At 33.4% G+C, this 487,587-nt stretch overlaps 25 protein-coding genes and 2 long non-coding RNA genes across 48 annotated transcripts; 14 read left to right on the top strand and 13 right to left on the bottom strand.

Moving 5' to 3' along the window:
* Positions 1-345: 345 nt before the first annotated feature.
* On the bottom strand, positions 346-2,000 carry LOC119080753 (mitochondrial import receptor subunit TOM40 homolog 1-like). Its single transcript, XM_037189311.1, has 4 exons — positions 1,529-2,000; positions 1,151-1,413; positions 844-1,073; positions 346-779 (listed from the first exon to the last, which is right to left on the bottom strand). Exons 1-4 carry the CDS (start codon positions 1,701-1,703, stop codon positions 449-451), a joined length of 999 nt encoding a protein of 332 aa, XP_037045206.1. The 5' UTR covers positions 1,704-2,000; the 3' UTR covers positions 346-448.
* A 3,985-nt stretch (positions 2,001-5,985) lies between these two features.
* Positions 5,986-31,318, top strand: LOC119080822. Its single transcript, XR_005088381.1, has 4 exons — positions 5,986-5,998; positions 9,625-9,627; positions 10,843-10,853; positions 31,113-31,318. It is a non-coding gene; the product is annotated as an uncharacterized LOC119080822 (long non-coding RNA).
* On the top strand, positions 7,045-16,073 carry LOC119080711 (b(0,+)-type amino acid transporter 1-like). 5 transcript variants are annotated; one of them, XM_037189172.1, is made up of 9 exons: positions 7,045-7,128; positions 12,268-12,516; positions 13,971-14,171; positions 14,235-14,519; positions 14,587-14,857; positions 14,923-15,150; positions 15,211-15,307; positions 15,374-15,692; positions 15,755-16,073. In XM_037189172.1, exons 2-9 carry the CDS (start codon positions 12,513-12,515, stop codon positions 15,844-15,846), a joined length of 1,497 nt encoding a protein of 498 aa, XP_037045067.1. In that variant the 5' UTR covers positions 7,045-7,128; positions 12,268-12,512; the 3' UTR covers positions 15,847-16,073. The 5 variants fall into 5 exon arrangements, with proteins under 5 accessions (XP_037045067.1, XP_037045069.1, XP_037045070.1 ...); XM_037189174.1 differs by having other exon boundaries at positions 7,046-7,128; positions 12,239-12,516; XM_037189175.1 differs by having other exon boundaries at positions 7,051-7,073.
* Positions 17,365-19,872, top strand: LOC119080692 (ankyrin repeat and LEM domain-containing protein 1). The gene is made up of 5 exons (XM_037189138.1): positions 17,365-17,592; positions 17,720-17,954; positions 18,016-18,797; positions 18,856-19,073; positions 19,139-19,872. The coding sequence occupies exons 1-5, from the start codon at positions 17,525-17,527 to the stop codon at positions 19,816-19,818; spliced, it is 1,983 nt and encodes a 660-aa protein (XP_037045033.1). The 5' UTR covers positions 17,365-17,524; the 3' UTR covers positions 19,819-19,872.
* LOC119080796 (ubiquitin-conjugating enzyme E2 C) lies at positions 22,203-23,712 on the bottom strand. The gene is made up of 2 exons (XM_037189367.1): positions 23,508-23,712; positions 22,203-23,053 (listed from the first exon to the last, which is right to left on the bottom strand). Exons 1-2 carry the CDS (start codon positions 23,606-23,608, stop codon positions 22,624-22,626), a joined length of 531 nt encoding a protein of 176 aa, XP_037045262.1. The 5' UTR covers positions 23,609-23,712; the 3' UTR covers positions 22,203-22,623.
* Positions 24,993-31,245, top strand: LOC119080773 (cytochrome b reductase 1). 2 transcript variants are annotated; one of them, XM_037189341.1, is made up of 6 exons: positions 24,993-25,167; positions 29,280-29,529; positions 29,586-29,794; positions 29,868-30,022; positions 30,450-30,614; positions 30,675-31,245. In XM_037189341.1, the coding sequence occupies exons 2-6, from the start codon at positions 29,316-29,318 to the stop codon at positions 30,718-30,720; spliced, it is 789 nt and encodes a 262-aa protein (XP_037045236.1). In that variant the 5' UTR covers positions 24,993-25,167; positions 29,280-29,315; the 3' UTR covers positions 30,721-31,245. The 2 variants fall into 2 exon arrangements, with proteins under 2 accessions (XP_037045236.1, XP_037045235.1); XM_037189340.1 differs by lacking the exon at positions 24,993-25,167 and adding an exon at positions 25,329-25,607.
* LOC119080748 (glycine-rich cell wall structural protein 2-like) lies at positions 25,817-27,866 on the bottom strand. Of its 5 annotated transcripts, none has more exons than XM_037189301.1 (6): positions 27,484-27,866; positions 27,049-27,165; positions 26,951-26,983; positions 26,741-26,869; positions 26,402-26,473; positions 25,817-26,332 (listed from the first exon to the last, which is right to left on the bottom strand). In XM_037189301.1, the coding sequence occupies exons 1-6, from the start codon at positions 27,665-27,667 to the stop codon at positions 25,917-25,919; spliced, it is 951 nt and encodes a 316-aa protein (XP_037045196.1). In that variant the 5' UTR covers positions 27,668-27,866; the 3' UTR covers positions 25,817-25,916. The 5 variants fall into 5 exon arrangements, with proteins under 5 accessions (XP_037045196.1, XP_037045195.1, XP_037045194.1 ...); XM_037189300.1 differs by having other exon boundaries at positions 27,046-27,165; positions 27,484-27,865; XM_037189302.1 differs by having other exon boundaries at positions 25,826-26,332; positions 26,741-26,791; positions 27,046-27,165; positions 27,484-27,865.
* Positions 31,319-33,092: 1,774 nt separating the features above from the next.
* LOC119080767 (pyrimidodiazepine synthase-like) lies at positions 33,093-43,098 on the bottom strand. 3 transcript variants are annotated; one of them, XM_037189332.1, is made up of 3 exons: positions 42,922-43,082; positions 33,427-34,004; positions 33,093-33,366 (listed from the first exon to the last, which is right to left on the bottom strand). In XM_037189332.1, exons 1-3 carry the CDS (start codon positions 42,950-42,952, stop codon positions 33,238-33,240), a joined length of 738 nt encoding a protein of 245 aa, XP_037045227.1. In that variant the 5' UTR covers positions 42,953-43,082; the 3' UTR covers positions 33,093-33,237. The 3 variants fall into 3 exon arrangements, with proteins under 3 accessions (XP_037045227.1, XP_037045226.1, XP_037045228.1); XM_037189331.1 differs by lacking the exon at positions 42,922-43,082 and adding an exon at positions 34,445-34,598; XM_037189333.1 differs by lacking the exons at positions 33,093-33,366; positions 33,427-34,004 and adding exons at positions 38,863-39,095; positions 39,154-39,716 and having other exon boundaries at positions 42,922-43,098.
* On the top strand, positions 36,083-38,938 carry LOC119080682 (fanconi-associated nuclease 1-like). Its single transcript, XM_037189115.1, has 5 exons — positions 36,083-36,768; positions 36,826-36,966; positions 37,027-37,240; positions 37,303-37,437; positions 37,494-38,938. Exons 1-5 carry the CDS (start codon positions 36,228-36,230, stop codon positions 38,812-38,814), a joined length of 2,352 nt encoding a protein of 783 aa, XP_037045010.1. The 5' UTR covers positions 36,083-36,227; the 3' UTR covers positions 38,815-38,938.
* Positions 43,099-45,331: 2,233 nt separating the features above from the next.
* LOC119080765 lies at positions 45,332-46,795 on the top strand. The gene is made up of 4 exons (XM_037189328.1): positions 45,332-45,678; positions 45,753-45,836; positions 45,923-46,072; positions 46,133-46,795. Exons 1-4 carry the CDS (start codon positions 45,612-45,614, stop codon positions 46,663-46,665), a joined length of 834 nt encoding a protein of 277 aa, XP_037045223.1. The 5' UTR covers positions 45,332-45,611; the 3' UTR covers positions 46,666-46,795.
* Positions 46,796-51,116: 4,321 nt separating this feature from the next.
* On the top strand, positions 51,117-52,197 carry LOC119080764 (ataxin-3-like). The gene is made up of 2 exons (XM_037189327.1): positions 51,117-51,282; positions 51,353-52,197. Exons 1-2 carry the CDS (start codon positions 51,184-51,186, stop codon positions 52,127-52,129), a joined length of 876 nt encoding a protein of 291 aa, XP_037045222.1. The 5' UTR covers positions 51,117-51,183; the 3' UTR covers positions 52,130-52,197.
* A 2,266-nt stretch (positions 52,198-54,463) lies between these two features.
* Positions 54,464-55,549, top strand: LOC119080766 (brachyurin-like). Its single transcript, XM_037189330.1, has 3 exons — positions 54,464-55,051; positions 55,117-55,248; positions 55,317-55,549. Exons 1-3 carry the CDS (start codon positions 54,517-54,519, stop codon positions 55,469-55,471), a joined length of 822 nt encoding a protein of 273 aa, XP_037045225.1. The 5' UTR covers positions 54,464-54,516; the 3' UTR covers positions 55,472-55,549.
* A 721-nt stretch (positions 55,550-56,270) lies between these two features.
* LOC119080737 lies at positions 56,271-57,909 on the bottom strand. The gene is made up of 4 exons (XM_037189281.1): positions 57,782-57,909; positions 57,556-57,668; positions 57,301-57,488; positions 56,271-57,232 (listed from the first exon to the last, which is right to left on the bottom strand). Exons 1-4 carry the CDS (start codon positions 57,811-57,813, stop codon positions 56,372-56,374), a joined length of 1,194 nt encoding a protein of 397 aa, XP_037045176.1. The 5' UTR covers positions 57,814-57,909; the 3' UTR covers positions 56,271-56,371.
* Positions 57,910-59,450: 1,541 nt separating this feature from the next.
* LOC119080782 (charged multivesicular body protein 6-A) lies at positions 59,451-62,107 on the bottom strand. The gene is made up of 4 exons (XM_037189351.1): positions 61,879-62,107; positions 61,693-61,802; positions 61,190-61,632; positions 59,451-59,586 (listed from the first exon to the last, which is right to left on the bottom strand). Exons 1-4 carry the CDS (start codon positions 61,945-61,947, stop codon positions 59,549-59,551), a joined length of 660 nt encoding a protein of 219 aa, XP_037045246.1. The 5' UTR covers positions 61,948-62,107; the 3' UTR covers positions 59,451-59,548.
* Positions 62,108-63,039: 932 nt separating this feature from the next.
* Positions 63,040-70,757, top strand: LOC119080703 (phosphoacetylglucosamine mutase). The gene is made up of 7 exons (XM_037189162.1): positions 63,040-63,763; positions 68,850-69,394; positions 69,460-69,745; positions 69,803-69,908; positions 69,982-70,139; positions 70,222-70,591; positions 70,658-70,757. Exons 1-7 carry the CDS (start codon positions 63,663-63,665, stop codon positions 70,754-70,756), a joined length of 1,665 nt encoding a protein of 554 aa, XP_037045057.1. The 5' UTR covers positions 63,040-63,662; the 3' UTR covers position 70,757.
* Positions 70,758-75,164: 4,407 nt separating this feature from the next.
* Positions 75,165-79,127, bottom strand: LOC119080681 (melanotransferrin). The gene is made up of 8 exons (XM_037189114.1): positions 78,956-79,127; positions 77,872-78,302; positions 77,507-77,801; positions 76,790-77,445; positions 76,241-76,719; positions 75,987-76,174; positions 75,749-75,920; positions 75,165-75,683 (listed from the first exon to the last, which is right to left on the bottom strand). Exons 1-8 carry the CDS (start codon positions 79,029-79,031, stop codon positions 75,458-75,460), a joined length of 2,523 nt encoding a protein of 840 aa, XP_037045009.1. The 5' UTR covers positions 79,032-79,127; the 3' UTR covers positions 75,165-75,457.
* Positions 79,128-80,870: 1,743 nt separating this feature from the next.
* LOC119080689 lies at positions 80,871-84,632 on the top strand. 2 transcript variants are annotated; one of them, XM_037189127.1, is made up of 4 exons: positions 80,871-81,063; positions 82,172-82,276; positions 82,337-82,877; positions 82,920-84,632. In XM_037189127.1, exons 2-4 carry the CDS (start codon positions 82,185-82,187, stop codon positions 84,318-84,320), a joined length of 2,034 nt encoding a protein of 677 aa, XP_037045022.1. In that variant the 5' UTR covers positions 80,871-81,063; positions 82,172-82,184; the 3' UTR covers positions 84,321-84,632. The 2 variants fall into 2 exon arrangements, with proteins under 2 accessions (XP_037045022.1, XP_037045021.1); XM_037189126.1 differs by lacking the exon at positions 80,871-81,063 and having other exon boundaries at positions 82,170-82,276.
* On the bottom strand, positions 84,630-86,509 carry LOC119080708 (kelch domain-containing protein 4). The gene is made up of 5 exons (XM_037189169.1): positions 86,309-86,509; positions 85,937-86,242; positions 85,452-85,872; positions 84,878-85,393; positions 84,630-84,810 (listed from the first exon to the last, which is right to left on the bottom strand). Exons 1-5 carry the CDS (start codon positions 86,420-86,422, stop codon positions 84,647-84,649), a joined length of 1,521 nt encoding a protein of 506 aa, XP_037045064.1. The 5' UTR covers positions 86,423-86,509; the 3' UTR covers positions 84,630-84,646.
* A 2,716-nt stretch (positions 86,510-89,225) lies between these two features.
* On the bottom strand, positions 89,226-176,051 carry LOC119080701 (ankyrin repeat domain-containing protein SOWAHB). 6 transcript variants are annotated; one of them, XR_005088368.1, is made up of 14 exons: positions 175,900-176,051; positions 174,640-175,325; positions 158,103-158,132; positions 157,350-157,457; positions 122,069-122,080; positions 110,563-110,568; positions 106,170-106,259; positions 106,046-106,051; positions 100,374-100,446; positions 97,120-97,209; positions 95,541-95,592; positions 91,789-91,815; positions 89,770-89,981; positions 89,670-89,704 (listed from the first exon to the last, which is right to left on the bottom strand). XR_005088368.1 is itself a non-coding variant. In XM_037189158.1 (13 exons), exons 1-13 carry the CDS (start codon positions 176,024-176,026, stop codon positions 89,471-89,473), a joined length of 1,698 nt encoding a protein of 565 aa, XP_037045053.1. In that variant the 5' UTR covers positions 176,027-176,051; the 3' UTR covers positions 89,226-89,470. The 6 variants fall into 6 exon arrangements, 4 of the variants coding, with proteins under 4 accessions (XP_037045053.1, XP_037045051.1, XP_037045054.1 ...); XM_037189158.1 differs by lacking the exons at positions 95,541-95,592; positions 110,563-110,568 and adding an exon at positions 111,727-111,729 and having other exon boundaries at positions 89,226-89,704; XM_037189156.1 differs by lacking the exon at positions 95,541-95,592 and having other exon boundaries at positions 89,226-89,704.
* A 267-nt stretch (positions 176,052-176,318) lies between these two features.
* Positions 176,319-251,797, top strand: LOC119080687 (homeobox protein araucan). Of its 3 annotated transcripts, none has more exons than XM_037189125.1 (7): positions 176,319-176,342; positions 217,117-217,485; positions 229,649-229,767; positions 241,378-241,694; positions 245,224-246,352; positions 246,444-246,510; positions 251,568-251,797. In XM_037189125.1, exons 1-6 carry the CDS (start codon positions 176,325-176,327, stop codon positions 246,478-246,480), a joined length of 1,989 nt encoding a protein of 662 aa, XP_037045020.1. In that variant the 5' UTR covers positions 176,319-176,324; the 3' UTR covers positions 246,481-246,510; positions 251,568-251,797. The 3 variants fall into 3 exon arrangements, with proteins under 3 accessions (XP_037045020.1, XP_037045018.1, XP_037045019.1); XM_037189123.1 differs by lacking the exon at positions 176,319-176,342 and adding an exon at positions 190,633-191,430; XM_037189124.1 differs by lacking the exon at positions 176,319-176,342 and adding an exon at positions 207,988-208,982.
* Positions 235,992-238,469, bottom strand: LOC119080706 (protein anon-37Cs-like). The gene is made up of 5 exons (XM_037189166.1): positions 238,325-238,469; positions 237,649-237,856; positions 237,140-237,591; positions 236,710-237,080; positions 235,992-236,650 (listed from the first exon to the last, which is right to left on the bottom strand). The coding sequence occupies exons 1-5, from the start codon at positions 238,397-238,399 to the stop codon at positions 236,158-236,160; spliced, it is 1,599 nt and encodes a 532-aa protein (XP_037045061.1). The 5' UTR covers positions 238,400-238,469; the 3' UTR covers positions 235,992-236,157.
* A 35,009-nt stretch (positions 251,798-286,806) lies between the features above and the next one.
* Positions 286,807-333,076, top strand: LOC119080707 (homeobox protein araucan). 2 transcript variants are annotated; one of them, XM_037189167.1, is made up of 5 exons: positions 286,807-287,729; positions 312,191-312,541; positions 320,836-320,936; positions 331,401-331,708; positions 331,865-333,076. In XM_037189167.1, the coding sequence occupies exons 1-5, from the start codon at positions 287,631-287,633 to the stop codon at positions 332,605-332,607; spliced, it is 1,602 nt and encodes a 533-aa protein (XP_037045062.1). In that variant the 5' UTR covers positions 286,807-287,630; the 3' UTR covers positions 332,608-333,076. The 2 variants fall into 2 exon arrangements, with proteins under 2 accessions (XP_037045062.1, XP_037045063.1); XM_037189168.1 differs by lacking the exon at positions 286,807-287,729 and adding an exon at positions 309,299-309,436.
* A 4,924-nt stretch (positions 333,077-338,000) lies between these two features.
* On the bottom strand, positions 338,001-361,688 carry LOC119080821. The gene is made up of 4 exons (XR_005088380.1): positions 361,678-361,688; positions 361,291-361,294; positions 360,911-360,913; positions 338,001-338,696 (listed from the first exon to the last, which is right to left on the bottom strand). It is a non-coding gene; the product is annotated as an uncharacterized LOC119080821 (long non-coding RNA).
* Positions 361,689-433,482: 71,794 nt separating this feature from the next.
* Positions 433,483-434,576, bottom strand: LOC119080770. The gene is made up of 2 exons (XM_037189336.1): positions 434,570-434,576; positions 433,483-434,507 (listed from the first exon to the last, which is right to left on the bottom strand). The coding sequence occupies exon 2, from the start codon at positions 434,481-434,483 to the stop codon at positions 433,665-433,667; it is 819 nt and encodes a 272-aa protein (XP_037045231.1). The 5' UTR covers positions 434,484-434,507; positions 434,570-434,576; the 3' UTR covers positions 433,483-433,664.
* An 18,174-nt stretch (positions 434,577-452,750) lies between these two features.
* LOC119080744 lies at positions 452,751-454,253 on the top strand. Its single transcript, XM_037189293.1, has one exon. It carries the CDS (start codon positions 452,877-452,879, stop codon positions 453,966-453,968), a length of 1,092 nt encoding a protein of 363 aa, XP_037045188.1. The 5' UTR covers positions 452,751-452,876; the 3' UTR covers positions 453,969-454,253.
* Positions 454,254-464,332: 10,079 nt separating this feature from the next.
* LOC119080786 lies at positions 464,333-477,189 on the bottom strand. 2 transcript variants are annotated; one of them, XR_005088371.1, is made up of 3 exons: positions 477,022-477,177; positions 476,001-476,665; positions 464,333-464,363 (listed from the first exon to the last, which is right to left on the bottom strand). XR_005088371.1 is itself a non-coding variant. In XM_037189356.1 (2 exons), exons 1-2 carry the CDS (start codon positions 477,081-477,083, stop codon positions 476,107-476,109), a joined length of 621 nt encoding a protein of 206 aa, XP_037045251.1. In that variant the 5' UTR covers positions 477,084-477,189; the 3' UTR covers positions 475,926-476,106. The 2 variants fall into 2 exon arrangements, 1 of the variants encoding a protein (XP_037045251.1); XM_037189356.1 differs by lacking the exon at positions 464,333-464,363 and having other exon boundaries at positions 475,926-476,665; positions 477,022-477,189.
* On the top strand, positions 472,984-473,705 carry LOC119080806. Its single transcript, XM_037189377.1, has 2 exons — positions 472,984-473,070; positions 473,238-473,705. The coding sequence occupies exons 1-2, from the start codon at positions 473,025-473,027 to the stop codon at positions 473,633-473,635; spliced, it is 444 nt and encodes a 147-aa protein (XP_037045272.1). The 5' UTR covers positions 472,984-473,024; the 3' UTR covers positions 473,636-473,705.
* Positions 477,190-487,587: the final 10,398 nt, after the last annotated feature.

Below are 487,587 nucleotides of genomic sequence, written 5' to 3'. Positions count from 1 at the left end.
TTCATGTTTTCAGGGTTTTAGGATGGTCCTTACCTTTTTGTGCTACCTACACTTCCGTTCCGAAATTAAGTACCATACCATTTATGTAATATATGTCACGCTTGAGGTTACGTTGAATCTGAATTCAAACATATAAATCGGTCGCATTGTACTAATGACAACGTTCACGATGTTTTAGACCAGTTCCGGCCTTTTGGAACGAAAAGTTATTGACCAATCAAGCTACGAGATGATCCGACTCCCTCACAATCCTTATGAGAACTGTTCAATAACTCGACATTTCAAACAGAAATTGTTGCTTGCATGCTGTTCACTTAAATTGCATCCGTCATGGAAAATTCGGTGTTCAGCTTTCAATTAATTTTTTATTTAGTTTGAGGGAGTGTGGGTACACACACGAATTTAATGTTTGTTTATTCCCTGGGCACGAGACACTATTATCATTCAATTAACCGCCGATAACCAAACCGACTCCAAGCTTAAACTGGTTCTTCGTATGATTCAGCATACCCGACAAAGCAAATGTAAATGGCAATGGCTGTAATTTTTTCTCCATGACGGCTGCCACCGTCCAATTTGTGTCTACCATACCGCGGAAAACGATGTCCGCTTTGGGCAAGTCCACTTGGTATCCAATGGTACCGACCGCTTCCTGAACACGAAAATTGGTTTCGACTTCAACGCCGAACTGCAATTGGTCGCTTGCTTTGCGATAATAGCACAAATGGAGGCCCGATAAGCCAGCAGTGGCGGACCACGTAGCTAATCCGTTAACGTACCTGCGAATGATATTAATCAGAAAAATTGACCAGTGTGCACACATCAAATGCCAAATTAATTTACCTTGCAGCTGCTGACATAACAGCCATTTGTCCACCAGGTACAGCAGGTCCATATTGATAAGCTAATTCACCGCCTAAAGCCAATTGTTTTGTAACCGATTGCAGGTAATGTCCAACGAATACGCCAGATTCGTTGATAATATTTGGATTTCCTATCGTTAGCGACGCAGTGTAGTCAGCTCCCTTATAGTCTGTAGTTAGTTGGGCAGCTGCCACCTTGCTGTCTTGGATCTGTTGAAACGGAAACGGATAAAATCCGTGAACTAAACCGTGTTACACATTAATGTGTCATTTCACAGAACACCCACCTGCGACGCGAATTTACACCTTAAATTCGGTGTCACTTGGTGGATAATATTTGCATTCACATTTCCTGCCGGATCAATGTCGCCGAGAATAACTGGGAACAGTTCCGAAGGCGAAATTTGTTTCGATCCCACATAAATAGCGCCAAATCGATATCCACTCATATTCGATGTACAGAGATTTAGAGTGTGTGACACTTGAAAGTGATAACTGATACCTTTCTGTATCATCAACTTTGCACCTTCGAAGTTCGTCGGCATAACATCTGATCCGAAAATATAAATAAAAACAAAAATTATTTTCATGACAAATCGATCGATGACATTGAGGTTATGTGTATTGGGGTTTGCGGGGTGGCTTGACAAAACTTTGACGTTTACCTTTGCACTTCTTATGTAACTCTTCCATAGTACCGGGATTACCACGATCTTCGTCATGATGTGACTTGTTTGTATCGGATGTTGTATCCAAATCTTTCGGTAATTCGGGTAGGCCTGAAGGTGCTGCAGGAACATTGCTTGGTAAAGGTTTTGCTGATGCCGACACATTACCCATTTTAGAGAAAAAAAAACTTTCGTGTTGTCCTTCGCTCAAATTCAAATGTGAAAAAAAAACTACAAAAAAAACGCAAAACTTTCCCGGTTTAGTCTTTACTGGAGATTTATTTGACTAGTTAGATGCACTGATTGGGAATGGTTCGTCATTTACACTTTGGTTATTGTATAAGAATTGTCACAATTTGGTTGGAACAGCGTCTTACTACAATTTTTTTCATAAATTCAGTAAGAGAGTTGCACGATTTTTTTCATATTAAACACATGGAAACAACCAAAAAATGACAGACATCGACAATCTTGAAGTTTGGAGCAAAAATCAAATTTTCTGACACCTACGACACCTAGTAGAACAAAAGATGTCGATGTACCTGTGCGGTACTAGAAGGACTAAATGTCAAAAATTGATTTTAAAAATTTTGAAAAATTCATTTACAACTTGCGACAAATCATAGAAGCTAAGTTTTCGAGTTTTCATCTAAAAAATGATTCCATCTTTGCTCAAGTGGGCTTAAATTCTAAGAATGTCTTAGACTATCCAGAAGAGCAAAGTTTTTGAAAATCATCTGAGAAACGTTTCTGTCGTGAGTTTGTTTGGCCTAAAATTGGGTCAAAATGTCTCAACTGAGAAAATCGAATTTTTTAAAAAGTGCAAAAAATCTTCAATTTTAAATTGTTTGATCGAAAAGTGACCACAGATACTAAATTCAATTAAATAATCAAAAATAATATTTTTCGTGCATATTTCAAAAATTCGATTTTCTCAGTTGAGGCATTTTGCCCCAATTTTAGGCCAAACACTCACGACACAAACGTTTCTCACATGATTTTCAAAAACTTTCCTGTTCTGGATAGCCTACAACATTCTTAAGAATTGAAGCCCACTGGAGCAAAAATGGAATAATTTTTCAGATGAATTTACGAATTTTCAAGTTCAAGATCCACTCAATTTTTCATAGTCGGTGAACACTTTTCCGACATACTTCTTCCGGATTTTATTTTTTTCGGTTGCATTGGACTCCAATTAGTAGAAAAGGACTGGTACAGTTAGCAAAAATATCAAAGAAGGTTTTTGGTACATGTCGAAATAGGTGGGAGGCCGAAAACTCGAAAATTTAACTTCTATAATTTGTCGCAAGTTGTAATAGTTATTTGTGTATCTGTTTTGGACGATTGTTTTTAGGCAATTTCGCGAGTTGTAGCACGAACGAAGTGAGGGCTACATGCGAAAGTGCCTAAAATCAATCGTCCAAAATAGATACTCAAAAAAATTTTCATGTTAGGGGTCGAAAACCCGAGAAAAATCTCAAAACTCCCTCATTTTCGGCCCCGACACATGAAAATGAATTTTACATGCTACATGCGTCGAAAACCGTACTTTTCATGTTTTAAGCACTACTTTAGACGCCCTCAGCATGTAAAATCCATTACATATCTCGGGATAAAAGTGAAAAGTCGGCTTCGCCTCGAATCAACAAAATTCACACGAAAACTCTACTTTTCATCTTTTTATCCCTAGTTATGTAAAATACTATTTCAAAGTTTTTAAAATTCATTTTTGACATCTAGGGAGGATAACAATTTTTTGTGGACTACGCAAGCGTCGATCCTTCAAGCTTCAATTTGTAAATAAATGATCAATATTTTCAACTCAGCAAAAGAATGTAGTGGACATACCTAATTTCTTTGCCCAAACGTATATTAGCCCAAGCTCTACATACTTTTCAGATCACTTTTTTGAGCGGCCCACTTGTCTCTACTCAACATAGCTCAGCCCAAATATCTTTTCACCATTCGCGATATTAATTAGTGTGTTACGTAGAATAATTCTCCCTATGATGTGTCTACACAAAAGTTTCATCGTTTCAGGGCCGCAGGTGGGCAAAAGAACAACATAAATATTTTTATAATCTATGTATTGATTCTTAGCACACACATTTATCATTATATCGCAAACGATGAATATTTTGTACAATAGACAAAGTTATATGAGAAAAGTTATTCAACGTATTGCAAAGGAATAAAAGAACGGCACGTAACGTTCAGCAGTAGATAGAGTAGATATCAATAGTTTAAGTGAACGGAAATAGTTATTTGTTAACCTAGTGGAAAAAAGTTGAAAAAGCATTTAGAATCGAAATTTTCGGTGGTATTGTTTCCTCCTTTTTTCTCCAGGTGTGCTGTGTTAGATACAAATCTCTTCGTTGGAAGCAAAAAAAATGGAATAGAAAATCTGTTGTGAGATAGTGAGATACCTCCACACTATACCTTGGTTAATACAGAATTTTTCACAAAGGAATCCTAAGTTTCAAGTGTTATGAAAATCTACTATTTTCTTATATGAATTATGGAAAATTGTTTATTTTTCCCCACCTTCGGGTAGTACGTCTGACATTATCAATCACTTGGACATATTGGAATTTTTCCCATATCCGCTTGCAAAATTAATTTAACGGTTTCTTCTAATAAAGAAAGGTTCACGGTATATAAAACATCCATGTCATAAATAGGTATCTTAGTTATTTTCAGTGTGCAGGAAAGCAGATCCACCGTATTTATTAGAAAGATAAAATTATTTAAAAAATCTAATTCGAAATTTTCAAAACTTCTGATGAATGAAGTGTAGAAAATGAAATCTAGTGTATGTACTGCAAAGCGTAAAAATTCATATTGCTATTCATTTAATGATACTGATTCCGTACACACAATATGGTTTACAGCGCGTCTCTGCACACACTGTGTGTTATGAACCTTGGATTCGCCTCGGTTTGACAAATTCATATGTGTTGATCGAAAAACTTCCCATTGAATAAATGAAATATGATTACTAAAGTAAATGGCGTTGTTCCCGAATTCTTGAGAAAAAAAAATCTTTTTGACAATATACCACATATAGATGACGTCAGGTCAATTACAACGCCAGACACACACATAATATATACGAATACCTGTTCAATATATATTTTAAATAAACAATCAAAATTTAATTACAAAAAAAATTTCATGTACCATAAACTATAACATAGTTGGAGTTATTAACACATGTATGCCTCTTACCAATAACTGAATTCCAAAAACAAAAAAAATTGTAAAACAAACAAAGCTTGTTATTAAGTGACTGTTAACGATTAAATTATGTAAATCGTTGTACGTTCACAGAGATAAAATTAATTTAAATAATTTGTGGTAAATTGAAAGAGATGGATTAAGAGGATGTTTTATTTTCTCCTGTTCAATGCAACGGTCAATGCATGCTTTCGTCATCGACATTCTATGATCTTGCCACTGAATTGGGACGTCATATCGGTTTATATGGGTCACCTCTTATTTTAAATGATATTGCAGTCATCTGTTCTAAATTAAACGTTTTGTTAACCAAAATAAAGCATTCCAGTAAAAAATGTCTAAATCATTTTGAATGACTTCTCTTACTCGCAACGCGTAATCTCACCATAAATATTATTTGATTGTAGATTAACCGACTCTTCCCACTTACAGTGTTAATATCCATGCGTGCATATAACGTATAAGATTAACTTCTGTTAACATACCAAAAGATAATCATCATTTTTATAAATCAGCGATAGCGTGTGATATATTTGAATAGCTGATCTAAATCCGCTTGAGGATAAGATAAAAAAAGAGTGAAAATTTCAAGAACTATTTGCTTTATACTTTCGATCTATGCCGTGCTGGTATCTCTCTGAATAGAAACTTCTTATAAAGACCTCGTGCACATCTACACGAGTCTAAGCGTTAATTTCCTCAATTATATCGAAATTTCGAACCGAGGCAAAAACTCATATATCACAGGAACCAGCAGCTCCTGTACAGTTTAAACTTTATTTTGTTGATGGTTCAGCAGTAGAAGTAAAGATTTCTCAACAAAATATAAACTTGATTTGCTAACAGCATGTTGAGGTTGATTTAAATTGTCCAATTCGACGATATGCAAATTACTGACGGAAGAGCCGATTTACAGGTTGAACGTTCTATTTCTAAAAAATCCAGTTTTTCACGTTAAGTAGATAAAACTTTGATCATTTGCTATTAAAAAGTTGTTTTCACCACTCAATGTCCAAAAGTAGAACTTCTGTTGCATTTATTACAAATAAAACCAGGTGAATTTTCAAACGCAGCCTTAGTGACACATATCGAGTATCTAAAGAATTACAGCATTTATCATTCAGTTCCAGAAATAAATATTGTTAACCTTTTCGCATTTTGAAGACAATTGACCGTTTTTTTATTAAGCTTTTAATATCATGATTCATGAAAGCTTCTTTTAAGCCTTAAGTATTAGCTGAAATTTTTAATTTCTAGTGTTTCGGACTCGAATATCTCTTCTAAAATATTCATTTCTATTCACACATCAGTGTAGAACGCTTCGATACTAGTATTTACACTGTTTCGTAGTCTGTTTACAACTGATGCCACGTGACGAAAGTATAACGAAATGCCAGCAGAAATAATCCGAGTATTATCATTAAATTGCCTCCATTAAATATTGACCGTCCATAAATAGCAGACAAGTGATAAAACGACTATATTCAATGCAAGTTAATCGTTTTTCCCACTTCAGCATCTGCCGATGGTATAGTAGTTGAAATGTGTAGGAAAAGATTGACCGAAGGTATATATACCATTCTCAATATAATAATACACATTCAATCCAAAATTACGGTCTTCTTGAACCCGTAACCCAAATCCCAATGCATCCCTTGTATTTTTTTAATTAATTGGCTTTGATCAGCAAATCAATAAATCACTGACTAAATACACTGACATTATCCTCTCCGATCATGCATAATGAACAAGTTATTGACATGGCTTTGAGGCACTTGTTTAATTATACAAATTATTTTTTTTTAAAGAATATGTTGAAAAGTGATCTTATCTTAAACCGGGTCTTTTGCAGTAGATTAAAGGTCATAAAAGTCTGTCACCCATGTCCTATGATCGCATTTCTCCTAAAATGCAGGGAGTTGTAGTCATGATGTACTCGCCGCTAAAATGCGCCTGTATTGTTTAAATAATAATTACCGTTTAACAAGAAAATTACAAGAATCATGAAATGTACGTCATACCCACATTCAATTAAAGCCTTTAACTTCAACACATAAATCTTCAGATTTATTTTGCCCATCCACAGACAAAGTATTTACCTTTTTTCTAAAAAAAAAATATTTTAAATTAAACCAATTTCATAACGAGTCTCTGTGTATATAGCAAAAGTCGTCGCGTCGTCGTATTTATTATAAAGCATAAGTAAATATTAAGTATGTATAACATTCATATGATGATGATGGAACTGATTCCAATTTTTAAATCAGACTCGAAATCAGTTTTGATTGTACCACAGGCGATAGTGGTAACGCGAGACACGCAATTTTTTTTCGATTTATTATTATTAACTGTGAACTTCGGTAAGGACAAGAAATCATTTTCTGCTTAAAAACGAAAGATGTTTTTCTACCATTCGATTTTGCAATTGACGCGAATTCTTGGGATTATTCGCTCTGACGTGCATATTCGAACCGAACCGCATTAATAATTCATATAATGGTTTTGTGTTTAATAAAAAAAACCACTTTTTTTGATCTTCGATTCATGAAGTAGTTGTTGTGGAGATTTGTTTTCATCACAAGACGAAGACTAGATTTTAATCAAAGTGCAACAGTCAGGCTTATATGCAAAATGTTGTAGCCTTGTCCATGAAAGACATACAATTCCAATTTTATTTTATTCATAAATATTGGAGTATGCAAAAAGCAAAGCTACAATTACATTTTTATGAAATAGAAAAGATTTCGTGTTTCGTTTGACCTTTAATGTTGAATTTTACAAATCAGTCGCATGGATAATTACACGAACCGAAATATTCAAACAAATATTTCGAATGAAATCGTTAGCCAAGTGCAACAAACCACATAATATATTTAACATTGGCCTGAACAATTATTAATATATGTAGCGTTGCCGCAATTACAAAAACCAAATTCATTATTTCTAACAAAGTTAAACCGTCATCCACAATCCACTACCGAAATAATTAAATTTTATGTTCATTAATATTGTGTCGATAAAAAAAAGAACCGACAACTCCAAAAATAAAAGAAATGAAAAGCTTTCCCGTGTTTATTGGATAAAAGTATGATATAAATCGGTGTTAAATTTCAAGTTCATTCGATAATTTAGCCTGCGGTGTACTGATAAGGCATAACCAAAATTGAAATCAATTTGGGAAATGAAGACATGGAAAGCAAATTTTTATTAATGAAAATCGAATGTGTGGCATTTGGTGAATATCTAATCAATCAATATATGAATTCTAATGAATTTGAGTTGAATTCAAGTCCTGAACCTCAAGACATATTCTTTGCAAAATTTTTAGTTCTGATTCAGAACTTCTGAATAATGTTTATTTAATGACTTTTTTTACGAACGGTAAGCCTTAGAAAATTGCAGGGACTATTTTTGGGAAATCATTTTCCTATTTTTTTCATATTTTTGGGGAAAATAGTCCATTGAAAAGAACAAAACGATTTGTAGGTTTTCTCAAAGATTGTATATATGTGTATGCACGTCAAAAAGAACGGCTATTCACGTAAACCTCGACGTAAACGACATATACTTCACATACGTCTCAAAAAGCTCTGAAAAATAATGAAAAGCTCTGGGTAATATTGGCCTTTATGTAGTAAAATGCATGTTAAAAAATGGAAATACAAGATTTCAAATCACCAGATTAAAAATACTTTGATCAATGGAAGTAATAGACCCGATAATAATACTGGTCACACGCTTGCCCTCTGTAACACTGTTGATACTGTTGATAAATAAATAAATAAACAGGTTAATTTTATGATTAGTACGGTTTGGGTCGTATCTAACCTGCAGAAGCTTCGTTAAGCTATGTAAAGCGTACAGAAAGTTTTCGTCTGTGAAAAACAAATTTGACATTCGGAAGCATATTGAAGTGTTTCAGAAATTATAGAGATGATTCGGCTTTGGCTCTTCGGTTTGAGATAAAAGAACAATAGAAATAATAAAAATGAAACATCATAAAATGTATGCTGTCGCGTAATACTTCGTACATGAATAAAACATGTTAACATAGATTTCTCTGGAACATGAGCATTATAATTGAATATAAAAATGATTTTTTTATGATTAAATCGGAACTTTCAAATTTTGTATTTAGTATTTAGTTTATGAAGTGAATTTCATTAAATGATTTCAATAAAAACATTTTTTGTTTCGAATAGATATAGATAGATAGGCCCAAAGTGGCCTAAAATTAAGAACTCGAGCGTATTTTGCATTTTTATATAAAAAAATTAGTTTTTAGGATTTTTTAAATTTTATGGTTCCGAAAATCGTTTTATGTATTCCATTTTCCTCGGCGTTCACTGAAAGCTTTACTTTGTAATTTTCTCTTTATGTAGAATTAATAATAGGAAAAAATATTGATTCTTTATAAAATATGATCCTTTGAATGTTGCCGACAAAACAACAGTTCTTCAATCAGATTTTGTTATCAATATTCAATCGGAATAATTGCATAATTCATGTATGGTGTTTGACCAAGGAAATAATTTATCAAATCTTAACACATCTCATTAATATCACCTCTATTTGCGACACCAACAGAAATTCTTCATCTGTTTATATTGAATAACCCTTGTGCTTAATGCAATATTTTTGTTTAAAAAAACCGAAAAAACTCGTTTTCGTTTCAATAAATATGGAAATATTTAAATTTTTACGATCACTTTTCTTCCAAAGATTGAATGAATAGATTGATCATTTGAACAGCTAACAAATGATGATTCGGACACACTTATGTCTCGATAGGTTTTTTTTTAATGAAGCTTTCTCGACTGGAATTCGCGTCACAGCCGATATTGATTGCTATATAGAGAGTGCAAAGTCAAAGTTCTCGTCTCTCAGCTTCGGTGTTAAATACTTTAAGGTTATGTGAAAGAGACTTCTCCAAAAATTCTCGCTAAAATCTACCTCGATCTACAAAACAGATTTATCCACCTGATGTTTTAATTTTTAATAGAAGTTATTAGAAAAGTATTGAAGGTATTTTTTAATTTTAGATTGTGCCACATTCATTTGGACACTCGCTTTCAATTTTTCCAACGCAAGGGTTTTCTTTGAAGAAGTTTCGCTCAAATTTTGATATTTCCACTAACATTCGCATAGTATGAAAATCTAGATCAACTGTCATTCCACTAAGATTTTGCTAAAAGAATTAATTCTAATTGATTCCAGCACAGCACACATATCAAGTGAAACTCAATTAGCATATAATTAATTTGGTGTTTTCCAAAACAGCATATCAATAATAACAAAAGATCCCTAACGAATGTTTGCAAATAAGTCTTTTAAGTGTGACAATAATTTTGTTTAATGAATTTTATTTACCGAAATGTTTCTATCTTCTCACCTCTGAATATATTTATTATAGCTAGCTCACTATGAGCAACAAAAAGTATGACGACTATAACAAACAAACGTCTTTCATGTATACGTTTCCGATCTAAGACTCATTTTCAACAGACGAAAATCGAATATTTTCTACACAAATAAGTTTTTTTTTTGGAAGTTCGTTTATCAGCTTATTGTACCAATTTTACTAGTTTCGGCATATCGCTCAATTCAACCGGTAGTTCATTGCGTGTAATTTATGCCGTCTTGTTATTAGAATATTAAGACTTTCATTGTGTGTTACGGATGTCGGTCGGTATGGTGTGCATATTATCAGAATGAGAAAGATTCATTCAAAGAAGAATTCTTTGTTGAACTATAACTTTTAGAATTCGATTGGCCAGAATGGGTTTTTCTCTTAATTTTTTGAAATAAAACTCCACTTTCAATTGATTCAGGTTTTTATTGTGAAGGTCAATTTGTTTTCGTCAATGGCTTCATGTGTTTTTAGATTGATATACAGATGTGCGGAATACGTTATTTATTTGTACGTGTAAATTTGAGCAATTTTTTTACTAATACATCGATTAGATCAATTGGCAATTGCCACCACTTACACTCTATTGCCTAATTGCATTCCAGTTCAAAATATTTGAATTACTTGCAAGTTATATGCATTCAAATCAGATTTCCCAACAAAGATTAAGTTCATGTCACATACAGGTTTTCCATCAAACATCTTGTGACCATAATCAATTTAGATAAATTTTCACAAATGGGGGTCTACAATCGAGTACAAAAATGTATTTCAAATCTTGGCAATCACAACACATTTCATTTTAATTTTTTTTCTCTCGCAGACTTCTTATTAGCTTTAACACTACACTGGCTTTCAGGTGTCGAAAGGTTGTAGAGATTTGGTTTTGCTTTTGTGCGACTTTTCCATTGTTCGATGAATTTGGAAATTTCTGCCTGACATGAGATTTTATATACAGTCGGTGACTTTGAAACAAGTGACGTATTTCGTTTCAGCTGTTTTACAACTGATTCACTCATTCAAACGAAACTCTTTTTACATCTTTAATCAAGTGTAAGCACTTTTGTTGGTATGAGTGAATCAGCTGAAAAAAGGCTGAAACGAAATTTGTCACTTCAAAATTGCGGACTGTAACAAAGTATTTGTTAACAGAATGAAGGAAAAGATATGACGTATTGATAAAACGTACAGTCAAAGGCAGTCAATTTTCAGCATAAATTAGCTTCAGCTGATCCATACAAACAATCACAAACGTTTATACGTCTTTATACGGTTTTACCACTTTCATGCGCGTGCGTGTAGCAGCTTCAACCGTATGAACAAGGAAAACCAGTTATGATTGGATGTGTAGATCAGCTGAAAAACAGCTGAAGCAAATTTATGCTGAAAATTGACTGCCTTTGACTGTAATATGGAAAAAAAAAACTCGACTGTGAATGGTCCGTGCGAACTATTGACAACATTAAGTAGTCTCACTGAGGATAAGGAAATTCTCAGTGACACTTTTCAATTTTAAATCGTCAATATCACAATAATACTCATTCTTGTCGGCATAGCCATGGAATGTTTTATAGACATTTTTTTTTATTAATTTGCATTACAACAGACGATATGTTGAACTTTGAGAGTTGACCCCAATAAAATAATTATGAAGGAAATTTCTGTGCCCAAATTTGTGACATAAACTCTATTACTCGCTATGTTTGCACAATAAAAATTTTGATAATTTAGGCGCATTGATTTGAAATCGAATGGAATTAAACCGAAATTTTTTTGTTTTGTTTCTATCCAATTAAGTAATGGGTTCTGCGGCTGTTTAAGATTCATTGCCAATTAAACGGACGATCTTGAACCTTACAGTCCAAAATATTGTAAATGAGAATGCGAAACGTTTCGTCACCTTGAAACGGCTGATATGATTTCTTGATCTTGTCGATTGAACAAGTCCACTACAGAAACATTTTCAATTCAATTTTCTAACGGGCGAAAGCTGTAAATGATTTGAAAATGTTTTTTTGGTTTTTTACATTCAAACTTTTAACGATAATGACGCATGGAAGTGATAATAATAAAATGTTTTTGGGTTTAGCTTGTTTCTGATTCTAAATTCAGAAGAGATTACAGTCGAATGTAACGGAGTGAAAAAAGTGACGATAAATTACAACTGTGTGATTATGTGTGCAGACATTAAACAATTCACAGAAAATCTGTGAAACCAACTGTATTTCAACCGAGTTATTTGATAAGTTCAATTAAATAATTTTAAACGTAACATCTACTCTACACCTTCACTATATCGCGCAAAGAATCAATTGCAATAAAACCATCATCATTATGGGTAAGTCTATATGCAACTTTTCAATATATCGTAAACAAATCAGCTGTAAATTAGCTAATATTTTCTGTAAATAATTGTCATGTTACATTAACTCCTTGACGCTAATTGGAAAGAATAAATTGTGTTAATTAATGATCATTTTTATGCAATTTGTAAATTTCATTGATAAAAAAAATCGTCTTAATCGGATCATGCCCCCCGTCATGGAACCGTTATACGCACAGATAATTTGTGAATGGGTTATCAATTTGATTTTTTTATGTTCAAACATGAATTCTAATTTGGTTTTGGGTTCATATATCACATTGATTGCGCTACTACAAAAACTTAAAAATCTGTGTTAGACTCTTCGATATAAAAATGGACAAAACGATCGTAAAAGATCTGTCGATTTCAAATTTTCTTCATTATTGTTTTTGATACTGTAATTTCTCCACCTTCAACGCCCTCCAAAATCTGTGCATATATGGTTTATGTGGAATATTTAATTTGGTTTACAACATTTTTTTTAAAGATCTATATCGACTCATTTCTGTCAATGGATACGGCGGTATGTTCAATAATTAAATTCAAATATTTCATTCATAATATTCCGAATATCTTTTTTTTCTTTAATCATTCGTTGAGTAATTTATAAGCCAGCCGATCCTATTGGTTGTATTTCACTACATATGTAAAATTTATGTAAAATGTAAACATAAAACATTTAACTTAAATATTCTTCTCGGCGGATTACTTCATTTACGATTTACATATTGACTGTTAGACAATTGGAGTTACTCAAATAATAGTTCCTTTCGATGATCCTAATACCAAATTTTTCGGTTTTTGAATTAAGATCTGTCTTTTGAATCAAAAGTTTTGATACTTTGAAATTCCTAACCATGACATGATCTGACCATCACACAATTTTTACTCGCAGAACTCGTGGAATTTATTTGTTACTTCTTTATGAACATTGCACTATGTTTCATTGCTGTTGGAGTGTGAGGCATACAATTTCTGTGTAAAAATCGCTCAAGGTTTGCTTTCCGTCCGAATTCTCTCCGAAACTGATTAATTGTTTCATCTCCTTGGTGTAATTTTACGGGAAAAAAGAAGGGGAAGCATCTGGTGCGATTTTAATTACTGCAGATTAAAGAACTAAAGCTTTAACCTCGGTTACGATTCCCGGAGAATTACGATTACGAAATCACGATTTGCGGGGAGTCTCAACCATTCCTTGACAGTAGCTTCTTAATGAGACGATTTTTTTACGAGATGTGAACCATTTACTGACGGTTCTGTTATCCATTAGAGTCATCGCCGGAAAATAAAGAAAAAGCTTTCAATGTTTGATTGCAGTCTGTAAGAGGTTAATGCAGAAAATTATTAAAATTTCTTTCACCATTTTGGATATATGTACGGATTACTTAGCGTCGTCAAATCATTCAATGCAAGCCTTTATATTTCAGGTGCAAGTAAGAAAAATAGTGAGAAGACAGAAGAAGGTGGACTTAAACGGAACATCGGTCTAATGGCAGCTGTGAACGTAATAATCAGCGTCATGATTGGTTCAGGAATTTTTGTCAGTCCCACCGCAGCACTTAAATACTCCGGCAGCATTGGATTGTGCTTAGTAGTGTGGACTGCCTGTGGAATAATCTCATTGATGGGTATGTGGATCTAACTTAAAGAAAATACGACATATGACTATATTTCCATTGTTCATTATACAGGCGCTTTGTGTTTCGCTGAATTGGGAACAGTTATACCGAGAAGCGGTGGAGAATACGCATTTTTGCTGGAAAGTTTTTCCAAATTGCATCGGTTCTGGGGACCACTACCAGCGTTTATCTGTTCTTGGGTGTATGTTGTTGTTCTTCGTCCTGCCGCTGTCGCAGTTGTCATTTTAACATTTGCTGAGTATTCGATACAACCTTTCTCAACGCTCATTGGACTTGATCAACTTAGTGATGGAGATCAAGAGAATGTCGTAAAATTAATTGCATTGCTTGGATTAGGTTAGGCTACCATCAGGACGTGTTTGGCAATAATTGCTTCTGACTAATTTTGATTGTTTTTTTACAGGCCTTATCACATATATAAACATGGTCAGCGTAAAGCTCTACGTACAAATTAATAATATTTTTAGCTTTTTTAAAGTTTTCGCTTGTCTGGTTGTGATAGGTGGTGGAATTTACCAGTTGGCAATCGGTAAAACTGAAAATCTGAGATCAGGTTTTGAAGGAACGACCACAAATCCCGGTTACATAGCTCTTGCATTTTACAGTGGCCTATGGGCTTATGACGGATGGTCAAGTGTAACCGTCATCACAGAAGAAATTAAAAATCCAGAAGTGTAAGTGAAGAGTAAGCTAATTTGTAAAGACGCGGCAGGCAACATTTTCGCTTTGCATATTTCAGAAACATTCCAAGATCAATATCGATCGCAGTGCCTGTGGTAACAGCACTTTATGTTTTTATGAACTTGGCTTACATGACCGTCTTAACTCCGGGTGAAATGATCTCAGCTCCTGCAGTTGCTGTACTATTTGGTGATCGAATTTTGGGCCCATTTTCTTTTATCATTCCATTGGGTGTGGCATTGTCTACCTTCGGCTGTGCCATGAGTATTCAATTTGCTACAACAAGGTTGGTTATAGCTAAAAAATTTTGTGTAAGGCTACCATTTCTACAGAGTATTTCCTGCAGATTATGCTTTGTTTCTGGCCGTGAAGGTCATTTTCTGGAACCGATGTCTTACGTCCATGTTCGCAGATCAACACCAATTCCAGCTGTAGCATTATCGGTAGATAAGCTTTTATAGAAACCTCGCACAAGTGAAAGTTGTGAGCAATAATGTGTTCTGTTCCAGGGTATCATCGTCTTCCTCTTTATTGTGGTTGGTAATATCACAGCTCTGATTGAGTTTGCGTCATTCCTTATTTGGGTTACATATGGTGCATGCATGACTGGATTACTAATCCTTCGCAAAACGCAACCGGACACCCCAAGACCGTACCGTGTACCAACAATCATTCCAATTTTTATTTTACTGGTCTCAATATTCCTGTCCCTAATGCCAATAATCAGTGCACCATCGATGAAGTACTTGGCAGCTTTAGGATTCATTGCCATTGGCATGTGTTTGTACACACCATTTGTTTACTACAAAAAGCGGCCCCGTATTATGAGTAAGAAAATGTGAAGATTTAAACGGGTGGTTTCCTTTCATTTATCTTTTTTGTTTGTTTAGATACTGTCACGTACATCATGCAAATGCTGTTCAATGTGGCTTCAACGGTACCAACCGCACAGTATGCACCAGTAGCTACAGAAGAAAAGTAAATTATGGTGTTGCGGTCGTCGACGTTAGTTTTATGTCTTGATCTTACTGAAAATTATGTTCGTTTGTTTTCTTTAAATTATTAAGCAGCACGTTTTTTGAACACACAGTTTATGCTACACACCACAATTTTTTTTGTGAAGATAGCCAAAGAGAAATTTTATTGTACTTATTTTGGATGAAAATGAAAAATTAACAACCGAAATTAAAGATGAGATTTTCAAACATTTTTTCACATTTTTTTTATTTTACTTACTGTTTTGTGTAATTGTTTACATTTTACAGACGGAAAGTATATCGACAGAATGACTATATCGGTTATCTAGTGCAACAAATATTGTTGGGAAATCTTTTACTTCATTTGTTGTAACATGCAATTTGCTATAAGTGAATCAGTCAGAAGTTGTCGGTTGCTTCTTTTACCGTTGTTAAATATCGATACCAGATGAATAGCCAGTGAAAATGTTTCGTATTTTGATTTTCGGAACATCTGGAGTTGGGATCTCTGATCAGGCGAAAGAAAAATGAATACTATTTGAGGACTATACCTCGGTAAAAATGACATTTAAGGAATCGATAGTGTAGGAAAAATCCTACTACGTGAAAATTCTGTTCGGTGATCATTAAAAATAGCTACCATTTACAATTTGATTAGATCTTTTACTTCTTCGTGTCCAACGATTTTGAAGAGTTTAATGCAAGCACTTCAACGATATTAGTATTAGTTGTAACCTTCAATTAGTTGGGCTTCAAATTTTGCGGACAGAGGGCAGGGAATCGCCATGTTCTTAAAGGATACAAGAGAAACTCGCAAAAGACTAGGTTCGAATGGAACTGAAACTAATTGATCTGCACTGAAATGAATTTACTTTGAAAATTATAATTTAATAACAAAAGTATGGTATTATCATGTGGCAGTTCCGGCGGAAACGTCAGACGATCGGAACTTAAGATGGTAGACTCCATATTAAGTCCAAAAAGGACACACTTGTCAAGGTCTCTGACGGCTATCATTTGTTATCGATAATAACTGCAATAATAAACTACATGCTCTGACTAATGAGGTCTTATATTAAAAAAGGATGTTTAAAAAAATGAAGTAAAAGATTTAAATCGCTGAAATGTTGTAATAGATCTGATCGAGAACTGTTGACATCCTGGCCGTCCGTGAAAGGTTAGATGGGATTATTTATTAAAAATCAAATACTTGACTATTTTTAAAACAAAGTTTGTATGCGATTGTTTTTCATGGGCTTGACATCACATGTCCGAAAAATATTTCTAAAATGGATACCAAAATTTGTTAACTTATCGATAGCTTCGAGGACGACAGTGAATTTTGGAATTTTTATCGTGATTTCGTCCAATACCTAAAAAAAAATATTGTTAGACCGTCAATTTTATCGTCGCTGTGTATAGCAATTAGGTTCGATGGTACAGTTTCCTCTATTCTCCGACAGAGTGTGTTCACAAAAAAATCTCAAACATTTTAGTCACAGCATACCCTACTCTTCTACTACACAATCATTGTCATCGGTATAAACGGTATAAACAAGAGTGTCGATGTAAAGTGCATCCATTGCTGCAATGAAAGCGGTGTCTATATTTTGTTTATCTATTGATGAATGTTAGTTACTGTTATTGTTTAAGTGTAAAAGATTAATTCAAAATATTGCCAATATGGCTTGCGAAGTAGAAAATTTTTTAGCCCGAGCATTATTGCAGGCAGTTCAAGCCGAGGACTTTAAGTAAGTTAAATTTGGAATGAATTATGAACAATAAATGAGCCGAGCAACGATATCATGCTATCACATCGCTGCTAACAAGCCGTTTGGTATTTTTCATTTGAATTTTGATGATTTGTTTTATTGGCAGATGTGCAATGTCTTTAATGGAAAACCATAAAGCGAATCCATATCACGTAGTGAAGGACAGCGGAATCGCTCCGCTTCACTTTGCTGTCTGTATGACAAATGAAAAATCAGCCATTTACTTCACGAAATTCTTCTTGAAGCACAGCGGTGATCCGAATGTTAAAACCGAAGACGGTGAAACTTCTTTGCACATTGCTTGCTATTATGGGAGAATGAAAATCGTCGAACTGCTTGTGGTATGTTGATGATGGCTTTCGGGATTCAAGAATCTCTTAATTATGTTCGTATTTATTTTAGATAAATGGTGGCGACATTTCCATCAAAGACAATGACGGAAATACACCCCTCAACATCACAATCAACGAGGGTCATTTTGACATTTTCGAAATGCTGAAGAAGATGATCTTCGAAGCGAAAGAAAAGAAGCGAAACGAAACCGTCCCTGAAACTGAAATTGACGATCCGGATAGACCGGCTAGAGTAACATTAAACCGTATACACTACGATATGGACAGTGCTAGTCCTTATTACGTTAATATAACCAGACGAAAACCGAAGCCAACCGTTCAACCAATCAGTCATCATGAAGCGTCCATCGTGGAGGAGCAAGCGAACATTTTCCAACTAAACGAATCGAATTTGGTGGAATTCCAAAAAGTCAACCAACGACTGTCGAAGAAATCGCTGGTTAATACATGGAAAGAAAAATTGATCAACACAGCCACCAATTACGACGAGATGCTGCAGGAGTTTAATAATTTGCAGTTTTCGTCCACCAAACTATCCGCTGATTTAGAACTAGATCTGACCAACGAAATGACAAATAAATTCAGCAACAACATAAAATCCTCTTCCACAAAACTTCCTCGAGAGCTTGCTGTCGATGTTGATGCAGCGAACGACAGTTTTTATACGGCCAAGTCAGAAGAAAATGGAACGTTCATAAAATCACCGAACCGATTGGGAAATGATGAAGAAAATTCGCCGGAAAATCAAGTGCAACTGGTCGAGGACTACAGGCACAATGATAGGGAAAATGGAGTAGTTTTCTATGAACGGAAAATCGAACCGTGTCTAAGGTAAACTAATATGCCGTAGAATTGATAAGAAATATTAAAGGAAATCATTCTCATCTAGCCGAACGAATAAGACTGACTCGCAGACATCGGCATCGTCGAAGTTTACTGTTCCTTCAGATTATAATACCGTCGATTTGCGGCGTGAACTAACACAGTTTGGCGATTCGCCTGGACCGATAACGAAGAGCACAAAATATCTATACATGAAGCGATTGATGAAATTCAAACGGCATCCGGAATTAGCAAATATTCCAGCGAACGTGCAGTCCAAGTCAAGTAGCTTTGAATTCCTCTTTCTCTTCCTTACAAAAAATAATATTTTTGTTGTTTCCTATTCAAAGATTATTCAATCGAATTGGAAAAGACTCTCAAACCGGACACCTGGCAGGACGCCTTGAACCAGTACGCTGAGATGGATTTCGAAACGAAAATGGTGAATGGCTTTCAATCCCCGCAATTTTTCAAAAGCAACGGTGACGACTGTCTGAAAAAAAGCTTCGTGTACATTCTGATCGATCCGACAATATCCGAAAATCTACCGGGCAATGCAAAAAATCTGGAACCACTGGAAGCGTGGAAAAGGTTCATTTCGTCAATATTTTACATTGGAAAGGGAACATGTAGTCGTCCCTATTCCCACTTGTACGATGCCATTAAAATGTACCAACAACGATCGGGAAAGAGTGAAGCAAACTCAGATTCTCCGTGGACGAAAAAAGTCAAAGAAACTGAGAAATTGAAACGCATCAATAACATATGGAAAGCTGACAAAGGTGTGATTTGCTTGAATGTTTTCCACAACATAACTGGAGCGGAAGCGTTCTGCAGAGAGGCTTGTATTATTGAAGCTATTGGCTTGGAGAATGTAACCAATTTGAAACGTGGCGAGTACCATGGACTGCCAAAGACATGGCCAATGCGAGACCGGAAACAATTGGGCGCTGTGTTGCTATTTAAGTCTTTTAAAATTTATTTATCGGAAGGTGAAAGTCAATTAAGACCGAACCATATTAAATCGTAGGAATCATGTGATATTAGGCTCGATTAGAAAAAAAAAAATTTTAATTCAACTTGAGATGATTGGGGTTTTTATTCAGCTCAGTTTCATGCTGTGAATTACACTCAAATCTAGGGGAACTGATGATCTGTAAGAATTTTGTCGACGCATATGTTATATTTTGAGAACAGCAAGCATGTCTCCAGTGTTTAAGACAAAATCTTCTACTTCACCTGTTTCAACATTCTGTTATTATAAGAAAATAGCGGACAAAGCTTCATTTTGCTCACTTTTATAACTCTTTTGTCGATATTATCGACCAGCCATAACTGAGAAAATTCAAATCGTTGCACCCCAAGATGGAACCAAAACTCTAGCTATATCAGTCACTCAAAACTCTATCCCCTGTCATTTTCATTTGAAAAATAAGTTTGTTTATCATCGCGCCATCGATGAATGTTTCCATACAAACAAAATTAATTGTGTTCTTGGTCGCTACTACTAAGAATGATGAGTGAAATTGATGTGAATTCCCGTTTGCAAGAGCTGGAATACTACCAGAATGTAACCAGAAAATTAGCCGCAAAGTTTGAAGATTTGGTAAGGAATCGCTCATCTGTCACAGTATCATCATCCGCTAAAGTACTCAAGCCACTGATCTCATCATCTGCCGGAAACTTGGTCCTAGAACCGACTTGTACTGGGTGTTCAGGCAATAAATCAACGTGCAGTGATGCTGGTCAATCGCCAAATGAATCAACAGTTTGTGGTACATGTTCATCGGACTCAAATGCAGACGAATATTCCCCGATATGGTTGCGATCTCGTACGGAGAAACTCGAAACCTACGAAAGTGCTATTAAAGAAAGTGGACATTTAACTGAACCGGAAATGGCAGTTCCCTTCAATGATGGACTGTCATCGACAAGCTCAAGTGATACTAAAAGAACATTTGCGGAAATGACAAAATATGAACGGGATGTGAAAAGGAAACGAATGAAACATCGGACAACAAAAGCGCCCCCACTCACTCACACCGAAGAACTGCGTAGTCTAATTTCGGTCCAGATGGAATTGTGGGAAGATCATGTTGAAAAGTCAATGAAATTGAAGAGATGAGATTTTAATAAATGAAAAATTGAAAGAAACTGGGAAGGAGTTTTGTTTTTTCATTGGTAGCACCTGCAATAAAATGGGAGAATTACAAATTGTAGTTTACAGTGACTAAAGAGCATTGTGCGATACACATACTTATACCACTAGAACGGTCGTTTTTTCAAATTCGTTTACCTCATAAATTCGAACGTACAATAGGTGCAAGTAACATAACTTAACAATTTATAATAAGTGGCTGGTCCTCGGCGCCTTTTATATTTCACAACCAATATATAAGAGAAGACGATTTTATCAATAAAACCACTACCATCTGTGTTAAATACCATAACTGTTGATGAACATATTTCATCGCCATCGTCTCCACACACTTTATTATCATTACATCTGTTACTTCATTTGTGTGACGTATTAGCTAGTCTTCGATGCTAAATCTATCACTTCAATATTTTTATCATATGAAGGAAACCTACAAATCAAAACTAATCGCTTATTATCAGGAGCAATTTTTGGAAAAACGTATTTCGGGAAATTTGGGGAAAATAGAAATTTAATGAAAACATGGGAAAATTGGAGAAATTGACCATTATTTTTGCGGATGTCGGTAGATTGTTTGACCTTTGTAAAGGAACTTCGCTTCTATCGAATTATTATTGTCTTTCAGCTAAGAAAATTATTAAGCTGAATTACTTAACAACCTTACTACCTTACCTCTCCGCAATAGTTTTCTTGAACTGCGATAATTTCATGCCGTTTGTTGGTATATTTGCTATAGGCTTCAAGTTAGTATTCACTACCCTGTTTGTTGATTAGTTGATGTAAATCCAGGAGCACAGGATGCGCCAAATGGACATTAGCCAGTTTACCCAGCAAAAATATACCATTGTTTTCGTCAAAATCGTCCAGTGTTTGTAGAAACAGTGACTTTCTTTCTATCGTTCCAGCCTTAAGTTGACAATTCAATATTCAAAATTCTCTTCAGAACAACAACTAATCCTTTGCTGTTCAGAAACACCCATCGCATCTTTGGATAATTTGAACGAAGTCATCGTTTTCTTAAATATTTTTTTTTTATCCCATACACTTTCAGGTACACTTTGTACAACCGACCATTTTTAGGAATTTAATTGAAGAATTTTGGAGAATTAATTTTCTGACAATGGGCCTTGCATAAAGGACATAAACTGTACTAACCAGAACTTTTCATACCGCCGTTCCTTCCCATTGTATGGGCTTAGCCAATTTCAACCCATTTGTTGGTGTAGACTAGACCTCGTATTGAAAACAGTTTTCTATTTTAATTTGAATAAATGATAAATTTAATCGCATGAAGGTCTCCACTATGACATATTATATTGCAAGATAAAAATTAAAACATACGTTCGTCCGAGCACACAAAATTCATCAAACTGTGCGATAAGTTTCTCATCAAAACAAATATTATGAAGGAAGAAAAAAATAGAATCAATTTGCGAATACGGAAATTAAATTAAACTAAAAAAAATCAATCAAAGAAAAATTATTTAAAATTAAGCTACGTTTCAGTTGAATTAAGTCTACAGCTCACATTCAAAAAAAAAATCAATTAAATTCAATTAATACATCATCCTCATCCTCATCAACATCCAAAAAAAATCATTAAAACATCAGGAATAATTTAGACTTCAATTAAATTTTTTAATCGAAAATCGGGGAGGTATTGAGATTGGTGGATCTTCAGTTGTCTTTATGTCGCTCGTAGAAGTCTTCCAGATATTTCTTATACTCCGTCTGATTGGCCCACATCATCGACGCCTGGGCATTCAGCGGACTGTCGTTATTCGGTTCGCCTAACAACGATTGAATCGACAACAATATCGTCCGCACATCATACAACGCTGACCATTTGTCTTTCAGAATGTCCAGACAAATTGTGCCGCCCACATCGACGTTCGGATGAAAACATGGGGTGAGGAATTTTACGACTGGTGCTGAATATGGATACGAATTCGGGAATTCCAGTTGCAGTCTGTATTTGTGACCGGTGTATACTGTATCGATGGGGCCGGCTATTGTGCCGATCCACTTGAAAATATTTTCGCCGTCTGGGAACGCAGAAATCCCTTTTTCTGTTGTCATCATCAGATTCATTAATTCTTTCTGTAATCTGAAATGAAAAAAATGCGCGATTGCTGAATAAACGGTCAAGGACGTGAACGAAAATTTTATTACAAATTGCTATTTGGAGCAACGAAAATTTAAAACTGTGCCATCGACGATATTATATTCGTCAGTACGCTCTAATCAAGAACGAAATTACCTAATTAAAACAAACCAACTGTAAAACCTGTCATTGTGTACACACAATTGAAGAATGCTGAACTTGAAAAATTCCCACCAAATCGCCTTTTCATTTGCCAAAAAATCCAATTAGATTTGCGAAAAAGTCGAAATATTGAGCGGAAAAACACAACCGTTCTAGGGCACAACGCTAATCAAGCTAATTTACTCAGATTGAGCGCTCCAATTATTTAAAATATTTGCATTTAGGTGTGACGAAGCACCCTTCCATTAGCACAGCGACTTGAAGTACGAAAAAAAAACATTTTTGTTGCACAAACCTTTTCGTCACAGCATGATTATCTTTGGCCATAGCACAATCGGAATTTTGTTTTGACGAATTTACGGATTGCGAATGGTCGGGGTTTATATTTTGGGCCATTTTGGTTTTACCACAAATATACAAAGTTTTTTCTGTTCAATAAACAAGCGATCCGAATTTCACTACTTCAATAAATTATTTGAATAGCGTGTCAGCAATTCAGCAAGTCAGCTGTCATTGTGACGACATAACGTACGTTCCTGTTACATTGGTTTTTTTGCGCGCTTAACAGAACACTGTGAATCCTACAACTGAGCGGGAATTTTTGAATTGACAAGGTTGATTTTTGGTATATAGAACATTTGGTGTTCTTGCCATATAGATTATTCATGAAGAGCGACAGTCAGTAAAATTTTAGTGATCTGTGGGTCAGTCGAATTTATAAATGATTAAAAAAACATTGAGGGTAAGTTTTGTTCACATTTGTACTTAGTTTCTCTCATTTTGACGTTTTACTCGTAGATTAGTTAAATTTAACTGGTTAGAAATCACCCTCAATTGTTGTCAGTCTTTAAGGTGCTATTCAAACTATTATCCATGTAATACTCAGACATTTCCCTAGGAATATTTGTGCTTTCACCAAACCTAAATGAATTTGTCATATATGCTCATGTTCCCTGGCCAGGGTTAGTTTAACATTTCACATAACACATCACAAAGACTCTCTGTCAGTGAGTGCTCTCATGTAAATTTTTCATGTCATCATCTTCACTTATTCTGCTTGATAAAAACATGTAGTAAATTTTGATTAAAGTTCAGACAAAGTAAGTAATACCTATAACCTGTCACATGCGGCTATTCATCTGTTATCGATAACGCCGACAAAAATAATGACAAGCTGGTAATATGGTCATTTATACGTATAGTATAATGCATGTTAAAAAAATTGAAGTACAAGATTTGAAATCAACAGATTAAAAATACTTTGATCGATGGAAGTAATAGGTTATATATGCTAGCCGTTTATAACAAAATAATTTGTTTACTTTTGTTTAGACATGTTGATGATCTGGAAGAAAGCGAAGATTGGACTTGTTGGCTCGGGAAAACATATTGATCGTCTACGCATTGCTTTATTGTCATTCAGAAATATATCTAAGGTGCGTACACATTTTTAAAGTGAAATGCCTGGCGTTTCAAATATATACTTAAAACAATTACTGCCCTTGAGAGCGGTCCCATTAGACCATTAGAGACTGATTTATGTCGTAACAATAAAATTTCAAATTATCAAGAGACGATGAGAGTTTTCAAGAATTGGAAATCTTAAAAATGGGTCTTGCCATTTGGCAAGGGTATTGGTCTTGCCTTGCCATATGTTAGACAACCTGGCAAACTGGAACAATTTTGCCATTCTTCTTCAGCGATAATAAATCGATCAAACAGCGCACATTCCATGAATGAATAAACAACTACCTGTTGCGCATGAACTCAAATGTGTCTTATCAGTCATTTAAAAAGAGTTATCGGGATCGTATCTCTCCTCTACTATGTTTGATGTAGTAATAAGATTCCATTCCGTATTTTGAGGATATTCTTTGCATATCCTTGTGATTCGTAGCGTGTGTGTCGAACATTTATCAGTATTTCAGTGGAGGATACTAACATTGAGCACAAAGGTTAGTTATAGAAATTTTTGGCATTACCATATTTTCCACTTCAAGCTATGTCGTTAAGAATTCGTTTCATGACTACTAGTGCTATATTACTCACAAATTTTTTATGTATAGAGAACATACACACAAACAGTCAACAGCCAAGTAGTCATCACCAGCTGATACAACATTTGACGTTTCTTTATTTTATGTTCGTGTGTTGAATCGTCGTATTATCAATTTGTTGAATGAATAAGCATTTCATTAAAGAAAAATATTTTTAGTGCACAAAGTTTAGTGATTTAGTAGTTCCAAATGGCAAAATACGACTGAGATATTCGAAAAGAATTCGAAGAATTAAAGCGAATTAAAAGTGCGTGCGGCTAGCACAGTACACCGCGAGTTAAACCATTATTGTATCACTTATTGTAATTCAACACCCATCGAAGGTGTCATATAACTCGGTGAGTCTTCAACACCAAATTTTATGCTCAATTAAATGTGGTAAGGTTGGAACTTCTACAGTTTAGAAATGTATGTAATTTGTGCCAACAAGTCAATCCGGTGATAATATTCTAATAAGCTATTCGTGGATTTCCAATGCAGTACGTATGATATTTGACTGTTCTACGTATGCACAACTATTCAAGCCATGAACGAGATTGAGTCAACATTTTTGATTGTTGGTTTGGGTTTTATTCATAAAATAAGAAGTGTTGCGGATGCTCTATCGCTCTGTCCGTACAATACAATATGGTAAAACGGTCATTGTGTTAATAGGGTGAACCATGAGCTGGTGGTGAGTGTGCTGAACACGGTACAACTTGGCTTGATGGACTGCAACTAATCAGCAAATTGTGTCCACACTTAACATGAGGTGGAGCCGATGGATAGGAGTATGTGTAAGCCGGACCTGGAGCGTGTACGTGACCATGACTTCGAGCATCACTGGGATTTTCGTTCTTATTCGATGGTGGTGAACCAACGTTGTTTGATTCGTTCGATTCATCTGATTCATCCGACTCATCTGATTCGTCTGATTGAGCCGAGCGATGTCCACTGTTACCATCAGAATGGTTGGAATCATCACCATGAGCAATTTCATTATTTTCATAAGGAGTTCCGACATTGTTACCGCATGCACTTCCACATCCATTAGTATAGCCATTAGCCGATGCGGGAAAAATACCTGAAATTGTGTACAGTTTTAGCGGTACGTACAGTTATCGCAACATATGACAGATCTAATGAAACTCACCATTATGACTTGCTCCTACACATCCAGCGCCACATCCAGAACTCTGTTCTTCAGTTTCTTCTTCTGGAGCACCTGTATCAGATTGAAAATAGTTTTAGTTGTGGCTTTAGAGTAACATCGAATTTAAATCATTTTAACTCTGGTCAGGTCATGTTTACAAGATCAACGTTCGCCCGTTACTAAATTTGAGGAGCTTTTCTGACTGAGCTTTTTAATTTCGATTAAAATGTCGAAATGATGATCAAAGCTCGGAGAAGTTGATGAAAGAAATCAGTTACGCTTCTCAAGAACTATATCGATACATGACCGTAACCTTGCTAACTACAAAATTAAACTTACTCTCGTGAGTAGAACCCAGCAAGCCATAACCTCTGTTACTTTGTCCATAACCTCTGCGCCCATATCCTTTGCGAGTAGAACCTAGTAAGTCATCATCATTGAGACCATGTCCATAACCAGATCCATAGCCTCCACTATGTCCATATCCTTGGTGAGTGGAACCTAGTAAGTCATAATCGTCGAAACCTTGCCCATAACCCGCTCCATAACCGCTATTGTGTCCATATTTTTTTCCTTTGCCGCCTGTAAAGTTACCGTGTTTCCAATTTTCCCAACTGAATTTACATTGATTATTTTTCTCTTACCACGGTTACTGAATATACCGCCAAAGCCTGATCCGCCATGGCTTTGACCGTTTCCATATCCATATCCACCGTCACTGCCATAGTTAGACGCGCCGCCGTAACCTTGCCCCTTTCCATAGCCTATTGATGAAAAAGCGAATGAGTTTAATATATGAATGGTTATGTATAGATCGACGAAGTATCCCTGAGTTTTGTTATTTTTTTTAATGGTTTTTCACTTTGTTATCTATTACTGAAGAAACAAACTAACTTCAATAGACATTGCTCAGACATTTATAAGTTACAACTTCAATAAAAAAAAACACAAAAAAAAGAATTGTGGGTCCCTATTCTTAATTGAATTTTTATAAAATAATTTGATTTTTCCATAAATTTACAGTATTCACACTTTTAATCACTTTTAATCACTAATAGTAACAATTCATAAAATTTATGTACCTCCGAATCTACCACTGTAACCGTAATTCGAATTGCCACCACTTGGTCCAAAGTATCCATAGTTTTGAGATGAGTATCCGCTCGCTGCCGCAGACAATTCACCTTTTTTAGGTTTCAAATATTGACCGTTAATTTGTAGGCCGGCAAGGCAGGCAATAATAGTTATTATGTGGAAAGTTCTCATTTTGGTAAGATTATTTTCTTTTGAAACTTGAATAATCACAACACTAACGTTCGATCTCGATTTCCGACTACGATTTACGTTGGATTGTCGATTCTTTATATATTATTCAAATAACCTGAATGATCAGCTGAAAATCGGACTATTTTCGATTTCAAAGAAATGGAATGAAAAATTTGTTTCATTTTGTTGCAATGTCTGACCCCTTTAGTTTAGCTAAAATGATTCGTTTAAGCAATAAGTAATGTTGACTGTTAGGTTTTTATAGGTTTCATTTACAAATTGTAGGATTATTATGAAAAAAGGTCATGGTTATTATTATTAATGTCACGGCGTATTTATGTAGCGTAAAATATCTTTCATTTTAGTATTTGAAGTAATAGATTGTGTATAGAATAGATTTAACTTTATTGTGATACCTTTGAAGTATCTGAATTTTAACATTTATATTGTCATTCCTAGGTATCAATGCACTAAATATCTTACACTTGGACCGGCATTTTTTCATTCATTTTTACGAACAGCGAGTAGTGTGAGATACATTATTAGGCTAATCGTGTCGTGGTGTAATAATCTTCCACTTCTTCTACTTAGCGTTTTACTTAGCACAATAGGCCCACTCTCGGCTTAGGTGCAGGGGTTTTGCCCCACCCACTCATACTAAAGTAGCTTTTTACTTCATTTGTTTAACAATTAATTTTAATCATAATGGAACTGTGATAGACGTCGGCATCTAAAAATTCCTACTGTAAACCAGAAATTTTGCTTAAGCCCAATCATAATGTTACAGTGAGCGCGGATTCCATCGAAACTCACAGAAGAATGTTTAGATGTCATCTTAGGAAAACATGTTAGTGGAGTTGCAAGAAACGCTTTGAAACGTTTTATAAGAAATTTTGGATCCAGATATTGGAGGTCGGGAGTTGTATTCGAATGCTGTTGTTGTCATATTTAGAATCATCAAAATTATTCTTGTGGGTATTCATATTCGGTACATCTCACACAATGTACCTACTAAATTCCTAAATTTCTTATAAACATAAAAGTAAACTTTACCCAAATGTGAATATCGGCAAATGTGCCGATGATTGAACTTATGAGCAGAAATTAAAAGTCTTGCAAAAAATGAAATGAAGAAATTTCCACATCATTTTCTAATACAAATCCATTTGGATAACCACTCCGAACGTTAAATGTATTTCATTCTGTCGTCATTATAATGTTTGATTTGCTAATTATGCAAAATTGTGATTTTTCTAATTTATTGTAACAGTTAGAAATTGTGTAAAAGGTTCAATTACATCAAAAAATTGCAATTAGAGAACTCGATCAGCACGAAGCCAATTCTAAAAACAATGCGGAAATGTATGTCATGTCCCAACTACCTTCTTACTCGGAAATAAATTTTCATTAGAAGAAGAATCTGTTTTGAAAAATTAATTGAGTCAAACAACAAGTTGGTCTATTACAGTAAGATTGTGTATGGAGTTCCTCGTAATTATAACTTTTGAGATTTGTGTTGCTTGGCACTGACCATTACCAATCGTAATTACCATTTATCCAATATTTGAATTCAGCTATTCAAAGTTTGAAAATGTTTCCCTTTCATTTGCAGACTACACAACTTCCATAAAGCTCAAATATCGATAAGATGGATGCAATCGGTGATTCTGCTCAAGGACAAAGACTTGTCAATTTTCGAATTTTTTATTTGATCACACAGTTGGTGGGAATTGCAATCATCATCCTAATGGCAGCCTGGATATCATTATTTTTGGGCGGCTTTGGTTGGTCAACACCTGCCATTGAGTTCAATTGGCATCCCATGCTCATGACTATTGGCATGATTTATTTATTCGGAAATTGTAAGGACTTAGGGTATCATTGCTTTGCATGCTCAAATATGCTTCCAATTTTCTAGCGATTACACTGTACCGTGGTCTACGATATGCTAGGAAAAAGAATTTAAAACTCTCCCATGCCTCTCTATTCGGCGTCATTATGGTTCTTATCATTCTTGCCCTGATTGCCGTATTCAATTCACATAATATGGCTAAGCCTCCGATACCGAATATGTATTCATTGCACTCGTGGATTGGCTTGTCAGCTGTTATCTTATTCGGATGTCAGGTAAAGTAGAAATCGAATTCGTGGAGAAAGGGAAAATCCTCGACATTTACTTTTTTGAATATTATTGGTGCAGTGGGTCGCAGGATTCGTCAGCTTTATGTATCCTCAAGTTGGCGGTCCAATGAAAGTGACATACATGCCTATTCACATCTTCTTTGGACTATTCGCATTTGTCCTTGCGATTATCGCTGCATTGCTCGGAATTACTGAAAAGGCTGTTTTCCACATGTAAGTGAAACAAGATTTATTTAATGGAAAGGATGGAACAGTACAAATTTTGGTCATCGGCTTGTGGGAAACGTAGTCCGTAGTTGACATGGTTTTTAGTCGGTGTCAGTGGCAATGATACGGTGGGAATGTATTAAAATCTCTAAACAGATCAAATTCTGTGTAGAATTTTAACATTGTATACACATTATGCAAACGAAAGGTCACTGACACCGAATATAAATTAAGTCGTTTCTATAGTACTAAAACTGCAAATGATCGATCAGCTGAAGACGAAACGAAAAAATGTAACCTATCTTCGATACTTCGGACTGCAGCCGAGTTCTCTAGAAGTCGATTGAGTTAGGATTGTTTGACTTAAATTTGATCTGTTCCTAGCCTAAATTCAACGTCACATTTCTTTTTACGAACCGTTTGGAATTTTAAGGGGTGCTGAGAAATATTCCCAACTACCGGATGAAGCGTTCGTTGTTAATTCCATTGGCGCTTTGATTGTTACGTTTGCTGGACTTATCGTATACCTGGCAACGAATGAAAACTACAGACGGGCTCCACTACCTGAAGATGCGATGTTACTGATCGGACATGATGAGTAAATTGAAGTTTATCGAGCCTAACGTATTTGAGAGTATTTTAAATTTAAATTTTATAGTGAAAGACACAATCTACTAAGTGATGACGCGTCCTCTTCCAGTTGAGTTAGAAGTATTTTTTCCTAGTTTTGGCTGTTTTTATATTTGGTTGTCTTAATTTTGAACTAGATAGATAGGAAAACGTAAAATCACAGGTTGTTTTTATGAGTTTTTAGAGTTCAGAACACGTCGATTCAGGTCTTGGCAAGTAAATTCAATAGCATTGTCGAAAACCACGATGAGAGTCTAATGATCAAAACACTTTTTAAACATATCACGTCGGACATGATATTTCAACTTGAAGATGACTTGTTTAAAGTTATAGCCTCAGCATATGGTCTTACGGCAACTCAAAGACGCACAAGACGATTGAATTTATTTTCCACTACCTGAAAATGACTTGTTTCGAGTCTTAGTTTTTTTTAGTAAAACTTTCTATCGTTTTTTTAGCCCTAAAGACTTAATGATTGTAATAAATTTATGCAAATTAATCGTGATTTAAAAAATATATCAATAAAGTCTATATGTACCTCTGTCTACTATATACATCATATATAAATATAACAATGAGAAGTATAACAAAATATATTTGAAAAAATTTATTCTTACAAAATAATTATTGAAATTGAAATTATAAAATAAAGTCTATATTTACGCTTTAGCACCTCTCTTGTTTCGTTTTTTACTTCAATTAAATTTAAAAGTAAACTGTAGAGTATCTAAAGCTTCTGTATCGTTCAACTGGACTCTGAACTTACTACAAAAATTTTCGAGTAATGGAACAGTGTATTGGGAGAATAAAGCAGTAATTATATTGGGATGTCATGCGAATATACATGGGCAAATTTGAAGCCTACATTTATGCGGAAAAATATTAGTTTTTTGATGATTTCTGTGAACCAAAATATTTTTTAAAAGAAGTAAAACCATTAAAGCACGCAAAAATGTGCCAGAGCTGGTCAAACTGCTTCAACCAAATCTATTTTCCTTTGAAAGCTAACACATTCGTGGTCGTCATTGGGGTAGTACATTTTTGAAAATGAATTCTGATGGAAAGATATCATCAAGAGTAAACTAAAATCCAGTATTCAAAAAACGCCCAAATGTATCGATGCCTCTTAAAAAAAATTGGTTTGTGAATCAACACACTTGGTTATAAATTTATACAATCTGCAAAGGTATCTCCAAGTGGAATAAGTTATCAATCATTTTTCCTTTAAAATTAACCTATTTTAATAATTTTACTTCTTAAAAAAATCATCAAAAAACGAATATTTTCCGCCTAAATGTAGGCTAGGCTGCAAATTTACAAAGGGGTCATTGCTATTAACTCGTTAGAAATGATTCAATTTTCTGCATGCACACTATAGTCATTTGTGCCACCGAGAATTGAAATACGACGGATTTCAATATCGATAACTAGATTGAAATGTCCAAAATTACAACACCCGTTTTCATGGCTTATTACAACACTCAAACCAGTGTTGAAATGAAATTCGTATGAGTTATTACAGCATTCGTTTTAAAAAAATGCAAAGCAACGTGATCGATCAAATTCGAAGAGTGATTGTTTACAATGAAAATTCTGAATTTTTGTGCATTTGTCTATTTCAATTCTCGGTTGGCACAAAGCATGATGTGTTACACGTATTGTAATGAGATTTTTTCAGCACACGACCCAATTTTCCTTACTCGCTCCGCTCGTAAGGAAAACTTGGGTCTAGTGCTGAAAAAATCAACATTACAATACTTGTAACACAACATACTATTGTGTACCTGATTTGCACGATTGATTTTAGGCAATTGCGCGAGTTGTAGGCCGAAAAAGCCTAAAATCAATCGTACAAAGTAGGTACACATGTGAGTTTTCATGCAAAGGGACGAAGGGTAAAGGGCTCGAGACAAAATTAAAAATTGCCCTCATTTTCGGCCCGAAGCATGAAAAAGTTTTTAGACTTTTTACAATCATATTACAACAAAAGCCAGCTGACATGTGGTAACGTATATGAAGCATATTAGGCCGTAAAACTGTCGTAAAATTTTACGAAATTGTCGTAAAATTTTACGAAATTGTCGTGAAATTTTACGAAAGTTTTGTAGAATTTCACGAAATTGTCGTAAAATTTCACTAAATTTGGTGAACTCTGTTCAAATTTGGTGAATTTTCTAATGAAATGTAGTGCAATTTAGTGAAAGATTTCTCAAAATTAGGCCGGAGCATTGAAATTGTTGGATCTTATAATTTTTTTCCATTACGACTGTAAGTAGATTATTCTCCGCAGTTAGTTTTAACTTAGAACCTCTCAGAGCTTTTTCTTTATAATATGGTAACCGTAGTGTACACGTAATGATAACTAAAGTAATTAGCAAGGAAATCGGTGATGTGTCCATCAGAACCCTTTATAGCGGCAGAGTTTAAAAACTAAAAAGGTTGTCGGTTCCAGTTTTTTCCTTCTTTATTGTCGTAACGGAGCATTTCAAAGAATTAGAAAAATCTCGCACTACATTTTTGATTTACTGGAAAAAGGAGAACCAAATTTTAATCTGCTTCTATCTTCAACAAATAACAATCATTTCTAAGTATTACGTGAGTAGTATGTCGTAATCGATGTTTTTAGACTTAAATCCGTCCACAAATTGACGATGTATATCAGCCGTGATGTAGTGAACCTTGACGGCATAGTCATCAATCATTTTTCTACTCCACTCAATCTTTAAGTAAAATCATAAATTCAGAATAACCACGAACAGTAAAGTGTAAAGTACACTTACCAGAGCAGCAAACCTTTCCTCATCAATTTCATACTGAATATCTTTACCATATTTCAACAGGACAAGACGTTCCATCCACGGCCAAATCATATAATCCAACATACCAGGCTCTTTACCACCAAAGAACGATGTACCACGTTTCTTCAATTCAGTTTCAAACTCGTCCAATCCGTTCGATAATTCAACTTTCCCATCGATGTCACCCCTAACTCCAATCTTATAAAAAGCATTCGACACAATGCTAAAACGTTCAATCAACAATCGATCTACCGCCTTTGCAAATGGATCTTTGGGATACAGCAATTTTTCCGGATATTTTTCGTCCAGATAATCGGCAATAACCATTGATTCGTGGATGAATGATAGTCCGCGTTCAGTAGGTACACCCAGAGCTGGTACTTTACCGAGTAGACTATATTTGGTTAACCATTCCGGTTTGTTGGTCAAGTCAATGTTATATGTGTGATATGGAATTCGTTTCGCTTCTAGAATAATGTGTGTTCGCTGTGCGTATGGGCAGAAGCGCATTGAAAGCAATTGAAGTTTGCCATCGCTGGGAAAAGTTGGTTCCGGGTCACCTAAATTCGAAAACACAAGAGTGACAAACGTATTTTTAGGGTATTTATCATTAAATCAGCAAAGAAGTGAATCGAACAGACAAAATCTGTAATCTAATCAAATACAAATACGTCTGTTATGAATGAGTGGAGATTAACGTTATCTTTAGCAAGTAATTGTTATAATGCACTAACTGCAGACTAATGAAAAATTTGGTTTTACTCGCAGACGAAACAACAGATTAAATTTACATTTTTAGACAAAAAACGATTTAATAGGTGAAAAAAACCCGGAAACTGAACGACTTCCCGATTGTGAAACTTTTCAATTATCGTTTATAAAAGACAAGTGTATCTCGATAAATACAAGCTAGAATTTATCGCTTATTTTCGTCAACGCTGTTGATACCAGATGAATATCCGTTTTTAAATGGTTAAGACAATAATGTTCTTATTCTCACCAGTCTTAAGGTGTCTCGTCTCGATTACCATATTTGAAATATGTTTTGAAGAAACTTGAGAGAAATATTTCGCTACTCTGCGACCGCTACGAATACTAATGTCGGATAACATTGAAACAGTGCGCTATATACTACAGAATGATTTCACTATCAGCCGCTTACGCACACAGTACTGTTAATTGTTGATAAAATTTTACACTAAGTGCGCGGAGTAACAATAATATGAAATATTTACGTAGATTCGGTGGCAATAAGTACGAGATCAGGCATAGAATTTGAACGAGTTTTCCGATAGTAATGTAAAACATTTTCACGTTCATTATGATGATTGAAAAATTTTGGTTAACCCTTCACAGGCGGCAAACATTCTACCGAGGAGCAGAGATTTATAGATTTCGTCTTCGTTTCTTCTTTTTCTTTCTTTTTCTTGGGTCTTCTAAATAGTCCAGGTCGATATGTCGAAAAAAATGGCCCCGTGCGATTTACGTTATTAAGAAATTTTCTTTGTCTCATCTTGTTTGCCATAAAAAGTTGTGGAACAAATTTTTTTCCTGAAAATGGAAAATCGTTTTTCCGGCCGGAAAAGCCATTCATTTGAAAACCTTTAGAGTCGAATATCTCCGGAAATACAATATTTTTTTGAAAAATTTCTTCTGTTCTGGTAAGTATGCATCATTGCCGATATTTCGTGGAAGAACCGAAATCAAGGAGAGGAGAAGTAGTGACGAAATGTATGTGCAAGAAACACGTGAATTAGTATCCCAAATAATAGCAACGTATCTTTTATTGATCTAGAAATAACTTGCAAAATCCCTAAAAGAACATGCATGACTTTTCCAGACCATATCTCAGGCTTCTGAACATGGATTATGGCCGGCCGGCTGAAATCAGAAGTACTTGAATGTAGCTTTCGAACGACACCACTTTTATGAAAAGTAAATTGGAAATGGCCAGCGAAAATGGCCTCAAAGTTGATGAATTTTCCGGGACACTTTTTGGGAGAACCCTTATACCAGCTCCATTGCGACTCCTCAAAAAAAAAAGTTCTTCCACGAAATATCGGCAATGAGGCATACTTACCAGAACAGAAGAAATTTTTCAAAAAAACATATTGTATTTTCGTAGATATTCGACTTTAAAGGTTTTCATATGAATAGGCTTTTCCGGCCGGAAAAACGATTTTCCATTTTCCAGAAAAAATTATGTCCCACAACTTTTTATGGCAAACAAGATGAGACAAAGAAAATTTCTTAATACCGTAAATCGCACGAAATTACATATCGACCTGCACTAAAAGCCTTCTATGAAATGAGGATTTCTTTCTTAAAATTTTGAATAATTTTCTAAGGATTGTCTTTTGACTGCCAAAGGATTTTCTATGATTATTTGCCCTCCCATTCTACCTATATAATTGTCGAATCTTCTTAAAGTATTATCCACAAATTAACTTACAGTGTGATGTCAAACTATCCCGAGTTCATCGCTACTTTTCTTGCCACTGTAGTGTGTAAATTACATCAACCGTGTAACACTTAACATAATGTCAAGCGTTCCCGCTCTAAATGTTCATGTTATTATGTAGTGTCGATCATATGTTTTCTTTTGACAGTTTTTCGTTTCATGTGCGTGACAAGAGTGAGTATTCATTGCATGACAGTATTACGGTTCAAAACAACAAGTTTAGTTTACCGGCAAAGTATTCTCGTTTAATTAATTTCATTTCTGTCAATGGATTTAGTCTCGTTGTGCTGATCAAGTCGTGTTCGATCATTCGATGTAAACGATGTCGAAAAAGCAAGCGATAATTAATAAGTTCTTTCAGCCGAAAACGAAAGACTATGTTTTGTCATCCGTGCCGCTTCGAATTAAACCACGGAGCTTGCAAGGAGTCAGAAATAAACAAAATTTGCAGAGATCTTCCGTTGTAATATCACTGTTGAGCAGTGATGAAGAAGATGGGGTAACCAGTGTAAATGAGGAAACTGTGAACGATTCGTCTTTAAATTCAACAATAAATGAATCGTCCGGTAACAACGAAACGGTCAGCGAAGCCTCAACTTCAACAAACGAGGCATCAGTCGAAATTTCGCTAGCCGATAAATCTGACGAGCTGGTGACAACAGATGATTTTCTGGAAGTGGTTCTTCAAGAAGAAAACGGTTCGTCAGACAAAAAGGAAAATCCAACGCCGAAAGAAGAATTCACCGACTACAAATTAAGCAGTTTCCTGTCAATGATCGATTGGGTTTTGAATGACGACTCGAATTACCATTTGTTCAACGAGGACGATTGGACCGTAATCGAAAATTTCAAGTCCATGTCAGGTATGATCAAATTTACGAAGGAAAATTCGCCGAAACTAACTTAATGTTTTGTTGCAGTTCCATCACAACGCCTCTATGTTCGACTGTATGTGAGAAAACATCGATGGATAAGAACGTCCAAAATCAGTTATCCCGAAATTGGAGACAGTTTGCAAGAAATGTTCGATGAATTGGTTGTAAAGCGACTACTTCTACCTTGTAAAATAGAGAAACTCGGGAGTTTTTGATGAAGTTTACTTACCCAATATTTACTTAAAGGTAATGTCATCGACAATCTTGAAGAAGTCCTGGAACTGTTGGATCCGGCAGAGTTGAAGGCATGCGCGAAATCTATAAACGGCATTAGCTTAAGTAAAATGACGTCGAAACAGTCATTGATGGACGCAATAAAGAAACATGCTAAATCAAGTCGATCAATTCAAAACTACTTCTCCAAAAAAGTTTCGTCGGTGGAACAAACTATTTTGCATTAGTGAGCGGATACTCCTAATTCAAAATCGTTGAATTGAATTCATGGGTTCTCTTTCGTTGCAGCGTGAAGAAGATGCTTGGTTCAACTGCGTTTTGTATTGACGAAAATTCCGGGCGACTGTTTTCAAGGATGTGCTACCTGTACTATCCACCACAAGTCAATGAGGATGAAAATGCAGCCATTCTAAGCCAGCAGTTGTAAGTAAATGTTTGTCCTTTTGAAATTCAAACATTTCTGACATGCTCATTTTCAGGTTCAATCAATTGAAGGTAGAAAATGGAGAACTTACCTATCCGACGTACACTATCAACAAAAAAGATGTCATTTATAAGACTAGAGACGATCTTGTATTGTACGAAATTGCCTGCCGTTTGGAAAATAAGATTTTGGTCGGAATCGAAAAGAAAAATTTTGATTGTCTAGTCTCGCAACACTTGCCAGAAGCTGAGTCTCAATTTCATAAAATATTTTCGAATCAAAAACACGCTGCCGATTTGTTACTTCCGAATTATCTACGTAATCAAACTGCTGGTCACATATTTACCCGTTGTTTAAACCATCTAGTTGCCGTACTTGAGCAACTCAAAGATCATGCAAGAGCTGTTGAAGTCTTACGGCTTATATACCTGCAGGAAGTATATTGCCAACATTATAAAGGCAAGTGGTTGGAACGGCTGGCAATTGATTTAGATAAACATTTGAAACAGCCCGCAGAGGCACTGGAAATGATTGTCAATGGTTTAAAAGACCCACACGTTAAAGTTGGGTTTCGTTATTCTGTCTATCAGCGTGGACAACGACTGGCAAAGAGCCTGAATCCCAAAATCGCTGCCACCTTCAGTAACTGTTCAGAATTCGATGTGGAAAAATTTCCGGAAATAACAATCACCGCCGAAGCTCTAGCCAGAAATGTGAACGGTCGAAAAAATATTTTCACAACTACCAATCAAGATGGGGACATTACATGCATTCCCGTGGAAGAAGCTGCTCTTCGTCACTATAAATGCAACGGTTACACAAAAGGACTTCATTCGGAGGGTATCGTTTACCACGCCCTTTTGAATCTATTGATGTGGAACATCATCTATTCCGATGTGCCGGATGCATTCCGAACATGCTATCAGTCTCAGCCGCTTGATTTGTCATTTGAAGATTTCTATCGTCGCCGAGCAAAGCACATTGACGATCGGCTTGATGAAATTCGCAACTTTTCACCGTCAGAATTGGAATCGAATTTGGACCAGGTTTGGACGGATAATCATGGCACGTCTTGCCTGATATCATGGGATGCTCTGGATATTGAAAGCTTAAAGGAAATCGCTATTTGTATGGGAAATGAGGTGATTGTTGCAATATTGAAGCGATTGTGCAGTCATCTGCGGTTCACTCAGAGTGGTTTTCCGGATCTGCTGATTTGGAATGCTGAAACTGGAATTATAAAAGCTGCAGAAGTAAAGGGACCGAATGATATCCTGTCTTCCAAACAAATTCTGTGGATAGACTACTTTAATGCTAATGGATTTCCAGCCGAAGTTTGTTACGTGAAGTCAGATAGAAATGGAAAAAGGAAGTGAGGATTTGATCAACAGGGAAGGCTTTGTGATAATAAACGTAAGTTAGAATACCTTTAAGTTGTTAGTTATATTGTTATGCAAAGCACAACATTTTCGCATTAAATACATCGAAACAAGTATAAAATGAAACCGTTGTCAATTGACCTGCTAGAACTTCACAACAGTATATCATAGTTGACTGCTCCTGCGCTACGAGTTTCCCAATATTTAGCATGGAATTCAGGTGCTACGTAGTGAACCTCGACAGCTGAATCAGCAATCATTTTAGCATTCCAATCAATCTACAAATTAGCAGTGTAATTAAATATGCGTCAATTCAGTACCACTACTACTACCCACCAAAAGAGCATATCTCGCTTTATCCAAGCTAAATCCTTTGTATTTTAAAAATGCAATTCGCTCGCACCACGGCCATATCATATAATCCAACATACCAGGACTACTTCCTCCGAAGAATGATGTACCACGTCTTTCCAATTCTGCCTCAAATTTGTCCAAACCATTCGTTAAATCATTAATGGCAGTAGGATCGTTGATTGCCTTATAATATGCGGTGATAACACCATTGAATTGCTCGATAAGAAGTCTATCTACGGCCTTCGCCAATGGATCTTTGGGATACAACAATTTTTCCGGATATTTTTCATCCAGATAATCGGCAATAACCATCGATTCGTGGATAAATAGGACACCGTTTTCAGTAGGTACTCCCAGAGCTGGCACTTTACCGAGTGGACTATATCTGGTTAACCACTCCGGCTTGTTGGTCAAATTGACGTTGCATGTATGATATGGAATTTGTTTCGCTTCCAGAATAATATGTATTCGTTGAGCGTACGGACAGAATCGCATTGAAAGCAATTGAAGTTTTCCATCGCTGGGAAAAGTCGGTTCCGCATCACCTATTTTGTGAAATGTGATCTTTGGTTAAAATTATCTTAATTTTTAGATAGAAATTAGGTTTTAAATGACGTAATCTATGGCAGAAATGTGTGGTGCACCAATGAAAAACAATAGCCTCTATAGTTGATGTGGTTCTACCGGACTTTTGAGTGAAAGTTGGTTAAGCGACAATTCTGCATACTTTGTAACAATGTTGATTCTGATACTGATAACGGTAAAAATGCGGAGCATTCTACAACTATGGTTATTTAGACCAAATAACTTGTAAGTTCTATATAATAGTTAGAATTTAACGAATTTAACGACTTTCTTCAACTAGTATTTAACACAAATGAAACTTAGAAAAACCTCATTGTAAAATAAACTCGATTGCTCGTTTCAAAGACAATCATAAGTACAATGTACCGCACCTTGGTGTTTTGCATTTTATTAATTTCAACTGTTACGTGTCAATCACAACAAGGATCACAGATCACACTGTGTAGGCGAATCAATTTTCATGGTTGCGAGGACATATGGCTCAAGGATGGAGAGTGTTTCCATTTGTGGAAAATTGAAATGCGAAAACAACTTTCGTCTTTAGACACGCACGATTATTGTGTTCTATTATATGCTGACGATAATTGCAAGGGAGAACAATTAAGGGTAGCGCCAGGAACACCTTCCCATGACAATCTAGGGAGTGTCGCTAATAACTTTGCATATAAAGCTGTGTCTCTAAAATTGTGTGAAGAAACAACAAACAACATTGTTATCTAATTGATAATAATGAAGCTTTGCTGTTTGGAAACGGATTTGTCAATGAGTCGCATTTTCAAGTTTTTTTGCTACTTTAAAATACGAAACTGTAAATGTTATTAAATTCACTTAATAAAAACATATTCCTAGAAGTTCTACCAAAATTTAGCAATTTAGCAGTGATTGATGAGGATTGATATCCAATATTTAATACTTTTTCAGCCCTCTATTAGACTCATGTCAAAGTCAGCTTCGGTGCTAGACAATAAACTGATGAACTTTCGCAACGCCATGGTACTACATAAAATCACATTTTACAAATCATTTTTACACTATTTATACAAACGTAGTAATCTCTCACCGTACGGTCGCTAGATGTTTAGAAGACCGACGTACCTCACTCAACCATTCCGCACACTTCATAAAACACTAAATGGAACAGATCTAGACGCTCCTAGTACAAAGTAAGTATTTATATATGGGCGACGTAATAGTAACTTTCAAATCAATTGAAGTGTCGCGAAACATTGACATGTGTCTCTAGACTACGATACCAGATTATCGTCTGTCGCGTATTATTCTTTTTTTATATTACTATAGAGATTGATCTTGAGAGGCTGCTGTTGATATGTGACTTTGTACAGTTGTAAAACAATCTGTAAACTTCTCTTATCATTGAAGCGCTAATTAAAGTGCATTTACTAGCAATATTATTTATGTTTATGTCTTTAGCTAGACATTAGAGTGTTTTCAAGCTATCCAAGAGAGTCTTCTTCATCCTTTTCTTAAAAAAGGAAATTCCCTTAACTTAGCTGCTATTATTCGTAGTTAAAAGTCTAAAGAATAATGTTTTTTTATATAAATTGCTCTAAAACCCCTCAGATGACTTTATCTATAAGCCGTTAGTATTAACTCTCTGACAGAAATACATAAATAGTGTTGCACGAGCCGGAGGCGAGTTCTGGAATCAAACTCTCTAAAAAAAAGTCATTTAGCATAAGTTAGAAACAACGTTTTGTTTATAGTGGGCCAGAAATGAGCGACGAAGTCGCGATATTTCAGCACTAGATAAGCAAAGACATTTTCTATACATTTAAAAAAAAATCGTGATACACTCCCTTTAACGGAAGTACTCACTAATGTGGCAAAAACCCATTCAAAAAACTATGCTGTAACGAAAGTGAAGAAGTAACAGATGTAGCAATTATATCGCGTTCAACACTTATGGAAATTGTATGTATTTTGTGCAGGAAAATCTTATCACAACTATCATGATCGGGGCAATAACTGTCACAGGAAATCTATGATTTTGCTTATGATAGTTGATGATACCAGACTTATCTGCGAAATTTAGTCTAATAATGTTACTTCAAAGTGCGATAAAAAGCTATTTTTATTGGTAGAAAATATTGTAGACTCACAGCACTTTGCAATTGTTCGTAAGTTTATAGATAAAATTAATTTTGAAAACAGCGATAATTCTGCAATGTTGTAATAACAGTAAAAATACGGAACATTCAACAATTTTAGCTATTTAGACCAAAAAATTTATAAATTCTGCAATATTAGCTGGCATCGACGAACGTAATGACTTCCTTCAACCAGTATTTAAAACAAATGTAACTTAGGAACATCCCAATGTAAATGAACTCGTTTTTGCCGTTTCAAAGTTTTAAGTAATGTACTGTACCGTGGTGTGCTACATTTTATTAACATGTCACGGACGGCAAACATATCAAAACAGTTTTACTACTGCAAACTATTACTTCATTTGATCGAATATTTTAATATATTGATTTCAGAAATCTTTTATTTCACCTGTTTTGAACATGCTTCTTGCTATTATAAGACCTCATTAGTCAGAGCTTGTCGTTTATTGTTGCTGTCGTTGTCGATAAAACAGATGACAGCCATCTGCAACAGGTTCATTTCGGCTGCTACAAATAATATCTCTAGCAGAGCTGAGAGTTTGTTTGCTAGAGAAAGTATTGCTGCTACTTATCAATCGCATCGAGAATCATAGATCAAACTCTGTAAGCGAATACATTTTCAAGGTTGCAAGTACATATTACTCGCCGATGTAGAGTGTTTTTACTTGTCGAAAATTGAAATGCGAAAGCGTCTTATGTCTGTTGTAAACACACACCATCATTGTGTTCTATTATTTACCGACGATAATTGCAAGAAGATCTAAGAGTGGCGCCAGAAACACCTTCCCATAGCAATCTAGGGAGTGACTGTAATAATTTTGAAAGTAAAACTGCGTCTCTAATATTGTGCGATTGATATCGATATCTAATTGATAATAGAGACGTATGTACTACGTACAATAAAATGAAATAACAGCACACAAATATAATAAAAAATTTCATTTTATCACCAGCTGAATCTTTAAAATGTAGACATATGAGCGGGATTCAATTTTTTACACTTTTTTTACACAGTTAAACGACGTTTATTACTGACCTGTCTTTAGATGACGAATTTCTTTAACCATTCTCTAAACCGGATATAGTAATTAAGTGGAACAGATTTTCCGACTTTCCAAGTGTAATTTCCAAAGTCTGACGGAAACCGAAACGTAAATATTTGAGTGCGACCCGATAGTATAGCTTTCAACGCGACGATGTTCGCAAATTGAATGAAATGTCGCGAAACAAGTTACAATACGTTCGTGTTACGATTCAGACTGTGATACCCGATTATCTTCATTCATATGTCTATCGGTTATTATATTTTGCATAATATTATATAGAGATTGGTCTCGAGAGGTTGCTGATGATATGTGACGGTGCAAAAAATTATAAATAAAATCTGTAGACGTCCCTTATCAGTGCACGATATCAGTACGGCACACTGAAACGCAAGATGTTATTATACACACAATATGTTTATGTTTATATCTTCAGTTAGTGCGTAGTCGTAGACTGTGCAGCAACTATTTGTGTTATACGCATTTTAGTTGTCGGTCTTTCTACCCTAATGGAAAATATTGTTCATGTGTGCGGAAATTTTTTGTCCACTCAAATGCATTAATAAAATGGCATATTCCTCTCACGCTGTGAATTGAAAATTCAGTAAAGAAATGTTGATTTTGTCCCCTGAACTTAGTTTTTTTTAAATTGTTTTTTAGGTTTTTTTTCTTAAAATTTTTGTCAAAGGAAATAGTTATTCACGTATCTGTGGTGGACGAAAGATTTTAGGCAATTTTGAGGGTTGTAGCCCCGAAAGAAGTTTTCATCAAAGGAATAACTAACTCATCCTTTGACGAAAAATGGTAAATTTTAGCTCGAGCCAATTACGACCCTCGGTTCGCTCTAGTTGGAATTTCCTATTTTATCTCCTTAGTAAACAAATAACTACTTCTCCAATGAGAAAGAGAGATTTACACAACAGGTTCTCACAGAGAACATGTAATAATCTCGAGAGCAGTCTTTATAAGAGTATTCCAATCCGTGGTCCTGTGACTAAATTATGTATGGATGTTGTCTAAAAGGATCGTCATCAACACTTTTTTCTCTTCACAAATTCATTCATCACTTTTTTTAATTCGGTTTTTATTGTTCGTAGTGTGTGTGTGTGTGTGACAACATTAAGGCTATGCAGTTATTACGAAAAATGAGTCATCGTTTCATAAAATTACGATTACGAGAGAAATTGCATACAGGACGTGTACGCAATCAATTTGTAGAAATTTGCAGATGTTTTTTGGGATTCCCAATTTATTTGACTCATAATATTCGACCATTGAATTTAAATTGATCGTTTGTTAGATTGCATATGGATCAAGAGTTTAGTCAAGACCGACCGTCCCATTAATATTAATATAGTAGACCAACAACATTCGGAAACAGGCCACCGAGCACCGAACCCTCTTGTAAAATCAATTTGTTAAATTTCAACGTTTCTTGTTTCGAGGGTGTTTTGCCAGTAACTCAACAAACAGTGAACTATTTCAATTCTGTTGGCAAGGAAATGCAATTTCATTAATTATGGAAACAGGAAGATGACTTATCGAACAGTCTTTCATCTAGCATTTACAGGCAACATATTTAGTTGTTTTACATGCTGTCAATTGAAATTCTTGTGTAATTTCGGCTGATCAATCATGAATTTTTCGTATTTAACCATAATAAAATCATACTATGAATGTACGGTGCTCAATCATTTTAAGCTATGGAAACTGCGGCAAAGATATACAACTTACAACACTCCGATCATATTATGTATTTAACACGGACTATGGCATCAGAATACATATTTATTTCTCGAGTTCTCTTTATAAACGTGTCTGAGAAATATACTCAAATACTCTATATCAGAGTGAGACATGAACACAGCAAAATATAACTGAAATTCTTGGCTTGTCAAATGCAATAAACTAACATAGATGCCATAAAGATATATATACCTATATTTTGTTGTTGTAATTCGGGTCACAAACTAAGGAACGATAAAATACATAAGCGAAGAGTGGATGGAAGACTAAAAAAAAGTTTTTACATCAACGTTTGTACGTTTGTGTATTGTACATTATACATCTCTATAGATACCTTTAAGATATAAGTATATCAGCTAGCAGTACCCTCATTTCAATGCTACAAAATCGACATATGGCAGAGTGTATATATATATATATATACAATTGTATGGATATATACACATCGAACGTACATAACAAAATCAAATGATATACAATAGTTACACTTTGCTTGCTAAAAACATAAAGGCAGATAAAACCAGCGACGGCTTAACTAGAAATAAACGGGACAGCATGAACAAGCCGATACGAAAGAACGTCACGCATCACGATACACTTTCTCCGCTTATATGTGTATTTGGCAAATGAATTTTTTTTTCCATTCCTCATCGTAGTCGTTTTACCAGCCGATATGGAAAAGTTCTACAGTTGTGTATGAGAGCGAACAAAACGAAAAGCAGCAGCAGCTGCCGCTATGTTAGGTACCTGAAATTGAAAAAAGCAGGCATAGCGTGTTTGCTTTCAAATGTATTTTATTTAGTTGAGCGAGAAACGCTTACGGAGGCATACACGTAGCGTTTGTTATTCTTTTCATTTCTCTTTTCTGTTCGGCAAGATTGATTTTTGACTTTACATTCATACGGTTTATATATATACAACTGAATATTTCAAGAGAATGACGACACCGCTGGCAGCCAATTTGGATATTGAACGCTTTATACAAGATATACAAGATCGCCCATGTAACTATAATACTTTAGCATGCTCATAAGCCGGAAATATTCGATAGAAATTAACACTCATTTTTATTGTAAAGGCATTTGGGATCGCAACTATCATTGTAATAAGGGGTTTATGGAGCAGACATGGACTGATTTATCCAAAATGCATAAGCTACCAAGTACGTTATATAGACGTTTTTCAATCAAACACACAGCGTTTAAAATGAAATAAAATTGCTAACACCCCTACCTATTATACTTGCAGTGGTCACATTGAAAGCAAAATGGAAAGGCCTACGGGACAATTTTCGTGTCGAATTCAAACGAATTCCCAGAGATGAGCATGACGAAATGTTAATAGAACCACACGAGTACCAGTCCAAATGGGTGCACTATAAATCGTTACTATTTCTATGTATGACATTGCCATTACATTGGTAAATAAAAGTCAATTACTGACAGATTCACATTACAGCTGAACACATGAGATCCCGAGCACCGAAAAACGAATCATTCGAACCACACGACCCATTCTCGTACGAAGTTCATCCACAGACATCATCCGAATTCGATGAAAATTGCTATCGGAGCGATGGCCTATCCGATGGACTGATTCAAATACCTGATGATGATGAGGACGATGGCCAAATGGATAATTCCAGTCACAGTTTCAATGGAATGAATATGGGCGTGCTCAAAATACCTAATGGAGCTGCTGCAGCTGTTGCCGAACCTGTCCTGAATTGCGAAAGTTCCCGAAAGAGAATCAGACTGGAAAATGATATATCGAGAAATGGCTATAATACTGGCGGAGCGTCGAATCATCAAGGATCTTTAACTACCGATGGTAGTTTAGACCGAAATCTGGACGATGATTATCACTTCTTACTTAGCCTGCATCCGTATATGACTGAGTTGAGTGCGTCGCAGAAATTGCGAGTACGAATGAAAATACAAAAATTGGTTTTCAAAGAATTATACAAAGAGGATTACGATGAAGACAAGTAAAGTTTCGTTGAATAAATAATTTAAGTGTAACTGTAACTGAAGAACAAATTACCTACCATGAATATTCTACTTGTTTTATACGATACATAGCTACAAATGAAGAATAATAAATAAATTTCAGTATTTTTTATGTAAATGTTTCGTTTGTTTTTCTTTCGTGACTTATCATCAAACGGTGTGACCAGACATCATTAGAATTCAACCATCTGTTGACTTACGCAATGGTCATCATTGACAAGATGAAATTCAATATCGTACGCATTGATCACTTTGAGAGATGTCACATACGGCCATTCATCTGTTATGGATAACGACGACAAAAATCATGACATGCTCTGAGGGGGAAAATCCAAGGCTGTATACTTTGGGGAGGTCACGCAGATCGCCATTTTATTAGATACGCGGGATGACACCTTTTTCATAATTGAATTTGTATGGCGTAGTGAATTTTTTGTATGAAACGTGGTGTGTAATCCGCGTATCTCCATCTGCGTGACCTCCCCAAAGTATACAGCCTTGGAAAAATCCACAACACATCATAACGACGAAATGGACGAAATGACTTCGATATGCCTCTATACCGATATACTGACGTTTCTCATATGGACGAAACGTGATCGCTTGAATCGAGTAAACCCTGTAACTTTTTATAGCGTTATAATGTGTTCAGAATTCTCCAGCTGTGTAATGGTTCTTTATATAGTGAAATGTATTTTAAACCTTGAAATACAGGATTTGAAATCAACCGATTAAAAGTACTTTGATCGATGGAAGTAATAGTCCCGATACCTAATAATATTGGTGATATGCTTGCCGTCTGTAACCAGATAATGGTTAAACTTACGAAGAATGTGTTCACAGAAATTGATTTTTTTTTTCAAACTCAGTTTCGAAAAGTAAAATTTTCATTTGCCTTAATTAAGAAAAACATTGTATGCACCTCGTTGATAAATTTTAGCCACACGATGTGTAATGTGACATTCTGTTTTTGCTTTGCCTCTCTATCCGGTGAGAGAATGTGACGTTGTTGGTCCGCCTGAATTCAATAGCATTTATCACTCGATTGCATAAATAACTATTGCGTTCGCAAAGTGAACAAAAATTCGCAATTGCATATACATGAGGAACAAAATCCAAATGCTTGCGTATTATATGTTATACTGTTTACTTACTGTTTTTGCATTAAATCGGATTAAACGAATTTTTGTATCTATAGTTTTTACGGTCGATGCGTTGAAATGACGGATGTCGAAATTTTACGAAACTATTAATACGCTGGCGTAAAATACCTTGGGTCACAGCACTTAATGGAAAAAATGTACGTGTATGAGTGTGTCATGTTACCTACCATTCATTTACCTGATAATGGAGATTACGAAAAATATAGCTACAAGCTACATAAATGTACAAAACTTAGCTGAAAAATTTGATATTATTAATGAATGAAATGGGTGTCTAAAGAGATATGATTAAGAAAAGTAGAGACATTCATTTCTTTTAAAGCTGTAAAACGTGGGGTTTAAAATAAACTTTTTTTTCGTTTATTACTTCGGAAGTGAAATTAAAAACAACAACATCGAACCATTACTTCTTTTGATAAATAAAGATCCACAGAAAAAACAGACAAAAATATTATTTTGCTAGACGCGTGAGATAAAGTTGATTTTACTTAACGTCGACGAAATTTGACTCGAAGTTTCTGAGTAAAACATCTCACTTTTGTCAACGGAACAAATGCTGGAAATTACATCTTGAGTATTTACCGATCTGAGGCGAGGCCGGGCACATGAAGCACCACTTCCTTTATTTGTCCAATTGATAGGTAATATACTATTAGCAGATTTACAATAGCCATACTCATTCATCGTTTGTATGTACATTGTACATTATACACCCGATAGTTACATCCATAAAAACAGTTCGAGTTTTTCTTTACTTGAACGAACCTTCAGCTCCTCTCTGGTATCATTCTGTATGTTGATGTATCATGTTTAGAACATAGAAAAAGTGCACTGTTTTCCAGCGAAAAAAAAACATTTGTTTTACTAGTTGAATGTATGAACGAAAGAGCGATAATCTTAAAACGAAATCTGCGGTATGCGGTAAAGTGTATTACTTTAGAGATAGTGACTTGCCTGTTATGAATGTCTGTATAGTAAGTATGAGAGAATCGTTAGAAATAAATGACACGGTGTGATTCTAAAAATGTTCATAATATGCCGCAAACGATTCTTTTATTCAACAATGAGACAACGAGGCCGTTTCACTTCACAAAATTAATTAGTAGATTATGTCGATGCAATGTTCTTAATTTGTCCGTTACTCGCAGTGCGAGGGACAAGAATATGGAACACTTGTTGTGTAATTGTTGGGCTTGTCTTTGAATCGCATTAACAAATTTCACCATTTCGATCGGTAGTCTCATTCAAAGAACTTTAATACTCACTACCAGTCCCATTCAAAGAACTTTAAAGAACTCTAAGTTCTAAGTTCTTTGGTACCATTGATGATGTACATTTCATTAACCGAAAATACAAGGTGTAATATCCCATTTCCTGTTAGATAAAAAATCTATTTCGAAGCAATTAGTATTTCAGCGTAAGTTAAAGTGAACTCTTAGCTTAGGAAAAGAATTACGTAAGCTCAAAAATACTATGAATATTACTTTAAAAAAACATTTGGGGCATACTCTATTGTCTGTTCTTTTGTATGATGTATATTTCGTAACTGATGCGTCATACTCATTACTCATGATTACCTGTATTTGCTATGGTTGAAGTGAAATTTAAAATTGTCTGTTTAGATCCTTATTTACGTTTGGTTAGAGTTTGATCTTTCGGTCTAAAGAAATTAAAAATAGTTATTTGTTCACCAATTTCCAACGAGAGAAAGTCGGAATTTCCTACTTCTTCCCGGGGTGAACACATAATTTTCATAAAGCAGGCGGGAAATTAGTCATTTTCCCCCTCCGCTGAAACTTCGTAAGCATTTGTTGTGAAATAGATATTACGTACCTAGGACAAGTCTTTTTTTGCACGTGAGAGGTTTCCAGAAGGAGCATAAGGCGAGGTACGAATAATATTTTTCATATTCAACGGAGAAAACGTGCGATGAAGTCGCATCAGAAAATCATTAGGCATAGTCGAGAAAAAAAATCACTTACATTATCCACTCTTTGCCTTGTTATCATATACAACTAAATTGCCGGAGGCAATATAGACAGCCCCGTACGAAGACAAATTTCGTAAATTCCTATTTAAACAGCTATATACCGCTATATTTAACTATATTTCACTATAAATAAACATTTCACAGATAAATATATGCTATTATATAGTTCTATATGCCTGTATATAGCTCAATATAGCTGTATATAGGTATATATAGATGTCCGTATATGGAATCCCTGAAACCCCACACACATAACAAATTATTTCCATGTTAACAGAAACTCTCTAAGTATCATTTTTCCCAAGATATTTCTATTTTACTAAAATCCAATATGGCCGCCGGCAGCCATTTTGTTAGGAGACCGGAAATAGTACTGACGCTTTACATTCGTTAATACCTTTCAAACAAAAAAAAATTCATGAAATTCGGTCAAAATTTACTCGAGATATTGTCAAAATACACCACGTTCACTGTACTTCCGAGTAGCCAGATAAGAGCTCACTCCAAGAGACCTAGCTCACGCTCCGGAGAACATAATTTCATTAAAAAAAATTCCCTGATTGGTACGGTCGATACCTATCTAATAAAGCTAAAACAGACGAAATATGTTCAAATGTGGCCGACCTACAAGCAAAAACTGCTTGCCGTCCTGTGCCTGTTCCACACCAAGGGGTCTAACTCACGATTCGGTCATCCGATTTCCATAAACTTTTTTTTTGTCGATCGGTATTGTAAATACCTTTTATTTGACGTATCACTTACAAGTTTAACGTTTAAATGTCCGGAGATATCTTCGAAAAACCGTAAAGCACTTATTGGGCCACAGCTCGGGAGGGGTCGATCCAAAATCACTCATCTTCGAACTTAGCCTGTCTTTTGACATTACCAAACGGGAAAAAAAAGAATTTTCAAAATCGTTTTACTCAAGTTATCGTGCAGACAGACAGACGGACAGACAGACGGACAGACGGACATTTTTTTTTCGCGGATTTGGCATCTCTAGACAACCACAATAGGTTTCCCCTTACTCAGGGAGTCCAATTCGACGTGTTACAAACGTATGCGTAAACCTATAAGACCCCAGTACTTCGTACGGGTCTAATTACCTGCGTAACTAATGTATGTTGGATCTCCATTTAGATTTTAAAGGCACAAAATTAATAAGAAAATCAATGATAACGAATGTTAAATGCACGAATAAAACAATGATTTGAATTTGCCCGTCAATCGAAACTTTCGAAACACGATGACACAACCCAAGTTCAGTGGATTGTCGATACTCATATGAGTTACACACTTTTTGTCAAAATACAGTAGTCAAAAGTTTACAAATTATTTAGATGTTGCATGCAATACAACGCAATTAGAAAATCAATTACCAAAAATTGTATTAGTCATACGGCCGGACACACAATGTGGATTACAGACAATATATTCCACGAAAAAGTAAGTGGCACACCACCGAAATTTATCGAAACGCGAAAATAATTTTCGTTTCACCTTAAACCCACGACAGCAAGATGCACGTTTATGCGCTCAACATTGTCTGAATGCATCGCTTCAAGGTTCATATTTCACCGCCGTTGATTTGAGTAAAGTAGCCCAAGATCTGGATGACGAAGAGCGCAGTCGAATGTCGGAAAATGGAATTGATTCAAATGAATATCGAGATTTTATTAATCAACCTTCGGGAAACATGGATGACACGGGCTATTTTTCCATTCAAGTTATCAGCCGAGCATTGGCCACATTTAATTTGGATCTAATACCATTGAACAGCACAGACGAACGAGCCCAACGTGCCAAAACTGATCCGACAACAGTTCAAGCATTCATTTTCAATATGGAAAGTCATTGGTTTTGTGTTCGTCGATTTCACACACATTGGTTCGACCTGAATTCGTTGCACAATAAGCCAAAATATATGAGCACGTTATACCTAACGGAATTCTGTCGACAAATGAAGGAAGACGGATATTCAATATTTATAGTTAGTGGTATCTTTCCGGATTGTGCAGCTGACCATTCTCCACCGTACTTTGACGAAACAATTGTCGAACCGCCTACCGTCGATCTTACTACTACCGGTTCAGACGAGGACTTACAGCGAGCGATCCAATTAAGTTTAAGTTGCTCGACTAATAGTTTAACAGAATTGGAACGAGCAGTTGAGATGAGTTTAGAGAGTTTCTCTGGATCAAGATCGCCGGGCAACGCACCAGAAACGTCCGTCAGTGAGACTGATGTGAATAAATTGAGAGAAAAACGGTTAGCGTATTTCGAAAGGAAATAACAAGAAATTGGTTCCTACTTAAATGACGTTTGGTTGTTATCATTTATTAAAAACACGTTTTAAACTACTGAACGGTTTCATGCATTTTAAAATTAATGTGTCGCAGTCAATTCAGAGAAATGAAGAGTCTTCATTGAAGACATCCCTTTGAGGTAGAGATCAGAAAATAGGTAAAAATAGGTAGAAAAAGAACTTCGAAAGCATGGGAATGTAAAAGACCTTGGTTTTACCATGAAGAGATGTAATTTTTACCCAGATAGTTAATTTTCTTCAAAAACTTGTCTTAGAATGGTTTTGCCTATCATCTGATCATGATCTCTCATCCTTGCTAGAAATAACTTTCACTTTAACTTAGAGGCATCGGAATTGTAGTGGGTTAAATGCTGGACTTCTCTTTTGTGTGTATTGATTCTTTATAGCCAGCGAACGTCTCAGATATAGTCCATAAAGGAGGAAGACATATAGAAATCCAGTGGGTATACAATTGACTTAAAATTCTCTCCTCAATCAGTGCAGTTTTTTTTTAAATCAGTGCTTATTTTAGAGAATTTTAATTCTAAAAATTTCTGTAAATTCTGAAGAATTTCCGAAAAAAATTTAGAATTCTTCGAATTTTGTTCGGAATTTTCAGAATTAATATTCTCTAAAAAAAAGTCCTGCTGTAAATTCGACAAAAACAAAGCACCTAGCACAGTGCGATGTGCAATGTGAAATTATATATGGTACACTGTGACCTACTGCTCTATTTTTTCCAAAACTGTGCTTGGTGCTTTGATAAAAATCAAATGGCGAAAACTTAAAAATATTTGCCCTATAATCCCTATCATTTGATTGGCTCAAACTCTCTCCTGGTATGGTTTCTGAATTTGCTGAAAAATTCTAAAAAAAAAGAATTTTTAAGAAATTTTTAGAAAAATTTAGAATTTTTTAGAATTTCAATTCTAAAAAATAGGCCCTGCTCCATATATTACATATACTACACGCAAAATTTATTCACAAAATAAAATCAATTCACCAGAAAACAGAAGATGTGTGGCTAGTAGTAATTTCGCGCCGTATGGGCGCGAAATTACACTATTAAAGTAGGAATCTCGCGCCACGCGAAATTCCTACTTTATTAGTGTAATTTCGCGCCCATAAGGAACTTCTTGCTGGTAGGAATCTCGCAACGTCTCAGTTGCGATGTAGGCATCCTAACATTTTGTAAAAGGAAAATCCACTTTTTCTGAGTAAGGATACCGGTATCCTTGATGCAAAATATGTGTATCTCAGTTGGGATACCGGTATCCTAACGTTTTGTAAAAGGAAAATCCACACGTTCTATGTCGGGATACCGGTATCCTTGATACATAATACGTGTATCTCAGTTGGGATACCGGTATCCTAACGTTTTGTAAAAGGAAAATCCACACTTTCTAAGGATACCGGTATCCCTGATACAAAGCTCTAGGGTGTTAGAATAAAATTCGCATCTCCAAAATTTATGTGCCTGATACTCAACTGAATCTACCGCCAATTTATGGCCAGGTACTCGTGAAAATTCTCTAAATCAAGTTAGCCATTGAAAAATGTATGGGCGCGAAATTCCACTATAATATGTGTAATCTCGCGCGGCGCGAAATTACTCGTTATCAGATGTGTTGGTGTTCAAAATTCCGTGTGTGTAGTTTGGTAGATTTTAGTTGGTAATTTCTATAATTTAAAAAAATATTTCTAAAAATTGGCCATAAATGTCTTTTCCAAGAGTTCCCCAGTAGAAATTTGTATTCACTTATTCGTCTTTCGTTTGCGAAATTTGCACTACAAATTAGATTCTCCGAAAGAAAAATATTTTTGTTTTGAAATTTGCTGAATTCGTCAATTGGAATTTCAAATTAAACATTCAATATTTGAATATTTTACATGATGAAATATTGGGAATTCTTGTGTAAAAATTTGTTCAGATGAAACACAAAAAACCCCGTTTTCATAAAATTTAAATGTAAGGTGTTATAACTGCATATACAAGGTAAAGCAGCTAACGCTTGAACTGAACTTGTTAATATTATTACGATTAAATAATAATTGACTATAATAAATGAAAAAGGTTATCGGACATTTTGTAGTGTTTCCGGATACAATTAGAGATTACATCTAATCTTGGACTTTCTCTGCTGGTATTGACCCGAAGAGTGTGTAGAGAACACGTTATTAAACAATGAAGCATTTAAGTTGATTAAAAGTCAAGTCACAATATTTTTCCTACACTTCAATCCGACAATTGTTTTATGATAACGCACTTAATCGGAAAATGATCAAAAACACAAAAATTTCCTAAATAAAAGCGCTCACGTCTTATTGAGTTGTTATAGTCAAAGAAAACGGTTCCATTAATCAACTTATTCGCAATGGCTTTACTAAAATTACTATTCGTTTTCACTATAACTTCAATCTTAACATCCAGCGTACTATCTTATTCTACATTTCGTGATTTACCGATCAGAAATGACAATATACGCATTGTGAATGGCTTTCAAGCGCAGCCAGGACAATTTCCTCATCAAGCTCTTTTACAAATTACACTACCTCAAGGATCTGCTGTTTGTGGAGGAAGTCTGCTCAACAATGAATGGGTAATCACTGCAGCTCATTGTGCATTGTCTGCCAGTCAATTCAAAATTAGTTTGGGTGCTCAAACGTTCAACAATCCGTCAGAAGCGGGGCGTGTAATTGACATTACAAGCACAAAAATTGTTCATCCCGGCTACACTACTTTCTCTACAAGCAACGATGTAAGTTTGATCAAATTGTCGAAAAAAGTGGAATTTACGGATCGAATTCAACCGGCTCTACTACCGAAAACGGAAGATCTATTTGAACAACAAGATGTAATTGCTAGCGGTTGGGGATTGGAATCTTCTGCAGCTCAAGGTGTTGCATCCGGTAATTTTATCTGTAAATCTCACCTCATTAGAATCTCTAAACTGAATTAAATGTAAACTTTTAAGAATTACAATGGGCACCAATGCACATCATTTCCAATTCCGTATGTGTAAAATCGTACGATTCGTTCGTCGTACGCAGCTCAACGATTTGTGCACAGGGCAACGAGAGAGAAAGTGTATGCAATGGTGATTCAGGTGGGACATTTTTCTATTTGAATAAGAATGGACTCTTTATAAACTTCTCGTTTTATGGATCAATTCAGGAGGACCACTAGTTCTGAAAAGCGATAATCGAACACTGATCGGCGTTACCAGCTTTGGCCATGCAGCTGGCTGTGACATGGGGCTGCCGCAAGGATTTTCGAGAATTACTTCGTATCTTAAATGGATTGAAGATAACACTGGCATTACGGGTTAATTATTGCATATGCACGAATCAAGGTCTCAACACTTTTTACGTTTCTTTTGTACAAATAAAACTGTAGGTCGTCAAACACGTGAAAAGTTTAATTTCGATGATTGTACGATAGAAATGTTAACATTTTTGGTCTGAAGTGCCTTCTAAAATGTTCCTGTTTACTGATTAAACCGAATGTTCCTGTTTACTGATTAAACCGAATGTTTTCTACAAAGTTTTTCCTAGATAGGTAATGTGTCGGAAGAACGATGCGCACCCGGAAAACTCGACGTTAATTTTCCGGGTGAAACAGTCTACTGAGCCTATCTATTGACTTAAAATGTTACGGTTGGTTAAGTGGGAATGAAGTAACAGATTTTGTTTTAAGCAGTGGATGGTACTTTTCACAAAACAGATCCAATGCTTATACCGCGACGGATTTGCCGCTTCTAAAGCTAAGAACTTACAACGCCAGTCTCTTTTCCTTTCTAAAATATTACAGGAGCTTCAAAGCTTTGTAGACTGTTTTAAACTTGTGTAACATACCAGTTCTACCAAGTCTTACTCGGTGGAACCGTAAGATACCTCACAGATTCACTTAGAGTTTTATCAAATGTAACTTTTTGGGCAATTTTTATTCAAGTTGAAAGACATTCAAATATAGTGAGACGACGAAAACTATGACACAAGCTAGTGTTCTCCTATAAGCTTAGCATAATGGTACAACTAAACGATTTTCTATTGAACGGCGATACGCGAAACAATATATAGAAGCAACAGAGTTGATGATCACATTGCGATAAAGATTGAAACTAATGGCAACAGTTGCAAAGCATCCGTGGACGCAATTTTATTGATCTTCAACGAAACGTTGAAATTTAAACATCTTCACTTAAACAATGACCAGATTATCCATTTAAATTACAAAGAAATGCGATAAAGGAATGCACTCACCCGCATCAATTCATTGATGTAGAAAACGAGCACAGGTGCGCGAACTGTCGGTTTCAGAAAAGCTTTCACAATCAGGTTCCGCGTCGGCGGTTTCTCATTCGACTTGAAAATTAATATTCGAAAATTCGGAACGCCAGGATCCGATTGCTTAAAATTGGGCCGTGCCAAATACAAATCAAAATCGAATTCAACATCAGATTCGATTGTTGTGTCTACGTTGTTGTCGCAATGCGTTTGATCCAATTGTATGACTTGAATTTCGTCGAAAATATTCCGAAAATTGCATACATCCCGTTCATGTGTCAGCACATCGAGGAAATGGTTGGTCGTGTGCCCTAAATTTGTTTTTTTCTTCGATGTTGTTGCTTGAAGTTTTCGTTTCCTTTTCGATGCATTTCGTCCCTTTACTGTTGTGATTGCATTCTGCCAGCTATCTGCTTCGTTGTTTGAGCTCAGATCAACGAACGAATGAGATTGTTGACATTTGATCGCCTCTTCAATAGTTTTCATGTTCTGTTGGATTTTCAAGTACAGTTGGTCGTCGTATTCTTGATCCATATCTTCACGTGAACTCGGCTGTTCTACATTCTGAAGTAAACATCGCCAGACGCATTTGTCGGCTGGTGTGATTTCTCTGGACCAGCAAGAACTTCCCACACTCTCTTGTATATGTCCACGATGTGGCTGCACAATGTATCCAGCCTTTGTTAGATTGGAGAATATAATGTATTTTTCATGTGACTTGTCATCGTGTTGATTGTTCAGCAACAGAACATACGCTTGTTCTAACGACACCAAAACCGAATCGTAATACAGTTCAAGACGATTCTGGAATAAAATTCGCCATTAGCTTCAGGCTTCAGAGAAATGTGTGGTGGCCCAACAACTGAACCTACCGTATCAATCAAATATAACGCTTCGCAGTATCTCAAGCAATCCAAATTATTCAATCGATATCCGTATGTGTTCCATTTGCCAAGTTTTCGCGTAACCACAATCAGACCAGTCATTGCATTGTATTTAGCCTGAGATCGCGAATTGCTCTTTTCCACGCGCTCATAACAGAGCACCTTGAGCAGATCGTCTAGGTAATTTGAATCAATAAATTAGACTTTAACCGTTACGTTTTATAGCTTTTTATTAAGCCAAACCTTGCAAGCGGTTTACAACTTCATCGGTTGTCTCATCTGGAAAGCATTTTTTCGTGCCGTAAGTAAACATTTCACCGCTTTCTGTCAGCTTTTGATTCAGCACTTCTTCGGGGCTGTAATTACGAAAATTGGAATTTGATTTGATTGAAAGGTATTGAAAGACTCTGAGTTATGTGTCGGTTAAGGAAAAATTAGGTTAGTTGCAACAACAGCAAGGCGTACTCACCTCATCATTTTCAAATCCAACTTATTTTCCATGATTTTAATAATATTTTGTCACTTGTTGATTGTACGACATTCAAGAGAGAATTTGTAAACAAGAATGACAGTAGGTGTTACATCTTGATGTGTAGAACGTACTAAAAATGAGTCGTAGGTATGTACTAAATTCAAAAAGGATACTTCACATTCGTTTTTGTGCGAAACTTTCTTTTGGACGTTGCTTATCATTAAACGTTAAAGTAAAACCGAAATAGTTTGAAAATTTGGTCTCGACGAACTTATCATGGCTTATTCGAAAGTTTACGAAATTTTACTTGAAGATTCTCATCGTATTTGGTACCATCGATATAATATAGGGTAGATAAGTAATGTCAAAGCAACTTTATGCGGAAAGATCACATGGATGTATGTATAACGTAACTTACGTTTTGAGAAAGCGCGCGAAATAATGTCAGACAAATATTTGAAAATAATTGATGATGAAGTATGGTTTCCACTTACAAAAAAACACCCCGTTAGCCTCTGTTTACCTAAATCACGGAGTGCTTTTTTCGTAACTGGAAATCAGTTTGAATTTAAAATTCTGATAAATCCAAGGTAAATAAACATACTGAAGGTAACGCTAATCCGCAAGAACACACTTTTGGGTGAATATAAATTTTATAATGTTGGAACCAAGTGTAATTCACTTTGTTGTGTTGTAGCACATACAAAACTCAATACTAAAAAACGCAGTTCCAACAACATTATTATGTTAAACGTCACGTTTGCAACATAACAAATCTTATATTCACCCGAAACTTGGGGTCCGTATTTCTTGCCATTCTCTGCTATTCTTACCAAAGTATATAAACACTGAAGGTAATGCAAATCCGCAGTTACACACGGATCCAAACTTTCAGGTGAATTTTAGCTCCGTCATGTTGCACACGTATTGAATTCGTTTGCGTCAAGTTGCGTCTAGTGGTGAATGTGGAACGATTTAGCGGCGTTATGTTGCACACATATAAAATTCGATTGTGTCAATTTGTATTTAGTGATGAATTGGAAGTATTTAGGGCCGTCATGTTGCACAAGTCTAAGTTAGACAACATACGAAAATGAATTCACCTGAAAGTTTGGATCCGTAATTTCTCTGATCCGTTGAGGGTCTGCGTTACCTTCAGTGCTTATATACTTTGATGCTTACCTTCAATATGTTCAATTATCTTGGACAAATCTGGCGAAAATTCTACTTTCCACATTACATGTCTATTAGGCTGCCTAATTAGCGTCTACAGCTACATACGTTCGAAAGGATTTTTCCATGAATATGATCGGTACGTCTTCGTATGCATTATGTAATGGTAGCCTTTTATATCCACGCAATTGCATAGGCTCCATGCTCATTTATTGGCTTTTAATTCTTGTAGCCTATCTTGGTAATGAACGTAATGCATTGATCACAATGTTTGTGCAGTTATTCAAATGTTTGTCGGTTTGAACGAAAAGCTATCAACAATTTTAATTAAAAATGTTGATACTTTCTGATGTCAGATCAGCAGATTTTGTTTCGTTTCTAGCAGAGCTAGGATGGAAGAAGTAAAAAAAAACTGGATTTGCACATTGAAAGTTTTGGTATATTTTATTTTGCGTTTTACACGAGGGCTTAATCATAGAAAAAGCTAGAAAAAATTTTCATTGTTCAACAGTAGAGTTTTTTTGTTATTATCAGCGCTTGGTAAAATCGACTTCAGTTTATTTACACTTAAAGTTACCGTTCGAATTCACATTATGCCTCCAAAGCGATTCTTTTAGCAGATGATTTTTCTGGAATTAAAAAATTAACATTTTGAATTATTTTGAATATCGGTGAATTACATGCTAGACAGAGTGCATCCCAGTCAATCTCAGATCATTTTTATACAAAGTATTAAAATTATGAACCATGACCGTTAGGGGGGTCCAAAAAATAAAAGTGTCGAGGAAGTTGGCGGACCCCTGGGAAAATAAACCTTTATGGCCTCCTGATAAAAATTGTATATGGGGCCGATGCGATCCGAGTTGGTTTATGGGTCGCTCAAGGACGAAATGTGTGAAAAAACACTGAAATTTTCCATACATTTTTTCCATTACTTTGTATGAGAAATTTTTTTTAACGACAATATCAAACTTTTTTGGTCCAGACAACTTAGATTAGATGCAAAAGCAACAAAAATGCGTTGGTTCCACTTTTTGAAATTTTTATATCGTCTGGGCACACCTAACAATATCGATATAGACAAAAATCGACATATAATTTCCAAGTAATACAAAGTCAGGCGAGGTCACTATTTAAATTAAGTGTTAGGTGTCGTTGTAAAGGTAATGACAGTGGCTTTCTAACGAGCCCACACACAATAAGTTTCAAGTTGGTGTCTTGACGTAACAGTCATTTGAAAATTGCCTGAGTTCACGACCCTGACATTTTTGCACCAAAATCGATTTCTATATAGCTTCAAAAAATTGTTTTCGAAAAAATTTCTTTTTGCAATGAAAGCTTATGCCATAAGCTCTCGTTAGACATGAATATATCCGATGCACATCCCATAAATGTTTTGGAAGAACCCAAAGACTGAGTGAACAGATTACGAATCTATGACTGACTTGGGAGCTGCGAATGCACTTACAAATCATTAAATCGGTCTCTTTGGATTATTCTGAAGTGAAATAATCCAACTCACCTTAAGAAGTGACCTCAGCATCTGTTAGTTACGTTCAATTTTTCAGTAACCCTCATTTTCGTGGTTTTTCACATATTTCGTCATTGCGCGACCCATAAACCAACTCGGATCGCATCGGCCCCATATATATTTTTTATCAGTGGGTCATATAGGTTCGTTTTCCCCGGGGTCCGCCAACTTTCTCGAAACTTTTATTTTCCCATACGATTCTGGACCCCCCTAATGACCGTATTGATTACGATTTTTTTCTTCCAAATTTTTCCCATATTTTATCAGGTTTTTCTAAATTTTCTGATTTTTCTTTTTGAAAATTTTGGAGAAAATGTGGGAAATTATTATTATTCTCAAAAAAGTCCTTATGGTACCGTCAATCAACAATTCAACAGCGCATAAACAACAATGACATAAACAATCAGCAATGCTGAAAAATTGCGTCAGCACTTAGCACTGCCCAAAACTGTTCAAGATTTAGTAAAAAATTACCGAAAAATAGAACTACAGATAACTTATATGTTCCAACCCTCACTGTCCAGCAAATGTTATTCTAATATTTTGCAATTCTTTAGAAAGAAACACAAAATATCTCACGCAAAATTAGCCCAATCACCGAGCTCTGTCTAAAAATTCATATTCGTCCCGACCACCCTCAAACGTCGAAGTGAAAATATTTCCCTCACGACAAGTCATAATGTAATATAATATAGCCTTACCTTTCTCGGCCTTCCGTCGTTTCTCTGGCAAATCGGTAGGAACGTCCGGCAATTTTTCCGATAAGTCCTCATCCACTGGAACTTCCTCGTCTATGCCTGTTTCCTTATCAGCTTCTTCTGATGCCACAAGTTCATCCAATTCAGCTAGTACCGCATCCTCATCATCTTCCGTCAATGCTCCGCTCAATATCGAATCGATTTCCTGTTGCTTCTCAACGCCCTCTTTCGTCTCGTCCATTATCCGTTCAATTTCGTCAATCGATAGGATTTCATGGACCTTTTTCAGGGCAGTATTTCCGACCTTTAGCCCGTCGAGCACTTCTCTTTCTACTTGGGCGAATTCAATGTCGGACGCTAATTTTTCCAAATTTTCCAGTTGTGAATCGGTGTTGGTCAACAATTTCTCTTGGTACTTCTTTTTGCGTAGTAACATGCGAGCTCGACTATGGAAAAAGCAAAACATGAAAAGTGACACAATTTTGGGAGCCAGCGAAATCACTTACTCTTTGCGACCAGTGGCCAGACATTTTTTCGCTAATTCCCTGTCCTTTTCCAATGACAATTCGATGCGTTTTTGGTATTGTTTCAATTTGTCCCGTTGTTGCTTCAATTGCTGGGATGATTCATAACAATGCAGTCATCGTAAATCGTATCAATGTACGCAGATAATACAAGTTAAACGCACTCACCAGCACAGCTTTGTCATGTTCCGTTATCCTACTCTGGGGTTTCTTTTGTTTGCTGAACAGGCCTCCCATTTTCTATAAGTAAATTTCTAAAATTTACTGAATTTTGGATCCAAACTCTGTTTTGTTTTGGTTGCGTTTTTTTCTGACCATATGACATGACGTTTTTGTCAAAACATGAATGACAGTAGTGGTTGTGTAGAATGTACTATATGAATGGGCACTAAATTCAAAAATTAGCTTCCCTTGCAGGGCTCTTGGGGTGTATAATGAAGTTTTAGTTCAAATCATTCGACGTTAGTATCTCAACTAAATTTTCTGTGTTTTGAATTTCAATTAACCAGTAAAAGTAAGCGAAGCAACTGGTGTCTAAACAAACTGTATGATAAATATTCGAAATTTGATATTTTCGTTGAAGATTTTCACCGACATCATCGGATATTACATGATTTAAAGCGAAAAGTATTCCAAAATAAAAACAATCCATGAATGCAACATCTTTCTCTTTAAAAGTTATTCAATAATTGTACATTCCGAAATGTAGTCATAATATTTCGAATAGAATGATAACTGTGTCATATCAGTTGGCACTTTTTCTTAAAGCGAAAATAAATTTGTGTAATCAACGCACTTCAAGCATGAGTGGCAATGGTACTCTAAATATTATACTGATACTTGACAGTGTGTCACACAATTGGAAAACACTGTAAAACACAATTTTATACAAAATAGTACTTTATTTGACAGCTGTCAACTATAATCACATTTGCTTGGAGTGTGTTTGTTCTATCAGTAGTCCGTTTTTGAAAATTGTTTATTCATTGCATTTCATTATAGGTCAAATTTGTGGCAATAATTCCGTTTAGCTATGACAGAAATGCACTTTCTAAGTTTAAAACTGGTTGAGAGAAATCTTGTATGCTGTAGTGAGCATTAATTACGTTGTTTCATTGTTTTGATCATTGAAATGTTGCAATTTGTACATCAAATTTTCCGCAATTTTAATTTTAAAGGAGTGATATCTACCAGCCAATACGAAAACTAACGCCACTATTTTAGTTTCAGAATTTTGTTTCCTTTCTCAATTCGCCCATTCACTGTGGCGACTGTGGCACACATATTATACCCACTATATTCTCCACAGATGTCTGCTCTTTCTATATTACACTTTCATCGCGCAGACGTGTAATATGTCATTGCAAAGCTCTATATACTTCAACCGAACGTTGAATTGAACAGCAGATACTTTCTGGTCTGTTGGCATTGTTCAATTTGTATTTTTATTAAATTTTTAAATAGAAATGAAAATAATTTAGCAAGTCTCAAGTAGCTGTAATTAGTAAACGTATAGACATTTCAAAGTCATCCAATGCACTAGTGGGCGTTGTTTTTCGTGAATTTAAGTGATTGATTTTTGTACCATTGCACACATTACACTTTAAAAGTGATATTCAATTCAACCACCCAACTAAAAAAAATCATCGTTTGAAAGGAAAGTGGATTGATTTACCGTACACTCATTCATAACATTGTATCCAAGGCTCGGTGGAAAAAAGATTTTTTTTTATTTTTGTCATTCGGTTCCACTCAACACAAGATACTGTCGCAACCAAAGTGAATTGTGTGTGTTGAAATTTATAGTATTAATTTAGACATCTCATAATAAATAGTGTGTGCGGTGTGTAACGTGTGGTTCCAAAAGGAAACTTCAAAAAGACGATTAAAGTGAATCTTATTTTTACCACTTAGTTCAAGCAATAAATAGATCTATCAGAAAAGAAGAAAAAATGTCAGTGAATTTAAGAGCAGTGTATGCGTTCGCAAGAGAAATGTACCCGAAGAATGTCACCACGGATATTCAGTATGGAACAGCCGGTTTTCGGACAAGGTAAACGGCCTTTTTATGAACAGTAAATTTTTAAACATTATTTGTGTATAGGCAGACATAGGTCTACACCATTTACTAAAATTCACTTTCCAAACACGAAAATAGCACCGTAATATCCTGCTGTCCAACCACACAGACAAGATTTAAGTACAAAATATATTTTCAATTCACCAACGAAAAAGATGAATAAGATTAAGCGATGAGTAACCAACAAGTATTTTATTATGGGCTTGTTCTTTTTCGATTTTTCCATGAAATTGGTGGCTATATTTTGCTGCGAACTTTGTTATAGACATTCTCTTTGTATACATTTTCTTATCTCTGCTCTATTTCTGTATGTACAGTACATGTACCGTAAACGTTATATACATATATAACTCGCAGATAGGTACACTTCTTTTCGATTTTCGGTAAAAGTAATACTTTTTATCGCAATTAATTTAATTATTCTCATAAAATATAAACAGCAAATCAAAGTAGCTTAACCGCCTTGATATTCAAAAATTTATTGAAAAGAATCACAGAAAATAAATAACAGATAAGCATATGCATCGCTATACGCAGACTGTGGGTGTTCAATGGGGAAAAAAATAGTTTATCATTTTTCGGCTTTATATTTCATGCAACCGAATAGAGGCACTGAACTCAACGCTAATCGCATGAGATCAATTTAAATTGTTGACTCTTTCATATCGTCGATTTATAGCGCTATATATAATGTAGGGTGGCGCGACACTTATGTATGAACGTCGTGCTTGATATTAATGTCTTGCCAGTGGCGGATCATTGTCCCGAATCAGCAGATTACCAATGGTAAATAAATTGACTCATCGGACACACAAAAGGATAAGTAATGTTGATTCTTAGAAAGAATTGACTCTAGCATTATTTAAGACTGTTCAACCTCTCATATCGTACGTCGATTAATTATTTAAATTCAAGTTTCCGTTTCAAATCAATGAAAGATTTCTATCATGATTCTGCGTATCAAACAATCATTTCGCGGTAATTGGATTACAATTTGTTGAGCAGACTTAATTAACCTGTTACAGACGACTGTCATCTGTTATCGACAACAACAGCGATAATAAACGACAAGGTCTGATTAATGAGGTTTTGTACAGCAAAAATTATGTTCAAAAGAAATGAAGTAAAAGATTTCTGAAATCAATCTCTGAAAATCTTTGAACAAATGAAGTAGTAGTTTGAATAATAAAACTTTTAACAGGTTAAACAAACTCGATATTCAACTTGTAGCGCAATGCACTGAAACTATGTGGAATCCGTGATATTTAACGCTGTTTTTCTTATGAAAATGTAAATCACAAAAGAGGTTCCCGTTTGCGATATGCATATCAGTGCAACATTCCAACGATTTCGTAGAATTTGGTTTGTTTGTTAGAAATTCAGCACGAACGTATCGTTGCATAACACAAGCCTTAATTTGCCATTAATGAATCGATAATTTCAACACATCAAATAATGCTCATGTCGAACTGATCACCCTATTCCTCTACTGTGCGCTAAAACAATTAAAGGGTCGGTCAGCATTTAGTGATGTCATCATTTTTTACTTTAGCTGTGTAATATGTTACCCACATGTTACTCACTATAAGAAATCTGATGAATGTTTGTTTGTTATGTATATTTATGCAATAATAATTGCTCAACCAACAATTTATTTAGTTGGAGGATATGATGAATGTTTTCCTGATAAATGTATCAGAAAAATGTCGTCATTAAGGACAGCAGCCGACTTAAAAAAATATTCCAATCAAGCAAATGATTAATGTTACTCTAGTCACAAATATACTTTTTCATCTTCCGGTTTAATTCCAATTTAGAAATTACTAAGATCACACGTAAAATGTGGAGAAAAAAAATCACTCAACTTGAAGAGCAACACACTCTCATTTGTGACTTAATTTCCAACCGAAAAAAAAGATAACCCTACTAGTCAGACTATTATTACTTTACTCTGGTTAAATTTAGACTTTTTGGTATGATGACCTTTAAAATAAAACGAAATTTTATTTTAACCATTTCAATTCCATGTAATTTTAAGACGGTTCATTTAATTGCTTTCATTGCGAATAATTTCTTTGCTAGAAATTCCGTTCATATAAAATAACACTTTTAGACAATGTCGTTCTAACTAATAAATTATGAGAATTAAAATTAAAATGTTGTTTGGCAACAGCCTCTTGCCATTTGTTGGAACTTTCGATTTTTTTCTTTGCTTTAGCATCTTGGACCAAGTAATAGTATTTTCTAGAGAAACGCTATATTCCGCGAGGAATTCTTTTTAATTTTCAGCTTAGAAATAGTAGAATCGAATTGGATTTGAAATAAAAATTTTGATGTACACGGGTGAGACTCGAACTCACAACCTTCAACTTGCCGGGCTGATGCTCTATATGTGTTTAGAGTTTCTGGAAAATATATCGATATGATGTATACCAACTAACACATCTAATGGAGATTGAAATACACATTTAAGAAACAACATGCACATCATGTGTTCTACCAACGATTCAAAATTGGATTTGAAATTTTAAAAAAAATGTCCACGGTAGCTCAATTGGTTAGAGCATCAGCCCGGCAAGTTGAAGGTTGTGAGTTCGTGTCTCACCCGTGCACATCAAAATTTTTATTTCAAATCCAATTCGATGCTAGTATTTCTAAGCTGACAAGTAATAGTAGATTGTCATTACATCCTCCTCTTTATAATTACGTTTGAGTAAATTATTTTGGATTCATAAAGTTGACCACCATGGGGAAAATTTTGAAATTATGTTAAATAGATTGTGAGACTTTTATTTTGACGAGTGTGCTGTTTGCCGATCGAGCCGAAAGCGAGGGATGTAACCACGCACTTTTCAAAATAAAAGTCTCCAAACCATTACGTAGTATATTTTATACGACTTTATATACTTTATGTATCTGTTTTACAGGTAGATAAAGTGGTTTTTCTCGCTAGCAGATAAAATATAGTATGTAACTGCTTCCAAACTGTTATTTTGGCACGTATGATTATAACCCTTGCATTCGGCTCGGGCTATAAACTTCCCACTGGCCAAAATAAAAATTTGGAAGCAGGTACTTAACACATTGAAATTAATTGCGGCTTGCCAACTTTCAACAACCGGGACTTTACTTAAATAGTGGAGGAATGCCTCCTTCAAAACTGAATTCTAGATTTTTAGAAATTTATTTGGAGGCATTCCACGACTATTTAAGTAAAGTTCAGGGTGCCGAAAGTTGACAAACCGCAATTATTTTGAATGTGTTAATGTACTAATTCGCGGTCCCTGGAAACGAGTTTTAGCACCGCTATTGTCATTGACTTAAGACGAGCTTCCAGGGTGCAGCGAGTAAACTACTGTTCCATTTGGGTATGGGATCAGTACTTTGTGTTATTTGAGTCAATCGATAATATAATTTAGATAATCATCTTCAGTCTACAAATAATGTCACTGCTTTATTACGTAATCTAATTCGTTTTGAATACTATGCACAATCCTCCGATCATAAAAAAATTAAAAAATATTTTTAACATCGACACATACAAACAGAAACTCGATATCTTTACACTACAAGAGTGACTTTGACATTATTTTATTTTCTATTTCAATAAAAGAATTAATTGCTTTGCATAGGGGTTCGGGTTATATTTAGAATAGATATGCTGGATCGATGCGAACTAAACAGAAACTGCATTCAAATGAAAAAATTTGAAATAGAAATATGTTCGTGCTGTAGAAATCAGATAGTTTTGAGCTGCATTTAAAGTGCTTAAAGAGGATACTTGAACTAATTTAGATTTATTTGATGTTGTAGAAATTGCAATTTTGCTAGATTTGTATAATACAATTTATGCTGTCTTGCTTCAGAAGTGTCAGCAACAATGTCTTAGAATACAAGGAAATCTTTTTGTAGAAGAAGGAAAGCAGTTAATATTAAAGAGGGATTTTTTTGAAAGTGGACCAGGCTCCGTCGGAGCTATTTTTTGCGACGGTTTGTTCATATGCCCAGATAGCCCTTGGTCCCAATAGTCCAAAACCGCAGTCGTTTAATTTTCATGTTTGCGTCTTGGCTGGTGGTGAAGGTGCAAAAGTCGAAAAAGGGTGTTTTTTATACGTGATTTACTGCCGCTGCAGACGATGGACACACATGTGTGGCGGCTCGTTGGATAGGTACTGTCCAGGAGACCCGGGGCAAAGACAGATATCAAATGTGTGCTCAAGCACTATTCAAAAATAACAAAAAGTATGTATCAGTCAAAGGCCGCAAATTTTGATGAGCTTTATTAGGTGATATTTTGTACCTGGTGACTGTTGTTGTACAGATCAGTGGTTGCCCTGATAGAGGCTTAACCCAGCTCTACAATTATACCTCAATTGCCATAGAAGTGAAAGGTTTCAGGATACTTTTTTGGGTATAAAGCAAATGTCTTCCTTCACTCGAAAGCAAAATATTGATTTTCGAAAAATACACGAATTATGCTATTTTTGATGTCTGCATCCAATGATCTAACCATAAACATTCTCCAGGTGCGAGATATCACCTTTTGAAGTTCATCAAAATTTACGGCCTTTGACTGACACAATATTTTTGTTATTTTCGAACAATGGCACAGAACATGTAAGATATCTATGCTTGCCCCGGTTCTCCTGGACAGTACCTATCCAACGAGCCGCCACACATGTGTGTCCATTGTCTGTAGCGGCAGTAAATCACGTATAAAAACACCCTTTTTTCGACTTTTGCACCTTCACCACCAGCCAAGACGCAAATATGAAAATTAAACGACAGCGGTTTTGGACTATTGGGGCCAAGGGCTATCTGGGCATATGAACAAACCGTCGCAAAAAAATAGCTCCGACGGAGCCTGGTCCACTTTCAAAAAAATCCCTCAAACTATTTTCAAGGCAATAACTCAGACTCACCTACACTCGTTCCAAAGTTGTCCCAAGTTGAATATTACAATGAAGCTAGTTAGACCAGACGAATTTCGTTTAATGATCATTAACTTTAGAAAACCCAACCAGGACTCGCACCTAATCCCTCAAACCTATTGTTACAGGAACGACAAATTGTATTATGTAATGTACCGTATGGGACTACTGGCAACGTTGCGTTCCCGAGCGAAAGCTGGTCAAACTATTGGCGTAATGATTACGGCTTCGCATAATCCAGAACCTGATAATGGCGTCAAATTAGTCGATCCCATGGGTGAAATGTTGGATCAGAGCTGGGAAAAATTGGCCACAGACTTAGTCAATGTAACCGACCAGGAATTACAGAATGAAATTTCGCGAATTATTGAGAGCGAGAAAATTGACATTGGTTCCGCGTCTTGTGTATTTGTTGGCATGGATAATCGGTATCATAGTCCTGGTTTGCTGAAGGCCGTGGAAGATGGAGTATTGACTCTGAAGGGGCGAGTCAAATCATTTGGTATTGTGACTACTCCGATGTTACATTACTTTGTTGTATGCTCGAACACATGCAATGCGTACGGTTTAGCTACTGAGGAAGGATATTACGACAAATTGACGACGTCCTTTAAACGATTAAGGGGAACTGAATTTGAACGAGGAAACTACAAGAATCGATTGATTTTCGATGGTAAGCTCTATAGTTTTAAATGGAAACCTTGAAAACAGATTGACAAAATCCATCCAAAAACTCAGGTGCTAACGGTGTTGGAGCTCGAAAGATGTTACGATTTATAAAATTCATGGATAACAGTCTGGGTATTGAGGTGTTTAACAAAGGAGAGGGCAAAATTAACCATGAATGTGGGGCTGATTACGTGAAAGTGCGTCAAGGTTGTCCAATCGGTCTACCGGAATTAGAACCAAACACACGCTGTTGTTCGGTTGATGGCGATGCTGACAGACTCGTTTATTTCTTTACCGATGCCAATAATCAATTCAATTTACTGGATGGTGATAGAATAGCAACTTTAATAGCTGGGTAAGTTTTCAAACTTCTTTAGCGTGAGTCCATAGTAATTTTGCGAGTTCCATGTAGATATCTAATGGATCTGGTCGGTAAATGCGGTGTCGAGGTTACTATTGGATTGGTGCAAACTGCTTACGCTAATGGTGCGTCAACTGACTACATTCAAAACGTTCTTGTAAGTGTGACAGTACCTTTTGTACCGTTAGTGATTCGGTTTTCACTTCCTGATTTTCATTTTTAATCCTCAGAAAGTACCTGTTGCCACAACGTCTACGGGTGTTAAACACTTGCACCACAAAGCGACTGAATTCGACGTAGGCATTTACTTTGAAGCTAACGGTCATGGTACGGTCGTATTCAGTAATAAGGCAAGAAAATCCATTCATGCCGCATCCAAAAACGTTGAGTATGTCAAAACCAGACTATTGATTCAATCGAACTAATCTCTGGATTGAGATCTAATTTTCCAATTTTTGTTTCGTCTTCAGCAATGATCTCAACGAAGAACAGGTTGCGGCCGCCAGAAAACTGTTACTCACAATTGATCTGATCAATGAAACGGTTGGTGATGCCATATCGGATATGTTGCTGGTGGAAACGATTCTACATACAAACGGTTGGGACGTCAAGGATTGGTTGGCTACATACACCGACCTTCCAAACATCCAGCAAAAAATTTTGGTCACCGATCGTAATGTGATACAAGTGACGGATGCAGACCGAAAATGTGTTACACCTGACGGATTACAAGACGAAATCGATCGATTGGTTGTTAAATATCCGAAAGGGCGATCATTTGTTCGACCGTCTGGAACCGAGGATGTTGTACGAATTTATGCTGAAGCGGCCACAAGAGAGGTAACTTTTGAATTCGAAATTTTCCTTTTGAGTTGCATTACTAATTTGGGGTAACTGAACATATAGGACACCGATAAACTGTCATTTGAAGTATCGCTGATCACATACAAAATGGCTGGAGGCATTGGACCAGAACCGGTGTTGGCACCACTTTCCCATATGTAAATGGACATAACTTTTTGCTAAAGAATATTGACCGCTAGAGCGAACTTTATATTGAATTTGTTACCGTTTTTTTTAAATCTAAAAACTAAATCTATGGATAAGTTGTCTCTAAAGGGAATTCGCTTTCACAATTACATCGATTTAGTAATAATAAATGGGCACAATGTGCCATGCTGTAGTTAGAGCGGGAGCTGTAATTGTTGCTAAATGGAAAATTGGAATGCCGAGGACGAATGTTTTGTTGAATTGAGCGCTGGGAATTTAAAATTTCCGTTTTTGTTTAGATTGTTCATTCCACACGACCACTTTCATAAAGAAAAAAACACACTAGAGAGTTATCTATCTTAAGTATACCAATATTACAACTGCCAGGACGTACATTTATGAGCTCATTTGACTAAAGAAAAACGTTTTTTTTATTAAATTGTTAACAAAAACTTTAAAAACCAATAAATTATTAAAGAAAAGGAAAACTTTAAACTAAAAACGAGAGTTTCGATCTATATTTCGTTTTCTGCATGGTATACCATCCTTTTTTTATTACGAAATTGTAGCTGAAGTGAAAAACCGATCCTCATCCGGTCAATGCAGAATTGCAAGAGTTAACGGTGTCTTGCGGATCAAATTAATTACTGGAGAGTGAATTTGAGTAACATTATGTAACACATACCAATTAACCTGAAATATACGGCTAGCATATGACCAGTATTATTATCGAGTCTAGTACTTCCATCTAATAAATGAAAAAAAAATTACTTCCATCAATGAAAGTATTTTTAAGAGTGATATCGCCAAAACTTCAGGTGATTTTTGTAACTTTGGGAACAAGCGGTCTCCGATTTTAATGAGTGATAGCTCGTTGGATTCGCCTTTTAATTCTAGGAAACACGTATCTTTTACTTTTTCGAAAAAAAATTACTTTCTGTGAAAAGTGTTCAAAAGTGAACACATGTCAGAGGGTACCGAAAACAGTTTTTCGACAATAACTCAAGAAAAAATTATTTTAAATTATTGTAATGTTGTACGAATGTCGGCCTTGGAAAGACCTACAGGTAAAGTATACGCACGGCTTGGTGCGAGTAGATCCGCGAGATTTATTATTAAAAATATAGTGAATGATCAGAGAGTCCGCCTTCTCTGCAGCTTCGATGTTCCGCGGAACTGAGTATGGGGTGTTGTAGCTGGCCTCACCCACTATCGTCCCACATATAAATGAACCCAGTACTTTTGTGCTGCAAACCTACCGAAGTCTTGTAAAAAAAGTTGGTGCCAAAATGCAGATTTTTTCCTTCTTTCTGTACGCCCAACTGCTGAATCAGCGTCTGGAACGCTTCTACGGGAATAATTTCATATCATCTACCATTCTGTTTCCTTATACGCTTCGCTATGTCGCGAACATAGATCGTTACAACATATCCAGTGTTAGTAATTCGAGTGAAAATTTTTTAAATTTTTCTAAGCGGATTTTAGTCAAATAAAGTGTTAGCGTATAGCGCATGATCTTAGGACTCCGGAACAGTAATTAGTTTTTCAACCGGACCAATATTTGCTACGGGGTATTTTGTAACGATATATGTTCGCGACATAGCGAAGCGTATAAGGTAACAGAATAGTAGATGATATGAAATTACTCCCGTAGAAGCGTTCCAGACGCTGTTCCAGCAGTTGTGCCCACAGAAAGAAGGAAAAAATCTGCATTTTGGCACCAACTTTTTTTACAAGACTTCGGTAGGCTTGCAGCACAAAAGTACTGGTTTCATTTATATGTGGGACGATAGTGGGTGAGGCCAGCTACAACACCCCATACTCAGTTCCGCGGAACATAGAAGCTGCAGAGAAGGCGGACTCTCCGAACATTCACTATATTATTAGTAATAACTCTCGCGGATATACTCGCACCAAGCTGTGCGTATACTCTACCTGTAGGTCTTTCCAAGGCCGACATTCGTACATCATTACAATAATTTAAAATAATTGTTTCTTGAGTTATTGCCAAAAAACTGTTTTCGTTACCCTCTGACATGTCCTCACTTTTGAACCTTTTTCACAGAAAGTAAATTTTTTTTCAAAAAAAAATGGCAGATACGTGTTCGCTAGAATTAAATGACGAATCGAATGAGCTATCACTCATTAAAATCGGAGACCGCTTGTTCCCCAATCACCTGAAGTCTTGGCGATATCACTCTTAATCGGTTGATTTCAAATCTTATACCTCATTTTTTTAAACATAATTTTTGCTATATAAAAGACCATATTAATCAGTGCTTCTCATTTTTTTTTGACGTCGTTATCGATAAGAGATGAATAGCTGTAGGTGATGACAGGTTAATTAGGATTGATTAGTTCTGGTGAATATGACCGAATTTTAGAAAAGGAATTCAACACATCAGAAAAATCTTTTCAGATCGTAGGAAATTGTTAAATTCGAGTCTTTAAATCCGATAGTTTCCGGAATATAAGTAATTACCAAAATTCAAACACTATCTCAAAGGAAAACTTGTAACCAAGGCCGTTACCCTATTGATTTTAAGAAGGTTTTAATAAGGAGCAAACTTATTGTCTGCTGACTCTCAAATCAAACTTATGAGCTGCTTTGATAAGAAATCACCGGATTTTTGTGTGTTTAAAAAAAAGCGTCTACATACATTCTGGTGTACGATATTCCGAAAGAATACGAGCCCTTTATCGAGAAGGATCATAGCTTTTCAATCCACTACGTTTTTTGGAAAAGTTGGTTTTTAGTCAATTTATTTTTGTTTAGAAAAAACTTTCTCATTTTATGTATTCAATTTTACGTATGGATTTACTCAATTCCGTGTACAACCTTCATTACTTCATTCGACCCAAGAAAATTTTTTATCCTTTTCTTACGGCTACCACATGCATCCACATGCAACAGTGTTTGATGTGGTTGAAGGTTCTCGAATAGACCTTGGTATCGTCGAATGTTTAGAATGCGTTGACGGTTTTGACGGTGCAGTTATAGTGACCAGAATCGAATTCTCCCAAATGATTTATGGTTACGACTAACTCGTACGTATCAGCATTGGCATGGTGATTACTTTGTGTTCCCTTAGTCGTATTACTACTAACTTATTAGTGGAATCGGCTTAATTGAACCATCCAGATTATTTTGCATTTTAGCTAGTGTGCTGAACGGGACTCTAATCTTGCAATTCTCACAGGCATACAAGTTGTCTGGGTCTGAGTCGAAGCTTCTTCAACTGTTGATGTGCTATTTTCGAGGCTATTCTCACACACGAGGCATGTTGTCTGGTTGGTCATATTAAGTTTGAATTTCGATGTCATTGCATTATTTGATTCGTGTTCCTTTTTAACTTGTCACAGACGGCAAGCATATTAACAGTTCTACTATTCAAACTATTACTTCATTTGATCAAAGATTTTCTGATATTGATTTCAGAAATCTTTTACTTCATTTGTTTTGAACATGCTTTTTGCTATATAAGAACTCATCAGTCAGAGATTGTCGTTTATTCTTGCTGTCGTTGTCGATAACAGATGACAGCCGTCTGTAACAGGAAATGCTGCCACGGAAACTCATTTGCATCCTGTTGTACACTTTTTTGAACAGTATATCCGGAAGTGGATCGGAATATTGCTTGACGAAGCGATTTGGTTGCACTCTCTGTTTTGAAGACTTCTAGCAAATGGCCCATTAATGAATGCGGTGATTTACAGGCCAATTAGCGAATGGTGGAAGAGAGCCTGAAGTGTGGCAGAAACATAGTACGAATTGCTTAAATTATGAAGTCCCGATCAAACAACAAACGGAACTTTGCTCGACCATTCACTGCATATTGTTAAATGTTTTCCAGAACGATAAAATAGTTATTTGTTAACCGAGGGGAGAAAGTAGAAAATTCTACCAAGAACTCAAGGTGGAATTTTCCATTTCTCCCCGTGGTGAACACAACGTTTCTCATGCTTGCGTTTTGCAAAAATCCGCATTTTTGTCTACTTTGAAGGAAATAACATCAAGAGCGCGTTTTGGTATATAGGCGAAAAATAACATTTTCTCACCCAAAATTGCTAACTGGTCATTTTAAGGTAGAAAATGATTATTTTCTCACCTTAAATGACTCCAGAATGACAACAAAACGCCACTTTCACGACGCTTCATGGTGGACAAAATAAGGATTTTCGAAATTTTTGCGTCGCTACCATGAAAAGAACATTTTTTTGTGGTAATGCAGGTAACTACTGTTACGTATTGTTAGCGTTAGAGACCACACCGGCCATGGAAAGAGCATCCAAACATCTACATAACAAACGAAAATATTTGCGGTCATCAATTTACATTGTGATGCGAGGTGTTATTGTCGCACTGTCCACAGATTTAAGAAATCCGCTCTTCGAATGGACGAAGAAAAAACACAGGCAATTGTTTTGGAATGTTTTTTTTTTCTCGTTTGTTTTATTTTCATTGTGAAAGTACATAAAATCTATATACAAAATGGAATTGGACGGAAAATTGCTTTATAATAAAAAAAAATGTAAAACTAAAAATGGACGGCTTACATTTCGATGGGATACAATGATCCACAAAATTTTTATCATCATTTTCTTGTCGAGATTCACGGCATGAGTTGACAAAAAACTTATTTGCTTACAAAAAAAATCTAATTTGTGCAATAACTTTATCTTATTAAGGTAAAGCTTCAGGCATTCAAATCTCAATCAAACGAACACATACATCGCAGATGCTACAATCATAACGACAACTAAACTAAATTTCAAACGTTCAGCTCCTGATTCACAGTCAGTAATGCGACGAGCTCGCATAAAATCGCCTCCCAAGTACAAGTCATATCGTCGCTTCTCTGGCGGAATCATTTGCAGCTGTCGAGTTGCATCTTGGAAGATCAGATCATGATATGGCGGAAGTGAGTAGAACATGCTGAACCTGTATAGTAGGAATATGACCGGTCATTTGAGAAACTCTAATGCATCATAACATTGAATAATTACCCAAAAGAGTCCAGTTCTTTGCGTCCGTAATACTGCTGGGCATAAGTGAACAGGTTAATGTAAGCATTAATCTGCGTTCCATTATATCCCAGCCCTCCTCGTGTTACAATGGCATTAGCCTTCACTTTTCCCAAGTTGCATGTCTTGAAGTCTTTAAGGTCGGCTCGAGTGCCTATAATTGACACAGATTTTGTGAAAAAATGTCAAAAAGGATTTCGTAAAAAACAATGCGTCATACCGTCGGGACATAACAATTCAAAGTCATCGTTCAATGTGTTCCGTGCCCACCATTCACGTCGTTTTCCTCCTGTATTTTCGCTGACGGTGGTATGCTTAACGAATGCCACATGACCGCCACCTTCAACCAGACAGCGGAATGCACCAGTATGACCATAGTAGTCTTCGGAAGCATCACGGCGACAATATCTGTTCATTACACAAATATGGTTTCGTTTTAGATGTGAATGTTTAACAACAACTCAAGTCACTCACCTGTAACTAGCACCATGACACAAATCACACATATTATCGTAAGGCACACCAGTATTATATTCTGTGCTAATTGCACCCGGAACGCAGGATTTTGTAAAATATTCAGCTGCCGCACGAATACTATCACACCCGTACGGACGAATCCAACCGTTTGAGATGAGATAGGCCAATGGATAAACCCATCCAGCTGCTGTATTTATGCCCGAATGGCAGGTGTATTTTCCTTTCAGGTACGTCAGCTCTGTATCCGGATCTTCTTCTTTCGCCAAAGCCACCACGTAATATTCCGGCTCACCCAAATTGTAAATTTCCGATATGAACGGAATCAAATCGTGTCGAAGTCCGGCAGTGTACACATCACTGGCATCGAGTACAGTTACATCGGCCACTCCAGACTGGATGGCTTGCATACAATTTATGTGAGAGTGTGCTTTGTAGCAGTTCATTTCTGGCTTGATGAGTTGAGCTTTCAAAGCGGTCTGCGAATTGTAAATGGGAATAGTATAGATCGCTACATAATAGAGGAATCGTCGTTGTAGGTAGACTTACCCGCATCTTAACACATTTTTCCAATTCCGGATCCGATGTAACGCACAAAGTCATTCTTCCCACTGGACATTGGCGAACCTCCAAAATCTGACCCAATGATTGTCCCAAATATCCACCAAAACTTTGATCTTCCTCCTTGATTGGAACTAAATTTCTGGCAGCATCTTGGAACATAAGATTCAAACGTCCGCCGTACCGTTTCGACTCGAACAATTCGAATTTCTCATACAGTTGAGTGTCATTTCCATCGGTGAAATTTCTTTCCGGTCCGAATGCACTGTCCACGTTAGCGAGGCCGTTGTATCGATTGCTGTTTAAATGATCAATTCGATCGCGATCAAACGATGGATTGGCGAAATCTCTGAACTGAGTTCGATCGTAGTATTTGTCGTCACTGTTTCGATCGAATGTGTTGAATCCGTCGTAGCGTTTTTCATTCAAGGCATTTGTTGCGTTTGAAATCGATTTGGACGAGTAAAGGTTAACGGCTTTGATCAAAAACTGTTGGTACCGTTTTCGTTCGTCAGCAGTACGAGCCGACGAAGTGACCAAAGCATGCGATGGAACTAGGCCCCAGTTGCATTGTCGATATTCTGAAAGCGGACGACGTTGTCCATCGATACAAAGTAGTTCGAAGCGATCAGCTGTCACAGACTCTGTTGAACAAATTGGGAATGATTTTTATGAGCTTCGACTATATCAGTCAACAAGACTTACTGAATTGTTTGCTGTCGACCATTTCATTCACAGTAGTATGCTTCAAAAATGCCACATCACCCGCTTCGAGCAGACAACGGAAAGCCCCTTCGAAGCCAGCATATGGATCGTCTGGTGTACATTTTCCTCCCGGTACTTTTCCCGTACAGAGTGCGCACAATCGATCGGAATTGTCACCGATTGGATTGTATTTGTTTGTCAGGGAATTTACAGCACATGATTTGCCAAAGAAGTTGATAGCCGATTTGACGTGATTGTTGCAATCAACGATTTCCATACCAGCCTCTTTTTGTAGCTAATGAACAAACGGGAAACATTTGCGAGTAATTCTAAATTGAAATTTCGAGAAAATTTCAAATTCTCACCGTGTAAATCGGAATTGTCCAACCAGCCTGACTTCCCACTTCCGAGAAACAGGCTTTCTTTCCTCGCAGATCACGTATCGACGTCACCTCTGGAATCGTTCCCTGTTTCACCACGGCCACCGCATAGTAATTGGTAAAGCCGCCGTCAAATGCTTCTTGCATAATTGGAATCAACGAGTTATAACGGCCGGCAATAAATACTTCACCAGCATCCAGGGACATCATATGAGCCTTTTCCGAATCAATCAGCTGAATGCATTCTTCGGTATTAAATCCGTAATGACAAGACACATTAAAGTACAGGTCATCGAACAGTGCCCGATCTCTTTCTAATGCTGCCGTAAAATTCTGACATTTGTACTGTTCGGCTAATATGGTGTTACACCAGACAAGGCGGTCTAATTGTGTTCTCTGTACTTCATAGTATTGAGCTGGAAAGATTTAAAGAATGAAACATTTGAAGATCGCATCGTCATCTTTGTATTTACGTGACACTTTAAATTGGTAGGAACAGAAGACAGCTCAACATGAACAATTCGAGCTTAAGAAAGATCAGAACTTGATCCCTCTATTTTGATATAAGATTTGGGCAACGACAAACGATATAAAGGATGTTAAGGTCAGCCGAATTTACTGATTTTACGTTGGGGCCTAAGTTTATTCTCCTAAGATCCATCGAATTTTTTCAAACATTTTTCTACTCCTAGAAGTGTGCAGTGTGAACTCTAGAATCAAAACAATTGCACAAAATTCGGTTTCCGGCAAATCCGCAATTTGAACACATCAAGTGTGAATTAGGCGAGGATGTTGTTTGCTTTCCACAGACAGTTAGCGAGTTAAATGTCACTTGTTGAATTTGAAATATTTAATGGGCTTGTTAAGACTATATGGTAATGGACAAATGGTCAAAGAAATTTCTGCAAATCAATTCACATCAATAAGTTTCCATATTCCACCAAGATTAGCAAGATTGTAGCCACGCGCCGTAAATACAAATTTCAACAAAAATATTGTTAATGACAAATCAGCCTCGCCCAAAATGCTGTGTTTTTTCTGTTATTTTTTGGTTTATTTGTACACTAACCGTTAGCAGTTCGTTGAAGGCTCGCAATTAATATTATAACACTTAAGGCACATAGTTGTAGAATATTGCGAACCATTTTAGTCACATAGAATTTAACAAAAAATCGAAAATAATTAAAACAAAACACAACAGATACTGTTCACGCCCATTGGTAGTTTCAGAAATGTCAGTTCTTCGTGTTCGTTGATAGGTTGATGCGGTTCGATTGTTCTAAAAATGAAGCGGTGTAAAAGTTGCGGTTTGATTTAAAAAATGCGCGGCACTTTAAAAATGGTTTTACTTTCAGCCGAAATGCATGCAGTCTTTTCAAAATTGCACGATTCTGAACCATAACATCCACACAAGAGGTCTAACTTTAATTTTTTTGGTACTACTAATAAATGTATGACTTGTACATATCTCAGTTAGCTTATACATAGCTTTTTGCCTGAATCTAGAAGGTAAAATTTTGGATGTTCCACCAGTTAGTGAAAATTTTAATTTCGCAATCAGAAGTTATGAAACTGTAACTAGTATCAGGAACCATTTTCGGAAAAACATTTTCCTACATTTTCCCGACTTTCCTCAAAATTGACCTTATTTTCCCATTTTTTTTTAAACTGTAACAGACGGCAAGCATCTGACCTGTATTATCCGGTCTATTACATCCATCGATTAAAGCATTTTTTTACGGTTGATTTCCAATCTTGTACTTCCATTTTTTACATTGCATTTTATTATATAAATGACCATATTACCAAGGGCTTGTCATTATTTTTGTCGTCGTTATTGGTAACAGATGGATAGCCGTATGTGATAAGTTCACGCCAATTTTGTTTGCAATTCTGTGCTTCAAATTGGCTCTTTATAAAAAATACCAACCTATTTTCAGAGGCATGCCGTACAACAATTTTTTGCTTAGAATCATGTGGCTCGTTGATAAAAAATAAAATGAGGCCTGTAAGCAACAATTTTGTTTCATCATCTTTGAAGAATTTCAAAAATTACCACGAGTGATTATAGCCCTTTTCTTCATCTGCTCCCTCTCGGCAAAATAACCTCTAAACCTCTAAACACGGACGTAATGTATACTATTCTAATTCTAAATAAAATCGGATCAAAATTTCTCTAGGTTTCAGAAGGTCACATGCATGAAACTTACGTTTGCAAATACCGTTATTGTTGCGTATTCACAATGCACTTTCATGTTTATAGGAAGTTGTTATACTCTTTGAACAATGATGTTTATTGCTGATTTCTGCTTATGCCATGATTCTAGGCAAAGAAAGGCTCTATACCTTTGTATGAACAATTTTGAAAAAGTCGAATGTTAGGGACCGTTTTTGATTGAAAAAAAAATGTTGATCTTTTGCCTGGTATAAAGCCTTTGGGCCATTCCAAACATACCACGATCCAAATTCTATTTTGACGGTAAAAAATTAAGAAACAGACAAACATACAGTCATTTTATATCTTTATCTACCTAGGTGAAATAATAGCAGTGAAAAAGTGCTATTATTTCGCCGTCGGTAGATAAAATAGCGTATTCACCTCTGTCCAAATGTTTATTTAGACACTTGGGGTTATAACATTCGCCTTCGGCTCATGCAATAACTTCCCAAGTGCCTATATAAACATGTGAACAGAGGTGAATAATCTACTATTATCACCTATGCACGGTGTTCGGATGTCAAAATTACTTACCTAGAAGAATAATTCAAAAATTGCAATTCAGTTCTATGTTGTTGTCTCATTTTCGCTTATGTGATAAAATAGAGTACACACTTGTCACTATCAGTCTCGGCAAGCCTCGACTTCTTCGTGACAAGTGTGTAATATATATAACACCGCCCCAAGGTGGGTTCTTGCGTAATTGGATGCGTACATTTTTAAAACCATATGTTTACTTATGACATTCACAACGAAATTGGCCGATGATAACGAAGATAAAATTATTATTTTAAGTCTTTCGAAAAAGTAAATTTTTCTATTCGTTTTCGGTTTATATTCGTTGAATACTTATTCGTTAAATGTAGTTAGTTTAGTTCTCAGAGCACCAAAAATAAATTTAAACGGATATTCGTTTCGAGGGATACTTTGGCCGACAAATGGTCCCTTTGGTGTACGGTGTACGATTTTGTATTCCACGCATATTGTTTTTTTTTTGGAATGATAATAAACGAATATTAAGAGTCATATCGCCAAGACTTCAGGTGATTGGGGAACAAGCCGACTCCAATTTTAATGAGTGATAGCTCGTTGGATTCGTCTTTCAATTCTAGGAAACACGTATCTTTTACTTTTTCTAAAAAAAATTTGTTTTCTGTGAAAAGTGTTCAAAAGTGATCACATGTCAGAGGGTACCGAAAACAGTTTTTCGGCAATAACTCAAGAAAAAATTATTTTAAATTCTTGTAATGTTGTGCGATTGTCGGCCTTGGAAAGACCTACAGATAGAGTATACGCACTGCTTGGTGCTAGTTGATCCACGAGAGCTATGACTTAAAATATAGTGAATGTTCGGAGAGTACTGCTTCTCTGCAGCTTCGTTGTTCCACGGAACTAAGTATGGGGTGTTGTAGCTGGCCTCACCCACTATCGTTCCACACATAAATGAGCCCAGTACTTTTGTGCTGCAAGCCTACAGAAGTGTTGGAAAAAAAGTTGGTGCCAAAATGCAGATTTTTTTCTTCTTTCCGGGGGCTCTACAGCTGGAACAGCATCTGGAACGGTACTATGGCAGTCATTCTTTATCGTCTACTATTCTTTTACCTTATCAATAGAAAAACGCTTCGATATGTCACGAATATATCAGATCCAATGTTAGTAATATCAAAAGAAAAATTATAAAATTTTTCTCGGAGGATTTTAGTCAAATAAAGTGTTAGCGTATAGCAAATGACCTCAGGACTCCGGAACAGTAATCAGTTTTTCAATCGGACCAATATTTGCTACGCGACAGAAGTTTGGAAAAACGATACGATCAAGTGGGAGCAAACGGTTTGCCAAACTCCTGTCACGTAGCAAATATTGGTTCGATTGAAAAACTGAAAACAAACAGAAAACAATTTTTTTTTAGAAAAAGTAAAAGATACGTGTTTTCTAGAATTGAAAGACGAATCCAACGAGCTATCACTCATTAAAATCGGAGTCGGCTTGTTCCCAAAGTTAAAAAAATCACCTGAAGTCTTGGCGATATGACTCTTAAATAATAAAAAATAATAAAAACCGGTTAAGTTTTACGTAAGCAATGGATCAAATCTCGTTCCATAACCAAGGTACTTCGGTCAATGCGAAAGTTGTCGAGGGGAATTTGAATGCCACCACCACCATAAATATTAGGTACGACACCTAGTTCTGCATTGTTAAAGGAAATGTTATTTCCGTTACTTACAATTTTAGTGCTCCCGAGCCCGATCCGATTCCGAACGGCATAAACTTTGGTGTTGTCAAACCAGAAACAAATTTCACTGGACGACACCTAGAATTAGATCAACTGAATGCGGAAACTGTTGTGGTGTGCGGCATGGGTGGCATTGGTAAAACGCAATTGATAAGGAAATTCATTGCGGAAAATCGGTCGCGATACGGAAATGTGATTTGGATCGATGGGAGCAAGGTGAAAGAATCGTTCAAAGATTTATCCGAAAAGACGTTGCGTTTGCCGAAAACTGGTGTAAACGACTATGAACTCATCGTGGAGCAAGTTGTCAACAGACTCTGCCACATGGCGAAGACTCTTTTCATCTACGATAACGTTTGTTCGTACAAAAGTATAAAGTCACTGTTGGCTGTAGCACCACCAAAAACTGAAAACTTACACATTCTGATAACATCACGCAATCAACGTTGGCCTCCAGGAATTGATGTTATTCCTCTGAAGGGATGGAACCACATCGAGTCAATCGAATTCGCTGGTGCAATGTTGAAGGAGAAATTTGCCCAACACCATCGTTGGAGGCTCCAAAAAGCCTTACATCTTTCTAATGACGACTGGACTAGCGAAGCAATTCAACTACTGGTAAAGACATTTCAATATTTTCCACTTGCGTTACGACAAGCAACTACTGTGATAAGCGAAAATCGAAAAAGAGACAATAGGTACACAATTACCCGGTTCATCAATGACTACAATCGTCAGACAATCGACCTGTTAAGTTCGACAGTTTTCGACGAATTTTCTATCGGTTCGTACGGCAAAACTACGTTCACCACGTGGGACAGTAGTATCGATACAATCGGAGAAGACCCGGACGATGGAAAGTTAGCGCTTAGAATTTTTAGGATTTCTGCCTACCTCGGCGTCGACAGCATCGAAATGAATATCTTTTTTCAGCTTTCTCGCAACGCCGAAACTTCGCCCATCAGTGATGAATTCGAAAAGTACGTTCGCTCGGCTGTCGAGCTTCTTGTGAAGCACAGCATGGTCGATGGTGTGGAAGGGGAAATGTTCCGCATGAACTCCTTAGTGCAACTAGTGACGAAATTGAAGTTGAAAGCATTGAACGACGATCAGACGATTCTTATGGATGCTCTTCAACTGATGGAAAATTTAATGGCAACGAAAAAAGCATTTCAGTGCCACTCTCACTACATTTCTGTTCTCTCGAATGCATCGAAGCTACCCAATTTTATTGAATTATTGGCGCGCGTTCCTATCAATCATTTGAAGGAACTAACGAATTGTTGCTATTCAGACAAACTAAAAGAATTCGGATGCATGCTCGTGGATGCTTTGGGTAAAATTTTGGAAGAGCATGACAGAGATCTACTCCGAATACACTACAATGTTGCGTACGCTTACATGATGACAAAGGCATACGACGAGGCTCTGTCGATGTATCTTGGAATTTACAGCAGACAAAAAAGTCGATTCAGCGATTTAGACGCAGACACTCGCGATACACAACTTCGTATTGCTCATACATACAAAATACTACAAAATTTAAGTGCAGCTAGCGAGTGGTACGAAAGAACGTTGAAATCACAAAATCAGTTCCTCGGTCATTGTAATGGACATACACTGGAAATTATGTTTGAATTAGCTTCTGTCTACATCGATTCACGCAAACACACCGAGGCCTTCCAAACGTTCGAAAGAATTTATGAAACGGAAAAAATTATTTACGGAAGTAACGCTGTGTGCACAATCGAGTGCGAACATAAATCTGCGATAGCAACGGAATTGAGTAGACTGGGAAGGCACTCGGAGGCACTGCGATTATTTGAAGATGTTCACGATAAGCGAAACCGTAAATACGGAGAAGATGATTGGCGCACTCGATCAACGAAATACGAAATCGCATTCGAATACGGGAAACTTGGTAGAATATGGAAAGGACTTCGACTGCTCCACGACATTTATGTGTGGGAAAGTATAAAATGAGGACTCATCGACACATCCAACGTTAAATAAAATGTAGTCGCATAGCAAACTGTTAAAATTTTGGAATAGGACTTAAACGTGAGCTTAGGGGTCATTCAAATAGTACACACGTTGTCATGAGGGAAAGGGGTTAAGACTAGAGCGAACTTCAAACATTTTTAACATTTTTCACCTCGTGCGTGCGTAAGTGAGTGGGTCTAAAAATCGTCTTTTTTTTAGCGTGCGCACTACTTGAATGGTTCCTTATGATGTGCGTTCTTGGTTGCCAACACTGGCCGCCATCTTTATGTTAATAAAAGGCCGATTCACTTGCATTTTTGAATATTTTAATCAGTGTCCATTTCATCCGAATCATCACTGTCATCATCCTCTTCGTCGTCATCATCATCGCTGTCTTCGTCCGACGATCCTTCACTGCTTGAGTCCATCCACTCATGCGCATTTTTATCATGTCCAATTATTGTCTTCCATTCGTCCAACTTGTGAAGATCTGTGGTTGTGGATTCAATAAGAGAAAATAAATTAAATCGTTCGCAAGCATGTTCGAAAATATTTACCAATCGAATAGAAATCCGACAAAGTGTACTGTTTGTCACCATCCTCGAAAACACCGCCATATAAGTACAGTGTTCCTTTGCACACGACCAGACCAGGCTTCATTCGAGGTGATGGAGTGTTACAAGTGTTCACGTCGATTTTACTCACTGTAGCTGATTTGTCTACTGAACCACCGACAACCATTGTGAATACACCATCTGATGACACAGTTGCAACTTCACTTTTCTCCTCCACCGATTCCATTTCCACGTCTTTTTCACCCTTTTTCGACTTCTTCTTATCCTTCTTTCCGCTGAGTTCGATCTGACGCCATGCAAACGACGCTAAATCAATCGAATGCATTTCATTGCTAAAATTTCCGGATAAATTTTCCTCGTCCTCATCTACGTCCAAAACACCTCCGAATATGTAGGCTTTACCGTTGGGAGCGACTGCAACATTTACACCACTGCGGGGAACAGGTTTAAAGCCACCAGGCTTAACCGATGTCCACTTCCAGGTCTTTGGATCGCTCTCTAGAAAATAGATTTTTTTAAATGCCAGGACTAATGGCGTTCAAAGTAGAAGTCTTACTCTCTGGTGCTAGACAAAACATGTCACCATGCGTAACTCCACGATCGACTTCCTTTTTGACATTCGTTTTTGAATAGCCACCCCAAATCAAAATTTTTCCGTCGTTGGTTGCTGCCATACAGCCGGCACTTCTTGGTATGGGTCTGATCGTGCCAGTTATATTTATTTCCTGCCATTGATACGTTTCCAAGTCGAACATCCACACATCGTTGAAATATTTGTATGACAAGCTCGAATCAAAAAATCCTCCGAAGACAAACAACTTTTTCTTAATGGCAACCATGCGATGACCACTTCGTGCACTCGGTCCAGTTGTGGTTGCAATTTTGTCCCATGTCTTACTATTTAGCCGATAGACCCACAGATCTTTGTAGTGATAGAACTGTAGTTGACTGGGACTAGCCAGCTCACCACCAAATAACTAGTTGGGAAGTTGACAGTAACATTAAATCACCGGCATACAACCTATGAAGGTAAACTCTTACCCAAAGCTGTCCACCATCATTCGCTACCGAAACCATTTGATGTGCGGAACGTGGAGCAGGACCAGCTCGAGTCTGCACTTGTTTCCATTCATTTTTCGAGATGTTGTAGACGACAAGGTCATTGTAAACAGCCAGCGTTTGACCATTGTAAAATTCGCCACCAAACAAAATGAGTTCTTCCTTGTCCGGATGGGCGCACAATGAAAAATTACTTCGTGGTGAGGGTGGAGGAACGATCGTTTCGGTAACACTTTTACGCAGAGCCTCGTCCGCTTCCAATTTTGCAACCATTTCTGAAATATCCGCCTGTGGTGGAAGAAATGTAAATATCAAAAGTGGGTTCGTTAAATGCATGTTCTAGTCAATATTAACCTCTCCGATTTTCTGCAGCAATTTCTTTTGCTTAGCTGCCAGTTTTTTATCGGTCTTTAATGCCGTCTTCTCAGCGCCTTTTCCTTTTTTCTTATTTTTGTCTTTCTTTCCCATTTTATCAATTTAATTTAGCTTCAACCTATTTCAGACTACCACGTGCCGGCTGTTGTTGTTTTGATGTGATGTGAATGACACATTCTGTCAGTGTCAGCACCACTTTTAGTACACCAATCTATGGTACACTGTAAAAGTGAACATTTGGAATTCATACATTGTAATAAACAACGGCGGTTTTTGTTTCAACATTGCTCTTGAGTGATGTTCAAGACTGAAGACGGGAGAAATATTTCATTTATAAGGACCAGTACGAGCAGTAGATTGAAAAATCATGTTATGCAATTTAATTTGTGTGTGTCAGAACCATCGATATAATATACTGTAGATAATGAGACACGAAGAACGAAATTTCGGAAATTGCACATACAAGTGCAAAAAATACGAATCACAACACAAAACGAAGAGAAACGAGCCATCAGAACAGTCGGAGCGTTTGCTGCGACTGAGCCCCGTACAAACCCGTATATCTATTGCGTACGTGACCCTAGTGCGTCTGTCACCCTACTTTGGGAGTTATTATGGAATGTGTACATCTTAGAAATTGCGCATAGCGCAATTACGAAGCCCCGTACGACGTTCCTTTCAAATGAAACAAAAATTTCAAATCGCCCTAAAATTTTAATTTAATGAGTATAAATACACATAGGGCCCTAGTACCGGCCTTAGTCCGAGGACCCAAATTTAATTTTTTTTTCAACTACATTCTATTCGGCCTTCGATTACCTTCTAAATTAAACAAAAATTACGACAAACGGATGAAATTTACGCGAGTTGTATGTAAAATACACATAGGGCCATAGTACCGGCCTTAGTCCGAGGACCCAGATTTAATTTTTTTTTTCAACAACATTCTATTCGGCCTTTGATTACCTTCCAAATGAAACAAAAATTACGAAAGACGGATGAAATTTACTCGAGTTATATGTAAAATACACATAGGGCCCTAGTAGCGGCCTTAGGCCAAGGACCCAAATTAATTTTTTTTCAAAAACATCCTATTCGGCCTTCGATTACCTTCCAAATTAAACAAAAAATACGAAAAACGAATGAAATTTACTCGAGTTCTATGTAAAATACACATAGGGCCCTAGTAGCATTTCACTTCTAAGGCCCTAACTCACGGTCCACTCACCCGATTTTAAAAAACTTTTTTTCCTGGATTGGTATTGACAATACCTATCATTTGCCATGTCATTTACATTTCCATCGTTTGTTTTGCCATAAATATCACCAAAAGACCTTAAATCACTCACCCTAACTCACGAAGGGCCGACCCGAATATGCCCATCTTCAAACTTAGTGACTATCTTTCAGGGGAAAAAAAAATTTTGAAATCGGATTTGATTTACTCAAGATATCGACGTGACGGACAGACGGACAGACAAAATTTTTATTGCGGATTCGTCATCTATGAACATAGGCAAACACTTTGCCCTTACCGTCTGCTTCGAATTCCATCAATTGCACACGGCATCGTAATCCTATAAGCCCCTTTGTACTTCGTACGGGGCTAAAAAGAAATTGAGAAATGCAGTTTCAATTATTTTCAAATATTTGTATGACATTATTTCGCGCGACATCCATGTGATCTTTCCGCATAAAGTTGCTTTGACATTACTTATCTACCCTATATTATTACGATGGCCAGAACACAACTTTTCCTTATTTCAAAGGGATCGAAGTTCACGCCGAAAGTGTGCCTCAGAATTTGAATTTTGAATTGAAATTGAATGTGTGGACACCGAAAAATTAAACGAAAAATAATAATTCCAACGCTGCGTTAGTTATCTTCTTCTCACTTCCCATTTCGAATTGCTGGCGCACTTACAATGGGAGTTGCTAAAATAACAGAGAGAATGTCCATTTTCTCCTCTCTTGTTTTGACAGGGAAGAAAAAAGTATATTATGTCACTAGGAACAAAATGTGGTTTTTGACCCAGGTGGTAAAAAAACAAGCACCATTTTGTTACGTGTGGCATATACTATTTTTCATTCAAGCTGACCAAAAATTTCGTCGTAGATGGACTAACCTCTCTTAGGCACTCAATAGAATGGTAATGTTGAAGTGAGATATAGCAAATGTGGTGTTGATGGAAAGCTTAGACCAGCAGCATACCAAAATCAAGCAGTTTGGCGGCGAAAAATTATTTTTAATGTAACTTAGGTGAGTTTCACAAGTATGGCCAAATAGCTGAGAAAAATTTTGAACCACTGTAAACTTGTCTATAGACGGTTTCCAAAAAGTTTTTTTTATAATGGTACAGGTAATGCCCATCTACTAGCACAACTAATTACCACCTCTGTGACTCAAGTATCCCGCCTGTGGAACCTTCCAAAAATCATCACTTTTCAACTTCAACGAGTCGCCACCGGTCTACCTTGCACAAAATTAAACAAATTGTTTATACCGTAACTATCAGAATTCCATACCCTATCGATTGCAACTCCAATCAGTTCTATCGCACTTTCAGAGCACTCTAGGGAGTCTTGGTCCGATGGTTAAAAATCAAATTTTTTTGTGGAATGTTGTCCAGGATTGCGAGCAGACCCAGAATATGCATAAATATCAAATTTGCGACGACATGTTTTATTAAACTCCATTAAACCGCGCCTTGTACTGGAAGAAAATAGGAAATACTAACATCAGCAAAACGTCGCTCTTGTTGGAAATTCATATTTTCTTCACTCGGTAAACAAATAACCATAGACCCGAATGACCATGCTAGTATGTAGGTGAGACTTATTTTTCGTAAGAATTTCCAAAGGGTTCAAGAACTTATCAAAACACAAAATGTTCAACTTGTTAAACAAAATTTATTACCACTGGTTGTCTTCCATTATCTTGTTAATAAACCTTACATACTCGAGTAATATTTTGAGAACCGACTTAACTACATAGAAATGTACATCAAACATTAATCATTTGGCAGTCCTACAAACAATTCAGACTGAATGTATCCTACCAAGTTCAAACTAACTAATGACAAACAATTGAATCTTTAAGACTTTTAATCACTTAAATCCACTAAAAACGATTCTCTTAAACTATCCATCTTTCCAGTTCGAATCAAATCCACATGCTGAATCAGACTCCGACTCTGATTGATTATTCGGATTCTCCATTAAAGTTGGAACACCGGATTTTGCTCTCTGTTGATTTGGAGTGGTCGGAACGCTTCGATAACCTCCGGTATTAACATCAAACGCACGCTTCGATCGACGTTTCTTTACAGGGCCAATTTTAGGTGGTGGCATTGATGCAGAATCCATTTTCTTAGACTGAGAAAAACCGGAGAAAATTAACACTGACACTCATACATATTATTATTAAGATGACCACTTACGTTTCTCCCATGAGGAATGATGTTGTCTGCCGAACCCCAATTCTTGTGAACTTTTTCGAAATATGACATGGATGATGGTGCACTAGTCCTTAAGTATGGTGGCGGAATCCGAGTCTGGTTGCTGCCCACACCCAGGAAGTTGCTGAATGCTTCCGTCGTTCGTTTCACTCGAACGTTCAGCGAACCAATCCGAAGGAATCCCAAATCTTTTTCTGCAATTATTGAACAGATGTTTTAGTTCTCTGAACGTCTAATAATAGTTATTTGTTAGTTTCATGTAAGATCACATCGAGATAACACTTTGTCCCCTTACAGACTGTTAACAAGGAGAATGGATTTTCGTGACCTAATATATACTAGATTTCATTACAAGGAGCAAATGGCTGATCGGACTCGAAAGATATAATTCAATTGAAGATGGCATCAGCGTTATAAAAATGATCTTCGAATTACTGCGTAGTATTAAAAGCCGATATGTCTTTCTTAGTAATGATTAAGTCTGAAAAGTTTTGTAAAACTCGACCCTTTTTCTTATATCGCAAAAATTATTGTGAAAACTAATTACGAGTGAGACTGATTTCAAATCTCTTGCTTCATTTTTCTGAACATGCGTTTTGTCGCTTATTTCTGAACTCGTTGTAATAGCCGTGCGTAACATGTGGAAATCTTATGATATACTTGCCGACTACAAACAAGGAACCAAAATTAAAATGGAGGTCAGGCTAAAATTTTGGAATTGAATTTATTTGACAATAAGACTAAGTTAATGGAAATACTTATAAAGGAAACGTACAGCGTTATAGAAATAATCAAAATAATACTAAGGCAAAATTAATAGTAATGCTCCGAGGATCATGACCAGGTATCGCTGATAATATTACATTACTTGGACTTTTGATTTCTAACATACAGTGGGGCGTAAATAAAGAGCTCACATTTTCAACGATTACAATCCAATTGATGTGAATAACATCATGTTATACATTCCACATGCAATATTCAGACTTACGTAAATGTCGAACATGTGGAATGAATCGAATGAATCAAGGCTGTAAACGTTGGGGAGGTCACGCAGATCGCCATCATCACCATTTTATTAGATACGGGGAAACAATCCTTTTCCATACAAACAAATTCACCAAAATTGAATTTGTATGGCGTGGTGAATTTTTTGTATTTTTTGTATGAAACGTGGTGTGTCACGCCTATCTGCATCTACATGACCTTGCCAAAGTTTACAGCCTTGAAATGAATTAAGAGAATTCGATTGTAATTGTCACTTCTTATTTTTCTAGTATTTTTTTAGATAACACCACAACAAGCGAAATTTAAAAAAAAAATGGCAACACTGCACCGCACATTTTTAAACAATTTAATTTTTATTAATAATCATATCAACATAAATCAACATAAATAAAACAAAATGCAATTAAAAATGGGTTCAAAAGCACAACTACCTCTGTTATAAATAACGAACACAAAAAAAAGAAGAAAAATAAAGGAAAAAATCGTCTTTTAACAACAATGTAAAGTATAATAAATAATTAGTTGCTTTCAGATTTTTTTTTATAAATTTTAATTTACCATTTTCGTATGCATAAAATAGATGCAAATTGAAAAGTGTAACTGGCAATAAACAAACGCAATGAAAAATTACTCGAAATATTTATGCGTGAAAAATGTAAACTATAGAAAAACGATGGAAAAAAATGGAAATAACAAAACAAATAGAAATGTGAAAACAAAACACAATTATGAATAAGTATATTAGGTAGGTAGTTAGTTATTAATATGATATACGTCTATACATCACACAACATCATAACTCGTTTGTTTCGAATGTTATATGCACCGAGTAATTAAAAATAATATGAGAATTTAGAATGAATTAAGATGATGCATGTTGATTGATATTTAAATTTAAATCAGGAAAATGAAATAGTAATAAATAATAAAAGAAAATGTGTGCCGTAAGTTCGTTGCAATGAATTTTTTTTATCGTATGAAACCGTTACTCACCGGATTGCTTTTTCCTTGCTTTGATTTCTGCAAAAATAAATTTAGCAAATTTATTAATTTCAAACAAAATCTCACACGTTAAATAAATTTTCAAAAAATATAAAACAATTTGGTTAACATTTAACATAGAAAAATGGTTAGGAAAAAACATAAAAATTAATGGGATGGCTGGAAAGCAAACGCTGTAAATATAATATCAATTTTAAAAACAAAAAAATAAAAGTAAAATAAACGACAACTTAATTAGCCTACCAACGACTTCACTTATTATTTATTTTCAACCATATATTGACATAGAAAAGTGAAATTCTACATGTTTTCCGTTTTTGGGAGTTTGGGGCTTGTAAATGATCTCACACAAAATTGGTTTGACAAATAAAAATTTAGATCTTTTACTTCAGTATTCCATACTTGTTGCAAACGCGGGCGTAACAAACTTTAGAAAATAAAAATCTAGATGTTCATTTGCTCAAGGAAATTCTTGTGGAATCAATTACAGACCACAACATCTCCCAAATCAAAAAACATGTCGAATTTCACTTTTCTCTTCCAGTAGTGTTTCCTCATAGTTCCAGATTTTGTATCTACGTTTCTTTCATGAAACTTGGCTCTAAAATACTTTTGTGGCTGAGTAAAACCTCACGAGTCTATGTTCTAACAAGTTATCTAGAAGTACTTGCTACAAATGTATCGATTATTGTTGCCTCTAAAAATGGCGTGGGGTAATTTGGCACACGGTGCTAAAACAACTCTTTTTTCAACTACGTAAAAGGTGAACTCGCACACGATTTTTCGATACCAAAATTTTGTCAAAGGAGTCATTAAATAGCACTAAATAGCATTTGCATTTGTTGCTGATTTAAGCCACTTTCAGCCTACTCATTCGGTCAGCTATAACATTCAAATTCGTCGTCCTTTATTGACGGATCAAAGTTTTTGTTATTTTCACTTTCTTCAGACATTTTCCCCGTAAATTATCGTTCAATTCGCTAGATTTCGTACATACAAATTACATACAAGATGAACGAAATTTTTCATCCATCCTAAATACCTTGTGATGAATCCGAAAGTTATCTGAAACTATTGAGGAACATAGAGATAAGGCGACAGAAAAGCTTTTATTAATTAGATTTAGTTTCACTTACAAATTGTTCAAGATGCAAAGGGAGGAAGTTTAAAAGCGAGTTAGTATATTACGATATACCCAATACCAACTATAAGTCTTATGGTGAAAGTTTATTGGATAGAGTTTAGAGAGACAAATAAAGCCAATTCTCTTACAACTATAGCAGACATAGCTTCACATATCCCTAAATATTTGGACGTAAAACAAACAAAAATAGAAAAACATACGAACAAGCTACAAAAAAAAACACATTTTCGGCTGACTCTTACAAGACGGACTTATTGAAACCAGCAACATCTTACGAGAGTTATTATTCGAATACAATACTTACGATTGTAATCACGTTTATGGTTCCGTTTAGTAGCTCATCAATTCCATTTTATTTACATTTTATAAGCAATGATACCAGTCAGTTACTTATTTTTGCCATAATTTCAACGGAATATTTCTTAGAAATGTTTTGCATATAAAACAGAGGACTTGCAGATGGTCCACTGTTTTGTAATTTAGCTAGGGAATAATTAAAATAATGACCGGCCCAACACTGTCCGCTTAGCGAAGATTCAATATGAATTCTCACCTGCTGGTCAGAATTCCGATTACACAAACACGCATGATGGGTGCGCAACACAAGTATGTTTTGTATATTTACTGACTGTGAGTCTAAATCTTATGTTTTCATTGAAGATCTATCAGTACGAGAATACTATAAACTTCATATTATCAATAGACACCTTTAACTGGTTAATTTAAAATTTACAGCATGAAGCACCGATATGATAACATTGTATTTTCGAACATAATTTTAGAGAAATTATAATAATTTTTAACGAAAGAATTTTAACAAGCCCGCTTCGTATTATTTTAATAAATTCAGGTAAACTAACGATTATAATAATGTTGTGTCTATACATATTATGTGTATGGTATACACCAGTGTAAGATACATTCACGATAAGGGTCGAATTCCGCTTAAATTACAGAACATTGTAAAACAAGAAAATTTACACGAATTAAATAATATTTTATGTAAATATGTTATATACGTCGTACACATGGTAATATACACATCGCGCAATTACGATTTTCTTTCTTTCTTTCACTCACATCCATACTCGCTGCAAACAAAATGTTGAGAGAGAGTTTGGCATAAATTAAAAATGTTAAGGAGAAATTTGTGAGGAGGTATTTTTGTGGGCGAATTATTTATTTGATGTGTGGATGACACAACTAATTGTACAAAAATCTTAATTTGTATTTTAGCATTTCTTCCACGGTGTTGTCGTCAGTATATTATATACTTTTGTGCAACGAAAGTAAAAAGAATGGAAATTCCGATCCCACTACACATTCCCAAATTTAATTTTTCAGTAAATATTTGAATTATAAAATTAATTTATTTTGGATATAGTTGAAAGCTCTGCGCAAAATTCGGACAAAACTGTAGCAGAGGAAGTCCTCCCAAAAATTCAGACAAGAATAAATGGTGACGAGTAATTACGTCGGTATAATTCATCGTAAACAGTTTATTAAAATAAAGTCCAAAGTCTAAAATTACGTCGCTAAATTTCTTGAACTGCTCCGCGGTTTAATAGGGGAACTTAGAGATATTGCTAAAATTTTGAGGAATTGGACCGGTTCTGTTTTCAGAGCTATTAACTAAAAAAATGAAGGACAGGCAGTTGCTTTTGATAACACTTGTATCGGAAATAATATAGTTTTTGGTCTAATAGTCTTAAATACATTAAGTAATTCATAGGTTTTTGTAACCGGGAAATTTCAATCAGAATTTTTATCAGCGATAGGGACTCACGGGGAAATTTCCGATACTTTCGCCCAAAAATTTCCCGGTATCTTGGATACCAGGATACCACATTATTTCCATGCCCATTATGGATATTAGTCAAATTATAGAAAAAATAGATTTTCTCTCTAATAGCTGACAGAAGAACAAAAACTGACAGAAAAAATTTTAAGATATAGAAACGAATAATCATCTGTTACAGACAACAACGACAAGAATAAGTGAAGATTAGTGTTCTCTTATATAGCAAAATATAAGATAAAACTATTGAAGTAATAGATTTGGTATCAAACACTAAGCGACCTCTTTGACGAACGAAGTAACTGATTTTGTTGCGATATGCTTGTCGTTTCTAACAGTGTTACATCTTCGTTGTTCTTATGTTCACAATTCAGCGTCCATGTATATATAATTTGTCAGTTAATTGTAGATGGAAAACAAATCGAATGTAAAGAAACTGCAAACCAATCTTTGCGTGCAGTAAACAAAGTAATGATGCGTATGACTTTGGAACATACTAATTATTGAAATATTTGTTTAATTCGGCTTTCAAGCACCTTGAATTAATTGTTTATGCAACTGGAAAAGCAAGACTATAATTTTTTTGTTTTCTTGAAATGTTATTCAAATTTATGAATGGGAAAAGCATTTTTTTTCCTTCAACGAAATGTAAATTATTTTTTAACATTGTTAACATTTATGGGTTGCATTTAAATTTAAAAGCTCGGTCATTTATGCGCGATAATTAGAGAGTTAAAAAAAAGAGGTAATAAATGAACAACAAAATAAACGCATGCATGCCACTAAATCCAGTACACTTGCCTCCATGTAGACTGGCCACTAATAGTTGCCTGCAATCTCATTGCCTGTATTTCTGTAGATGCGTGCAATGGAAATATATTTATGACTTTCTTTTATTAAATTGAAATATCTATAATTAAAATGTGCTAACATGTGTAAACTTATGTAGTCTAAATTAAATTGTTTTTCGAATTATCATGATAAAGAGTAGTTGAGTCGAAGGCATTTTTATATTTTTGAAGGCTTTCGAATGCAATAATATTTATATATGGTTCGGGCTGCATATTATACGAATGGAATGAACATAAAATGTGTTTGTGAATAATGTACGAGCGGTGCGATTTTGTTTTTAAATAATGGACCGGTAAATTGCGATTCTTGAAAACCTAATTCGATTAAGCCATCTTGTCTCATAGTCTCACTAAAGAATGTATTCAATCTGATGGCACCTTGTGAAAATAAACCAGATTGAGTTGGGTCAACTGAGTCTAGAATTCCAAGGGCAGTAATACACTCAGCTAAACAAATGTGAAAACGGTGCAGCACAATGTTCAGTATGATACGAACAGTTTTGATTGATTTCAACAGGTGCCACCAGGTCACTTTTTCAATCTATCCGTTCTCTACTTAACAGGAAGCTCTAGTGCTTTAAAAGCTAGCTTATTTAATGAATATAGTAAATCTGTAAGTAGTCAATCGATAGCTTTTTCATTGACTGATATTATTTTGTTCGTATTCCGCCTTGGTAGAGTAAGTCGTTCAAAATATTTTGTTGGTTCCAGCAATTGAAATTAAAAATCCGGGACCATGAGAACAGGTGCATACTGCATAATAATAACTACCAAATTCTAAGTGCTCAATAACACAAACGAATCAAACTTTGCCCTCCACTTAATTCACTTTTTAATTCTAATTGCTGACCCATTGTCGAACACACATCTCAAAATGAAGATGAAAATTTTGACTCATAAAATATTGGAAATTTTGCATAGAAGTGCATGCATCTTCATTTTGTTTATCGAAAATAGGAAGTCTGGGTCTTATAGCTGCGCACCAATTTATTTTATTGTTTTCACTAATCATCTACAAATACACATGCATACGAATAAACGATAAAAGAAAAACTAGAAGAGTCCCCAATTCGGTGATGGCTTGAAAATAGAATACAGTTTGGCATAAAATGAAAAAAAATTGAAGAAAAAGTTAAATAAATTATTTGTGGAAAAAATGCAATAGCTAAGCTAGGCTGTTGATTCACTATCTTTGTCATATCTATCAAATTTGCGGCCAATCGTCCCGAATTTCTTTCGGAACGAAAAACTTTGATATTTCTTTTGTTGTCGTGCACCGCCGTCGCCTAGTTCGGGTGAAAAATATGTGCTACGATTCGGCGGTGGATTGTTGTTCGTTGACGCAATGGAATTGGATGGTGATGATGGCTGTTGCTGTGATATGCCTAACATCGATTGGGTCCGATGAACCAGTCCGGTCGATGAAACAGCACGTTTGTGCCGTTTAGATTTATTTAACGTGCCATAATTGAATTTTGGTGATGGCATTGTCGTGGTTGAATGGTTGCTATATGGAAGATTATACTCACTGCTGTATGTTGACGCTGATACGGTCGTATGAATTTTGCGATAATCCAGTGGTTTTCTGCCACTCCAATCTAATATATCACGATCAGCTTCTGCTTAGTGAAAAGAAAATATAAAAAATGTTAGTCGATGTTGTGTTGATTTGATGCCGTTCAGTCTGGTGAGTCAATTTTTTTTTAGATAACACAATTACGCAATTTAAATGATTTCTGATTTATTCATGATTCCATTGTCGTTAATACTTCGTTCCAATAGATAAGCCATTTAAGCTCAATAAATTCAAATGGAAGGAAGCATCGTAAAAACAAAACAAAGAATTTCTTTGTGATTTTATATGATAACAGATTTTCCACTGTTTATAAGTAAATAAATCATGTGAAAACACATCAAACAACTTGAGCTCATAAAAATGTGTAAAGAAGTTTAACCAATAAATCGCTCATTTCCAGTCAAATGGTGTGTGTTGAAAAGCTAAAAACCAACATACTTATGGGTTGTTATTAAAAGTTGACTGACTGATTGACAGCCGATAAGAAACCATACAACGGCGGCAATATATTGGCGATCAAAAGAATTCATGAAATCAGAAATATATATTTAGAGATGTTTACAAAACACTTAAAATGGGTGTTATCAGCTTCTATCGATAATACGGCGAACGATTTAAACTACAAAATTTTAATTGAACACAGAGGACGGGAATTCAATTGCTTGTTAGAAATGGCAAATGTACAACAGTGAGAGAACGGATTCCTTATAAAGATCCAATTAAATTAAAATGCAAATTGCTTTGCTACATTTGAAAAAAAAAAAACGAAAAGAGTTTAGTGTTTTGAATCGTCCTCGTCCACTTGCTTCTATATGTTTAGAATATTTATGAACAGAAATACGAAAATCCATTCTTAGTTAGCAGTTCAAAGACTATAAAAAATTCTCTTCTCTTTAACACATTCTTTCTGTTAAAAAAAGAGAACATCGCCAAAACATTCGCTAAGATATCACTGGGAAGATCTCTCACTTTAGTATCATATGCTACTAGAGCGCCTTGTGGGACTTAAGGCTGGGAACAGATCCTGTCAACCTGATTTGACCCAAAGTAAAGTGAAGTGACCTGACCTGAGCTTACATTCGAATACAATAACTTACCCTAACCTGACCTGACACGGTACCTGCCATATTAGAAAAAAAAGGGTTTAGTTTTGTAAAAAATTTAAATTTAATACAAGTCAGATCAAATCAGGTATTTTTCATGTCAGCTCAGGTTAGGTTTAGAAATGGCCTGTTCCGAGCCTGACCGGGTCTTGACAATTCTTTATCGTTTTATTTTTCGTCTATAAACGTTTAGAGATCGTTCATAAATGATGCCCGCTTTTTTCAGTTGTCTCTCAAGTTATCCTTTTTTTATATTTATAGATAGACGTCGACATTATATTACCGAAAACAATTTATTTTGCTTTACTATCTTGGAGATTAGAAGCATCCAGCCAGATCGAGTCATCTGTTATTGACAATGACAATAATACTAATAGATGAGCCTTATCTAATTTTCTTTTACAAAGCAAAATGTATGTTCAACCTAATGAAGTAATAGACTTCATATCAAAATTCAAGTTTCAAGAATAGAAATAGTGGATTGAATGACAATTATTTCGTGATGCTCTTTTTTAATAATTAAAAGTGGAAGTCTGAGCACGGTGCGGTTGAATGAATTTTAACTGAGCATTTCGATGCATTTTTAATATCTTTGGATATTATTAGTCAGCCCTGAACAAAGTTCCACAAAAATTTTTGATTTTCATCCGTACCGTCGGTGACATTGGTGCATAGCCCATCTTGTCTACAGAGAAAGTGGTGGAAAACTGGTTGTGGTTTCAATCGAAAGTGCCTGAAATTCTAATAACAATTGTACAAAAATTTGATACCCTAAGTGCAAGTGAAGCTGGCAGAGACACGCTAAAGTTGAAAAAACGTGATTTTCAAACAGTCATAGAGACGTGGATACTTGAGGGATGAAGATAATAAATAGTTCTAACAGTAGAACAACATTTCCTCTACCAATGACCAAAAAATTATTTTTGAAGACCAACTACATAGAGGCCGACAGTAGCTCAAAGTTTTTCCCTCATATTTGGTAAAATTTGCAAGTTGCAGAGGCACCTGAGACGCACTAATTAAACATTTTTGTAAATAAAATGGGTAATTCTGAAATGCTGGAAGTCTCAGCCGTCTATCTATTTATATAGATATTTGAAAGTATGCACAAAATTTCGCTGTAGAAGGACACATTTTACTTATTCACCCAACACATTGACACTGTTGACATGAGTCATTGCATGTATGGTGTCGATGGACAGCTGAGATTTCCAGCATTTCAGAATTGACCACTTTAATTACAAAAATTTTAAATAAGTGCGTCTCAGGTGCCTCTGAAACCTGCAAATTTTATCAAAAATGAAAGAAAAGCTTTGAGCTACTGTTGGCCTCTACGTAGGCGGTCTCCAAAAATAATTTTTTTGGTAAGTGGTAGAGGAAATGTTGTGTTCTACTACTAGAACAATTTATTAGCTTCATCAGTATCCACGCCTCTATGACTGTTTGAAAATCACGTTTTTTCAACTTTAATGTGTCTCTGCCGGCTTCACTTGCACTTATAGTACCAAATTTATGTACAATTGTTATAAGAATTTCAGGCACTATCGGTTGAAACCACAACCAGTTTTCCACCACTCTCTCTGTAGACAGGATGAGCTATGCACCAACGTCACCGACGGTACGGATGAAAATCAAAAAAAATTTTGGACCCTTGTTCAGGACTCCGATCTGACTAATAACATCCAAAAATATCAAAAGTGCATCGAAATTCTCAGTTAAAATTCATTCAACCGCACCGTGTGAGTAAAGAAAATTTTCCATAAAATTGTCAATTCATCATTTATACTACTGGTAAACCTAATATTAATTAATTATGTTTACTGCAGAACTGAAAAACATCACTAAAAAATGTGAATAAAAACGATGAACAAAAAGTAAAATTTAATAAAAAGATGTATCAGTCGTAAAGAAAAACTTTGTGTGTGCATTAACGTAAAGTGAACAACTTTAGCACCTATTTAAAAGTAAAACAATCCATAATTATGTTATTACGAAGCATTACAATGTATTCGAGAAAGGTATATTTATCATTACAATTTATTTAACGAGAAGTCGTAAGTAAATGGGGTAACAAAAAAAAACTCTATGCAAGAAATATACTCACTGTAAACATTGCATAGCAATTCAAATATATTATCCTTTCCAAATTGCATGGCCAGGTGCAAAGGTGTGTAACCCTGAAAATAAAATGTACGTAAAAACAAGAGAGAAAATAAAAATTGATATCATAAAAATTTATGTAAAATTATGTTGGATCAGCGGATTGTCGAGCATTTAATAATGAAAGTATTTAAATGTTAGCGGAGGTCTTAATTATTATGCTATTTTGTTGTGGTCTGACATTATTTAATTGCAATTAAACATAAACTTGTTCCATTAATTAAGTGTACAAAATTCATGCGTTCATCGAATAAATGTGGTACAATGTGGTCCTTATTGAAAAGAAATCCTGCAACCGAAACCCTTTTCAATAACAGAAAAATTGAACAATCCGAAAAACTACTATAATTGCTCACAGTCCCATGCGAATCGAATCGCACATTTTATACATTTATGTCGTGCGTTAAATTTTCAATTTTTATTTTAAAATTTATGATTGACAAGTCTTCAGAATTTTTTAAGAGAGGGTTGACAAAATTGTAACTAATAAATTTACCGAAGAAAAAATATGTTCACCAAATACAATGCAAGCGATGCAAGTGTAGGTAGCGTAATGTAAAAAAAAACTTTGATTTAATAACACGATTTACGGGAAACATCTTTCGAGGAGGGGTGATTTTGAAAAGTGGATGAAAAATAAAAACTGTCGAGAAGTTGATGTAGCGTAACGATACAATTTTACATTGTTGCATTTGTACACTATTGAAAAGAGCGTAATTTTATTGCTTAAGAATTGTGTGATGTGTTTACGGAAGTGTTGCAAAGAAGCTGAGTGGCAATATGTAAAATCCGTTTACTCTACACTAAAACTTTCATCATGTTATGTGATTTTAAAAGCATTTAATGAAGTCGATGATTCCAAACGTTTCTACATGCCTTCTTACAAGAAGAGGCGCACGACTATAGACTTAATTATTCGGCCTCCACTTCTCAGAATACGTTTAAAAGTGTTTTGGAAGATATGGAAGTAGTTGACTAATTGTAAACATTTCTATCAAAAATTTCTATATTATAGTTACCTCTAGAAAGGTATGTTAAGATATGTATGATTGTGGCTTTTTGAGGAATTATAGAAATAAGACACTACGTGTCTTTTAAGACTTTGCATGTGAGGACTGAAATTTATAGATATTTGGCACAGTAGGACGGTATTTACTTGGGTGGTCTGTGAGAAATTTTATGTACTTTATCGAGCCATCAACGAAATTTGAAAATTAAATTAATTTTATTGAATGTTTCTACTTGGCGATAAACGTAGAAGATCCTCTAGAAGCAATTTCAAGAAAAAGTAACATTATCTGAAAGGATAAAAAATCTTAAAAAGATTTTAATTCACTAAAATTTGTTGGAAACTCATAAAAATGTCCCGACAAACATAAAACCTTGAAAAACCCTGATATTGCAAGAAAATCCTCAGAGCATTCTTCTTGCAAATTCCATCCAATTCGCAATTATCCGTTGTTCATGATTTCAAGTTTATCGTAAAAATTAGAACGTTGGAGAGTCTGTTGAATATTTCATCCTATTTTTTGTTATTTGGAATTTTTGCATGTTTTTTTTTTAAATCATAAAGAAGATACATTTTACAGCTATATCTAACATTTAAAATTTCGGTTTAACCTTTCCAAAATCTTGGCAACCATTTAATGTACTACTAAAACATTCAGCAGAAGAGTAATTCTTTAAGAGCAAAACTGTTAAAATGTTAAATTAGTTGTTGAACAAAATGTATAATTAAGTAAAAATAGGATCTCCCTAAATAAAATTGTCAACAAAATTCATAAAACACGACGTTAGCAAAATTGTAAAAAATTTAGAATGAAGAAAAATTCCCAGTTTCTGTTTATATTTTAAATTATTGTGAAGCTGAAAAATGAACAGCAAAAAGTCAGACTGAAAGACATCCATGAAAGAAAAATTAATTGAAAGAATGTTCAATCGAAATTTCGGTTTGTAACACTTCCCAAACCAGACACACTAACAAACACATTTCCAAAGCTTATAGTTGCTAATAAATGTTAAATTAATGTATCATGTCGTACATCTCCTCTCTCGTGCGATAAAAATTTCAAACCGTTAAAAGGAATCTTTAATGTCATGTAGCGCTATTCGGAACCAAAATAACTCCACTCCGGCACATATAATTGACGTCCTGATTTATTCAGCACATCGATGCTCGTCCACCATTCGGAGAGAAATCCATTTGTTTATTTATACATATATATGGTATCATACATACACTATCATTATAATCGACATCCATCCAGCATTATGTTTAATTACGTAACACTAGCGGCAGTAACAATTTCCTATTCGACAGGAAGTGATATTCTAATGTTCCTTAAATCTTTAATGGAAATTATAATTTTACATCGGACAAGACCGTTAATTTAATTGATAAGTGGTGTTGTAATACTGTCGAAATATTGATTCTGATTAGTGTAATGTACGTCAAAAGTTAAATGTGATTTAACTAGGAAACCAGTATAGTAGTTTATGACACATTGAAATGGCATCGAACGCAATGAATTGGGTCCCCAAATAGTAATAAATTTATATTCCACATAAAACTAAACAAGGAAATTTTCATAAAATTTTCAAATATTTCTTTTATTGAAAAATCTGGTTTTTCCATGTTTTTCTCCAGGAACAATGAAAAACATCACATGTGTCTACGTTATTTTCAATAAATTTAATAAAATCGCGTGTTTTACAAATCGAGAAAGTATTATATAGTAGTTGCGTATATGGCAAGAGTGGTGTATATGGAACGCACATATGTTGTCATGTATAGAGAGTACTTTCCATTATGTGGAAATACATTGTGAAACGACATGTTCTATTTGAAATATATAAAATGTAGATATCAAGAAGAAGGAAAAATAAACCAGATTACATGGATGTCGTCTAAAACATAAATTTCATTTGCACGTTAAAAAGAGAAAGTTTTTATTTCGGTTCAAATTTAACCCTTGTGAATACGACGAATATTTGTGAAATAAGTTACCGGCGTATCGAAAACTTTTTGATTCAAACAAATTTTCAGCTGCATAATTTATGCGAAATTGAAATATTGTTTGCAATACGCTTTAATTGGCTCGTATCTATAAATAGATAAATGGACGTAATGACCTTTTTGTGCAATTCAAAAATGTATTTAGAATTGCCTTTGCCTAACGAAATTAAAAAAAAAACCTTTTACATTTCATACAACAGACAATTTACGTTTTGCGCCATTATATCTATGAAAATGAATTTTGAATAAAAAAAAAACGATTTAAAAATCAACATTTATTTTGTTGGATCAAAAACAAAAAGCTTTTCACAAAATAATAAAAAAAGAAAGAAAAAAAAACAACGCGAAAAAAGTAGCAGCAATTAAAATGTGCAATAAATATTTCACTGAGTTTGTAATACAACAAAAATCTCATAAAAATTTAAATTCAAAATGAAAAAGTGCATTTTAAAATTGCATGTAAACAGACAATAAACTCTCTTTGAGTTCAGGATTTTTTTTTTGTATTTTATTTTTAATAAATGAAGTTCAATTCTGTTGAACGTACATAAATAAAGTGCATGTATTGGACAATGGACACTATGTGATGCGAGCTAGTTTATGTATAAAAGTCGTTCGAATGGATAACATATAATGGTGTCATGACGGAAATGTTAGACAAAACAAATGTTATTAGCTAAACATCGGACAACACTAACGGGTTGTTCCTTCCGATTGAGAGTTTTTATTTCAATTTAGAAGTTAGACTGAAACAATTGTGTTAACGGTTGGTATACGTAAGATCTATAAAGAATTCATATCTCTTGAGCATATCCGTAAGTCTTCAGGATATATACATATAAGTGACTGACTAGTAATACATTACTCTCAAAGGCTTATAACTTGCGTGGAGTCAGTAACAGAATTTCAAAGAACTGTTATGCGTATCCCCAGACATCATTAGTGGTGGTAGTGGTGGCAGTGGTAATACTAGATGGTTCGTAACTCTGAAGGGAGTTACTATTTAGGTAATGAGGTAACTCCATAGCAGTATAAATAATGACGAGACGTTAGTTTGTCTGTTTGTGAGTAATGATTTTACAGTCGAAATGGGAAAAATGACCACCTTTTGGTGGCGGTTGAAGTGAAGAGAAGAGTAACAAAAGAATGGTCTGAAACGTGGAGAAAACTTGGTCGGGAAAAACATTAGTTAAGTTATGACTGTGGGGAGGTGGGAAATGGAAAAATGAGACTTACTTGGTCAATTTGAAAGACGGAGCGTCGGTCGGCAGGACGAAATGTGTGAGTTGACATGGTGAACAAAGTTTGTTTCAATTGTAGAGTGGTTGTTTTAAATGTTAGAGAGTCGTGTGACGCATCAAATGAATGATATTGATGACATGACACTAATCGAAGGAAAAAAAATGTACGAAAATTGGTTGTAATTTGTTGGAGTTACAGCGTAAGGGATCCTAGCAGTTTACCTTGCATATTTGGCAAGTCATCTGTTATTGACAACGATTACAAAATAATCGATAAGATCGGCATGTAGAAATGTCTTATATAGCAAAATATAAGTAAAAACCAAGGGCTACCTCTATGGGTAAAACAAATGAAGTAAGGGATTTTGTATCAAACACAACGCGATTCTTTAAACAAAAGAAGGAACAGATTTAATTGTTGTGACGCAATACGCTTGTTTCTATAAGACTGGGATGTGTTAATTCCGGAGTTTAAAAAGAATCTTTCAATCAAAATTATCTAAAGACTTAAAAAATATATGATGTGGTACACTCGAATGTTGAGGATTGAAAAAGCTATACCTTCGAGTGTTTCTTAACCTCATATATCTTTTTGTTTTTTTGTTCGATAGAAGGAACATTTTGTGCGATTGGTAAAATTTTATTGAAACTTGACCAGTTAAATTATTCGCCCAATAACAAGACAGACTACAAGTTGATCACACGAATTAGCATTGGATGGTGGCGATAAAACAGTGCCAGACTAATTTGTTTTTTTTTTTTATATATTTTTATCATTTTAATGAAGTAAAAAAAAAATAAGGTTCCCATGACCATTATCATTTTATTTTGAATTAAACATAAAGGTGATGACTCGAAAAGATTATCAATGTCACTCAGACAACGGCGAAACACATTGTAGCATTTACACAAAGGTACAGTCAGTTAATAAACTTGTTAATGTTTCACAATATTTCTAAACGGGAGTAAAAACCGACCACAAAATATATTTTACAAATATTGTACAGCATAAAGCACGTAAAGAAATGAGCAGAACCGACAAGAAAATGTATTTATGAATATCACAATGTGGGGCCTAGTAAATGGCTTTATCGTTAATTTCTTGGATAACTTGTGTTTTTAGTCTAAATTTACCTTGACCTATGTTCTTACAGTTAAATTTATCGTTTGCAATTAAAGTTAGTTAGCCAAAGATACGCTGTGATAAAAACGAAAAATTTACGTAAATTGCACTGGGCCACAATCAGTTCATGAACGTTTGCAATGTATTAACGCAAGTATTAAATTTAATTAGGAGAAGTTAAGAAGGAATAATAAAATTTCAATGCAAGTCATTATTGTAATAACATGTTTTCTTACCCCATTCTGCTCGTTGACATTGGACACCATGGTATTACGGAGTCGATTGAAAAGATTAATTTAAAAAAAATGTGTAAATTAATTGATGATCGAGATGCATTATTATTGTCAGTTTAACACAAACCGTTCTTGAATTGACATCTGCTCGATGAGTTCCAGCAATCAACTTGACTACATCCTCATTTCCATGTTTGGCGGCCCAATGAAGCGCAGTCTGTCGAATTGAGTAAATAGAAAATTAATAATAAAAAATTGGTTAAGTTGATTTACAATTTCGATCACATAATTTTACAACTAAAAATCTAAACGAGAATATTTTCTTTAATTATTTACTTAAAATGCAATAAATGTTTTAATAACAATTTAAAGGCGGCACGAGTTTCTTGTAAAATATAAATTTTTTGTTTGCCGTGTCGGGTATATTTAAATTTATTTTATTTTTTTTCGGATATTTTCTTTTTTGAAAAATATCGAAACGATATGAATACAATGGAACTCGCGTGGGTCATAAATTTAATGAACTTAAATAAAAAAAAATCGGTTTATTAAGTAACCGAAAGCTAACAATTTAGAATTTGTCGTAGGTGTTGAAAGTGAATTTCGTCTAACTATCAAAAATGATATCGTTGTAACAACAACAAAAAAAAATGTAAAATGCTCGTTATACTGTGACTACCGAGGCAATTAAAAAAATTATTTAGATCATTTTTTACAATCATGGATTGACATTTCGAACTGAAAACTACAAGTAAAATAAGTCTTGTAGTTTCGTTCAAAAAGAATTGATTTTTTGAAATGTATGATTACGAGAAATTTTTATGAATATTACAGAAATTTGCATGGGACTTTTGTGTATATTACCGCTCTGTTGGATCATTCCACTAAATTCGAGGATCGAACATCAGTAAATCATATCTTTAATTAATCGAAATTTTCTCAACCCACTTGTCCGAACTATTTCGATTTTCAATTTTACCAACTTCAAATACCAAACTTGTCATTTTGCAATTTGCCGAGATTTTGGTGTCTCTTCTGTCAAATCTTCTGAAGAGCTGACAGGCAGAGCGAATATAAAATGCTTTTTGTTCAATGCAAAACGCACTAACTTCTGCGATATTAACAAAAAGAGGCTGGTTTAACATATAATACAGCGTTCTCATCGTGTCGTCCTACAATAGATTGTTTAGATTTATTAGTTTGGGACGATCAACAAAGATTACGAAACACAGATCGGTTGACACTAAGGAAATCATAGTAGTCTTCATGTTGCCGCTAGGAACATCGCTAGGAACACGTCAGGTCTTATTTCAACAATTTCTGGATGAAACACCTCATAGTCCCCCAGTATCCTGCGCCTTAGTTGAAGAAATTTGTGGCATATTAAATGTGTGCCGTTTCTTCTTCTAGGTCGCAAGAACATCTCGAGGTTTACGAAAGCAACTTATTCAGGTGCCGATTCAGCCCGTATTGTTCCACAATCGCTCATACCACCCTCCTGATGCGACTCTGCGTCAAACTGAGCAAATCTTTGGCCCACTTGGTACCACAACTTCCTACAATAGGAATACTACCTGATTTCAGATCAAAGCGAAGGAAACAAAGAAATGACGAGGAAAGAATGAAACGACCACTGGCCATTTCAATTTATTATTCACATAATGCATTCGGATTGTTTGGCGTTTCAGTAGCATTCCATATTATATACGAATCAATATCCATTCGCTTAAAAAGGAGATTGTTATCATTTTAGTAATGATATGTTAATTGGGGGCTGATATTAATGATAACGTGCATTTTCGTTTAGCCATAACGCGAACTAATTATTAATGCATTGAATGTATGTATATAGATATGTCTATCCAACTATTATATTGTTGGAATATCATGCAGCTTGTTGAGTATTGGGTTTGGAATTTCGTGGTACTATTTCCCTCTAATTGAATGTGTGAAACGGACAATGCACGGCACCGATAATAATACCGAAATGTAGAAAAATACGGACCAAGTTAATTTAGATATTGGCTATTATTGGGCCATGGAATGGGAATATAATAATATTTTAGTATATGACCGTCACATGTTTGGGTCACACGATTTCAGATTAAAATCATGTTTATCACAGCAAGGTATTGATTTAGAAGGGCATTTAGAGTCGAGTAATTTTCAATAGACTGATTTATAAATGGATAATGACCATTGGATATCTATTTAAGTGGCTGAAATTGTTGCCATTTATACTAAATTACTGAAATGTTTAGCTCAAGAATAAAAAGGTGACGCAGTGTGAAGTGAATATTAACAAATGGATTGGAAAAACTTAACCAACAGCTTATTAGAAACGTACGGGCTATTTCCAGTTCTCTAGAACTTGGTGAAAAATCAAAAAACCTAAACCCCACCAGCGTATGCTACAGCATCCTAAAAGTTTCTTTAATTTGTAATTTTTCCCTCAACGGAATCTAACATTTACAAAAGTTGGTTGAACTCTCCGGTAAAATTCAATGGCAAAGTTGTTGCCTCCTAGGTACACGATAAAAGAGTATACGAAAATGTAAAGTTTTAATAAAGAATGTTGTATGTACGAACATTATAAAAGTACATTCAGCCAGACATTGAAAGTTCCATAAATCTAATAACAAGCACCAACAACCTCAAATAATTATATAAAAATGAAAAAAAGTACAGTAAAATTTTCATCACGCAACAAAACGCATTTGATGCTAATGAAAATAGCATAAAACCATTCAATAATATTTTTTGCATCATGATTATGATAATATCACGCTTATTATAAAACTACCAGACTTTAGCATATAAATGTATGAATGAAACTAAAACAAAATACGAAAAAAAAATTCGTTAGTCCTGTTAGAGAAAAAAACGTACGTGATGTGCGCACCACATTAAACATGCAATGAGAAACTAAATCAAATCAGACTATGTAATTACTTCATTTATAGATACAATTAAATTATTTTCACTTTACACACAATATACACTGGCGTTGTGGTGAGAGCAAATCGTTTGCATTGTCTGACGTGTGACAATCCATTTCAATTAAGTCATACACATTCTCGGTTGCGTTGTAATAAGATAAGTCTTGAAAAAAACCGTGATAAATAAGGAAGGTGACCATCTCTACTTCTTTCAACAAAGTCTAGAAAATGATGATTATCAATTCGACTAGTGAAGGTAGAATGACATGTACGACACTGCACTGAGAAAATATATTAAAGGAACAGAAGTGGGTAAAGATATTCATTAATAAGAGTGAAAGGTTTTCTTGAAAAACCCCGCCTTTTCTGAAGATTTTTGGGATTTTGTCTTTACTAATTTGTAAGTGAATTTGCGGATTTTTTTCAAAGAATTTTCCGAGTTATTTTTTAAGTAGACTTGGATTATTCTCGGAATAAAAAAGGTTCTTCTACATTTAGCCACCCCTCTCGTGGGTGACTTGTAATGTTAAAAGGTGTTAGAGAGCTCAAATTTCTCACTAACCATAAGAAGCCCAAAGTTTTTGTAGCATCATCAGTTCAGAAGCGAGTATTAACGAACTAGGATTCCAAGGTCACGGAAACACAGAGTGAATGCCTAAAGGAGTGTCAGTCAGGCAGTGCCTATTTTCGTGAAATTTTCCATTTCACGACCCTTACGAGAATATGTCCTTGCAGCGATTAGAGAAATTGTCAAGGGAAAACAATCTATCCTGATGATGGATGCGTAATTATAAAGGATACCTTGAACAGTAACCAAAGGTAAAGTAGACAATTGAACAATTAATAAGGCTAATGTTACACGCACACTTATTACTGCTGACAGTGCACAATTTCTAAGTACCTTCGCAGTAACTATATTGTGATGGTGATGTACAGTAATGTTGTTGTTTATAGAGCAACTCGAGCGTAAAGTCATAAGTATGTGTACTTATTTAATAGAATGTAAATTTAACCACACAGATTTTTTGTTAACATTAATTGTTGTTACAATTTTCTAATTATAAAATTGAATACGAATTTGTGCAGTCACTAGGATCATAATTGGCTTTCAGCACATCATGTTTTCGTTGTTCACTATAAATATGGATGTTGCTATCGCTAATAAATGTGAAGCAATTAAAAGCAACACTCGATACCGTGGAATATATAACGTTCTACGTTCAGAGAAATATCAAGAACTTAGAGCAAAAATTGTGGCAAATATTTCTCTCGTGTATACTTGAGCAAAATGACTAGGTAACACTCAGGAAACCGCATCAATGGAACAATATTCGCTGAACATTTATTTGACGATTAACTTTTGTTATCAATAAGAAAGTTCCATTGATAAAAGTTTCTATTGAATGCTGGATGCCGTACGATGTTCCATTCCATTTCGAACACAAAATAATTTGTTCAAAAACTAAACCATTTCGAAAACAAAAAGACAATATATTATGTTCCCATATATGCAAAGTAGCAAACGATGTAAAATTTATAGTTTGTCGATGAACAAATAAGTGCTACTTTTGTAATACGAACATCGCCCTATAAATAAGGATGTTGAATTTGTGTGTGAGTACGAAAGTATGTGAACAATACAGAAATGTATAAATGTGTACAGACATGGAAGGAAATCTGCTACTTTATAATTCGTGAGCGACTATAAAATAATTCGCACCGAAAATTCTTGGGATTCTTGGTTAACCAAACGGAATCATTGTTATTTTTTGCTGCGGTGTATATTTAAAGGTTAAGAAAGGATTTACTATTCAGTGAACTAAATGATCATAAATTTGCATAACTAACTTAATGTCGTTTATGAGAATATCGCATACATTCAAAATACGCTTGCATCGCCAGTTTTGCCCATTTAGATTAAATGTATGTAAGAGCTAAAAAATGCCAGAACGGCATTCGAATTATACCCAACCCCCGATCAATTGATTTCAATTTAAAAATTGAATTCTTTATCACTTGTTTTGTGGGTATAATAAATATCTTTGACCATAGTGATAGTTATTGCAAAGGCAACGCATATTAAGAAATATTACAAAAACAAATTACCTCCTTTTACAGCACATACATTTTCGTAAATCGCTATAATTACGGATATTTAATATTAATCAAATGCAAAATAAAATTTATTTCCTTGACGATAATCAAATAACATTAAAAGCATAAAAAATTTAAGTTTTTTTTTTGTTGTTGTTGTTCTCGTGGAGCGTATGGGTTACACTTAATAAAATAAAACCTACGAGATTGTGTTGCAGCTTTCAAAGCGTTATCAAGTTTTGTATCTACAAGCAATTTATTATCAAAACGAAAGATTGCGAAAAGCAAAATCAGACGCATATAATGTTCAGTGTTATATTTGCTTATGCACACACATAGGTCGGTATAACATATATGTATACCCTATCCTGTATATTTATATATACATGTTTGATGAGGCTGCAAAAATCTTATACCACATGAATACGGTTCTTGAAAGAATAAATTTCAAACGAAAAGAAAAAAGAAGAAAATTCACAGCAGCGATATAAGAAATCGAAGAAGATATAAATCGAATTCGATGGGAACGCAAAGAATATAAATATTTTATAAAAATAAAAATACAATTTCAAAAAATGTTTTATAAAGAAAAAAAAATTGTTGAAACAAAAAGTAAACAAACTTTACGAAAATTATTTCAAATATACTTACATACTGCAGGTTTGATTAGATTTTTAGGCGTTGATGTTGTTGTTGTGCGGAGATGAATATGAAAAGAAATTTAGAAAAAAGTTTAATTAGAAGTGCATACAAGATATTATTGCAAAATATAAACCTTTCCCTTCAAAAATATAAAACAAAAAAAGACGAAAATGTAAAAACAAACAAAGTCGCAAATTCTACTTTTTTTTCGATTGCTTTCAATTCACCTGTCATCGACAATGACAACAACGAACGAAGTAACAGATTTAACAATTACAAAGCATTTGTCGTTTCTGAAAGGCTACACTCTACATCGATATTCTAATTTATTTTTGCTTTACTCTTTGTTAACGAACGTGTGAGTCAATAACTATTTGGGTAACACGTTGCGCAAATTAGGGATGACGCTCATCGTAGCAATTACTGTCATTAAAATGCACAATTTCACATCGACTTCAACGGTATGTAAGTGAGAGTAATAATAATTGTGTCCACGCACTTAGTCCGTTTAGCTCTTCGTTTACGAACGAACAATGGAAGCTCCTATCACTTCCCATTGTTAACAAGTAAACGGAGAGCTAAGCGGAGTAATTGCGATTACAGCTTAAACACATTGTCGATAGAAATAGCTGTTCTGCTTACAGTCTCACCCTGCGACTACGTAAGAGTCTGCTTCAGACAAAGTTTTCAAAAAAAGCAAAGTTTAAACGCACTTAACCACAACAAAATCTGTTCCTGTTACGCTAAGGATTTACTTAAATGGTGGTTACGAATCTCAATATATTGCTACAACGCATTGTGTTCGTAAAATATCTCGATACTTGCATGCAAAATCCCTAAGAAAATGAAATCGAAAGCATACGAGATTCAAGATCATTAACTCTAATATTTTCACTGAAATTTCAAAATCAAACGATCTAAAAGACGATGATTATTATTATGTAAAAGCCTTCAACAAAGGAACCGATCGAAAATTTGTGGCTATAATTATGATGATCCCGAAACCAACAGCTGAAAATTCATATTTCACCTTACTTCTAGACAATTTTATTCGACAAACCAGCGTCTGATAGTAACCGTTTAAGGCATTAAAAATTGCTTTTAAACAACCAACACTTACAATTCTACGAATACCGGTTGGCGAACAGTCAAATCTTAAACTACATCGAACTGCACAACGGTAGTTCTATAACCATATTCTGCAGGCTCATGCGAAAATACACCGCTCGCGTCTTGTTTATCGAATTGAGCGCAATACATCAAAAACATTACAGTCGAAAATGGATAGACGGATCAAAAATGCTGGTGGCAGATCGACAGGTTATACACAATTTGATGCAGCACCTGTCGATAAATATCACGCAATGAAATTAATATTGTAATCATTTTCATGCACAAACATTTTAGCGTGTATACGTGCACGGACAAATGCATCATAACTTTTATGGTTTTAAAGACATTGATGATATGGGTCGCAGTGTCGAGGTTGCAGTTGTTTCATTCGATTCGTTTTAATTTTTTTGTTTATTTAAGGATAAAGTAAGACGAAGTATTGAGATGTTTACAAGATTATGTAAAATTGTTTGGTTCGGTTCGTTGAATCTTCGATAAAAGTCAAGCCGGGTTGTCAATCATTTGAGTATCAGTCAGTCATGGAAAAATATTTTCTATTTTTAGAAATTAGAATATTTCAGGGTTATGTGCGCTAACAGCAATAAAATCTAAGGTACAGAATCGACATACCATAGATCCAGTTCGTTCAGCTTTATAACAACTAACACAAGCTAAGTTCGAGGGAAGAAACCTACAAAGCTCAATCCAGCGATGTATCAATATTTTCTTAACTTTTTTTTTGTACGACCACATCAGAAAAATAGTTTTAGAATTACTTCTCTGAACCGTAAACATATAATTCATTGATACACACGAACTCTAAACCAGAGGTAGACTAGCCAACATATCGGACAATGTTATCTATGAAAATATACATTGTACAACACATAAATCTTATCCGATTACAAACATACCAGACAGGTCAATAATATGTACACTTTATAGTCTAATGCCAATACCAACAATTCTTATCATTTGCATTCATCTCCAATTTGTGCAGCCATCAAAACGACAAACAAAACAAGTATTTTTTTTTCTTGTAAAAGAAATTGAAATTTACGATCGACCCAAAACGAAAATTTGTACCTTTCGTATGAGGACATAATTTCTTCCTTCTTATACCTTTTAATATCTCTGCACGATATTGTACACAGAAAATAATAATATCATTCGCCTTTATGTGGTTGCATGGGGACATGGGATTTTTTCAATTAATCCAAAGAAGTGAAAATATACACAAAATACACTTCTTCCTCCAATGTGCATACTCTCAACCATTCTGCACCAATGCAAAGACCAACGTCTCAATTTCACATAAAATATTCACTATCCATACGATTATCAGGCCAATTTATTTCTGACCTTATTTGAAACAAATAAGAGGTACCAATATATGAAATTATCAGAACGAAACATCGGAAAATGTGGTATAGAGAAGCGATTTTGTTTGTTGTTGTTCTCTTTTTTTTGCTTGTGCTGTATGTCGTTGAATGGCGCCCAGAAAAACCTTACAAATGAAGACGCGACGGAAGTCTTGGGAACCCTTAGGTATATGTTTCGTGGGTTTGAAAACGGTAGAAATGTTAGGATGGTACCGAAATTTTAGAATTTTTTTAAGACGAATTTTAAGTCTACTGATGTAATTTGAAATACAAGTTGTGATTTGTTCATCACGTTGTTACAATGGGATATAATTATTTACTGACTAAAGTGAAGCACCCAAAAAACAAAATTTTTTATTCTGTAAATAAATCATCTTGAAAATATTAATAATTCATAATTTTTCCATATAAATCCCTTTCTCTCATTAAAAATCGTAATAATATTCAAATCCATTTAGGAGGACATGTCACTTTAAATCGTAGGGGTTCCGGAATACCTTTTGTACAGCCACCTGCAGTCTTGAAGAAATATAATTTAAATTTTATCAATTCTTTAAAAAAAGATTATGACTGAAACGTTGACTGCACAGTGCACATCGTTTGTGTCCATATTAAATGCGAGTTATATTTAATTTTGTTTCGAAAAAAATTATTTTAATAAAATAACGATGTCTGCTGGGCGCGCGCGCTGTGCATTCCTTTGTTTTTGATATATTAAATTAAAAGATTTTTGTACGACCTTTCTCTTATTTAAATGTTATCTGGTCATTTCAGAAAACAAGTATGAATTTATTACAGAAAAAGACTGCATTTTTCCAGTCAACCTGTTTAATTCATCAATTTCGTTTTTGGTAAATTGACACAGTATTGTGTTGTTTAACAGACCAACAATCACTCCAAAATCATTGCTATTTAACTATTCTTGTGCTTTGGGTACGAACCGCACAGTACGATAAATGTTCCTACTCTTCTCTGTTATCGTTATCGACAACATTGACCTTGACCTAACAACATTCGAGTTAGTGTCTTTGCACACGACCAGTAGACGATCTAGCGTCTTTGCACATGACGAGTATACGCGTTACTGTTGTCGCACATGACCAGTAGAGTGTGTGAATGTGGAACAATATTGTAGAGCCACTTGGCCACCTTCAAATGAAGGTTTTCCCATCATTTTCCCTCCGCGACCTGAAGAGCGTCTAGCTACTCGATCTATCACTTAGACATTTATTTAACTGCTGTAAAGCCCTTGAAAGGCTGAACCTCATAAAATTGTTATTTTGTTGTAAACTAAAGAGGTTTTTTTGATGAATAATGAATTGAATTGAATTGAAAAACTTTTTATCCTCAAAGATAAAGATTAGGTTTTCATCATGGGATTCACCGCTGGTCCTCCACTCGCCAAAATAACAACACCGTTTACTGGACAGTTATTGATATTCAACAACCCCAATAAAAGTACACAATGAACTCTGTCCTTTAATATAACAAACTTAATGATAGTACTTACGAAGAGTAAGACCGAACACTATTGTCTCTTGCGTTCAAAGTTTGAAAAGTCTATGTCAGGAGGATGGAGGAATTCATTATTTTCGAGCTGTGTTTTAGTGCTGCCAACAAATTTAGAGAGTCATGGGTAACAAAAATTAGAAACATTTAAAACTACCTCAACGACCGAATTTCGGATGAGTCCATTCTTAGAGAAGAATTAATTACCCCCACATAATTGGTGTCGAGTCAACAGACACCCATTATGGTAGAGTAATCTAGTTTTATCTTAATGAATTGCACTGAATAAAAATTATGCAAATACTTCAACCGATAATAACATACAAGGAGGACAAGATGTTTCCATGTACGTTTTAATTTCAGATCCTAATCTAAAATGTTGAATAAACATAAAACTATAGAGAGAGTGATATACATATATAAATGTGGCATTTTTTTCGTCATAATTTATTTTATGAATATTAACAAGTTTTTAGTAATTTTCATGTTTTATACAATGTTTGAAACGTGTTACTTTGACAGCTTATCAAAATATAAGCGCATTTTTAGTAAGTTGGTTAAAATATGCAACGATATATATGCTCAGCTGAAAAAGAATTCAGGAAACTTTTTTGAATTTGGAAGTTAGAAATTCATGGTTGCTGTTAAGTTTCTGAATGTGAACCCGTTCTAAACATGAAAAGCAACGCTAGACACTTAAAAAAAAATAATTAGTCCGTGCGAGTTTGTTCTACGGCGCGACAGAATCAGTCAAAATCCATCTTGATTTACAGCACTGTTGATCTGACGAAAGGAATGCATCAGGCCGAGGCGACAGTCTTAAGAAGATGATCAACTTTTAGGAAATAATTTGATGTATCTACGTTAGAATCAAACACCTCAAATGGACTAGTGTTAGCATTATGAAGATTGGGCCATTTATAGATATTTATCACGTACGCGCGTTGTTCGGATGTCAATGTCAAAATTACTTAACTAGAAGAATAATTGAAAAATTACACTTCAGTTCTATGTTGTTGTCTCGTTTTGGCTTATTTGATAAAATAGAGTACACACTTGTCACTATCAGTCTCGGCAAGCCTCGATTTCTTCGTGACAAGTGTGTAATATATATTACTGCATACGAGCGATTTTTTCCCTCAATATTATTACCCTAGGGTAATATACTCGGCATTATTAACTCGTGAAGTTCCCCTTGTCATTCAGCTAAATCAGTTTCCTCTTTTTCTCTTATGCAATAAAGCATTATTTTTTTCTATGTGGTGAAATCTCGGTAAACCTCTATCCCCACCACATATGAGAATAATACACTATTTCGATAGATCGTCTAATTGTACTGAACCCTAACTAAAAATCCTCTTGTAGCTAGCTGACGAAAAAACTAACCTAATCGCACGAAAGTGCCAGTAGCAAGTAGAGTCCGGATATCAAAACCCAAAACGGTATGTAGATACAATCACCGATTCTCTCTACATTGTTTAGCACTTCTAAACCAGATATTATATTGATAATTTGACCAAATTCTACTTAATTACATGCTAAAACTATAAAAAATATAAAAATACTTACGCCCTTTAATTCATAAATTACGTCCCATTGTTTGCCGTTGTCATCGAATCACCAGAGTGTGGTTATTTTTTTCGTTATCCCAGAGCATATAGAAGTCGACCATTATCATAATTTAAGTACCAATTATTGTCAAAGCGGACCCATACAGATATGAAGGTGTATTTATGTATTTGAAACGATGATGATGACAATTTTTGTATTCGTTCCATTTTCCCGGCGCAAATTCAACCAAGTGAGTCCAAAGCAGTTTTGTATGTTGATAATAACACGATAAGTATGGAAAGAAGAAAAAAAAATAAAAAATTTAAATGAAATTTATGAAAAAACATATGTTAGAACAACTTGCAACATGCACGAAAATGACATATAATCATGCACTTAGTAAGTCTGATAATCTAACACGCATTCATGTTTCAAAGAAGAAAAAAAATTGAGGGAATTTTACACTGTAACTCTGGTTTCATGTGTGTTTTGAATTCGTATGGTTAATAAGGTGGGATGGTTTCTGTTGGGTGTTTGGTTGGGTGCAATACAAACTTTTTTTTTTAAATCAATAATAATAGGTGCCATATAATTTAAGGTATTCATGTTAGAAATGGGGCTATTTTATTTAATTGGTAGAGGAATTTTTGTAACTACAAGTTAATTTTTATGGTTGACATGTTGTTAGTCACTATCAGGAGGGACAATCTTTTCTCTGCATCGAACACATTTGAGTTAACAGCAAAACTATTCATTTAGTTCAAAAAATAAACCCGATTCGGTAAAATTTGCATTAGACTTTTCAACAGTACAAATTAGTTACAAGTTACCAACTCTTGTTTACATAACAAGAAATAGAGGTAAAAGATAACCGAAAAGTTAGCGTAAAACTAAGTGTCATTTTTGGGTTCTACCTAGACTCAGTTGCTAGAAGAAAAAATGTCAAGTGAGGCTTCAGACACCAAAGTAAGCGTCATCCTGTCTTGTGCTATCCTTCAAATTGCATAAGTTAAAAAATTACAACTTTTACAGTATCAGGTCGCATCATGTAACACAGCGTTTTTTAAGTTGGATTATCCCTTCTGGCCTATTAGAGAACTACCTAAAGTAATTCAAGCCGGAAGATATGATATGTTATGGTCCAGCAGGCCGCGGAACGACGACTAAATTTGACGCCGTGCATGGAAATCATGTTTTCTTTCGAAAATTCAAAATTTCCCGGTAAACATAATTATGACCTCTCGGTCCAAACATTTCCTGGTAACTCGATTTCTCGGTGACCAATTCTTTGCGAAAAAATTCTAGAGAACTACGTTACCAGTATACCGCATTATTTCCATGCACGTTTGATACTGAAGTATGGGAAAGATGTTTGAACCACTTGGATTAATTTGGTCAACCAGATTTATTGAAGATGTATTCTGTAGCTAAGACGATAGACGACACTAATCTCCAGCTCATCCCTCAATAAGGTATTACCTTATTAGCATACTAAAAAGAGTATGTTGAAACAAATGAAGTAAAAGATTTTGTACCAAACATTATTGACAAGAAAATTAACAGATAATACCGTAATTCACAGATACCCTGATCAATTCTTTAGGAAATTCTTAAATATTGACTCCGTCTTTCATTTTGAGTGATTCATTGCATAAAGTGTATTAATTGAAATTCGCAACTTTAACCTTGTTAGCTAATGGTGGATAATATCAACAATTTAACATCAATTCTACCTGGCGACAAATGTATAAATAATCTTTCAATTATGCTTGTTTGACTTAAAAAAGCAAAAAATAAACAAATAAACTGAATAAAACACTTTTTACGTTACTTACAATAAAAAGGGTAACATTAGAGTCATTTATCATTGTTAAATTCACGTTATCTGACATGATATCTTCCTCCTTTACATGCGCAACCACATGGAAAACTACACCGTGGTTTTCTGTTCAAGTTATAACTTCAAATGCAGTACAATTAAAAGCTCGTTGAGATAATCAGAGAAAGAAAACCTCACTGATGGGTGTACGTTAAAAATATATTTTTTTGAAAGCGAAAACAACGGGAGTATTTAGTGTATCATGAAAATACATTTAATGAAATGGTGGTGCACTTTACATTTTGAATTGAGTCGTTTAAGGAAGCCAGAGATACATCACATTAAAATTAATAATATACACCCTGAAAATGGTTAATAAATGAATGAATGAAACGAAAAAAAATGTATTCATATGTGATAATAGCAGGGTAAGGCAAAATGTATACGTTCGGAAATTATTATAATAAAATAATTCTTGAACCATCATCATTGTCAAAACAAACATTCGGACTTAATGACAGGTCGAACCGGGCTAACGAGAAATGAATTAATTTTGTGAATAATTATTAACATTAATGCAATGATGTGAGTTTGCTGGAAGTATATTACTTTCGATGTAAGTGATATGAATGAAGGAAAGGTGGTTTCTTTTGATCATTTCTCTTTTGTCTGTAATTTTATTTCGAATTAAGTGAATAATCAGCTTGTGATAAATAAGACCTAATTTATATGTTACACTTTTTGTTGTAAAAGGTATGAATTGAAAACGAAAAAAGTCAAATGGACCGTCAAATAAAAAGTTGTGTATAGGAAGAAGTCACACATAAACTACAAGTGAAGTGTTACTTTATGTTTTATCACAAAGGACCGCAATTATGTATAGGACAATTTTTATAGATACTCTAGAGACACTTCAAAAGATCAAGACGCTTGAGAACATCAGAAGTCAGTAGCTTTCAACGACTTCAAAAATCTGCTCCCGATTAGTCGTAATTATTGAAGATTACCGTGGCCAATAGAACGCTTCATACGAATCGTTTACAGATGTGCTGGCTGAACCAGAACTTTGACACAACACGAAAGGCAACGATTTCATTCACAGCAACATAACATATGCGATTTGACATACAAATGTTGATTAGGTTGTGTCGCTATGGATGAAATTCGACAGTTGTCAATTCGTATGTCCTTGGAACAAACTATCAAGTATCAAAATATATTTTAGAACCGACTAGTCATCTCAGTGCATAGTCTATTGGTGGCAGCACAAAAATGGAATATAGTGCAGCATTTGTCCTGGAGTCATCTGATGTCGACATCGTCGACAAAAATAAGTGGTGGACTCTAGCTTCGGTTTTTTATATCAAACTATTTGTTAGGACAAATGAAGTAAAAGATTTTGAGTGAGGCAAATATGAGACTTTACTTTAATCAAACGAAGTAACAGATTTAATTATTATATCGGAACACGATTTTCATTGTTTAAAGTTGGAAATGTGAAAAGAGCCAATATAACAGCAGCAGTAATAGTAATAGTAATTAGAGATAATTTTGGGTTTTGGTGGTGATTTATGTTTAGACTGTTGATTAACAAAGGGTACGAGTATGTACATTGATAAGCAGTTCGTTCAATGATTGCGTTTACCACATCAATTTCCCGCATAAAAACCAGCAATTTCATTTAAAATTTGACGTCAAAATAGCACTGTCCAGTGTCCACCCACATTTTTCTTTGACCTCTTTGAACAATCTGTTGATCAAATAATTTATGACACGGTACAGCTTGTTTGATCACCTTTCAAAAGAATTCAACGACTTCGCCACTTTTCCACTCAATATTTTGAAACAAAACAATCGCGGTCGAAACATAAATAAATTTCATTTTGTCGGAGGGACTGCTTTTGTCAAAGTACAAGGAAGAAGATAATTTTATAAATTGATCAAAAACGAATAAAAAATTACATCTGCCAACGATTGCGTGTCAGAATAATTTCTTATGCCAGAAATGAGGAATTATTAATTTTAATTTGCATTATAAGGTGTTTCCTTGGTCTCATGTATTACGTGTCGTTGACGCTAAAAAAAAAACGATTAGGTGTAAACGTGAAGATTCCACATTGTAAATTGGAATGAAATTATCACCTAAAATGACAACAATTGCAATATAACATGGAACTATGATTGAGGGAGCACGGTTGTAAGAGATTTTAAGTGATAAACGGGCTAAAGTCTTACAGTTAAGTCAATTTTGTGTTTTTTACTGTATTTATCGGAAAACACAATTCTTATACTTTTGGGAAATTATTTTAAAAGTTGACTAAAAACAGAAAAAAGCACATGATAGAGCTAGTATACATATTTAGCGACAAAAAATGTTATTAAGTCGTGTACGGATTTTTAAATGTTACTAAATAAATTGCAAAAAGTGAGCAAAATATATGTTCCATGTGTGTGGTATGGGTAACGAGTACGTGCAATTGTAACGAGAGCACGGAATGGGTTGATGATGATGGTATCGCCAATACGTTAATATTAGTAATTTAAGTTGATTATCGAAGAATTTCTTATAGTTTTTGTTTACAAAAAAATATACACGCGCTAAATTACAGACAAGATGATGTCAGTGTAATATATTTTTTGTTGTCGCTGCAGTTCCATTGGTAAACTGATACCTGTTACCTCGCCAGTTACGCATCGCAGACTCGTTGAAAGGTTTTATTTGTACTTCATTTCGATCGACATTTCCACAATTTTTTACTTTGTTTTCAATTTCTGTTCTTGTATCGTAAAATACGATTACAGTAATATGATGGCTTAAACGAAGTCTTGTTATGATATCATTTCAATTCATAATAATACCAAGTACATGATTTTAGTTAATGTCAATTTATAATGCATAAATACCACATGTTGCAGGTGAGTGTTATTGCAGTGTACACAGAAGATCGTAAAATATATGACACCATAAAACTCTTACCGTAGTGAGATCCTGGAAAAAAGAAGAAAACAAAAAATTAATTTATGTGAAATGTATGCTAATTTCAATTAACTACGTGAACAAAATTGTAATTGTTGAGATCAACATCAGTTTTTGAGGATTGGGATGAAAAATCACAGCAAATAATTAAAAAAAAATTGGACGGTCGAATGATTAAAACTTTGCATTATCTTGTAATGTCTAAGCATTTCAGAATACAACAAGTTTATGTTTCTTGTACAAATGATAAGACTTCCTCGGAATGTTACAAAAACAATGATAAAAAAAAACAACTCATTGCAAACGTACAATGAAATTGCGAACAGCAAGAATCTTGAGACCACTCTTTGAGAAAACTACAGGAAGCGTCAGTGAATTTACAACATGATTTTTCAGCTGATCCACTCATACAAAGAAAACTACTCATACGACTTTATACGGTTTTGTCTATACCACGGGTGTGCGTTCGTTTCACCTGTATACGCACTTACGAGTGAACCAGCTGAAAAACATATGAAACAAATTGATGTCCAAACTTCACTGACGTTGACTGTACTTAAAAATTGTGAAACCACCATAGATGCATCAAATGAAAATGAAATTGCGAAAAGTCCACACTCTATTGTAATTTCTCTACACGTGACGTTACAAATTACCGTATCAATAGCATTCGCAATAAAAGTTGGTTAACATATCGGTCGGTCATGGTTCGAACCGCATAATAAAAATTGAAATTGACTTTCTGCATTTCTTAGCAAGCCGGCTGAATGTCCGCAAAAGGCCTAAACGATTGTAAATAAACCGTATCGTTTTATGGTGCGTCATAGAAACTTTAATTTGCATACTGCAATTTCGATTAAGACATTATCGTATTTGTGACGAGCGTGAAAGTGAAGCGTGGAACAATCGCAGCGATTTGATTTTCAGAATTAGTTTTATCGAATTCAATTCATACAACGGAATGAGATGATTTTCGTTTTTAAATTCAATAATTTGTGGTATTTTTTGACCTAATACCACCTTGGATCAAAGGTCAGCCGTTAAATCAACTAAGTTACTTGTAATTAGTTACAGATCAATGAAGTTTGACAATGATATTCCATTGTCGCAACGATTCTTTTTCTATTCCACGAACTTTTTTTTAAACACAAATTAACGAAGAAACAACCGATGGAGATGTTCTGATTCTCTTGCTTCTCCGTTTTTTCTTCTTTCTCATAGCTTTCGAAAACATCAAAGTAATACTTCAATTTAAATTAGCTTTAATATTTTCTTGATTTCATCCTACGCAGGCTTGCATTTGAACCGTGTCCAACAGTTTCTTTTTTAAGTTAAAAAAAACATCAATAAATTGAATAAATTAATTTATGCAACATTAAATCCGAAGAGAATTATCAATGTTCTCGTTCACGCTTTATAATTGCAATAAATCCATATGAAGTTATTGATATTGATAAAAGATGAGCTCACGATATGCTCCTCACCATGTTTGCCACAACGAAATCGCCACAATTTTTTATTTAAGAAAAAAATATCCTCAGCGCCAGTTGGCTTATTCGCTTCAAAAAACAAACAACAAACAAACGGCAACAAAAAATTTATTATAAACAAGATTAAGTATTTTCTTATTGGCTATAGACATATCATATCGTGGTGTATCGATGAAACGTGATAACAAACTTTATGCATAATGCATGTTAATTGTTGACATCAATGCATAACTTTCAATAAGGAATGCATTGCCTGGGAAATGTTATTAGAATATATCAGAAACTATATAACATCAATACTCATCAGACATCAGATTTATACATTTTCATACCGAACATTAATTGGCGTTTTTTTTTGTTCTTCTCCTATATAGCCAATGTCAGACATCAGAGCGATCACAGACTATACTTTATGCTATTTAACCGAACCAACCATTTCTGTTTGTTTACTTTTTATTTCATAGGACGATCATTAAATAGTAATATTGGATGTTGAGTATTTAATGCATGAAAAAAAACAACGTACAACAAACAAAATCAACATGAGAAATAAACTCCTCCTCTTGCTAGTTCGACAGCTCCCTGATAAAGGCGGTCTCGTCTTAATCTGATGTTTGCGTGAGTTCATAAACTTTCATAATGTTTAAAAGATTATCATAATAAATATATCGTGGTTACGTGATAGCGGTTTTTATAATGTTTATATAATTTGCATTATTATTAAAATGGCATTATAATAAAGCAATTAAAACATGGCAGGGCTGTTCAGCATATAGAAAATATATAACAAAATAATAATTTGCAATACCGAGACCCGTTCTGTACAATAAAACAACATTACATTTATCTGGCTGGCGCACTTTTACAGCGAATAATGATAAAATACTTTGTTCACTGTGCTGTATCAGTATTTGCTCAACAATAGCAACTTGCAACAATCGCTATAATGAGAGGTTTTGGTAGAATTGCATAGTTGATTCAAATCTGATGAGAGAATAAGAAACCAACCATCTACTATTGACAGCGACGATAACGACATTTCGTTCTTTTAGTTAAACACTGTTAACATCTGAAGTACAAGATTGTTTAAAAAATGCTTAGTTGAAAAGAAGTAAAATATTTGATAACAAAACTGGTGATATTCATGTCGACTATGCTAATGTAAATGTAGGAGTGACCTAACTTGGCTTGATAAAGGACCAGGCAGTTCATGTGTCAGTACTGACTCAGTAGATAAGGGGCCATCCATAAAGGACGTCCGCACTATGGGGGTGAGGGGGGGTTCGCCAAAGTGTGACCGCCATACATTTGTGTAGTGGAAAAGTGCGGACAAGGGGGGAGGGGGCGGTCTAAAATTCCAGAAAAATCGCGGAAAAATCTCTCACAAACTAAGCTAATACTTCCACTGCATCCATTTCCATCAAACTCCTAATTACATGCGTGCTGTAACATGCAACCAATTCATCCCACTCACGTGAGCCGTGCCGACCGGCAAATTTAATGTTACCGAAAAAAAGGCCCTAACAAAATATAGCCTATCCGATTCCCATAATTTAAAAATCGATAAATCAATTCATTCATAAATTACAATCATTAAACTGATGATCATGTTGATGGCATACTCAATCAATAATGAATGTTGACTAACATGCGGATCTCACCTCTGAGTGAGATTTTATAAATATATTATGTGTATAGAACGACGACGACGGTATTCAGAGCCAACCTAAACATTAATAAATAAAATTAATAATCATATCAATATAAACGGGGTACTACAAGGTTTTTATATTTGATTTGAACGGTTTTTTTTCTTTTCTTTTTCGTAATTTAAGGAGTCACGTCTGATTGAGGTTTTCATTATAAAATACTGATCGATTATTGGGGCTTTGTTATTAAATGGACCGACGGATTTTGCGGTAGCTATATATCTGACTGATCGTTTGTATGTATACCGGTAACCATCTCTAATATACAAAAGTCATTACTTTAATAATAAAATTTCATGATATTGCTGCACTCATGTGCAATTTTAAGAAATTAAAAAAGTAAGAGCATCTAAATCGATCTAAACGATTCATTTGTTTTATGTTGTAATTGTATGAAGACCTTTGGTAATTTACGTTTAATGATAAAACGATTCGATGAGGTAGTTGTGTGAATTTATGCTGCGAACAGCAGTTGTTCACATGATTTTTTTACGAAGATTTGAACATGAGAAAAATATTTGTTAAGATATTTTTCAGGGGCATCGACTGAAATTAAGTTAGCTTAACTAAATGGCTTGATTTTCGGATTAATAATGTAATTTTTGTATTAAGATCGACGAACATTGTGAGTCAGAAGAGTTTAACTAAATTTTTATGTGTGCAGAACCTCGGGGATGTTATCAAAGATTTCAAGTTTCATAAATATTTTCGACTCAAAAACAACTGTTGTTTTGTTGACAATATTCACAACAGAGACTCAATGTTGTTTTTACGTTTGAAATTACATAAACATCCAGCTACGGTACATGTGTGTGACATATATCTGATATAGTAATAATTAAACATGTCCGTGCGAACACGCTCATTACTACAACCAAATATGTACATACATAATTTCTTGTTTTTAGTCAAATAAGTTTAAAAAAAACAAAATCTTATCAGTAAATCTCTGTTACATTTCATCAAATATAAGTAAACTTTCGCCACGAGGTACACATGATATGAAGTAATCGAAAGTGTTGCTATAACATGACGTGATCCTGCGGACAAACAACACGAATTTTTTTCGGTCAAGAATTCATGTCGGTAAAATCGTCAATTTAATCGGTTTCCTTTCAAGCGTAACACTGTAACACGTGAGTACGATTCAAGCATAAATGAAGTTTAGGTCTAAATAAGTAGTGTGACTTGGAAAAGAAAACTCCGATTGATTAGAAAACTGTTGTCACATAGAGTAACAAATGGAATGGAATTTTCAGGCCGAATCATTTTTATGTTAATGGACAATATCGTGCAAGACATTATTATAACTTTTTGTTTTGTTTTGTGTATTTCATTCTCGTAACTAAATAATACGAGGAGATTTTTCTTTTTATTTTAACCATGATAATATTCAAACGATGGAAATACTTCGGCCTTGTTTCACCCTTAAATACATGCTGTGTTGGAAGGTCCATGAAACAAGTAAATGCACTCAAGGAGAACTTAAAAGAATGGACGACAAACTATTTTTATATGGTGAATAACAATGTGTGTTATAGACTTTTTAAAGCCTTTTCATTCAGCTACAACACATAACTTAGGCTAAACTGTATTATACGCGTATGCATGGTAGGTATGTGTGATATTTGCTTTTTATGTTTTTCTTCGTTTTTTCCATACACATTATCACAGAGCAAGAGAAGTGTTATGCAAAAGTAATGCAGTTAAAAATAAAACATACAAGTTCACATTTATACGCCATGCATTAGAAGGGAAAAAAACGTCTTCCGAACAGTGAACACAATCGACTTTGTATAAGGTACAGAAACAGATTATATTCGAAACTCTGCGGCATATCCCCGTTGCCAGACAGCCGTTGACTTTTAGAAAAGCTTAGACTCTTGACGTAGAAATAGAAATTAGCAGCTTGGCTTGATGCACGATGCATGCAAATTATGTGATTTTTTTCTTTAGGATTTCATGATAGAAACGAAGAGCAAAGAATTCTAGTAAAAACTGAGACGGACAAACTGAAACGGCTTATCGGGAAAACTGAACGGCTTATCATCCGCTATCGACAAGAACGACTAAAATGAGCGATGGATTTTCGGTAAACGCATGTAATAGGATGCACTAGCAAATGAAGTAAAAGATTTTGTATCTAAAACAAGGAGATACTTGGAGCAAAAGAAGTAATAGACTAAAAATCATTATATTCTGGTATTCTTGCACTTTCTTAAAGATAAAGCAATTTATACCTTCAGAACCTAATACCAAAGACCAATTCAACCACGAAAAAGGAAATCGATTGAATACTTGGGTTTATTAAGAAGTGGTAGGTAAAATCAAAGTTTGAAAGACAATAATTTGGATAACAATTTTACGAATCCAAAAATATTGTAAAGACTTTTTTTGGCCATACAAAGTATCGCAAATTATTGACCGTTCCCAATGCGCTCTGATCCAAATATCAACGATTGTTATCGTAAACTTACGTGTAAATAAGTTGCTGCTATTAATTCACATTGCTGATAATCTGAGTAATTTTTAAAAGCCCAAGTAATCTTCATTTAACATGTCACTGAGATAAATGGTTCTTGCGCATTCCAATATGTGACTTCAAACAAATTTTCGTATATGTTTTCAACATAAAAACGACCAGATAATATAATTTATTGAGCATATGTGTCAGTTTTGTTGTTTTGCTTTTTTTATAATTTCTGTGTCTTTTTTTATTATTTTCAGGATTTGTGTGTTGTGTTTTATGTGCGTGATGAATATTGGGAACAAAGAGTATTATGTTCGGATTTGGATATATGCTTTTATGTGAAGTTATTCAAAGAATTAGAGACGTTTTTGGTGTTGAAACACCATATATAAATAAATGTATTATTTTTCAGCCGATGGGCTACCGGATTTGATGTCTTTATGAGATTATTGCAAAAATTTGTGTTTTTGTATTTTTACTCGTTTTCCAGAAATTTGTTTTTGATGGCAATCTTGCTTAATTGTCTGGTTTTATTTAATTTGTTCGTTAGAGGTACATCAAAAGATAAGTCGTTAGTTCTTATAATCTTGCGAATTAGCATTAGGTGAACTGAAAAAGGAAAAGAAACGAATTCATCGTTTGATCTGAACAGATGCTACTGTTATTATGTTTTAAATGCTTTTCGTTGCTAAAGTTGTCTCGTAAAGAAGCTGAAATAACTTATTAGGCAGCTGGAATCATGTTGTAATAAATTGTCTAGTTCCTTTCACATCATTGCTCTGAATCGTATATGCCATCATTTCCATTCGGCTTGTGCTGCAAATTCATCATGAGTGGTAAATGCAGTATTGATTCTTGGTACTTTCAGGTTGTAGGTCAGGTCGAACACACTGAGACACGTTCGGTTCAAAGTCAAGTGCTTGTGACTCTGACCTAAAGCATATACAATTTGACCTATTCGAGGATTATCAACAGTTGCAGCTGTTGTAAAATTAACGTAAATTCTAGTTTTCCTTTTCCAATTTTTCGACACTAAATCAGAATCAATTAATGAGTCTTATTCAATTTACCTACAGCTTTGTCATTAACAGTGAAGCTATTCAAAGTATCTCCGATGAAATTTCCTCCTGCATAAATCATTTTCGGTCGACTTTCTTGGTTTCCATTTCCAAATACATTACGACCGGAATATAAGTCATTCATACATTGAACTGCACGCATACACACACTACCTCTACGCATTTAATTTTCTCGTGAGTCAATGTAAATCAACTTTTATTATCCATGTGCCGTTGTTTTATATATTTTTAGCCCATTTATCTTATTTTGTTTGACGTGCGAGGATTATTAAGCATTTTTCCTGTGGTATTATCGTCAAGACTGTTAAATATTTTCTCAAGCATTTTCCAATGATATTTTGACGCGTGCATATGGTGTTTTCTTTACTTGGCAATAGGACCGTGTGTTATTGGGGTACTGTTTGTCAAATGTTTATTCAACAAATATAAACAATTAATCGCCTTGGTTTTCATTCATCTACCTAATTTACCTTTTAAACATTTATTTTGAATTAATATGAATATTGATAACAAGTCCTGTTCCGGTTCACTGTTGACGTCATAATTTGTTTAATAAAAAAAAACCATCCGACTTACGAAATGAACAATCGAACCAGAACGAAAATAATTCACCTAAGGATATATCTTAATAACGTAGAATAACATGACCACTCAGAATAGCTGCATGTATTTTCCATTGCCATAACAAAACCGCTGACAGGCATTATTATATTCGAAATTAGAATTGGCTTTCAAGAAGTCGTCTTTCCATCGTTCGTTGTAGGTGCACAAAGGATATTAAGTTTGTGGTTGATACAATAACCAGAAACTTAAAGCATGGAATTAAATTTAGGTGAATGAGACAGAGAGGCTAGGATAGAGGAAGACATGTTCTAATAATATGTAATTAACAGGATCGAATGCTCTGATTTTTATTGAACTGATAAACGAAATTCACAATTTCGTGTTCTAGTCAAGTCTCGACAATCTAATTTAATGATCAAAACATCGCCAAAATGCCTAATGGTAATCGGATTAAAATGCTACGAAAAAATTGACAACTCTGTTTGAATGCATACAAGTCTCGAGTCATAATTAGCGCTAAATATTAATCAGCTCATTCACAAAATATTTTTGGTTTTTTTATGTTGTCACATCACGCCGTCATGTGAATATGATTCCATCTCGTTTATAAGCTAATGATACGGGTACATGGTTAATTTAATATGCAGATGCAGCAAAACGGTTGACTAATGATACCAAATAATTATATACGACTTGTCGTAGAGAATTTATATTATTTATGAATGCCAGTTTAAAAATATAATTTTGACATTAAAGACGCTTTAACTGATGTTCATAGCTATGTACATAGATTACGATTCCCCCGTCAGCATATTCTTACTCATGTAATTAGTGGATTCAAGTTTGTAATAAAATTGTTAAGCAAATAGTCATGTTCCATTCCGATGTTTTAGTTAAACTATTTTCAAAAAAATTCGGTTAAAGTGAATTTTAGTAATTCCTTGTCTGCGAAACAAATATGAAACCATTGATCTGGTCACATTATTCTGCTAATAATAACTCTTTATTACTGATGTTATTGTACAACTGTTTTTCAGTCTCGGCATATCTGAACTGTTAGATAAATAGCAGTGACAGTCTAGTAAATTCTTCAGTGATTTAGTTGAACCAACTAAAAAGATAACGGGTTCTCGAATCCAATACTAAACAGAACGTCAATAAAAGTGCACGTATCTAATCTTACATAAGAAGTGCACATTATAACAAGTGAAGTGAACGATTTTATTCCTATCTGTCAAATGTGTTTTTAGATCAAATCAAGTAACACAACCGATCCCATAGACTTATTTCACTGACTGTGAAGGGCTCAGTATGTAACCTGTAAACTTCAGGATAGTGAAGTTACTGCCACATATTAGATTGATCTTTTATCTAAGCCTTGAAATACATGCCAAGAAAAGGTGGTCGGGCTGGATCTTATCAATTTTACAGATAGAAAATTTCATTAAGATTTTTCTGCATTTTTAGTCAGTGCAATAACCTTCACGAAAATCTTGAATGTTACAGCGGAAGCAGTCTCTAATATGTCAATTTTTCAACTAGACATCAGGCTGCCTCTCTGAGTTCTAGAATTAGAAATCGAGGCAGTAACTGATACTGAATGTTGTCTTCTTCTAAATTTGCCACTCTGGTAGCAATAACTAATTACGACAGCTACTAATCAACCTGTTAAAAATTATTGTGAAGTATTTCTGAGGTACATGAATCCACTTTTTGCTATTTTTGGACAATGGAACCAAGCTGGACCGTAATGAGATTCAAAGTGTTGCTTCTCCACGTAGAAATAATCATATTTTTGACACGAGGCTTTCTTTCTTTTGACATCGACAAAGCCCAACATTGTATTTTCAATTATACTGAATCGAAAAACATTTTTTAATTTCAATACGACCAAAAACTACTCCATTATTCACAGGTTATCTTCACTGCAATAATTAATTAACAAATAATTGTTTTTTATCTTTGATTTTCCTTTTTTTATGTCTCTCTCTCCGTGGTTAACATAGGCTTTAACATTCAAACAAATTTTTTCTCTTTCGACGATTTTTTATGCAAATTTTTCTTCGTTTTTCTGCAGGAGCACATGAAAAATTGCAATTATAATACCTCACAAAACACACGAGCAAGCTTTGTGTGCATCGTAAAAATTAAATTAACGTTTCATTAAGATTTTATTTTTTTCCATAATACTGAATGCAAAAGGGTTATATTTAAAGTTGAGCACAGTGTGCAGTTTAGTAAGATGATGTCTTTGTGTTTTTAGCTCGGTATTTTTGTATTTTATACTCATCGTCTCTCAAAGCGAACTTTTTTCATCTTCTTTTTCATTTCGATGAACATTAGTACGTGAAATCAACAGCTAACGATCCGCCTTCTTAATGATTATCTGATTAGTTGTCGTTTAATCCGTTCGGTAAAAATTATCATTCTAGTCGCGGGACCACACACGAGGCTTTATTGCTATTGACTGAACATAAAGCTTAAATAAACACTCACTACGTACAGCATAAAATATGTATATATGTGGTGGGTACATATCAGAATCTCCTATACCTATATCTCTACGAGAATAAACGATTAAATAAATCTTTAAGTAATGTGATGACAGGTACCCACAATTTATGCCGTGCATTTTATAAATTTGAGCATTATAATGTACGATTGCGCTATGAAAATAATAAAGCTAATGTGCCTTTCGTTACGTAATGATAATTAAAAATAAAGTTTCTTAAAAATTGGTATAATTTAAACGGGACAAAGGTGAACACTGTTCTTCATAATTAATTTTTCTTTTTTTGAAATTTAATGAAAAAAAGTTGTTTTCCAAATTCTCTGAAACTATACAGAAACTATACTCACAAAACACCCAGACGAAGCGTCGTTTTAAGTGCCCATTTCAAATTAAAACCTTCAATTTTTCATTACACATATCGTCAGGTTTTATGTGAATTAGTTGAAAAATAGTTCATGTCACTCACAAAATGCGCGCACAGCAAAGATGTGAACAGAAAAAGTAAAATTTTACTGAAACATAGTCATTAGTAAGTGTCACTGAAAATAGTTTCGTTGTACGCACAAGTCGAATGGAGGATTTGTGTAACACCCGAGATACAGATCGATTTATCATATAAAATGTTATAGAAAAACATCGGTACATTTCAACAATGTCACCGAATTTGTTTTCCCTTCTGAAAGTTTTTTTCCTCTCTAAAATTTGTACCAAAATAGCTCTCTGGCTCTAAAGTGCTTTTAACGTTATTGCCTAATTTTTATTTATAATGTTTAACAAATTTTGCGACACGAGTAATTTTTGTCAAAAACATTTGTTAACACGTTATGTATCCAATGTTCATGGATTGTATGTACGAACGGCTGATGGAAATATTTGTGCTCTTGTAATACGTTTCCCGATCGGATACTACACTTGTATTCCATTCATTTACACTACAGAATATTAGACATTTTTGGCGTTGAAACCATTTCGGTTTTTTTTGTGTGCTATGGCAGCTTTGTGTCTGGAATATTGGAAAACTATTTTACAGATAGAAAACTTCATTAAGATTTATCGACGGTGAAAAAGTGCCCCAAAATTGAAGCAATATTGCCTTTTTGGAACGCAACATCAAGTTTTTTGATACAATACTTTCTTGATATTTAGAATCGGAAACAAACTGATCCAAGCCAAGGTCTGCATTTTTAGTCAAGGCAATAACTTTCAGAAAATCTTTGAATGTTAAAGTGGAAGCAGCACCTAATATGTCAATTTCCAAATAGACATTAGGCTGCCTCTGTGAGTTCTAGAATTGTTACCAATTCTACTATGGCAAAATCGAGGTAGTTAATACTACGCAATTAACCTTTAAGAAACGGCTCATCATTTGTTATGGATAGGAACAAGGCCGTAGCCAGACTTCAAAATCCGAGTGCGCTAGGGGGGGCGCAAGGTCCAAACAAATTATTTTGTCAGGGAAAAATTTTAAAAAAATGAAAAAATTACTTCTCTAGGAGGGGCGCCGCCCCCCCTGCGCCCCATCTTGATACGGCCCTGGATAGGAAACAAGTGATAATGAATGGTTAGGCAAATGAAATAAAAGATTTTGTGTTAAAAGTTTAACAAATGATATGAAAACTATACCGCGATACTAGGCAGAAAGACCGAGTGTGATAACACGCATCGTGCACTGACAAAAAAGAGTTGAAAATCTTACCTGTAGCAGGTAACTTTGTCTCCAGGTAATCTGCAATAGCTGCCACAGCTGCAGTGCCTCATACAAAAATACAGCTGTGGCTGTAATGTACATAATGATAATGTACATTACCTGGAGACAAAGTTACCTGCTGAAGGTAAGATTTTCAACTCTTTTTCGTCAGTGTGTCTATAAATAATTATTTTCATGCATCGGGGTCAATTTAGTAATTGTTATCGAGTTTTCATGTAGCCTGCGAAATTGCCTAAAATCAATTGTCCAAGACTATTTCGTATGTTTCTTGGACAATTGATTTTAGGCAATTTCGGGAGTATCTACAATTAATCGTCCAAGACAGATACGTATATAAATTTTCATGGAATGGAATGAAATGTGGAATTAAGTTTAATCATATCGTATTGATAACAACAACCCATATTATTTATGGTTTACTCGGTTTAATTTTATGTTAAAAAAACTGAAGTAAAAGATTTTGTATCAGCCAGGAAGCTCTTTAAATAACAGAAGTGCCAGATTTCGAGGTTTTCAAATACAATGGTAAAAGCACACAACTTAAAAACCTCAAACTTGCAATAATGGAATCAGTCAATTAGTAGTGAGTATTCTGCCTTCCAGTCCTTTAAAGGATAAATTTATGTAGTTGATTCACTCACAAAAAAGTGTAATTTCCATGGAGTAGAAAATATAAAATGACACTTAGCGCAGCTCTAACTCACAGTCATTTGTTCAATATAAATCCGCTTTAGATTTGAGCTGCTGCATAAACAAATGTTTATAACAAACCTACAAAACTTCGACACTGGCGGTCAAGCCATTACCATACCGAAAAAAAGTTACATTCATAAAATCTACGGCATTAGATCTTAAAATTAATTAAGACAAGTTTTTACATCTAACAAAATTAGTATAGATACCATTAGATAGCGAATGTTTCCATTCATTTGAACAGAACGACAACATTTTTTTTATGTGAATGCTGTTTGTGTTACTATTATCAAATAAACTATTAAGTAGCTACCTGATATCGAATGATTTGATGTTTACATAAAATATTAATTTATTACGGTTATTTATACAAAGTTGGGTTCTTTTTTCACTCTCCTTATTTTCATTCGTTCGTCTAAGCGGGGCATTTAGCTGTTCTGTTGTAGTAATTATATGATAACTAATGGATATTTGTGTGTTTTTTTTTGTTACTGGAAGCAGAGATGATATCAATTTTATATTGTATGTTATGGACCCAAGATATCAACTGAATAACTAACAACGAAGAGGCTAAAAAAACTATAATTTTATAAAATATTTCTTAGAAGATAAAATGACAAATATTTTTTAATGAATGGTAATTCCAGTAGCCGAAGTGGATGGTGATGCTGTGCAGCGTGAGCACCCAAAGAATAATGAGCCAATTAATTTGACTGACAAGCTATTATATCAAATGGTCGTTTAGTTTAATGTAATAAGTAATATTTATTCAGCAATATTTTTAGGTGTGTGGTTTTTTTTGAATAAATCAACCTCATTTAAGAGTGTTTTTTTATAGTTTCTTGAAGGAGCTATCGAAAGATCTGACCGTACAAGAATCAGTAGGAAGTTATTGTTTTTTCAATGTTTCTTTTTACGGAAAGATTTCAACTTTAACTTAAATTTTCTTTACAAAATAAATCAAATTGACCGACGGCAGTTATTTCATATTCCAAATCTAAATCTATCCGTAATGAATACACAGAATTGGAGTAATTGTAACACATCAAAATCTACTTTTAATTATCAAAGGTTCTTCCTTAAACATTTGTTGTCTACTAATCGAATCATCACGAGATTCTGCAGAACGTCCGTCGCTTTCCGAATGCAGACAGCGGTGAGGCAATATTTTCTGCTTTATAATATCCCCTGTGCCTCCCTTATCATCAACGTCTTCCTCTCAAATAAATTAGTTTAGCAGCACACCATGCACATAAAGCATATACGTACGTAAAATGCAATTTAATTTAATTACCAAGTCATAACACGATAACATTTATTTTCGTATTATTTACGCACCATTCAACCCAATTGATAGCATCGTGTATTTGTTTTACTGATCGTTTTATAATACACTCAGCAACTACTAGGTACGCAATTGATGATTTTTTTAGGGACGGAACCCGATTAATACGTTTTCGATTTCAATTGATTTATGCATTTTCATGTATATGGATTTTACAATTACCTCGTGAGGCAAAATATATTTTCTCGTCGTTTCGGTTTAGATTTATATTTTGTGGTCGGAATACGGCTTCGATCATTATTATGAAATTCAATTTATTTATTGGTATTAGTTGTTGAGAACTGTTTGAAGATCAGAAATTTCATTTAAAAAAAATCCGGCAATTCTGTTGAAAAATGATGAAAACGAAAAGAGATTAATTGAAATTCAATTGCAAATTGCAAGATCGATTCTAAAACGATTTGTTAATTAATTGCACAATATTTCAAATGTTGATCACTACGTAATTGACTAAATAAATAAATAAATATTTCACTACGTAACGTTGGCTATATTCAAATAATTCACTCAACATCTCAACGAATAATATATGCTTCCATCGGCTTGACAATCAAACGTGAATACCTTTACCTTCACAGTCAGAAACCATTGCACAACAGCACTGATTTAATTAAAAAAAAAGAGAGCCAAGAAATCCCGACATTTTTATTTACCTTTAAAAAAAAAGAGCCCGTCGCAACACACTATCAATAAATTTAGATCTTTCGGGGTATTAAAATTTATGGTTTGTGGGTTATTTTGTAACGAATTATTTGGTTTTTGAATAAAATAAAATTCTCTGACATTGCGGTGGGATATAGTTTTGTCAATGGTTGTGTCACGATTGTTGAATGCGGATCAGAAAACAAAGCCATCAAATCGATTGAAAACTAATTTGAAATTGAATGATTGAATTGTTAGATTATCCTTTACGTTCATTTAGATGTAATGGAAATGAATTGAGCGAGTTATTTAAATTGCAATTCGGTTTTGATTGCATTTTATTATACATACGTTATAATGATGCTCGTAACGACAGCCGCCTGCGGTAGTAGTAATTGTTTCGTTTTTTTTTTGTAAATTAATAAGTCCGATTAATTATTTGTATGAAAATCAAATTAAATGAACAAAATGTTTAATTAATTTGATAATCACCTGAATATAATCGAAGTAATATAATCAATTCAACATTTACAGTTACTATGTTCATAACAGTTCATAAGCTCATTTACACTCACAAACATCAATGCAATTTCACATCGTTGTTTGTGGCATGCAAACCATCTGTTTTAAAGTACCTAAAACCGAACTAAGACACCATGTATAAAAGGTAAACTACGTCCATGTCCTGTTCTATCAGTTGCAACACAATGGGTTGGTTTTCATGCAAATGCAAACTATCTGTGGTGACGACAGAACATTTTGCTGCCTAATATCAACAAAATCTTTGATATGGTTATAAACGGAGTATCTACCAGTGAGAATACAATTTCGTCGTGCATTTAATGTCGTTTTGGCCTGCATGTTCATTTCCACCTTTGTTACAACGTCCTCAATTCGATAGGATATTTAATATCTTTTATTCAGTAAGCGTGAAGCGGAGACCGATTCCATGGACTGGGCGATATAATTTTCGTAAAAGTTGTGCTAAACCAAATTTTTAGTCGGTTTGAGTGCAGAGCGTAGATGCTCGTAGCGTTCGTAACGCTAAGAATTCGTAACTTGACAGATGCATGTATTCTTAAAGTTACGAAGGTTTCAAGAATCGGTACCCAGAACGGTGCCGAATATATCACTGGGAAACGTGTCAGTAGACGTCTTTGAATCTGCCTTGAAAAAGGAATCGGTTATCAATGATGCGCCGACAAATCTAGCTTGGAAATATTTATCTGATACTATTCTTCTTCAAAGTATTACAATATATTTTCGATGTTGTTTGGATCCGAGTGCAAGCAGTCGCAGTATTATTGTACGCGTTTTGTTCCGTTCTGTTCAATTTAATCTTTTAGAAAAAGAAACATTATGACGTTCGGCTCGACTCTACGACACTTCACCTTTTACAAACCGTAATGAGGGATTCTTTTGAAAAATAGCCTACTGAAATCTGGCCTATTTTTTAGAGAAATCATTTTTATATGCCTAGACGGGGCTTGACCCCTAGAGTACAAAACCACCTTAAAAATGCTCATACTCGTCAGCCGTGGGAGAAAAACAGGTAAGAAAATTGCACTTTTCGGCTTTCGTTGAACTCTCACTGACGATACAATGGCCGGATTTTTTTTTGAAAGTGGTTCTGTGCTCGAGAGGTCAAGCCAAGTCTAGGCATATAAAAATGATTTGTCTAAAAAAGAGGCCCGATTTCAGTAGGCTGTTTTTCAAAAGTGAAAGCGTTTGATTCGATTTTATATCGCATTTGTCCTTTAACAACCAAGTTACAATTAAACTGCACCCGGGTGCAAATAAGACTTACAATAATACTACGGTATATTTGCACTCGGGTGCAAAGAATTCTGTCCCTTCCACCTCCCAAACATTATTCCCATAAAATGTGTTGGCCCCAAAATACTACTCGTAATACTTGAAAGTCTAAGAAACACAAGTAAATTGAGTAAGTTAGGTGAACTTGGGGAATTGGTTAAAAAAGATAAACTTTTCTAACACGGTTTTTCGGAGATGTCATCGAAGAAGTGAGATATTTTTTAGATACGATAAGTCGTATGACATTGACAAAAGAAATATCAGATTTAAATGATGCATGTATCGTTTGTGACAAATTATTAAAATATTGTAAAATTCAGTAAATATCAAAAATCGAATCAAAACATTTTGTCTTCACTTCGTATGTTAAATAAATAACGATTTTTTTAAACGATTACCCATACTCATATACATCCTTCCCAGTAAAAATAAAAAAAATGTAAATTGTCCCATGAACTATAAACATGAACTGCACCACATTTTATTTATAGTCGATGAATGAATTAAATAAAATGCATGTTTCACATTATTAATTTGTCACATTACAAATTATTTTGTGTCATATGCAATTCATAGAGATAAAAATAATTAATATTTTGCCTTTATATATGTTTGACGATATATATGCTTGCGTTTAAATGAAAAATTATATTATTTTTACAGCGAGAATGCATTCATATTCAGTATAACATAATTATGGTGATACCATAATAGTAGATTACGTATCTACGGGAGAAACGATGAAAAATGGATAGGAGGGTGATTGCGTTACCGAGCCCTTGTGTGAGTAACACATTCCCCTGCGTAAATCCATTTTCCATCATGATTCCATGGATGCGTACAACAGAGTATGACGACATGACATTCCCTATTTATCTCCTTAATGGTAAAAAAGACTGTTCAAATGTCGAAACTAGTTTAAAAAAAACAATCGGATGATTAAATCGAATTGTATGTGCGATGTTCTACTTTGTTTCCTCTACGAGGGGTGACGCACTTCCATTTAATCCATTAAATCCGAGGGGTGACGCACTTCCATTTAATCCATTTAATCCATTAAATCCATTTAATCAAAAAAAAAAAAAAAATTAGTTTTACTGAAATAATTCCTACCGACCTGAAAAATTTGTAAAGTAATTGCGAAAAATAGATTTGCACGATCCCCAGCTCGTTTAAGTACTCGTGAGGTATAGGAATTTTTTTTTTGTGAAAAATGGTATTAAATTTATTTAATCCATTTAATCCATTTAATCCACTTTACACCAAAAACTCCTAAAAGTGGATTTTTTCGCTTTTTAACATTGTAGTGTGAGTTGTAGTACGTGGTTCGATCAAAATCAACAATTTTTAAGACTTTTACAGTATTTGGTAAAATGAACTTTTTTCCTATTTAATCCATTTAATCCAATTTTTATTCCATTTAATCCATTAAATCCATTTAATCCATTTAATCCATTTAATCCATTTAATACCATTTAATCCATTTAATCTAGAAGTGAGTTACCCCTCGTTCCTCTATCTATTTATCTGTTATCGACAAGTGCTACAAAAATAAGCGAAGAGCTACACCTTTACAATCTCATATATGTAGCAAAACGTACACTAAAACAAATGAAGTCATAGATTTGGTTTTTCATAAATCGCTGCAACGACCTAAACATATCCGGAGGTAACAGACTCGGTATTTATGCTGTCGATATTAGATAGATATGACTGTTCTGTTCGTTGAGAAGCATCGTCATTTTATCGACTTTTCTTTATTTTCATTACGTTCACATCTACTTAAAATACCCATAGACTCGTTGAACAATTGTACTAATTGCTGAGCCTAAACCAGCCCGGGTGAAAATTAAATCTCAAAAGTTCTAAAAATATAGAAAAGACATTATATTTCAGACCGTGAGCCTATGAACCACACATAGAATAGAAAAACTTATTAAGGTATGGCAAAGCAGGGTTGGGCGCGCTATTAGCGCAAAAATTTACGCTACTTTCATTTTTCGGCAATGTCTCTACTATACTTTTGGTCCCAATCATTATATCGTTTTGCCCATGACTTCAACTTTGTCTCTGAAGCTATTTAACGATAACCTATTGTCTAAGAGATACAAGCCGAAATTTACACAACCAACGCACTTTTGGTTATTTTTGCGCTAATTGTATTTTGAAAGCCATATATCCTATTACCGTCATGACTTCTCTATAAAAATGTAAAATCACGTGGTGAAAACCTACTGTCGTCGATACAATGACCAAAGAATATGTCAATATGTTATTCTATCGTTAAACGCGTTAAACTAATATCGTAATATCGTGTTTACTACGTATAGAATGAAGAATGTACCGAGGAATGTACTGAATTTCTACAAGAATTAATTATAATTTTATGAATATCCACTGAACTACTGTTACAGCCGTATATTTACAAACGTCTCAACAATTTATATCCGATTTTTGTTCGCAAATAAATAATTAAATTTTAACATTTAGAATGCGAAGTTAACGAGATTTCTTTTTTATTTGATTCTCGGTTGTTAAAACACAAATTATCTGCCCTTTGGGTAAAACATATAATAACAAATGTTTTCGTGTGTGGTTGTTCCAAACCACATTGATCATTGAATTGAACATTAAAGGCATGCTCACGTCAACACGGAATACAAAACCATTTACGAAAAAAAGCGAAAGAAAAAAATTAATAAATCCTAAATAAATAAACTTTCAATGAAATGGGCTGTGTCGTGCGCCGATACAAATCTTTCTGTACGAAAAAAAAAGCGGAGAATTAACAATTTATTTCGAACAATCAATTTTATCTGCATAATAATACAATATATTTTGCAGAAGCTGTGGCTGGTGGTGACCAGTGGCAGACAACAAACAAGAGAAAATTGATTTTCTGACATCAAATCAGAAAATGTATTTTATGCGGAATTTATGCGTGTAACGGATTGGATCTATGAAAAATGATTTCTCATTCTCCATAAATTTTAAACGGTTATAACAGTGAATGTGAACTAATTTAAAAAATGTGGATCAGAGAAAATGTTGAGCCCGGAAGTTAATATGCTCGGTATCAGAATCCAGTGTATCAGTAAATTTTCTTCAAAACTACGACATAACTTCGAGTTAAAAATTTCTGTTTTTCCTACCACTATGAAACGCCCGAACTGTGATTGACATTCAAAATTGTGTTTCCCAATTAAAGTAAAAAGAAAGCATCGACATATTCACAAGAAAATAAATTATTTATAGTAAAGCGTTCAACGACTAGTGTCACGACTCGGAATTTCACATGCTCATGTTGATCACAAGTCATTATTTCCTATTAAAATACCAGTAATTTCAGAAAACTGCATTAAAAGATATTTGTCACATAGTCTATCTTAACCGTACGCATAATGTCGTATATACATACAAAATTGCATTTATAATGCACACATGACACCAAGTCATTTGCAATTTCCTCACACTTTTAATTGGTCGACAACAGATTTGTATTTATTTACGTAAAGACTCATTTATGAGCGTTCAACGTTCAATATATTTATGTGCACTTCAACGATATTCGATACTATCGGTACCATGAAATCGTAACAGTATAATGAAAAAGCGAAAAGTGATACAGAAACTAATTAGATCAGTTTTGTATTAACAGTGCCAATTTGGCATCAAAAAAAGACTTAGGAAAAAAAATTGAAATAAATTAATTTCATTGATCTGTCGTATACGGACTTCAATCACCGATTTTTCCAAGACATCGAAACCGTTAATTCAATGTAATTGTTTTAACTACCTCGCGACACATAACATGGTCATAAATTATTCAATAAAATTTTTACTTAAATGATGTACTGCATTCAGTGTGCACATATTTCAAATTAAGGTACCCATGCAGTTCACTTAAAATTTAAAACAGAGCAATAAATATCCCAAAAGCAGCAAAAACACTTATAAAAAAGTTGTTTCCAGAGCATCCAGCCAGCAAGTATATAAAAAAAAACAAACCCAATGATTTATGCGGCATTTGGACTTATTATGACAGTTTTTTTCCCTTCACTACGAATGATATGAATAAAGATTTTATTTTTATTTATTTCATTTTTTTTTTCTTTTCTGAAATTCCTTAACGCATTCGTTAAGTACAACCAGCATTTCTATTCCTATAAATAAATATATCGCTTTTTTTTAGAAAAATATATCAGTAGCTGATTAGTGATTTTATTAATTAAATATGTAAATAAAACCGCATCGAGATTCTGAAGTATGTATGAGAGTACCACATCGCGTATAGTTTATTACGATGGGACACATTATTGTAGGTATGCTAGCTATTCAAATATTCTGAGAGAGAATTAAAAATACTAAAAATATTTCCAGGAATGACAGATTTGTTGCCCAATTAGGCGATGTCTTGTTTTTTGTCATTCACCTAGAAAATAATTAATAAAATTTATGTCTTCTCAGTTGTAGAGTGAAAATTTTTTGGTTAAATATTTTCGGTTACTCACATTTTCTACGTAGTGAGTTTAATGGAACTGGAAACATTTTTGTGGTAAATGCTTTTATACGGCTAAAGTTTCGCACACATTTGACAGTGTCAATGCATTCTTAAGTGAAGGCGCCAAGATATATTCGAGCTTCAACTGCAATTTGATAACAGTAACACTTTTTTGCATTTTACATACACAATTGGTTTTAAGTCATCATATTAAGTTTAAAAGACAGATATGAGGAAACAATACCTATGGTACAGTTTGAAACCCATGTGATATTATTTAACTACAAAAATATCTTTTCTACGACTGTTGCCTTTGAACGCTGGGAGGGATTTAACCTAGCAAGGCTAAGAGTTAAAAGAGTAGTGCATTTGTCATCCATTGTAAGAAATCCAAATTGGTATCAAAAAGAAGATGCTAAATGGAGAATTAAAATTATTGATTGAAAGGTGTGAAAGCCATAAAGGAAATGTTTTTGTATCGGTACCTCATCTGTTATCGAAAGATAAGACAAAACTAAACGACTAGGCTAAAGTAGTCTATATATAACAAATTGAATGTTAAAACAAATGAAGTAAAAGATTCAGAACCTCGACTGAAAGTCTCTTATAGTTTATTGATTTTTTTTTAAAGAAACGCTATTTTCATCCGTGCGACGTGAATAACATTTTTTTCTATATTAACGGATGAAAGATTATGTGTTAGCGTCGGTAAGATATTGGAAGTTCCAATTCGAGCGAATTAAGGCGCTCGTTTCGCTTTACCCTTAAACTTTCATTCTTTTTGGAAATTTCTATTTTCTCCAAACAAATAAACAAATAACTGTTATCATGCCGGAAACTGGATACAGTTTGTCATATTGATTCAGCAAACGTAGCTTCGAATCATAAACTAAATATCGATTATTTCAAATAGAAACTGCGGCGTTGGGACACAATACACAATACGAAATCATTTTTTATTGTAAAAATGTTGAAGGCATGAAAAATAACGCTAGCATCTTTAAAGTACATTTTCCTCATTAATTATTTTTCAAGTGCTGTCCTAAGTATGTAATACGAATAGGTTTACCAAATTCTCAAAAATTGCCCTATAAAAATTCTGTCATCCTTTTAATGCAGTGAAAAGAACTGACAATAAAGTTACTTTAAAACATCCAGCAGTCCTAACCTATGAAAGTAAGTGCCGATATCCAAAACCACTTAAGTGTTACTTCGAAATAAGAGAAAAAGAAGAAACTTTTTCAAAGAAAAACCTTTTGTAACTGATATTGTAAATTGACACTTTCCAAGTGCATATTGCACACATTGTAAAATTGTAGAATATTTTGTCTATAAATGCGACAGGATTTTTTTTAATGGATTTTCATATTAGATAAAAACATGTTCGAGTGTTGGTTTGGATTGGGTTTTGGTTTATGGTGTATCTGCTTTTATCAAAACGACATAAATTCCAAGATAATTTTAAAAGTAACCAAACAAGCATCTTTATGTTAAAACGTTTAAGACTGAAAATATTTTTGCACTTAAATTTCAATGTTTGTTTTGAGTGTACGATTTTCAATATCTTGTTAAGCAATCATATGCACAGCCATTTGGTTTTACACATATTAATAATGAAGGGATATTATTTATCATGTTTGTTCGTTATGTTTTGTTGTAGGAGAAAAAAATAATAAACAAAATGCCAGCCAGCATTCATGTACGTGTAGTATATATTATCAATGGAACTGTGAATAACTGAAAAGGGATAGGAGTAGCAAATGAGAACAGGAAGTTCGTTATGTAGAACACGATATTTTTGGTTTGGGATAATATCCATACATGATGTATCTAGTTGTGTCATTAGTTAGAAAAGTTGTCAAAATGTATTTTACCGATAATTACATAATGTATTTAAAGTGGTGTTTGCTGTGGATGCATTTTAATGGGATTCGGAAATTAGTAAAGACATTTCTTTAGTCATATTTCACACATTAAAAGATCAAAAGGTGCACAACACACCAGTGATACCCAGTTAAAAGAAACTCAAATAATTGACATTCGACCTAAAATGATTAATGAAAAAGACAAGCACCTGTAGAAAAAAAAAGTGAAAGATTTGATCACGCTTGGTAGCATAATAAATTGAAATAAAATTATTTTCATGTGGCGCCTACAACATTATCCACTATACCATACGAAGGCATGTGCCAAAACGAAAATAACTTAAAGCGTTAAAGTAATTTTCTTCCTTTTTTTCCAAATGAACAGAAAAAATCTCGCTGATGCCAATAGTGGCGTCACTCACATATATACAATCGAGAAGTATACATTACACATTTTGAGCCATTAACAAAATCGTTGACAAGAGAAGCCCCTTCTTCGATTCCGTATCGTCTTTTTTATGTGTATCTTATCAACGGTTCTATGTATACCAAAAAAGGGATATCAATCAAGTCACAAAACAATTCAATTTCGATGTAAATAAATCACTCTTGGCGGACAGGTTTTGACATTTTGTTGCAAATCGCACAAATGGCGCTGCGGTTGGTTCTACTATAATAATAATGTGTACTGTATGTATACCGTGAGGTAAATTTTATTGTGGCTATTTGGATACTACAAAGACAAGTTTTAGTTACTCGAAAAATCTTTTCTTGATTTTTGAAAATAATATCACTAAAGCAACATAAAGATTTCGTTGGAACATTTCATTGTTTAATTTCCGACCATATCATGATATTATGCGAACAGATAAGGTTATACGGTTCAGTTATACTTACATTATACAATAAATGTTCGCGATGGAATTTTAATAAAAATTTTCTTTGATTTCATGCTTCTTTCCTATAAAATGTAATTCGCTTAACGACAATAATTTATTCAGAAATTTTTGAAATCCTTCCAATTACTTGAATTATTCCCATCAGGTTTCTAGTTTTTTGTCACGATTATCAGCGATTATTCTTCGATGTTATTTTATTTTTTTTTATTATTTTTTTTTTTCGCTGAAATATATCTTTGCTATACATATCTTTGCCATTGACATACAATACACATATACACGAGTATCTTTATAGTTTCAATAACAGTTTTATCTTTCTGCCATGTTAATACAGTAGCCCAAATATTCCGAAGAAAAAAAAAATCGAAAAAGATTTAACGAATTCGATGAATGTCCGTAAGGTATGAATCAAATTTACTTCTGCTTTTCACTGACACCAAACATATAATTAAATTGCGGAATAATTTACATCTTAAAATCATCATCAAAATTTAAGTAAAAGTGCTATATATTTACACAGTTCACTTATGATGGTTTCTTTGCTGGGGACACCATGCTAAGCTTCTATTCGCATTGTTACCCAATCTACCCAATTGTTATTTAATCATAATTTCATTAATCATAGAGAAAATATGCAATAGGGACAAACGATGTTTAGCGAAAGAGAGAGATAAAGTATATATTATACATGCTACTTGTGTCGAAAACCGTACTTTTCTTGTTTTGAGCAGTTCTTTCGACGCACTTCTCGTTTTCGTGTGTTTATTGACCTCGGCTTCGTCTCAGATCAACAAATTTCACACGAAAACTCTACATTTCATCTTTTTGTCCTCGTTTTTTTTTTAATACTGTTGTTTTGTCTCTCTATTTCCGTGCAAGTAATTTATGGATAGTCCCATAAAAAAGCTGTCGTCTTTCTGACATATTGAGCAAGAACAAATTTGAATTATTCCCTTGACTGTAAGTCAGGGTCTTATGCCGGAAAATACCCTAGAATGTTTGTATACCAAAGGTTGTATGAAATGTTATGAAAAACGGAATTGTTTGTCCCAATATTTTGCTTGTATACACGATAACTTGAGTAATTATCAACCAATTACCAATTTTATTTTTTTAATCGACGCAGAATTGAATTCCTGAGGTTAAGTTCGAAGATGGGATATGTGGGATTAAGGATCTGGAAGTTATTCCAGAAAAACAGTATTTTCCACTGTTGGAAAATTCAATCAATCGAAAAAGATTACTTTGATGAAATTTGATTTTGTCGGTTATATTAGTTATCGCGCATGTTAGTTGGCTATAATGGTGATAGTCAGCTATCACGGTGATAGTCAGCTATCACGGTGATAGTCAGCTATCACGGTGATAGTCAGCTATCACGGTGATAGTCAGCTATCACGGTGATAGTCAGCTATCACGGTGATAGTCAGCTATCACGGTGATAGTCAGCTATCGCGGTGATAGTCAGCTATCGCGGTGATAGTCAGCTATCGCGGTGATAGTCAGCTATCACGGTGATAGTCAGCTATCACGGTGATAGTCAGCTATCACGGTGATAGTCAGCTATCACGGTGATAGTCAGCTATCACGGTGATAGTCAGCTATCACGGTGATAGTCAGCTATCACGGTGATAGTCAGCTATCACGGTGATAGTCAGCTATCACGGTGATAGTCAGCTATCACGGTGATAGTCAGCTATCACGGTGATAGTCAGCTATCACGGTGATAGTCAGCTATCACGGTGATAGTCAGCTATCACGGTGATAGTCAGCTATCACGGTGATAGTCAGCTATCACGGTGATAGTCAGCTATCACGGTGATAGTCAGCTATCACGGTGATAGTCAGCTATCACGGTGATAGTCAGCTATCACGGTGATAGTCAGCTATCACGGTGATAGTCAGCTATCACGGTGATAGTCAGCTATCACGGTGATAGTCAGCTATCACGGTGATAGTCAGCTATCACGGTGATAGTCAGCTATCACGGTGATAGTCAGCTATCACGGTGATAGTCAGCTATCACGGTGATAGTCAGCTATCACGGTGATAGTCAGCTATCACGGTGATAGTCAGGTCAGCTATCACGGTGATAGTCAGCTATCGCTCATGATAGTTTTCTACAACGGTGATAGTCAGCTATTACAGGCAAAATAGCATATTTCACGCCATGACATAAAATATTTATAAAATTTTATGAAAAACCAATTTCTGAATCGTTATTCAAATGTATGGAATGGCACTAAAAAAAACAATCAAACAGAAAACTTTAAAACTCCCACGAGTGTGAAGTTTGCGGCCAGAGCGAAGCGAGGGCCGTAATTCGCACGAGTCGTGCTATTTTATTCATGATTAAAGGTTTTGTGAATGTAGAAAGTACCGGGGGGTACATAAGTGTAAGGGAAGAACGACTGCTAGGAATTTCGCGCCGCGCCTTATATTTTGTATAAGGAAAATGTCACTTTGTGGGTTATTGTGAATGACACGGCGCGAAATTCTTAAACACCGGAAGAACGTCTACCGTCCTATTTTATATTGTACCAAAGTGAAAGAGTCCTCTAATCGTTCCAAATTCGCATCTTTTACTTTTGTTTAACAATAAGACTAAAACTGAATAATAGACGACTTATACGAGTGGGTAGTTTGCGGGCAGAGCGGAGCGAGGGCCGTAATTCACACGAGTCTCTGTCTATTTATGTATTGTTGATTAAAAATCTGGCCGCAAATTTACAAGAAAATAGAGAACAGAAAAAGTGGTTTTCCAAAAAACTTGTACTCAAGCGAAGGTTTTATATCAGTTATTTGTGATGTTTCGGAAGATTAACAACAGAAAATAAAATGAAATTGATTAAAAATATATTGAAAAAATTGTCAGTCAAGGGACCTGACCCGCCCAAAAGGTGGGGCCTAGTTTATCCAGCTTTTACAGACTTTACAGGCTTTATCGACAGTGACGACCAAAACAATCGATTTGGTTTAAGTTTTGCTATCTCATATTGCAAAAGGTATGATTAAAATAATGAAGTAACAGATTTTGAACCTAACGATATGCGATTCGTTAAACAGTAGAAGTAACAGATTCAATAACTACCCTAGCTGACTCAACTAACGTTAATGATTAATCAAATTGAAAACTTATATCAAAATTCTTTAAAAAATTTAGTTGAAAAATCTCTAACGTATAAAACTAGAAGATATTCAAAACTGTTGAAATCATGAAAATAGCTGATACAGTAACGTCGTTTGTACTACTTTGCATGTTTTCCATAAAGAAAAGTTTTAATGTAGCCTCCATTTCTGAAAAATGTCGTTCTAATTCAATAGTCAACAGTGTTTATGACAGTAAACATATGAACGCTTTCTTACGAAAGCACATCCAATTAATCAAAGAAATATTTTAACGCAGCTTTTAAATGGACACAACGAACATGATAATCAAATATTTTGGCACTAAAATTTAAATGGCAGAACCATTTCTCACAAAATTTTAAATGCTATAGATGTGTTACGCAATTATTTACTCGTGTCGATTTGTTACTTCGGACATTTTCTTGATTTGTTGAATACCAACAATTTTCAGCATTAGTTTTACGGCCACATAAAATTCCCGTTTGATTAATAATTTGAAATCTGAGGTATATATAAAAGCGCGCAGAGCAGCAAAAATTACAACTCATTTCGTGTTTCTGTTTTTTTTTTTTTGTTGTGTGTATTTCATCTGTTCGTCATGCCTATCTTTTCAGTAAACTAATGTTGAAGTTGTTTTAGTATCCGCCTTCGAAATTTTCTAAACATTTTGCTGTGAAATCATGTGTTTGGCACATAAGTGTTTAATAAAAAAAGAAAAGAACAGCAACAAAAAACCATAAACGAAAATGTGGTTGGAGGAGAAAAATTGTACAATTATTAAATTCCACATTCTAATAATATATCTAATAACATGTCGTTGTTGATTTCCTGGGACGTAAGACACAACGTATGAAGAATAAGAACAAGATGAGGAAGGAAAAAAAACGATCTGAGAAAACTATTTGTTAGTTTTACATTCAATATTATAAAACAACATGTTTTTCATGTTAACATAATGTTAATAATTTTGTAAATTTTGCAGTCTTTAATGGGATAAATTAAGTGTTTGTACAAATTGTCTGAATTATTAGTACATTTTCTACCTTGGTGTATATTTCGAGAATAACTTCGTATGTACAATTGTATATAACGAGCGCCAGCGAGTGTATATACAATTGTACATAAGAAGTGATTCGAGAAATATACACCAAGGTAGAACAATGTTTTATCTCCTGCAAGCTGATATTTCATACATTAGCGAAATAACCACAAAAATTTGAATTTAAAATTAATTAATTAAGCATGTTGTTTTAAAACGCATTCACAACAAAAAAAACATCATACAGAGAATCCTTTATTTACTTACTCACACACATATACTATCCACCTCAACATTTCGTTCAAATCACATCATTCCGACTACTCTGATTATTTGATCGATGTAGAAGTGACTAACGAACCACTACCGACACCAATTGCATCTCGTTATGTGATTTGTTGGCGTAGTGGTCAGCATGTTTGGTCGATATGCTGCTGGTCCCGTGTTCGCTTCCGCCGTTCGGCGATTTTTTTTTTTTTTCAAATATGTAGATGGAAAGTAAATTTACCCTAGGTGGGTTATGTGTGAATTATCCAATCGTATAGGCTGTGGTTATGTATGCGTTTGTGTTTATATGCAGAAACGCGTAATGTATGAAATATCAGCTTGCAGGAGATAAAATTACATTATCGATCATTAATTACATTGAAATATAATTTTCTTTTAGCTCATTGTGCACTGACTTTATGTTAATTTATTTCTTCGCTCTCGTGCAGCATTTTGTTCATTCATTTTCTTATAAATGTGAATGTACAATGGGATTTGAGCGACGAACAGTGCACGGTTGTTATGATTTAATGAAACATCAAATTAAAACTTTATAAAAGCGATCAAACTTCGACAACTCATCAGTTCGCAAACGAAAATGTCTTTACAATTTTCATGGAAATCATTACGAACATAAAGATATATACAAAAAAAAATCCCGGCACACAAGACAATTATTTTAATTGATCATCATTCGTGTCCATACCAGATATATCTTTCAATTTCACAGTTCTCATTGTTTATTCTGGTGTGTTGCTTAAAGTAAATGCAATAATAATTCCATAAAATTCTAATTCTTGAACCATAACATGACCAAAGAATTTCCAATAAGGCGCCACAAGTCTTAAGGTTTGCATGTCCTTTCTGTCTACATAGCACTTGTTGGTGCGTACCACTATGCAATGAAATATGTCGTCTTTAACATTTTTTTAAAATCTTATTTGAATGGGTGTTCTCAGATTTTTTTTTTAAATAAAAAACTTTGCTCTTTTTTCAGTTTATTTTGTCCTTTAATGGTTGATGGTATACGTATAATGTGGAGTCATATTTTTGAATGAATTTTTTTTTGAGGAAAGATAAATCAGAAACGTGACGCTTAATTTACTTTGTAGACAATTAATGTTTTACGGTTTATTTTATCAGAAATGGCATATGACTAAAGGGCATGAAACTAGAGCTACGAGATTCACAAGATAAACAGACAATGATAAGTTGTGTTACAAACAATCTAAATATTCTCATTAAGCTAATTAGCAGAAAGTTGCATTACCTTCTTTAAAGGCTTGACATTTTTGTAAGAAATGTCGTTGTTGCCTAGAACATTACAGTCAGAAACAGTGAAATTTCAGCATGCATTCGCTTCAAATGTTTTTTTTCTTCTTCAAATGATTCACACATAAAATCAACGTAGTGACTATTCGCAGGCGCCTGTCAATAGCCAAATTATTATTAAAGATACTATTGGCTGGCGCCTGCCAATAGCATCTTCCCCTTTCACCGAGGCTATTGTCAAGCGCCTCCTAATAGAATTTTCCCTTTTACACTTGCCAATAGCATTTTTCCTTTCACAAAGAATATTCGCAGGCGAAATGACGTGCCAATAGCATCTACGTAAAATCAAAACTTGTTTATACGGTTGAAGCTGCTACACGCGCGTGGCCACTACCGTATAAAAAGGTATAAATAGTTTTGATTGTTTGTGTGGATCAGCTGAAAAAAACAAATGAAGCAATTTCATGCTGAAATTTCACTGTCTCTGACTATAACAGATAATTTGGAAAAAATAAACGAATGTACAGTAACCGTTGTGCCAAAGAGTTCCTTATGTCCAAAGAAGATCCAATGCCGCAAGGATTATGGGCTCTACTCACGCATCAATCAAGTTGGACGAGATCTACCGAGAGATTTATCAGGTTTTACCAATTTTCGTATATTTGTGAGAGTCGAACATAAATCTTTAATTATTTAAAAAATGTCTAACGTTGTAGGTGGCTTATAACAGTAAAATGTAGAACAACTTACAGTGCTAGTTCAGTGAATTAAACACTGAAACGAAGATTCATGGTAGAGATTAAACTGTTACATTGTAAATGTTGGCTGTAAAAAAGTGACATAAAAGAAAACATAACTTATGATTTGAGAGACAGGATAAAACTAGTGGGAAAGTCGGTAATGTTGTCTCTCAAATAAAACTACATCGAAAGTGTATTGAGAAGAGACATTTCAGATCCGGATTACTTCAAGGAAATAGCAGGAATAAAATCTAGCACATGTGACCCAGTATCAGTACATTGTACAACTTCTGTCTTTAATACACAGTCATTGCAAACATACTGGTACAAATTATTAATCTTAAATTTGAATGTTCTTAAGTTGAAGAGCGTCTTTGTGTTGAAATCACAACAGTCCTTTTATCGTACCTAAACTTACTAAAATTAAAATGCGACAGTCATTCGCGTCCAAAATGATCGATAGTAAATTGTGTTAGTTTGATGTTTGAGGTGTTTACCATTCAACATAACCTAACCATGTTCACATCCTTGTCTGCACGCATCTTATATTATATTAGTGATGCTCCATAAAACATTTTCATAATCTCAAAAACTATCTTACCAATTAGAATGTAATCCTTTTCCTTTTGATTTATTCAATCAATTTGTTAAATCATTGTTTGCCAGTCAGATGCAATAAACGATTACACAAAAAAAGAAAAGATTGATTTGAATTCTGAATAATTTATGTATTCCCTAGTCACGGTTATAATGACGTTCACTTTATTTTAAGTCGGATTTTTTTTCTCTTCGGGTGTATAGTTTTACGAAGTTTGAACATAAAAATAGAAGACGATCCTTCGTTAAACGAAAAATATAAATTTTTAATTTGAAACATAAATCCAATTTGAAAACAGCAAATATGGCAGGAAGTTCATGCCCTTATGTAAGTGCCATAAATCACAGAGGAAGGTGTTTCAATAATGTAATTCGACAATGGACATTTAACACGTCTGTGTGGCGCCACAATCATCATATGTCGAATATATCGGGATAAAAATGTTTTCACTTTTCAAATCTTTAGGGAATTCCTTTTCTTTGCTTAATATTTTTAAGTGCATCGATTTAATGACATTAGTCAATGAAATATTTTTTTAAGCATACTGGAAGATGCACAGATCATTTGGGATGTAAGGGTCTTAATGGTAAGTTTAGGAACAAGACATTGCACAGTAGTGGGATCATGATTTTCACAACAGTCGCTTTTAAACACTAGTGACTGTTAGTCTGTTCTACATAACAGCTTTTTTAAAGCTATGTTTGCCTTGAATGGTTTGTGGGGCTATTTGGTCAGCTATATATACGGAGGGACAGATTGTGTAGGTATAAGAAATTGAAAGGAAAAATGAAGTCGATCAGTAACAAAAATCCTGCAAATCTGCTCTGAAGATAGTGACGTAAGTTCCACAAAGTCAGATGTTTTTAAAGTTTGTCAGTGGATATTTATCACGCCTTAAGGGCGCCAACTTCATTTTGTTCAGAATTTTCTGAAATCTTCAGGGATTTTTTTTTGTCTAACATGTTTAAGTGTTCCAATTTAATGATATGATGTATTCATGTTTCCATTGACATTGAATGGCAATAACTCCTGTTTTATTTGCCGTTAGGCACTCCGAATACGAACATCCATCTTCTAAGATGTTACACACAATATTGTGTCAAAGAAATTATGCTGATGAATATCTTCAGTTCACCCCAAACGACATAAATTTCAATATGAGAGCATGTCTTCTTTCGGAAGAGAAAAAAAACTGACGAAAAAGATATGTTTCACATAAAACACAGTACACAGTACAAGTCGAAAATTATGTTAATGAGTCCAACTTATGGAAAGGAACAGCCAACACTTTAACTCTAAATGGTTCGTTCAATTTTTGATATTATGTAACACATGATCCTCATTTCAACGTTTAACCTTAATTTTGACGCAAATGATTTTCTTAATTTTTTTAGCTTTTCTAACGAAACATGCACAATTCAAACTTATTTATTGTTATTTTTATGATTATAAAGTGACAAATAAATTTACTTTCGACTTTTTTTCTCTTCTATTTTTTTTTTTTTTTTGGAGAACGGTCTAACTGCTTCCATGTGCCTTTTGGAAACAATTTTCAATTTTTCTATTTTATGTTTTGTATAAAGATATGATATGGTCATGAAACTAATATCAACCTCAAGTAGTGCAACAGACACGGGCTGACATAGATTGCGTACACCAATATATGGTAAATATAAACGACGCAAAGGGTTAGTGTTTATGAAAACATGACCAGTTTGCTTTCGATTGGATCAAAATAAAGGCTGCTTCAAACTATCATGAAATATTCTTTATTATTTTTTACATTCAATTTTATTTATTTATTTTCAACATTATCTTGAACCGAAGTTAATAAACTAAAATTGAATTTTTCTATCGTTCTAATATAATACACGGGCAGAAATTACCATGGGTCAGTCTGTCATCTGTTATCGACAACAACGACAACAGTGAGCGATGATTGACTTTGGCTAGATTTTATAAACGGCAGATCGTATGTTTAAACTATTGAAGTAAAAGATTTTTCATAAAATAGAAGTCGATAACTTTAACAAAAACAACATAAATTTCTTCTGGCACTCTTAGTCAGTAATTTATGTTGTCACCATATTTGTAACTGGATGAATTCGAGAAAGTCTATTTCCAGAAACGGAACTTCTGGTTTTATATTCCTGGTTTTCCTATTAAAATTTCTTTGGATAACTTTACCGTTATTTCAACCAATTTTGATCAATATCTACCAACATCGGTAAAATAAAACGGTAATTCCACATAAAACAACGATAAATCCGTTTAATTTAATGTGTAGAATCTCAGGAGTAAATGCTGTCAGAGGATATTTGACCAGCTAGGTTAAGTTTTAAAGGTGATTGTATTTTCATTTATTCAACTTACTTTTTTATTTAAGTAGTTGAACAAAATGCTTTAACAAAAGTTTTTTGAATTACAATAAAAATATTTCGTCCAGAGATTTGGATTCCGGCAGTAATTCTGTAATGCCACGCTAATTCTTTGAAATAGATATTGGGTTGAACTTGGTTCATCTGATAATTCTTCGATTCTTTGTCCAACATCCTAAACAAATTTTTTTGCCTCGTCACAAATGGATGTTGTCAGCTAACAAATCCTTGTACTTGTTTCGTTTCCTTTTTGCAAATTTTTCGGCAATTTTACCGCAAGATGTACTTGACAATATATGAAAGCGCTAAAGTATCATTACAAGTGGCATCCCAGGTTAAGACCATTGGACCAAGGTCGAGATCTGAGCTGAGCATAATGACAGTTTTCATTTTGAAGATACCCGCATGCCGCATGTGTTATGGCATGTATAGTGATAAAAAAATAACATAAAAGTTTACTTTTATTTTATTTATGATTCGCTAGACTTTTACATGCAAAAAGGTATGACCTACTTCGCAGAGGTTGTTCATTTCTTTGCCACTGTCGCCGTGGCCTGATGAGATGTGTAATTTTTGAACAGTATTTTCAAATGCAAAGCCTCGAAAGATCCTCATATCATCTCACAGATCGAACCCTTCTTACAATTTTATCTTTTTTGTCCGTTTTGAACTTACTCCGCGTAAAGACCACATCGAACAGACTCTATCGTTGGAAGCAGCCTTAATCCGTTTAGTTTCAAATATGCATGTTTTTAACCTTATTTTAACTAAACACTAAAACATTAAAAACATATTTCGCAATTTCGCATGAACGAACTACACACATTAATGGAAAATAATTTACTGGACGATAAAATATTGTTTTAAGTGCGAAACTGAATAATGATAATGATTTCTGTTTTCAATCTGAATGTGACTGTAGTGATTCAACATTCTTGCTGGAGACCGTGCTGTATTTTACATTCATTTTTAGTTATTTACTCAATTGGAGTGTCTAATTAAAAGTCATCATATAATTTGAAATTGATTTCAACGAATAATAAAATTTCAATTTTATTACCATACCACCCTGGCCGAAATCAATTTATTAAAAATTTAATGATTTGAAAAGGAGTTACTCCAGAACGAGTCATCAATAAATCAAGATAAGATGAAATTCAACGAATCATTCTGAGTTTTTTTTTTTCATTTTTATTATTTTATTAATTGTTTACTGTCAAAGAAACAGTTAGGAGGTGTAAAAATTTATGTTGTATGCATACATACATTTGAATTGACGGTAAATGGCGCCAAGTTTAATTCTGTATCGAATAAAGCGATAGAAAAAAATCTGTCTATCTTTCGGTTCATATTTTAATGAGATTTATAATATAGACCTGATACGTATCTCTAATAATAAAAATTGTATTTGAATCGTCATGTCATTCGATCAATTGATATATACAACATATACATACAAGTCTCTGTGGTAAGGCGTACATTTTTATAGATGTACAAAAATATAAAACGAATGGCTTTGTACACTACACATATACAGCAATATATAAAAGCTCTTTACCAAAAGACTAACACCCCCATTTCTTTTTTACAAGAATACGGCGGAGTTGAATTGATTTAATCTTATTTGAAATTGATGTTTTATTGGACGATCGAAAAATGGTTCAATGGTCGGTATTGTCAAGTTGGTTATTTTATTAGTGTATTTTCGGAACAAGATGGTCTTAATGAGATTTGGATAATAAATATTTCCCTTTCTATTTCGATTTTGATACAGAATTTGTGACTATCAATTCAATCTGGGGTCTATTTTCCCTTCGGGTTGAGCGTGTTTTGAATTAATTCTGGTACATGGAAAAAATGTAACACCTCCGAATATGTTCAAATATTTAATGAATTGAGATGAGACGGATTTGGAATTTTGGGAGGTACATAAACCATTTCAAATTCTTTGACTTTAACAGATGGACAATATGGGAAACTCAAATTATATCAAATAATGCTGGCTGTCTTCTGTTAATTTTTATACATTAGCGTGTAAAATACAATCCGTGCTTGCTTAGAAATAGTTGTTTTGATTCGTGGAACATTCTTCCATTTCTAGAGGCCGAAAAGTACTCATAACAAGTAATTTTCAAGCAAGCAAGCATGTAAGTAATCTACTAATAAATTTGTACTGAGTTTCTTGTCACGGGCCCACACTATATGACAGAAGTCAATCCCCTCAAGGTTTAAGTTTCATGAGCTCGGTTTTCGGTCAAAAAACGTCTAGATCATTCATTAAATACTCGGATGTGTTTCATTTCTTATTGCCGGTACAGTTCAGATCAAACACTCCGGTTATGGACTTCATATTCCTATTTCCTTTTCATTGCGTATTTCATACTTTTTGTATATTTTTAGGTCTTAAGATTATGACGTGAACAGACAGTAATTTATTCTAAACATACAAATGGTACTCACAGCTTTGGTGTGTGGCATAACTTAGAACAACTTTGATAAAACACTGACAGTATGCTCTATGAAGATCATAAGAGAGATTTTAATATAAAAATCAAATCAAACTTACATGCAACTTCGTCAATTCCGGATACTCCGACGCAAGTTTGGCGAGCTCTTGATAGTTGGCCTTAGCTGAACTAACCAACCATTCTTTCGATTTTGGATGGCTGGAAATCTATTAAACATAAAATGCTGGCTATATCGAAACGAAATCAGATAAATGTTCAATTAATTGGAAAACGTAAAGAATTTATCAATAAATTAACACCCCAACGCATAAATTATTTCCCGTTTCAAACAAGATTTTAATTTATTATCTTTTTACTAATTATCAGAGCGAAAATTATCTCAATTCTTGCATAAAATTATACAATATCTAGCTGGTATGTGTGATATATTTATACAGACGATTGTAGGCATACACTAAATCTCATTTGATTAGAAAATTTGCAATTTAAATTTAATCAAAGACGACAAATGCAAATTACACAAAATCTTATCCAATATTTACATAGGACTGATTTGAATGTATAAATCTTTCGGAAAATAGTTTTATTTTGATCGCACATAACTATCACATTGGTGGAGTGTGTTGTCAAGTTTATATTTTACGACTTTACATAAATGTGTACATAGAGAGCATTTACCAGTCTTAAACATTTTAAGTCCTTTATGCATAAATTATTCAATTGTAGAAAATGGTGTTCCAAGGAAGTACCACCCATATAATGGAAATGTTAAATTATTTATTCGTGACGTTTTTCTTTTATTTTCGGTTTGAAGAATCGCTTCTATATTTGTGTAAAGAAATTTGTCTTACCAAAATTTCGTTGCTAATTTCCTCCGTTCGCTGAAACGAAAACAAATAGAAAAACAAATTAAAATAATTGAAAATAAAACGAAATTTCGTTTGTGTATTATATATTCGAATCCATTTATGAGAAATTTGCATTATTATTTTATATCGCTTTACAAACACACATCACATTTCATGCGCATCAAAATATTATACAGTTTGGTCGTTCCGTGTGTAAGTATAGATACCACACCACATATATATATTTAATAATATTGCGAGTCGAAGGAAAAGGATAATACCATTACACATTTGCATATATCGACAAATTGTAAATCAATTGCAGAAAATGATGTGTTTTTTATTTATGCGAAGATGGTTGAGTTTTGTGTCGTAAAAAAACGGGCCATAATCTTGTGGATCATAAAAAATTCATTGCCTCGATAACAAGTCCTCGATAATATAATATATGACTGATATTATATGAATAATAAACCATCATAATACATTATATTGGCTAATTTAAATAATAAATATTTGTTTTGTGTGCCCTGTAAGTGACTGAGTGTATTTATACCTTTATGTATAGTGGCAATGATGGGATATTTAACCATAAAATTGATGAATGGCGCTCACGATTTTTTTTTTTTTTTTTTGTTGTGATGTGGAGTCGTAATTCTAAAATAAGTGAAGCATTAACTTGATGAAAAAAAAGTCAAGCTCCTCTGTAATCTTAGAATTTATATTGCATTTCACATAAAACCGTTCCATAGATTCGCTATTATATTTTATTAATTAGTCTTTAGTACTATGAATCTATGCTGCAGATATGAGACAAATAAATCGAATATAGTAAGTATTTCTTGTGTGAATTTTGATGATGCGAGTTGACGACAAGGCCGTCATTTGTCCCATAGAAAATTGACATATTTTACTCAAAAGTTAGAGTTTCTTACTCTTGATGAAAATTAGAGGTGGAATGCACTTTTTTTTGATTAATCGGTGATTAACCATCGAGAAAATACAAATTCAATTTAGGCGTCATTAATGAATGATATACGGATCTGCGTGAGGATTCGAAAAGTGTGAATTATTGGGATGGGTAAGAGTGTAAATTCGAACAAAATTTCCTTTACTCCAAAACGTGAGGGAAAGTTAACTACTTCACAAGTGCCAAACTTAACCTCAAATTTTTGAGTAAAATATCAATGGGAAAAAAAGTGAAAATAAAACGAATTTCTTGTGTATACACCGACATCGACTACGCTTCGATCAACACATTTCACACAAGAAATGTTATTTTCATGAAATTTTCTCGATGTTGTTATCAATCTGACACAATTCCATCATTTTACTTTCATTGAAATTCACCACACGTATGCGAGGGCCAGATGTTTGTTAATTTCGTTGCCCAAGGGGTTTAAAAAAGATTTTCGAAGATTTTTAAGGATTTACAAATAGTTTTCAAGGATTTTTACTGATCCTGGACATCCTTGAAAAGAAGAGATTTTTTTCCATTTTCAAGTATTTTGTTCTTTTGATTTGATTTTCTTGATCTTCAAATAACTTGCTATGATTTTGCGGAGTTTTTTTTTTTTAATTTTGAAGGATTTACTATGGATTTTCTTTTGACGAACAATGGATTTTGTATGAATATTTGCCCCTCGCATATCAGGTAAATTTTAAACGACTTTTTAAACGACGGATAGCAAAGGGTGGTGGTCTTTTTTTGATTAACATTTTTCAGTGGAAAATTTCGTTGATACTTTTAGGAAGGGTGGGTATAGTAAGAGTAAAAGAAAAAAAAATCATCATTTTAAAAGTCCCTCTTTTGTGAATGGCACCTTACCAATACTTCTACCGAATCCTTGTATCACCTCCAAAATATATAAACAATTAAGTTTAATTGGTCCTACATTAATACAAAATAATTTAAAATATTATAGTCCCAGTTGCTAATAAAGACTGTACCTAACTGAAATTCTATTATTTATTCCGCGTCTAAATTTTCCAGCGTTGTATTATCATAAAAATTAAGCAAAATTTTAATGGAGAGGAGTTTTGTACTGAGAACACAATATTAATATTTTCGAGATGCATGCCGCGGGTTAAATTGATAATAAGGAGTGTGCTTATTACATGTTTAATTCCCATCTTTAAAACTCGTAGAACATAATGACGATCATTAAATTATTTAAAATATACAAGAATGTTTATTAAATTATGCAAACTAAAAACGAACAAAAAACACAACCGGCAACCAACATCAGTAAAACAAGAAAAAAAATCTGTTTTTATCTATATAGCAAAACAAACGGTTTAGGGATTTTGGTATTCACTTATAGAAAATCCGATCGAATATTTTTTTTTGTTCAAAAATTCAGGAGACGAATTTGTCGATCTACGAACATTATCTTTATGACGAATCTCACATCTATAATTATGCTAAAAAAAACTTCGGAATCCGATTTTTTTTGCTGCTAAAAATACGTAAAATTAATACAATAACCACCAATTTCCTGAACTGTTTCATCAAAATCGTTTACAAAGAGAGCCTATGAGGTGCTTCGTTAGAGTGGTCTTTATTTTTGTTACATTTTTAATGACTTAGATTCCTCATACCTGGATTTAAGTTAGAGCTGGAATAAAAGTCTATGAAAACCAATAGCTTTATAAAGGTAATAAGTAAGTGGCCCTGTCAGTAGAGAATTGTTTTTTTTTGTTCTCATTTTTAGTACACAGAGATGATTGTGTCATGATTGTGTTCATCGAGCATTTCCAGATCAGGTGGTGATGAGAATCTGGCTTCAGAATGCAGCGTTTGCTGTAGAAGAACTTACATCGCGAACGTGTGTCTGCGGTCGGCATTTTTTAGAAGAAAAAAATAGAAACCGCCCGGTGGGTAATTCCACATACATCCAACAACCGCAGTCTGTTATTGATAACGACGAAAAAAAAACAAGCTCTGGGTAATACGGTCTTTTATATAGTAAAATGCATGTTAACAAAAATTGAAGTACAAGATTCGAAATCAACAGATTAAAAATACTTTGATCGACAATAATATGGTCATATGTTTGCTGTATGTAACTGGTTATTTCAACGAAAAAACGTTAATCTTTTATAATTCCGAACATTTTTCTAAATTAAAATTTTGGTAATTTTGGATGAAGAAATCGTCTTTTATTTGGATTGGCAGAAAGTTAGCTCGATTCTACATACATATCTAAATATAAGTGGCTATTTCATCTGTTATCAATAACAATAGAAGTTATAGAACCGACAACCATACTCATGATATGCTTGCCGTCTTTAAAAGGTTAGCAAAACCAAATTTTTAAATTTCCGTATTTATCACAGTTTAACCCTTTGTTTATGATTCCACACCGGACAATTTTCATTAATTACGTACAAATATATCTCAATTAAAACTCATAAAATCCAGCTCCACCGTATATCGAATTCATTGCTGTACTTAAGCTCAAAATGTATTTAATGCGACCATTTAAGAAAACCCATAACAAAATCCCCCAAAAATCGCACGAATATTTTCAGCTCATAGCACCTTGTTGATTATCTTACCATAAAACGAAAAATGGATGAATGCGCCCCTATATAATACTCGTAAAAGCCAAATTCCCACAAATGTTTCCGTATAAAGGTAAAGTATCAAATTAGGATTAATTCAGAAAAATGTTTCGGGAAAATATATTTTGTTATTTGTTTACATAAGGATGAGATGGGTCATTGTTTTTAGTTATGTTTTTTTGTTGAAAATTGAGGGTACTTGATGAAGAGTAACAAACGATTATACTCTTAAGGGTATATAGTCAACCTTGTTGAACATAAAAAAAAATTCAAGTATTTTCATTCACATTATACCCTTAGCCTCCGGTTTGTTGTTATTTAAATTATTTCTTTTTGGAGTTTACCGCACATCACACAGAAGTGGTTGCTTTGTTTGGTGATGCGCTTTCAACAAATTTTAATGAGATTAATATGTTCGAGTACTTCATCCGTTCTATAGATACGACAGTATAATATTGATATCTGGTTATGCATGTTGCGTGTTCAGTCGGTAAATTCATGATCTTATTAAATTGAACGTTTGCATACTCAAGAGCATCATCATCACTACGTCGCCTATCATCGAATTACCTACCACATCATGATAGATATTGCAATGATGTATGCCAGGACAACATTAACAATACACAATTTTGATGTAAGTTTCAATTTCAAGTGGGCGTACACGCTTGGTGTTTTGAGTAAATTTTCCTCATTTTCCTCAACTCGTGCAATGACAACAAAATAACAAAACCAAAAGCTTCTATAACTACCGTTGTTCTTTATCCACAGCTACACACATCTGAACATATACAACGAATCGGTAGTGTGATGTATCCCGGTGCAGATGATGGGTATCGTACTGTACAATGTTCGGTGGAAACATTTTGCTAGCGTATACAAAAAGAGGGATGAAGTGGTGCATAGAGAAAACAAGATTAGAAGGATATATGGGCAAAGGTGGAGAAAATACATTTAACATTTTCAAGCCTTGTTTATATATTTATGTTCCGATTCCGACATTCTATACACTTTATATGAGCTATGCCAGTAAAGGATACACGTTCGAAATGTTTATTAGGAGCCATAGCAAAGGTAGAACTTTTGTCATGTGTGTACCCATGCTATATTTCGCTATTCCAGTACCTATATGCAATGTAAGTGTGTAGTACAACAAGCCGTGTGTGCATGAATATCATACAAAATAGGTGGTATCGCTAGTTATACTTTGAATTTGTAGAGGATATATTACCGCGGGGACTAATGAAGAGCTTGTATTTATACTCTACACTCCACTAAATCAACCCCCGACTTCTATTTTCTCTGTACTCGCTGTTTTACTACCCCTCTTGTGTAGGTATGTAAAATTGTTGGGTAATAATAAAAGGCTATCTTATGCTCTTTGGTTTATGTTATATACATTTGTTTATGTTATTTATGTGTAGCTTTATATACGTAATCATAATATGGATGCCTTTAACTCTTAAAGCTTTTGTGTTTCGGATGATGTTTGGTGTACCTATATACAAAGGTAGTAATGAATGTCATGCAAACCGCCCAGGGATGTGAAATTTAATGACAATAGTCTGTTTGAATGAACGCTAACTGTATACCGACGTTTTGCGAATTTGTACATTTTAATGTTTACTTGTAGAATTGTTTCAAACAAAATTAATACACAGAAGGACTTTTTTGTCGAAATACTACTGTATCAAAGATTAAAGGAAATTAATTTCGAACTTTCATGTCTAGAAAAATTGGAACTAATTATTAGTGTACCTAATGTACCAATTATTTAATTGGCAGTAACTGGTTATACAAATTATTAGTATGCACACTAACAATGTATACCCTTTTACGACTAACAATTTCTTGCCGTTCCCCTTTTACGGTTGTCATTTTCTATCGACCACGCCGACAATAATAAAATTCACAAAATTTTTGAACAAATGAAGTAAAAGACTACGTCATTCGGAGTCAGAAATACTTCCAGTAATAGATTCTATAATTGCCGTAATGATATGCGTGCCATCTTATTTTAAAGCATTATTCTCAAAATAATAGAACGACCTACGTGACACTTTAAGCCATTTCAAACTTCTCGCAGTCTGTTTGGTTTCAGTGAAAGTGTCTAAGGAATGTTACGACTTCTTAATACGAATTCAAAATTCTTCAGTATTTGTCGAAGATAACACATTCATGCTTCATAATTTTGTGGTTGCTAAACTCTATATCTAGTCACAGTTTCCTTATATGAAAAACAGTCTGTGAGTTTGTATGGTGTTTTCCTCCTAGATAATGTGCACAAATTTCTAGTAGTCACTGATTTCATCATTCAAATATTTGTTTAAAAAAAATTTCACAAAATTCAATTTGCGATCATGATAAAAGCAGTCGCTGTATTAAAAAGTAGTTGTTCATTACGTCGTTTCGTGCAAAAATACGCAATTTCGGCATCGAAATATTTAATAGTTTTCCTACTGCTAAGCGCCATAATGACATCAGTCAGAACAACGCCATCGTTATCGCATGAAAATAATTGGTCGGTCCGAGATTTGTTTTCGAAGAACGGATTTTGTGGTCGCATCATGTCAGCTGTCAAAATGAAAATTACTCTGGAAAAACTCTGCTTCATTGAGATCTGTGTGCAGAGCGTTTTGGCAACGATTGGAATGCTGAAAACCAATAAATACTCATGGCTAATGATGCTACCGTGGACAGTATCATACATTTATTTCTCCGTTGTATCAGTAAGATATTGGGCGGATGTAATCTATCGCATCAACGATCAGTACAGCGATGACACAAGATTATCCCCGGATGGTTTACTCATGTTCGGTTCGTATTATGTGCTGCTTAATTCGGTGTTCATTTACAAGATGTTGAATTTGAACTACTCAAAATTTATTCAATATCAAATCGAAGACGAAATAATGCACTTTGAAAAGCAATTGGATCAACTCGTCGATGGGACATAAAATTATAATTTGTCGAATTGTGTGACTTTATTTTTATATTTCAATCTATCAATCAATATGTAGATCATCTTAAAATATTGTAATAATAAATCGAAGCCTTGGTGTTTATTGCTGGCAGTTTGTATTTCTAACAAAATACCTTCCAGGCTGACGGTCAAGAAAAAGTGGAATGGATAATTATCAAATTTAAGCGAAGTTGACCTTTGACCCCTTTGACTTCACAACTTTCTTTATAAAAAGGTCACTCTGAGAAAAATGGAATTTTATTAATACTAGCAGTCTGTACTAAATAGGTACGGCAAGTATTCAATAAGTGTCGAAGCAGAGTGGAGAGCCGATCGATTTTTTTAAAAGATCATTTCTCTGATTAATATCTAATTGTTCTACAACGTTATCCACTCACCAAACCGAAGCGTTAGCTAATTGAAACGCGAGACACAACAGATAGTATTATCCTAATTTCATTTTTCTCAGTGTGAAATGAGCGTCCTAACTTAAACGTTTAGCAGGTTTATGTGCAAGGACTGATCCTTGATGTTTAGTTTAGTAATAAAACAAACTGGATTAAGTGTTGAATTATAGGAGTTAACATCTGTCTGTTACCAAACTAATTTACCATTGCAAAATTATTACCATTTTTTTTTATTTATTTTGAAATCATTGAACAAAATCGCCAAACAATTAATCAAAATCATAATAAATTTCCACAAAACCAATCAAAGCCACACTCAAAACATTTTTGAAAGCCAACGAATGATTTTCGAAGGATAAATCTGGCCTAATGCTGATGATGATGATGATGAAATTTCTAATAACATTCATATCAACAAATTCAAATCTCATTCACGCATTACATTCAACTTTTTTTATCGTTTTATTTCAAATATACGATAAAAAAAACCTAATATAAGTAATGCCCGGCTTACATGTGATATACATTGGCTTGTATAACTCGAATAATTCTCGAATGTGGAGTACCAATATCTAAATATCATAGATTTTTATTGCATTAGAATCGAAAAAATCCTCTGCCATCATGGAGAACTCCTAAGGTGAAACTGACATGTTCAACAGCGCCATATAACCAGCCGTGACTTTACACATTTTAAAACACTAAAGGATTGTTGTATTATATTATTATTTATGAGTGTTTTTATGAATTATTTTCAACATGATTGTTTTGAATTAATAAAAACTGATGTTAGAGATTAGACGAAGTCCAAATTGAAATATTTGATTAATAAAAGGATTACATCATGGAATAGGTTATAGGTATACTATACATACATACGTCTGCATGTAGGCATTGTATAGGGTTATACATACAGAGAAGTAATTAGAAAATTTTTAAACAAAAAGTATTATAACCTCTGGTTACAAGTAACAAGATAGAAAAAAAAAATCTTCATTCAGATTTTCAATAGATTGGAGATGATCGACAATCACAACTGGCATTTTTGTTTGTTAAATAATAAGGTTGAACAATTTTTGTTATGGGAGTGTTTTGATTAACATGAAATGAAATGTTTTGAAAAAAAAATTAATTACCGGATAATTGAAAAGTTTAACGAGAGTTTTAATATGAACAGAAAAGAGTGTATATATACATACATGAGTGATTTGTTGATTATGTTCTTCAATAAAAAAAATCGATGAGGTTAATTTGTAACCTTTTGTGTACCATAAACTGATTAGGGTGATTTGGGATTTTTAAGTAGTTACATATTAGATTGCTGACAGCATCGCATAAATAAAATGGAAATGACAAAAATGAACTGAGTACTTAAGTCTAAAGTCACTCTCAGCATATAGTTTTCTATAGAAATACTCTTTTATGGACTCAGACTTGACAGCTCTGTGACAGAGTACCTGTTCAAAACAGAGAAATGATAACAGATGGCATTGTTTCCTGTGGGGTGGAAGCAACGCCATCTGTTATCATTTCATTGGTTCCGAACGATCCCAGCGGGATTGATCATTAAACTTGAATGCGTTCAAGTTCGCGGGATAGCGATGCACTCATGAGTTTTATTTTATTAACATTAAGGAATACTCAATTTAATTTCTTGTGTGGTTAACGTTCTACAGTTTCATCTCTACCACAACGTTTCATATTATGTTGTCAACAAAAGAAATACAAAGTGAGTCGTTTCACCCACATGCGGGGCCTATTTTAAGGAATATAATTTCCAAAAATTTCCAAAATTTCAAAAAAATTCTTAAAATTTCCAAATTTTGTTTTCTGTTAGATCTCATTCCAAAGTAATCAGTTAAGCTCAAAGACATGAAAAACACCTAAAAAGGCAGTAAAAACAACATTTACGATGCAATCTGTTGTGTTTTTAGATAAAATGACGAAAAGTGATGGAAAAATTTAGGAATTTTAGGAAATTTAATTTCCTTAAAATAGGTCCTGCCCACATGTACCTGTGGATTGTAAAAAATAGAAAGTAGTATGAAATTATGTGGAACGAATAGAACGAATGAAACAAGTGAAATCCTGGAAAAGTAAAATCTTATTTCGGGTTTACTTTACTGGAACAACATATTATGTAAAGATATGAAGGCCCCTCCTTTTGAGTGAAGCTGACTTTGACTGACTGACTGATATTTTTATAGATTGATCCTGCTCAAAGCAGCTTTTTGTCTTATTTTGTCACAAATTGTTCGCTCCTTTTATTTTATTGAAAATCAATTTCCAGAATAAACAATGGGAATGGGAACTCATTTTCAAAACGTATTTTTTGCCTACGACTTGAATAAAAATTAAACTCGTCTGAATACGGCTCTCGCTTGGCTCTGGCCGCAGAGCTAACATCGTTGAGATTTTCTAGATTATAAGCCTTTTTTAGAACATAAATCTTCTGAAAGTTGGCCCCATTTGCTCATCGATAAGGTATGCATGTGATTACGCAAAGTTCACACTCATTGTATTTTTTTCTAGCATAGACAGCATAGACAGAAATAAATCACACATAAAACTCTTTTTGGAATAAATCACAGATAATTTTCCATTAACGAACTTAACCCGAGTGTCAGTACTTATCGAACAAAAAAGTTTTGGGAAAGCTGACGAAATTTACTCTGTATTATAAGGAGACTATCATATAAACAGATAATCTGGTAGTTTTTTTTTTTTTTTGGAAACCTGTTGAGGATTTTAAGCGACGAGACGAAAATTCTTTTGGGAATATCTCAGAGATCTCGCGTTCGTTATAGCCCATTAGCTTTTAGAAACGGCTAAAGTCGGAGAAATATAGATTTCGGGATTTTTAGAGATATAATCGTTTCTCTAATTGTCTCAATTGTCATTTAAAATAACATGCGAAATGAGAGAATACAGAAAAACGATGAAAACGATTGTATCTCTTAAAATCCCGAAATCTACATTTCTCCGACTGTAATCATCTGTTATCGACAGCAGTGATGAAAGTAAGTTACTTAATAAGCTTATACACAGTGAAATAGATGGTTAAATAAATGAAGTAAATGATTTTGTGTTGAACCCAAACTCCAAAGTAATAACAAAAGAAGTAACACAGTACGATTCCTTCTTACGTTTCAATTTTAAAGATGTAAACAAATGAATATAGTCCAGTTACTACATTCTGCACTATCCTGTTTGTTTGCTTGAAACATATTTTAAACACAAAGAGAGGCCCGATAATCACATAAACCACACAATGATAGGGGGTGTTTTTAAACTCTAGATGACTTTGCAGAGCCTAAGTGTCTTCAGCAAACAATAAGATATTGAACAAGTTTTTATGCAGTTGATCGCTGACACCTTCAAAAGATGATTCTTTTATTAATACATAATTGTTTGCTGAAGACACTTATGCTCTAGAACCTTTTCCATACTCCAAATAGATTTTTTAAAAAATCGCTTGGCTCCCCACTCTGGTCTAGGGGACACACAATTTAATTTAACAGCCACTTACTATGACGATCACTAACCTCATTAATAGTTTTCCCTAAAAAAAATCACCAAACCCACTAACCATGAATATTGGCTGAGAAACAACAGACTCTGCTCTTGCTCCAATAATTTGCTGGTGAAAAAAAATGTATGAGGACATTCATATTAAGTTTAACAATTTTAAACATCAATTCAGAGCATTAAGGAACATTATTAACAACAAAAACGCTTCATTGGATCATGTCCAAAATAAACATTAAAAATAATAAAAGCAATAAAAATAATTTTACTAGAGTGTTTTACACGTTGAACGTGTACAATTTTGTTATTTCGAACACTTGAACACCCATTTCGTATATTTATATATGTGAAGTGCGGTAGATTTAAAGATATCCCCCCAATAAAAATGAAGTGTGAGAAACACAAGCGATTCTATGTTCTTGAAGGTTTTTCAAACGAAAATTTCCAAACAAAAGCATAACAAAAACAATTTTAAAAAGACAAGAAATCTTCGCTTTTATATCCGAAAAGACGTACTTACAATGCTCTTTTTTGGTATTATAACGTTCGGAACATGCATATAACTAATCGGATCCAAGCAATGTATAAATACAAAACAGAGTACCTAAATACAGCAACAAAAAAACTGTAACATGCATGATGAAAAGTTTATTATTATTTTTGGTGGAACGGAGAACGGAACACACACACACCTCACTAATATGTCTTTGCATGTCAATTTGTTCTAAAATTGGCCGTTTTTCGTTGATAGGCGGGTGTCATGTTCGGTAAAGGACCATAATTCAAAAAATCACACGCGTTTTGTCAAATATTTGATGGATTCATCTGTTTTACTGTTTCGAATGATACACACACGAAATGGATAAAAATAAGTGTAACACGAACGCTAAAAATGCGTTAGATTTGTTTGATTTTATATTGCTTTCTGTTTATTCACCGTCGTTGTGAGTATTAAAAATGTTAAAATTGGAAAATAAAGGAATTTATCATCTTTCATATACACCAAAATAACAACAACCATCAACAAAAACATTTTAGTGGTTCTTCGTGTACTTACGGGAAATTATTCACCGTTCCTTTTTTTATATTATTGTTTTGTTTAATTTTGGATAGTTGCGATGCAATAAATTATCTAAAACTGACTTATGTGACAGTTTGTTGTATTACCCAAATAAAAGACTTTTATTTCATGCATTGGGTCATAAAAGGGAATTACAACGCCATAAATAAATAAAGAAGAAGAAAAAAGATGTATTATTGCGCCTGTGAAAATTTATTACACCACGAAGAGGATACACGAAATGTACATGGCAATTTTTGAAGAATTGCTTTCTTACGTTTTTATTCATTAAGTAAGACTTAAAGTGACATCACATCATTTCTTAATACGCCATAAGGTCACGAGCAAAACAAACAAACCTCGAAATGAACCGTCGTCATCCGAAAGATATTTCGTTTCAGTTCCTCTTTCCGAATAAAAAAAATCACACAAATTTTCATTCATAAAAAGTCTCAACGATCAACCATCATCATGTGAATTTCTATCAAAAAAAGCACACAGACAAATTGAATAATAAAACTATTAGTGTCTCATCTTTCATCTTGGTTAAATTTATACAGATATACCATGTATACCTGTACCATAAACATAAATTTAAATAAAATTTCACAAATAACCACATTGATTGATCTTGGGAAAATGTTCAAACAATAATCATGTTCTGTAAAATGATGTGATACCTGGCAAACGAAATGGGAATACACTTTGTACGGTGCACAATCGTTTCACTATTTTTATTGTGTTTGGTAATGACTTTACAAAGTCGATTCGGCATAAAATTTTATGTTATCAATAAGTTAGTGAGACAGAACACATTGTACGAAGTTATTTTATTGACCAATTCAAGTATGTTGTTGCATTGAATGGAAAAGCGTGTTTTTGTAAATAATTGATAAGAATACTGTACGAATAGGCATCAATTTCAAACAAGAAATTGCAGATAAGTACTCACTAGGGCGATTCAGTTGCTGAGGCCCAAGTCAGACATTGCAAATTTTGTTTTTAATTTTCTCAGGAATTGTTCAAAGGCTTAGAGGTTTAAGGTTTCGTTGTCGAAAAGCATACAAACCTGCGACACAACGTTTCATATATCATTACATCATTTAAAGGCTCATACAGTAAAGTCAACTAAATTTGTGTCATCTGTTCTGTTTCACCAACGGGTCCACTTGTATAAACACAGTACTTTGCTACGTGTATTATATGGGTGACACACTTCGCCACGCGTGTCTTAGCATCTGCATCTTGTACTTTTGTTCGCGTCGGTGGTGATTTCCAGTAAATGATCAAATTTTTATTTCTTGCACAAAACGAAGAAACTTATCAAAAACAAGTAATCATCTGTTATCGATAGCAACGACAAAAATAAGCGATGACCTACGATTAATAAAGTTTTATATAGTGAAATTAGTGATAAAACAAATGAAGTAAAAGATTCTATACGGAACATTTAGCACAGTAACAATAGAAGTAACAGATTTTATGCTGCAAAAACTGTACGGGTATTTCATGTTCTCGAAAGGAGCGGCCTCGAACCATTTATCAATCGTAGAATATAAAGTACCCTTTACAGTTCTTGTAGCATAAAATACTATTCCTGAAAGGGTAAGAGACGAGATCGAAAGATCGGATAAATTGAAGATTGCAACAGCAAACGGACTAATAGACTACACAATCAACGGGTAAAGTATAAAAGCGAAAAGGGTGGGCAGGGGAGGAATTGGTAAATGGATAGATTGGTAGAAATGAAAGTTTCTCTGGACAAAATTATGTTATGTGAGCCAATAATTTACCCATCAAAGCAAAATTGAATTGAATGCAGAAATCCGGAAGATATGATTTAAAGTTGTTGTCCAATCTTTGACTGTGATGGAGGTGTATCCTGAGAATACTGATAGCCATAGTAGATGTTTGTTGATTTTATTTACGATGCTTAAATTGTGTGGAAATTGGTTTATTCACGAGAAATGATGATCATGTGCAACAAAGTACTACTTGGTGATATACGCTTTAAGGTGAGTTCACAGCGGGAGCCATATACCTTTTAAATATTTTGTCACAGTCCTAACATTACGGCAAAACTCATAATAATTTATTGAACATGGTCTTGCGTCTTACTTATTCATTCATAATTCATTAAAAACAAAAAACAAAAATAAAATCCAAAATATATTGCACACACAATTCGAAGGTAAATTAATGATTAAAATCTAAACAAATGAAAACAAAGTAAAAACACACACAATAAAAGACACCAACAACCAACGAAAGAAAACGGAAAAATGTATTTGCTCTGATGGCAAACGAATTGTGGAAACATTTAACAAAACCATTCGCACATGGTGAGCTCGCGGTCGGGAATTGAATGTTTAATTAAAAAATTGTAAAAATTTTCTACATATATGGTTATTTCTGGAATAGCCAGGAATGTCTACACAATAATGTGTTTGTTTTAAAATGATGGTGAACTCTTTCGCATTGGCAATGTAATGTAAACGAAAAAAGATTAAAACACAAAACATCATTCAGCGTTCTATATATTCGTAATAAAAAAAAAACATAAACATAAACATAATGGCACCCAGACACCATATAATATTACATATAAACATTAGGTGGCGGTAGAAAACAACAGAGTAAAATTGTCCATATTTTAATGAATAAAAACCGAATGACCACGTTTGCCGCATTTTAGTGGTAGCCCACGCAAATGTGGCTGATAATGCGGCATTGGAAAATATAAATATTCTTCGATCATAATTTTTAACCGATTTTTATGTTTTGGTAACTTCGATTTATTAACATGGTCAACAGCAACCAGAGAATCCATTTTTTTTAGTTCGTTCTGAAAATTTGAACGATTAATTAAACAGTGGTCGCTGTGCAAAGAGGTAATTTGTTCACTAATCGAATTAAAACAGAGATGAACCAAACGTGCCTTGAAAGCAGGACCTATTACAGGACAATTTTCAAAAATTTTAAGAAATATCAAAAAATTTTATTGTTTGAGAATTTCAAGAATTTAATTTCTTGAATCTTCAAACTCTTAAATTTTAGAATTTCGAGTATTTGACAGAATTTTCAGGAATTTGTCGCATTTTTAGAATTTAAATTCTTGCAAATTGTAAATTCGAGAATTTCAAAGAATCAGGCCCATCTGGATGGGAAGGGAAGGGATTGACCAATATTGATTTTGGACTTAGAACTTTAATTGAACTTGAACTTGAACTTGAACTTGCAAAGCCAACAATGACTGGTTGATGTTAACAAAAACGAAATTTTAACTGAACCAATGAAACTCAACATGAAAATCTATTTTGTATCTGATTCTACGTCTCGTTCAAGGTTCTCCCAGTTTTCTGTAATTTTTACTCTAATTACTCTAAAGACCGTCCAGTTAAAATAACATTCAAAAATCAAGTTTTGGTTGTTCTTAACTTGTGAATTTTCTTTCACTTTAACACCCTGCGAAAACTAATTTACGTGTGAACTTTGTTACGCTTACTGTAGCTTTAAACACTTATCATTTTATGCTATATTACGAACGATACAGAAATACGAACAATACAGAAATACAACAGGACAATCATAAAGAGAATATTTTAGAAATTTCCAACTTTAACATTAAAACTGTGAAGAACGAAGTATCTTTTCACGGAAAACTTTTCAAAGATTGACAACAACAGCTGTTGGTTATATTTGTCGAAATTTAGACTTTAAATGTGTTGATGACGCAAAAGTTTTAAAGTCGGAAGACAAATTTATTTACTTAAACATTCAGCTTTTTGCTTGAATACGGTACATCCAGCTCTGTGGAAGTTGAATAGCACAATCGAACATGTTTACAAAATAGTTGAAATCATATTGTCGGTCGGTCTAGCTATTTGAATCGATTTCAGGAATGTTTTTTAAGAGTAACGTTTGCAGCTATCTTTGCATTACTAGAATCTACTTCCAGATTTTTTAAATCGTTGCGCTTTTAAGTTATCTGGAGCAACGTATATAAACAAAGAAGGTAAAACATACACACGCAACTCTATTTTCAGATGGATTTGAATGTAGACTTAGGATTTCAATAGAATTTACACAGTCAATGTTGCCATACTTTTTCCAACATTTGATGAACATATCCCATCCTTTCATTTCATTAATACTATTGAAGTTATAGGCGATTCACTCGAATTCAACGGAAAGTAGGATGCCGTAAGTTTTATGAACGATGTGATGTGATCTTTCGTAGAACAGCCACCCACCTGTTATCGAGATCAAGGTCAGAAATAAGCTATTAACTTACGTCTACGAGATATTATATAGCGCTAAATCACTCGAAGTAAAAGATTTGATTTAAGGGAAATCTTCGGGCAATGTATACATACACTGTCTGTAACCGAGGTAAATAATATTGAAAAGACGTGACCTAATGAAAATGTTGTTCATAAAAACGATTACCGATTGTGAAAATGGAGATTTTTTTTCTAAAGAATATTGCATCTCATCGAATTGTAACAGTCACCTCAATAACTGGAAAACATTATGCAAAAGCAGTGTGAACCACGCATACAATACCACCAGTTACACATTCATTCCACAAGTGTACGAAGAAGCTCAAAAATTTCACAAATAAATTTAACAAAGCGTAAAACTAGCCTCATAAATAACGACTTATTGTTCTGACTGACAAGAAGTTTAATATCAATTGAATAATGGTGAATGAAATGATGAATCAGTTGTGTGTTGATTTGTGATGGAGTGATATAAGCACATTGAAATATGAACAAAAAATTAAATCATCCAGATGAGAGACCGTAAGGAAAACGGTTGATTTGGAACGAGAAATAAAAAGAAAAGAGTCGAAGATTTATACTGAATGGAATTATTAAAAGATATCACATCGCAACTTCATCGGCAGATATCATCTGAAAATGCCGTGAAAACACTTTGCATTGTTTACTAAATGCAAGGCAGAATAAATCATTACGAAAATTTATTAGAAAAATATGGAATTAATTCACTCACTTTTTCCGGCTTCTTTTTAGTCGGCGGCGATGTAACTTTGGCCTCCTCCTCGGACGCTATTCTATTGAATTTTTTCGTTGCCTCAGCTACGCTGATCTGTTTCTCCAACGTATTAGAACGGGATGAACTTTTCGAACTGGTTTCGATCGAAGCATTTTCCTTGTTCTCTTCAGCCTTTTCGTCGGATACTTGTTCGTTAATTTTCTCCGCATTGCTACGTTTCCGCGGCGGTAATACTGGTGGCGGCGGAGAATTTTCGATCACATCTTTCACAACTTCAACACTTTGTTTATCATCTTCACTTTGACCGATACCGAAAGAACTTAACGCGTATTTGAACTCATCGACGCAGTCCTTATATTGCTCTTTAGTTTCACTAGCAAGACCCGGAATTTTAACTTCTGGAGGTGGTTTATATGGTGGCGGTTCACGGAAGGGAGAATCAGGCGCACCAAATTGTGAAGAAAGTGACGTACCGACGACGGATGAATCATGTTCTGAAATTGTCGATCGAGATCCTGGACTGTTTGCAAAGTCCGATTGAGACAGTGACAGCAGGCTGAGATTATCTTCGGCTGGGCATTCGTTGATGTATTTCTTGCGGAGAATTAAGTACTTATCTTTTCCCTCATTTTTAATAGTTGACAATATGTTCACGTACGTTTTAAACTGTTTGCGGGCTTCAGCTGAAAGAGAATGGTAGCAGGGTTGAACGTAAGAACATTTAATGGGCACAACGATCAAATTGTTTTAGAACATTTCGTCAAAATCTATAGCAAAATCACTCCTTTAAAATTAAAAAATCGTGAGAGTGTTATTTACGTACAGTTTGAATTAAGAAGTGGTGCTAGGCACAGCCTTACTTCCAGAGACAATTCAATGAAGTATATTGAGAAAACAACAACGACAACAACAATAGACTGTCAATTTTTGACAGAAGTTAACGAATAACTATTGTCCCAAAATCCTCTTGTTCACAATTCGTTTGCACTGCATACGCTTCTATTTCAGTCGCTTTATCTAACAACTTTATTGCCTCAAATTATACTGAAATTATGTATTTCTACCGTATTTATGTAATCCAGAATCAAATCATAAACAAACCAAACACGCAACAAGTTGGTTAACAAAACAATACGAAAGTCATAGACGAATGTCGCATAAACGGTGTATGAATGTATTGGTGTGTCGTATGATTGAATCATGAAAACATTAACTATATTTGCCTTAAAATCATACAATCCGATGCTTTCGGCTTACCTTGGGTGTTGGGATTTGTTAAAAACTTCTTAAAGTACTTCACTAACTCATGATTGGTCACTTTACCACCTTTAATTAACATAAAATTCCGTATTTCGGACAGAGACAATTCACACGGAACAGACATTGTTGACGTTTTAAAAGTTTCACTGAACTGAAATTGCACTGAAAAATCATGTTGGTGAGGTTTGGAGATGGATTCTACGCTGTTATATTTTTGTAAATGTGTCAGAACGAATGTACTAAACGGTTTGAAATGTGTGTGATTTGTTTGTTCGTTGGAAAAAAAAAATGGAAATATAATTTGAGTTATTTTATGGATTAAATTTTTACAAATATTGATGACAAAAACAACGATACAAGTGTAAATGTTTATAAATAAGTGTTGAAATAAATATAAATACAAGAAGTATTCCAGGATTTACATGTTCACGATGTCACAGGTAAGCTGATAAATAAATTGATGGAATGAATGTCGTACATAGCTTAAAATAGTTATTTGCATAGGAAATTTCGTGAGTTGTACATTCAAAAGTGCCTAAAATAAACCGTTCAAAGTGCATTAGATATGAAATAGTTATTTGGATCACAAGGGACGATATTAAAGAAATGCAACCGTGCGCGAGAGTTGCTGCCCGCGCACGGTTGAATTTCTTTACTTTCGTCCCTTGTGATCCAAAAAAAAGTTTCATGTAAGCTTCTACGGAATCTTATTTTTTGCTTGTTATGCAAAATGAAGCATCCATTACACGAAAATATGATGATTAACCGTGGATTTACATAGCAACGTAAAAGTGACAGATGCAATGTTTTTTAAATACTGCAACCCGAAATTTCATTCATAAAATTAAAATTATGAATGAAATTTCGAGTTGCCATATGAGAAAATTTTTGCATCTGTCACTTTTACGTTGCTATGTAAATCCACAGTAACTTCTTATAAGTTGGGCTTATGGCTTTGAAAGTTTTTACTATTTTACAAACTAGAAACGGAAAGCGTTTTTGGGTCTGTTCTAAGGTTATTTGAACTGTTAAAGCATCAACCATCGGCCAAAAAATATTTTGACAAATTGTTCGCGAAAGCGTTGAGGTCAAGGTAAATATATATTTACCTTGGTTGAGGTTACGGATTTTCAAAAATTGTTTTTACGATGGAACAAACCATAGCACAGTAGCAGAGCTGTGAACAAACCTATCATGCCAGGGTACTGACTTCGGAGTACAATCACAACACATATTTTCTTAATTGCACTCTATCTCATTTCTAAGCAGCTTACCCGAGAACGTATAAAAAAAATTCATGTATGACACCCAAATTATGTCGAAATGAGTTTTTTTTAAGCAAAAATTCGAAAGAAACCGTAAGAGAATATTTTTTTAGACCCGTACGAAGTACTGGGGTCTTATAGGTTTACGCATACGTTTGTAACACGTCGAATTGGACTCCCTGAGTAAGGGGAAACCTATTGTGGTTGTCCAGAGATGCCAAATCAGCAAGAAAAAAAATGTCCGTCTGTCCGTCCGTCCGTCCGTCCGTCTGTCTGTCTGCACGATAACTTGAGTAAAACGCATCCGATTTTGAAAATTCTTTTTTTCCCCGTTTGGTAATGTCAAAAGACAGGCTAAGTTCGAAGATGAGTGATTTTGGATCGCCCCCTCCTGAGCTGGGGCCCAATAAGTGCTTTACGGTTTTTCGAAGATATCTCCGGACATTTAAACGCTATACTCGCAAATGATACATCGAATGAAAGATATTTACAATACCGATCGACAAAAAAAAAGTTTATGGAAATCGGATGACCGACTTGTGAGTTAGACCCCTTGGTGTGAAACAGGCACAGGGCGGCAAGCAGTTTTTGCTTGTAGGTCGGCCAAATTTGAACATATTTCGTTCTTTTTAGCTTTATTAGATAGGTATTGACCGTACCATGAAGTTCATGAAATTATGTTCACCGGAGCGTGAGCTAGGTCTCTTGGAGTGAGCTCTTATCTGGCTACTCGGCCGTACAGTGAACGTGGAGTATTTTGACAATATCTCGAGTAAATTTTGACCGAATTTCATGAATTTTTTTTTTGTTTGAAAGGTATTAATAAATGCGAAGCGTCAGTATTATTTCCGGTCTCATAACAAAATGGCTGCCGGCGGCCATATTGGATTTTAGTAAAAGTGAAATATCTTGGGGAAAATGGTACTTAGAGAGTTTCTGTTAACATGGAAATAATTTGTTATGTGTGTGGGGTTTCAGGGATTACATATATGTACATCTATATATATACCTATATACAGCTATATTGAGCTATATACAGGCATATAGAGCTATATAATAGCATATATTCCTCTGTGAAAGTTTATTTATAGTGAAATATAGGTAAATAAAGCGGTATATAGCTGTTTAAATAGGAATTTATGAAATTTGACTTCGTACGGGGCTGTCTATATTGCCTCCGGCAATTTATTTGTATATGATAACAAGGCAAAGAGTGGATAATGTAAGTGATTTTAATGGCTTTTGACACGAATAGGTGTTTCGTACGGGTCGGCGTTAGCTATGTTTGTATTTTGCACTTCAAGCATTAGTGGTACTCCAAATAGAGTACGGAAACTAGACAGTGTATCACACAAATTAAGCATGAGTTGTACTAAAAAAATAGAGTACTGAAACTATAGGCAGTGTATCACAAAAATTTTAGCAATGTAAAAAAAATGGAGAAAATTTTCATGTAAAATAGTACTATATTTGACAGAGTCACTCGAAGCACTTTTGCTTGAAGTGCGTTGATGGAAGACGATAGGCCTCCGACCTATATTTGACATCCGTTTTGTGTTATCGGTGTGAGAGAGCTGCTATGGCTTAAAACCTACTATTCAGGGCCTAATATTTGTGAAAAGGTTCACAAAGTTTCACAAATGTTTAACAAATGTTTCACAAAAATTTCTCTTTATGGTTGCGAACTATTTGAGTATGTGATTTCTCATCGGAGTATCATTTTTCAGGTCGGCTACGGGTTTTTTTTATGCACAAAAGTTTCCAGCGAGTGGATTGAAATGGACTTTTGAAGAAGGTTGCAAAAAATATTTGACTTTCCAAAATTTTACGACTTTTGAAGTAGTTGCAAGTTCTTTTTGCGAATTTTGAAAAAACTTTTGTAGCTCCTTCAGTCTGGTGGATTGAAACAGTTATTTGCGTATATGCAATGCACTTCCAGCAAAAGTGATCCTAGTCGACAGTTGTCAAATAGAGTACTATTTTGTATGAAATGGTATTTGACAGTTGTGTGACATATTGTCAAGTTTCAGTACCCTATTTAGAGTACCACTTATGCTTGAAGTGCGCTGGTATATGTTTTGTACGATTGATTTTAAGCAATTTCGCTTGTTCAGTCATCTAAAACAGATACTTAAAAACAAACATGCAACAGAACGAAAACGCGAGTGAAATCTTAAAGCTCCCTCGGCCCTGAAACAAACTGTTAGGAAACATCTAGATCCTAAGAAGTAAAAGCTTCAATAATCATATTCGTGATATGCTTGTTATCTGTAAATGGTAAACTACAACACACCAATTATACATTATATGTTCCCGACGTTCTTCTATCATAACTCACAGCCTACAATGCACAAAAAAAAGTTTAAACAAGTGAAATTCATTCCACGGATATAATTTATGAAAATTTAATTTATTCGATTGAACACATTTATGCTAAATTCGGAAATATAATGTAGATTAATTGCCTATCATTGCTCGTGAGTGGTATGTAAACTGATCGCTATAAAATAATCATTTAATTTAGTTGTTCGAAATAAATATGTAACATATTCTAAAGATGTATGTAGACAAGAAAGCCAAACTAGAAAAGCTTTATTATGATCGTTTATGAAACATATCCGGGAACTCATTGCTTATATTGTTGTTCTCTGCAATATTCTTCCTTGTTGTTGTTCATAGTTTATAGATCATAGTTTTTAACCTTTCAAAGACTGCAATGAGGCATGAATATTTGGTCTGTTACTTCTTTTGATATTTTTAACAGATCGGTGCCAGATCTTTTATTTCATTATTTTAAACAAATGTCTTGCTTTTTTTACAACTATAATAGCATTTATTCCAGGAAAATAAAGGAGTTAAATGTGCTGTGTAAGAGCACATCAGCCAGTTCTCATCGTTTAATGTCATTGCCGTCGACAACAGATGGTATATCGTCCTTAATCTCGTCCTTAATCGAATTTTTCGTGATGCAGTGATATCTAAGTTTGTACCAATTCTCCTGGCGATCACTCAAAATTAGTCATTACTCCGATCAATTCAATATTATTGGCAGAATAATTTGTCCAGCAATATTAAAATAATTTAATTAAGTGAAACCAGGCTGTACAAACAGGAAAATTGATTTACTGTTTATAAAATACGCCCAATTAGCTTGCAAAAAACCATAAACGTTTCATTCAATATGAATGGGAAATGAAATGAAATTATTTTTAAATTCCCAATGCAATGTGTTATCTGTATGTACAGTAAAACATTACATAGATATATGGTCAGCATTTCTATTAAATATTTTTATTGGAATTTAATTCAATACATTCGTATACTAAATAATAATTAAACCATCAAGAAAACAGGAATTCTTTCGTCAATCGGTACAATTTCCAACCTTTCTCACATTTCATTAAAATATTAAATTACATAATTAAATACGGGCACCTTTCGAAAGATAATGTCGTTAAACGGGATTGCGTTGGTTCTTTAATTTTAGTGAATAAAAAAAGCAACTGAGAAAAATAGTAAAATCATTTATGGAAGCCGAAGGCAAAAGGTTGTTCAGGTGTATTTACGAAAAAGGATCAAATTAAAGTCACAACACTCACAACATTATGTCAAATTTGGAAGTTATATTATTTATATGAAATTGATTTGGGTTTTTGAGAAGGGTGACGAATTTCAAAAACTTTACTTTTTTATTAAATAATTAACGAAGTGAAGTGGAAATTTGTCTTGATATTTTCGATTCCTTCGCTCTGCTTGCTCGAATTATTTATGGAGAGATTAGAAAAGTATTGAATGTCACCAAACATATCTCATGAAAGGCTTCAAAAGGTTGTCCAAAGCAACCATTTATTTTTAAATCCTAAGACTTTGAATAATGGTGATATGTATGTTTTTGTTTGAAAATAATGTCTCCCCGCTTTCCTGATAGTATACTAAGGCGTAATAAGAAAATGAAATTCTATAATGGTGGGTGGAAAGGCTCAATCCCAGAGTTTTCTTGTCATGACATTTCATTCATAACGGAAATATTAAATATTGAAAATTCGTCTGAATCTGTCGGGCGTCATTCATCGACGTCGAATCTCATTTTTAATTTATCATAATTTTCTATTTCCAATGATTTAGTAAGTTTTCCTTTATGCCACAAAGAATTCACCAAAAAAAATCTACTTTTTATTTAGCATGTCCGAAGTCTTAATTAGATCTTATTAAGTCAATTTGTGTTTCAGAGCGATTACTATTTTTCGAACTCCAAAACTCCGAATGAAATAAGAAAAATTAATTTCGAATTGAGTTCGAGTGTTCTGATAAAAAATTTGGCCTGCTTCAATAAAAAAACCTTGATTTAATCTTGCATGAACGATTAATAATCTGTCATCAGCAGCAAAGACAAAAGTAAGTTGTGACCTTAGCTCTAAGTTTGGTCGTATAATAGCCAAATATATGCTAAAACTTATTGAAGTACAAGATTTTTGATCAAATATAGCAAACAAAAGAAGTAACAGATTCAATTATTGTGATCAATTATTGTAAAAGGTTAAATTTAAGAAGAAAAACCGCGAAGCACTTACTTCAACTCACGAAACGATTTAATTACCCGCATCTGCTGAAATCGAGTATGTATTGTTGGAGTGCTCTTCTTGAGACGAGTTACATATGTATTTTTTTGATGAATCAAATATAAGTTTCGTTGCCTTGCGGTCAGAAAATGAGGTTGGGAAGGTTGTATAACGAGCTGAAGGCGAGTACTATTGTACGTACTATTGTTTGACGATATTATGGGAAGTCGCACCATTAAATCTTCGAAACAACTGACCACAATCCAACAACAGACAGTTGTTAACATCCTTTTTAAAACAGCGAATTGTATTCTTTGTTCAGATTCACTTTTTCGAATTATTCGAATTGATAACTTTCAGCATAATCATATTTTATCTAAATGCATAAATGCATAATGGACGCATATTAAATCCTCATTATATATACAACGGTAGCACCACAGCACAGCCGTCACTATACGACCTAACAAAATAATTTTATTAAATAAAATACGAAAATTGCACAATAAACTAAACACTTGTATAATTAAATGAAATGGTAAATAAATAGCAAAATAAATTTGTCGGTTTTAATTGAAAATTTCCAAATTCATTTTCCCATTTATATGCAGCATAGAGAGATGCATTGGAAGGCGGACACCATATCCACCCTAAACAATTGGCCAGTTTTCGACTGATGAATTATTACAATCATCCCGGTTTTATTACCTTTGGCGGTTTTGTTCTGGGCCGATCTGTTCAGTTCGAATTACTTTTGGTATATGGTGAAAAGATATAGATATATTTCATGTGTATGTGTGTTCGCATATTAGCGCTGTTCATTGGGGAGATGTTTGCTATTTCGACATTTATTTGATGTGCTTATTGTCTGTACCCCAGTACCCATTTGTGCCTCGTTTCATTTTTTTTTGTAGGATATGTGATGAATTGTACTACATATACCTATTAACAACACAGCCAATTCATATTTCCATTTATTACGTTCGCTTACAAGAGTTGTATACTATTGTAAAATCTTCACAACCTCATTATAATTAATAAAAAATTCCTTGATCATACAGTGTGAATTGCATCAACTCTAATTAGAGTAACTGCATTTTACAAATTTATTTAATCAGCAAATGAAAACATTTAAACGAAACACATAATGCCCTATACTTTCCAACTATGTACACGGTTTAAGTATAACAAATAAAATATAGGATGGTGGTAACCCAAAGATATGTAAAATTAAACATTAATTCCGTTGCAATTAGCCGTGTCAGATAATTTATCATTGCGCTATAAATATCATTTGAATCGAAACAAAATAGTTAGATTCATAGGATGATGCCAATTATATGCTTAGTGTTAATGTCAAATTGGATGACACTAAATTATGGTTGGGGATTTCGAGTGAATTTCAGATTTGGGTTAGGCGTTATATATATTTAAGCTTGTTTGATCAGCGGTCGAGTGGTAATAAGAGAGGAGACCAATAGATTGCCATTCGGACAAACTTTAATTGCTGCACATACATAAACGAAATTGATTTTAATTTACATGTTGTGGTCAGTTATAACGAAAACGTATAGTACACAAATTGAAACAATAACAATTTAAAAATACAAGTTAGAGCTTACAACACACTAATTTTTATCGGATTAACCTTTCACCACTGACAATTATAATAATCGACTCAGTTACTTCTTTCGATCTGAATATTTTCAAGACATTGAGATACACTCTTTTACTTCATTTGTTTTAACATTTATTTTACTATGTAAAAGAATACTATTTAAAGCTCATTACTTGTTATTGTCGTCGTTATCGATAACATATGACATGACTCTTAAATTTGATATTTTTTTACCATACTGATAAACTTTGATAAACTTTTTTTCCACTGAAAGGTAGTAAAAAGTTATGAATCTTTCGACGTATTCTCTAAAGGCCTTTTCAGTTTTCGACAATATTTTCCGAACCATATGGCCGATTTACTTATATTGGGATGTATCGAATTTTGCGAATTTTGAGGTTCACCATAGCCTGAGTGCGGAAAACGTAGATCATAGAAAACTGTGTCCAGGCATGGGCTTGATGAATCCAGTGGAGCCCGGGAAGAAGTCCACCGGACGACTTTAACATTCCGATGGTCATAACTCGGAAAGTTGAAAGTATTTTTGAAAGCTTGGTTCTAGCGGAATGTAGAGCGTTGAAAACTCTACAGAATTGTTGAAGAAACCGATGGTCCGAAAGGTGCCACTACCGAGATTGCCTAAAATCAAAAATGTGACATTTTGGATTTTGACTTATATTTCCTGAGAGACAAAGGATTATGTTTAGCTTGTGGTAAGAGGTGGTAGGGGAGGTTGAGCACTAATAGTACTAATGTCCCGGGCAGCAATCACTTGAAACCACCTTTTCAAAATTTTTGAATGGACTTTTTAAGAGTACCCACGTCGCCTGTGAAGCCAGTGAAGACACTGCAACCGATGCTATCGCGAACCTCGAAATTAGCAAAATTCGATACGCCCTAATTTATACCCAACCCATATAATTCAATATTTTGCCAAGTGAGCTAGATAAAATGATACAGACAATCAGGCAACGCTTTTTATCACCAAGTTTACCAAAAAACAAGGAGAAATAATATTCGTTAAAGTAGCAATGTTTCAATTGTTCAATTTAGATGTAGATGTTCAGTAAAAAAAGAGGTTCATAAAGAACCAATTCGTAGAAATACTGCAAGTTCTTCGAAATGGTTTAGACACAATATGGCTTTTAATGTATTTCATTAACTGAAGTATGTTTAAAAAAAATTATTTCAGTTTGGTGGTCTAAACGTTTTATACAAATCCCGACGAATTCATGCAAGTAACGAAAATAAACCCATACATTTTTGGAATTTAATGAGGTTGACAATTCACATACTTTTTTCTGAAATGAAATTTAAAATAAAAAAAATATTTTCGGTTGAATTTTATGTTAATTTGCCAAGAACCAAGTCAATTAGTACGAAATAAACCAGATAATTTAGATAATTAATTTAATGTTCATTTTTGTTGACTGGATTTATTACGTTCAATTCGGAAGAAGTGTCACCAGTCGCTTAAAATTACATAGAAATAATATTTTTTGAGTAACTGATATAGCTAGCGTAGTTGGGTAGGCGTACGGGAGCTATAATCTGAAATTGTTTGCTGGCAATGATGGAAACCAGCGACGAATATGGAGAGTAAATGGAGAAAAGTGTGTTCTTCATATAGATTATGAATTTGCATTTAATAAAGGAGAATAACACTGAAGACATATTTTGGCTCAATCAAATTTTGTTTGGCTGAACAAAATAAGTAAACTGTAAAATAATCTTCTACAACTAAGACTGCAAGAAAAGCGATAGAGTTGATCCCAGTAGCAAGATTTATGATGAATAGAATAGCTCCTTTGAATTGTTTGTGCATACTGGAGCTATGCTATATTACATTGTTTTTGTCAATTCGATGAATGAAATAAATAAAGAAAGAAATAAAGTTCTAGTATGTGGTTCGTACTCGTCCAGTTGACACCTCAATCTCAAATTTGGTGACCTTTCTCAGAGGAAATTGTCACATATGACACTTTTTAAACAAGAACTTTCTTTATGTACAGCCCTAAACTTATTATTGACCTATATCGCATCTGCCACTCACAAATTGTACTGACAATTGTACTATATGATCTTATAGGACGACTTATAAGTTTAAAAAAAACTAACTCGCTGCGTTGATAATTCGATGGGCCTTCAGTTCTTTATTAACCATGTTGGATCAGGACTTTTTCATGGAATTTAATTTCTAAAAATTTCTGGAGTAAAATGAAAAAAAAAAATGAAAATGTTTTTGGGAACTTTTCACAATAAGTATTCCTATAAATAAGCCCTGTGCCAGATCGACTTAGATAATAACTTTCTGAGAAAAAAGAAATATTTGTCTAATATATTTGACCTTGGGTCATTTCGAGCAATTAGTTTAGTGAATTTCAGGCGAAACAACAACATGTAACGTGTCCTTAGAGTCTAAAACACACTCTGAATCCGACGCCCAATTGTAACAAATCATACAATTTAAATAATATCACTGCATGAACAGCAAATATGATTTATAGTTTCCTTTATCATGTAGAATAGTGAAATATAATAAATTCTTCAAACTGAAAAAAATACTCTTACAAATGAACCCATCAAAATTATATATAATAATGTCATATTCAATGAACAATTTCTCTCATTACCGTACCACACAGAACTCGTCATTCATATCACCAGCTAGGTATATAGCCATCAACTTCAATATACGAATACAACAGAGATCTAGTCAAATAAATTATTGTTCCTTCACCACATGAATTCGATGTTGAACAAACATCATTTGTGATGAGGACGTGAATGTGTAGATGGGATGTTCCTAGACATTATAAGTTGAGAAATTTCGACAGAATAGCAATCATAGGTCGGCAACCATCGTCAACCAGATATTCTTGCATAATTGTATAAACAATGTTTTAACATAAGCAATAGGAAACATCTCATAACTAACCATCAATTTGATATCGTCGTTGTCTGTATTTTAAACACCAAATAGAATATGGATACTGTTAGATGATTTGTATAATAATAATGATGACTGATTATCCAAGGACTCGAGATGACACTTGACATTAGAGAAAGGTGTGGCAGTTATCTGATGAATGCAGCATATTTGAATATTGAATCGTATACGTATATATGAGTTCCGTGCACATGTTGAGATGCCATACAGAGAATATTCTTTTTCTCAGTGGTTTTGGTTTTGAATGGATGATTGTGACCTCTGTGATGTTTATACAAATTTTAGCGGTTGATTGATTGTTTCGATTTTGAAATAAAGTAAAGATTACTGTACGAGGCTTGTACGAAAAGATTGATAATGGTAATAAATGATACTGGAAACAATTTGGACAATTTAAGCTTATTAATATTTTGTCGCATCACTTTTGGGATATATTACTGTCATGTTATCGATACTAATCACTTTAATCTGTCTTCAATCTTCCCGGTATGTTTTAGCGAACGAACGAGGAGAAAATCTTAACATAGTAGTTTCATTCTTTTTAGAGCTTATCTGATAATGGGAGGTGGAGTGGAGATCTCGGACTCGATTTTTGTGAGGTATTCAGATTTAAATTTTCACTTTCACATTTCAGAGTTAAAAGTACTCCAATAATTATCTATGCCCCTTTCTGTACGTGATGTGGAAGTCATTACATCTCAATACATCCTCAATTGCTATAAAATTCTTGCATTGAATTAACACTTACCGATCGGATCGATTAGAAAAGCGGTTTTCCATGGATTCGTTCATTTCATTTCATCATTGAAATAATTAATTAACCGTTCAACCATCAATAACGTTATTGTACTTTATTGTTATTAGCATTAATTCGGTATAACGGCGCTTATTATTATTGATTTAAATACGAAGCCCACCCACTTGGTTTGTGTTCAATTAGAACTAGAGCAGAGGCATATTAAGTGCTCTTTAAGTGTGGCTATCCGGATATATTCACGATTAGTGTGAAATTAATGGAAATCGAATCAGAAATTCCGAGTACGCAGATTGGATTTTTGTTAATACTTTACTTTAACGGTCCTTGAAGTTTGAAAGTACAAATGCAAGGCAGCTCTCGAGCAACCGCATACACATAAATATTGTATTTAAAAAATTCGGAGTGATAAAATCATACAGGGTCCACTTGTAAATTTCATTACACCACATTCTATTCATAAACTTCTAACATAAAGTATTTTGCAAACGGACACTGTCACTTTTGCCTTCTCATTTTGAAAACAATATGTATGCGGTTACTAAAGAGCCGCAATATAATATCTCTAAAGACACAGATAGTCATCTGCTATCGACAACGACGCCAAGATTAAGCGATGATATATGGGCACTGTTTCCTTATATAGCAAAATTATGATAAAAATATTGATTTTATGTTTTTGAAGTGCTAGATGTTGTAACAAACATCAATAGATCGTTTCCACAAAGTGACAGATTTAATACTTATGTTGTGATGCCCTTGTGGTGAAACTAAAATAAGATTCTTCATTCCGTCGGGACAAAGCTTAAACTTTCTGTCTTACAGTACAAATTTTGTAAAATTCCCAATATCGAGACGGCATCTTCACTGAACAAACATCACGTAAAATCCTGGCTGACACCAACAACCATTTCATGTATATTACACCCGAAGCAAAACTAATAAGATTAAAATTATTTGTTAAAATTTAATTACCTTGTACAGTTGAACACAAAAACATTTTCCATCATGTTCTTCCCGTTTTCCCGTAGTTATAATAAACGCAAAACTATTTAAAAGTTTTGTACTTTCTCCCAAAATCCACTTAACCCATGCTGAAGACGCTCGTGTTTGCCTTTTACAATATGGTTAAGATGCAGTTTCGTGTCTATCTACAATATTCTTTATAAATTGGTTGTAAGGTGGAACGAACGACGGAAAAACTTTTTGTTACAAAACGCTCTTAAATGATTTAACATGTTGGGAAACGGATGTCTTGCCGATGTGTTATAGGGGCTTAAATGAGCTTTTAAAGTGTACTCTGTTTTGTGGGTATTTGTTTAAATTACGTTCAAGATTGAATGAACACTTGTTTTTGGTATAAAAACTTTTTTTTCTTTTAATCGTTTAAAAGAAAAGAAAATAAATAAAAACATTTTCTTAACAAACGTTGCGGTCAGTTAATTTTGCCATCATGTTTTCTGAAACAACGGGATTCAAAGTCAAGTGTTGTTGGTGTGTTTTTATTTCTATTATGGGATTACTTGCATCAGAATTCAAATTGAATATTAAGACAAACATCACAGCACTTTGTTTGATTATGCAGGTTGAAGTAATTGTTTGCATTAATATGAATCATTATAGAACATTTAATATCTTGCGATTGTTTCTATTTTCAATTTTATTGTTCGAATTTTATTATGGCCTAATGTGCTGGGTACATTTCCGTTCTGGTTCTAGCGTTAATTTTAAATTAGTTGAGTCTTTCACACATTACTTAATTAAATTGATTCTTGAAAAGGCTTTTAAGAAGACGTCGATATAAACGATATTAGATTTTAAACGTTTCTCTGCTTAGGTTATCCATCGCATCCTCAAGCCAATGTCAAGAACAAGGTTTTTTGTACTAAAGCAACTAAATGTTAAATGCCCAGTCGTGTTTATGACTGTCTCGTCCATTTTACTTTTACACAAAAACTTTTATTTTGGAAAAACATATGATTAACTAAAAGATAGCTCTCGGAAAGGCAACACACATTTTATAAACGGCGAGCACACTGCGATAGGCGATATAATCAATAAATCTGCTACGTGTTTGTTTAACACATTGAAATTAATTGCGGCTTGTCAACTTTCGGCACCCTGGACTTTACTTAAACAGTCGAAGAATGCCTCCAAATAAATTTCTAAAAATCCAAAACTGAATTCTACTTTTTTAGAAATTTATTTGGAGGTATTCCACGACTATTTAAGTAAAGTCCAGGGTGCCGAAAGTTGACAAGTCGCAATTATTTTGAATGTGTTAAAATGTTTGATACAAAAATCACGCCTTAAGTGCGTTAGAGGATTTGAATTTTAAGTGAACAAATTAATAAAAAATAACTGAAAAGTAAATTTCAACGATTCTTATATGAGTATGGAGCGATTTAACATTGTTCCTCTTTGAATTTGTAGCGCCCTACGTTGTCAATCTTCTACTTCACTAGTTAGAACACACATTTTGATATATACGGCAACATTTTAACCAGAGCAGTGACAGATGTTTCTAAAAGGCTAGCTTGGAAATGTAACATTCATTGTATGAGCATGTGAGGCTAAAAAACTGGGTCCTTTCAAGCTTACTTCTTACTGCGATTAAAACAAACCCCATACCCCATGTCCATAGTGCGATTTAGCGTTGTTTACGGAGATGCACTGTCTCGTTTGAGTATATGGTTAAAGAAATGCTTATACTGTCATCATTGACCAGTGATGCATGTCACATTACATCTCCCTTTTTATGATTTAAAATACAAGTGATTTCCAATTCCAATCTACCATTTAATTAGATCAATTAAGTGACATTACGTTCATATAATTGGCAATTGTATACGAAACATGTCTAGGCATATTTAAAGCGCAACGGTGTCGAGAAATAATTTTTAAATCATGACTAAAGTGAAAATAAAAATCATTTCCAACTTCCAACGTCAACCGTTTATCGTTTTACGAATGCATTAAAATTAATGATCAATATTATTATTATACATTTTATCTTTTCAACATAAAACTGATTCATGCCACTGATTAATTGCCAATAAAATGTCTGTTCGAATTCAAACTGATAACAGAAATCTTTTTTTCACTAAATATATTGTTTCATAAATAAAATGAAAATTCTTTCATGAATATAAATTAGTTTCTACATAAATAATCCTATAAATATTTTTGTTATTTGTGAGACTTAACAATTACCTAAATGATCATCAATAAAAAAAAACGCATGTTACAGGTTCTTCGTATCCATAAAAAAAAATTACTACGCGAAGGTAAAAATGTGGTCATCACACGGAATAAAAAAAATGATGGATGATGAAGGTATATATACTACGTACAAACCGTTCATTCATTTCATTCACATATTTATAGCGCATATTATAATAATATAATATTTACGCGTCGTATGTATATATGCACACATCTAATGTACATATATACGTTTTTTTTGTTTAACATACCTTCGACCTACCTTCCTTTTACAATAGATGAATTTTCATATGACCACTACTATTCGAATCTCCTTTTCATCATGACATATAGGCACATAGGCACCATAATAATAACCAAATACGTATAGAACGTTGTAGAGCTTGAAGCCAGCGCACGTTCAAATTGGACTACACTGTTGTGCTGTACGCGATTCGGTTCACTCTGTTCTCTGTTCCGCACTAAACGTTTGATGCTGTGTGTGGTGCGATGTATATATCGAGAAAGAAAAAAAGTTTATTTTCGACAACAACATTTTTTTCGGATTTCGGTTATTCAGGTAAATCGGGTTGATTAGTGTGCCGTGTGTGTGCTATACGAACTTAAAACGTCAAAAGTGTGTAGTATTTTAAACGGCGTGACAAAGCTTTTTTATCAATAAAAGTTGTCGTATGAAAGTTGTATATACTGGAAAATAAGACAAAAAAAATATTTCGCAACTGTAACTTTATACACAATTGCCCATAACAAAATTTAAAACAACACACAAAAAAAAGTTTCGTTGACAGTTTGACAACAAAATACTTGTAACATAATAATTTACAAGAGCTAACTAGGTTACAATCGCGTGATCTACAAAAGCTTTCAACAATTGTTTGTGGCCGTCCGTTTCTTGTTCTTTTTGTCTTCAAAAAAAAACTGCTTTTGCATTGATTGACTGTTAAATTTGACTTAAAAACATGTTCTATTATCTATGTATTGAGCAAAATGTGTTCAATTGAAAACAGAAATTAATTTTTATTTGTTATGAACAATTGAAGTGTTAGAGAACTTTCCGTAATTTGTGACAAATTATGAATGAAGATTGGGAGCAAGTATCACCATTTCTGCAAGACATGCAACATCAATGCGATGACGATTTTTTTAATCCTCAAGAGGTATGTGTTTTAGTTACTTTCATTGTGTATGTTTCGGTTGTTGTGAAAGAATTTCAATTATTTGGATCGCAAAAAAATTATAGATCAACAGCTCAGTTCATTTACGGGTATGGAGGAATACCTCAGTATAGATCAGATAAGTAGATCTAAATAAAATTAATTCTAAGAATTATTTCATTTAATTTCGAGAAACGACACGCTCATCAAATCTATTACTTCTGTTTTTTTTTTAAACAATTTTTTAATGTTTGATTCTTTGACTGTATTAGTTGAAAATTTGATTATTTGCAAAATTAAGTCCAAGAAGTCATAGAATTCATATGTCATACTGGCCAAATGCTCGTTTACAACTGTCGAAATCCTGCACCATACTAAGAGATTCTAAAATATGTCCCTGCTGTCTTTACCATTTGAACCACAATTGGTGTTGGTTTGTATTTAATCGGTATTGATGTTTAATCTTCTTTTTAACGAATGTATGCATTGTGTCATATTATCTCCGATTATATTTTGACACACAATTCCAAACAATAAGTAGAAACAAATACAATTGACCGAAATTACGTAGCGTATTGTAGCGGAATTTAACTTTGCAATTATGTATGAAAGTAATGAAAAAAGTGTACTCCATTATGTCTGTGCAGATAAGTTTAAATTTGTTTTGTTTACAACACTTTTCGATTTGAATTCGGCATACAAAAGACCACACTCGAGTAACTCAACAATACCAGTTTATGTTGGTGTAGTGTGCGATGTAATTTCGTTGCTTTACATTAGGATTAAGCTTGTGAAATGTGAATTTTGATATGGCTTTTGTTTTATTAATCAAATCACTTCAGGGACGGGGATCATTATATCTATGGTTATCCTGCAGACTCGAAGAGGAAATGAAATCATTGCAGTAATTCATCTATTAATTAAGCTGCGAAGTAACACATTTTGTCCCAATATATACTCCACATCAATCATTTACTACGAAAAGAAATGAACCCAAAAATGTATATTCCAAAAACACACCACAACAATTAACTCAGAAAATTTATTGGAACTACTCACAATAAATTGGACATCTGAAATTTAACGATCTAATGCACCAAATGCCAATATTAAATTTTCCAAATGCACATATACTCGAAATAATATCCAGCTTCTCTCCCCTATATAAGCAAGTTCAACTACAGTGTTCCATTCACATTCACCCATCAAAAGCTTTTAATCAACAATTTCAATATTTATAAGGGTCGCATCTATTTTGACACCCTTTTTATTATGTCATATTCCATTTAAGTAGTATAATATATTTATATACAGTAATAATATGATAAAATTGTCCTGATTTTCTCCTAGTTCTTTTGCCATTTAACACTGGTTATATCAATCCCATAAAAACATCAGATGCTCTGTTTACTGCGTGAGGGTTGAGTTTTTAAGTGAGATTAAAAGCACATGGTGCTCATTTTTATAGCAGTTTTGTTTTGATGTCAGTTGTGTCCTTACTTTTGTGTACCATTTTTTTCCCCGTACGCGTTTACGAAAAGCAGTGAAAAAAGCAGACAGAAAAGAATTACGTTTGTTGTGCAGCTATGTCAAAGAGACGAACTAATAATTGTCCGGAAAAAAATATGATGAACCGTTTTTCGACGAGTCATCTATTGAAACGATTTAGAGTGATATGTTCACGGAGCATATCATCGTAAATATTTTGCAGATACAAAAAACTGACTTCAATTAAAACGTCAATCAGAGAAAAACTGAAATATTTTTATTTCGTCTAAGGGGACCCTTCGTCATTGTAATGTTGCATTTTATCGTATCCATTCAAACCGTTACAATGTAATAGATAAAGATACTGCAGAATCGTCAATTTTTTAAGCTATGCCACAAGCGTGCATTTTCCTTCACACTACACACAGTTCTATTTGATTTTTGGATAATGAAGGTGTGATCACAAACGCAAACACATTAAGATATGATTCAGATTATTAGTTACGTATACACAGCACTTGTGTAGAGTATGTATTAAATGAGGAAATATGTTCATTTTCGTATGTGTATTAAAGGGATTAGGGGTTGAATTGCAAGGCACCCTCAACGTTGTAAGTGAAATGGCTATGAAAAATGATTTCATTCTCTCACTACTCTAAACGCTAATGGGATAATTATTGTAATTTAATATAACACACATTCACATTCTCTTAATTAAATTTGTTTCATTAAAATCATTTAATTTGGTACTACATATTTAAGCGTGGAATTAGATAATTTTAGCGGGTATTGTTCTGACACTTACAAGTATGTTTAAAATCTGTAGAGCAAAATTTACGTAACAAAAGAAAAGCAAAAAGCCTCCAGTGTGTTTTATGTCACATATTCAGCGGTATTTCTAATTCAGTTTAAAGAAATCAACCTGCATAAAGTGAACCTCCAAATCATAAAGGCGTAAGTTATATTTTCAATTAAGTCCTTTCGCTTAATTTATTAGATTAATCTTCTACTGAGCTATTTTATAAAACGTATTTGGGTACAGCTCCTCAAGTTCTACAGTGACAAAAACTTTCATCTTCAGCAGGTAGTTTTGTATCGGAGTAATCTACATTGTGTGCAACAACTGAATTTTTTGTAGAGGTCGCTACAGCTGTGGTAGATGTTATAGATTATCTGGAGATGAAGTTACCTGCCACATTTCGAAATCGTTTACTCAGTAAGGAGAAATGTCCATTTGCCTGTGCCTTTACACAACGACGTATGCGAGGTTACCTGAAATACGTCGAATTTTTGGAACGTCACTGGAATATTTGTCGATGCGAAAGTGACAGCTAGTCTATGAATGAAATTTAGAGTTGCCATAACAGAAAAATTCGGCATTTGGTGTTGTTGTGGTGAATATGTTCGTGTACATACATAGTTGTGAATATGATCAGTCGAGAATATCTACACGAGGCGATAAGATCATCCAAAGTTTGCCACGCCATACTGAAAAAGTGCGAAAGAGATAGGTGGGAGTAGCTCAAAATTGCGGTTTTTTCACTTCAACCTGATTGTAATTATAGAAACACTGAGGTTTCTGGAGAATCTGTCTTCTCTGTCTTCTAATTGTTTACTGCAGGATCGAATTTAAATAATGTAAGATAGACGCTTGTATACTCGCATGCAATCATCAATATTAGTGTTTATATATGTCGTGATTATCATTGCCTAGCTGATAAAATCGGAAACTAATTTGTGACGTCGTTAAAATACGATTAAATTAGAATTGTGATTTGTGTTCGAACAAACAAATTCAAACCTTGAGCATGAGCACGCTTACGGGTACTGATGTTTTGTGCTTGGTCATTGAAAGGTTATGTTGGTATGATTTATAACAAATGTATTTTTGGTCATTGTTCCTTTCTTCATTGATTGTTCATAGCTAATACAGAGAATTTTGTTTAAAAATTCGAGTTTTGCCTTGACTACCTAACGAGATTCTCGTATTTGTATCGTTTTGGTTGAAAGTCATTTGTAACTCAATGGGGGTTACATTTTTATGGTCTTTAACTTATATGTGGAATTTAAAATGAAATTTTTTGTTCTAGTAATATTATAACGTTGTAAGTGCGCCGGCCGCAAAATGCACACACATAAAGACGATTCACACAGTTTAAAGTTCTTGAATTTCGTTGTTAATTGACTATTAACCAATATTTGTTTGATTAAGTTGTTACTGTTTATTAGGTGTAAATTAAGAGCCGGAAGCAAATCAGATCTACTTTATTTTAGAATGAACTGAAGCTTATCCGAACCGTTTCCAGTGTGAAACAGTAAGCATGTTGTAATAGTAAAATCTGTTACTTCTTTTGATTGAAGGTATGTCAAATGTGTTTTCTGCAAAATCTTTTACTTCATTTGTTTTAACATTTATTTGCCTGTATAAGAAAGCGATTTCTGTATCTTATCGCTGATTTTCATCCTGTGTTGTCAACAACAGATGATCAGTCGTTTCTGAAACGATTAATTTGTGCTATCTTATGTACAAAAAAATCTACCTCATAATAGTAATCCATTTAAGAGAAGTGATTTATCGATTTCATGTCTTAGGGTTACATATTCATTATTCAATGAAATTTACAGCGACTAACTAAGGTAAAGCGAAACGCTTCCGAAAACCAAAAATCTGCTACCCCAATTTAACCACTAACATTCCACCTAATACAATTAACCTAAATCGAAACACAAGCCCCCGTTTTCGTTACAATAAACAATAATTTTATTTGCTCTATTAATAACAAACAATTACTTTCCATTCAAGACTGACTAATATTTAACCTCTTACATCCTTAAACACAATTCCAGAATATATTGATATAAATGGGTACAAGACCGCATCTACACGATTATCATCATCAACATCCCATTCAGCATTCAAAGTGTGATAAATATAAAAATCTTTATGGTTGATGATGGTTTTCGGTTCTGTTGATATCGCATAGCTCAACTCTGTGCTATATTAAAAGCCATTATGTGATATTGTTGGATTTCAGTGGGAATTTCGTTGTTATATGCGAAATGCGATTTATAAATGTCTTTCTTCGATATTTTGTTTTGTCTGTTGTTACGGAATGAAACGTATTACTTTTAACAAAAAAGCACAAAGAGAAAAAAGTCTTTATTTTGTCTTCTTATAAAATGTACAAAGTACAAACACTTCATGTGATATGTTCAACGCTCAATGTGCACATATTGTACATTATACTATGGAGCAATGGTGCAAAGAATTGTAAGATATGTATATACGTACAACACACATATAAAGTTGATTCTTGTCCAATGTTTCAGGTGACATGAAACAACACTTAGAGTACCTCTTCAATATAATCATGAAGGAGATGCTGAATGTTTTGTGTATTGGAATCGGAGTGATGTATGAATGTATATTCTCGTTTATACTTAAAAGGGAGGAAATAATATAATCGAAAACACCGTGGCAAGTGTGCCGTTTCACAGCCGTATAAACTGTGCTGTGAATAGTCTTATTAGAGGAATCTATGCGATTATATAACAATACAAGTTTTCATCGTTCTATACATTTTGTATTGTATTTATGTATTCAATGTTACGAATAAAAATTGTAAAGTGATACTTCCACTCAGCAGCGACTACTCCTAAGCATTCCTTTTAACTTTTCAGCAAAAACTTTCCAGCTACGGTTGTTCCAAAGATATATATAACTTTAGGCTCACCAAACCTTGTTTTCTAACTTACATTCATTAAAGTTGAAAAGTTAGCATCTCCGTGTCGAAGGAATCAGTTTCGGTATAAGTTCGCATGTATTGTTCATCAAAGTTTCGAAGAAATGTTTTGAATTTTGGCCCAAATGTTACCATTTACGATACGATTCTGTGGTGCTTTTATTGCAAAAGTGCAACTGAGAGATGAATATACATTCATGCATATACATTGGCTAGTTTTTCAGCCTGTTTTTAAATAACCTAATACAAACAGGAAGCAGTATCGCTTTCATGATTAAGTTTCTTACTTCTCTTGTTCGAGTGCCCTTTAATTCGTTGGATTCAACAGCTGTGCTATTCTAAGAGAGCGCTAACCAAGGCTCATTACTTATTTGTAAAAGGCGCCTAACCGTTTCAATAGGGTACTTCCAGAACCTTTGCCGTTCATGCAGTCGTTGGATGGAAAAGGACGCATTACATGAGGGAACTGTCAAATGTAAACCACAAAATGCAATGTTTTCATTCAGTATGTGAAGTATTGTACGTCGTGGTCGTGATCCATGTGTTTAATATACTAATCATTTCCACAAATTTTGTTCGTAAGAACCTTTTACTGATTTTTGACGGTTTGCATTACTTACACCGTAATAATTTTGAGATGTAAACTGATGACATTCCGGCTTTTCAAAATTACACTTTCGATTACAGCCGGCTTGTGCTGATATTTGAGAAGCTTCTCGTTTGACTAGGCTCAATTAAATATGACTCACAATGTCTTCAGATTTGTCTGATTTATTTATGTGTAAGCAACACAACAAATATTGATGAGATGATCGATTGAAGAAAACGGCTTAAGATCAACTCATTACATTGGAGCCGTGTGTGTGGAGGAAAAGGACGTTTAAACATCTAACTTCGTGTAAAAAAAAAGTTTTCGGTCCAAATATATTTAGAAACTAGAAAGCTTTACAACTTCACCACTATAATATGCTCCTGTTTCCGTTTACTAATAGACTTTATTTATTAATCGGGTTAAATTATCAAAATAGAATAGATAGAATAACTTCGATAAATAAATGTGTATATTACTAATGATCTTGCTATACACAACCAACAATTTTAGCATATCCCAGCATATCGTATCCAGTGTATATAACCATATATCAAACCACCAGTTCGGTTTTATCCTTTCTCTCTACTATTTCAAGTCTAATAATATGCATGATGTAGATTTTCAAATGTACCTCTAACCTTTCCCTTTTAACTATACAGAAATACGGTATAGTTACAAGCCATGGAACCCATGCATCCCCATTTCACCATCATAGATGACGTGTGTAAGATAGCAAAATGGTTTTGTTTGGTGGAGGTAAGGAAGGTGCATACTAAAAGGGTTGTTGTTTAATTCAACATATATTTTGCCCATATTACCTCTATCCTGCCTGGCATATAGCAAAATAATTCTCCATTCAAATATTGTTCGGTCTTCTTACTCGCATATATATAGAGATGTTTGTGTGGGAAGGTTGTATAAATTATTATGTGCGGTAGAGATTAATTAATTTTGAGGGATATTGTTTAAAACAACACTAAACACATTGGGTAAGAGGAATGGTTAAAAAAAGAAAGAAGTTATATGGTCACCATGAGAGTCCATATTATGCATGATATTTCATTTACATATTCTCTTGGTAGGTATATATATCTGCCTATTGAAAATATATAAATAAATTCAATATGGTTGAGTACATTTTTGTTTTTAAAAAACATTTTACGAAGCGTATAGTTTGAATGTGGGTGGAAAAAGACGATTCATATCTTTCTGTTTTGAAGATAAATTTAAATTAATAACAAAAAAAAATAAATATTCATTTACATGATTTAGGCATGTGAGTTTTGATGGAAAAAAACGCATCACATCGACAGTTTCGTTTCATTTTCACACCCCTCACTTCGTGTCCCACATTTTATTAGGATAATATTCAGAGCTTGCCACATGCTGTTCTGTATCATGATCAAAACCAAACACTCTCAACAACTCCACATTTAAACACACATAATCAGACCACTCAACATTTTCCATGAAAATTTCTCACATCAATTACGGTTACTTAGCAGAAATTTTTATAGCCACACTTTTTGCGTATACATTTATTAAAGCATAGCAGAATTTTTTTTGTCGTATCATTTTTATGACACAACACAAATGCACAGAAACAATTACGTTTTTGGAGTTGGGGATGTTTTACTGTTTATTTACCGACTTTTCAGCTCTTTTTGGCATGTGTGGTAAAAAAAACCATCCATACGGGGTGTTGGTTTTTTTTCCTCTGTTTTATTTATTTTGCTTTTGTTATTTATATGAAAGTGAATTTGCTAAAAATCTCAAGAGGTTTTATGTGCACTTAAATGTAATGTAGAAAATGTTTGTTGAAGGCTGTAAGCATTTTTGTGCGTGTAAATTTTTCTGATAAAATTTGACCTGGTCTAATTTCCTGATTTTCATTATAAAACTGTTTGAAGCTCTTAGGATACCAAAACATCCTGAACACAATTATTTGTGACAAGTTGGTGTTTTCAATAATCCTCGATTGAAAGTATTAACAGGCGTTAGTGCTACTTGTGCAACTAGCGATAAATGACATTTTTCACTAAGTTCACGCATTTTAGGGTAAAACTACTAAATAAGAGCCCTTATTGTAATACGAGCCCTCTAATTGTCTTCTATTTTGCTAGTTCGAGAGAACGTATTTGAATTAAATTTAACCCATTCATTATACAGGTGAAAATGTTAAAATTGAGCATGATCCCATCCTTAATACTTGTTGGCATTTTATTAAATTCATCACAGCATTGTACATCAGCGAATTACGATTTTCTTTATTTATGTTTGTACGTGGAAAGTCGCACACATTTCGCAACGGGTACCGGTGATTGACTCCAACATAAGTCAATCTGTCACAATGATATTTCGGCATCAGCTTGAGTTTGATTTTGAAGATAACCACCAACTATGATCCCTTGCTTCACACTTAGATTGGTTGTGCATCTAACACCCTGAACATGAGATCTCTTACTATATCGTCGTACTATCCTTATTGCCCGATTATTTTTTTCAAGTCTATCAAGTCATCTGATTTCATCTACTTTGCTTGTAGCTGAGATTGATGGGCAGCATTCAAAGTGAGGTGAAATTATCGATTTATATGCATTAACACTCGAGCTGCAGGCGATTCACATCGTGTGTTTTAAAAAGTATTTATCACCGAGATTCATACAACGCTTTTCTCAATCATGACCGTCAAAGTTGGGATTTTCGCGAGGGGTGACGCACTTCCATTTAATCCATTTAATCCAAAAAAAATTTTTTTAGTTTTACCGAAATAATTAGGCTACCCACCTGAAAATTTTTTAAAGTAATTGCGAAAAATAGATTTGCACGATCCCCAGCTCGTTTAAGTACTCGTGAGGTATAGGATTTTTTTTTTGTTAATCCATTTAATCCACTTTACACCAAAAACTCCTAAAAGTGGATTTTTTCGCTTTTTAACAGTTGTAGTATGAGTTGTAGTACGTGGTTCGACCAAAATCAACAATTTTTAAGACTTTTACAGTATTTGATAAAATGAACTTTTTTCCTATTTAATCCATTTAATCCAATTTTTATTCCATTTAATCCATTAAATCTATTAAATCCATTAAATCTATTTAATCCATTTAATCCATTAAATCCATTAAATCCATTAAATCCATTTAATCCATTTAATCTAGAAGTGAGTCAACCCTCGGATTTTCGCCACTGTGTTGAGAAAAATATCATTTTGAAACTGATTGTATCATTCGTTTTCGCTTTCAGTATCAGATTTACCTTAGTGTCGTGCTGAACAAAATGTATAGTCAAATTCCTACACGGTGGGAAAGTGAGAAAAAGTTTTATGAAAGGGTACCCAAAAAATTAGGATTGCTGGTAGTAACGGGACCTTACAGGATACAAAAAAACCACAGCGCAATGCCAACAACATCTTTGAATTTCGATTTTTTTCCGAAGCAAAAAAATGTTTTTTTTTAAAGGGTTCCCGAAAAAAAGAGTATTGTTAGGAGTGATGGGACCTCAGAGGACTCAGAAAAACCGTTCCACTACTAAGCTGATCCTTCGAAAAAAAATTCTATTGGCCATGGCCACCATGCCTACTTAATACTGTAATTTGTCGCGTTTTATCACATTGATTCTCGCTAGACACGTATCCATCCAAATACCTTGGCAGTTGATGCGTTTCACAAGAAGTCAAATTGCAATTCTATGCTCAGTTGATTTTATTTTGAAATTTGAAAGCTGAAGAATCATAAAAATGTAATTTGATCCACCTACTGAACTCGAGAAAATATTTTCGAACTTTTGCAGAGGAGGAGGATCGATAATTCAATTATATTGAAGATTGAAGTAACATTGGTCAAGAATTTTAATCAGATCCTAATTAAATAAACTATTAGCATGTTTTGGTTCGCTTCCTGGAACAGTTTTTCTGCTGCGATGAAATGATTTATATTTCTTTAGATGGAAGTCTAAAAATTGATTTGATTTAACTGCGATTATTATTTATTGAAATGTTTGTCGAAATGGTCAAATTGCTTTTCAATCATTAATTTAAAAAATAAAAGCAACAATAACCGTGCTAAATTGTTAATGAAACGTGTATATACCATACCACCTACGGTTCGGTGTTTTTTTCTTCTTCTTCTCTCGAAACAATTTTTTTTATAAACCAATAAAAATTGACCATCAGCCGAACAACCGTCACCATCTAATGCAATATAACATTCAAACCCAAAGTTTATATATTTCCAGACCTCACACAACTTTTGTCCCATGGTTATTTTGGTTAAGTTTTCTTGTTGTCATTTGTATCGATTGTAAATTATGTCTAAATCCATTGTATTGAATTCTCTGTCTAACGCAACACCAGTGCCAACAACGACCAGAAATGCTATTCAATACAGTGTGTGATAAAATGGTTCAGATTTGTTGTTCGTGAACAAAAAGCTGTTTTCTAAAAATAGTCATTTTACGGAATTTGGCATGGAAAATGTCATTAAAATGGGATAAAGTTGTTACACAGTCATTGTTGTTCGATTTCATGTTTGTTAACAAAACGCAAACAAAACAATAAAAAAACGTTGTTTGGTCCTACTTCATAACCTTTTTACATTGTGATTGATGGACAATGACAGGCTTTAAAAAATAATTTTAAGGACATTCAGCTGGCTGGACAGTGTGCAATCATATGCTATTCAAACGTAAAATTTATGGGATAAATGTAGGTACACGAGAGTGAAATTATTCTGCACAAAATGAACAAATTTCTATATCCGTCCCATGTAATTATGCATCGACAATATAATTTTGAAATTTTAATGATAAATGAAAATATATTTCACCAAATTAGCATTTAACATTCGCATAAAATGTTATAAAATTTTCGTCCATTCGCGTATACACTTCTGAAAGTTATAAATTATCTATGTTTAGCTTCACATCCAAATGCTATATAATTCGAGCCACACCAAAAATTAATTTCAGACTAATTTGTCAATAAATATTCAAAATATTTTATAATCTTATAGACGATGCCTCGCTATACATCTTGGGTTTGTTTAGTGAAATAAAAAACAATAAAAAAAAAAAGATTTTAAAATCGTGACCACACGAATAATGACAACAATTAATCAATCAAAGTCATTCAACGAAAAACAGATAAGGATACCCCATACATAAACAATAAAACTGTCCTAATTTTTGTTATATTATTCGCTTTCGAATAAATGAATTAAAAAAAATATAAATAAATCGAAAAGGCCATAAGTTTTGTGTCTTAGGAGTTCAATAATGCGGCGCCACAGAGTTATTGACTTAATAAATTAGTTTATTATTGTACGGTGTTTCTTTCCTCTGTATTTTTTTTTGCTTTGCTTTTAAATTCAAACCCTCAATGCTGCGTTGCATACGACATAACGAAATGTAATCGTAAGGTCTACTTTTCGATAGAATTGTAATGGGAAGAAGAGACGATTTATTATCACAGATCTCAAAGTGAACTGCATGAATTCTTTTTCGATGCATGAATGGAAATACAACGTTGAGACCCTATAAATTGAATTAAATTGAGAAACGTAAAAAAAGGAAGAAATAACAGAAAATAAAAAATAGCTCTGTGTGTGCGTTGATTTGCAGCTAAAGTTTAGTTCTCAATCTCTTGAGACACCTTAGACCATTCTAATGATTAAATGACGAATGTTTAACGTATTTGATTGCTAGGCAAAACGACCACCAATGTCACAGATTTCACAATTGCACAATACTCACTCATTCAATAAATCAAATCAGCCACAACATCGTGTCATCCTATTAATTGCTAAACGCGGTGTAAGATTAGTTAAAAATTAATTCGGCTAGTGCACCATTAAAAAGAGCAAACGTATTGCGATACAAATGATCGAATCTATTACTTCTTTTGTTCGAAGTATTGTCTTGTTCTTGATATAAAATCTTTTACTTCATTGGTTTTAACATATGTTTTACAATATAGTACCGTGTTAAGCGTACGTCAGCTTTTAATTTTGTTGCCATTGTCGATAGCAGATGGCTCACTCTTTTTTGCGGAATTTCAAACGTAGCCAAAATTTTGTTCAATCATCAAGTGTTCGTTTTCCAGAGACTAAGTTCAAGAAATAAGATCTTCAATAGACTTTCTATTGTTATTTCCTTCATTCAGACTTGTTCACAGTTATTTATATTATCCACGAAATGTAACTCAAGCCAACAATAGACTTCCTAATACCCATTAAAACCGTTAATAAATCACCTAATTAGGTGTTAATAATATGATTCAATTGAGCCCATGTTATCTATGGAAATTTTATTCTCTAGATAAAATGAAATCTAATCTGTAGATTCAATCCAATCATCAAACAGACCCTAAGCGAAAGGAAATTAAATATATTTTCAATTACTGAAATGTGACGTTCGTATCAAGCCAGTCCCTATCAAGAAGTTGATTTCATCGGTATACGTTATTATAACCCACACAATACGCTGCTTTTTTTAACGGCTCTACAGAAATCTTTTACACGCCATTGCATTCAGTAATATTTTCATTGATATTAAAACCGATAGAAAACATGATTAATTAAATATCGACTGTTTGACAAATAATGAGTTATCGTTTCAATCTATAAATATAAAAAAACGAATTCTATTTATTTCACATTAGGCCAAAACACATATCAATAGATTTAACGTTGATTATTTCGATATTGTTATTTTAGTCAAAAGAAAGTGCCGCGACCATTTTTTTTTTCCAAATTGATAAGAAATTTCGGCTTTGATTTTTGTTTTCATAAGTTTCAATCATACACACAATGTACGTACTTGAAACGCAATTCGCAGAGGCAATACACTTTTGATGACGAGTTTTATACCTCAATTATTAAATTCGCGGAAATGAAATTACTACAAACGTTTGTAGCTTAACTAATAGAATATTTGTTTCAAAGGTTGCGGTACCGATAATTGTGCCATTATTAATATTGGACTTTGTGTAAGTAATAAGCCAATTCAGACCTAATTCAAGTCGAAGGTTATTGTTTGTGGTTATTTTAACCATGAATAAAATATTTAGAAACGATGTGTTCTATACAGCTAAAATAGGTCTTTAATTACACTACAAAAAATCTAATTTGAAACAAATCCACCTATGGCCCAGAATCTATACATTTTTCGATTAACCTAATAGATAAAGCATAAGTTAACCGATTTTTTTTAAATTTAGAGACGGAAATAACCTTACTGACACTGACAGCAAGTCAATTCTATTACGTCTCCTTTGATTTAAGAATTTTAAACGTTTTGACAAAAATCTTCTACTTCATTTGTTGTATATTAAATTTGATATTATAAAACTGTATTAGCTCTCACAGTTCTCACTCATCTTTGTTGTCGCTGTAGTTAACAGATGAAAAAAGGGTATGTGAAAGGTTATAAAAAGCCAAAGTCGAAGTTCAAAAACATATTGGTTTTTGAATTTATATTAAGCTGGATATCGTTTGTTAAATTGGGAGAAAAAGAGACAATGTAAAATAGCATCGCGTTCAAATGAGTATTCTTGCCCAGTAACATTAACATCTGTCTGTAGTCTCCTCGATCGATTAAAAAGCATTCGCTCAGTTCCGCTGTACATTTTATTTCAGTTGCTATACGGCAGTGTTCAAATTTCTATGTAACACAATGAGACAATACTCATTCGTTTACCAATGGGAGAAAATTAGCAGCAAAAAGCAATAACCATGTTTAAAGACATTTTTTAAATGGTGGAAGCTTGGTTATTACAAGATGTTGTCCAAATAGGAAATTGCAACAAGAGCGAGTTGGAATTTCCTATTCTTTCCGGAGATGAACATATGATTTTTCATCCGGGCGTCAATAACGGTTTTTATCCACAAAACAGGACATCAATTTGTTTCACCATTTTTGAAAATCAAAACAGAGTGACAGTTGTAAAGAGAAACAATTTTTTCATACCTCTGTCGAATATAAAAAATATTTTTCATACCATGACTAAAAGTCTTTTTTAGCGTCTGAGAGGTTTCCAGACAGTGCCGAAGACCTTTAGTCCTAGGTACGAAATAAACAATTTTAGCGTATTCCCACGCTAAAAAAGACTTTTAGTCACAGGTACGAAATGTACTATTGTTCACCCCATGGTATAAACAAGAGTTGAGGAAATAAAAAAAGTCATCAGAACTGTCATCAGAGCAAGCGTGAACAAAACACCAACTTCTTACCCATTACAGTGGATAAAATAAGGTTATTCACGCAGTACGGATGAAAACTCATATTTGTACTGCTGATGTACATTTAGTTATTTCTTTCTTTTAATATAACTCTTAGCCTTATCACTCTATAAGTTAATTATTGAAGATCAATCGTTCTGGAATTTGCCGAATCCTAACGAAATAGATTTCGTAAATAAATTGACTCAAAGATTGTCTTCGAATTTTCTTTTTGTTTTGGTTTTCTAATTTCAACTTTGCCTTACCTTACCGTACAACTTTTAAAGTCAGAAAATTCTCGATGATGTAGTCCTCAAAAACGTCACGGAAATTTTATGAATGTGAACAGGTTTGACACTAGCGGGATGAAACTGTGTCTTTACTCACTTTATGGACAATTTGGGTTTAGTTTTTGTTTTAGTTTTAGTTTGACTTTGACAAAAAAATTGGCCTATTTAGTAATTTGAAAGAGAGTTTCCGAACATTGCGTGATGCTGAAAGCTTTTTCCGTTGTACATCACCAACGTGAAAATCATCCTGTCATTATAATTACATTATAATTCTGATCTATGGATTTTGCGGACTGCTTATAAATCATGGAAATTTAGTCAAGTGGAAGGAAATTCTTTGCGGATAGAAACAGAGTCATCTCTAATACCATATCAGGCGACGATGGTTAGTACACATTCGTTAAAACCTCGGTTAAGAAAAATGAAGTAAAAGATTTTTTTTTATCAAGAGGTAAAGAATAATTTGTACAGAAGATGTAAAAGACATAATGATTGAAGTTTTACTGCCATTTGCTGTTCGTAAAATGTTAACTAAAATGGGAGGAAAGGGTATTTAAGTAAAGAGAGTAGGCTCTTACTAATTCTCGGACAGTCTGATTAATTCAATGCTATAATTAGATCTGCATTGGATCAACCACATTTATTGAAAGAACTCAAAGAAAATATTTCACAATACTTTACTGGCAATTTTAATTATTATGAACTGAAAGTCGATACGATGAACATGCTCTAATAGATGTTAAACGATCAATTTCAATCCGAATGTAAAAAAAAAGAAAATTTAAATGAATTTCCATTTTAAATACCATGTCGATTTTATACTTATTGTATTTATGCAGATACGAATGTTGAACAAGCCCACGAAAGCATAACATTCAGATCTTTCCTTTTATTATTTACAACAAAAAAATATACACGAAAAAGTTGTACACAAACACATGATTTTCTATTCTACAAATATAATTTCAATTTTTCAAAGATTCAATCATAAATAAAAAAAAATTATATACTTGAACGCCTAACAACGCCCCACCCACCTTGCGCACCTATCTATCATTATCGATGATAAAGACTTATAGCAATAACCATATAACCCAACCATTGCTCACCAAGAGAAACATACATATAACCATAATATGCATACAAGAATAACCGATATAATGATGCTGTCTCTTGTCTCTCATTGTCCACACGCAAATACTCTTCCCCATTTCAATAACGTACAGAATGAAAAGAAGAAGAAAAAATTAAACAAAAACCGAACAAAGTTTCAATAAAAATCCATGTTACACAAAAAAGAAAATCCACTCCTAATTTTTCCATTCTAAAAGAAAATTCCTCTATTCATGATAACCTTCTCTTTATACTTCTTATACTCTGCACAATGTGTACGTACATGTATACTTAATAATAAAAAGCATTAAATACACAAAAGTAAAATAAAAACAAATCAAACAGGAAGAAAAACGATATCAACGACAACATCTACATCGAATGTAATGAAAACAACTTGTCGTGGAGCTTTTGCAATGGCCACTTTTTTTTTCTGGGATTTGTCCGCAGTCACAGTGACAACAGGGAATGGGGTTTGTACAATTTTATGTTCACTATGACACACAACGGTTGTATACATTTTATTAGGATACTGGGGAGCGATTTCGTTTTTTATACAGATATAAATAGTTGACTAACTATACGTGGTGGAGAATACATTCTATGCCATGTAGAACGACGTGGAGCAGATGTTTCTAGTTCGGTGAAGTATGGACGAATATTCCTCAATATTCTGCTTTTTCCAGCATGCATATCGAAAGAAAATAGTTCTCACAGAGGATTATAATTGTGAAATGCCGCAGGGTTGCTAAGGTGTCCCTTTTTCGAAGATTCCATTTTAAAGAAAAGCGCATGAGTGCGCAATGCTATTTCTAGATCATTGTTCAGGTAAAACAATTTTCATATTCCCCTTTGTAGAGTAAATGATAGAGGTGTGGTTAATTTCTGTACCTCCTCTACTCATGTGCTCAGCTAAGTCGTATGTGTTGTTGCTGATGTTGTGTTCTCTGTTTCGTACATTGTGTGTATGTATGAGAGGTGTCCGTTGCTTACAGAAACATGAATGGAATTGGACATTTTCGTACGCCCATACGTCACAGTCCCCTGGTATGGGAGGCGATAATCAAATACCCCCGCCGATTTTCGATACTTTTGTGTTGTGCAATATACTCCACCAGTCCGTGATTAAACGTGAACAAGTGCGCATCGCTGCTACGCATCTTGCGCTACAGTTACGGAATTTTTTTTTATTTTCATTGTCGTTGTATAGTGAAATAGAGTGTGATGTGACCTATAGTACTCATCGACGTTTTCGAGACGACTGGGATTTTTTTTAGATACGAAATTGTAACGATTCTATTGTAGTTGAGAGATGAGTGGATTTTTTTCTTCTTCCTTTTTTACGTTCATTTGATTTGAGTGTATAATGCGCGTATTCCATTTGTTTTTGTTATTTTTATTGTAACAATGAACAAGAGTAACACAGTGTTGTAAGGACATAAGGACAATTATTTTGATTGTTCGAAAACAAACAATTCACTTGAGCTTTTTGAATAATTGTATATGCGGCGGATTATGGTGCGGATTTTTATTTTTATTTTATTTTTCTTTTGTTATGAATGAAGAGCATGAGTGTTAAAAGGACATTTTGAGATTTATTGGATAACATACAGTGATGATTTGTTAATGACAAAAGACATTATTGTTTCGGATTTTCTTTTCGGTTGTTACTTTATTCGATATTGGTTTCACTGATTCGAAAAAATGTTTATGTCGATTTTATCTGATTTTTGTGATGGTGCAATAGCATCGTACAGCGGCAGACACGGATTATTTATGTGACAGGGTGGATTTAATCAATTGTCTAAATGTGATTTTTCTGCCTCAAAGTTCTGTTTATTTTGGAATGGATTAAAGTGATCAAGTTTACGTTGAACGGGTGTACAACTTGACCGAGACAGTGTGTTACGTTGAATCAGCTTTAATTTACACATTTTTTTCGTTTGTTTTCAAAATTTAATTGCTGTTTTGTAGTGCAATCAGTTTTATAGCCAATATACTTAGCGAATAAAGTCCAATTCGTCCTATTCGAACGATAAAATCAGCTGTAGAAAATTTATTGATTATTATGGCTGCGTATGCTCAATTCGGTTATGGTTACCCGTCGGCAAGTCAGGTATGTGAGATTGTCATTGAATTTATTTATTTTTTTCGTTGTAAGTCGTTACTGTTTTTCTTGTTTTTAATTACATTTTCATTGTACAAAAAATAACCGGAAATCAGAAATTTTGCTGCATAAAAAGTTGTTACTGAAATTATCCTTACTTCTTTTACTGTGACACCACTCGCTTAAACAACCAATAAACATGTTATTACGATCATGATGTGGTCTCCAGAGATTTGTAGTTTTTCTTTTTCATTGTATCATAAATTAAATCTCCTAATTAAATGACTAATTAGTGAAATAATAAACTGAGATGAATGCATCAAAGGCAGACATAAATAAAAAAAAGAGGTAAAGAAGAAGAGAAACGATATTCATGATCTCATTAAAGCGCAGTTATACGATCACAAAAAGTCCTAAATCACATGCTGTTAAATAAATGTGTCAAGATCAAGAAGTTTCATCGTTAAAAACTTGCCAAATTCCCTTCTGGCCGTTGTCTAAAATGTTAATTAATTTATCAATGATTTCGTCGATTAACTCACACATATATTACCTTTTGTTGGTGAGTTCTGTTACCTTCTACCATTCAATCGAGAACCCAACAATATTTAATATATTTTAAAAATGTGACATCGTTGGGATGTATCAGCAACGACAACAACAACAAAAAATCGTTTTTACGCAACAAATTTGAAATCGTTGTCGCATTTCGTTTTATATTCAACAGTAAATTGTTTGATTTCGAAATCGAGTTCTGGATCAAAATGCAATTTATATGAAATGACAACAAGCCAAGAACGTAACGTTACGAGTATATTAGATTATTATGCGTTATGCTCTTCACAGTTTTTATTTCTTTCAACTCATCTTCGGTTGCTCGTTCCGAGTGCCAATAATAACAAAAAATCGGAATAATTATCGATATCGCCAGGAGATTGATATACTTTTGGTTTTAAATCAATTAATAATTCATGTATTGCAAGCCGGTATTTTTATAACTGGAAATATTACCAGTGAATTTCGCAATGTATATTGAATACGAAATGCCCTTAATAGATTGAAAATCGTTTATATGGCTTATCATTTTATTAAAGCCTGTAATTGCTTACTTTTACGACGAAAAAGCAGAAAAATGACTTTAGATTAGTGATCCAGAACCATTGGATCTATAAATGAAAAATACTGAAAATATCACGACATTGTACAATGTTTTGTAAAATTATGAAAAACACCAAAGTAATAAAATGAGTTCGATGTTCGTAGATTTGGTGTATAGAGAGGAAAATCGGTTTTATCTTTGTCAACCAAAATAATGTACGTTACAGTTAAAATAAACTGTGCGCATGACCCATTCAGAAAACATATTTTCCGCTAGCGTAAGTCGTTCAAAGGTTTCAGCTCTATTAAATTCCGACATACTGAAATTTCCATCTTCTTTAGTCATATACTTCTTTAACGTTACAAACGCGTTACCATATCCAACTCTGGACCACTTTTGTCTAGCCTTTTTATAAACCAAATACAAATCTGGTACTTCAAAATCTGCAACTGATGCGTTGAGTAGAAAGAAAAAGGAAAAATGATGTATCAAAGTCAGAATGAACAGCAAGCATGTAGCGATGTCAATAAATCTACTACATCTTTTGTTTAAAGTATTTGATACATTATCATACACTATACAATTTTACTTCATTTCGTTTGAGTGCACATTCTGTTACCCAGCGCTTATTTTTGTCATCGTTGTCAATAAAAGATGACTAGCCATTTTTTGAAATCTTTCTTATGATATAAGGGATCAGCAAGATCTAATTATGTTTCAACTGCAGCCAAATTGACGTGCTTTAAATTCATTTTCCGTGCAAAAAAAAACTCAATTCTCAAGTATTTTATAAACAATCAGACATTTAACAACCATAACATAATGACTTTATGATTTATGGACACAAATAAATTTATTTATTTTTGTATACACATGAATTTCGGATACTTTATATGTTGATTAATTGGCAAACATGTGATATATAAAAATGCAAAAGTAAAATAAATAAATTTTTTTATAGTTCGCAAAATTCTGTATAGTGACTGGTATGCATGTGGACATGTGAATAATATGACAAAAATGACATTTTTTTCAGTTCGAATTTATGCAATTTGTTCATGTTTATATGGACAAAAATAGCGTAACATTTAAAAAAAAGACATCGAAATACGTTCCATTTTCAAATTCCAATTTAATCGAATAGCGCTGATTTTTTCGTTTGGTTGAAAACATGCTGCATAGGTTAAAAATATACCGCTGTATGTATATTTTAAACAGTCTCTCGTAAAATGCATTGATTTATGAACAAATTCATCATTGCAAAGTATTTTCTTTAATGAGTAATAAAACTTAACTTTAAATAATTTACTCTAGTCAGTTGTATTATGCACTTTGTGGTCGGCTAAACATTTTATTATTATCGAAATAAATAATTAAATCATTTCAATAAGAGTGTATTATTTACGAGGTCGTATAAACCAGTATAAATACTGCACAATTTACCATTAGGCATCAACCTTTCGGTGCGTTGCTATTGTAAACAAATATATTCGTAATACATATAATGAGCATAATATTGAAATAATTAATTCGCAAAAATCGACCAAAAGTAGAGAGTCTATTTAATCTTACAAACCGAATCCACAACTCGTAAAACAACTGCGGTTAGGGGATTATTATTATTAGATTTTAATATTCACATTTAAGTATTTGAAAAATCGTTTTCGACGCGTTAATTACAGTGTTTATTTTTGGTAATCTCTATGTAAGGATCATTAAGCTTCTGTTTCAAATTATAAATTCGTATTTACCACTACAATATTGTTAGAGTTTTGTCAGTGCGTTTATCATGTGTGTATCGTATACGTATAATTCGAATAACTGACTGGTAAACTCATATTTTTAACATTTTTAAGTCGACTCAAAGATTCGATGGCAATTTGTCCACATGAAGAAGAAAAAATGAATTAACATTTTGGATTATGCTTGTAATCTTCTGTTGTGTATGTGATTCATACAAGTAATTTATAACATTGAAAAATACAATATTTCTTAACTTTGACACTGTCAACGTAACGCTTATACGTTGTATATACACTTTAGACACAATTTTAATAACAACCACACTCATTATGGTATTATGGGTCTAACAACCGTTAAGATTAATCTATTGAAAAATGACGGTTCACATTGATAATGTTTTGACCCTGTAAACATGGTAATGTGCAACTACGTTTAAGCTTAAAATTTCCTATTGTTGAGTATTCTTGAAAAAATAGTGTTTTGTACCTCGTTAAAAATAGTCGATTGTTATATCAATGAACTTAAATGTCATTCATTTCGACACAAGTACAGAAAATCATATGACCATTTCGATACGAGTGTGGAAAAGTGTGTCAAAAAAATTTTGTTGCCCTAGATTTTGTCACTAGCGAAACTTGTTCAGAAAAATATCACTTATAGACTCAATCGCAATCTGTCATATTGTAGTTGTTCATTGCACAACGATTATCTAAACGGATAATCATCTGATATCGACAACGGTCCTGTGAGATCTTTCTATTTTTTTTCTCTTCATAGGAAAATACACACATTTAAACAAATAAAGTAAAAGATTTTGTATTACAATCAACTGACGATACTTTAATCAAATGAAGTAACAGATGAATTTATCGCTATTCGCTTGCCGTTTCTGAAGGCTAATCAGTCCTAAGTGTATATTCTTCGCAATTTAATTACGATAGCTTATAAACAAACTCAAATTTTTTTGTAATCAAAGCTGAAAGTCTCAACGATCAAATACGATTTGTAAAATCAATACACTTAGTTAGGGTATAAATCAATTGATCGAATGTGCCCGACTATACAAAAACTTCTGAAAAGTTTATTAAACTAATCTCTGTATATATCTGCGCCTTATCAACACTTGAAGGAAAACAAAATGTTATCACGATAAATCGACGTGGAATAACCAATGGATTTTGTTTTTGTTGTGTGGTTCGGTTATCTGTTTGCAAATAAGTCTGAGTCATAAATATCTTTGACTAGCCAGGAGGCAGGTCTCAATCAATTTATTTAATTATGCATTAATTATATCATTAGCCTAATTCAATTAAATAATTGACGGATTAAATTAATAAATTAAATTCAGTAATAAATCTTTCGGACATATCAGAGCAGTTAATTTTTTTTTTTACCAATAAGTAAGAGAGAGCTCCGAAATGTATGATCGAAATTATTTACGGAACCGAAACTTACTGACTTACGAAATAATTTTTTTTCCTTAAATACCCCTCCTCACAACATATCATTTTAATGACAGTTTCAATAATTTTTTGTTACCTTCATAATTTCTGTATGATGAGGTGCATTTATAAATATTAATATATGCCTTTATAAAGGCATAATAACAATAATAAAATGTGCGATGCCTCAGACGGAAAAATGTCCATATTAATAAGAGCAACAAGAACTCTTTTTTTAAAATTATCATTTTTATAAAAACGCACACATAATTTTCCACAATACTCTCAACAACCAACATTGTTAAAATATATGATATGCGAAACGGGGCTGCCGCGTTTCAATAGCCACTGATATATATGTTTTTGCTCTGGATGGTATTATATTCTCTTGTTATATTATGAATAAATATGTATTTTTAGTGCCCGTTTTAAAATACATATCTTTCAGTAACATCTCCCTCGTCTACGTGGTTATCAAAAATGCTAAACGATCTAGATTTTTTTATATTAAAATAATAAAAATAAAAATACCAGCGGGGAAAAAAGAAGTGCAGTGCATATCATGTGTGTACATGTGATATGATGTTGAGACTGAAAGATACAAATCTGCTGATATTCTTACATATAAATGTGTGTAGATGTGGTGTAATGCAGACCGGCGGCTATTTTCGCTCGTCCGATGACGTTAAATGATCCCTGTTAATGATTTAATGGATATAAAATGTTCTCAATTACTAAGGAATCACCCTTCCAGCAAAAGGAATTAAAAATAAACTCAACCGATCCCTGATGTGCCCACATGTAATTAATATAATTTAGACGATTATATATTTGGAATACCAATAGACAATCAGCTTCCTATAATACGTATTTATTCGGCACTGTGTAATATATGTGTGTGTATAGTAGCAGTCCGATTAAACGTCGCAGTCGAAAGTGCACTGTACAGTTGTATTATATACATATAATATGTTGTGCAACAAACCAACAACAATAATACCCTTAGAATGTTAACGAACTGCACAAGGTGTTGCAGCTGGTTTTCATACCATCATTTTTCGTATATTTTCGTTGTTGTGCACAGGAATGATAAAAACGAAAATATAATAAAGAAAAGACGAAACGAAACTGTTTTCAAAACATTACATTAATTTAGGGCTAATTAAAAATGGGAAAAAAGTTTGTTTATAAATTATACGCAGGTATTTGATGGGTTTTTGTTGTTATTTAAAAGACTTCTCATTTATAATTTATGAGTTGGATGTAGTCTTTTGCGAAAGTTGATCGTTTTAAAGTTGTATGAACCCACAGCTCATTGCGATATAATAAACATCTAATTTATTCTTTGCCAGAAGACCACGAGATGATTTAATTTGATAAAATTTGATTAAGGTATTTGCACAGAAGTGTGTTTCGAAACTCTGTTTTGAAAATTTGAAAGTTTGTGTTTACCTAATAATTCGAATATTGTGCTCCAGTATGGGAACGTCAGTTTACCGTTGGTTGACGAAAACCAAAAATGCTGTAAGACCGATCCATTAAAAATGCAAATATGAAAATTATGCATACCTTCAAAACCCTTTTGCATGCACAATATTTTTTTTTAATATAAACTAAAATCAGTAATTAGCCATCAAAACGGCAAATCATTTGAATAATTTTTTTCTTTCCTAAAGATCCTGATACATAAAACGCTTGAGTGAAAAATAAAAATACAAAAAAAAATTAACTTTACCGACAACCTGAGGCTAGAAAGAAACATTCAGCAAAAGCTTCTGTGCTGTGCATTGCATTTTTCAGTAATGAATAAATTATAAGAAAAAAAAACCTTAAAAAAACGGAACCATTATAGCGATAATATTACATATTTAAGAAGTTATAAATTCATAAAGTAAATTTTGAGATAAACATCTGAATTTTTATAAGGAAAAGTTACACTTTTTATACAAATTTTGCATTTAAAATTTATATATGGAGTGAATGAGTATATATATATACTATCAGGGATATCCAGCATATGCATTATTATGACACAATGCACATAGCATTAACGAAATTATATGAAATTTGTATGACAGCTACTTAAGACGACCTTTGTACGAAACAATCTATCTTGAAGAAGTATAATTTGGCAGTTGTGTTGTTATTATTATATATGATGAAGGCTTTGGCCTGTTGTTTGGTCATAAAACGAGCCAATAAAATTTATTACTTTTGTAGCAAAATTGTACATTAATTTCTCGTTTGACATGATTATTAGTATTTATCTTTTCTGTCGTTGAAACGGACATTTCGTTGGGAATATAAATTTCAATTGAAATGCTTCGTTAGTAGAGCATTGAAAAGAGTTGCGTAAAATGGGGTATCGATTTCTGGTGGTCATTGGCATCAGTTTTAAGACTACGAATGCAAAATCACTAGAATTTCATTAATTTTTTATTTGTTCAGCTGTTGACCAATTTGATGAGTATTCATTCGTTGTCGTTTTATTGCACTTCACTCTTTTGGTCGCTGAATACTCATACAATCTTTGCCATCTACGTGAACAAAACAAAAACATCTATAATGTATTAGACATAAAGAGAGATTAATTTTATCGAATTCTGACATCTTTTTCCAACTGCAAAACCAACTTAATTCATAGCCAATTTCCCCAAAATACATTACGGTATCACTGCTTGGGGGGTTCGATTGAAATAAATTCGTTTAAATTTAAACCTTTCTAATTATTTTTAACTAATTGTAAGATCACGGAAAATAATTTGCATAATTAAGTGAGCGAGAGGGTTTTTAATTTTACGATCAGCCACATCCATTCCATTTTAATGCCAGCATCCGCAACGACAACAAATTTAATGCCGACCCATCGGAATTTTATGTGTGCACACAAAAAACGTAAGGAAAGGTTTTCGTTTTCATCGCTTTCGTTGTTGAACGTTTTACATAGTAAATTAGACGATTTTTTCTCTGTTCATTTAGAAGTGTGATGCGAAAACGACGACAATTCTTTCACACTGAATCGATAATTGGGGCATTCGCTTAATTAAAGAAAATCCAATCGAATAAATAAACCGTAATCGCCTCGTTAATCATTGGATTTATAGAAATCAATTGCGGTTCGATTGGTTCGAATAAATAATTTTGAAAGAAAATGATTTTCGATTTACTTTTTACTTAACGTTATGGTTACGAGATCGTTTTTCAAATCTTCCCTAAGAGGTGTAACAAATTTTTAAGTTGAATAGACTGATTGATTGCTTATTACACTCATGTAAAGTATCATATTAACTTTGACCATTTTATCATCATTCATATGCACAGACGAAGACATAAAATTCATAGTGAATCTTCTTCATATTTATGTGTATATTGTCACAGTAATACCAATCATCAAGGTAATTCGATACGCTTGTTTTCCTCAGTATTTTCCACTTTATACATTTATATATACACGTTTGCCTTATGGACCCGAGTTATATTTTATATCATGAGTTTCGTTTAAACGTCGTCTCGAGTTTTTATAAATGAAAATTTGTATAGAAATAAAGCAAGAACGAACTGTGTGTTTACATATCAACACTCACTTGGAAGATTCAGAAAAAAAAGAAAGAAATAAACAAAAATGGAAACGAGAAAGAAAGACTTAAAAAAACGCTTACCTTACGGTTGAAATGGTTTCGAAACTAATCGTGAAATTGTTTTGACAGTTTCTTGACATTATTTAAATTAATCTAATTATGATGTATATTTTAGGCTTTAGTTAAGGCTCCTTCTATGTGTGCGTACAATTCATTTATATATTACATTTTTCGGTTCATTCTCTCGATTAAAATCTGTCATGCTTTCTTTTCAATTACAGTTGCTTGTGAGTGGTGGCCAAACTACAACAAACAGTGCACAATCACCAATCGGTGCCAATGCACCATCTCTTAGTCCAGGCGGTTCAGCAACTGGGGCACCGACCGGTGCTCTCAGTCCTGGGGCAATGTCACAAGCCTCGAACAATGCGCCCGCGACATCATCGTGCTGTGAAAATGGTCGACCTATAATGACTGATCCCGTATCGGGACAAACGGTCTGTTCGTGTCAATACGATTCCGCAAGACTAGCATTGTCCGGCTATTCTCGAATACCGACAGCTGGCGTTTACGGTTCAGCGTATCCGTCAACAGATCAAAATCCATATCCTAGTATTGGCGTAGATAGTTCAGCATTTTATTCACCTCTTGTAAGTACAATTGTTGGTTTATTTATATTTTTTTTCGATAATATCGTGAGTCGATACACACCAGGACATGAATTAGTAGTCGGACACATATTGTTGTTTCATTGATAAACATTTTTATTAATTAAAGAACAATTGATAACCGACAACTGGTACATGTCTGGAGACTGGTGCCGTATGATGGCTTTTGGCTCTAAGACATTTTGAACTTGACCTACTTATCGTTTTAGTTTTTAATTCTATTTTTCGTGTCATGGTTTTTATGGGGTCACTTTATGAAGACACACCAAGTTGTTTGAGAGATAAGCTCACTTTCTGATCGTAAACTTTAGCCGTGTTTCTGATCGAGTCCAAGGCAGTTCCAATTTAACAATAACCGCTTATAATAAATTAACTTTATTATTATAATTAACCATCATCTTCTTATCGCACAAAAACAAATAAAATTCATTTGATAATTTATCAAATTTGAAAAAACAACACATAATCTCTTCATAATAAGCACCGGAAATGCATGACAAATACCTGTATATAATATTTAATTTGTGTAGGTATCACCAAACGATATTTATCAAATCGTTTCGTTGACTAAAAAGATCGAAAAATGAATGGAGAGAGGAAAAAAAATCTGTCAATTAAAATTTATTCTAAAGACTCACAAACCAAAATGAAAATAATGCATGTTAGCCAGAATCAAGATAAGAAATGGAGAGAATAAAAAAAAATTATTTGTCATGACCTTGATGTCCCAATATTGAATTTATTTGAATAGGTTTTGATTACATGCATGTGTTGGTAGTGCACGAAATAGATATTCGAGTGTGACAATAATATCATGTAGAACTGATGATGGGGCAACTTTACCATAACAGTTTCAATTAGGTTAATTCACTGAGGCTGTCAATACCAACTGAACAGTTAAAGTAAAGAACAGACACAACAGCAAACATGTCACCAGTATACTTACCGAATCTCTTGAACATCTCTTGATCCAATTTTCATAGATTCATATTTTAGTTCATTAATTCTAGAGCTCCTTTCTTATTATTAACGTTATAATAGTTATGCCTTAGGTAAACTAATTTTAATTTTATGTTGATACAGTTAAATTCACCATTGAAAATAACAATTGTAACTCCTATCCGTACCTAAAGAACGGAATTAAATGGTCAATGAAATAAACGATCTTCGGAACAACAAGATACCGAAATATCAGAAAACAAAAATTTGTTTCCCACTGCTAAAAGTCTACCAACCTTACTTTGTCGATGTTATTTTATAAATTTTCTAATTTTAGCAATCATATCAATAACTGTCGAGTCTACTACTTCTTTTTTTTCTTTTGGAGTAAACGTTTTCAACAGACTGAAAAAAATCTATTACTTCATTTATTTTAACACGCATTTTGCTACATAGGGAAGTTTTAACCAAACGTCGACGCTTATTTTTGTCGTCGCAGGCGTCAACAGATGACGTATTATACATGATATTTCTCCGACTTCAACTTATCCGTCAACAAATCGAAACCCATATCCTAGCATTGGCAAAGATAGTTCAGCAGTTGCAAATGTAACTCATATCTCCATAGATCATTTTCATTATACGGTACTTGTCAACGTAACCCCACTTAATTTTTCGTCAAGTAGTCCTTAACCTCAATCAATTGACGTTAACTGCGTTCAATTTACTGATTTTTATATGAAAATCGTTCGTTCAATTCATTCGATATTTTTCGACATGTCTGACAGTTGGAATCGTGTCTGACGTTTACAAGGTCATGAAAATGATCTATATAAAGGACGGAATTAAATTGGTAGTGAAATAAACGACCCAATAGTATTTGTTTCCATCTGCCTTTGTCTACCTATTCCTTTGTCAATGCTATTTTATAAATTTTCCAATGAGTGGAAACATATTAATAACATAACTATAGAATCTGCTACTTTTTTTGATCTAAACGTTTTCAACGGACTGAAAAAAATCTATTACTTCATTTATTTTGACACAAAATTTTAGCCAAACATCGACGTTTATTGTTGATTTCTAGCATTGTCTTTGAGGTACTGATATGAATAATGGGTCTGGGTCTGAGAAGTCACAGTCGATAACAAATTCCGTTTTCAATTTGCTGGGTCAACGTGCAGAAAAAAAGATGTCTACCTCATTCAACAAGACTAAAAAAAGATTTATTAATTTTATAGCATAAAATGATGTTTTACGTTAAATTGCTGCCCATTAAATCGACATAAAATATTGAATTTCGCTTTGATGAAAAAGTGCTCTAAATTATTTTCAATTTTGTTTTTCATTGAAAAAAAGAGAAATAAATATTCTCCATTATAATTAAACCGAAAAAAAACCAACATATATGGACATTAATTGCAATTAAAGCGGCTGCATTATATACATAATTATGATTTGATGTACTTATGCATAGTAAATTAACAACGGAATGTATACAATAAAATACGGCTGATGAATTTTGATTTTGTTCATCAAACAAATTCGTATTTACCATTAAAATGGAAATACTTATTATATGGTGTGCACAAATTTGTCCTACATGTAGCATTTATTGTTGAATGTACCACACTTATTATATATACAGTATAGTTTGTCGCGCATCGTTGTTGTATGTATCTACCGTATAATACACAATACATATGTAAAAAAACGATTTTTCGTTTTATTAAATATTATTATTTTTTATGCTTTTAAGTAGGATAATTACGATAATTTTCGACGCTGTTATGGCTGTAATTATCGTTAAATATACAAAACAACCGCACAGATTATGACTACAAAAAAAAAGTACAGAAAATGTACACAGTAGCTGATGTATAAATATTGAATGCGAAGATAAAAACTTACACATTACGTACGTACACGTATAAAGTCTTTACTTTATATCTTTATTTTTACACGATGTACATTTTAATTACAATTAAAATTAAAATATTAAAAAAGAATTGCAACGGCTTACGTATGTCGAATGGAAAATTCTTTTTTTTTTACTGTAAATTAATTTAAATTGCAAAAATAGTTTTTGTAGATGCAAAAAAACGACAACACAACTTGTATCTCCATTCCAAAAGGGTTGCTTTTTCTGTTATCTTACAAAAAACCATTTAAGCAAATTGAATGAGGTAAACTGAAATCATTTAGATAATTATTTACGTCTTAATAAGTCTAAGAAGAACGAAGGCGGTAATTAAAAATGTCTCAGCTTTTTACATATTATGTGAAAGGTAAGAATTTTCCGTGTAATAATACTATAAAGTTGATGGTAAAATTTTTAATTTTCTAAAAAAATTAGACGAGTAACAGCATTATAAGCATATTAATTGGGTTTATCAGTTTAGGTTTTATAAGTTTGAACAATCACAAGCGGCAACCATACCCGCAACCTTCACAAAATCTTTTACTTCATTAGTTTCAGACCAGAGCTTCTAATAACTCGTTAGGGTTTGTGATTAGACTGTCTCTAGTATGGCAAACAATTCTTGCCCCAACTATACTAAATTGATGGTTCGATATAATTGCTATAAGACATTTCAAACAAAACGTGCTGAATCTACATTCAATCTAAAAAAAATCAACTCCGATTCCTACATTAACTTTGAATATTTTCTAAATGACTAACAAACTTAAACAAATACCCGCATGTCATGACGATGACTTCGAAAGTTTATTTTCAGACAAATTGTCTGCTCCGAAAGAGACAAAATACGAAAAGCTCAGAATGTTTTTTTTTCGAAATGAAGTGAAACGAATCGAAAATAGAAATGAAAAATAAATCAAACATTATCGAATTTTAACAAATATTCACTTATCTTGCTAAACCAACTTACATGCACTATGTTAGTACACCTAAAAAAAATGATATTTGCATAAAGTCTTTGACTCGTCAAATATTTATTTAAAATAAAATAAAATCAAATTTTTTAACTCCGAAACCATCTATATTGTCGAATCAGATAGTTCACACCGATAATGCTAAATCCTGGAATACAGATGGTAAAAAGCAACAGAGAGAAAAAAAACGCTGAAAATTAAGTATTGATATATATAAAACAATCGAAACGAATGGATAGCGTAGGAAAGGATTAGCCACATTATTATTGAATGTAGCATCATCAGGTATGGGCAAAAATTTTGTGAAAATATTTTTAAATGGCGACTAGCTTAAATAAATATTGGGAATGACGTGTTTTTCGACAGGGGACATTCAATAAGTACCGGTGCATTCTTTTAATAAGCGTGATATCACTTTTGATTATAAGAGGAACTGTACAGTGTACAGATTGTGCATTATAAATGGAAAAGTTCAATCCAATTTACCAAGTACCAATATTGTTAACGACTGAGGAATGAATAGATAGAATTGGTTTATAATTGTTTGAACAATAATTGTCCCTTGTTGTAATTCTTAAACTGTAAAAACGTGACTATGGAATCATTTTTCCGATTTATTATTGGATCAGAGTAATACTTATGATATACAAGTACTAGTTGTAATGGCTACCCCCACTTTGAATAGACATTCTGCATGAATAGACCCATATGAAATAGAAATGGAGCTGTTGGATTTTTTTTTATACAAAACTGGAAATTCAAAATTCAATTTCGATAATAAACCAGTTAAGGATGGTTCGCTTATAATTTTTTGCAAAGCAAAAATATTGTGGGAATTCAATTTAAAAAAAAAGTATTATGTGTATACACCCAGCGATTACACATTTTTCTTTATAATTTATTCATAAGTAGTGTAATGAATCGAAGATAAGAAAGATAAATCTTTCGTTTATTTACATTCAATGACTGAAAATCAACTCGTTCTGAAGTTGTGAGTCAATACACACAAAGATAAACATTTTTTTGTCATTCTTTCAATTTCAATTTGTATATAATAAAACATCGTTTACCAATCGTTACAAATCGCAACCATTCAGTCAAAGTGACATGATTGAAATTTTTGTTAACGCTTTAAATGCCGAACCGATTGGCTTGTGGTTATACATTTTATCATCAATATTGAATCACAATGAAAGATGACATTGTTTCTTGTATGTTTGGAGAACATTTACTTGAGTAATTGTTTGTAATTTAATGGGTTTGTTTTTATGAATTATGTGACATGTTCATTGTAATTATTATTAATCGATCTTATAGAATGTGTGTAATTCGCTTGTACGACACGATACACGTAGGTGGCTCTCATTTCTGTCGATAAAATTAAATTAATTTTAATTGCACAGAAGAATTCTGTTCCAGTCATTTTAACCGTATTATGGTTGCATAAAAAACGCGTTCATACATTCGACATTTCTGATCAGTAACTAAAACAGAAAAAAACAACCGGAAAAGTGAAAAATTTTAAAGAAAATTTATGTCTTTTCAATAAAAATTTTTACAGCATAACTTCCAATTAAATATTCAATATTTTTCTCTATGTTAAAATTCCAAAAACGTTCAGCATTTTATACATTTTCTGCACATCGAACATTTCATTTGTCTGCCTATCAACAGCATTAAAAGCTACCTTCTATTTTATCATGTAACTATGTAACGATGCAGTTTTTCTTTTGATATAGTTTTTTTTTATTCGCTCAGTTTGTTGAACACCTAAACCATCAATGATGTTATGTACAAAGGAAATCCACTATTGCGTTTACATGTAATAAAATATACATCGCATGGAACATGTTACCCTATGTAAAAGATTTTATAGAGATACGCTAGTACAAGTAAGACTTGATTTGTCCCGTTGTCCTATTTCAACTTATCAAAATGACATTGTATGTATGTATAAATGTGAGCTGGTGCTATGAGTTGCGTACGATATTTTTATTTCGTTACTTACTGGTGTTCATTTCTTCTTATTCTTTTTTTTTCCGTTCCGTTCCTTCGATATAATTTGTATTCATGACGCAAACCTCGCCATTGTGGATGGCAATTGTACAGAAATAACAAAGTGTTTCCAGTATCAAGTTGTCACCAGAAATATTTGTGGATGAGGATATATATGTCGGTGATATGTTGATACATTGTCAACTATGTATACTGTTTTGCTGTTGGCTGGGAAATGTCAGGGTACATTAATTGACGATATAACATCCCCTTTCCGTTTCTTTTTTCTTTCTTTTTCTTTTCTAATTATCTCACTACATCGAAATGGAAGAATTTTTCTTTCTCACCAATAAATAACCCAACTACCAATTTCTACCATATCAACACATTATAAAGCAGTGTGGCATATAACTGCATAACCCAAAATAATAGGGTTAATCTATAACTAAATGTAATCAAATTTAACACACAAATTACGGAAAATAAAGTTAACTTCGAATATATATTTACTTACAGTACTTAACACATTTTATGTTTTCCACACACAACATACACAATCTAAATAAGTCGTAAATCTTTCCATGAAAATGCATTTTACCCATATTGTATACCGCTTGGTATTATACCGTGCTCGCGTTCGTCTTTTCGTTACAATAATATGCTGAGAATTTTAGGGCCTTATCGTCAAATTTAAATGTGACATATGTCCATAATGACGTGAATTTAGATAAGTTCGGTTAAGTAATATATAATTATATTCACATTTATGTGTAAATACTTCGAAAAAAAAATGTTTTACTCTATCGATGTGTAAATCGAGCAAATTATATGGCTGGACTGGGTATACGCGGCACGATTTTGAAGCGGTGTAACTGATTGTAACAGTAGAAATGGTCTTAGAAATCTTGAGATGATTTCCCAAGGATGTCTGTGGTTTTAACAACCAATATTTGATATTTGAAAATTATATTTTTGGTTATATTTCACCGAACCGAGCCAGCTTAAGAATTCCAGACCCTAGATTCACCATTCAGAAACGGCTTCGAAAAAATGGCAAGTAAAAATAATAAGCTCAGGCCAGTATTCTCTTATTCTCTATATTATGTATAGTGCCATCAAAAAGTTTCAGAAAATGGTATTGTATACAGATCATAGAACACACAAGAGTGAGATTCTATGGTTCTATTGTTTGCATTTGGGATACTTTCTGATATCACTGTAGGACTATACAAGATTTGGTATCTTACACAAAAGACGTAGCAGATTTAATCAGCATATGTGATGGCGATGCGCCTAGAGTTATAAAAGTTAAAGACATGAGTCTAGAATAATTTACTTTGAGGTTGATAATAAAATTTTCCTTAAACGATCTAGAAATTCAAAAATATCAGTATCTGTCGCTACGATTAATACAAATAACTCAGATGTATCGACAGTTACACAAAATCTGGAACTGATATTTCCAGCTTAAATTGTTCAAAGTTACTCGCCATAAAACATTTTTTTTTGTAATAAAACACTAATCTTATGCTTGAATCGTACCGGTAAAATACAATCGAGGAATCGAGATCGATTGCTTTTTTGTCGTTTGAATAAAATCAATTGAAATTAGATATTGGGATCGCTGTGTGTTGTAATTTTTTCAAAGCTTACGTATAATAAGATTAAAACAAAAACTGAACTATGGAGTTGATCTGGGTATAATTAATCATATTACCTTCATAGTACTTTTTTCAAACTAACGCAAAAGAATCATTTTATTCAATTAAGGCTATTAAAGGTGTCTTCAGTAAACAGAGCTGCAATAGGTTCTTTAATCCGTTTAAAGTTTCACTAACAAATTTAGCAGTGAATCGAACTAGTTGTTTCTTTGAACATTAGGTGCGGAGATGAGACTTTGATAATGCAATTGAAATGGGAAATTAATGAATATCAAAAATGCCATTCAATCAATGAAATTTTGATTTATGCTAGCCTTGTTATCGATGGCAAATTTTATAGTTCAAATCCATAATTCCTCTGATGGAACTGTATGAGCTATTCTATTTCCTTACAGTTTCCGGATAAAACGATTTAAATCTCAGTACATTGACCACATAAAACTAACGTTGAAATAAAACAAAAATTTCAAAGCTATGTTTACGTAGAAATAACATCGATTCAATGAAAAAGAAAAATCGATACAAGATGACTTAACACCACTAAAAGTGGTTGAAAGTATTAACTTTTGTAATTCCATTTTCTGGTATTAAATTCAACGACATATCGAATTTGTTTATTTATATTGCACATGCAATAACAGTATCTTAAAATGTGTGTACAATTATTTCCGTCTATATGACTACCGAGAATATAATAATCGCAATGGTTTTTTTTTTCTACTTTTTTTTATTTATTATTGTTGTTGTTTTGTGGTATTAACAAATATTTAACGTGTATTATATTCATGTAAGTATTATAAAGCTCATGTTGAGTGATGTTGATGGTTTTTATTTTCTGTTTTCTGGGTGTACATTATATTCAATTCATACTACATAGAATGTGGACACCGACCGGTGCTATGTGTAGAAACTTTTTTTTTTGAGGTTTATGTATCGTGTGGTAAATATACACAATATTTTCTGTGCTTATGTTCGACAATGACGAAAAACCATTTTGCAACATGGCGTATTTGCTCGAGTATTAAAAGCGTCAGCCAACCGTACAATATTAATTATTTATGACGAAGGAGTTCTGTCGTGATAAAATATTAAAATTTATATTTTCTATGTTGTCGAACAGTGATTGGTATGAATGATAAAATACCAAAACACAATCTGTGTACACTAGCGTATTCGTTGATGGAATTAGAAATTTTTAGAAAATCACCTCTATAATCGATGCAAAGATCACTGTTCGAATGTGTACGACCATATTTCTTTCATGACATTATAGGTCAACGTCGAAGGAAAACTTACAATGTCTGTACCAAAAGTCAAAGCTTGAATTAGAAGTTTCTTTTTTATTCTCGATAAATAGTATAATGACTGGTTGTTATCATGAAAACTGCATTGAATTAACAGAGCTCCTGGTTATAGCAACATTCTTAGTAGTCACAAATGCACATATCGATTCTAAAACGCAAATAATGTTGTACGGTTAGTTAAGTGTAAAATATGTTGTTTTTGTTCTACAAGAAAAACAACATGCTTTTCAATTAAGCAAAATATGAATATTATTTTGTCTCGCAAATAAATCTTAACTGAAATTTATTAGATTAATGCATTCTGCGGTTTTTATCTTTGTAATTGCTAATAACTCATACAATAAGGTCGGGTTTGCAATTTAACTTTATTTTTTTCAACTATACTTGTAGTGTTTCGTAAATTAATCATGTGGTCAAAGATATCCTGGTCGATATCACTGATACTTACACTTTTTTCCTAAATTAATTTGTAACTAAGTTACGTAAATTATTTGTTTGTCTTATTTGTCGAACTGTATCGGCTGTATCGCTCGCATTTGTCTGTCAGAAATAATGAATTCTGGCTAACAGGGATTTACATAGAAAAATTTATGTTAAATCGAATGAAGTAAAAGATTTTCTTGTAAATGTTTTCATCAAACGAAATCAAATTTGAAAAAGATTTCCTGAGGCGATGGCAACCGATAGGTTCAACAGTTCTTACAGTAAGTTTTTTCTGTGGAAAAATACAACAGCCATCATTTACAAAAAAAAGTTGTCTTTTTACCACCCTATCCCATGTTCCAAGCCTTATAAAATCAATAGAAAATGGCCAATATTTCTGTTGAATTTTCATTACAAAAGCAAACAAAACGTAAACTGGACCCATAAAATTTAAAATATCTTTTTTTTCGTCTTGTCGTCGTTTTTATTAAATTCAACATTTGTTTATGTCATTTACATAATTTATGATGAAATTATGAATGAATCTAAAAAACGTTTTTAATTAGTCAGATAATGTTAATTTATTAAATAATTTGTTGAAAAGATATCTATTTTGTTAAAATAAATTCAGTTTTTCTGAATGGATTCGATTCATGCATAAAGTGAAATATTTTAATAAATTCATTAGGATTAGTTGACGACTGTTTGAATACGAATATTTGTTTTAGTTTTTTTTTTCTACTTTTTTATATCTTCCTATTCATTGATCAAAGGCGTGAAATATTATTCCAATATTTGTTTTCTTAATTTATTTAGTTTAATAATGAAAAGATGAAGAAAAGAAGAAAAAAAATAAACCAAAATGGGCTTCTCGGTAATATATAAAATGGTTTTTGAAATGTTATAAACCGAACATAATCTGGAAATTTTATCGCTAAAAGTTGTTTATTTACTTTTAAATTAATTCAGAGTGCTTGATGCAGTGAAATTTATGTGAGGAACTTTAGATACTTATGTAATGTTTGACCTCATAATGTGTGTATGTTTCGCTCCAGTACATTTTTAGCAAGTCAACGGTGTATACACGAACGTCATACACTGGGAAAACGGGCTTTGATAAATATCGGGACGTTAGTTTTGCTTGTTGGAACAAAACTTTTGGAGAATAATTATGCTCCTACCATTAGAACGTAAAATTATGAAAACAATGTGCATAGCAGGCAGAACTAATTGAACCTAATGGTGACACAATTCAAAATGCAAAATTAAATCGTTCAAAATATTGCGGTTTTCATTGGAATATTAATTACTGATTGCTCAAATAACTGCACAACTATAAATAGCTCTATTTAAATGTCATTTCTTTCCTCACCTCAACCATATTCTGCAGTAACGCTAGGTTTCACCTATAAGGCAACTTCGCGTTCGATGGATTCGGAGTGCGTCGAGCGAAACTCAGTCAACGAATGTCTAGTTTATTTCGAGTATTTAACTAATCGACTTTAAAAATATCAAAGTATACCATCGTAGTCGTTTCGTTCATAAATCAGTTAAATAATCAATCCAGACAGTTTGGTAAAATTGATGACTTTGTAGGTAATTGTCATGTGTATGACAATTTAATCCCATTCAAATACTGATTTGATGTGTAAACGTACAGTTATAATTTACACGCATAAATTGCAAACGAACTAAACTCTACACATCAAGATTGTGGTATTATGTGTAACTTAAAAAGAAGATTCGGATATTTAATACCAAATGTAATCTCGACAGTTTCATTTACTATCAGTCCAGCAGTACTTATCAATTTTTTTTTGTTGGAAAAAACACTTACTTTGTTCTGTGCCGCAATCGCTGTATCAAATATCAATACTTGAAAAGTATAAATTCACAAAATAGAAGTGATTTCGGTTTATTTATCTAACTTTTTTTTTCTTCAAATATATCGGCTGATTAAATGCGTTAATACCTACTTGATATTTACATAGAAAAATATATTTTTTCTCTTTATCTGTAGGTGTGTTTGTGTACTGTTCCAACCGGACGTATACGAAAATAACGAAAGGGTACAGTATTTTGGTCGTTACTTCTTCATATCGCCATATCAGCGAAGTACCAAAAGTTGTTTTATCAACGAAATTTTGATCTTTCAAAAACATACTCAAAAAAGAATTGAAACTCATCGCGAAATCAACGTTTTCGAGTGAATCGATACGGACTGTAATATGAATTTTATCTGGGGAAAAAAGTCATTCAAACACTTGATGGTTGGTTACACGGCACAAGCTAGGCACTTCATTCGTTCTATTTAAAGATTAATGAATTTGCGATTTCCTTGAACTAAATATAAATTGAATATTGATAACAATTTGTCTGGCAGAAAAATAATGAATGTAATTCTGTTAAAATTGTTCTTTTTTCCATCAAGCATAATCATTGATTAATTGGTTGTTATATAAGGATATGTACGTACAACGAAATGACAGTCTGAGGTTGAATAATGAATAATGAATAACACATATAATACTGATAAAATACTAGAAGAATAGCTTGTAAACAAAAGCCGTACATTTATCAGTATTTATATCGATCGGTTTGGAAACAATTATTCAATCAGTCATTCGCTGACATCTACCACCCGGCAACGATGCCTACAATTTTTCCGTACTTTAAATTTTGCAGTAGGTACAAAATCACATTGCCATACGAAATTCACGTGGCTTTTCAGATATTGAATTCTGTGCCTTCAACACTAATCTTTAGTCAATCGTTAATCAGCAACCCCAAGTTTTGTATTTTCATCAGTCGACCACAGAATTAAGGCTACACCATAAAATTGCAAGAAATGATACTATGACATTCCCATTCTTTCCAACCCTCTATGATGTAAGCTTTCGTATAACATTTTTTTATTCTTTTTTATAGAGTAATCCATATGCTTTAAAAGAAAGTGGTCCTACAAGTGATATGAGTGCGTGGACATCGGCAGGTCTGCAACCAACGGCTGGTTACTATCCATATGATCCAGCACTTGCAGCTTATGGGTAAGTTTTATGATATTTTTATGTTCGCTTATGTATACACGCCAATGAAATATCTTTTCCGCAAAAAAAAACAATTCATGGCGAACCGAAAATGAAAGCATTTTACGACATTTTATAGATTTTCTTTTATTTTTGTTGATGTAAGACCAAAACTGGCCATTTAATAAAACGGAATAATATTCTTTTAAGAGTGCTATCGAACATTAAATTTCGATATAAAAATATTTTAATAATATATACGGAAGTGGTCTGCCTGAAATCCTTTTATATCCCATTTTATTTTAATGTCCTAAAATCATATATACTTATAAAGAATCAATATGGTCGGAGGATATGGTTTCACATTTTTCGGGATGGCATCCACACATTTTCCATAAATTGAAATTATTTTACCTTCGACCTTTCCGGGTGATGGACTAATATTTAGCTACCAATAATAATGTGTATGTATGCGGAAACGTATAGCATTATTGACACGTTCACACTTAATGCCATGATTAATGAAGGTGTGTATATATGACATCAGGGGTCGCGTGTAATGATAGAGTTAATGACAATAAATCAAAAATATGAGTAGAGTCAAAAATGGTTAGGTTAGCAATCTTAATTACTTTAAGTAATTTACTTAGATTAGTTGTAGCAGAAATTGTCTGCTTTATTGACAGAAATTGCACATCAAGGATTTTTCTATTATATAGTTTTGAAATGAGACATATGCTCTTGACTTTTCAAAAATGCCAATCCGCAATACGATATAACAAATAAAATCTATTACTTCCTTTGATGAAAGGAACATCTCGTTATTGATACATGATCTTTTACTTCGTTTGATTCAACATATATTTTGGTATATATAAAGAATCACCAATAACAATAGACGTTAGTAAATGAAATATGAATTCTACTCTGATGTTCCGCAACACCACCCAAACTACCTACTACTTTAAATCTCTTCAAAGAGCATCGCATTTTATGGAACAGAAAAAAAGAACCAACACAACAAACACACAACCCTAACAATCGAAAATTCTGTTAACAATACCCGATAATGATTATTTCCTTCCGTGGTTAAGCTTTGTGTAAAACATCGTTCGGCGTTATAGCAATTTTCTTGAGGGCGACCAAAAGTTATATGGGTTTTTAGTTGGTAAAAATTGAATTTATGAAAAACATTTTCAATCTAAATGATGGTCGAATCCATAAAACTCAAACAGCGAGCGTGACCGTTGCAATTTTTCGGCTATTGACGCCTCTTTATTGTGATCAATAAGTTAGAGGGTTAACATGTTTATGGATATGTAATGGTTGTGAATGTATATGAATGAATATTGAAAGCAGAATAATGAGTGGTGCAGTCAGAACATTGCAAGTAAATTGAGTAATTTTTTATGCGAAATCGTTGTTTTAGTTTTCCTATTCTTGACGCATTTTGCTTTGGTTAATTGAACATTTTGTGCATTTTGCCCCTTATCAATTACAGAACGGACAAAATTCCATTTAAAAGTCCATAATTCATCACCCCTTAGTGCTGGATAAAAGAAAAAAAAACAAAATAATCTCAAATTTACTTCATTCACAAGAACCTCAATAAATACCAGTCGACACAACAGCCAAATGAACGTATATTCGATAAACAAAAATAAGCAAATGTGTTTCACCCCAATAAAAAATACACGACACAACAATCCATATTACAACGTAGTAAACGAACTTCAATTCACTGCATACCCAAACAATTCACGTACCAAATCTGCGTTAAAATAACTTCAACTAAAATGTCATCAATTTTCCAAGGAAATGCGAAATTTATCAACTTCAGTTTATTATTTCGTTAGACGTACGTATACAAAGGGAAAGCATTTTCTGTATAATATATATACCGACCCATTTCGGTGGTTGGTTGATGAGTTTTTCATTTTCCTTTCGGCAATCGATACAGGTGTTCATTGTTTCACCATTTTCAGCAATCGAAGTAATGGATCTATCCCATTTCTTTTCGTTATTCTGTGGTGTACGAATGGGAAATGTGGCAAAGAAGAAAATCGTTCATTTTCAGCTTAAGTGTACAGCTGTTGTACAGATAGACCATTGTTAGTTTATCATGAACTTGAACTTCGAGTTAAACTTTTAAAGATTATCGCTCAACCACTTAACTGCAATCGAGTTGATTGTTTTTATTTTATGAGGAGGAGATAACTGGGTGAAGCGTTTTTATTGACTTTGTTTTGAAGAGATTGAATTGTAATACAGCAGTAGAGCATAATGAGCGTTTTGTTTCAGCAACAGTACTGCGCTATGCTGAAATAAATTATCAAAATTCTAATACAAGTAAAAATCAATAAAATTACAAAATTTCATTTACAAACACTGGCTGATTGTGTGTACATTATACCGACGTATGTGCAAGGAAAGTAATAACGAAAATAAAAATCTTGAATTCTTGTACGGCAAAAAAAATGCGCAGAAGCTTTCCACGAATTAAGTATTTAGGTTTCATTCAAATTCAAGATATCGAATATCTGAATACAATCTGAGATTTGAATCAAAACTTTCCGATTTCGACTTTGTGTAATTTATGCTCGTTTCTCTGGCAAAACAAAAATATTTTGGCTGACATTCCAGAAAACCACTGCAATCGTATATAATACACATTCGGTAGACAGAACATTGTATAAAAATTCAAGTCTCAACATTTAGTCGTAGTGTACTGTATATCCTTTTCAGAAAGCTTTTGTTGTTGTACATAAGGTCCTATGTGCACATAAATATGTATCCTTAGCTATACCATATGGAATGGCTGATGTTTATCACTCTCTGTGTTATGTAAAGTGAAACAGGAAGTTGGGGAAAGCTACTGTTATGTTGTAGTTAAACTATGTATATACAGAGTACATTTAACTCAAATCCGTTTGTAGCGCCTGCGTGTATATATGTATGGTCGTATGTATGTACTTCTTTTTTCCATTATTATCCACCATACATTGCTGGAATGGTAAATTTCCGTCATCTCCTGGCCTACACTATCTCTTTTTTTGTACATTTAATTTTACATATAGAAAAACATGTTTAGTTCGTACTTTAGATGAATTGAAACAAAATGGCGAACAACACTATACATTTGTACTTGTGCTGTTGTCGTAATAAAATTGTAATCGATCGATTTTTGGCAATAATAGAGATTTCACACTGAAGTGGTCTTTTGAGATTTAAACGAATAAAAGACGCTGTTTTTGAGGCTTGCACAGTACACGTTCAGATTGAATGCTTAAGGGTTGTTTTTCAACTTTGGGAATGGCATATGCATAAGGTGTTGTGATGGAATTTTTTCCTTTGAATATGAAACGTAGCAAGAGTTTAACCAATCATTTATTTAGTAAATTGGTAGTCAATGCCCAGTCAAATGAATGACTTATGGTAACGCAATTTCGATAATAAATAATTGAAAATCATGTTCTCTTAACAAGCAAATAAACAAACAAACCATTTTTCCAATGATTTCAAAGTTTCAATTTGAAATTAAATTTCACATTCTTGTTGTTTTATATTTCGAAAACTATACTTCGCACCTTTATTAAATACATTTCTTTAAAAAAAAACACAAAATTTATACGAAAAACAAAAATCGTGATCAAATTCAATGCTACCGCTATTCATACAGAGATTTATAGCGTTATGGATTTTTATGCTGTTTGAACAAAAATGTGTTTACGGTGTGCATTAGCTCTCAACGGTATGCAACAATGCTTATGAATATGAGCATTGGTTGCATTTAATAGACATAAAACGTAAACGAGATAACTTGTATGGTAAACGAAAGAACCCATGGCATTTTTTCCATAAATTTTAACGATTATTAATTTGCCATGCATAAAGAATACAAATCGGATATATTGATCATCGATTAATTAATTTTTATAAGCAGGTCCTTGGAAAACTAGGCTCTATTAAGATTTTTTTTAACTCACTGCCCCCTCGTGAAATACTTCATCGACCGACATGAGCGTTAAAGCCCATTTTTCGAAGGCTTACGTAATTGTTTGGAGCTTTGTTTTTTGCCTTGTGATAACGAAAAATTAATGTTTGGCTTTTGAAGTAGTAGATTGACATTTAAATTTTCAGAATTTAGGGTCTAAGTTGAAAAACATCTTCAATCTGCTTTAATTGACTTCAAAAAAATCTAATGAAAACAAAGTCTAAGTTGGGGACATGGGTTTGTTTGTCCTCCAGTGCTTAAAATTCATTTTCGGGCAGAGGAGCCGACCTTTGTTATGTTCATTCGAGGCAAAATTACTTTTCTGTCCTCCTCCTAACGAAAATCAATATTAGAAAACTGTTTTGGTAGCTACTCTTTAACGAAATGTTTTAACTGTGCACTTGTTTCATGGGGAGCACTGCCCCGCAAAAATCTTCTAAAGGGTGCAATTCTCGTATACTGTTTTGAGCTCATAACTGCATGTGAAACTCTTCTCCTGTGTCTCATATTGACAATGTCTCACCTTGATGATTGTTTATTTTATTGATACGCAGGTGCACATCAAAATAGAAGAAAAGTGTTGTCAACAGGTCAGTTTACGAGCCCTCATTACTTTAGTTACGAACCACTCACTGTTTCGCCTATATTACGCTCTTAATCGTTCTATTCTACCCCAGACATTCAAGTAGCTAGACCAGAGCGTCTCCAATTAAAATTTATTTTATTTCTTATCTCAATAAATGCCTTAGGATACAATCTCAAGGGCGACGAGAAAGAAGACCGTTTTTGTGAACTTTTCTTTCATGGCAGAATTAGCGCAGGGTCAATGATGAAAAAAGTCTCCCTGTTGAATATGGCCGCGTGCCATAAAAGCGGAACGACGACAATAATAATCAATGACGCTAGAATTTAACAAAACAATCGTCACATTCGTATGGAAAATAATCGCATTTTATTAATTCGTATTATCACAGAGAGAAGGAAAAAAATTATGATTGTTAATTTTTCTGAATTATAAACGTATAAGCCGTAATAATGCAAAAGCATGTGCATTTTAATAATCACACAAAACACGCAAGGTATTATCTTGTTTCTGTGAAATATTGCATAGAATTTAAAATGAATAAATTATGGACACCAGCCATATATAATAAAATTAAAATTTATTTGTAGCGTGATATTTATTAATTTAAAATTGTTATTGATTTTTCTTCAGTTCACACATTTCATAAAATAATATAATTTAGAGGAGGTTCGGTAATATTTTGACAGTAAAAAATTAGTTATAATTAAAATTGATATTGATGGGATTCGGTTTCGCTCGCAAAAGTTTCGCGTTATAATAATATTCATTCGAAAGAGATCTTTAACAGCGGCGACAAATCATTCCATTATTGCTGTCTCCCAAATTACAGCTCAATGAAATCCACTCAGCGTCTTCGTAAACGTCTACCAATAAAATTTTCTTTTTCTGTCAGCCGATCAATATATGCCTCTGATATTTAAATGTAAAATAATAAAGACAAAATAATTCGCCCAAAACCATACAACTACACCACAGTTTTAAACATTTCCGATCACCTTTCATGTTTATAAGGTGTAATTTATGGCTTCACATAAACACACCCTGTGTGAATCGTACACAATAATAATGTGACATCAAATCTGTGTTAGCGGCGCGCAAAATACGCACGCATGCAATCCTTCGTGATATCGTCAAATCATTCTTTATATTGGCATTCGAATCGACGGGATTTTTTTATTATTTTTTTTTCTGTTCGCTTTTTTGTCATTTGATATTTTTATTTTACTTTCCGAAAAGTCTGATAAAATTATTTATCATTGTCATAATCGTAATAATAACCATTTTTTTTACCAGTATGTGCATTAAATAAAAATAGAAGACAAATAGATAACGGTGATGATAGTGAAGTGTGTTATATCGTATACCCTGACTAAATTTAGATCTGGGAAGTAGTATGATTCGGTTTGAAGCAGTCTCTGCAGCGTGACTGTTTTACTTTTTTACCGAGATAAGATTCATTGGAATTGCTGTTTGCAAATCTGCAAATCTTAGCTGAGTTAGCGCCGCTTGATATCATTATCGTATATTGTACCAGCAATTTTGATAAGGACAATGTGACTAGCCAATAAGATATTATTTGAGCTACTTGTTTTGCTTCGCTATTAATTTCTGAAATTCTGAATCATTAGACAAGAAATCTCATAATGACTCATTTAAAGAACAGTGTTTGATACAAAATGTTTTACTTAATTCGTTTTTACACACATGTTGCTTTATAATGTCACAATAATTGCAGGTCGTTACTATCAATAACTGATGATAAGTTTCTCATGGGTACCTCAAGTTCAATCTAAACGCTTCACTAAATTTAAAAGCTCACAGCACCTGACGATCAAAGTGCCAAATACTTAACAAAGTATACCACAAAAATCAAGAGAATTGGATACTGTGACGTAATTTTAGTACCGCTGCTAGGTCGTTCTAAAACCTCTTCAGCAGCCCTGTAGCCGGTTTCGACAGCTCCATTAGAATACCCTGAAAATTCAGCGCTTGTGTGCTCTCCGGCGAAAAATATTCTTGGTCTTCCATTTGAATCGTGCACTGGTTCGGCTAATACAGACGGGCTAGCTCCATGGTGCGCAGAGTTCATTGTAAAGACCGAATAAGATCCTCGAAAATTTCTCTGAGTTATCCAATCGCTTCGTAAAACGTTTATCGGCTGTGGAACGGTTTGTCTCGTTATTCTTGAAAGCAACCACTGACAATCAGTAATTATTCTCGTCTCATTGAATGAATCAAAGTCGGGTATTCTTGCTCCGATAAAGAACGTTCCTAGAAGATTCGGGAATGCGTCGACTCGTCGAAAGTAAGCAATATTGATTAACCTGCAATAACGATAATATTAAAAGGTGTTTAAGGTTTAAATACTTAATTTAGCACATACCATTCCTGTGGTGTTCCTAGTAATTCCATTACATCTTCTTGCGTCCAGAGAATTGAAAACTGAGCAAAATTTTCGCTAGTGTCCCAAAATGGTGCAGAGAATTCCAGGAATATCTTTTCAAGAGATCCATATTCACTATGTTCTATAGCCGAAATTTTACGATCGGGCAATTCTGGAGTAAAGAGTGTGTCATGCCGGTGCTTTAAAACGCCAAGGGACCCAGTAAATATTACGTAATCTGCGGAATATGTAGTATCGTCGGTGCAGTGCAAATTTATGACATCTCCATCCCAATCGATATTTTCGACTTCCTTGTTTAACAATATTTTGCTTTCCACATCTAAATGATAAGCTGGATCTGGACGTTTTCGCTAAAGTTTTAAGGCGATCAATCAAAAGTAAATTGATGAAACAAACAGTGAAGCCTTACAGATAAGAATTCAAAAACCGTTGAAAATCCTTCATTTCTCCACGTGACCCACTGACTGCCCGTCGTGTCATTATGCGTGGAATAGACCTCAATTGATATATCAAACCAACTTTCCGTCCCAAAATAGTTGTTAATATAAGTGTGAAAGAAGTTTTGTACTTGCAAGCATAGTCTCCATGGAATGGAATTATATGCAGTTGCCCTCAATTGGGCCCAATATCTATTAACGAAAAAACTTCCGAAAGTACCAAAGTAGTTCGGGTCATAGACGACATCCATGATTTCTTCCGACAACAACGCCAATTGATTAATTTGATTTTGATTTTCGGGAACTCCATTCGATTGGGAAAAATAGTATGTTGCGTTCTCAAATGTACTATCACCGAACGTAAAATTTGTCCCGATCATTTCGTAAATTATATTTCCTCCCTGCCCATGTAGCCATTGTGCTCCTATTGTTTATAATCAATTAATCAGTTCTGATTCAAAAAAAAAAAAATTTGCTCTACCCATATCGATGCGATCGCCATGTAATGGAACAGTGTGGACTCGTCCTCCGGTCCGATTTTCAGCTTCAAGTACTAATATGTCATCGAATTCATTCTCAAGTAATTTGGCTGCTGCAGAATATCCCGCAAGGCCAGCCCCCACAATTATAGCTCTGTGACGGGTATTTTGTGGCTCAATGCGGTTTGCGTATGATGACGCATGTTGTAGCTAATACAATAAAAAATGTTATCTTTGAGTTAAAAATATTTTGTTTTACGATTTATTTCGGCTCTTGGATATACGTTGATTGATTTCATAATCGTAGTCGATAATCAATTTTGTTCGCAGTTTTTAAAATTACAGTTAATGCACTAGGAAAATGTGATAATTACGAGCACAAGCGATATTTTGTCTTCTCTTTTGTTTGTAATAGCAAACGAAAGACAAAGTCATAGGTTGTTCCCAACACAACCGGTTTGTACTCGTAGCCAAGTGATTTACTTTAAATTTGTTGAAACCCATAAACGGTTCAACAATTCTTGAATGCAAATGTATTTAGTGCTAGGTCAGAGATCTTGTACAGACGATATATTCACTTTTAAAAATTCAATATATTAACGACAGTAAATATACACTAGTTTCACTATCCTCACGCTCCTAACTATTAGATATCAAATTTCTTCTAAAATTAATTACCAAAATTATGAAAGTAAATATATTCCAAAATGTAGCCTTCATTTCAACGGTTTTACAGTGAATGCTTCGACTCATTATAAAAATAAACTATCGGCTCCTTTATATCTTCGTTTAATCAATTCCGCAGTTCCTTATCAGATAAAAGACATTATTATCAGAAATCAAAAAAAAACAAACAAAACAAGTTCAAAGATTCAAATTGCGAAAAAGGAATTAGCTGCAAAGTAGGTGAAATGGATGGTTTGTTTTGTTTATATACGTCGCGTCGATAGGAAGTAGCGATTTGCTACGAGGATTAAGGTATTAACGAAAAGAAATTGCTTTGCATTTCTTTATTTCGCCTTTATGTGTAATTAACGGTTAGTCATCTGTTACCAATAACAACAACAAACATAAGCGAAAAGCATTTTAAAAGAAATGAAGTAAAAGATTTAGCATCAATCTCTTAGAACGTGTTACATTAAACGATGTAATAGACTCAATTATAACACTGCTGATTGCGTACAGTCTTTGAAAGGCTATCTTATAACAAACAAGTTCTATTTAATAAAATTTAAGATGATTGACCATCATAGACCTCACACAGTAAATCATCGCACAAACAGGATATAAAAGACATTCTAGAACGGCAGATAGAACAATTAGAAGTAAAGGAATCTTTTCCACGGCATGATATTTCTCACAAAAATAATGAGGAGATCGTTTTTTTTGCAACTCCTTATTTTACGTATCAATTGATCAAACTAAATACCATAAAGTTGGTTGGAAAAACATAACAATATAATATCACTTAACCATATAAGACCGTTCATAGCCAGTTTCTGAAATGACTATGCGTATAATAAATTAGTCAATTCCCATGGATCTTAAAAGCGCATTCAATCGTTATCTTTGTGCGTTAACGCAACGCACTAAATGATTTATATTTTTTTGTGCAAATATAAAAAATTCCATTAGGTACTTCAACTTCCATAAATTATTTATAAATATTCGCTTTTTTCCACATTCATTTTATAAAAATATTCTGTAAAATTGTGTGTAATATAAAATCGCACCTTATATCTGATAATAAAACGAGTCTTCCAAGTTTTAGTTTCCATAAAATTATGCGTTGCATTATTATGCGGCGTATATGTATGTACAGAGATGCATGAAATTTGTTTCGTATTTATTTTATAATATTAAAATGTATGTAACATTCATCCATATGACATATTATTCCACATTTGATGTTCAAATGGTGATTAAAATTACATGCCAATATGGATATTAACTTAATGGGAAGTTTTTTTTTAAATTGAAGCAAAAACCATGGAAAATTTTGATGTTCTTATGCAAGAATGGTTAGCAGCCGTTAGGTAGGATATAAGTAGGTTTGATAAGGATTCATTCACAGTTAATCTTCATTTATATTTACCAAAACCCAAAAAGCCAGGGGTCCTCTACCAATATATACTTTATTTGTGAGCATTTTATCAAAGTAGCAAAACACACCTACACGCCGATTCATGAGAAACACAAAATTATTTATAAATGAAATCTATAACTTCGTGTGTCTATTATATATAGTAAAAACTTCATGTATGCTTAGCTGCTTAACGGTCAAGTGGAGTCTAATGGATCACACCATGGAAAACAAACCGTAATAAAATAAACTAATTAATAATGTAAACAATGGTTCATGACTGATTTCTTATTTATGTACTTTGGAAATTTACTTTTCTATCGAAGCAAATAATTTATGATTTTATGAAAGTAAAGGTGGAGAAGTCCGACATCGACATGACAGATGAGTTGCTGACATGCCGAATAAATGCTCATTATATAAATTAGAATTTATGACATGTGTATTGCAACTATAGTTGGTTTTTACAACACCTTTCGACAAGAAATACGTAAGCTGCACTGTCGGCATGGATTACAAAATGTGAATGATAGTAGATTAACATACATGCAGAGTATGGTGATTAACAATACACTAAAAAAACTCTAAGAGGTTAACGAATCTGTCAAGGTTTTTTGGTCCTGATTTAATAGTTTTTCTTTCAGTTCAAGTCGAGATATTTTTAAATTTCCTTGACAAAGGATTTTCGAAGAGACAATCCTCTGAGGATTTTCAAGGATTGTCCTATCATTTTCCAAAGATTTTTTACTGGTTCGTAATGATTCAAGGATCTTCTTCTTTTGATTTGATTTTCTTGAGCCTTTTAAAGTTTTTCTATGATTTGGTGGATTTTCTTGTGGATTTTCTTGAGGATTTTCTTGAAGATTTTCTCTAAAATTGACTGAGGATTTTCTTCGTAAAACTTTGAAGGATTTTTTTTTGACTGACAAAGGATTTTCTATGAATATATGGCCCTCGGTTCAAGTTTTCTTTGAAATCGAATCAAATTTTCTTCATTTCTTATGAACTGTCCTCCATTTTTATTTCGTTTTCGGTTAATACCATATCAACACATCATAGATGTGACTATCTCAAGGTAACTGTAGACTTAAACATCTGCTATCGACAACGACGACAGAAATAGACGATGAGCTTCTGCCTCTCTTCTTTTATAACAAAATGTATGCTAAAAGCTAAACCTATTGAAGTAAAAGATTTTAAGTGATTTTAAACAACAGAAACAAAGATTGAAGTTATGACTTTTTTATCCGAAATTACATGAATCTCTACTATGTTCAGCCTAAACATACTATCTACACAATTCATACAAATTGCTTCCATGGTGTTTTTTAGAACTGAGAAGAATAAAAAAGACCATTTCTTAAATACTTTTTTTTTGTTTTCAAATAATTTATTGTCCTTGGACTCAGTCTGACCACATAAATCATTTCTCCTGGGAGATGAATATTTTTCTCTTCGGTTTATTTTCGGTATATTTTCTTTGTGCTGCACGAAATAAAACCGTTGGAGACTTTCTTCAATAGAAATAAATAATAAAATCCGAATTAGTCTTCTCGCTCTCGTATAGAATGTTGTCATGACTGGAAATTATAATCGTGCTACGAGCTTTATGTATCAATCATTTTAATTGTATCTCTGTCTTTCTCAGATACGGTGCTGGTTACGATTTAGCGGCACGTCGAAAAAATGCAACTAGAGAATCAACAGCTACATTAAAAGCATGGTTAAATGAGCACAAGAAAAATCCGTATCCAACAAAAGGCGAAAAGATAATGCTGGCAATTATAACGAAAATGACATTAACGCAAGTGTCGACGTGGTTTGCGAATGCCAGGCGCCGTTTAAAAAAGGAAAATAAAATGACTTGGGAGCCGAAAAATAAAACCGACGACGATGATGATGCAATGATATCGGACGATGAAAAAGATAAGGATGAAATGGAAGACAGAAGTCGTGATCACAAAGGTAAGTCGAAATCGCATTTTAAAATTGATTTTCTTGTTACGATTCTTTGAGCAAGAGAAATGTTTGTTTGTAATTTCAATTTATATACCTGGCAGAAGCGTTGAATTCAAATTAATGCTTAGACACTATCGCGATTTAAATACAAATATTCCATTTAAAGTGAATTCTCGAGACCATTTAAATTGATACATCAATTCAATCCAACATTCAATTTATTCGAAAATTTGTCTCCATAAATTTTCTCACGTTTCCCACTTATATATGTGTCGATGTGCTTTTTCTTTCCTTTTATTTTATTTGACAACAGAGGAACAATATCATCTTTAGTATTTACCCTATTCTCATGTCTATCACGTGTGTACAACTTTAAAAATCTTATTCAAACAGAGTAAAGTCGACCCTCACTGTATTATGCTTACATATAAACAGCACACATAAAGTATAACGCGTATTTTTCGTTACGTTCTTGACTGTGATATTTTACTGAGTGTTTTGTATCCAAACCGACAATATATACATTACATTACTGTGCACACACAAAACTCCGAAAACGAGCTGGGAAAACCGTAGAACCGTATCTATACCATCACTAACCATATAAAAGTTAAAAGACAGCCCGACGTCTCACTTAATAATAATAATATCAACTTCATCACTTCACATTTTCTACCCTCTAGTCAATTTTTGTATATACTTTTTTTGTGTGTGCCAAAAAGTAAGTTATATTATAAACAGCGTATACAAAGAGGGTGGATTTGTTTGTGTTGTTTATGTGTGCGGGATAAATATTATATTTACGCACCCCCTGGAGACTATAATATGGCTTTGATTCAATATATAAAAGTCAATTTTAGTGCTATTTCATCGTTGGCGTAATGTTTGCATTGTTGTTGTTGCTTTAGTTTGGCTCTAAAACAACGCATTTACAGTCCGGTGCTTAATTATCAAGCATTAGCAGAGCTTGTCAAACAAATACGATTGATGTATCACTGTATCACATTCATGACGATTTTCAAGCAAAAAATATTTTTAGTTCGCCCAATCAAGGACAATATTTCTTGCGAAATCAATTTTCTTTTCTGCTGAAACAACAGATTCTACATAGTCTGTTCACTGATGCATCATAAAACTTCTGTGCCACTCTGTGCTGCAATAAAAATCTTTAAACATTTATCGACTTATCAGTTCCGCGATAATATTTCTATCTGTGTGTTTGTGACAAGATATGCTTACTTTATAGCACAACAGCAACCGGACTGGTAGATAATACAACAAAATCGGTAGACATCGCTTCTCCATTTCAATGTTTATGATCGATTAATCTAGCCACAGAAGTTCAGCCAGTGTTGAAACTAACAATCGATCAATATTTATTTGACACCTCTACTTTATCTAGTCGCAATTGTTTTCACTATATGTGGTGCATACGGTCAACATTGTCCCACACAACAGATTCCATTTCCACCCTCAATAAATAACATCTTCATCTCGACGACGAAATAAAAGAAACATATTCTCTCAACAAGTGAAATTCAACGGAAAAACTCATAATAAAACTCGTTGATCCTGAATAAACTTATTTTTCAATTTGATACGGTGAATTAACTATAATAATACCCTCTATCGCACATGCAATATAAATGTATTTAATAAAAAAAAAACGAAATCCTCTGTACCATCGTTCTACATAAAAAGTAAAATCGGGGCTCTTACACAACACGATAATAACGTCCCTACAAACTATATGGTACACTGCTTGGGGAGGTTTGCAATGAAATGAATTACTCTATAGAAGCTCTTAAATGGTCCGCGTGTGATAATAATATCCATTATCCGATTAAGCAAAGTGAAAACGCCACTTGTTTGTATTTTATTAATACGTGTATAGAGTAACGCATTCAATGCCACAGTAAAGTCGAAATTCCTCCCCCTCAACTGGATGTTATGTATAACGCACAACTTTGTTCATATGTGCATAATAGAGAATTATAAAATATGTATACAATATCTCTCTCTCTGCGGACGGACTACCCCACAAAAATTACTTTAACCTCAACCATTTTCTCCGCTAGTCTGGCGATGAAAAAAAAAATATTCTCACCATCTCTTCAACGATTCGGGGTTAAATCGAACCCTATCTGCGAAGAAAATGAAATGAAAATTTTCGCACTATTTAATTCCGGATTTTCGTTTTTGAACCCTCCACATTACACACTTCGCTCGACGGTTTCCTTTACTCTTTACCAAAAAATTTTTTTCCCTTTTAAATAATTGAATTCCTTTTAGTGTAAGACTGTTTTCGGTATAATTTAGCTGTTCATTTTATGTAATAAAATAGAAAGACCATTGAGGGGTTGTTCGACTATTACTTTGCAGTATTATACTCTCTCTCACACCGAACATTGTATGGTTCTATATGGGCGAATTAATTCCGTGAAGAGGATAGAACAATTACGGTTACGATAAATCAATAGTGTTAGGCTGACTGTGGATGTTCATTAATAAATCATTTGCAGTTCATTGTTTTTGATAAATTATATTGTCTTTAAGTGAGTTAGTGTTGTTCATCTTCACATTAAAAGGTAAAAGAGGTTAAATAAAACAGAATCTGCGGTGGGTGAAAATGTGCGAACAGAATACAGTTAGAAGGTTTTATGAACAAATCTGGACGAAGTGATATGCTTGTCTTTAAGATTTAATTGAATTATTCAGTGCGTGTACGTTTAAACGACTTTTTGAAGGGAATAAATGAAGATGGCTTGCTTCGCTGCTGTTCAGGTTTTCACGTGGAATCTGGCATATCGAATTATTCGGAATTCCAGAAATGTTGTTTAAGGTTTTGTGAAGGTATTTTTGGTTATACACATTCAACGTAAAGGATTTATATTGTCCTTACAAATCAATATTTCGACTTAGAAGGAAACTGCATATGCTATGAATGCATCCGTCCATTTATAATCGAAATAATAAGTTCTAACGATTGTACGTATAAGACGTAATCTAAGTTGATGTTCTCCGACGACCCAATATTTTAGGAAGTAATTCTTAAGCTCGTTAAATCCATAAAGGAAATATTATTCGAATAAATATTAATAAGTTAAGCATCACTTAATTAAACGCACTTGTACATCCACACAGCAGCAGCACTGAGAAAATATATACAGACCGAATTTACACCGAAATCAATGAGATTCCTAATATGCTTTGAAACAACAATAACTGAAACAAAATTATTTGGTTTATGTGTTGCTTAATGTATTACATAATGGTGGATATACATAGTAGAATAGAGGGCTTTAAGGAGTGATATATTGTTTGAATTAGGAGAAACACAATGGGTCTTATGTTGTTAAATTGTTTGAATAAATGTTTGGTTATGCGTGTACTCGCAGTCAAGACAAGAGCCCTTAAGTCTGATATATTTGTATCTTGTCTTAACAATGAATGACAATGATGTGCCGTTTGAAAGCTTGCCGTTAAATATTTATCCACTTTTTTACTCAATTGTAACAAATAATTCCAATTTCAGACTCATTACATCACGTGAAAGCCGAACATTGTAAGGATGACGATGATGATGATTTAACGGACGACGATCGTAAACCGGATGGTATTCTCGGTCACACAATACCACACACAAATATTCCGCATCATCCGCCGTATCATCACCATGCAATGCTCGGAGCCTATCCCGGAATAAAAGAAGAATTATCCGGTTCAAAAAACCCACCGAGCAGCGACTGTGGCGTGCCAATTCCAGCAACAAAGCCGAAAATCTGGAGCCTGGCAGACACAGCCGCATGCAAGACACCACCACCACTACAGGCTCACCATCTACACCAACAACACGGCACAACACCGTCAGCGGCTTGGATGACCGGCGGTTACCATCCACACAATCCTCATTCGACGAACGCCGACATGATGATGGCGGCCAGTGGGGCCCATACAGGAATGAATATGAGTGGCGTAGGCATGAATACCCTCAATCATACGCAGCAGAATATGGGTATGAGCAGCGGTATGATGGACAATTTCGCGAATTCCCAGTATTCTCGCTATGGGGGGTTTCTAGGGGCGTCTCATCACTACAATACGAACAACAACAACAACAATCATATCACCAATATGCCAGTGACGGGACAGCACAAACCACATCCAAATACGCCTATCACCCCTACGCATCTGCAACAACAGAATTCCAACGGCAGTTCCACCAACGGCAGTACACACTCCCCACAACAACAACAACAACATCAACAGCAGCAGCAACAACAACAACAACACCTACAACACCAACAACAATCGATGGGGTTTCCAGAAGTACAAACCGACACACCGCCGCAAACGCCACCGAACTTGAAGCTTCCCAGCGTAGCGAGTACTCTGCTTACACAAACCCCTACGACCGGTACTTGTTATAACACCAATAATCAACAAAACAACAGCATTAACAACAACAACACAAGCACGACAAACAACAATTTGAATCAATCTAGCAATGGTTACAGTTCCTCTTCGCCGCCTGGGTCCAATAATTATGTTGGTAATTTTACTCGAATGCAACAGCATTCACCACAGAAAGCTCAAGAATATTCACAACATATGATGGCTAGTCCACAACAGGATACGGCTGCATTTAAGCCATTTTACAAAAGGTAAATTCTTTCGACTATACTGGTTTTTGATTGATGAAATTTTCGGAATGGCAGAATGGAAAATACTAAGATTTCAATTTTACATTTTTAGTTCACAAATTGGTAGTGGTTATGTGTCGCCTGTTTGAAATATAATTTTGGAGTCTCTTCGATTTAAGGTTGGTATTTACATTATTTTAATTATTTTAAGAGATAGAGAGAGAGAAAGAGAGGGAGTTATGGATATGACGACATTTTCTCACTGTAATCCTCCTAATTCTTTGCTGTTGAGGGACCATATAAAAAGAACTTAATTAAAGCTGAATCCGAAATAAAATGTTTATTGTAATCATATCGAGACATTCGTTAAAAACAAATTGAAAGCTATTCATTTTCGTGATAACAAAGGGAGACATTAACGAAATGAGAAGAAGAGTTTAAAAAAAACGAACGACAAAATAAATTTCAGTATGGAACGACCGTAAAAAACATCCCACATTGCTGTTCTTTAATCTGAAATCTTCGAATTTATTTTATGAAAATTTAAATAAAGATGGTACGGCACACAGTGTGTACATGTACACACATATCCAGGTGTAGGAAACATTCAAATGAGAATCATATATTTCTGACTTTGTTTGTTTGTAAACTCAATGCAAATGTGCAACATTTGGTGTTGAATTTCAACAGAAGTTGCGTTGATTAAATCGCATCTCAAAAAGGTGTATAATAATCACTTTGCACAATGGAACGCCATAAAGTGCGCTACCACTATTCTGATAACTTTGACAATTGGTTTTTCTTAATGTCGTATTTTCACCGACTCGATTCGCATAGCTCAATAGAATATAATTCAACATGACAAACGAAACGAAATCTACACCGAAATACTTTTTTTCTTCGTCTAAATACAAAGTAACAATTTTCCAATCGGCACCGTAAGACAGGGTACCCAACGACATTGACGAACGAGCCAAGATTCTTATCGAATACTTGAATGGGATGGGATGAACGAATAATGAAACGTATAAGCCCTGTCGGATATGCACCGACAGTGTACATAATATATATACTTACTAAAACCAGACAACATCTCCCGAAAGAGCAATTCATGGTAGAAGTCGTAGGAATGAAAAAAAAAAAAAACTCGCATTGAATGAATGAATGGACTTAAAATAAAAGGTAAATGGAAGATGGACACTCATTTATATCTCCTTTTATATTAAATGGTTTTATTTTTCGTTAACACGGCAGAGATGAGCATTTGAATAATTTTCTGGACACAGCCGATTCTCAATGTAATATTTGTGAAGTTTTTCGATTTTTTTTTATTATTTTTTGTTTTTAATTTTAATAGATGACCTTTAGAGGTGCGGCAAATGAAATACTGTAGTCCGCTCAGAAGTAGATAAAATAAAATTTAATTCATGTAGAGGATAGTCGTTTGACAACAAAATTTTAATTGATGAAAATCCAGATGAAATGAATTGGTGTCTACTTTTTTGTTCCTGGTTTTCAACATTTCATTGTTTTTTATTTTTCTCGATAATTCAGACTTTAAACCTGAAAAGTTATCGGGATAATCTCTCACCTTTTTTTTGTTGATGTAGAAATGTTGGCTGTGTCATTGAAAGTTTGTTGTATTATGTCCAGTTCTGTTATGTTCGATTGAGATTTTTTAAACCGATTTCATGAGAGTCATACGTTTTGTGCTGCCAAAAGGCCATAGCTAATGTACCTGATTCTAAAATTTTGTTGCGTCAAGTGGAGATGTTAAAGCCGAACTGGTTCGAAAAATCCTTTCGGGAGCTACAAGCCCAAAAAATGAAAAGTTTCATTTGAAAACCAAAAGGTGCATTTGGAAATCACCCGATTTCCTAGTAAAGTCATTCCGGCACCGGCTTGTATTTCAAAAAGCATAACTCCAATGCACTTTACATTCCGTATTGATCTGTATTGAAAAATTTCTCCATGTACTTCTTTGCTCAAACAGTTGGACGGTTTACGTCTTTCTTCCAAAGTTGAACCTTTAAGTTAGTTTTCAATTTGTGTGGTTGATATGGAGACCTTCGATTTTTTTTATTGTTTACGACTTACTGTGAGGATCGAAATACTTTATTAAAACCAAAAGTATAAAAAAATATTTCATTCAACGGTTATATGTTGAGATGAGTTATGTAACATTACCGACACAAGCCCACACCTCCATATACAATATAATATATCATACCACATAATATGGAGTATGTGCTGTGTGCATAAATTGTATTTTAGAGAGGGTGAAGTACTGAAGACTTTTCAAATCAATTTCAATTTTATGTCTCACATCCTACGTATACATATATAAAATGGCAACGGTAATGCCAAAAACCCTCCATGCATTACACCACACTCTATGAAACAAGAGTTATTATTCTACTATAGATACTATGCCTAGCTAACATCCAAAAAGGGTGAATATAAACAGCCCGAAAATACACAATCAATATGGATGAGAGACGAGAGTGTGCTACTTTAAAGAAAATTCATTTACATTTTCCTGAGGCTGATCCTATTGTTTTCCATCACTCGAAATTTGTTATCCACAACACAATAATATGTTCGTACGGAAACATGGAAATGTATCTAAATGTCGCAGTCATCGACGTTCCGTTTTCTTGCCGCATAAAGTGCCTCTGTGTCACACAGAGAGGAAAAAGCACAAAAGTATCGACTAAAGTAATGAGTACGAAACTGTAACAAGCACAAACGGTATTCTTCTACTCCAAACGAAAAACACGCATGTATATGCATGCAAAATGGTATCAACATTTTCCTAGCAAAATTTATTCCTTATCAAATCGGACCCCTTTTATATTTTGGTATCCCGATGGGAACGATAATCACGCCCTTCGGGAAGATTAAAGCTCGATAAATGATTTGAAGCTATTTTCGACACTTTAGGGTGTTTTTGTTTATTTAGTGCTTCTCTGAGAGTACGTCATTAACGGTGTAGGTAGTATAAATGGGAAACTGTACAATAATTCATCGTCGAAACGACATTTTGTGGGAAATTAAAATTATTTGAATACAAAAACCATGACCAACGAAATCATTTAATTGAAATACTGTGTTGACGGTGCACATGCGATAATGATCACAATTTTCTATAATTTCATTTTAACACTTCTTCTCACAATTTAATTGAATTTTGAATTAATGAAATAGATAATCTCGTATGTGTCAACGCATGTCTTATTCTACGCACGATAATATATACGTACGGTCTACATATCCCATTTCCCATTTAAATAATTGTATTCTTTTGATGTACCACAAAATTAATTTACATCTTTTAATCACATCGAATCAATCATAAAATATTTTTAAAAAAATGAAGACAAAAAAAATATTGAAATTATGAATGAAAACGGATGGATGGTGTCAATATATCGGGCTATATATGACTAAATAATTATGAATCAACCTGCAACTGGGCGATTATATTAAAACGCCCACATGGTTATCATTATTAAATTATTACTGTTGACGTGTCGGGGGAAAAAAAGTCGACGAAGAAATTGATTGGGGAAAAATCAACCGAATCGATGAAATTAATTATAATGTTTGACCGAACCTGTCATCTTCAATTATTTCACATTTTTTTCCCTACGAGGAAAAAATGCCTAAACAAACCCAATTTATGAAATTTATAAATAAAACGAAATATTAGATACATGAAATCGACAAAGAAAAACTATTAAAAAGCCGGCCGCTAACGCTATAACACTTTTAACCGAAAAAAATAAATAAAATAAAATAAAAAAACATTTAAGACGAGAGAAAAAAAATCGAAATTGATTGTTGACAGTTTATTTTTCTAATTTAAATAATAAATCTATCCTTTGGTCCGATGCATTAGACATATATAATACAATATACCAGTATACCAAAGAAGATGGTTGTGTGTCTTTTGACTATACCTTTTTTTTCTACAGTCAAACCTCAATTCACTTCATTAACCTTTTTGATGTTGGATTCATACCTTTTTGAGTGTCTGTTTATTCAATTTTCGGGCATCGTATCACAGCTTTTTTTCGGTTTGTTTATTTTGAGTGGGACGACGGTTGTCGAGAGAGAAAAAGGGTTTTTTTGGACGACTGTTTTTTTTTCTTCTCGATTCAGTATCGTATTACCGAACCGAACAGGTGGGTAGTCTTCCGGTATATGTATTCAAATCGAATGTTTTAGGAATGCCTACTTATAATGAGACGAATATTTGCGAAAGGGATTTAATGAGAAAAGTGTTGTTATTCATACTTAGGCGTGTTAGGTTTTTTTTATTTTTTTGTTTATTTTAATGACCTTTTTTGTTCCACGTAATAAATAACAAAGCAGCACCTTATTTCGAAAGAGTTGGTTATGTCACTGTTCCTGCATTCTATATTTAACACACGTATTTCCAATCGGTTGACTTCTAATCTTGTACTTCAAATTTTTTAACATGCATTTTACTATACTTAGAGTTAGAGCTTTTGATTGTTTTTGTCGTGTCAGCAAATTTATTGGTTGAGTCAATATACATACTCTGACTCGGTTTAAAAGTCAAATGAAACGAATTTTGCTACATCTATCACTTCTTGATCCAGTTGGATAGTCTCACTCAATCTCAATTTGGTTTTTCCATAAACCTTCAAACATTTGATACTTTCAAATGATTGTCTAGCGTAATACCTAAGTGAAGCAAATAGAGACGGGGAATAGATTAAAATCTCTAACATTGAATCCATAAAGCAACTCGTAACCGTAACGCAAACAACCTGGCGATTCCACTTTGATCATTAAAATGTAGATTGCTGTATCTAAATAACTGATTTTCGATGTCAATGTCTGGCTGTTTAACTCAAGAACAACACCACCACCAAAGATATGTGACGATTAGGAGTGCTATTATATAGTATTCATTTTAAAGGCAACCATGCAATTGCAATAAAAATAAATTTGAAAAAAAAATCCAATCGAATATCTAACTCCATAAATATTCGACGTAACACGATAAAACCGCTTTCCCAGCTATTAAATATCTTGTAAAGATACCTCTAATCAGTTCTTTTAAGATCATAAATTCTGCCACCAACGTTTCTCTCTCTCTATCTGCGTCGAATTAGTGTGAGCTTATTTAACCATTTCCAACAAATTAAATTATATCAGAAACAATAAAATTTATTTAAAAAAAATATTTTTTTTATTATTTCAGATGAACACACAAGCAGTAATCATCCAGATTTTATTACACGCAATATTTAATAACATTTTTATTGTCGTTGGATATACACATTATATTATATTGTTCGTTTGCATAACATATTTAATGCCTAAATGGATATTAAAACTACAACAAAAAAGATTAAATTGAAAGAAGAACCACATACAACAACATCCAACATTCAGCAACATGATAATGTTTTATGGACATCAAAAAAAAAATCAACAACAACAACATGGCCGTACCGTGCATCATGGATTATGTAAAAAAGAACGAATTAAAAAGATGTTAATCCATTTTTAGTTACAAATTTCATCAAAAAAATAATCTTTTAACTGGGGAACTTTTGTCAATCAAATATCTTGTTACGATCAATGTATTAAAATTTGAATGTCATGTGCTCTGGAAATTGATCAATGAGTTCTTAAAAACAAAAACGATACAAAGTAACAAAAATGAAAATTTAAACATAAAATGTATACGAACGACAGACAAAATTCTTTTTCGATTTGTTTTGGTCAATGAAATGAAATTATGAAGAAAAAAAATTACAAAATGGAATAAATCAAACAAAATTTCAGCAAATCCACCATTTATATTAAATAAAAGCAAAAGAAAAAAAAAAAAGTCAGAACAAGCAATTTACGTTTGTAATTTAAAGCTATTGAAAATGAAAGTAAAAAACCCAAAACCTCCAACCATTTGTTTAAAATAAAATTAATTAAAAATCAAATAGCAAATGATAATGGGCAAAGTGCAACAAACAAAGATAAAGTAAATAGATGGAAAAATTAAACGAAAAAGTTTTTTGATTTATACTAAAAAAAATCAATAGTTTTATATGGTCAGGACATAAACATCAGCATTGAATTAAAACGTACTACTAATTTTTATGTAAATTTAATAAATTCTTTTTTAAAATCTTTTAAACTTTTAAAAGGAAAATTTGATAGAAAACATTTTTACCTAAAGTTGCATTGGACTTTGGTATAAAACTTAAATGTCTCTGAGCATTGTCAGAATGGAAAATAAATTATTTTTCTCAAATTTCGAATGAAACGGAAATAATCTATGGCAAATAATCGTGGCCGAGAATTCGATGAGATCTAAACAAATATGTGTCTCGATGAAATAACGTAAGAAAATGATTCGCACTTCGAATTTCGACGTACGAACTTCATAATGACATGCACTAAAACTACAGTGAACGACATCTCAAATGTCTCACTGTCATTTTTTCAGAGAATGTCATTGTGAATTTGCAATGACAAAATAAAATTCTCAGAAAAATTTGACAGTGAGACATTTGAGATGTCGTTCACTGTATTTGAACTATAAATTTGAACGATTTTCAAGCCATTATTAAAAGGATCTCAGAACAATCTCTTCCTAATGGCAAACACACCCAGAAGCAATCATAATCTCCTACTTCATTTCTTTAAGTGTTGTTCAGATTTTTGTAGAAAATCTTTTACTTCAATTGTTTTAACGTTATTCTTGCTAAAAAAAATCCAGCCACAACTGATCGCTTCCATTTGACGATGTTATCAGTAACAGATGATAAGTCGTTTCTAAAAGCCATGTCGCAATCGTGACATTGCAATATGTTTCCGTAGTCTATGAGTAAGATTAATTTCTCGTTTCGTTTGTGTTAGAAGAAAAGCAAACAGTTCGGAGGTTCGTCGAAAAAGATCGTAAAACTTTATATCAGAATTGAGGTTTCATTGATACTGTCCAATGACAGAAGCTAATATTTTTACAAAAGAGTTGCTCAAGTTTGATTTGAAATATTCGAAAGCTAATAATTTGCTGTTCCTTCTAGTTTTTACAAAAGTCAAGTAATCAAGCCATATCCTCTGCAACTTTTATTTATGATTTTTTCTATTCTTGAAAAATCTACTAAATTCAAAGTAGCAAAGAAAATATTAAATTGTGACGTTGTACAAGGGCAAAAGTAAATTTAAAAGAACAAAATTTTATATTTTACAAAATAATGAAAATTGAAACTTAAAAAGAGGAAATGTTTTAAACGAAATTATCTTATGTAAAAGCATTTGTAATCTGTGATAAAAAAAAAGTTTAAATAAAACATTTTAGATAAGATTTAAAAGTTTTTTGGTAATAATTATGATTAAAAGTAATTAAAAAAATGATGATGGAAAGGAAGATGAAATGATAAAACGTATTATAGAAATAATAATCTAAATATTAAATGACAAAACAAAATATTATAAAGAGAAGAATAAAATGAATTAAACAAATTCAAATTCAAATTCAAAAAAATTGTCTTTCACGTACTTTATAAAATTATCAAAATTTCCATATAAGCAAATAAAATTGGACGAAATTTAATATTTTCAATTTTCTTTTTATCGAAAAGTAAAACCGAAATTTCATTAAATTTAATTTTAGTTTATAACTGACCATATAACAAACAAACAAATGAGAAAATGAAGATGGTGCGCCCAATTCATACTAATAAAAACGTGAGAATCAGAGAAAAACAATCTGAGCTATAAAGAAAATCTGTAAATAATTTAAAACATTAAACTGAAGTAACGTTGGTGAAAAATTAAAGAAAAAAAAACACAAAAAAATTATAAAACAATTTTCCTATACAAAATAAATTAAATGGACGAAGATAATATGAACTAAAAATTGTACATAATTCAAGTGTGAATATTTAATTATAAAATATAAAAAAAAACAATGAAAACAATGAAGAACAACAAGATGATGAAGAAGAACAAAATATAATTGTATTATTATTATGAAGAACAAAATATGAAAATCGTCAGAGGAAAAACGATGAAGAAAATGAAAATCAAATATTGTATGTATTCATAATCTAAATAGACAAATAGTACTAAACACTTTTTTGGTTTGTTTCATTTGGTTTACCTATTTTTTTCCCAGTATAGTAACTAAATCAATAAACTATGCCGGCAAGCAATGCCTTCTTACAATGTTCACACCGAACGCACTGCAGAGTGTATATTTCGTCCCTTCAAATTGAAAATGAAATTTATGACATTGGTAGGGAAAATTGTACCGACTTTATATGTAGGGGGATGATCCGATGGTGAAATTTATTTTAGGATTTAGTACAAGTTCAATCGAAATATTCCATTCATAATTTTACGTTTGACCCGAGCATATTTATACTTGAAATTTTCGTACATTTTATTCAACTGACATGTCATTTCAGAAATGTGCTTAGCAATCAGTCTAAGACGAGCAAGCATATAAAATTAGGGTAATGATTAAACTAACATGTCGAATGAAATTCTACAATTTTTGAATGTAATAGGATCTAAAAATCGCTTCGCTCGAGCCCACAAACTTTGCACTTAATGTAATCTTCAATTTATATTTATATTTATACTCGGCTGAAATCTGTTATTACTTCATAGCGGCCAAACTTTACCTCAAGTTTTTAAGTAAAACACATCACTTGACATGTGTCAATGAAAGGGGTTTTCGGTATTTATCCACCTTGCGTCGCCTATTAACATATAAAAAATCTCAGTAGGAAGGTATTTCTCGCCTTCGCCTCGCACATGAACAAGACACATCTCAAACAAAGATTGTTTCTAAAAATTCAAATTGCAGATCGGTTTTGCTATAATATCTACGTTTGTAAGCCTTCACTGTAATAGTTTCTTAACAAAAGACCGAAATAGGTAATGCTGTGTAGATTGTCCCAGATTTTGGCACATGTTAAATGAAATTCAGAGGGCGAACTCTTAAAGTAAATTGGTATAGGAGGTTTTCTTGGCTCTTCGTATATTACCACCAGAAATTTAATGTCTTAGCAAAAAATTCTACATCAATTTTCCTCTAGTTGTAAAGTAAATTGCTAATATTGTATTAGACAGAATGTGAAAGTAGAAAGCAAGGAAATTACGTTCCATTTGGAAAACACAATAACAATGCCCTCACTTGAATACCTTCATCATTTTGATATCAATGCTAAAATCTTACTTTAAATAATATCACACATTCATCTTTCTTGAAAGAAAAAATAATTAGGCTGAGGAACAGATCTGATAAGCAAGAAACGTTATGGTACATTGAGAATCTCAAATTGAGAGTCTGCAAGTCAAGAAAGCTCTTACTTCAGATTTTTAACCTGTTACAGATGGCAAGCATATGACCCATGATATGACCAGTATTATTATAGGGTCTATAACTCCCATTGATCAAAGTATTTTCAATCTGTTTATTTCAAATCTTGTACTTCATTTTTTTTAACAAGCATTTTACTGTATAATGGACCATATTACCTGGAGCTTGTCATTATCCATAATAGATAAATATGTGACACTGTCACAGTGACAGGACGTTCTTCTGATAATTTATCCTCCCATACGTAAAGTGCGTCAGGTTAAACGAACTCTTTATCGAGGAATTCTTTTTCACGTGTTACAAAGTCTCGTCTGTAATAGACTGAATCTCAGAAAATTGGTGTTTATGTTGTACATTGATAATAATCATTAAGTCTGTTACTTCTTTCGCTTAAAGTTTTACTGTATAGTGTCCGATTACAAAATATGTTACTTCGATAGTTTCAATGACATTCCACTATAAAACCGAACACTAGCTATAGATCGAGGCTTATATTTGCCGTCGTTGGCGATAACAGATGACTATCCTTTTCTCCACGAGTTTCACCGATTGAAATAGTCAATTCAAACATTATTGAACAAAAAAAAAATGAGAATATTCTCCGCCCATGCTGTCCCATAACATGCATTTTGAGAGCTTTTTTATGCCATAAGTAACACAACTCGAATAATAATAAATAATCTTTTTTCCTTTCCTGAATATCTCTTTTACCCTGTGTACACAATATATGCTCTGATTTAGGAATATTGGCCCTCTAGTGTGTCTTAATCTTGTTCAATTGGACATTAAATCTGAAATATGCTACACAGGACTACATACGGTACGAATATAAGGAAAACAATTCTGAAATATTGTCGGAGGATAATGTACGCAACAATAAGTCATGTTGATGATTTTTCGGTTAGATTTTATTTTCTCCTCAGTGTTTGGGTTAATGCCATGTTGTGTTATGATGTCAGATTTATAGGATTAGCTGGAGCTATAGACAATGCCGACACATAATTAGTCAGTATCTAAGAACGTTGTCCGTAATAATATCATAAAATCACAAATGTCACACCGAAATGTTACCAAATACAAATCAAATTGTCGATCATAAGATAAATTGTGACAAAAATCAGATAAAGAACCACATTCCACCTATGTGTTCAATATAATATGCAAATTTGAGTAAATTTAACAAAACAAAAAAATTGTAAGACACAACATCCAATAAATTATTGTTAGTAGTTTTGGTATATAAATAGCTCAAAGTATGTGTCGTTCTAAGCAATGTTTAACTTCGCATACAAGAAAATACCAGTCGTAGAGCGTGTCATTCCGATTCTCTGGTCAAAATCGTGCGATGTGGATTATGCATTTTTTTTTGCTCGACAAACAACGGGAGGTCGTGAGGAATCCCCGCAATGATTATCTTAGATGCATTTGTGAGCTTTTTTTCTTATTTAATTTTAAAATACAAATGTTTCTTTAGGAGACACGGCGCCACCTGTCGCCATCCATTGTTGTTCGAGCAAATAAAAATGCAAAATTAAAAGAAAGTTTATTGAGTTGCCTGAGATGTCTGTGCTGGTACCCAGACGAGGGAATAAATATCTTTAGGTCGATATTGGAAATTGATATGATTGATTTGATCATGGATTACATAATTGTAGTTTGCTGAAAGATGAGAAAATCTCATTGCACGACGCGATTTAAGTTACTTGGCAGATTTTACAGAAATATGCCTTTTTCAATAGCAATTGTAATCAAATAACATTATTGAATGTTGCAAATTTATAGGACGTGAACCTAGTAAATGTATGTCGAAATCAGAAGAGTTATGAGAAAACATCAACAGATTCTCAATAACTGGTCCTTTGAAATCATTCCGGAATTTCCAGTTTTTTCCACGCATAGCCTGTTGACGGAATGAGACGATCTCCTTTCAAAAGAATCTGTTCTGTATATTACGAATGAACTATTCTTTAAACAAATGTGACTCTAAATCTCTGAGACCATCGATGCACATCAGCCAAATTCTTATTTTGCAGCCCATTATTCCGAAACATGTGTACAAATATGCAATGTTCTGATATACTCTGAGAATAACAATTTGCATAAATGCAAAGAGCATTCATTTTGGTACAATTCGTTCATAATAATGTGTACATTTGTCATATTACGGTGAACATGCTTCTTCATAACTTTCAATACAATACTTCCCTTTCAGCGATTCTTCTTATATATATGCTTTTCTATTATAAGACCGCAAAAGAAAACATCAATGCAACGTAAACGTTATCGACAACAATGTGTAATACGTTAAATTATTCGTATAAAATGTTTAATTTGTTCAGGTTATTACGACAATACAAACGGTTTTTATTATGGATCACGACATTTTTGCAAAAGTGATTGGTTCATAGGTGGTCGTCATGTTCAGATTGTGTACATTCATCAACCATGTAGACCGTGTCGCTACAATTTATCGGTATGACATTCATCTAAAGCAAAATTCATTGACAAAACCATCCGTGATATTTTGGAAATTATAATAAAAATCAAATAAACTACCGAATATAATTAACCATTCTAATCTCTCTCAGCATCGCATAATTGTCACACATGTTAAATTAACAATGAATGTTTTCAACGATGTCAATAACATTTTTCCAACAAATTCACAAAACGTTGAATTAAAATTTCCATAAATTTCATAATTTAGTAATTGGAAAACAGAAATGAAGTCGATTTGTCAATGCATTTTATGAACTAATAAGAATTCTGATAGGTGAGAATAGGTATTTGGTTACCTTCACGACTATCAACGGTACCCACACAGATGAAAACTTTATTTCGGAGTGTCATTGCAATGATGGCTACGAATTTAAGAAAGTTTCACCGTTTCAAGTCTTGTCACTCCAAAAAATTTGAACGTACACGTGAGATATCAACTATACATTACATGAGTGTTAACAGGCCTTAGAATCGAAAAGAAAGGTTTGTTTATAACTACTGAAACCGTTTCACTATGTCGTGGTTTTTAACCCTCGCAGGTATTTCCAAAGATCTAATGAGGTCAGTCCTTCCTTAAAATTTCCCTTGATCTGTATGTATCTACTTTCTATCTACCGTGTACAATTAAAGTGTAATAGTCATTTATATAATAAATTTTAAAAATTGAATTATCGAGCTACATGTGAATTATGTTGTTCCGAGGCGAGGCTGAGGTCAACAAATACACGAAAGTGTGAGTCTTCGTTTGGCATGTATAAGATATTCGAATGGAGAACAGAATTTACATTCTAGAGATATTCAAAATTTCAAATATCTGGTGCTATAAATGCAAAGAAAAAACTCCAAAACTATACTTGTCATTAGCATCCTCTGTGCGGGTGAAAACAAAATTTAATAAAATTTCAGCTCGTTAAATATGTAAATTTAATAAAAACTTGTGAACATATCGATTTATTTGATTTTTTATGTAAAACAAGAGAAAACAAATAAAAAATATATTAAGATGGAGATAGTCTTGTATGGACTTGGGTTCTGTTTCAGTATGATGGTGAATTAATATTCGACTGTTGTTAACATGGCACTTTATCACAGAGGATACTAATAATGCGCGACATTCAGACAATACTGTCTGTGACCATTAACGTATTCATACCATTTTCAATAAATTACACCTCTACAGAGAGGCCAATTTCTTTCGAAAATAAAATGGAAAGTAAAGGCTTGGAATGGGATTTCAGTGGCGAAAAAAAAAACTTAACTTCAGGTTAAATCGAAGATGCTTAAGAGGCATCGATGCTTTGCTGAAAGGCATACGTTTGTGCGTTTCTTGAATACTGGATTTTAGTTTACTTTTGATGATATCTTTCGTGGTCGTTATTGTGGTCGCATATTTTTCGACAAGCATTCTGATGAAAAGATATCATCAAAAATGAAATACGAGTCACGCAAATGTAGGGTACAATTTTAGCTAAGTACTGATGCCTCTTAAAATGTTCTGAAAAGTCTAGAAACATGTTTTACACTTCTAACAATGAATAAATTAGCGAACACCGTCTTTTGTAACATTCTACGGACTTCATTGTGAATCAAGAATATTGTGTACTTCATCGAGAACATAACAGGGAGTCATCATCATCTTAAGTTGAGAAAAATAAATATTAAAAACAAGGAAAAATGAAAATACGTGCATCGCCATTTACAGTAGTCAAATCTCGAGTCTGACATTTACCTGATCTCCTAGGAGAACTACACATCGTAAAACCAATAACTCTCTTTAAGGTTGTCAAGTAAAGTTTGACTTTAACTTTAACCAGGTAGCTCAATCGGTAGAGCGATGGACTTCACGCCCTATATGTCATGGGTTCGACTTCCGTGTCAGACATAGTTCATAGGGTTTTTCCTAATCGTAAATGATTAGTCTCTGCTGATAGTTAACACTAATGAGCTCTATCGCCCGTAATAGATCATTGTCAATGTCGTTTGAGATGTCAAATGAGCTGTCATTTTCACAAAGCTAACCAAAATGTTACAAAAATTTATATGGAGCTGTCATTGTTTGAGGTTAGCTTTGTGAAATTGACAACTCATTTGACACTATTTTGAGAGAAGAACAGTCATTTGACACTGATCTATAGGTCTCTAAGAAAACAACAAAAAATGCTGAACACAGTCACAATCATAATTCTAAAAATGTCAACTACTAGCGACACCTATATTCTAATAGATAAATCATACGATTCACAATTGTAAAATCTATCGAAAATATGGGTAATGCACAACAGGCCCATTGGAAAGCATCAGCTACATCAGTCACTTACATGACCATTCAGCTTGATGGTCGATCGGAAAAGAGAACGATTTTTATTCGGATTAAGCGCTCCTTTAGCGTCTCTTTCACTTCCATTTTATCATTTAACCACCCGCACTTCAGGTGACTTGGTTCGTGATTGCTTTATTGACGTAATTTCGTAATCTATTTTTACCTCTTAAATTTAAATTGTTATCGTCGCTTTGAACGACTATTTTTCTTTTTATTTTTTCGTGAACGTTATAAAGGTTGTTCTTAGGACTTAAATCTAATTTGCAAACCCTAAAATTAACTGGCAAGCTTAAACTAAGAATGACATTGGAGATTTCTAATAGTCGCTACGTTCACGATTGTAAACCGGGTTAGGGATGGAAATATTGCTTTATTATTAAGGGAGTGGATACGAATCTATCGGATGAATAGAAAAATAACGCTGAACATAGGACAAGTCTGGTGAGTTTCTTTAACCTGAATTTACGACTCAGCTAATTCTACCCCCTTCCTCCTTTTTCTAGTGGTCCACCCACATCCATGCTTTCATTGCTGAATCAACATAAAACTAATGGCATGCTCCTGATACTCCATTGTACATTATCCTATTATTAGTTGTTGACGATATTGCCACATGGTCCAAATAATACGAAATTATGAAGCGCATTAGAGATATGGCTCCTATCTATCCTGTCATTTACTATAAAATATAATTAAAATTTCAAAAATAAAAAAATTAATATTAAAAGCATGCAAATTTAATTCAAATGACATCCATCCATCATTACATTTATTTAAAAATGATTAAGCAGCACAATGGCAATAACAACCAGAAAAATGTGCCATATAACCCGGGATACGGATATGTTCACCCTATAAGTAAAAAAAAGAACAGAAATGACGGATCACTTGTTATAGGTTTTATATCGAAAAAGCATGTATAATGTACTCAGAAATGTTTTATATTCCTATTACCTTCTCGTTAATTAGACTCAACGAGAAAAAATGGTTTTGTCGGTAACATTTCGGATAATCCGTGTACTTTTCAAGTTATAGGATAGAAGTAATTTGAATATGAGACGTATCTGTGGTATGTGTGTGTGCTCATGCATGCAAATAAATGATGATTAGATTATGATTAGTTATTGATGTAGCCCAAAGTTTTTTTTTATTAATTTTAAAATTCAATCAAGTTGAAAATGTTTTTCTTTTCCCGATGATCGATGAGTTAATCCTTTCGTAAATCCATCATAAATATATTGTTGACTTTACCAAAAAAATTGACTTAAAGCATGAGGATGCATAATTTATCTATAATTTTGCTATACAGAAAGTAACAAAAAAAAACTCATAATCTCTTGTAGCTCTCGTAATATGCCATATTGCCATATCCTTGGCCATATCATACATATGTTCCAACGAGAGAGAAAAAACAACAACATTTGATGGTATTATTATTATTATTTAAAAAAAATTATCAAACAATGAAACAATAAATTTTCGAAAATGAAGAAAAAAAAAACAAAACGAGAAATTACATTCATAAGTTTTGGTTACCCATAGCCATTGATATTGATATCGTCTGACTTACATAATTTATGATAAATGTATTGTTGTACAAAGTGACCAAAACATACGTTCGACATTATAAACTATTTGTTTCTTTCCATATTATAGACGTAACATATATAGCCCCCCATGGTTTATGGAGGTCCTGTGGTCATCAAGATTTCTATGGTTCTTTTTATTTCGAAAAAAGAGAAGTTTCCTTAAATATTTTTCGAAAGGTTTTGACATTACAACTAAATTTATTGTTGTCAATTTTCAAAAAAAAAAGTTTTTTTTTGAAAAAACTATTGGCACATAAGACATAAGTTGTGTTTTCGAACGACAATCGTGCAAAGATCTCAATTGAAATTGAAGAAGAAGAAAAAAATGATTTAATGTGGGTGGCATAGGCTACAAGTGTGGTTGCTTTTTTGGAAGTTATTTTTTATGACGTAGTGCGTAAGTCCTTAAATAAAGAAAGTGAGAGTTAAGTCCTGCTCAAATTGAGTGGCGTGGTGTTTTCTCCAGAAGATATGAATGAACTTTATTATTTGACAAAATACAAATATAATAATAATATTTCAACTACAGCAAGAGTTTAGCCTAACAACGGCTTTACAACTTAATTTAGTGTGTTAGTTATTTACATGGCGATTTGCGAGGTAACAAAGGCGAAAGGAAATTGTAACAAAAACCTTTACTAATACTTGGCTTGACTTAACTTAAACCTAAAAGACTATAACTGACAGACCTAATTAAATAAACAGTAGGACTAACTGAGGAAAGGACGGGGAAGGGGGGTTTCATGACAACATGAAATGAGCGACTAGCTCGTTTACAACGAGATATAATAATAACAGGCCAGAGACATTAGACTTAACTAAAGGCTGGAGATCATCTGATTTTCAGTAAACAAGCAACTTGAAACAAACTTCTCTGTTTGCATTAATTGAATCTTTAACAAACCTCACGCATGTGTCTTCGTGTAACCTCAAATTGGGAAACAGTAAAGATTCTTCGATACCATCCTGAGACACTTATTTTGGGCTACTTCATGTTGATCAGAGGATACAAAAGTCTTATGCTCTTCAGTGCTTTTACCTGAGTGTGCTCCAGACGATATGACTTTGAAGTCAATGTTGCGGAATTTAGATGATTTTGTAAATTCTGAACCTGCCACATACGACTATTCATCTGTCGATGACGACGCCGAAAGTAATGGCAAGCTATTACATAACAAGGAATGAAAGTTGAAAAGTCTCGTTTTCGTGTGTTTATTGACCTCGGCTTCGCCTTGGATCAACAAAATTCACACGAAAACTCTACTTTTCAACTTTTTATCCCTTGTTATGTAAATAACTATCACATGCTTTTCAACCTTATAACAAATTTTTTGTTTTCCCCAGGTGTGTAATAAGCAACATTTGACTCTAGGAGAACCAAAAGCATGTAATAGTAGATTACTACACCAGTGAAGTAATTCGACATCTCGTTTCCAGATCAGGAAAAATATGCAAAGGCTTAAGTGGCACCGGTACCTAGCTAAAATTGTAGCCTATATTTGTGTGCCTCATATTTCATTTTTGATGATAACTTTCCATCAGACCGCAATTCCGATCATCAAAAGTAAACTAATATCCAGTATCTAAAAATCGCCCTAATGTATGCTTTTCAGCAAAGCACCGATGCCTCTTAAGCCCGAGGTACTTTTACTATTTGTGATACTAGAAATCTAATTATTTCTCGTGTATTGTATTCTATTTTATTATATAAGGGTTTTCACCTGAAAAGCCTGATTTCTTCACCGATATAATAACATCCATTACAAAAGTCGGGATAAAAGTAAAAATTAATTTTTGCACACTAAAACTGGATTGGATTTTTACCCCTTCTCATGTAAATAACTATTGCATGAGGTACTTATAAAATGTCTCTAATTTTCCTTTGAATTTCCGATGCAGTTGAGGAAAGAAACATTCTGTTGATCTATATTCGACCGTTACGCCTTTCAAAGCGACCCGTATATTTTTACAGACTTACACGCCACAATATATTTCCGCCTTTCGAAAAACAATTTGAATAATTCCAAGTGCCCATCCGACGCTAAGGGAATATCCAAATTATCAAAACACTAAAATCGACGGGACGCATGTAATTTACTTAATAAATATAAAGTTCACATGATTATTAAGCTGTAGCGATGCATTGTATAAATCAAACATTTACCTACCACCCTCGACGAATTAAGTCTTAAATCAAACGCTGGCTGCTCAACTCGTTGCACTGCTATTACGATTTCAAAGAAATTTTATTGACACCAAATGGAGTTTGTTGTAAACATTGCATTCAATAATTTTCCTCCGTGACTTTTATTGTTAAATTATTTTAATTTTTGTTTCGTTTGCATTGGCATGAAACTGACAAACTATAAAATATTGTGTCCAGTTTACCGCTTAGAACATCTGTCCATGATCATTGGAAAAATTCAGGCACATCTTTAGTTTGAAACGGGTTAAAGATCTAAACAGCGTCATGAAAGGACGAGTCAACAGATACAATAATTTTCTACTCGTCGAGGAAAAGGCAAAATAGATTTTCACTTCCATGGGTGGACGTTTGACTCACGCTGCGACCCTGTACGTTAGGGTGTAGCGGTTTTTACAAAATGTGTTAGTTCTTTTAAGGCTCAGCCGGATATCCACTCAGCTGGTCCATCTGATCATTTTACGGAAGAAAAAAAATTTTCAAACTTTGATTTTGTGCTGCCGCCAGATCGATTTTTGAAAATTTCGTCGTTTTCGGTCCACATCACATATATCGATTTTTTACGGTGGGCTCAGTGTACATAACAAGTTGAGTCAACATGGTAATCTAATCTCCAGGCTTCACAGATTATTTTATAAAAAAGATCAAGTCTAAAAAATATTTTTTGAGTTGATGACTGATTGTCAAAGTTCCCGATGGTGATTTTGAGACTTTAATCTCGCCTCGACATTTGATGAAAATGTGCAAAAATGTAAATTAAACTTTAAATATGCTAAATGGACCGCGGTGAGTCAAATACAACATCTGATTTGATTTGGGACACCTAGAACTCGTTCAGAAACTAAAAATTCGTTACCCAAAGTGAAGATTTTGACATATTTTATATGAAAGAAGTGTCAAAATCCTCACCAGTGAAACTTAACGAAGAGTTTCTGAACGAGCTCCTAAATTTGATATTTATCTGACAAAAAGTTGTGTTTTTGGTACTTGGAATATTGGTGGCGAAAGTCGAATTACCTCAAATCAATAATTTTTTAGCTTATAATGTATTCCCAGGTTCTGACAATGCGAAACCTTCAATTTTAAGAGTTTTCTAAGCTAATTTACAACATTAAATACATCAAAATTTGAAAATGTAAAGAGACGTAGCCACTGGCTCTAGAACTTGTCAACAGTACGTAAATTAGCTTAGAAAACGCTTAAAATTGAAGGTTTCACATTGTCAGAACCTGGGAATACATTATTAGCTAAAAAATTATTGATTTGAGGTAAATCGACTTTCGCCACCAATATTCCATGTACCAAAAACACAACTTTTTGTCAGATAAATATCAAATTTAGGTGTCCCAATTCAAATCAGATGTGGTATTTGACTCACCGCAGTCCATTTAGCATATTTAAAGTTTAATTTACATTTCATCAAATTTTGTGGCGAGATTAAAGTCTCAAAATCACCATCGGGGAACTTTGACGATCAGTCATGAACTCAAAAAATATTTTTTAGTCTTGATCTTTTTTATAAAATAATCTGTGAAGCCTGGAGATTAGATTACCATATTGACCCAACTTTTTATGTACACTGAGCCCACCGAAAAAAATGGATATATGTGATGTGGACCGAAAACGACGAAATTTTCAAAAATCGATCTGGCGGCAGCACAAAATCAAAGTTTGAAAAAAAAAAATTCTTCCATAAAATGATCAGATGGACCAGCTGAGTGGATTTCCGGCTGAGCCTTAACAGAACTAACACATTTTGTAAAACCGCTACACCCTACTGTACGTAGCTGTGAATTCTATAGTTTAAAGTATGAATCTCATCAAAGGACCTGTGCCTTTCTAATTCAATTATCTAATCGAAGTTCTTTCGGTTAAACAAACATGAAGGTAGTTGTCGCTTCAGGAGGTAACGTCGTTCCTTTAGGTCCGGTTCATCTATTAGTCAGTCATCTGTTATTGACTAGCAACGACGGCAGCCCCAAGCATGGAGCTCTGTCTGGTGGTCTCTTATAAATAGCAAATCGTTTGTTTAAACTAATGAAGTAAAAGTTTATGTTTCTGTAACAGTAGGTAATTCTTCAAACAACACGAGGCAGTGTCGTGAGTGTTATTGGTCTTCACTTATAAATAAAGGCAGTGAAATACGTCCTCAATTTATAGTTTAAAAAAAGCATCTTCTATCTCTAGTTCATTGATAAATTGTTCATGAATTCCCATGAATGAGTCACTATCAGTCTAGACAATGGAACATGTCATAATTTTTCTGGAACAAAAGAAAGACGATGTTAATTCTCTCCGTATACTGATACGAGATTAACCAATAATTTAAAGCAAAAACATGTCAAATAAAATACAGCTACGTTATCTTAAGGACGATGTTTTTTTTTACAAAACAAGAGGATAAAAAAATGTAAGATATAGTTAAGGTGATACAACGATTTTTTTTCCCTCTGTTACAATCAGGTAGTATCTATTTCGACTAGAGTGGCGCCACGGAACTAACAGAAATGTTAATGCAAAATGTAATACGAAAATTTTGTCCGCAAGGGTCGAAAATTCCATGTAATCATTATATTTGTAAGATGTGTAAGATTTGAGGATTTTAAGTATCGTTTTATTGTTCAGGAATTTGGGATGAATGGAGTCACAGCAGAAAAAACAAAAGGATGTTGTGAATGTTATACCGATATTATTTAATGGACACAATGTTGCTAAATGGATTAACCCTCCCCATTTGACAAAACTTCTGAATTAGATGTTCTATTTTTCCTTTGGTATCTATCAATATCAATATCTTAATCGTATTCCATCAATCACATGAATTTCGTATGCACGTATGCTACTATCGAACGGAATGATATGATTTTTTTTCCTGAAAATTAATTGTAGTTTTAAACCGTGGCAATTCTTCATTTTTTTTTTTGTTCGTAAAACAACGTAAAAAAAGGTTCATCCCTAATTAGAGAGTTGTTTGTATTTTTTAGCTTCTGGTCATAAAAATCACTTGAGTTTGTTTGTATTAGGTAACCTAATAGGGTAAGGGTGTATTTTAACATATAAATATATGAGTCTCTACACGATCGATTATTATTTATGTTTGCATCCCTGACCCTTTAGGGTTTGATTAATGCTTTGTATTTGAGTGGAATATGAAAACATGTTCTCTGTTTTTCGTTTTAATGTAATTAAATTCGCGTTTCAGCAGCAACTTGTAAATAGTATCATTAATTAAGCTGAACATTAAAAAAAGTAGCAATCCGCTAAAGTTACCATTAAACAACATTCAACATTGAAAGGAACGAAGGATCTATGTTAAATGTGTACATACATGGTTTCGAAATATGGCCTAGGGATTGACATTTTTCCATATTGGAAGATAATCACATTATCATATATTTTGTACATTACCTGCTAAGCATTAAAACACTGTGTTCTTTGTGCACCTGTTTGGAGATGATTCCTTTTTACCAAAGTACGTGTAAATGAATTGCGTCTAGAAATTCGAATTTGTAGTTATATGTTACAGATACATAAGTTACAACCTGCAACTCAAAAACGATAATTGTAAAATGTCAACTTCAGGTGGTTTTACGTAAAAAAAAAGCTTTGTTCGCTTTTGATCCTGGGACACGTCAGCTTCAAATCAAAAGCAAAAGTACTTGATGAAATTTGAATATCTTGTACCAGCTCATTGTTCAAACAGCCTTTATTTGAGAGACCATAATGAAATTTATTCAGCAGTATGGGCTTTCGTTTGCGTTCTTCAATGCAAATCAGTAATTGTAAGTTATTACCTAAGTTATATTATGGCTGAATCTGTTACTTCTTTTGTTTAAAGTTTCAGCTAATGCTTGATGTCAAATCTTCTACTTCTTCAGTTTTCCCTCATATAAAAGAACACTAGTTTTTGTTGCTGTTGTCGATAACAAATACGATTTTTTTAATTTATTTCACAAGCCAATATTAAAAAAACCTAATGTTTTAGAAACTTCACACTGGGTGGCTAAAATCATGTTTATTTACGAGTAATGTAGTACTCAGGCATTAGGGCCGCCCGAAATCAGCGACCGAGCCGCCGTCATTTTAAGAGTGGCTCAGTCGGTTGAAAAAAGCTGGAAGAGAAAAAAAGACACTCATCACAAAATATTTAGCTAGATATTCATGACTTTGGTAGCAGTTGTCTCGCTCTACGCATGCGAGGTGAGTGTAATTTCTCAATTTCAGAAGACATTTCTTACTTTTTGGGTTTTGTGGATATTCTATTTTAATTTCCGTATTAATTAACGGAGTTTTCGCTTGTAACAACATCTCGAAATAAACTCTGACAGGATTTGGATTATAATCGCCTAGAACAATAATTTCCCACTTATCCCTCTAGAGCATTTTTGTTAATCTCAGTATATATGTCCTCGGCAAATAAAAAAGTGTATGCACCTCTTGCCTTAATTGATATCTTGACGTGTAGGCATTGCTGGTCGAGCCGAAGGCTATAACAATTTCGGCAAAAGGTGCATAATCTTATACAATGTCTGAATTTTACTCGCGAAGCACATGAAAAATATGTTGGAAAACATCGGTTTCAATATTAAACACTGTTTCTAAAGTTCTATAATATTCCTGAAATTAAATCGCCACAAAAGATATGAATCTAACCACAAAATCATTCTAAATAGCTCACAGTTGCTAAAGTTATCCTTTCCATTTTCATTGAAAAGTTTCAGTTTTATTTTAACTACTTTTAAAGAGTATGACCAGCCGCCGTTTTGATCCGACGATTGCTTTTTTTTTTCTGCGAGACACCATTGCCAATTTTCAATCGGCTCTTATGCCCACCTTGTATGTAACGAAGATCTTTTACTGTTTCTTTCTTCCAGTGCATAACGCTTTGTGCAACGACACAAAGTTCAAAATCCAAATCCATCATCGCTGGTAACTGTCTCGATTCCAATTAATCGATAATGATGCATGTCACATGTAAATGTTAAAGACTGAACGTTGTCGTCTTTCGGTATAATTTAGAATACACTTTTGTCGTACCCTTTTTTTCCCCTGGATGTTTAGCAAGCAAACGATATCATGTCAAAACCTGAAAAACGCCTTTTTGAACATCAATTCCATACTTCGATTCGTCGCATCAGTTACATGTGTTACCCTTTTTTGAATAATTACTGAAAATGTATATTCAATTAGAATGTAATCTATCATTTTGCATACATAATGATATGAAGGATAATATGGTTGGATCATCCTTAACAGTGTTCTTTTTTTAATGGCTTTCGTTGATGCACGGCGATAAATGATTTAGATTTCATAAATAATCCCATAGGGTCAAGTAAATGGAAACGAACGAGTACGACGTCAATTAATTTTATAATTTCAGATTATTTTTTTTTGTCATTTATTTCAGTCACCAAAACCAACCAGCCAACCCTTAAATGCAACAACCACTGGACGGGTCCATATAATAGCATAATGACATCAAACACACCATTTCGATTAATTTCGTATGTACCTATCAGGTATTTGAGGTGCCACAGTTCCTAAATGAATAAAAATAAAAGCGTTGGCCCGTCTCATCTTCACAAACATCACATTATTTATGCTCCAGCAGAATCGAATAAAATCGGATCCACAAAAAGTATATATATAATCGAGAGAGAGAAAAAAAGGTTCTAATTGATGTGTCGCTATACGATTAGTTTACTCCGACAAGATTTGGCCATTAAAGCGATCCCATATCTCGTCTTCCAATCTAAGATAAAATATATTTTTTTCGCTTCATTATACCTTTTGCATCTAGTTATACGTTGTTGTTCTTGTTGAGGAGATTATGTACTTCTGTTATTCTTGTCTTTTTTTCACATTGTAAGGATAGGCACGAATATTCATATTATGAAACTTACAACAATAAAACTGAAGTCAGTTAAAGTTCTTGTTCATTTTCCGTGTCTGGTTAGATATGTCGTCATTTTGTGGTGTTGTTTCTTCCATATTATATAGTCGTTTGATGTTATGTATACTGTTTTCGATGTTAATAATTCATTTAAATCAAAATAATTCCATATTTTCTTTTACACAGAAACGCCTACATCGTTGATTATCTCGGACAAAATATTCGGAGAAAATTAGCGCTGAATCTTCAAACACCGTCAATTACCTATGTTCTCACCTTATAGGTTGTTTTAGGTGGTAGTGGACTCTTATAGCACTATAGCTATAGTTCTATATACCTTAAATTAACTATGAAATATTGCCTTCAACACTCAATAGATAATTGTATACAATCCTCACTGACACGGGTTGTGCTATAGTTTTGGCATGGTTAAATAAACTATTAGTGGAAATTGCATAGATAAATGTTAAATGATTATGTCATTGATTGATTATGGTCAAGGAATATCTTGTCGAGTTATCCGATCAATGATCTCACCGACACCAATATGCATTTGTGCCAAGAAATAAAAGTTTACTGAGAAGATCAGGGAAACAGAAATTTATCCGTTACTTATTCATCATTCCCTAAAATGCGCATAAAGCCGTCTTATATAACAAATCGGATGTCATTAAAAACTAATGAAGTAATAGATCTTGAATTAAAGAACTTCAAAATCTTTGATAACAAAAATTCTCCAAAAAGTCCAAAACAATTATGTTGGCTGTCGCTGTACAGATGCATTGTAGTTCGGAATGACATAGTATATCAGACTGTTGAAAGTTTAAATTGTCTTGTCTAACTGTACGAAAATCAGTTGAAAAATTACGATAAAAATTGTGGAAACTCTTCCATTAGAACCCCTAATTCTTAAAACTTTTCCGATTTTATCAACAACAACAGCAACAAAACATGTTGAGTTGAAATGGCCGAATTAATTTCAAATCAAAAACTATAAAAAAATTTACTGTTACACAACGATAGAGATCATGACACAAATATTTGTTTTTATTACAATTGTAAAAACATGTGTATCGAATTCTACATCAAAACTGAGTCTATTACATACGGAATATATAAAAAAAAAACAAGAGAAAAATTACTTCTACTTTGACTTTTAATACGGTTATTTATCTATCCACATCCACAAGCACTTCCTTTTCTATAACGAATCCGTTAATAACAAAATGTGGTATAATGTGTCACAAAACACGGAAGCACTCAATAAATAATTGGGTTATCGTAACGCCATCTGACGGTCACGTTTAATGGACGAACGTGTGTTATGTTACTTTTTAGTTGTTATCTTATTCATACAAAACAAGCGATTTTTATTCAGAAAATATGTTTTTTCTTGCTGTAGGTTCAGTGTTAACAAATTCAAAAAAAAGTAGAAACATGAACTCCCCGCGGTGACCATTGTTCAAAAGTTTTTTTTTTCAACTTCAGAAATAATTTTGGTTTTGGTCTATGGTCGATGAGAAATTGTATTTGTTTCGTTTGATTAACTACACTCCCTTTCTATACTGTTAAGGGATATGTTGTCCATGATTTCAACTGATGTTTGATGAATATAGTTCCACAGTTATACCATGAGTTCCTCAATTTTCATAACTCAATTTGTATGCCGGATACTTTAACCGAATTTTGTTGGTAAGAGCATACACACACATTGCATGGTACGGTTAATGGCAAAAATATTTTCCAACTTCCATCCATCACTGTCATCCTTTAACTCATCTACAAACAAAAAACTGTGTTTAGAGTGAAAAAGACACTAGTGAAAAGTTGTGCGATACTAAACTAACGAATCTAAGTCAAAGTCAGGCAAGAATGACGAACAATGTTACATTTATTTTGCTGAGAGTATCATCGTAAAAGGGCGAATTGCTTTCTTCGTTTTTTGCAAAAGTATATGCACGATATATATACATTTTAACATGATGCTAATTTAGGGGTTGATTTGACATGATGTACATGGTAAGAACAGAATTTTTAGATGTATGTCTCATTAAAAGGGACACAGCGTCGGTTCACGATTATCATATTCATTGCAAGTATTTCATTTAATAATTAGATTCTGTCGATAGTTCTTCTTATTTTTGCAGTCCTCATATCAACTAGTAGATGTAGGCCACTCAAAACTGTTATTTTTTTTCTCTCGATCCAATGCTAGAGTTGTCTATGTTCTTCGCGCTACCATTCACCTTACTTCGTCTCGCCATGTATAACAAATGAATCTGTTACTTCTTTTGTTTAAAGTATCACTTAGTGTTAGATACCAAATCTTGTACTTCTTCAGTTTACCTCAACATTTGTTTATATTAGAGAACACTAGTCTGAGCTCAGCATTTAGTTTTGTTAATTCATAATTTATTATCGATCGATAAACGATTTGCGATCTCTCAATATATAATTAGTTGGTAGTAGGTGTTGCAATTTATTGATTGATAGCGTGCGTTACTCGGTTACTATATCCCGTTTGGTTTAGAACACAGCTCAGCGTTTAGTTTTTTGTTGTTATCGATAACATATAACTTGTCTTTTTGTAACAGCGATGCCGTTGCGCTGATTCATTATCATTTCTCAAGATGAAATCTTGATTAGTCGAATACTTATCGAAAATTTGGAATGGACTGGACATGCATAAGTTGAATTATTTAAATTTCTTACAAAAAATTTTTGCATTGTGACAATAGCATCAAATAACGTGGACGAGCCTTAGTTCTTCGGAGAAATAAAAATCGACAAAAGAACAGCAATGAAAGAAATTTTAGAATCCGAGACCACACAGCAGCAAATTAATTATTCGTAACACATAAAAGTAAGAGTTCTTTGATCAAAAAATTACCAATTCATTTTGATTAAATATTTCTACGATGTTTACGATGTTTTATTGTTTTATAATCTCCAGGAAATTATTGTTCGAGGAATGAACATGGCTCTTCAATTTTTTCGGTACTTTTATTAACTGTAACCCATGGAACTTACGACGAACGAACAAATAAACACAATGTATGAGTGTCACATAATTTCGAAAATGATTAGAAAAAGATACCCAGTACCTACATGTCGGCCGTGTTTTGCTGATTAACATACAATTCTAAACACGCCACTCGCGTGCCTGTCAGACGAAGTGATGCTATTTCCTGATCACGTTCGGAATATAATAACGATTTCGGTAAGAAAACAGAAAGAAAAGACTTTTTATGCTATAACCTCATCAAAATTAGAAATTTCCATTGATTTAACCAAGATATGAAAGAATCGGCCCCTTTGACTTGTAGAACTGTTGATTTAGATTTCTATCATACGAAGGAGGGTTCAAGGATCTATTCAACGGATAAAACTTCCAAATGGAATGGTCTCATGAACGTTGTGCAGCTTATGACTACACATTAACGAGGAATCTACCATTCTATTTATCGTCTATTATCCACAGCACAACAATAATGTGCTAAACGCAACGTACTTCAAGCATGAGTGGTACTCTAAATGGAGTACTGAAACTCGACAGTGTATCGAACAATTTTTTGCACTGTATAAACATGTGTAACAAATTTTCATATTAAAATAGTCTCTATTTGGAAGCTGTCATTAGAAGCGATTTTGCTATTTTCTATTTGGAAGCTGCCATTAGAAGCGATTTTGCTTGAAGTGCATCGGCTAGCGTCGTCTTATAGAGCAAAATACACGTTAAAGCAAATGAAGTCGAAGATTTCAGTAGTGTCTGTTGCAAATAGTTAGATCAAATAAAGTAACAGATTCGGTATGTCGTCTGTGAAAGGCTAAGAATGTGGGTTTCTTCTTTCTATTGCCTTGTGGTTACAAAAAGACGACACGTCGGATGATAATTGTTATTTAGCGGAGAATCTAGATACGTTTTACTGTTTGAGAAAAACAATATAAATCAAATCGCACATGCAAATTATGTTTTCTTCCCAGTATCCAAGTCGAAATTTTCGAAATTTCCCGGTATCCAAATACATAAAATTGACTTCCCGCACATACATTTCCCACTGGTTTGTTCAGCTATCATTCGATTTCCCGGAATCCAATTTTTTTCCTAAAAATTTTTCGGTATCCTGGATACTGCGGATACACATAATTTGCACACGCGAATCGAATAAACACACACAAAGTGCGTTGAACAACCTCAATCTCAATCAAATATCTTTTAGTTTTTTATGCAAAATCTCTTACTTCAATATATTTATCATACATTTCGCTATTAAATGGAAAAACTAGCCACAGCTCACCGCTTATTCTTATCGTGTCTGGTCACTGTCACTAGCAGCTGATTATATGTTCCAATAAGTTAAAGTGCAATTATTTGTACTTATTTTTTCTCTGTATTTTCCTCATAAATAGCTTGGATCAAGAACTGCAGATAATGTTGAACGGTCGAATTTACCGTGATTGGGAATGGAATGTATGACACAGTTATTCCGAAATGCTCAATAACATTATATATACGATTACTTCTTATACGTTCGGAACATTTGCTATATTTAATCGGACAAGCTAACAATTTTCTAATTCAAAGTCTAAAGTTGTCGAAACTTCTGACCTCTCTGCCTCGTTTTACAACAAAGTATCAGGATTGGTATGTTTTGCAAAATGTTTATGTTGAAATGGTACCATACAATGCCGGTATATGTTATGTACGTACACACATGCCTTCATACAGATTAGATGTCCTGTGGAGTAGATTTCTTATGTGCAAATAAAATTATTGTAAAAATTTATGTTAACCATGCATGAGATTTTGTCGAGGAGTCTTGTTTTGGATCTTTAAAAACAACTTCTTATACAACATGATACATGCTCAAGATTTCGAATGTACGATATCTGAAACCGATGCGAGAGAGCAATGAAATGAATTAACTTATATTTTGTGTGTGTGTATGTATGGTGGATATTATTTGAAAATGGTAAAACATTGAATACATAAAACATAACATTGGTTCACATATCATAAAATTCATGTGAATAGACATAGGGAATTAATAAATTTCGCGAATTCGATGCATAATTATATATGAATTATTGTTCATGTTTTATCGCAGGATACATAAATATAAAAAGCATTTTTTTTGTATACCCAGCGAAACATTATAAAATACAGTTTATGCATAAATATGTATCCGAGGTACACGAGCACCGGCAGATTCGTGTGTATTATTGAATAAATATTTATGAATTTTAAATTTTATTGGTTCGACTTGATACTCAAACGAGACAGTGAATTACATTATTTTATTCAAATTATAAATCAAAAATTAATTGCTACCAAATTCACCGATTTTTTTCATGTAAGGTCAGTGGGTTCGAAGTACACTTAATAATCAAAATTGTTTAACGTTCCATACTTGATGAATGTACTTTGTACAACGGTGCAGTAAAGTACTAACAATGTACTTTAAATGCAGCGGTATAGACTTTCAGTTGTCTTCAACTGGTATGGCGGACGAGAGCGAATGTATACTACTTTCGGAAAGTGGGCTAAACGGAAGCTCGCATCATTATATGAATTTTTTAATTCACTGTGGAAACTGGATCGGTTGGATCTGCTTGAGTGCAGTCTTACTTGAACCTGATGTTGAAATTGAACTGATGCTGTCTTATATTGAGACTGACCTGACACGACAAGAAACTAATGAGCTCACGCTCAGATGACATGATCTTGCCAGGGTCTTAGAACATCGCAATCTGTCCCGTACTTTCTTCAAGGTATAAATTGTGTTTGATACAAAATTTATTACTTCATCCGTTTTCACTATTATAATAGATTGACCAGTAGTCATATCGCTTTTTATCATTGCTGTTGATAGCAGACGTTTCGATGTGTTTGAAAGGTTAAACTAAATCTGTGTAGATTCTGCTAGATATATTGAAACATTTTGTTCAGAAATACGTGAAAAAATCATTTTTATTTTGTTTAAATTATCATTTTACAGTCAGGGGCAGTGCATTTTCAGCATTAATTTGCTTCAGCTGGTTTTCAGCTGATCCACACATACAATCAAAACTGTTTAGACCTGCTTATACGGTTGAAACTGTTACACGTACGCACGAGGTGGTGGTAAAACCGTATAAGGACGCATAAACAGTTTTTATTGTTGTGTGGATCAGCTGCAAAACAGCTGAAGTAAATTCATGCTGAAATTTCACTGTGTCTGACTGTATGTTTTATGGAAAATCTTTTACTTCTTTAGTTTCATCATATCTGCTACATAAACAAGTACTATCCAGAGATTATCTCTTACTTTTGTCGTCGTTGTTGATAACAGATGACTATAGTCTTTTCTGAAAGATTTCCGGCCCTACTACAAAGTAGCGAAATCTCACCACAGAAAGTGAAGAGAGAGAGAGAGAGAGAATAGTCTGGTGACTTTCAATCGTTGTGCAAAAAATGCAACTATTATGTTAGTCTTAAGCCCATTTATTTATTCCAAAAAATGTCTCATAAAAATTAACCACCCTATGGTACTAATGGCTACAGAAACCGGTCTATTAAAATCCGCTTCATTTTGCGAAGAATTACATATATGAGCCTATATGCATCGTAACATCACCTTACACAAGAAACGTTTTTTATTTCTAAATTCAAATGCTCTGACACTGTAAAATGATTATGTGTATTGCATTTTGTTAATTGCAGTATAATTACCACAGAACAATAGCCAGTTAAAGGCCCTTTCAACACCCACTTACAAGCATTTTGTTTTCATTCTTATTATGCTCAAAAGAAAAACGATTTATCTTAATTTCAGATAAAATATCAATTACGCCTATCTATGCGGTTTAAAATGCAAAATAGCTGTTACATATTTAGCAGCACCTACATTTCAGTAACACCAAATAATTTGATAATAAATGTAGAATATGTGTGTAAAACATAGCACCATGGTATATATAATGGGTTTGAGAAAGGAAACCGGCAACGCAATAATTCATGCAACATTCCCCGTCAAAACAATTGAATTAATTTTTTTTCTTTGAAGAAAAAAGCCAAGAATTACACTCCGCGATAATGGTTCGGCGTATAGTTTATTTTTCGATAGTTTAAAATAGAAAATTTTTCAGTTTCAGAGAAGAAAAAAAAAACTTGTAAAATTGTCTGCAATACTTAAGTAGGTACATTGAATGTCAATTTTGGAATATTTATATGAAAATGAATTATGTCTTTCTGTGATATTTTCAACATATTTTCTACACACCATGATAGTGTGCATTGTTGAAATTTGTTTTGATAGTCACTGCTACTCGATAATAAATCTTCTTACACCAGGGAATGCAATCTGCAAAGCGTAAAATACGTCTTTTTATACGTTCGAGTTGTAATAAGATTGATGCGAATTTGATTCGGAATGTGATTATAGTAGCACTCTTGCATAAAGAGCACCAGAAAAATAACGAAAGTGTTCGAGGAAAAAAAATTAATCCAAAAGTTCTGGAAGTCACAAAGATTTAACCGCAAATTTAATAATGATTTTCTGTGAGGATTAAAACCCATTTCTAAGATTAGGTACTGTCATTCTGGAGAAAAACTGAATTTTGGTGTTAGTTGCACCTCGAAGATCAATGAGGGTGTCAATGGATACTGAATTCTTGAGATGAACGCAAATTTCCGAGACAAATTCTAAATTTTAGACATTTTTGAAATACAATCGAATCAGATGTCAAATAAAAAATTTTATGTACACGGGTGAGGCTCGATCTCACAACCTTCAACTTGCAGGGCTGATTCTCTACCAATGGTAGCTCAATTTTCATTCCAAATCCAATTTTGAACCGCTAATACAACACGTATTATGTGTGTTCTTTCTTATGTATGTGTATTTCCAATGGAAAGTGGATTTATTTGGGTGAGAAATTGGAAAATTTCTTAGTAATTACAAGATGCCAATCGCATTTGTTATCGACAACAACGAAAAATAAGAGATGAGTTCTGGCTGGTGTTGGTGTTTCTTATGTAGTAAAACTTCTGGGTAATTTAAAAGAGTACAAGAGTTTCCACCAAACACAAGACGATGCTACAAACAAAAGAAGTAACAGATCAAGATATGGCGATAAATTATTTACGAAAGCGATTTAGTGTTTTAAAGACAGCATCAACGTGCTTATAGCAATAAAATAAAGAAGATAGATGCCAAAATAAGGACTTTATGGAACTGTCTCTGATTATGTGGCAGGCTTGTGCAGTTGGTGCACCGGGTATCATTACGAATTACGACTTAAAGGTTTATTCTTTGAAATGTAGTAGAATTTTTTTTTAAACACCACAATACCACCCTACATGTAAGCACTACAGAACAAAGTTCTTCCCTTTACAAATCTACATTGAAGGTATAATTATTGGTCCAAAATCTGTTAATGTTACATGAGTAGAATATAAAATATTCGATTCATCTACAAAACGATCATCACCGATCACCTACATCACGAATCATCTAATCAAACGAAATCGTCCAATCTGAATAGTTTGAAATGTAGGATAAGGCGTTTCTCGTAGTTGAATCTGATATCTGTAAATGCTTCCATATACTGATATTGGTACATCATCGATTAAAGTTAATAATCACAGAAATGTAATGTTACAAGAAAAAAGGCGGAGCCACAAAAGGTAAAAGAATGGTGAATAAAAGAGGTTGGAGGTATAGTCAATGAAATTAATGTTTGAGTAGTGATGATGATATGATGCTGCATTTAAGACGATTTTTATCTAAACCATGTATTGTTTCGCTGAAAACCATTTATTATTATGGCGTTGTTGTTATGAATGATATTACGAATTCAGTTATTGTCGATCGTTACCACATTAACTAACTCTCATGTGAATATAGATTTTCAAAAAAAAATTAAGAATTCTCCACAAGAAATAATAATAACGTAATACAAAGCAATGAATGCAATTACATATTTACAAAATCTTATTTCGCTTTATAAAAGACTAACGCATAGCCATAACGATCAAATCTGTTACTTCCTTCGTTGACCAAATCTTTCGCATCTATATGTTAATGTACGTTCGCGCTTACGTTTGACGATGATGTCGACAACAGATGACTATGCTAAGTAATTCTTTTATACTGCTCATTCTCCTCGTACAAATTATAACGTTAAAACAATCAATTTATACGCCGTTGTACGCACAATTTAACTTTGATAATGAAAATTTATCGTCGTGATATTGACCCGATATATTTGCCATTTTTAAAATAGTTCACTTTGTAAATTGTATGCAATATGTTAAAATATGTGTCTGGGTCTCCAACCATCAGGAAGGAAGCGGCTACAATTTAACAAAACAAAAATTAAATAGGTGTACGAGTGAAAAATTAAAATGTAAAATGTATGTGGCTGTGTGTTATACACTTAAAACAATATTGTATAGAATTTAAAAAAAAATTAATTCCTTAAACTGAAGACACATTATGTAAATTAAAGAAAATATTTTGTATTTCGTTGTCGAAGCAATTGCAAAAAACGCATTGGTAGCTGCTAAATATTTATGTGATTGTCTTCTGTTTTCATAATGAATAGTTCTTTTTGGAGGTCAGTTCAATAGATGGTCATTGCTTTTGAAATACTTAACCAATGTCAATTAATTTTCAATGGAATACGTTATCCAGTTGGAATTGTATACCAAATTTCACAGAAAATCATTTTATATTACTTTTGTGCTCAGTACGCAACCAGGTACGCAACACAAATTGAGAAGACATTTTGACAGAAAATCTGTTAACTTAGTACACGTTCTGTGTCATTTTTAGCTAACACTGAAAAAATGGCAAAATGATATTTGTGCTCGATGTTTTATTGCTGGCCGAGAATGAAGTTTTGTTTATTGGTGAGAAGATGCTTAGGTCGCCAGCCGCCTTTGCTTCTTATAAATCCTACTACTCCCCAAGTTGTTTCTGGATTTTAGATAATACGTACTAGGAAACCCAAGGACTAGACTAGACCTAAACAACTCGTCGTGAGTACTAACAAATAGCTTCCTCCTCACCGGTAAATGCTTTATTGACATGAGCGTTAAAACTCATTTTTCAGTGGCCTAGTGAGTAAAATACCTTACGCCCTTGTTTGAAACTTTTTATTTTTCCAAGTGTGGCGATTGCAGATATACAACCACATAATAACGTAATCTACTATTATTCGCTTTTGATGAGCTACATTTCGGGGGGTGTTGTATACCGAGCTTGACAGATATTTTTAATTCAATTAAGCAAATTGATGTCGAAGTTGATTCATGGTTCAAATTTTTGAACTACAATCTCTCTTATGAAGCCACCAATATTATTTGATTTTGCTGATGTCTCAGTTTCCAAATGATAGTACAAACTACAACCTTTAAGATGAACGAAAAGCTCAAAAACGTGCAAAGAGTTCTTTACTATCAGGTACTTGCTCTTCGTCGGACTGTTAAGGGAGATACCAATTACAGGCTTACCTCCTATGAGTCTAGGTGTGAGACATTTGGGTTCGAGACTCTGTAGTCGCGAAGGCTAAATTTATGCGTTTTTTTGTCCACGATCTTCTCAATGATTTAAAAGTTCATCTCCGTTTCCACGAATTTCCAACCAGTCTGCAATTTCTCCAGGATTTGTGAACATTTTTTTTTTTCGTTTAGTTGGCCTACAAGACCATACGTCCACGTATTTTTGCCGTTTGGCCAAATCTATGTTAATTGAGAGAGGCAAGCCTCGATTGTCCGTCTCATGTGTCGATAATCTTATATTAACTCTATTGCTTCTACTTGTACTTATTTAGTGCTTTAAGATTGTTAATCGGTTGGCAAATCTGATTTCGATGATTAAGCGAGCGAAGATAAAGAAGTTATTAAAAAAAAGTGGAGTTTTCTTATATAGCCATCTAGCAAACCCAAAGAAGTACTAGATTTGGTATAAAACATTACGCGATATTTATTATAACCATAGAAGTAAAAGATTTAATCTTTATGTGGTGATAGAAAAGATTTTAAGCTGTGATCCTAATTCACTCAATAATTAAAATACAATTTGAAGTGAGGTTTGGATCTTTACATTTTTTAATATTCGTTTTTAAATAGCTGTTTTGATTGTACTATGTCCTGGCCCTTTGATTTACATTTTATCTGAATGTAATGTTTCGGTTCATTCGGTGTTCTCGAAAGTCAAATATAATTAATTAATATTCAAACTACGTTCAAATAACGACGAACATGATTTCTACCATTTCATCGAGCATTTCATTTTATTTTTACTTGTTTTTCTTTTATTTCACAACTTATGCATTATCAATTTAAGATATACCCGTTGAAAATATAATAAATAAAAGAATAATATCAATAGATACCGATACCGCCATCCGTCCATGCTAAGTTTAAAAGAAAAACTTTTTGATTTGGCCCTTAATTTCTTTCCATTTTTTTTTGTTACTTTAAATGTAATATTTTTATACGTAAATTCTTGTTGCATTTGTCCGAACCGTTCGACACATCCTTCTAATTCATTTTCGTTTTTATTTTTATTTTATGAAGAAAAAAATCGTTTTTTGTCTTATGTGTTTCCTTTTTATTATGTTTTATGTTTATTGGGATTGGGAGTGATGGCCACAAAAAGCGCCGACTTTAATACATTATAAAGGTGTACCGACAGTTTTTTTTTGTTTTTATAACATTTTTAGTCTTCTAATGACTCTCCATATATAAACATGCATGATGGAACTTTTCATTGAGAAATATGTCATTGATTTAAGGAGTGTTGCTGCTCTTTTTTTCTCCAAGCGTTTCCAGAAGAGGTAAATTCGAATTTCGAACAGAGAAAAAAAAATGTTTTTAAATAAAAGGATTATCTGGTTCAAATGTATAATTAGATGGCTATCTTTGTAATTGATAGACTTTGATTAAAAAAATGTTTTTGATGTGTACGACACGAACTTTGAATGCATACGGCGAGTCGTAGACGACTTTTTTTAAATTTTTTTTATAGAAATCTAATTGGATTGAACCGATAAGATAGAATCTTTCTGTCATTTAATTACTTTATAATTGGAAGACTAATATATTGTCCCCGGCAGTATCAAATAGTTTGATTAAAATAAATTCAATATTTTATTGTCATGATAATTGTCTGTAATTACAGATCTAGGTTGGAGTAGCACGAATTTCTGTTATTTTAAGGCTTTGTAACGCTCTGTAACTCTGTAATAAAATATGAACAACACATGATCCACTTTTCTCATATTTTGTTTAATTTCTCAAGCAGGGACTGCTCTTACTTCCTGTTGTTTATTTGGAATCTTTTGTCAACAACAACAATAACCAAGATAAGCGATGCTTTTTGGCTATTATTATTAAAAATAGCTGTCCTGACATCATAGTAGGACATGCACAGAGGTCATTGTGCGTTTCTTATCTTGGGCTAAGTTTCTCTCATCGTATATTCAAACGGATGAACTAGATTTCTATTGAACCAACGCACTACCAGCATCATAGTGATCTTAGTGATAGATACCAAATAGAGTACACATTTTTTTACAGTACCAACATTTGTTTGTTACACTGACCAGTTTTAGTTCTCTATTTGGAGTACCACTCATGCAGAAGTTCGTTGAAGGCGATATTTTCAATTATAATGATTATATGTTATGCTAGGTAATGAAATGGGCTTCAAAACTAATTAAGTAAAAGATTTCATATCAATTTATTGGAAATAATTTGACCAAACGAAGTACAAGATTTGACATTTATGCTAGTGTCTGTAAAAGAAAATGTAGTGGCTGCTTTTTATGATGATTCGAATTCTAATCACCAAATTTTTTTGTGTTATCACTAATTCCCTCGATGACAGAAATAGTACGCTAAAACGGCAATTGGTTGCATTTACTTCACGTTAAATTGCTCCTTGAACTTTTTAATTTGATTATTTATTTTGATGGATTTGCTTTATATTCCACACCTACCCAATTAAAATTTCACTCGTGCCCTGATTATTTTTCATTTTGCTCTCAGCCATCAAAATTGAATTACCAATTTAACAAATTTAGCTATAATCAAGTCTCTTAAATGAATAACTGAACAGTAAATTGAACTATAAAACAAAAGATGCCTCCAAATGCAGGGGCGGATCCAGCTTCTGTTCTGACTCGGGCGGTTAGAAGACAATAAATTTATTTCCGGGCGATTTTCGTTTAGAATTCTTTTTTTCATATAAAAATCATCTTCTGACCCCGGCGACCGCCTCGTCCGCACATAGGTGGATCCGCGCCTGTCCAAATGACTTAGTTTTATTATTATGCTAAAGCAACATTGCAACAGACTTTGGCATTTTCACTTATTATTAACATTTTCTGAGATTTATGTTATTTTCGTTAAAGGGATGAATGAGAGTTGAAGGTCTTATTACGATTTATTCATATATGTTAAATAAGAATAGAACACAAGAAAAAACATATGCATGACCGATCCAAATGAAAGTCAACCGCTCAGAAATCAATTCTTAGAACAACCCCTGTTAGTATTACGTCAATGGTGTTATATTCAAGAAAATGTCATAGTGCAGAACGTAAAATGGAAAATCCATTGCAAAGTCCTTGTACATGTACATCTAAATTTGCCCAGTTTATATCAGAGTCATCCTTAATAAACCATGATTCAAATTTGATTCCTAAAAACGGGCTTTTATAGAATTTTAATAATTTATTTCGTTCAAAACTTTTATATTATTCAATTTTTCTTGCTTAGCGAAGCTGCTTGTATTCTACTTTGAACTACTGCAAAAGAAACTTTTTCTGTTAAGTATTCCTTCCGACTTTATTCGTACGAATCTCGAAAGATTCCTAATTAACATAATCCTCTACACCTGTTGTTATGTTTACCTCATACCACTTCAACAACATGGGAATATTTTACCAATTTGCTTATTATTTATTTTAATTAAAACAGCTTCAAGATTCAATTAATTAGTTGTTGTGTTGTGGAAACGAGATGGCTGTATATGTACGAAAAAAAATGTTTTAAGCGAATGTAGCCAACCATGCTGTTTATTATCTGCAAAATTTGCGTGAAACATACAAAGGTACGATATTTTTAAAAAAACACCATACAAGTATTTACATAAACGGTGTGCTTTTTAAACATTTGTTTTCTGTGTAACACTTACTCGTCTACAGAGAAGCCAATTTCCCCATCTCCAGAAAAAAGCTTTGTGATCGACTTTTTCGTTGTTTGTACAAATTTATTTCTCTCAATTGAGCTTGTGTGCGTACTCATCCGTCACAGTTGTATTGGTAAACATTTCCCCTCACGAATCGTGAAGCTTTTTTTCCCAACTTTTCTCGCTATAATTGTGTGAGTGTGTGCATGGACTGATGAATGTAGTGGAAACCGCAAAAATGTTTGAGTGAGTCTGAGTGCTTTAATATAAAACTTTTTTTTTAAAGAAGGCAGAGCTACGTGTGTTTCACAGTAAAATTTGCTGGTTCAGGTTAATAATAATGGTTGATAAGTTGATGTCGAATCGGTTCGGTTCAAAACCGGTACAAGCGTGGAGTGTCTACATAACATTTTTTTATTTCGTAAATTGCTAGGGATATCGATTTATTTTTCTCGTTGGTAAATTAATTTGGTGCTGTGGGCTATATGGACGTTTTTTTCTCATAATTTTTCTGACAAAGTTTGACAAATTTATGTAAAATTTGTTGAATGAATAGGGATAGTTTATTGAATTAGGGCTCGTTGGTCACTTTAAGTCAACCTTTCTCACTGTTTCCATTCTTCAATTTTCTGAGGCTACATATAGACAATATAACCAAACCATGCAATTATGCATGTCTGTTAGAATTTAAGTAAGTTACGTCAATTTACACGCTCGTAATTCGAATCAGATCAGATGTTTGTTGAAAATGCCAAATTTATACCTGTTAAATTCCACATCGAAACCTGAACATTTCTTTAAAACTTTCACAAACGTTTTTATCATTAAATCTGGTACTTCTTTTGTGGGACGAATCATTATACTTCATTGGTTTTAACAAAACGCTTGCAATTTAAGGGAACAAAAACCAGAGCTCATTGCTTGTATGTAATGATGTTGTCGATAACAGATAACTAACCGTTTCTAGAAGATTAAATTGCCTTGCTTGATTTCGACACAATCCGTTGGCCTGTCTCATATCGTATAAATATATATATTGAACCAACGCTTACCATCTAACATAAGTCAGTTTATTAGTTAACCTCACCTCCTACTGACTTTGCACAATTCGAATTAATTACAAGCACCGTAACAAATTTTCTTAACTAATTGGAAATTATTATAACATTTTCAACCATATCATCCACACCTTCACACCTTCATTTTGTGTTTGGATAAATTGTAATTCGTCTTCGTCGCCCCCTACGCAGTAATTTTCAAAAACGTTCCTATTCACAGTAAAATTCAAATATACAAATTGCTTAAAATGTAAAACACGTATCAGGGGAACGCGACACCGCACAATATTAAACGTTACGTTAACATTATAGTATACACACCAGTAAATCTGCTCATGTAAATTGTTATCCATTGTTGGAATGGAAAAAAAGTCTTTTGTTAGAAAAATACAGACTACATTACAATAGTATGTACATAAGCTGCCGATATTCATATTTTTCAGTTTCTCTATTCAATGGTAATTTTCAATGGAAACAAAAAAAAATTTATTCAATAAAATTGTATGTCATATAGCACAGCATTACCTTATGTATATAGGGACATCGTATATATAACTAGATTATCATCATTTACCATCATCATCATCATCATCATCAAAAATATGGTACATAACATTGACGACAACTTAAAATTAATATCACACCCAAACAAATTAAATAAAGCTCAAACATAAAAAAAAGGAAAACAAACAAAACCAAACCAAATATGAACAAAAAGGAGAAGGAAAAAGCACGAATCCTCTCCCACCAAAAATGCGCTGTGATTTGTATACTGTTGTATAAACAGTCGTTTGATGCTGTATTTGTGTAAACATTACTTTATTCAAATAATCTACAACAAAAAAAAGGTTTTTTTTTTGTGAAAAAGGGGATGGGGGTGAACACTATCTCGCTCACTGTTTCGCTTTCCCTCTCTCTTTAAATGACTACAAATACAAATACAATTGTCAAGCAATAAATTCCGAAAATATGTTCAGAACTAGTAAATACAAAAGAGGGGGCTTAAGAGTTCACACACCACCAAAAAGAAACGATATCCAACAGAAAGAAAGAAAACAAGCATAAAGAGAAACGCAGAAAATGAACTGGCAGAACCGAGTCTCGGAAAAGTGTCGTATGTGTGTTTTTTTTATACATATATATTAAACGCTGGTTGTACAAACCAAAAGTGTATACACGATAAAAGGAGGTGTCAACCATCACCTCACCTCCTCCCCGACCGAACAACATAGTTTTATTATGATTCAAACATTTTATGTATAATATTAATAGCGGGGTTTGTGTGTATAATGTGTGTATACATATAATGTACAATCTAGACGAGTGGAAATCTGATTCAGTGCCGGTTTTTCTATGTATTGTTGTAATACTCGATGCGATGTTTTGTTGTGTTGTGTTGTGAACTGTGTAGTGGCAATTATCTACCAGGTGACATACAACGGAGAGCAGTGAAGTTTTGGCTACCGTGCCACGCTTGCTTAACGTTTTAACTGGTCTACTCTCGTATATATTTATTATTATTGAATGTGAATCGATGTAAAAATTTGTTGATATTGTTATTTTAAACGTGTTTAACAAATTTTTTTTATACAATTTATATTGAAATCGGAAATCCAAGCGTTACCGCCGCAGAATATTGTAATAATAATTTTATTTGAGTATAAGTTTCTGTGTAAGAAAATATCAGAAGTTTTGTTTTAATTGACACGGTACACTAACGGAATAATAACTTAAGTATAAAATTACTTAGAGTTGCAAGAGAACTCGTTTCAATTTTTTTTTAATTAAAAAAAAACTTTGGTTTTGAGTTTTCATAAAATTGTGCAATAAAAGTGACATTGCACATAAAAAAAATTGTTTTTCATAAATGAAATGTGACTTCGTATAATTCAAGTCATTATCTAGTCGGTGTTTTAAAAAAACCATTAACTGAAGATTTTGCGAATATAATAAAATACATTCCAAGGATTATTGTTGAAAATTTTCGAGTGGAACAAATTCAATTGACGAAAGCAGAAAAAAAAATTATAGAAGAACGTGTTATGCATCTACAGTGTACACATGAGTGAAATGATAATAATTTTACGCTGAAAAATAACTAAAAGCAAAACGATTTTTTTTTGATCGATTAAAAGTTTAATGTTTACAATCAGTATGGTTTGTACATTAAAATCATAGTGAATGATTGAAACAGTGAGCCGTGATAATCGGCGAACAATATTTATCGGAGAGAAAAACATGTCACATTTTCCTTTCCGGGGATCGCCAAGTAACACACAGGTTAGTTGAATTTGATTTTTTACGGTTTTAACTTGAGCACAGTGATGAGTGGTTTCTGGATAGATGTCTCTAATCAACTAAATAAAAAGGAAAATTAAACTCTATCACGATTGTCAGTAGAGAAAAATCAATAATTTTGAAATGAAAGTTTTTCTATCGGAAAAAAGTTTCCGGTAAGTTTTGCATTGTTTTCCATTGCCGTCGCTAATCGTATTCTAATAAGAATTTTGTCTTCTTATTTGCTTTATATAAATGAGTACTGGTTAGTGAAACTTGATTTCTAATTAGTAGAATAACTCAAACGTGGGAAAAAACTGGTTCAAAATTTTCAAACGTAAACAAACGCATGGCAATTTTGTCAGAAGTGTAACAGCCTCGAGTACCAGTTAGCTTAATACACTTAATGTATGAAGCTTTATCGATCAATGTTTCTAATTGTTTTTGACCTTCAAAGATAAAAAATATTTGGAAGATATATGAAACCGTATCAACTAAACTCTTCCAAACGGCTGGCTTTTGCATCTGTTAACGACTGTGACAACAAAAGTGAGTAAAAAATTCTTGCTGATAGGTTGTTACTGGTAGAAAAGTTTATGTTAAATGAAGTAGAAGATTTTGCATCGATCTGTCAATCTTTGATCGAAAAATGTAATCGAGTCGAAGTAATAATAATTGCCGTTTGTGAAAGATTAGGGTTTATTTGACTCGTGACCGGAAATTGATTCAAGTAGAACATATTGTAGAGAATACTTCAATATAACGAAAATTATGTCAAAACGAAGAATTGCTGCAATGTAGTCCGCGTTGTAACAATATGGTCATTGAATGCATTAATTTTAACATCAAATAACTCCAGTCAATGTTTCATGAGCACACATGGTTTCACTCTCGTGCGATTTCGGTCTCATAGAAAAGAACTTAAAATTTAATTCTGATTTCAAAAAATAAGTTAAAACAGACTGTTAAACTCATGTTACACTTGTGGTAAGAACACATGCGGTCAATTTGGTTCGCTTATTTTTTATAAAATGTTAAACAAATGAGCTTGTCCAATCTAATTGATTGTCTTAATGAAAAAAGCGATTCATACCAAAAAATATCACACCAACTAAAAAAAGGCGAAACGATTAGAACTTCATCATAATATCAAGAGAATGAACCGGAATGAATATGTTCTAAAAATAAAAAAAATAAAAACTTTTTGAACACTGACAAAAAAGCAGTGATAAAGATGAAAGATGACATAATGTGTGTAGGTGCAAAGACATTATTATACTCCTAATTACACATGTGATATGCGAATGAGACGACGAGGAAAACATTTCGAATTATAACTATTGGAGACAAAAAACAAAATATTAAATTGTTTCGTGTTGTAGAACAAACAAAATGCTCGGATGTAGTGTTGAAAAGATGATGCTAATGGGATTTTGTTTGGTAACAAAATGAAAATTGCTTTCGGTTATTATTTTTGTTGAAATATTTATTTTGGTGACACAAAACGAAATCTGTTTGAGGTGAATTTGAAGAAGCCAAATTATTTTTTCCATTCAGTTTTTCAGTCGTCCAAGCTCATACAAATTCACAATGTTCGTCATTCGGCATACAGTTGAGGCCAGAAACTGTTACAACAAAAACGTCATTGCATTTTCAATTCTGTTTTTTTTTTCTCTCCTGTTCTTCATGAATTGATAAGTTTAAAACTCATAAATTAGCCATATGTTATCTAAAGTATGCATAAAATACTTTTCAAACAACACACTAAACGACTGGGTAGCATTCAGCTACTCTATGTGTTATTAATTGGTTTTAGCTCTTCGCGACTTCACGCTGTTCAATGCCTGTTTCAGTTAATAAACTTTTGCATTGAAAGAAAGCGTCGCGGTTTTTTATTTCTCAGTTTTTTTTTTCTTCGTTTATGCTGTGTTGGAAACATCTTAATTGTGACAAAATGAATTTATGAACATAAAAAGACATTTAGTAGTAACATAAAGAAATTATTCGACTGTTAAAGTTAGTCAATAAATTTGACTGGAAATGGAGAATTTTTAATTTATTTACGAGTTTATGGTGTGAAGATGAAGAATTATGATTCAGTCTTGTGGTTCAATACGAATAATCGGATGTTTTCAGTGAAATACATAATAATTAAGCCAAGTTTCAAGGGAAATTCAAGTTAATCTTATGATGGTGTAACATTGATCATAGATAATTAGTAGCACTGGTGGTCTGCCGTAACAAATATTAAGTTTCATTGCGATGGTATAAATGTTTGTTGTAGATAGCTTTTCAATGTTCACGAAATGGAACAAAAATTACTCTTATATCTTCCATTCATCTGCTATCAACAATGATGACAATAATAAATGAGGAATTTTAGCTAAAATTGGTCTCGTTTATATCAAATTGTATGCTTCAACAAACGAAGTAAAAGATTTTTTTTCCAAACATAACGCAAAACAGGTTTAGGTGCTAGGGCAACCGCCCTATCTACTTACACTAACATAACGCGATGCGTCAAACAAAAGAAGTAATCGATTTGACGATTAACTTGCCGTCGTACCGTTCACCGTTTCGTCAATTTAAAACTGAGAATTTTCATCGCACTCCCTTCCCTTCATTCGCATCAAAATAAATAAAAATAAAATACCTCTAAAGACCATACGACATAATCATAATTATCGCACCAAATAGCAATCGATAATGCGTTAAATTCACGTTTTACAGTTCGGAATTGTAAACGCTCTGCGGTAGGTCCAGCTAATTTCAAAATATAAATTGCATTACGAGAACAATTATTAACAAAACATCGCACTCCGTAATTATACGTACATAAGTGTACAATAAAACATATTCGAATTATTATAACAAAACAAGGCTGATTGTTTATATCAAAATAAAACACTAAACACATAACAACAATATTGCACTATAAACTATAAAAATACGGTGCAGCATTAGCTTTGAATGTTAAAATTTGTGTAGCGAAATATGATTTATGGAAATTAACATGACTCTCAATGCTGCCGATAACAAAGTCATTATGGAAAAAATACGGTTTTGTTGAATGGTTTAGGTTATTAGATCTATTTTAGTGTTTCGTGTTACATTTTACGTATAATCATTGAAGCACTTTTTAACATTTGACTCGAGATATAAAATGGAGAATAGAGGAAGATATAGTTTCCATTTTCCAAAGAAAAATAGAGAACTTTAGCAAATCACACAATAATGACAAAACCAATAATTTCCAACAATAACGAAAACGATATTGACACGGAAAAATTTTATCATTGTGAATGAGGCCAGTTGTTCACAAATCATGGTGTGTTACGTAGTGGTAGAATTCCAACTTTCTTGTGAAAGTACTTTAACAAAAATTAAATTAAAATAGAAAAATATAATCTTTCGGGTTGAACTTTTCTATACACTGCCGTATGGGATACCGGTAACTCTGATACGAAAATGCGTGTATCTTGGTTGGAATACCGGCATCAGTGATAAAAAATGCGTGTATCTCAGTTGGGATACCGGTCTCCCGGTAAAACTAAAAGGAAAATCCACATTTTCTAGGTCGGGATACCGGTATCTCTGATACGAAAATGCGTGTATCTCAGTTGGGATACCGGCATCCGTGATACAAAATGCGTGTATCTCAATTGGGATACCGGCATCTGTGATACAAAATGCGTGTATCTCAATTGGGATACCGGTATCCCGGTATAAATAAAAGGAAAATCCACACTTTCTAGTTCGGGATACCGGTATCACTGATACAAAATGCGTGTATCTCAGTTGGGATACCGGCATCTGTGATACAAAATGCGTGTATCTCAATTGGGATACCGGTATCCCGGTATAAGTCAGGAAAATCCACATTTTCTAGGTCGGGATATCGGTATCTCCGATACAAAATACGTGTATCTCAGTTGGGAGACCGGCATCTGTGATATACAAAATGCGTGTATCTTAGTTGGGATACCAGCATCTGTGATACAAAATTCGTGTATCTCAATTGGGATACCGGTATCCCGGTATAAGTCAAAGGAAAATCGGCATTTTCTAGGTCGGGAAATCGGTATATATCTGATACGAAAATGCGTGTATCTCAGTTGGGATACCGGCATTTGTGATACAAAATGCGCGGCGCGAAATTACTAGCTATCGCATTGCCACAGTTTATATAGACACCCGAAAAAATATTTTTTCTTTTTGAATTTAATTTTTGTTAAAGTCTGAATTCTACCACCACATAACACACCATGATTTGTGAACATATTTACCCATCCCGCCTCATTCACAATGATAAAATTTTTCCGTGTCAATATCGTTTTCGTTATTGTTGGAAATTATTGGTTTTGTCATTATTGTGTGATTTGCTAAAGTTCTCTAATCTATTTCGTTTTGACATAATAATAGCAGAGACTGAATTTCTTGTGATTCCAAACTCTTAGGTAAGAAATGAACAACAAAAAAACACTGAAAATATCCTCATTCGAAAACCGTGAAGTTGATATATCGATCGGAATTGACATACCGTCGGTAGAATGGGAACTAAATAAAACTGATGAACTTATAACGCATACAAACAATTTCGACTCGAGTATAATGAGCACGATACGAAGAAATATTTTAATTAATTTCACCTAGCTACTTAAATTAACGTATTAGTATCGCATATTTTACGTATTATAATTGAAACAGGCTCGTTTCATCGGCTTCTTTCTATTTAATTGCTTTCACGGAATGTCCCAACCACATATTAATTTAATTACTTTCAAATTAACGCATTCCTCACTATATTTTTTTCTCCGCCGATCCAAGTTGTAAAAGTTATTTTTTTCCGTATTTCTTATACCATCTGTCACATACAAAACATATTCTATTTAAGTCATTTAGACCGCACTCTGCAACACTGTACATAACGTCAACATCCATTTGTACCACATTATATGCACATACCTATAGATGTGTGTTTGGAGTATACCTAGCGCTCGGTATTATAATATATATATTTGTGTGAAACCTTGAACGTGGTTACGTTCCATTCAAATCGGTATCAACACCAAACTATGCCTGAACGATGTCCTATACTATTCTGGTTATTTTACACAAATCTAAATTCTCAACGTATCACAATTAGATAATTAATTCGAAATAACATAAATTTATCGGAGATTTGTTGTTGTTGTTGTTCTTTTCTAATTCTTGTTTCTCCATTGATGAGGAATATAATTTCGAATGGATGGATGCTAAGTATGGTGGTAGCTTGTATATGCTAATTGAATTTTTATAGTTTTGTGTTTTCTTAATACATTTTGTTGTTGTTGTGGTCTTTCTAAAGAATGACATAAAGATTTCATGTTAGATGAAAAATCAGAAAGCATTTTTCTTGTTACAGGTTGGTTAATAAATGCTATAAATTTTGGAAATCGTCTGTACGGTTCAGTTTAAAAATCGGATTATGTGTATCGAATGTATTTTAATTCATCGACAATTATCACTCTGTCACGTGACTCGTATGCACGATGACATTCAGCATTTAACATAATCTGAAGCGATTGTTTCGGATGAAAAACCGAATAAAAAATAACCGAGAGCCATCTACGAGTTATTTAGGAAACGGCTAGGTATGGGCATATGTTATCGATAATTGTGGCGATAATAGGCGATGTTCTCTTGTCAGTGCTCTATTTATATGACGAAAAGTATAAAATGCATCTGATGAAGTACAAGATTTGGTGTCAACCACTCTACGGAACATTCAACAAACGAAGTAGCAGATTTCACCATTGCCAAAAATTAGTAAAGTAAAAGATTACTGAGGAAATTTGTTGACTTCTGGTCTTTCTCATTTATTGTGTATAAAGTCAGCATTTTTCTGGTATGAAGCACCAGAACAGAGAAGGCAGTAAATTTTAATATATCTGCCAGCTTGAACACTATAAATTCAAAGATTTTATTTCTTCACTTCCGGTTAAACAATTTCTTTATAAAAATATTTAAATTTTTCTTTTAAGTGTACGTCAATTTTCAACATTTATCGCTACAATAAAAACAACGAACAATCTACTCAATTGAACGTCTCGATCGGTTTCATTTTTTTTCCCATCAATGCATATACAGCTAATTACAACGGATAGGACTTCTTCCCTCACTGTTAAATTGTGTTGACAGTTTTCAAGGTGTTTCAACGTTGTGAGCTGTGACATATTTCGGTATGGTACAACACAACTGATTCTCATTAACTAACTAAAAATCTGAAAATGTCAACCATTGCTAGAATTTGTTGGTTTTGTGTGGACAGAGAAAACGCCCTCAGAAAATCATTTGCAATTAAGTAATGAGTTTTGGAGTAAAAAAAAGTGTAGCTTTTTAAATGTCTTGCTGTGTCTAGAGGTTCAAAAGACATAAGGTGCAGCACAAGAATGCATTTGAAAGTCCCCTCTATTGAAGACAATAGTTTATTATCGACTCTATGACTTGAAAAATTATAAAGCAACTGACCAAAAATCCCACACAAATGTGGAATCGAACTCAACTTACTGCCTAAGAATTTCAATAACGCGAAGAGGGTATATAACATTGGCAATAAAATTTTATCGAATTCTCATGTTATACTCATATTATTGTTCGGTGATGTATTTCTCCAGTTTATAAATTTTTAATCGCAGCGAAAAAAAAACAACAACAACATCAACATCCAATTCATAAAATGGTTCGTCAGACGTTTGATAAAATATTTTGTTTAAACTAAAAATAATAATAAAAACACCGAGCTAAGTGGTTTTTTTTCGGAGATTTTTCGTTTGATAAAAATTTTTATTTTTGTTTTTTACATTCAATTTTCATAAAAGATCTTGTTTCGACCATTAAATATCAAACTACCAAATTTGGCTGTTCACATTTTTTTTTCTTCTCTTCTTCAAAAACATCGACGAGATGACATAAATTTATTGATAAAAGTAATTAAGTCGATAAAAGAATATTTCGAACATGTGTTTCTAAATGTAGGTTTAATTAGAATTATAATAATATTATTTTTCTTTCGATTTTTGATGAATTATTTTAGTTTTATTATGATAAACGATACACGGATTTTGCATTAAAACTAACGTATGGTAAACCGAAGGTCAATAAAGATATATGTGTATGCAGATCTTTGCGACAAATGATAGATATGATTTATAAGTCATATCATTGTGTGTAGGCAGTTACAGTGTTGTACTGTGTGTTCAATCAGCAATAATAATTTATTACTGACTACCTGGTACTTGGTATTATAGAGCGAAAAATGTGTTTTACATAATTCAAAGTGAAGAAAAATGTTACTTTTGTCTAAATACAAGCCGCAGGAAATAATTACTTAGCTTCGTTGTGACTACAAACTTCACTCTTGTCAAAATTTTCTATTTTGATCTCGTGATTTACTTACATCACTGTACATTCCTGAGACTGAACAAAACGAGTAGGATCTGCAGGTGTAAGAAAGGAGACAAAATCGCATAAATGTCATTCACTGTAAACAAGTTCCTCAGTGTAAGCATAAAAAACTAGTAATTTTTGTGTAATCCCAATGAAAATCCTAGACGTAAATGACAATGAAATGATAGTCAAACCCTAGTTTTGATTCAAAACTTTTGAACTTTAAATTGTTTTTATTTTAAATGAATACACAATGAATACTCTGCGTTCAAATTGCAAAAAAAGGATTATACCAATCGTATAAACCTAAAACACGCAACATAACGTAACTATAAATAACACCGTGTTTACGGTACTGTTATAAAAAACTGTTAACTTTGTTGTTTAGAGGTTCGTAGGTATATACCATTATACCATTGAGCCGGCACGATGGATAATTCTTCATCGACACATAATAAAAAAACGCAGCTGATTGCTAATACCTTAAATTTACTTTTGATATAAAAAAAATGTTAACAGACGAACTCATTTTAATTTCAATAATCATCCGAACCGAATTCACAGAACCTAAACAATAATTGTTCGCTTTTTTTCATATATTTATATTCAAAAACTAAGCTAAACCAATAAATTATACTTAAACACATTTATTGTGACATTTAAAATGAAAAATGTTTCTAAATCCTCCGTAACACTGATCAAATACTATAATACCAAACTGAAAACATCACTTCCTATCCTATTATAGTTCTCTCTGGCTGGTAAATAAACTGCGACCACTCGCTTTGTATAGCCTTCGATGTACAACCATGTAAAACTGTCGCTTCGTTGTATTATATATATTTACAAAAATATAACATAGACGAGACACGGATACACTAAAAGTGAGGTATAAAAATTATAGATGAATAATGGATTGAACCGCATCGAAATCATATATATGCGTTTCGATAAACCATAATCGAAGCTTGTGTACAAGAACAATAAAATATAAAAATAAAAGCAACGATAGTCATTGTGTATGTATACTGTTGTTGGGTAATGTTCCAGGGATTGGTCTGCATATAATATGGGAGAATCGATTGGAAAGCAAACAAAATAAAAATTATTGAAAATCTATACAAACTAAAGCAGCAAACGAATATTTATAGTAAATTTAATAAATCGTTATCTAAATACAGCTTGTCCTTCGAATCCCTTTTCGGGACTTTTTCGAAAAAAAAAAACATCATTTGTTTTGCGGTCATGAGAAGAATATAGCGCATTAAACGATGATGGTTTATCATTTATAATTCTGTGATGCTCATAAAAATCGTAATTTCATCGGTGGTTTAGATGATTTTTCCGGTTTTGGGGTGAGACGGTTGATGCATCATGTCTCTTTAATGCTATTTATTTCTGTTTGTTGATAAAACGAATAACTGAATGGGCTCAAATTGAATTAATAATCTTTAACGTTTCACGGGCTATCGAATCTGATACTTCGTTTGATGGAAGTTTTTGTGAGGAAATCTTTTACTTCATTAGTCTTAACATACATTTTACTATAAGAAAACAAAATTGTCAGGGCTCATCGCTTATTTTTGTCGTAGATTCAGATTACAGATGACACACGCGTCCAAAAAAAGTTTTTTTGGAAATGCTCCTACTGAGCTTTAAATCATTTTTGCTGTATTTGTTCACAGAAACAATTTAAGAATTGCAAACCACGACACCAGCATCATTGTTCATACGATTTTTTCTTTCATGAATGAAACTTGATTTCATTCACATTCGTTGTTTTAACGATTTATTGTAAAATAAAAAAAACGAGAAAACAAAATAATCTGTGTCTGGTCTCAATACATTTTTTTTGTATATCATCACAAAAATATACAAAGCATTTAGTATACCTAACACCATATTGCAAGTAGATTATAAAATTCCTTCTGTGTGTGGCTTTTCGCACAACAGAGACACATTATAAAAGTTTATTTATTGAACGGATGTCGATGTTGGTGTTAAGATAGTGGAACAAAAAAAAAAACTCAAACGGCAACAACTAAAAATGCCTTTTTTCCTCTAAGTGATCCTTCGCAACAGAAACATACAACAATCAGATAAATTATTTTTTTTCTCTTTCGTTTTTATGTGTGAATGAATCGGACGATGTCAGTATTTTATTTTATAATTCGAACGATCTTCAAACAATGAACATTGTGGCCATTTAAAGTGTATCAAAATCAATAATGTGTATACATAAATGTATAAAATAATACGACAACCAAGCAATATATTCCCGTAAATGATTTTCAAAAAAAAACTGCTGCAATAAACAACAATTTTTCGGTCAGCAAAAATATCGAAAATCGGAGTATAATTTCCGAGGTAATTATTTTATTAATGAAATAGTATAGTATTGCATCACGTACATATATTCGCGTAAAATGAAAAATGCGTTTACAATAATACATAATCGTACAATAAACCGACAAAATAAATTTTGCCAAAACAATTTTTTCTACCTCTCAGCGATTTAATTGACGGAACAAAATGTCAATTATTTTGTATATACAAAAAAAAATCGAACATATTGAACGAACCAAACCGATTTGCAAAAATAATATTTAAAAAAAACCCTAATGCATTAAATATATATATATAATATAGCCAGGATCATCAGCATTTTATCGTGTAGTTATAATTAATGTTCCTTTTCAGTATTTCATATTTTCGGACAGTTTTATACTCAAATAATATTCTCGGTTCGGTTTATTTTTTGTGCTTTTAATTTTTGCAATTTCCTGCGTAAATTGTTTATTATTTGAAAAACATCATTCGATTTTATATGTTTGACCAAAAGTTTTTAATTAAAATATTTTTATTTATTCATTAATAGTCGTTTTGGTCATATTTCCTCCAAAATTTAAACATATATTTGAACTAAAATAAAACAGTTCGCCAGTTTGCGTATCTCAGCTCAGTAGTTCTGTGACAGCCATATCTTCAATGAAACTATGTAAACTATTTTTTCTACCACTACTACCACACAGCTTAACAAATTATACAAGTTCCACAAACTTAACAAGTTCCACAAACTGAACAATTTCGACAAACTTAACATATTCAACAAACTTAACAGATTCCACAAACTTAACAAACTCCACAAACTTAACAGATCCAACAAACTTAACTAATTCCAAAAACTTAACAAATTCCACAACCTTAACAGATTCAACAAACTTAACAGATTCCACAAACTTAACAAGTTTCAAATATTTAACATGTTCCACAACTTTAAGAAAGGTTCTTCAAATTTAACATATTCCACAAAAATTTTTAATCACCTTAACAAGTTCCACATAGACCACGCATATTCCTTGGAACTTGAAGTACAAGATTCGGTATTTACTTAAAACAACAAACAAAATCATTGAATAAAACACCTTTTAATTCTAGTACTTCAAGGTTGCTCTTACATCTTAAATGGATGCTCGAATCATTACAAAACTAAAATATAATTTTATTGGATGCATCATTACTTTTTAATTTTTGCATATTGATTGCTGTGAGACTGGAGTTTCATAAATGATTAAACAATATTGGCATTGGCCAATTTATTTGATGACGATGAACCAAAGCATATTGTAAAAAAAGAAAGATTTTTTTCTAAGTAATCACGCGGAATTGTGTTGTATCTTAATTATTTACCGTGCGAAAACCGAGGTGAAAACTAAAATCATCTCAACAATGGAAATATTGATTGATGGAACGGTGAACAAAAATATATTAAAAATGTCCATTAATTAACATCCCATTTCAACGATCAATTTAATGTCATCGTCTATCAGCACATAAACATTTGAAAATGTCTATCCGCATAACAGAAAAAAAAAATGTTTCGTTTTTTCATCTTTAATGTAATAATTCACATCCACATTTTATTCACATATCATTCACCTACAACATATTATATCCCCATATATACACAACACGAATGAAAGAAAAAAAAATATTCATCGAAAACATAATATAATTTATGAATCATCTGAACAACACAAAGCTCAACTAATTCGTTGTAGCTTCTTTTCTATTTTATTGAATATAAATATCAGTGTTAAGTAGTAGTCGTTTTATTAAAATATTTAAATCCCGAACTCTTTGCTCAGATTTAGACGGTTGGTGTAAAAGAAGACGAAAGAAAAAAAATTATTAATAATTTTGTTTGATATGAAGCAGCAATGATGATGAGTTGAATGAACAAAGCACTGAAGAAAAAAAAATGATCGAAGAATGAATATATGGTTTGCTCAGAACAAGAAAATGATATAGAAGTCTTTAGAGATGTTTTATAGAAAAACACATTCCACAGACGAAAATACATCATAATTCATTCTTCATTTTATAATATTATTATATGTGGATTTTGTTTGAATTATAAAAAAGCGCGCACTAAAGAAATTGTTCGAGCAATGGAAATAATATCATGGAATAAAGTGTTGTGTTTTCGGTGTCTAGAAATTGATATGTTCAAGAATCGGAGAGTATTACAAACGTATTTTATATATATATTTGAACGCGAGAAGGATTTTTATTACCGGTTTTTCATTCCACTTAAAATGTATAAGACACGTTTCTTAAATGTGTAAAATTTATAATATTTTCATATTTGTATAAAGTAGCTGATTATTATTAATTTATTTTCTTGTAAATGTATAAATCATTTTTTTTCATTCTCTTGATTCGATGATTTATTTTTGTGCTAATGGATTAAATAGAAACATTTTCTTTATTCGGTACACTGTTCTGTCTCGAAAGATTGTACGATTTGGATGTGTGTTTGTTTTTTCGTCTCTCCTTTCCATCATAATTGTTATCTTTGACTGTTTAAGTTTATGAAATATGATGTATGATTGCTTGCTTAAAGGTCATGTTTTGTTTGATGTTATTCAGTGACCAGACCAATCCTTATTTTAATGTTTTTCGAAAATAATAACAAGATTACAATCGTTAAAATAGTTCAAAAACATGTAACATATTTTTATGTTGTACATCGAATATAATAATGTGAATGTAGGTTTCAATAAGAATTAATTGCTCTCTGTTTGCTTTCAGAAAAAAATTTCTTGTCAGACATAATTTTGGGTATTGTATGGTGAGACAAATCGTAAAACTACTATAAGACTAAGAGGCCTAAGAGGTTTATTTCTCCAACCATGTTCAGGTCGACCTGATTTAGTTCTGGTTAACATGAATCTGATCTAGACCTGAACACTAATTTAATGCTTCCGGGTTCAAGATAAATGACCATGAACCCGAAATTTATGACCATAGGTTCTGTCGCGTTCTCGTTTAGTTTAATCTAAATTTCTCTGAAAAATTCATGTTAACCGGACCTGAACCTGAACTTAAATCACATGCTCTCTATCTATACTTTGCCCTTTTCAAAAAAACCTTTTCATTTCCGAACGAAAACCTAACAGTCGATTATCATACTGATCCGTCGGTCACTGCATTACCAAATTTTTATTTGAAATTCCCGATATAGCAAAAAAAAAGCATAATCGAGAACACAACGTTTCAATGTTCATGAAATCGTCTTCAACAACATATTTTCCATGCATTTGACTTTAAATTAACCGCAAAATTTAAAATATTTACTCTAAGCAAATATAAATAAAAGAACGGCCCTTGTTTGTCTGGTAACGCAAAGTATTTTTTTTTCTCGATAAATAATTACAACCATATATAGAGAGGGAACATCACATAATCATATTTCACATTGTGTGCATTTGCTGAGATTTAGCCAAACCGTTTTAATATTTTGTACAAAAATGTGTAAACAGTTTTTAGAGATTTAAAAATGAAATAAATGTACACATTTCTCGTGTTTACTCAAATGTTCGAAATGGTTATATTTGTATGGCATATTTTCGGGGTTTTGCACACAAAATATATTCTCTCGTTTTGTCTCCTTATAGAAGAAAACAAACAACATATTCACATGTCGTCTATGAATTATTATAAGTGCAAAATTTACTCTTAAAACACAGCTAACTAACCAGAAAACGGAAAATTATTTATGCATACGACTCACTATATTATACATCGTATATTTAGCATATAAAAGTGTCCAAATCGGAAATATTATATTTCGTACGCACAGCAGAAAGTCCGGAAATTGCCATTTGTAATGTTATAAGTACATGTTTGTGCGTTCGTTGTTTTGCTTCTTCGTATTTTTTTTATAATTAATAATCATTTCGTAGAAGCTATACGTTTGTATAGTTAACAGACATTAAAAATGTTGGTCAAGCCATTTGTCTAGTGTGTTATTTTGCTTCCCAAAAAAAAATTATTTAATAATTTCACTCACGTAAGTATTAATCAAATTTAATATTTTATTATGTTTTCTGAACGATTATATCTGGGTTTTCATGTTTCCAAGCCTACATATGTTTAATTAGCTCATCGTCTGAGTAATAATGTTTGTTATGTTTCGTGCATATAACAGCGACACTTTGATTTAATGTGGGCTGGAATACCAGATAGAACAAAGGTAATTGAAATGTTTTGTTGGCTTTTTAATAGTAAATTACAACGTTAATGATTAGAAACCGAAAACGTGATTCGTATGATAAAGTGCGTAAAAATAGAACCTTAGTTTAGGACATTAACATTAACATTCTGTCGGATAAAACATGCTTAATCCGACTTGGATGGTTACAGGTCATCACATTGTTGCCTACTTGAAATACCTGAAGTCTACACTAAAACTAAAATAGAAGTCTGTTAGACCTTTAATATTTTATTAGACAGTAGCAAGGAAACGATGTGCCGTTATTTATAATAGATCACCAGACCCAGAAAGAATCTTTTCCAAAAGTAATTTAAATGTTTTCAGGTAGTCATCTGTTGTTAAAAACGGCGATAAAAATAAATCGTGAGATCTCATTCGTGTCATTTATACAGTATGTAAAAACAAACGAAGTAAAAGACTTTGTTATCAAAAGAAGTAGCAGATTCTTATATTGTAATACGCTTGACTTTTCCGTTAAATCAAGACTTTAGTGTACGATTTTAACCAATCTACAGAAGGATTTCAAAGATTGCATGAATTCAATGCGTCTGACAGGAAAACGTGCCCATAGCCCACACTGTATGCAAAAACATTCTATTCGTTTTTATTGAATGAATTTGTAATTCTTTTTATAGTGTAGCATTGTTCACAATATTCCATCAAATTTTATTTATTTGAGCGCTTGTTCAATAAATTTGTGTATTCAGCACTTCAGTTAGAGGTCAAAAACGTATTACAAACCATTTCGGATAGTTTTACATTAAAAGCGAAAATATATGTTGCCGTTGATATACATAAATTTTTGAGCATGCCGTTCGGTTGTGAAAAAAAAGGTAACCAAAACTCATTAATTATTTTAATTTTATTTTGTCAAAATAAATAAATTTTAAAATTAACAGTCACCTTTTAATGAGAACGAAAAAAAAGAGAGCTAACAACAACTTCACATAAATTAGCAAATTAATTTACCATTTTATAACTCAAATACACATGTATTATAAAAAGGAACATATAGAAATAGATGTTAATTCATACATACAATTCGTATATAAATTGTATGGCGATAGATAGTTGAAATGCTGAAAAGCGAAAAAAAAAGACCGTAGTACAAAACACGACTGGAAATAATATAATATGAAGAAAAATAAAGCCACAAAAGCAAATAAATGAAAAAGAAACAAATATATTCTTCGACTTGTGATTATATTTTTTTGATAACAATCTCTTAAGAAATTTAAATGGACACCGTTTAAAATATTCAAAACACTTCCGAAGCGTATTTATATTCCGTTTTACCATGTATTTTTTTAACATCTGTCTGAAGTATTTTTTTATTCGAATTAAAAGAAAATGTTTTATATGAAAATAAGGTGGATGAAGAAGACGACAAATGAAGAGGAATACAAAAAACGACTAACAGCAATAACAGGAATTTTTGGGAGAAATATATCTACATTTTAACTCACACTGAGTTTGTAACACTTTTTCGGTTGATTTTATGGCACTTTTTTTGAAAATTAACAGAGAAATAAAAATTAATCGGTGATTGGGATCAGGGTTTTTTGTTTGATTGAATTCAAATATCACTGGCACCTATTTCCTTTACCCTTTAGTTCCGTTCGTTAACAAAGACATAACGCATTGTAATTAATAACTTCGCAAGTCTATCAACATTACACCATAAAATCGGTTACTTAGTTTTACATTACACGTAGCAATTAATAGAACATCTATTACTTCATTAGTTTGAACTGATACTTTGCTATATAATTGATTACCGCACGTCATTTATTTTTGTCATCGTTGTCACCGTTTATGGCGAGGCTTTCTTCGTGAGAAGCCGATAAGTTGGCTTCCAAAGAAATGCTAAATTTCCTTGAATATCATCGATAAAGACGATTTTCTACTAACATCTCTCTCTGTCTTCATATCTTTCGAATCGAAAAAAAAACGCTTTCTTACTGTGAGAAAAATGTTATTGTTGTACAACTCACGAATACCACATTTTCAATCAATATCAAGTGTTTATATAGGACAATTCTGTTGTTATTAAATTCCATTCATTCCATCATCACTAAAATATTGTAATTACATTGAAGTGAACATTCACTTGAAAATGTTTCGAAAAATACAACAATTGTAATAACAAATCAGAAAGAAAAACAGTGTTTTGTAGAGCAGCCGTTTGTTTCTTCTGATTTTTTTTCATATATGAATTTTCGTATGTATGGCATTCGACTGATATAAACGTGGTATAGAACTTCTCTCATCTATTGTGCACATCCCATGGATGTATATAATATTTGTTGAATTCATTTAAGAGCATTTTATTAACAGCTGCCTGAATTTAATATCAAAATGTTTATGTAGACGTAGACGCAGTAAAACGATTAAGTATCCTTTAAAAAAAATGTTCCACTGAGTGTTACACTTATTATAATACAACCATTTTTATGCATCTTCTGTCATTACATCTGGTATAATGTGTACAGTTGTACATACATGCTCATGTACCTACAATTTATATTTATTCAAGTTTTTATAGGTTTTATTACTTTAATAACTAAAATAATAAATTCCGTACACAAGGGGTTACAAATGTGTATGTTAAGTTAATGGTTGATCATCATCATTATCATCTAGCGTTAGGGTATGACCGACCCAAACCATCACATTTTCATAGTATATGCAATGTAATATGTGTGCAATATTTAACGATGAAACGTATACTGTATACAGAAGGTAGGGATTAACAACGGAAAAAAAATATTTCTCGCTATGTTTACACAGGAACGAATCAGACAACGTTCTCACCTACTGTAATAAGACAGTGACATACAGTGAAATGGTTTAAATAGATTACGATTATGTATCCGTGCCTTTTCTGTTAGCATTCCGTAATCCAATGGTAAATTAGGAAGATAAGGAAATGCGATTTTTGCTACGGGTTAGCGGAATATGTATTCGTGACGGTTTTGTTTAAATCGGCTAAGAATTTCCTTTCTGAAATTGTAGGGTTAAGTGGAGCAATAGAAAGCAAGCTGAGTGATTAACCATTTACACGTGCAATTATTTCGGTGGTATACAATACATGTTATAGTCTTCAAATGGAAGTCAGGAGACGTTGTTTGAGAGATTGGGTGAGATTATGAAGGATACCTCAATTTAAATTCAGCACTCAAGAACCATCGATTTAACATATCTTCCAAATCTTATGAAAGTACTTTCTTCGTCATTAAATCTATTTAAATTCCTAGAATATGATGAAGACATCAACGAAATGTGCAACATAATTCGGTGTGCCAACAAAAAAAAAATATGGTTCATTTGCAGCCCATAGCGTCAAAGTTGGTCCTTTTTTCGGGATTTAACAAATCAGCCCTCAACAACACAATGTCTATCACATTTTATTCAATTCAATTCATTTGCTATCCAAAAAAAAATGTTTTCATGCATCTGAATGGAACTACACAAAAGGCCAATATAAACGGCACAATGGCAATTTCGAAAATCTTATTAAAATCGAACAAATGTACCCATGCTCAATGTACGTCTATATGAGCATGAGGTTACTGCAAAATATGTCTGTATAAACATATTTGGCCTGGCATGTTCAAGTACAACGCTAACTACATGCTTTTAGAAAATCCGATTTTCCATGTGCAATATTCATAACACCAAAACGTATTATTTTAATATGAAAATGAACTCGAATAACACAAAATTCTGGCAGATTTTGTGTGTTGTGAGGTTGTCAGTCAAAAAATTTATTTGTAACAATATAATTTGTGTTGATGATGTTTATATGTTAAACATTGGATGACTGAAAAATGTAACACAGTGAAAAATTGCTTTTAGTGTTAACTATTTTAAACGGTTATTCGTTTGGCGTGTCTGTTACAGAACTGAGTGTTATTTTTTTTTTGTTCCTGTCTGGTGTACATGTGAAAATTACATGAAGTTATGGTTTCGAAAATAGGCATGATATGATATTTTATCGTAAAACATAAAAGGTGTGAAAGGAATTGATGAATTAATTATGTAATTTGTTTGGATTTTTTTTTTTTTGTAGATGGGAATAATTGTTGGTATCGTTTTACATTTCATGGTATGATTTGATTAAATTGGATGTAATAGCCTTCATCATTGAATAATCTAGAATTTCATTTACTCTCCTAACAAAACCGATTTATCTCAACACTGTTCCTAAATTAATTTCCTGCTCTAATCTTAGTACCGACGACAGTCTCAATTCTTAATTATCAAGTTAGTCATACAAAACAACTTTCGATTAATATGTCCATTGACTCTCAACGCATAATATGTCCATGTTTTCGTTTGAAACATATATATTACCGTGAACGAGAACGTTAAAACCATAAAGTGTTTTTCATAGGAAGCCTATTCTTATTTATTACCATGCATATAATTAGTGGCAGAGCATTACGCATTCAAACGGTCTCTGTACTAGCAATTGATTTTAATGACTTAATTTGAAATAATACGTACGTTCGGTTGTAAAATCGCAGAGGAAAAAAAAGCAAACATATTCATAACACTGACTGTCATATATATTCGGTTCGTATAGGTATATCAAAACGAAAATGGTCATTTTTTTTTAAACCGTATGTCTGACATGTTATAATGTTTTTGTTCTTGTTCTTCTTTGCGGTTAAATTTGTAAAAAAAAATATCGTTTCACCTCATTACAAATCGAAAAGACTCGCATTAAAATGTCAACACGCCATAATGGCTATTATTACCTGTGTGCGACTCAATCAATGGCCGTTTTCTTACCCGACTATTCCTTTACAAAACAAGTACACCTCGTATTCATTTTTTTTACGAACAGAAAAAAAAATCTCATATGCATATACACAAAAACCTCTAACATTGATCAAACGTAACGACCGCCACATGAAAATTGACACCCAAATGTCGATGAAGTGTGTGGATATTATATTAAAAAAAATATATTAAATAAACTGAACATAACACAAGAAAAAATTATTTTTTTTTATTCGAAAATGCCGAACATTAAAAATATTATTATAAAAGAAAAACATGTCGATATAGGTAATTTACCATAAAAAGACGGATATATAATGGAAAATATGCCGACAAATAATATAAAAATGTTTGTATGTTGCGTGCGTCAAACAAGCAGAAATATAATAATTTTTTGGTTGAATGTGGCAGAAAATCTTGGCTTTTTCGATAAAAATTGGTTTCTGTCTCTGTCACTCTCTCTTTTTCTTCAATTTAAGACTAAAGGTACACAAAACGGAGAAGACAATTTGGTGTCAATTTCTATTTCTGAACCGAAATATTCTGATTCTTTTAAGTGCATGGGTTAATATTGGTACGAGTAAACAAACCATTGTTTGTTGAATGGATTTTTTCTCGAACGAAAAGAACACCTTGTATACCAGAGAAACTTATGTTAAAATTTTTCTATAAGTTTTAGTAGCCTCGGCTGCAGCAACGAATGTGAAAATTCAAACCTTTTAGTAACAGATACGGTATAGTCGTGTTACTTCATTCGATTAAAGCGTTTGATGAAAAATCTGTTACTTCATTTGTTTTGACATTTATTAAACACTAACATGGAACTAATTTATTACCTATCTGTCACAGACGGAAAACATATTAACAGTTTTACTATCTGATCTATTACTTCATTTGATCGAAGATTTACAGACATTGATTTCAGAAATCTTTTACTTGATTTGTTTTAAATATTTTTCCTATAGTCAGAGCTTATCATTTATTATTACTATCGTTGTCGACAACAGATGACAGCCGTCTGTAACAGAAGTGTGTCGTTATATTGGGAAATCATGAATATGTACCGAGTATCTTATTATTTTTTTCTTGAACACAGATTTCACAAACCAAATAGTTTCTGATCTATCCTACAGTGAAGTACAAAACAAATCCAACAACCTAACTGTTTGTGGTGTGGATGGGGCCACCCATCTTATACTAAAACAACCTCTAAGTAATTTTTTCTGTCACCGTACATACATACAAATTAAATATTTATGAAATTCGAGTCATAAACTGAAGCACCAGTAGTTGCACATCAAAAACAAGCCAATTTGTTCGGTAAGCGCGATAAACGAGTAAATAATTTTCAAACTTATTTAACAAAAGACTGAACGAAAAATTGTCTATTTTCGAAATTTGCATTAATTTAGCCGGCTGTACTGTCTGATTATTTGTGGCAGGATTCAGTTAGCCTTACAAAAAAATGAACATAAAATATTCGAAATGATATTCGAAATAGCCTCCAATAAATGGCAAACATATTTTTTGACTTTAAACCATACACATTCCTAAGGTGGTCATAATGAATGTTCCGTTTCGAATTTATCGTAAATTTTCTAAAGGAAAGATGACACAAATAGGATTGTGTATAAATACAAAGTTATAACAAAGCAACAACAAAATGTCCTTTATTATAAATTAATCAGATTATCGTTGCACATTTTAGTCGAATTCGTTTTTTATTATTATTAAATAACAGAAAAAGAAGAGAATAACATTGAATTGGCTACAAAGGCAATGTTTTTTTTTTCTTATTTATTCCTGAAACGATAATAATAATAATATAAAGCTGAACACGAAATAAAAATAAATAAAAATAACAATTCAAATTTGTTTCTAAGTTAATAATCCGATTAGGTATGACACGTTTCTGACAAGGAGTTAACAGAGAGAACGAAAATATGAAAAAAAATTGCAATTTAACCAGCAAAATATACATACGTGAATCCAAAACCCAGGCATTTTATTTTCAATATCAATTTAAATTGATGTTCTGTTGTACACTTTTTTTTCTCGTTCGTTCTCCTTTTGTCATATTTTTTATTCCGATAGTCTATGACAAAACTGCATAAAGCTTGAAATATTATAATAAATGGTTTAGTCTGTATAACCCTCAGTACCTTATACTATAATTGATGCCCGCGTTTGAAAAAATAAATAATTCTAACTATATGTACGTACATATATGTACGACAATGATGTTCGTAACCACGCCTTTCAGTCTGTATAATATATTATGTTTTATGTTTTTATGTTGTATGTTTATCCGATTATCACTGCTCTTCTGCTCCGTGCTTATTAAGCGCATATAATTCAGTTAAAATAACCTAAACCAACAACAACAAAACGAGGCATCAAATTATAACACAAGAAATTATATGCAAGCTAATACATAAAAATGGCGCATTCAATGCTCACCCCAGTGAATATGATACACTTTTTTTTTGGTATATATGTTTTTGGTATAGAAGAGAGACAAGAAAACATGGCATATTAGTAGGTAAAATAATATTTCGATTGAAAAAGAACAGAATTTTTTTCGGTGTATGTATTTAAGTAACTCATGTCAGTTCGGTTTTAGCTTTTGTTTAAGCCGGTTTTTGTGGAATAGTTTTCGAACAAATGTAAAATTTTCAGTTTCACTTTGTCGGAGACACGCTATATAGCATAATATTTTAAATATATAAATTTCGTCTATAAGCTTTAAGGTTTTATAAAATCCGATGTGTATTATGAATGGTTCGATAGCTTTAATTGAAAGTGATTTTTCAATGTTTCATTAAATTTTTCGAGTTTTTTTTGTATATACCGAGGGGCTTTTGTATATACATTCCCATTTTCAAAATTGTGAACTGATTAATGAATGACTGGTTCCACACCGCACCGTAAAAAGGTAAAGTTAAATACGATTTTCTGGTTCAGCAAACTTTCCATTTAAATTTTTGAATAATTTATAACAAAAAAAAAACAAATTTTCATTCCTCGTTTCGTGGTTTCGTGTGATGTGAATATGTCAATAGAAAATGCATTAACGAATAATCAAAATTACATTTATTTTAATCACCCGAGCCACACCAACAGCAAAACATACACACATTCACAACACGAAATTAAATAAATTTTCATTAATAAAACGCCCATGATTTCAATTAAACATTATCAAAAATGTTGATCAGTCTAATAAAAAAAAATAAAATTTTCCTATACACGAAGCGAAACCACCATTTTCCAACCATACATTCGATTTACATCTAAACATAAAACTCAGACCGAAACAACAACAAATTCTTTAAATTAATTACAATTACATGGGCAATGATCATTAAGTGTAGTTATCTTATGTACAATAAAAAAAAATTCAAAACTTAGACATGATTGTGATGCAAGAAATAAAGAAAATTAACACTAAAATGGCGTCTAATGCTGAGTATTAAATAGTTTTAAATTATGGAGAGTTTTTCTTTATAAAGAATGCTATACACAGAGTTTTATAAATCTACTTTGGTCTAATATTGCGTGACTGATATTTGTTTTTATTATATAGCCAACCATTATTACGACCATGTTTGTATATTTATCCTATTCTGGGTTGTGTATCTACATTAGGTTTTCGAAGTAACACAAATCAACGAACAAGTAAAAAAATAGAGTTCATGAAAGTATTGATAAAATGGAAATAAAAATTGTGAGTGTTGTTGATAACAATATTTTCAACATTGATTTCGAATTAAGAGATAAAGTCGAAATGATTAATTTTTTTTCGTTGTTATTTTCTTTGATTACACGCATGGTTGTAGTTCTGCTTTCCCAGCGTTGAAACAAATTGAAACATTTTTTTTTTTCAACTTGAAACAGTTTGTTTCAGAGAACGTTACGTTACTATCATGACCGTATACATTTTGATCAATTAATTGTCACATAATCAGTTTGTGCTTATTATTTTTAAACTATAAGTGTCCTGAATTGTTACTCTCGTGAGAAAATATTTGATTTCATAATGTAAACCTTTAGGGATTAGGGATTCAGGAACAATTCAATGGAGAAGAATACCCTTAGAATACTAATTGTGTGGTCTTGCTCGGTTGACGGAGGTGCAAAGTCAAAATGATAGCTTAGCGAAAATCATCTGTTATCGGCGGATGCAACTAAAGTAAACGAGTTTCTGTTTATATTGTCTTATATAGAGACAAAGCTAATCGATGGAAAATTGGTATAAAGACGTAAGTCAAGCTTTTGTTTTACATTCTTCTATACACACAACAATAGCAGAAAGATAACTGTAAATGACTTACGTCTTTATACCGATTTTCCATCGTAATGTAGTTAAAGATTGTGTTGAACAAAAGAAGTAGTAGATTCTATATCAAAAACGGGCAAGTCAATCACAAAAGATAAAAATCTATTTAATTCCATGTTTCAATTTTGAACTCTTTCTGCATCCACGAAAAGATCCATGGAATATCGTCTCGACATAAATTCTTATCAAAAACGGCCCAAAAATATCGAAAAGAACTTTTATCATTTGTGAAGCATGACTGTTTGAAGCAAGAGTGTATTTAATATCCATCCTACACAACATAAGACAGTGAGTCTGGTGATCGTCTATATAACAACCAATCTTATCAGAATGTTCTAAATGTGTAAATAGCTACATTGAACACAGAAAATGCATTTCGAAAATAACGTAAAAAATAACAGTTTTCCTTGTCGGTATCCATTTTTTTTCTCTCTTCAAATGTTCGAAATTGATGTTAAATGTAAATGTAATGTTAGCTAACATTAGGTCTACTCCACATATATATTCAAATACACGAAAAAAAAACCTCTGATAAACTTCTAAGTAAATGTTGTTCAGAGTGTTTACATATAATATTTATTTGTAATTACAACACTTATGTCATTTTAGTGTACATGTTCGACTAAACAGGAATGTATCGATAAAAAAATATAATTTTTTTAATTTCGTAAAAAAAATGGCGGTACCTTTTACGACATTTGTTGGTAAGACCTGATACTGATCATTGGCAATATAACCGATTTTTGATTAGCTAAACGCAGATAAAAATGGTATAAGTATATCAGTTAGCCGCCTTAGAATACACGAAAAAAACTACGTAAAATCTAGATCTTACAAGAAACGACATGGGTTTTGGTTTGAGTATAAGAAATTAAATTTACCTGAGGTTTGGCAACATTTTAACTGTTTATTTATTCGGTTCCATCTTATCAGTTTTTATTTTTTGGTTGGTTGGTTTGAAAATATGACTCGGTGAGTTAATTTTTAATTAAATCGTTTGTAAATTAAAACACAAACACTTTGCGCTTTTGATGCGCGGCATGTGCTGACACATTTCAAATATAAACATGACATTAATCAAATTAAATTGTATAATGTCCCACTTTATGACAAAATATTATTTTTGGAAATGCCTGTTAATGTTTCTCAGGTTGATATAAGAAATAATGTGCCTGCCAAATCGTTTTATATAGTTTCGAATGTAGGTTGATGATTAATTCAATTACGATTTCTTATGGAAACTTTACTTTCTGATGATTTTCGTTTGAAATAATTGCTTCACGTGCATCTAATCAACGTTATAACTTATGCAACACATCTTAATCATTTGTTTATCTTATTCATTTCCAGAACACAATCTCGTCAACTCCTCCATCACCACCAGTATCACTTGCAATGGCTGTCACATCAACAATTCCTCCTGGACAACGAAGCTCGTCACCATGTTCGGCCGCATCCGGACCACCAAACCGATGCTGTGATTCGGGTCGACCACTATTTACCGATCCGTCGACCGGTCAAACGGTGTGCTCGTGCCAGCACGAACAAATGTTAAGTTATCAGCGCTTAGCTCAAGCAAGTCTTATGGGACATGGGGGTATGCAATTATCAATGTACAATTCTGCGTATGCAGATGGATTACCGACAGCAGCTTATCTACCGGGTGTAGGAGCTGATCAATCACATTTTTATCCGAATTTGGTGAGTACTCAACATTTACATATAAAACGCTGACATTGTGCATTTCTGTTATGGTACATTTGTGAATCGTAAATCTTGCTGGCTACATTGATAATGCATTACCGTCTAATATTGAATAAATTAGTCTCTCGGTTTTGCGATTTTTTCCAATAAATTGTTTGCCTGAATTTACTAATCCCAAAACACCCATCTAATAAATTTACATTCAGTCGTTTCAATTTTTTTTTTCGACGGAACATATGTAACCTCGTAGCTATTTTTATATACGGCGAATATTCACACTCCAAAACGCATTACATTTTTTCTACAAAAACCAAATCGACATCGACCAACCAACCAACCAACCAAAAAAAAAATCGTGAAAAAGAATTGCTGTAACATCAAATCCAGAAAAATTCTGTAAATTACAATTTTCAGAGAATAATTTTGCTCTTTGCTTGGCTGCTTGAATAAATTTCTGCATGTATCAAACCGTACATGTGTCCCATTTAACTTCATTTCATAGTAGCAACATGGGTGTCGTATGTTTTACACAAACCAATGTCACCCAAAAACATACAATGTCTATCTCATTTGTTCGCTTTTGTTATGTATATGAAATGAGCTTTTGCAAAATTGTAACTTTCGTATATTCCCTATGTATAACATGGTTTTACGGTATATAAACACTGGTACAAAATACCACATACTTTATTCACTTTGTATATGTATCCATAGCATTGCTTTTGGTTTTAGTTTTGATATTTCGTACGCCGCACATAGATGCTCTAAAGTCTACATTTTCGTATAAACTGCTTGTTCGGATACATACCATCATCATCAGATCACGTTCATTATATATATATATATACACACCACTACTGGAAATATAGCAGCGCAGCTAAGTATATAATATGTGATCCTGAGGAAAATCATAGGTCTTACACTGTTGAGTGAATATATTTATCAACAATCCTCCAGGGTATTTTAGTTAGTATCGTTGAATGTCGACACCATTACTCTGCTCTGTGGAGAAAATGACATTGGCGTAGAAATGTAATAATTGGAAATTTTCTGTATTGTTACGGTGAATATTGAATTGATGGCGACGGATTATTTTCATAAAACAATTTCCACTCTTGCAATTTAGTATATTCAAATGCAAACTTGTATCTACAGTTGTGCAGAGTGATTTTGGGAGTTTGGTGGGGGGCGAAAGAAAAATGAGTAGTAAGCAAAGTGGTCTATGAATGAGTCCTTACTGGAAGAATAATAGGAAGTGAGCCAATTTCAAATGCCAGGTCGGTAGTTTTAGAGTTGCAACATTACCTGGATCGTTTCAAATCCTTAAAAAAATGAATTTGACACCGTCTAGTCGAACATCTTAGTCTGATAACTGTGCATTTTGTGCAATTAATGTCTTTCCAACTGAAACTTGATGCTTGTGTCGTTAATTACAGAGAAAAATTATGTTGCAAAAATACTTGATTTTTATGAATTTGCTGGACTGGCAACAATATTCCTCGTAACTTGTATTTCGCTGGAAAAGTTGTTCGAAGCTTTTTTTACAAAAAATATTGCTGATCGTCGTCTAAACGAAAACCGAATTTAGAGACGAAATAATAACTGAATAACATTGAAACAGCCTCGGAATGCTATGAATTTGTCGTGCATAATATTTCTTTTATTGAAAATAAATATTTGTTAAATTTACATACTTCAACCATTTAAATGTAAAACTAATAAAAATCGACGCGTGAGAGTTAAATCAAAAACGTTAATCGAACGACTATCTATGGATTGAACAGCGTTTCTTTTTCACACATTTTCCTAATTGCCATCCACATGACGAAATTTATACCATAAACTCACACACATGATCCACACTAATTTTATGTGTTCAACGCAAATCATGTTCTAAACAAAACTTATAATTTATTAATATCATTACGAAACATGGTTTATATGGGACTTCTTATAATAGTTAGCTACTTAGCTATTCATTTCATTGAATAATTTTACGAAAAAAATACAAATGAAACGAAACACTGCTATTAATCGTATATTGTTCATACGTGACTAAAAGAATGTTAAAGTAAAACTCATTCATAAACATGTAACAATACGAAATACGACTGGATTTGTCGGTCTGCAAGGAATTTTATTTGTACAGAAAAAAAAATTGATTGTTACAGGGAGGAAAATGATTTTATACTCTCGACGAGAAAAAAGAAAGAAATTTTAAATACAAAAAAAAAATGCCAACACAAGGAATACGTTACACTATACACAATCAACCCATTGAGGCGAAATTTAATACCTCTAACATTCGGTGGTGTATACAGTTTTAGTTTTTCCATTACAAAAATATTTACAAATAATATTTATTTGAAAATATAATACAACATAAAAATTGTTATCAACTGTGGAACATTATAAACAAATTACTGACCACACACATTGCTCAGCGCAGTTTAGTGCACAGCTAATATTTTAACTCATACCATAATCGTTGGTTCTTTTGTTAATGCAAGGAGATATGTTGCAGATATGGAAACACTCGCACGATCGTTTTATAATTGTAAATTGTTTAGTCTTCAGATTTGATAATGGAGTGGTCTTTTATTGTATGTAGTGATAGGATGGTTATGTGAGAGGGCTTAAGTTTTATTTTTTATAATTCAACAAAGATATAACACAGCAAAATATAACCGTTGCTACCAGAGATCACAATTTTAGAATTTTATGAACTGTCTTTGTGGGTGTACTCGTGTACTGTGTAACGCATGAGTCGTTAACGAAAAACTCATGCAATTATGTAAACAGTTTTAAATGGAACCATCGTCTTTGCTTCTAATGATTTACCAAAATCTGATTAGATAAAATCTCATTTTGTTTATAGTTCACTAAACTCTCACTCGTTTAGTCTCAATGTCAACCTATAGTTCAAATATTTGTGTATTGTCCACAGTACACACTTTTAAATTCTCTTTCTTATTATCATTGAATTTGTATTTATCACAAATATACCAAACTTATAGAGGAAATATCGATGGTCTTAGATTAATTAGTCTGGACATTTAGCGGAAAGAACAAGATGAAGTTTATGACGATAATTTCCGTTTGATGAAAGTACTAAACTTCATAGACGATTACCCGACGGTATAATAATCGTACAAAAATTATTACATACTTGCATAATTGCATATGAATTCGACAGAGTAAAAATGATAATATCAATAAACATTTATGTAAAACCTGAATCAAAGTTAAATGCAATCAGTGTTTGTTCTACGTTTGTTAAAATATAAAATGTTAAAAATGTTTCTTCATATTAAAAAGATACGAGAAAAAAAATATCGAGAATAATTTCAATGGCATATTGCATTGCATATAAGAATATATACATTGCACCGACGACCGCAATGAAATAAATCCAAATAATCATTTGCACGGTTGCGGATTTTTATTTTCAAAATATAAAATTTATTTTAACAACTATTTCTCCTCGTATATACACTACTTTACACACTTAAGACACGCCGCACCGTTGAATCGATATTATAAAATAAATGAAATTCTCTGTTGCGCACAGTAGGCGTTTTCACAAATTTAAAGTAATATATTTTATTGAGTGCTTTTTGCGCGCTGTTTTTCTTGCCTTTAAAGAGATACTTGCAAATTTTACATGGATAAGTACCATTTCAACTGCAGAAATAAATAAATTTGTACTAGCAGTTGAAAGAATTAGAGAGATCCGTTTTTTTTAATTTTTTTTGGCTCGGTGCTATACATAAAACTTGATTTTGTGAAAATTATTTCAGATTTTTGAGAAGCTCAATAATCTACTTTATAATCTACTTTATATTGTTTACTACAAAATCTATTACTTCACTTGTTGTAACACACAGAATGTTAATAAAAGAGAAGACAAGCCGGGTCTAGTTATTTTTGACGTCTGTCTCACATAATCCTTAAATCTATTACTTCCTTTGTTGAAACTATAGATAGTCTTTTCTTCATTCGTTTTTACAAACAGTTTGCAATATAAGGACACAATATCCGGTGGTCATTGCGTATTCTCGTCATTGCTGACGATACGAATGATTAGCAGTTTCTAAAAGATGCCTTCTTGAAAATTTGCAATTATCCTGCTACATGGAAACATCTAAAACCGTTTCAAAATGACCATACAGCATGCATAAAATTTACACCACAAAATGGGATGATAATTTGGACGAAAACATCGGTTCATTAGATCCTTCGTGTCCGTCTCTAACACACACCAGTTCAACGCTTATATCCATCAAATATCGCACCATATTTTCATTGTTTCCCGTCACCTCGTAAATTTTCCTATTTCCATATACGATAATAAACTTATTATATGAACCATAAAATGCAAATTTCTGCCATAACGTACACTTATACATATTTCGTTCGGTTCATTTCAGGGAACATCATATTTTTTGTCTCGATAAACAGTTTTTTTTTCACTATTTTCATCTTCTGTATCGTATATATATGCAGATAATATACGTGAACTCTCATATTTATATATAATAATAATATTGTGTTTCACATGCATGTAATATGTATTTATGTTTATATGTTATGCGATACGGTAATTTAACGATGTGGATCTATTACATGTGAAAAGCTCTCTTTTCTCTTCTCGTTGACTATTTATTTGCTTCCACCATTGATGTTCATTGTTCGTCGAGTTGTTTCGTACACATTACATAGATGTGAAGCCAAATGTCATAATATAGATATATACATTCGTACAAACGAAAGCATTAAAATGTTCACTTCTACGTGTTACCAAAGAAATGGTTGTCATATCAACGATATAGTCAACATCCAAGCTTTCCGACTTTGGTGAACTTAACTCCAAGAAAACCGTGCAAGATATCATTCTCAGTTTTGTATTTCTGGGCAAAAATGTATGCGCGCCCATAAAATACAAACATTTAATATTTTAGCATTGGTAATCAAAATGCGGTATCTTGTTATTGCTTATACCAGCAAAAAGATAAAAAAAAAACGAAACTTTTAAAAACGCATGTTGTGAGACATGTATCTTTACATATTTTAATACATTTAAATATTATATTGTGAGTAGATACATCGTTGTTGGTTCGCTTTTTGTTTTATTTTTGTTGGTTGCGTCTCTTGGATCGGAAAGGTGTTTTTATGCAATATCAAGAAATTTTATTTTTATATTTGTAATGCGGTGTGTGACCCGCATGCACTTTATTGAATGAAAAAATCGAAATGGTACATGTGTGCGCTGCGGAATTCTTTTCCGAAACCTGGCAATTCAGAAATTTTTTTCGGGTACACAGGTCGCGGTAATGTGTGTAAATGCAGTTGTAGATTCAAGTTTATGGATAATTCTGTCACAGAATTTCTGTGGATGTTTGAATATAATATAAAATCAGCAGCTGTAATTTGCATCTATCGCATATATTTTTTACTGCAAAGTCCATACTGACAGGCGAAAAATGAGACTCAAATTATCTGTTTGAAATATTTCAATTAAAATATAAATCCAACAGAGTCACACTGATACGCTCGCCTAATAATAATTTTTCCAACAAGTCATAACATCTTGTGAATTGTGATCGTAATTAGCTTTCAGCTAAACGAGACATTGTAAATAATTGAAAACATTTTCTAGATGAACCCGAAGCCCAGATAACCAAAACACATTTCTATCTAAAATAAAAAAAATTTAATCGTTGTGCTGTCATTTTATAAGTACTTAGCACTATTTTCTCTTATCAATGTTAAATTATATTTAATGACACATTTTATGTAATTAAATGTTATCTTTAGAGGTTTTTTTTTCTTTAAATTATAACAAGTAAAGTGTTCACCATAACACTTGTGATTGCTTATAAATGCCGCATCATGTGTCGCGTAGTTATACAAGTATATCTGTTACAGAACCTTTATACAGTGGATCTGGTTCACATTCCTTAAAACACATTGACGAAGGGTATTCGACACGACATGCTTTGGAATATTTCAAAACGGAAATAACGTTTGCAATTTCGTATCGAAAACAGTTGGAATATGAAAAAGAGCTCATTAAATAAAGTCACTATATCTAAAACAGAACACACTAATGATACGATAACATACGTGGAAAAAAAAACTCCACTTCAGTTATCTTGCAATGGATTATTTGGGATTAATAACTTTTAATGAAGTCATTTTGTTGAGTTAACCCGAGCGATATAATAGTGAAAGAGATCGAATTATCGTTTGAGTATGGGAATTTTGTCAATCGTTGTCGGTATATAAGTGAAATTTCCCATAGTTCCATCTAGTTAAAATACTTGTTCTAAAAATACCTCGCCTGTTAAATCTTGGAAATTGTAGTGCCTGCAGAAGATTGTGCACAAACCCCAACGTTTTCCTCTTATCATATTTCATGTTGTCGAATCCATTGATTCGTCATTCTGTCTCTGAGTGTTATTCCAAGCATACTCCGTTCCATGGCTCTTTGTGTCACTCCCAATTTATCTTCGGATGCTTTCGTTAAAGTTAACGTTTCCGCTCCATAAGTGAGCACTGGAAGGACACAAGTGTCGAAAACTTTGCGTTTCAGACTATTATTCATTTTGCTTTTGAAAATTAGTCTGAGTCTTCCGAAGAAGAAGATATTTCATGTGGAAATGTTATTTGTGTTTTACGTTTGTTATGCACCACACATTTCACTAGTTTTCATCAGAATCTGATACTTCTTTTGATCGAAGAATTTTTACAAATTGAAGCAAAAATCTTTTACTTCAATAATTTAAACACGCCCGTTTCAATTTAAGATCTATGATCACATCATTTAATGCTATTTATATAATCGCTGTCGATAACAGATGAGCCATACAGATGATACTGGTCAAAGCGTGTCAATTTACCAACTCCATGACAACCCACACTTTTCCCACAATGACACAATTTAAAATTCAAATCAATTGCAGCATTCGTTGCTCTCGATGCAACATACCCCCTGTAAACAGGATACAGTTCAATTAAATTGTTATTTAACATTGAAACATTTTCACATTTTTGTAAAAAGCAATATGAAGGAAGAATCGTTCAATTAATTAATCAATAAATAAATTTCGATTCAGATACTTTCGTTCGAAAGTGTTAATATATAATATGATGATAATTCAGTGTCTGGTTATTTTGATATGGAAATTTGTATCAACAGCTTGTATTATTAATTAATTTTCTGAGAAATAATAAATCATTTTTTAATTCTCCGTTTTTATTATTATTATTACAATGAAATGTTTTTTTAATGAGTATTTCAATTAATATCTTCTGTTTTTTTTTTTGAATTTCCAGTAATTAAAATGGTAATATTAAATGTCAAGAGTTTTGTAGAGAATTTGTTGACTAGCAGAAAAAAAATTGTCACTTCAGTTGCAGTAAATAGAATATGCGATAAACACCATATATATATGTAGTCACTGTCACAGACTGGTCTCTTCTGCATTACATGCAATTTAACATGTCCTCAATTTTCGCTTTATAAATAAAGCTTTTTATCTGCGGTATACGTTACACAATCGTATCGATTATATACGAAAAACATAAATTAACCGTTCAACTGAAATTCCAACATTTAACAACAACATTTGAAAAAACATTTATAAGTAGTTTTTAACGAAAAAGACTTGACTTTTTTTCGTGTTTCAACAAAGCAATTAAAGACGCATTTGCGCGCTATTAATCTCTCTTCAAATTTGCATGCGATAGCACGAAATAAAACACCAGTAAAAAAAATTGTATTTATACGGAAAAAAAGCAGTGATCAATGACGCTTTTTCGCTTATCTACTCACTCAAATGCCCACGAGCAGATTTTTATAATTAAAAAATTATCGCACAAAATGTAATTACCATGTTCAATTAACATAGCCGCTCTGTACATTATATTAATTTTTCGGACCAAGTGTTATTTATATTCCAATGTCTCTTTTGGTACGCGATATATATAAAAAATAAATATATTAAGATCAAGGCCTTTTAATTGAATATTATATGTATTAAGCGCCAGATCAGCAATTAATACAAATTTGAATAATATAAAGTAGAATAAATTTGATAAGCCCCGATGTTGACATGTCGTTTGTGTGTATCACAATTTTTTTGTTTATTTCCTTTTTTGCTGTTGTTGTTTCAATCATTTCGATTTTTCATTCTTTATTGCTTGTATAGCAAATCGCTACTGAAACCGATTAAACCGAACCGCAAATATTTTAATAATTACATTTTCGACTTTTCTATTTTTTACAGGCCGGACTAGAATTAAAAGAAAATTTATCGGGTGGTGCACCATGGCCTTATGGATATCCTTATCCGTACGACCCATCATTAGCGCCTTATGCATTCAATGGGTAAGTGAACAAGCGATCCGATGATAAAATTACATTTATTTTTCTCAATACAACTTTGTGGAGTGTCTGTAAAATTCCAGTACATCTGATTCAATTATAATTTCATAATTTTATCTCACCGATTTAAGTCTGTGGAATGCCATTTAAAAAACAAGTCAATAGGCTCTCGTATAAACAAACATACACACTGGTCTTGTGTAGTCTTGTACAATAATATCAACTGAGAGTAGAAATACTGCAAGACAAAAAAAAAAGAAACGTTCTGTCTGTTTGTTCATTACGGTATCAACAGTTTCGATGTTTAAATTCCGAATGATTTATGATTCTGTATTTGATATTTTGAAATGAAATAAAAATTCAAAACATTCTTGCGACAATTTGTTAGCACTACTGAGATAATTAATTTTAAAATAAATGTGTCGATTTAACCATTGAGATTATACTATTAACTATATACGATCGTACTCATATGGTATGGTGTTTCAATGAGAATTTATAATAAAATAAAAATAAACCGAAGAAAATATGTGTCAGATTTATGGTCGGTGCATGTCAACATCAATTAATTTAACAACCACAAATCTATGTGATTATTCACATAAATCCATTCCTTTGTGTTTTTTTTCGTAATAAAATTAACAAAAACAGAAGAAAAAATATTATAAAAACACCATCGCTAAGTCATTAAAAAGTCTTTAAACCCATCCACGTCTGTCTCTCTCTATATAACACGTCATATACACAAATTTCCTAAACAACAAATCCATACAACATCTAAAACATTTATTAATATAACGAAAAAAAAAGGTTTTTACTATCATACAATGAAATGCTTTTATTATGTTTCTTTTGGTTGTTTTAATTCTTCGTTGTTGTTTTTTCGTGTGTATTATTCTCCTTTGGTTTTCGCAATAAATATGAATAAATCATGAACTATCATTTTATTATTATCACTTATACAAACATTACTTATATTAACTAATAGTTTTCATTATTACACTCTCATCAAACACAATATTACAGTTATATATACACATCAGTTTTTTTGTCTCTCTGGTGTGTTGCCTACCAAACACACAACACCCACCCAAAAACAAGTTTAACGCGCTTTCATGTCTGTCAACAATAAACATAAATCAGCAGTAAATTTTGCTTTTAAAAAAATGTTTTTTTTATTGTTAATGTTAAGTTTGTTGAAATTGAAAAAATAATATAAAATATTGTGTACAAAAAGTGTAGTTATTGCGTATAATTAGTTAATATCAAATTTATAAAATCTATGCCACTCCTTTTTCGTCGTTTTTTTATTATTTGTTTTTAAGATCTTTTTATTTTTTTTCCTCCAAACTCAATTTAGAGATGTTGAATAATTGTTTTATGGTCTTTTAATGTAATGCTTAATTTTCGGTTTTATTACATATTATATTTGTCAATGGTGACATTCAGTTCATCCGAAAGTAAAACCTGATTTGAATAAATCAATAAAAACGATGAATGAAATGATAATTTTTTTACGGATTTATCTTAAACTTAATCATTTTTAATATTTGGACTGACATTCATGTATGAATGGTTGTGGGGTTCTATAAAGATCGAATAAAGACGCGTAATATGTTCAGAAATTTTCAGGTAATCAAATATTTGTATCGTTTATTTAGAGGTTAAGGAAACGACAATCGACCTCGATAGAACCATTAAATCTGTTACTTATTTAGTTTAGTGTCTGATGCAAAATCTACTACTTTCTTTATTTCAACATACTTTCATATATTTATTAGGGTACACTAGCAGAGCCATAGCCTATTTTCGTGAAAAATGTTTTTTGAATTTTCTTGATTTTCTCGAAATTCTGTCAAAACTTTCTCAAATTTCAAAAAAATATTTCATCAAAAATAGGCCCACACCGTTCATTTGATTTTGACAGATGTTTAATCTCTTTTGTATCAAGTCCATCAAAGAATATTGTACTGTCTGATCTTCCCATACAATAGGCACATCTAGTCTCATCCCTTAATTTACTTCACTGCAGCAGTTGTATGCGTTCAGAATGAAAGTGAAAGCCGATTCGACTGTCCCAACAATTATATTGTAACAATCTTGTTTTCTCAGACATTCAAGCTAATAAAATTTCATTTTAAAATTATATTGTCGCGTCAAATAACATTCAAAAGAACATGCCGAGAATTAATTATTATTAAATACAGAAGCAGGTGCTCAGACACCAGATTTTCAACGACAATTTTCTAATTCGACAATTAATTCATCGGTGGGCTTGAAAGTTTAAATTGAATAATATGAGTTTACACGAGACATGACTGTTTTTTACGCAATGAAACCACATACCATCTAGAGACACATCCATAAGATGACCGAAAAAAATGTCTAAGATACGATCAGAGAGGACATAATACGTTCCTGACGGTTTGAATATAAATAACAAGGCACATAAAAATCATAGATGAAGAAATTTGAATAAATTTTTTGTTCGAAATCTTAGATCTTTACTCGATTGAACGTTGTCGTTTTTTTTCTATTAATTTGCTTCTGTGAGTTTTATGTGTATATGCTGCTGTTGAAATTAGTTTTTTTTTTCGAAACCATAAAACGTAAGCTTATACCGGACATTAGATTTAAAATGTACAAGAAATACACAAAAATCTGATGTAAGTAAATTCTTGATCGAAATGATAAGAATTTGAATGTGGGAAACAAGTAAATTAATTGATGATGATGGCATGTTTCGACTATGGTTCAACGGAAATAGCCTGTAGGATGACTAATTTATTAAAAAAAAAAATATTTCGTGCAAACATTTTACCTTGTTAAATGAGTTTTTTTGAACTTTGTCGAACTACAATAAATAATCCGAACATTTGATTCCGTAGAGCTAAAGAGCTTTCTGAATTATTTGAGGGATCATTTTGAAAAGATTTGAACTTCATATTGAAAACCTCAAAAACCAAAATCAAATTACAATTTAACATTCTCATCAACTCTGTTCATTGGCGTCTGATTCAAATCGGAATTTATTTTACGTCCAAATTATTTAGAGTGTACAGTTAAATAGCCGCAATATCCCATTTTCGGTATAAGTCGTAGCATCGAAATGGAAATCCACCAGCGTTACTTTTGTAAAATTATTAATCAGACACCAAATAAACATCGATTCAATTTAACATTTCAAATATTCGAATTAACACAATCAAAATGTCGTGTATGGATTATATTAAACTAGTTGTTAAAATTGGGTGCCTTCCTGTCACGTGCTAACGCTGACAATATCGAGTTATATCCATGTCCATAATTTTGTGCAGTGTTTTTTTATATTGTTTCAAATTTAATTTTGTAAATTGCGTTCGTTTTTAGTTTTGCAATACAAGACAGGAAAACAATATAAAATACAAGTGCAATATCTCATGGTGAACAAACATTTTGCGATTTTTCTTTCGTTCGTATGCATGTCATTAATGTATTGATCATCACTTTTTTTTTATTTATTATAAAAAGAAGAAACAAAAAAACATTGTAATGCTAATGCACTTCCATATGCATCGAAGTCATTTCCATTTACCAATCGGTTAAAATAATAACATTGTGATTTTCCGATTATGTTTCTTTTTTTGTTTAATAAATTTATTGATTTAAGTTATGTTTATGAAATTTAAATCAATTTTTAATTGAACGAAAACAGCAAAATGTTATTTTTATTGTCTATACATTTGTCGGCTTCAATTTTATTTGGTGTTAACTTATGCTAGTGTATAACCGAATTGAATAAATAAATAAATAAAAACCGAAGCTGAAATATTGATTGAATGTTGATTTGTTAGCGGATTAAAATAACCCGACACGATTTATTTATTTTGTATTTTTATCCATAAACTGCTGATTTTTCGATAAATTTCACAACTGCAGGTTTTATATTATTTTCTTCGTAATAAATTCTTTACCAATGAAATCATTTATATTGGATGAATATGTTTCAACGAAAATGTTTTCAAGACACATTTTATGGTTTGCTAATTTTATTTGTAAATTTTTGTGTGGAAAGTAAGATCGCTGCAAGCTTTTACGACGAATCAAATTTTGTTACAAACGCAAACTGAATCGTTGCGACAGCATTTTTCATTTCGTTTTTCAATCAGCCGTTGTCTGCATAGAGAAAAGTCTTTTATTGACAAAGACAAATTCATGTGATGACATATATCGACTCGACAGTTGTTTCAGAAATCATCTGTTATCGACAACGGTCGACAGAAGTGAACAAGCTCAAGATGGTGCTTTCTTATATATGTTGAAACAAATGAAGTAAAAGATTCAATGCAATCATATGCGACGTGTGAAACAAAAGAAGTAGTAGATTCCTAATCGAAACACGCTACATCTACGTCTATTCGTAAACCACTTGTGTAATGCTGAACTACTACTAGAAGATATCAATTCCCAAGCAACTGAAAACAAACCTGCAAATCGTTTTCGAAATATTTATTCACTGCAAAAATTAGAAAATAGGCAGACGTCATGTTCACATTAATTAAAAACGTATTTACATATGAAATACAACCATTCTACAAAGTACTTTTCGCGTTGAAAATTGTAATTTTAAAATTTTTGTTTATTAATCAATTACATCGAAACATGTAACCGAGTTTTACACGAATAGAACACAAAATAATAATTTAAAGCCATTAAATTAACCGTTCGATATTTATTATTGCAAAGAGAAGCAGAATTTATTTTGCTCGTGCATTTTGTGTGCAATTTAAAATTCAAATATTTTGTCTAACGCATGCGACACACTAAATAAAAATGTTACCGCTCGCTTTTATAATAAAATTATTTTATCTTCTGCAATTATAAATTTCCCAATTTTCCGATTTGTGTTTTTCTTTTCATATGAATATTACAATCGAACGGCACAATTATCAATTTTAATTATTTAATTGAACGGCGAACAATTTGAACATTATTTTAGCAGCATAAACAACAATTATTTTGTGAAACTACACCATTTCCGAACAATTAAAATTTATTATAAAACAACACCGTGTTCATATAGTGTTGCTGTTTTGGATTTAGCATTTTGAAATGTCGAAAATCCGATTTCGGTAAAACATGGTGGTAAAAGTCGACAATCATATGAAAAACATATGCAAAGATAGTGTCGTTTTTATGAAATTCAAACAGCACAATTTTGATGGTTTTTCATAATTACACAATTGGTTTTTGAAAATTGACATGGGGTGGATTTGAATCAATTAAAATATTAGCGGAAAATAGGAAAATACCAATTTTTGGGACTATTTCAATTGACCGGAGGTGGAGGAATTAGGTTTATTTGTTCAGTGGGATAAATTAAATAGATTGATAAACGGTAAACGAACCATGGTGTGATCATTAAATCTATTACTTATTTTGTTTAACAAATCACATTGTGATTGATGCTAAATCGTTTACTTCATAAATTTTAAAATACTTTATGTTATATAAGAAAACAATAATTAGTGTTCATCGGTGCCTTACATCTACACAAATAAAATTTTTGCAAGGTCCAGCTGAAAAATAGCTGTAGCAATTTCATGTCTAAATTTCATTGACGTCAACTGTATGTCGCAAATAAATACAATCATTTTCAGTAACTCACAGATAATTGTGCTTAAAAAATTATATTCGAAACGGAAACATTTTCTTTACGACAAAAAAAAATGTTGATGGATCTCATGATGGATTCATATTAAAAATTCTGTTCTCAAAAATTGTATTTCAGACATTGTAAAATAATTCTATTAGGAGAGAGAGGAAAAAGAACCTTTATCACGTGGGGCGAGAAAACGAAATTTAAATGAGGACAAAAAAAATATTCAAGGGAAATATGTGTCATCAATGTAGAGTCTTCAAACAACAAATTCATTTTTATGTTTTTATATGGATAACTTTCTTGTTGATTTTTTTTCTTCTTCAACCTAATTCTATCTTTAGAATGATTTATTCAAAAAAAAAAAAACAACAACAACTCATGTACCATTAATAGAGCTATGAGCGACAGAGCAACGTAGAAGGAAAAAAAGTTCGAATATTTTTTTGGATTGTGAAAAAAATTAACGATCTAAAATTCTACTCCAATTCACACATAAATAACGCATTTCGAATGGCATTTATTTTTTGAACATACACCAATTTAGTATTTTATAGCAAAAATACAGGATCAAATCTGCAAATGAACGATAATTTTATTGAATTATTGATCAAATCGGATGCACCCGTTTTTTTTTCACTGCATTCATATTCGTTCTTCGTTTCATCAATCACGGTCAACATATACATCACGGTGATACGTTTTAAATGAACGGACTGTGAAATATTTCATCTAAATTATTGATTAGAAATCCAACCGGCCTGATTCGACAGGTAGGGTATTTATATTAACAAAGAAATCAATTTATTTAAATAGAAACATCCCCGTTTAAATAGTAACAAATTATGTCCATTGACTGACAAATCAATTCGTGTATGTTAACTGATAGTAATTAGTATACATTTTCCCAATTTCCCAATATGGAAACAGACAAAAAAAACGTGTACCTACTCTACCTGTTTTAAATGCGATAATTCACACTCGCAGAAAACGAGAATAAAAAAGTTAATTTAGAAAAGCGAAAGACACTTTTTTGGGGTTTGTTTTAACCGTTGTTTATTTATTATTTATCTTTGCATCTTTTATTCAGCAAAATTATATTTCGGATACGGCGACGTGTCGTGCTGAAAAGTGCTGGTGAAGCTTTTATAATTTTGAAATGTACGAGAGTGGTGTTTTAAATATGTCAGAAGTTTTTTTTTGTTATTTTATATTATGTACGCTACGTGTTTCGAGCCATTAGAATGGCAATTTTCGTTATGTGTAGAAGTTGAAATGTTGTCTCGGAGACAATTAACATGACAATAATGAAAAATAAAATTTGTGCGGATAAAATGTTAATTTCTCATATTTAAGTTGGAAAACGTTGTCGGTTTTCATTAGGGGTAATGAATGTTTCGTGTGAGGAGGAGGAAATGGGGGTAAAAAGTATTTGCTTTTCTAAATTAAATTGTAAAAGTTATTTCGTTTTTACGATAAGCCCGGTTTGCATTTTTGCATGTAAATTGGGTTTTTATCTCGTAATTTTTTTTTAAATGATCCGAAAGTCACTTACCGCTTGGCCTCAAAGCGGCCAGTTGACAGAGACACGTATCGTATATTTGGAATATTCACTGTTAGGATGTTCTTGAATGAAACACTCCCAATTTCGGCGAAAACATCTAACATGTTGAAAAATATCTATGCAAAAATAACTTCACTTCTCTTCCTCAATCCACCTTTTTCGATGAGTCGACAGACACAATCAATAGAAACATTTTGTTAAATAAAAAAATAAGATTTCGTTTGAGCCTGTGCATATTATTTCGGAAAACAATAAACTGAAGTAAAAGAAAAACTTTTTTATTGAAAAAGTTTACCACGGCAAAAAGTTACGATGTTCCCCCATATTCTTGCGTTGTAAACAAAGATTTTCCTTTATTTTATAATTAACTGCAAAATAAATATGGCGAATTCTTTGGGAATTTATTTTATTTTTCGTTGAAATGAAGAAAGAAAAAAACCTTGCCGACAAAACAATTTAGAATTTCCACATTTTTATCCGAATTTTAGCATAACCCAACCGCATACAAACAGCATTGCTGATAAATTACGAAAAAATATTTTTTTGCTGGAAAATTTACGTTCAAACGAAATTATTGAAAAAAAGCGCATGCAATTACACGGCAACTTTTCCCACCTACACGAAATAAATGTTTGTGCACCAAACATTAATTAATGTTTCGGTGTATCAGCCTAACCTCAAAATGATCGTATCGCATAGCCGCTACTTCAATTTGCGGTTGGAAATGGCTATATTTGCATTTTTCGGTGCCCGACCTTATCCATGAAAATTCACCGCTTCGGTTAGGTGTATCGTTTATGTAAAGTAATAATACGCCATTTAATGAACTATTTCAATTTTTTTTTTCGTCTGGAATATATTAAAATACCATAACATGGTATTAGTTGGAATATGGTTGATTTTATTTTTGTTGTTGTTATGTTGCAATTTTCAAGTTGAGGTTGTTACATTATTGTCATGTAACGATGGTCGGATGCATGGAAATAAAAACCATGCTGTACTAAAACCATTTATTACATCTGGTACAGTGACTATCCATATAACATTATGTTATTAATTAATTGCAAAAGGGGTTTTTATGGCTGTGAGAAGCGTCTGGTAACATCTTTGTACCAGAATGTTAAATAGGGTTTTTATTATTAGTACATCCCCGTTTCGGACATAGCATTTATATTCGCTACTGTGACAGCATAAGCGATATTTTGTTGGCTTCATTAGACTTTTTCGTGAGCTTCTTCCCATTATGCTAAAACAACCTCAAAACTTTCAAAAGCTCTATAAAGTTCACCATAGGCTTAACGAAGTAGTAATTAGTCTATTAAACAAAAATAACTTTGTTAGCGTTTGCTTCGACATTATCTTAATGCATCCTTATTATTCATCCTTATCACTTCCATTATTACTATGAGGGATGAGGCAATGCGGCTATCTGACATAATCAATCTCATTGCATAAATAGCGTTCATTACAAGGGAATTAGTTTATTAATCCTTTCGATTATACGTCACATTCGGTCTTATCAACAAAATTGATGACTTTATTTAAGCACAGACACTACAGAGCCACATAGTACAGTTCTTATCAGTAAAAATACTCCACTCATGTGATAAATATTATCCACTTATGTGTTGTGATTTGCCAGAGAAACTAGGCAAAATGCTGTTGCGTTTCGAGTTACAGCGAAGAAGACGCAGCAAAAAATACATATTATGAGTATTATAATAGCAGCAGCCACTTAACTGAAGCGAATATGGAAAAACAAAACTTATTACAATAAAAACAAAGAAACACCACAATTTGTCGACACGACCAGCCATGGGTTGAGCATTGTTTTCACGCAATTTTAATGAATTCAAAAAGTTTAAGTAGTTTTGCGTGTAAAATTATGATTAATTATTGCATTGAAACATAGGATTTTTTTCGTATTTTAATTCAAAAAAATAAGAAAATGTGAATTAAACCAGTCCGAGGGAACGTTTGTAAAACGAGATAAAACCTCGTCGACTGTATGTGTATGTGTATGTATAAACACCGCTCACTCAATGTAGACGTAATAATGAAATTTTTTGAAAACGAAAAAAAAGGAATCGTGGATTATACATTAACACCGTGTATCTACATCACTATGTGCCGACGGTGAATATATGGAGATAATGAAAAATAAAAAATCACCTCACGTAGGAACGTAATTTGATGATGCTCTCCGTTTGCTTTTCTGATAAATTTTTAAAAGCTTTTTGTGTCGTTTCGCGTGCATACACTTGAATTTTAGATTTTCCTGGAATAAAAAAAAAAAGTTGGAAACGTTATCTCTGGCCACTCTTTTCTGAAAAACAGAATAATTTCCCCATCCAACCGTTGTTCAATTTTGGGATTTTCAGTTTCTGGTTTAGGACACATGCACACGGATACATCCTATGTTATACCATACATTTTCTACCAATGATTATACAACACTCTTCATATCAATACCGTACAGAGCATTATGTTTGCATGCTTCAATCGCTGCAAACAAATAATAAAATATTCTATGCGATTTTCAGTTATATTGTGTGCTCTCATTTTAGAGATGGGTATATAAACAGCGTAATATCGCGCACTATCCACGAATAATTATTGTTTGCACAGTGCTGCTTGTTTTATACACATTACTGTAATGTAACAAAACAAAATTCTTCCATGGTTATGAGTTTCGTTCACTGATGTTTCCATGTTTCGATTAACGGATCGTTGATTTGAACTGATCGTGTTAGAAGCGGCATTTTCCATCATTTTTATCACCATGACAACAATTTAATTTTGAAATGAATTCACACGATGCGTGATGATTATGTATGTAAAGTAGATAACAACCACCACCACCCCCCCAAATACCCCATCTCGAAAATGTTACAACAAAATTGGCAAAACAATTTTGCGTCGTCTGTTTGGGAACCAAATGCAAGATAAAATTTTGGTAGATTTTCTATTTGAAAATAACATGACGAATGGATGGAGGGACGAAGAGGGTTTGTCGTTTTGTGAGGAAATATAAAGTTTTATGGTTACGGTCGCTGGCGTGAAATTATCAGTGCGGCTGATTCTTTGCCCCGTTGCTGTATTAGTGCACTTTTGAATATGAAAATTTTGCTGTTTTTCTCTCTGTTCATCGGAGCTTTTTTTTTATTTTATTGTTTCGTATAGCCTGCATACCAAAAAGAAATATAAGTTGCACAACTGACCGACCAAAATTCTAAAAAAAAAATCTTTTTCCATTACATTGCAGATATGGCATGGAATTAAATGGCGCCCGACGAAAAAATGCGACACGAGAGACGACTAGCGTATTGAAGGCATGGTTAAATGAACACAAAAAGAATCCGTATCCAACCAAAGGTGAAAAAATTATGCTGGCAATAATAACGAAAATGACACTGACACAAGTGTCGACATGGTTTGCAAATGCCCGACGAAGGCTTAAAAAGGAAAACAAAATGACATGGGAACCAAAGAACCGTGTTGATGATGACGATGCAAATATTGTGGATGACGATGACGATGATAATAAGAGTACGGACGGAAAAGATTTGTTAGGTGAGTTGAATGTTTAGCATACGATGAATAAAAATGACTTGGAAAATAATCACTGTTTGCCAATTTCACTGGTAGAATTGCATTCTGCACTTCAACAAGAATATTCTCCGTGATTTTCTTTATCTAAATTTTGTGTTTTCTTGATCAAATTTACAGATTCAAAGGACTCTGGTACCGCTTCAAGCGAAGACGGTGACAATCATAAATCACATCGCCTTAATGACAACCATCCAGGAAGTGGATCGCCGTCGCCCGATATATGTGATAAGCCAGGTGGCGGTTATCCACTATATCATCCTGCTGCACTACATCATTATCGGCCAACCATGGGATCACCTCTAGATATCAAACACACCCCGAGCGGTAGCACAAATCCAAATAGTAAGCCTAGAATATGGTCCTTAGCGGATATGGCCAGTAAAGAGGAGAAAGAGTCATCCGATCTAAAACATCCCCCATTTTATCAAACTGGACCCGGTAAAATACTGTCGCCATTAGCAAGTCGAATGCCATATCCACCCTACCTGAAACACGATCTGAAGCACGAAGTGAGTAAACCGGACATTTATCGAAATTTCAACGGTCCGCCATCGATGCCAGTCAGTCATCCCGACTACGTGCTACTCGAATCCTATCAGAGAGCATTGGCCGCACACAATAACGGTCTATCGGCGTCGATGCATCCACTGTCATCGATTATGTCCAAGTCATCGTCCGAACATAATTCATCCTTTGCCCCGTTGAGTTTAACGACAAACAATTCAGCGTCAGTGCCATCGTCGGGTGCATCGCCGTCAGCGTCAAGTACGTCATCGCGGCCGGAAAACACAACGCCCATATCTGTGTTACCGAATTCGCATGACAGACAACCACCACCCGAACATATGGCAACGCCTTGACCAATTTTAAAATCCCCGTAAAATGAATAAAATTTAAAGGAAAATAAAAAGAAAAATTCGTGTGATATAAATAACTATGTTAGTAGGATGATATAAATAGCACCAATATTTTAATGTAAAAAAGAAAAATGGAAAAACAAAAATTTAAACAGAAGAAGAAAACATGGAAAATGGACAATTTTTTTATGGAAGTGAATCCCAAAAAAAAAATTTCGGACAATAATTTAAATGTGATTTACTTATTTATATTAAAAAAAAAACAAATGGTAAACAAAATAGTAAAAAGGAAGGAGAATTGAACATAAAAACAAAGCTAAAGAAACACTTTTTACTTAAGGGCAATTGCTACGCAAATCAGGGTATGTTAAAATTTTAACGAAATTATTTGAAACTTTTTGAGAAAATTGTAATTGTAAACATTCTGTGCAACCGAAATATTGTGTTGATCACATGGTGAAAATTTGAAAAATAGAAAAAAAATCGAAATCTGTGAAACGACTACCACATATAAAGTCTAAGGATGCAGGCTGTTCCAAAATCTTGACAACCAGTCTTATCAACGAAACTGTTAGTTTACACACAAATTTTACCAGTGAATTCCGTTCTATTGCTTTTACGGTACTACTGTAACAGTAAACGCTTTTCGGATAATACATGAGAGCTTAATAGATTCCTTTTCATGTTACAACGTGATATTCATTTTCTTCGCCATCACGCCAACATCAGGAATGAATTAATTTTTGGGAAAGCATGTAGTCAATTTTGTTCTGATAAAACTGTTCTGTGGTGAAGTGAGTAAGGACGTTGACAACTTAAAGTTAATTCATTTTTAAGAAATCTTTTGTTAACCTGTCACAGCCGACAAGCATATTAACAGTTTTACAGGTTCAAACTATTACTTCATTTGATCGAAGATTTTCAGAGATTGATTTCAGAAAATTTTTTACTTAATTTGTTTTGAACATGCTTTTTGCTATATAAAACATCATTAGTCCGAGCTTGTCGCTAATTATTGCTGTCGGGGTCGATAAGAGATGACAGCCGTCTGTTTTTCTCACTATTTTGGAAAAATAATAGAATTTACATGCACGTCAAAAACCGTACTATTCAATCACTACTTTCGACGCCCTCAGCATCCATTACATAACTTGGGCTAAAAATGAAAAGTCTCCTTTTCGTGTCGTTATTGACCTCGGCTACGCCTCGAATGAAAAATATTAGCACTAAAACTCAACTTTTCATATTTTCACCAAACCCTAGTTATGTAAATGACTGTAAATGTTTCTGGAGAATAATAATTTTTATTCAAGCATGTTGAGTTAAGGCAGTTTTCCTAGATTCATGTGACCGCGTCAGTGTAGTTATCTCTAAGATGAAACAATTTACTTTTGGTCAATTTTTGTTTTTAAATGGAGTGATTGTTAGAAGAACGTAAAATCATCAGTGGTTCAGTGAAAAACACTTTTCAAACTAAAATTTAAACTTCCCGAAAACTAACTCTATCTACGAACTTTAAGTTTCCTTAAATCCTTGATTTCTTTCGTACTAACAAAAAAACGCCAGTGTTCCAACAAAACAATCTTCAATTAAATGATTCTGTTTACATAATTTAACAGCCTGTAGAGGACTGCATGACTTAGAAGCTGTAAAATTTAATGTTTCCTTATTTTTGAAATCAATGCGCGCTGAATTCGTCGAACAGTCCGATAACGTCAATATAATTGTAAAAAGAAAAAATTGTCAGCAGACCATTCGATCCGCAGTTGTCTCTTTAATTTACCATCTCGAACGGCGGTGCATACACAATCCCCATACACACATATACCTAGATACTTCATGCTAAATTATATTGATTGATCGAACACAAACACGTAAATTCAGTAAACACTAATGAAATTGTAATTAATTATTTGTAATGAGAAATAAATAATAAAAAAACGAATGAATTTTGACTAATTGTAAATAGTATAAATAATAAAAATTAATAAATAAATAATGAAAAAAAGAACAAAACAATTAATTAACGATTTTATTTTTTAATTAATGTAATTAAACAATAATTAGATATTATTATAATTGTATACACAAAATTATATGTTAAAATAAACAAAAAGAAGAAGAAGAAGTATTGTAGTTATGTATAAAAATAGAACAAACAGAACAGAACAAAAAAAAAACTATATAAATAAATAAGAAAAAATAATTTAAAAAAAGAAAATAAAAACGAAATGAATTGATACAATGTTTTGTGTGTAGGTACTGCACATTTTTATTTGCAAAAAGACTTTAGTTAAACAATTTTATTTTGCTCACCTTCCTCTCTTTCTTTTTTCCATCCTCTCACCAGTTGCATCAAAGTGACGTTTAAATAAATTTTATTTCTATTTTCTTCTCTCAAATTAGTCGCAGGGATCTCTTAGAAAAAGAAAATATTTTGTTCAAAAACACTCGGAAAATTGTAAATTTACAACCAAATTTTTAATCAATTTTAACCAAACGAAACATTTTTCCAGCACACACACACTCACACACACATATCAAATTTAATTAATAAATCAACAGAACACTGAAAAAATCTCTCCTTTTATTTATTTTATATATTTTCGTTCCGGTTTTAATTAGTTTAATGAAAAAACACTTTACAAAATGTAATTCATAAATAATTATATGCAAAGAAAGAAAGAAAGAAAAAAAAACAAGAATAATTAAAAGAAAAAAAAACAAAACAAACAAAATGATAAATTGTATGTTTAATTACTAGATGCAATAAAAATATTCGGTATAATTAAAAAGATTGTTTGCATTTTATCTTATCCGAGTGGTTTGCAGTGCACTTGCAGAATTTTTTTTAACTACTTGTTTTCCGTTTAATGTGCAGTCAAGGATCGTGAGTAGGATACTGGATATATTTTTCCTTCTTTTTTTTTAATTGAATGAAGTAAGCATCAGTGGAAATGAAAAAATTACCACATAGTCCGTTGAAAAGAATCAACTTCAACCGTTGCAGCTATATTGCATTCGGCAAACATACCGCCAAATAAACATTAATTGTGACACTTCTTTGTCTAGTCTACACGCACGGAATTTTGAAAACCGACACATTTTCTGTACCACAGCAAACCAAAAGACAGAAAATGTGTCGGATTTCAAAATTCCAAGACCTTACTCTCTACTCAGAATTTAAAACGTTACAAACGGAGCATATCCCGGCTCGGCTGCACAATGTCTTGACATCGAATTGCTGCCGTTTATATACACGTTAATATGCGAACGAGAAGAATGAAATACACGCGAAAAGAGCAGATCAGTTTAACGACAACGTTCGGTCATGAGTGCCCAATACTACATGAGTGCCTAATACAAGTACACTATGCGAAAAGTATTTGACATGAGTAGGATTGTAGGATATGAATAGGACATAAAACCACGGCAGAGTAAAATAAACCAGGCAGTAGCGGTTCATTTTTGAAATGTCAAGTAAGTAACCTAATACACTCAATAATGAACTCAAATGAACACCGACATAAATTTAAGAATTTTATTCGCAAACGATAAGGCTACAAGATAATTCAGGTCCCCAGTCAAATCAAGTGCTCCTGCCTGGTTTACTTTACTCGGCCGTGCTTGAAACGTTTCTGGTTCAAATCCCGTGTTAGGAAGTACAGCAGAAATAATTTCGTTTCAAACTTTAATTTCAACTTATTTTTGTATGTTTCTCAGTTGAATATATTTCTATGAAGATATTTCGGCTAAGCAGATAAAAATACTCAGTAACTTACAAACGGAATGTTAAACCTGTTAGCCTCTGGTATATCGTACAGATGTCATATTTAGAAAACAGTCACAATAGAGGTGAGCAGTTCATGAAAATCCTCCTCAGGAGAAACACAAATTCATAGAACTTTTCAAATCGGTCAAATAAACACATTTACTTTACTCACACAAGAATTCTACATTCAAAACCAGAACCTTTTCGAGTCTATTACTTGATTTAATCAAAGTATTTTCGGCAGATTGAAATGAAATCTTTTACTTCATTTGTTTAAGCATGTATTTTTATATAAAAGACGATGTTAGCTAGTACTCATCGTCTATTAAGTTTGTCGTCGTTGTCTATGACAGATGATGTGGCCATTCGTGTACATATTTCAACATTGTATTGTCTTGAAAGAATTAAATTACGACATGATAGAAAATTAATTTTAAAATTACAACATCTACATAGTAGAATGGTGAGCTGGTCAATGGGTCTTCTTCTCCCATTATTATAAAGAATAAATGCAAACTTTTACGATCGGAATTGAGTCAACATACACGAATGCCCACCAGAAAATTCCTCTAGACATTATATATTAGTTTTGTATTAATATAAAAATTATAAAATATTTTTCAAATAAAAATGACAAAAGATATTTATGACTGATGATGGACGACGACATGAAATGATTTTTTCCTGTGCGGCGCGCATCTATCAATTCTGAAGTGAATTGGAAACATTGATCGAAAAGTTGCATAAAATAATATGTTCGTTCGCTTGTTGGTTCGTCGCGGAAATGATAATATATTTTATACATTTTCGTTCGAAAAGATTGTTTGCTTGTTTGTTGGTTGTCTTTTCTTTTCTCTGTCATAAAATCTTTTTTTAAACCATATTCTTATCCAATATTATAAATAAAAATTAAATCAAACCTCAGCATTTTATGAAGTCGTATAACTGCTCTTTTGTTGAAATGAGTCGGCTTTTCGAATTCAGAATTATTTTTATTTGAAAACAGTCGTGCAGACAGAACGACAACTTAATAAATACACTTAAATTATGAATGCATAATCAATCAGTCGGTTATTATAAGATAACATAAATTTTTATGTTTATTATGTAAGTTTTTGTTCCAGTCAATAACATGACATATGTTATGTCGTTGATCAAGTTCCAATAAAGACTTTTTATTAAAAATTATGAATTCTTTCGATTTTTTCGTTCTTTCTGTGACTGTATGTAACGAACAGTTTCATGAAAGATATTCACGAAGAATCGTTTTTTTTTGTCATTTTAACGGAATGTAACAGAAAGATGTTCTACAATGTTTTAAGTGATTATTGGGTCTCGGAATTTTAGGACATACATTCCAATTTTTGAAGATACGGTGATATTTTATACACGAACGGATCGACCACGAAAACATTCTGAACATCGAAAAAAAAGTTCAGTTGGTAATGTCGAACTATCTAATAGACTATGCCAAAATGACTTTTTCTCTCAATTTTTTTGCATAAAGTAGCTAAAAATTGAAAATAAAGATACCCGTGTCTCGTCTTTTGACGAAAAAACTTGAAACCGGAAAGATTTTTCACTTTATAAATTACTGAAATATGTGATTTGCGCCATTTTCTACCCAAATTCCACATAAGGTCTTAAGTTTGCCACTTTACAATTACAGTAGTATTGTTCACTCAGTTCACCCAGTTTTGACTGATTCACTGAATTTTGTTTTGATGAAATGTCAAAACGCCACAGTAAAGTTTTAATCTCAAACAAGTTCGTGTCGAAAATTTGTAGTATTTCGCGTAAAACGAAGTGATTCAGTTTAAATTTCGTCCAGAAAATAGTTACGAGTGTGCTCATGCTAGTGTCTTAAACAGAATTTAGGACAAATTCTCCGAAATAATTTTAAAGACAAATTAATTTGGTCAAACTTTGTGGGTGTTGTGAAAATCTCATTTTTAAAAGTAATGTGGTGTCGATTGTGCAATTCAGTGTTCAATTCCTTAATTTTATGGGCCTAGAAATTCTCTGCAATAAGTTTCGTGCTAATTCAGTTGGTAAAATGCGAATAAAACATACAAAAATATGTTGCCATTCAGGTAAACAAAAATTATTGACATGTCTGTTGTGAAGATAGTCGTAAGTGACACCACAAAACTGAAATTATTTTGACCGTTAATTTAAAAAACGATTTTTTGGCGGAAATGCTTTTATTTGAATGTGTGCGCGTTTCCGGTTAAATAAAATAGTGATAAAGTCACCACTATTGAGGACCTTGAAAATGACATCATTGGTTAAAGTTGATTGGCATAGTCTATTCTAAACGCTAACATACCTTTGCTGTCTACTCCAAGTCAATTCACTATTATCAAATGTGAACCAAACCAATTAACGCCTTTAAATTTAAACATGTAATTTAATTAAAAATTGACGCCATGGTTGATGATAAATTAGACAATCAATACAAAATCCTATGACGCATGACAATCATTCATTTGTTATTAACAACGCCGTTAAAAATAAATGATCTCTTCCTGGGATCGTCTTATATAAAAGAAATGTATAGTTTATAGTATACATAACTAAACAGGTACAAGAATTGGTATAGATTAGATTATTCATTTATTTAGCAAAAGCTATTAAAATCACAAAGATAAAGAAGCGATGCACAGTAGTCAAAGTGAGGGGCTATTACCGACTTATAAATGCTCATCCTTGCACTGAGGGTAAGGTTTCTCGCCAATCTTGACAGGACTCCCACTTTCTTCGCCACTTTTTTGCAAACGTAGTCTATGTTTGCTTTAAAGCTCAATTTTTCGTCCAGCATCACTCCAAGGTACTTGTATTCACGTTCAATTCCCACCACTTCACCGTCCATTATAAGTGAGGTCAACGGAGATTTCATCAATGCGTTTCCCAGCACCATCACTTTTGTCTTGCTAACGTTCAGCTTGAACTTGTTCTGCTTCAACCACTGGTTAATTCTTTCGAGTTCGATGTTCATTTCGTTTCGCATTGCATCAATATCTTTTCCGTGTAGGTAAATCAACGTGTCATCGGCGAAAAGGTTTATGAATGCATTGTGTAGCTGACGAGGCATATCGTTCACGTATAACACAAACAAAATGACGCCTAAAACGGATCCTTGTGGGACCCCAAGGTCGTTCGCAATACGGTCTGATGTGTGTCCATTCACTTTTGTCTGTTGACTTCTGCCATCTAAATATCCTAACACTATGAGGCACTTGAAACAAGCGAAGTAACAGATTGACTCATTATGTAGCAAATGATTTTTCGTTCAAAAACTAGTCCGAATCTGTAAATACAAGGAAAGCTAATTTACATCATAGTAAATAGGAACAACTAACATCTCGAGTGTTTCTGTGAATTCCAAATTGTAATAATGAGAGAATTTATTGGTCTGTCATACTCTACCAATATCGACTTTTACATTTCCATTGAATTGAGAACCATGTTAAGCCCACATAGTTAATACATAAAATCTTGTGCAAACTGTGCCCTGTTCCAAAAGACTTCAAAACACCACATCTTCTCCACCTCTCCTTCCACATACATATTAACATGAAATTTCATGTAAGTCTGTGGATTTTGTCGTTAGACATTTTAGATAATAGTCATACTACACATAATAGAAATTAACCTTTCATACGTTTTGTTGAATATGTGTATCAAAATTCAATAGAACATCGCTAAATTCGGGTTTATGAAAGAAGGTACATATAGACATCCAAAACAATTTAGATTTTCAGTATCGTGTGTGTGTGCTCTTCTGTACATTATTATAGTACAGCATTTCGCTCCTTTTGTGAAGAAGGATTAAATCTGTTTTTGGATGGAATGTTAGTCTTAATAATTGGTGTAAAGCAGAACACTCTTGAACATATCTTTGTTTAAATGGTAAATATTAAGCACCAGGCATATAATATAGGCAACTTGACTGCAGATTAATGTTTATCGGGATTACATACGACACACTGAATACGAACAAAATCCGCACGTCTTTTATTCATTTATTACTGCGACGCATCGCATAATTATTTAATAATTGATGTTGAACGGTGCCTGGGCGAGTGAGTCATCCGTTACAAATCAGTTACATATTGTACATCGTTTTGAACAATCCACTTGTCTAGATGTAAGTTCAATCTATCTTTAATTGGTGGGTGCCGGTAGGACTCTTCCATATTCCTGGTGATTGAAGAATAGGAAAATTCTTTATATCTGAATTCATGCTGTTACACTGGCTGGTTACACATTACAATGACCAAAATAAGCGATGAACTCTAGCTAATTGTAACAAATTAAATGTTAAAACAAAAGAAGTGAAAGACTTTATTCCAATATGTAGTAAATATTTAGATCAATTCAAGTAATAGATTTGATAAAGAGGTTGAAGAATTGCAAACCTAAAAAATGGCTTCATTTCAAATTTTTTGAATTGCTTCAAATTCACTCATACTCACCAAATGTGTCGAAATCCTAGAGTAGAAAACTTACGAGATCGGACATAACGACCACGAACCACTGCAAGCTTAACTATCATCCAAACAGAATATATCGGTACATCAACCCTTTCTGTTCTTGTGGTATGGCACCTAAGACTGGTGTACTGTGCATATCCTTAGAATTGTCCATTTTACACCAATATTTGGTTTCGCACCTCCCGTTATCATGAACTCCAACATGAGAATCTTCCATCATCAGATGGCAAATGCCTTAACGACTTCTCATCTAAAACAAGGAAATTACCTGAAAGTACTAAAGGAATTAGTCAGGAATTAGAGAATAAAGGATCTTTGATATGGGTTCCTGCTTCTCAATTGAAGAAGCATCATAAAACTCTTATCTTTGTATCAAACACACTTAACATTCCATCTTGGATCCTTACTTCCTTCCATCTCTATTTCAAACATACGCAAATGTCGCAACATTGGTAATGTATATGGAAAGAATAGCATCGATTGGTTTGTAATTGTTACATCTTATAATTTAGAATCTGTAATATGTTCTATGAAATTATCCAAATTATTCTCAAATATGACATGAATCCTTGAATCCAGATTACACTCAACTATTTTCATTCTAGAATCGAAACGATACATGATACACGATGCATAATGGTAATATTGCAGTATCTACTGATGATAGTGTTACCACACACCGCATGATGATGATTCAACAAGATGTGTATACATTTCCAGTCAATCAATTCGTTAAAACTAATTCGTCATGTATCATGAATGTCTGGCTAAGTGTTACACATGCCAGCTTATAAAAAAATCATATTAAACGCCGGAAGTTCGTTTGTTTTTCTTCAAAACATTTTTTCTGTACATCTACGCATAAAATTTAATTTCGCATTGATTTGAATTTCATAACATTACACAGCAAAGTGCAACAAATGCATTTATGAAAATAAATACCCACGATGTATGTGTGAATACGAGAATGAAGAATATTAAACCTAAATATTACGCTCCAAACCATGATACAAGATGTATTTTAATATAAATTCACATTAGTACCTACAGCGAAGCGTTATTTGACACTTGGATATGTTAAACTACAATTAAAGACAAAATATTTAGTTATACTATCGTGTTCGCGGCAATAATGTTTCAAGGCACAATTTGCGTTACTTGATAAGGCAACGAAATTCTCCATTTTTTTCTGCCGATGCGTTAACATTTTATCTAAAAATTATCATCGCGAAATTCTTTGGGTTATTTTTTGTCAGACTTGCTATACTTTCAGAATTTTATCTTCTTATTTAAGTAAAGGGTCATTCTTTCACACTTAATAGAACGTTATGGTTAAACGATTATCTTTCGAAACAATAGGAGTCATCGAACCTCAGTCGGAGACAAAAAAGCAAGTTATCACTTATCCTAATTTACGAATGTTTGAGCCGAGTGATATGTTTGTAGATTTCTTCGCTTGCATTACATTCGTGTATTTATTCGCACAAAAAAAAAATGCAAGATTGGCCTGGTGATTCACATATATTAGTGTGAGAACAGTGCTCTATGGTAGTTGCCGTTTGATATTACGCTTCACAAGACGAATCATTTCTATCATTTGTCAATTTGATACACACTTTACTATGATTTCACAGACGGCAAGCAGACATGCAATGAAGAAGCAAACATAATCTACTACTTCATCAGACCAGTTCGAGGTTTGAAACCTATGCCAAATAACTTTGTTACCCAGTACGAAACACACTTTTTTTCTAGTCCTACAAGGTAGGTACTCTAGTGTATAGTAAGGCAAGCACACGTCGCAGAAAATCCAAATTGGGGTCAAAATGAAGGTATTAGGAACCACATGAAGAATGGAATTGAAAAGTAAAATTTTTGTTGGTGGGTCTGACGAGTCAACTTTTCGAATTTTCAACGTGTTAGGCACGCCCTGCCCGCTAGCTGATAGCTCCATAAATTGGAGAGGTGTATTATAAAAGTCACACAAAGCTTCGTCTATTAAAAATGCAATTGGAAATGGAAAGTTGTTATTTGAGGTGTGGGAAAATGTGTTTTTTTTTTTCATTATGACTGTATTCGTTTCTCATAGTCTCAGATCCGTCTATCAATATTTTCGAACGAACTTTTTTTTCACTATTTCATTTGAATATCATTGGTAATACGAAAGTGTTTTTTTTTATGAAAAAATCGATATCTATAAACAAGAACGAAAAAACATTAAGAAAAATCTCTTCTTTTCTTTTTTGTGTCTACCAGTTACACAATGGACAAAATTAATTTTATTTCTCACTTGACTTTTGTAAATAATGGAGAATGTCCATCACATTTCCATCATTAATCAGATCTCAGACGATCCATTAAATTCTCGTATATTATTCATTATCTATTTCATACCTCGACTTTTATAATACACTAAACATTCAGTGCAATCTGATTGTAAGGCAAGATGTATCAGAGCAAAAGAGTGAGAGAAAGATAAATTGTAATGTATCTTCTGCCATCATTCAAATGATCATCTATAAGTAACAAGCAAATGATAAAATAACAAGACAATTTTTATATAAGAAACCATTTTTGGACTGGCTAAATATCAAAATTTATTTATATTTTTTCTCACATTATTGATGAGTTAAGTAGCAGGTATTATTAAGATTACGTATTACGTATGTTAATACTATACACAACTAGAGTCATAAGTATGCACATTGGCTTGAAGATATAATAATATAATAAGACGAATAGCAATTATTATCCAACATTTTGACGATGGTATTTTTATAAGTGTAACTAAATATTAATATTGTAGTCTTTCTTGATGTGTCGGTTTGTTATTATTAATCAATCAATAACAAAAGAGACTTGTTAACAAGCACCAAAATTTGAATTATATTTTTTTCGGGCTTAGCATGGCTTAACATAATGTGAATTAGACTTATGCGGCATAAAAATACTCGTAACAAGTTGATGATCATGACGAATCGGTAAGCCTTTTTACACCTAATTACCTGATTTATACAAATATTTGTATTTGAATTGTGATTTTTGATTGAATGCCTAATGTATGTTCCTAAATAGAAATTGTGAAACTTTATACCGTCAATTTCAATGCGTTCCTAATGCAGTCATTTTTCAATTGTGTGTGTCGAATGAAATTAATAGATTTAAGCGTACAGTAATGGAAAATACGACGTTCCTCACTTGTTCTTAGCCACTTTTACGTGTTCACCTTTGGGAAACGGCAAGCAGATCACCGTATAATCAGTAATAAAGTCTGCTACTTCTTTTGTTCAAAGTGTTGCATAAAATAGTCATTTACATGCTACAGGTGTCAAAAAGCCTACTTTTCACAGTTCATGCACTGCTTTGTTATATGGGATAAAAGGTTAAAAAGTCGGCTTCGCCTCGGGATCAGCCAACTTCACATGAAAACGCGAGAGGGAAACAACAATGGAATATCTTGCTCCACCGTTCGACCATTTGCACATTATTCGCCCAATATTTTGCCATTATTTGCTTACAGTTCCCCTTTATTCGCGCATTGTTTACTTTTATTCGGCCGAAGCCTGTCCGACCATTCGCTCGTGTTGTTTCCCCCTCGCGAAAACGTGTATTATCATTTTTATCCCGATTTTTTTATGGATTTTACATGATAGAAACTCCTAAACCAATACTCTTGTTTTCCCTAGTGATGTAATAAGCCACTTCTGACAAGACCCTAGGGAACTCAAAATCATGGAAAATTCATAACAATAAACGGAAATAAATGGAAAGTGAACTTCGCCTCAGATCAACCAAGTTTACACGAAAGTTGTTCAAATCTATCACTTCAGTCTTTTAGACACATATTTTACTATTTGAAAACGCCGTTATCACCGTCATCGATTTTTTTTTCGTAGCTGTCGATAAATAATAATCAATCTCAACGAGCAAACAATACGTTTACGGAGTTGCTATTTACAATATCCAAGTCAGTCATCTCTAGTTCCTCTTGGTATGTTCATAATACAAAATATGTAAATCACAATAAGTTTCTTCTTATTGGTGAAAAGCAGTCAAAATCATAAGGTCCGGTAGTCCAAATTTTTTTAGAGTGAAACGTAATCCCATAGAATCGTTAGAACCAAGTAAAGATGGATGCAACATTTAGTCGTGATTGTGACTCACCGAATTATTAACCTTTAGATAAAATGAAACTTCACGTACTTAACATAAGGCATATCTACTACGTGTACGAAATTTTCCTTAATACGGCCGAACAAAATAATTAAAAGGGAAATTTTGCATGAAAGCGCAAAACTAACACAGCTATTTAAATGAAACGTTGCTCCAATAAGATTGTAAGAGTATCACATCTCAATTAATATTTATTTCTGTCATATTATTTCCAATTTAAATTGCGTTCAGCTTTGATACATCTTTCAACCCGTGCCAGAATAATTCATCTGATATGTGTTTATTATATTGCTTGATCTTTTTGATTTAAAATAAAAAGAAAATATTATGGGTATGATATACGCACTTCTTACACTTCTTCACAAGTTTTGTGATTTATTATAATGAAGCCGGTACATTTAGATGTTGCAATACGGTTTGGCCTAATTTCCTGCAATTCTTTAATGTGGTTAATTAACCACTTTATATGTCGACAATATATAAATTTCGGTTATACCTTGTTGATTTTAATACAGAAACATATACGGAATTTATTATTATAAAACATTTAATCATCACAGACTTCCAGAGGATGTTGTCGTTTTAGTGTTAAAAAGTTGTTCGGTGTTTGTTTGTTTTTTTTTCGTCTCTTTTTGCTTCCTTTACTTCTAATTAATGTTTTTATAAATTCTCTATGATGTTTCTTGCAAGTATGTTGTAGTTTTTTCATCGCTTGAAAAGAATATATTTAATTATAAATGGTACGAACATTGTATATATATATATATCTAACTGAAAGTGGTGTACATATATATGCAACATTGACAGTTGTCGTGACATATTGTATACGTATTCTTGTTCATCCGACACACAACAGCACTGTACGAACATTGTATAAACGAAAAGTAGATAAAACATCAATTTTACATTAGTTTTCCTGCGACTAGCTATTACTTCTTAAGCTGTTAGAGTGATGTCTGATTGATTAAATAGTTCTAAATGACAAAGGATAACGAACTTTTCACCATACACATTCTATACTTCAGCTAATGTTTGGTATCTCAAATATATGTCTATATAAATACACACATCTCCACGGCTCTATGGCTATACACATTGTGTTTAGGTGTGTTACTCTCGTTATGTTCAAGTTTACCAATCAATTAAAATCAAATAATTGTTTTTGGTTTTCATTAGCTGTTGACATATGCCAAGTGATGTATTATCTTGCAACAACATAGTTTTGCTTTTTAAAAAGAAATTTTTCTTGTTTGTTCTTGTTACTTTTAACGTAAAATAATGTATAGACGTAAGGTTTTCGTAGGAAAGTGTGATGGGTTAGCACTTTTGGCTTTTAACAGTAAAAGTGGATTTGATTTCTGCATTTTACACATTTTATGAAATTGATTTTTTCGGTAAATAAACTTTGGGATTTCGTTTGATTAAATTATCCAATTAATTTGAAGAAATAAAAATTATTTATCAAAGGAAATGCAAATGCACTGTGGAATGTCTGTAAATATTTGTTTTTTATGTTTATTTTGATTATAAAGAGAAAAGAATGCAAAATGAGTGCGTTGTAGAGGTAAAAAATCATCATTATTTGGAAACTTGTTCATCCTTGCCCTTGGTGGCCTACAAAACTCAATCAACAATGGCCAAACAAGGATACAATAATACACTAAAATTGAATATGTTCTGCTCATTACAGATAGTATGTAATATAAAATTAGTAAAATAAGCCATTTCACCATATGTTTTTTTCCACATTCGTTGGATTCAACGGCATAGGGTATAGGCTACAGAGGGTCAGATACATAACGTAATACAGACGGCAATCATATGATATCGACAGCGACAACAAAAATAGTTGATGCGTCAAAGGCAAACTCTGTGTCATAACACATAAAGCAAAAGATTTTGCATCAATCTGGTGAAAGTATTTAGAGCAAAGTGTGTACCATAAAGTTGTAGAAAAGTGAGTCATTTGCATATCAAGAAATAAAAAGTTGAAAAATCGGCGTGTGGTGTGATTTTTCAATTTTAGTTCGAGTTATGTAATGAAATTTAACCACGCACGTAGCCTTGAAATAGTTATTTATACAACCGAGTGATAAATGCTTTTTTAGGCACTAGATGTGTAGAGGCCGCAGGCCGAGTGGACAATAAACATCATCATTTTCTTCATTTTCTTTCGACGCCCCCTCAGGGGATATCCCACTCGTTCACTCGTCTAATTTCATTTGAACGACTCGAAGGAAAACAGATTATTCCATAGACGCGTGGGATATGTGCTATTACGATTGAGTATCAGTCTCAGTAGTTTTCAGGCTAAGGGAGATTGAACTTGTTTTCAGTATATCCATTTGTGATTTTGTAGAAAATGTTTCATGACAAAAAAACGGCACTACTCATTTGTCCATTCCAAATTAACAGTCTTTGATACAAAATCTATTACTTCAATATTTTTATCATAGACAACTTAATAAGAGAACACTAGCTAATTGTTTGCTCTTGTTGTCGAGGTCGACTTAGACGATTAGTTTAAGGTTGTCGATGCAAATGACTATAATCGTAAAGAATATTCACTATTTGATAAGGATTTTGGTATTTTTCTTCTTGAAACAAATTTCGAAAGCAGTTCTCCCAATAAGGAAATGAACATACATATCTCAAAACGGCCCTTATTTAGTAATGAACTAAACTAATTACTTACTACCGTACCATCATGGGTTAACAAACTTTTAATTCGAAATACAACTTAATAATGAGGTGGAAAAGTATATCACTTTAGTTTATGTAAATTGCTGCCATAAAATCGTGAATTTCTTTTCTTTTTTTTATAAAAAAAAACGTCAAATTGATATGACATGACATATGAAAGAAATAATGAAAATAAAAAAACAGGTGAAACAACATATTAGATTTGTACAAAGATATGATTCGGATAATGTATGCACTCTAAACGTAAATAAGTAAGTAATAATACGCTCGTTATTATGGTATAAGATGCTAAATACAGAGGAAGTCAAAGGAGAAAAGAGTAACGAAACTACAAAAAAACATGAAATTATTCATAAAAAAATTAAAAACAAACTGCACAGTTGATGAGATTTTAATAATTGGTTTGTCGATGCAAAATTAATTGTATTTAACAATTCTTTTGTTTGTTTTGCTTTTTTTTTATTTCACTTTAATTTAACTTAACATCAAATTCTTGTTATTAATTTCATGAATTTTGTAATATTGTTACGGCGTTTTTCTTTTAGCCGCAAGAATGCATAACATTAAAGTCTTCTTGTCTGATTAAAAAGTGACGCTCCCGTATTAAATGTTGTTTTGATTTATAACAAGTTTTATACCTACTTATGCAATTGTTGTTTTGTTTTTCATTCTGTTTTTTTTTTCTTGTATCTTATTTTTAACAATTGACCGAATTAAAGAAAACAAAGAAACAAATCTGGAATTGTATAATTACAGATGTAATTGAGAGTTGAGATTCCTATGTTAATGATGATGAAATAATGTCTAAGATTTGGTGAATTGAATAAAAAATGGAAATTTTTGAATCGTAAAAATGATATGTTTGTATAACATCACAGAGAATGATCGATGATGACGGTTCTGTTTTCTTCTATATAGCGAAATTAATTACTCAAGATTTATAGGAGTAATTTATAGGAGTCTTGTTTATCGTGATGTTTTCATGTTATCGTAGCATCATAGCCTAGTCTTTCAGAAACGACAATATTGGATCGTAAATCTGTTACATCTTTTGTTTGAAATGTGTTGAACGCTAGATGTAAAATCTTCTACTTCAATAGTTTTAGCATTCATTGTACAATATAAAATAGCACTAACCAGACATATTTGCTTACTGCCGTTGTCAATAGCAGATGAGGAACATTTAAAAGTCTCAGATACTTGAATGTTTAAAAAATGTTTTTATCGAGTTGAAATGTCCAAAGTATATAAGCACTGAAGGCAATAAATTCACCTGAAAGTTTGGATCCGTAATTTCTCTGATCCGTTGAGGGTCTGCACTACCTTCAGTGTTTATATACTTTGGACATTTCAAACAATCTGTAATGAGTGAGTTCAACAAAAAGCATCTATTTGTCAAAATTTGTGTGCCACCGCCTTCGTGATCATGTCAGAATTGTCTTAACCTGTTCTTTCAGAACCTTGGATTTTTTAAGAGTCAAAATTACCACAACAAGGTCTTTTGATGATTACTTTCGGAACTCATAAATTTGACTTTAATGTGTTTATTTTAACCTAGAGACTAGTTTCGACTTTTCGCACAGCACTGCTTCTAGCATGAACATAGAAAATATTCGGAGGCTGATGAAATCACAGAAGGCACTGTGTTCCCATTGTTCCTAAGCGGTAGCTCTTATCACTGAAGCCTCCAAATTTGACACTTGTCTACTCAGTGCTGGGAGCAGGATTGCTCAGGCGTGACAGTCTAGGTACTGAGACTATGATTATGGTGTGATGAATTCGTCATACACACGTATGATCGGCTTTGCTTTGTATTTGATGTCAATTTTATAAGATCGTCATAATTAGCTAAAAAATTTTTTCTCAGGAAGAACTAATATATAGGAAATTGCTCTGATGTTAGCATTTTCACCGCCTGAACAGTAGTCGTAGAGGTGGTTAGCTTAATAATTTGTTTATGTCACGACGCTGTTGGAAATGATGCGCTACCTATGATTTTATTTTTGCATTTAAAACCAAAAACGGTTCCGTTTAATTTACGCTCAATGAACAATACACTGTTTCGACAAAATCTGTTACATAGACACTACTTGCAGGGGGTATAACTGCTCAGCTAATTTCAATATGACCATTAAAAAATAACCTACACGTGTTCAATTAGACCAATCGAAGAAGTTCCGGTTCCATTCAAAACGTTGATCAATGCACAAATATTCAATTCATTTTAGTAGTAGAAAAAAAAACCATTTGAAGCAGCAGCAACAACAACAAAATCGTTGAATCATTTCGAATAAACTTATCAAAACTGCAGATGTTAAATGTGAATTGACTCGAGGCAGCTTTCCCTGATTACTTAGGAATGATCTTCAAATGTAACAGCAACAAAAAGGAGAAGGAATAAAATCCCGCTGAGTCTTTCATGGTGAAAAAAAAAGTTTATTTGGAAAATTACACTTATTAGACATGTTAATAAGTCAAGATATTAAAACCTTTTTTTTACCGTCATCCAGGTAGGTTCCATTACATTAATATGAGCTATCTTTGTGTATTTTACAATATCTCATCAACAAAATGCACTATTGCAGCAGAGAGCATCGTTTAACAAGCAAGCAAGCAAAAAAACACTAATAAATCTGAAGCGTTCCATACAGTGTGTCAAAACTATCACATCGGGTGGTATAACCAATTCAACACCTTAACATTTTAAATGGTCGTTACGTTTTTCGTAAATATAAATATTGGAAATGATCTCATGGGACACTAAAAGGACCACACCATGTGATCCAGCAGAAAATATATATTATATGAATTCCTTTATCCTCAATAATATTGTGTATTAAGCACATAATATATATATTTATTTATTGTTAGGGATGGTCACATCTTATTCATTTCGATTTCTAATATTTTACGTATTGAAGAATGCATGCTTGGGCATGGATGAAAATGTAAATAAAAATATTGAAGAAGAAGAGAGAAAAAAATAGAAGTTTTTCCATTGTTATTGTTGATGTTGGTTTGTTTGTAAACACACTTGGTAACATCTTTAGGATTTCTTTATTGTTCGAAAAACTTATGTTGGTTTTTATGAAAATTTAGAATCATCATTCATTTTATCTATCAAAATAAGGATATTGGTTAGGGGTTTTATGAATGAGTTTATGACTCTAGGTTGCCGGATATGAATGGAATAAAGGAAAATTGGAGACAATTTTTTTTTCTCGTTGAGAAATTCCTCTATTCACAATAATTTATTGGTGAGCGCTATGCGTGTGGGCTAGTTACCAGCTAGAGAAACTAACGAAAATTAAGAGATTTTTGTAAAATGAAGTTATCAGAAGGAATTAGAAGAATTTGGACCAATACAAAATTTACAGAAGATTATAAATTACGATCAAGGAATATGAATTACACCGAACTATATCGCATAGAAACACGACAGTGCTTGGTTGTCTAGCATTTTATCGTTGAGATTATACTGTGAGTAAATTACAAATTGACTGCATGGAGTTTGTATGTAGAAGTAGAAGTAATGTTTTAGCGAAAATCTCATTTTTGTTTTTGAGTTTTAAGACCTATTGGCTGTAAGACTGCCAATAACAATATCAGTCTGGACCACTAACACATTTTAATTCCGAATCACGCCTCAAAGTATGCAAATTTTTTATAAGAAAAGTTAGGCACATTTCGGATAGCTCGCCTAAATGTAGGCATTAAGCTAGATGAATACAAATTCATTGGATTCGAGGTACGACGTCATATCAGTCATTCAGTGTGTGCATTGTTGCAGCCACCAAACATTCCGCAACTATACTCAAATTATAAAGTTAGGTCGTGCCCACGATTTACTGGTTGGTAAAATTAGATGTGGAATATTGTCTTACATAATAAACCCAGTATAAGTCATTCCACTCCGAAGCAACGTTTAAACGCACAAGCGTAAATAGTTCACATTCTCATTCATTCACAATTTCGAGTCATGATTCAGGTGCAAATATTTTTCACCTGTTATCAGTATCATCGAAAAAATAAAGGACAAGCACTGCCTAAAGTTCAACATTGGTCGGAACAAAGCAATACATCAGCTTAGTAATTTAATATTACCAGACCAGCAATAACAACAATTAGAAATTAGAAATTAAAATTCTTTTATAATAGCAAACTGCATGATGAAATAAATGAAGTAAAAGATTTTGCATCAATCAAAAAGGAGTAATAATCGATGATAATATGATAATAATGCTGATTTATTAAGATGCCTTAAAGATCTATAAAAATGTTTTGAAAATTCTGTGACTATCCATATTTTATAGACCAATCCGGTATATCATCTATATTTGTTAGTTGACATTAATGTTTCCAAGTTCTCTAAGATTTTCTCCTACAACAAAAAAAAAACTATCTGGCCGAGCACTACCGACGTTTTCGCATAACAATCTTGGCGATAATTGGAATGTAACCACTTAATTTATCTCAATGCAATAACCAGACAAAATGTTGCGATATAAACGTTTCAATTAAAGAAATGATTATCTCTACAATATATTTCTCTCCTACACATCTCTTTAACAACGATTTAAGTATAATTTTGCATAAATAAAACTTAATGTTCAGCCAATATCGATTTCATAATAAAATATGATCTCTGCACTATGTGCATCGATTCAGTTAATTTCAATTCAAGGCTTGTTACAACCACCACATTCAACATATAAATGCATTATTATTGTATACCAGTTGGTTGTCTTTTTTGCATAATATGAGCGAATATTTAATTCTAATAGAGTTAAATCAATTAAATCAATATTTTAATGGGGGAATCGTCGCAATTGATACATTTGAATTCGAGTCACGATCGCATCTAAATATTTCGTAGAAATTAAATGGCTTTAAGAAGAAAAACGACAACAAAAATATTGTAGAACAAAGCGAAACTTACATTATCTCATTCGATTCTGCAGCTTGGATTCTGGACAATTAATGTGCAAGTGTGAAATACGTCCTAAGTAAATGATCTCTGTTGAGTTGCAATTTTTTTTAAAAAGTAATCTCATCACATTGAATTGAAAATGTTGTGTTGTCTCTTATTATTCTTTCAAATTAAATTTCTAAAATACCTTCGAGCCGCAAACGCTACCTGCTCTCTCCATTCAATAGTCGTATTGTATGAATGCATCGTTTTTATTATTTGTTTACTTTAAATTTGGACTAACTCTTTAAGTTTTAATCACATTATTAGAAAATACGAATAATCTTCCAGAAAAACCTGACTCGAATCGGGATCAAAAGTTTTGTACCACTAATCGGATTAACAACGGCGACAATGAATTGAGCCGAATAGATTTATTTAAACCATTTAATTTTGCACATATATGCATATCGGAACGTCTGACTCATTCCGTTTGTGCTTCTGTGTCGGTTTTATTATTTTTAAATAAATTTTAAAATTTGTGAACGGTTGAGATCTGTGAACATGGAACGTATGAATTTCATTAGGAAATCGTTCTCGAGCTGTCTACGTTTTGGAAGACCTCATATGTGATTAAAACTAGTGAGTGAATTGGAAAGTGAAGTTTTCTTGTAACGATGGAAGATCAAAGTTGAAGCCGCGGAGAATAATCACAGTTAATATCAATCCTAAATCTTAAAGGAAAGGACGGCTTCACCTTATGGGTGGGTCACATCCCTTGACTGACTAATTTTGTCAATAAATTTTTGCGATTGTTACAAAAATATCATAAAACTGTGCATCAATTCTCATGCGATCGTAACACTAAATATTCGTAACTTGACAGTTGCGTGTATAAAATCCCATAAAAACTGGGACCATGACTTATTTTCTTAGAAATTGCGCAATCCTTTTATTTTATTCAAAACACATTTTTAGAATAAACAAGGCGAGCATAGTCTTACATTTTCAAACGATCTTAAGTCATATTGTATGCTATAAATAGGCGTTGAAAAAATTTATTGTTATATATTGAACAAAAATAAAACTCGTGGTGATTATGGGACTCGCTTCGCTCGTCGCAAAGCACACACTCGTTCATTTTTTTTTATACAAACAACTACCACGAAATCACTCAGTCACATGCGTCTATTCATCTATTATCGACAACGATGAGAAAAATAATGACAAGCTACAAAAATGATCCTTTATTTAGTAAAATGCGTGTTAAAAAAATTGAAGTACAAGATTTGAAATCAACAGATACTTTGATCGATGGAAGTAATAGCATACTGGTCATATGCTTGCCGTCTTTAACAGGTTAAACAATGAAGTAAAACATCATGTATGTTACTGCAAGATATAAAAGAAGAGAATAGGATGTTGCACGCAACACTTCCCAAGTTAGAAAATGGAATCTTCGACATATGAAGACTAAAATCAACTTCCAGTAAATTGGTATTGGTGGTCTTCCTACACCACAATACTTTCTTTTGTCGAACACACAACACCTTAACGATGTCTGCACGAATCTATAATTTTATCAAAACTAAATGTTATGCATAATGATGACTTAAGTAATGGGAAAATGACTTATTATTCTGCAGTCAGCGCAACCATTTGAAATATTTTGAACATTGTTTGTGTCATATTTCTTCCATAATTTATACAAATAAAGCGAATTTCGTCATTTGTCTTGCTGTGCTCAATGCTTGCCATTCGTATTATATTCGTTTATAGTAAAGGAAAACAATAACACAAAACAAACGACACACGTCGTAGGCGTTAAGACTTTTGTAACGCCAATGATGCTACTATACAGAACAATAATACTATCTACGATGTGTAAAGAAACGGTGGCACGGTGGGTTTACAAATAATTTACGCTATATTCCCGTTGTTGTTGGTGACTTGAAAAGCTATGTGTTCAATGGTGTTTTCATACTTAAATTCAGTAATATTTTGGCTCGTAACATATTTTCCTCGATGTTTGTACAAAAAAAAACATTAAAATAAAATAAATAAATCATCCGACAACAATAAAAGAAATCATGCACAGACGTTGTGGATGTTGATTATAAAATATAATAAAATTATATATGGCGGAAATAATTGTGGCGCACTGGCATACACTATTATCCGAAACGAATAGATATGTACATAAAATATGCTTGAAGCTCGTGTGTGTGTGTGTACGTACATACCACCCATCATACACATTTTATAGTGTCGCTTGTTTGTTTTCGTTCAAGATTTATATGATAATTTATGTTGTGAATGGTATGGTCGTCGGCGCATCCCTTTTCTTCTTTGCGTTATTAGTATTCAACACACTTGTTAAACCCCAAATGAAAATTCGAATACAACCCGTTTTTATACTACCGGCATTTCATCTATGAGCACAAATGGATGTTTTTTTGAAATTAATTTATTTTTGTATTTGTTGCGCGATGTATGTGCTGTTGTTTGTCTCAGTATGAACCGTGTAACGTTTGTTTGAGATAAAATCTATCGATCGAAGAATCAATGTTCCTTTTTAAATAATAAAGAGGGTGAACAGGAGGTGTCATAAAATTCGATTATACTAATAGCGGAGTAAGTACGCCGTTACGCACATCAGTGAACGGCTGACACAGGCCCCTATCAATTCATAAGACGCAATACCAATAATTTTTGGATCGCCTCTATGAATGCTGTTTTGAGTGATGTTTTCGTGTTCAGACGACAAGAAGGCAAATTTGTCGGTTTGTTAAGCGCTTAAAATATCGATCAAATCGAAGTTATAGTACTAAAAATCAAAACAATTTAGAATTTGTTTTTTGAATGATACAGTTAGAGGCAGTGAAATTTCAGCATGAATTTGCTTCAGCTGATCCAGATAAACAATCAAAACTGTTTATACGTCAACAAGTAGGACAGTTTTGATTTTATGTATGAAATAATACGCTCTTAAAGAAACTGAAATGATTTATAAATAGTAAGTTACATAAGAAACTAGATATTTTTTTTTAACCGAGGCGATGCCGAGATCAATAAAGACTTAAAACTATGACCTTTATTTTCACTCCGAATATCACTTCTACCAGCAGACAACAAACTTTTTACCCTTTTATACGTAACAGTCGTACGAAGCGAGCTTTGGCTGACTCCACAACTCGTCTATTTCGGAGTCTATCTTTTGCTCTGTTGCTGTCAAAGCGGTTCTCTAAAGCGTTCTTCGGCTATCATTTCTGCGACCCACGTGTCCTGCCCATCGAAGTATCGCTGATTTGACCCAATCAGTTAAGTATTGGTTGCTGTTTTTGTCAAAATAAATTATGGCAAATGTCAGGTAATGAACGTTTTATTCATTGGCATCTATAATTCTTCGACAAATCTGTTTTTTCAGCGAAATTTTCTTGAATGACTTGGACGGAGAACACATTGAAAACAAAATTTATTTGTGACCACTGTACATCGTGCACTGTACATCGTAGACAGAGAAGCAAGCAGAGAAGTGCAAAGGTAGGTATAAGCATATTTTGTACCGAATATATCCGGTTACACGGATCATTTAATCACAACAAAAACGAATTTCTTTCACTCACCTTCATTGAGTCAGCAGTCATATGGCAACGAAAACCCAAAATATTTCATTATTAAATAACTGAGCATGTCAAAGAGCTGTGCAAATAATGAAGAAAAAAATATTTCATAAAATCGTTTGACCATAAAACATTGATATAGATGTGCATACCTACTGTCCGAATCTGACCAATAAACGTAATTGAAAACTTGGCAAAAACAAATATAAATACACTTTGTGCAATGCCAAGCATGACTTAATATTAGAAAATATCATTCCCATACCAATATTTTTATATTAATACATTTTTACGCACCAAAACGAAGAACATGAATGGAAAATATTTTTGTTATTGCATTCAGCGTTTTCCGCTTTATCCGACTGTCGTAGTTGTCGACATATGTAGACGTATATTTGTTTGCTGGTTAGTCTATAACTTGGACAGGAAGACTTGGGAAAAAATTTCAAATATTATACGGGAGTAACGTGTATTATGCGATGATTTATCTATCCTCTTATTGTATTAAAGGCACGAAGGCAGTTCCAGAAGGGAAAGAGTTTCGAATTTTTAACGGGAAATAAAATTGTGGGATGCTGAACAATTTTTGGCAAATCGAATTATAACGAGGAAAACCGCACCGCATTATTTCGTTATGAAAGAACACTATTAATGGCGATATCCGGAAAGGAAATGGTTTATGCCTTGGCCATAGAAACCGGAACACTGAATTACATTTTGTCATTTTGCTGACCATGGTGATTATAATTTTTTAATAAAATGATATCACAGTGCAAATAGCCAACTGCGAAAGTGTGTAAGGATTTTTGGTTTGGTTTTGTTTTCTTACTTCTTTTAAGATGTTGAAAGTTAGAGAAGTACAAGAATATCCAATAACGATAAATTAAAATTTGATGAAGTTATGATTTATATCATTCGCTCAGAGTTAAGCCTAGAGTTAGTGCCGTAGTTAGACCTCTAGATGGAAGGGTCAAGAGCCCCAAGTATAAAGTCTGCGAGAAAAAAATTATTTTTGTATAAGCTTACTACATCTGTATAAAGTTGACCATTTCGTATAAATTTGACAGAACTACCGTGCAATAGTTATTTGTTAACCAAGGGGAGAAAAAAGAAAATTCGACCAAGACCGAAAGTTTGCGGCCAGAGCGAATTGAAAGCTGTAATTCACTCAAGGTGGAATTTCCTATTTCTCCCCGAGGTGAACACAATGTTTTGCGTTTTGCGAAAATTCGCATTTTTGTCCACTTTGAAGAAAATAAAATAAATAAAGATCATTTTCTCACCCAATTTGGCTGACCTCGCCATTTTAGGGGAGAAAATGTTTATTTTCTCACCTAAAATGGCTCCTCTCGGAATGACAACAAGACGTGATTTTCACAACGAACGCTTCATAGTGAACAAAATAAGAATTTTCGCATCGCTAGCATGAAAATCTATTGCCATAGTCCAACATAACTGTCTACAGTTTAATTGATAAATTACCAGGAAACAAAAAGAAAATTTTAAATAGACCTACAACTTTAGTGTTCCACAAAACGTGTCGCAATATAATCATTCAATCTGCTCATTCTTTTGTTGAAAGTATCGCCGAATGTCTGTCGCATCTTTTACTTTATTAGTTTCAAACATTTTGCTTTATAAAAGAAGAGTGTTTAAACTCATCGGTTATTCCTGAAGGTTGTTGTCAATAACAGATGATAAGTTTTTTTTTATTAAAAATGCGATAAAAAAGACTGCTCACTAAGGCGCAGTCAGTAAAAAAACGATATTTTCAAAAAATTGGTCCTTTTTTAAATCAAATAAAAAACTTCCTCCAGAGAACTCGTTGATGACAATGTGTTGAGAATTAATATCACAATTCCTCAATTCGTCAACGCTTAACCTTAGATTATAAGTCGCTTTTAAAAGTACGTCTTGGTGATTATCTCCTTGTAGCATCGAAAATAACATGTAGTAAAATTTCTTCTCTTTAAAGAAAATCAGAAAACATATGCAAACTCCAAGGCAAACTCGTAATTGTAATGATTATTACAGAACAAGCCTTTTCGATCAGGAAACGACACTCAGCTTTGCTTGGTTATATACAGAAGAGGGTATTACATTCAGAAACACAAATGCACAGCACATACATCAGCTTTGCCTAATATTGAACCATGTTTTTCCGTTTCGCAAGAAAAGAGCACTCCCCAATTTCTCTTTCGGTATTATGAAAAATCAAAGAAAAAACGGATGTATCCAAACCCTTTTCTTAACACCATAACATTCTACGCCTGGCATACATACAATACTCGCACAAAATAGCCAATGTAGCAATGTTAGCGTCTGATGTTTATATGTTGTAACGTTACAAAATACACAAAGTAATTTTGCGATTTGTGATTTAGAATTTATTGCCGACGCACGTGTATCAAATGGGTTTTTGAAATTTAACATTTTAGATTTTAACACTTTTCATCGTACATATGTATCGTTGTGTTATACACAAATAATGTTTCTTATTGAAACGAAAGTAACATTCTGAACATGAATTGTATATTAAAGGAAACATGCTAAGGCAATAATATTATATACATTTTGAAGTGTACATGTTATGATTGCTTTTTCGGATGAACATTATATTGTAAGGTAGTAATGGATTTCCTATATCATAAATGCCATAAATTGATTGTCTCGAAATAGAATCGAATGCTTTGATTGGGACATGGACTAATTCTTTAACCAATTCAGAGAAAACCAGAGAAACAATATAATTTCTGAGAGTCGGAGTATGAGCCGCCATTGTCATTTCTCTGTTTTAACATAAAATATCAAAGTTAACAACAATATCAACGCACTTTAAGCATGAGTGGTGCTCTAAATAAGGTACTGAAAGTTGACAGTGTGTCGCACAACTGTGAAACACTGTAGAAAGCGATTTCTTACATAATAGTTCTATATTTGGCAGTTGGTGACTGTGATCACATTTGCTTGAAGTGCGCTGACTATACTCATAGATAGTAATATTATGCTCATGTGGAATGAACATCCTGAAAATTTTATTTGCGATTCATCAGTCAGAGCCTACAATGCTATCTTCTAAATTACTTCCTGTATTTCAGTTTAAAGAAATTTGTCGAAGTTTAATAATAGGCTAGATAATTAAGTGTTGTTTTAATAATATTCGACAAATGGTTAAGAGTAACTAGTATGAAGATGAAATTCTAGCGTTTTTCGATCACTTTTTGGAAAGCTAGGATTTTGCTGATAAAACCAAAGCACCATTTTCTCCTTTAGATACTTTTGTCGTGGCTGTAGGAATTGGTATAAACAATCCCATTTCAAACTCTCGAAAGAAAAAGCCGAGAAAAACGATTTCGAAAGAGCATAGAGAGCGAATTTTTCTTGGGGGCAACACTCTCTATGAAATGAGAGGGCATTTTTAACACTTCACTGCAGATTAGCTTCCAAAACCGTTTTCTAATTTTGACTTTGGTTAGGTAAAGATCAGAAAAAAATTGCCTTCATTGAAAAAATCAAAGAGGGTATCCCATAGATATTTGAAATCGGAGAACGCTCCATTTCAATTGGTCGAACCTTTCGCTAAGTTACACTTCTTAAATTAATAAATCAAAAATTATCTTCAAATTTTCCACTCTCTAAATACTTTGTACAAATAATAATGAATATGCCTCGAACTGAATATAAATTTAACCAGAATAAATACCATCTTCAATTTTGATTAAAGGGGCTCCTTTATGGTCATTTGAAAATTTTATAATCAAATATATCAATTGTAAAAGAGCAGTTCTTTCGTCCATTGAATTGTAATGTGGACTCAGTTTTTTATGCTTTAACACGAATGTACAATGAAAATAATGGGAAAAATAAATATAATTCTCGTAGCAATAGGTGGTCCTTAAAAGTTTGACAAAAAATCTATTTACTACTTAATGGTTGTTTACCTAGAGCACAAAAACGGTAGTGTACGTAATAACAGAGATTTCCTTTTCTTTCTTTTTTTTTGCATTACCAAATATGAATAAAAATAGACATCGAATTGTATTCCGAAAAGGGACAGATGTCTATTTGGTGCAATTTATCTGTATCGTGTCTACAATATATTGGGTATATAATTTTGGGAACGTAATTTATTTATTTTAGACTACTCGAGTATTGTTCAATTTGTTCAATAAATGTATTGCTGTTGTATGAACGGTTTTTGTGCTAAATAAAATATTGTCCTTTAATTTATTTGTCAAGATTAACAGAAATGGCGATGGATTTTATATGGAACAGACACTTATAATAGTTGCATTCATTTCAACCAACGTATGTTAAAGTCTATGTTATTCAGTTGGGAAATAGAATTAATTTCATTTGATTCATGTTGAAATTCAGTTTCCATTTTCAACAACATACAACGGAAGTTCCTGCAGCACAAAGTGGAATTGGTGTTTGCATTTTCGAATATGATTGACGATCAGATTTTGAATGTAGAAGGTTTTGTCAATTTTCTATCGGTGTGAATAATATTCGTCAGACAACAGAATTGGTATAAATTTGCGTTTTCTGCGCTTGTATGAGTTGAATAGGTAATGGAAATTCATTTTGATTTCCATTAGCGAATAGAAAAGAAGGAATAGTACATTACGTCCTTGTTTGGAGATTTTTATTTTGTAGACAGAGCCGAAGAAGAGGGCTATAATCCCTCGTGGCAAGATAACAATCTCCAAACGATTACGTAAGGTATTTTACTTGCGTAACCCTACAAAAAATGAAAATTATCGCAAGTGTCAAAAAATTGCGAAAATTTAAATCTTTATCACATACGCGCGGTGTTCGGATGTCAAAATTTTTAACTAGAAGAATAATTCAAAAATTACACTTCAGACAAAACACCTAGCAGGGTAATAGAAAAAAATAGATTACTACTTTAATCGAAGTATGCGAATATTTCCATACCTTTTTTTTCATAATGTCATTGCAAAATTACCATTAAGGCTGCTAATGGTATTATTGGTACCAAAATACTACTCTATTTGACGTGTAAAAACCTCTATTACCCTGCCAGGTGCTTTGCTTCAGATCTATATTGTTGTCTCGTTTTCGCTTATGTCATAAAATAGAGTACACACTTCTCACTATCAGTCTCGGCAAGCCTCGACTTCTTCGTGACAAGTGTGTAATATATATTATCTGCTAGTGCAAAAAACAGATGCCGATTTTACCTATCTGTTATATCGATGTAAGGTGGGTTCTCGCACACGAAGATAACTGTATTCTATACCTAACTGCTGCCAAATTTTTAATTTGGCAAGATTATACTGTCGCCTTCGTTTCGGGCTCTAAACTTCTCACAGGCCAAAATAAAAATTTGGAAGCAGGTGTGTAATGTACTATTTCTATGACAGTCGTCACATTATCATCTGAGGGTCTAGATGTCTTGGTATTATCGTGATTGAAGAATTCGGTAGTAGCAAGCCAGAAGTAATACAAGGATCGCTGTAAAGGTTGGTTACTATTCTAACTTTTCTTACTATTTTCCTTGTGTTGTTTTGAATGGTGTCCAAATACATGTTTAAAATTTCGTTGGTTAACCTAAAAACAAGGTTGAACAGTGAGTATATAGTTCCTATCTACAATGAAACTCTTTTTTAAACTCGGATTGCCCATTTAAAACAAGCCTTCGTTCGATAAAACAGCCAAAAGATACTTCGTATTATTAAAATTCGGTTTTAGTAAAAAATCGTAATTTTGTGAAGTGAAAAAACTTTTGATTTTCGTGTGCCACTCTTTTTAATTGCTACCTCTTGCATATTTTTGTCCAGTTGTATGAGGTCAACAATAAAGTTGATTCGAATTTACTGTAGATAATTTCAAGGATGTAATGAGTATACGCATAACATACTGCCCTGGCCCTATAGGCATCTGCTACAAATTTATCTTTATGTTCTGTATTATAAGTTTCTTTTTTCAAATCAATTAATAAATTACTTAAGAACTGAATAACTATATAACAATTCATCCACATTATTACTCTGTTAAATGCATACACACACCTGCCGAAAAAATGTCTCAAGTCTCATAACAACACCGCTTATTGATATCCATTTTTTATGTTTTACCCATAAAGATTAAAATTAAACATAAAAAAATATAAAAATAAAATTTAACATGAAAAAAATTGAAAAAAAATTATTTTTAAGTCTCCCATCAATGAATGTACAAAAGATGCATAAAATGTATTTCATTTTACCTTAATATTTAAAAACATTTTGTCAGTATAAATTACTTACACTCGGTTGACATAGTGTTATTTGTCCTTTAGAAATGTAAAAGGCTTACGCGCCTGATTTTTCTTCTTCTTTGATATCTCATTGAAATATTTTATGTGGAACTTGAATCGTTGTGTGAGATTTTAATTTCAAGATTGATATTGTCGTTAGATGATACATTGTAACTTCTACATTGATTGTTAATCATGTTCACTATGTTCATCTAAATTCAGGCCAGAGATAATATTGGGTAATAAGTGATGGAAGTTACTCGATAAAAAGACACTTTAAAACAACAAAAATATCAAGCTTTGAATGTGAACTTCCATACAAATAGTTCAAATCTCTGTTTCGACGAGCTATTCTATCCATGAACACACCTGCCATTTTCGAGAATTCAAATTATTTAAATGAATTTTCGGGAATTTTCAATTTAAATTTTTGAAGAATCTTCTAAGAATAATAGATGAAAGTGGAAGAAACGTATTGTGTATACAACGCATCAGTATCGATCAGCAGCTTTTAAATTAGGATATTTTGTTGGGAAAACATTTTCCCGTATTTTCCTAGCTTTTCCTTAATTTTAAAGATATTTTTGGGAAAATATAGGAATATATATACTTCTACAGTGGTCATGGGTCTTGTTTTCATCATTTTCTGCTTCAAATTCGTCAAAACTTAACTAAGACTAGTTGAACGGTGTTTGAGTTTCTTATTGGATTAAGATTATTATTAGATCTGCGGCCGCATCATCAATTAATAGCTCTCTGTAACATTGACCACATTTGAGCACTCCATTTTAATTTAATTCTATGTAATACGCTTACGTCTCATCACGTCCCTGTCTATCTTGTTGTGTTAAAAGTATTAAAATGCTTTTATTGGATAATAAAATCAACCCCGATACAATAATAAAATTAATCAGTGTTAATAAATTAAATGGAAACTCTACTAAATTTCAATCAATTTTATTTATCTATTTGTACAATCCATATATCGCTTAAACCATGCTCAGTTCTACAATCCATCCATCCATCCATACTCCGTACATATAAATGAATGAATTTTCATATCATACAATAATGCCTGCATATCACTTTGTAAAGTATATTTATTAGAATCCCACTTAGCGATATTATATGAACATATCAAACATAGATTCGGTTATAAGTTTATCCATCCATCCACATAATATGTATATCTGCGAGCATGTGTATATGATACAGTGATACCCTAAGTTCATTTCATTAAATTCCACTTATACAATACCATATGACTCGTTTTCGGTAAACAACCGTCAAGTGGATATATATATATATATGAAAATAAATGTAATAAACTTACATTTGCACAAACCGTATTACATCAAGTTATATTTCATGTATGGACAACGATGACGGCGATATACACATATATATGAACTGAACGTATTTATACACACAGACCCTCTCCAACATTGTGTGTTTAAGTCATTCGATTTAATTAATTATTATGGAATTATTTGAGTTAAATAACTTTATGGAAATGAAAACGTTATGCGATGAGAACAATAATTATTTGAAGTTGTACCATGATGAAATTCAAATAGCAGACGTAAAGATTCATTTTGAAAATGGTCATCACACATGACACATTTTTCCACTAAGCTCAACAGAGTATGATAATATTTTCCGAGGAGTTAACTCAGAGCGGCATAGAAATTAATTCAAAGAGTTTGAGTTAGTTTTCTACACTGACTTCATAATTGACTGTTATGTATCATATGGCTGATTTATTAAAATCTTTTTAATGAAAGTTTCTGTTGACTTTCAACATTTCAGAAACTGCTAATCATGTGTTATCCCTAGCAACTGTTGGAGAAACCAAAGTAGCATGATCTACTGGAATCAATTATTCTTGTCACGTAGTAGACTTAAGTTAAATTCTAAATTTTCTTTGTCATTATTAAAAACTATTTCGACCCAACAACATCTTTCGTCATTCGTTCCCCAGTTTCCAACAATAACGTGGTCTAATCATAAATGAATGTTAAAAGAAATCAAGTAATAAATCTCTTGTCGCATACCAGGCAACAAAAGAAGTAATAGATTTAGATGTTACAATTTCGATATGCTTCCCGTTTCTATAAGTTAACAATTTCACTCAATATTCATTTATAAACTTTAGAGCTCTACACCGAATACTATTATCATAAAACTGGAAATTGTTTGAACTTACTTTCGCCGCCATATTACCTACCAATAGAAACTTTTAATTTGTCGAAATTGTTTATACTGTACGTATGTACAACAAACATTACATTACAAATATTACCTCTTATATTTCTCACCCATATGAATAGAAACATCAATTGTTAACCTATGGCGCTACTACTCTTTGTAATATAAAATACTAAAAGGAACAATCAAACACAACATATTAACCCCTTTTCATATGATAAAACAGTTGAAAAGCTGTTTCATTTCGAAAGTTTTTGTTTAAACAAACGTTAAACCCAAAATTCATTAGTTGTCTTACATTCTCGTAAACATAACCAGAGCAAAACAATTCCTTAATGGTAAATTACCATCTTTTCTCGACATCTCTTCTGTGTTACACACAAATATGTATCCTACACCATACACTTTAACTAATATATCTAACGGATGGTTTTGTTATACACTTTCGCTTGTTTTAATACCCATAGTCATTTGTATATTCATGTATGAGAGATGAACAAAACCTAAGCGTCCTAGCAAAAACTTATATACGTCCACTAAAGGCATGTTCTCGGGCTTGTTTCTAATGTTTTACAATTCCATAGACCCCTGATCTGGTATGTGTTTTGTACGGGATAAAATGTGTAACGCTATCACTACTATCTTATATGTGTATCTGACGGTTACTTATGGAATTGAATAAATTTTTGGATGAATGAGTTTTTGGGGGTAGTTCTCGGTTATTTGGAGAAAATAGACAACTTTTCTTTGGGTTGAAGGGTGCGATGTTCTCGGTTTAGAAAATGGTGAGTGATGTTTTACTAAAAGCTCCCTTGTACAACACAATCACATAGACATGGTGGCGGAGAGTGTTTGTCAGATAGATATTTGAATTTATATTTTCGTTGTACAGCACGGTATAAGGGTATAAGTAACATCAACTATGAATATTCAGTTTGAAACTAACAATTAAATTAATGTCCTCTGCATCTTTTCTCTAATAAAGTAGAGGATCATATTGTTGAATTATACGCATTGAAAGTCGTGTAGAATGGTTGTAAGATTGGGATTATAGGGGATGTTTAGTAATAGTATGCAAATTATGTTGGATGTTCATTTTAAGTATTAATTTATATCCCATTCCGTACATGAATAAATATTTTAAGGGAACATTTGTCAGCTTCTTTTTTTTCGTACGCCCTTAATATTGCGCTGGAAAAAGTATTCATTCAGTCACCATTAAATTGCAGTGGAAATATTGAAGATCTTAGTGCTTTACTCGCGGCATATTATTTTAGATGGAAGCATAGAGGTAGACTACCTAGAGGAATTATAACCCGAAAATCATTGAAAAATTATATCACACACACCACTAACACGGAAACGTCAACTTTGCTTCTTTTGACGTTATGAGTCCCTTTACTTGATGGGAGTAAGCATAGCTTGTTGTTTGTGGGAAAATCTTTTACTTCGTTAGTTTAACTGTACATTTTTTCTGTACAAACTACAAAGGAACACCGACCAGAACAAATTATCACAGTCATTTACGGGAATCACAAATTCAGTTTCGCGAGCCAATTAATTGCCTGATCTGGCAGTCTTATGATATCCTTCACATTGCCATACTATTTGTTGATTGGACAGTCCATGAGGATATGTTTCATTGTTTGGCGTTGGCAGCCACAAGCACAGCTGGGATCGTTTATCAATTTCCATTTGTGGAGCAGTTCGCAGCCTGTTCAGATTGCACCACAGTTTACGTTGTAGGATGAACTCTTTAGACTTAGATGAGTGTGATTCAATTGTCGAAAAGGTCAATGGCAATGTTTGCGTTAGCCCAAGTCTCTTTCCACACTTCTTTCGGGTTGAAATCGATATTGTGCAAAAATTCAGCTGTCGAAACGGGAGGGTTTCTCGATTTCAGTCTTTCGATTCTGGGCATTCGAAGGTCCGTATTCAGAGGAGTTTCGTCACTGGCCAGAATTTTTCTGTAGATTGCCTCTGCTTTATCTTCAATTCTTCCATTTTTGTTAATTCATCGAAATGCTAGGAGAGCGTATAATTTCCATTCGATCAAACCAGTTACCGATTTTATTTTATTTTTTTCGAAAATTTTAACATACAAAATAATGCAAAAATGAACAATATAAACACATATACAACATTGTAAATTTTCAATTTTAACAGAATTGTGGGTGTACACTCATCTCATATCTATCCAATTAAAATTAATTTATTTCGACGCTTGATTTTGCTGCATGGGTATATTTATCGGAACAACAATCATCTCTACAATGTTGTTTTATTATAATATAATGTACCTACAAACAAAATCAACAATAAAACGAGCAGCTAGTATAGAAGGTATGCTACTTCAAAACGATTGCAACCGAATGTTTCAACTGAAAAAAAAAAATACAAAAAGTTCTTGTACATTTAAGATGTGTTACAAAATGAGCTGTTGTGTTTGTTCCATTGCATTTTATTTGCAAAATAATTGATGTTCGACACACAACAATATGCGCCTCTCAATGTCGTATCAGTTTTAAGGTTTTCGTCGTGGTTTCAATTATGTCTCATCTCATTGCATGAAAATAATTTTCGTTTTATTTTTAAATAAAAGTAACTAGATTTTATGACACCACAAATCCGACAACAGTAGTTTGCTACGACCCATATGTGGCGCAAGTATACTCTATATACTCATTTTACATTAGACTATATAGACAGGGAGGTAGATACATGAAATTTTGTGAATATTTCAAAGTTCGTATACTGAAAAATGCTGAAAATACAAAACTGCAATCAATCACTGTCTTTCTTTGATTTGGTTCCCACCAGAGATGTGTATTCGAATCTGTGTATAAATTTTGTCGTCGTGGTTTTGCTATTTTTGTCCCGATGATGCTAACACATTCACTCTTTTAACATCTTTGGATCACAAAAATGTATTTTTATTGTACACCAAATTGTCAAATATTTGAATTAGCATTTTTTTCGCGCAAAAATGTTTAGCTTTTGAAACAGAAAAAAAATCCTTTTTTTACCGCCTACAATTTATTACAGCCGTTACCTCGTAACAAAATCGCGATAGAAGTAAAATACAAGCCAAAAATAAATTAATTGTCACCGCATCGGACAAAATATGTTAAGAGCTTCTTGTTGGAACTAACAAAAAACAAGGCATCAGAACAGTCGGAGCGTTTGCTGCGACTTAGCCCCGTACGACCCGTAATCCTATTTCGTCCGTAACCATAATACGTCCGTAGCCGTAATACGCCCGGAACCCTAATACGTCTACAACCCTCTAATGCGTCTGTTACCAAAATGCAAGACAAATTTACTGAAAGTGTTCATTTTTAAAATTGCGCAGAGCGCAATTACGAAAGCCCGTACGAAGTACCTCTCAAATAAAACCAACAATTTACGACATTATTTTAGAAACCCAAAATTTTTTGCCAACTTTCCATTGAGTATTCAATTACCTCTCAAATAAAACAAAAATTAGCAAAATCGGATGATATTTACTCGATTTATGTGCAAAAAACACTTAGTGCCGAGTAGCGGCCTTGGTCCAAGGGCCCAAATTTGAAACTTTTTTCGCCATCATTCTATTCGGCATTCAATTACCTTCCATAAAAAACTAAATCTAGCAAAATCGGATGAGATTTACTCGATTTATGTGCAAAAAACACTAAGGGCCGCGTAGCGGCCTTAGTCCAAGTGCCCAAATTTGAAACTTTTTTCGCCACGTTCTTTTCGGTATTCAATTATCTCTCAAACGAAACAAAAACTAGCAAAATCGGATGATATATACTCGATTTATGTGCAAAAAACACTTAGGGCCGAGTAGCGGCCTTAGTCCAAGGGCCCAAATTCGAAACTTTTTTCGCCATCATTCTATTCGGCATTCAATTACCTTCCATAAAAAAACTAAATCTAGCAAAATCGGATGAGATTTACTCGATTTATGTACAAAAAACACTTAGGGCCGAGTAGCGGCCTTAGTCCAAGGGCCCAAATTTGAAACTTTTTTCGCCACGTTCTTTTCGGTATTCAATTATCTCTCAAACGAAACAAAAACTAGCAAAATCGAATGAGATTTATTCGATTTATGTGCAAAAAACACTTAGGGCCGCGTAGCGGCCTTAGTCCAAGGGCCCAAATTTGAAACTTTTTTCGCCACGTTCTTTTCGGTATTCAATTACCTTCCATAAAAAACTAAATCTAGCAAAATCGGATGAGATTTACTCGATTTATGTGCAAAAAACACTTAGGGCCGAGTACCGACCTTTGAGCCTTCCCGACAAGCCCGAGTTGCATCTTACCCAAAAACAATGTTCAGCAACTTTGTTCTACTCGTCAATACCTTTCATTTGATATATCACAAGCAGCTATTGCGTGCGTATTTCGGTAGATATCGTCGAAAGACTGAAAAACACCTATAGGGCCCTAGCTCTGGAAGGGCCGACCGTACCATGCCCATTTTCGAACTTGACCTTACTTTTGTCGATACCAATCAGGGAAAAAAACAATTTTGAGAAAAGGTTGTGATTTACTCAAGCTAGAGAGGTCACAGACGGACGGACGGACGGACATTTTTTTTATTGCGGATTCGTAGTCTATGAACATAACCAAATGCTTTGCCCTTACTGTCTGCTACCAATTCGACGTGTTACAAACGGCATATTAATCTTATAAGCCCCCAGTACTTCGTACGGGGCTAAAAAGATAATAAAAGAAACTTAAATTCACACACGAATGTTATAAAAGCCACACAATAAGACAATAGTGTTGTTTTAAGATAGATTTTGGGTTTAACTATGTGAGGATGTTATATTGCTTCCTGAGTTGATGGCAACTTTTTGTGAGAATTTTTATTTTTGTTTGTTCTAAAATTGCTGTGTCCGCGACAAAGAATCATTGTTTATTAGGTGAGAAATCGGGATTGTTGTGACTATGTTTTTCGGAACACCAACAGAACATTTTGTTTTAAATACACTATGGCAACAGGTGCATACCAAAGAAAAAATGCACCATCGCAAAATCAATAAATCTCCATTAGCGCATACATTTGCGGTCCAACATTTTCTGAAATTTTGAGCATAAGCATTTTGCCTATTGAAATTAATTTACTTCAGAAATGTTATCGTTGTTTCATACTTACTATGCATTAAGGACCAAACTATACATGCAACATTAGTGCTGTGTTCAGTCACGACAAGTGAATTCTCGACATTCGAACGATTGACTTTTTTTTCGTGTCGTTTCGAGAAAATTTTTGTTGGAAATTTTTGTCATGAAAGGCAATTTTAAATTATTCAAAAATTAACAATAAACAATAGAACATTGCAGTTGAGCTAATAAAATTAAAATAACAAGTTGAACGTTAAAAACATGTTTGTTTTATAATTGACGCATGGCTTAAGTAGGTAGCATAGTTTTTAATCTTAAATGTAAATATAAAACTTGAATTTAGTGTGTAGTGTTTCGATTGTGTGTTGTTGGTCGTGTTTTCGTTTATTATTTTTTATTTAATTTAACAACGAAATGTGTTTTTTTTTTAAACTTCGTGATTGAAATATGGGCATTTTGACAATGGTTTTTCTCATTCGTATTCAATGTTTAAAACGTTGAATTAATGAGTCTGTTCAATAAATTATTGTGCTTGGTTCATTAGTCACTGTGCACAAGAGATATGAAAATCATTTTTTTAGATCGTTGTATTAAAAGCGTAAAAACCATAAACTCAAATCTATTGCCAACGTTTCTATTTCTACTTCTTCATCAGTACCGAATTACACCTTCGATCTTCTACTTCAAACAAAAGATTACATGATCCCCATTAAGTTTGAGCAATTTTAACAACTGATCTCTCAGATTACATCATTTTAACTATCAAGTCTACTACTTCTTTTGTTGCAACAGATAAATAGAAAATCTTTTACTTCATTTGTTTTATCATTCATTTTGTTATATAAGGTCACATTATGAGCAATAGCATCGTTTCTTTATAACCAACGCTGTCGATAATCAATAACAGATAATATAGAAAATAAAATTAAATTCGACCCATTCTTCACCGCAGATTCTGGAATTTATGAAAATTTTATTTAAAAAAAAAGTTCATCAGATCTTTGTAAATAAACAAGTAAGCCTGTTCAACATAATTGCTAGCTCATTAAAATGGTCTATACTGTTCCTTTTAACAAAACATTGTCGCCAATATGAACCCAGATCCTTGTAAAGGATTAGGATTTTCAAATACGGCAGGTAACTGGCTACAAAGACAATATATGTGTTACGATTTCCTACTTCCACAAAAATGCACAGGGCATATACAGCAAAATGCAACAAAATAAAAACCGAAATCAATAAAATTGTTCAATTATTGTATAATAATATGATTATCAATGGCGCCATCTTGACCTTTTCTCAGTGTGTGACAACGTCACGAAAAACAATAGAGAAGACATTTTATATTTATTTTTATGGTTGTTATGTAATGTAGATTGTTATTAATGGTACCTCACTACAAAGAACATACCTACTATTTTAAAACACGAGAAAATGCTCAAACAAACAACAGAACCAACATGATAAAAGTTTTTGGCCTTTTGTTTGGGTATTACAAAGTTAAGGAAGTTACATGACATTATTACCTTCAATGAATTAAAATTATTATATTGTTTAAGGCGGCTTGAAAACGAAGTGAATAGTTTTTGGAATATTTTCGGCTTTCATAATTGTTCAAGGAAAGTTTTGTAATTGAAAAGCTGAAATAAATAAAAAATATTATTAAAACGAATGTTAAATAGTTCTGATTATAAAATTAAGAAAAGTTTTGAGTTAAAAAGGTTGTTAATTTTAAAAAGTGAAATTTTGTGCTGGGTATCATGAATACAAATACTATATATAGTTAATCGTATCAAGTGACGAACAATTCCTTCAGTCTTTAGTAAATGGTAGTGGGAGTCGAGTCTCCTTTGTAACCCTTCACGAGGAGTTCGTGACACAATATATGGGCGACAATTTAAAAAATTTCCTAAAGACCGTGTGCGATTTTGAGAAAAAAGTTACATATTTCAATTAAAAAAAAAAGATTTTCCATGAAAACCATTGAAAAAATATTTAATTTTTTTATAGAAATTATTGAAAAATATTGTTGCCATCCCGATGCCATAACGCTTATTACAATCTTAGTAAGAATCCAATTAGAAAGAATTAGAATGGTTAGGATATCCTTTTAGTCTCATTCAAATTACAGCTTTTAAAGTGAGATATAAAATCAAGCAGACATTTTTCACATATTCTGTTTACACTTTTGTTCTACAGAATAATAATCTACATCAATTAAAAATAAATTATTTATACTTCACACGGTCTATTGATGAATATTGACAAAGACTGTTGTGGAAATCAACATACGGCTCATTCCAGCAGCTATCCACATTACTTCTGAGAATTTTATAAAATTCACAAGAATTTCATTGAAATTTCTTTGTTGTTCTGTAGAATTCCATTGTAAAATTCTGAGAAGTACCGTAGATAGCTGCTGGAATTACCCCTATATAAGTTCAACTACCTACATATCATTAAAATTGGTTCTGCAGAACCGGAGAAAACTAGCATTGAAAGGTTTTCACACATTTACATACATTTGGTCATGGTCATGCTGAAAGAACCGATTTGATAAGAAAAGTTTGTTAATACTAACAAAATCCGTATGATACAGAGAATTGATAACAGATGGCGTTCCTTTCGTCCCACAAGGGTAATTTTTTTGTCTACAATGTTTGCGTTCCTCTGCAGAATTCGTCGCCCATGCTGGTATCAAAATGTTTTAAAATTTGACACGGATCTCAAATGTGTCAGCTATTCCTCTTTTGAGGGTTTTGTGGGATATTACTTATGCAAAATTTGTAGACTCCAAAGTACATTTGAATCCAATCTAATAGAGTTGTAAAATATAGGTTAGAAACATTCAATATTCAGTCGTTCACAGACGGCACGGGTAATCATCAATACCCTCTCTAGCAAACAAACTTCGTTTTAACGCAGTCAAAATACCACCTTAATTTGACAAATTTGACACTGACTTTTTTGGGTATCTTTAGTGTTTTGCTCTAATCTACTTCATATAAAAAGATACAAAATTCATTAGTTTAAAAGGTTAGACTACCGATCTTAGCTGTTGCAATTGAAAATAGTCGTCCAAAAACATTTTTTTCATGAAAACATCTCTATTTTCTATCAACGCATGTTTACGAATAATAACAGACTGTCAAGATTTGTTGCCTTATCCAACTTATGTTGCAATCTCAAATTTCTTAGATCCGATGTTGTTTCAATTGTTCGTACCTGTTTCACATTGAGACACTCGACTTTGCTTTAAAACACATAAAAATATATATTTCAATTATCTGTAAAGATTTGGGTCGACTTTTTTAGCTTCTTTCTTCTCATGTGCTAAAATGCCTCTTCAATATCAAACACTACCAATAAAAGGTACATTTTCATTCACGACAATAAAAAGGCAATATTAGATTTTACGCCCTATTCAAAGATCCTTAATCCTAACGTTTCCATAAGATCTACAAAAATATACGATCTCGAAATGGATTAAAGAGACATCACATACAGCAAAATAAAAAATCATTCAACATAACAACATTATGGAAAAAAAATTAAGTAACAAATTTATGAATGACATTTTTACCTTTTTTGTTCATTCGATTATTATATGCTTTTTATGAATGAAAATTATTATGTCTTTTCAATTTTTTTTATTCCTAACTGACTGAATAACAAATAATCCATAAAAGAATGTAATATTTTGGTCAAATAAAGTATCAAATATGTTGTATTCTCGGTTGTATTATTATAAATGAAAACGAGAATTGGGTCTGAGTATGAAGACCGCACACAGAATTTCATCTGGAATAATGTTATTGTGTTATAGTGGAAGTTGTGTAGTTATACGATTTTTTATTATTCTGATTTTTTTTTGGCTGAATCAGGATAACAAAAGGATTGTCATGCTGCGTGGTCACTCCGCATGATGTCTTTATTTGTTAGTTTACAAAACATTTTCTTACGTATGTAGATTTAAATGATTGCAAAATATTGCGAATATATTGTGATATTTATATCTTGTCAACAAAATGTACACTTAGACTAGCAATATCTCGATCACCTAGAAATTGTGAAGTAGTAGATTCGCTAAGACCTATCATTATTATAATTCATGACTAATGGCAGAGACAATAACAGATAGCTATTAGTCATCACCTATCTGTTTATGACCGTAACCTACATCCCTACCTACACCTACAGCCCTGCTCATAAGAGTGATTTTTGCGTTAGTTGGAAATAATGTAGAGTTTTTTTTCATTATAGAAATATTTGCTTTCTTTAATTCCTTTTTACTTGACAGGGTTCTTGTTGCTACAAATACACAAATTTAAAATTAATTATGAAGTAACAGATCCGTTCCTCTGAAACTACGTAATATTCAAGAATTATACTGGTGGTGATTTTACCGTTCAGCGTCAGTAAAAAATTAATTTTCACCTAATGTAATGTAAATGGAAACCTGGTAATGTTTCAAGAATTTCATAATACAGTGAACGACATCTCAAATGTCTCACTGTCAAATTTTTCTGAGAATTTTATTGTGTCATTGCAAATTCACAATGACATTCTCTGAAAAAAATGGCAGTGAGACATTTGAGATGTCGTTCACTGTATATCACAAATGTTACGAGATGGGAGTGAGTCAATCAATTTGAGATTTTCAACGTCTTTTTTGTGTAAAAATAATGAAAGTCTCTTTCTGCAGCATATATTACACATTTGGTTCTTATTACTATTTCTATCCTCTCTCGAAGGGAGTAGTGCATATGCCTAAAAAAACATTATCCTCTGCTTCATATCGTTTTTGTATATCACATGACTTTCGTGTACATCAATACCAATGTGTAAAGGATACATACGCAGATCCCATTTCATAACCCCAACTAAAACCCACTTTACACCTTTTTCCTGATTCTTAAATTGAACAACAACATTGAGCCCAATCGATTTACTATGTTTCTTGGAAGAATAACAAATCCCCACAGGAGTATTGGCTTCTTTCGATAAAACCGATGTAAAAGTTGAACATTTCTCGATGACCGAAAGTATGGTAGAAAAAAGTTTGGCATTTTGTTCAGTTATGTTACGAATCTATTTTGTTGTTTCATACTTTCCAGCATTTCATCCAAAATTGATATTGATGATATACGAAAATGGAACACGGAGAAATGGAGAGCCAAGTAAATTTATCATTTACTGCTAGGATTTGAGAGTAGGGATTAGATTTTTTTCGGTATATTTACTTGCCCAGATACAGATCATAAGCAATGCCATTTTTCATTTTTAACCGAAACTTCATCGATTTTTTTCTCTCTCTTTAAATCTATACACTCTATTATGATGTGGCATGTATGTACAACAAAGTTATCTTAAGATTTGTAGTCATGATTTTGAATTCCCCATAGACATAATGTCTATTCATCGGATTTTGCAAGTATTGAGAGAGCACAAAGTGTTACACGAAAATTCAAAAATGAATTTTAATAAATAAACAACATGAGGATACTTAAGGCTGGAGCTGGAGCTTGCTTTTCGTCGATTTTTAAATTGAAGATGAGCTTGACGACTGATTGAATTTGGCGACCTAGTATGGAAGTGTTTTTGTAGTTAGTCTTTTCTTCGCCATTGCCTGATAATGATGAGATGTGCTTTTTCTGAACTGCTTAAATCTCAAAGATCGAAACCAAACACTATTGATTGAGAATCATTTCTGCTTAAGAGCTCATTCGTTTGGCCGTTGGAAGTATGGTCCGTATGTTATGATTGACATTGACCACTGTCCCTGACGAGTTTCATCTATTATCGATAGCGACTACAGGAATAAGCGACTACTCTGCATAATACGGTCTTATATATCAAAAAACATGTTTTAAAAAGTTGAAGTAAAAGATTTGAAATCAATCTCTTGAAAATACTTACAAATGAAGTAATAGATCCGATAGTAGTACTGATTATTAGGTATCTGTCGGTAAAAGAAGAATCATGAGTGTGAGAAAAAATAAAAGTCTCGTTCATTTGTTCAGCAACAACACCTTTGTTTGTATTTAATTGGATTTTTTTAGAGATGTAATAAGGCAATCTACTTCCAAACCCACGAGAACACGTTTCCAGGCAAACTTTTCCTAATTTCTAATTTTCCACTTTCTCCAAGTGTGCCATAAAAATTTAATAACTGTTTGTACTGAGCAAACAATAAACAGATCATAAACTCTGACATTATTAAATGTTCCAAAAAAACATGCCACAATTTCTACAATATAATTTTCCCGGATACACTTAAACATTGTCCTCGAATTATGTGTTTGACTTAATAATACATCATATTTTACGGTATTGTTGAGGAAAAACACACACACAAATAGTGCGTAAAAACACTGCATAATAACAATCGTTAGAGCCAGGCAAACAGAACTTTACGATCCGCTCGTTTCAATAAAATATACTTTTTATTAGATTCATATAATAGTGGACACATATAAAAATTAATGCGTTTAATGAAAATTGTTGACCAGTGTTAATCATAAAGTACAATGGGGGTTGTTAAAGGTGTGTGGTGGATAATTCGACAACGTTCACAAATATTTACAATAAAGTCGAGTTCGTTTTACGATGATATTATCTTGAAATAAGTTCATGTTAGCGGTCAGGCTTCGCTGTTCCAGCCCTACGTATTCCTTTTTAAATAAACAAACACAACACGGAAAATATGTTCAACGCGTCCTACTAACATATTTATTTTTGCAACAAGCGCAAGTCTATGTCAAAATTTATGAACGACTGGAAACATGAAATCTTATTGTTCGACAAAGGGTTAGCCTCGTAGGAGGTCGAATATATTTTTGTTAATAAATAAATGTCAATATTATACATGTGGAACAACGTATAGAATACAAATGTTTCTTTGATAATGTGCCAGCATTTTGTTTAACATAAAAATGTTTGCTGGATTTTGCGTTGCTCAGACAATATCGCGATTGTAGCCAATGATTTTCGAAACTTCTGCAGACAACTGTGAGATCATTTACCGACAGACAGAAACGTCAAAATTAGATGATGATGGTTTATATAGCTGTAGTTGTAGGTTAAAACTAATAAACTGAAAGATTTCGTATCAATTTGTTGAAATAAGGCAACCAACTGAAACTGAACGTGACCTTTCAGAAAAGTTTAGTCACGTGTTATGGACAGCGAAGGCAAAAATTATATAAAGCTCTGGCTACAGAAAAACGCATAGAAAGTAAAAGATATTCTTTCAAATATCTAACGATACTTTCAACAAAAGAAGTAGCAGATTTCAACCATGATACAGCAATACACTTGTCATTTATGGAATGTTAGCCTCATTACGCTTAAAAATCAAATTTTAATTTATACTCCATCCCTCTTTGATATACATGTCATCCATGGAAAAACCATCCATTCACAGTTTAAATAGATGCATTCTTTGGCGAAAAAGTGTACATTCGGTGCATTTTATGTTTAATCTTATAAAAAATGACTTAAATCTCAACGAATTGATTGAAAGTAAATTCAATTTCATTTGCATAAACAAACCATTTAAGAATATCATCATCGTAAATGTTTGCAATGAAAAAAAAAGAAAAAACTTCTTTGGCTTTGAATGTACATTCAAACGTACCACGTCAAATAAAACCAAACACTTTTTTTCAAGTGTTTTCTCAAAAGAAAGTTTAATTATTATTGTAGTGTGAATGGATATATGGTGTATCCTTAAACCTGCCAAAAACTACAACCGAACCGAATAGAAATCTATAAATTATACCAACCAAATTTTGTTTTAGAAAAACAAGTTAGATAAACGATAAATCTTCAGTGCAGTGCAGCAGTGTGTGCTGTTGTTCAATGCTGTTCAGTCACACATCGTAAACATAATTATTACATGTGTCAAAACACAAATTTGTATGTTTCCTCAATAAGTCAGATGAGAAAATAAACACCAAAGAATTTATACCAAACATAACCATTTAAGACAATTCCGAGTAGTTATTAAGGGTCGTAATTGTTTCCTTGTGTTTTTGTTTTACAATTTTTGTCCTGTTTAGATTTTCGAAATGTTATAACTATCAACAACAATGAAATTTGATATTTCTCCGTTTGCATCTCTTCGGTATGTATAAGTGTTTTCGTTGCTGGTCATAAAACTGAAATTTCTAATTGATATTATTTTCATTAGAAAGTAGAAAAATCGTTTTTTTAAAGATCTTCCGTAAATGTATTCACAAACATCGGATTTTCTCTCGTCTTACCAACAATATTTTATCCATTAATGATATTGGTGAATAGGCCATCATCATCATGTTCAAACAGTCGTGAAATTTCGGTTTGAAATGAAAAAAAAAAGAATAAATTTATGATGAAACGAGAGGGTGTGAGGAATTTTAGGGGCACAATAAACATAGTAACGACAAAGTATAAAAGCTGCGAAAAAAAATCTCGCATCGCAATCGTCATATAACCGCAAAGCCGAAAATCTACTTCAATAAAAGAGACTGTTACTTAAAATGACACGGTCTCTACAATATAATATCAAATAATACACTCCCATCTTATACTTTATACAGGATTTTTTTAATACTTTCAATTCGAGCTAAGAAATAGCTCTATCAAAGCTATTCGGATTTGCCGAAAGTATATCAAATTATGGATATATATGGGTGGGACAGTTAGAGAGTGTTTGAATCTAATGAATATTTCATTGGAATATATAAGAGTTTTTCTGAGCAATTTTTTTTTTCATCAGACGTTCATATTAAATAGTCTTTGGGAACCGTGGATTTTCTTTTAAGTTGAAAATTATGGATCGCAAATGTATTGGCTTAGGCTTTCTTTGTGATTCATTTTATTTGAACCATGTAAATTTTAGTGGGTTCAACACTTGTATGACATCCAGGCCAGAGCGGGGTTAACAAAGGCAAATTGAGTGGTACGTTTAATGTAGCGTCTAAGTAAAGGGCACAAATGCTGGTTGATAGAAGTGCTAACATAGGAATTTTAAGTAAAAGTATTGCCCGATCACGTCATATCCCAAAACATTATTGAAGTTTAAAATCTTTTAGTTTTTTTTTATCAAGGACGGATTACTGTAGAAGTTTCACATTCAGAATGTACAGTGAACGACATCTCAAATGTCTCACTGTCATTTTTTTCAGAGAATGTCATTGTGAATTTGCAATCACACAATAAAATTCTCAGAAAAATTTGACAGTGAGACATTTGAGATGTCGTTCACTGTAGTTTTAATTGTCGAACGGTTACGTTTTCATTTTAGAAAAGTTGAGTTGCACATCCAAAAAAACATGTCCAACAGACATCAAACATTTGTTCTCCAAAGGACTTTGTAACCTTTTTTGACTTCTCCACGAGCCATGGTTCAAGAAATCACGTAACTTTAAAAATTCAGTATTTATCACATCACATGCCATTTCAGTTCTACTCTCTCCCTACTTTCTCCATCTTTGAAACATTGCAATGACAAAACATTTAAATTCCACCACCCCATTCCAACGCCGAAATTTTTCTATATTTAATTTCGAAATGAACTCTCCAGATTTGTGTACAGATCTCGTTCTTTTTGCACCGAGACCCCCGAATGAAGAAGAAACACACACACCGTATAGCAATTCTATTCAAATAAACTTAAAGGAATATTATGTGTGTGTTTAAGCTAGTCAGCAAAACGGTTCTTTTGTCTCAATATCATTTTCTTTATCCAAACACACACCGATATTGTACAATTTCTTTTTTCTTCGTTTCAATTCTGTCTCCAAAAAAAAACCACTCTCATTCCACGATGCAATTTTTAAATTGCTGAATAAAAAAGCTAGCACTCGCGGTGTAAGTATAGTATACGATGTACATTGTCGTAATATACATATATAGAAGATTTCTCTATATCAACGCCCTGTTTTACATTTTGTAGTAGAATTTGATTAGATTCTTATTTAAATTAGATTTTTTCCATAATGTTTAAGGGTAAGCTTTTTAGGGTTATTATACGCCTCTTAAGATATACATGCTTCCATGGTTTCCATTAAAAAAAAACACCAACCATGCAACCAAGACGAGAGTGAAATAAGTTAAGGTTTTAATAAAACACGCGGTTCCAATGTATATAAATTTCTGTATATAGAGGTGCACACGTATACTATATTAGGAGATTCTCACTCTTTAACTAATAAAATTTAAATTTATGAAAAAAGTTTTCTTAGCTTTTTTATGGGCACTTTTCGCACATAAAATTCAACTTATTTCCATAACTTTTAATTTGGTTTTAACAAGCATAATGTGATGGAAAAATCAAGAATCTCTGTTTGGTAATATGGTTGTAAGAAATGTTGTTTACGTTAATATACAAATATTAAAAAAAAAAAATGTAGCTGATACACGAGAGGGCAACCAATTACGTGCAAGAAGACAATTTGTTTCTTACACACATCTACTCGCAAAAAAACGATGAATTTAATTTATTCATTATCCCATTTTGCATGACAATTTCGAATATTCCGAATTCATAACGTTCGTTTTCAAAATGACAAGAATCTACTCGAAAAGTAGCAATAAAACTACATGTAAAAAATGTCACCAATCACATCTCATTCGGCGATTGATATCATTTTTTTTTCTTTTTTGTTTTTTTTTTTCAAAAACAATCGAATGATTTTCCAAATACCCTCCCATTCTATGTTCGAATCAAATGAAAATTGCAAATATTTTTGTGCGATGCTGAATTTTTATTTTGTATTCGGAATCATCCTACGGAATATACTTGCTACTTTCCGCATACAATTTTTTTTTTGTTTGGTTCTGGTGTGTGTTTGAATAATTTTCTTTCATGGATCAATGGAATCAATGTAACGAAAATGTTACAAATGTGTATGTGATTTTCTGGAGAATTGCATTTTTATTTGAATTGTATCCAGCATCCATAAGTGTAATTGAAAAAGCAGACTGTTAATTTATGGGTTCAATTTAAAAGCTGAATTCGTTTATATTCGTCTTAATTTATGTGAATCTTAATTGAACAATGCAATCGTTCCAGCATACATGCCCTCCAGAACATATAGGCAGAACACACATATACGGTCTCATTGAGCTAATCGCTTTATTACCGCATAGAAAAATGAGATAATCGAATAAATCATTTCTCATTTTTCTCGTTGCAAATGCGACTTATAATTTTACAGATTTAGGCAATGTTCCAACGAAGTAGATACGAATTTTTCTAAATTATTACAATATAACTAATTGGTTGATTCGGTTGAAATGCATTTTCGTATGGATCATGCCAAATATGTAAATGTAAAAGCTCTTTACAGTCCACTAAAATTTTAATCGTAATTTATTTTCAAATTTTACATATTTCAAGCGGCTATTTTCATCCTACCGAAAAACCAATTTTGTGAACTATGCCCAACTTCGCTCCAACGTAATTCTGTCTGTTTATTATGTGTACTATGGAACATATCGTTGACAGCCTGAAGAGATGTCATTAAATATGCGCATCCCATACAACTTAGGTATATTTTAACCTTTCACAGACTCACAGACTGCATGTTTATCGGCGTACGTATCGAATCTATTCTTTGGATCCCAGAATTTTCTGTAGATAGAACCAAAATCTGTCACTTCAGTAGTTTTAACATATGATTCGAATTATAATAACATAAAAGCTAGAACTAACTGCTCAAACTCATCATCGCTGTCGATAACAGATGACATAACATAGCCGAATGACCAACACTCATATATGAGTTCTTGCAATAAATATAAATCGACTAAACGTTCCAGGAGTAACACAACTGTTAATTCGGATCAATTGAACAAGGTAATGGGTAAACCAAAATCGAAATCATTTTTAATTGGACCATACCTAAATTCAAGAAACCATTCATTGTTTCTGAAAATACCTAACTTAGCTGGTTCCATCCTTCAAAACAATTTTATTTTCGTTCGGCAAACCAATATGTCCGCAATTTTGTTGCCTTTCCAATTATTTATTTAATCTCTGAATTGAAACTTAAGCTCAATGGATGCATTCTTTGTGAAGTATCACCTCTAAATAATTCGTAAAGCTAAGAATAACGAATCCCTTTATATGTTTCCAACTTAACCATCCATCTACCCAAACCGAAATATAAAATATAGGAAAAAGACAATGTCCATCTGTCTTCTGACCCTTCTTTGTTACAAAAAAAAATCTTGTAATTTTTTTCTTCTCTTTCGAATTTTGCCAAGATGCTCTATAAGAATCAATAAATCCAATATAAATAAACCAACGTAAGAGCAAGAAAGTTACATTATGTTCTAGTAAAACATTGACTTTACCCTACAATCATAAAAGATGAATGAGGATGATTTAGGTAATGGAAAGTATGGTCCTTGCTTCAACGGTAGTATTTTATAGATATAGAAGTAGATTTTATTATACTGGAATCGTATAATGACTGGACAGCAATCGCATTGAAAATAGAAAGATAAACTATATTCACTTACATTGAGTCAAAATTTACAAAGTTTCCAATGTGGACCGTTTTAATAATGTATGGCCATCTAAATTTCTTTAAAAGTGGCAAATCTTTCGACATATGTCCCCCCAATTTATCGTACATTTTTCATTAGATTGTTGATAACTTTTCTATTTAATTACGTGCTAATTAGACCCATTTCTAAAGTGTACGTTTTATAACCTTAAAATGTTTGTACAGCACTTTCTCTGAACTTTTCGAGATGACAAAGATCGAAAAGAAGGAATGGTTTTCCATTTTGATCTTACTTGTACTATGTTTAAAGTCAGTGAAAACATTTTGCGGGTTTCTCTGAGTTTACGCATTTTTTTTAATCGTCGAAATTTTCGGGTTAGTGAAAATATAGGTTAACCATCGGATCTATTACTTCATTTGATCTAAGTATTTTTAAGAGAATTATGTCAGAACTTTCACTTCACTTTTCAAAGCCTGTGGAGCTTGTCGTCCGTAAGTTACGGACCGTAACAGCTTTATCCGTTTCTCCATCCTTGTTCACAAACGCGGATGTAAATTAAATGGACCCAATCAAACCTTACTGCCAAAACTATTTCAGATTTTAAAATTTAGTTTTCTTGCATAGCCCTTTTACATGAACAACCAAGACACATTAACAAGTTGGTCGTAAATTCATTTTCTAGAAACGGCATCTGTTGTAGGCTTGGGTCTTATGTATGTTTTATTAATGAAATAAAAAAAATGTGTGTAAAGCATTAAACGATATTTCAAACAAATGAAGTAACATATTTAATGATTATCATTACATTTTTGCAAATTATATCACCAAAGCCAAACAAACAGAGTGGCTCTCTAAAAATTTCTTTGATGTGTTTGTGTTGCAGAGTCAGCAATATTTATTCGACGAATATGAAGACGAATATGCGAAGAAGTATATGAGGGATTCTATTGAAAAACAGTCTACTGTTCAGTCATTCATTCATTTCCGAGAGGAGTAATTTTTATGTGCCTACTAAGGAATTCAGCCCAAGAAACCAAGACCACTTTAAAAAAAATTCTGGTCTTCGGTGCTCGAAAATGGAATAAAATCCATTTTTCTTATACGATTTTCTTCCACAGGCGACAATTGACGTGGTGTTGTCAGAAAGCTGAGGTCATGTAGGGTTTTATTGGGTTTAAGACTAATCTAAACTGAGTTGTCATTAAATTTTTTAGAAAATTTGACTACATCGGGGAACTTAATTTCTTGTGACAGAACATGAACTATTCTCAAATGCACTTAAGATACTACAAGATCGGATAGCCACCTTCCAACTAATCGTCCATTTCGATTGAACCTTTCATGCATAAAACACTTGCAATCATAGACCGAAAATACCATGTTCATTCATATTGTCTATATCATTTACTCTTCTGGTAGTTATTTCACAGAACAAAACACCAATCGAAAAAATACAATTAAATTTACATTTATTATAATGCTTATACACAACGCGATACAAAGTACCATTTTCCACCGTTGCGCTGCTAAACCATTTAAATAAATTGTATAAAGCAAAACAATAAAAATAAAGTGGTGATGTTACAATTTATAGTAAAAAAATGGATTCATACACCAATTCATGATAGATAATGGCGTATAAAGTATACTATTGTGAGGTAGCGAGACAAGGCATAACTTCAAATAGATTTATTCATTTAAAATGCTATTATAACAAATGAATTGAAACTAAATGAATGACTATACACCGAACAGACATTGGTCACGATTTAATGGTTAAAATAATTATAATGCTGATAGTCTGATACAATACATGATATACGTAGTAGCTATATGAAGTTATATGCCACATAATATTGTTAACTTATTTCACAGTTTTATTTTTTTTTTTTTTTGTATTTAAATTTCATTCGAAAGAATAAATACGAAAAAAGCTTTGATATTGAATAATTTATAATCGAAAAGAAAGACAGCGAAAAAAAAGCAAAATAAACTGCGATGCATGTCAACCGAAAGCCACTTAATATTATATTATATTGATGAAAATAAACAAAGGCAATGCAAATTAAATTATTTTAAATTGTTGAAAAGTTAATTAATGTCTGAAAAGGAAAGAACTTTGACACTAGAACAATTGAATGAAAAATAACGTTCTAAAACATCTGATACATTAATATAATGTTGCAGTTTGCATTTAAATGAACGCAACACAATCTTCTAGCAATTATTTTATTGTTCGTTGAATAAGTTATTCAATATACGTCAATATACGATCACCTCTAAATTGGCCTCGCATTCGTTAGAACACAACCTGGACGCAGAATTGCGTAGCGTAAAAAAGTATGGAATTTATCATTTTGATGAAAATCCGAAACCAATGAATTTTGAGGACGGCAAACATAACACCACCATTATGGAATCTATTACCTCTATTAATGAAATATTTTCATCTGATTGAAACAAAATCTTTTAATTCAGTTGTTTTGACATTCATTTTACTATAAAAGACTCAAATAGCCAGATGTCATCGCTTTTTCTTTGCTGTCACTGTCGATAACACATGACATAGCCGTCCATAAACTCTTTCTTGAAGTCAGAAGCAAAATTTTCTCTCATTTATAAGTAAGCAATACAAGAACTAGAGACAACAACAACGAATCCCTGGTAAAACGATAAATAAACTTTTTTATGAATGAAAGACCAATATGTGTCAGACTACTCTGGCCTTAAGATGGCATTTTCTAAGTATCTGATTTTCGCTGATAATGGCACTGAGAAAAAAGATTACGTCTGACACATATAAAGTGTGGTAAGGAAGTTATACGAGACACATATGCGTACTTCCACACGACACGTATTTCCATACATAGTCATTGTATAATATACGATGGTTAAGGTAAGAAACATGCCACTCGTATTTCATATAGGACGTATGTATAACAGTACGTGTCGTATGTTAGCACGCATATGTACGTGCCTGGTGTATAACTTCCTTACCACACTTTATACGTGTCAGAAGTAATCTTTTTTCTCAGTGTGTTTAAGGAAATATTTTCTAAGAAATTTAAGACCACAATGACCATCACTTGGCAGTTGGACCACCTCTGAGAAAAGTTAGCAGTCTATGCAAATCTAGGTAAACTGTTGACTTTTCTCAGAACTGGTCAAACTGTCACAAACAAATGTATTCTTTATTGAAAATTAACAAGTTTGCGAAAAGTATTTTCGTAAGAAGATATCGTCGAAAATGCTATATGAAACGCACAAATGTAATTTCATCTAAGTATTTCTTATTGAAGTTACTGTAGATTTTAATACTTCGGCTACTTCGAATCTGGTATTGATTGGAATATGACTTTGGCACGAAGTTGATTTTGAATATTGATAGGATCTGAAATCAGAGTTAAGTTGTCAGTTTCACGTAACGATAAGGTTTGCTGAAAAAAAACCTTGAACATGACTCTGAAGAAATTTAAGGGTAAGGATTTCTGATCTTTTTTGAAATCTCAGAAACTTTCTTTATGTCTTCTCAATATAATCACTAAATCTGTACCTTCTTTCATTTAGAATCTCATACGAAATCTTGCACTTCGTTTGTTTCAACATACATTTCCAGACTTCATTACTTTATTTTGTCGTCGTCGTCGTTAACAGATTTAAACTGGGCTGCTTTTTCCACTATCCTTCTCGTTATTATTGTTATTTATGCAAAAACTATCAACAGCAACTAACACAAAAATCGTTAACATTTGCCACATCTCTACAAAAATTGTATTTTCTATGAACAATTTCTTCGGAAAAATTTGTTACATTTTTCTTATGATTCGCTAAATACGTACATCCATGAAGCTAAGACTAGCATTCTCGTTTTCTAATATTGAAAGTGTTTTGCCAATGCACATTGATAGGTGGCAAATGTTACTAATTTTTTGTTGTAGGTAACAATTGAACCAGAATCTATTTTAGGGAATTTTAATTACCGAATTTACAGAAAATTACCCTAAAAATCTCTAAAATAGGCCCTGAACAGTCGTATGCACGTTTTTTTCAAGGTGTGGGAGAGTTGTTGCTGTAACATTTCGACAAAAGCATTCTTTCGTTAATATTACTTCGGTCTTAATACTACTATATATCTCTCTCATAGCAACACTTCAAACTAGTGCGAAAATAGTATTTTTCGTATGTTATAAATCGAAAATGTAAATTATCACAAAAATCTCTCAAGTCCCTAAACCTCAGTTTTCTGAACGATGATCGAGGTACATAATAACAATAGTTCTGCAAGTGCTATATCGATGTGTTTTTCCATTAAAATGCAAATAGTGTGAATTATGGAACTCACTCCGGCTAGGAAATATTTCTAAGGTTATTAGCACAATTTGATTCAATTCAGGCCTTTCATACCTTGTCGAATAAAAAAATGTATTTACTGTAGTGTCTAGTCAATTAAAAATTACCATCACCGCAACACATTTCTTAATTCAAACCTATAAATATCCGAACTGGACCAGTCCAGATTTTCATTCTACCCTCTCCACTGTCTATATCAAATAAGATATTGTCATAATTCCATACAAAACCAGTGTGTAATAAGTACAGTATGTACATTATTGTATATACCACATACCACTTCATATTTAATTACTGTTTACTCGTTGCCTTCACAGTCACAACATTGTTTATTAATTTTATATCTGTAGCTTTAACATTATTTATTTTTGTTTGGACAAACCAACCATATAAACACACCCCGTACATCGAGTGTAACTTAAAACCATAATATTCAGTGATGCATGATGTCACGCAATTTTAATGGGGTTGTTTAATGGTGCCCATGCATAGATGGTGTGTTCTCTCTATAACATTGCACAATATTATGGTGTATGGCCCGTGTATAAACTAATCTCATTATTAGTTTTACTTCTATAATATTTTTTTTTCGAATTGAGGTAACAACATATTGCACCTTAGGCGGAGCTATGGTATAATATTTCAAAAATAAAAAAAGATGGCTTTACTGTTTACCAATAACAAATTCTAAATAACAATATATGGTATGACAGCTCACGGTGCAATATAAAGGGAACCTTATTATCAATTTTTTATACTCCTGTAAAAGTCATATAATAGGCAGGCATGGGAAAGTCAGTTTACTATATCCCTCAAAAATACCAACAATTATGATGACGGTGTGTTCTGTAGTCATTTTTATTGTTCACCGAAGGGCCGTTCCAGAAAGCTTTTACTTTAATTTTTAGAATATTTACCAATAACCTGTTACATAGTATTAGCATATGACTAGTATTATTATCGGGGCTATTACTTCCATCAATCAAAGTATTTTTAATCTGTTGATTTCCAATCTTGTACTTCAATTTTTTTTAAACATGCATTTAATATAAAAAGAACCATATTACCCAGAGCTTGTCATTATTTTTGTCGTCGTTACCGATAACAGATGAAAAGCCGTATGTTATGGCTTGACATTTTCAATTTTAAAATTAAAGCTTGCGACACATTTCCTAAACTTTGGTACAGGCAAGCACTTCACAACAACAATCATCGAGTTTGTTACTTCTTTTAGGATGGATTTTTACCGAACTATTTTGAAAAATGTCGCATCATCCCACGGATATGATTCATTACCTGGTAGCATTTGCGGTAATTTTTATTTCATCGGCTTAAAGTATAGCTTTCGTCTTTGTCAAATGTCAGGATTTACCCCATTCAAAGTTCCTGTTTTGGTAGGATTATCGCTTTCGACGCGGGCTAAAAGCTTCCCACTCGTCTATATAAAAATGTCCAAAAAAGGACGTAATCTGCTTTTACTTCATCGGTTACATTAATAATACATCATACATCTTGCTGAACACTTAGTCGTATAATATTCTAGTGGTACGTTGCCAAATCACAACGTTAAAAATATCGAATGTCCTGTTAGCAGATGATATTCAAAAATTGAGTTCGATGAACAAGTTTGTCGGTTTAGTCGAAAGCTGCCAATATCACCATTCCACGTACGTTCGATTATATATTTCAGTAACTATTATGCACTGCGTGAGAATAGAATGGATGTAAGCTCAACTTTACACACATCTAATTTTTGTTTTCGTTGCTTAATGAACGAAACTTATTCCACAAATCTAAATCACTAGTCCAACATTCATTTTCTATAAATTAAGATTGGCTCACCTAGTTTGTGTATATTACGTAGGTGGAAGCACGGGGTTTCAGGGGGTTTCGAACATTTAGTTTTTTCATGTTGCAGAAATTGCAGTGTCAAATTCTGTCCAAGATGTGACATATTTGCAAGGTATTGGTCTTTTTCACAAAGTATAATCAGCGTAACCTTCGTAAAAAGAATCTTGAATCTGACAAGAGCACGTGTGCCAACGTGTAAAAAACAAATGTTCAAAACCCCCTGCTGAACCGTGGCGATCCTCTTGTCAAACGGACAGTACATAAACAAATTCCATCATTTATTGAAATACCAGTCGTCAAAATGATATTGAAACCTTAGACGCTTTTATCACCTAAATCACCTACATTCAAATTATTAAGACTTAAAACTCTAGTTATGTTACCCAAAGCCTGTAATCCACAACAGGGAATTTTGTTGGTTTTCATAATTGTACAAATGTGAGCCAGAGCCAGAGCCTTTCGCTATTACTGACGGAGAGGATTTGTGAGAAATTCTTTATTTTATTGGTTATTATAGCTGTGATTACATACTTCGGGTAACATATGAAGAACTAGATTCTTATGTCTTAACACTTCGTACATTTACTGATTTAGTCGTGAATACCTAACAATAAGAAGCAAAAATAACTTTATGCTGCTACTAGAGCTTGAAACCGTTTAACAGCTTAACAGTTTTCACTGTTGCATAAAAAAATCAGCAGACAGAAAGAGAAAAGTGAAATACTACAATCAAAAAATGTAGATTTTCATTCGTTTAACGAAATTCTTGTGGAATCAATTACAAACAACAACATCTTTAAAATCAGAAAACATGTCGAATTTCACTCTTTTTTCCCTGTAACAATTGTCTGCCCGAAATTGCGTATACACTTCAAAGCTATACATGAAAATCGTTTGCCACCATTTAGATAGCATTCGAGAGAACACGTCAACTGTACATCGATCTATGCAATTTGAAAACAGATGCACAGCACACACAGAGCAATTATTTTTATTAAATTTCGAAACTTTTTTCTCCTTCATTATTTTTGCGATAAGGATTTAGTACCTCTGGACTCAGTTGATTAGTTTTTAACCCCCGACTGTCGCCATGTAAACATTGTCACCGTTTCATACAACTGGAGAATAAATATATTGATTCATTAACCAGAACTCGAAAAAACATTAAACTTCATAGTAAATAGATCGTTTAAGTGTGATATAACACGAAATGAGATAAGACATCTCTCGAAAATGGTTATAATGCAATGCGAATGGCAATAACATCCAACCAACATATGAAACTATAACGTATGTTGAATAGAATATCTTTCTTCGTTTGGTGTTGTTGTGTCGTTTTTTTGTTTGTTTCAATTGGTATAAAAGTAACAGTGTGATGTTCAGTGTGTTCTTATTATATTTTTTTTTCGTTCGTTTTGTTTCGTTTTCAATTTATGTCGCCTGAATGATGTTCATTTTCATTTAGTATTTATGATTATCGGTCACAACAGTTGTTTTACTTCTTTCAGTTGAAAGCGATTTGTGTGGCAATTTATATTATGGGTATCATTCATACCGTACATCTTTTCCGTATAATCATACATACGTATAATGCATGTGTCGTATATATGTTTCTGGTGAAATATGAAACCATATTTTCTATTCCACTAAATCTGTATCTGATACTATTTTTATCTAAACATACTTACGCGTTAATTATAACGAGTAAGGTGTTAAAATATATGATCCATGTGATGTGAGTCCAGACAGATAAGCTTACAAGTTAAAGTTTTGTTTTGAAAAATTGAAATTAAATACGTTCTCAGACGAAGTTTTAGAAACAGCTCGTTATTTGTTGTATATAGCTTTTATATCAGTTATATCATAGCAAGAAATATAAAGCGTAGTTTCTTAAATAAAATTTTTGGAACATTTTAGAAATTTTTTTGGGAATTTTCGGTTAGTTCGGTAATTAAAATTCACTAAAATAGGCCCTGCTGGAATAATGGTATATTTCCATCTCTACTCTTAGATTCAATTTAGATGGTCTCCAGTCTCCAGTTCATGATCTTTTTGGTCAAACGTTCGTCCGTCCTCCATGCAATATGTCCCGCCCAGCTCCACTTTAAAGATGCTTTTCTTTCCATGACATCAACGACTTTTGTTTGCTGTCGAATCCATTGATTTGTCATTCTATCTCTGAGCGTAATTCCAAACATACTCCTTTCCATGGCTCTTTGTGCCACTCTCAATTTATTTTCGGAATCTTTTGTTAACGTTAACGTTTCCGCTCCATATGTGAGCACGGGAAGGACACACGCATCGAACACTTTACGTTTCAGAGAAGTTCATTTTGCGTTTGAAAATTAGCCTGCGTTTTCCAAACACTGCCCATGCATGATCAATTATACGTTTTATTTCTGCAGTTTGGTTGTTTTGACCCAACTTCAATTTGTGACTATCGACTCGTTCAATTACAGTATCACCAATTTTAATGGCTCTGTCATCGCCGATGTTTGTCATGATTTTCATTATCGTCTAATTCATCTTGAGGGCGACTTTGTTTGACTCCTTATTCAACTGTTGTAACATAATGTGTGCCTGATCCAGATCAGCTGCTATCAGGGAGATGCCATCTGCGAAACGGATATTACTCAGGTATTCTTCATTTATGTTGATGATAATTTTACTCCAGTCTAATTTCTTAAAAATACTCTCCAGAATTGATGTGAATAACTTTGGTGATATGGTGTCACCCCTTCGTACACCTCTGCCAATTCTGATTTTTTTCGTGCTTTTATGGAGTCACTCGACGTAGCGTTTTTACAGACGTATCAAATTGTGCTGGAGTACCTTGAGTCTACTATGCATTCGTCTAATGAGCGATTGAAGTAATAGATTATAAAATCAAAAACAACAACGTTTTTTACTGGTTGCGCCTTGCAGCCTTTTTTTCGCTTTTAAATAAAGATATTTACAATGTAATAGATTGTAGCACAGTATAAGTAGTTTTGCTTGTGTCTCTCTCAAGCACGGGTACAGAGAAGTTCAAAAAATATACGTTTGACAAGACCGATAAATAGAGGAAAAATTCTAACAGAATTTTACATTTCACGGTCGAGAAAAGTGTTCCGAAGCTCAGCACAATCTAAGCTCTGGACAAAATTATTTAAAAGAAATATCTTTGATGAAAAGTTAATGGATGATAAGGAGGGCGAGAATGTAGACAGTAGAAAGTCCCAAATGATATTGAATTTCGCTTAGTTTTCTAATTTTATCAATTCAGAAAATTTTTGAAAAATTTTAGTCGAAAGACGAAGTTGAACGAAGTGTTGTATTTTCTGCTGTGATTTTCTTTTTAATTTTCGCAAGTTGCAATTGTCATGATTTTCCATTAATAAATAAAATCTAATATCCTTAGCCATCTTTGAAATTATCAGCCATTAATAGATATAATATTTACCACAGTTCATCAACTTAATGTTAGACTTCTTATGCAATTATATTAATCATTGGCAGAACGGTAATAGTGGCAGTGACGCGAGTCTCAACCCCATATAAACAGCAAAATAGGCACTCTTGACACAATAGTAGTAATTCTACCATTTAATATGGATAACAGAACAGCTGAAGAGCGAGATGCACAATATGTATATATTAGAAGGACCGTTGTGAGAAAGACGTTTTGTAAAAGGTAAGTAAGTGAGAGGGTATCTAAAACCCAGACATTTTTCAGTTCACACTAGGAAAAGTTCGTTTAATAATCCATACTGGTGATTTTTCTACCAATGAAAGTGTAAAACAGGTATGGTCTATTGTCCGCCTGGAGCAATGAAAGTCTAGAACAGGTATGGTCGATCGTCGAATTCGTCTTAAACGCACTCACATTTTATGTCAAAATAACATGAAAATGAGTGCGTTTAAGTACAAAAATCAAATTTTTATGTCCTCCGGACGGACAATAGACCATACCTGTTTTACACTTTCATTGGTCCGGATGACATAAAAATTTGATTTTCGTACGAAAACGCACTCATTTTCATATTATTTTGACATAAAATGTGAGTGCGTTTAAGACGAATTCGCCGATCGACCATACCTGTTCTAGACTTTCATTGCTTTCTACCGCCGCTAAGTTTGGCTATAATTACAGGTCACAAGATGTATAGTTCTCCTCGTCATCCGAGTCGTCATCTATTGCTTCTGATTTAAGACATTTTCTTAGAAAGACTGTTTTGTCAGAGGTTCTTTGGTGATCAAACCTGATCATAGCGACATAAGTTATTTTGAAAGTAGATTATGAGAGACTGGCGTCACACCTGATTCCTTTGCGGTTTCATCGTGGGATATATTGTTATCACCAATCTCTCTTCATTTCATTCTAACAAAAATTTCAATTTATTTAATCATACAAGAACATTGTTTAGTTTGGTTCGGTGTGCTGTGTGTTATAAATATATTAACGGCAATATATACATGTATATACACTACTCGTTCACTTCTCCTAATATTGTGTACGTAAAATATCGTTTGGATATCTTGACAGCATCACGTATTCCATTCCAAGTCTCATTTTCTACCACATCATGGAACACAAACAACAACTTGCATTTTAGCGGTTTGAGTTTGGATTAACTTATTCTGTGTTTTATTACAAACCAACACCAAAACCAATGTTTGCACAGTGTGAAAGAGTATACGGGAAAAAAACTAATAATTCTGTGCAGAGTTGGAATCGGTATGAAGTATTTCGATAAAGATGATTTTTAAACTTGTTAGGGAAAAAGGCTTCGTGTCTCGACAAAGCGAGCTGGACTTTCGACAGAAGTTTGTTGAAATTAACTTCTGATTCAAATTTCACTGCATAGTTATTCTACTTCGGTCATTTCTTTCAGGCCTATTTACCTGACTTCCATTCCATGGTATTGAATAGTGATCTTTGATAAATAATTGAGAGAAGAATCTACATCTGAAGAAGTGACTCAGGTCTGATGAGATGTGATGTGATGAGTGTGGATCTGCTAATGGAGATTTCTTTGGAATGTCCCTATAATTAGTTTCCTAGCACTAAAAACAAACTAGAAAATGTTCTTACAAAGAAATTGTCCTTTCAACGTTTTCCTTTTTGTCCGATCTGACCCTGACTTCCGAAAAAAATTATTATTATTACTATTACACTCTCCAAAGAAAGTTACTCATGGGTAGAATGAGTTGAGTATATTGGGGCATAACAATCGTAGAACACAAGTATCTTATACGAAATGGATGTGTAACTTCAGTACAAAACACAAATTGAATAACAAAATAAAAGTATCCCACGTACAATGCTAACTGTATTATATGTATACATACACCGATCTACATAAGCTGTGGAAGAGAACCATCGTCTGTTTGATTCAAGGAAAAATAATAACACACAAAAAGGGAAGAAAAATGCAATCACCTCCTGGCACCCTCTGGAATATTAATAAGAGCTTATATTTCAGCTCAATATGATCGGGGTTGGATGTTTGGCTGGATATTGTGTTGTGTATACGAAGTTTGTGTGAAGTATTATAATAAACGCAATTCACACCAAAAAGGTTTTATTTTTTTGATTATTAAAATCATCATCGGGTGGATTAACAGAGTTTTATTTGAAATTTATATGTACAAGCAGATAAGGTCTCGTCGAATTAATATAAATTTGAAAATAATTAAAAGTAAATTAATTTCAACATGAAACGTTGAACGTTTTGATCTGATAGAAAAAGTGATTTTTTGTCATTGTTTTTTTTTGGTGGATGGTTTTTCGTGATAACACTGGAATGTTGTTGAATTTGAAAAAAAGTGACTCGCAGTCAATTATTCCGAATGTGAACGGTAATATAAGAAAGCTATCACAAGTGAATCATATAACAGAACAGATCCAGAATAAGCTTTTCAATTAAAAATAATTCAATGACAACTGTTTACGTCGGTTTGGTTCAACTTTTACTATTTTTACACTATACTAAAGTTCAAGTTAACTTATTTCCCTGACTAGTTTGACTAGTGCCAGGGCCGTATCTACTGAGGGGCTAGAATGTGCCGGGCCCACCGTGAAATTCCGAAAAAAACGTTTTTTTCTGGCTCTGGGACCAACCTGAAATTACTGTATTAAAATAGTGATTCCATTTTCAGGATTATATTTTCAAAAAAACAATATATTTTTAAGCGCCCAATTGGTGCTTTTAGAAGCCTTTAAGAAACTGCTAATCATCTGTTATCAACAATGTTCACAAAAATAAGCAATGATCTTGGAATAATGTGGTCTTTTATAGTGAAATGTATGTTAAAACAAATGATGTAAAAGATTTGGTATCGAACCTTATACGGAAAGAACGCAAGTGAGTGACCTATTTCACGCCACTTGAAATAATGTGGTCTTATATAGTGAAAAGTATGTTAAAACAAATGAAGTAAAAGATTTGGTATCGAGCCTTATACGGAAAGAACGCAAGTGAGTGATTTATTTCACGCCACTCCGCTTAATTCAAAAGTGGCCGCAATTTGATGGACGAATGCCACCTAACCACTTACTGTTTCTATTCGACCTAATATTTACGTTAGATTTGAAGCGCATCCTAGATGTCTCAAATGAAAATAAGAAATAAGACGACAGAAATTTTCAAAGATGTAATTTTAAAACAGCTAATGAGGCTCCGCGATGATGCTGCCTGTGCTTACCCTCGTACTGACGGCTAAGCAGACAACAGATGTAAGTGAAATTGAGTCTCTCGCTTCGCTCTGGCTTATCGCTCTTATTAGAATTTCTTATTTTCTCTCCTCAGTAAACAAATAACTATTGGATCACCACATACGCTTATACCAAACGAGAAAACAGACTCGATAAATATATTAAGTGATTATGCTAACCGTCCGTAAAAAGTTAAAATACGAAAAGAAGATAGTGATGCAACCACACTGCAAATCTGCTTTTGTTTCTTTTACTATCCCAGGGCGATTACTAATCTTCATTTCTTTCATGTAGAAAAGCTACAAAATTCTTTAATTTTATTTTCTTTTTGCAAACTATCATCGTTTATGCATCCCAGTTTATGTTGCTAAAATTGGATATTGCTTCCAAATATGTCGCGAATGAAAATATAATGCCGAAATTTAATAATCTAAATTTCCTTACAATGCATGTTCGTTCGTTCTCCTCTTCTCGCTATACACACTGTTTATTTTTTTGTCGTATGCGCTTATCGCAAGTGTAGTGGCTACAAAAATTTACAGAATTTTATGTTTTATGTAAAACGGACTCTCATTTTGAGATTTCAAATTGCGAAAAACATAACACTCGGAATGACAAAGAAAATGTTTTATAAACAAAAAAACAAAAGCTAAAGATGGCTGCGATACTATCAGTTGGTACTGGCGCCGGATATCATTATATTGTACATTTTTATATATTTTTATTCCATTCCTGTGCATCTCTCTACATACATAATACTACACATAATCGTAACATTCATTTATTATACTTTACAAAATGGCGCTCAATTTATATAAATAAAAAGAAGAAGAAGAAAAAAAAATAATATAAAGATACATTTTACGATCATACCACACTAAAATATCCCTCTCGGCCGTTTGGATACAACAATATTTAAACGAAAAACTAGTTTTTCTTTATCTCATTGCCGTTTGTGTTTCGTTCTTGTTTGGTTACTTGCTCGTTACTCAAATGGCCTTTGATCAACCGCTAAACATGGTATCAAAAATGTTTTTATCGTTTTTTAGATAAATTAACGAATAAGACGAGAAAAAAAGCGTTCTTGATAAATCTTATTGTACATTTTATTCGATTTTTAATGCTGTTGACATCGGCTATGAATTGATTTTTTTTTTTTTTAATTGTCTGTAATGGTGTTTGATTCGGTTTGGATATGGGATGGTGAAAGAAGGATTGGTTTTATTATTAGGATTGGATGATGGATCGTATTGGCAGTTATAAATAGAAAAGTCGCTCAGACACTGTATAGTCTAAAGATATATAGTCTATCATTTTCCAACCAGAACCAATTTATATGAACAAAAAAAAAGCAAACAGAAAATTGTAACATTATTTATCATAGCCAGTGCAGCTCCTTATTTACGTACGCTTAAATAAAAATAAATTGAAAATAAAAGAAGCAAACGGAACATTTTTTTTTGTTCGCAAAATGCAATTTTGGAACATAAATTTTCCTTAAAAAAATACAACCATAATCCTCTGTGTTTTGCATTTTTCTTAAGTATACCAAAAAGAACCATAAAGTAGAAAAAAATTCAACCTCTTTTAACATTTGCTATAGCACCCTAACTTGCCATAAAACTTAACCGCAACCCATTCATTTAATTTAATTTGCCATTTAAATCCATCCATTTCAATTTAAATATAAAATTATTGTACCTCTTACACAGTGAAAAATAAAACATTTTTCTTTTTTGTTTTGCGGATTTTCTTTTTGTTGTAAATTATATAATAGGGGGTGGTGGTTGATTGTATAAAACCAAAATGACCAAGTTCCTTCATTGTAGAAAGTTTTCAGAAACGAGAGAGAGAAAAAAGGAAGAAATTAATCGATTCGTTATTTCGAACAAATAATTAAGTTTGGAGCCTTTTGGATTCACAGCTAATTGAGCCCCTCTCATGTTTTACCTAAAATGAATTCGAAAAACTCTTTACTTCGGTTCGGGTGTAAAAGTAAAATACAATCGTAAAATGCATGGAAAAGCCATAAGTAAAACTTTTAAATTTACATTGAATTTTGAAGTCTGCTAATGACCAGTTTTAACTAATGGATTCTGATTACCACAAAAAATTATTTTATTTTTTCCGGGAAAGAGGTTGGCAAATTTATGAAATAGGAAAAGGGTTGAAAACTTTTAATATTTTTTTTAGACAGGATTTATAATTGATATGTACAACTTGGTATCAGAGTTCTGTTCAGAGAAAAACCATTGATTAAAATCTCAGTATTGACTTTTGGGGCCTTTCTTCTCGACAAAACATGAATTTAGAACACTGATCTCGACACTGATACTATTCCAGTGGAAAAAATTTCGTATACTTCGTTATAAAACTAACACATCCCGGGTAAAAAAAAAGTGAATGTGAGACCCCTTTTGAGACCGTTTTTTTTGTATGGAGGTGAGACGTCTCTTTTCGAACCTTTGAGACTGGTTTCTTCTCATATACTGATGAATTGATGATGATGATGATTGCGAAACCGATGAGAAGTCTCGTTTTAAATGTTTTAATAGACTGTATGAGACTGACTGAGTGGTCTCTTCTTCTGTATTTTACGAGACTGACCGAGTGGTCTCTTCTCCTGTATTTTACGAGACCGACCGAGTGGTCTTTTCTTCTGTATTTAACGAGACCGACCGAGTGGTCTCTTCTTCTGTATTTTACGAGACCGACCGAGTGGTCTCTTCTCCTGTATTTTACGAGACCGACCGAGTGGTCTCTTCTCCTGTATTTTACGAGACCGACCGAGTGGTCTTTTCTTCTGTATTTAACGAGACCGACCGAGTGGTCTCTTCTTCTGTATTTTACGAGACCGACCGAGTGGTCTCTTCTCCTGTATTTTACGAGACCGACCGAGTGGTCTCTTCTTCTGTATTTAACGAGACTGACCGAGTGGTCTCTTCTTCTGTATTTTACGAGACCGACCGAGTGGTCTCTTCTTCTGTATTTTACGAGACCGACCGAGTGGTCTCTTCTTCTGTATTTTACGAGACCGACCGAGTGGTCTCTTCTTCTGTATTTTACGATACCGACCGAGTGGTCTCTTCTTCTGTATTTTACGAGACCGACCGAGTGGTCTCTTCTTCTGTATTTTGCGAGACTGACCGAGTGGTGTCTTCTCCTGTATTTTACGAGACTGACCGAGTAGTCTCTTCTTCTGTATTTTACGAGACCGACCGAGTGGTCTCTTTTTTAATAATTTGCGAGACCGACTGAGTGGTCTCTTTTCAAAATAGTTTACGAGACCGACTGAGTGGTCTCTTTTTTAGATTTGACTATGTGTGAGACTCAAAATATTTTTGAGACTCTTTGAGAAGTCTCATTTCAGTTTTTTCTAGATCCTTTTAGAGGCCATCTGAGAACTCTCACTTTCTTTTCGACGTCTTTTGAGACTATCTGAGAACTCTCACTTTCTTTTCGATATTTCTTGAGGTTATTTGAGAAGTCTCATTTTAATTTTTTTTCGAGATCCTTTTGAGGCCATCTGAGAACTATCACTTTCTTTTCGACATTTTCTGAGACCATCTGAGAACTCTCATTTCCATTTTCCATCTGTGAGATATTTTCATTGTCTTTAGGCTGTAGTTTCTTCCCGCATTCACAGATGGCACAGTTTTTTATTTTTTCTTATAATTGGCTGAAATGATAGAAATTTTAGTGATATTTGATTTTTTTTTACCTTTTTTTTATTTCGTAATGTATTTTTCGGTCACCACTCCAAGTACTAACCGCGCCGAATGATGCTTAACTTTTGGATTGGACTGCCAGCCACCTTACGCGTGTTGCTAAATTGGATATATCTTCGTATAGGTCTTATTTCGAACCGTTGTTACAAAAACTTTGAGACCGACCGAGTGGTCTTTCTTGGATTATTTTTCGTAGGACTTTAGGAGACTGACCGAGAAGTCTCGTTTATGAACACTTTACGAGACCGACCGAGTGGTCTTTCTTGGATTATTTTTCGTTGGACTTTTAGAGACTGACCGAGTGGTCTCGTTTTGAATATTTTACGAGAATGTAAGAGACCGACCGAGTGGTCTTTCTTGGATTATTTTCCGTTGGACTTTAGGAGACTGACCGAGAAGTCTCGTTTTTGAACATTTTACGCGAATGTAAGAGACCAAACGAGTGGTCTTTCCTGGATTATTTTTCGTTGGACTTTGGGAGACTGACCGAGAAGTCTCGTTTTGAATATTTTACGAGAATGTAAGAGACCGACCGAGTGGTCTTTCCTGGATTATTTTTCGTTGGACTTTGGGAGACTGACCGAGAAGTCTCGTTTTGAATATTTTACGAGAATGTAAGAGACCGACCGAGTGGTCTTTCCTGGATTATTTTTCGTTGGACTTTGGGAGACTGACCGAGAAGTCTCGTTTTGAATATTTTACGAGAATGTAAGAGACCGACCGAGTGGTCTTTCCTGGATTATTTTTCGTTGGACTTTGGGAGACTGACCGAGAAGTCTCGTTTTCAATATTTTACGAGAATGTAAGAGACCGACCGAGTGGTCTTCCTTGGATTATTTTTCGTAGGACTTTAGGAGACTGACCGAGAAGTCTCGTTTTTGAACATTTTACGAGAATGTAAGAGACCGACCGAGTGGTCCTCCTTGGATTATTTTTCGTAGGACTTTAGGAGACTGACCGAGAAGTCTCGTTTTGAATATTTTACGAGAATGTAAGAGAGCGACCGAGCGGTCTTTCTCGGATTATTTTTCGATGGACTTTGGGAGACTGACCGAGAAGTCTCGTTTTGAATATTTTACGAGAATGTAAGAGAGCGACCGAGCGGTCTTTCTCGGATTATTTTTCGATGGACTTTGGGAGAATGACCGAGAAGTCTCGTTTTTGAACATTTACGAGAATTAAAGAGACCGAACGAGTAGTCTTTTCGGATTATTTTTCATTGGACTTTATGAGACTGGCAGAGTAGTCTCGTTTTTGAATATTTTATGAGAATGTAATCGAACGACCGAAGGGTCTTTCTTGGATTTTTTTTCGTTGGACTTTATGAGACCGAATGAGTGGTCTCATTTCAAGAACATATTTTTTCGAAATGCAGAGACCAACTGAGTGGTCTCATTTTAAGAACATATTTTTTTTAAATGCAGAGGCCAACTTTTTCAATTTTTGACATACTTTGACTCTGATCTAATGTAGAGACCTTTGAGAGTTCTCTTTAGAACTAAACTTTTATTTTACCTAATGGGGGACTGAAGTTTCAATAATTTCGATAGACAACATTATTCTAAGCAAAAAATTATTCTACACTATCGTAAAATTATAAACATTTATATTTTTAATTAATTGTTTTCTGATTTTCAAAGATCAGTCAAACATAAAAAAGACTATACGTCTCTATATGCCTCTCTTTTCTTCTCATGTCATTTTTTCTTAATTCTCTCACGAAAAAGGTATGCTTTTGGGTTGAATTTGGGTCGTAGTCGTAATTGAAATATAAATTAAAAGTAAAAAACTTGAAATTTCGGCAATAGTGTAGAACAATTTTTTGTTTACAATAACATTCTTAATCTAAATACAAAAAATGTCAAAAGTTCAATGTCCCATTATTTAAATTATTTGTGAGACTATCAGCTGATCAAAATAAATACGCCGTCGAAATGGCTACTTGTTCACTGAACTCGATGCAAACACAGCAGCAAAACTTGATAGAAACAAAATTGCGTTTATAATTAAAAGTTAAGTTCAAAAGAGAACTCTCATAGGTCTCTGCAGTCGGTCAGAGTCAAAGTATGTCAAATATTGAAAAAGAGACCGCTCAGTTGTTTTCTATTTCAAAAAAATGAGACCGCTGATTTGGTTTCTGTATTTCAAAAAAATATTTTCTTGAAGTGAGACCACTCGGTCAGTCTCCCAAAGTCCAACGAAAAATAATCCAAGAAAGAGCACTCGGTCGGTCTCTTACATTCTCGTAAAATGTTCAAAACGAGACCACTCGGTCAGTCTCCAAAAGTCCAACGAAAAATAATCCAGGAAAGACCACTCGGTCGGTCTCTTACATTCTCGTAAAATATTCAAAACGAGACCACTCGGTCAGTCTCCCAAAGTCCAAAGAAAAATAATCCAGGAAAGACCACTCGGTCGGTCTCTTACATTCTCGTAAATATTCAAAACGAGACCACTCGGTCAGTCTCCCAAAGTCCAACGAAAAATAATCCAAGAAAGACCACTCGGTCGGTCTCTTACATTCTCGTAAAATATTCAAAACGAGACCACTCGGTCAGTCTCCCAAAGTCCAACGAAAAATAATCCAAGAAAGACCACTCGGTCGGTCTCTTACATTCTCGTAAAATATTCAAAACGGGACCACTCGGTCAGTCTCCAAAAGTCCAACGAAAAATAATCCAGGAAAGACCACTCGGTCGCTCTCTTACATTCTCGTAAAATATTCAAAACGAGACCACTCGGTCAGTCTCCCAAAGTCCAACGAAAAATAATCCAAGAAAGAGCACTCGGTCGGTCTCTTACATTCTCGTAAAATGTTCAAAACGAGACCACTCGGTCAGTCTCCAAAAGTCCAACGAAAAATAATCCAGGAAAGACCACTCGGTCGGTCTCTTACATTCTCGTAAAATATTCAAAACGAGACCACTCGGTCAGTCTCCCAAAGTCCAACGAAAAATAATCCAAGAAAGACCACACGGTCGGTCTCTTACATTCTCGTAAATATTCAAAACGAGACCACTCGGTCAGTCTCCCAAAGTCCAACGAAAAATAATCCAAGAAAGACCACTCGGTCGGTCTCTTACATTCTCGTAAAATATTCAAAACGAGACCACTCGGTCAGTCTCCCAAAGTCCAACGAAAAATAATCCAAGAAAGAGCACTCGGTCGGTCTCTTACATTCTCGTAAAATGTTCAAAACGAGACCACTCGGTCAGTCTCCAAAAGTCCAACGAAAAATAATCCAGGAAAGACCACTCGGTCGGTCTCTTACATTCTCGTAAAATATTCAACACGAGACCACTCGGTCAGTCTCCCAAAGTCCAACGAAAAATAATCCAAGAAAGAGCACTCGGTCGGTCTCTTACATTCTCGTAAAATATTCAAAACGAGACCACTCGGTCAGTCTCCAAAAGTCCAACGAAAAATAATCCAGGAAAGACCACTCGGTCGGTCTCTTACATTCTCGTAAAATATTCAAAACGAGACCACTCGGTCAGTCTCCCAAAGTCCAACGAAAAATAATCCAGGAAAGACCACTCGGTCGCTCTCTTACATTCTCGTAAATATTCAAAACGAGACCACTCGGTCAGTCTCCCAAAGTCCAACGAAAAATAATCCAGGAAAGACCACTCGGTCGGTCTCTTACATTCTCGTAAATATTCAAAACGAGACCACTCGGTCGGTCTCCCAAAGTCCAACGAAAAGTAATCCAGGAAAGACCACTCGGTCGCTCTCTTACATTCTCGTAAAATATTCAAAACGAGACCACTCGGTCAGTCTCCCAAAGTCCAACGAAAAATAATCCAGGAAAGACCACTCGGTCGCTCTCTTACATTCTCGTAAAATATTCAAAACGAGACTTCTCGGTCAGTCTCCTAAAGTCCTACGAAAAATAATCCAAGGAAGACCACTCGGTCGGTCTCAAAAATCTCATAAAATATTGAAAAAGAGACCACTCGGTCAGTCTCGTTCAGCCAAAGTTCAACAATCATCAAAGAAATAAAATATTGAGAATGAAATGAGACTGAAAACGTAATGAGACTGAAATGAGACCGTTGATCATGCTCATTTTACAGTCTCACTGAGACCTTAATTTTCACTCGGGATGTGTGTCTTACAGATCAACTGTACTAACTTGACACTAAAACAATACCGTACCACAGCTAAAAATGTGCTAAATGTCCGAAGTAAAACACTATACAAAAGAAGAAACTACCCATGCAACTGAATATCACAGTCAGTACATAGAGAAGTTTCCAGAAAGGGCAAACGTTTCGTGGTGCTGTTCAAATCATCATCTGTTGTTTGATAGAAAATCTTTTACTTCGTTTGTTTTACTATTTACAGGCCTCCCACACCTTCTAAAACTACTAAAATCTAAAAAAACACTCCTAAAATCTCCTAAATCAACTAAGACTCCTAAAATGAGACTTCAAACATCTTCTATAAATCAGGATCAAGATCAATACAATCAGTGGATGAGTAAAATAACATGAAAAATTTCGAATGCGTTGGTAATTAATAATAATTGATTTGGTAAATGTCCAAAATTGAACTTAGAGCTTTTTGGTAACTTTGGGTGATTACAAACAATGGAGACTTTCTAGCAATAGCCATTGTCAAGGGAAAAATATGAGTTTTATATACTAGAAATAAGGCTTGTCAGAATTCGTACAACGATGAATTTGTCACAAAAAAGCGGTCTTCTACATAGAGCTATTTGTATAAAGGAAACATAAAAGGTTGTCAAAAAATATATTCTTCCCAGCGAACGAAAGCTCCTAAAAATCTCCTAAAACCTAAGTGTAAAAACCTACCAAAACTCTTAAAATAGGAGGATTTTTATACCATGGTAGGCCTATATTTATATCACATCAATCGTAGGTCATTGATTTTTTGTTGATAGTGCCAAGGCGCAGCCTCTCATTCTTCTTTTGAACTAAGTGTTGTTTGTAGCAGTTAGTTAGACTATAAAGGCCTTTAACTTTCTTTTCAGACCAACTCAACCGGTTAAATCTGGGAAACGCAAATCGTAATAATTAGGGAATTTGAGAATCTTTTAGATGTTGACGATATATTAATTTAAATGTACACAACTCTAGTGAATTATAGTTGAAAATGAAATTTCCCATTTTACCAGACGGTTTTCATAAAGTTTAGATGAACCATGAACCAATACCGTAAAATATTGCGACGAAACAAGTTCTCTTTCCCTAAAGAAAAAGATTCGACCTGATACACGTATCCGTAATACCAATTCAAAATGTCACAATTGTATTACATCATCGTCAAACCACAGAAACTAATTTCCTCATAGAATATTCTAATTTAATATAAAATACAAAATTGTTAAATAGCATTTAAATATAACAATAAACCATTCTGTTTGGAACATTTTAAAAAGAGAATAGATAAATTATAGTGTAAATTATTAAGATTTATAAAAAGAATATCTAATGGGAGTCTCTCATAATAACAATAATAATAATATTATGTTCCGAAGTAGGCATTTTCAACCGTGCCAAGCAATTATGACATGCCGCTCCTAAAATCATAGTTTATTTTTTATGGCTGGCATTAATCAAAAAAGGTGAGAGACGGTAGATATTTTGTAAATAACATGAGATGAAGATGAGGTAGGTAGGGAAAGACAAGACATTATTATATTAAAATGTATATTGTGTATATATGGCAGTGTCTGCTTCAGCAGAAGAAGAGGATTATAGATGGTTATCGAATATGGAAAAAAATCGAAAACATGCTACTGTGTGTTGTAAGAATTTCATCGCAATATTTTCTACCTCTGTATTATATATATCAAGTCAGAGTCATATATTCATATTAATGGATATAGAGGAATAATATACACATTTATGTAACATCAGAGCAACATAATTTAATTAGAAATTGAAGTCTTTGTCAATGAAGAAGTTATTTTCTCGTTTCGGCTACGAACATTAAAATGCCCGTTTCCATCAATTTGAATTGAAAGTCCTCCAAAGGGAAGTAATTTACACATTAAGACTTAAAATTCATGTGTGTTTTCGGTTGCGGAGTGGTATTTATAGATCACCCAAAAACCACTTATAGGTTAAGGGCCTTCCCGATTTCCCACTTATAAAAGAACCGATATAGGTGGGAGTGACACTTACAGAAGATTTCGACGTCATGGCTATGCGGACTGCATTCTTTTATTTTATTAACATACGGCTGTCATCTGTTATTGACAACTACAACAATAATAAATGACAAGGTCTGAGCAATGAGGTCTTATATTATAGCAAAAAGCTGAACAAATGAAGTAAAAGATTTTTTAAATCAATCTATGAAAATCTTCGATCAAAAGAATTAATAGTTTGAATAGTAAAACTGTTAATAGTGTTTGCCGGCTGCGACAGATTAATGACGAAATTTTCAATCAATTGTTTACACTTCATCCTCCCTTACCCTTATGCTTTTGTTTTTGCGTGTCGAAGATGTAAGGGTCACCTTCACCGATGTTAGTTCTATCAAATTCTTCATGCAGAAAGCACACGAGCAATTGTAAATGCCTATCCTAACAATTAAAATAGTTTCTTAGAATAAGTCTTTAATCTTCTGACTTTTATTTCATTTGGTATATAATTTTTACAATGTTTAAAGATAAAACACCTCCTTCAAATCTTTTGATGGTGGAATTGTGCCCAAAATCGATGCCACGTTGAATGGCGATGCTGATGCGTTAAATTAAATAGGATGACGCACGTTTTTCATTTGTAGCATCGGTGATCTTACTTCCAATTTTTTTAAATTAAATCCAGGCCCAATTTTCCTATTACCCCTGACGTCTCCGTAGCAACCGGAATGAAAATAAACTGGTTAGCCAATGGGGGACTGAAGTTTTGACAAGTTATTTTTAATCGACGTCTGAACTTCAAAACATACAGCCGCCCGTAAGAAAATTACAAAATGGCGGCCCTATATTTTTCATTTTACACTATTTGTAGAAATTCTTTTGATCAGAATTGTCGATACCCATGTAGTTCTTGCTGAAGAACACCTTACACATACTTATTTTCATCGAGATTGGAAACGGCCTCCGGCACATTTTAGGCGGCTGACAAAATTGGGTCGATTTAGGGTCGTACTTTGTAAACAAAATTAATTTTACAAAAAAATCTGTGCATTTTAGAGGCAATTTTTTGCTTAGAATAACGTTCTGCGTCGAATTGGTCAAAACTTCAATCCCCCATTGTGAATAATGGCTGATTTTAATCCTTTCCCCTACTTTTGCGACGTACCCGGCGTGCTTAGACCAAGAATTTAGATATAACAGTGCGAGAGTGTCCTTACAGGTAAAATCCCACAACAATGACCTTCCTCTCGACCAAGGAACTAAGCTCATTCCGTCTGTTTTTTTTTCATCCGGTCTCGAACAGCCAGGTGGTTCTAGAATAGCTGGAACTAGACCACTCTTCAATGCTCGTTGGATAATATTGTTTCCATTTGCATTACGTGGATTTGTACGATTCGCTTTATAGCATGATAGACCATGGTGTCCGTATTGATTAACTTTTTCTCCACATATACAAACATGAGGACGAATGATTGGAACACGAAGGCGTAGTGATAATGTAACCCGGAATTTGTCATTGGATAGATGTGTTCCAAGTTGTGGTGAAGGTAATGCTTGCAGCCAAGTGCCAAGCACCGGACTCATGTACAGAATTTGCTTTAAGTCTTGCCATATCACTTTTTTCTTTCAAGGAACTGCTGATGGAATCTACTTTACTCGTGATTTCATTTGACTCCCAAATTCTTTGGATATTCCTAACTTCCGGTTATTCCCCACACTTTTCGTATCAAATTCTTTCTGCTTCCACCATCACAGGATCAATCTGTCGGTAAGGTTTGGATAACAGATTGTCCACCAAATCGGAAACTTCATGAATTGATGACAAAAAGCAAGGCAGAGCAATGTCGGTGGCATGTCTAATTACAATTCCTCTTCAAACTACACTTCCAAATTTCTAAACTTTGAAATTCAGTATCTCGGCGAAATCTTAACTTTTGACGTGTGCTCGTTGAACTCGTACGGATGCCCAGATTACAAATAAACAGTAGTAAAGGTGGAGAAAGTAGAACAATAAAATTGTTTTCGTATTCTGTAAGAGAAAATAAATAAAAATCTTTTGCATTGCTTTAAAATGAACCAAAGAGGTAATAAAAAAACCTGTCAGCGCTGATCATCTGCCATCATGGTTAGCAACGACAAAAATAAGCGATTAGAACTGGTTAATGTGGTCTTTATGGATAAAATACATGTCAAAACTAATGAAGTAAAAGATTTTGTACCAATCTCTTGAAAATAATTAGATCAAAAGAATAAGTGAAAGACTCGATAATAATACTGATAGTATGTTTGTCGCCAATACAAGCCTACATCTGAACTGAATACACACAAAAAAATGGAATTCCAAACTTCTGTTTTGTATTTTGTTGATAATTTTGCGTCCCTTACAATGTCCAATTTACCTTTCAGATAAAATATCATTGGGTATTTCGATGACAAAAAAGCATAACTGATTAGACCTATTTTTAACACGTAACGTCTATTTAACAATATGTCATATGGTGTCGTCAATTTTATGTTTCCAGAATCTATAAATTATTGGGACACGCACATACCGTAAGAGTGCACCATAAAACTTCAAAAAAACAATTTTTTTCTGATCTGATGTGTATAATATACCTGAAACAACAAACATTTTATACGACTACTCACGCTTCACAAACTGATCTGTTTTCTATCCCATCAATTTTGGTATAATACAATCTATAAGTTGATATTACTTTTGGAAATTGGACATTTGGCCTCTTCCATTAAGATTGTTATCTTAATGGGCTATCGCCTTTATTATGAAGCCCGTATTTAACTAGTTCAACCTTTTGTTGTTGGTGATGTTCATTCATTTTTATGTTATTTTGATGTCTGACGAGACTCGGATTAATGTAAAGTATTGATGAATAAAAAAAAACCGTCGTTAAGGGATAACAATTTTGTTGACAGTGGAATTGGACTGTTATTTATACCGATCGAATGGAATGCATCATGCACATCATCCAACTCAATCCTTTCGAAAATGTTGAAAGTTTTTTTTTCAATGGTTTGTGCGGGTCAAATCATACCGCGCCATATGATACATGTTATTATAAAGAATGACATGATGTATCTATGAAATAAGTTTATTTAACATGCTTTTGCATCTTGCAAATATGAGCCGGCTGAAATAGTTATTTACATAACAAGAGATAAAAAGTCGATAAGTAGGATTTTTGCGTGAACATTGTTGATCCGAGGCGAAGCCAAGGTCATTAAACACACGAAAACGAAACTTTTCAACTTTTATACAGAGTTATGTAATGGATTTTACATGCTTTTGAAGCCTAAACCAAATTTCTTGATTTCCGTAGGTGTGTAATAAGCTATCGACCCTAGGAAAAACAAAAGCATTTAAAACAACATACCTTTACAGAAATGGATAGTTATAACTCGGACAAGACAATAACAAGCGATGAGTTTTGAGTAGTGTTCTCATACATAGCAAAACGTATAGTAAAAGATTTTCCATAAATCACTAGACGATAGTTTTTAAACAAAAGAAGTAATAGATATACATGGAGTTACAACTGTAATTTTTGAACAGTTAATTTAAAATGGGGGAGTTAATGAAAAACAAACGATTTATTGACCACAAATATTGACTTCCAAATGACCTTGCAAAAATTTGATTCTAAGTAAAAACATCTTCGGCATCGGATGAAACTCATCGATTTTATGTTTCACTTAAAAATTCTTTAGAATATTTCACGCTAAGTTTAGATTTGTTCACTAATGATAAAACTTAAGAGCAATAAACCCATTGCAAATTTGTAGCCTACATTGGGGCGGAAAAATACTCATTTTTTGATGATTACTTTTAAAGGAAAAATTAGTTTGTGGGAGAAATCTGTGCAGAATACTGTATAATATTAGACAAATTTACTTTTTCAAAAATGTTTTTGGTTCAAGGAAATCATCAAAAAACGAATATTTTTACTCCCAAATGTAGGCTACAAATATGTGAAGGGATGATCGCTCTGAAAGAAGAGTCAAGCTGAACGTGTGGAAACTAAAATTGACCTCTTTCAAACCATTCAGTAAGATTTTTGTTTTTATTTCCTCCAGAGTAATATATTAAAAAAAAAATCAATAAAAAATATTGTGAACCACCCTACATTACATAACATCAAAACTTCTTGAAGAAACCCATTGATAATTTTGCAAACGAAGGATAATGTCCGCATATCTGATACATATCTAAAAACATATTATAGAAAGAATAAACTTGACTGACCCAAAATGTTGCTCTATATCTAAAAACGAATAAATATATTTCTGGAAGCTTATGAAATGTCCCCGAGGAAGAAAAAAAAAATTGGTCATAGGGCCGGTAAATCTGATCACAAAACGTATTGTTGTGTTGTATTCGGTGTGACGAAAGATATAACACGAAAAACTTTTGTGTGAATTTTTTTCTGTCTGTTAAAAGGACTTTTTGCCTGATTTTACACAATATACAGTATAAGTGACATACCACTCTTATATTCGAATACACACAATATTATCTCTATGGAGGAATTGCATGAAACAGAAATCAATATGTCCACGTTGAATTTGATCGGATTTAATTTTTCCTTTTCAATGTGGATTTTGGATTTTTTTTTATTTTCAAATTGAATGCTCTACGGAGTGATATCTTAAGTCAAAATCAGGATTTTTATTGTGTTTTGACGTTTTTATTGCAAGTTTTTTTTTCGGTGATTAGTTTCAGGAATTGACTTTGCCCATGTGTGTTTGGATGGATAGAGTGTAAGAATATAATGAAAAGGATGGATTATAAATATTTTTAGAATTAGAGTTTAATCGTTTATTGCAATATAAGATCCAATGAACTTATTAAACGGTTTATGTTATTTGATCAAATAACGTTGAAAGTGTTGAAATTAAGAAATTAAAAACGAAGTGAGTTGATAAGAATGAATTTGACTGTTCATCGACTCCATGGGATCCGTTATTTCCTGTATGGAATTGAGACTCAACTACAAGCCTGCCATGTGAAGACTGAGTCCGAAGTTATCCCTACCGTGAAACAATTAACACAAAACTGTGTTTTTAAACTGATTTAAAAAGCAAAATAGTCCTTGCCTTGAGTAGCCTATGTTGCTACTGTGAACGCTCCCATGAGAACATTGAACGTGAGACCTTTGTCAAAACCTTTATTGTTCCATTAAGCCTACCCTTTTATTCTCCTTGCGCACTATTCGCCTAGTCGGTTGGCCTGTAGAGGCGCCACATTTTTTTATAGTACTTCAATCTCACTGGACTATTTTTTGCGTAACAACTTCACATTGATTCATTCCCATGAAATGTCACAGCAATGAAGTTTGTTCATGAAAAAATAATTCAGTGACAGCAGTCTTTTTATGAAGAAAAGTACTAAATTGTAATAGATTTTACCCTTAGTTTCTAAACTCCATTCTCCTATTTTCACGTGATATAACTTAAAACTGGTACAAAACGCACAAATCCAGGCTATTAATTTGGCGTTGCTTTCCCAGCGAAGCGGTATGTCATCTGGTATCAACTCTCTTATCTTAAGGAACGCGTAACTCTTTTCTAACAATTTCGACGTCTAGCCTTGAAAATGATCTGTAATAGGACCAAATGCACGGATTAACATAGGGTGTGTCGATTTCAAATTTCTTTTTTAGATATTCCGGATTCCGACCTACCGCGATTCACCGGTCGTTTAAACAGCGAAACCAAAATTCTTTTAATTTACCTATAGAAACTGTACGTTTGCTGGATATGCTATTGAAATATCTACAAAATGAGCTATCACAACAATGGCTTGAAAAAAATTCAAGCAAAAGAAATGAGTTTTACACTTATAAAATTCTTGAAAATTGCACCCCGGTGAAACGTTGTGTTATACCCAGGCACTAATTTTGAGAAAATTTTTTGAGAAAATTGAAAAAATTGAGAAAATTTGGGAAAATTGAAAAAATTTGAAAAAATTGAGAAAATTTGGAAAAATTGAGAAAATTTGGAAAAAAATAGGAAAAATTGAAAAATTGAACAAACGCAAAATTTATAACTTTATTTTGAATAACAAAAACCAAAACATTGATAAAAATTGAATTTTTTGCGAATAAGGTCTATCGTAATTCGTAATGTGTTACTTCCGAAAAATGATGGAAACGCTACAACTTCGTAACATAATTCGTTAAAACGTAAAATTCATATGTCCCTGAAGTTAGCAGTTAACGTTTTGTACGAAGTACAAAGTGGCTTATAGGATTATGGTGCCGAGGGTAATTGATGGAATTCGAAGCAGACGGTTAGGACAAAGTGGTTGCCTTTGTTCATAGATAACGAATCCGCAATAAAATTTTTGTCTGTAGTCAAAATAGAGACGCTAAGTTCGAAGATGGGCATATCGGGTAGGCCCTTCGTGAGTTAGTGTTTTAAGGTCTTTTGTGGATATTAACGGCAAAATAAACGATGGAAATGTAGATGAAACGACAAAAGATAAGTATTATCGATACGGATCCAGGAAAGTTTATTAAAGTTGGGTGAGTGGAATGAGAGTTAGGGCACTAGGAGTGAAAGGCTACTTGGTCCTAAGTGTATTTTGCATATAACTCGAGTAAATTTCAACTGATTTTCCTAATTTTTGTTTCTTTTGGAAGATAATCGAACACCAAATTTTAGGTCAGTTTGAAATTTTTCATTTACGTTACGTAATATTTGACATTGTGTTATATTTGAAAGGAACGTTGTACGGGGCTTCGTAATTGCGCTATGCGCAATTTCTAAGATGTACATATTTCATAATAATTTTACTTTAACTACGTTTACGGACGTAATAGGCTTAAGGTCAAAGTAGGGTGACCGACACACTAGGGTCACGTACGCAATAGATATACGGTAGCAAATGCTACGACTGTTCTGATCGACTGTTCGTTTCTTATTTGTATGAACTTATTTTGATAAGTTTTCCAACATTTTAGTCTGTGGTACTCCATATCTTGATATATCAACATTTTGGGCTTTTAAGTTATAGCTTGCTCGATAGCTTTGGGTGTAATGTATATATAGATGTCATCAGGAAGTATCAGAGCGTGATATCAGGGGGTGATCAAAAAAAATTTGTTGAATTGCAACAGATGAAATGCATGAAAATCGATTTTTTTAAAAGTGTCCTTCCGAACCGATTGGTTGAATCTGCACCTGTCGGTCATGGACTAGAAATATGATTCAGACACTTTACGGTGACAAAATGTGAAAAGAACTATTTTAAAATAGGATTTGGTTCCAATTTACTTTTATATTCCAGCGGAAAAGGTCAACTTTTTTTCAAAGGGTCCTCAATTCCGTAAACATAAAAGTTCTGAGGAAATATTTTTGTATGTTATGGTGGCTGAGGTCAGCTACCGTTACCAACGGTCGGCCCATCAAAACAATAATATTGTAGAGGTATAGCTCTATTTGAAAGTTGACCACACTTTGTTTGATGGTTGCTCAAGTTATTGCTAAAAAAGTGTGTTGACCTCGGTTTCGACCGACCCCTGACATCACATGACATTTAGAAAAATTACACACCAAGTGGATGTATCATTTAAAATATACCTGTTCGCTAAAATTGAACGACGAATCGAACGAGCTATAACTCAATAATATCGGAGTGAACTTGCTTTGTAATTTTGCAGTGAATTTACTTTTAACAAATTAATCTTACGGAAGCGAAACATATTGATATATCAAGATCCAGCATACCATAGCCGAAAATGTTCATATATCAAGATACGGAAGACCATAGCCGAAAATGTTGGTATACCAAGAAATTTTTTCTGGGGTCTCCCATTTCCCATATCTTGGCATATCAAGATTTCTTTGCTAAGGTCTTCCGTATCTTGATATATCAAGATTTAAAAAAAAGTTGAGATAGAAATCTTGAGCTAACTTAAGGAACATAAATACGTTCGACCCGGGTAACGAACAAAAATGTAAAAAGTAATTCATACCCAACACCTTACTTTATGACCACCCAATTTGCTGAATAACGATTTTATTTCAAACAATGTTCGCTAATCTTATTTTTTAGACTTATTAAAATGTTTTTTCTGCTTTTAATGCTAAATTGAACTTAAAAAATATAATTTAAAAAAAAATTGAAAAATTTAAGAAAATTTGAAAAAATTGAAGAAATTTGAAAAAATTAAGAAAATTTGAAAAAATTGAAAAAATTTGAAAAAATTGAGAAAATTTGAAAAAATTGAGAAAATTAGGAAAACATTTTCTCAAAATTAGTGCCTGGTTATACCAAAAGGACGGTATTTAATTTTTTTTTTTAAAGAAACGGTGCAAGCTACCTTGACTTCTAAAAAACATCTTTGCTGATTATTATTGCAAGTGCGATGGTGAATCGCGGTAGGTCGGAATCCGGAATCTCTAAAAAAGAAAATTGAAATCGACACATCCTATGAACAATAGCGTTTAACTCAATGGTAACGAATTTACAGAATTCTTGGAAATCTATTCTTCTTCTTTTGTTCTAAAAATAGATGATACCAGCCGTATGTGTAGAGTTAAGTCAATAAACTTTGTGTTTTCATTTTGTTTGGTTGGATGCAAGCTACACAAAATTCAGATAATAGTTGCTCTCAAAGCCAGCAACACAACTATCCAGAAAATTTCCAAGAAAATGAAATAGCATGAAAATTACAATTAAGTTAGACAACCAGTAATAGAAAAACGTTTTAAGTGCCATCGGTAAATAGCTGAATGTCCAGGTGAATGCCTTTGTTACTTGAAACGATTTTTAAATTTCCAAGACCTTTGAAGTTCGCTTGAAACTTTAATGCTCCATTTTAAATACTTTACGTGTTACACTTTCATTTATATTGCCTAATCATGTAAAGCATTGTACTTACGAGGTTCCAAGTTGTTATTTGACAAGAGGGGAATACAACCCTCCCCTTCGGATCGGGCTGTAACACCCCACTTATCAAACACACAACTTGGAACCTTGGAAGTAATATACTATTACATGTAGAGAATCTCGAAAGTAGTGCCGTACTTTTGGTGAAACTTGTTAAATTTATAGTTTTAAGTTTATTGTTGTCTTTCTTCCCAAACTTACTGTTGGAAGAAAACCAACAAAGCAGCAATATTCAAAAGATTGTCCGTTAACGGGGACATGACACTACTGCTACTATGTGAGGTAACACTGACACAGAAATTGATCGAAAAGCTTTATTTCGTGACAGCACTGATGTGGATTCCCCGGTTCATTTTTGTCTTTCGATTTCATTCGGGTCATTCAATTTTTGTACATCGTACGAGCTACACCTCGTGACAAATCATTTCAATCATCATTTTCACAATCATAGGACGACAACAGAATGGATCCGCTAACTTGTAAAAGAACGGTGTGGTTCTCGGAATATCAATGCAAAAAGGATGGTTGTGAGCGCGCAATACAACGCAGGGCATGTATTATAGAAACTGCACTATTTCCTGGAGAAAATTTCGTTCAAGGAAAGCAACGACCATGTCCATCATGTGGCACCTTTTCTCCACCAACACATGAGGTAATTTGAACAAAAAGTCAGGCCACTTTCAAATGGTGAAAATTTTTTCATAAAAATTTATTTTTATGAAAAGTTTATTCGTTCAATTGCGCTCATCGATTTCTTTTCAATTCGATTTCAGAGACAAGTCACTGTCACAGGCTTGACCACCATGGCAACATTCATGGAACAACACGCCTATTGGCAACAAAACGATCCGCAGTAATCGATGATATTAAGAATAGTTTTCGTAACAAGAACCATACAAAAACTATTGATGCAAGAAATCCCATTAAATCGTAGCATTTGGTGAGACTTACCTGGTTTTAAATTCTATCGTTCAACATCTTCTATGTGTGAGACATTATTTCACCATGATTAACGGTCGGAGACATTCACATGAACTTTTGCAATTACCATTTTTCTATGATCTTAACACATTCAAAATAATTGCGGCTTGTCAACTTTCGGCACCCTGGACTTTACTTAAATAGTCGTGGAATACCTCCAAATAAATTTCTAAAAAACTAGAGCTCAGTTTTGGATTTTTAGAAATTTATTTGGAGGCATTCCTCGACTATTTAAGTAAAGTGCAGGGTGTCGAAAGTTGGCAAGCCGCAATTAATTTCATCTGTGTTAACAGAACTTAATGGAAGTATATGAGAACATGGACAGATGAATCATCATGGTAGCCTTTGTTTCTTCGTAACTAATTTTCCATTTGAGAATTGATCTTAGAAAAGTGTGCGATTGATAAGTGACCTAGGTAATATGAACGAATCAGGTTTACATTTTCTATTAGTTTGATCGCGCGCTCTCCCACAATAATTTATCATTTTGTGTTTGATAACTTGTCTCCACAACAGAAACTCGTTATCACTCCAAATCCTACTAGAGGAGAAATATGAATTCGAGTATACTGGGATAGTTGGATATGCGTAGGGTGGGTTTATTTGATTCGTCCAACATCAAAGACCCTCAAACTTCTCCACTCCTATATAAGCTTCTAGCTTGCCATACAATTACATTCGTCACTGAACAATTCTTCCTACCGCACAGGACAACCTTTCTGTGGATGTTTCTCAAATTTATATGCTAAACACTTTCTCAATCATTTACTTAATTGCATAACTCTTTATGAGTATTAACATGCTGGAATGACAATTTTACACGTCAACTATTTTTTTCCGTTCACGGTAAAAGAGAGCAAAACAACAAACTCATCCGTAAAAATGAAACCAAGCACATCTTAAATGGAGAGCTTCATTAAGCAATGATTAATGGCAACACATTTCTTTTCCGACAACAATATCGAGATGTACCCAGCCTGTTGTTTCTAATTTGTGCATGACTGATGCAAAGTAATGAATTCTGTGTTCGCAATGTGTTTTTTTCCTACGGCAGCTAAAATTAGAAAATATCTTGCGTGTTCTGCTGTGGATATAAATGAATGATACTTAAGCCGTGATTTCATTTTTATTTATTATTTTTTTCGTAAACGAGCTACTTAACTAGCTAGCTACACAAAGAATCTATATTTTCCTTCGAAGATAACGTAACGATTATCAGTCTACAGTCTCGGATTGTTTTTTTTTTTTTTTGTTTTTTTCGTGCAAAACATCCATTTCAAGCATGCTGTACTATTGTGTTCAAACAATACCAACAATTTATCAAAATCAAATAATTTAATTGAAATTTATTACATTGTTTTGGTCAAACACACTAAATTATACGGTGGCGAAATTTTGCGGATATACCACATACACAAGACACATATAAGTTTGACAAATGGGGGATTATGCCCATACTGATTTGGTACTCTACATCATTGTGTATAACGTGCAATTTAAATGGTTATGCAAGTTTTCCCGTAGTATTTCCATTTTCAGAGTTGCTGGAGCATTTAGAGGGTGTGAATTGGAAGAAAATGAAAGGAAAACCGTAAAGTCGACCGAACGACTTATAACATGCGGTCGAAAGTTGTCGGGTAAATTACTTCAGAGACCTGATATACTGACCGTTCATTTATATGAATTATGTTTGGTGTTACACATTTTGACTGGACTTGAGCTGTGTATACGTATACGCGTTGAATTTGGTTGAATGTGGGGTAATGGATAGGATTTCGGTTCATGGATATTGATGTAACTGGGATAACTTTTTTACATTGTTGATGACTATAATGCTCGTAACAGAGATCATTATCGTCGTTAAAAGTGAATGTTAATGCTTTTCCGACGCAATTGTAAAATGTGATCAATTGGTAGATGGCGCCTTCAAGAACAGACCTCGGTCTATTTCGAAGAATTAAATTACTGAATTCTCAAATGCTTCTCCAATTTGCGACAAAATGCCTACAATTATTTGCCATTCTAAACATGGTATATTTGACGAGCCATTTCATCGAGCAATGAATTTCAATTAATCACAAAAATAAGTTTCGCATCAAACGAGAGAAGGTCGTCTTCAGATCGCATTGGGTCAAGCTAAAACAAATGCAATTCAACAAGCCAACTCAACCCTAGTGCCAAAAAATTTTCACTTTGGTGTGGCATGTTTCAAGACATTCGATGGCATTCGATGTTTTACACAGAAGAGAGAGCCGAAAAAAATTTAATTCGTTTGTTTTATAATGTGGAATTTGTTCAACTGTACATTCTAGCTTCGCTTTGTCGAATATTTGTTCTGACAAGTGTTTTTGGTGTACTCGAAAAAAAAAATAGTTTTCCGATTATAAGTTAGAGACGTTCATCGGGCTCAGTTGTTAAACATTGCATTTTGCATGCATACTACTTAATGGAATGTCTCGAGAATTTTTTTTCGAAAGGAATTAGTCAAGTGAAAATAAATACAAATTGTTCGTCACTTTAATTTAGTTGAGCATGTGTAGCGAAAAATTTATTTTTTTATTGGCTTCTGTGCAACATATATCAGATTTTTGTATTTAAAATTTAATTGTTTCGTAGTACGCATGGACTGTCAATGTACTGTACCTTCATTTGAACAAATCAACAGGAAATACAACAACCAATATGTAATACATTTATGCAATTCAGTGATGATATTATTTGCAACTTACACCGCCTGTGTGTAATGTCATATAATTGTATTTTATCGCACTAGTGCAATAAAGTATTTTCAAGGGTTTTTTCAAAACTTTTATTCAAGAAATTCGCATTTTACAATAAAACTAATTTTACAATAAAGACAGACATCACAATTGTCGTCAACTCCAAAGGTGTCCCGAATACAGGTGGCGTTTCTTCGCTGAACGGAAATTGAAATTTTTTACAAGGGTTTTTATCACACTAGTGCGATACAAGTCACGTGTTATTGAGGGCACAATACGGTTATCTTCGATTTTTATCATTGCATAAAACGTTGTATGAAACACGAATAGTACGCTGGTACATTATCACACTAGATGTCAGATTGCTAAGCCGAGGAGAAGCCGATAATAAACTTTTATGCGAATCTTGTTTCACAAATAACTATTTCTTGTGTCATCTTTCACTGGCTGACGAACTAAGGACAGGATCGGAAAATGTTTAGCTTCTTATACACAACAGCGTCTGTACAAGAGAATTGGTAACTCTTTGATTCTCATCATTTGAGCACGGTCTAAAACATAGGAGGGGAGTTGAGAAATGGGAATGGATGTTTTTCTTGAAAATTTGAGGTTTAGGGTTTAGGGAGAACACGTACAGGAAGGCAATTCCATAATATAATCGCAGTGGAGAAGAAGGTTCCCCTATACTTCAACTTGCCACAGAATCTAGAAGAAACAACATTTATGAGGACACTGTATATATTATACAGTGTATTAGAGTGACACACTTTAGCTATATAAACCAGTTGTGTAACTGTTTACGTGTCAATTTCCTAATTTTGGTCCCTGAGTTCTGGTTCTGCAAGTGAAACTGCTAACCAAAGCTCATTTCTTAATTTTATCATAATTATCGATAACGGGCTACTAACGACCAAAAAACACGAATAACGGAAAATGATGTAGGGTTCTTGAAATCTTAAATTTAATTCATTTGTGAATAACTTTCGATACCTTGTCGATTGAAGTTTCAATTAATATTTTTGTTTGGATATTTTCGTCTGAGAGCATGAATCTAAACTGGCACTAGTCGATGCATTTACGCTGCTACTATTTTTTTTAATGCAGCAATAAATTTATTGAATTAATTCCATACTTTCAACGCTGCGACCATTTAGAATCAATATTTATAAACGTGATCACCTCATTATAGTTATGGACGACATAAATATCGTTAAATTACTCATTAAAGCAACGGTTAGCCCGATGACAACACCACAACACATTATTAAATTCAGATGTTATGCTGTTCGTATACATATATAATGTAAAATTCGGTGTATTTTTCGTAGTTTTCGTTTCATTAAAGCTTTTAATCGCCGACTTTTTAATAATCGGAAACTATGTCTTTGATCTTTCAATTAGTGACGTGGGCTCATTTTTATTAAGAATCGAATTAAAGGCTACAAATGTGAATATTTATCAAAACACATAAAATGAATGAGGGAAAAAAAACGACGATGGAACGACTAAACTCGGTTAGTCTTGTCTATGTGGTTTAAATTTTGAGTTGTCGTTTTTTTTTCTTTTAGTTTAGATAAACCTTATAAAGGAATGTGTTTAGCTGATCACCCAGACTCATTAAGTGAGATTTAATATTTCAATTTTTAAAGTTTGGTTGTAATTAATGGTCCGAAAACAGACAGAGCGTTTAATATTTTACAAAACGTATCGAAATGCCTGGAAAGTTTTCGACAAAGAAATCAACTGACAATCACGGCTTTGAGAACAGTAAGTCAGTGTGAACAAAAAAAAACCCTTATCAAAAGGTTCTCATTAATGGATATGTCAAATGCTCCAACTGTATCCATTTGTCCATTACATTTTCATATTATAATTACTCTCTGACTGTGCTAAGAATTTCTCTTCGGAAAATTTTTCAATATTTTGCCAATCTGATTCACTGTTGGGCTAATGAAGTGAAGCTACCATAGAATATACCAGAGAAGGTTTTTAAAATTGAATTAGACTGTTTGACTGATACATTGAAATGTTAAATTGACATAAATAGGTTTCAACTCTTCTTGGTTTTTTCCGGACACCAAAATTCTTTTTTTTAACTGAAAAAAATATTATACAAACGATCATTCGGGTTCAATACGAATCGATTTGGTTTCAGGTGCACAAAAAAAAACTGATTTCAAAAAAACCGGTAGCGATTTGTGTGGTGATAAATCTTTTAATTATAAAATGTTTTGAAATTTAAATTTCACAAAAACTTTATTAATTTTCATTAATTAATGTTTTCCAATAATGTTAATGTTGGTTTTATATACGTTTTTACATGAAAAATATTTAGATTTTTGTCGGAATTATGTCAACCTACATAGAGTGAGAGAGTTCTTTTTTACAGGTTCGAACATTTCGACTTTTTTTTACATTTTTTTTTGTTGACTTTGAAAGATCAGAGATACTGTGTGTTGAAGAGATCTACAAAAAATATTTATGCATAAGCATTACATATTTTAAGCAGGTTTACAGTCTGTAAACAAATTTCTGCCTGAGACTTTGAACATAACGAAAAAAGTCGATGAATAAATTAATTTCTGATTACTGCCTGTGTATAATAGTAACGAATTCTTTGGTGTCATAATATTAGGTCCCTTTTTTTACTGCAGTTTCATTCTATCGATACCTATTTATAGAGTAGACATACCTATTTCCAATCACTGATAGCTACAGTGATTACGAAGAATGCAAATTTGTATCAAACGATTCCTATCCATTGATTGGACATAGCTCTCGATGTTCTTTTGCCTGCGTCTGGTATACGTACCCATCCATACGCGTATTCTGAACTACAAGATCACGATGAGGATTCACCATATATAATATAAAGAGATCTGAGCGATCGAGTAATTTTTGACAGTCAACGAGATAACAGATAACTTGGTCTTCGTTAACTATCAAGTTAACCAAAATTTTTATAATTTCAAAAAAACAATGGTGGCAACTTTATATGAGAAAACCTGTTCAGTGACTAGGGAAAGTTTAAACAAAAATAGCTGAAAATTTGTCAGAGAATTTGTTAGAGCATCTGTAAATCGGTCCAAAATGCAGTTGAGATGAATTTTCATGAATACTCCTCGCCATATATCTCCTTGACTGTCAACAATCTGTCGAGGTGTTTTTACAAACAGCACATTTGTTTCGAAGGTTTGCTTTGAAATATTTATTGATTGATGCAAAATCTTCTACTTTATTTGTTATAACATACATTTGCTATATAAGAAAATTGTAGCTAAAGCTTATTGCTCATTTCTTCGTCGTTTTCGACAACAGATGTCAAATCGAATGTAAATGGAATGATCAGTGATCAACGAACCAATTGGACCTATTTTCTAGATTATCAGGACCCACTACTGCTTTTACTGTTAATGTGTGTGTATAAATATTTAGATATTCAAGACGTATAACTCTTGCTTCAAAGGCTATAGTGTTTCAAAAGCTTTTGTTAATTCAGAACATTTTCTGTTGAATAATAATGAAAATTTATGTCCCAAAAAGATTTACGAACAAGTAACGACTTCATAATCTTCATTAAAAACAACATTTTTTTTTAAAGAAAAGGGTTTTATTATGCGAAAAATTTAATTAATTAATATAAATATACTCACGATATATCGCACACAATACAAAGTAGATGTACTCGCCTGCCTGCCTTCTCTGCCTGTCTAACCCACCTACACACCGAACAGTTAAAACATTATGTACACGTGAACAACGAAAACCAATGTTTTTAATTTCCCAACCGAAAATGATTATGCAATTAGCTCGCGATTTTCTTTCTGATAAAGCTTTATAATTATGCTCGTGTTTCGTGTTATTAATTCCATACCATAACTCGTATCAGAAAATGTATATCTGAAACAACAAAACTACAACAATACAAGCACGGAATTGTAAGAGCTTTTATAATGCGAGATTCCTAATACATAAAATACCTATTGCCATTGTTCAATTACACAGTCATGGTCCATTATTCTTCTGGAAATGAGCAGCGAGTAAATTAATATTTTGCTTGCATTGAGCTGGAACAATGGATTCTATGAATTATATTGTTATATTTTGTAAAATTTTAGAAAAACAAAAATTGGATATGGAAGTTATGGGAGTTTATGTAAATTATTAAGTTGGTTCATTTAAACACCGAAATATATCGCGTCTTGAGGAATTGTGTAAACCAATTATTTATGTACTAACTTTGTGAAAAGTTTAAGCAGAAAGCACACGAGCAATTTTGTGCTGCTGATATCGACAGCAATTCGATGTTTAACGTGCTTCAAATCGAATTACAATGGAAAACGTAGCATAGTTGACGATCTACGCTACGCAAAATTGTTGATGATGTTGGTAAAATATCGATAATATCGATAAAATTGACAGTTCTCGCTAGTGTCAAAATCAATGACAACAATTTTAATTATCTGATATATTTTCCGAACTTGCACCGAAATCGAAATGTTGACATAGTTTTACGCACTTGTATCAAAAAGCATGACATTTGCGTTAATTATGTCTTAACATGATAACAGTTATTTCTTCTACTGGAAAATTTTAGGGTGTTGAGAAAATACAATTTCCAACTTTTTTCCCGAGGTTCACATAACATTTTTCACAACAAAGGCTTCCGAAGTTTTAGCGGTGGAGGGGAGAAAATACTATTTTCTCGCCTGCGTAGTAAAAACGTTTTTACACACGAAGTGTATTAGGTTCAAGGCCTCATGTTACAATCAAACATACACTGCCTAAAAAAGCGTTATTTAGCGCTTAATCAAGGCTACCCTAATTTCAAAAAATAGTTTCATTTTTCACTCCATCCTAACTACTTCAGAATGAACAAATGTGTTATCTTTTGTCTTTGGTTACATTTATAATTAAACATATCCAACCATGACTTCTGTTAAATGACAATGCCAAGCACTTATAGAAAAAGTTTTTCCAAAATAAATCTCTTCAGCTTGTATGCTAGAGTTAAAAGTTTGTATATTTTTTCGATTATAAAAGAAATCGTTTTCGTTCTGATAAAATAATATAACTCCCTCGAGCAGCAAAACAAATACTAAGTGTGAACAATATCCACACTTTTGAACCTAAGTACACACAAAAAATATCACACACAATACACAATCTTGTTATCCAAAACGTCCAATCTCATGCCCAAAAATAACTAACCGAAATTCCATACCAAACAAATCCTCGTAAATTTCTTTGATTTTCACGCATTCATCGAAAAAAATAAAGAAGAGAAACAAAATTTCCACAAGTCATCGCCGGTTCATTTATAAGAATTAACAAAATGATACAAAACACATTAATTTTTGTAATATCAAAATTCATGTCTGGTTGGTTGTAGATATCAATGGCATAACGAGATATTGAAATTTATTTCGAAATGAAAACGTTAAATGAATGTTATACCAATAACAATCAACATAATAAACAGGTAATGAGAGATGATCTCTTCTACTTTATTGAGTGGTTGTGTTGGAAACATTTTTTTTGTGTTTATTCATTATGATTATTGATTATTCACTGTTTTCGTTTACTCATTGCCCGAACAAGAGGATACAGGAATAATAAAAATGTTAGCCGATCTACAGAAGACATTGGCTGGAAACTATACACAATGTTCCTCTCGGAATGTTCACAGTTTTACAATGAGAATTTACTGTGAGGGTAGCTACTGATAGGGATTCTACTAAGGTGGATTCATTGTTGTTATGTCCTTGCATTGTGATGAGATCGTTTTTCAGTAATAGATTTTGTTGAGAAGTCAAAAATGATTGTAGTTGTGGTTATTGTGGTTTTAAAAAAATCGCATTCTGGTCGTACCTTCGTGAGAAAAGATTTATTTCTTTTAGTAACATACAAAACTAACTTTACAGATCAAATAAAATTCACAGGACTGACATAAATCTCCTTCTAAACGGTTAATATCTGAATTCTGTCATTCTGTCCTTTCACGGACAACAAGAGTATCATTATTAAATCTACTACTTCTTTTCATCCCTACTTAAAACAAAATCTTTTACTTCGTTAGCTTTAACACACTTTTTTTACTATAAAGGATCGCTATAAACATAGGTCATTGTTTAGTTTTGTCAGGCGCTGTCGATAACAGATGACATATTCATTTCTGGCGGCCAACAATACATAACAGCGGTGTTTGCTAGCTGCATATTGGCTCTCAGTTACTTATTTTATTAAAGACATTAAGAATTTGTGGTCAGTTCGGTTGACAAGATTCCTAATAATTCCTTTCAGAGTAACTTCGGGGAATGAAGTCTGATACCAATTCGAGTTCAGAACCTATTGAACAACATTTATTAAAAAACGTTTTTTTTAGTTTTATTTCTCAACATTGATGTATCTTACGTATACAAAAATGTACAATATCTACTGCACTGCTTCGATATGATATTGTATTCATTGTACAGAAAACCTTAATGTAATTTCAATTTGGTTCCTATATTTATCCCATTCAATCGTTTATTGTTGTACGGTTTAGATATCGATTTTCTTTAATACAGGAGAGAAAAAAATCTTATTCGACTAAGTGTATCAAATTGGAAATGCCGTCATATAACATCATCGCTGTATGTACCCATTACTTTTATTTCCAACATACAATCGTTCACTCCACTACCACCATAGAAAAACGTGTAAAAAATATTATTTTCTTCAATATCATATCCTTCTATTCAACATGGAACAAACGAAAAGAAAAGGAAAAAAAGGGAACAGTTTTATTATAAAAGAAGATAGCTCTTATAAGAAAAGACCAAACTTGTAAGAACATTTTTTCCATGTTCTTATATGCTCTGGTCTTATGTTTTACCTATGTACAAACGATATAATGCTTTCGAACAGAACAGAACTTTCGGGCAGCAAACGACTTTTCCATGCAATATATTATGTACAACATGGAATGTAGTTAAAAAGGACATAAGAGGACTCTGCACTATGCTGGAAGTACAACACAGTACATAAACAAACATATCCATGTTAGAAAGGGATATAACAGCTAAATAAATACATTCAAATAGATTTGTTCAGTTTATATGTTCTCTGTAATGTTTGATACACAAAAAAAAGATACGAAAAAAAGCACGAAAAAAGGGAAAATCGAGAAAAACAAAAATAAAAACCGCACAAATCGGGCGGAGCTTAAAAATTATAGGCGCGGCTAATTCATTGGTTTTCTGTACATCTTTTCTCCTTGTCGCGTCTCGAGTCTTGCATTTTGCAACCAGTTCGATTTTATATGTTCTTTCTTTATGTGAGTGTTTGCCGTTGATGAGTTAAATTTCTATGGCTGGTTCAAATTTATATCGTCGTTTTGAGTATATTTTGAGCTTTCGTGACGCAGGCTTTAGTGGTTTCGTATTTTGTAATAAAATACTTGTTTACTCTTGTTTTGTTTCTTGTTTTCTATGGTGTAACTATATCGCTGTCTATTTTTGTGTATTTTATCGTAATGTTGACTATGTGAGCCCAATGATTGACTGTACTGTATACATATACTGTATCTATTGGTGTATATATATGTTTGTTGTTTGTAACTTTGTATATATAAATTTATATTACAAGTTCGTTGTCTTTGAGCTTTGTTAACATCAATGGAAAATGCTATAGTTAAAGTTTTTCACAGAATAGCTGCGAAAAAAAAGATATGGCTGTTGATTTGATGCTATATTTTTTTTCAATTTATTGATTTTTGTGGTTGACTAATATTTTTTCACATTGAATCGGTAGCTGTTTTTACTTTTGTCTATTTTTTTTGTTGCTTTTTTTACAATTTTGTGGAGCATCTTTTTTTACGTTGTGCCAGCAGAAATCAATATTAGTCCTTGTTTGTCTTAAGCTTAAAACTAATTAAAGATTGAGTGTGCATTACGATATCATTTAAAATGATTTTGCAAAAGTAGTCTGTCCAGTGAGTAATATCTATCTAGTGTATATAAAACCGGCTATAAGTTTGTAGGTGTAAATTGATTTTCTGCTTGATTATGTGCTCATTGATTATTTCATTTTCGTTTTGCTTCAAAAATTACTGTGTACTCCATATACCTATATAGTATCTATCCTTGTATATGTGATGCAAATACCCTTTTTATATATATGTTTAGTCCAATGTAGTAAAAATACATTCATAGCTCTTCTCCGGCCTTCCGTATAATACTATAGCTACCTGACGTATTTTTTATTAGCCTGCCGTCAGGCTTAATAATAGTAATTTGACCTGAAAATTAAAATCGAATTTCATATCAACGATACCAATGAGCGACCATACAGAGGACTCTCTGGCTAATATACGCGGTCTCTCACGATTCGACAGAAGCTATTGGACTCTATCTATTGAAAATATAAATGTAGTCCATAAATATAATTTCGTCAGAAACAATTTTAGCAGACGTCAATCCAGGCCGAGGCCAGCTTGGCAGTACGTTTTTAAGAATGGGGAAATAGTAAATAAGATGAAAAAATTGATCTTAGTTAATGCGCTTGCTACAGCACAATCGCAAAATGTATTCAAAGCTTTACATGCAAGAGCGCGAAAATTTCGATTTTCGTCCCTTTACATTAAAATTTTTTATTGCCGGCTCCATGCAAAAGTTCATCTTTATACAGCACCCGGTGGCTCGGCAAGAAATGAACATAATGCATATGACCAGTATTATTATCGGGTCTATTACTTCCACCGATCAATGTATTTTGAATCAGCTGATTTCAAGTCTTCTACTTCATTTTTTTTAACATGTATTTTATGTATTTTACTACATAAGGGGCCATATTACACAAATAAACAGTTCACAGGCTAAGCTTGTCCAAAAGACAGTTACCGAAGCTTGTTGCTCAAAAGACGTTGCCTTTATCACAAAATGTTTACTTTATATAACACTAGACAACAGAGGTCATGTACGCGGATGGTGACATAGTGCGTTGGATAGGTCTTGGTGCCCTGAATATGGAATATGTTCCAAATAATAATAAAACTACCGAATTTAGGACTTGTGTCCCGTTGAACGTACTTTTATTGAATGAACCGTTTTAACCTTCGTATTTAAAGCCCTTTTCCGGGTGTCTAAGATACACTTTCATTCATTTGGCCTCCTTTCTGTTCGACCGTTCAACAGTGTTTTCTAGAGTGTTTTAAGCTTCAGTGAATTTATAACATCCTCCCACCTTGAATTAACATTCATTGAGCATATTGCAATCGATCTGGAATTTTAACTCGTCGTCCACTCCTGGTCAATACTGGTTGATTGATTGCCTTGATTGTCACTCCTTGATCTTGATCCATTATTTCCATTGATGTTATTGTGCCGCCTTTATTCTCCTGATTGCTTGCCTTGTTTTCCTCTTCTTGATCGTGATCCATTACTTCCATTTCTGTTATATAATTGTCTTCATTTTTCTTTTTCTCCTGAGCCGAATAAATAACCGTTTCTGGTGTTATATTTTGTCCTTCTTGCATGACCTCTTGTTGGCCTCCTTTCTGTTCGCCCGTTCAACAGTGTTTTCTAGAGTGTTTTAAGGTTCAGTGAATTTATAGCAGAATACACCTCCGTTCGTCCAAGTGACGTAAGTGTGTAGAGGTAACCAACTCAAATATATGACAATAAAAGTGCACCGAACCGGTCGGCTGTTGGTGTGGTGAGGTATTCGGACCTTCTGAGTTGAAATAACAACTCCATTCGTGTTCCATATTCAGGGCACCAAGACCTATCCAACGCACTATGTCACCATCCGTGTACATGACCTCTGTTGCCTAGTGTAATGAATTGCAGCATCCAATGTAATCTAAAAATCTACTATTACCTGGAAGTCATTTCTAATCTTGATAATATCCGGACAATTGAAAATGAAATGTCAGGTTAATTTGAGATCGGTTCATGAAATAAAAGGTCGGATGAGCTCAGCTGATTGAGCTGTGATTGAAAGTAAAAATACAATTAGGATCTTGCCATAAAAAAAATCGAACGAATCTTTCATGCAGATGGTCGAATCATTATACTATTCTGTACTTTCGTAACTATCTGTAAAACGCCAAATAAGGTAAGAAATTTCCATATCAGAAGTTCACAATTCGCAGTGCAGTGCAAATAGAAGGAAAAAAAGATAGATAAAGAGCGGAGCTTCGAGCAGGTGTTCCTCGTAACCAATTAGCTAAAATATAAAATTAAAAAAAATTATTTGGTAATTTCTCAAGTGTTTACGTATGATTAAGCATGAATTTCATATGAAAATGACAAAATGTTTCATGCACTTACCTGCTACTGTTTACCTAAATAAACGCCGACCGAATGTGCTACGATTGATAATAATTATAACTAAATTATATCTATTTATTGCACTAAGTCTGACGCCTCATGTGTAAATAGCTTTGAACATTTTAATCAAATGAAAACCGTTTTTCCATTCGTATCTGCATATAATCGTGGGAAATTCAAATAAAATGTCATAAATATTCCCATAAATAATAATCAACGATAATCAGGGTCATACGATGAAGTTAATAGTTAATATAATATATGAAGGGTGATTCGATCAAATGATTATTATTGGCAAGTGTTTCGCTTCGTTCCTTTTTTTTCGTTCTTTTGTCAAACATATTCCCTGTTCGAAATAATGTGGAAAATTTCTGGGTTTGTTAATATAAAAGAGAAATTATGCAAATATTGTAGCTACACAAGCCTCATAACAGATACAGTCACAATAAAATTTTCGAATTCAATTTCATTTAATTTTTGCATTTAGTGCGTAGATACACCGACTCTCCTTATCTGAAATGTACAACTTATTCGTCACATAAATAAGGACACGTTTTGCGTTTTGTTTATTTGGGTACATCGTACATACATTTCAATCCATGGGTGCACATCGATATGCCGTTATACAAACATGATTATATTTATCGTCATTTCTTTGCTAAACAAACAAAAACAAGGCTACTGAATAAATTTGGTGGGTTTGTCTCACAAACTTTTAGATTTATCATTAAGTCGGTACACGTGACCATCTAATGATATTAGAAAATTTCAATGGGAAACAAAATTCATATTATTCATAGTTACAGTGCAAACAAAGAGTAAACACGGGTAATAAAAACCGTTCTCTAGCCATCGCTATCATTTAGTGGATTAAGAACAAATTAAAATTCGGTTTATTTCGAATTGAGCATTCTTTGTGATATAAAGGGTGCGTATGACTGATTGACTTTTTCCAATGATGATGTTTTACTTGTTAACTTGTGTAGAATTTAAATCACATTCTTTGTCGGATCTGATATTAGGAACATTTTTTTGTACGGTGGATTAAATTGATAATTTGTTGTATCGCATGTGAATGGGGTCGTTAGTAGCGCAATCGCTATCGCTGATGTCACTGACATTGGTGCTCGGAGATTAAATTTTCTAGTCGAATATAAAATATTTCCGACTCTGGTGCTATAATCTTCTTGGACGTCAACAGCCTCCAGTATTATCCTTAAATTTTCGCTAATACACATTATTGCCAATGATTGCAGTTGCTAAAGTTGCTTTCATGTAGTGAAACATTATGCATTTTACAATTTTCCTTAACTCATCCTAGGACTTCAGTCCAGTTTTGTTACTTTCTTCAAAAGCGGCTTCGTGTTTTCATATTGTAAATCAGAAATTTAGTGCTCGTTTAGTGCTGACAAATAGTATCACTCTTAAGACTTACTGAGCGCTGGTATTAGAAAAAAAAAACAAGGTCATAAAATATGTCATTTGCATATACTGAGAGTGTATAGACTCGAAATATGTTAGGGTTTAGGTTTATAATTTAGAGCTCTTTTAGTGCTGGCAAATGATACACTCGATTTGGTACTGCCTGTTGAGAGAAGTTATCAAAGATTTTGTTAAAACAGGATGTCGTTTTAGGGGTTTTGACTCGAAATAAAAAAAAAATTATATTTGGGACTCGACAATGTACCCATTTAGTGCTGGCGAATGTATTTTCACTCGAGTTTTGGTGCTGTCAAATTACGTAGGATAATTAATTTTTCAAGATCAAGGTAAGTAAATGTGTAATTCGGTCAGGTCAAACTCGAGTTAAGTCAATATAAACCCCTAAAACGACATGTTTTTTTTAACAAAAATTTTGGTAACTTCTCTCAACAGGCACCACTGGGACCGGTTTCATTTTCTAGCACTAAATTATAGGTATACACTCCAATATGTTTAGTACCCATCCCCATCCTGAGCGAAATCTTGAAAATGACATACTTTCAAATACATTTTTATCTGGTCCCTGAACAGCATAAAACTCGAGTGAGGGCCCATTCGACAGCATTAAACGAGCACTAAAAGATAGGCCTGATTCTGAAACAGCACTAAATGGTGTGGGTTCCAATGACATATACCTGAATATATTTCGTGTAAATGGCATAACATTGGCAACCGTCACCTAAGAATAATTAAAGTTTATCTGAACGAATTTTGGTCAAACAAACTGGCAGCGTGTTAAGAATATTCTCAGGAATATGTCAGATGTGTCAACACTAACCTTTGAAATTCGTCTCGATACTTCGAACAAATGAAGTAATAGATGTAGTGATTAAAAGACTTTTTTGACCCATTTCCGACTCATCTCGGCTTTTATATTAAACCAAGTGCGCGAAAATGATTTAAACTTTTTAGGGGCGAGATAATGTTCTAATAATTTGTAAGATTTTTTTCGAAGGGTGTAAAATATTAACTTAAATGGAAATATGACTTTCACCGTAAAATTAAAATCGACGTCCTACCGAACATGATAATAAGGGTTAAGTTAAGGGAAAATATTATGCAATTCAGTTAATGTGCTCAAAACAGTTTCAGCAATTACATAACCATATTGCAATATTAGATATTAAAAAAGGGGGTTCATCAGCTGCCACTGCTGTTGCTGTTCTGCCAATATATTCTTTCATTAAAAGCCTTAATCAAATTTATTGGCTTTAAATAGCGCTATACAAATTCACTTTGAAAACATAGCATTATGTAAACTTCACTTGAATGTACACATTTTTGCATGCATGTCTTTTTCTATTTTATAACAAAGTTTAGATTCGCCAAATTCATGTATTTGCGGATAAATAACAGCGGTAGTATACCATAAAAAGGAAGGAGGCTTAGGGTGATATATTGCCGATGAAGTAGCAATAAGGGAGTCGAAAGAACCCTCCAATAAAATATATATGTGTATGTAGTGTATCTCGTTGAACATTCTGTATATCTGAATCCGATATAATGTTTAGTTTATTCTACAGTTTGAAGTACATACTTGTACACAACGATACATAACTGGAAACATATACATGCTACCGTTGAAATGATTGTATATTTTTCGAAAAATTCATGTACGTTTGAGATATACATCGTTTATCCACACAATACACAGCGAAAAAAAAACCCAAAATCGAAGTATAGTTATGTTACCGTTACGTTACACACAATTTTTTTTATTTTTGGAAATAGCATTTTGATAGCGCATTGATAGACTCAGTTGGAACGGCTATACGACCGAATAATAATAATGTACATAAAATATGGCTGAGAAAATTTGCTGACGCGAAACAAACAGTTTCTGTATTTTTATGTGTGTTTATACGCTCGAATATATACCTTAAATTTTGTTTCCATATCAAAATCCATAATTTACTTTTCGGTATGAAAATATAGCCCAACGGAAAAAAGAGTGTTTTGTACGTTCGACGAGATTTCGAACAGAGGGATGAGTATTAAGGAATATTATTAACATAGATAGATGTGTATGTATTTCAGTGGAGGAGATAGACGGAATGATGTCGTAAATAATATTCGTACGTTACGGATAATTCTTTGATATATTTTAGTTTTATTTTGGGGATGTTTTGATTTAATGATTTATTGTTTTTTCGTGTGAATACGTTTTATTATTATTTCCGATTTCAAATTACTATCGTGAAATATGAATATTTTCCTTGTGTTTGATTGCTGAAGTTACTGTCATTTTTAAGTACGATAGCATGTTCGTTGAATCTATCTTTATACCATCGGATGATGTTTACAATTTTCGTAAAGGCGAATATACAGAGAATTTTAACAGATATGTAATATTGCGGATTTTTTTTTACATATTTAGCACATATTTCTCTTTCAGTCCTCGTAACTAGCAGAGGGTTCGAACCTAACCTGTTTCCCTTACTTCTTAACTCATTTTACTGTGTAACAATAAGTTTTCCACATTCCTTTTACATTTTGACACTGCCTTTTCATTTACACACAGTTTGAGTCAGTTTAGTTGAAAACTAATTTAGGGATTCTTATGAAAAACAGCCTACCGAAACCGGATGCATTTTCTAGTTATATATTTTTTGCGATTTTTTTTTCAATTTATGTCAGTGTTCATTTTAGTTCATTTTCATACAGTGTATTAGGTCCCTTATTTGACGTTTCGAAAATGAACCGCTCCTGTCTGGTTTATTTTACTCTGCCGTGCTTCGACCCTCCGACCCTTTAAACCAAAACAACATTCAAAAAAATTCTTCGAAGCGATAGGTCATCAAAAAACGAAAACTTGCACTTGCACTTGTCATTAGAAAGGTAATCACATGTACGATGTACATATTTCAGTATGGATGAATTTTAAACCCAAGAAGTCCCTATTCGGCTCAATAGTACATGTGATTACCTTTCTAATGACATGACACCCCCACGACACAGTACGGCTGGTGTAAATGGAGAAATTTTTGTAAGAAAAGGGCGTATTTTCGGTTTTTGATCGTCTATCACCAGTGAATTTTTTCGAAAGTAGTTCTGGCTTCTAGGATCGTATACCTTTCTAGGCTGTTTTTCAAAAGAATCCCTCATTACAATTAGCTGGATTTGAATCCCGCATGTCGCGCATATATGTGGAAAGCACTCGAATCACACCAGTATTATAATAATCCAGGAAAAATTGTCAAATTAAAAGAAAAGAAAATCAAATCTCAAGCCACTAAAAGGCTTCTACGCGAAGCAAGGCATGACTGCGATGACAAAAATAATAGAAAAACTCAAATTCAATATTATATAGAAACATTTATGTTAGAACAGCGAAAAACAAACGGCAAGACCCACAGAAACGTGTACACTGCGTATTATCAATGGTTCGTCGATGACTTCTCCATTCAAATAAAAAAAGCGATTGCAGTGATTAGACTGAATTTCGGCCTCATTTAGACAAACATGAACATGACAGGTACTTGAAGAGATCGCTACAACCTGGTTCAAGTACCTGATAGTCATTGGTCAAATATAACCGATGCCATGGGAGCTTCCACAGAGCAAACATTTTGTCATTAAGTGAGAGAGTTCCGTACAGTCAATCAAAACGGTGTTTAAACTTTTCATAGACGGTAAATTTATCAACAGTTTTACTAACGAATCTGCTACTTCATTTGATAGAAGTATTTTAAAGAAGTTGATTTACAATCTTTTACTTAATTTTTTGCTATGTAAGACTGCCTCAGCCAAAGCTTGTCGTTTATTCTTGAAGCTGATATCGAGAAGAGATGATAGTCGTTGACGGCCAAAAATTTAAACTTAACTTCAATGTGTCTTTATTTTGAAATTTTATTTTATTTTTCTTCTGACAAATGTCTTGTCTCACTCACCCATACTTGTCTAATTTTTGAATAACCTACAATTACATTATATTATATTGTAGAGAACTAAGGGCTTCGTATCGCTTGCACATCCCTGTCAACTATCATCATTTTACCCCACATTGAGGTTATCACTGAAACACTCTATTATTATACATAATTCGGCATTGGGTAGAGTTCATCGCTTATTCTTGTCATCGCTGCCGTTAACATGTAAAAAATAAAATTCTAGGTATACTATACCTGGTATAGTCTAACTCTAACGGTTATAATTTTATAACAAACGGATCCTCAGTAAACAATTCAGTTGGCGCTTTGTCTGCGTTTTGCTCCATTCTCGTCAAAGCAACTGCTAGAGATTGTGGAAGGAAAGGTTTATATCGAAGTGATTCCTTATCCAAATTTTCTAAAAACTGTTTAGAATCCTCGACAAAAGCTCTAATAGTCTCGAAACGAATGTAGCTGAACAAGGCTCGACTTTCGGCATCACTAAGTCCATTAACTTTGAACGAAGCACGGCAAAATACACCCCATAAAATGCATGCATCAGCATCAATGTAACAGGCGACGTCTGTTGGTGTTTGAAGTTTGAATTTTTTAAACGAATATAAAACTGCTCCCACTCTACTGTTTCCAGTTGAAACCAATTCAATGAATCCAAATGTTCCATAAATGATCTGTCCATCTTCTCGAACTTGAACAGCCTCCAGTATCGTCCGAAAATTTTCTTTCTTGAATATATAGCCAATGTTTGCAGATGTTTCAGAAGAGACAAGGTTGGATGTTGCCCACACATTTACAACTTCCTTCAACTTATCCAATGAGACATCAACTATGACTCCAGATTTGCCAACTTCTTCAAAATTTAGTTCCTCGTTGGCACAGTAAAACCGAATACCAGATGCTACGTCTACGGTCGGTGGTAGTGTAAACTCGGTAAAATATGAAACAAATGTTTTTGTAGCCCAGAGGTTGATTGCTTTGCTAACTGAAATAGATTCATCGTCAGCAAGGCTGGGAAAGATGTTGTTCGTTATTGCGGCAAATGATAGCAGTGGACCGATCCAGAATGCACTTGCCACCATAATTGTTGATAGAATTGGAAAAACCTGCAGTAAATTTGGTATATTTGGATTTAAAATAACCAAAATTGTTTCAATTAATGACCTACCTGTATACGTTCTAGTTTAGTATGAGTAAGCTGTTGTAAGTCAGTTGTATTTATATTGTGCCACTACCATTACCATTAATGATACTAAAAACCTATTTTGCTGAAAAAATCTTGTTTTTCAAGTTAAGTTAGTTTACGAAAGATAAAGGTTCAGTGACTGAATGATGAGGTTTTGCGTACTCACTTATCGAATTTGATGGACGCCGAAGACCTACTAGGAAATTATTTCTGTTCTAATAAGAGAGAGGTACCTAGATTCTAATCTGCTCTTACTTTGCAGTGTATGTGATAGCTTACAATATTATTGTCATTGGGGTAAAATGTTAAGTTAATATTCGATTTCAGCATGGACTTATTTCAGTCTATCTACGATACTAAGGTATGACATTTTCCGCTTGGATAAAGCTAAAAAAACAGACAAAAATTGTGCAGCGTCAGGTTTTTGTCCTCACCGAGACGTCAACTGTTTGAAACTCGCGGAAAAAAGGCGTTGTATAAACATTACCAATTACCACAAACTTACGAAAAACCAAGCGTCAAGAATCTTTAACCGTACAGTTTAAATAAACTCATTGCCTCTTCGCATCTCATACATAAACAACATCGAAATATACGCCAGGATGTCACTTTCCCAACGAAATGTTGAAAATCATTTTTTTTTGTATATCAAAACACGACAAACTTTTCGAAAATAATTTTCGTTTTCAGTATTATAAATGGTGATATGTTTCGGTGGAGTTTTGTTGTTGCCATGCCGTAGTTGATTTTAAGATTTAGTCTCTAGGCTATCAACTTAACAATACTTTGTGGTGGTTATACCATCTGTTACCTTTTCTGAAAATTAAACGATATCATACACCAGCAGAGTAATATGAATTTCAACTGACAGTGTTAGACTCGGTGGTTCGAAAATTAATTTTTTTGGATTTGGCTTAGCGAAACACTTTACCTGAAATTGTATTTTTGTTTGCATAAAAAAAAAAACAAATGTATGTGTGTGCTGCTCGTGTGTTGAGTAAATTGTGTTACCATCATTGAAATCGTATTACGTATACACGACACCATAACTTTTCGACAGAATTGCAACCAATTCTTCGAATGTATCTAACCCTTCGACATAAATTAACAATCGTCTTATCCCCACCTTCAAAACAATACCCATAATGAATATATTCTTAATCCTTGAACAGTAAAATCTAATTAACGATCATACGTCACTAAATCTGAACAACACAATGACTTATTAAAAAACATAAAAAACCAAAGATTTCGCTTCAAAATTCAAATTTCATTATACGCTTTTAAAATCTCAACCTCTTTATTAATTATTTGATCACAACCCCTTTTATAACAGATTTTCTATACTGATTTTGTACGATAGCAAGTGCTGCGCGGTTCCTACTTTTTTTTTGTTTTTCATGAAAAACAATTTTCTCTCCATCCCTTCGGAAAATGAATAAATATACATGTACTTTAGCATGATAGGTTTACATACACAAACGAAGGGTAAACTTTCGCTGTGTATTCTGTTCGGAATATTATATTTCTTCAGTTTAGAGTTTTAGAGTTTTTCCCGTCTATAACATTGGGGAGGGTGTAAATGTAAAACGAGCTCGGATACAATACCTCTAATAAGCATACATATATTTCCATCCGTACATCTATATATATTGTCTATTTTGTATAATATGGATGATGGTACCGCACAGTCTGGTGTGGTGGTGTTTGCTAGCCCGAAAAATAACGTATTTATTAAGACAACCCTCGTTCAAATCCAATAAAATGTGAGTAAAGAGATAAAGAGCGAATAAAATTATGGCTTTATTAACCCCTTAAATGAACATCAACATGTAAATTTATACATTACGGGTTTCGGGTGAATTTTTCTAAATTAAGTTTTTTTTTTCAGTTCAGCTTCTTTTTTTTCACTGATACGTATATTTTCGGCTAAATGGGTATGCTCTCCTTAAATCTTATTGTGCATTTTATGTCGGAAAAAACCCTGAGTATTTAGAGTTTTTTTTAATTCGAATTAGTGGCTCTATGCTTCGAATTAAATGGTTCGTGCTGGTGGATTTAAGCGTATACGATTAAAATAGTTGCGAGAGTAAAGAGGGAATTTACAAAATATTACAAATCTGTAACATGTAGCATCAATGGGTATGTGTTCACTAAATATACTTATAAATGTAATTAATTCCAGCTGGTAATTTCTGAATAACAATTTCTTTCTTACATCAGAGCGTTTTTTAGTTTCCTTAAGATATTTAAAAACTATAATTGTTACGAACGTCATCCATTCAAGCCATACCAGGTCATTGAAATATGCACTAAACGCCAACCATAGCCTTATTGTGATTAACGATTTCATCAAAGATATACCTTTGGTAAATCGCAGACATCAGTCTGAGATCGTATTTGTTACAAGAAAGATGAAAAGACATCACAGCAGAGATCTGTTTCTCGAATAGTTTATTGTATTTACGGGAGACAGGAAGGGGAACGCTAGTCATAAGTTTATGATTGTATTCATATGTATGACTTAGCTCTGAATATTTGTGTTTCGCTCTGCTTCAAAGGTTTATACACAATCTTCTACTTCATTTGTTAAACATTTTAGATTTTATCAGGGTTGGACGATCACTTAATGATCTCGAAACAGATATCTGGTAATTAATTGTATCAACTTCGGTACACGAAACAATGTGTTAAACATACGTTTTGCTATCTCCTAAATAGCCTAAAAAATGATTTACTTTGTTTGGCCTAGATGATCAGCCGTTTCTAAAATCTATTATCAATCAACGAATTTCTTGATATAACTCGGTCTTCTCTTTATTCTCTTTAGTCGGGCAAAAAAACTTTGTGAACAGGAAGGAGAAAATTACCAGTCTCTGAACTGAACAACACTCAGCACAAATTTCAGTTCCAGAACATAATCTAGGCAAATGAATCAATGAATAAAATTAATAGCATCACATTCATTTTGGGTTATGTTACATTTACTAATGTTGTTTGTTAATGCTCAGTGCATTTGAGATACTTTGTATCTATGAGTACTAGCTAAAAAATCCGGCTATTCTTTTTTGATCTTATTTCACACTCCATACAATAACAATTAAGTTTTTCCATTTTATAGCAAATTTGCTTCTAACGGCTAATTATTTTTCACCCTTTTTTTGGTTTTATAAAACTGAAAATGAAAATAGCAGCAATTTTGAAAGAAGAAAAAATACCGTAAAATGGCGTTTTTGGCTAGAATAATTTTTTTACCAAAAAGTTTTATAATCCTTTTTTGGGGGATTGTTTTGATCAACTCACCCCTAAAAATAAAAAATAAAAATTTGTAATAGACCGTCTGAGCAAGAAATAACGACAGTAAATGAATGGGGCAATTTTAATTTTATAATGAATCTGACTCACTTGCATTTATTAATCCTTTTATGTCCTATAAATGTTACTAATGCTTGACGGTTTTTTCTTCGACAAAAAGTGTATACATCAAGTATATATAATAACCATCTAACTGAATTAAATTTAACGAGATTATTACTACCCTAATTCCGAAATTTTCTTATTTTGTGAATCAGATCAATTTTAATTAAATGAAAATGACAAAGAATTTATACTTTCCATACTTTGTTGAAGAAAACCAAATTTATGCGTGATAATGTTCGCCGGTTTGTTTGAGACACGTGCTATACCAATTTTCCAGTAGTCCATATAGTGGTATATCTTTTATACAATGTAATTCATTTTCTAGAGAAAAATATTTCAATAAAACGTTTGTCGTGAGAATAAACAATACTCAAGTTAACGAGTCTCAGAGATCCAAGCTTTGATCCATCAACTCATTATCAGATTCTGATGAAGCCTTTCTATCAGATTCTGATGAAGCCTTTCATATAAGAATGCAAGAGGCCCTTTCGGAATAGAAACACGATAGAAAAAAGCTGTCTCGATCTTTGAGATGATTGTATGCATCTCCCAATGTTCTATGTGGCAAAGAAATGACCAACATCTCGTCATACGTTTTGCAGGTGAACATCTATCGCAATTATAAGCAAAATTTCAAGGATCTATAAAATGATGCAAGCTGATGTAATTTTGTATTGAGTTGGTGGAAGACTTCTTGATAAAAGAGCTGTTTTATGATAAATTGGAATTTTCCGAAAAATACCTAAATTGGTGCTGCGACATTGATCTGAATCAACCTAAACCATCGTCTTTTATTATTTATAAAAGCTATTCCGTCTTCAACCAATGTAACACGAACCCCCAGCAAACATACATAAAATATAATATTTAAAAACAAATGGAAATCACGTACACTTCACGACGAAAATAAGTACATCAAGACGAAAATTCAACAAATTTTCCATTTGAAGCATTCGAAGCAATCCAAAATAGATATGTAATTGAATATTCAATATCAAATTAAGCTCGTTTACTGGCTGCAATATGTAATGTGTTAAATGTATCCACAAGGGTTAGCACCCTTCTTATGGTAAACCAATTCTATATCGCATCTCTTCCACTTATAATATGGAGGTATGTTCACCATACAAACAGTGAGTGTGAAGCTGAAATTGTTTAAACGAAGAATCACATTATCTTCCCAATGGAGGGTACGTCAATGTTTTCAAACGATAGCTAATTTCTAATATACAACAGATGTTTCAAGTGGAGTGGCAATTATTGATTTAACAGCTAATTTTGTTTTCTTCATCATAATGTTCGAGAACAGCGAATCAATATATTATAAGTATAACGTTAACGTATCGTATTATTAATATTATCAGAAGGACGTATTGTGTCGAATCGGTGAAGATGAGAAGTGATTGAAGTTGAAATCTTAAATTGGTAGGTGACAGATTAAGTAAAGTATTAGAAACGGTTAACAGTTCTGGAACAAATGCGATCATAGTTTTGTATATGTATATATGTAGTGATGAGCTTCAGTAGAGTTTCCTTCCCTACTGCGGTTTTGGAATTCTTTGAGTCGAATTTCAGTGGGTTTTTAAGGAAATATTTTAAGCTTTTCTTATTTATTTTAGTACTTTTTAGCCCCGTACGAAGTACGAAGGGGCTTATAGGATTACGATGCCGTGTGTAATTGATGGAATTCGAAGCAGACGGTAAGGGCAAAGTGTTTGCCTATGTTCATAGATGACGAATCCGCAATAAAAATTTGGGCCGTCTGTCCGTCTGTCCGTCTGTCCGTCTGTCCGTCACGTCGATATCTTGAGTAAATCAAATCCGATTTCAAAAAAAATTTTTTTTCCTGAAAGATAGTCAAAATAGTGAGGCTAAGTTCGAAGATGGGCATATTCGGGTCGGCCCTTCGTGAGTTAGGGCCACCTAAGTGATTTAAGGTCTTTTGGTGATATTTATGGCAAAATAAACGATGGAAATGTAAATGACACGGCAAATGATAGGTATTGTCAATACCAATCCAGGAAAAAAAAGTTTTTTAAAATCTGGTGAGTGGACCGTGAGTTAGGGCCTTAGAAGTGAAAAGCTACTAGGGCCCTATGTGTATTTTACATATAACTCGAGTAAATTTCATATGTTTTTCGTAATTTTTGTTTCATTTGAAAGATAATCGAACACCGAATAGAATGTTGTTGAAAAAAAAAAAAAATTTGGGACCTTGGACTAAGGCCGCTACTAGGGCCCTATGTGTATTTTACATATAACTCGAGCAAATTTCATCCGTTTTTCGTAATTTTTGTTTCATTTGGAAGGTAATCAAAGGCCGAATAGAATGTTGTTGAAAAAAAATTAAATTTGGGTCCTCGGACTAAGGCCGCTACTAGGGCCCTATGTGTATTTTACATACAACTCGAGTAAATTTCATTCGTTTTTCGTAATTTTTGTGTCATTTGGAAGGTAATCGAACGCCGAATAGAAAGTTGTTGAAAAAAAAATTAAATTTGGGTCCTTGGACTAAGGCCACTACTAGGGCCCTATGTGTATTTTACATAGAACTCGAGTAAATTTCATTCGTTTTTCGTAATTTTTGTGTCATTTGGAAGGTAATCGAACGCCGAATAGAAAGTTGTTGAAAAAAAATTAAATTTGGGTCCTTGGACTAAGGCCGTTACTAGGGCCCTATGTGTATTTTACATATAACTCGAGCAAATTTCATCCGTTTTTCGTAATTTTTGTTTCATTTGGAAGGTAATCAAAGGCCGAATAGAATGTTGTTGGAAAAAAATTAAATTTGGGTCCTCGGACTAAGGCCGCTACTAGGGCCCTATGTGTATTTTACATATAACTCGAGCAAATTTCATACGTTTTTCGTATTTTTTGTTTCATTTGGAAGGTAATCAAAGGCCGAATAGAATGTAGTTGAAAAAAAAAAAATTTGGATCCTCGGACTGAGGCCGATACTAGGCCTATGTGTATTTATACTCAATAAATTAAAATTTTAGGGCTATTTGAAAGTTTTGTTTTATTTGAAAGGAACGTCGTACGGGGCTTCGTAATTGCGCTATGCGCAATTTCTAAGATGTACACATTACATAATAATTTTACTTTAACTACTTTAACCGGCGCATAGGCTTACGGTCAAAGTAGGGTGACAGACGCACTAGGGTCACGTACGCAATAGATATACGGGTTTGTACGGGGCTCAGTCGCAGCAAACGCTCCGACTGTTCTGATGGCTCGTTTAACTTATTCCCTTGACTGTAAGTCATGGGTTTTACAAAAGAAAATACACCAATGGAGTAATTCTCAACCGATTTAAAAAAAATGTTTGAATTAATTCCTGAGGTTAGGTTCTAAGATAGATTATATTGGTCTAACGAACAAGCTGATGTTGCTGACAGAATTTTTGTATCTATTTCAATAGTATTTTTCTTGTTATGTGACTTTGCCTTGTAAACAAAACCGAATAAATAGAACAAAATTATCGAGTGTGAAGTTTGCGGCCAGAGCGAAGCGAAGTTAAGTTTCATTGAAAACATGTGTCATTTTGACAAATAGATACATTTTGTTGAACACATTCATTACAGTTTGTTTGAAATGTCAACTTGAAGAAAAAAAAAGTTTTTATCAGGTTGACATCATTTCAAGCAATCTGTAATGAGTATGTTCAATAAAAAGCATCTGCGTGTCACCGCCTTAGTGATCAACTCAGAAGTGTCTTAACCTGGTCTTTGAGAACCTTGCGAAAATGAGTGGTATCGGTTCAACCATCTGGGAGTAGTTCTCAAAAGAAGCCTTTTCTACTCTTTGTTAAAACGATCTGAAGTCTTATTATTTGATTTTGCCTTGTAAGAAAAAACCGAATAAACAACCAAAATTAAATAGTGTAACGTTTGCGGCCAGAGCGCAGCGAGTTTAAATTTGATTGAAAACATACGTCATTTTTTACCGGGGAATTTTATATACAAAGTTTCGAAGATTTTCAGTGAAACTAAACAGAATTAAATCATCAATGAGAGATTTATTAGACCGTTCTAGTAGTTCTTCTTCTAAATACGTTTTTGTGGCCACCAACATACAAAATTACATTTCATTGAAATAAATCAATAAAGCCAATAAAAACACACTATTGAGAAGCTCAGACAAACAGTCAAGGGATCTGACCCACCCAACAGATGGAGCCTAGTTGAAAGTGATATTTCACGTTTCTCAGAAAGACGGTTTTGTGTGATAGTAAAGGTTTTTCCTTTTTTTCAATCACACTTTGAGAACTTGACTCCCGGTTTGAATGCTGAAATTAGATATGATTGAAATCAATTAAATCACAATTAGCCGCATCGTCTCATGGAATGAGAACAATATTAAACAAAATCTACTTAGACTTAGCAGGAATTGTCATCTACGAAATTTCATATTGAGCATCATAAGGATTTGCAGTTGTGATTTGTGAGGCGTTGTAATTAGTAGACTGGTAACTATACTTGGTTGAAGATTAACGTTTGGCATTCAATTTTTCCTTACCAAAGTCGTAGTTTCAGCGTTAGTGTAATACTCCCAAGCATTGATTAGTGTCGAAAAAAGATATATTGACTCCATTTTACACAAAAAAGACTACACAATATTGAATACTTTGACTTCGTTTTAAATGGTATTGACCCACAAACGACGTGTATCTTGAAATGGTTCGAATTCAGTAAAAATGGATCAAATGAAATAAAATCGATGATGGTTCATCATTTCATCCAGTATACACTATGAAATGATGCTAATGCACACACTCAATTCATGCTTTCGTTGCTTATATAACTTCAAAACGTTTGCATTATTATGATGTCTTATCGCTAATATATTCTTCTGCCATAACATAGCCACCGTTCAACAATCAACATTTTGCGTCGCCGTATTTTCTTCAGCATATCAGTCACACAAAACATTCCTTAATTGAACTAATTTAGATGTTAAATCATGTTATTTAAAATCATAAAAAAAACTTACTCATTAAAATCCACCCTTAGGTCGTCACATCATTATTATTATGTTTGGTTTCCGCACATGAAAATATAAATATCTTTTGTATAATATTTATATATGACGATGTTGTATTGTGGCACATTGCCTGCAATTTTTTACAATGTTATACATACTTCTATATATAGTTAGTTAAGAACGTAATAGAATCAAATACATTTATTGAAAAATTATTTATGTTTCTGTAATGATCTTGACGAAACCCTGAGATAAATATAAAAGAACGCAATGATTCTACAAGTTCGTATACATTTCAATGAATGCTGTGCAAGAAGAGGAATAATTATCGATTGTAATTAAAATTTATTTGTTCAATAACCTTTTACAGACGACAAACATATCCCACCCAATTACATTTTTCAGTCGATTACTTTTATGGATGCAAAATCGGCTCCTTCATTAGTTTTAACATACACTTGTCGATAAGATACCACATCATGAAGAGCTCATCGCTTAGTCTTGTCATCGCTGTCGACATCAGATGGAACTGTTTTCCAATATGACTATACACTACTGTATTGTATACCGGGCTTAAAATCTAAAACGTGCTAAAGTATTTACTGCTCATTTAAAAATAGTGGTCCCTGGCACTTTGTATTCACACTACGAGCAAATCACTAAATTAAGAGTATAAATTCAGCTAGGGACATTAGTTCCAAAATTAATTCAATTCTTCTGTTTAAACGAACGAAACAGTGAGGGTTTCAGCAAGGGTCGACTTAATTCGCAATTATTGTCAAATAAGGGAGTTGTAAATAAAAACATTCACATGTTGACTGAAAGATAAAAAGAAAAATAGAAAGAAACAACAAAACATAACGTTTCATCGCCTGAAAAAAGGCGAACACCCATCTGTGCGGGAAATTCAAAACAGTTGAAAAGGATAAACAAATGATGCTCGTGTGCGTGTGTCAATTGAAATGACACCGTCGCTCTATTCGCAAACAAATGAATAAAGTCAATTCGTTAAGTCACGTGTCGCTGACACTTGTCAACAATTCGGTTGATATTTTTTGTTTTCGAAACAATTTTTTTTTTAATATCTTCTTCGCTAATATCAAAAGGATACAACGTATCAAAACATTGTGTCAGAGGATATGATACGTATTTATATATGTGTGTGGGGAAGGATGTTGTTCAAATTAATATCAGATACTCTTTTGATGTGGGTGACATCGGGTGTGGATGCTTTTTTAATCATATCAATTTATGCATATTTATTGGTTAGGAGAGAACGTAGATGTAGATTATATACACCGCCCTCAATCCACGCTGTCATGATGAAAATGTTCACAATGTTATGCACGATATAGGTACACTTACGTGCCACTTTTTACTGTACCATTTTCGTGTTTAAATTTCTCCTTAGCGGCGTGCTGTATACGTAGCCTTATTAGTGATCGACTAAAAATATTTGATTAAATCAGGGACGTCTTCGTTCTACAAGCCCGATGCGCCTTTTAGTAGGCAGTGCGGCCCTGACTGTAACATTTTCTGTATAACTAACATACACATCTAACTACGGATTACGGATTCGAAACTTCCATCACCTTTCCTCCTGCTTAAATAATTCATTTTCTAATTATTGACTCAGAACGCTCAGAACTGGAACATTTAAGATTTTAATAACTTCGCTTATTAGAACTCACGGTGAGGCTGAACAACTTTATTTTGCGAAGTTCGTGAACATGGGATTTCTCATCGGAAAAACGTGTTTAGGGCCAAAACAAAACATTTTTGTACTGACACAAAATCTTTTTTGTGGATTTGTGCGAGAAAAGTGATAAAAACAACGTCTTTCCATACATTTTCTTAGTGAAAGTGACGAAAAAAAAGTGTTTCTTATTTTTTATCGATAGGACGATAAGTCCCATCATTCTAAGCAAAAAATTGTTCTACGGTATGCCTCTAAGTGTTTTAGTTTTTTTCAAATTAGCTATATAAAAAAAAACTAAGACGCTTAGAGGCACACCACTTAAAGGAGAAAGGCTAGCCTAGCTTAGTAGATATTGTATATTGTGCGCAATCAATATTCTAAAGAAAGCCCAATTCTTTCTGTAGTAAAAAGTCGTCGCTAAAACGTTTCTGAAGTAGCAGTGTTTTGTAATGACTTCATTTCTGCACTAAATGATTTTTGTCACCGAACCCCTTACTGCATTTCTAGTAACAAATCCTCACACAGAATAAGTCTAATTAATTCTACTTTGACACTATTTACATAAAATTGAGTAATAGTTTTTCTGACGTGACACCGTCCAGCATCCATAATGTCTGTAATACACAAAATCAAAATCTATATCCTTAAACGAAGAAAAACCGAATATTATTTATATCTAGGAAACACAATTCGATTCAACCGACGAAAGCAATAAAAAACCCATTAATGAAAATTATTTCTACATTTACACAGCCCCCGTTTCACACTCGATTAAGTTACACTAGCCAAATGTAAAACATATCCTCGCTAAGTAATATACACATCGAATGTGAAGAATATTATTCGTATGGGATGGTGAATGAAACGAACCATTAAATCAATTTATTTTAGGAAATTGGTTACATAAAGGCAATTAGCAAGACTTTGACCACACCAACCAGACCAATTCGACCAGATCTGCTAAGATGGCTTATGATATTATCATTTTACTTGACCTCATATGAAATGGTTTGCGGTGTAATAACATAAATTATGGACAAGGGTAAGAGTGTCAAAGTTTCTTGTGTTATATGACGCGTATATTGAATCTGAACTTTGAGACAGTACGACAGATGAAGGGTGGTGGTGAGTGAAACATTTCATTATTTGAATTTGCCGCAATTTGCTTGATTTGAACTACAAAAAAATCCGTCTTTTTGTCTTAACCCTTAAAAGAAAGAAAATATCGCACATCGTCCAGAAGAGTTAAATAAAAAGTTGGAAATACCCATCAATCATCTATTAGCTTAATCGGTAATTATAAAAAAAACCTTTAAATCCATTAAAGAAGCTCAAGTAAAAAAGGGTTTTGATACTTATTTTCCATAAAAAAAACGAGGAGACAACCACTCCCCAGTGTTAAAATTAGGTAAGTTGCCAAGAGCATGTGATCAATTATTTCATTAAAATGTTTTTGGAATCCTTTTAATTTAGTCTGATGAAAGTGGAATGTAATAGTTATTTGTGTATCTGTTTTGGACGATTGTTTTTAGGCAATTTCGCTTGTTGTAGCCCGAACGAAGTGAGGGCTACATGCGAAAGTGCCTAAAATCAATCGTCCAAAACAGATACTCAAAAAATTTTTCATGTAAGGGGTCGAAAACCTGAGAAAAATATCGAAACTCCCTCATTTTCGGCACATGAAAAAGTTCTTTTTATGCCAAATACTGCGAAAGTTTGTATTTTCGGTCCTCAAATGGTGACCGAAAGTAAAAAAATTCAGGCCTTGGGCCGAAAGTAAATGTCACTGTCATCATTTTACTTTCGCCCCGTGGGCTTGCGTATTTGCGGGCCGAAAGTAAATGTCACTGTCATCATTTTACTTTCGGTCCTCATATGTCTCGAAAACACATGTTCACTTGATTGAAAGTACGCATTGAGTGTAGTGTTGTGTTGACGATAGCCAAATGTTTTGTGAGCAAGTGAATGTATGTTTACAGTAATTTCATTTGTTAAATTGTTTTTATTTTTATACCAGGGGGCTGCCGCCCCCTGGACCCCCGCGCTTTTCGGCATTTTGGTGTTTCTACAGCAAATTTTGTTGATAACTCAACAGTTTAATTAAAATTATGTTTTGTTTCGGACCGAAAATACAAATCTTCCGCAGTATTTGGCATAAAAAATAGTATGCATCACTCGGGGCAAAAGTAAAAAAATTCAAATCGTGTGATTGCCGCCCTTGCCTGCGGCGCGGGCTGCAAACTTCACACGTTTGAATTTTTTTACTTTCGCCCCTTGTTATGCAAAATACTATTAATTTTTTTCTGAATTCATATTGCCCTACATACGTTAGAATAAAGATACAATTCACCGGCAAAAGCGTATTACGTTACAATTATTTAATCTGTTGCTTCGTTTATAGAACATATTTCTATGATATTTCAATTAAAAACTATTACTTCATTTTTATTAACACAGGTTCCATTACATTATCTGGAGTTCATTGTTTATTTTTGTGGTTGCAAACTAACTAGCTGTTGCTAAAGAATTTGAATTGTCACCATATTTTTTACCCATGGCCTTAAAGTCTATCGTAGTAGTATTTGTGGCTGTTATAAAACGTTCTCACACCTTTTAGCCACTTTAAGAGTCATCGATTCTTAGCTACAATTGTAGCGTACGTTTGTGTTTTCGTATTCTATTTTCGATTCTACTTTTCACCAGATTTTTTTTTATGTGTTAGCTTTCAATAAAAAATAGATTTTGTTGTAGCAGTTCGACCGGCTCCGAGAAGAGTCTACAGTTTACCTAAATTTTCTTCAACTGTTCAGTTTTCTCAGAAGCTATTAAATCTATTTTTATATTGAAACCTAACACATTCGTGGTTGTTTTTGCAGTCGTAGCTTTTTGAAAAACGAGTCTAGTGGAAATAGTCTAAAATACAATATTTCAAAAGCGCCCGAATGTAGGCTTTTAAGCAAAGCATCCATGCCTCTTAATACCGCCCAAAATCATTGATTTAGTTCACAAGATAAACGACATTTTATGATTGGAAGGCGGCATAATAGATAAGCTATTTGTATAACAGCAAAATAAACTGGAAACTTGAGTAAGACCCATCATTTCGGTTAGTCATTCTGAACGACTGGAAAGATACAACATAATGAAATATAAACCAACAATAAAATAAAAACAAAATACCGAAGAATTATCATATAATTATCTCTAAACTTTTAACACCTATCCACTTTTGTCTTTGTCGCTACGCATCTCAAAGAAATGTTCAACAAATCTTCATTTCATACAAACATCGGTGTTCTCGTTTGCCTAATGCAAATTTACCTACGATCTCTTAAGAATGCTTTAAAAATATTTTCCAGCAACGAAACTGTACTTACTTTTGTGAGAAATCGCAGTACGCGATCGTTACAATCCAATATCTCCACTAATCTGGAGTGTGTATTAAGGCATTTAAGTATTTATACGAATGTCTGTTGATTATTGCCTGTCACTGCTACACATTCAGAATGTAACATCTCAATAAAATATTTTTCTTTCTTTATATTGCATTCGTTTCCATTATTTTTTCTTCTTCTTCAAGACAGATAAAAATACTGGAGAATGAAACTAATATTAGACAACAAAATTCGGATTGGATTAAATGGGTATTTAGACATGCGATTATTTTTCAACCAACATCTGTTTACAGCAAATTTCGGTGTGCTATACTCAAATTAATTTTAAGTGAGAAAAAGATACGCTAAATTTCACTTGCCATGCAACAGAGTGTTAGAAGTGTTACATATGATAATATCATTTAAATTGATCAAACCATTTTTCAACTAAAAAGATTTCTACAGTTGGACGCGGGGAAATTTCAGCATGACCTGCTTCAGCTGTTTTTCAGCTGATCCACACATACAACCAAAACTGTTTATAAACTATATTTCTTTATACGGTTTTTCCCCCTACTTCCAGCGTGCGTGTAGCAGCTTCAACCGTATGAACAGCCTTGATTGTATGTGTATAACAGAGCAAATTCATGCTGAAATTTCACTGCCTTTGACGGTAGTAAAACTGTGGAAAACTGGTCATTCGATTTTTATGTTATCGGTCACTCCGTTTCCGATGTCAAAATCATATTTCATAAGTTACCACAGCTTTCACGTCACTCAACACGATTTCTCATTTAAATATTGATTAGTAGTGAGAGTATTTCATTTGATATCGGAAGGTCTGTTCACAGAATGAATGAATTAATTCATTAGTTTTCGTATGTAACTGGTGTCTTGTATCCCATCAAACAAATAAATTACATTGATCTCCATATTTAAGTGAATAAGTCAAACACAATGCTATCCTCAATAGATTTAATACCCGATTCTATATGCCCAATGATTGACATATTTTCACTTCAAATCCACTATTGTTATACACATATCTATGGAAGTTTTATCATTCATACATATACGAGCTTTGTCTATCATATCATATTGAATTGGAAACAAGGGTTGGCTATTATTACACAAAAGCAAATGTTAAACGAATCCTTTTACTTATTTAAATTTTCAATATGTTCTCTCTGCTCATACAGTAGTAGGAGTTACTCATATAATACAAAACGTTTCGTGAACGAAAATGCATCATTGAAAACAATATTCCATTGAATTTTACTTATTCTCGTACAATATACATCAGCAACAGCAGCAGCAAGCAGCATATTATACTACCATTTATTCAAAACCTAATAAATTTATTCCCCAAGTGGAAAACCGGGATGATATAAATAAACAACTTTGCATACGAATGTTTTATTGTGTAGACAGTGTAGTGTATATTGTGGTTGGAATATCTGAAATATGTTAATAATATGTACAAAACTATGACGATCTTTTCGATGTGCCAGCCATACTCTGATGATTTTTAGAATATTAAAACATAAAATTCTTGAGTGAAGCTACATTAGTTAGGTAAACGTGCACACCAGCCATGAACCAGTATAATTGTAGTAAATTTTAGTACAAATTAACGTCACTGTCTAGGAATAGTACATATTTTCAGAGAGCCCACTCTCTTGCCTTTCCTTAATTGAAAAAAGAAGCTAAAAACCCATCCGTTTCCGTATCTGACAAATTTTTATTTTACATGCTTATGAACCGTAATGTGCATTTTACGTCACTGTTTGTAACAGGGAAAATACACTTACCACGCACAGGCACAAGCATGTAAAATGTGTTATTTCACGGTTTGTAAATGCTTGTTTTGGCTTGTGTGATTACTACACTCGCCCTCGGCTCGTTCCGCAAAGCTCACACTTGCCAAAACAAATATTTACAAACAGTGACGTAACATACTATTACGTCATTGTAATTTGATCGAGATTTGTACAGTGTCCGCTTGTAAATTTCATTACACTGTATACATACACTTCTAAAATAATGAAATTTACAAGCGGACACTTTACGATTTTTGGCCTACTAATTTTGTAAACAATTGGTGTGATATTGCTGGAGAGCTGGTCAGAATACCTAGTTTGTACATTCATTGCTGACCCGTCCGTTTACAATTTCTATGGTGTTGTCAATAAAATTACACTTTAATGTGAAGGAAGATGGACTGGCATTGGACGCAGAATTAAATCGATAATTTTTTACTTCCATAAACAAATGAAATTGCTTAAATTTAAGTTTAAAAAATGGTTCAATTTCAAGTGGGCTGCCTGTATTTTGTATGTCAAACTATGAAGTTTTGGATAATTATGTGCAGCAAAACTTTTCCCGTCATTTTGATTAGTCTAACACGAGCTATATACTGTGCCGTGTTCCCGAAATCTTTGTCATCGTTTTCTGACAGTACATTGACATGACAAATCTGAATACAAATCTAAGATATCCCTACGTGTCGATATGTCGGGGCGAAAGAATTCATTATCATCTCACTTTTTCGCTCTCTAGGGATAGGCGAATATGTGTTCTCATATTCCATTCAATTATAATTTCATGATGTAATATTACGAAACCCATAAATGCATTAGTCATATAAATAAATTTAAGAAAAATGTTTTACACTTCGCAATCGTACACCGAAAGAACGAAAATAAAATATGTAGAAAATTGCGAGGGGTGTGTGTTGTATACTATATTGTTTGAGTGATCTGATACATACAAACATATACCAGAAAATGAAGATAAAAAAAACTCGAAAGCAAACCCATAAATGGGGAATAAGGATTTAAACATATGATGATATAATGTGGGGGTTGTCTTGTCAGAGAAAAATTCGAAGCAATCTTCGAGGATTATCTGTTTGTCTGTGTTTATAAAGTGTACATTATATGTGAATAGAGACTCAAGGGACTGATTTTAATATGCAGTAGTCATATCAATGTCATGACACATATCTTTAAGCCTCCCAGACTACCAGAGCACTTTTGCATTGTTTTTAATTTTAATAAATCGAACAGAGGGAGACAGAGGAAATTAATCATGTTCAGTGTGTTGTCAGGGTAATGAAAATTTTGAAGACACTCGTTTCCCATTCATGTTGACAGACCACTTAGCATCAGCAAATTGTAGTTAGTTTACATCCATTATCGGACCAACATTGGATGCATGTTTTCACATTTCCAATCCTTACGTCGGTCGTTTGACTAACACTCTCCATTTATTGAAACATGTGCTGCAGAAAAATATTATTATAACTGTCGCCAAGCTGAATAAAGCTTTTCTGGTCTGTCAGTCAAATGTCATTTTTACCAAAGCCGAGAGGGTTTTAGATTTACAATATACATCTATTTGCCGATTACAGCTGTTACAAAAAAAGTCAAGTGTCTCAATTGGATTACAAGGGTGTGAAATGTGCAAAGTCATACCATTGCCTTCGTTTATGGTGACAAAATTGAATATAGTTTCAATGCAAATAATTCGTTTACACATTTTACACGTTGCGGTCACTTTCAATTGCAATTACAATGAGGACTGTAATGACTACGACTATGAAGGTAGATTAAAATATGAAATTAGCTTGGGACTGTTAAAGTTAACACTTGATTATATAAGTTGACGAAGCATAGCCTGAATCCTTAAAAGTTTGACTGAACTAGGATGATCCAATGATTTTAGTAAAATAAATTGGCGCAGTAAAAGCACTCTAAGAATTGATATTAGTCGATAATTTTTATAGAATTAAGTAGTGCTGGATTTTGACTTACGTGCATTGCAGGGCTCAGATTAACAAAATACAGAATTTGTACTGAATATAATTAAAATCAACAGTTGCACCAAATTCAGATAATTTTCACCGACTTTCAGCGTGTTATTTCACATCAATCGAACTCGCTGTTATGAGTAATCGATTTCTTGTCGAGCTCTGTTTCTCGATGATAGTAATAATGATAGTGAAACAAATCGATTTCACTTTCTTCGACTGAAAAGTGAACTAATCTAATTCCTTTTTAATAAATCCACATACATTCACGCGACATTTCAGTTGAAGAGAGGAATTATTGACCCGATCAGACATGAACACGCACGCCGATGTATAGATTTTTTATGTTTAGTAGCTTTTCACAGACGGCAAGCATATTACACCGTGTGCTATAACAGCAGTCTTCTCTTGATAGAGTTTTCGAAAGTCTACTACTTCATTTGTTTTAAAATATATTTCGCTATAAATGTCAGCATAATCCAGGAATTTATTACTAATTTTTGACATCGTTGTCGATAACAAAGGACATAGTCTCTGAAAAGTCCGGCTTGTTGTACAATTCTTTGGTAGTAATAGTTTTAAGTTCGAAAAAATGAGATGGTAAAAATTGTTATTTACTCAAAACTCATCTGTTACATGCGAGTTAAAGCACAAGATATTAATATTTACACCAATTTAAGCAAGAACGTGCTAATTGGAAATTATTGTATTGATAATCAGTAAAACTGTTGTGAATGTAAACTTGAGCGAGATCAAGGTGAGAGTGAAATTTCTTCAAAAATTCGTGAACTTACAAATTAGCTTCAATTATTAGAACCACAGAGGTGTTATAAAAACAGTTGGCTGTTTATTCCTCGTATTAGTTGCATTTCTCACTCGACACGGAACCAAGTGAACTTGAAGAAAGTGTTTCTGGTGTTTTCCTTTTATTTATCTTTTTGCTACATTCGATCGAAAATCAAAATAAAAAAATTTATTTCGCAAAATATTCAAAATTCAAAAATGTTCAAATTAACGATCGCTTTAGTGATATCATTAGCTCTACTTGTGTCATTTACAAGTGCTGAGAATAGTAACAGCACAGAAGAAGAACGCAGTTTGATTGAACAAAATGAGGATAATTCCAATTCAACGGATGTCGGAACAAGCAGAATCAGGCATCATCACTTACTCCCATTCTATGGTGGATCAGCGCTGCTCGGTTTCGGTGGATTGCATGCTTTGGCAGTACTATATGCAATTAAAGTGAAGATTATCGTCGTTGCTGTCGTCATCGCTCTGTCCATATACTACTACTCGAAGATCTATTTGGCGAAAAGCTGCCTTCATTCAGAAGTCATCCGAGATACGAATCCGTATGAAAGTTTCTCTAGTCACGGTCCAAGTGGATATTCAAATTCATTGCCATCGGACTTCAGTTATTCCGGTCCCGATCCATACAGTGCTTATGCTCACATTCATCCGGACATTACATCGATTGATCATCTACATCATCATGCCACCGGATTTGATGACGTTCATCCATCGTCATTCGAACACGACCACCATGAACATGAATCCATTCCGGACAGTTATCCAGCTGGCTCTGAACCAGGCGTGAGCACATCTCAAAATGCACAAAGTACAGCTGCAGCTGCGGCAGCAAATGCAGCAGCAGCAGAACAAACAAAAATGACCCGACGAATTTACGATCAAATGAGACAATTCGGGAATCCAATGTTTGATAATATTAATTGGGCGGAAATAGCTTTTCAATTTTTAGGAGTCGATTCGGATGGCTGCCGGCGTAGATTTACATGTGAACTAGACTTTAGAATGAAGGGAAGTCCATTCACCAAATTTGTGTTCAGCATGGTTAGTCCCAAATATTTTAACAAATATCGAGATTTATCCAGAGATGCCACCAAACCAACATCGTTCTCCGACTGTGCTCGCATTCATCGTGAGTGTAAAGAAGCGGAGAAATATGATCAACCGGAGGAAGACATTGAAGAAGTGACTGAGCCAGCTGAAAATGGATTGAACGAAGAAAGTGACCGACAGATGCACGAACCACTAGGACGTCTAATAATAAGAAGGTCTGAACAGCAGTAGAATCTTCGTGTAGGAACATTAGCTTTAGGATTTTAATTTATTTTGGGTTTATTGAATGTATTTATTTTTTGAATGTATCAGATTGTGTTTGGGTAATTATACAAGTACACGACAACAACTTATGTGGTTCGACTATTATTATTTACTGCAGTCAGATGGGAGCAACAAAATAAATGTGGTCTGCTCTATTGTATGTACCTTTTAGTGTAAAAATTGAATGCAAAGATCTATTAAAAGAACCAAAAACCGGTTTGAACCTCAGTTTAGAGGCGTGTACAGTGTTCAACCTTTAAAAGCACACAAGAATGTTGTCAGGATAATTTTGAATCTATTATTTCATTTAATATAGTACTTCTACAGATTGAAGTGAATTCTTTTACTTCGTTTGATTTGTTATATAAATAAGACTGTAAGAAGAGCTCCGTATGGATTATTATCGTCGTTGTCAATAACAGATGATTTAGTCGCCCGTAAACTTATTTTTTCTAATGTCTTTTTGTATCTTCGTTGTGACAACAATTGAATTAGCAAGAAAATACGCGTGCTGGTCAAAAATATACATATATTTCGCACAGTAACAATGAAAGCGAACAAATAACCCATAAAAGTTCGTCTGCCGAAGAAAACAATTACAAAAATTACAAGGTTTGTTTAAAATTTGATGGGCAAACCATGTGATTTTACCATCGAAAAAATATTTATGTTACGGTTCGCCAATGCAACGCAAAAAATCCTTATTCGACATTTTGATGATTAAAACATCTTCAGGTGGGAACCGCAACGTTAGTCTATTATTAAATCATTATGCCATTAATTTATATGTTTGAGTTTTGAACATATGCTCTGGGTTATTACAATGGATTCGAATTCAGATACACATTTGGATATGGATATTTAAAGGTTTTCTGAATTTCTGATTCAGTTTATAAGAAACGGTCGGATCGGTTAGATTATTGTATAAATACGCGCAGTCCTATCACGTTAGAGACTTAAAGTTGGAACCGAATTTTATTACACTATCTTGTGATGTGAGAGTAACGCCGTATATTGCAAATAGTGGAGCGGTCTAAATTGTGAATGTGATACAAATTTATACATCAAAGACATAATTCATTACTGATAGGACTGATACCATTACCATATGCATCATTCCACTCTTCACAGAATTCAACAAAAATATTTTAGACGCCCGAAAAAGTGAAATCCAACATATTTTCTCGTTGTGGTTTGAAACTTTTTTCAAATAAATTTCGTCTAACAAATGAAAATGTAGATTCTGCATTTTAGTATTTCTAGATTTTCATTAAACGGAATTTTTGTGGAATCATAACAACTTACCACAAATGAGAAAATAAGTATCCCACTAAATATATTCGGGTACCGAAGTGAAGTATCATATTCAGTCTGATCTGTGTAATTCTACTGAAAACGACTACCAAAACATACCACGCACTTAACTATACCATTTTCGTTAATTTTTTTTATCAACAATATGTTGGAAAGTTTCAAACAGTTGTTTGAGCTTGGGAACAATGAGTAATATCAATAGCAACTGTCGCTAGTTCGTCATAGGAAGATATTGATATGTTCCAATTTATATGCAGTGTTTATGCCTAAAAAAACAATTTCTGAAATAAAAAGTGGTACGGACTCTCCGACGTTAAGAAATCTATGTCGACAAAACACCCGCTCAACTGTTATCAACTGTTCGAAAAATTGCAGCAACGATATTTGTATAACAGTTTATAACAGTTGAGCGAATGTTTTTTCGTCGTAATTTTCCTAACTTCCAAGCTCCTCCCCCACTTTTTACTTCAGAAAGAACCCTTTAGGCATGAATTCATCACTCTGCATATAAATTGGTGTACAGATGTCAATATCTACAGCATTTGAGAGTGATATCGCCAAAACTTGAATTTTGGTGAAAATAAATACAATTGCTCGGCGATCCGGGCAAGCTGTAGCTTGTTTGAATCGTTTTTCAATTCTAAGTAATAGGTTCGCACAATGTGCGAATAGCCAAAGTATTATAAAGTGACTATTCGCACTTACCTTCTAATAATCGGAGTGAACACGTGAAAGGCTAGAGTATGTCAAGGTGTCATGTAAACAGTTGTTTTGTGATATCTCTATATAAAAAAACTCGATTTTCCATACATTTTCCATAGCTGGGAACGGTTGTGACCTCTTGGAAAGTGCAAAGTACATCTTGAGTGACCATTTATTGAATGTGCATGAACGGTGCGTATCTCTTCTTTACAACAAGCCCATATTCGGTGCAAGCAATTGAGTTTCTGTTCATTTCATAAAGTCAAATAAACAAGGTTTTCCACCTACTACGAAGTAAAAGGAAATCAACATTCTCAAGGCCAATGATCGCACGGCTCAGGACAATTTTGTGCCGATCATGTAATTTTGATTTCGTTTATTTAATTTTCATCGCTCCCTCTTGTCTGAAGACCAAAAACAAGTTGAAAACACGGAAACATATGGGTCTACTGGGCAGAGATTTTACTGTTACTAACTGTCTGGCTTGCAACACAATTTATCTGGGTGTATAATACATGGAACGAAAGAGGGTAAGTCCAGCTACAAAACCCTATAGTCACTTTCACTTTCACTGGACAGCAGGACTGTCCAAACGTTGACCATATTTCAGTTATAAGGCCAAATTGGGTGGTGGCCCTTACCGATGATTATACTCTTCATGAAGGTCTGTTAAAGACCTATATTCCTACAAAATTTCAACTTTTAGAAACACATAGATCTCGAACTATCACAAAAAAAAACTGTTTTGGCGGTATTACTTAAAGTGAAATCTATTTACCAAAATATATATCACAAAAATCTCACAGGATACATTGGCTGTTTGCATATTGTACGTTCAAGTTTATACTTCAATCCCATACCCCAACCCAATACATCTCCTACTAGTTAAAAAAAATGTCCAAATTCAAAACAAAGATACTTTTTCTGCATACATATTTTACTTAAATCCCCTATAACGTACGGTTATGTTCCGAAAAGAATCAACAAAATGATTTCTTAGCAAATTAAATTCTTTTTTTCTGTTCCGGATTCGGTCATAAAAATGTTTCCAGATAATATAACTCAGGTTCTGCCGTTGTATTTACTGTAATTTATGCGTGATTCCAGGATTAGATGCTAATAACCAAATGATTTAGGTTTTTTCTGTGTCAGTTTTACAGTCGTTCCATTCTGCTCGTAATTCTACATTGGTTTTTCAGAAAGTTTTTTGCAAAGCAAACCCCATATCGGGCTAATTTGTATTTTTCTTTTGTCCATGAACGGATAAACTACGAAGAATAATATCAACAATCATAATAATGCAACTTGGTCCTTTTATCTAAACAGTTAAGAGATGCCTTTAGTGTACGAGGATTACATAATTTGTTACCTCTCGACAAGCTGATGGTAGAAACCGATGTAATTTTGACTGACTTAATTGATACAGGTCACATATCCACTTTTAACGCACATGCTGGACTAAGTTCCACTTGACAAGCAGGTGCTATTAGAGATAACCAAAGCATTGAGCCAACCATACCATTTCATTTATTTTTTTTATAAATAAGTTGCCAACATTATTACAAATAATTATGCTTGCCATGTCACAATTCACATCTAATTTGGCGAAAAAATTAAAGGTAAAAAATATTAAGAATCCCAAAATAAGATTATTAACTTCGGTTCGGTTTTGCATGTAAGATATCGAAATGCTGTGTGTGGATTTTGCGTTAAAACATTTACGTTATCTTAAAGTACACCTTTTCAACTCAAAAAAAAAAATTGTTTATAGAACCACGCACCCAAAGAGTATCACCACACCATTCAACATTATTTTTTTCTTGTTTTTATTTTAAACAAAACGAAAATATTATATGAAAACGAAACATTAAATGCAGCCGCCTGTTCAGCTACGCGCTATAAAGTATTAAAGAAGTGAAATGAAGCAAACAAAACCGTATATTTAAATGAGAAAAATGCATTTCTGTTGTTGGTGTTTTTTTTTCGTCTTGGTTATATTAATGTATACCTATACCTCCAGTTCGTTTAGACCCAACTCAATCGTCTGTTGACATATTATTGTGACAGCTTCGCTCAACATAATTTTAATGGATTGTGGATCTTTTCGGTACAATTAATTGTACTTTCGTCTTATAATGGTAGGTGAATGCGTTGCTTAAGTAATGACAATTTGTAAGCTATTTGTCATAATAATAAAATATATTTAAAAAAAAAACGTGAAGGTCATTTCAACGCATATTGCCGTGAATAATTTTCGGAATGCATTTAATTGACATTCCACCTTAATTTAAAAATTGTGATATTGAATTCATGTTTACATTGATGGCCATAATGGAATGGACACATTCCATGTAGTCACACAGACACAATGTTCACCGTTAAACAAATGAAGGTTGGAATCGGATGCCTTAATCCAATTTAATATTGAAATTTCAATAAAAATCTCTGGCGAGCCAGTCGTCGTAAAATTTACTTCTAATAAAATAAAAATAAAATATTTTAATAGAAACACAAAACAATTCCGTGCCATTTTTCTCTTGCCAAACAGTCGTCGCGATATTTATATTGTCTTAAAATATAACAATAACAATTTTACAATCACAAAAACATTGAATATAAAAACAAGGAAATTCATTAAGAGTGCGAATTTTCATACGAAAAACCAACATTTATATTGTTATTAACGCTAGCATGAGTACGACACCTTCCTTTAAATAAACCCATTCCCATTATAATTTACACCGAACCCATCATACATACGACGTACATATATATATGTATAAAGCATAAAACATAAACATTATATAATTTAATTAATGGTTGATATTTTGCACCGACACGTTTGACAATACAAATTCACAACCAAACCACCCTTTAACCCCTTTTTGCATAATATTATCACATAAAACACTATTACTCTATTGTTTCACATTATTTTCCGGTTGGCACCATTCGTTTTCGCTGTGTGTGAGTCGGTGTGTTGTGTTGAATTAAAACTTGGTGTGAGGGTGGGGTTTCACGTTACTTTTTTTCTCTATATTAAAACCAAAACGTGTTGTGTTCTATAGCTTTAAAATGTTGTGTTGATTGCAGGAGAGAAGGGTGTTTTCTATTATTGCCGATTTTGCTACAGCAAGGAAAGAGTTTCCTTTTTGGAAATTGAATAATATCAGAAAGTTCTTGAGAGTTGTTCATTAAGTCAGTCAGTTATTTGACGGAAAGTTAATATTTTGTGATGTTGTCGTTGTAACATGTTACTAATAAAATGAATGTATGAGTTATGAGTTACGGTACAGGTTGCAGTCGCTGGTTCAAAGTTAATCGGTTAAATGTTCAATATGTTGTAGCAGAGCATTGTATCAAGGAAATAAAATTCTATGACCAAAGAAGGTTGTTGTTAAATTGATCAAATAATTACTACAGCCATCTAACTAATCAAATGCACTTGTAAATTGTTAAAAAAAAATCTCGCCCTCATATACCCCACCACCACAAACAAAATAAAAATAAATTGAATCAAAAATACGAATAAGCATCTTCTGCTTTTGCGGAGCTTTCATTAATCTGTTAAACGAATATGAAAAACCACTCAAATTTTAATTTGAATTTTTCATTTATGCTTGCATATGATGAACCGCTTATAAACCGAAATACCACCATTATGAAGCAACGGTGAGTAAAACTAAATGAAAATATGTGAATATCCGGCTAATTGGAACAGAGACGTCACACGGTTTTGCTGGATTAAAGGTTCATTCGAATATTAGATAAAAAGTGACAGCGCACTCATTGTTTTCATTTTGGTCCAAGTAATTTTATTTTATTCATCAGAATTGGTCGGGTTCAAGAAAGGAATTGATAGATCATATTGTATTTGCAATATTATCTTGTATCTTCCTTAAAACGCCGTTTGTGTTTGACAAAAACAAGAAAAAAGACGTTCAATAAGACCACAGTTATATCACATATGATCATTTGTCGTCGACAATAACGGCAAAAATAGATAGTGAACTCTACCTGACGTCGTCTTATATAGTGAGCACATCTCAAAACAAACGAAGAGAAACATTTTAATGAAATATGTCCAATTACTTTGATCAAATCAAGTAATAGATTCGATAACTGTTTCAATGATATGCATGTCGTCTATCAGGATAAGAATAGGGCGAGTTTGCACCAGTCGATCTGCGAGACTCAAATAGTCAATACCCTACCCTCTATAGCAGACAAATTTGATTTATTAATGTGGTAAAGACGTTTGTGAAACTTTGCTACTTGTTTACGATTCGTAAGTCTGTCTTGAAGTCTGTTCACTTAAACCTTATGAAGAAGCAGAGTTTCTCAAACCTATTTTACACCCTAATTCGATTATTAAGAGAGTTTGTTTGCTAGAGAGAGTATTAAAGCAGTAGATTTTCTTTTTGACACATATCTATCAACAACGTTCAGCTCTTCAACTTTTAAATTCGTACTGTTCGGTCCTTCACAACTTAAATGCGGTCAAAAGCCTCTTATTTTGGGCCATACAGGTGGTATTATACCAACATAAAAACAAAATTTCTAAGAAACATTCTGATTACTGTGTCGAGTACGCCCCTTATTTCAAATCTGTTCCGGTCTTCAGTTACCTAAAGGATTTTTATAAAATTAACATTTTAAAGGGAAATTTTGACTGGTTTACCAATGAAAGTAGATAAAAGTAGGTATGGCCAGTCCATACAAGTCGGAGCACATACTAGTGGAAATTTGCACTAGAAATGAGTTCGTTTGAGGTGGCGCCATGCAAATCCGTATGTGCTCCGGTTACATGCAAGATACGTCTCAGATGGTTTGAGTGATCGCTTGCAAACTTGGCTATGTTAGAAGTGTAAGAATACAGTGTAACGATATTTATAAGTGGACACTGTCCGAATATATGCCTCCTAATTTCGTGAACAAGGCGCAGGCACTTACTAGAGAGATGCTTTGGTAAACACTATGGACAAATTCTTACTCTGAAAAGTAAAATAAACCGACCGAACAAAATTTGTGGGTGAATCTGCTACTTCTATTGCTACTTCTAATTGTAAAAAGTATTTTACTTCATCAGTTTTAATCTGTCACAGACGGCAAGCATATTAACAGTCTTACTATCTGATCTATTACTTCATTTGATCGAAGATTTTCATAGATTGATTTCAGAAATTTCTTACTTCATTTGATTTTAACATGCTTTTTGCTATCCCATTAGTCAGAGCTTGTCGTTTATTCTTGTAACAGGTTAATATACACTTCGCTGAATCCAGAGTTCGTCCAACGCACTTCAAGCAAAAGTGATCGTAGTCGACAGCCGCCAAATGAAGGACTATTTTGTGTGAAAACGTTTTTTTTTTAGTGTGGTACACTGTCGGATTTCAGAACCCTATTGAGACTCTAAATTTTAGAGTACCACTCATGCTTGAAGTACGTTGGTTCGTCACGTATGTCAATGTTTCTAACCTACTATTTTTAGAAGAATACTGCGACAGATGTATTTTACGAGTCGTACAAAGTAGTTCCTTCAAATTTTTATTAAGATCACAATGGATGCGCATATAGTGTTAAATGATTTTTGTATTTGTATTTTTATGAATGAAGCATGAAAGTTCGTATCTTCTGAACATTTCCATATATACCAAATTTAAAAACTTAGACTCGAAATAACCACCACAACGCCAATGCATTTACATTTATATATCCAGTGACATTTAAATTAAATTCACCATGATAATATTTTCGGGGTTGTTTCATTTTTAATAAAATTAAAAGTCAAATATTTTTGTTTTTGCCACATATTCATACAAACAATTATAAATTTGATATAATTTTTGTTACCATTCAAACTCTGGTGGTTTTGGATATATTTTCAATTAAAATTTGTATTTTTCGCAAATTAAATTGGAACCGAATTATAAATAATATGCGAGATGGTTTCACTGTTTTTAAATATTTCAAAATTAACAAAATTCTCCTGTCAGAATTTTGATGAATTTTTTTCGAGTTAAAAATGTTAAAAATGCAAAACTGTTATGGTTGCTTTGTGCAAACTTATTTGCTGTATGGCATTTTTATGGTGGGCATTTTGTGGTGTATGATCAAACATTATAATTTGAATTCAAAATGTCCATATGATAATGACCACCCATATTCTGCAATAAAAAATGTTTTTACGACTGTTAAGTTATTTATTAAATCAAATTATGGCTTCTCGTTTATTGAACCAACAACAAGGTTGTAAACGTACTTCGTGTTTGTTGTTTTATCCGTTTAAATACATTAGGTATGCATGTTCTCAATGTTTCACATTTTATACCAAGTTAACAATTTCACAATTTATTGGATAAATAAACATCTTTTAGATGAGAAATATTTGTGGCAGAATGTGCTTTAAGGTCTGAATTTAAATTTATATGACGAGATAAGAATTTGTTTATGGTAGTCAATTACAGATCTGCATACCGGTTGAGGTTGATTTAATTAAATTTTTATCGCATCATAGCAAGTATAATTCATAGGTTAAATGCGTAAATTAATCACTAAAAATGTTTTAGAACACCTCGTATAATCAATCAATGCGTTTTAATAAATCATCAGTAAATGACTCACAAAACCCCTTTTTTATCCTATAATACAAAACATGGAAATGCCTGGTTCTTTTTAATCAGAAAATCAACTGCCCCACGAAAATGGTAAATGAAATTCATTTGAAATAACTCAAATAACTCGAACAGACAAATTCTATTAACGCCTTTTTTTCTTATTGAAATGTCGGACCTATGACTGTGGAAAAAGAATTAAATTTGCATAAGACAAGAAGAACTGTTAGGTTTTTTTGTATATTAGAATGAGACACCTGCTGATGTTTTGTCAATAAGACGTCTTTTATACATCTTTAATTGGGGTGGAATTGTTTGACATGATGGTAGATTCTATTCATTACCATATTATTGTTTACTTCAAGATGGTGTAGAGTAGACGGATTAAAGTTGAAATTAAATGGGCAGCGTCTGATCAATCAACTACAGAACGAAAATATTTCAGCGCTAAAATTCGATTCATTTATTCAAATTATTTATTGACAAAGTGTTGTATTGCTTTGACTTGACCAAAATTGTTGAAAAAATTTCTTTTATTCAACGAAGGGCGAACGAAACATGTTACAGTTTACGATTCGTGACGAAACGTTTTACCGTTTACAATCATAGTGCGGACGAACAACAGGACAAAACAATGCTGATTTCGGCGGATCACGCCATCATCAGTGCACCTATGTCTTGCAATGACTATGTGCATATCAGCACGACACAAACTGAAGTGAGCAATCGCTTCAATTGTACGAGCATGATATACACTTTTTCGTCATTTGTTAAGACTCTCTGTTTTTTTGTGCTATATCTCTCACATACAGCTTTTGTGGATCTCTCACATCCGACAATTTGTTTTTCGGTAATTTTAGTGACAATGACAATAAATAAATTGTTACTAAAACCGCGCATAGTATGGCAGCCGTGGCGCCACCCACAGCTGCGATGCCAAACTTCAAAAAGCATCGATACAATTATTAATAAAATTGTTGCATTGCTTGGTCAGTAATTCAACAATTTTGGTCAAGTCAAAGCAATACAACACTTTGTCAATGTTGAATTACTGACCAAGCAATACAACAATTTTATTAATATGTGTATCGATGCTTTTTGAAGTTTGGCATCGCAGCTGTGGGTGGCGCAAAACATTAAGACATAGGTGCACTGATGATGGCGTGATACGCCGAAATCAGCATTGTTTTGTCCTGTTGTTCGTCCGCACTATGATTGTAAACGGCAAAACGTTTCGTCACGAATCGTAAACGGTAAAACGTTTCGTTCGCCCTTCGTTGAATAAAAGAAATTTTTTCAACAATTTTGGTCAAGTCAAAGCAATACAACACTTTGTTAATGTTGAATTACTGACCAAGCAATACAACAATTTTATTAAAAATTATTTATATACTGTGTGCAGTACGAGCTGCAGAGAGCTATTACTTTCGGGGTACCATTTGTCACATTTCGATTGACGAGTTCGATTCGGTAGACAGACAAACTTTAAATCCATTTAACATCGTATTTATAGCTACTCGGTATTAGTGAAGGCTACTTCTAAAATAACTCGAACTTCTAGTAAATAGTCTATCGATTTTGATTCATTTTTATGCATCTAAAAGGTAATCGAAAGTGTACATCTAAGTTCGAAAATGATATGTTCAAGTGATCACTAGCGACATTATAGAAGCATTATAACTCGCGAAATTGCCTACAATCTACCGTCCAAAACAGATACTTAAATAATTATATTGACAGTCAATAACAGAATCAACCATCAGAAAATACAAAATAAATCATTTAAAAAAAAAATGATCCAAACAACAGAACCCTTCTTCACATTCAAGTGAATCTTGTTCGACGAGAACCAATTGAACAGATCATCGATGGCCAATTGTAGACTACTACTCTTTAGACGATTCAACAAGTCGTTCAAACATATCACAAACAGTCGCGGGCCCAGCACTGACCATTGCGCCACTCCAGACGTCGGATGTATTAGAGATGATCTTGAATCACCAAGCACCACACACTGAGAGTGATACGATAGCTAGGATTTGAACCATTCCAACAAAGTATCACTAATGCCAAACGAGAGAAGTTTCGTAATCAATAAACTATGGTCCACCATATCGAACGCCCTAAAGAAATCCGTATAGATCTTGTCCACCTGTCCACCATGTATGGTATATCTTTGTCAAATCCGTCTAATCAACTACAAAAATTCTTTTGATGAATTTATTTTGAACGAGTATCCAGATCAAATAAATGAAGAAACACAAACTGTCTCATTGATTTTGGGTTTTTATTAAGACTCTACAGTATTTACAGATTAAATGTTACAAAATATAAATATCGAGCTATTACATGAATAATTTATTAATGATTTTTCCGATGTATTAGCGATGCAATTGTTCCATGGGTCTTCGTAAATTCCTGGTGGTTTCTTCGTCTTTGATCGTTCGTTATCGTCTAGGCATTTTTTTTGTAATAAGTTTCCAACCAAGTTTCCAACGTATCGGATTACTAAGTTTAAATGCGTAATCTGGTCTTCAAGTTACCACATAAGCAGTAATTATGGAACGAGCGTTATCATTAGTAATCGCTCTTATCCGGACGGAGTTCCCATTCTGGCAGGTAAAAACGTGTTCGTACGACGACGTATTGAGCTTCTTTCCATTCGTCTTAGCTCCAAAAGCGACGGTATCCTCCAGCATCCATGCTGCGATTCCTTGCTGGATTATCCGCTGCCGACAATGGTAGCTTATTCCATATCCGGACATCTGAAAAATGGTTGAAATTAGTTATTTAATATCGGTTTATATGAAGTAATTATGTAAGTAATATAATTGTGCATCGTATAAAAATAACTTTGATCGACCCACCACATACTCAATTCATATAGAAGTAATTGGGCTGTACGTCGCGTTGGTGCCAGGCGCACGTTGTCGAAGTGTTTTGTGCAATTTTTAAAAGACTTTAAGATCTATTTGTCAGTGATAGAGACAATAGTATCCGTCGTTCTAAAGGTCGGAAATCTGATTTTTAATCAACATTTTTACTCTTAAGCATTTCTCCTGAAATGTCCACGAATCCGAATCCATGTTTCATGAAAAAACGTTTGTCTAGAATACTGAGTCATTAGGCTACTTTGTAGTGTCAGTGTCAATAAAGTCTTTATATAACTTTTTTTTTGGAGAATACCGTTAAAAGTCGTGGGGAACTTTCATTCTCTAAAGTTTGGTGAAGATTGATCGGATATTTTGCGCAAAATAGCACTAAGAACATTTGTTAAATAGCACTGTGTTATGTATACATCTCTAACGTTTGGAGTGCGCACACTTTCATCATTCGATTCGCATTGTTGGCGCACAATTTTGAACATAATTTTGATTTTGAATCATTATTGTTTACAGAATCACAATTTTGTCGTTTTTTATTTAGACTGCACAACAATGCAAACAGTGAGTATTAATTTCGTGGAATTTTACATATGCACTTTCTATGACCGGCACCGGAATTAGATGAAGTATTTTCCAAAATTTCTTTGTGTCTCTTTGGTTGTGAGGCGATCTGTGAGCAAATTCCCGCAGCTTCTTGTTGTCATCGTTGTCGATGACTGATGAATAGCCGTTTGTAACAGGTTAAATCATCCGATAAAAATCCCTTCTACATCAATATCAAATCGTGCAATATGTTGAATTTTCTAAGCCGATGGGTGATTTTTATTGACTTTTCTTACCTTTTTGTTCTTGTTAGACTGTATTTACGTATACTTTTCTTGAGGTCTCTTAGATTTTTGGTTTTTACACTAAACCGGCAGCACGTCTTCTTTCTTCGGATTTTTGAGACAAACTGAAATTCCAAACCTCAAGTGATAAAGTTTTTATCATAAATAGAACAAACCGAATCTGTTAAATTTCGAACAGGATGTAGAATGGCACCTTCTCGAATCTTCTGAGCAATTTGTCAATGAGTTTTTAATGGGGTTTTAACTGCCTTAAATGCCAAAATAGACAAACAATCCAGGATTTTTTTTTTAAATAATTTATTAGCAATGCAACTAACACCTGCATTCTTATTGCTTTTATGACCTTTGTGATCTTTATTTCATCGAGGTAAGTTTTTATTGTGTGACACAAATTCATTTATTAGTGTTAGTGGAAGTTTTGCTGAAACTTTTGCCAAAAAAAATGTTGTAGTTTTTATGACTTATGGTAGTTACAAACATATGTAAGAATTAAATGGGGGAAAATACGATGGTAATGACAAAACACTTCGCACAGAGTAATTCTTCTGAAGATTGAAATCAACGCTATTTTTTCGAGACGTATGCCATACATACCTGAATAATCCTCAGTCTCTATCCTCTAAAACAGATGAGATGAGATGCGCTGAAAAACGTAGAGGAGTAAAAAAGATATACACCATCATTCTCCTCTCTTCTAACAAACGCTTACGTACATATGTACAAATGCCTCGCTCCCCATGCCTAAACTATTTTTTTAAATTCTAAAAAAAGATACGGGTCCAATATTTAAGCCTTCCGGACCAGAAAAACCTCTCATTAGCCCCATATCTAACATTCCCCGGAGTCAGAGCAGGCCTAATAGGTGCTACGATCCCGAAAATGTGAAAATTCAACATGATCTACTTAGGTCATGCCATGAATAATAGACATTTTCTACACATTAGTCATTTCTATAAACCAATCCAGAGTCTTTCAATTTTACTGCATTCGATTGGAATTTACGATCTGGAATGACTAAATCTCATAATATGCATACCCAACACCCATGTATTCGATAGCTTTTTATCTGATCAAAATTAACACATTCGACGGGTTATTAAAAACACCGCAAAATTAATTACATGACAAAAATGCCATCATCTCTTTTTGTTTTCACTAAACAAATTTATATGTTTACATCTCTTAAATATACAAAGATTATTGTGGCAGACAATACACATTATTTAACGATCACATATTTCCTGCTACTATTTTTTTTCTTCGCTCTTCTCTCCGTTCCTTTTAATAAAATCGACATACCACGTACAAGCGTAACGACAAACAACCGATTTTATTTATTATCTAAATCGCAACATTGAAAATATTATTATTATTATACCAGCCGAAGAACAATAACAATCGTTTTGGGTGGTCTAATGAGGTTTTAATAAAGATCCCTTTGAATTCATATAATGTTTGATCAATCGCTTTCGGCAGTTGTGTGTTTAAGAACTGCATTTAATGTTTTCGTATGAGTCACGTTGATATGACTGAACATATTAAAAAATGGTTGTGCTTTATGACTTTATTTCGGACATTCGTTGGATAGAAAATTATTCGTGATCTGATTAACAAATGAACATAAATTTTTCTTTTGTTATTTTAAAACGGTGTAGATCACGACTATATATGGGATGCTGCCATAAGATTTCGGTATAATCACCAGTTTATGTTGCTTAAATCGTTAATTTATATCACCCCATGCGGAAGACTTTAAAAAATGATTTAAAGAAAATATTAGGCGTAAGAATCCACACGTTCGGTTAATACATATTTTCGAATAACAGCAATATTCCTTAACATTGAATGCTTGACACTTTTATTTATTTAATAATAAAGCAGCACATAATGTAACGTTGTATCAAAACAAAAGTTTACAAACCCCCGAAAAAAAAGGAAAAACATTAGGATCGCGTGTTTCTGGCAAATATAGACTCCCGATACCCGATTAGATGAAATGTTATAAATCCCAAACAAAATTTCGTTTTATACGAAATTAGGTATGTGGTGAAATATGGAAACATCTAGTTCTATGTCACATGATTATGATTGAGTGGTTGTGTATTATATATTTTCCAAAACTCATTTATATAAATCTTTTGACATATTTCACCATAAAAATTCTAATGTATGTATAGTCGAATCGTGTATTAAAGTACAATGTACATTGTGTGTGGTTGTAGTTTTAAGGAAAACAGGGTTTTTTTTTTTGTAGGAAAATTACGATGAAGAAAGCCAGAGCGTCAATAAACAAAAGGAAATTTATGGCGTTAGTATGATATTTAACAAGTCGTAAATTATTCTGTTAAAATCGTTTCGCTGATAAATTATCAATTTTATTAACCTTTCGCTGACGGCAACCTTGTCACCTGTCTAATTATTGAGTGTGTTACTACCGTTAATCCAACTATTTTTCAAGAAATCGATGCAAAATCTTTTACTTCAATTGTTTCAACATACATTTTCTTACATAACAGAATCGTTGCGACAGTGTGTCGTATGTCATGGAATTTCCCAATTCTACACTGTGATAAGGTCATGCGATTAGAGGAAAAACTTCTCTCTTTAACATAGGCAACATTCTACTAATATGCTAAAGATGCTTTGTTTAAAATCAATTTAAATGCCTATTTACTGCTTTGTTGCTTTCAAAATATCAAAATAGGGGATCAGGAGAGTAATAAGCCTTAGAATAATCAATATCTTTCAAATGGCTGCTACAGACTACATGGTACTGCATCTGGGGTAAATTCGAAAGATCTGACAAATGTTTCAAAGACTCGAAGTGATGTGTAAGGAAAACCTGATTCTGACAGTGGAGTTAGTAGGTTTCGGTTTTTCAATGCGCTTTTTAATCTAAAATTTAAGATCGTTTTATGACTTGACTTTTTTCTAGTCAAATACTTTTGAATTATTAAAGGGTCGACGGGAACAATCTTTCTATTCCTATTCAAATGTATTCTTATCGAAGTTGTTAAACAATTCGTCAACACGACTTGTTTTTCAATACAAATCTATAGATTTAAATTCCAGTAACACATCTCTAAATCAAATACATTGTACAAACTCAACTCAGCGAAACAGTGACAAAAAGCACACATGGGACAATGTTGTTTTTCCTCAAAAGACATTTAAAATACACGAACAAAATCGTGTAAATTTTCAAGTACCCGCTTGCACAGAGCATAGAATAGAAAAAAAAAGAATTGGAAAACTTGAAAATCCCTTTTCGCTAAAGTTTAACACAAAATGCTTTTCCTATTGTATTTGAATACACAATTTTCACGTCTTCTGTATAATATATTTGGCATCACTCACAATTGTAACATTTTTGGGTAAAGTGGGTATGTTCTTTTGTACATGTGAAAATAAGAACCAAATTTAAAATTTAAAATCTACTTTGTTACAACGGTGAAAATGTCTCAGATTGATTGTACCTTACATATAACCTTTTGTATTGAATTTTCAAGCACTGTGTGAATTTTCACCAATAGAAAATTATAAACGAGCACATTGCATGGCTGGTGCTAGCATTTTATTACGGCAAGAGACTGTGATCTACTGCTGTAAGTGCAAATCCATATTTGAAAAGTTGGAAAGAGACTCGATACTACGAATTGAAATAATGTTCTTGATATAGTTCGATTAAGCGCAAATGTTGGTGCACCAAACGAGTTGCATCCATTAAAAGAAAAACACACCACAGAATTGGCTAATGTAATTCATGTGAGTCGTATTATTTCTCTTTGCACATTCATTTGTGAATTATCCTTTCAAAAATGTAAAACATTTTTTTATTGTTTATCCGTAACACATTTTGGACGTTAAGAAACAGTCATGCACGCCTAAAAGTATCGTCTTGTTATCAGCCTCTTATTCGTTTAGTGACAAAAAGGACCACTAGATTAAAACACAATGGAATTTCATCGAGTTTTTAAGTCTACCTCTGTTTTGAATCTACTGTTTTGCACACGTAAAAAATCCTCTTTTCATATGCACAGCTCTTTTTTCTCCGACTGCTCTAATTTGTCTTAGATACAAAAGATTTTTTACGTGGGCAAAGCAGTGTTAATTGATTTGGTCTAAGTAATTTCGACATATTGAAATAAAATCTTTCAGTTCATTTGATAAAACAAGAATTTTGTTACAACACACGATCTTAGCTTGTTCTTATCATTAATAATTACTGTAGTCGTCGTCGTCATCGATAACATTTTTACAGATCATTGAAATGTACACTTCGCTCACCATCTCTGCAGAAAATTGACAACTCCGTGATATATATTTCAAAGGAAGCAATAAATTTCTGCGAAGCCAAAGCGATAAAGAAGTCCCAATGGTTGAATGTTGAATTTAAATCCAGATTTGTATGCTTAATCACATGACATAAATAAAGCCATTGTTGTGCGCAGCAAATCTCGTTAACTATAAAAATGAATAAAACACACAGTTGTTCTCAAAACCATATTCATAACTTAAGCATTTCAATAACAAAACTAATAAGAAAAACATTCTTCACAGTTTCTCACTCATCTTGTAACAAAACAACATATAAAGCTAAGCGAATATAAAGCTGAAAAATATTTTAATAGTTTTAATTTAATAAATGTGATATGCGTGGTGTGTCCGATTACAATGTTATTGTGTGTGCCTGTGCAGCACAGAGTCTATAGTGATATCTGTACACTATACACACAAAAAATGAATAGAAAGTCTTGTCATTTTCATATAAAAGATGACTCTTTGAAGTAAAGATCTTTCTTATATACAATATTAATGCTCCGCACTCCATAGATCAGTTAACAATAATAATAATTTATGAATTTAATGTCTAAATATGTGTAAATATTATAACAAGAACTTAATTCACTATGTAAGCAGACCAGAAAGTGTTGATATTCCATACAAAAAATAATTGTGTGTGATGAAGATATAATTCCACTCGGTGTATACAGCAAATAAATAAAATTTGCTTTGTCATTAAGTCTAATGGTGGCTGATTAGTTGCTTTCTACAGTGGGTGATGTGATGTGTTACTTATACCATCAATTATTTTATGAACATTTTTAGTGCATTCAATGTTCGCTTGCGTTCCGAGGTTCCAATGTCAGGAATAGGGAGAGTTGAAGAGGTGAAAGGCTTGAGAACAATGACTTTTTAGACGGAAATGTTAAATCATGAATATGGTAAATTAGCAACGAATTCATTGCCAATACAAAGGCAATCGAAATATATAAAGTGATTGTCATCAGAGAATTCTAAGACAAAATTACTCTGATTTTTGAAAACTGCAATATGAAAATTTTAGAAAATTTCACGGACTTTTCTCCAGCCCAGACAATAGAACAATAAACATTTCATATATGCGGTGTGATTTACCTCAATTACTACCTTCAATAGGCCATGAGAAAATTGTGTTTAATTGACTATTGGTCGAATGACATTTCTAGTGAGAAAAGTAAAGCACTTTCTCTTTCGTGGGGAGAAAATACAACTTTTCTCACTTGAACTGTCACTTCGTTTATTCATAAATAGTAGTGAATGGTGAATTGATGTTTTTTTTTGTGGGGAAAAACTGTAAATCGCACCTCTGCTGGAAGAAGTATGAAACTCCAACTTGCTTTGCTCTCGCCCCAAACATCTATCTTGTTGAAATTTCCTATTTTATCCCCTAGGTAAACAAATTAATATTTAAAAATTGATATTTTCCGTAGCCACTTGATGTTACCACTAGAGAGCTGTCGTCTGCATGACCTCTGAGTACATCACCCTAAGGTATAATACACTAATTTAGTCGTGATGTGTCCTGTTATTAGTATATCTAGTCCGAACTATAGAAGTTTGTTACAACTTCTGTAATGTACTGAAATGGATGTAAAGAAAAACTATTTTTGTATCAGAATTTTGCTAACATTTTCAACAAACGTATGGTAGATAAAATTGATCAGTTCAATCGATTTGACATACCTTTTATTTGATATATTTTTGCTATCCCAATCCTACTCCCTTAACGATCGATCTACCTTCCCACAATGTCCGACTTAGCAGCACTATCTTTCAGCTAGAATTGCGACTAAAGCATTTAAAAAATATAGATTTGTATCCTAATTTAGTAATCGAAATCAATGGAGTGCCTAATTTAATTGCATTTTAATTCTTCCTATCGATAAACCCTGAAACCGTTTGACACGGCGTTTGACATACATAAATTATTCAATTTAGTAAATTAATCGAAGAAATTCAATTATGTAACTGATTGATTGACGGAATTCTGATTGCGATCGACATATAAATATTGAGCGATACTCACATAACAACACAGTTAGTAGCGAAAAAGTGAGAACCATTCGCTGTTCCATTGAAATTGTTTTGAAAATGCTGTTCTACGCGTTTCTATTAATCACCTCGCTGATTGTCGGTCAGTAGCAGACATGGACTACCGGTGATATCTTAACTAAATCAGCCATTTCTTATAAATATTTTAAGGATTCAAAACAATTGGCGTTCATTCACGCCAATGTTTCGAAGGACAACATCAATCTCATCAGTCATCTTGTACGAAATATCAAGTTTGTCGCAACCGAATGTTCGTCGATCGCGAATGTGATTTTGGAGTATACAATGACCACAAAAAGAGAATGCGAGTTTTCCGTTACAATATGCAGAGGTCAGTAGATAGAATTTGGTGAAAAAAGTATTGTTGAGGTTAAGGGTAAAGTTCAATTCGTCTTGAAACTACACATAGTGTTAATTTAACAAATAATCTGAATTTTGATTGAGCTGATTGTGATGTTATTGCGATTTTTTTCTAAATTAAATGTTTCCATTCTACAGTTCGCACCGACAATTCCTGGCATCCAATAGTTATGCCCGACTGTACCATCGAGAAAAACCGAAACATGAATTTCCAGCATCCCTTTGACTGCTCGAAATTCTATAAATGTGATCAATCGAGGCTGATCGAAAAACAATGTCAAACCGGCTATTATTGGAATCAGCAAAGTACAGCTTGCGAGCGCGAATCTCGAGGCGAATCTACGTGCGAAGCTGCTGAACCCTTTCGATATGGCGAAAATAGAAGGAACAATGCACCAGTTACTAGAAGACACGGACGTGGTTGTGATAAAGAACACGAAGATGATACCAGCGCTGAAAAACCATTGCTCCGAAAACGCGTAAGTTATTTGGATGATAGTAACAGTAGCGAGATGGCTGATAGTTACGGGGCTTAGATTGATTGTGGACATTGCTACGAAATATAATAACTCATGCAATTGGGTTGTTTAATAAAGATATCCTAATTTATCGCATTAAATATTTCGGTTTTTATTTAAAATGTTTCATGTTGCTTATGCTGAACATACCGATACTCAAAATAAAATGTATGAAGAAATTATACTTAAGACCTCCGGGGCGCAACGAACCCTTGGTCTGCAAAGTATTTTTCATGCCTGCGATGTGATCAACCTTATTATCTCCCCTCAATATACCATGAGAAAATTGAGTTTTTTTTCATTACTCTAAATGTGATTACTTACTGAGAGTTCCCTTCATTTATGTTTTTAAAAAATGGTATGGCGAATTGATGTTTTCGCTTCGTCGATAAAAACGTTGTTCACCTCTGGGAGAAATAGGAAATTCGTACATACTCTTGCTGAAGTCACCTCTCTAAACAAATACCTATTTCGTGTTTCGAGCCGAAAACTGAATTTTTTCTAAAGCCTGTTAAGGCGGATACACATTACCATCTAGTGTCAGTTGAGAATACAATATTTCGCAATATTTAGCGAAAGAGAGAAAATCGTATTCTCATTTCATGCAAAATATGCAGAATCGCAGAATTCTGAATATTCAGTATTTTGTCGATTCTTATGTCAATTGTTTTCATATATTCGGGTTCGGTATCTTGTGCGTCATGTGTTATACACATCTAAGTATCGTATCGTTCAATATCGTCATTGGCTGCTAGGAATTTCGCGCCGCGTCATTCACAATAATTGGCAAAATTACACATTTTGTCTAAGGAAAATGTCACTTTGTGGGTTATTGCGAATGACGCGGCGCGAGATTCCTCAACACTGTATATTTTGGTGCAAAATTGTTGGGAATATGACGAAAGTAAAGCCTAATGTGTATCCGCCTTTAGGTTTTTCAACCTATTTCGACCTGGAGTCAACAGACTTCACATGAAAATAGTTGTTTATGCAACCGAGCGATAAATGATTTTTTAGGCACCAAATATGTAACTTGTCACTAATCGCACTAATCTTGACAAACGTGACGTTGCAGAGTATGAAGAGTACTACGAAAAAATGGGAAGCCTCTACAGGCCAATCCACTTGACAAATCGTTATCAGTAGATAATCATTGCCCGTTTGTAAGGGAAAGACTGCATTGATGTTTAAATATTCGTAATATTCGTGAAGAAAACAGCAAATGAAATTATTTTCCAAGAAAATGTGTGATAAAAACCGACCCCATATTTCATCAGTAAATTCGTATTCGATTTATATTCAGCCAACCGAAAAAAAATTAATTTAAATATGTTGATGTAATTTGGTGCGCTTTTCGTATCCCCAGAGTGATAATGTTACAAGCCAGTGAAAAAAAATAACCAAGAAAAAAGCTCAGTAAAAAATATTGTCAAAACAAGTTTACTTTGTCATATTTTAATATGTCTAAAGTCTAACAAAACAACATAAAAATGAAAGAATTCCCACAAAAACAAAACTTTCCACATTATTTACATAAATGTAAAGCATCCAGGAAAAATATATAAATTTTTGTTGTTGTTGTTGTTCGGGAACATTTTATAATAACAACAGTCTGACTTAAGAAGGGAAAAGTCGATGGTGTGAGTTGAGTTGGTTTGGGACCTTTTTTATGATTTTTGGGAGTATTTATGTTTCTGAAACTTTTCTTGCCAGAGGAGTTTATATAGTGGCTGTATAAAGAGCCGTACAAAGTAACGGTATTATACCACCCAAAAAATGAATGGACCAACAGTACATTATGTATCCGAAAAGTGTTCACATTCGAACGAACAGAATAATACCGCGCGCGAAAGGTTAATTTCAGTCGGAACACACATTAACGTGTGTCCGCGTGTCTCATCCTTATTTTTCGTACATAGCTTCGGTTAATGTTACAAAATGCAGAGCGGATTGTAAACAGAAAAAAGTAAACCCAAAAAAGAAAAACTCCTAAAAATGATTGATGGATGCGAAAGCATCCGTGAAATTGGCTTTGTTAATGCGATATTTCTTGGAATTTATGAAGAAGATACACCGAGGATGACGCAATAAAAGTTAAAATTTGAAACATGTGTAAATGAGAGTTTCCCAGAGAGCGTGTCGGAACTCAGAAGAGCACAATGGTTAAAGGTCGAAACTAAACTGGGTGTGTCTGCGTCAGATTTCATATTTCTGAATTTCTAACAAGCATTTGGATCGTCTCTGAGTAGTCTTCAGCTTTCGGTTATACTCGGCATCCGTTGATTGGAATAAAATGCATAAATTGATCCGGACAGATGTATTTAATTTACGTCAAATAAATGACTACGTACAACTACACTTTGTGACACAAAACAAATAATTTTGATGAAGACGTATTAGAACAATGATTTAAAAAAAAATATTAGTAAAAGTTGCGCAGTCACGACTGGGAGGCAATACATGTTCCATTATGTAACTGCTCCCTTCACTCAAAAGACCTCTTCGGCAAGTCTTTCGCTTTCTGTCATAACAGCCTGAACCTGGCGAATCGGTTCAATTTTCCTATAGCAATTTCTCAACTCAGTGCAGTTATTTAAAACCGAACAGTCGGGATTTGAATGATAATACGGCTGTACAACTTTATGCTCGTCAAATAACGGTATTCGTCGTGCTTCACCGGTGTAGGCAACCATAAATTTGGGATTGCAAGCGACATTTGTTTGGGCGTAGAAATATTCCATAGCTGGTGTTTTAATGATTGCATGAAATGGGACCTTGTGACCGTCCACAATAAAATCATCCTCGTTTCCAATGTCAATGGTCCAATGATCTAATAACATGGTATCGTGCCGATCTGATGAATAATTGAATTGACTACCCAGAATTTGTGAGTACCAAGATTGCAATAAATGACGTTGTTTGCGATTATGAATGCGGTAATATGCGAAAAAGTTTGTTGCTCTAGTATATGCTGGCCAGCTTCCGTCAAATTCATCCATGGTGATTTCGGCGGAAGATGTGATTTTTACGTTGATGGCGTTCTTCAACCTGTAAAAAGGAAGTCGTAGTACATTTAGTAGATGAACGTTTGCTACAATTTAAGTTTGATCAGTTTGACGCTTCTAAATATTTCTTCCAAACTTTCATTGTCACATAAACGATCGATCGTTTGTCCAACCGATATAATCAATTCATATTTTTATGCAGTGAGTCATTCTCCTTCAATACATTGGAACAAAAGCAATCAAAATTGGAATCAATTAAATCCGAACTAAAAAGTGGCGAACGGTGTACCGTTGGATCTTTAGCGTCCAACATAATATTTATTCACTTAGAAATTGACTACATTCAATATAATACAAACAATTTAATCGAAAAATAGATAGAGAAAAAATTCAATTTACATGTCCGGTCTGTGCCTCAAACAAATCACATCGATTTTCATAAAATTCGGACCTTGAACCATTATTGGAAATGATATTTTTTAACCACGTCTACAAATGCACTGATTCGATGATGTATTTTTTTCGCAGAGTTGAACCACAATTTTGGGTTCAATGTGTAGGTCTATTCTCTCTTTATTGTTCTTGGCATTCCATATGTTTTAAGAGTTTTTGCTTCTAAAGGTGAGTTTACACATTGTGGTCGAGTTATTGCATAAAGTTTGAATGCTAGCTTTTGTTTCGAAATTGGATTCCTTGAACTTAATCAACAATTAACCGGTAAGATACATGAAACATAAGTTACAACATTTTCCTATCGTATTTGGCTTAAAAATGGTAATCTGGAATCAAACGAACAACTTACTAAGTATACAATTTTAAGAAATGCAAATGTATCACAAGATAAATCTATTACTTCATTTGTACAGCAGTCAACGCAGTACATTAGATAGGTAACTTTTTAGTCTTCGATACTAAATCTATTACTTCAATATTTCTACCAGAAAAATTTTAGGAAGAAAATTATAATAACAAAGTTTGCGTCAAAAAGTGGCATATGATTCGGCTTTCTTCCGTTTGAATTCCATTCTTTAAAGGAATATATTTTACAATTTTAAAAAATTTCCTTCCTCAACATCTGCCACTTGTGACGCAAACTTTTTTATTATAATTTTCTTCCTAAAATTTTTCTGATAAAATTTTTGTTGTTAAAACTTTCGCGTACTTTCCTCATCAGCTGCAATTTGTGACGCATACCTTTTTGCGTGTCGAATCTGTAAGCGTCACCTACACCGATATCATTTCTTTTGTAAGTGGATAACCACGTGTCGACTAGTATGTGAAACTCTATAAAATTGTCTTTTATACGAACTTTCTATATGCCATATTTTCCGAGTTATGGCTGACATAGCTTGCACTTAAAACGCTCGTAGCTCACAAATAGACGACTTTTTAGGAAAACCATGAAACACGTATTGACTAGAATCTAAAACTCTATAACTTTGTCTTTTACACAAGGTTTCCATCTGCCGTATTTTCCGAGTTATGGCTGACATAGCTCGCACTTAAAACGCTTGTAGCTTCCAATTAGTCGACTTTTTAGGAAAACCATGAAACACGTATCGACTAGAATCTAAAACTCTATAAATTTGTCTTTTAAACGAACTTTCTATCTGCCATATTTTCCGAGTTATAGGTCTCATAGCTCAATAGCTTAACACGCTCATAGCTTCGAAATTATAAGCTTTTATAAAAATTCCTTCAAATTAGTTTCTTAGAATTACGTCCCTGACATACCCTGAAAATTTCAGCCAAATCCACCGGTAAATTAAAAAGTTTCGCCGTAACAAAGTAACAGATAACAGAGTAACAAAGGTTGGTAAAATTCATCAATTTCAAAATGTATGAAAATGAATGTCTTCATACGATTTTCCAAAGTTTGAAAATTAATATCTCGGCCAAATCTGAACTTTATGAGGCGTGTGATAGCTCGTTGAACTCGTATGAACGCCCAGATTACGAAAAAGTACTTTGGGGTAATGGGACCAAAGGGGGAAAAGTCGGAAAAGTTGTGTATATATATTCCTTAGTCCTGCGGAAAAAATTTTTGTCAAATTTTTCAGTGTGAACGGACTTGCGTCACGGCCCTTCACTAACGTAGGGCCATGATGAAAAGCGCTGGGTGGGAACTGGGTAGTTTTTCTGAGTAAATCTAGAATCCTCTGACAGATCCCTTCAATGTTTATTACATTCATATAACCTTATTATTTCGGCTTAAAATAAGTAATAATTAAGGAGAATAATATCAACCAATCGTCACGCACCCATTACCAAAGAATTTCATTGAAATAATTCAACATAGTTTCGTAGATAACATTTTTCAGACGATACGTAAATGGTATACATTACAACTAAATAACTTAAATAAACATTTATTACAAACAGCGTTTACATAAATTCAGAAAAATTATAATTAACATTTTTACGCATTTACCATGTACGTTTGCTACTTACGCTACCTACTTATGAGTGAAAGGTAAAAGGTAAAAAAAGTGCAAAAACATAATAACAAAATATGCGGTACCGCCCATATATAATATTCATAATATTGGATGTGTTTTACTCATGTTTTTAAACCGGAAGTGGGTAGTATGGTCACGTGAAACATGCGATATGCTTCAGGTATTCCATGGTATTCTTAATAAACTTTCCTAATTTATTGTTGTTTCCCATTATAAGGACTTCAATAATAATGGCTTTATGTGAATATTCTACAAGTTACGTAATATGTTGACGTCGGTTGGCGGGAGAACGAAGTGAATTAATGTTTTAATGAGAAACATAGCGAAACTAGAATTCTTTGTGTTATTTTCCCCGCATTAACATACCGAAATAACAATGTCAGAGTTTGAATATTTATGTTAATGTGATTTGATGTTCTTTGAAAGAAAGTTGTAGGAAATAGGAGTTATACAATTTAAATAAGTTTTCCAAAGAAAAACTAATTTTTCGCGAAAACAATTTATTTTGGACTCGTCGACTGGTTCGTTTTATGTCGAAATTTTCTTGCATTTTTGTCGTCTTACTTTTGTGGAAACTCAAACGAAAGTCATTGAACTCATCGGTATTAGAGGTCTGAAAAGTATAATTGATAGTTATTTACGTATGTTCGGGCTACAACTCGCGAATTAGCCTAAAATCGGTCGTCCAAGACAGGGACGAAAACTCGAGAAAAATTCCAAAATTCATCTCATTTTCGTTCCAGTGATTTAATCAGTGCTTCAATCCAATACTCTTGATCATAAAAAAGTTTTACGCGACTAAGGTCGCAACCTTCACTATATTATTAAACGAAAGTCCCATGAAGTAACATCAGCTCAGTGCCTTATGTAATAGTTATTTTCCTAACGAATGCTTAAAAGTTTATTTTAGGTGAGGTTTCAAGCACGAGCCAGAGGCGAGCCTTTCAGCAGATGACATAAACAACGTTTTTCCTAACAGAACAGAATAGCAAAACGATCAACAAATAACGTTTTGCATAAAAACACCACTTTCCAAAATCTAGCTATTTAGCACAGCCCTCAGCGTTCCTACAAATTCATACTCTAATTTTCATGCTGCTTCTGAATCTGATTCGATTGTAATCAAAACATGAAAACGGTTCTACTTCCTCCACACGTTACATTGTTTCGTTCTTGTTTTTATTGAAAACTGAGTCGGAACAGTGATTACCTAAATTCCTTCTATCACCGTCATCAATGTAACGGAAACAAATGAAAATCTATACTAAGCCCACCACCACTCCGACTCGGCAATATCATTAAAATTTCAGACAATGTTCTTTCTCGTTTATTTCAGCGGAGAACAAAAAAAAGTACACATCATGTACACTACCTCCACCACCAGTGAATATTCGCATCTAACAACGGAATAATGTAAAATGAGTAGCTCCGCTCTTCAAAGTTATACAATATCTACACAAAGAGCACACATCGATTGCAAATACAATTTTTTCCTTGTCATTCAAAGCTTATTTCTGTTGCATCTCTTTACGATGATCTCATCCCAGCGGATTCCGGGACAACTCTAATGTATTTTCCATGTAACCATCGAGAACAAACTAACTTCATATATAGATTCTTTTTGATAAAAAAGGGTGTTATGTTTGAGTGAAGGTGGATGTTCTATATGTAAGTACATTGTGTGCATACAACATACAATTTTTACGAAATATATACATGAAAGCATATATATATACACACCACCCACAATGCTGATATAGTTCTTCTCCCATGCTTCCATTAAGTTGTTCTAGGCAGCCCGCTACACATGTATATGCGATACCACATAGCTCCAAACTAAAAAGTAGTCATGTTCGTGGGTTTAGTTGCGATGACTGTGTATTCACATATAGTTGAGATGTGACAAGTGTATAAATTTGTTTGCAACCCCCGAACTCCGAACCGCCATGGTTTTTACAGATACATAAAATGTGATATTTTGTTGTACGGTCGTACCTTTTGGGGTTTTTTAATACTTTGTGCGGCTGGATATTTGATTTACAACGGAAAACATTTCGCTTTAATGTTACTCTGTTACACTTGATTTTATTACTTGGAAGGGAAGTTAATTTTTTTTTCAACTTGAGGACGTGCCACAGTTTTTAATTTAGCTAACTGTGGCGATTCATAAACAGTAGTTTATGTGTGAAGACTTTCCGGGTAAAAGAATTTACCGAAAGGAATATAGAAAGGGATGTAGAAGACAATGGCACGAGAGACGAAATTTTTTTTTGTTAAGCTTCACCATAATTTTCGGGAAAAATTAAAAAACTAAAATGTATTTAAGTAGACGAGTTTTCCACATTTCAGAGTAAAAATGGGAAATCGAAATTTTGTCAAGCAACTTTTAACCGACGTAAAATATTGCAGTTTTTGCTTTTCTCCAGAATACGTCATACGTCACACATATACAAATATTTAGCAGGAACAAAGTCAGGCGGCTCTGCGCATTTTAGATTGAAGAACCATTTTTTGGTTACAGTGTGAGAAAATAAAAAAGACACATTTTTAACAAATACAATCCAATCGAAGTTATTCAATCCACATGAGATATACCCGTTATAATACATATAAATGAGATGTCGTACCATTGGCAATGCACGTGGATTGAATAACGAGAATGGGATTGTAAATGTAACTTCTTATTTGTCCTCGTCTGTAAAGTAATGGTGTGTGTCGAATTTGTTGAAATTTCGTAGTCAACAAAACGAGTAAAAACGGCCAAAGTATAATCTTTTGAAAAGTCCTTATATCTTTAAAAAAAACTTGCGTCTGTTCTATGAACAGTAATAGTAAATTACTTCCGAGGTTCCCAGTTGTGTATTTGATAAGTGGGGTCAAATAACAACTTGGAACCTCGTAAGTACAATGCTTTACGTGATTAGGCAATGTAAATGAAAATGAAACATGCCGTAACACGTAAAATTTTTTAAATTTCGATTTTCAAAATTTTATTGAGATACGGTTGACATTGCAATTAGATCAAAAAACTAAACTGTATTTCTGTATTACATGTGTTATCGACAGCGATACAACAAAAAAAATGTTTAGACCTGTTCAACGCCGCGCCGACTTTTCTTTTGAATGTTGGGTGCTCGAGCTCAGGTTTCGAAGAACTTTTGTGTCGAGTGTTAGGTTCTGTGTAACAAACAAATTTTGTTGTTGGGTGCTTTAGCACCCAACGCTACCTAGAAGCGCCTGTTCAACGCCGTCATGCATAGTAAACTTTTTGCTTACTCACAGGAAGTAAAAGATTTTCCATTAATCTGATCGAAAGAAGGAATAGATTCATGATTTGCTTACCGTAATATGAATTGCTAATCTTAAATTGAATATTAAGTTCTTAGTTTTTTTTTTAATTTGATTACTCTGCAACTCACACAGGGACAGGGCCTTATAATCGTAAAATATTTTTGCGAATTTCGTGATTTTTGTGAATTGTCTGAAAATATTTCATGATTATGGTGCAAGTTGCATGTCGGTCCCTTAAAAACATAGCTAACGCCGACCCGTACGAAACACCTATTCGTATCAAAAGCCTTTAATGTGAAACTCTTCATTTCTCTTACTTCATTTTCTTCTCTGCTGAAAAACTATTCTTCCTTTTAAATCACTTACATTATCCACTCTTTGCCTTGTTATCATATACAATTAAATTGCCGGAGGCAATATAGACAGCCCCGTACGAAGTCAAATTTCATAAATTCCTATTTAAACAGCTATATACCGCTATATTTACCTATATTTCACTGTAAATAAACATTTCACAGAGGAATATGCTATTATATAGCTCTATATGTCTGTATATAGCTCAATATAGCTGTATATAGGTATATATAGATGTCCATATATGGAATCCCTGAAACCCCTCACACTTAACACATTATTTCCATGTTAACAGAAACTCTCTAAGCATCATTTTTCCCACTTTATATCACTTTTAATAAAATCCAATATGGCCGCCGGCAGCCATTTTGTTAGGAAACCGAAAATAGTACCGACGCTTTACATTCGTTAATACCTTTCAAACAAAAAAAAATCATGAAATTCGGTCAAAATTTACTCGAGATATTGACAAAATACTCCACGTTCACTGTACGGCCGAGTAGCCAGATAAGAGCTCACTCCAAGAGACCTAGCTAACGCTCCGGAGAACATAATTTCAAAAACGTTTTTTTCCCTGATTGGTACGGTCAATACCTATCTAATAAAGCTAAAACGAACGAAATATGTTCAAATTTGGCCGACCTACAAGCAAAAACTGCTTGCCGCCCTGTGCCTGTTCCACACCAAGGGGTCTAACTCACGAGTCGGTCATCCGATTTCCATAAACTTTTTTTTTGTCGATCGGTATTGTAAATACCTTTTATTTGACGTATCACTTACAAGTTTAACGTTTAAATGTCCGGAGATATCTTCGAAAAACCGTAAAGCACTTATTGGGCCACAGCTCGGGAGGGGTCGATCCAAAATCACTCATCTTCGAACTTAGCCTGTCTTTTGACATTACCAAACGGGAAAAAAAAGAATTTTCAAAATCGGATGCGTTTTACTCAAGTTATCGTGCAGACAGACAGACGGACAGACAGACGGACATTTTTAGACCCGTACGAAGTACTGGGGTCTTATAGGTTTACGCATACGTTTGTAACACGTCGAATTGGACTCCCTGCGTAAGGGGAAACCTACTGTGGTTGTCTAGAGATGCCAAATCCGCGAAAAAAAAATGTCCGTCTGTCCGTCTGTCTGTCTGAACGATAACTTGAGTAAAACGCATCCGATTTTGAAAATTCTTTTTTTTTGCCGTTTGGTAATGTCAAAAGTCATGCTAAGTTCGAAGATGAGTGATTTTGGATCGACCCCTCCCGAGCTGTGGCCCAATAAGTGCTTTACAATACCGATCGACAAAAAAAAGTTTATGGAAATCGGATGACCGACTCGTGAGTTAGACCCCTTGGTGTGGAACAGGCACAGGGCGGCAAGCAGTTTTTGCTTGTAGGTCGGCCACATTTGAACATATTTCGTCTGTTTTAGCTTTATTAGATAGGTATTGACCGTACCAATCAGGGAAATTTTTTTTTATGAAATTATGTTCTCCGGAGCGTGAGCTAGGTCTCTTGGAGTGAGCTCTTATCTGGCTACTCGGAAGTACAGTGAACGTGGTGTATTTTGACAATATCTCGAGTAAATTTTGACCGAATTTCATGATTTTTTTTTGTTTGAAAGGTATTAACGAATGTAAAGCGTCGGTACTATTTCCGGTCTCCTAACAAAATGGCTGCCGGCGGCCATATTGGATTTTAGTAAAATAGAAATATCTTGGGAAAAATGATACTTAGAGAGTTTCTGTTAACATGGAAATAATTTGTTATGTGTGTGGGGTTTCAGGAATTCCATATACGGACATCTATATATACCTATATACAGCTATATTGAGCTATATACAGGCATATAGAGCTATATAATAGCATATATTTATCTGTGAAATGTTTATTTATAGTGAAATATAGTTAAATATAGCGGTATATAGCTGTTTAAATAGGAATTTATGAAATTTGTCTTCGTACGGGGCTGTCTATATTGCCTCCGGCAATTTAGTTGTATATGATAACAAGGCAAAGAGTGGATAATGTAAGTGATTTTAAAGGGAGAATAGTTTTTCAGCAGAGAAGAAAATGAAGTAAGAGAAATGAAGAGTTTCACATTAAAGGCTTTTGATACGAATAGGTGTTTCGTACGGGTCGGCGTTAGCTATGTTTTTTTTCGCGGATTTGGCATCTCTAGACAACCACAATAGGTTTCCCCTTACTCAGGGAGTCCAATTCGACGTGTTACAAACGTATGCGTAAACCTATAAGACCCCAGTACTTCGTACGGGTCTAAAGAGTTAAGAAGAAGCAAACAAATTGGGAGATCATGGCTGCCAGGTAGGTAAGTCCTTTGTAACTCAGTATAATAGTTAGATAACATTGAGATCGTAGGTTGCCAAAATATGTGTGTTTTGAATTTGAGAGTGTTAAATGTTCATGTTTCTTTCACCACAACACTTTTAGATAGGAAATTCTGACTTTCGCAATAAAATAAACCAAAAAATTATAAAACTTTGGGAAGGTCGAAATTTTTTCAATCTAATAAAGCGTTGCTGCGGACACTCTCTGTAACTGACGCATTTTATATCCGAACACATAAAACACAAACTTTATTTTATACTCTCCCCAAAAAAAATGTCCTTAACACATCTTTCAAACCATATGTAATCCGCATAATACACGGTATATGCATTATCCAATTTTTTACTACACGAAACACCAATGAATTAAATTTTTATAATAAAAATAGCAATAAGAACACAGTGTTTTCAGTTGTTTTCTCATTGTTCGACAAAATAGCATTAGTGAAATTATGATACACGCACGTGACCATCATAATCTTATGGCTTTTGAATATAATAGTCAACACTTGCTGGAATATAAGTAGTGGGGTGTGTGTGCCTTTTAAACCACCCAAGGATTTGTACGATGTGAATGATTTATGGTCCTATCAAGAGAATTTTTTTCTTCATTTTTTGGTTGATTTTGCTTTCTGGGGTGACAGCTTCTGAATTTGTCTTTTTTCTTTGAGTGTTGTGTATACAAACACACAGTGTATGCGAAGGTTGAGTATAATTACATTTACAAAGAGGTTACTGCTTACATTTTTATATACAAAATATATGCGTTTCTTATCCTTTACGTATAGAACGATATTGTTGCGGCGGCGAGACGAACGAAGAACAATGAACTAGGATGTTGTATTTAACGATTTAAAATAAATGGCAAAAACAGATTTTTTTTTATTCTTGGTGTTATTTATCTGCAGATGGTAAGTATAAATCACATTATTTGCAGGAATTACGTCTACCATTCGCGCGAAACCACCTGCATATTAATTTCGAAAACAAGACAAATGTGTACACGATTCATTGCAGTGAAAAATATGGCTCTTTTGGTACTTAATATACCAACGGAAAAAATTAGCCATCATCACCAAAACACTTTCGATTTTTCGCCGATGCCGGAAGAAGTAAACTATTAACTTTGGCAAATGTTTGATAGATTGTATCGCATACTTTAGATTATTATTGTTTGCGGAATTTATAACCAAATCACTTGATACAACGACTTCAACAAATGTCTTCTCGGTTCAACTCATTGCTCCAAGGTAAATGTGTAACACCTCTGCATCTGATGTGATGTATGATGTATTAAGGGAAACATCTGTGTGTTGGACTAACATTGTTCAAATTTGATGTAGCGTCGATTGAATTAAAATGATTTATTGCATCTGGATCCCAGATGTGGTTCTCTGACGTCCGTCCGAGTGATAGTGATCAGCTTGTGCAAATTGTACTGAAGAAGTAATGTTGATGTGAAAGTGATATTATTTCTGTCTCTTTGATCATGAAAGGGTCGATTTTTCGTCAACTATCAACTATTAGAAATAATTAGTCATCTGATATTGATAGTAATGACCAAAATAAGTGATGAGCCACTTCTAGTGTACTCTTATATCAAAATAATTAGGAAAACTAAAGAAGTACAAGATTTGGTAGGTAACACTAAGCAATATTTAAAACGAAAGATTATTATCGTCATGTGGATATATATACGCTTCCAGTTTAGGAACCATTTTAAATCAAAATGACTTCATATTCGTATCTTAATATTTCCCTGTCTGTTAAAATAAGTAGTTTGATGACTAATACAGGTTTGAAAGGCTTTATAGAAAATTATGTTTTCTTTGCTTTTGTTTTACAGTAAAACTTCTACTTCTCAGCTAGTTTTGGTCAACTCATAAATGCTGCTTACCCATATTAAATTTTGAATTATAAAAAAAATGAAATCAAGATTAATCATTACGCGCCATTACTCCACAAAAGTTTCACTTTTCCAACTAATCAATTGGGAGAGAGCTGTTCTGAAGCAAATTTATGTCTGCAAATACTTCATATAGTTTTTCACGATGTCCTAAATTCTTGGGTCTAATTTTGAAAGTATAAAAAAATTGAACTTTTGCTCTGTGAAAAATTTGCAAGATTTTTTTTTTGTTTAAGAAATTTTGGACTTACTCACGACCCTCCTCAACAGAAAAGATTTTTTTCCGAAATGCACCCAAAAACTAAGAACGCACATCGATTCAGGGACCTATTGGGAGCTCAAAACAGCATTCAGTAAAATCGGACCAGTTCCTTTTCCATACAAAATTTTTCATTTCATGAAATTTCATACACCTCTCTGAAACCGTTTTGTCACAAAAGTTCAGTGAGTGGACATATTTTGATCGAAACTAATTTTTATCTTTTAGTCAGAGGTCATACCTTTCTAACGGTACCCCACTCAATGTATTTCATCTGAGAAAAATCACTTTGTTGACTTGAAAATTGTGAAAATTTGCATTTCGCAAAAACTTATTTTCTGTTGAGGAGGGG

Source organism: Bradysia coprophila, unplaced genomic scaffold (genome assembly GCF_014529535.1).
Source record: "Bradysia coprophila strain Holo2 unplaced genomic scaffold, BU_Bcop_v1 contig_350, whole genome shotgun sequence".
In the NCBI taxonomy this organism is placed as follows: Eukaryota; Metazoa; Arthropoda; class Insecta; order Diptera; family Sciaridae; genus Bradysia; species Bradysia coprophila.
This window is presented reverse-complemented; position numbering and strand designations above follow the sequence as displayed.

What these genes read in the sequence shown, in the direction of transcription:
- LOC119080744 (XM_037189293.1), top strand. Translation starts at nt 452,877, where the DNA reads ATGTTCAAATTAACGATCGCTTTAGTGATATCATTAGCTCTACTTGTG.
- LOC119080701 (XM_037189156.1), bottom strand. Translation starts at nt 176,026, where the DNA reads ATGTCTGTTCCGTGTGAATTGTCTCTGTCCGAAATACGGAATTTTATG. An exon ending in AACAAATCCCAACACCCAAG is followed by an intron (nt 175,326 to 175,899) that starts GTAAGCCGAAAG and finishes ATTCTCTTTCAG; the next exon opens with CTGAAGCCCGCAAACAGTTT. An exon ending in TCATTCCTCATGGGAGAAAC is followed by an intron (nt 89,705 to 89,769) that starts GTAAGTGGTCAT and finishes GGTTTTTCTCAG; the next exon opens with TCTAAGAAAATGGATTCTGC.
- LOC119080782 (XM_037189351.1), bottom strand. Translation starts at nt 61,947, where the DNA reads ATGGGAGGCCTGTTCAGCAAACAAAAGAAACCCCAGAGTAGGATAACG. An exon ending in AACATGACAAAGCTGTGCTG is followed by an intron (nt 61,803 to 61,878) that starts GTGAGTGCGTTT and finishes GAATCATCCCAG; the next exon opens with CAATTGAAGCAACAACGGGA. An exon ending in ACGACGGAAGGCCGAGAAAG is followed by an intron (nt 59,587 to 61,189) that starts GTAAGGCTATAT and finishes TTTTAATTCCAG; the next exon opens with AAAAATCATCTGCTAAAAGA.
- LOC119080767 (XM_037189331.1), bottom strand. Translation starts at nt 34,556, where the DNA reads ATGTTATCCGACATTAGTATTCGTAGCGGTCGCAGAGTAGCGAAATAT. An exon ending in GACGAGACACCTTAAGACTG is followed by an intron (nt 34,005 to 34,444) that starts GTGAGAATAAGA and finishes TTTCGAATTTAG; the next exon opens with GTGACCCGGAACCAACTTTT. An exon ending in AGGAAAGGTTTGCTGCTCTG is followed by an intron (nt 33,367 to 33,426) that starts GTAAGTGTACTT and finishes TTTTACTTAAAG; the next exon opens with ATTGAGTGGAGTAGAAAAAT.
- LOC119080766 (XM_037189330.1), top strand. Translation starts at nt 54,517, where the DNA reads ATGGCTTTACTAAAATTACTATTCGTTTTCACTATAACTTCAATCTTA. An exon ending in AGCTCAAGGTGTTGCATCCG is followed by an intron (nt 55,052 to 55,116) that starts GTAATTTTATCT and finishes TAAACTTTTAAG; the next exon opens with AATTACAATGGGCACCAATG. An exon ending in TGTATGCAATGGTGATTCAG is followed by an intron (nt 55,249 to 55,316) that starts GTGGGACATTTT and finishes GGATCAATTCAG; the next exon opens with GAGGACCACTAGTTCTGAAA.
- LOC119080764 (XM_037189327.1), top strand. Translation starts at nt 51,184, where the DNA reads ATGCAATACAACGCAATTAGAAAATCAATTACCAAAAATTGTATTAGT. An exon ending in ACAATATATTCCACGAAAAA is followed by an intron (nt 51,283 to 51,352) that starts GTAAGTGGCACA and finishes AACCCACGACAG; the next exon opens with CAAGATGCACGTTTATGCGC.
- LOC119080706 (XM_037189166.1), bottom strand. Translation starts at nt 238,399, where the DNA reads ATGAGTCGAAGCATTCACTGTAAAACCGTTGAAATGAAGGCTACATTT. An exon ending in TGGCGATCGCATCGATATGG is followed by an intron (nt 237,592 to 237,648) that starts GTAGAGCAAATT and finishes TATAAACAATAG; the next exon opens with GAGCACAATGGCTACATGGG. An exon ending in CTAGGAACACCACAGGAATG is followed by an intron (nt 236,651 to 236,709) that starts GTATGTGCTAAA and finishes TCGTTATTGCAG; the next exon opens with GTTAATCAATATTGCTTACT.
- LOC119080681 (XM_037189114.1), bottom strand. Translation starts at nt 79,031, where the DNA reads ATGGTTCGCAATATTCTACAACTATGTGCCTTAAGTGTTATAATATTA. An exon ending in GGTCGACAGCAAACAATTCA is followed by an intron (nt 77,446 to 77,506) that starts GTAAGTCTTGTT and finishes TTTGTTCAACAG; the next exon opens with AGTCTGTGACAGCTGATCGC. An exon ending in AAAGAACTGGACTCTTTTGG is followed by an intron (nt 75,684 to 75,748) that starts GTAATTATTCAA and finishes CCTACTATACAG; the next exon opens with GTTCAGCATGTTCTACTCAC.
- LOC119080687 (XM_037189123.1), top strand. Translation starts at nt 191,347, where the DNA reads ATGAATGAAGATTGGGAGCAAGTATCACCATTTCTGCAAGACATGCAA. An exon ending in CAGCATTTTATTCACCTCTT is followed by an intron (nt 217,486 to 229,648) that starts GTAAGTACAATT and finishes TCTTTTTTATAG; the next exon opens with AGTAATCCATATGCTTTAAA. An exon ending in CAGAAGTCGTGATCACAAAG is followed by an intron (nt 241,695 to 245,223) that starts GTAAGTCGAAAT and finishes TTCCAATTTCAG; the next exon opens with ACTCATTACATCACGTGAAA.
- LOC119080711 (XM_037189172.1), top strand. An exon ending in TTCCAGCTGTAGCATTATCG is followed by an intron (nt 15,308 to 15,373) that starts GTAGATAAGCTT and finishes GTTCTGTTCCAG; the next exon opens with GGTATCATCGTCTTCCTCTT. An exon ending in AAAGCGGCCCCGTATTATGA is followed by an intron (nt 15,693 to 15,754) that starts GTAAGAAAATGT and finishes TTGTTTGTTTAG; the next exon opens with ATACTGTCACGTACATCATG.
- LOC119080737 (XM_037189281.1), bottom strand. Translation starts at nt 57,813, where the DNA reads ATGGAAAATAAGTTGGATTTGAAAATGATGAG. An exon ending in TTGGATTTGAAAATGATGAG is followed by an intron (nt 57,669 to 57,781) that starts GTGAGTACGCCT and finishes TCGTAATTACAG; the next exon opens with CCCCGAAGAAGTGCTGAATC. An exon ending in AGTTGTAAACCGCTTGCAAG is followed by an intron (nt 57,489 to 57,555) that starts GTTTGGCTTAAT and finishes CAAATTACCTAG; the next exon opens with ACGATCTGCTCAAGGTGCTC.
- LOC119080682 (XM_037189115.1), top strand. Translation starts at nt 36,228, where the DNA reads ATGTCGAAAAAGCAAGCGATAATTAATAAGTTCTTTCAGCCGAAAACG. An exon ending in AAATTTCAAGTCCATGTCAG is followed by an intron (nt 36,769 to 36,825) that starts GTATGATCAAAT and finishes GTTTTGTTGCAG; the next exon opens with TTCCATCACAACGCCTCTAT. An exon ending in GCCATTCTAAGCCAGCAGTT is followed by an intron (nt 37,438 to 37,493) that starts GTAAGTAAATGT and finishes GCTCATTTTCAG; the next exon opens with GTTCAATCAATTGAAGGTAG.
- LOC119080703 (XM_037189162.1), top strand. Translation starts at nt 63,663, where the DNA reads ATGTCAGTGAATTTAAGAGCAGTGTATGCGTTCGCAAGAGAAATGTAC. An exon ending in ATAGCAACTTTAATAGCTGG is followed by an intron (nt 69,746 to 69,802) that starts GTAAGTTTTCAA and finishes AGTTCCATGTAG; the next exon opens with ATATCTAATGGATCTGGTCG. An exon ending in ACTACATTCAAAACGTTCTT is followed by an intron (nt 69,909 to 69,981) that starts GTAAGTGTGACA and finishes TTTAATCCTCAG; the next exon opens with AAAGTACCTGTTGCCACAAC.
- LOC119080689 (XM_037189127.1), top strand. Translation starts at nt 82,185, where the DNA reads ATGGATCAAATCTCGTTCCATAACCAAGGTACTTCGGTCAATGCGAAA. An exon ending in ACCACCACCATAAATATTAG is followed by an intron (nt 82,277 to 82,336) that starts GTACGACACCTA and finishes TTACAATTTTAG; the next exon opens with TGCTCCCGAGCCCGATCCGA. An exon ending in TGTTGAAGGAGAAATTTGCC is followed by an intron (nt 82,878 to 82,919) that starts CAACACCATCGT and finishes TTACATCTTTCT; the next exon opens with AATGACGACTGGACTAGCGA.
- LOC119080770 (XM_037189336.1), bottom strand. Translation starts at nt 434,483, where the DNA reads ATGGTGGCAAGTGCATTCTGGATCGGTCCACTGCTATCATTTGCCGCA.
- LOC119080796 (XM_037189367.1), bottom strand. Translation starts at nt 23,608, where the DNA reads ATGGCCCAAAATATAAACCCCGACCATTCGCAATCCGTAAATTCGTCA. An exon ending in AATCATGCTGTGACGAAAAG is followed by an intron (nt 23,054 to 23,507) that starts GTTTGTGCAACA and finishes TTTTCATTTCAG; the next exon opens with ATTACAGAAAGAATTAATGA.
- LOC119080773 (XM_037189341.1), top strand. Translation starts at nt 29,316, where the DNA reads ATGGATGCAATCGGTGATTCTGCTCAAGGACAAAGACTTGTCAATTTT. An exon ending in GAAAAGGCTGTTTTCCACAT is followed by an intron (nt 30,023 to 30,449) that starts GTAAGTGAAACA and finishes TGGAATTTTAAG; the next exon opens with GGGTGCTGAGAAATATTCCC. An exon ending in TTACTGATCGGACATGATGA is followed by an intron (nt 30,615 to 30,674) that starts GTAAATTGAAGT and finishes TAAATTTTATAG; the next exon opens with TGAAAGACACAATCTACTAA.
- LOC119080692 (XM_037189138.1), top strand. Translation starts at nt 17,525, where the DNA reads ATGGCTTGCGAAGTAGAAAATTTTTTAGCCCGAGCATTATTGCAGGCA. An exon ending in AAATCGTCGAACTGCTTGTG is followed by an intron (nt 17,955 to 18,015) that starts GTATGTTGATGA and finishes TATTTATTTTAG; the next exon opens with ATAAATGGTGGCGACATTTC. An exon ending in GAACGTGCAGTCCAAGTCAA is followed by an intron (nt 19,074 to 19,138) that starts GTAGCTTTGAAT and finishes TCCTATTCAAAG; the next exon opens with ATTATTCAATCGAATTGGAA.
- LOC119080806 (XM_037189377.1), top strand. Translation starts at nt 473,025, where the DNA reads ATGACCACAAAAAGAGAATGCGAGTTTTCCGTTACAATATGCAGAG. An exon ending in TTCCGTTACAATATGCAGAG is followed by an intron (nt 473,071 to 473,237) that starts GTCAGTAGATAG and finishes TCCATTCTACAG; the next exon opens with TTCGCACCGACAATTCCTGG.
- LOC119080765 (XM_037189328.1), top strand. Translation starts at nt 45,612, where the DNA reads ATGACGACACCGCTGGCAGCCAATTTGGATATTGAACGCTTTATACAA. An exon ending in AGATATACAAGATCGCCCAT is followed by an intron (nt 45,679 to 45,752) that starts GTAACTATAATA and finishes TTTATTGTAAAG; the next exon opens with GCATTTGGGATCGCAACTAT. An exon ending in CAAAATGCATAAGCTACCAA is followed by an intron (nt 45,837 to 45,922) that starts GTACGTTATATA and finishes TTATACTTGCAG; the next exon opens with TGGTCACATTGAAAGCAAAA.
- LOC119080753 (XM_037189311.1), bottom strand. Translation starts at nt 1,703, where the DNA reads ATGGGTAATGTGTCGGCATCAGCAAAACCTTTACCAAGCAATGTTCCT. An exon ending in GGTGTAAATTCGCGTCGCAG is followed by an intron (nt 1,074 to 1,150) that starts GTGGGTGTTCTG and finishes CCGTTTCAACAG; the next exon opens with ATCCAAGACAGCAAGGTGGC. An exon ending in GTTATGTCAGCAGCTGCAAG is followed by an intron (nt 780 to 843) that starts GTAAATTAATTT and finishes TATCATTCGCAG; the next exon opens with GTACGTTAACGGATTAGCTA.
- LOC119080708 (XM_037189169.1), bottom strand. Translation starts at nt 86,422, where the DNA reads ATGGGAAAGAAAGACAAAAATAAGAAAAAAGGAAAAGGCGCTGAGAAG. An exon ending in GTTTTGTCTAGCACCAGAGA is followed by an intron (nt 85,394 to 85,451) that starts GTAAGACTTCTA and finishes TCTATTTTCTAG; the next exon opens with AGAGCGATCCAAAGACCTGG. An exon ending in GTCGGATTTCTATTCGATTG is followed by an intron (nt 84,811 to 84,877) that starts GTAAATATTTTC and finishes CCACAACCACAG; the next exon opens with ATCTTCACAAGTTGGACGAA.
- LOC119080786 (XM_037189356.1), bottom strand. Translation starts at nt 477,083, where the DNA reads ATGGTTCAAGGTCCGAATTTTATGAAAATCGATGTGATTTGTTTGAGG. An exon ending in TTGAGGCACAGACCGGACAT is followed by an intron (nt 476,666 to 477,021) that starts GTAAATTGAATT and finishes TCCTTTTTACAG; the next exon opens with GTTGAAGAACGCCATCAACG.
- LOC119080707 (XM_037189167.1), top strand. Translation starts at nt 287,631, where the DNA reads ATGATTGAAACAGTGAGCCGTGATAATCGGCGAACAATATTTATCGGA. An exon ending in GATCGCCAAGTAACACACAG is followed by an intron (nt 287,730 to 312,190) that starts GTTAGTTGAATT and finishes ATTCATTTCCAG; the next exon opens with AACACAATCTCGTCAACTCC. An exon ending in GGACGGAAAAGATTTGTTAG is followed by an intron (nt 331,709 to 331,864) that starts GTGAGTTGAATG and finishes TCAAATTTACAG; the next exon opens with ATTCAAAGGACTCTGGTACC.
- LOC119080748 (XM_037189298.1), bottom strand. Translation starts at nt 27,667, where the DNA reads ATGAGAACTTTCCACATAATAACTATTATTGCCTGCCTTGCCGGCCTA. An exon ending in GCTGGGTTCTACTCACGAGA is followed by an intron (nt 26,474 to 26,740) that starts GTAAGTTTAATT and finishes AATCTGATACAG; the next exon opens with GTGCTCCAGAAGAAGAAACT. An exon ending in TGTAGGAGCAAGTCATAATG is followed by an intron (nt 26,333 to 26,401) that starts GTGAGTTTCATT and finishes ACACAATTTCAG; the next exon opens with GTATTTTTCCCGCATCGGCT.